We start from the raw sequence: 531,799 nt of genomic DNA on the forward strand, positions 1-531,799 counted from the left end.
AAACATTGCAAAATATCCTTGTCCCAGTCACTCAGTGAAGATGTGCAGTTTTGCTGCAAGACCTCTTTCCTTTCCTCTGCTACATTTTCTAAATGCAAAGATAAGTCAAAGTATAAACGATCCAAAGATAAAATGCAGGTGTTAAAGATAAATGCTCCATTTGAACACAGACAACATACATTTTCAAGTTATGGCCTTTCATTTCTTATATTACACTGCCGTATACCCAGAAAATTCTCAGGCTGAAGTCTAGTTATAGGAGAATGGCAAAATAAAGCAGTTACATATTGTGCAAAAGGATCCTCAGCAAATTAGAGAAAGGTCTGTTCCAAAAACTACAGCGCAATACGTTTTTAATAGATAGTCTCAAGCTGCACCAGGGAAGGTTTAGGTTGGACATTAGGAGGAAACTCTTCACAGAAAGGATGATTAGACATTGGAATGGGCTGCCCAGGGAGGTGGTGGAGCCACTGTCCCTGAAGGTGCTTAAGGAAAGACTGGACGTGGCACTGAGTGCCGTGATCTGGTTGACAGGGTGGTGTTTGGTCACAGGTTGGACTCGATGATCTCAGAGGTATTTTCCATTCTGTGCTTCTGTAGCAGAAGGGACAAGGCTGCTGAGGGAGGTGTTCAGCCTGTGTCCCACTCCCAAGGCTCCGGAACATCCTCGGGTTGCCGAAGGCACGAGAGGACAGCGGTCTCCGTGCACGACGGCCGTGGGTCAGTGCCTGGCGGCCCTGGGGGAGCACCAGGCAGGTTCTCATCACCTTCTCCAATTAACACGTTCTGCCTTGAGGTGTGATCTCGTCGGGGCTGCCCTCAGGGAAACTGAACCGCTGAGGCGCGGACAGTGAAACCTCCGCGGAGGGGGACGAGTGACACTGGGAGTCCCCGGCCCGGAGAGCCCTCGGGAATCCCGCTCCCCTCGGTCCACTCAGCGCCGCCAGTCGCGCCCGGACTACAGCTCCCGGCGTGCCCCGCGCAGGGGGCGGGGCGTCGAGGGGCCGCTTCCGGGTTGCGCCGCGCGGTGTGTTTACTTCCGGCCGCGGCGGTGCGCGAGTGTCCGCCCGGGGGGGGCACCCGGGGCTGCCCCGCCCGCGCCCGGGGAGGGACCGACGGACCGACCGACAGACGGACCGGCCGGGAGGGGGACCCGCGGACACACCGAGCGCGGGAGGAGCCCGCGGCGGCCCCGGCCCACATGAGCGGGCGGTGAGCAGCGAGTCGGCGGCCGCGGGAGCTTCCCGGCGCGGCGGGACCCAGCCATGGACTGGCTCATGGGGTGAGTGGGGCCCCCCCGTCGCTCCCTCCGGAGCTCTCCGGGCCGTGGCGGCCCCGCTCCCGGGCGGCCCGAGCCCCGCGGGCGGCGCAAATGACTAATCAGTTCGTGCTGGCGGGGACGGGAGGGCGGCTGGAGCTCGGAGCCGGGCGTCTCCGGGTGCAGCCGCCTGCGCCCGGGGGCAGGAAGGGCTGCACGGGAGCCCTCGCCTTGTCCCGAGCGATGGCTCTCTGGAAAAGTAACTTTTCGTTCCTTTTCTGCGGGTATGGGCAGGCCAGGTGTGGCAGCTCGCTGCGCTCCCCAGCCGTGCAGTGTGGGGCTAATCCCTCTGCGACAGAACATCACTTTAAACCGAACGGCGTGCCAAGGTTTAAATGGCTTTCTGTGGGGAGGAAGAAGAGACCTCGGCAGAGATTAACGCCAAATCAGAGCCACGCCAGGGGGCTCGGATAGCCTGGGATTAATAGTGCTAATTACACACAGACAGAAGGTAGAAAGGGCTTTGCTGCTGGTTCTAGGTCTGGAAACCACAGTGCAGGAGAGAGAGATGCAGTTGATGGGAGTGACCTGATATGCTACCAGTATCCCAAGCAAGATATTCTCTGTTACTTCTTGCATGAATTGTGCGGGCGACCTGCACTCAGGTGAACTGTGAATAATTATGCTTCCAAATCGCATGAGCAGTAGGTTTATGCTTCAGCAAAAATAGTGTTGCAGTGATAACTTGCTGCCCTTAGTTTCCTCTTTATGGCAGTTTGGTCCGGCTCCTGAATGTGATTTTTACCATCTAGGTTACCTCCTTTTCTAACGCTGACGTGCCTGGAATACAATGTGAACTATTTTGTCGCAGTTGCTGGATGTGGTGTATTTAGAAAGATCACTCGTGTGTGTGTTGCCCTTTGTCTGCAGCTGGTCTGTTTGCTGGTGGAAGTGCAGCACTTGTTACTTACCTTCACACTGGATGTGTCTGGCTCTTGAGCCAGTTGTCAATCCGAGTTATGTTTTCTTGTGAGTCTGACCCCTCACTCTCTCTGACGGAGGGAATGCTGAGTATCTGGGGGGTAGATACCGATGGCTGGGTTTTCCTCCAGCAGGCTGAGCAGCGGAAGTGCAGTATTTGTGGCATGCGAAGGGGTCTATGTGCCACGTACTGCAAGCCTTGTGTCTTGCAAGTCAGAGGGCTGCGCTCTATTATTAGATGGTCTCTATGACAATAGAAATGCTGAGCTTATTTTGATTTGTTTCGGAACAACCTTAAAGTGCAGGTAGTCACTTACGGTGACTTGTAAAGTAAATGCGGGAGTGTCAAAAGGTGTCACTGTAATTACAAAAAGACATCAAACACAGGACTTAGACAAGACTCAAAGTGCCTCCCTACAACGGCTGTACTTATTTTGTGTGAATTATGCTCTGAAGCAGAGAAGAATCAAGGTTTACTTTAGCCAAACTCTCAGTGTGTTATGATGGTTTTCTTGTGAAAAGTATTTTGGGCTTTTTGAAGTTGCTACGAAAAAATTGGCATTGTTCTGTACTTTTTCCCAGGGTGGGTGGGTCCCTCTATATGTGGAAAAGACTTGCCTGTTTTCCCTGTTGTAATGGCAATGGTTCCTGAATCATTTGTGCATTACTCGCTTGTTCTCAGCTATTTCCTGGTATGTTTCCTTGCCTGACCAAACCCAGTATTGTCCCACTGATGCTCTTAATGTTTTCTCCTTTAAAACCTTGGGAGTTCTGCAGGGGCCGGTGTTTGTGTGTGATTCTGGCAGGAAGGGTGAACACTGATATTTTGAAGGGGGAAAGACTAGAGGGCCCGAGAGACCCTTTCTTATTCTGTCCAAGTTAGAGCTGCTGTTAGCAACTAGGTTGTGAATGGAAACATCCTTCTTGCTGTTTGAGAAAGAAACTGAGGACATTTGTCTGCCCAGGCAGAAGTTTGGGTAATGTCACTTGTTCAGCCTTTCTCGCAGTGGAAACTTCAGCTGTTTGGGTCTCTGGTGTGAGAAGGGCAGGGCTGAAGAAAAACCTGCAGAAAATGGGAGAACAGGTCTCTCCCAGTAACACACCAGTTTCTGTCAACGCCTCTGGCAGGCAAATTGTATTGGTCTGTTTCTTAGTGGTGTTACTCTTCCCGAGTGTCACCACTAATAAAAACCACTGTGATCTTCTTCCTTATTCCTAAACTGCTTTGCTAACGTGCTGGTCTGCAGTTTCAGCTTTTCATGCACTTTCCATACCCATCTTGTATGTCTCATGTTATCCGTTGTGCTGCCTTTACCTTTGGTGTGAGAAACATCCTCTGTGTTTTAACTTTGTATTACTGAGAAATTATCCTTCAAGTGCAAGTGTGTTATATTACGCAGCAGTAACAGTTGCTTCTCTCCTAGATCTCCACCCTTGGAGCTCGTGTTGCATTTATCTGATAGACGATTTTTAGAGTGAGGTCTGCTTTATTCCTCCACTTGTGGCCCCTTGGAAAGGCGGGGGGAAGGGTAAGTTCTAGCCATAGGACGTAGAGCAGCAGCCCAAGTGTCTCTGATCGCCTCAGAGAGCTTAATATACAAAAAAAACGGAGGAGGCTGAGTCTTACAAACAATAGTGAATTTATTACGGATTAACAAACAGCTACAGGCTTACGTGGTCACACAGCAAAATTTCTCTGGGTGCTGCCTTCTGTTCAGTCAAGTGCTTCAAAATCCAGTCAAGTCTGAAGGAAGAAAGCTGAAAAGAATGAGCTGCTGGCCTGTTACAGTGCTTAGTTTAGCGCCAAAGTCTTTTCTGTGGTTGATTAATATCTTTTACCCTTCCACTGAATGTGGCATTAATACCAATATTGGTGAAAGACTATGGTTTCTTCAGTACATTCTCTCCATTAAAAAAAAAAAAACCAAAACATTTTGAGCTTTTTTGTTTTGCATAGGATACATTTTCACTGCAATTTTGACTAGAGATCGGAGTTGCTTAATTGCCAGAGATCTATATTACCCTCTTTGGAAGTGATTCCAAACTTTTGTGTTACAAATAGCATTGATCTGCTCTTGAAGTTCAAAGTAGTAACAAAGACAGGCATTGTTCCTTCAGTTATGAAACTTGCTTTTTTAACTTGTTTTAAAATTCATGGTTGAAAAGGAGTAAAACATTAATGATGCTAGTAAACCTGACATGGTGTCAGTTATTTTTAGTCTTTAACAGTGATGTCTGATGCTGTAATGCCTTTTTTCATAATAGAGGAGGACCGAGTACTGTAGTATTTTTTGTGAACTGTTATGTAAAAAGGGAAGAGAGAAACAAAGTATTTTACCAACAACTACCTGTTAAATGCAATGACAATTTGGGCTACATCTGTACTATAACTTTGTGGTTTAGTAGGTTAATAGACTGTGCTGTTTGAAACTGAAGAGATGCTTACACTGATCCTGAAATAACACAGACCTCTAATGCAGAGAGAATACTGATATACATTCCACAGAAAATAATCCTCATGGAAGAGTTTAAAGGTACATTTCACTTCTTGAGGGGGCAGAGTTTTTCTTGTGCTTGGAGGCGTTCAAGTGAGAGGTGAGAAGAAATGCCATTAGCTTATGGAAATGAAGCTTTCTCACAAATTAAAAAACCCCGTTTGTTAGCTGCAGTGTCCACTCCTTTCTCAGAGCCTTCTATACCTTTCAGGGACTTAAATTACAGCTGGCAGTTTTTTCACTTGTTTTGGATATAGGATTTAACCACATTATCCCTGCGGTAATTTGATGCTAGAAGAAAAGTAACACATACTGCTGTTTGTTGTCTTCCATTCCGCATTTATGGAAGGATCTTTAAGGAATTTCCTCATAGGGCCCTTAAGACATTGTCCAGTTCAAGATAGGCTATGGTGAAATATGAGTAATACTATTATGCAGAGAAGTCCTAACCTTGAGCTAGAGCAGCTAAGGACTAGGTGTGGAAAAAGCATACCAGTGTTCTAGTTCTGAGTCAGTAAAATTCAGTATGCTAATTGTCAACCTGTTAGACTAAACTTTTGTTACTTTTGAATGGGGATGCATTATCATAGAATATCTCAAGCTTAAACGGGACCACTAGAGATTATCAAGTCCATTAATTGTAAGGAGTGCATCTTGTAATGGGAACAGTGAGCAATCATGCAGCATACTTATCTGTCAGCTTGGCCTGGTGCAAATACAGTTGAAACTTTCTTACTAGTAGACTTTTATAGAAGAAGTAGCTAATGATTTTTATTCTGGATACCATTCAAAACTTCCTAATTATAGCAAATATTTCTATTAAAAGAAAGAAAGGAGTAACACTGGAAGTTTCTTTGGCTCCATAAGGAATGCTTTCCTCTTTCTTCTCTTTAGTTATCTCCAGTGAAGAAAGTCTCCTGCCTTTATAAGGCTGTCTTCCCTTTAGAAACTGCTGCAACCTCTCACCTTTCACAGCTTGCATGGTGGGTATATTTGTTCTGGTTTTATCTGACCTCACAACAGGTGTTTCCCTTGCATTACATTCCCTGCAGATTCTTGGCTTCACATGCCGTTTTCCCCACTTTGAGGTAGCTGAAAATAACTTGGAACTGGTAAACCAGACATGTACAGTCCCACTGGGCAGGAAATATTCACATGTTCCTTACTTGCTTCTATTTATAGTGTAACATTACCTGTGGGGTCCCAGGTTGCCCTCCCCAGATAAATCTAGGTCTGTCTGTGAGACACTTGCACTCTGTTGTGATGAGACTTCAATATTACCTCATACCCTTAGCACACATGAGCAGTACCTCTGCTGAACCAGAAGTTAACTGTGAAACAACTAGTATAAACATTGTCTGCAGGCAAAAGAATATCTCCATTAAATATTAACTTGTAATATTCATTAGTGTAGTTGTGGAAAGGTGATGTTAGTTTGAAATGTGTGTTTCAAGAGCTATTAGAGTTGTAGAAAAGGAGTCTACTGTACAAGATGGTGTGGGAGCAATTTAAATTTTTCAGTTGTGTTGTTTCCTTATGTCTGCCTGGCTTAGAAAGTGCTCTGTTGTATTACTGAGATGGTCACTGGTAAGGCTCTTCTGCTTTAATGCAAAACAAATTAAAAATTACTGCAGAGCCTTGCTCCCTGAAGTGTCCTGGTGTAGTTATTATTGATTTCTTGGAGAAAATGCCAAACAAATTCTGCGTTTTGAAACCTGTGTTACTTTAGCAAGCCACAGAATTTGTATCAGTCAGTTACTTTCCTCTGGTGAGTACAATACTCCTGAATACTGGTTTGTTCTTATTAGTAGTGTTCTTTTTCCAACAAGAATTTACTGAGAGACAAGAAGAGTAGATCAATCTTAAGGTCTCAAAAGTAAAATGAACTATTACTTTGCTTTTAGAAAAAGAGTTGAACATTCTAAAAGTGTAGCAGTACTCTTTTCTCGCATGTCTCTGCATGTTACCCTCTGCTGCTTTGCAGTAGCATCAGGATTCAGGAAGGCTGGTAGGTTAAGATGCTCATCTGAATGAAAACAAGTCCTTTTTTTTTTTTTTTTTCTTCTGCCTTGTTTCCTCTCCTCAGGTTGTTTCAGCTAAATGAGTTCCCTGCAGCCTGTTTGTGTAGCTACATGAATAACGGTTAATAGCCCTGTGGTGTTGGTGAGAGCATAAAGCTTAGGGAATGCTCATTTTGGTGGCAGCAAGGACTAAAATCAATTTAATCTAATCATGTAGTAATGTGATTATTAGTGCTAATTACTCTGCAAATAATTAGCAATCTATCTTGTGATGATATATCCTTCTGCTTGAATGTTGGGAAGAGCTGCAGAATATGTGAAAGCAGGAGATGCATGACTGAGCTGCTGCCCTAGGGTAGGCATTGGCATCAGAGCATTGCCACAGTTGCTGTCCACTGTGTTGTTACATTCAGTTATGGCTAAACTATAAATATACTCATCATGAACTGGATATTTATGAATAGCTCTGACTTTATAATTTGCTGTAATCATGTTTCATCTACCTGAGAAAGTGCTGGCTCTGTCATGGCGTGAATGTGAAGGTTGGCGGTATTTTGGGTGCCTGGTTGAATCCAGCAGTCTGATTCAAGAGAGCTTTCGGGAAGCCTGGTTCACGCATGATGGCCTACATAACTTTACCATATTTTACTGGCAGTTTCCATCTGTTACATCTGCTGGATGTGGGCCCAGAGAAAGCATACTTGAAAGAGTAAAATAATAAGAGACTGCAGTTTTTTAGATAGCTGCGTATACAAGTTTGAACTCAGTGTTGTCAGATCTGCATATTCTGCCATCACTGCTAACCTGTTAAACAACTCTAATGTGGGTTTCTGCTAGGGGAATACTACTGAAGTAATACATTATTGTCCATTATTTTTAAACTGTATTTAGCCTTTTACAATTGGTGATAAGGTTGTGAAATTTGCTTGCTACGGTTCAATTTATTAAAAGTCCTTCCTAGCCAGGCTGTCCCACTCATCTTGTACTGCGATTACAAAAAAAAAACAAAAAATAATTAAACTGTGTCCTTCACTGGACATGAAATTAATAAATCTGATTATTTAAATTTATTTTGCAACTGTGGTGTTTATAATAGTACTGTAGACTGTACATCAGTGAGACTACTAAGGAAGAACTGTTGCTTCATGGCTTGTTCTGACACTTCTAACAGTTGCAGTCTAGGAGCTTCCCTGCTCCTGAGACAGTGTGCAATAATTTCAAATAATTAATTTGCACCTGGAATGATAATATAACTAAATAGCTGAAGAGCAGTCCTAGAATTTAGCATTTGGAGAGGGGGAAAAATGGCAGTTTTCTCAAAGTTAGTTTCCTTTTATTCTGCCAGCCAAGAGAAACTGGTCAGGGTGTGTTTCACACAATCCACCAACTTCTGTTCCTGATTGTGGAAAAAGAGCATTGAACATGCGCGTACACGCACCCCAAAAATCCCCAGAAACCCACAACCAGAGTAGAGATACAATTTTCTGAAAAATCAGAAATCAAACTGGAATCAAGATAGGAATGACTATCTAGATCAAATTCCTTCTTACTCTGAACACTGAAAGAGTAAAACCACTAAGCCAGAATCTAAGCCTGCGGAAACTACCTTTAAATGATCCAGGTCCGGTAACTCGAGCTCTTCAGAATATATCTGCATAGTTTGGTAATTTTTTTTCCCCCTTCCTTTCTTCACTCCTCAGGTTACAAAGGTGTTCCTTGAATATTTTTACAGTCAGTGTTCAATGACTGGATCACTGCTGTCCCTTTCTACACTGCAATGTGTAAATACTGGGACTTTTACCTGAGAACTCTTCTAGTATTTATACATTAAGCACAGAATTTGTGGTGAAACAGGTTGCATAGACTTGAGCCTGTTTTTTTTTTTTTTTAACTGCTTTGTTTTGCAAACTTCATCTAGAATTTCTTAATTTAGAGAACTTGTTCTTTGCATGGTTCTTCATAAACCAGCATGGAGTTGTTTTCTTCTGAACAGGTTATGCAAAACTGCATAGAGATGTTTTTTACGAGGAGGTGTCTACTTTGTGGATGGGCTCAGATTGCAGAATTAATTCTCTGGTTTCAAGTTTGTGTCAGGTGTATTAAATGATAAATAGCTTTTTTAGTCAGTCTTCTCTCTGATGATATCCAGGTGTGCTGGAACTCCTGTCTGTAACCTTCATGGTCATGTCTAATAAAGTGTCAGTGTGTGACTGCTTTCCATCAGATGTAAGAGGAGTCAAATTTGTAGTGAGGGCTAGTAACTTCTATTAGACCAACAGATATACTTGAGAAAGAAAGGAAAAGCTTCTGGCATCCTTGTATCTCTTATTTATGTTAATAGACAGTCTTAAACAAAAGCCATGTTAAGTACTCCAGGTCAGCTGGATAAATCTTGCCTGCAGGTTTAACAGGGGACTGATATCTTTTTTCCAGGAGCTGACCAGCCTACATTCAAAAAAGCCATATTTGGGCACTGGTCTTGCTATTTAAGGTTATCTGAAGCTCTCTAGGAAAGGAAAGAGATTAGAAATGGGAGCATTTGCTGGTTTCTGGTCAGGGTATCCAGATCCTCAGACATCCCTAATCTCTTCCAAAGTTGTCTTATTTTTTTCCATGAGCCAACCTTTTGTTTCACTTGTAATTTCTGATTGGGGTGTCTGTGCTAACCTGCAGTTCATATCTTGTCTGTGTCTCCTTTTTGTTGTAGCCAGATAATGCCATTTTTTTGAAGTAGCTGACTTTGAGGTTTGGGAGAAGTCTGACTGGTAAGACGTGAACAGAAGAAATAGCAAAGGGGATGCTTCAGCCTAATGACTGTAGCTGTTTTTTTTATTCAGTTCTAGCCTTAATCTTGTAAGGCCAAGGGTCTCTCTTGGATATCCCTCCTCTACCTGACTTGTTGGACATTAAGGAGTGCTGTTTTCTCAGTATTCCTAGATGGGCATCTAACAGCAGTTGTTCTTCTTGTGGTCCCTTCTTCACTTGATTATTGTGATGAGCAATTTTTGAAGGCTACTGTGAAATTTCAGGGGGTTTTGGATGTATTATGAATGTTTCTTATTAGGCATATGATAGGCTTTTTACCATGCGGTCTGGTGTAGCATAAGTTTTAGCTTTGATACTATTCAAAATGCTGACTTTGGTGATTTGCATTCTTATAACCCCCAGAGTGTCTGTACTGAGGTTGTCTCCCTTGCCCCACCCTGATGAATATAGGTAATGGCCTGACTCACTTGAGCTTGTTGAGGCTTGAGCAGGTGGAGTAAAGTGCTATGAAAACTCATCCAGAAAGGGGAGATGGCGGGTGAATGGTTGTAGTGCACAAGCATTTAGGCATTTAGCTGCAAGTTTTGATAGGCAATGTGGTTTGTTGCCTTTTAAAGGGAGGGCTTTCTGTTTTCACACTGTACTGTAATAAGGTGGTGTTTTTGTTTTGTTTTTTTAAAGTGCTTATAAGTGGTTTTCCATGTTTGTTTCAGGCAGAATGTGCCCAGTCATCCACTGAATGTAGGCAGCTGTTGCTATATGTGGTATAACTTTTCAAATGGGCAAGATATTATTTACATGTTCACAGATTGCATTTTTCTCATTGTTAGTAGAATCAATGTTTCTGTTTTAAGGTCAAATTTTGGGTAGTTGAAAACTTACTAATTTTCACTGTTTGACTGGCTGAGAATACTGGAAATTAGTCATCTTGTTAATGAAGTATTTCTGCAGTTCATGAAACACATAGTATAATCCACTATCTTGCTGGATAAAATCCCTTGTTGCATTGTTTTTTTGTTGGTTTGTTGTTGGTTTGGTTTTTTTCAGTAGAAATGAATGTAATCCTTTTTGTAATTAAATAAAATTAGAAATACTCTTGCCTAATAAATCTATTAAATTTCCATGTTTAAACACTTTATTCTGAAACATGGGCTCTTTTTTATTATAAAATAAAGTGTTAAGAATTTCTTGAGAAAGACATAACTTATTGTAAAGACAGACAAATTTCAGCACATTGGTTCTACTTGTTTAGGTGTGTCTATCCACAGTATTTCTGAGCCAAGCCAAAAATGTAAAATAAAAAGGTGTTAAATATTTGTGGGCATCACGAATTAAGCTAACATGGAGGTTGCTTAACTTCTTAATGACAACTTCCATGAAGGTTTTAATGCGTTTTAACAGATACAATTCAAATGCACTCCTTTAACTGTATTTGACCTCCTGTGTATAAAAGCACTCTTGCTATGGCAAACAGTAAAAAAAAAAAAAAAAAGAAAAATATTTTGGAAAACAAACCTGAGAGTACATGAGAGAGATCACCAGGCTGATGGTCCCCAGTGTCAAGAACAGCCTTGTTGTTTAAATAAGCAGAATTTGAACAAAGAGGAAGGAAATATAGGAATAAGGATGGTGTTTATACATGTAATAAAACTTTGCTAGCACATACATCATCATTTCCTCTCTGGATTTAATAAAGGAATTATAATTATTTTCCATTATTACTAAGACCTTGATATTTTTATAAAATACTGCACACAATAGTATCTTATGTACAATCACTGTTGGTAATTGAGCTGTAGCTGTCAAAACAAATGCCTGAAGAACTTGGATCTGGGGAATTCCAGTACATGCCTGACCTAAAGGAGTAATTTATTGTTCATCCAGATAAATGTCTGTGGCCTGGTGCGTCACACATTCCCATTTAGCAAGCAGAGGCCTGCAGTGTGCTACCCAGGTATCACAGTGCGCTGTGTTGATGTCTGTGGGGACTTCTCAGCTGCCTGTGGCTGCAAACATTATTGCTGCCCTCTGATCCCTTCACCGATGGTTCTCGTCCCATGGTTTGTATGTAATATTTTCTTCTGCCTGTGGACATAGCACATGTTTATAATAAGGGGTGCATGGGGTTTGTTTGGGTCTGTGACTTTACAGACAAAGGTTCTAGTCCTAGTTATGCCAAAAATCAGGGTGTGCAATTTGATGGTATCACAAGTTAGGCCGACAGATAGTGCTGACCAATCTCAAGGGCTAACACAGAGAAACACTGATGTCTTCTGCATGATGTAACTACCAGATCAGTGCACCCTTTGTGGACTACACAGAACCTGAGTGGGAAAGAACCTTTGCTTCCTGGAGGCCTTGATTTGATAGTGTGATGGAAAATGAAATATGGTTGGGCTGAAACATGCAGCTCTGTGCAAAGTTGTGTCCTCTGCTGTTACCTTTGAAACCCGAGTTTAGTAACTGCTCCATGTTTGCTGTTCTTACTGTGTCGATCAAGTGCTCCATAAGTCAAGCTAGATCTCTGTCAGATTCATCTGAGCTATAAAACAGTACATGAGGCTTGGAGGAGGTCAAAGGCTGTTGTAATGGGGGAGCCAGACTGTGTGCAAACCAAATCCACCCAGAGCTTCTTATTCCTAGCAAAGTGAAATGGGAAGATTGCACCTACATTTTCCCTATTCCTCTTAATTCTGCAATCGGCTATCCTTAATCTTATGCTTTTTAAAAATGGCACACAGAGTTCTAGTAGCCAGATGGAAAGTTAATTTCACCTGCTTGATATTGCTGACCAAACAATGCAGTAGATTTGGTCAGTATTAACTAAAATAAGAGGGATAGAGCATCCTAGCTTTGGGATGTTTGGGATGAAAAATACCATATCATTACTAAGGGATGTTACAAATATAAAGTTTCTCTAAGAATCTAAGTAAAATCAACTGTCCCCTAATGCTTTTGCCTGTATATGACCAAGTATATGGACTTATTACATGCAAAAAAAAAAAAAAAAGGAGAGAGACAGGACCCAAACAGCTGTGGGAATAACTAATCCAAATTGTATCCATGTTCCCAGTGAAAGTAATAATGTTCTTGCTTACATGAACTCTCCCCATTGCTTGTTTCCCTAAGATCCCTGGAGACTAGTGATGTGGGTGGAATGCACAGGACATGAAGTAAAAAATACTGTGAGATAAACCTGTCCAAAAAGGAGTCTAATCTCCTAAAGAGACAATGGTTATCATATAGCCATGGGCTACTCATTAACTCATGGTTCCTAAAACAAATATTATTTTAGAGTGACAGTGAGCTACTAACTACTTTTTAATCTCATTTTGGATTTGCTTTTCCTGCACCATTTTTTTAGAGTTTAGTCGTAAAATGACAGCAGGCACTGTCTCAGACCTTGAAAGAATGAATTCTCCAGTGTGCTTTTGTTACAAAATCAAATCCAGAAAAACTTCAGATTAACTAGGTTTCAATAAATACTTTTTCTGCTTCATCATATGGAAAAATAACATCAGTTCAAAAAATGAGGGGAGTATAAGGCAAAAGTGGGTTTAAAGACAATTGACGTGCCAGCGTATTTGACAATAAAGCACAATTTTGGTGTATTGCATAACAATAGAAGGTTGGAATACTAATAAATGGGAAGAATTTTTGTATACAGCCCATAGTTGAGCTGAGGATTTAAATTGCATGATTCACTAAGGTAAATAATATGGTTCTGTAAAGATTAATCACATTAGTGAGGGTACCAGCTAGGATAATATTGGTTTTCAGTCCATTCATCAAAGCTGAACAGTCAGAGTCGGGAAGGAATTCCTCTTGGGATATGGTGTTGGGCAATTAGTTGCATTTTCAGAGATTTATGGAGTCTTCTGAATCATTTCAGTGTTGGCCATTATCAAAAATGGAATATTGGTCTTGGTAGGCTTTTGTTTCACATTATGATAGTCCTGTGATGCAGAGTTAGATATCCAGAAGGTATTTGCTTAACAGCACAGTAAAGCTTAATCTTTTGTTTGCAAATACCTCCCCTTTCAAAATACAGGAAGTTGAAAGACTTCACAAAAATATAACTCCCTCCTAAAATACCCTCTTGTAGCACTCATTTCCAATATCTGTTTCTTCTTGCGAAAGTACTGAATGTATTAGCTGGTGATTCACTTTGAGTTGGAAAACTTTAGGAATGGAAGCTAATGGAGTGCTTTTCCTCATAATTTTTTGTGCATTTGAGCTATTTGTGCATTTTTGCCTCCAAGATGTGTCTTACAGAAAGATTAAGAAATTGATATATCTTTTTTCGTTGTTTTAAATTAATACTTTTTTGAGAAAGGTGATTTTTTTCAGATTTATTATTCATGAAATCAGCTGTCTTCTTAGCATGTTTCATTCTTCCATTTGTTTAGAGGCCCTGAACAGTAGTATGTAGTTCTGAAGGATGACAGAAGTCACTCTCTTTCTGGTATTTACTGTTCCCTATTGTTGAAATGTCACCTTTGGGACTGTGACTGTCATTAGATATATGTTAATCCTTCTGGTAACTTTTAATGATCTTGATATGCAATGATAATGAGGGGAAAAGATGGAATTGGTTGCTGGGGAGAAGATTTGAAATTCTATGGAGTTTAAAGTATCCCAGGATATTGATACTGAATCATGGTGGTGCTCTTTCTTTTATTTCCAGTTTTCTAGAGGTAAAAATACACCACCTTTTTTCTTTCTTCCCCAGAAAAAGGTAGGAATTAAGGAGGAGTCTGTTTTAACATCATAAAGAATAGAATGTAAATTTGGAACAAGACCACTTGGCTCTATATATGAGTTGTATTATTGATCTCCTGTTGTTTCTCTAATCTATACTTGCATATTTTTTTTTTATGATAGGTTTTTTCTCGGAAAACGTCTGCTTGGATTGGGGATGTGTTTTCAGAGATGCCACATCGTACATTGGCCTTGGTCTTCTTGAATCTGTAGTGCTTCCTGAACAGTTTAAATGCTTGAAACTTGCTTCTTCCTCTTAGCTATTCTGAGCTTAAGTTTTTTTTAAGTTTATGTAAACTTTTGTCACAATCTGAAGAGTTGTTTTTCAGTCCTGGTAGTTTTGTTGTGACTAAAACAAAATGGTGCACTATAATAACGTTAAGGCACAGTTTGGTAATTATAGTCAGTAGTTCAGTAGGAATTACTATAGTGTCTGGAAATAGGAAACAAAAAGATCATGGATTGAGGGTGCCTTCCCTAAACGTAATTGCCATTTAAAATTATGTAAATGCTGAATTGAAATTTCTTCTGACAGAATGCTTGGGGTGAGGATTTGTGATAGAATAATTTCTTTTTCTCCTTAGGTGAGTGCTTTCGTTGTTGGTGGGCTTTTTTGGTGTTTGTGTGTGCACAAGAGAGATCTCAGTATGTGTTCTAAATACATTCTGCATTTCTAAAGTTCTGTGGTTAATAGACACTGGCTTAATAATCCTAGTTTTATTTATGTAGTATAAATAGAGGAGAAAAGTCTTGATCAGGAGACATGCAAATGCTAAGTATGTAGAAGAAGAAGATATGATTCTGATGGGTACTGCAAGGAGTAATATTTAACCAAGCCAGTAAAAACAGCTGATCAGTTGAATACTACCTCTGATTTGTTGGTATCATGCTGAGAATAAATCAGGTCTGTGTAGTGACTGGAAATGACCCTTTTGTATTCCTTGGAACTGTTTACATTTTAGGCTTTTGAAAACCCACTGCTCTTCCCAGGCTTCCTTTAGTAGGTTTTAAATCAAATTGTTACAAAAATATTGTGTACAGGTTATTGTCCATGTATACTTCATGAGAATTAGCATTGGTTTAGCTAACTCAGTTCAAAAGATAACTAAAGTATGTGTGACAGCGTCCAACATTTGAGTCTTGTAACTCAGTGCTTCCTGGTGAGATTCCATTTCCTTTAAGATACAGTAGAACTTGACTCATTCAGGTATTGCATTCTCCAAAATATATTGGAGAAGATTAAATCCTGTATCATCTAAAGGATGACCTCACCCCATGCCAAGGGAGCAAATAAGGCTATAGGAGCTCTTGTGAGCCTTTATTATGAAAAGGTGGGCAGATTTTATCAGTACTGTCTCCTTTGCCCTTTTTCCTCTAGAAGATATAGCTTTTACCAAAACAAGTCAGTGAAGAAGTTGCTGATAAATACTTAAGATAATTTTGAAAATAGTTCACGTCTGGGAGTGGAAGGGAAACAAAGGAAAGTTAAACATGCAGTGCCTGCTCCCTCAGATGCAGTGTGGCAGCAACATGTTTGTAACCACCCTGATAGACTTCAGTATGTTACACCCTGTCCAAAGAAAAGCTATCTGGATTTTTAACATGGCTGTGTAGAAGCAGGAGGTTCCCTTTTTGTAGGGCAGAACCACTTCTTTCTGTTGCTCCAATTTCTCCCTCCAGCATGTTTACAGAGTGCAGCATTCCTCTTGCTACACCTTGCAATAATAATAAACAGAGCTGACATATGCATGAACTATGAACGTTTCTGAAGACTGATTGTCTTAAAAAAACCCCAACAAGTAATGACATTGATACTTTGTTGATCCATGTTAGACTGCAGGTGTGACTATTCTCAGTATTTGGGATGCTGCTGTCAATAAATCCATGTTCAAAAATGGAAATGATTGTCTGTATGCCACAGTAGCCTCTACTTGCTTTAATTCTCAGTACTGTGCCTTTGAGGGAGAGATTTTTACCAGTATCTGACAAGTGAATAAAATTTTCTTCTGTGTCATTATCATAGCTTCTTTGTCATTGCTTGATATTATGAGAACAAAAGAAAGCTGGGGACCCTAGTGAGAATGTTAGAGAGGGATTAACAGAGCCTTGTAGCTATGGAGTTAAGCTGGGCTTCTGTTTTCACTGCCAGTGACATCTTGATTTATGCATACTGGGGATGTTTTTAAATGTAGAAGCAATGGGAAATAAGACAGTTTGCTTCTAGCCTGTGTTTCCTGCGGGGCTTCTTGGCTTTGCCTTCCGGTTAGACAAGAGTATTCGGAGCATAATCTTGTTGCTCTGTCCTCTTACTGCTGTTTATTTGTTTACTGGTTGTATAAAGCTCTGGGCTTGAATCTGTTCTCCCCTTGCCCAGATATTCTTTGCAGATGTAGGTTGGGAATGTGCATGCAGAAAAACCTCTTGTGCACATCCTGTTTTCGAATTGTGTTATTTCCTTTAGTGTTGCGCTCCTGCAGAGAATGTGGTTCCAAGGATCTCCTGTGTGTCTGACCAAGATGGTGACTGCTAAGGGTAGAAGTGCACAAATGGTGTAAGAGTTTAAACAAGCATGTTCAGCTGGCAAGGTTGTTTTAAGTAATGGATGGACTTGTAGTTTTCTGCATAGCATTTTATATACTACAGATATCTAAGTAGTGTAAATTGTGGTTCAGGGTTTGGGTATTTTTTGTTTGTTTGTTTTTTCTTAGGGTACATATTAAGAAAAAGGTAATCTGGTAGTAGTTTGAATGTTCACGCTGTCATTATGGAATAGTGTAGCCACCGATGAACTTGCACAAATACCGAAAGCAGCAGCTTGGGACAGGAATATAAACTTCTCCCTTCCTACTGCTTTATTTATTTCAAATGTGCAGATTGCTGAGGTAAGCAAGCCTACAAAGTTGAGATGGATTAGCCGTAAAGTAAGCGTTTACTACTGTGAAAACAAGCCGCCTTCTATTGCCAAGCACTTCTGAGTGGCCTGTTGCTGGTCACTTGCTGAAAGGTGACATAATTTGCGATTCTAATAGTGTAACAGCTTTTTCCTGTCATGCCGAAATACTTCTGAGGGTATGCTCACTGAAAATACATTCATATGATTTTGCTTATGGGTTTAATATAAAAGTAGAATGGTAGATGGAATTCTACTTTTATTACCAAAGCAAGAGCTTTTAGAATGGCTCAAAGGAGTTTTACTAGGAAGATGATGGATTTTAACCTCTAGGTCTCTATCAGTGGTCTTTGGTATTAAATTGCTAATACAAGGTACTGATTAGGAGCTTCCCATTCAGTGAAATCATACTGCTTTGTCTTCTTTTGTAGGCTTCTGGGAAACAACCTCTTCAGCTAATGTAGTTACGGTGTTGATAAAAAGTAAAATATGCCTTCATCTATGTAAAAAAACCTTCATCTATGTAAAAAAACTGTATGAGCACAGAAGCTTTCCTCGTCCTTTAAGTGCTCTAAAACAATAAGAATAATTTTTGCTACAGGTACAGAGAATTTAACCACAATACTGCAGTGGGTTTCATCATTTCATCCATAACGCATAAAACATCCAACAAACACATACATGGTTTGTTTGTATTAGTTACAAACACATACATGGTGTTTGTAACTTATTTCTAATACTGGACCTAGAAATTGCATACCATACAGAAACCATGATATATCCTGGTTTTTTGAGGTATGCAAAAATATGCATAGTAATTTTTTATTTTAGCAGTGTTTGAGGCTGAACATAATGAAATGGCAAATTTATAGCATGTAGGTTTTTGTTTCATTTTATTAATTGATTTTCGTATTAGAATTCTTCCCCAATTCTCCTATTGTGAGAATATTTTGCATCATTATACAGAAGAAGTGGTTCTAATGTTTGTTTTGTCATATAACGAATAAATTTTGGTTTGGAAAATTCCTCTCCCTAATTCCTGTCTTTAAAGTCTTTGTTATGATTCTAATTAGTAGGTATTAGCATATGTATCAAAATGCAGAATGTGCAAGTACTACTTGGAAAGCTAAATGCTAGGTTTGCCTCATTTTGTATCATTGATTATTATTTGAACAAAACATTAGCACACTGAAGTATGAAAAGTATAAAATTATGGCATAAAATCAACATCAATAAAAATATGTCTTGTGTACACGGCTTTCCCCTTTCCTAGTATCCATGCAGCTGGGCAGAAAAAAAGCAGTCTAACAAATGTGTTGCTGCTCCTCATGACTGAGACTGGAGGAGGTAAATGTGGAATTCTCAAATGTGGAGTTGAAAATGTAAAACCATTAAATTGCTTTTATAGCATTGAGAAGCAGGAAATGGGGTGGATCACTTTGAGGAGGAGGAGAATTTTCCCCTTCGGACAAAACAAGCATATATTTGTTTTGTCGGTTGCAATAATGTGCCATCCAGAGTAAGTGTTGGTACCACTAGGTCTGTAATAGCCACAGCCACGGGCTGGAAAAGCCTCAGCCCATGAGCTCTGGCTACCTCAGGAGTTGTGCCCAATCACTTCTACTGTGATTCTTCCTCTGTTTTGAGAACAGTCTCTTCCATAAAAGGTGAGAAAAGAGGTGAGAAGAGCTGTAGAACTTCCTAATTTTTTTTAGACTTGGCATAAGTATCTCATTTGGTACCCTGTTCTGCTCACTACACGTTGCATTATTTCCAAATACATATACTTTACTTTCCCTCCAGAAGAGAGAAAAAACCTGAAACAACTGAAATTGAAGCAGTGACTGAAGAATGTGTAAAGACAACCTTGAGGATTTTCTGTGTAAAAAACTTTAAATATACTTTTACAAGGAGGAACAGGTCTTTATAAAAGCACTACAGTATCCTGTAACAAAAAACTTATCACACAAAGACTATGTATTTTATGCCATTTTGGGCCAATGGGACTGCTGTGAGAAGTGCCCTCTTCTCACTGCTTGAGCTGTTTATTCCCTTCTCTTTGCCAACTCAAGTGCTTGAGTGCTTAGGAATTGGATCCCGCTAGTGATGCAGGCTAAAACTAATGGAAAGAAAACAGCATTTAGGTTCAGCTGGGATCAATTCCTTATCCAATTCACTGTACTGCTGCACAAGTACCTCTGCACAGGGAGAGGCACAGAGGGAAAATTGAGAGACCAGAGTGATGGAGGGGGGAGTGTGATCAACTCTAGTGGTGGTAGTGACAGTTTGCTGGCTTGATGTACTTGTGGAACTGGTTATGTACTAGTTTGGAAACTAGTTATGTACTAGACAAGATGAAACTTTTTTCCTATAAAACAGGCTAAAATAATCCACTTTCATTTAAGAAATATGTCCTCTGAAAAATAAATAATTGTTCAAATGTCTGTGAAGTTGTTGTTCTCATTTGCTACAAGTGTGAATCCACAAATGTCACTATGACAGAATATGCTTCTGTTTGGTGGGGGAAAAGTAACTTCAAATCTGATATCAAAGTGTTATCAGTTAGGATGGCAAAGTCTTACCAAGCTGCCTTGGTAAGCAGAGGAATAGAGGAACCAGGGCAACTGCAGAAACAAGCTGCTGTAGGCTTTCTGGGTATGCTGTTTAACTGCTGCAGATCTCATGAGGGTTTGTGGTGGTGGTTTGTAAAGACTGTTTGAGTTTATGGGACGTTATGCTGATTTGGTTGATATGCTTCAACAGATGCTTTAGCATGCTTTCCATTGTAGTCTTTACCTGAGGTTTACCCTTTCTAATGTGATTATCATTATTTGAAGAATAGTTTGTACATCAGCCTATTTTCTGCTAAAATTAGACTGTCTTTTATATGCAAGTTGCTTTGCTTCAGCAAGTGAAAGAAATTGGACTCATTCTGTATCATTTCTTTTGTGTTCTGTCACCCTCTATGGTAATAGCCAGTTAAAAGCTCAAATTTAAGGTATGTGTCTCTTTTGCTCATTGTTTCTGCTGACATAATACTCCATAATTGGGATGCCATGTATCCTGGGGACAGAAATGGATTCTTTCTGTGGATGGTCACATGTAATCTTTTGGTAAAGGACTGACTTAGATAAAACACATTGCCCATTGCTGGATGCAGCTGTTCGGTCTGAAATCCTGTTTGTTGAATAGGTGATTATAGAAGAATAATGATAAATGTCCTCTCTCTCTTAGTGCCACAGATGACCAACTCGTGCTGGCCAGGGGACCAAAGGGAAGTTAGGAAGTGGGATATGCATCACATACTGTCTATTGCCACATGCTCCCAGCCAGATGTTTTGTTATGTGAAAATCTAACGTGTACTTACAAATCAAAAAAAAGCCTTTAATATGAAATGACATGAAGTTCTTGACTAAAATCAATTACAACGGAATGTTCTTAATTTGATATCTTTGCAAATTGTACTTTGTTTTGTGTGACTCACTGAAGATGACTAATTTTGTTCACCCTAAAGTTACCTAGCTGTTCTGAGTACATTCCTTGTGACTCAGTTCACGCTTAAAATTTTTGATTTTGTGCACTTTTCCGCAGTAATATTTGTGCTTCCAGGATGCAAGGGGCCATGTGTTAATACACTTGTTACAGGACCAAGCGTGCTGTGCTCAGGCACAGTGCTTTAGAGGTCTCCAGAGTATTGTGAAATGCAGCTATGTAGGTTTATCAGGAGCAGCTGGTTTTGTTCTGTGGATGGATCCATTTGGGGGGAGGGGGGAGTGTGCTGGTGGCTTTTAGAGATTAGCTGGTGACAGTTTTGCTTGGGAAGTGTACCAAGTTTTAGCAGAGCTACTGTAAGAGAGATAGGAGCTGGAAAGGGACAGTGAAAAAACACAAGCTCTACTGATCTTTTTGTGTCAGAAGAAGCCTTCAGGATTTGGTTATCTGCATGTGGGTCTAATTGCAGCCTTGATTAGAGGAGTGTGTAATACTTCCTACTGAAATAAAGATCTGGCTGAGCTGTTGGACACACAAGGCCTAGATGAGGCATCAGAGCAGCTGTGTCCTTGTGCAGGCGAGAGGGAGGCTGTCCGGTTTATTGGATCTTGTCAGATCATGGCAGTGCATGCTTCTTAAATCCCTCAGGGTAGGGAGGGAGTGTCGAAGCAGGGGTGGCTTATTTTAGGTAAACAGATTTAGACAGCATTCCATTTTCTTGTTCCTTTCCCACTGAGAAATGCGGGAACATCTCATGGAAGGGTAACGTTTGGTCTTCAAAATGTTCTCGTCCAGCCTTGTGGTGTTTTGTTGGCAGGAGCTGCGTGGCAGGTACGAGCTGGGCAGGGGGCCTGCAGCAGCTCAGTTAGTTTTGGTGCCTTTTGTTTAACTTCAGGAAGTGGTGGATGAATGTTTGCTTTTAATGCTATTCCTACTCTCCTGCTTCTCCTCTCATTCTTTTTCCTAAGCTTATATTGATTCAGCACTGACAGTAAGCATTTGCTGAACTTACTGCTTCCTTTTGTATTAAAGTGTAACTGTGATTTTTTTCATAGTGAAAGAGCAGTGGAAGATTTTTGTGATTAATTCTTGGCTGTTGGAACTTCGAGTATTTGGAGGAACTGAGAGGGGTTTTGTAGGATCTTCAGCATTCTTGTAGTCTGTAATAAAGTTATTGCTATGCTCAGGTCTTCTACCTGTTTTTAATATATGAAGCAAATGCTTACTTAGCTCTCCAACTGAACAGAAGGGACTTGAGAATAATGCCTTTCAAACAAGTACCATATTCTGATTGATTATCCTTATCTTGGGCGGGACAGCCCTGCTCCTGCATGTCAGAGTGTAGTTCTGTACCATCTCTTGCTGTGCTTAGAGAACTTCTGGGTATTACACAGGCATGGATTCTTCTTTCTCGGAGAGGAAGGTCCCTTGTCTTTTGCAGCTTAGGACCAGCAGATATAGTACTGACTTGAGAAGTGGGAGAATGATAGATATATTTTGGGATTGTAAATTAGTCATAAGAGACAAGTCAGTAAACAAAATCTCTTCAAAGGAAAACATGCAACGTTTGAATTGCAGAGGAGACATAGAACAGCTGTGCTGTACATGAGTAAGAACTTGTTCTGTGTATGTGAGTGCCTGTGAGTGTATGGCTGTGACAATCAACTTGGTGTCCAGAGTTATACAACTGGAGGTCTTAATCTTGTATTGTAAGCTTTTAAGTAGCACTTTTCACTCCCTCAGAGCAGAGTCATATGAAAAGGCTGATTTAGGCTGTGGTGCCACTGAGGAAAAGGAGGATGGGATTTTCCTGAATCAGTTCTGCCACTACCAGAATATTGCTGCTTGGTTAGTTTGTCATCTTTAGGAGACTGAGAGGTGCTGCACCAACAATTTGTGTCTGCACTCAGTGAGTGGGGGACAAGAACTCTGTGAGATGAGGAAGAGAGTTAATGGGACCAGAAAGATACAAACATGCCTTTTCATGTTGATAATAACAAACCGATTGCAATTTTAGAAAACAGTAAGGAATATGTTACATATGGCTGAATAGTCCCAGATATAAACACAAAACTTAGACGTTTTGGAAGTAGAAGATCACTAAATGAAGAGGCTGATAGCACTTGGGTGATTCTTTAACAAAAAACTTCATTGAAAAATTTGAAAGAAATATTTTGAACAAGTGATGTGTGTGGATTTGAGCACTTAGGAGAGAGATGCTACATCCAGCTCTCACCTGTTTTCTAAAATCAAGGCTTATAAAGTCCTGTAGTTTCATTGTAAACTCGAAAGTTTTTTTTTCCCCCTCCTCACTGTAGCGCTTTAGTCAGTGTAATTGGGAACATTTTACAATAGTAATGAACTTGGCAAGAGACGAGCCCTTTGCCTGCTGCCAGAGTAAAGCAAATAAACAAATAAGGAAAACAAAAGAAGATCCCTCCCTGTCCCCTCTGCGGGTTGCAGGAGCGGCTGGCACCGCTGGCTATGCTGGCGGAAGGGTGGAATGTCCTGCCGTACATTCCACGCAGATGGCCTGGACCCCAGCCACCCCAGCAGAGCAGAAAATACCATGCTTTCAGCCTTGCCACTTGTGATTTAATTGGAACTGAAGCAAACTTTAAAAAATAGTACATCGTCAATTAAAACTGTTTTTCTGTGCTTCCAAAAATTACACAAGGCTTCGCTCAGGAGAAGCTGAATTCTTCCATCATACAAACATTACTAGGATCTTCATCTTAAGGATAATATCTGTTCTTTTTGGGGTACCTTGCCACTAAGAAAGTCACAGTATCCCCATCTGAACAGACCACAGCCATCACCTGAAGAGAGTAATTTTTCTGTATTCCCCACTTCTGGTTCTCAGCAAAATACTGGCCTTCTGCTTTCAAAAATGGTGACATAATGCTTCCCATGTTGCAAATACCACTACTGTTGTTCAGGAGCATTTGGGACTGCTGGTTGTATATACATATGTATATATATATATATAGTTGTGATGATAAATACTGAGTCCTGATAAAACAAAAGCAAATACACCTTGTAGTACTCTTGCAGAAAGTTGTGCTCTCAAACTCTGAACTGGGTTCTGAGTATTTTATCTATTAAGACTGACTGCAAAAGAAATGTGCTGGTTCTTGCAAGACTAGGTACTCATCTGAGCTTATCTTGCAGTTAGTTGTCTGTAGCACTGGCTACAATAACAGCTTACCACTAATCACATCTGCAGGTAGCATGAGAGAGGGATGGTGCTCTTTTCCTGTAGCTTACGTATTGTTTGGTCAGTCACCATTAAGGAAGTAAAAGACTATAACCTTAACTAAAGGATGCAATAATGATGCTTTGTGGTTATTTATCAGGCAAAATCTGACACCATTAGGGAAGCAGAACACCCTATTCTTAATTGAAGGATGTGATAATGAAGCTTTGTAGCTGTTTAGTAGGCAAAATCTGTGATTAGTGTCACGTATTGTTTTAGAATGTGGAGAAGGAATAGCTGATGTTTGTGGGATGAAATAATTTTAGAACACGGAAAACTATTTCACCTAATTCTACAGTGAAGTCTTTGCACTGTGGAGCACAGACTGGTGGTTCAGTGCTTCCTAATGTTTGGTAAGAAATCGTTTGTCACAACTGATAGAAGTAAAAAAGCTGGAGTATGGTTTCCACTAAGCATTTAATGATGGGGAGGATGGTGCTGTTTAGAAAACTTAAGTCCAAGTGGCCTGTTTACACAAAATATTTCAAGAATGCTATGCAAATCCATATATTAGAATAACAAAGCACAGATCAGATTGTCCCCTTGAGGCCAATGGCAGTTGAAGGCCAGTGCCACCTCACAGCCATCGACAGCCTTGTGAAACCCGGAAGCACCCAGTGTGCAGGTACCTACCATCTGCATGTCCCCACGACAGGAGTGCAGAGCGAAGGGTGAAACTCCGGTATTCTTGGGCTTGCAACTTTGCACTGTGGCCTGCTATATGAATTCATGGGGATTATGCAGCTGTGAAAGAACACAACTGCAAACTGGAGGTATTTCCTTGTGATGAGAACAGCCAGCAGCTGCTGGATGAGTGTCTTTTGTTGGCCTGCCAGAGTTTGAGCCAAGTTTGAGTATTGCAAGATGGACTTTTTCAAAAAGTTTGTGTTGCACCGGAGCATTTTTATGTGCAGGTGAGTGCATGGTAGTTACCTCTGCATTATTTTCACGCTGAAGATGAAAATGCAGCAAAGAGCTCCAAAACCAGCAGCGCATTGTAAGATTTGGTGTGTTGCTTTTCCAGGGTTTATACTTCATATATAACTTTATATATATACTTTATACTTAAATATATATAATATATATAATTATATATAATGTTTATATTATATATAATATATATTTTATATATATATATATATATAAACTTCATATATATTACTTTATACTTAAATTCCTGCTTATAGCGTTTTACAAACCTTCACAAGATGGTTGTACAGATCAGTTTGCTTCACTTTTACATGAACATGGTTTAATGGTACAAGTTCCATGCTAATGTTGGCTATGACTATGCTAGGCCTCTAATTTACTATGAAATGTTTTTCACTCAGTTTAACATTGCTTTCAGATACAAACAAGAGGACAAATTACTTGCAGTAGCAGATAAACATGTACTTGGCTGTCTGATGAAAAACTCTTTCATTTTTTTTAATCTGTGTATATTTCATAATGTCTGTTGTTCTAAAATGTCCAAAAACAATTACCAAAAGCAAATCAATGATGGATGATAATTTTCAGAGAAATGTACTGCCTGGAGCCGCTTATTTGAATATCACCTTCCTGCTAACTACAATTAGAGAGAAAGGATTACATTAGCCACTCCAAAAGGACAGCAATCCCTGTTGTAACAAGCCATGTAGCTTTTCCCACTGTTCTCAGCATCCCTTGGCCTGCTCAGTCAAGCTCAAGAGAGAAACTTGAGAGTACACTGTAGATTGCGTTGTGAATTGCTATTTCTTCGTTAGCCAGAGTTCTTCACCAGGATTTATAATTGTGGTGCTGTGGATTCTGTTAACTAATTAATTTTAGGTTCTGTTTAGTTTAGCAGTTCTTCTCGATGATGAAACAGTTTTTCATGCCTGAGTTACTTGGTGGAACATCTGTGCACCTACTCTACCAAGGCCTTCCAGGAGGAAACAGTCTCTGAGCTCCAGGTGGGGGTGGCACCCACTGAGCAGGTGAAGCTGCTGTTGTCACTTGGGCAAGCTTTATCCAGCACAGGCCATGGAAGACCCGTGCCAGGGGTGCTGTCTGATTACTTAAGGGTTATCCTCAAGAAATAGAGGTTTTTCAGCTTTTTGTGTGTCAATTTAGCAATGTATTTCTCAGCACTGGAAAATCTTTGAACTTTGCTTTTAAGGGTAAAATAGAGCAAGGTACTGTCCATAAACACAAATGTACCAACATGCACTGCTGCAGTTACTACGAAAGAAGAGCACGTGTATGAGGGCACATGAGATCCCATTTAGTTAAGGACTGGGAGGTGTTTGTGCACAAGTACCACATGTATTTGAGAGAATTTAGGCTGATCCAAAATATACCCCAGTTTTAAAAAATGTCTTGCATAATAAAGTTTACTGGTTCATTTTTTTTTTGCAAACTGATGGTCTAAGTTCTTGAAGTAACTTGTTCATGTGAATAAATGAAAGAGGGAGTATTTCACAACAGCATTTCCATCAGGACTTTCTTATAAGTGTAAAATAAGAAGTAACAAAGTAACCTCAAATATGAAAGCGCAGGTTGCCTCTTTAAACCCTATTCTTAAATGACTGAGAATAGAAAAAAAAAATAGTTCATATTCAAAACATATGCAGTCTCCACAGTAATTTCTGAAGCTGCTAAACCCTCAGATCAACAAATGAGAAGGTGAGATGTAGAGTAATATTGCTAAAAGAGAAGGATGTCATGCTTTTCACTGCTGCTAATGTGTGCTCTTCCAGCCCCAACATCCCCAGTGGCTCCTTGGTTGCCTTTAGGTATTGTAATACACCAGGACCAGTACTATGAAAGAGAAATGGAAAACACTGTTGGTGCCAGAGCACTCCCCGACTGCAGGTGACTGGGGATTTGCAGAGTAGGAAAAAATGCAAACTAGAACCCCAGCAATCTGTTGTTGGGGAAATACTGACTAAGAAAAAGTAATAAAGTATTTTATAGAATATTGCATGGTATTTAACTGCTTTGTTCAGCATAACAAAAAAACCCAAACAAACCAAAAAACAACAAAACCTGGTGTTCCTGGAAGTTGTTGAATTGTGGTTATAAAGCCTGAATCAGGTGTAAAGCAGGCATATAGGTGGCAGAAAATACAGTCTGCATTTGGTTATGATGAACATGTTCCATAACCTATCACAGAGACACGAAGGAGAAAAGTTATCTAGCTCTTCACCTTCACTGAGTTCTCAAAGAACCATTTCTGATGACGACAATAAAATATCTCTAAACTTGCTCCTTGCAATTAAGTCCCCTTGTATTTCCAGATTGGGTAAGGGAGAGAATTCTGCTGTGTCCGTATTGTTATAAATATTTGCTAGGAGAATTTACTAAGAAATGCTGGTGAACATGGAATGAATACTTTTCTTAGAAATTAAGCCGCTCTTTATGTGACTAACTGGATTTCAAGTTTTCTTGCTATCATTACAGAGGGCTTGTTTAGGACTCTAACAGAGCTGGATTTTTATTTTTAATTTGGCCATTAGCATGCCAGGTGACTTCAGATACATCTCTCCAGCTCGTCTTTCACTTCCCATTTTTAAAATGGTAACTTTCAGGTAACTCATGGAAATCTGCTGATAAAATTAATTTTTGAAAACTCACATATGGTTATATCCTTGAGATATTTAGTTGCATCTTATTAAGCTGGTAAGAAGACTGAAACATTGGTAAGTATGATAAATATCTAGATAGGCTGAGGGACAAATGGAATTTTACGTTTTTTTTTTCTTCAGGATGACTTTTGTATCAGCAGAGGCTGTGGTACCACAAGATGCAGCACACCTTGAATGTTAGGGAAGTGTTGCTACTGGTAGCTCCAGACTGTGGTTGAATTTCAGTGTGTCTTCCCTCCCCAGTGCATGACTGGGCTACATTGGTTGCAGGTTTTTTTCAGTTGTTCAGTATGGACAATAGTTATCTACATGAGCTTTGTTCTCACTTGTTGATTTTGGAGGCACTTTGTGGGTGTTGGTTCTACAGAGATTATTAGCACAGCACCTAAGGGATGGCTGATAACCTACATTTACTGTTGTAGCAGCACTGCCCTAGGCCTGAAGAAGGAGCAGTAGTCAGGAAAATAACTTAGTTTTCATTTGCTAGAAAGAATCTTGCAAAATCACATTAAAAATACGTTTAAAATATTTATTTTTTTTATTCTGTGTACATTTCACACTCTTCAGTCTACCAGAGAATTTTTTGCTTGGGTAATTGCCTCATTTGCAGGAACAGCATTGTGCAGAGTAATGAAGAATCCTGGAACTCTAGATCCTGGCTAAATGAAAAAATTAACAGCAAACCATTTGAAGAAACAAGCTTGACATTTCTGTACCATACAGATGTATTTATGTGGGTTTCTGAAGAATTGTATTTTATAAATGAAATATTTTCCCTGAAATAGCAAAAATGACTTCTTCTTTTTCCTAAGCAACACTGTCAAAAAATGCTTATATTCTGATTAACCGGATAATAAGATAACTGTACTATTGTAGCCCATAAAATAAGTGATAGTGAGGATGGTGTTTTGAAACATAACGATTTCAATTCAGCTTGGCTTGTTTATATATTTTAAAAAGTAAGCAAGAGTTGGCAATAAAGCTACTGTTATATTTTGTTTCTAAGTTATCTGTGCAACGCTATCAGGAATTTAAGATACAGCTGGCATTGCAATAAGCAGAGAGAGTTCTGGCAGCATTTACAGTTGAGAGCTGTAAACAGTATTTTGAGTACTTCACTTTTCAGGGTTGATAAATCTCCTTGCACTACATTTTCATGGGAGCCTCTGAAAAAGGCAGTGATGCAGCAGGTTTGTCAGAGAGGCATACTTTACCATCCTGGTACATCCTGAGTTTTTTTTACTTAGGGTATCTCCAGACCTGAGTCAGAGGGAAGGAAATGTGACACTCAGACCCTGTGGCTTCAGCTTAAATTTCCATCTACTTTGTTGCTCGGGTTTTGAGTTTCTTATTGTTGCTTTACTGTGGTAACATGAGAACTATGGACACATTTTTCACTAATAATTTTTCCACAGTGGTTGGGATGGCTTGTCTGAGAAGAGGGATGTAACAGCAAACACCATATTTAAAATTAGTTTGTCACTTGTGTTTAGTTGTGGTCGGAAAACATAGAACCCTGATTTTCATTAAAAACCTTCTTACCTTCACTCTCAACTTTTAAATCTGCAATGCATTTGCCTGTTAGATAATACATGATTTAAATGTGTTGTTCATGACTGAGCATTTCCAAGGGTGATTTTCCTCTGCTGTGGACTACTGCATCTTCACAAACAGTTTTTGCAGTCCCCGAGAAGATAATGATTTGAAAAATTCCGATATCTGAAGAAGTGATTTGGGACTGATCTTTATTTAAGAGGAAGGCCACCACTACTAATATTAAGGATCTGAAATATAAATTCATCTCTTCCTGACCTGTAGATGAACTAGGCTTCAGTTTTTTCGTTTAAAGCCATCTTTCTGCTGTCAAGTAAGAATGCCACCTGATGTACAGCGTGCTTCTCATCAGACTGTGAGATTCACATTCTGTTGGAGAACCAAGACCTCTATGAAGGGGAAACTCTTCTCTCGCTGCTGCGCTGTGTTTAAGCTGCTGCCCTAAACTGACAGCAGTGCAGAGCTGTGGAGCTTCTTAAGCTTAGCAAGTTATAAATGGTATTCATAACGACCTTGGGAGGTGGGTGTGGTGTGTCCCAGGCATACACAGAGGAGATGGAGGGTGTTGTGCTTTGGGTCTCTTAGTGGCGTATTTCCCAAGGAGCGTTGTGCGGCCTCAAGCAAATCAAGAAGATACATGTTTACATGAGGGATGATGCTGCTTCTATCGCAAGTATAATTCTGGAAGTGTGATGAGAATGAGAGGAAGTGGAGGACTTCCTGCATTAGTTTTTGTGGCTGTGTGAAGGGGCTGACTAAATTGCAGCTCTGTTGCACAACTGAAGAAAGTTACGTTAGGCTCAGATAAGTCTCTTGAGATGTGAACTAATATATCTCTTTGTGCTGCGTGAATCATGGTCAGATTTTTATTAACCTGGAAGTCAGAACAACAGTAATAATGACTGAATATGCTACTTGTCTCTGTGTTTTACCTTAAGTCAATTGCTTTCCCACGAAATGCGTTAGTGCTAGAATATATCTTTAAATTACAATTCACACCATTAGGAAAAACTTCCACAGTAAACTAAGTATTTAGCATGTAAGTAAAGGGGCTGTGTAAGTTGAGAGAAAGAAAACAGTCATGGGGGACCTTTAACACAGTGGTGATATATCCCTCTTATAGGTCTCTAGGCAAGAGAGGGAGGAAACCTAAATGGGAAGGGATTAATTTTGTTTGGGAAAAAGCTCAGGATGTATGTGGTGTGCTGGAGGGAAGATGGTTTCTTAAATTCCTTTCTGAAACATCCAAACTACTTTTAACTAATTACTAGATTTTGGGTTGTGCTTAATGCTGTGCTGATTGAGACTACCTGATAAACGATTGTATTTGAATCCTGCACTATGGATTTACAAAGCAAATTGATGAAATGTTATTGAATGTATTTTATTTATTGTCATTTTGGTGATGGCTATTAAAATGCTAATCATGTATTTGTTCAATATTTGTTTTATAATATCTTTATGATGGCTTTAGTGAGTGTTTTTTCTATTTATTCAATGTACAGTGTTAGTTTCTTTTTCAACTTTTAATTTTGCATGTATGATTTTTTTTTTTAATTAACATCTAGGACCTTGATGAACTTTACTGTAGGGTTGAAGGGTGATTTTGAGGCCAGTATGTGAGACATTTAGTTAAGGTGCAAGCAGAAGTGAAGACAATTTCTCTTCTGCCTTTGACCTCTGTGCTTTTGTGGGGGTGTGGTTTTGTACACTGTACATGATACATAGGAGAAGTGCTTTCGAAAGTACCTGTTTTGAAAAGTGCTTTTTTCATATCTGTGGATGAGAAGGATTAGTGTGCTGGTCAGCTGGTCAGTGAGAGAGCTTTCCGAAAAGAGTACGGCGTGCCAGATTTAATTAGCTCAACCTTGCTGGCTGACACTGGGGTTTTTGGGTGGTCGTAATGATCACTCAAATAATTTCCAGAATCAAGTATACTTTAGCCGTGGGGGGAAGTGGGAGGAACCATAGGTGAAAATACTTGTTGTATCTGGGTGTTTTTTATCAGAGAAAAGAACACTTTCTGAAAATCAACTTGATTTTCCTGTCATTGTACTCTACTGCAGGTGTGTATATCCTGTATTAAACCAGGCAAACTGGAGCAGTCCTGGTTCCCAGCAACCCAAAGGGTGTGTGTTTGCCTTTGATAACTGCAGTATGTTTAAAATCACATATTTGAAGGTAATTGAGGAGTCCTGTATTTTCAGTGCAGAATAAGATGGGTTACGTCATCTGTTAAGGATATAATGCTGACGTTGCCAATTAACTCGACACAAAAGGTTTTATGATGAGATACTGATCTTGTGGTTCGGGTTACTGTAGAAAAAACTGAACTCTCTAAAGCAGAGACTAAAGACAAGAATGGCACTCACAGTATAAAAGCTGGTCCATTATGTAACATTAGGATGAAAAGCAGCAAGGAGAAGCTGAATTTCCAGAGTCCAGGTGCTTCCCTGTGTGCAATGCTGTACATAATGCAGTAAATAATATAAATGTGCATTTAGAAGAAAGACTGAACATTGTTTTTCATATTCATTGCAGGCCACATAGTTTACCTTTTTTGTGTGTGTTGATGTCTTTCTCAGCAGTTTTACTCAGAGAATCAAAACATGGTTTTACTTTCCTTTGAAAGGAAACTAAGTTCGCTGTCAGTTCTTCTTTGTCTGCCTTTAGTTATTTTATCAATATAGGTGTGAAAGTACAAAACATAAACTAGTCTGCCTGTTCAACTGCATGTGCTATAAATCTTCTCTAGCATCGGGCAAGGACATTTCAGAGTATGTTGGTCTCCTCAAACTATAAAAAAGATCTCAAAGGTCAGAGCGAGCATGCTAATTAAGAACAAAATGTTTTCTTTATGTATGTTCTTATATCAATAAATTAAGAAATACCTTCCATTACTTTATTATAATTTCTATGTATTGCATGAATATTACTTTCCCAGGAAGTGACTGAAACTCCCAGTTAGTGTTTTGTCCAGATCCTTTTATTTAGGAAGCTTGTCCCGACTGACTATTTTAAATTGTAGTTGTCAAGTGTTGTCACAGTATTACAAACAAGAGCTCAGGTTTTTTTGACTATTTTAAATTGTAGTTGTCAAGTTTTGTCACAGTATTACAATCAAGGGCTCAGGTTTTTTAACTGCTTACCCTCCTTTGCTGGAATGGTATGGTCTTCCTCCTTTTTTTGTAGTTGAGAGCTGCAGACACCATAAGCATAACTGTACTTGGCATGAAACCTCAGGCCAGGAATATCAGTCAGGTACTGGCAACAGAATTATTTGATGTCTTTGGTTACTAAAGATATAAAAATAATGTAACACACAGAAAGACTTGTCAGTAAGTCTTATTGTAATCTGTCCCTGCAGACCACACTTCTAAGTTGACTTTCTTTCAAATGTGCAGAACAGGCCTACATGGATTAAAGGTCATGGTACGTGCATTGCTGTCAGAGGGCATCATGATGGCAAATTGATGCATTTGTTCCATGCCCTCAACCTCTATGGGTTGTAATTTCTGTGAAAGGTGGAGATGAATAAACTTGTCTCATTTTATTATTGTGAGGTGAAACAGGCGTGAATTTCTCATGGTTCTGAGCTTTCTGCCCAGTTCTTATACTCTGGGTGAATTATCTGCCTAGAACACTCTTCCTGTAATCACACCATTTGCATGTAGTTCTCTAACACAGCTGGGCAGTCTGAGTCCAGGCTTATTTTTTATGTAGTTTTACTGTTTTAACTATTTACAATGGAGAGGATGTGCTGAAAAGTGCATTTGGAATATGCTTCTGTGGACAGACAGGTCTGTCCTGTGGTTCGTTGAAGGGGTCTTTGGAATGTAATGAATTTTTACTCTGTAGGATGATAAATCTAACTGAAGTTGTGGATTAAAAAAAAATATATATGTGAGTTCCTGCTAGCCCTTTGATGTGATGGATGCTTTTCTCATGCTTGCAGACTGAGTGGTTCAGCAGGCACAGTATCTCCCCACCAAAGAAACTAAGCCTGTGGCAGGTGAAGTAAGAGAATGATAAAGCACAGTGGGCTGCCAAGCAGAAAGATACTGTCGTGATGGCAAAGCGTGTGGCAGCACTGAGGCTTTCAGAGAGATAATCGAGCTGTGACGCTTTTGATTTCTATGGAAGAAATTGCTAGAAACATGATACAGTTTTATCTCAACAAGACTGACTTGGACTAGGCTAGGTGTGTTGTTGCTTCTACTGTTGCAGGAAGAATTTGGCTGCATCTCTTTTTTTAAAGTGTATATATAGCCTTTCCTCAAAAAACCCCAAACCTACAAGCAGTTTACAAAAGGTGCATCTTTTCTCAGCTTCAGTGTGTTCCTTCAGCTGTGTGGTGATGAGGTTACATAAGTTAAACTGGGTCTGTCTACTCCTGAAGGCAGTGACTAGTGCTCCAAGTAAACTAATCCAAACCACTGCGTCCGAGACGTGTGCAGAAGTGTAGCTGAAGCACTGTAGGGGGCAAAGGAGATTATTCAGTAAAAAATGATAGTTTGAGTAGCCTTTTTAATAGGTTCATATGGGGGCCAGAGTGAGAACAGCGGCTTTGAAACTTTTATGTATTGTATTAGGTGTCAATTTTAGACTAAGCTTTGATTTCATGAAAAGTAATAGCCAAAGCGTAATTTACACAAGGGATTTTCACATGCCAGTGACAACAGGTACTTTTTCTTCGGAATACCATTTTTTTAAGGTCTTCAACATTATTAATACACAAACAGGTTTTTAGCCTTCTGTCCTTACATTTATTATTAGTATTTTATTATTAGCAGTTTTGGTTCTGCTCCATGAACTATAAAAGTTCAAATACACTTCTGCATTTTGGAATAAGGACTGTGTGAGTTGTTTGGTTTTTTACATAATGACTTGATAGTTTTATCTAAAAGACAACAGTGAAGTAAATTGTTTCAGGTTATGTGCTCAAGTATATTTAAGCTCTTCTGTTGATTTTTAATAATAAATTAAATGTTTTGTTCTGCTGTATCTGTGCTCTTTTTTTGGTAACAGCCATCAACAGTGAAAATTACAGAGGACTTCATGGAGGCTGTGAACATTTTTCATGCCGTAAAAGGCTGCCTTTTTTTTTTTTTTTTTTTTTTAGCTAAAGGAGGCAACCAGGATATTAACTGAACAACCTAGGATGTGTTATTTTATTTAAAAGAGAGAGCATATTCTCCACAGAAGCTTTGTGTAAAGTGACAGGTCATTCAGAGTTGGAGCTCAGAGAACAGGAAGAATAAAATATTGAGTGTAATTTAAAACAAGCACCTCTCTTTAGCATACAGATTCGAAGGGTACCATGCGGCAACAGGTCAGACCCTCTTCCCCTTGTCAGCTGAGTAATCGCTTTTTATTTTTTTCCGATATGATCATTGCTGAGAAATGAAACTGAGACCGGCCTGTGGGTTGCGGTGAGTGACATGACGGTCCTGCCTTTCCGGGGCAGGGGACTGAGCGGGCAGCGGGCTCCCTCTGCAGCTCTGGGGAGGAGGCCGGTGCTCTCTGCTGAGCTCGGGTGTTCTGCATGATTTAGAGAGAATGGAGTCAGCCTCCAGCTATGGGCGCTTGCTTAAGTGCTTACTATGTCCTCACAGTGACTTTGAAAATCTTCTGTCAACTGCTGCCAGCGGGGGATGCGGGGCTGAGATCTGGCTGGTCCAGCTCGTGCCTGTCAGAAAGGTGATTGTGCTTCTGAAGTGCTTCTTTCCTCTGTTTTGAGTGGCACATTTACCATTTTTTTTCTGCATGTTCAGGTACTGTGCATTCAACCAGTTTAAACTTTGTGCTCCTTAGTGTTCCAAGCAAATGTATCGTTCAGCCAAATTTCATCTATGTTGCTAAAAGCACTGCACTTTCAGATTGGGTACAGTATTTCAGTCAATATTCGGACTTTCAGAGTGTTATGAATGTCTAAGTCTCAGTGAAGCAACTGATTGAAAATAGAAATGTTGTGAGGTTAAATCAGAGAAAGTAAGGTGATTTCTGTTAGTAATCAGTTATTAATTATGATAGTTTTATGAATTCCAAGTATCGAATAGACATGGATATGTGTTCTTTAAGTATCTTGGGTTTACTGTGCAAAAGAACATCTTACGACACTGTCGTATGACTGCTGTACTGTAGGTGTTCTTTTTAATTTTTTTTTTTTTTATCTATTTCCTTTTACATTGCTAAAACCATGAGCTGTATTTGTAGTGCTTTAGTGCAGCAGCATTTTGGTTTCTGGAGTCTATATGTGCTGTCATGGTGTTACAGTATATAAACTTGGAAACATCTTTGTAACCCTCGTGGGGAAGAAGCAACATAAAAAAAACCACGGTAAGACCAAACCCTGGATATCGTAAAGGCTTAAAGGGAAGCAGGAAAAACGAGGTATGTATATGATGCAGAAGTTGCTGGTTTTCCCGTGCAGGCTCTTTCAGCAGAGGGCAGTACTGGCTCAGTTGGCTTTAATGTCCCCAGGCTGCACAGTCATAGACAGCAGTGTGGGGGCCAAGCTGGTCTCAGTACAAGTTTTTAGGAATGGCTGAATGTGGAAATTCAGTTGAGTGAGTTTGTAATAGGTGGCTGGAGGAGGATTGTGAATAGCTTTTGGAATACCTGTGTGAAATTACAGTCAATCTAGTATCACAAGATGAAGTTCTGTTAGTCACTTATCCATTCTTGATGGCAGGGTTGCTGTATCCTTGATTGCTCCTCATCCAGATGAATGTCTGTGATTCCCTGTTTTCCTGCTTACAAAGAGAGTAAGCCTTGTGCACAGGAACCACCAAATGAGATGAAAGCAATGTCTCCTCTGGACTACTGCATTTGCTATCAGCTGATTCAATGCAGGATAATTATTCCATTGCCACAAAATAAAACAGCTTTTCATAGAATCATTCAGGTCGGAAAAGACTTCCAAGATCAATGAGTACAACCTTCGTCTGATGACCACCTTGTCAACTAAACCACAGCACTTAGTGCCACGTCCAGTCGTTCCTTGAACACCTCCAGGAATGGTGACTCCACTTCCTGGGCACACCAACACAAGCCTGACCACCCCCGAACCACATTTCCAATGCCTAACAGCCCTTTCCATGAAGAAATTCTTCCTAATGTCTCACCAGAACCCCTCCGGTGCAGCTTGAGGTGTTCTCTCTTTGTCTGCTACCTGGCTGCAACCTTTTTCAGGTGGTTTTAGAGAGCAGCAAGGTCACCCCTGAACTCCTTTTCTCCAGGCTAAACATCCCCATATCCCTCATCCACTCCCATAAGACTTAGCTCTCTAGCCCTTCACCAGCTTTGTTGCTTTCCCTCCAACACCTCATGTCTTCTTTGAAGTGAGGGGCCCAGAACTGGACACAGGACTCGAGGTGTGGCCATTATTTTCTTTTATTGGTAATCCCCGACTGCTTGTTTTTCTGCTGGGGTAGAATGCATTTAAGAGGTTATCTTACTATGTGACTGATGACAAAGTGTCAATATCAAACATATCATTAATTGTAAGCTCGGTTTGAAGTCCTTTGCCCCTGGAGCCTATTGGAATATCTAGGCGTCTTCCACAAGGTGGAGCTTTAAGGCTCTGCAGCTGGGATTTTTCCCTCTTGACTAATAAGCAGAAGAATGAATGGAGTTTATGAAATCTCAGGTGTTTATGAATCTCATAAAACAGGTATAAAATGACTGTTTCATGCTTTTCAAGAAAGCAAGTAAGTTTAGAAAAAGCCAGACTCGAGAGATATTTTGGGACTCTTTAATATGTCTGAGTCACTGGAATTAATGTTGCGAAAGAGAAAAGGAAGGATTGGAAAAAATAGTTCTATTATTATATTATTTTGGTATTACTGTTTCTTTGCTTCCAAACTGACTTGAAAGGTAGGCAGAACTAGATAGAGAAAAGCATTATCAAAATACTTGCTAAGTCTTCATTTATTGGGAGGAGATTTTTTTTTTTACTTTAAGCAGTCCTACCCTAAGAGGAGGAAACTTTAGATAACAGCTATTGTGATAGATTTTAAAAAAGGCAGAAAGCCTATTTTTCTTTTGTGCAGCTGTCTTTTCAAGAATGAGCTCTGTATGCCCTTTCTCTAGAGGAGTACCTTTTTCTGTTTTGCACTCTGCCTGCCAGAAGTTGCATCTTGCTGAATTCTGGAAAAGCTCTACTGGTGTTTCAGGTTGTGTTTCACTAATCAGTTATATTGGGTTCCCATGTTTCTTGAGCATCCGAACTGTGTTTTACTCCATTACCGTCTTGTCGGAAATCCCTGCCGGTAATTTTGTTGGAATGGAATTCATCATCTGCTCACTGCGCTGCTGCTGGTAAGACAATTTTATACATTAACTAGCACAGACATGTGTGGACATGAGCTGGTACGTGCATACAGAAGCTGGGAAAGAGTTTAGCTGGAGAAGGGGAAGGAGAACTGGAGGGGGATAACAGGAGAGGGGAGAACCCAAAACCTCGAGTGTCTTTCTTGTCCAGCTTTCCTGCCTTGAGCTAGCCTTTTCTGGTAACAAATGTTAGTATCTATTTTTGCCACGTGTCTTTGTATGAAACAAACCTTAAGGGCAGAAGCAGTTTACTGAACACTTGTTACAAGTGCTCTTTCCCTCTTACCTGTCTTCTGTAAAACTGTTACTCTCAATGTATTTAGACCAAGAGACTTTATTAGTACTTTCTACAGGGTCTGTCTTGACTTGAGTTGCAGTTGAAGTTGTGAAACATTTTTTCACAGTGAATTCTGTTGTTTATTCAATTCTTTGCAGGTGGGTGTTAGTATGCAAGAAATGAGAAATTAGTTACGATTTTTCATTCTGTGGTTCAGGAGTCTGCCTAGGTTAAGAACTGGGACCCTTAAGAACTTGAAACAGAAACTGCATGTCAGGAATCTACTTTCTCCCTTTCTAATGCTGTTAGAGCTCTATCTGATGGTCCTTTCCAGTTTTAGACACAGAAAATGCATATGGCAAATGCAATAAAAACCAGATGTACTTTATGCCTAATTACAGTGAGTTAAGAGCCTCTATGGACAGAGTGACTGGAACTGATTTCTAGACTTTGTGTAGGTCGGTGGCTGAACTATTCTGTAACTCTTCTGCATCTTGCTGGATCTGCTGCAGACCAAGTTTAAGCTTCAGTTTTCTGCAGATGCTGTTGCAGTCTTGACATGTTAAGAACTAATAGTTTTTCTCTTGGTTCCACTTCTTTTTTTTTTCTTTTTTCAGGTGTCCTTGTCATTTAGTATGTTCATTTGACACTGGCTGAGCAGATATTTGTTCATATGGAGGATGTGGGGGGGCCATTTGGACACTTTGAAGAAGAGCCCTACTCTGTAATATAATGTTGGGTTTGATTTCTGAGCCACAGCCTCAGAACAGACATTTGACTTGTGAAAAATAAAATAACGTGAGTAGGGTGATGGAGTGAGCTTGAAACATGAACTTTGGGGTTTTTTTTCCCCAGGTATTACTTGACATGTGGTTGTTTATGGGCAGGAATCCTTGCCCTTCTTTCTCACTGCTTCTCCCAGTGTAAATGTCCAATTTCCAAGGATTCTAAGTATTTCACCCCTTCTCTTTCTTAGCAATAGCAGAAATACCTTTCTTTTCTGAAAACAGCAGCAGTATCAATTGCTTAAAAATACTGTAGATGCAAGCTTTTGCATAACCCATAGTTTTGTAACAGCAATTGGTTCTATAGCAATCAGTTCTAAACTCCAATGGCTGTCTGTGGAGTTGATAAAGAATTACTCATTTTCTATTCATAGAAACAGTGATTTTGACAGGGTGTTTCAGGGTGAGTAGAGGTAATAAAGCCAAGGATGTTGAGGGTATATTTACTAGGGGTAGATAGTCACTTTTTTTTATTACATGAGCCAATGCCCTATTGACAAAAACACCCCAAGGAGACAGTTTAGAGACATTCCTCTGGTAACAGAATACAGTCAACTCAGAGTAAAGATTTTCTTATCACTTATTAACCAAAAGCTTGTAGTTGCTTTATTTAAACAAACTTCGGTATGAAGATGTCAAAAAGCAGCCTAAACCAGATGCTTCCAGAGAATACACAAGGAAAAGGGGCTAAATGTGGCTTAACCATCCTTAGAGAATGATATAGGCAGTTGGTGACTATTTAGTTGGATTCCCTTATGGTCCCTTTTCACTGTAAGTCCTATTTTCAGAATAGAATGGGAAAGAAATCCAGTGGAGCCATTTATTTAGTGTCAAATTAGTGTGAAAAATCCCTGTGCAGCTTAGAAAGAGAGAAAGGAGATAAAATGAGTTTTTAGGATGATAGTGGAAAATGTCATTACTGGGAGGATGGATGCTATAATATAGTTGCCTGTGGCTTCAGCATCTGTTTTTTTCAAGTTTACTAGTCCACAGGGTTGGTGTCCTATCTTCTGTATGATTATCTTGCATTATTTTCATGTTCCTGGTGGACCTAGATGCTCACAAAACTGAGAGATTAGCAATATGAACTTTATCCTTTTGTTCCTACTCTTCTTGCACTCTTGTCCTGGGCTGTGATACAGTTGCTATTAGAGTTTTTTCTGCTGAGTTCCAAGATGCTGAGATTAAAGGAGAATGGTCATTGCACATTAAATGCTAGACTGATTGTAGGTTTAAAACCAGAATTGAAAACAGGTACGTGGAAGTAATGCTTAAGTTCCAATACAGCAAACTCTTTTATTTCCTCCTATCTTGCCAAAAATAATCAGTGCAAAATTATTTGTCTATTTACTTGCCCCTAAGGCTATTACAGCTTAGCTGTAACTATTGGACCAGGCATGTGCACTTCCCATCCTACTTTAAAAGCAACGACATCTAGAAATTCACAGCTAAAGCAGTCATCATCTCCATTAATCATAATATGTGTTCATTCATATTTGTTATTTTGCTCCATGGGTGTATCCTGATAGATGATTGTCTTCCCAGGTGTCAGGGCAGTCACTGTTTTCTCTACTTTCCCTCAGCTACCTGGGCCTTCTTTGGGTATTTAAATTCTGGTTTGTTTTTTTTTTTTTTCTAGGTTTCCTTCAAAGTATGACTAATTGTATGAGTTTTAAAAGGATTATACTTTTTTTTTTTCATTTCACACTCTTACTCCTATAAAGTTTTTCAGATAGCTGCTGACCAAGGAGTCAACAAGGGAAAGGTTGGTATGAAAGCTCAGGCCAAGGGTGTCATCGGATGACATGGTGACATGGCTTCAGCTGAGAGGCCAGATGTGTCATACCACACTTGTTGGTTTTTGGTCTACTATCTGTAAACCATCCTCACAATTCTCTGGCTTTTGTCTCAGTGTCTGGTTAATAAATCATTGACATAAGAGACACCGTCTTTCCAGAGGCAAGGGGTGAGAGTCTTGGATCATTATGGGGATAGTTTACTGTGTCCTCTTATGTTGCATTGACTCTGTAGCTGATTGACTTCATTTTCTGTGATTTTAGTACCTGGTTCACTCCAGCTATGTCTGATGTAGCTCATATTGGATAAGGTTTGTAGGACTGTAACTGATTTCAGTTTTAAATATAATTTTTAGGTCAGATTTTAAGATGATGTAGGTCATGTTCTAGTGGTAGCCAAACAATGATTATGGATGTATATATTGAATTTAAATAATTTCTGTTGAAGCTGCGCCTTTTTTTCATCTGCCGAGAAACTAAAGAAGGGAAGAGAGAAAACAGGAACTTAAAACCAGTTCATCAGCTACAGCTATTACAGAGTAAATGACTGTAAATCACACAGTGGATATTTCATAAGAGCAGATAAATCTCAATTAGACAATCCTAAATGTTTGTGGGAGGCGCTATGGATATCATCATGTACTTAGTATATATTCTAGCAAGCAAATAGATCACACCCCTTAAATGAAAGGAGATACTGAAAAGGATTTTAACAATTTTGAGGTTAGTTAGGAATTTTTATGCATATCTCTGAAAAGGGTTGTTTTCTAATAATGTACAAATGCTAAGGAAGATAAAACATACATGATAGAAATCTGGTCAGGCTATATCATGTGGCTTATTTATAGCATTTAGTTTTCAAACTTTCCTAGAAAGGAGTGGTGATTTTTTTTTCTTCAAGATAGTTCTTGTACGATTCTTTTTGTTTTGTCAAAGTGAAACTAAAGAAATCACTTCACAGGCAGTATTATGACATGTAAATTGTGAAAGCAACAGAAGGGCATGGTCAACTTCCTTCTAAAATGAGTGGTAAACCTAAAGAACAAGAACTTGACTGAAAAAAAATGCCATCACCAGTGTGATAATGGCACTGCAGTGCTTCTAGATTGTGTTGCTTTTCCCACTGTCCTGGTTTTGGCTGGGGAGAGAGTTAACTTTCTTCGCAGTGGCTGATATGGGGCTGTGGTTTTGGATTTGTGCTGAACACTGGGCTGATAATATAGAGATGTTTCTATTATTGCTGAGCAGGGCTTACACAGAGCCAAGGCTGCTTCTTCATTCGTATTGCCACACTGGCAAGGAAGTTGGGGGTACACAAGACACTGGGAGAAGACACAGCTGAGCCAGGTGGCCCAAACTGACCAAAGGGATATCCCATACCGTGTGACATGCTCAGTATGTAAAGCTCGGCAGGGAAGAAGGAGAAAGGAGGGAATGTTTGGAGTTAAGATGTTTGTCTTCCCAAGTCACCATTAGGCGTGATGAGGCCCTGCTGTCCTGGAGACAGGACAGGCTGAACACCTGTCTGCCCATGGGAAGCAGTGAATGAATTCCTTGTTTTCTTTGCTTGTGTGCACAGCTTTTGCTTTCACTAATAAATTGTCGTTATCTCAACCCCTGAGTTTTCCAGCTTTTACCCTTCCAATTCTCTCCCCAGTCCCACTGGCAGGGGAGTGAGTGAGTGGCTATGTGATGCTTGGTTGCTGGCTGGGGTTAAACCACAACACCCCCAAGGAAGATGCATTTTTTTTTTAATTGACCTTCAAAAAGACAAAGATGCATTTTGCCTGATTTTTCCCACCACTTTCCTGATCGTTTCCTTTCAGGGGCTGAATTTTTAAGGTCCTTTCTGAAAATGGGAAATTTTCTGCGCTGCTGCAGCTTCTCTGTAACTTCTCCCTTCCTACCCTAGTTGAGTTTCACTGAAGTTCTGCAATTTGTTTCTTTCCCTTGCAGTTCATTTCGTAAAGTAATCTTTCTAGCCAAGAGCTACATTGCAGTCTTCCTGATAGCTCCAGTCTTTAAATGGGGAATTGGCTTTGCTTACTGCATTTGATTTTAGAATAGTTTATGCCTAAATATATTCTACTCAGAAGCATGCAGCTTTATTTCAGTTTTAAACCCTCTTGGCTCTTGGAAGTATTGTTTCATTATATATATAATAAATCAAGTAATGTCATTGCCTTTGATATTACTAGAGTTAAAGGAATCCTGAACAGATCTTACTAAACTTATGAAACTGTTCAGTGAAGCTTCAGTTGGAAACAAAGAGAAAAATTTAAATTTCTTTTTTTATTTTTATTTTGGTGAAATTTTTACTTTCTCAAATAAAAGATGTCAGTCATTCTCTGAAGCTTGTACATGAATGTATAGTGTTGGTGATGAAACTGTGTTGGTCTTTGTGATTACAGAATAATCTGGTTCTGTTGTCTCAGAGATAAGGACTAGTGATCTGGGAGAGTCATAGTTTGAAAATAGTTCATTGTAGAGTGATGGTCCTTAGTGAAATCAAGTAGATAAACTTGTATTTGTCACATTTCAGAACATCTCCTGAAGATGACAGGGATCAACAGGACTCAAATCTATCACCTACCTTTTTATTTTGCATCTGCTTGTCAAAGTAGCATCTGCTAGTAAAAACTGAGGCTCTGGTTGTCTCCTAGAGCATTGCTTAAGATCCCTTTCCTTTGCCCTTTTATTGGCTTTCTGTAGGGAGTAGATTGTATAAAGCATGCCCCTGGAAAGCAGAGGCCGTTAAAAGGTTTAAGACAAATTTATTTGAAGACAAAGAGGGCATTGAGGAAAACTGTGGAGAGGGATTGAAGGGCTTTCGCAGCGCAACAGAGCCTTGTCTGTGCGGGACTCAGCCTGCCTCTAAGTTCCAGCAGGCTGCTGAGAAGCAGGCCAAGAAAAGACTCTCCAAGACCCTGTTCCCTTCATCTGTAGTCTGCCATCTGGACAGAGGATGGCTAGAGGGTTCCTGGAACGTATAGAAAGGAATCTTGAGGGCTGAAAATAAATGCCACTGGAGACAGGAAGCGTCTGAGACTAGGAGGGTTGGAGGAGGGGAGCTGCTCTGTGGGTCACAGTACTGGTAAGGGTGAGGGGCAGATAAGGGGAGCTGCTGTGCTGTATTGGAAGGTGAGCAGCCTTTCCTTAGAGGCCTAAGCACCCCTCCATTTACTGCTTTGTATATGTGAGGGCATCTTAGTTGTCTGTTACAGGAGTTCACCTGAGTGATTTGGATCTTTTTCCCTTGTACAAAGGGTCACTTAAATTTGTAGCTCTTGGCATATTAGAGATTTTGAAATCAGAAAGGTTTGTAGGAAGATAAAATTGTGCCAGCCGGTCTTAAGTTTGATCTTGATTGTTGTCATGAAGCTGTGAGTTACTTCAGTGTGGTGTTTGGTGGGGTCTGTTGCAGTCAGGTGAGATGATCATATGACTGGGCTATGTTCCCCTGAATTATTTTTCTCATGTACTAAAGTCACTGAGCTAAGATATTTTATTCCTTTAGTGTGCTTTAATAAGTGTTGTAATACTAGAGAATAATATTCTGCCTTTCTGAGTTATGAGGATGGCACAGTCTTTCTATTCTTCTCAGAATGGAAATGTCAGCTAATCATATCCCCCATCTTTTCTTCCTGTGAGAGCCTCTTAAACCTCCAGAGAAACCTTAGAATGAGAATTCTTTGCATCACCTATTGCACATTTTTAATGGTAACCAGCCAGATAACTGAAAATGGTTTTGCTTTGTGTGCTGGCCTGTGAGTATTAAGTTGAAACGAGGTAAGTTTTCATTTCTCAAGATGTTTCAAAGAATGTGGTCGTGAAGCAGCTCCTTCCTATTACTGTGCTTTTCAATGCACACAATAAACATCTCTTCACAGATTTCAGGGCCATTATCCTCTAAAGGATGCTCTCAGAAGGCTCAGACTTTCTGGGGAAAGTTAGATGCTATGCATAACTGAACTATTTTCCTTCACTTAAGACTTCTGAAAAATAAAAGATGAAAATATCCTCAAATGTTTATTGTATATCCCATGTGAAAGTGGTGGTGTGTTTCTTATTACTGACCTTGGCAGTGGAGTGTGCATTGTGTCAGCATTCCCTGGCCAACTAGAGCTGAGCTGTAGCTAAAAGTCTTTTCTGGATAAGAGAGGAGATTCCCAAAGCAGTTATTTTATCAGCTAAGTGTGTTGGCAGCTTTCTTGGTGAGATCACTGCAGGTAGTTTATTATTTGATTGAAAATTAATGGGGCAATTAGAGCATGAGACCTAAGAGTAGAATATGCAAGTTTGTAATGAAGATCATGTCAATGAATTAACAGTAGTTTTCAAGTTCCTCACTGTACTTGTTCAGCAAATAAACCTGTTAGCCTGATGTTTTAACACACTTTGCTGGTAGGATTATGTAGCTGAAAGACCAACAGAAATCTTAGTCTAGAAATTCCAATTTACATATTGATTAATAACTCCAAATTTGAAACCCAGATGAATATTATAAACTTCTTGTAATGGAAAAAGTAGGTCCTTCCACAGCAACATCCTTACTGCTATAAGGCTTGTCTTATTTTTGTTTCTCTCTAAATTACTCAATATATCATCACCTATAGTGTATCAGTAAGAACTGTAATTATTCCAGAGGCTCCACACACAGTTACCATTTGAATCTGTAATTAGGGAGGTGCAGGGTATCTGTGCTCAGGTTATGTTTTTCTCCAACTGCAGTATGTATTTCCAACTCCATAGCACAGAGTACAGCTGCATAGTGTTGCAAAGTAAAATACCAATTTATAGGTTTAAATGCATCTTTTTCTTGAGGGGAAAAAAATGAATAATTGATAATATGATCCATGTGCCAGTTCATTAATTTTCATATGATTGCTTAAAAAAAAAAAAAAAGATAAATCCGAAATCCTTATATGTTTTAGGATTGAATACTGGTAAACTGGATTCTTTGCTAAGTTTGAATGTGGCATGTTCTTTGCATTTGCAAACTTTCCCCCATATGTCCGTAGTCCTTCCTCAGAGCAGCAGCTTGCCAGAAAAGGAATTTCAGTAGCTTGCCAGTGTTTACATGAGTCGTTGCTGATTCTTTGCTGAAAGTATTTTATGTTGTGCATATCTTGTGTTGTAAATGCCATGATTTTAGGTTTCTGTGGGACACTTCTGCAGCAGTAACTTCAGGTATTTCTTGGATTCTGGCATGTGTAATTGTAGCATAGTGCAGTATAGCAACATGAATAGGCAGATCTTTCTTTAGGTATGAGAAAAGAGCAGACGAGTGATTTTGTAATTTTTTTGGAGCCAGGGCTCAAAAGAAGAAAATTTAAAAAACCTGTCTTCTTCAGAAGCTTGTTGAGTTCATGGCAGTTTTTTTACACCTTTCTGTCACCAAAAAAAAAAAAAAAAAAAAAAGAGAAGAGCATTTAAATTGACTCTTTATCTGTAGAGAAGGACAAAACATAGCTTAAAGATTGACACAATTGTTTCTAATAGCTTAGTCAAAACTTAGTCATTTTTCATTTTAAAGCACTTGCTGTTGCACTTGGGTGGGGTTTGTAAAATTTGTCATAGAATTTTTGGAGAGCACAATGATGGAATTTCGTTAAAATTCCTGCAGGTGAAAGGTGGGATTTTATGTAAAAAGATTTCATGCAAACACACACACTATACTTTCAGTATAGCACGTTATTGCTTTACAGTGACCCTTAGTGTGAACTATCTTTTTGTTGTCATGGAACCTCTGCAGTACCAAGGTTACTGCTCCCACAGAAGGGAGCCAACTGGGTTTTGCGTGAGTGCACCAAAATATGAGCAGTGGAGTGAAGGCGAAGGAAAAGATGGCCTTGGCGGTAAAATTGATTCTGTGGGGGGGGCTTGAAATTATTTTGGTTAATAATAATTGGTGACCTGTATTAGCAAGTGTTCAAGTGTTGTAGTGATGTTCCTTAGGCTGGGTCAGAAGACTAAAATATCAACTGCTCTTTAGGGGATGGGGGAACTGGAAGGGGCAGAGACAATAAAGGGATGAGACAAAGTCACTGGCACATAGTGTTTTGCGGGGGCTTGCACAGTCATTTATTGGCACTTGTATCTTCAGAGGTAGAGATAAGGCATCTCACTTGGTGATCCTAATTATTTGATGTGTATATTTTTACAGAAGTGTGGTGTATGAGTAAAAAAATGTTGGGGGGAAAAAAAGAGAAATAAAATACAAACAACCTGCAACAAAGCTTTATAAGAACGGTTATGTCTGGTATAGGACCAAAACTGACTTGTGCCCTGGTAATGCTTCATACAAAACTGAAGAGCCTCAGGTTTTTTACCACTTATGAAGAATGAAGCTTTTTGTCACTTAAACTTCAAATAGATATGTTTTTAAAGGTTAACAGCAGAAGTATTATAACATCCCTTTCTAGCTTCCAGTGCTCTGAGTTGACCTTTGTTTTACTTTCTATCAGTGTAGTGAGGGTTTTTTTGTTTCTAAACAAGCAAATAACCCATTATTATACTAGGATATGGAGAGTCTGATCAATATATCAATGGGCCATAATTATTAATTGAATTAGTTGTCAGAAGGAAATAATAGAAGTGACTTTCTGAATGACGATCTCTCTCAGGTTCTAAATAAGAAATGGGGTTAGTGTGCAAGTTGACTTGTAAGTGATGTGTGGAGTTAAAGCATGATGAAAATTTTTGTTGAGATTTGGAGTATCTGGAAAAAAGATATGAGGGTTGCAGGTTGAAGTGAAAGGCAGGCCAAAGCTGGAGAAACCATGCATGGTTAAGTTTGCTTTGTACTAATTTTTCATAGGCCCTTCCAGTTGTCAGATGAGCACCTGAAAATCTGAAGGTTGCTGTGCTGGTGCAGGAGCTTGATGTATGATATAAAGGTTAAATACAGCCATGGAGTGAGTATGGCTGCAAATTACAAATAAAGAGAAAGCTGGATGGGTAGGGGAAGAACTACCCAGCTCCGCTGGAGGCAGAAAAATTTCCAGTTATTAGGGTTTTCCTTCTGTCCTCCCCTGGAGCTGAACCCAGCAGTGTCTTTGCCCAGCTTGCCAGTCTAGGCTGGGCAAGTGCCATTGTAAAGGTGCCTGCGAGTATCCTACTGAAACTGCACAGTTACAATCCGTGTGTGCAGTGAGGCCTGCGGTCTGGAACTGACTGATGTGTTTGGAAACTTGACTTGCTTGACACTGGGCGCCCAAAATCACTTTAATGGACATATTTTTGAATATGTACCATGCAGTACATATCTAAAATCCAGAGGGGAAAACCCATGCTTATTTTATTACCCTGGTGATATCCCTTAAAAGTTGCTCTGACGATATACTTTTTTAAAGCTTTGGTTATTGAACTAGAAACAGTTTTAGGACAACCTGTACTGTGTCCTGTGTTTTATTTGTTTGTTTTATTTTGCTTCTAGACAGGGTGGTTACAGGTGCTGATTATTCTTTATGCTTTTACTTTTAAATTATGTGACCGTGGACATACAGCCAGGCATTTTTTTTGCTAATTGGTCCTTTGTTTTTTGTTAAGGTAAAGAAATTAGATTTACTCACAGTGCAAGAGGATGTTAACACTGCTTGGAAGATATGCTTGCCCTATCTCTTTAAGCATTTGACAGAAGATGGTGTCAGAGGGACAAGGGCATAGTGTGAAAATGGCCCATTATGAGCTACTCAAGCTACTGGAGTTTAACTCTTACTCATCAACACACTGTACTATTTGACCCTAAGCAATTTAATCCATTTTGTCCCATTCCACCATCTAAAACCGGAGAATATTCCACCTGCTGAGATGTGAATGGCTTGGCTAATGATGTGGTAATTGACCTTTGAAAATTGCATTCTAATTAGTGTAGTTTTTGCTTGAGTCCTGTTCACAGCATTGCAGACAAGACTGCTTTGATTACTGTAGCTTTGTGACTAAGCAAAATTACATGAACTTGCACTAAAAATCCAAGCACAATAAAAAAGTAAATAACAACAGCAACAATAACAAAACATTAGATAAGTAGATATTCCAGAATAACATGTAAGGAGAATTGCCCTTCTTAATTTGCTATATGGGCTTTCTTTTGCCTATCTGTTGGGAATAAATATTATCTTAAGTTTTTAAAATTTAAACTGAATCACATCTTGATTATTCAGTTTTCAACCAAAAACTGGTTCTCATCTAACCTGGGTTTTCACAGCAAGTTTACTCGTTCTCCTTACATTGTCCTTCTTCTACATAACGGTACAGTAAAAGGATAAGAATTCCAGGGGCAGCTTGGAAATTCTGCTTTTAAGGTTGAATTAATGTTTTATTCTCAAAATAGGATTATTTGCTATGTTCTCCCAGATCATCTGTTGCTTCTGAAGAAGTATACTGTCATATCTCTGAAGGCATTTAACATCAGTTTTCTAGGCTAAACACTTTGATTGCATAAGACTGCATACAGGGGTGCAATACAATGTGTATGTAAGGAGTTAGGAATTACCTTGCATTGCAGGTTTTCCCATTGCATAAGCTCGAGGGACTACTTCTCAGTGGAAGTCTGTAAAACCAGAAATGGGACCAGGCAGTAGCTGGGCAAAGCTTAGATGAAATTTAGTGGCAGGTATACAATTTTTTTATTGTAGTTTTTTGACTTGAGAATGGTAGCATACAAAGTAAGAAGCCAGTCTTTGTCTACCATATTGCCTTGAGAGCTGAGCTCCGTGTTCAACAAAAATCTTTAGAGAAGGTATGTGTGTGCTCACAGATGAGAGAATGAAGGGCAGTTATTCAGGAGTGAAATGCAGCTTCTCTGGTGTAAGAGGTGTTTGGAAAGGCAGGAGACCTAAGCAGTGAGGTTTGAATTGAGAGCTGAGGATTTCTGAATTACATTATTCTTTCATTTGATTCTTGGCCTTCTATGAGTCACTTCATGCCATTAAACCCTAGACTTTGCATTGTCTTAGGTCCTGACTGTCCAAGTGCTTCCCGAAGTGTTGTTATTGCTATTTTACACTTTGGGAAAAGAGATGCCAAAGTGGAAGACATAAGCTAGCTAATAGATGTAGCAGATCCTTCAGTCCTGGCCTTAAACTGTTTAAAGAATCAGGGCGTATTTTATAAGTACCAGGGATCTGATATTGAAAGTCCAGTATTCTGGCATTATTAGAGTTTTAGTTCACATTTGCTGCTCTGCCTTAGAAAGTTGAAAACAACCAGTGCAGATGGTTGCCCTGTGTGTCTTATCCTCAGTAATGGGGAAAGACAGAAACAGCACTGAGTTTTTGATTCTGTTTCCAAGTCGTTTCCTTTTATCTGCTTCACTTTATAACCATTTCCTCCTGGGTTTTTCCACTGTAGTGACTGTAACAATCACCGACACAGGTTGCAGGGATTGAGGGTTTTTTTCCAAAGCGCTATTAACATTTCTAAAAGTGCTATGTAAATGCTAGTTAATGTTCTGATATTCTCAAATGTGAGGTCCAGACTCTGACTGGGGTGAAGTATTCTTGCCGTTCTTTGAAGGATGGATGACAAGGCTTATGTCTGGGATTTGTCTACAAAGGCTTTTTGTTGAACATTTAGGATCTTGGAAAAATGTGAATAACAGCAACTGAAGTCAAATTTGGCAAGGGCTTTGCTAGGATCACCTTAAAAATCCTGTGTTCAAATGATTTATGTTGCTGCCTTTGCAACTGACGTGCACAGTATTTTTCACTTTGCACTTCGTTTCAGAGAAGCTGTTTCGTTATGTGCATTAATTTAGAAGAACAGAATAATCTGCAAAAATAATACTGTATTTATTTGTTTTGAGATAGTGAATTTGCTTCTTTCTGAAGGTAAGGCAAAAAGCATGTCTGATAAGTGACTCTACAAATACAGGATGATAATTTGTATGAGCCTTTTTTAAAGTATTTAAAGAATTTTCCTTTCTTTGTTAAGGGTTCTTTATAACAAGTTTACTTGTAGGATAAACAGGTTTCTGTATTGGAATCAGGGTACTGTTTCATTATTAACAAATCAATCTACTTTTAAACTTTTTTGTAAGTTGAAAAATTGCTTGTAGCTTTTAGCACCTTAGGGTGAGACCACTTGGCTAATTTAAAAAAAAAAAAGTAAAAGAGAAAAGAAGCCAGTTGTGCAGTAGAAAACTTAACTACTTTTTGTTTTGTAGGCTTCAGGATTTGTATGTGCCCCATAGGTTTAATTTTAGCTGAAGTCTTTCTCAGAAATTTCTCTCCTCCCTCTGTGGTACTTCCAGAGTTCTCCTGGGTTGTATCATTAGCTAAATTTTGCAGCAGAGACTTTTATACCGGCTGGGACTTGTTGGGTGGAGCATGTTGGTAATTCATACAGTTGTTTCCTGTTCTTGGGCTGAAGGGCTAGTGCTGCTCTAAATTACTCTGCTTGATACTCTTGCCAAGAACATCAATATTCTCTTACTATTTTTTTATGTTACTTTATGAGCCTTCTTTGAGATGGAGAGAGTTTTGGGGCCTGATCTGAATAGGGATCTTCAAGCTCTACAGCCGTTTGCCACAGGTTACATAAATACCTGTTGTCACGTGACTGGTCTTAGTGCCCATCTGTGGGAAGCAGGGCAATTTACTTCCCACTGAAACATTAATTTTGCCACAGTACTTTTGTTAACCCTGTGTAAGGACCTCTCTTTAACACCAAAATTAATTATTAATTCTGTCCTAGCTGCTTCTCTTTCTAAACCTAAAAATCATTAAAATAAGTCGAAACAACAATGCACTTGAGCACTGTGAGGTCCAATACTGAACTACATTACATTAAACTCTTTGGACAGCCCTTCCAAAGTGGATCTGTTCATTCGCTCCAAGCCTACCTTCCAGGAAACTGCCCCAAGTAGGGGTTCACAGCAGGCAGAGTGCCCAGAAGTCTCAGACAGTTTGGCACATGCTGAAAGCTTGGTCTTTCCGGTATTGAGCCATTGGGCAGATGTCCATTAAGAATGATTAGGCAAAATGTGATATAAAGCCTTGTAAAATGGTGTGTGTATTTTTTCCTTTCTTTTTTTTTCCCTCCTCCCCTATCCTCTTACTTGAGAAGTTTATGTGGGTTGTGTATTTTTTCTAAATTATAAACCTGGCTTTTGCCCTGGTCCGGTAGAAAACTCTCACCCACCCTTTTCCGTTCCAGGCCGGATTGCTGTTCTGTTATTTCAGTTCTGTGTAACTTTCTCCAACGCTGTCTGTTTTGCTTATTATAAGTGCTTGCAATAACCCTTTCAGTGCCGCTGTCATCTTTGCCTTAAATCAGACTGGCTGTTTGTATTCATTACTAAAAAACAAGCAAAATGATCTTCTAAAAAGCAAAATTAAAGATCTTCTCCTCTCTGTTATTAGTAGGCTTTCTGTTTGAATGTAGGAAATTGTGTTATGGCTTTCATTTGTATATTGACCCCTTGTGTCCCCACACAGGGTTTTTTCTTTATTTTCAATAATAAGCCAAAACCGTCACTGAAATGGATTTCTTTACAGCTCTGGCCAGAGAAATCCCCTCAGGCTCTGAAGCTGAGGCAGCACTGTCCTTCCATATGCCAAATGAATTAGCAGAATTTGGGGAAAACATTTACATCCAGCTATGTCTTAGAGTCAGTTTTTCCTGTCCTCGTTCACCTCTTTTGCTTCTTCATTCCTTACAGAGCAACAATTGATATTGACCTGTAAGGTCTTTGTTCCTCTAATTGCAGTGTTTAAAGCCTGGAATTAGCGAAGTAGTTAGGTAGAAGTAAAGTGAACCTGACTGACCCACTGGTTTGGTGCAGTGCTCTAAGTGTATAATCAGACCAGGAAAGTAACCTCAAATTTGTTTCTTGTAACAACTCAGTCTTTCATTGATTATCTTTGGGAATTAACTTGGCCGGCCCATAAGGGCATGTTATGATGCAAGACAGTAGAAAACAAGGTTAAGCCTTAGGTTAGTGGGTATTTTCCAAAAGAAGGAGTGAATTGTTCTCTTCGGTAGTCAAATAGACAAACTCAAGTAGATTTTTCAAAAACATTGGAGGGAAAGGGTCAAGGATACATGTATAAATAACACTAAATGCTGTAGAAGTAACATTTTAACACTTGGTGAAAACCCTGGCGTCTGGAAAATAGGGTACATATGGGCACTCTGTCTCCTCTCTTTCCTGGCCAGATGTGGAGAACTGAAATTGCTAGTGAGTGTTTCTTTTTAGATGTAGAAAGATGTTTCATTCATATGCAAAGCTCCTCCTGGATGAATAATTAGGCTGTGAGTGTACTGTAAGTCTTTCCAAATAGTAGAGGACTGGCTATTCTCTTCTGTACCCAGCTTTTTACTTAAAATGTAAGTTTCCTTATTAAAAGGGATTTTTTTAATAGTAATTGAAATAGATCTTTTAATGCTGTTTTCAAAGCATAGAGTATCTGGGAGATGGTTGAAAATGGTAAGTCATCCATACTAATTCTGTTATCTAAAGAACTGCTCTTTGAGCTAACGTCCGAATAACTGGGCCAAATGGTCCTGTTGAAATTTCCCTTGGAAGCAGAGCAGTAATTGGATGAATGTTTAGCCTGGGAACAAATAATCCATGATGAAGTTTATGGATTCTACTTGGGAAAGGGAATAAAAGAAAAGTGGACTGTAAGAATGCTTCATTTGTCAGAAGGGATCTTAAGGAGACATAAAGATGTTTTCCTCCTCCCATGTGTCTTTACCACAGTGAGGATGATTACAGCTTGTGTGTGCTCTCTGGAATGCGTACGTGTAGGGAGAGAGGGGAGAAAAGAATTCTTTAGGTGCAGCCTGACTGAAAATACTGTAGGAGGTAATGTGTATAGCACATTGCCTCACTGTAGAGTTGCCTGCTTCAGCAAGTTTATCATCTTTATTTTCATGTGATTAAAAGTAAGGGGCTTTGTTAACAAACACGTTTCTCCAGAAGACCTCTCTGAAGCAGGAATTCATTGTTTCTGAAGCAGTTGTGTTGGCAAGTAGGCTTTAGCTGTGTTTCTGTGGTAAGTTCTTTTGTCCATGATAGCATTTTGGGATCCCAGCATCAATGTGGCTGACTCTGGCTCTGATTGGACAGTTTATATTTAGTTACTGGTTTCCTATAATAGTTTTCAGATGGAGATGTTAAAGAACACATACCCTTGTGCTGCTGTAATCCTAAAGAGCATGGGGGAGTGAAAAAGAAAAAAAAAGCATTGGTGTCTTTCTGCAGAAGTAGTGTTTGGAAAAAAACAGCAGCTGCTTACAGCCACGGAATGCTGAAATTAATTTTAAAAAATTAGGTAACCACTAAAGCCGAAGAGCTCAGAAAATCCATGGGAAAATCACTTAAATTTTGTAGCCAGAAAGGAGCTTTAAAAAGCTGTGGGAAGGTCTGCTTTTTTAAAAATTACAAGAATTGTGATTCTCCAGTTTAGAATAGTAGTCAATTGATAGTAACTAATAGCCATCAAACAGCACCCTCCTGACAGCTCCTGTGTCCCATATTCCTGATGTGTTTCCAATGCAAATTAGTAGATGCCCAAAAAAAGGCATGTCACATATGATTCAGTTATACTCTCAGAGGCATCTTTTGTTTCAAGTAAAACTGAAAACATACCAGATTTACTCTGAGCCTGGGTTAAGATGACCCCTCCAGAAATCTTGGCCTCTGAGAAGAAAACTGATTTCAAGTTTTCATTTGAGATGGGTTTGCAGAGCGTTTAGAAATTATCTTTACCTAACACTTTTTATTTATTAGCTTATTCTTTATTCCCTAAATGATTAACCAAATAAATCATCCTAGTTTTCTTTGATGAGCTTCCAGGAATGTGTCTCCTCTTTATCCAGTGCTTGTAGAAGCTGCCTGCAGGGACCTAACTTCTAGCTCTTCTATGGCCATAATGAATCTTTACCAGCTCCTGAGGGACAGCAGGGCCTGACCATAGCACCTGGAAGAATTAGGCCCTGGTGCCAGCCAGTTCATAGGTAGATCTTTGTAAAGTTGATGGTTGAGAAGAACACGAGGTATGATTCTTTCCCATGATGTAGATGATAAAACCAGAGTGATGCTACCACTGTCCTTGTAATGTATAACTATTCTGAGGAGGAAATTCTAAGTATGCTGTAGCCTGGTGACTTGAGCTAGTTTGTCTCATGTGGTTATATGGCGCAATTTTCATTTTTTCTGCCAGCTAGTACTGGGAGCAAATCATAGAAAGGTAGGGGTGAGAGACACCTAGTTGGTCTCCAGATCCTGGAGCAAGATCATCTCAAGGACCTGCAGTTAATGGGGACTCTGGAGTCTCTCCTGTACTTAAGAACCAAACACGCGCCCCTCCGCAAGCAAAATAATACTAACCTGGTTTGATTCTTGTTTAATTTAAGTCCCTTCATGATGGACAAAGCAGGAGGAATATTTTGTTTCCTTTCTCTTTACAGCAGTGTTCTAAATTCTTGGAAGTGTTATCTTGTTTTCTTCCCTCATTTTTGCATCTGTGAGATGAAAATATTCTTGGTGCTCTCTGGCTCCAGCTAATTCTACATCTGTCTTCAACTAGGGTGCCACGGATTGGGCATGGTGCTTCAGATGAGGCCTGATAGATGCTGAGAATTGCTCTCTGTCTTGTGGATACAGCATATTTCTACAGCTCAGTCTCACTGCCTTTTATCAACAGTATGATATTGATTTCTTCAGCCTGTAATTCATTGTAACTTATTCCTTTCAACATTTATGATCTATTCAGTCCCTATATAGGTGTGCTTGATTACACCTAAATGTATAATCTGGGGCACCTGGAAAGAAATTAAACAATTCTCCCATTTTTTAGGCTGTTTTTCTTTAACTGTTAAATTATTTCTGTAACTGTTAAAAATGAAAATTCAGCTTGACAAACATATAGTCTTTAGACATTTTAACCATTCAAATAAGAATAATGTACTTAGGCCAGAGTTCCATGGGACCCTACCAATTGCTTCTGTCTTTTTAGGTAGTGAATATTTAATCTTTATATTTGTCTAGTGTGCAGTTTTCCCATTATCCTAAAGTAGTTCACCTAGGCCACAAGTGACAGTCATTTCAACATCCATTGATAAAAACGCTTTTCATGTGATTTATTACTCAAGTCAGTGTCGATTTGCTCACAGACAGTAAATGATCAACAGTTATCTGGAGTAATTTTGGCTTTGTGTGGTAGATTCACCCCTCTAGTCCAGACATTAAGCTGTGCAGCTGTTTGGTTCACAGCTATCAGGGAATGGGAGGGTGAACAGAAAGGGGAGGAAAACAGTCTTCTCGGAGGCAATCCAATCCTGTGATTTATGCAGGGCAGCCTGCCCAGGACTGGACTGCTAGAGGATATTTTCTCTACAGCATTCAAGCGTGACTTGTTTGCCTGTTTTTAAACCTACTACAAGGAAAATAAACCTTTTAACCACTAATCGTGTGTCCCTTTCCACATGTGTAATTTTTAACTTGATATTGGGGGGAGAAAAAAAACCCCAGAACAGTCTGAGTGTTTGTTATTTAGGGCTTCTTGTTTAGTTGCCTTGTGCTGAGGGTAGTGCTAAATACTTGAGTGATAGTCGCAGCAGGGCTGGTGAGAAGGCAGGAATAGATCTGAAGCTGCTTTCAGGCTATTTAGAAGAGCAGCTCAGCGATAAAGTACAGCTTTCTACAAGATTTATTCTTGCACGTGCAGGGAGAAGTTCAGGTATTTTATAAAACCTCCCCTGTGAGTTTTTGCTGCTTTTCCTTAGTGGGCTCCAAGATTTTGTCAAAGGTTCGTTTGGGGAGATTGTTACACCTCCAGACTCTTGTTTGGCTGCAGGCAGTTTCCTCTGGGCTTCCTGCTAAGTGGCTTGGTGGCGGTTTCACATTGTCCTCACTGATGACTCAGGGAAACAGGAAAGAGATCCCCTGGTGAACAAAAAGCGCAACCACCCAACAGGTGCCTGTATTCTGGGGTGGCAGAGGACAAACCACCTCATTCTGGACTTTTTCCTAAGATCTATCGGCAAGTATGAGACTCAAGAGGAATGGTTCATACACGCTGAATGGGTAAGAAAGAGCCTGCATCCTCTTTTGAATCTTCATCATTAAAACCACGTGAAAACGGAAGCCTTTATTTTCCTTTCTAGTAATGGGGTACATGAAATAATGGCATGTCTTTTGTCTCAAAACAACAGAGGATCACAGTGTATGAAAATGCAGCTTATTTAGCTTGTTTTCTTCTGCATTTTGCTAGATTTGCTTTTATAGTATGTGCGTTTGGTGGGGGCCAGTTAGAGTTGTCTGTATGTTAAAATGAGGTGGATCTACTCAGTAAAATCATGAAACATTAGGAACTGTGTGATTCCCAAAGAGGTGCCTGTGGTAATGATTTTAAGCATTTGCCAGCTTTTGGTACAAACAAGAGCTAAACTCATTTAATGTGATGCTCCTTGACATGAAATACAATTTACTGTGAATTCAGTAAGTATGAAAAATTCATTGAAGTAGTTTCAAGTAGTAAAATCTAGTCCAAGTTACTTTACTAGCTTTGTGGTTTTAAAATATTGGTTTTCTTTCTCTCTGCTGTTGAATCTTCTCAGCAACAGAGAATATACCATTAGTGGAAAGAAGATAACTACCTAGATATTCCTTGTTTAAGGAATCTTGTTGTAATAATTGAAAATAGAAAATTTTCAGGTGAAGTTTTTTTTTTTATAATTGCATTGATTTTTACTAAAGCAGATTCTTGTGTGTTTCATATGATGTAAGTTTTATTTCTTAGCACAGCATACCTGATCTGAAGAGGATTTGTACTTTCACAGCTCAGTGCTAACTGTTTATTTGAGCTCGGCAGGTGACTTGACAGCTGAAGACAGTTTACTTTGGTGCTGCTTTTAACCTTCTGTAATGAGTAAGCGCTGTGCTAAGTGCCTCATGGGGCAGTTGCCTTTAGTGCTCTGTTCCTGAAAAGCCCGGGTGTATTCAGATTATAGCTGCAGACTCACCCCCCAGTGCCCAGGTGCTGTAACTGTGCCATGGACCGTGGGTTTGACTGGCAATCTCTGCACAGGAGAGGCAGAGAGCAGTGCAAGGGGATCAGGTTGGGAATACTTTGGCAGTGTTGTTCGGCTGGACTGTGCTGGTCTGCACAATGCTGCTTATGAAGGGTCCTTTGCTTTGCCAACACATTCTTAAATCTGATTTTTTTTTAAATTCTAAAATTTTATTTGGATTAGGTTTTTCTTAATGTCAGAGTAGACGGGTGCTAACATCTCCTGGCATATCCTTAATGCTTTTTTTTAATGACTGTAATGAAAATTCCACCAGCTGTCTGGATACAAGATCAAACATAATGGGAAGTTACTATCTTAGAGTATCTGATTTTAAGCTTTGACATGAATTTGTCCTCAATGGGATTGAGTTTGTAGTAGATAGAGGCTAAGAATATATTATCATTAACTGGCTTTTTTTGCAGAGGTTTTTGACCCTTTGAGAGATTATATTAGAGAGTTAATTAAGAAATGGTGCTGAAAAGCAAAAGGTAATGGATATTGCTTGTGTTAAAGGAATTTAAATTTAGTTACAAGAAGCACAATCTTTAATTGATTTGAGGTTTATTAAAAATGAATGCATGACATAGAACTTCAGGGAAATATATTGTACAAGATCACCCTGTACATCTGTTCTGCATTGTTCTAACTTGCAAGATGCTGCATAATCATTTTAAGGAATTTCACTTGTTGTGGCCCTGTGCATAGCTGGCATTACATTTTACAGCAAGCATTTAACTGGAAGTGTTGTATTGCAGTGAGTAAAACCAGTGGCACCCAAATGCTTGCATGAAAAGGAGCTTCAGCTGTGAGTTTGTGGGAGACTCAAATATTATCTGATTCTAACATGCTGATGTGCTTTGCTTTATTAAACAACAGATGCTGAGGAGTGAATTTATCTAATTAAAAAAATTCCTTTTATGTTTATCTCTTGCCTAGATGGTTTAATAATGCAAGGTAATGGAAAAAGAGCTTCAAGTATGTTTTCCTGTTTAGCCTAAACTTCTGCCATGTCAGCAGAAAGGCTTGTTTTGATCTTTAGGGGTTTTTGTTTGGGACATGGTGTTCTACTTGTCAGGTGGAGCTGCACCCTGTTGTGTAGGTCACTTGAGGAGAGGGGAGCTCATTGGGGTGGAATGTTGTAGGGCAAATACTGTGTCAGGTACCTGCATATGGAGGGGACATAGCATGGGATTCCTCCTTACAGCGTAGTGCATGAAAGCTTTGAGCTTCTCTTATGTAAAATAACAAAAAAAACCCAAACAAACAAACCCACACAAAAACAATGAAGAGAACAACCAAACTCTAAGGTACAGGCTTTATGTGAAGCCCCTTACTTTTTTTGTATAAAGATGCTCACTTTTCAATAGTTCTGTCTTTGACACCTTGCAGTACTCCCCAAAACTTCAGATCCAATTTTCTGGAAAATCTTGATTCTTCCTTTTAGTTTTACTTGTAAGGACAGCACTGTAGCAAAAGTCATCACAATAATTAGTTTTTTCCTCTGTGTATGTTTTGGTCAGGCCCTAATTGCACTTTTAAACTCATGAAGGAGGAGGAAGACTACAAAGGGAGCTAAGATGCTTGAAAATAGTTTCAAAACTAATACCAGCTAAAAGCTCCCCCTGCCTTGCCTTTCTGCTGTTCCATCGCACCTCAGTTGACACTCACATAAGAACTAAACAAACACAAACTGGAAACACAACTAAAATCCAGAGTTTCCCTTAGAAACAGTGATTTATGGCTATTCTTTGAGCAGGTCACACTGGGCATGGGCATGTTCACTCTTGCTTTTTGAAGTGGGTATTGGTTACACATGTCTGTGGAGACAGAGGGATATGGTGCTGAGATTCGTCAGAGGAGACACTGAGTTAGAAGAAGCACCTTATCTTCCTGAGACGGAGAGCAGAAATCTTACCTGCCAGCGTCTCTTTGACGGTGTCGTTAAGTCAGCTTTGCTGTTGTGTGCTAACCTGCAGTGTGCTGATTATATTTCTTTGCATTGCAAAGTTTCTTTTTATAAACGATTTCTTTTGAAGATCATCCTAGCTTGGGAGATATTCCTTTATTTGCATGGTGCTGTGTTGTGACACAGTGGCAGTGAAAAATGCACTGGCACTGTAATCATTTCAGCATAATTTTTTTCCCTTTGCAGTTGCTGTTTTTTCTTTCCTTTTGTCCATTTACCATTTGGAATTAGTGACAGTAAAAGTCTTTGCAGGCTGGTAGAGTGTCAAATAACAAATATTGTTTATTACACATCTATTTCCTCTTTTTCTTCTAATGACTTAAGTTTAAGGAAGGGTGTAAATCCAAGCATGCATTTCACAAGATATGACCTCAATGCACCCGAAACAAATATGCAGCTTGAGCTTCGGTGATGTGATCTAAGCTTCCTGGCCTTTGGAATCATAATGTATGGGCCTATGCATTCCTAAAACCTTTGTAGTGATGCAGACAGAACCGTGCCCTTCTGGTGTAACCTTCGCAATGGCCATGCCCTCTGCAGGAAAGCTTTGCTGCAGTGGTAAGTAGGTTATGAATTGTAGAAGTGAAGACCTCCACTGGACAGCTGGGAATTTGCTGACCTTCCTTCAATATCATAGGGTATACTGACAGTGTACTAGGTAAAATTGCACCTAAATTGGGCTTTCCAAAGGCCCTAGTCAGAGAAACATATGATTCTCTTCTGCTTGTCATGGCAATTTGACAAGGCCATGCAGCCTACACTTGGTCTGTAATGTTTTCCAAACCAGTGCAGGTTAAAAACTTGGCAACTGTCTGAAGACAGCTGTTTAAGCAGTAATCTCTGCAACTCCTGCAGAGTGGCTATCCCAAACCCCCCATCGTGATGGAACAAATATGTAGCACAAACTACAATGTTTAAGTGTTAATTAAAGAATTTTTATCTTCTCATCATGGCCCTACTTGACTGCACTGCTGAACAACTGCTGTGTGGCATGTTTTCCTGGGACATTTTTAAGTGCCAGAGGAATGTAACTAGACTGTGCATTCAGAAATCTGGCAGGGGTGAAAGCTTTGAAAATGCAGTGTTTGCAGCTCAGCGTCTCAGTGCCTGTGCTGCTGAGGAGCACGTGCTCAATTTTCTTGAAAAGTTTGTGTTTAACTTGTGACATTGGTGTTTCACCTTAGAGTTGGAATAGTTTGACATTTCCCTTCTGCTAAGTGCAGCCCTGGGCCCTTCTGCAAATGCTCTTTGAGTTCTGCTGCATTAATCTTGGTTCTGTGTGTACATGAAGGTGATTATATATAATCACAGTCAGAACTAACTCATGCCTTGAAACAAATTCAAGTTGGACAGGGACAAAATACTTAGGAATATCTTATGATTAATGGATGCTCAACTGACTCTGATAAAATATTGTTGGCCCCAAGATGTTTCCTCTTCTCCAAGCCACTGCTTAAACTAATGACTTTTGATTTTGAGCCAAGCACTGAAATTGAAAAAATAATTTATTTTTCTTGTGTGCTTCCATCTTGTGCTGACGCAAAGCAAGCCGAGGAGAAAAAGTAGTATCTTATGTTTGTTTTGCCCAAAAAAGTAGAAATAGGAAAGAGCATAGTAAGCCTGCTTCAGAAGGCTTTTTTATTAAGTCTCATTGCAACTGCAGGAAAAATAGCTTTGAAGGATGTGACAAATGGTTCATGAAAGCCTGTTGAAATAGCTCATCTGGCAGACAGAGGTAGTAGGAGCACCCAAATATCTTATCTGAGGAGAGGCAGCTGTTTGAACTGCTTTACAGTCCTCCCAAATTACCATATTTTCTGTCATGAAAAAAGGGGAAATCTAAGGGTAGCGATGCAGACAGTTATCCTTGGAAAGCACAGCACAGATTTATCAGATTAGGGCCAAAAATGTAGATTATCCACTTCAGTTTTTGTTGGATTGGGGATTCAGTTTTGGAGAGTCATCTTTAGAATGCTTTATGGTATCAGAAAATGTAAGCTAAGATGCAAAATGCCAGCACTGCTGGCTGACCTCTGCCTCACTGGAGGTATCTTAGTACTTTCTTGTCAGCTGTAGCCAGCCCTCTGCTCATTTGTAACTTAGTTACAGGTTCACTCTTCCACTTCCTGAAGCTGACAGTGATTTTCATTCATGTACTTCAGTTACAAAGTAAGGTGGCTTCTCACATGTCATTAAAATGGCCTTATTTTGTTCTTTTTTGGAGGAGGAAGGTTACTGCAGTGCATGCAGGGATGATGTTTCAGTAGTGTTTGGATGAAGACAGATCTGAGGCTGCTCTAACTGCTGGGTGTGTACAGAGGGAGAACAGTGCCCAAGGACAAGCAAAATGTGGCAAATGCTCTCATTCTATACACAGCAGAAGTTTCCTTTATAAAATACTTTCTCCAGGTCTCCCACTCCACTCCCCTGCATCCCATATTTACCATCCAATTACTGCACAGTGATGTGGCCGAATGATTGGGACAGGATTTCAGTCCAGCACCATTTCCCACATGCAGAAAGGGCTGCTGGCTGTTTCTGACCACTGCTGCTCCTCTCTGCTGTGGATGTTTGTTACTGTGGGTTCTGGCTGCTGTACTTTTCCCCATGCTCTGCCTGAAAAGACCCCACTTACTTTACTGTTGGGTCTCCTGTAGGAACTATGGAGAGATGCATGGACCCATCAGAAGTTGGAGGAGAGTGACAATGAACACAAGGCTCTATCTCCACCTTCAGGAATGTTGTTTCTTTTATAGTGAGTTGGGGGTATTGGTTCTTTTTAAACTATTTAAAGTATTCAGGCTGAGGAAGTTGGGGCTGTTCAGCCTGGAGAAGAGAAGGTTGTGTGGAGACTTCATAGCAAATTTCCAAGTATCTGAAGGGAGCCTACAAGGAAGCTGGAGATGGACTCTTCATCAGGAACTATAGTGATAGGACAAGGAGTAATGGGTTCAAACTGAGAGGGGAAATTTAGGTTAGATATTAGGAAGAAATTTAGGTTAGATATTAGGAAGAAATTCTGTACTGTAAGGCACTGGAACAGGTTGCACAGAGAAGCTGTGGATGACCTATCCCTGGAAGTGTTCACGGTCAGGTTGGATGGAGCTCTAAGTAACCTGGTCTAGTGAAAGGTGTCCCAGCCCATGGCAGGGGGGTGGAACTAGGTGATCTTTAAGGTCCCTTCCAAGCCAAACCATTCTATGATTCTCTTGCCCTTTATATTCAGCGTAGCTGTTCACGTAGCATTTTTCCTACAACACAAGATTTATGATCTCACATGTGTTTTCTTTGAAACTTTTTTTGCATGTGTGAGCATTCAAAAGTACTTTAGACATTTTTATATTCCTTAACAATGTATGTGTAAAGGCTTAAACTGAAAACCTTATATGGGGAAAGTATTATAAATGTAATGCTTCTAAATAGGAGATTTCATTAGAACTTGCACAGTGAGTCATCGTTGTTATATTAATAGAGCTATTCCCAAATATGGATTTGGAACTGGGCCTTCTCCATGGTGAATGCTGCAGATGACTTATAGAAAATAAGTATTTACATTAAATATCAAATTTTTTTGGGGGGGGTAACCTCTTGGTCAGCCGTATCAGTGGAACACATAGTATAGAATAATTTTTTTAATGTAATTCTGAAACTGCAGTAGTCTGTGTTAGATGATATTTTAGTCAGAAAACTCTTTTTTTTTCTTTTTTTTTTAATGTGAAAAAGTAATTAAGAAGTAAGACTCAGGCTGTGACACAGAATTATGCGCATTTTAATACATACTCTTAAAACTGGCCTGATCAGTTAGTCTCCCACCCTTTGGAAATACTTAAATCAAGGAACAACCTATAAGACTGTATCTTCACAGATATTTTAGTCTCTACCAGAAGCAGAGATTTAATTCAGAACTCCAGGCTGTGCTGTTGCAGGTCTTGTGTGTGCGTATTCTTCTCTCCCTCTTTTTTTTTTTTCCTAATCTTTTTTTCTTCTCACCATAGCCTATATCCTTACTTACTTGAAATGTCTCACTTCTTGATATAAAACAATGTTGTGACACAAATTCAAGAAAACTGTCATCCTTGCTCTTACACAGAACTTTGGGTGGTCGTAAGTGCTCATATTAAGATTTGACTATTACAAAGATGTTGTTTCATGAACGATCTGGGGCCAGAAAAGGGAACAACAAAGCATTTCAGAGGTTTAACTGTTTTGGGGGGGGGGTTTGGCACCTTCTCTGCCAACTCCCTCCTTCCCTCTCTCTCCCTCTCTCCCTCCTAGTAAATTGCTTTGTGGAGTGGGTAGTATGGTCAGGGCTTATAATGAAGGTTGTATATGTGCAGGGTAAGAAGTGCCCACTAAAAGTAGCCATATAATTTATTTGTTTTACAACTGAACTATTAACAGCCCAATTTATAGCTCCTTAATCATAACTAGGGGGCAGTAAATTAACTGTCAACTTTTACACTAGTTACTCAGTAGCTTGATATGCAATGGACAGTTTATTTCTGCTTCTTCCCCCTAAGATGTTCTGAGGACTAGAGCTTTTTAATGCGTTCTTACTGTGAAAGCGTACTGAATAAATGCATTGAATGTAGCCATTTAAATAGCATTTTTTCAGTGAAAGTAGGCTTTCCATTGAAATAAAATGAGAGCATGTTTTCTTCCGTGCCCACTGTCAAACTATACCTACAATAATGATGATGTAAATTGAAGTTCCCTTCCTCACAGCTGTCTTGAGAGAGCTCTTGACTATGGTCCGCTCTAAAGCTAAGAAAGGAAAAAGCAAGACCTGTTAATGATTTTGAAAAATCTCTAATTCCCAAATCTCTGTCCTGCCAACAATGCAGCATAAACCATCACTTTACTTAGTGCTACTGGCTTAGCTAGAAGAAAATGTGAGTTCTTCGATTTACTCTGTGTGGGAGAGAACAGCACTGATGCCCATGGATGTTAAAGATAAGGAAGCATCATGTGTTGGCAGGGAAGATGCTCATGCTGAATGTGAGGTAGCTGGTGGCACCACACTGACTCTGCGTGCCTGGTTTATTGGCTTGGGAGCTTTATTCCGTGGCAGTCATGCAGCTACATTACTCAAAGGTGTTGAACGTATTACTTTTGAAGACAAGTCTTTGCTTTCCCAGTCAGTTTTAATTATGGGTGTATTCTAGGTGAGGTAACAACGCAGTTTTCTGAGGGGAATTTAATCATTTTTTCATTATAATTTGATTTCATGGAGCTTATTTAGAGCATTTTTGTAATGAGTGATTGCTCACAGAACACTCTGAAGAGCAATTACATTGACTACGTATTTAAATATTTTTATGGGGTTAAATGCTTTTTTTTAAAATATGATTAAGACATTGCACTTAAGATTATTAAAAAATATCTTTTTTTTCCCAAGCTCTAAAAGACTGTTCAGTATGACCTTGACAAGCCACAAGCTAAGGTTGCTATGCAGGAACTGAAAGCAATCAGATTTTTTGCAGGTTCATTTCATTTTTTCACTAAAAAAATTCATTGGAATATGGCTTTTGAAGAGAGATTGCTTCCCATCCAGATTAACGCTCTTAATACAAAGCAGTCTGGATGTTAGGTGCTTTCTGTGAAGGTGGATAACATATCAAACTTCATGTGTGATGCAATCAAGCTATTTTAGGATTTTTTTTTTTTGGGGTAGCTCATAACAAGTAGTGTCAAACCAGCATTTCAGGATTCTTTTCAGTGAAGAACCTTCCTGCTGTTCATGCTAATTCTCTTCCTGTTACTAGTTTTTAGTGCTCCTGGAATATGTACGATCAACAGTATCCGTCCTTTCACACGTACAAGTTAGTTATCAAGTGGCTGACCTTCCTAGAAAGCCCACATACGTTTCTCTCCTAATGAATTTTTTTTCCCCCTGAGGTAAAGACAATAATGGTACTAGCTTTTGGTTTCTGAAGTGGAGGTGTAGAACTTTTCCTGTGCTCTGGGGAGCTATATTCTGCACTTGAAACAGTATAGTCTCATTTATAAAACATGGATAAAAATGTCTAGCCACTTTATAAGGCGCTTAAGAATGGATTGACTTGTACAGATATTGAAAAAGACGTATTTATTTGCATTTAGTTACATTTATGTAAAGGTAAATAAAATAAAGTCTGTGCAAGGGTCTAACCACCTGAAAACTCAGGTAAAAATAACTGATTTTTACATTTATGAGTAAGTCTGCATGAAATATAAATACATTTGAAAACAGCAGCATCAGGGTGAGTAAACATTAGTAAGCCCAGCCATCCTGTCGCTTACCTTAGAATAATTACTGGTCTGCATTTGAAGAACAAATCTTAATGTTGCCAAACTCCACCTTTTTCCTGCCCAGTCTGTATGTGGGAGAGTCTTTATAAGAATCTGTTTCCTGTTTCCCAGACAAGGGAGGGGAAAAATGTGTTTTCTCCTTGTTCTGAAAAACAAAAGACAGGCAGTGACTGTGTGCCCACACCAGCTGCCAGCCAGAGCGAGAGCCTGTGGAGAGCTCCAACCTCCAGCAAGGTCCTTGGCACAGCCCTGGTGAAATGGCCTCGTGTTGCACAGCTGGGCCCATTGGGATTTACCTGCAGAGCTGTGTCAGAGAGAGAAACTGGCCATTATCTTCTCCCTCTCCTTGCAGGATTTCTGCCCAAATCCCATTTTTTTTTTGTTTTGGTTTTATAGATTAGTTTTTGTCCCTGACTACTAAGCTTTGAAGAGTGAGTTTTGCAAGAAACAGAGGATACAGTGACAGGGAGGGAACATGTGGCTTAAGCCACTTAGAAAGTAATTGTAGCCCTTTCTGAGTGCAATCCTAATAAAGTCGTAACACCAGTAAAAGTGTACAGGGTAGCAACAAGTGGTTTTTCTTTTGATTTGGAGGGATGTCTGTGTAAGTGTGGCAGCCATGTTGCTCCAATACCCAGTCTATTAGTTTAGATTTTTACAGCTATTCCAATTCCATTCCATATTATATGAACAGTAGCCCCTTTGGCCTCTTCCTGTCTAAAATTTTGAACATTATTCATATTTGAACATCCTGATTTAAAATAGTACAAATTGGGACCACATTGCTTTAAAGTCAACTCCACTGCTACAGATTACAAAAATAAATTTTACTTTCATAGAGGCGACTTTGACCAAGTCAGAGTTCATGTCTCCTCTTTATGCTCTCCTTTTAAGGACAAACCCCTTTACTTCTGCTCTTTGTTGGAGAACTTTGTAGTCAATAACATAGTATGTGATCAATAGTGGAATTACAGGGCAAAGTAGTAGCGTATTAGAGAAGTCCTACGAATAACTAACAGCTCTCCTAAAAACGGTTCAGAACTTAAAGTAAGGGTTTGGGGTTTTCAGAACAGTTTAGAATTATCAGTTCCCTTTTCTCTGTTATACTCTGAAAAGGAGTTAACACTGTGTGTAAGTTTGCTGCTTTTGCTCTGTCCATCAGCGCATACTCCAACTACAGGAATTCTGAAGAACATGTGGTGGGAGGGACAGTGTCTCTTACTATTTTGGAGAAATTTAGTGGACTAAATAAATAAATTGAGCTTTTGATATTTTCACGTGTATTGAAAATCTAGATAGCTTAGTAAGGTCCCAACTTGGCTACCATGGCACTCTCAATAAGAAATAAAAAGTGTGAATTTCCACTTCTGTGTGCACAGAATAGTTTATCAATAGTAAATCTGATAGTAAATATGGTAAATATAAATAGTAAATCTGCTCTATAGCATAAGTAACTATGGTAATGATGAGGCAGTTTCTGTGTTACAAACTATTTTGCAATACAGGTTAAATATTTTCATTTTCATGTTCTTGAAAAGTAATTGTAATTTGTCTTCTCCCCCGTAAGTAAATATTGGAATATGGCAATGCAATTTCAAAATAGACAAGTCTCTGAGGATTAAAAAAATATTTATAAACAAAGTGTTTAAGAGCATACTTCATCTCCTACTTAGGAATGTAATTCCCTATTTGTCCCAAATACATACTTCAAGCTTCCTATGCTTCAAGATTCAGACATGATGCTCAGGCTTGATTTTCTTTATTGTTACTATGTAGAGTCATCCTTCAAAGGGTGGCAAGAAAACTGCATATCTGTGAGGAGATTGTCTTTTGATAGTCTTCAGCCATGGAGAGCTGTTTTCTCAGACAGTTGTCTGACACGTGAATGTGCGCTGAGCAGCTCTGCTTGGATTGTACCTCTCCAGTTTTACGTCTGAGTCTCCCGTTCCTCCGAGTGTTTTCCTGTGTTCTGGAGCATGTCTGACTTTCTCTTACAGCAGTACTTAGCACCACGTCCTGGCAGCATGGGACAATGGAACAAGTAGCTATGTGTTATTTTGCTCTGTTTATAGTCTTATCACTCTCATTTATGGGAACAAACATTGTTTCCCCTGTCGGGTGCTGTTCTTTGAATGTGCATGTGTGAAGCTCTCAGTGTAAACCTGCTGCTGTTTAACAGTGCAGCCAAGTCACTGCAGTGGCAAACCTCCCTTGAAAGGGACTTCCTTTCCCTAACTGGGTTCTGCTGTTTCTCTTGCATATCCAGTGACTTTGAAATTTCCTCATGGTGAGCTGCATCACACTGGCAGAAAAGGCAAATGCAGCATTTCCAGTTGGCTTGGTCGAGGAGCATTGAAAGGGAGTAATCCTCTCTGAAGAAGCTAGCTGATAGAGTGGCTTAGCTGTGGCACCAGAAGATGCCCTCAAAGGGCTTCAGAAGATCCTAGTGGTATTTTGCATTGGTAGACTACTGAAGAACATTGTTAAGAGACCTTTATTTGTTGACTGCTTAAGAACTATTTAAATATTAGTTTACTCTAAATCGGTTTTTAGAAATTAAAGAATTTCACTCAGAAGTTCTAGAGTATGAAAATATCAATGTGGCTTTGTTTCTTTCTATCCATTCAGCCTATTTTTAAACAGCATTGCAGCTTTTGGTTTATTTAATATTTGTATGTGCACAGAGCAGATGTTTGTTGCCTTCATGGAAATGGAAGGCTGTTTGTGAAGGGTTACACAAGTAGAACAAATGCCAAGTTGCTGAGCTGTTTCTCATTGCCAGTCTGTTTCTCTTAAGCAACAATCTGCTAATAGAAGTTGTGGTACAAAAGCAGATGTCTACAGTACAGGAGGACAGTCTGGCTTCCTTTGTTGCATGGTAAGAGTGCATGGGCTTTCAAGTTTTGTTGGAAGCTGATTATCTGGAATTAGAAATGAGGCAGTAAATGAAGCCCCAAAGAAGGTAAACTTCAGCTTTCACTTTTAGTAGAGATGTAACATGTTGAAGTTGGGAAATGTCTGCAAGTTCTGACTTGCATAATGGCAATCTGTTAAGCCTTGGGATTCTCATCCATCAAGCAACCCAATGATCCTTGAGTATATGGAGTGCGTTTATGGAGAGGGTGAGGGTGGGTCATGTTTTTCAGCAAGCTCAGTTCTGAGTTCTGTACATTAAAAGTAGCATTGTTAAAGTGAGATGAAGGACAGTATTGAAGGAATCGGACGGCACAACTTATTTTGGGATCTTTCACTGCTGCTCTCTTAGTATGTTCCTTGTAAAGGATGGAAGAAGGCATTTGCCCTTTCTGAGTATAAGAGGGGAGAATAAGGAAGGCATTGGAGACAGCGGGCAGTAAAGTGGAACTGAGTGGCTTTCCACACTAATAGTCATATTAGCAGATGATAAGACATACTCATTCAAGTTTTAGGCTGTATCATGCTCCCTGTTCCTTTCCACATGGTCCCTTGGGTCAGATAATTTGGCTCGAATCGATAACTGCTCTTTGCCCAAGGGTATTCAAGGGTTACAGTGGAAGCAACACAATGATAAGGAGCTAATTTTATGTGGAAGAGGACATAACGTTTTTGCCGTGTGGTCTCCATTTGTTCCTTACAACCTAATTTTGAATGACTGTGCTGTGGCTTCCCTCCCCATGGTTGTGGGTAAGAAAGTGAAAAAAAATGGATTACAAGAAAAACAAGCTTCTTTTTTTTTTTCTCCTTGAGGTTTTTAATCAAAGGTAGCACAATCCATGTGGGATGAAATGATCCTAGTTGTTACTAAGCTAATTAAATATTTATAACACAAGGGTTATATTATATTTATATCTCTTCTGTCTGGATAATATAAGTAAATTAATGATTTAATAGATTTTTCTTTCCTTGCTGAAATAATGAGAACTAGCATTCTTCCTGTTGACTTGGGATGCAAATATTATCTGAATTTCTAAATGTTAGAAACTTGAATGTTCTAACCTTGCAACGGGTCTTTTAATTTGTTGGGAAATGGAAATCCAGATGGAGTTCTGTATGCTTGTTCATCCCTATAAAGATTTTAGGACAGCTCCAGATCTTCTGAGCAGTCGTGCTTGCACTGTCTTGAGTAGGCACTTGGATACCTTCTAAATTAGGAAGATAGAAAAGACCTGCAGTATTTAAAGACAGGAAAAAATTTCTAGTAATTAGGCATAAAGAGATTTTTTTTTTTTTTTTTTTTAGTTATTCATGAGGTCAAGAGATGAATATCATCATGGCCGGGCTTCGCAAATGAGGATTTGGGAAGGGCTCTACCCACATTTGTTACAGATGCGCTGGTGGCTAAAAAGGCCAGTACGAGATAGACACATCCGATTGGAAAAGGCACTGCAGAAAGACTCCTTAGGTGGTATATTCTGCAAGGCACGATTCTTTCTGCATTGTCTTTTCTCCTCAAGGGTGATTCTGCGTGCTTTCTCAAAAGAAGCAGCAACGTTATAGATGATGTGTCTCCAGACCTCCCGATTGGAGGCCAGAGTAGACCAGTTATGGTGATCAGTATGGCCAAGGCTGAGATGTTGTTTCAGGGAGTCCTTGTATCTCCTCTTCGGGGCTCCTCTCTTGCAGCAGCCGGTGGCAAGTTCACCATAAAGCAAGATCTTAAGGGAGGCGGTGGCCCGTCATCCTGGAGACGTGCCCTGCCCATCGCAGCTGTGTTCTCAGCAACATGGCCTCAACACTCATAACTGCTGCCTGTTCTAGAACAGATGTATTGGTCACATAATCTGACCAGTGGATGTTTAAGATTGTACGGAGACAGTGTTGATGGAAGCATTCTAGGAGACGCAGGTGGTGGCGGTAGATGACCCATGATTCGGAACCATATAAAAGAGTAGACAGCGCTATGGCTCTGTAAACACTGATCTTGGTACTTTTCTTCAAGTGTTTATTTCACCAAACTCTTTTATGGAGTTTTCTAAAGGCACTGTATGCCTTAGCTAACCTGTTGTCAATCTCTCCGTCAATCTTACCATCCGAGGAGATGAGGCTGCCTAGGTAATTAAACTGCTGGACTGATTTGAGCTCTGATTGGCCAATGGTGATATGGGGATGATGGAAGACTTCCTGAGGTGCAGGTTGATAGAGAACTTCTGTCTTCTTTAAGTTGACTTCCAGCCCAAAGAGCTCAGCAGCATCTGCAAAGCAGGATGTTAAACGCTGCAGAGCTATTTCGGTGTGGGCGACAAGGGCAGCGTCATCAGCATAAAGCAGCTCTTGGACAAGATGGTTTAAGGTCTTAGTGTGGGCCTTCAGTCGCCTTAGGTTGAATAGGCTTCCATCATCAAGAGATGAATATAATAGCTAACTAATGAAGTTTAAAGAAAGGGGGAAGAAGGAAGCTATAATCTAGCAGAGAAAGGATGACAATCATAATTGGAAACATAAATGGATGTTAAAATTAGGAGATTTGAAATATTCAAAGGATGTGCACTTTAACAATGGATGTGATCTGCCATTGAAACAAATCAGTTATTTTACTCTGTAATTTTTCTTCCTTGTGAGATACATGAGTTGAAACCAGATGCCTTTCTGGAAAGTGTGCTTTAGGCTGATTAAGCTTTGGGTTTGCTACAGCAGTAACTAGATGAAAGGCAGACGAGCTGAAGGCAGCTGAAGCCTGCCGCTCTGGTTGCTGTGGTGTACTGGCATACAGTGTTTCTAAACATCTGGGTCTGGTAGCTCATTCTGTGGCCTGCACCTAATTGCCCCTGCTTCCCCAAGGGCCCCTGGAAAGGAGCTCTGGACAAGGGCAGCCACCCTACTTTGGCTGCTTTCTTCTGTGGGCTCCTGAGCAGGAGGTAGGTGGCTGCATCATTCCTTGCACGTGCAGTGCCTTTGATTTGTGCAATCCCAGTAAATCAGGCTTTTCAGGGAAGCATTGGGGAGGTTCTGTGGTGTACGAGCCTGGCATGCCACTGGAGGAAACGTATGAATCATTGGGTGGAAAAGTTGGGTGTTACCCGTGTACATCTTGTCTCTGCTCCAAATGTCTTCTGGCATTGTTGGTTGGGGTATGACGAAGGTTTTTGAGAGTACACCTGCACTGGAAGAAAGTCAAGTGTAATTATTGGCAAAAGGTGTTTATTTTACCAGTATAGCTTGTTTTACTTGGGCAGCTCAGAGGCATGGGTGAGGGGTGACTTCTAAAATGTTTGTGCAAAGCACAGGTTTCCTCGGAAGTGCTGTGTCTGCAGTGGCAGCCGCTCTTTGCTGCGTGCTGTACTTGTGTAGGCAAAATATCTTGGCTCAAAAAAGCACATGTTTTTATTGTGAAATAATTAGGATATGTAAGCTAAAAAACCATAGTGGGGACACAACTATTTGTTTTATTTACAAGGTTAAAACAGATGAACTCAACCCCGAGAAGGGGTGTGCAACATTGACTGTACCTACCTGGCAGATCTGTGAATTTTATACTGTGTTAAGTCTTGCATATTTTGTCTTGTCTTTAAAACTACTGTCCCTCAACAAACCACTATTGGTAAAGACAAAGCAATAGTCATATGAGGTGAAAGACGAGAGGAACTGTATGTAACCTGTTGCTAACATCTGATTACATGCAAAGTCATTCCTTCTCCAACTGGCTGTTTAAAAGGTAAAGTTTTATCTGATGAGGCTTGTTTCTTGAAGGACTTTCTGAATCCTTGGACACTGAAGCATAGTTTCTTTTGGTGTCGGAAGCAAACATCTTTGTTTAGTGCCCCTGCCCTCCCTCCTCCTTTAGGGACACCAGAAGGATCTGATGGGCTGCAGTGCTTGGGGCTGGTGAGAAGCCTGGGGTTACAGGGCAGTGTCTGTCACTGCCCAGCAGACTGATTAGCAGGGTGTCAGTCCTCAGTGGTATTATTTTTGTCTGTTGTACATTTTGATATGCACCCAAATTGTGATGGATATGGATATTGACTTCAGTGAGGTGGATTTTTACCAGTTTCTTTATAAATTTAGTCATAGCGAAAAAATAAGCAAAAAGGTACTTCATGCAGGAATTGGTAGTCAGCAGGTGTAAAAGCACTATTGCTGTGATTAGGTTCCAAATATGCATGAACACTTGCATATGCAAACAAAGCAAAGCCTAATTTGTGGAATAAAATATTTTATTGCTTTCAGAAACAGCCACAGCAATGAGTTTTGAATGTTGTATCATTAAAAGCAACATGTGTATTGTTTTATGATAAAAGAATTATTTTTAGAATTTGCATTTACTTGGCCATTTGTTCATTGTATAAATGTGGAGCATGTATTGGGAAGAAAATTAAGGTTTTCTTCTACTCCGTAGAGTTAAAATATCATGCCCTCTTCTCTCCTTCCTGGTCCCCTAAAAAAGCTTTGTCATATTGATGATGATTCTCAAGGAGATTAAGATCCAATCTTTTACTGTTCACACAGTTACATAAATTCTTCTGACTGATCACTTTTATATACAAAAACCTGTTTGGGTTGGGAAGACCGGAACTTGATCCTTAATGGCATTTGTACATTTTTTTTGCTTTAATACTGAGCATGTAGGAGAGCAACTGGGAGCAGAATCTGTATTCTGTATTTTACTACCCTCCAGCCCAAGAAAAAAACCCCTGAATTCTGAGGTAAAATCAGATACTTGAATATGGAGTGCAAATAAATATACCAAGGTTAGCTATTGGAGTGTTTAATTCTTAGCTTTTAGGTGTCTTGTTTTAATGTGACTTGCTAAGATGTGGTTACCCTGAGTTGGCTGACTCTTGACAAAGACATGTCTAGGATTAAAATTATATAAGGCTGCATCTGTTCAGAGGAATTTTGCATGGTTCATACTTCTGGCCAACATATGGAACAGTTTGTAAAGTTTCGATGGTATTTTCAATTATCTACTAGGTTTTGTTTCTGGTGCTTCTGGTTAATATGTGTGAACTAGAAATACATCCTATTTCTCCTTTTGTGAGATGTGCACCTATGCATTTTATAGAAATAGGAGAAAGTCCTTGACACTCTTTTCTCTTCATTGCACATTTAGAAGTAAATTCTTTTACTGAAGTTTAAGGATATTTTCTTTTCCAATGTTTTAAGGATATTTTTTTTAATCAGCATGCCAGTACAGAAAGTTGAGGCAACAGTGGTGAAAACAAGGGCAGAAAAATACTAAATTTTCTCCTTCAGCTTTCTTTACTACCTGTTTCATAATGCTAATAAAAATAAAGCTACTGAAATGAAAAATAACTGTTCCTTTACTAAAGTAAAAACAATTAAAAGATTGATGGTGCAGCCTGAGTGTGGGTGTGGACGGGTTTATGTAATATGGGAAAAATTTTCTAACAAACTAAGAATAGTGGTTAAATGTTTGTCCTCTCGGTAGTATCCTAGTCATGATGCAATTCTCAGCAAAATGCACTATAATTAAACAGGGGAGTTGCTATTTGCATAGTGGAACGCAATGTATTTTCCCCAGTTTCAAACAATTTTTAGAGCAGAACACTGAAAAGGAAAGGTTCACGTACTGTGTATTGGAGCACATTTCCTTGATGCACATAATGTACCTTCTACACATAAAGTGTAGAAGTAGCTCAAGATGCAGGGTGAATCCATATTCTAGTATTCACTTTCACCTCTCCAGTGAGAAGCGTAGAAAAATGTGAAAATAATTCAGGCACTGTGTTATCACTGAATTTAGACAAAATTTTGAGATATAAATTTTGATTGTGTGTGTGTGTGTGTGTGTGTATATAATCTTGATGTAGAGAGGGGCTCAATTTCATTTGCATCTCAGAGGAAGTAGTGGCAGAGTGGGACTCTTGAGAAGTCTGGAGTTGTCCTTCTCCTCTCCTGTTACCACATAGCATTTTCAGTCCTCTGGCCCTCGCCTGCCTGTGCATCCTTGCAGTAACACTGCAGCTTCAGTGCCTCTTCCCAGCCATCAAGCAATTTTCATCAAGCATTTGAAAAAGATGTCTTTGCCACGTTCATGGCAATGGTATTTCTCAGTAGCTAAGTAGGAATTATGATAGTTTGGCATCATTACCCATTGATCCTAGTCTCAGTACGTATTGATACAGACAAAGTCCTGAAAGCAAGTAGTTCAGGAAAAGTATGCTAAACAAGGCATGCAAAATGTAGATTATAGTAATTTCTTTGGGTTTGGCTGTGGAATTGGGGTAGAGACTTATTTAGCAAAGTTCATGCAGAACAGTCTTCATAGACATTTCGTAGACACTCTAGTGACCTTTCCTCAGTTTCTGTCCAGGACCTTAACTGTGACTTTTTTGTGCCAAAGAGCAGGCAAGGCTAATTTTCTTACTGCATTACTAAAACATGACAAATGACAATCTTGTCTAACCAGAACAGCAAAGCTCTTCTGTCAGCCAGTGCTTTCGTTTCCTAGTAAATAAACATGCATTCAGGAGTTGTAATGGACTCTGGGAGAAAAGGTGTAAATGTAGCCACAGAACAAATTCTAGGCAAAATGAAGGTTTTAAGCAAGACAGCATCAGAAAAGCCTCATATGCAGCAGTGTTGCTCAGTGACAGATGTGTGCTTCATGGTGTTATTTTTAAACCCATGTCTTTCTCCATGATTGCCTTAAACTCAGGGCTCTTCCATTGTACATTCTAGAGATTTGGGTTAATTTCCTATATTTTATGGTGTTTCTTCCTCAAGATGTAATCTGTGACTGCCTCTTAATCAGAGTTTACAGAGTGCGAGCATGTCACAGTAATAAAAGTACTTGTGTCCTGTAAAGTGATAATCTAGCCACAATTTGGAAGGCAGTTCTGTTATAAGCAGACCTTCTCATGACCTGTGTAGGCTTCCAGGAGGGACTTTTTAAAAAAACTGCCTTCAAATATTGTGAGCCTAAAAAGGAAAATTCTCATGGTTTGAGATAATTCAAGTACGTGTGGTTTGTATAAAGAAGTGATGTTTTCCATGAATTTTTCTTTTTTGGGTGTTTTTTTGTTGGTTTTTTTTTTTTTTACTACTACCATCATTTCCCTCAGTGACTTAACTTGCTTTTGAAAAAATGTTATTTAGAAACAATGAATGTGATACAAACCCAACAATCCTGTGTACACAAGCTTTTTTTAATCCATCAGTTCCTTATTAAACTAGGCCAGTGCGTTTCCAGAATATATTACTGCAGAGCCCTGAAAAGAAGCATATGGTAGTCTTAACCTTAAATTGTATTATCCTGCCACTCTTGTCCAAATGTGTCCTGAATTTGTAGGAGAGGGTTGATGTCAACATCATATGATCATGTTGGGTTATGTAAGATGCTGGAAGTTTTTTATGCCATCCAAGTATTCAAATCAAAAGGGTAAGTGAATGCACTGAATCCATTTACTTCAACAGAAAATCAGAGCATGAAAACTGGCTGTATTTATGTAAGAAGTTTTGGGAAAATGACAAGCAGGTTACTCATGCTCTGCAGTCCTGTGTGGCTGTGCCTACATAAGTGGGTATATCCCACATGCAGCAGGGCTCTCACTCGGGCAAGACTGGTAGACACAGCAAAGACCCAAGAGAGCTCTCTTGGGTGCTGTGAGAGTATTGTGGGTTCTTGTGTGCAAGATTTTGGATGTATCCAAATGTCAAGAATTGTCCTATAAAACTTCCAAAAAAAATTTTTTTTCAGTAGGTTTGCAAATCTCTGATTTAATATCCTGAATAAGAAGTGTTAATTTTTTTCAAAAGGCTTGAAATCCCTAATCAGCAGCACATCAGGTTTGAGGTTCCTCAAAGGCAAGACCTTCATGCTTTTACTTCCACGACTGTTTTGAAATCCAGCAGTGTAACTTCAGCAGAGGTGAGCCCCGGTGTTAGTCACCTTGGTCGTGTCTGTCTGAAGCCCAGTGTCCGTGTGCAGCACACGCCTTCGCACGCACACTGACCAAACAGGTTTTACTGCAGAGCTGGGAAGTGCCCCTCCTCTGGGCTGAGCTGCCCCAATGCAAACACTACTCATACTTACTCATTTGCTGAACGCCTGCTGGAAAATTTTTCATCTGTGTGATAAATTTGAACTCTTTCAGGTTATAAGTTAGGTACTTCATGGCATCCTTTACATGGCGAAATCCATGTTGGCCTCCTGTTGTTCTGATCTGTACTGGGCCTGGGTGGTATTAAGAAATCAAATTAGCTTGGATGCAGCATCTGTGTGCTGAGTTGTATGTGGAATGCAAATGTGCGCTCGTCTGGGTGTGAATCAAGTTAATTTTGTGACTTCTGGATTTTGTGGTCCTGCTCCTCAGAAGTAGCAGCTAAGGAGTTACTCTGTAAGTGCCAGGAATTACAATGAATAGTTTCTCATTACATAATGTAAGCTCTGCGTGTTATATTTTGTAATGCATGCCTGGAGAAAAATCTCATAGAATAAATTTCATGCTTATTTCGTTAATTGTTTCTCCCTGGTGCTGTCATCTAAATGTGACATTACCAGATAAAATCATTTGCTATACTGAAATGAAGCCATTCTTAGCACCAAAAAGGAGGGAAACTTGTATTTCCTTAGTGTTTCTCCATCTGTCTGGGAAAACTCTGCAAGTTCACTCCCAGCATCTCCCCTTTTTTCTTCTATCCTTTCCCACCCAAGCGTAGATAGTCCTGACCAATGACAGTGCTGACACAGATACCCTCCTTTCCTGTGCTGATTACACATTTGACTCCTTAGCCTAGGGTTTTGTTCCAATTTGCAATCAGGGTTTTATTTTCCATGCCATATTTAACTAAGTCTGTGAAAACAGTAGTCATGTTGTAAAACTTACAGGGAGAGTTCTGTATATATGTAGCAAGTAGCTCTGAATATGTTAAACAATCCCTGGGGAGAACTTCTTAGCCAAGTTTTACCTCTTTATATGAAGCTTGAGGTCCAGTGTATTTGGGAGAGGGAAGGAAAATAACAGGAGCCTTTCATTTTAGCTTTGCTGTATCAAATACATAGTGCACTAATGCTTCCCTGGAGTGTAGCCTAGTTAAACTTTAAAATTAGGGCAAGAAAAAAAGAGGAATGGTAAAATGTGAGATGGAATTGTCACTTGTGTTATCTCTGGGAAGGAACTAACAGCAGCTGCAATGGTATAAATTCAGCATCTCAGTCTTTACAGTGTGCTGTATGCACCCCGTGCAGCCTATCAGCAGGTACTCTGCTTAATAAGAATTCTTCCTTTGACTTACTTGGTGAAATACAGGTGTTGAAAGACATCTTTTTGGGCACTCAGAATGATAAATGCTTAGCTTCACTGGCAAACCTTCACTTGCTGCTGTTTTCTTCTCCCCCTTTTCCCCACTGGAAGAAAAAAGGGATTTTATCTTCTTTGAGATGGATATTGCATGTCACTTGAGCTCCAGTGTCACCTGGAGCTATTACCAGGCTTTTACTCAGCAAACTTTGTCTTTATGGAAGACACTTTTATGAGGATGTTAGATTTGAGTTGTTTATTTTCAAATATTTTCGAATTTATTGTTCCATTATGTAGTAGTGCCAAGCATATTGTTTTGCAAACTAGAAAGAGGAAAACCCTCTGCCTCCTGAGACTGTGCCATTGTAGTGTTTTACTGTTGTGGAATGAACTATGTAAGAAAGATATCGTGTAGAACTGCTTCATCCTAACTGAAAGAAGGTGCTGTATAATGCTATGCAACACCTTAGTACAGAAAGCAAATAACCTTTTTGGTGGAAAACAGGGGAGGCTTGAAGCAGAATGCAGTAGTCTTGGAACTTGCCTAGGATTCTGAATAATAACTTTTAATTATAGAAATTATTTTTATAACAGTGGTAAGTTTTTAGGCATCCTCTAAACTAAGGTCTGAATCTGATGCTTCTCTCCAACTCCATGGCAATTCTTTGACTCAGAATTTTACTTGCCACAAGCTCACCTGGAACAGCTGCTCAGGAAGCAAGTGTCCTTCCAGTGCATGTTTTGCAGAGAGCTTTTGTAATTTGAAGTGGGCTCACTCAGGAGGACTGACTGAAATGCAGGTGATAGAAATGAACTCTGTTCTCTATTTCAAATCACTTTTCCATGTAGAGACTGAGTGTGACCATCTCATCCTTTATTAATAGAGCTCAGGTCCTAGTTCAGTGCTGGTAGAGTTGAGCTGCTGCTTGTTGCTGCTTCCTTCAACACATTCATGTTCTTCAGCTTTGATCCATACACACTTGGTGAACCTGGCTTAACTTGACATTTGGGATTTCAGAACAATAGATGCACCTACACACATCAGAAATACAGTGCCTTTGAGATCACGATTTCTGTTTGGTACATATGGTGGCATTCACTCTTCCTTTGGTTTTGTTTTTTTTTTAAGTGATATTCGATGAACCCTTCATTCTTTTCATTTTGTGCATCCTTTCCAAAAAGCCTTAATATAAATATAACTTTTTTGAGTTCCTAGTGGAGCTTTACTGATATTTTGAGCTAATTTGCTGTTCTTGTTGCTATTGATTGTTTGTTTCTCATGTTATGGATGAAATGAGAATATCGTTTATCATTTTTTGCTCTCTGCCTGTTGTAGAAAAAAACACCTCATAGTTATTGATGAAGCCAAAGGCGATTGCAGGGTGGACGCTGACTTGTCACTGTTACCAGAGTTTTCAATAAAGCAGCAAATGTAGGCACCTTGTGACTTACAAGTGTGCTACTCTTAAACTCAGTCTTCTATAAACAAACCTCCTGCAGTGTGTGTGACCACTTTGCTAAGGCTTGTGTCACAACACTGTTTGTGGCTAGGAAGACCTATTTCTCCTGCTATAATCTCAAGAGTGGAGCTGAACGCATACCTTTGAGATCTTCTATTTCCCTCTTCACTATGACCACCTCCAAACTGCTTTTTGAGATTGAGACAACTTGTCTTCAGCCTGTCTTCTGTCCAAAATCCATGCCTTTACTGTTGATACAAAGCAGATCTGCTCATGCCATCTGCTGCTGTGTGAGGATGACAAAATGGAGAGCAAATGTAATCTCAGTATAAATACAGTTTAGTGTCAAGCTAAAAGATAAAATGTTCTTGTTGCTGGTTTTCAGTGGTTCCAGAGACCTGGGGGTATGCTGTGAGGTAACTGGAAAGGGTACTTGGTTAGGTGGTAGCAGGACACTAAAGTCAAACAAAAGGGCTAATGAGCTTGCAAAATTGAAATGTTATATGTCAGGCAGGGACACACAATAAACTTTAGCTTAATTTAAAACAGAACTTTACAGTGTGATGCAAGACTTCATATCTATACATATAAGTGCTGAATTGTACCTTAATCAAAATAATGGTTAGGATTTTTTTCTTTTCTCTGGCATTGTTTGCTTGTCTGGGTTGAATACAACTTGCTTTCTTTGCCAAACCTCTGGGTACTAGTATATATCCCTGTGGTGGCTGCTTTACACTTTTTATGGAACAGTGGAAGGAGCAAATAAGTATATAATTGTTAACTGCTGCTTATAAGAGCATTATAAATACAAAGCATTATTCATAAAATATATGAATATCACTCCTTGACTTGGTAGTTGGGATCAATGTAGAAAGCTTTCCATGAGTGTACTGTAAGCATATATAGTCATATGTAAGTGGGTGCTCTTCCCAGTGCACTGCTGTGCCCCTCCTCTGTGCCATTGGTGATGCTACTGTTTTGCATATCTGTGGGTCCAGTACACATCATAAAGCTGTTGGTAGGTCTATTCACAGATATTTCTGTTAATGTTTCAGTGATGATTTCAATACACAACTCTGATCCTTCAAGGCTGTCTAGAGGGTAAGGTATATGCTAGAAGCAGTTTGCTGCTGCTGAAGCAACTTGGGCCAAGATTGGATCCAACAGTTGGTAAATCAGGCGATGTTGAGAAAGCAAGTGAAAAAGAAGCTTCCAGTGGTTGTAAATAAGCAGGATTTCACATGGCTGTAAGACACACCCTTAAGGAAGTGCAGATATGCATCCTTCAGAATATGCATAGGTAGAGATCAGACCAGCAGCCATGTTCAAATAAACACATTGGTTGTAGATGGAGTACTGCTCTTTCTGGGTGAAGTAGCTCTCAAGTAAACCCATTTATATCTGCAGATTTGCTGTAAATTGTGTCAAAGTGTGAGAATCTGTACTGCACGTGTGTTTTAAATTATTTATGTTGACGCCACATAAATAAAGTGTGTGTGCTTAAGTTGTGCTTCCTATAATCACCTGTTTGATTTTTATTATTATGAAGCATTTAAGATTGACTTTGAGATGCTGGGTTTTCACACAACTTGCATAAAATCCCATACAATAGGTGAACTGTAGCATGCAGTTGACCCAAAAAGGGGATACTGCTTGAGTAGAGGAAAACCGATAGATGGAGGAAAGGCTGGAAATGGTGCCACGGAGACATACGGTTGAGGAAAGCAAAAGATAAAGCATTGGTTTGATGAAACAGGCCATTTATGTGCATCAAAGTAAGAAGATACCAGGTTTGAAAATTGTATTTCAATTGATCTATCAGTTTTAACAGCAGAGCATCAGTTCCTAACCTGTATGAGATCACAGAACCTCTGTCTCTGAAGAGTGACTGTTTAGCAGTCAGATTCATGGAGAGGCCAGCTTCCCTAGTACAACTGTAATACCACAGAGCTGCATTTATTTTGGTTTCACCCCTGGATTTTCCTTTAATTTACTTTGAATAGACAGACTTTTATTAAAACTTAAGCTGCTTTATATCACAGGCTTGTTGTTTTTAAGGTGGTTCTTCAACAAACAACATTCCCTCTGTGTGGATTTCCCTGGGGAATAAAGCAAGGGCAGCTGCCCTCTTGGCAGGTGCCTTTCCTCCATTTGCCAGGATTCTTGCTTTTTAGTGTTACTGTCACAAGTCGCTGTTACCGGGGGAAAAGGTTGAGTGAGCATCAGATTTTTCACGGATTGGATAATCTTCTGTATGAAGTGCCGAGATGCAGCACGGAAAGCTGAGCTGTGTTCAGCTGCAGGCTTCCTGTGTGCTATCAGTGAAGTCATTACAACTCTGTCTTAAGTGGATTGCTTGGAGAGTGGGAATAAAAATACCTCCTGCTTCACAAGGGTGTGGAGGCCTAACTTGGGCATGCAACTAAAAGTGCAGAGCTGACAAACACCACTGTCCCAAGTAGGGACTGAGTAGTGACACATTATTCCTCCAAGTTGCATCACGTGCCTGTGGTTTCTTGGGTTTGTGCAAACAGCAGCCACATTCCCAACTGCTTTGACCAAGTGATGCTGAGTTGGTGACGGCAGCAGTGTCATTGTTTGTGCTAAGTTTAATTCAATGAGCCTGTTGGCCTGTTTACAGGGGCCCATTCAGTAAATGAACTGGAGTGCTTGGCTATACCTGTCTGGGGAAGGGCCCCTTCTGACTGCAGCCTGCATTGGAGGTGTATGTAAAATAGCAAATCCCTGTTTTCTCTGAGATGTCGTGGGTTGGGTTTTAGCCTTTCAGAATAAGTGATGTCCTCAGGGCTTTGTGTTCTAGGTCACATTATACCACACCTGTCACATTTTTTGTTGTGATTTGGCTCTAAATGCTACATCAGCAAGCTGTGGGCACAGCTGCCCATCCAAAAGGGGCACGAAGTGGTGCTTTTGTGTTGTGGCTAAGGAGCTGGACAGACAGTGCTTTTCTAAGGTCTGTTAGGAAAACTCATGGCAAAGTGGTTTCTCTGGGTAAAACTGCTGGTGTGTTACAACGGGCCTTGTGTTTGTGGATGCTGCTTAATCCCTTGTCCTCTGAGAACCATTACCAAAGTGCCTATTTGTAACTCTGGTCACAATGGCAAGGCAGTTCTGGTTTTATTCTTTTTTCTGCTGGTTTTATTCTTCTTCACCCTTCCTGTGTTTAAGCCTCTCTGATAAAAGTCTTGATGTCATTTCGGGGCTGACCTGCACTATGTAAAACTGCTCCTGGCAGACCGTCTGTAGCTCTGCTCTTGGGTTAGCCCATGCCCTTGCATGTCGCAGAGTCCTGAGGGCAGCGCAAAGCCTTGCTCACAAAAGGCATCATTATTCCCGTTTCTCACTGGGAGTCCAGCCTGGCCCCATTACGGACGGGGCCCGTACTGCAGACAGAAACAGCGGCGCGCCTGCCCCGTGTCCTGCTAAGTCAGGCACCGTCCTACTTTGCCTCGCTCGCTCTCCGGCTGCCAAGAGAAGGGGCAGAGGATTGATTGGTGGTGGTGTTGCTGCTTGTGCCGCGCAGCCGGCCTCGCCGGGCCCGGGGCGCTGCCTCCCCCCTGTCCCAGCCCCAGGCAGGGTTGTGTAACGCGGCCGGGCCCCGCAGCCCCGGCAGAGCGCGGGGGCCCCTGGCCGGGCCGGTTCGGGGCAGCGCCGGCCGGGGCGGGGCGGAGGAGCGGCGGCACCGCCCGCCCCCAGCGCCATTGGCGGCTCCCCGGCGGGGCCGGGCGGGGGCGGCGGCTGCCCGGGGACAGCGGCGGGGAGCCCGGGCCGAGCTGTGTCCCCCGCTCCGCTCCGCTCCGCTCCGCTCGGCCGTACCATGGTCGGGGATCACTGCAGCCTCCCCGGTGAACGGCCCGTGCTCGCCCAGAGTCCCAAACCCGGACTAAGCTGCAAGATGGTCCTGCAGGCGGTGGGCAAAGTGCTGCGGTAAGGACGGCGGCGGGCGGGCAGGGCAGAGCGGCTGCCCACGGGGCATCCCGGGAGAGCAGGGAGATGGAGCTCCAGTGAAAACTCCGTCCCGGGCGCCGGGCGCTGCTCAGTCCCGCTCGTGTGTGGAGGAGGGAGACTGCTTTCGGGAGGGTGGAAGTTGGAACGGTAGTAGGTGCTTGGGGAGAAACATTTGTTCACCCTTAGCACTGCAGTCAAGTTTTGTTTGTGCTTTCATGAGAAATGAATTTCCAGGACGTAAGCAGGCAGTGAAGGTCCTGGCTTGCCTGAATAAGGAGTCCGACCAAGATGCTGCATATGCTTTGGCAAGTTTTCTACAGAAATGTTGTAAGATGAGGGGAAAAAATTGCTCATGTAGCTCAAAAGGACTTGTGTGAGCACTGAGACGTGCATGACTACTGAGACCAAAACCAGACCAGACTCTTTGGCAAAGGATGTGCAGTAATATGATTCGGAGGAGTTCTGACCCGTTCTGGTTGGCAGGGAAAAACGTCACCGCAAATATTAGGATTAGCAGCCTTGTTCTTCAACAACTGCAGCTTTTTATTTTGGTTAAGTATGTACAGATATTTGTCTGGGATCTTTGAGGAATGGCAGTGCTGCTTCAAAAAGGAGCCTTGTTCCTTCAGCGTTGTCCCCGTTTCCTACTGTCTGTTGCCAGTTGTTAAATGTTTGTCAACAGAAACATTATCCCTCTCTTCCTCCCTTGACTCATGTCTCTCCCCGAGCGACTTTAGGGGAGCAATTTATTAAAGCAGAACGTTCTGCTCACAAAGCGGCTGAGCTCTGACTGGGACTTCAGCTGGAGGAGTTCAATGGGCTTGAAGCAGGCTTGGTGAGAGCAGCTGCTTAGAGTTGCTCTTAAAGAAGTCCTGTATTGCAGTACTTTTTTTTTTTTCCATGTTAAAAATATTTTCCTGTAGAAAACATTAGTTTAAGGAATTCAGGTCTCTCTTTCAGCTTTTTAACAAGTTTAATGTCCCTTCTTTGCATTTTTGGGGGGTGTTGTGTCTATAATTCAGTATGGTGTTACACAGCTGGTCATATCATAAAATCCTTTGGCCAGCGGCTTGCTATTCATGCTGTGAAGCTTTTGAAGTTTTTGGTAGCTGTTCTATTGGCAGCACTCCCAGATGTAAATAGATGGGTGTCTCTGTAGAGAAGAATTGCCAAACCTCCAAACCTTTTGTTCAGCATCTATGGCAGTTTATTTTAAAGAATAGGTAAGTTCCTGTGACTTAGCAGTAAAACATATATTTTTGGTTTATGCAGTGCACACGTTTTAAAAAATGTAACTTAACTTCATCCTTTCTTCTCTTACTGGAGTATGTGCAGAAATTGTGCTTAATTTTATTTACCTTTTTTTTCTTCTGATATTTATTTTCTACATGTACTGTAATCATTTTGTGAAAGCAAGAAAAAGCTGTTGTCACACATGAAATGTTTTGGGCTAGGGAATTAATAGGATAACTTTATTTTGCTAAGCTGTTACTAGAGGGGGGTGATTACTATTTTGTAGTACAGTGGGGGGTTTTTTATGTGTCTTTTCATACTGGGTTATCATCTCCTTTTGCTCAGAGTTAGAGAGAAATGTGAAGTCACAAAAAATTTCTTTAGATGCCAGACTGTTTCTCTTATTTCTCTTTTTGAATCTGCTTCAGATGCCTTATCTGACCTTATGTGTGTTACTTCATCTTACTTTGTTCTGTGAAACATGAGCTCATCCTAGTCTGCAAAGAGCTCAGGCAGTGTAAGAGCACAGGTAGCTGTGCTATCTCTCTAGCTAGGAGCCCAGGTAAATCCCAAGTCCAATCAAAGTTTTCTTATTGCAGAAATTGGGTATTAGTACTTAAGGAAGTGTAAGCCCAGTCAGTGATGGTGAAAGAAGGAACCACATGGGACCTCATTTAGGCCAAAAATGGTGTGTGGTTGGTGACAGCTGTGGTGGGATTTCTCTGAACAGAGGCATCTGCAGCTGAGTTTCGTCCGCATTATTGTTGGTAGATAAGAGCAGAAACCTTAAAAGACATGGTTGAATGCAGAGGTGCAATGCCACCCCAATACAGAGTGACCCTTGATACATTGTAGTCATAAGAAGTTAAATGAGATTGTATCCCACATTACTATAATGGTTTACCATCTCTTTCAGAGTAAGAGTAGGACAAAGGGTTATCAAATACCACTTTTAAGCTTGGCCACCTGAAACTCTGCTGATTGAGTTTTCTGCAGTCTGTACAGAGGATGAATCCATGCTAAACTCTGCATGCAGTGATTTTTCTTCTGTTGATCAGGCCATCACCAGTGCCTTGGTGATGAGATCAAAGAATATCTTGCTTGTGCATAGCTTGGTGTTATGAACAGCCCACTGCATTTTAGGCTCTTTTCTTGGGCCTGACTGGGAACTGTCATCATCACAGTTCCCTTCCAACCCTCCATAGACTGCCAAGGAATTGTAGAAATTCACAATGGACAAGGGATATAGTGCCTGTCTTCACTCCAGATTGCCTCCATTTCTGTCTCTCTCCTGGTTGTGAATTTTAAAGCTCAGTTGTTCGTGTACAGTATTTAATCAGTTTGATTCCCTGCATAGCAGATTTGTTGTATATTATTTACGTGAGTTGTGTGTAGTTACAACCCACTCACTTGAAGTTTTTAACATGCAAGTTGTTTTCATTAGTTAGTGGGTCCAAGGTCTCCTGGCTGCCAGATAGTATGTGTTTCACACACTAGTAATAACAACTAATAATAACAACTGCCAAAAGAGGAATCAGTATGTGGAAGAAACAAGGAGGGAAGTGTGAGGAAGCAGAAAGACTTCACGAGAAGCAGTAGCAGCCCTGAGAACCTGAGAAGAGTTTAAAAGAGCATAGGGAAAGACAACTGAACTAGAAAGGAGGAAAAAATGTAACAAAAGCAACAGATGTGTTCTCAGTCTTTCTTATGAATGTTTTATGAATGCTACTGTTAGGTTTATTGCTCTTTTAAATTATTAGTGATTCAGCTATGAAGAACTCTGGAGATGCTTGTATCTTTCATCATATTGGTTAGTAAACTGTGTTTAACACTTCAGGGATAGGATCAAGGCTACTCACTTGTAATGATTAAAAAAAATTATAACACCATTAGAAGAGTGTCATCTCCCCTTTAAATTAATCATAGCATAGCTGAGAAGAAGTTGTGTGTATTCTTTAGCACAGTGTTTAATTAGGGCTTTCATTTCACTTATGTTTTTGAAATATCTTAATGTCATTTTTTCTCTCTCGTGTAATGAATTGTGCAATTATGTAGGCCATGGTTAGAGAGGAAATAAAACTAAAATGGGTGCAGTTTTTCTGTGTTTGTTATTTTGATTTCTATGAGTTGGTTGTTCTGGAGAGAGGTAGAAGGAGAAAGGGAAAAGAGTATCATGTCAAAACTTGGAATATTATTCTCTTTTATAGCATTATTTCATTATTTGTTCAAGTATTTTGTGGCACCACAGATTCCCATTAGCTTCCTTGCAGAGGTGTGTGTTTTACTGGCCTCAAGCAGTACAAGTGCAAGGAAGACTTGGGTTCCTGAGAATTGTCCCCTCTTTGGTTCCAGCAGATAACAGAGCCAGCCATAAGCATTTTTTGGAACTGCCTGCTGATGATTTTAGGACACAGTGTTTACTGCCTGTGCCAGCCATCAGTCCTGGTTCAGGCTCTCAGTGCCTTTGCTATGCCCTGGAACTTTGGGTCCTGTGCAGGCAATTTTCGGAGACTGTTCCTCATGCAGCTTCATACTCAGTGCGTTTCCTTTTAAGTCTTCAGTGAAACCGAGTCCCTCTGGGATAGTTGACTAATAATCAGTGATACGGTGGCAGGAAAGAGGAATGGTGCGGGCTGCAGAGTTGTGATGTCATTGTGTAATGTCTTTTGATAAATTACAGTATGGTTTATATGTACACACAGTCCCGGATGAGTGTGGGAATAGATAAGTTAAACCTCCCCTTTCTCATAAGAGCTCCCTTTTTACAGCAGTGTGCAGGGATTGATTTGGATACCAACCAAAACAACCAACCCAACCCCGCTCTTTTTGGGTAGGTGTGCCATTTGGCATTACTAATAAAGTGGAATTTTTAGACGTGCTTTTCCAGAGTGTAGTAATTTGTCTTCAGTGATAGTGTGATAATGATTGCTTCAGTCAGATAAATTAGCAAGTTTCAGTTGGCATTCTGGATGTTGCTATGTATTTTTATATCTAGCACTTAAAATTTTTTGAAAAGTTAAATTCCTTCTCTATTCCTCAAATAATTCATAGCAAGATCAGAAAGAAAACAGGTTAATTTTGATACTGTGTTCTGCTTTTTTTTTTTTTTTTATCATGCAGAGTTGTCTTAAATGTGTTTATGAACCAGGACATAGGTTGGTAGGAGCAGAGGGTGTTTGATGTAGCTGCCTCCTCTTTGCTGCCTTGACTCTTATGGCTGAAGAAAACTGTTGTCCATGATGCTTGTATGTATCGACAGGATCAAAGCAAATATTTAAAAAATCGATCCTGTTTTATTCTAATTTAGGTAGAAACATTTTTCAGTAATTTAGTCCGGTTCACAGTATTAGAAAGTAATTAGAAGAGCCTTGTTTAGCTAATCTGATTAATGGGGAAGGCTGGGGACAGGCAGAAGAGAAGGGAGGGAGGACAGTGTGCAGGGAAAGGGGCTTATAGGCAAAATGCTCTTCAGAGCCATGTTGGCTATTTTTATCCTGTTCTTTTTCTTTCTCCCTCCCACAACTTTCCATTGTACCGAAATAGTTCAAAATGTTTATGGTTCAGGGCAACTGACATCACTGGTTGTCGTGCTGTGTCTTGCTGAGTATTTCTGTAACAGGAGCTGATTTCTCATTCAGTGATGGCCTTTTGGGACACTCAGCTGCTCGGAAAGGACTGATGACACTATGGGGCAGTGACATCTTGTGCTTTGGCAAGGTGTGACCGTGCAGGAGGGACTCTGTGGTAGGTCTTCAATCTGTATGTGACAGATTGACATGTGTCCTTTCCTCAGGACAGAGCAGGGTGCAGGAGGCAGGCCTGCATGGCATTGCCAGCCTCGTGGACTCACTGGGTTGGGATGTGCCTGTTGGAGAGGCGGCTCTCCCTGCTTGTGCAGACAGATGTTCTCCAGCATATGCAGGTAGCAAAGTCTCTTCTGATTGTAGCTACAAAAGTTGTAGTGCTCTGCTTGAAGTTCAGACCCACTGGGAGCTGTCAGATACCTCTGACAAAACCCAACTGGGGCCCTTGCTGGAGCTCAGGACTTGGAGCTGTGCTCTGGAAAGATGCTTTGTCTCTCTGGCAGTCCAGTGAGCCATGCACTCCTCCATTGCTTTGGGGTAGTTGTCAGTCTGCTCACTTGTATTTGCTCTGGGAGTGTCATGACCCTGGTGCACTTATGAAAGTTAGTGAACCATGTACAGTGTATTAACTTAATGAAGAAGTTGGTGTCTTTCTTCAGAGGTATTTACAACACTGAGTTGTATTTTGGTTACATGTTCTACATCCTGTGAAGTGATAGCCAGAGGGAGAGGACTGCTTAAATTCTTCTCTGTGTTGAAATAACCCTCTAAGGTGTCTCCAGAGGTAGTACAGGACGGGCCCCTGCCCAAGGTTTAATAGCATTTTCCTCTGGTTTAGGGGCAAAAGTATGCTTCTTTTTTTCCCTGAAGATACCTCCTGGACACTTTACAAAGAATAGAGTTGATTATAATCTCGAACTTCTGAAATTATTCACCCTTCTTTTATCTTGCTTCCTTGGTATGCATCTGTTTCGTTATAGGATTTGTTCCAGATTTTAGCTGCTTGTTTCAGCCTGGAAGATTATTTCAGTTTATATATGAGCAAAGTATGAGCGTGCAACATTCATCCTTCTGGGAGTTGCCTACAATTTCTGGTTTGTCTCTTTGTTTCCTGTGTTGCAATAGCCCATACCACCGTTCTCTGGTATCTCAAACCATCTGTGCACCCCAAGGCCTTTACCAGGTAGGTTTGTAGGAGAAAAATATTCCTCTTGTAGAAGAGCTTTTTTCTCTCACCTTTCTTGATGATCTTTTTTGAAGAGGTGTGATGTTAGGAATGCGATCTCCCACCAGTTGTTGTCCTGTCTATAAAATGGCTAAGACAAAATGTATTCATTCCTCTATCATACATCTTTCTCTGTGACTACACCAAAATCGAGTGTGTTAAAGCACTTTCTTGTTGAGGGGGATTTTCTAATCCTTTTCTTCATCCCTGGTGCTGTGTGGCTCTACAGAATTTTAACTAAGACTGCAGCAGATTGCTGTCAGAGAAGAGATGTTGCATTTCTTTTAAGAGCTGCCAGCACCTAGTCTCTGGAAAGAGAAGGGGATAGGATGTATGGATTAACCCTTTCTTCTAGCTCTCTGAAGAAAAAAAAACCACTTCTTGGAGGGAATGGAGTCCATTAACACCAAAGTCAGGTTGTTTGAGCTTGTCAGAAAATGCTGCTCTGTTAATTTTCCAAGTTCTTTTCTGTCTGGTACTAAAATAAGTTTACAAGTGCTTTTGCTCAGATAGCAGGGACTGGTGGTAGCAGATGCTCCCGAGGTGAAAGGAACATTGTGGATGTCTGTGTGATTCCTTTTATTTTTGAAAAAGGAAGAATCAGCAGTGAATGCACCTGTCCTCAGAAAGGCAGATAATGACAAAATGTTAAAACTCTTAGCTTAATATCTGGCAAAAAAAAAAGGTAGTCCTGGCACACCATACAAAGTACACAGATTTAATGAAGAAAGAAGGCTTGGGTTTCTTCACTGGTGATTTTATGTAACTTCACACAGAGGTGAAGTTAGGGACACCTTGGTACCTCCACTCACACTCAAGACACTCAGATCTGCTATTCAGTCCAACGTGTCCATGCATCCCAGACTCAGAACACCAAAGCCTTACAGGGATAAATGCTAAACATCAGCAGGATGCATTTGTCACGACAGGGAAAAGGAAAACTGAGATGAAAGAGGCTTTGCTGATTCTTTGTTATACAAAATCTTCACTTTTGAAGCGACTACCATATTTCTTCAGAACAAACCTATGCAGAAAAAGATAAAGCCTGGGGTCTTGAGACCACCATCTGTGTGGGACAGAGAGCAAACTGTTATCTGTTGTTTTGCAGCATACAAAGATTTTTTCCATGCTTACGTGTGTCATTCAAGTCCTTAAATTTTTAGATCCACACATTTTATTAGCAGTTGAGCTCACTGTTGTTAAGTGATTTCAGTTGCAAGCCTTATGAGAGGAATTCCTACTGATTTTTGAAGTAGAGACTTAAGTATTTAGAATTAACTGCATTGGCCAACAACAGTAGTAAACTCTTCTGAGAGAGATTTCTTCACTATCTTTCATTTCTTCATAGTGAAGCTGCTAAGCACACAGGCAGTATGGCTGCATCTCTGCAGAACCAGCAGGAACTGTTGGATAATGCCAGGAACTGAAATGGGGCTTCTCTAGTGAGCAGTGTGGGCTGAGTTTGAAGAGAGTCAGCTGGTCAGGACCATTCCTTGCTTTGAGGTGTGACATTGCCTTTGCACTGTGTTTTGGGGAATGTGTTCGTCCAGGCTTGTATGAACTTTATCAATTGCAAATCCACATGAGCAGCTAAAAGAGGCTGCTTGTCATTTGCACATGCAACCAAGGGAATGAAACAAATTCAGCACACAACTGTGTGCACCTAATTTTAATATTTATTTTTGTAAATTACTAGTGTTTCTTAACCAATTTCTTGGCTGTGCTTTCAGCATTTAATTAAAAGAATGAATTTGTATTTCAGCAAGCCCTTGGAGGTAACACTGTGAATTTTAATATATCTATGGGGGTTTTTTTCCTGGTTGCTAGTGAATCAGTGAGTGTCTGTAAAGGTGCTCTTACTTGCTTTTCAGTCTCCTGTGACTTATCTGGAAAAGTAATAAATTAGGGTCGGGAATCACTACTGTCTCACAAGCTAATTAACAGTGATCTAACTGTACCAGTAATTAAACTATTATCCACTCTACTATTTTTTTCAATCAGTCATTCAGATGTTCTTTACTTTGGCCCATGAATCCATTGCATTTTTATTTTAAATAGATTTTCTTTCTTTCTCTGTTATACAGAAAGGAAAACTTCAATGTGCGGTTTTCTAAGAAATTCTGAAACCGCTGTGTGTTATTGATGACAAAACTGAACAGAGCATTGCATCATTCTGTCACAAAATTTTAAAAATTAACTACATGGTTACATTAGAGAATGTTTTGTACACATCATTTGTTAATGAAAGGTACCTAATTAAGATAATGCTCTGATTATCCTGTGAGGAGGAGACACACAATTTATACTTTCCAACTATTGGTTTCAATTTTTAAGTTTAACAAGACAGTTCATACTAAGACTGAAAGGCACTGTTTCTCATCATGGGATCTGGTCTAAGGCATGCCAGGAGAGGTGAGACTTCCCTGAACTAACTTTGGTTTAAATTAAAGCTAAGATATTAACAAAAGGGAAAAAGGAATCCATTTTTGATCTCTAAAGCTGCCATTGAGAACTGACCTTGACCAAAGGTCATTTCTAGTAAATAAATATCCTTCCTAATTGCAATGCTGTAGTTAATTTAAAATGTAAGAGATGAGTTTGTGAAGCTTGATACAGAGGATGAAAATTTCAGGTGGGGTTGCTTCCTCACAATTAGTATTTCATTGCCCAACCTGTTCAATAACTGATGACTGGGTAGGTAATTGAATTCCCCATAACTGTGTCTCAATGCAACAAGATGCACGTATGTGTTGGTACACAGGCTTTAAAAGTGAGCTGACAGGTGCAGGCACGCGAAATTGCTGATGAATAGTGAAAACAAGTTGATTTTTTTCCCATATTATATATCTAATTGAGTTTATGTTCTGTACTGAAGCTCCTGCAAAGAAGGCCAAGGTGTTTGAAGTAGCCATATTGTTGCCTGTGTCTCCATGTACACTCTCAGTTGTGGTGTGCCCCAGCACTTTTCTGTCCTATTAAACCCCATTTTTTTAGACGTAAAGCAAACAATGTTTTATGTGAAGGATTCGGCTGTTGAAGTCTTGCCTGCTGTGTGATTACATATAGATGTCATTTTCCAAGGTAGAACTGTAGTAGGAAGGCAGGTGATGAACTTACTTTCACTCTCTTCCCAACATAAATAATTAACTTATCCTTCCAATGCAAGATACTTTTTGTGCCTAAATACTTGTAATTTACCCACTCCTGTCAGAAGTAAAGATGATGGTCCTTTACTGTTCCTTGCCTCTGGGGAGCTGAGGAGAGAGACAACTGTGACTGAGCTCAGCTGCAAGCTAACGTGTTGCACCATGTTGAGAAATATTTGTCTGAGTACAGACTCTGGGTGAGTATTCCCATTAGGTGTTTGGGAATGTCATGCAGTCCATATTGCCTTCTTCCAGACCGTACAGTGTAACTGTGAAATACATCCTTAAACATTTTTGTAGACTTGTAAAAGTTGCGAATTTTAAAATTCTGTACATTAAACATTTTATGTACCTATCTTCCTAGACAAAGTATGTAGGTAAGGTTCTGAACTTGGCCTGCATATCTAACGTATTTTCTTTGTTGCATGTTTTCTTTAGGCTACAGTCCTTAATACTAGTTAGTGTTGTCAGATAATTTTTTGTTGCTGTTGTACGAAGAGAGCTTGCAAGGCAAAAAGGCAGTGAGGAAAACTGAAACACTTTTTACAAAGACAAACCTGTGTGCACCCTGGTACTCTCTGAACAGAGCAGACTGTCTGCATTTGTCTATCTTGGGCTGTATAGCAAGAAGTGTGATTGCTGAAGCCAGGTTGCCATGGTGAAATAATTCCCAGCAATTAAAGCACAGTTCTATCCTGAAAAGCAACTCTGTGCAAGCTATGTTGTGAAATCCCACATTTACAAGGCCATGAGGTTTCCAAATCAAACTTGCTTGGTTTAGAAATAAAAAGATAGCTTTGCAGTCTGCCAGCTCTACAGACTTCATCAGGGCTGGAAGATAACAGTGTCTGCAGTGATTTATGTGCTCTGTTGGTGAACTCCCTCCCCACAAAGGTGGACCACAGTGTACTGCATGTGCTCTTCTAGAGAGATAACGGGGCTGCATCAGAATAGCCAGGAGGAGCAGTTGCTGCCAAAACTTGAATGTAATGACGTAGAAGTCAAAATAACTCTGGTGTTCAAATAGGAGAACAGAGGAGATTAGATAAATCCCTGCTTAAATTAGTAAATGTGTCTGAAAAGACATAGGGAATGGATATGTTAATTGAGAATTTTCATTGTTTTTATAGTACATTCACATTTTCTTTCCATTTGCAGACTCTAAAAGCCTTAAAAGAGAGACAAAAGCTTCTTTTGTCAATTTAAGTTTTTCCTTGTTCTTTGCAAGCAGTGTTTCTGGCCTCCAGAATTTCTAATTGTCTGTTGAAAAAACACTGCTCTGAATATAATAATAAACCTGACAGATCTCTATTTATCTTCCCCAGAGTGAAAAGGGTGTTAAAAGCTGCCCAAAACTTAGTTGCTTTCAAATCTTGGTGCAGATCACTGGTTCTCAAGGCTCTGCATTGTGGGTGACCTCCCCACTGCAGCATATGGTAGAGAACCAGGCTTTCCATCTCTGCCATTGTCTGCTCTCAGTTGAGAGCAAATTTTCTCCTTTCTCTGTATGTTTTAATTAAAGAAATTTAAGATATGCTACAGATCTCTGCCTTGGACAGAAATGTTTTCCATTATAGACAAAGAGCTCTCTCTGCTAACTTCAAAAGGTCCTTGGAGAACTAGCTGAGATGTAAATATTTGCATATGGAGATATCTGTGGCCAGGTGAAATGAATTCTGGTCCTACTGCATAGCTGCAGTATGGGAGTATATTTAGCAGTGGAGGATGATGTGGAAGCACTTGTGTTGCTAGAATACTAATGGCATTTTTCCTTTGAGGGAGACAAGGATACAGGAGCATCCTTATCTTGGTACTGTGTATGGGCCTAATGGATTTGGAGTGTTTGCCTGGGGACTAAAATGAGCTGCATGTTAACAAGACAAACCCTAGAACACAGAACTCCAGCCTGTATTTTCAGCTGATGAATGGCTGGGCAGAGATACCCTAGAGAGTCAGCATGGGATGGCCTCTCCTGTCCCTCAATGCCCCACACCAGGATCTGCTCTGAGTGCCGTTCTTGGGAAGGAGGAGTTGCAGTCAGGGGAGCAGGGATTTGCCTTCCTTCTGCTCAGTTTTGGCTTCCTTTGTCAGACAGTTTGCTAACTGGAGACTTAAAATGAACAAAAACAAAGCCAAGAACCACCACTCCATATCTGTCACAGGCTCAGGACTGGGCACTTCTGACGCAGGGTTCTGCTTTGTGGTTTGTTCTAAAGCATTGGATAAATTAGTTGTTGCAACACTTAATCTATGACCTACTGAATCTCTGTTACCACAGACCTTATTTGGCTCCACACAGAGCTTTTGAAAATAAACTTTAGGAGAGATTTGTCCTATTTCACAAATCACCAGAAATCTTGACTGTAGTAAGTTGCTTAGGAATCTTGTTGAGGCTTGATGTTGGCACCTCCTGGTTTGGGTTTGTGCAGGCTTTTTGGCACCAAGGTAGAAGCGAACATTTCAAAATGAAGAACAACTGCGTTATTGCCTGGGTAATTTTGTTTCTTCTACTGAATTGTTTCTTTTAAATTACATCACTGGCTCCTAGAAATAAATGATCGGTTTGTTTCCCATTGGACATCACTTCCTTGGTGTCCCACACAGCCCCTCTCCCAGGTGTGTTGTCTGGAGGGGAACTGGGAGAGTGCAAGGACTATACAGTCAGAAGGCCCTTCCCAAAGGCAGCCACAGAGGCTGGATACCTCCTTTCCGTCTGGGGGAGGAGTTCTGGCAGGTACGCCCACAGAAGAAAGGAAACTCTGGTCCAGTGTGTTTTACCACAAGAATGCACTGTGCACATTTTTGTAGCATTAATTGAGCTGTTGCATGCCTGGCCTTGCCTCTGCAGCCATTCTTCCCAGAGCTGCATTGAGGAGAAGATGAGGGATCCTGAGTAGCCATACCTGGGCAGCAGCAAACACCTGGGAGTTTCAGCAGTGTAGTTAGTGTGCCTCTGACACACCATTATGGGCAAACACTGAGCTTGTGCTGGGAGGTCATGTGCAAGGGAGGAGGGAAGAGGGGAGAGGAGTGGAATCGTAGAATTGTTTAAGTTGGAAAAGACCCGTGAGATCGTCAAATCCAACCATAAACACAGCATGGTCTAGTCCACCACTAAACCACATCCACACATCATAAATGCCTCCAGGGATAGTGACTTCAGTGCTTGATAACTCTTTTGGTGAAGAAATGTTTCCTAATATCCAATCTAAACATTGAGGCCATTTCTTCTTGTTCCATCAGTTGTTACCTGGGAAAAGAGATGAACCCCTTCTTGCTACAACCTCCTTTCAAGTAGTTGTAGAGAGTGATAAGGTGCCATGATGCTCCTTTTTTCTTGACCAAACAAACGCAGCTCCCTCAGCTGTTCCTTGTAAGACTTGTGTTCCAGATCATTCTCCAGTAGGTGGGTGGGAGTCCTACAAAAGGGAGCAGAAAGGCCTGATGTACCAGAGACATGGCATGTGCAGGTGCCCCATGTTCTCCTTGCTCTGCCAGCGGCACCAGCTGGAACTCAGTTTGGCCCTACAAAATGTTTTGGGCTTTCTGTTGGGAAGCAGCACTACGAAATAATGTTATGGCACTTGTCATCCTTAACATGCCTGCCATGCCTTGGCACCGACTGTTTACAGCAGAGCATCCAGAGGCCAAGCAAAGATTCCCTTTTAAGGCCAAGAGCCACTATGAGAATTCAGAAGAAAAAGTTTCCCTGGCATGTAGGGTACATTCTTCTTTCCTCCTCCTCTTGAATAAACTATTAGTAACTTTTAAAAACAGAACAAGAATGAAGAAGCAGGGCCAAAAATGCTGCCAAAGACATTTTATGCTGCGCAGCCCCCTTAGACCTGCACAGCAACCAAGCCCTGGAGCTAACCCAGGGCGGGAGAGGGGAAGGATGAAGCTGAGATCAGAGGAGGCTGTCAGAGACCTGGGGCAAGAGGAGATCAGAATGGAGACTGTCTTAAAAAGTTTAGTCTCCTTCCCTTCCCCAGCCTGGGAGAAATGGACTGTCCACAGCACTTTCTGAACAATTGTACTGTATGATGCACCAGGATTTGGACTTGCTTTCCAATACCTTGCACAGCTTCCCTTCCCGTGCTGATGTTCTTTCCTTCCCCAATCCTGCATGTGGATGTGTACATCCAGGATTTGTGTTCTGGGTGTGCTGTCACATGGCACTTCCAGCTGAAGACTTAGCAGTGATCTGGGTTAAAACAGGACATGGGATTGCAGAAAAATCTCCACAGAGGTGCTAATCTTGAGCTGTTTTAAAGAAAGAGGGGAAATACAAATATTATCTCTAGCTTTTTTCTCAAAGGAAGGGCAGCTCTACTGATGTTCAAATGAAGCTGTTATTCCCCTTTTCTTGCATGTTGTACAAATAAATAAAGACACTGAATTACCAAGAAGGGATTTTAAGCTGCCTAGCACTTCTAAGTTTCCAGTTCTTGCTCTTAACTTTGGAGAAAAGACTGTGAGCTGGTGAGGTAGGAAGCTGGACAGCCTTCAAGACTTTGTTCTTGACCTGTGAAAACTGGCGTAACCTCCTTCTTCATTGTTCTTGTCACTAGGACTCGTAAATTTTAGCTCATAAAACTGTTTCCTTCCTGCTATGAATGGGTTCAGGACTCCCATACTTACGCAGAACATTTCTAACCAGAAACTAACTGATAATTTCTTTCCAGTAAAGGGCCACAGAAAAAAACATCAAGGTAAAAAGTAAATCCGTGAGCAGCTGACCCGATTTTCCTTACAAAGCTGTAGCCTTCTGTGGATGGCTGAAATCGTTGCATTTTTCCTTTCTGCAAAGGGAGTAGATTAGAGGGGGAGAGCTTGCATGTTAGAATTTTTTTACCTTAATGTGTTGTATTTTGTTCCACTCACATCGCCTTTGACTCCTTACCCAAAGAAGGGAAGAGGAGAGAAGCTAAAATGCAAATGTCCAGTATACCTTTAATTTTAAATTATAAAAACCCTTATTCGCTGGAAAAATTGAAACAAAGTGTTCATAAAGACTGTTGTGTCAACAACAAAGCTTCTAAAAGACACTGTTAAATTGTTGGCCTACTGCCTCTCTAATTTTGTCTTTTAAGAAGCCAACCCTTATCCTCAAATTACCAAGAAAGTGGCTTTTGGCAGGAGTAATGATTCACTTTATAACACTTCATCAGTGGAGGATATTTTAAAACACAACACTTCAAAAAGAAAGAAGAAATTACAGGATGAAAAACTGAAGGCCCAGATAGTTTGATACATCTGGTAGTTCAGTGTGTAGAGGTATACCTGGAATATGGTGTTGCTGTTGGAGGCTGTAATCCACATAAAAGTTTTTAGTTGGAAATGTGCCATTTAAACCCCAAACTTTTCCAGATTGTGAACTATACAAATTGTAAAGTGCAAACCAGGTTACTTGAAAATAACCCCCAAACCTTCAGGTGATTTTTTTAAAATATAATTTAGGGACACATCTGTGGGCACCTGTGTTTTTGATCTTCCTTAAAACAGATTTTTTTCTTTTTGTGCCACTTCTGCATGCATTGCTGTGAACTGGGGGGTTGTGCTCTCCTCTGACCAACACTAATGGAATATGTCACAGCAGGATTGTCAACAGTCGAGACCTGCTTTCTCCTGATTTGCTGGGGATTGCTGGGATTATAGCAGTTAACCTTGTGTAAGGAATACAGTTGCTAAATAACCCCCTCAAAACCACATGACATTAATCACAAAATATGCATCTTTGTCCTTTAAGTTTTGTGATCCATGGTGGTTTTCATCCTGACAGACCCAAGATGACTTTTTAGTTTTAATGTTTGCAAACAGGGAGACAGATTTGCCATGTTAGGCTTGTCAGACCTGGTCTGTCAATTTTCAAATAGAAATCAGTGTGTTTAAGACTTTACTGGAACCCAAAACCAGTGCATGATCCCAGGGCACAGAGTGGTCAGAATTTTGCCTGGAGCTCTGGTCATCATCACTATAGGGGCTTTTTTTAAGTAAACTTTTTTACTTTCAACGGTTACTCTTATTTCTGGTACTAAACCCACTTTAATATGCCACACTGAAAAGAAAAAACTCACTGATTACATGTATTTAAAAAAGAAAAAAAAAAACCAGCCACTCATCCCAAGGACAGTTAGTTATATGTGAAGGAGAGGAGGATCAAAGTATTGTAATTTGTTTTTGAAGAGATTTCAATTTCAGATGCAGTGTAAGAAACCACACAGCTTGCTCGAGACAGCAAGAAATTATTATAGCTGTGCTGGTTTCCTCTGGAAAAAAACCCAAATCCTGAATTGGTCGAGATAATTTAAAATTGCATGATCAGTTTAGGCAAGGCTGGCATTTAAAATATCGCTAGCATTCCCTCTGTGTGATCAGCCTGGCAATAAATCAGATGTGCAGGACCAGAACCATGGATGCCTGGTACAATTCCAAAGTTATACATCAGGTTATGAAGCACGTCCACATAGTAGTGGTCATTGTGTCTCTGATACTTCTTCAGCTAAACCAGATTGCTCCACGTATGCTTCTTTCCAAACAAACCATGTTGGTTTACACTGAAGCACATCTTTAACATTTGTACTATGAATAAACTTTGAACCTTAGAGTCAAATTCCCTCAAAATGATTTTAAAACTAAAGACTTGGATGGTGCTTTAAAGAGCTCCACAGTGCAAAGTTCTTTAAACTAAGAAACTGCTGAGCATCTGATCAAGAAGGAAATGAGAGATTAAAGGAGGATCTTTATTAACTGAGATGGGGTAAGAAAAAAAGCTGGGAAATTGGCAGTTTTACTTGATCTTAACAAAGCAGTTAGACTAGGGAAAAATATCATCACAGACCACTGGGCCTGTCACTTGGTGTGGAGTGTCTTACACATCTCTTTCTCCAGGCAAGCTTCCAGCTGCTGTGTTTTCTAGCTGAACACAAGGCTGAGTATGGAAGCCCTGCTAAGAGCATTAGTGACTGTACTGTCTTGGACTGGAGCCAGTTTGCTGAACCTTCTTCTAAGACTTTAGATGAGAGTGATCTCTCTTCTGCCATTTCCCATCACTTTTCCTTCTCTGAAACGTATTCGTGGGTGTGACTTGGCCTATGGCATCATATTCAATTGAGTGCCTAAAACCAAAGACAGACCTATCCCGGGAGTTGTCTGAGGAATTAGTTTGTGCTCTGGTTTGCCTGTCAATAAAAACTGCAGAGTGCTGTCTCCTTGGATTCCTTAAAGATGTTTGTTCCCTTGGTAGTTAAGCACTGATAGACAGGATTTGGTCTGTCCTCTTGACACACCACGAAAGGGCTGCGTAACAGCTCTTCCTCCAACTGCTTTGGTGATACAATTGATCTGACATGGACACGTTAAGACAAATTACCAGAATTCACTTATTTTTGAAGAAAGACACTTGTAAACATGAATCAGGACTTGGCATGCCTATAGCTGTGTTTTGAAAGGTACTGCTCTTTTTGTGGTCTTCAGTTATGTTTTCCCATAAACAAGCATCTACAGGTGATGGATTTTGGTGTTTCCTGAACAGAACTATTGTTCTGGACACTTCAACATTTTTCATATTTGTGTAATTTAAACATAAAATGAAAAATTAAGGAAGGCATCTTGAATGTTCACAACAAAGGAAATAACGGATGCTTTACTTTGTGCCTTTGGAGTTGATTCCAGCTGGTGTTTTCTTACAAGTCTTTGAAAAAACAGCGAACTTAGGGGTGAGTAGAGGGAGAGGAAGCCAGCTCCTAAACTTTACACTTTTTGGTAATTCTGGTAACTGTGAATGTGTGAGCTTTGATTCATCTAGAATATGGAACTATCATTTATTGATTCTTAATCATGTGTAATTGTGTTTCTAAACCAGGTTTTTTTGTACTGCTGTAGGCTTCAGCTTTGTAAGTTTGTAAAAGAAGTGCTTTAAGTGTGGGCTGGTACTGATAGTTTTGAAACTAAACCCACAGCTTTACAGCCTAGAGTGAATATGACTCAACTAATTTGAGTAAATCAATATAAACTAAGTTCTGCTTAATTGAGGGGGTGTGCATGATCCAGTTCAAAATGACGTTTTTAAGGCTGGAGGGTTTTTTTTTAGTTTTTACTTACAGTATTCGTGCCATGTAGTGTCCCAGCTGCACTGCATGGAGAACACAAAAATCCGCTGGTGTAAACAATTTCTGTGGTCTTGCTTTAGCTCTCAGCAGCTGCAAAAGGTTAACAAGTTTGTTCTGCATATGGTGATGTGATATGCAGGTTTCTGTGGTGTGAATAAACTCTTTGATAGCAGTGATTATGGGCATTTTGCAGGTTCAGTGATGATACCCATGGGTCAGGTTCTTTTTAAACCAAACCAAAGCTTTGGAAAGGGGCAGAGCATGGGATTCTTCAGGAAGCTTCTGTTTAAAGTACTCCAGTTCCAGTACAAGGCAATTGTGGAAAGACACAATTTTATTGAAAAGACACGAAGTGGCTGCATGTACTAATCTAACAGAGAATTAACATTTGTGTGGAAATGTGAGGTTCTGGTTTTTGTAAAGGAATAATGTACGGTTGTTTGCAGTAGCAAACTTGTGAACGTGTTTAGTGTTGAATTTTTGTTTATTCTCATGAAATGAGGAGAAGATGTTGAAGTGAGGGTGAGGCGCACACCACTCATTCCCATGTGATGGAAGGCTTGCCTCAGTCTCCAGTGTCTTGCTTCCTTCTGTGGTTTCCCTCCCCAGCCTGGCTATGACAGACTGTCTTTGACCTCTTTGTCTCTCTCTTCCCTCCTCCACCTCCTCTTAGAAGACTGTTCTTAGCTGATGTGGCACAGCCCTAACCTGGGGCCCTTGGTTTAATTATCCTGAACTACAGCAAAGACAGAAACTCTATCCAAACTACTACTCACTGATAACTTTTTTCCCTGAGTGTGGTTAATGTGGTTTGTCAAACCAGTCTCTGAAGTTGAAGGTATTTTCTGCATGATTGTTACTGGAACTATAATTTTCTTTAAAATGAAATTATCCTTGAATGCCTGAATCCCATCCCCCCAAACCAAACCGAAAAACCACTAAATGCAGCAAATGCAAGTGTTTGAAGATGGGAATAGTTAGCTGACAATCAGGAACTGTTATCTAACTGAGCATCCCTTCTGTGTTAAGAGCTTTGTGCTGGGGACCAACTGACTTCACATGTCTTAAAACATCCCCCTGTAGAGCAGCTGTGAGAATTAGTCCAGGTTACTTCACTAAATAAATGTAAGTGACAAATCTTGCAGACTACACTTGAATTGGAATGCACTGCCGTGGAAAAAGGAGATGTGCAGGAGGAGTTGAGCACTGAATTTCTTTTCAGCAATACTGGATTTAGTTTATTTTCATCCTGAATTTGTATTCTTTAAAAAGATGTTTCATGCCATAGGCATCTTCTCTCTAACCGTGAAACCTACGTTTGTCATTAACATAAGGAAAGAAAGTGTGACCATCTGTTCCCTGACAGAGACCTGCGGTGCTTTCTGAACATCTGTGTAAATGTATCGTGACAGTGTAACTGTATATTGTGCTGCTGTCACTAAGCTTTCCTTAGTTTTTCCTTGATGATGGCCTTTCCAAAATCCAGAAGTCCCTCTACTCTTAATTTACTGGTTGGAGACAAGTATGTCAAGACTCAATACAAGTTCAAGATAGTAAACAGTGGCAGTGCTGGTGACCCAAGTTATGGCATTGCTTTCCCGTGAAAGGCACATTTCAGTCTCTCCCTTCTGTGGTGTGGATGATGTGGACGATGAGTCTCTCTGAAGATGGGTTTAATTAACAGACCAGATCAGCAAAAGTCAAGCCTGCGTGTACCTCAGACAGGAACACACGGAAGATTATTTACAGTGTGTTAAGACCCAGAATGTGAGGTTAGTTTCCTTTGGATAGGATCTGGATGAGTTTTGACAGCAAACTTAATGCAGTTGTCTCCAAAGGTGGTCTTGTCTTGGCTTTACCAGTCCTTAAAAAACACTTTAACCAAAAAATCCTGATGTTAACCATGTCCTGGCATCTCCTCCTTGTATTCATGTGATAGTGCACAGCCTGTATTGCCTTACACTTGTCCCTCACCATTAAATAGATCTTCTGTCTCTGCTTAGGGATTTTTTAACTGTAGAAACACATGGGTGTTTGACTCAATATGCCGTGGAGATAAATGCATTTTATGGAATTATTGTTTGTCTACTTTTATAAATCCAAATGGAAGGCCATTTCATAATGCATTGGATTTTAAAGGATTTTCAGAAAAACACAAACTTGGTTCTTTCTGTCTCAGGTCTCCCAGGAGTTGAGAAAACGGGTGTTTTTGTGGTTATCACTGCTTCTAGCTGAAGTCACAGATGCTCATTTCAAGAAGGCTTCTGGTATCTCAGAGGACATAGGGCTGGAGAGCAAGGAATACTGTAGCTTTGAATGAGCTGCGCCAGGTTTTCCAGCTGAGAGCTATCTTTTGCTGCAGCCTGCTTTTGCTGTCCCTCAGACTCCTGTTTTGCAGGTGACTGCTAACTGTAGGGCACAGCAGGTTGTCGGTAGTCACATTAGAGTAGCTCCTTCAGAACATTAGTTCTGCTGTCACCACTGTGCACAGGCATAAAGAGAGACCGTCACTCTCCCAGTGGTTTGCAACCTAAACTGGCAAAAGGGCAATGGAGAATGGAGCAGCTCAGTCTCAAGTTTCTTGATGCCATTAAAACTTTCACGGTACTCGAAAAAAGGGTCTGAGCTCAAATACACTTTTAAAGAAATTATATCTTGTTTTGATTTGAAAAAAAAGAACTAAGGGGAGGGGAATGCAGGAGGAACGGTGTAAAACCAAATACAGGAGTTTGGATAACTGCTGCTTTCAGGTTTCTGTAGCTGTTCAACAGTAAAGGTAACCTTGCTGCTCTCTTTTTTAATCTTTTGCAGGAAGTCCAAGGGAAAGCCAAATGGTAAAAAGCCAGCACCAGAAGAGAAGAAACTTTACCTAGAGCCAGAATACACAAAATCCAGAATTACTGACTTCGAATTTAAGGAGCTAGTGATGTTACCACGAGAAATAGACCTCAACGAGTGGCTTGCCAGCAACAGTGAGTATTGCATTTGTACAGCTCTGAGCTTGCTGTCCATGCTCGAGAAGGCATTCATTCACCCTTTTTACTGTTTTCAGTGCTTAGAGAGACTCTCAATGACTATTTATGGTGACTGTGTAATGCATGTCATTATACCCTGAATAGTAATTAAGTTGTCTCAGGTACAACCCAGCTGTGCTCAGCAGCATGGAAGCCTTGATCGTTTCCTCCTTCCACCTCCCTCACTGTGGCACTGAGGGCATTAAAGTTTTGGATGTTCTTTGGAGGGCCATCAAGATTCTCACTGAATGTTTGCTAAACTGGCTGCTTCTGCATGTTTCTAACTCAAGCTACTGGCCTTCCAAAAGCATTGTAAACATGTTAGTTTCTAAACACTTGTATGTAAAGCAAGTCTTTTGGTTGGATTTCTCCCCAATCCTTTCAAGCTTTGGTGGAATTACTGTGGATTTAAACAGTAGACAGGCTGAAACTTAGACACACGACTGACTACTCTGACTGAACGCTGTATCTGTGCATCTCAGTCCTGATTTACTGTACTTCTCAGTGCTTCCACTGCCAGTCCTCACCTGCAGCCACTCTTGTTTATGTTTTCAACAGTAGGTGGTAGTAGCAAGAAACTACTTTAAACTGCATGTTAGGAAAGTTGATAGAGACTCGTTAAGAAAAAGTGAGGTGCCCTGTGAGAAGTACTAAGATGTTAAATTATCTCAGGAGATTTTTAAAAAGTAGATGTGTACTAGTTTTCATGCTGGTTCTTTTTACAAGGGGATATATTGTGAGAACTATTAATGCTTTTTCTAGCCACTATATACTGAGTCTGACTTCAAAAGAACATAGCAATTTGTTTGCCTTCAGCTTGTAGTAGAGTATCCTACTGTAAAGGTGAGGCCAATGATGGAGACACTTTCCAGTCTTACTGCTTTGTGAGTAATAAGAGCTGATGCATCATGGTGCTTTCATCTTAAATACAAACAAGAGCTTTCATTCTATGTACCTCTTTGTTTTGCAGTTCATCATTAGGCTCATTTAGCTAAATCATGTTTGAATTCATATGCAAGCTCAAGACTGAGGTCACTTCACTTGCTCTTTAAATAATTGTCTGGAGGATAACCAGTGCTTGAAAGTATTTTACTTCTGAATTTATTTCCTTTGTTTATTTTTCAGCAACAACTTTCTTTCATCACATCAACTTACAGTATAGTACAATCTCAGAATTCTGTACAGGAGAGTCATGTCAGACCATGGCAGTGTGCAATACGTAAGTCAATATTTACAATTACAAGGTTTCCATGTCTTCAGAGTTGCCTGGGGGAGGATATTGGTATTGAATGGCATTGGGCAAGTGTTTTACAGCAGGTCTGTACTTGGTGAGAATGTGTCAGCTGTGCATCGTCTTCTCTCCCCTTAGCAGTGAAGTGCAGTGGAAATCTGTTTTTGTGGAGGACTAGAAGGATGAGAATCTTTGAGTGCTCTGAGCTGGTTTTATAAGGTCAGATCAGAGAGGCAAATTACCATGTGTGTGCTTGAGGGAGAGGGGAACAAGGGTGTTAAGGAAACTTCCCTGTCCGCCCATCCAGGAGCCGCTCTGGCAGTCACTCTTACACCACCTGAGCTGGGACTGAGGCCCCTTCACAGCTACACACCCCACACTCACACTATCAGACAGGTTTCCTCACTGGCTCGACCCCAGGTGTCTCATAGCAGAGTCTGAGACGTCCTGATCCTTAAAACAATTAAATCTTGGTGCAGTAGCTAAATAACAAAATAACAGCCCGGGTTGCTGCCTCCTAGAAGGGACCCAGAACAAAGGAAACCCTGTGCTTTTATACCCTCACAGTCTATGCACGATAAAATCTGGGGTCTTCGGCAGAGTCATCAGCTCCTGCTGTGTCTCCGAGTGTCCTGTCCCCTGGCTGGGCCACAGGTCTCTGTGCCCTTTATTATTCACAGCCCCTTGCCCGGGGCTCCCACCACCCAGAACTCAATCTGCAGCTGCACCCCGAGCTACCTGCATTGAATGTATTCCTCAACAAGGGCAAGGCAGAACTGTCTGTACTGGTAACGGTACTGGGATTCCATAGGAGGCCGAGGAGGATAAGCGAATTGTGAAAACCTCAGAGGGTGCTTCTGATAGCTGGAATGCTGACAGAGCACCAGGCTGCTGACAGATAATCTCTAGCCTGACTGTAAGCCACCGTCTTTCTGCCCGAGCCCCTGGGCACAGAGAACACAAGTGGCAGCTTTGCAAAGAGTAAGGAAAACGTTTTGCGTTGGCACTTTTCCACCTGTAGAATTTAGCAGACTTTTTTAACGTTGACTAGCTATCTGTTATGAAAGAAAGCTTTATAGTTTTACTGTACAATGTGAACATAAGAAAAAGTTAGCATGAACTCCTGCTCTTGATGAGCACAGTCCAACATGATGGAATATGAGATCCAGTCGAGTATGAATAAGCCTGTTGTGTTGTGGGGTTTTTTTCCTGCAACACGTGTTGATAGTCCTTTTCTTCCCTCCTCTTGCATTTCCTGGGGTTAATTTAATTGAGATGGATTTTAAAGCAGAAGACTGAGCAGTTAATGTTATAGTACATCAATCAAATATCTCAGGGAATGTAAGCAACAGAACCAGAACTCTATATTGTATCTCTGACAATCATATTCTTAGAAAGAAATCCTTGCTTAATTCACTGGGCTATCTTGTACACTTGAAATTAATATCAGGGGCTTTCTTTGAGAGCACTCTGAAGAATGCAAAATGTACTGCGGATATTTTTGCATGTAAAAGTTGGAACGATAACTGTCATAGAGAATTAAAGGCCATGCTAGGGACTTTGAAAGCAAGCTGGAACAGAAAGTAATAAATCTCTGCTGGACCCAGATTTTATCAAAAGGAGACAGAATGTCTCTAAATAAGAAATGGTGATCAGTAAGATGAGTGTTTTGTTAACTCTTGCTCCCAGGCTTTCTCATGTTTAAATTCCTGTTGCAGCACTGGCTGTTCAAAGGACTGAATTTAACTGTTTATCCACTTGGCTGGTGGGAAATAGTGGTTAAAAGGAGGTGGTGATAGGGAACCTACATTAGTTTCACTCCATTCTGCTCTTAAACGGTTCTCTGTAAGCAGTTTGTGCTGCCGAATAAAGAGAGGAAGTGCCTGTAGGCGGCTCCAGCTGTAGTCTGTATTTTTAATGGTGAGGAATGGTAGCAGAATGTTCCTGTCCTTTGTTTTGGAAAACTGAAAAATTGTGGGAATAACAGGAAGCATGTCTACATTTGGGCAAAGCACTTGAAACGGTTTGTGTGTAGCTAAATCATAACAATTTCAGTATCTTCCTGCGCTTGGGGCAGGTGGCTGATTCATGTTTGCAAGCTGTAGGCTGCATACTGGTTTCTTCTCTCAGGTGTGTGGATCTATGAAAAAAACCACCAAGGTGAGATCACCAAGCTACACACCTCAGTACAGTTCAGCTTTGAGGGCCCTGTTCATAATTTTATTCTCAAACTCCTCATCTTTATGTTCTGCCTTTCCTAGCTCTTCCCTTTTGGAAGAGATATGCCTAAAATGGAACACGGAGAACTGCCTCATAGATGCTCATTTGTTCATATCCAGTTATGAGTATGACAATGCTTCCCCACCCCTTTCTTCTTTTTTAATTAAAAATCTTAACCTAATGCAGTAAGGTAAGGATGTGCTTGTTCTGTTGTAGAAACACGAGTTGCTCTGGTTCATTGTGCCTCTGATTTGTCTCCAGTATGTAAAGAGTGCCACCTAAACGTCAGTGTCTGTTACTGGTTAACTCGACAGACACTCCAGACTTAAACCTTCTGTGGCCATGATCTGTTTGTTCAGGTCCCTTGGAATAAAATGGCATCTAACTACGTAAGATGGCCACAGAATTACAGTACCTTGGAATAAGGGTGCAGTTTGCCATTTTTTTCCTGTGCTGATTTTGTAGGTAGTTCTGTATGAAGGTCTGCATTCTGTTCCATTTTTATGTTTTCCCTGTCCAGTTCCTGAAGATGTGTTTTGGATCACACCATTCTGGTCACACTTAAGGAAGGCTTTTTGTATTTAAGGTTGAGAAGTAACTATTGAGAACAGGTTGGTTGTCAAGTTACTTTACATTCAAGTGCACTGCAGATACCCAGTCCTATATTTAAAGTATTTGCTGGCACTAGAAGCACTGGTTGCAGCTAAATATTTGAGGTAAGGATTTAATATCTCAGAGAAGCTCCAGCCAACTGACAAACTGCAGACAGATGCAGCTTTCAGCCCTCTGTCAGATATGTGAGATAGCACAGCCATCTGCACACAGTGAGGAGGAGAATTTCTGCTTACGGTCACTAAGAGACATCTGACCAAAACTTAGTCTCAGTATAGAACAGATGGAAGCCTTTACTGGCAAGGTGGGATAATGCCAAGAGAAACACCATAGTGCCCAGTTATCCTCAAAATTTGATGAGGTTGGCATGAATGTAACTTTCGGAATTACTTAATTTTGCTTATTAATATGATTATCACTTGTAAAGCAGGTACTGTATTTTTAACACAGTATTTACTATTTAGATTTATTATGCTTTATAGCTTATTATTACACAAAGCAGCTTTTAAGCACCATGAGCTGTAAACTGGTTTTGTAGCTGACATTGGAGCAAAACTTGTTCAGGTGCTGCAGTGAGTGTACCAAACTAAGAGCCAATATAAGTGCTGTTCATAAGGCCAAGACTACAAAACTCCTGAGGCATCAAGGATGGATGCAAACTTCTAGCAGCCCTCCTTTCAAGGTGTCGTTTTGGTCCACTGAAATCTCTTAATTGATAACTTTTTTTCCTAATCTTAGTCTCCTTTCTCATCGCTTCCTTGCCCTTAGTATCTCTGCATATGGGGGGTAGTTCCTTTTAGAAATCTTAAACTTGCAAGTTTTGCTTTGTCTTCTATTTAAATTTCCTCAGCTGTATGGTTTTACATGATGACTCCTTTCTCTTTTCCCCCATCCAAAATGTTGTTTAGCCCCTATCAAACCATCAAAGCTATTCCAGCTGCTGACAAGCACTATATCCCTTCCCTCGGCTTTCTACATAGCCCGTTTGTTGGTATTTCTACCAGGACTGTCTCTTCTTCCTTTCCAGGCAACCTAATCTCCACAGTATTTGCTTTTCCCTCCTTCCAGAAGCTTTTCTTCTTATATACCAATGTAACTTCTATTCTGCCTTGGTTTCTATGTTATCAACACAAGCACAGAATGTTTTAGAGGAAAAGGGATAAAATACGTACATATATTAAGATGCAGCATTGTTAATTCATATGTGTTATACTTTATTATTTGCATCATAGGCTTTTCTCTGTTAAACCCATAGTCATTTTCCCCTGGAATTTAGAACGGAGCTGCAAATTCCTTGTGCTCTCCATACTGGAGAAGTTTAAATCTGCCAGAAATTATATGGGAAATAAAATAATCAAAATCTGCACCATGTGAGCACTTCTTGAAAAAAGTGCCTTTAAGTCTCATCCTCTTGTCCTTTCTGCTTCCCATCCATTCCCTAATATGGGACTGTGCTGTCACAGTGCCAGTATTGGAATGCAATTAGGCTTCTGTGCCCAGTTGAGCCCTTCCTCGCCCCCGCCTGCTTCCTATCTTGTTAGTGGAGATAACTCCAGCGTACCAGGTGCGAGATGTTCAGGGCATGTCAGGGGCTCCTCTCTTCCCCTAAGACCTGTGAAGTCTGTTCACAGCACCAGAAACATGAGGAAGACACATGATTCTAGTCAACAGGACAATCCTTGTAGTTATCTCCTTAGTTTTAATGATACTTCTTTTAAATTCCTATTTTGCATAATCAGCCTAATTTTCAAGGAAAGGCAAAAAGGATATTCAGTGGGATGTTAGAGCAGATTTATTCACTTATATTTTCATGTAAGTGAACTTGTACAGTTGCCAAACTGTTTCTTTTGACTAAGATCCAATTATCAAGACTCATTTTTGCGCCTAAGGGCAACTCTAAACTATGCTTTCTGTCTTGCAGTTGAGGGTTTCTGCAGTGTGAGAGAATTGCTGAGGTACAGACAGTCCAGCCTCCTTCTGCTCTTGGCAACAAGCACCATCTTAAGACCCGAAATAAGGCTGAGTTGCCTAGGACTGTCTCACTTCAACTTACTGCAAGACTAGACAAATGAGGTGGCTTGTGTGTTGGTGCACTACATTGTGTAATTCCTTATATGTGGATTGTACAAAGGAAGTAAGCAGTGATGAAAAACAAACACAGTCTATGCCTAAGGGCTCAAATGCCAGTTTTGATGCTTGACATAGCTCTAAAAAGAGCTTTTGACTCCTGCTGTTTTCACCCACTTTCTCACCTTTTTATGCAATTTTGCAGTCAATCCTTGCTCTTTCTAGTAAATGACAGTGACCAAGCACCACATACTGAAAATGAGCTGAAAGAAAAATTCTAAAACTTAAGTGTCTGCCAGAAGCAGTTTTCAGTTGCTTTTCCTCTCTTAACTTGAACTATCTACTTATTTCTGCAGCTTACTCTTATTTTAATACAGCTTTTGGCATGAACAGCATTATTAGTGTCTTCACCTCACCACCCTCAGGTCCCTAAAGAATCTTTTAGAGCAATGAAAACATATTCTAAATGAAAACTTTTTAGTTGCCATTAACATTTTTCTTTAGTTGCCTCAGGACAGTTCTGCTGGTCAGTACGTTAAAAACTTCACTTCCCAGGTGGCACATAGAGATCCTTCAAGTTCATTGCAGCCTAGTCCTGTTAGGCCTAAGGTGGCTAAATGTCACACTGAAGTAATATTTTGTCTAGGGCTATAAAGAGCCTTATTCAGTGATTTGTGTGAGAAATGTTAGATCACAGATCATTAGCCAGCAGCAGCAGAGCTGGAGCTGAACAGACAGGCAGAAAGTAGTGCCCTGGCTTTATAGGCTCGTGTTGGGTGTGATGTCTTTCTAGCCAAGTTCTTTCTCATGCTCAAACCACTTCCATTCTTGCTTGCAGTCAGCAAACTCCACTCATGTTGTGTTCTGAGAAGACCAATGCAATGGATTTCTTATCAGCCCTATAATGATACAGGACTGTGCCTGGAGCTTAGGCTGTTTGAAGAAAGAGTTCATAAACTGGGACTCAAGACATATCTAGTGTGACATAGGCAAGAAAATACCAATTAAAAAGTGTTTTGCTAAATTCCTTATCTGTAAAACATTTCTCACTGTCTGCCTAATCCAGTGGATATCTGCTCCTGGTAACAGTTAGAGGTACTTTAATTAACTATGACTTTATAAAAAAGGGAACAAACCTTCAGTTATTTTATAGCCTTCAGATTCTCCATCAGGTGAGGGATGGCTGCAGTTAATCAAGATGATTATGGCTAACTGATTGAATTATGGTTGCTTCTGAAAGGCCAGGCAATATGCTAATGTCTACTCTTCTGTAATATCCAACGGGAATATTCACTGGTGACAGAATCAAATGTATACTCAGTTGTTTGGCGGTGTGCGTAACTGTAAGGAAAGGAGCAGAGTTCAAGGACATGCTGGTAGGGATGTGCAGAAGGGTCCTGAAAACTTTCCCCAAATTGAAGCACTTAAAATCGCTGCTGGTCCTTGGGAGCACCAGATTGGAAAAGCTGGTGTTTTGGAGCCACCATCTGACCGTTTAATAATACTGCACTGCAAGACTAATTTATGTTCTGTGATGGTAAGCATCAGAAGTTCACCAGTTTATCACTGTGCAATGTTCTTGCCCTTTTAAAAATAGTTATATAATGCTTTCCTGTACAGTTGTACTGGCTGTATCTAAACCCTCAGCCTGTCATGGATAGTGAATTACTGCTGCCTCAGCAAAGCTCCTCTCCTTGGAGACTTGTCAGCAGACTTTCTGTGCCTGGTACTGCCACCTGCACTCTGGCCTAAACCCATAGGGAGAAACAAAATTGGCCAACAGAAATTCAAGGTCTTTGATCTAGAAAAGAAGTGAATCTGTTCTGCAGCAGCTGTGATGTGTTTTGGTAACGTTGCAGCTGTTGTTTTATGTTATTTAGACACTGACCTCTTAGAGGAGTGGAGCTGAGGAGCCAGAGTGTGATGCGGTAACACTGTCCATTCTCTCCGCAGACAGTACTACTGGTATGATGAGCGGGGAAAGAAGATCAAGTGCACTGCTCCTCAGTACGTTGACTTCGTCATGAGTTCGGTGCAGAAACTAGTGACAGACGAGGACGTCTTCCCAACAAAATACGGTATGTCCGCTTCCTGGGGCTCTCTGTGGAGGCCGTAAGGAAAGCGAAAGTTGGCATTCAGCATATGTATTACAACAAGAGGGCTTTCTCACTTGTTTGTTTGATGATTGTGTTGTTGTTTTCTTTGTGTGTTTCTTTTGGTTTCTTTAAGGGAGATTTTAAGTTTGGTTCATTCTTGCAGTAAAAAAGACTTGTGCTGTTGGTGCATGAACTGGGCTGAAAGTCTCACACACCTGTCCCCTTGGCTTCTGTTTCATCATCAGTACGTTTCCCTTCAAGCATGTTGAGATCTTCTAGCCTGTGTTCAGAGAGGATAAAATTCTGAAAACAGTCAGCATGTGTGTGTTCAATACAGCCTGCTGACAGCAAACTAGAACTCTGTTTCCATTAGAGCCTCAATACATTAAGGGGGAAATAAATTGGATTGCCAGGAATGTGGCTTGCCTTCTTTGCCGAAGGTTCTAAGGCCTTGTCTCTCAGAGAGTTTGCAGTCTCCTTTCCCTTACAAAGATTAAATAACAATGTGATTTTTAAGAGCTGAAAAGCAATAGGAAAGTAATTTTAACTCAAATTTGTATCCTATCAAGATTGCTACATGCAGTGCCTTTGTTTAAGGGGAAGAAAATAGAAACCTGAAGTTATTTTTGGTTGGCCTAATCAGGACTAAAAGCAGCTGGCTTCTTGAGCCACTTGAACAGGTAATTGGGAAACTAAGACATTACAATATAGAAAATACTAAGCTAGCAGCCTTTGCTTACAAGCAGCCTGATCTGGAGAAAGGCAGTGTCTAGTGAGACTGTGCCTAGTAAGCCAGCTGCAGTTGTCTTTCTGTTTTTTTAATATTCCCAAGGGCAGCGAGGGCATTTCATGCAAGTGATTGTCTGTGAGGTCAAGGGGCACTTTAGACCAGTAATAGACTTTGTACTGTGCATCACAGGATGGCAGGTGTTGCTTTTTTGTTTGCCTCAGTTTCACTTTCAGTGTTACTAAAGTAGTTACCGTGCAGGCCCAGTACTCCAACACTTGCTCTAGGCAAGCACAGTTTCAGCTGCCTAGATAGAGATGCCTGATAGAAGGCACCCAGTATTTCCTTCCATTTCTTTCCCATTCAATAGAGTTTCAGCAATGAAATGAGGGAAGTCATTACGTAAAATCAGCCAAACAGCTGCACACTACCAAGGCCCATGTACTTTGGCTTCCATTTCAGGATCTGTGCATTGGTTTCCTGGGGAAAAATTTGCTACTCCTGGACAAACTAGATAAGGACCTAGAAGAATCTCTCATTATTTTTACAGCCAGTAACAAAAATGTAGTGGTTTTAGAGAAAAATTATACTTGCTTCATAATCTTTGAACCCTTAGGGTTTAAAATTTAACTTCAAATGAAAATGCTTAATACCTCCTTAGATTCTTCCCCTGAATTCCTCTAAAAAGAAAGATGATAGGATGGTAGAGGACTCTCTAGTTGTGTGCTGTATATGGTGGGCTAGTTGCTGTTACCCACAGGTCAGCCCACCCAAATGCTGCTGAGGGGCTGATGGTAAGCAGCTGGTGCTATCATGGTGTTTCTTCATCTTCCTTTCAGGCAAGGAATTCCCAAACTCATTCGAGTCCCTAGTGAAGAAGATCTGCAAGTACCTGTTCCATGTGCTGGCCCATATCTACTCCTCACACTTTAAGGAGACTTTGGCACTGGAGCTGCACGGACATTTAAACACACTCTACACACACTTTATCCTATTCATCAGGGAGTTCAACCTCGTGGACCCTAAAGAAACCACCATCATGGATGACCTCACAGAGGTCCTCTGCAGCAGCAGCGGGAGCAGCAGTAATGGGAGCGGCAATGGGAGCAGCAACAGCGCAGGAGCACAGAACCATGTGAAAGAGAGATGAGCCCTCCTACAGGATCAAAACTAACATTAAAAACAATATTATCTATTCTATGTGTATGTATATGTTCAGATATACATACAGACATATACAGTGATGAAAGCTGAAAGCAATGATGCTGCCACCACAGGACGCGCAGTCGTACAGGACTGTACGGAGCTTTGGGTTAATGCGCCAACTGGCGAGAAGTTGCACCAATTTTATTTTATTTTCTGTCCACTCCTCCTTTTACCTATTCAGATGGAAGATGAGTGCTGTTTTTAGAGAAGAGCCAAGCTTGAGAGTGGGGCCACTCTTGAATTTTTTGGTTGGGTTTTTTTTTTTGTTTGGTTGGTTTTTTGTTTTTCTTTCTTTGGTCTTGAGTGCAAGCCCTTTGGTCTTTCTAGGCTGGTGGTCCTGCCATTTAAAAATATCTATTATACTATAAGAAATAACTTTTACTTGGAAGTGGCTTAAAATTCAGGTTTGTTTGGGGTTTTTTTTTGGGGGGTGGGGGTGGTTTTTTGGTTTGGTTTTACATAGACTGCCTCTTAACCCTGCCAAAAGCTCCCCCATTGAGTGCATCTTGCCCTTTGTTAGCTTGGAATGGGAAGAAACTCCTGGCTTGACTAGAGTAGCAACTAGGGGCTTGCTACGTGTTGACAGCAGGCATGATTCTCCAGTTGGCCCATCTCTGTGGTCACAACATGTCAACGTGCAAGAGGATCCACAAGCCTTTCTGCTTATTGCTCCTACAGTATATATACTCTTTCCTCTGCTCCCCCGCCTCTTCTTTTCCCAGGCACACCTCTGCAGGTAACAGGAGTAAGATCACTGCAGTCCAGAACCCGTGTGCCAGAGCCACCACCTTTTGCTTTCCATTGAACAGAGGCCTGGGGAGGGGGGGAGAAGGGTGCATTGAGTCAGTCACCGCCTGTGCTAGAAAGATGGCTGTTGGCATAAAATTATATTGTTGGCTTATTTTAGTTCATCTGTTCTATAATAATAAAAACGAATCTATCAGCCACAAGCTTTGTTTTTGTGTTTGCAGCGTCAAAACTCAGCAGACTCCACCCCTGCAGCCTCCCTCTCACCACTGAATGCTGTTGGCTCTGCTCTCAGCCAGCTTTATAAATAATGGGTTGTCTTCCACCCTGTAATCTTACATTTATAATCAATTCCTTGCTGTTTCCAGTAGCCGTGGGAACCACCTCCCCAGATAATCTGAAGATAAGCAACACTTGGAGAGAAACAAGTTTCCTGTTTGTACATATATCCATTCTGCAAGTGCTGTGGGTTCCTGCATATCTTAGAGCAAATACTGTATCACAGCATCTCTGGATATGGTATTATATTGGTATTGTAGCTGGACAGTGATACCACTCTCTTTCCTTCACATTTCCACTGAATTCTTGCAGTCAGCATTGGGAAAAAGCCAAATGTTGTTTGAATTGTTCCTCTATCAAATCTGTGGCAGCCTCTGAGAACTGTTTGTTACTGGTTTTGGTCATTATCCTGGGATATATCCAGGATTATTATAACTGACCTGGCATGAATCCTAGAAGGTTTTCCTGAGTGAGGTCTGTAGCTGTAGTAAAAGTCAGTAGAGAGAAGGAAAGGAGAACAAGTGCAAAGAAAAAAGTGAAAGAAAAGCACAACCAAGGGGTGAAATTTAAAAAAAAAAAAAAAAAAAGGCATGAGCAGGAAAAGAGGAATAAAAATAAAAAGCATAATCAAGAAAAGAGCTTGTGAAATGTGCAAGAGCAACAACACATAACAAATGTGCAAGTGAGAGAAAGCAGTAAGTCATAAAAGTGAGCAAAAAGGCACAGGAGAAGAAAATAGAGGAGGGAAGAGAGGGAGTGAAAACAACCTCAAACTTTGTGATCCCAGGCTTGTCCTGTGTTTTTTGTCTCTGGACTGTGGGTAGCTTGCAAATGTGCCAAAATCCCGCTGACCTGCTCGGCTGGGTGCTGCGAACACAGGCTGCTCAAGAGCACTCCTTCCCCACCATGTCCTCCTGCTACAGCCTCCATATCCAGACAAATATTCCCATTCAGCCTCCATTCATGCTGAGGTGAGCCTTTCCATTAAATTTCCCTACACCACTGTCTGAAGGGAAAACCAGAGGTCAGCAGCAGCAGTCAGAGCAGTGCCATTTGTAAGGTCCCTCTGCTACTTGCCCCGAGAGCACACAGTAGCATTCAAGGTAAGAAACCAATAGCAAGAACAACAACTCAAACCCAAGTAATATCTGGTAATTTATGATCTACCTGTAAAAAATGCATTTGCAGTTGTCTTATCTTAAACACCATTTAGAAGTGATAGGCTTGACTTCAACAAGAGGCAGTTCAACCCTGGAAAGCCTGACCTCACTACAAATCTTAATTTCCAGTCACAACATAGTGATGTCTGTATCAAAAGCAAGGGTGACTATACCTTAGCTTCCCATAGGAGAACTGGCAGAACCTCATAGGAAGTCTGGGAGCACAAGTGTTGGTGCAAAGCAGCAAACCATTAATTCATCTACCAGAGAACAGTGAAGTACCACATTACCTCTAGAAGAGCCTGCAGTTGTTCGTGGCAGCTGTCCCGAGTTTACTCTGCAGGCATTTGATATTCCTGAAAGCACAGACACTTCATCTAGCAGGGTAATCGCTTTATATTTTACAAGCGGTTAACAAGAACACAAATAATGAATCCTATTTTAGTGTAGCCTATCTTGTTGGGTTTAGCAGTGGGAATAAGGAAAACACTGAAACAGTGCCAACACCCGTGTTCTTCTTGTCAGGAGTAAATGTTACTGTAAAGCTCAGCCTCAAGGCGTTGAGCATATTTCAGAGGTTACTGAATTACACTGTAGTAACATTAGATACAGAAGTACCACTGAGCCTTCAAAGCTTGTCAGTGGCTTCTTGTGCTTGCAACATGTCACTGATGACCCACACTGAGCCTGAACTCCCCTGCATCTAAAAGACAGGCTTAGGTCCTCTAACACTGAGGAAATCATATTGCTGCTTTAAATGTGTTTTGTAAATTGTTCAAAGTGCTGTTAGAACAACAGAGACACCTTCATTGTCCTACATTCAAGATGCCCCCCCCCCACCCCCAAAGACCATGACATACCATACCATTGTTTAAGGGTTGCTAAATAAATAAGATACCCCAGAGAAATAGTTAAAAAATGTGTCTTCTAGTATTGTTTGGCTATCTACATGCACACACCCCCACCCTGCCAAACATGCCTTTTGCAAGCCTTGTCTTGTCAAACTCTCAGCTTTACACCTGCAATTTCAGAATCCTTAACCAATTTTCGGGTCTAAACCTATGGCAATGAGCACAAGCCATCACAGGGCTAAAGTCTTTCACTTAAACTCAACAATAGTCATATGTATGTTTTGTTGGATCATGTTCCTGACATTTGGTGCTCTACCAACACGAGTGATGTGCTGAAGAGCTGAGGTTGCATAAATTTATAGCAATAGAGTGAAATGTTATATCAAGCTGAAATTCCCCCCCCCCCCCATTTTGTCACTATCCATAAGTCTTTGAGGCTGCAGCATCCTTAGGAAATCCAAGCATAAGTGCCTGTAAATACAAATAGGAAGAACAGAATTTCTTCATACGTGCCATCTGGAATAAATACCAGCAGCAGGTAAGCAAGCACCAAGGTCAGAAGCCTCTGGCCATTCAGGGAATGGGACATCAGAACAGTGCCACCAAGTCTTTTGCACAGAGAAACAGCCACCTGTAGCTCTAATCTCAAGGCACTGAAGCTGTGTAGAGATCAGTAGACCAGCTTCACCCTAACCCTAAGGAAGGTCCTGTGTTAGCAAGCTGTAAATTGAGTAAAGCATCTTCTATTTCAGCCCAGCAAAATCAGAGCCCTTCTTCTTTGCCTGAGAACTGCAGAAAGTTATCAAGTCTGAGATCCCATAGAACACACTCATTTTATATATGAGTAACAACCCTTTGACCAAGAGAGTTAAAAAACTCAACCAGAAAAGAACACTTTGCTGACAAGAAGATCTGAGGAGAGAGAAAGCTGTGTTCTGGCTCTGAGGTACCACCAGTTCTGGCCAATCATGTGCATACCAGGATGCTCCTGGAAGTGATCAGGAGCTAAAGGTGGATGCTGCCAGGTAACAACTGGCTCCTGCACATTAGCAGAAGACTGAAGGACTGCCACAGAAACAAGCAATCCCATAAAAGAACAAGCCAGCTTTATGAAGCTTACTAAGCACGCTGATCTCATCAAAGCCACGCTTCATCAAACAAGCCTTTGCTCACATTCACTGTGCAATTTGTCCCAGCCAATCCTTAGCTCACCATTTCAGCTGTTCACAGAAAGACTCGAACTCAGAAATACTCTTCCATTATCTAAACTGCAGACAGAGGAATAGGTTGTTGTTTTATTCTGTTCAAACCAACTGAACAAATGAAACCAACATTTGTGTATGTAGCACAAATGGCAACACCAGGCATTTTATATCTTGTTCTATTGCCCAGTTGCTGGCAGTAGTCACAGCACAGGTTCAGCAGGGCAAAGTTATCCATGCTGCTGGCCAATACCAGTGTCTGAATATAAGCCCAATACCTGAAGGATTTCAAGGCAGATGTGGTATCTTTACATGATACAGCTGTATGCAGTATAGACGATTTCCAGTATTCCCAATGGAACCAATGATACAAAATGAGAAAAACACCAAACAGCTGGCAAAAAAACCCTCAGTGTGCTAATGGGGTCTCTATTCTTCTCATGGACAGAACTGTTTTGGTTGTGACAGCTGATGTGAACAATAAGACTTTTCAAAGCTAGGTTAGCATGTGACTCAGAGAAAACAGAAATTGTTGTGGCCAAGCACTCGGATGAGAGAACACTCAGAGAGCTTTGTCTGGCCAAGGGAAAAAAAAAAAGAAAAAGGACTAGCTACACTTCTTTTTGTGTTGTCCTCTGCTAATTCTTTTCATTATATCTAAAAAGGAGGCATTAAAATACAGATGCTTTCCCATACACCAGTGCAGATAGTTAATATTCCTTCACAAAGTGGTTCAGGGTCCCTCACATAAACCTCCTCCTCCTTTTAGTGGTCTTTGGGATAAATCAAAAGAAAGAGAAAGTAAAAAAAGCCTGGGCTAGACAGGCTTTGCACTCAGTGGAGACCAACCCACTGCAACATCAGTGCAGATACAGAAAGGGCAAATGCCACCTCACAGAGGATCTTGGTTTCTGTGGAAACACTGCTTCAACTTGACATCAGTAAGGCTTAGAAGACACCTGCCCCGAAGCAAGTACTGCCCTCAAGGACTGCAAAAGGAAACCTAAACAAGGAAAACAAACTGGTCCTGGGCACCAGACACTAATTTAACTACCACACTAAACTTGTGGAGTAGTCCAGGGTTCCCCCAGAAGGGCTTTGATGCCGGTGCACAAGGAGTTGCAGGTGAACCCTCGGTCTGATAAAGAAAAGAAAGGCTGTACAGCTCTCCAGCACCACATACTCATCCAACCCTCTAAGGCCACACAGCGGTCACAGAGTCCTGCTTCTGCTGCTTTCTGCATGGACTGAATTCCTTTAGGTAAGACTTTTACTTGCAAGCTCTAATTTCAAGCAGGAAATTTCCTAAATTACTTCTTTGCACTCTCTTAATTGCACTTGACAAAGTATCAAACACAAAAACCTGATTTCCATAGGATTCATTCCCAAAATCATCTCAAGGAATATTTTTTCTGTTCCTAAGCATCAAAGCTTAGGTAGAAGAGCTGCCTCTCTCACGTAAAGTCTGGTAGACAATGAAATAGCTATTAATACAGAAAATCATCCCACTTCTCTGTCTTGCCTAGCCTGAGTTTTTAATTTAGTTTTATTACAAGATAAAGCTGGAGCTTTTACTGTTTTTGTCATGACAGTATGTCTGATTTTGGATGACTAAATGCAAGGGATAATTTTACTTGGCGAGGTGGAAATACACTAAAGCGCTCTGTAACAAATTTGGGGACACTGGTATTGCATACAGCCAGAATATCTACATCTGGCTAGTTAAACAATTTATTTTTATGAATAAGGAGAACCCTGTGCTTGGCTCCACTTAAAAAAGAACCTAGAACAGGAAAGTGACATTAAATATTTTTACCTGAAATCTATATAAAACCTGTAACAGAAAGAACTCTGTGTCCTTTCCAGCCAGGTTTACTGACACTTAAGGTGTTAAGAAGGTTAATTTCAATCCTTGTGATTTTAAAACCTGTCTTAGCAGGAGTAAATACGAGAAGCAGAAGACAAGTTGTGCCTGCAGACCAGCTGTACCCACTACAGCAGAAATATGAAAACTTTACCTACCTTGAGAACATTTTCAAGACAGCACAAATACATGCATTTGAATAATCTTTCCAGTTTAAAACTGATTTAAACTGGTTTATACAAAATCTACAGAACAGATGCTGTGCCATGATCAGTGTCACAGTCTCAGCACGTGAGGACTGCAGCATGGATGGGTAGTTCCCAGCAAATCTTAAAACAAGATGGGCGTCAAGACCTCGATATCATCATTGTTCATTTATTGTTATACAGTGACAGTCACTGTCTGCAGAAGAGCAAAGAACCAGTATTTCCTTGAATTGCATCTATTGACCCAATAAGGTTTGTGCATGGAGTCCCTCATTTCACCTCCCAGAGGATGACATTAGAAAGTAGATAGCAGGAAGGTAGTCAGGCACTGCAAAACAACACTTGTCAGCATCCTACTGCCAAACAGAAATCATAATTTGAAGCCAAGACTTGAGGCAGATCAGTTCGAGCTCACACAAAGTCAGCTCTGAGGCACCAGAAAACTGCATGGTGTCCCCTGAATCAAAAGCAAAGCCTGGTCCCTTAAAACTGTGAGTGATTCTGAAACGGATGTATAGCACAGAGATACAGGGTACGTTTGTATCCTCCCAGCCACAAACTCCCCACTGCACACGATAATGGAAAGCCACACTTCAGACATGCTGCAGTAAACAACTGGAGATGCTCAGGGAACAATCAGTACCTGCTCTGCTCCAAGTCAAGCAGAGCCAAGCCTGAACTTCCTTGTTGAACAACTACTGGGCTCCCTGGCAAAGGGAACCGTGCTGTGCTGTGCATGCAGATGAGGCACCTCAAGCAGAGCCATTGAAGAGGGAAGGGGCATTTTCCAGACCTTCATGAAAACACAGCCTGAGATCAGCTGTCACTGCTTTTTGCCACTCATGGTCTCACTGACCTGTTTGTGTTTAGGGGCCAAGTCAGGACTGGAAGGACCTGGATGCTAATTTTGTGGACTCCTGCTGGCACCTGGCTGGGAGCTGGTTTGACATCTCCACAGAGCCAGTCCTGCCACACACGGATGTTCACGGACCACTGCGGTGATAAACTGCCCTGGAATCACCTTTATTCTGCCTTACACTGAATTTAGTAACAAGATGGCAACCCTGTGAATGCAGCTAATCTTGTGGTGTAACCACTACTTGAATGTGAAAGCACAACAAATACTCCAATCCATAAAGGAATTTTGATTGGATTAGAAGCCCTCTGTGCTCCATTATAATCTTCCCAATGAAGGCAAAAAGCAAAACTACATCTGGAGAAGAGAGATTAAAAACCCCATTATAACTGCTTAATTATCTGTTATTACTGGATTAACATTCATTTCTGACTCAGGTGCTCCTCAGATAAATAGCTCAGGTGGTTTATAACAGCAATGCTTTACTTTGCAGTGAAAGAATTCTGGCCCAAGAAGTGAAAACACAGGCTCTTTTTAAAGCCATATGTATTCAAAATGAAGGAAGTTTAAGCAAGACTCCATCTGCCTGTCTTTTTTTCTTCCCTACTCCAAACTTTTGAACTGCTGCCTGATTTCAAGCAGCCTGTAAGACAAATAAGAGTTTTGATTCAATTAGGAAGTTTTTACAAGAGACAAACAACACTTGAAAGGGGAGAAAGCATCTGTAAATGAACCCTTAAGTTTCCTGAGTATGGAAAAAATTGTGTCCTGCACTTCCGTGTTACTAGATGCCAAAGAACCTGCACAAGAACACATACTCATAGAAGTCCCCAAAGACAAAGGGACAAAGAGCTCAGAATCACCCACAAATCACAAATGGTAAGAATTTAGCTTCCAAAAGGAGGGCACTTGTTTCACTGCTTGCACAACTGGGATAGTCTGCATGATCCAGACTTTCTCTGCAGTCTCTCAGTTGGCAGATACCACACTGGATCTTGGTGCTATACCACAAAAAAAGACAAGAAATGCCAAAGCAACTTTTCTTTAATTATCAAAGATAGAAATATAGCCTTTGTATCTGCAAAGAGCTAGCCCAAAGAGATGTGCTGAGAAATGAAAGAACCTGTCTTTAGGGACAGGACACTGAGAAGATTTGCAGACCTGCTCACTGGAACGCGCTCTTGCTAGGTTAAGATCTGGATTGAAGTTCCAGCTCAAGCCACAGAGTTCCTCTGAGAGAATCACTGAATTGATCTTCATCTCAGTTCCTGAACCTGCACAAAGTGGACAACAGATACCTCTTTTCCTTCTCCTTGTCACACCTACAGGGAGAAAGCTGATCCTTGCTACACTATCAAAAATCAGAACAGACTTGTAGCTTTCACGTGCTACTGAAACATGTCGCTACAACATACCACAGTATTTCTCTGTCCAGGTTCCTGTAGTAGTGGGCTCTACTTGACCTTTTCCTTCGAGAAGGACAAGGTTATTTATGGTTCTTCCCCTCATGCAAACAGACTCTGATGTTTAGCTGTGACCCTGTTACACCAAGACTGAATGCTGTCATCTCTCTGCAAAGCTATGTAAAAGCTACACAGGCTAGAGAGAGGCATATCCACACCTCTCTCTCCTTTCCTGCCTCTGCACAGCACCACTGACAGCAGGCACATGATCCAGCTTGTAAAAGCCTCCAGGAAGCAAGAGAAAAGGCACTGTCTTTGCTACTCTGTCCTCTCTGAGGAAGGGCCTGTGTTCTAGACACTGCTCTTCTCCATGCCAGCTAATCACCAGGGCATTGTACAGGGCCCAGCACAAAAGCACCGTAGCACATGAGCAGTTGCCCACATAGCATGTAATGGGTAAACACCATATTCTGTCTCTCTACAGGATTTTTGCATGCTACAAAAGTAATCTTGTTTCTCCCCCACTCTTTTGTGGAGAGTGGAGCACCAGCATTCTATGTCTCACTGCCATTGTCACATTAATTTGAATACTCTCAGTCTTTTCTAATGCATAAATCACAGACATCATTGGTCCTCTTTTAAATACCAAGCAGTATAAACATGATTCCTCCTTCTCTCAATGTTGATTTATGTCTCAACTGCCTGAATCAACACACACAGCTCCCTGTTGGGGCAGTGGTTATGGAAAATTCTGCACTGCTATTTCCTAGGGCAGGACCAGAAAGGCACATACAGTCTCCATGTGCTCATTAAAAGGATGGCCTAACCTGGCCTAAAACTGTGTTTTCCTCTGCCTCCTTTAAACCATCACCCTAGCTGTGCACTTCCCTGCTGCAAAGTGCAACGTGCTGTATGGACCCTGCGGAACACAAGGAGTCTGAGGAACTTGTCTGCATGATGATAAAAAGAGGTTGCAGAGACAGGCACTGTGTTCCTTCTGCACAGTGGGATTGAGGCCAAGCCAGAGCACAGCACGGCTTGGCTGGGGATTGCAGAGGCACGGCAAGATCTATACTCAAGCCTGAGTCTCTCCTTGTAATCATCCTCTTCTCCCTCAATGACTTGGAGATGTCAGAGTTCAGGGCTTAGCTCAGGTACTACAAGCACTACAGTAACAGGGGATTTCCAGGGGATTTGAGGATTGCTTAGCTATGTTTCCACAGAACAACAGGAAGAATTTCAGTCAGCACACAAAAATCTCAGCCATGGTATCTGAACTAACCACTAGAACCACTTTCTACTATAGGCATGGATTGCAAGGTGCTGCAAGTTCAAAGCTGTTGGAAATCCCAACAGTTCTCTCACACCACCTGATATCCAAACAAGACCTGGTGTACCATCACCACCCTCAATGACTCAGCTCTCAGGTGGGGGTACTGTGTGTACACAGGGTAAGTACACAGCTGCAGCACACAGCACTGTGCTGCAGGACAGTTTGTAGTTATGCCACCAAACCTAACAGTATCAGAGGAACCTTCATCAGACAGAAAACTTGCTAGTTCTCTCTTCACCCATGTCCATCTCTGTTGCTGCAAGGATACAAACCATATGTATGCCAGGACTTTACAGGGAACAAGACGACCACTAGCTGCTCAGACTTGTAGTAGGTATACATGCCCATACTGACCCATGCTGCCATTTGGTCTAGGATTCTTATTTTAAATAGTGTTTGAGTAATGTGAAAAGCTGTTATAATTTACCCTGTCAAGGAGGAAGGCACCTCCAAGCCTAGGAGTACGTCTATGCTGCCTCAAATACACAGACACTTCAGCTCCTGGGAACTCTGAAGCAGGAGTGAGAGAATCAGTTCTGCAGGGATACCTGAAGCATCCACAGACAAGCTGGCTCTGGAACTGCATCCAGTTGAGCTGCATTAGCCTGGAGTTGTGCCAGTTAACAAAACTCAAGCACTTCCCACACCCAAACCAGCTCAATTACAGCAAGCTCAGGCATCTCTAAGCAGAGTGTTGTTTTCAGCCTCTCAGCAGACACATCTGCACTCTCTGCTTTTGGCACCTATGGGGAAAGCAGCGAGCTGCCTGTTCCTACTGCACAAAAAGGAGGTACCAGATTGACCACAAGGTTTACTATCAGACACTCTGCTTTGCCTCTCCATTGCCTAGTGCAGTGAAAATAAATAAGAGATTGTAGAATCACAGAATGGCCTGGGTTGGAAAGGACCTTAGAGATCATGTAGTTCTAGCCCCCTGCCATGGGCAGGGACACTTTCCACTAGACCAGGCTGCTCAGAGCCTCATCCAACCTGGCCTTGAACACTGCCAGGGATGGGGCATCCACAGCTTCTCTGGGCAACCTCACCACCCTCACAGTACAAAATTTCTTTCCAGTATCTAATCTAAACCTGCCCTCTTTTAGTTTGAAGCTATTCTCCCTTGTCTTGTCACTACATGCTCTTGCAAATAGTCTCTTCTTTCCATCTTTCTCATAGGCTCCCATCAGGTACCTGATATTTTGCAATATTTATTATTTGGATAACAGCAGCATTTAAAGGCTGCATCAAGGCCAATGCCAAACATCATTTTTGGACTAAGCTGTAATCCTTCTTCTGAAGGTCTTATAGAACAGCAGACAAGTCATTTGAAGGAGACAACATACAGAGAAAGATGGTAGCATGAAGCAGCCTGACCAGCCACCAAGCTTATCAGTTTTAGGCAAAAACCAGCTCTCCCACACACCTCTTATACTGCACCCTCAACATTGTCAAGTGTCACAGAATACATGCACTGCATACACTGTCATCAGAAACATAATGAGCACAATCTCTCTCTATATGAGAGGCAGAAATTCATGGGGCTGGTCATCCACCTCCACCCCCACAGGAGGACCCTGCTGTCCAAGAGGATTCATACTCCTCCAGGCCTATTTCTAGGGCAGCAGAGAAGCTGCTGTACTATTCCCAGAGCTTTCAGCACCCGACCACTCACACTGCTACATGAGAGGATCACAGAATCATAAAGGTTGGAAAAGACCTCCAAGATCGAGTCCAACCACTAACCTAACACTGCCAGGTTCACCACTAAACCATGTCCCTAAGCACCACACCTACATATCTTTTAAATCCCTCCAGGGATGGTGACTCCACCACTTCCCTAGGCAGTCTGTTCCAATGCCTGACAACCCTTTCCGTGAAGAAGTTTTTCCTAATTTCCAATCTAAACCTCCCCTGGCACAGTGTGAAGTTGATTCCTCTTGTACTAACTCATAAGTTCCCACTGATGTTCTCTACTGTGTCTGTTCAAATCCTTGTCCTCAGTGGAGGACAAAGGAGCCTGATGCTTTCTGAAGGACCAGGTGAGAGGAAGGTTGGGTGAGATCTCACTTCTGCACTCCCACTTACAAGGACTGCTCCTACTTTCCTACTTTCTTCCCTTGCTGTCAAACCAGACAAGATCTCAATGTATGCCTGGTCAAGATGCCGAGGACCCTGTCAGCAACTGCCGAGTCATTATTTGTACATGGATGAAAATTAAGAAAAGCAGAGAATCTGGAAGAGCAGATAAAATAAAAGCAGTATAAGATAAAATAAAGAGCAGTATAAGAGCAGAGGAAAAATATGGGGAGGTGAATAACAATCTTGTGCTGAGAAGGCACCTACCTATGTCATATGACAATTTAGTATCAATGTCCAGGACCTAATAGAGTAGCAAACAGATCCCATTTTGGTCAGGTCTCTCCACCATCACATTGTGGTCTCACACTATAAGCACTGACCCCAGCACCAAGCCCTAGCAAGCTAAACTACATCTAAATTAGAAACAAGGAAATAGCAACATGGACTTTTACCTCCTTCTTTGAATGCAATTCATAATTCAACCAACACAGGTCTCTGCCAAATGTGGCTGCTGGGGTCTTCCCACAGCTCGGTAACAGCCAAGAATAGGGCTGCCAGCACCTGGAAAACCACCAGCTCTGATGTGAGGCAGACTGCAGGCTGCACAGAGTCTATTTCACAGCTGTAAGTTACAAACTATTTAGTCTCCCATACACAAACACTTATGTTACACATTCAACACAAGGCAAGGGGAATGAAGGGAAGAGAGTTGTGCTTTCTCACATACCTGCTTTTACAGCACAGAAAGAGGCATCCTGCTTTACTGCTCTTACTCAGCCTAATTAAAATTTCAGTCCCCTCTATAAAGTGCTGACAAACCATCATTGTTGTATCATCCAAATATCTGGCAAATAAACACCTTCACACTGATTGGTTAAGGTTGTTATTTGAATCTACTCCTGGGTTCCCTACAGAACAAACTCCAGGAAAAAAAGACCAGAAGTCTCACAAGCCACACCATGTATCACAGACCCCCGTGCTGGGTCCAGGTCTCCTCTGCACAGGGTCATTCCAGGGACATTTCTGAGCTACCTGGATGCAAGCAAAAGAATGTGCTTGACTCTGACATGAAGTATAACAGCATCTGACTAGCTCACATCAAGAAGTCTCTATCAGGAGCCAGTAACTTCAGGGATCCACAGCAAAATGACTGTGTTTCAGACAAAAGAATTTCCTGTTCAATGCCCAGATTCTGCTCAACTGCAGTAAACCAGGAGTAGTCTAAGGAAATTATCTAGTTCTTATACCACACATTTAACAGTCATCCTCAAAGTTCTTAGAAAAGGAGGTGCTACTGCCTTCCACAGTTTCTTTATCTCTGCAATGGTAAGAAAGGAGAGCTGCCCACTGCTACCCAGCCAGTAAAAGCCAAAGCCAGGACACCACAGTCCCAGCACAGCCCTCTTCCCACCACCCTACTCGTTCCACCTCTGCATAGAGGCCCTGCTGCAGAGAGATATCCAAACAACTGGCCTAAAGCTCAGTAGACGGGGACCAGACTTTAGTCTCAAGGCCTTTTTTTAAACTCTTCTGTAAACACAAGCTCTACCTACTCCACACCCATTTCTGCTCTCGTGCAGCTCGCTGCTAAAACTGAAGGCTCTTGGGCAGAGAGAAACAACTTCCTACACTGCATTTATGCACACGAGTTTAGATCAGGAAACTCGATTTTACTTTAAGAAGAAGAATGTCTCACAGAGGAACTATCCAGAACAGACACTGCGATTTGAAGCCCCTGTCTCAATGTGAACACTTTTCAAGAGTATATGAGACCTTACAGTAAACTGTATAGCTGCTTTTTCCAACAGCTCTTCCTAGAATCTAAAAGTGTTTCCTATACCAAGGCTTGCTACTTCCTTAGACCAACCTGTTTTCCTTCCCTTCTCAACAGCATGGAGAGAAACGTTGCTGTATTGCCAGGGCTGGACCAGTACTGCTTCGAGACCCAAGTATATTCACTCAAGAGAGAACACTCAACAGAAGCCCAAAAGGTGCAACAAAGAGCAGGTCAGCAAGAAGATGAGGAGCAGAGAAATAAATTCTTCTTCTCTCTCCAGCAACTGTTTCTGGAACAGGCTGTACAGAGAGGTTGTGTAGTGTCCACCCTGGAGACACTGAGAACTCAACCAGACAGAGCAACAAACAGCCTGTTTTGAGCAGGTCCCTTCAAGCCTCAGTTGCTGTGTGGTTCTGTGATCCATGCACAGACCTCTCTGCCCAGGCAGAGGTCCCTGACTACACCAGCTAGAAACATCCACCCTGACTGCAAGCAAAGTCTTCCTTCTGCTAATTCTGTTGATGAAAGCTTGTCTTTCCTGACCTTGAAGTTGTGTTATCTACTTTGGCTGTGAGAAGGCGATAATAGCTCCTGACAATGGCAAGAGTCAGCTCTGAGCCGGTGGAACAGGAAATCCCATTTCTCAAGCCCTTCAAAGCCTGTCTGGCACAGTTTCTCTCAGCAGTGCTCAGTGAGATTACTGCACTAAAAATAACACACACAATAAGTTGTGCATTTAGAAGAAGAAAGGACTTGCCCTCAGTGTGGGTTTCCCTTCTACTTGTGGCCTCAAGTATCCCCAGACAGTTGAACTACTAGGGTTTTGTTCTCCAAATTAAGCAGGAGCTGCAGCTGTTGAAGTGCTTTTAAATAAAATAAGAAGATTAAAGGGTACAACAAAGAAATAAGATACTTTCCAGTTTTTAAACAAGTGTCTCTCTTCCCTCCCTATTGTTTTCTATAATAAGAAACTCAGAGCTAAATCTCTTCCTTACCAAAACACTCTTGCCCTTCTATCATGAGCTCACATACAATTGGTTGTATACAGGTGAAATAAAGAAAAGGTGGGGGACCAGTCCCGCAGACTTCCATAGAGAACATAATGCCTTGTGGGCATTCTGCTGCAGTATTTAGGACAACATCCAAGCCTGTTAGGTTAAATGCACTGTCTGAATCAGCAGGAAAGAAGGCATACCTTGTAACAGTAGGCACAGGATTAGCACTACCTAGAAGCCTTACACAGTTTTGCTGTCTTTACAAACACTGTCTTTGCCTATACCTAGTGAGACCCATTAAAGCTCAGTCATTTGTATCAGATCACTTTCACTAAAGCCAGCCTCACCACTGAGGAAATTTTCATGCATCGTTTGCAAGGCTTAGACAATTTGCATTAGCACTCTCCAACAAAACTAACTTCTTTCTCAGCTCCCAGACTGTATGCTGGCATGTGGCAATGAAATTTATCCTCATGACTCTGGACTCAGCTTTGCTGATTATATGCTCATTTGGTGTATATAAACAACCTATTGCTTATACAGCACATTTCAAGTCCTGGCTCAATTAGTAACTGTTCACCTTAAGCACAAACACATTTCTCATGTATGCACCTATCTATGCAAAGTTAACAGCCATTTGCACACAAACAAACAGAAAATGCCAACTGGAGTATTACGCACTTGCCTTGTCTTCAACTTACACCTGGAAGGTCATATGCTGCACTGTTTTACCCAGAAGAAGTACGACAGATGAATTTTAAACCTAGTAATTTTTTTCAGTACCAAGTCCAAGGAGCTGGGCTCTCTAAGTGAACCAGAGAGCTGCAAAGTTCAGAATCTCAGCAAAATGAAGGGCAGGTGTCACAGCTCACAGCATCTCAACAGCCATCACCTGGGGTTGGGTTTGGATGAAGACAATAGCCCCCACCTGGCAGCAGAGATAATGCAACGACCTCAGTCACAGAGGCATACCAAAATCCCCTGCTACATTTATCACCTGCCTTCAGATTTAAACTATATAATAAGAAGGATATTTTATGTACAACAGTTTAAATACAAACTCAATTCACTCAGAAGCAGTCCCTCCTATGCACTACAGATGTAAAACATCATCATGTATCTAGAGTCTGTGTTGTAACATGGCCAAACAAGAAGGCAGAATAAACGTGGGCAGACCCTAAGCATGAGGTCTTTCACATTGCAAAATCATTTTCTTCTTATAGCTTTTGAAGACCATAATCGGCAATACTGGGGATGCTAACTGTGAATACTACAGGAGACATGAAAAGATCATAGAAGTTTACGAATATTTCTGAAAACAGAACAGAGAGTGAAATAAAGAAGCAGCATACAGCTGCTGCCACACTGCCGTTAAATCCCATTTCCCCTGTATTACACTCCAGCCCAGCACATTCTTTCACTTTGAGAGATGCAAATGATACAGCTTGTTCCCACTTCTGGGTTTCCAGTGTTACAGAGACCAAATCCTCCAGTACTTGTGATTCTCCTCATCTTTCCATCTTTGTCAGCTCCTCCACTCCCCTTCAGTTTTAGCAGACCAGTGAATCCCCCAAAGACCTTACAAACATTGCAGCTTTTTCTGAGATAAGAGTGTATTTTGTACGAATAACAGGCACAACATTCAAGTGATTACACTCCTGTTCCCCTCTGCCTTTCCAGCACAAACACCTTTGGGACCTCCAGCACATCTGTGTCCTTCCTACATGGACAGGGGATGCCATCTGCAGTGCAAGACTTCATTCCCTACCACTGCAGCAGGTGCTAACACGAATATCAAGCCCGAATATCAAGTCCCAGAGACACTGCCTTCCAAAACCACAACCTCACAGGAACTGGTCTGCCACAGCTGAGTCTGGCACCCTGCTGAGCAAGAATGCTCTTGTGAGGCACATCCTCTGCCATTCTTGCCTCAAAAGCTCTTTACTGCAGCAAGAATGCTCTTGTGAGGCACATCCTCTGCCATTCTTGCCTCAAAAGCTTCATAGCTGATGCACATGTCTGTGGAAGGTGTCACAGGTCACCACTATCCTCGTGACACCCCGGAAGGTGACAGCTACTGTGATGCACTCCAGCACCCCTAATGCACCCACCCTTCTCCTACCCGTGCACACACCCTCCCTGCACACTGCTAATTACAAGACTGCCCAGTGGGAGAGGCCTGGGAAACAACTCCCTGGTGAGCAACTCCAGCTGCATCTGGTAGAGATGAGCTACAGCCTCTAGCGGTGGCCACAGCCATAGGGAGGAAGTGGGGTGAACTACTCCTCTTGCTGTCACAGGGGCTGCAAAGGGACACCACACCATGCCCTGAGGGGTGGCAGCTGCCCAGGGTCTGCCTCTCAGGGTAGGGGCTTCCCAAACCCACTCACAGCCCTCACCCTGCCTTGCAGGAGCACCTCCACAGCTGGGGCAGCACCATAGAACTTTTCCAGAAGGCCTCCTCCTGCCTGCCCTCCCTCGTGGGCAGCACCCTCCCCTCATTGCCTCCATGGACAGGAGACTCAACCTGGCTCAGCCAGAGCAGCTCCGCTGGGGACCACCAGAGCGGACACGTCCAGAGGTGGCCGGGATGTGGTGAGTGCAGGGCCAGGATGTCTGCAGGGCCAGTGCTGCAGACCCACCACGAGCCTGGACCTGCCAAGCTCTCCCCAGCCATGTGGGAAGCACCCACTTCTCCCAGGTACACACCAGCCAGGTCAGAGCCGAGGAGGTGAACTGCCAGGTGCTGTTACAAATCCAGCATTAAGGAACACCCAAAAGCTGTGCGACGTGTGATGAGCCAGCAGCCACCTGGACTGATGAACCAACCAGCAACAAAACCCCAGACCCACACAAGCCAGGGACGTACCTGATCAGCTTTTTCAAATGTATGTGACTGAGAGTGTTTCAGGCGGGGAGGGTGGAGAAATCCTTCCTATTGCTAAATCTGGAAGCAACGTGAGAAGCTCAGGTTAGAGATGAGAATAATCACAAGCAGCAACAGTTTTTGGTACAGTGGTTTCCATCCAGACCAGATCTAGGGGGTGTCATTGCTCTGAAATCTGCATTAATCTTTCTCAACACGTTACCGTGGAAAAACAGGCCTACAGGGTGAAGCTCTCGTTGTTCTTCACCTGCTCATGGCATGTCAGCGCTGTGAGGGCGGAGCATGCTGGGCACAGCACTATGGACCCGGCTGCTGCGAGGAGCCAGTGTTAGTTCCGTGGCCAGGAGGATGATGCTGCCTTACTTCAGCCGCCATCTTCAGCTCCTTTGGTGTAGAAAGCCTTGACACCGTACTTACCGGGTCTGGCACTGGCGAGAAGTTTGTTTTCGTGGACATAAACTGGACACTCAACAGTTCGTATCTTTACTGAATGAATTTATTGGTTTTTGAACTAAAGTTGCTCACAGTTATTTAACAAGGGATACATCAGATTTTTTTGTCCATTTTAAACCATTAAATAATGTCAGTTTGTGTCTGTATATGTGTGTGTGCGCGCGTGTGTGTCTTCAAAGTACAAAATAGGAAGGATAACAAGAGGTATTGCTTTCATTTATTCTTATATCTTGTGTAAGTAATCCCCTTCCTGCTTGTACCACATGAGTTTTGATGATATAGGTATTTTTAAATTATTATTATTATCTTGTATTGAAATCCCAGCCTTTTGTAGAGGTACAATGTAACAGAAGCATCAAAATCTATACACAAGGGAAGAGAAAAGAGGGAAAAGAAGGACGAGGGTGATGGGAGGGGAGCTCGGAGGAGAAGTAGAGAGAGGGCAGAGGCAGGAAAGACAACGAAAGCAAAAGAGACTAATTTACAGCAATGTCATGCAATTAAAACTGCCCCCCTCTCCTGCACCCTTGCCTCCCCCCCTCCCCAGCCATCATCCCCTGGTGTCTGACATGCACACAGCAATACGAGAGAGAAAAGTTTAAGAATAGGGAAAATAAATAAATAAATAAAGCAAAAAAATTAAAATAAATCCCTCCCATTTGGGGGAATGGGGAAACGGGGCAGAAGTCAAAGGTCTTTGCCCCAGTTGTGTCTTTAAAAATTCTTTTTAATCTTCAAACCTATGTACAAGTAAAACTGGTCCAAGAAGGGGAAAAATGATTAAAAAAACCAACAACGACAACAACAACAAAAAAGAACTCATCCAACATTATCATTAAAAAAAATAATCTTGCGATACAACATACACCCATAGGAACCCAACGAGCAGCAATCGAAGGTCATAAAAGAGCTGAACACTAATGCTAAGCCTACATTCTTAAAATCTCAGTCAAGAAGTACTTCTCACTGTGTTTTGTCTTCCACGCGTAAAACCACGTTTTTTTGTTTGTTTAACCTTTGAGCTTGGGCCAGAATAAGTTACACTTGGTCACATAAATCTTGAGGAGGAGGAAAAAAGGCAGCAATTCTTCTTTCTCAAAGTCACAAAATGAACACTTACAGGGTTTCTGTGTCTTTTTTCCGCCTCCTCCCCAAAATAAATAAGAATCAATGTTGCCTCTACACAGTTATTAAACAGAAGATATATCTAACAGCTTATTTTTTTAAATATATATATATGTATATATAAATAACCAAGACCTAATAACTGAAACACAAAAAAAAAGGTCCCCATCCACCCAATCCCACCCTCCTCCCCTTCCAAAAAAACTAAAACCAAAACAAAAACTTTATAAAAATATCTTGCAGTAAATTTTAAAGTTTACAGTAGCTTCGTGATTAAGTCTCCCATTGCCCTGACTCCACCTTGTCTTGCTCTGATGAACTAAGTGCCAGTGATTTTGCACACACACACACACAGGAAAGAAAACCCAATATAAGTCTCTTTTCTTCCTCCTCTTCATCTTCTTTTTTTTTTTCTTTTTTTTTTTTCTTTTTTCCTTTTTTTTTTAAGAAAAAAATCACCCAAGCCAACAAATGAAACTGGTAACTTAAAGAAATAATAATACTGATATCAATGCAGCACTAGCAACACAACAATTGCCTCTAAATGCAGGGTGTGGTGGAGGATCCAGCTGGTCGAAGAAGGTCCCAGCAAGGTGGCACAGTGGCAGGGAGTTGACAGGTGGGGAGGAAGGTGTCGAAGGAGGAGCAGCAGTAGCAGCAGCGGCAACTGTGCCTGGTGACGGGAGAGACAGTCCTTGGCAGAGTCTTGTCCCTCTTCTTTGCTACCAGAAGTTGCCTTTTCCCTAAGTTTTAATGTTTTGTTTGTATTTGTTTATTCATTGAACCCCCTCTCCCTCCTAAGTTTACTCCTTTCCCCTTCCAGCAGGTTAAAAAACAAAATGATACAGTATAAAAAAACCAATTATTTCGTATATATATATGTACGTATGTATGTATATATAAATATACACACATATATACATGTATATATAAAAAAAGGGGGCAAAAGAAAAGGAAAAGGTGGTGGGGAGAAAAAAAAAAGGTAAGAAAATCCCATGATGAAGCTCCCCAATATTGTCTTGGTTCAACGCTTAGTTTTGAGTTGCTCCTGGCTGGTTTCTGATGAGAACGCGCTCTGGATTCATGGAACACTGCGCTCCCGCTACACCCGTCTCCTTCCCCACACCCTCCCTCTCCGGGCTGCGTTCACCTGCACGGACAGAAGTTGCCAAGGGTAAAGATTTCACTCCAGCAATTTGCAACCTCCTTTGAGCCCAGACTCTGCAATCCCACAACTGAGCAGGTCTCTCTCGTGGAGCACCAAAAAAGAAAAAGAGAGGGGGAAAAAAAAACCAGGCGTGCACTGGGGAGGTGTTTGGGGAGAAGTGGGGGAGAAGCCCACTTCCTGAAGGGAGAGGGGAGGCTGGGAACCTCAAACAGGACTGGTCCTTGGACAGTCTACATCGGTTGCCTTCCGTCAACAAGTGTCCGCAGAGCACAGAAGGTGAAGCCGTGGCTGACATGTTAACTTTTCGGGATAATTCCTGGTAGCAGAGCGGAAACAAGTGGTGTCGTCAGAAACACAGAGAGAGCATGAACAGAACAAGAAACAAAACAAAAGAAAACGAAAAAAAATAATAAAAAACCCAAAAAATCAGGAAGGAGAAAAAAAGCAAAACATTCAAAAAAAGGGAGAAAAAAAAACAATCGAAAAAAACCACAACCCAAGATCTGGTGAACTGGGTTTGTCATCTGTGCTACCTTTTCTTTTCTTTCTTTTCTTTTCATTCTTTCATTCGTTTGTTTTTGTGTTTGTTTCTGAGATATATATTATATATCATATATAAATATATATATGTATATATATACAGTCATTCCTTCATACAAAATTTGTCTATAGACAGTTTTGTACTGTTGTGGCAAGGTATATACATCCTTCTAGTTTAGAGGCTAGCTCGCTAAGGAATATTCTTTCATTCTTTCTTGCTTTTTTCTTTTTGTTTTGTTTTGTTTTTTGTTTTTTTGTTTTTTTTTTTTTCCTAAGTTATTTAATTTTTTATGTGTTTATTTAAGGTTGGTCTTGTAGGCCGACTGATGAGACCATCTTTGCCTTGTCTTTGCCAGCAGGGTACTTATTGTCTCCTCTAGACCCATAGTCATTAGAACCGGAATCGCTCCGCTTGCTGTTTGCGCTATGCTTGGTTGGCGTGCCGGGGGGATGGCTCACCTGCCCGTTCTTCTCGTCTGAAAAAAGTTGTTTAATTACGTCAAAGAAGTTACTCAATGGGCTGCCTGGGTACACAAAACAGAGGAGACAAAAAAAGAAAGAAAGAAAGAAAGAAAGAAGGAAAAAAAAAAAAAACGAGAGGGAAAGAGAGAGAAAAAGAGGAGAGAAAGAGAGAGAACAAACAAACAAATGAACAATGGGGTTTTTAACGAGAAGAACATGATGAGGAGATCCAGAGCCACGTGCGTGGGGGTGTGTGGGGGATGAAGACAATGAGCAGGAAGAGGAAGAGTGTTTAGGATGGGATACCTACAGAAATAAAGAGGCTGGGAGCATAAAGCACTTAACAGAAAGGTCCTAGTTTTTTCCTGAGTGGAGAAGCATTGCTGTCTCACCTAGCAGGAAGACACAGTACCGTGTGACTGAAATAGTTCAGTCCATTACTTGGAGTCACTTGGCCATTTCACATGGAAATATCGACAAATATGATGCTGGATACAGGCAAATCCCATCTTACTGCTGCTGTTACAAACACAGGGTATTTGCACGTGCCCACCAAGCGATGCTTTGCTTTGCAGCCTTGCTAAGCTCTCTGGCTACACCAGCCATTAGGCTTTCCTTGCTTGAATTTTATTTTCTTCTGAGTATCTCCTTGTCAGCCTGCCATCACTAAGCCTGAAGCACCTGAGTGGTCCAAGGGAAACAGCATTTGAAAAATGAGCTATGGCTGAGATGAGTGTTGCCATCTGCATACGTGGTCTGTGGTTTGTAATCGCAGGTTTCTTAGCACCTTCAGATCTCCCTACAAAGGTACCTGGAAATGAAGATGCTGAATGCATTATGAAAGCAGGCTGTTATGCATCTAACTACTTCTGGGACCTAGCAGAGCCAATAACTATTACCTCATTGTCCTGAATTTCTGTTCTCTCTACAACACAGCCTCCATGGCACTGACATGCACTCCAGTGGAGTTAGGAGCCAGAGAGGGGTTTAGGGTTGTGTGCTAAGTAAAACAGGCATCTCCTTAAGCCAGCCTCCAGATCAGGTTGCAGTATTAAACAAGGGTTGGGCACTGTGCAAATGAATAAAACCTTTCATTTCTAGTCCATTTTAATTTTCTTGAGCTGGGGGATTAATCCTTATCAAACATAGGAATGCTCACACTAAACTCTTCAAACATGGATATTGAAGGTGTTTTTTAACCTAATGCACACCATGGAGGTTCTGTCTCTTCGTGATCGTTAAAATCCCATGATGGTTTTCTCAATATTGGGACTGTTGGCTCTACTGTTCAGTCAAATTCAAATCATTTACATCTCCAGCTCCTGCAGGGAAATAGGCTTCCCGTATCTGCCTTCCAAGGTGGTGACATGCTGTGAAGAGTGGAATCTTTCATCCCCTGCAATGGGAACATTCAGTCAGGAGCAAAGGGCTTCTTCATAGCAGAGACTGCCATGTTTCCATAGTTGGTGGACAGTGGTGGCTTGGTAATATTGTATTGCCCTTCACTTTCATTACAAATTGATTACAAATAAGTAATCCATTAACAACAGCAGGTAAGTACTTTCTGTGCATGGTAATTGGTCTGAAGAGCTCGCTGAATGCTTTCTGATTCTCTAATGGAAAATGCTAGACAGACATCAACTGCTCTTAGACAAAGAAAGAGGAAATACATAGTATATGTGCTCTGCAAAACTGAATGGGTTACTCTTTTTTTCCTGCTCCGTGCTAACCAGGTAGTTGCTGCTTTCCTCTGTATGTTAACAGGCATTGAGAAAAATCAAATGGCTGGCATATTCAGTGAAGGATCTTAATCTTATTAATCTAATTCATCCCTTGCCGCCTTCTACTTGCTGCTTTGTGTCCAACTTTCTGCTTGCCCTGGTTCTGTCTGTCATTCAGCTACACCAGTGTCACAAGCTGTGAGTTTCTGAAAGGGCATCGTTCACCCAACTGAGTGAAGCCTTAGTGATGGGCACAAACAAACCACCAGGCACAGCACATATCTCAATTTCTGGCTAAGAGGAGAAGGGCTATTAAACTCTCAGTCACTTTGGGGTCAGACCTCCATGACCCCCACCTCCTTCTGTCCACATGCATACAAATGCTTTGGAAAGGGGATATCTGTTCCACATCTATGACTTCTATTTCAGAGATTTCCCTAGCCTCCCTAAAACTGTTATAGGTTTGTGGGCTTTTGCTCTGCGCAGACTCACTTCTATCTCCTCAGATTAATTTCTACTTCTTTTAGGTGGATACCATTTTTCAATTAAAAGAAAAAAAAGAAAGCAAACACTCAGCCTTGAATGCAGGAATGTGGGCAGATCTGGTTTTTAGGTGGCTTTGGACCCCTCATCCTCATAAGCAAATGGAGTCAGCAGAGAGAATGAAAAAGAGCACTGAAAAAAATGCTGGAGAGGAAAAGACTGCTAGGTTGGGAGAAAAGAGTAGGGCAATATCTAGTTATTCATCTGAGCAGTTTATTCAACATGCTTAGAGGGAAAGATGAGGGCAGAGTAAGCAGGGCTCTGCAGGAATTTGTTTTCATGTAGACAGGAACAGTGACAAAGTACAACTAGCAAGAATGGAGCAATAAAACACTTTAGAAATTATATATCTTGTATTTGCTGAGTCCTGATACAGGATTTTCAGTCGTCCTACTAAAATATGCAGCCCCTGTTTCATACACCCTTTCTCCTCCCCAGCTTTCAAGTGTCTGGAGATTTACTGCAGCAAAAGTATTCAACAGTCTGCTTTTCTCTGCCTCTATCACTACTGAATTCCTTACAATCAGCATTTTCAGTTAAAACTTTAATGGGAGGTAAGAAATCCTTAGGGATGTTTAAAGAGAGCTACTGAAAAATAAAATAGGCCATTTCACTAACCCTTTCTTTCCTTTGCCCTTTGTACTTGTAATTAAATAGTAGGTAATAATGCACTCTCTGGCAGTCAAGAAAGAACTGATCCTACACCAAGCAATACAGACAATCACTGCATTGATGTCTATGTGACAGGTTATTAGCCTGCTCTTGGGCTAGTCAACAAAAGGAGTCCTCACATTCTTCTCTGGAGATATATAAGTAGGGGACAGCTATCCTGTCCCTTTGGGGTTATATATCCAGTAAAACAAGACTTGAAAACGCAGGTGATGATGGATTAGAATAGCTTTTTCAGCAATCTTCCACTCCTAAGATTCAGTGCAAAATGTGTCATAGGCCTCTACACCAGCAAGTCCATCTAGGGCCTCAAAAAGGCTGCCTTTCTTATTTCAGAAAGTGAGATGACATCCCATTTCCTCTGGACAGGGATGGAGGTTTGGCTCACTGATTCTTTAGAACATCCCTTTAGAACATGGTGTTTCATGCATCTGTAACTAAGGTCTTCTTTCCCCTTGAGAGCAAACGTTCATCAACACAGAGCAAAGAAGGTATGAAGGGTAGCAAGGGTGAGAAACCATGAGAAGGATCAGAGGCAGGAGGGGAGGTTCAGAGCATTAGGTTTATGTCTATTAGGAGGAGATGGATATGCGCATTTTTGAGTTAGACCACGGAGCTGTACACTGCCAGATGGGGAAGGTGGATGGGTTTGAAAACAAGCACTGAAGCTTATGAAAAGGTCATGTATTGAAGTGAATATATTTAGAGAAATATATTTATGGAGAAGGCACTGGTTTGTGGCATCTGTGTGCAGCACTGTAATGGCCAAGTATCACAAAAGAAGTCAAAACTGTGAATGCAATTGAATACAATAAGTGCTAATAGGAAGAAACAGAGCTAGAGACAGACACAAAAATGTAAAAGGAAGCTGGGCAGGTGTTTTGTATCAACCTTCACAGTCCTCAGTATGTCATTTGCTATTCTTAGGAAGTCTGTCTGACACTGATTTAGCCCCAATGGTGTCATTGGCTTGAGAAGCCAGGTAGAAGCAGAACACCCAGGTAAGAGAGGAAAGAGAAAATGAGGTGAATCATCAGGCACCAGAAGTGACACCAGAAAAGGATGCACCTTGCAAAGACCCTGCTCTGGCCTTATAAAGACCCTCAGTCCTCCACAGAACGTAACAGGACATGGTGAACAAGCAGCTTCAGGACAAGCCTGGAGGCTTCAGTTACTGATTAGAGCCCCAGTTACTGATTAGAGCCTCCTGTTTTGTAACATTTTAAGACAGTCAGATAAGGGCTTGGTCCTGTTTTCATTGAAGCAAATAGCAACATTCCCACTGACTTAACGGAAGCAAACCCTGAGGCACTTCCCTCTCCTGTGAAACCATCACTCTCAAGTCTATGTATTTTTAATGCACTAATCCTTGTGGTGCTGAACACAAAATTGCACAAAACAAATATGCCATCTGTGGGATTATCCTCTGCCTTTCCTTTCTGTATAGCCTGAGAAATTTTGGGGTTTTGCATATTTAGTTTGAGCTTTGGGAGAAAGTAAATCAGAAAACATAGGTCTCCACTGGAAACAGAGACACCTTTTGTAAACCTGACCTCCCTTATTCCGTCCCTTGTTGCTTTCACATCCTTCCTGTCTTCTGCCTGCCTCTGTTTCTGAGGTTTTCTTCCTATACTCATTCCTTACTCTTTATCCCTTGTCTTTTCATCCCTAGGTTGCTCTGTTTTTTGATAGCAGCTGTGGTGAATCACATAACAAAAATTTTACTCCTTTCCTTTCACATAAAGCATTAAAACATTCTCTTAATGGGTAATAATCCATTCCCTTTCAAACCCATTTTGCTGGCAGAGTACTAGCCCTCTTTGTTAAGACTACACATTTTTTTCCTTTTTGCTTGGTTTCTGTTGACAGAGTCCCTCCTGCCTTCAGAAACAAATGACTTAAAATATAGAACCCACTCCAAAAGTATAAGCAGTGAAAGGGATGACAGAAAGATAAAGTGGCCCGTTCCTCTTTGTTTAGTTGTAGTATCCTGTAGGAGCCTTCCTGCAGACTAAAGAGCCCCTAGCCTAGGCACTGTACAAATACAAATCGGAGAGATGCCTCAGAAAGCTCACAAACTACTGTCAGTCAGTCCATGGAACAACTCCAGTTCCTTAGCAGGATACCTGAATTGCAACTGGGAAAGGTGACTTACTTTCCAGAGTCCTTAGACTCTACTGGTAAAAATGCCAACTGAAAACAATGTTCCGACTGTTGGTCGGAACTACTCAGATTATCACACAGCATTGGCACAGGTGTCCATGCTTCCAGTAGGTGGGAACTTTCAATTGCTACACACCTGGGAAGATCTGAACAACCAACTTGACATTTAAATGCTCTATAACCCATCCTTGTTCTTTCTCCCCTAAAACATCCCATCTCCTCTGCAGGAGGGTGGCCCAATATTTGTGACTAGCCAGAAGCATCCAGATGGCCATTCTTCCTCTATCTTGCACATTTTTTCTCTTTCTCTCATAAATACAAAGAGAAACTGAGATCTAGTTCAGCCTCCCCTTTTACAGGTAATATTACTCAGACAGGTAGCTCTTGGGTAATGAGTTAAGAGAATGGTGAACACAGGCAGGAAAGCCTCAAAGAGATGAGGCCTATTTCCTTGCTGCTACCTTCTGCAGAGCTAAGGCCTGTGTAATGAATCAGAACCCAAACGTGTCTGTTACTGATGAATAGCTCTGGCCAATCCAGCACCACCACACAACATTCAAAAAAGGAGACATGATGATGGAGACGGAAGGAATCATACATTCATTTGGACAGCTGGTGGCACTGAAAGAGCAGACAAGGATAGTAGTGGGATGAAAAGATGCCAGATTCTGTTGTGGAATCATGCTGTTCTGGAAAATTGGATGGTAAAGGACTAAGCCCAAGAATTCTTTGTATCTGCCTGTCCTTTTATGAAGATCTGCCTGCACAAGTGTGTGCTGAGAGGGGAAGCTGATGACCCACACTCGTAAAGCCACAGCAAATGCTAGTACTGCTGCTACCCATTCTCTAAGAGACTTCTGCTGCTTCATTCCAATCCTGTTTGTCTATAAAAATGCTAAACGTGCATTGGTACTTCATAATATGATTTTGGTCTTTTCTGCCAGATGGATGTTCATGTATTATGTTATAGGTTTTAAGTTCTCTGACTGTTCCTACGGGAGAGACGACCTGTGTATGCTCGTGAAATGTTGCTTCCTCATTTCCACCAAATCAATCACTTCAAAATATGATTTAATCTTCTCAGAAGGCCATCTTAAACTTAGCTTAGTACAGCAGCTTACTACACCAAGCAAGTGTTTCCATGCAGTATCCTGAAACACTGGCTATTATAAATAAAGTACTGTGATCTTAATAAAGAGTGAGATATCTGTGTTTCCCGTATTAGATATTACTACAGAGAAAGAAGAAAAGATCTTGTATTGGACAGTAAAAATCTCACCATAGCTGTCAAAACAGGATCTGACATGAAACAAATAGTTCACTAAGTCTGGATTCATTTCTAGTGCCAAGTTGCCTTTTTTGTGGCTACCTTCTTCTACGGTGCAAAAACATGAGGCATGAATTGGAAAAGAAATGTCTCCCAAACACAACTCTAGACTGAAGACATTACAACTACAGTATGTGGGGAGTCAGTCATTCATCTGGACAGCAAAGGATACCAGCAGAATGAGCAGGGGTAACTGGGAAACCTGGCTTGAACTCTTTAGAACATCTGACTTATTGCAATCCACCCATTATGAATGAATATATGATCTTTCAGGTGCATCTTCCTTTTGTCTCTTCTCAGTGTGACAGTGGTGAGAAGAGCCTTTCAGCTGGGAGGGCAGCGTGTGTTTTTTTCTGTAGATTTCAGCACCGGTATTTCTGCCATCAGTTACAGCTTTTTGAATGCAAATAACCAACCTCATCTTCCATCAAATAGCTACTTTGTGAGAAGCAGGATTACTCTAATTAATCCCAATATGGGTCAGGATCATTTCCAAGAGCACCAAGTCCAGATATTTGCTGTTGCTGCTTGTACCAGCAGTCTCTAAATCAGCACTCACAAAGCTACAGGCTGCAATTGCAACCCAAATGTGATGCAACCAGTTTAAAACTGCAAAATGTTTCCTAACTTCTCAAGTAGCTTGGGATGGCATCGACATGGGCTCACATCTGTATGAATCAAACTGTGATTGCAAGGAGCTATGAAGAGAAGCCTTTACTGCAGTGCAGTTGCCCTGTATGCACTGAGGATGACTGGCCACGGGCAACAAGATCAGATGGCTCTGAAGAGGAAGTCCTGAATGTCAAGTCCTAAACACTGGAAGCAAGAGATCTGACTGAGATACACTGGTGAGACACGAAAGGCAAGTGGACTCGCTGTGCTTCTGCTTCTATGAGATCATTTTGGTGATAGCCACTGGTACACACAAGGATCCAAAAAGCTTTTTGTTTAACTCTGGTGCAAGGAACTGTAAGCAGCAATACAAGATAAATATTTAAAAATAAACACAAGGTCTTCTTCCCAGCCTGCACAGGATTATGGTCTAAGATTTTGCAGGAACATTTTGCAGTGCCCAACATAACAGCATGATTTGACTGGAGCTGTAGCAAGGCAGCATTCTCATGGAGCTGCACCAGTTATACGTACTAACCTTCTCCTCCTCCTATCATCACCCACTTTCCATGGACGTGCCACTGATGTAACTCAAGACTTTCCTGAGAGTCATGAGAGATGGAAAACAACAAGCAAAGATTGCCTTACTTGGAAATAAAATTCATCCTCGGATAGCTGCAGTGGAGACTGGAAAGTTTACAGGCTCCCTGGGGTATCTCAGAAGGTAAAGTGGAGGATAAGGAAATTTTTTCAGAGCTTTCTGTCAGCATCTAGCACCTTGGCAAAACATACTTACTAAGGACTCCAAAAAACTAAAAATGGCTAGGAATGGGAGCCCAAAGACCATACACCAGCTTTACTATGAATTCAACCACTCAAAGAAATTCTAAGCTCACTATGTAAACAACTTAAAGTCATCAAAGTTTGTGAAGACAGACTTTTTTCTGAACAAGGACTACTGAAATTGGCACTGTGGGCTTCTGTGTGGTGTATATCACTGGCTCCAGATCCAACTTGTTCAATCTACAATGAATGATACTTGCTTTCTAATTCCCAGCTTTGTGGTTGAAGCTGGAGGGCTTTCCAGCTTATGTACTATCTTGATTTTTATTTTTAATGTAAAGGCTCTTCAGAACCTATTAGAACCTTAATTATACAAGCTATTCTTCAGTAACATAGACATTAATACCAGATTAGATGGCAGTAAACAGTTCTCTAAATCCTGCTTCAAAAGAAACAGAATCCAGTTTTTTTAAAGCTGTGCTGATTTTATAAGGCTTAATGGCAGCACACAAAGTGATAAAGCTTACTTGTCACTAAACTGATTTGGCTCTGAATACACACAAGGAATAGATCAGCTAAGGTATCACTCCTGTAGGCATTTAGGTTACAGCTGCATTTTCTATGTAAAGATTTTAATTTTTAGAAGGTAAATTTAATCTTACAAATAAACTTCACAGATAAGAGTTTAGTCTTTCTGACAATAGCAATGCCCGTTCCCCTGCTAAGATGGGTGGAAACATAAAATATTCCACCCCAACGTGCATTTCAACTTTATTATGAGCCAAGTTATTTCTCCTATTGTGAAATAGAAGAACTGTTGGCAGCACTTTTCTAGTTTGCACAGGTAGGGTTGGTACAGCAACTGTTACATCGTTTGGATATTGGCGGCTCCTATGACACACCTTGGCTGTTCAAACATTAACTTGTTTTTCAATGCCAATGGCTGTATGCAAATCACTTCTCAGACTGATGATCACTGCTAGCAGAAGATGAGATAACATTTAAAGGACAAGACAAATTTGTCTTGCTGTTAATTATAACATTCAGTGGTTTATAGTGGGTGAAAAGATATTCCTCATTCCCACCAGAGCTTTCACATGGCTGAGCATCTGATTGGCTCTTCCTGCTCCAGTGTTAACTCTTTTTGCTAAAATGACATTCTGTGCTCATACTCAGAATACAGAACAACATGGAGGTCAAAACCCCCACAGAATATAGTTTTATAGTTCTTCATGCACTATTTGCTATTACTGGATGAACACTGTGTCAACTTCAAGGGGAGTTTCTGATTCTCGGAATCACAGAGGACAACTTGCCAAAAATAGGCTAAGTGCTTGCATCATTCCCTTCCACTCCCCTGTCTAAATCATGGGTTCCTGCACACAGAACAGCTCTTCACTCATATGAGAGGGTGGAGTTCAGCATGATGCAGTCACCACTGCTTATGCTGTTTGTGACTACACCAAGAGGACTGTGATTTAAAGGAAGCAGCTCCATTAAACCCCTATAAGCTATTCTTTCTCTTCTCTCCTTCTCTCTCTCTGTGTTGTCTACGCTGTAGCTGCCACAAAACAGTCTCCCTGATGGCCTTCACCTTGTCCTCTTTGTCCCTTGTTGGATTGCTGCTGACATTATGACAGCTCAAGGGTCTGCATGAATTGTGAGTAGGCAGTGATGCTCTCTGCCTAAAGGATGCAGAGTACTGGCTGGTTATCTCTGTAGCTCAATTAACTTGCAAGTAATCAGCAGAACTGGAATTTTAGTATTTTTGTATGATGTGAATGCCAGATCCAGGCAAGAAACAAAGCGTTGAGGAAGAAGAGGTATTTGCTGTCTGATGCCTTCAAGAAGCTGAAGGTTTGCCTACAACTGAAATGAGTCACGAGGAGATCAGAAAAGTCAAATAAGAAATCAAACAAGCTCCTTTCAGAGCAAAGGAAAAGCTCCCACCAGCAAAGCTGCAACTTAAGGGAAAGAGACCATCTGAAATACAGGAAACAAGCCAAATTCTGCCTCAGTTACACATGCATAAACCTAATACTACCTCCACCATGACAACTTCCCTTTATGGTTTCAGACTCCACAACAACTCCAGAACAACTTTCTTCAGTTTACAAAGAGGTGGCGTGGCAGTTGCAGGTGGAGAGCAGTAGTAGCTGATCACTTCCTCATCATTTTGTCTTCCCTTTCACAGAGATATCTGAATTCAACCTTGGTACCAGAATGGAAATCTAAAGAGAACAGAGTTCTCTCATACAGAATCTACACAAGATATAAGACAAAAACTTCTCTCATAGCATGTGGGTATTCCCACTATTGTATTTGGAGGAGTGAGTAGGGGCACAGATAATGAAAGAAAGAACACAGTACATGTGTATTCACAGGGGAAGGAAGCCTAGGGGCAATTTAACCAAAATTCACATAATCCCAAGCACGTTGAGCTGCAAGTTTTGCAGGAAACTTTTTTCTTAAACCTAGCAAAATTCCAAATCTTCAGTAGGTTCACTACTCTTCCAGTGAGAGACATAACACTCTTCCCCAAGATCAGAGTGGAATTATGACAATTTACACTAGCTAAGTGTCTGTCAGATAATACGCAGTGTTTCTTGTGGAGGATTTAAAAGCATCATACCCCAAGGATATCTGGGGAAGAAGGGGTTGGATGCAAAATAGAAGTAAATAATGTCGCATTCCTGTCTCAATAAATAGCAGGAAACCAAGGGAGACAGCAGCTAGCAGGGCAGCATTCAGCTTCATGGCAGAAAAGGGACTCAAGAATCATGAATCAACGGCAGCAAGTAAAGAAAAGAGTAAAAAAAAATCAGGAAAGAAAAGAAAATCACTGGCCTGGGTTACAGTGAAAGAGGGAATCTCATGTTTGTGCTATGAAGGGGAAAGCTGTGGTGGAGCCTGTGCATCTGTGCATGGATGGGGAGGAACAGAAAAAGGGGTATATGCTTGAGTCCTCCAGGTGAGTGAAAGACATAGTGGGCTGTTACAGTGTGGGCAGTCTCGAAAAGAGCAAGGGAGAGCAGGGATAGGGAAGGGGAAGAGGTGGAAGGGACGGGACGGTGCATTATTATGTTGCTCAGCAGGGGCTGGGGAAGGTGAAAAGGCAGAAGGGAAGGAAGTTCTTACCACATTTGGAAAGTCTGCCAGTCATCAACTCCATACAGTTAGTGGTGTCTGGATCATAGAACGGAAAGAGGAGGAGGGGAGGAAAAACATAAAAAAAGGTTTCCACACCTCTGTGCATAAAGTAGTAACTTAGCACATTATTACCTGAAGCAGGAAACATATACACATCTTGGTCTTTACACAACCCAGGCCAAATTCTGCCACCCACTATATGCCAGTGTAAATCTGGCCCTGTGACTGAGAGTGGATGCTGCTTCAATCCCGCTGCCTCCACTCACCCCTTTATCATAGCTACAGGTATCTATGACATGTGGGAAATATTCTGCCACCATATTAGCAAACTAAAAGCCTTGAATACAGTGTTTCACCTGGCTAGCTTTGAAAGTTAGCCTGCAACAGCCATGAAATGTTCAATCGGCTGATATACCTACATAAAAAACCTGGAGAGAGGGAAGAAATACAGCACTGTGCTATTGCACATGGAATGAGGTTACTTGTACAGCTCAAAAACATCTTTTAGACCCCAAAGGATAATGTCGAAGTTCCAACCTAACTCTGTCTCTCTTATTCAAGTGTAGTCTCTTACTCCTCTTGCTTTCTAGGTCACTATTTAAAGGGAGTAGAAGTACTTCTGGAAAGGGTGGCAGAATCTGGTCCGAAGACACTACTGTCCACTTTGTGTATAGCTCCCATTACCACAACCTCTGGGTGCTTGCTGCTGGGGTGTGATAAGCAAAAGGAGCTCTACATGTCAGCTTTAAAACAGAAAGGACCAGCCCAGCTGGACACTTCCATGTGGAAGCTGCTGGCAAGCCAGATCTGCTGCTGTCAGCCAGGATTCCCTTGCACTTGGGATCTAAATCATTGTGTTCATGGGCAATTCACTGCTGAACAAGAGGCTACCAGTTAAAGCACTAAGCTCAGTCTCAGATCTCCTCTTGCCTGGGATCCTGATGAACACTTGGGTATTTAAGAAATATCCTTCTCAGAAACATGCACACATATGCTGAAAATCCATAACTCCCAGGAGGCTCTAACTACCCCCTGTTTGCTATAAAGTCTGCAGGACAGAGGGAAAGATAATTTCTCAGCATTCCTCCCCTTAAATATTGAGAAAAGTAATTTCATAAGAGCAGGAAGGGGTGCTGGATATGCTTGGGTAAGCTGAACCCACACTAGAAGAGCATCTTTTCTGCTGCAGCCAGGCCTGTGCTGTGTGGATCATTTACAAAATCATGGAGCAGAGAGGGTAAGTGCTTGGTCCAGTCACAGTGGTCAAAGCATCTAAGCAGCAGTTATATGCTCTCCATCCCCAAGGCTGAAGGTGGGCTGGCAGAGGTCAGTGGGAGATGATACCCATGGAAGTTCTCTCAGAAAGGCACAAGATTGAGAGAAAGGGGGAAAAGGGTGGAGGTGAAGGAGAAGAGAGCATTCAAGAACTGGAACAATGTATCAGAGGTGTGAGAGATGCCAGGAGTTTACCTGCCTTTGAAATTCTTTGGCTAGTCTGGCAGAGTGAAGACAGACTAATCTCCCAAAATATATTTCTCCCTGAAGATGCCTAGCAGATTTGAGAAGTGCCTATAGTGGTTGATTGGGTCAGTGACCAGAAGTCACATTCACAGGTTTGGATCATTTTTTTTCTTTAATAACTTGGAGAAGTTTGTTGTCTCATGCCTTTCAGTGGTTCCTGTCCAGCCCCCTCATAGTCAACTACACTTTGCTGTAATGCAGTGTGATGCAGATCTATAGTGGTGGAGCTCACAGCATTCACCCAATCATTAGCAGAACTTAGCTTTGAAAGAAAACGTAAGAGCAAAGAAAGTCTCAAATATGGCCAAAAGACTGTTTCTGACTCCACCCTCCAACACCTGGAATTTTCCCCTCAAGTGTATCCACACTAACTGGCCACTCAGTAACTAGCAGTCTGGAAACAAAAAAGGTCACATTTGGATAATATCAGAGCAGGTAAACATTGCAGCTAGTTACTAAGAGTCTCCTGAAACCGGTGAAATACCGGTTTCATTCTTAATTTTAACAAATTAAAAAATAATCATGCCTCCTTAAGTTAATACTGTCTTTTTTTTCTAAGTCATTTGCAGTCAGCATAGGTCTCTTTAGTATTTAAAGCTAATTGTGTAACAGATCCACAAACATTCATTGTGTGATCAGAATACAAACTGACAGATCTACACAGGAGAAAAGGATTGTAACAGAGGCTTTTTGGCAGCATAACATCTTGGGCTCTGTACTCCATTTTATTCCTTAAAATGTAAATTTGCATGGTATGGTATTACTTTTGATGGATAGGGAATTTTTTTTAAAATATGAGATCATGGAAAAATCAAAGGAACACTAATGAAACCCCTAACTTGTCTTTCTTAAAACTTTAATGCACAACTATAATTTGCATTCTCTGTATTGCCATGGCTAGTCCCAGGAACTGCATAGGAATTAATTTTTATTTGTAATGTCTTTCCAAGACCTGATCAGATTGTTTTTCCCCAATTCCTAAGGCAAAGTCAGCATGGGCATAGGACCAGTAGCTCATATTGCATTACTTAAAAGACTAACAGTGTTAATATGCCTTCAGCTTCTCTTTTATAATAATTACTTAAATACTTCTTTCATTTCCGTCATATTGTAACATCTGCTTTAGTAAATACTCTACATGATAAAGTATTCCATCATTTTCAAGTAGAAATTTCATTCTAATTAGAAAGTCTTAGATTCTTGGCAGTCAGCTTCTGCTCATAGATACTAATCCACAATCCAGTGACTGTGGGATCCAGGTGTCATGTGAAAGGAATAAAGCCAGGGTCCAAAGGCTTTTAACTGTCTGAGAAACGTTGATGGGTCATGTAACTGCATTTTTCATGTGTCCTCTTTAATTTTTTAATTAAAGCATAGTAGCAGTGTCAGATCTCAATCCTTCTGATGATAAGGGAATTCCTTATTTCATAGAAATTGCTGGCAGTCCCTCACACTTTGGGTTTGACCAAGACTCTTTCATATATGACATCCATCTTTAACAGATGGCAAATATTTTGGTTAAAATAAGGCCTTCCTTCAAAAGGCCAAACAAGTTCTGAATCCATTAAAAATTGCTAATGTTCTGTTGAATTTTCTTTCACAATTTTCTTTATTCTTTAATTTCTGCATTTCTATCCTACATAAATTTCACAATGAAGTCGTCTAGTTTGTGATGCTTCTGATATCTCTGAGTCTGAGACTTGTCCCAGCCCAGGAAATCTCACCCAAACAGCTGCTCCTCTGAGATCTCCAAATCCAGGGCTAGATCCCAGAAAGCACTGAGCAGCTCCTGCCAGATGCTCACAGTCCCCAATAAACAGGGAGGGAGATGATATCAAGGGAGCTACCAGTTCCTCTGGTCCAAGGCAGTTATCATTCAGATTGAAATTCCCCAGTGTTAGTGTGCTTATTTGAAATTCTCTGTTCTCTTATCAAAACTCTGGAGAGTCTGGACTTTTTTCTACATGCTTGATTTCAGAACTACCAGTAAGTATTTCAGATAAGTTTAATGAAGGCTGTTCAGTAATAATACTAAGGCTGTTCAGCAAAAAAACAGGGCTCTGCTAATCCAACAGGCATTAGAGGGTACCTTTTGTAGGTGGGAACCATGATAGCAAGATGAAGTAATTACTCCAGACACTACAGGAGTGGTAAGACATAAAGAGTCACACAAGATTGCAGGAAACAAGAGAAACTTGGGACCTGGATGAACCCCAGAAAAATTGACTTGTGATCCAGTTTCAAAATGGCACTTGCAGAGTCCTTGTTTTTGAGTCTGTAGCTGGAAATTCACCTTCCAAAGCACTTCATTTCCTCCTTATTCCCTTTTAAGTCTTGATGATAAAATCATATGCACATTTGGAAACTGAGTTTCTCACTAATTTTTTTTGTAACAATTTAGCCTACAGCTCTTGTGAGCCATAAAATACCCAGAAATCACAAATCAATCTTCTAACAAGAATTTGCACTGCTCTATTTTGAAGCTAGATATGGTCTCTCAACACTTGTTTATGCTGATGAAAGGCACTTCCAGCAGTAATACTGAGATGCTCTGAGCTTTGATATGTCAATGGTTAAAATCCGATATGAAGCCAATAATACAATAAGAAAGAGAAACCCTTCCCAAAGAAGTTATAAATCAGCATAGCTGATTGCCCAGAACATGGGAAAATGGGAAAAAATAAGAATATGCAGCACCCCACACTTAAAATGAAAGCTCAAAGAAACAAGGAAGTATTAGAGAAATAAAAATTGATACACTGTGAATGATCACAGATGGCTTTTGCATGTCCCTATTCACCAGCTGTTACTATTACTCTTTTGTGCAAAGGCATCAGAGAAAAACAGATTACGATTTAATGGAAAGAGTGTTGGGCTGAAACAAAGGCACAAATCTGAAATATCTTCCTCCATGGAGAGAGATCTTTTTATCCCAGCAAAGGGCAGTTTGCCCAGGGATTACCAAAGTAGTTATACCTGAGTATAAGACTCCTGGACGGAGCTATACATGGATGAGAGATGAGGTTGGCTGCTCTCACAGACAGTGAGATTCACTCTTGATGCAAAAGGGACTGTCCTTTCATGGTCTTGCTGGGCTTAGTGGTTTTTGATACCAGTAACAAGTATACAAGGGCAACTGTTCTAGTTTAGACCAAGGGCCAAAACCATCCAATGCTCCGTCTACATCAGCAGCCACAAAGACACGCAGGAGCATAACAGCCGATCAAGCAGATACTTCCTAACACTGCCTTGCTCACCACTGTCAGGTCAGAGATTTCCTGAGCCTGCTGCTGTTTCTCTGTTGAGCAATTCCATAAAGATTTTTCTGTCAGGGAGTTGTCTAGCCTCCCTGGGAGTAAGAAGTACTCAGGGGAAGATGAGCATCTGCAAGCTCCTCGCATGCAGAACCTGCTTCAGCGAAGAGTTCCACAGGGCTTAGATTATGTGAATAGACGCTTTTCAATATTTTTTTTGGTACTTGACTTCCACTACTTTCATATGATGGCCTCTAGTTCTTTCACTGGGAAGAGAAAATGAACAGTTGATCCCTATTTACTTGTAACTCATGCCAGTCATGAGTTGAAGACCTGGTACTGTCTCAGCAATCATAGTACAGAGGTCCTGAAACCTTAGATTAGAAAGCTGATATGTTGCACTAAATTTGACCAACTAAGCAGTGGCTTTTAGAAGTACTACATTAACTTTTGGAATGGATTTAATTTATTTACACATTTATTCAGGTAAGGGAGGGAATCTATTTTCCTGCTTCAGAGTATGCCAGAAGAAATATGCACAGCCAGTCTCAGAAAGGAAAAATGGAAGTGAATGAAGGGATATATGGAGGAAGGGAGATTATCAGGTGCTCAAGTATGACACAGAAACACATCTGCCTAGATCAGGTACATAACAGGCTCACACACACACACACAGATGCATGGGCAACATGACATCTACAAACACTGTTGTGAGCTGGAGGAAATGAAAAAGAGGGAAGTGCATTCGGAAACCCAGGCAAGCCGGCTCAGTGGGCTGGCATACTGCATAGCAGATCAAAGAGGGGCAGGAGAGAGAATGACTGTCAGTGCCATATGCTTATTAGGCCTTGCTGTTCTGCTTTATACTGAGTTCATCGAATCTTCCCCTTTTGTAGGTCTCACTTTACCTGCATGCACCTTTCACAGCTGGTTTTCATCATCCCACCTGTAATAGCATCTGAACTAAAAGTCAGGAGAAACAACCACACAGAGGAGATGTCTGTGTACGATGAGCTGGGAAAATATCCAGTGCTGGACAGTATTGCTGGTTAGAGACAGCAGTACAGTCAGAGCCACGGAGGAGGTAAGTCCAAGTGAACTGTGAGCTCATTCTATTGCAGCGCTGGACTGCCTACAGAGCATCCTCAAACCATGAACCTCAACAGGAGCCCAACCACCACAATTTCTGTGAGCTGTTCAGAGCTGGGCATATGGGAGGGTAAGAGAAACAGAGAAGACTTTGCCTTGTTTCTAGTGAGAAAAGTTGATTAATTCCATGACAATTTCTAGGAAGCTCTTGCACACATCTTTCCAAGTACAGACAGCCAGCTAAGCAAGGTGCTGAATGCAAACTCTGCTGTTCTTTATCCCTTTTTTCTTCGCCTTACTCTCACTGACTGGGGATGTGAACCACAGGGCCTCTTTACTTTGATGCACGGGTTGTCTCTTTTTGGTAACAATCCTTTTATTTCCCCTCCCTTCCTTTTCTCTTTTCCTTGTACTCCACTCCAATCTAAGATTTTCAGGTTGACTTCTCTCATTTTCAAGAGGCTTGCATACTCCCGACCAGGTCAGGTGATGCAGTACAGAACAGTCTGGCACCCTGTCTCATGAGCTGTCTTGCCTAGTTAACTTCCCACCCAAGGGAATTCTCATTTTTAAATTTCAAGAGATCATTAATTTTGGTTTTGCTCCTATTTCACTCTGGCATTAGAGATCAGGCTGGGTTTTCGCTGGTAGAACAACATATTCTCATGTTGTTTTCAGCAGTAGAAATCATGTGATTTTTCCATTCCAGAACCAGAGCAAAACTATAAGTCAGATACATTTCTCACAGCACAGTTTGCCCATAACATCTCCCTGAACTTTAGTCAGTTGAATGGTTTTTATTCCTGTTATAATATGACTTTCTTAGGGAGATATCCTGCCTCACATGCAAGTGTGCAATAGAGTTCAAGTCTTTCTAGAGAGCTGCAGTAGCTAGGACATATTAGGGTGAAGAAGTTAAGAGAGATCCTCAAGTTATTTACTTTTTAAACAATTTTTTCCTCACAGGAAAGTAAGAGTACACTTCCTTCCCTAAGAAATAAGGAATGCTTGAATATTGTTCACATATCAGGAGTAATATGAAATACACTTACAGGATGCTTTTCTATCTAATTCCCCTCACCCCCACTTAACCCCAGCATTTCCCAAGAGGAAGGGCTGGCAGAAAATTCTGGCTGCTTCCTTGAGTTTGATTTAATTTCTAAAGTCCAGACAGCAAAAACCTCAATCAACCATAGTTGTAGTGTCCTCATCTGCCCTGTTTCTGAACAGAATAACCCATGTGCTGGGCACCACTGCAATCCAGCATGCAGAAGGTCAGGCAGTGCTGGAGGCCAAAAGTAAAGTGGACACTGAACTGAGCATACTTCTCTGTCAGGTACTAAGCATAAACACTTCTAGATGGAGTTATTTTATCTTCAGCTGCCAAAGCCACACTGTTAGACCAGAAGGATGTAACCCATATGTGCAATGAGCCAAGGACATCTGGGATTTAATTGCAGGATGAAATGCCAACCTAACTCCCACACTTTTGTCTTGGCTTGTTCACACAAAGGTCAAGCACAGAATTTGGCTCTAAAGTATAATATTTATTTACTTCCTTTCCATCTCCCACTCCTCCTGACTCTTTCTCTCCTTCCTCCAGCTTCTGCTCTCTACCTTGCTCCTATTTATTCCCTGTATCTGCACATTCTTTCTGCTTCTCCCTATTTTTCCTTCCTTGAAGCATTCCCAATAGCTCATCTGCCTTAAGTTTTCAATTTTCACCTTCTTCTTTGTTCTGTCCTTTCAAAGGAGAGAATAATTAACACTGATATTTTTTGTGTGTGCAAGCACTAGTGTTCAGAGTGAACACTTGCTACATGATGGTGGGATGAAGCCAGTTTCTGTATTATCAATTCAGGCTGCCTACACATTCAGATTGATGTCACTGCACAGGGTAACACACATAAGGATTTCTCTACCACCATGAGGAAATTTACTTTTCAAATAGGTAAAATATAGCTTTTGCAGAACCTTAGTGTATAATTTGTGCTACCACAGTACTGAGCCAAGAATTTGATCACACTACTGGAAACTATTAACCACCTTCTGACCATCTGTTAATGTCTAAGTTAAAAGTAGCTCTCAACTTTGTTCTGAGACCCTCTGAAGTTGGAGGTTTCTAAAGCATGCCTGAAGGGTTTGAAACTTAGGTATCTTCTAGAGCATGTCCCTATTCTGGGATATTTCGGAGCTGGAGAAAATCTGGAAGGTCTACTGATGATGCAGCTTTTGATGGAGAAGTGGGCAAATGGCTCTTTGGGCGGGCGGAGGGCAGAAGCTGTTCAACTGGGGAATGCACTGGGAGCATTGGAGTGGGAATGAGAAAGGGAGGAGTAGGGTGGGTGCAGGGAGTTACTGCTCTGTCCGAATGGAGCTCGTTTATTGCTGTGATCAGAGGGATGGCCTCCCTCAGCCTCCTGGTACCGAGAGGCATTTCACCTTCCTGTCCCTGCTGAAGCAAGGTGCTCGACAGTAGAAACTACTTACCTGATAACTGCTGCACTGAAGGCTGGTCATGTGTGCTTAACAACTGTGCCTGAATGGTTTCTACTACCCTCTTAAAGCGACGGCTTGGACCTGTGAGGAGAGAAGAGGCACAAATGGCTGTGAGAGGAATGGGAGTCCATATACAACCCAGGCTGGAGGGGAAGCATCACAAGTATCTGCCCTTCAGTCTTGTCCCCAGGAGTGTACTGACAGTGTCTCTGTCCTTCAGCCAAAGGGACTGTGGTGTGCTGGACTCAACAGGAGGAAGAATGGCTTCTGGGTTCCTTTTGTGAAGGCATAAAAGGAGGGGGGTGTTGTTTGTTTTAAACCCTGGGGGGGACATGTGGCCACCCAGAAGAAAAGGGTGAGTGAAAGTTTCTGTCAGAAGGAAGAAACTAGTGGCCTCACAATGTCCTGCTGAGACTCTGAGACTTTTGAGTGAAACATGGAGACAGTACCATGACACATTCCAGATCTGATGCACAGAGCAGCCATTTTAGCACTAATCGTGGAAGCGGTAACTTCACCTTTTGGGAATCTCTTTCCCTGCCTGCCACTTCCATCGCTACCAACACTATTTTTGTTCCAAATGTCCTCCTTTCCCTTGTCTGAATTTTCCCCCTGAGGTTAAGACAGTTATATTCTTTCCTCTGACAGAGCAATTTGCAGGCCTCTATTATCAGCAAGGACAAAGCCAGCTTGCACCCATTTTAGAGCTTTGCCATGGTTACCTGATAAGAGTGTGAAAGTGACAGAATAGATCCCGTTCTCCTTTTGCGCCTCTCCCCCTTCTGTGTACGTTATGTCCACCTGGAACTTCACTGGCTTCTGGAAGACAGCAGGACCTCCCGTGGACTTATATTCTGCACGGAAACTTGTCTGTGAGATGACACTGTGACTGAGACTTGGAATCTGAAACAGGTTGGTAGAAGAAGGTAGTAGAACTAGTGCACAAAGTGAAAAATTTGCAAAATTCTATTTATAACAACACACATTTCCAGAGTGGATAACATTTGCTAGATCTGCTTCTGGTCTTGAATTCATAAAGTACAGTGTTCTTGTGAAATCAGTAAGACTGTAGATTGCTTGGCACCACAGAAGAATGCACTGCTGCTTAAAGGACTGATCCAAATTTAAAGGTTGAATATTGGTGAAATACCCATCGTGCTTATAAATGTGCACATGTTGCTCAACTTCATACACTCAGTCTTCCTTTTCCTACTCATCTACCAGTTTTGAGAAATGCCTTTTTCCTGAGTAAAAACTACTATTAAGAGAGTGGCCAGTAAATCGATGGGATATAAAAAGCACTCAAGTGGCCTGGTCTGATCTCACAGCTGATCCTGTTTTGAGCAGGAGACCTCCTGAAGACCTTTCCAACCTCTAACTGCTTGGTGATTGGTGTCAAACAGACATCAGGACACAAAGCAGACACTTAGACAAGTGCCTGAGATATCCACAGGGAAAGCAGACCTGCAAATAACTCACCCAAACCGTAACTCCTACCAATATGTAAAAGAACTCTGAGAAACTTCATTGTATCTTGCAATATCTGTATCTTCAGACTCATGGTGGAATTTCATAACTGCCTAACTTTCAAGCAGTTACCATCCATGCTTTCTGCCAAAATGTAACATACTCGTATTCTATTTACTGCTTCATAAAGGACCAGATTAAAAAAAAATAATCAAATTTGGAAATCTGGTCTCTAGAAGGAAAAGCAAAGATGAGTTCTTTGAGAAGCTTACTTTAAGGACTTAATTAGCAGGTTGTGACAGTGCATTTAAGTTTGAAGGTTGCTGAAAGAGACAATTCACTGGTTTTGCACACAAATCACTACGTCACACCTAAACCCAGACATGTGGGGTATACACAGAATCAACACTACAGACAGCAGCTCAAGCTACTCCCATAATATAAACCCAGAAGCACAGCTAAATGCATGAAACTGATACAGTAACGTGGCTGCTTCACACCAATCTGAGATGGACACCAGTGTCTGATGAATGCTACTATACTGCATTTACTCTTTGTATGCTTGTATAGTTACAAGGGTTATGGCTGTTTTTTTGGAAGAAATTCATTGTATCATGATCCTCAGTGTTTGTTACAATAAATAAAACACTGTTCTGGTGTCACCTTGGGGGGGTTCACACCTTGTGAGTCCCATGGCCACTTTGGGAGGGTGGTGGAAAACCCGGACTGGATTTCTGCTGGAGTACAGAATGGGGGAAAACGGGGACTGGATTTTTTCTGGAGTACAGCATGGGAGAAAATCTGGACTGGATTTTGTTGGATACGGAATGGGGGAAAACCCAGAGTGGATTTCCGCTGGAGTACGGAATGGGGGAAAATGGGGACTGGATTTCTGCTGGAGTATGGAATGGGGGAAAACGGGGACTGGATTTTTTCTGGAGTACAGCATGGGAGAAAATCCAGACTGGATTTTGTTGGATACAGAATGGGGGAAAACCTGGACTGGATTTCCACCAGAGTATGGAATGGGGGCAAACACAGACTAGATTTTGGCCCAAGTACGGAATGGGGGAAAACCTGGACTGGATTTCAAAAAAAAAAAAAAAAGGGTTGGACTTGATGATCTCAGAGGTCCTTTCCAATCCAGCTGATTCTATGATTCTGTGATCATAGAGATTAAAATGAAGTTCAGTATTTTATGGAAAAAAAATCAATTCAACAAACTATATAAGAAATTAAGTCTCCTTCTCTTAATGCTATTAAAAAAAGTCTAATTATGTTGTTGACTACCTTGAATTGAAAAATCTCTGAATTTAATTTTGCTGTGCTTTTTCTTCACTGGTACTTCTTGACAATGATAGCAAGGATCTTCTATAGGAAAAAATTACAATTTCACTTTGCTTTCTTAGCTTGTATATAAACTGCATTTGCAACATCTGATACTCCGGTCACCAGAGGAAACAACCCTTCTTTCTGCCATACAGCACTGAAATGGAGATTTAAAGTAACAAATGCAGATATGAGATAGGATTTTTGTCTGACTGAAGTGGTGGAGGGCTTACCCAACAAGGGAAGACCCAATCTGCTGCCCAGACCAGTAACTGCAAGGTTAGTTTGACAAAGGAGCAAACTGTTGTCTTGATACCGTGCCAGCAGTGTGCTCTAACTGCAGTGTTATTCCAAACACTGGCAACCTGGAGACCTTGCCAAGAAGGCTGAAATCTCTTCTCACCTTAGAGAGCATTATCTACACTTAGTAATTCACACACAGTCCAGTGGAGGCCTGAATCGACAGGTTATGTACATTAAACCCACAGAGGCTGCACTTGAAGGAGCAGAGACCCTGTCCAGTAACATACGGCACAAGGAGTCCTGGAACTGACCAGAGGGCAGTGCCTCCAAGAGGCAGCTGGGATGACTCACCGAGAGGAAAGCGTGGACTATATCAGCCTTGATGGAGCTTAGTGGTTTGTCCTTAATGACCACAAAAATCTGTTCTTCTTTCTCCAAGTTGATGAAGTTACCGAACCAGGATTTTTTGGCAAGCCTGACGTGATGAAAAGAAAGAGGTGGTTTAGAGTACTGAGCACTATTTCTTATTTCTTAAACACCCCTAGCTGGAAAAAGAATAAAAAAACACACAAGAAAGTTTTGATAACGCTCCAGATTTGATGTTATTGCTAATAATAAGTGGAAAATAGTGTCAGAGAACACCCAGAACAACACTTCCCTTAGTGAAAATTGGTAAAATGACAGACCACACAGTCTTAGTCTGGCAGCAACAATGCAACAATGAAAAATCAGGAGCAACAGTAACTCTTTTGACTGAGCCAATACATCGATTAATACTGCATATATAAAGCCTATATAAGCCAGAGGACACATTTCTGGTTTGTCTCCAGGGAACTATTCATTTCATGTGACAATATGCAGATCCTGGCAACATACAGATTTAAGTTCCTTCCCACTCAATTTCAACTCCTTTGGTGTTACAGGACTTAAGTTCCTTTTCTAAAGGTGTCCTGTTGGGCTGATGGTACAATCACAAAATCTTGCTTTTTAAAGCAAGCTGTAGATTTCACCAGACCTCCAATCTGTCAGTGAGTGAAACCCACTCCCACACAGAGGGTCAGGACAAAGACTGTCCCATTCATTAGTCTCATTCAGGGTGTCTATATAATGAGTGAACTCTGGTCCTCCTACAAAGGAATGAAATTTCAGTACTAAGAAAGAAGATGCCAAAACCATGCAAAACACAGTTCAGGCTTTCCACTGACAACAGTCCAACTTCACAGTTTCTTTCAGCATCAGGTAGTGGTTTCACCATAAAATGAAATTGCTCTGTTTTTTCACACTGATTGTATCAGTAAATGTTTGATTTTGCTTATTCTTTTACCAGTCCAGTCTGTTGGCATTATCTTTTAAGTTGAACAGGCTAAAGGAAGAATTCAGGGACATATATTTTAATGGGAGACACTACTGAGAACTTGAAGGTAGCACCTCTGACAGGTGTGGTTTTGATGGGAGAAAAGATGCTGTTAGCCATGAGACACAGCCAAAGAATTGCTAGACCAAACTAAACCCAGGGAAAATTCCACTTCCATCAGCCATATTCTAGTAGGGAAGAATTTGGCATGAATATGTCAGAAATGAAAAGACCTGCCACTAAGAGACTGCCTTTTTTTTCCTCTACAGCATACTTTACAATGCCAAGTCTGATTTGAAGTATAGCACAGAATAGGTTTTCACTCATTTTGGTGGACATTCACCACTCAGTGGAAGAAGACAATCTCTCCAGACAAGGAGAGCCATCTGCAGAAGGGATTACTATACATCAGTTTTACAGTAAAGCAATGAACAGCTGGAGCGAGTTATTAGTAGACTCACTTTCTGTGGCAAAGGCTCAGACTGAGGCAGAACAAGGATGGGCAGAGACTAGGAGAGAGAGGAGCAAACTAAGAAACTAATTTGAAGTCTAGGCCTTCAGGATAAAGAACAAAGCTTGACCTCAGTATTGTCCAGCAATTTGCACTCATTCCCCATTCCAGAGTGCTCCATGAATAAGTCGGCTCACAGCCCATTTAATGCACGTAGTAGAAAGACCACAACTGGAAAACCACTCAGCTGGGCAAATAATTATTTGCTTCATTTACTGTAGGCATCCAAAAATAAGAGTACAGAAAGATTCACTTGCAATTTGGTAAACCAGTGCCCCCCACTCAATTAAAGTGGGCTGGAAAACTGTCACTCCCTAAAATATTCATAGGCAGCTGTAACTAAGCCAGTGAGCCAGAGATTAGCATAGGGAGCAGTAAAGAGAAAGGGCCTCTCATTTAAATGGTCGTTAAGGAGCCAGGGTTAGAGTGCGAAAGAAAATTACATACTAATTAGCTCATGTGTCTCGCACACACCATAACAACTCTGCAAGCCCCTGGAGAGCTGGGGCAATAGCTCCCTGCATGTAAAGGGTCTATGCTCATTAGTAAATTAGCACCTGGTTATCTATCTAAAACGGCTGGTTGTCTTAGGCTTGGATGTATCATAATCTGAACCAGGGTTGGCGATACGGACTCCAGGGCCCAGTGGAAGCATGGGCCTGGAAAAGTGTGCATATTTAATTGCAGATCTGCCATGTTAAAATATGGTTTTTCATTTCTGTATTGTCATGAATGGTTTTGTTGGCCCTTCATTTATAGGTCTCTTAACAAGCCCAGGTAAGAAGGGGCCCAGAACATAGGGTGGTTTTTTCCTGTTCAGCATGGTCTGGAGTCTCCAGAATCCAGCTGGGCTCTTTTCCTCGGCAAGGTTATCACCCGTAATACTAACTCTGGATGACTCATTGATAGCCTGGGCTATGCTCCAGCTTGTAAATCACTGGAATTCACTAAATAATTTTGCTGATGTCGCATAAGATGGAGTAGATGCCACTGGCCTCTCCTGTTTCTGTAATGAACAGAATCAAGACATAGCACACAGGCCCTGGCTTCTACCCCTGAAACTGGCAGAACTAGCTGTACTCATACACCTGGGGAATAGACCCACTGAAGAAGAAGAAGGGACAGCTTTGGAGTAAAATGATGCAATAAAGGTTTTTCTCCTCTTAGAGAGCATTAAGTGCTACTAACTTGGGTTAAAATGTGTATGAACTAATGATCTTTAGCATGCTGAATGACATGCTCTAGCATCTTATGAGATCAGGTTGTAAGCAGTACAAAATGTACTTAAAATAAAGAATCTTCTCTTATCATGGCAAACCTCTTAAAGGGGGAATGAGATAGGAGATATGTGGGGGAGGTTGGGTATGCAGATTACACTAGGGAATCTAATCAGATGCCCAGTTGATGAAAAAGCAAAGAAATTAGCATGCAAATGGAAGCTGGTGCTTTATTACTTCACACTGAATTTCTCACTGCCATAATGTTGTTTCTTTTCCTACTTTTGGAGTGTCTTGACTACATTGCCTTCTGGAGAGCCTCACTGTGTTCTCTCTCTATCCCTGAGCACATGGATCTGTAACCTCCAGAGGTTTACCTGCTTGGCATAAATAACAGCATTTCTACTTAAGCAAATGGAGCTTTGCAGGTTTAAAGCAGATGGAGCTAAGTCTCTTTAAATGTCATCCCGAACACATTTTCTAGGACTTTTTCACATGAGAAAGAACAGCATTACCCAGACATGTCAAAGTGTATTACCTAATCATCAGGTTTGTTAAATGAATGGCAGTCATTGCTGTACCAGACAGAGCAAGGACATGTATTTTTCACTCAACCCATGAGGTCAATACAGCTCTTTAAAGGGTATCTTATTTCTTACAGAAAGAAAGAAAATACTAGAAAAAATAAAACATGGTAAAGTGGACACGGAGCAACAGACATCTATCGTTAAAATATAATCCGAATCATTATTTTTTATGACTTGTGCAGCCCAATTGAACTCATTAATTTGGCAATTATACAGAAAACAAAAAAAGGGCCTTAGGCTTGACTTGCATCCAAACTGCCTCACATGACAGGCACTTCTCTACACCAGCTTTTAAAGACTGAGTGGGAAGCAGAGAGGGCAATAAATTAACAGGAAAACTTCCAACAACTTACATACAATGAAGAAGAGAAATTTAATTCTAAAAGGTTTTCTGTTTTAACGGCCTTAAAAACATGTGAGATGAGAGTATTGTATATTTCTTTCAAAATGATGCGCTAATTTTATGAAATTCTCTCATGCCTCTCTATTAGTAAATGCTCGAAAGTGTTGAAAACACAATATATTCCTTTTTTTTTCCTGGATTTCTGTTACTAACCTTTACTAATCCCTATTTCTCCCTCTTCTGAAGTCTTTATCTCTCTCCATTATGCAGTACTGCACATAGAGTGCATATTTTACACCAGATAAATACTATGTCCGGGGAAAGTTGTTAAGACAATACCACAGTCACCAATTACAAAACTTTGTGCCCAAAATTTTCATCCAAGACTCATGAATATTTCATATAAGCATCTTAACAAGAGGCCAAATTGCCTTGGTTGGCAGGGTAAGTCTATGGGCACTGGGTGCACAAACACAAGCTGTGAAAATAAAAAGGAATAATTTGGCATCTGTTGCATATTAGGAAGTGTTTGGAGCAGCACTCTGGCAGGGACTTCCAAACCTGCCATGCAGTGACGCACATTTGTGCAGTGAAATGGCTGAAATGTACGCTGACTTTCAGGAATGAGTCTGGTGAATATGAAATAGCTTCTCCATGTCCCAGGCTGCTGCCTAGAATTAACACTGCGTTTACTATCGCAGCCAGAGATTCCTCTGAATTATCTTAGCAGAGGCTTCTGCATGTTATCCTGAGGATGTACTCTCCTGTACTAAAAGGAAGACTATTTAGTGCATAGTTAGGGCCAGTATAAGCCACAGATTAGCCTCTCCACACCTGAAGAGTGATCTATTTGACAAGCAAATGAAAGAAAAGAGAAGGAACGTGTTACAAACCCAGCAAATTCAGCAAGCCATGAGAAAATGAGGTGGTTACTGGGAGACTGTTTCGTCACCTGTTGACCCCCACTGCCATTTCTGAAATATAGATTTTATCCAGGGTCCTTATCAGAAGAATCATTTAACATCTCTACCCCACCCACAGGAGAACAGGTTACAGATACTGATCTAGAACAGAAATATGTCAGCCTATGACACTGAGACAAGGAAATGACATTGGTATGTGGTAGAAAAAAAAAAGGTAGTGTACTGGCAAATTACTTACTCTGGGGATGATTCTGGGGTTAAATTAGACATCTCCTCTGGTGTAGGTACTGCCCATGCACATACAGACGAAGAAAGGGAAGAAGAAAAGAAATTGATGATTCAGTACACCTTTCATTTTCTGCTTGTATACCAATGAAACAACGCTGGCATTGCACTCTCTTGCATTTGCCCACTGCCTCTGCAGACTGGTTCTGACATCTGAACACTGGTCATACGTCTCTAGATCACTGCATCTAATCAAGTGCTGCATTTCAAGGTTCACTTCACCCTTCCTTAAATCATTATGCAATCTTGCACTGGCTTCAGACCCAAACACACTGCTGCAATTCTCTGCAGTTCTCTGACCATCCCAGAGACAATCTCACTGACCATCACAGCTAACTATTTCATGGCTGTGAGCTTCCTTTACCATGGGATCACATCCCAGTACCCTGCAAAACCACATAGTGTTGGGATAGCTGCTGCTGACGTCCAAGGATAATGCATGTGACTTCGAGTGCTCTTTGCCTGAATAGAGAAAGCCACCTGGAACCTGAGGAAGGAAATTTTGCACATCTCAACACTCTAGAGACTTTGAAAACTGAAGCAGGCCAGCAGATATGAAGACACTGATTGTATTAGAGAGATTTTTACATCAATTACCAAAGGCGGTAAAAGAAGCATTAACCAAGATCAAAAAAGCTTTGCTTCAGAAGGACAATTTTAGCCTACTGCCACTGGCTGTCTTTTTTTCAGCAGAAGGCTCAGCCTGTGGCTGTGGAGAGGCAGCAGAGCACAGCCACAGGGGAAATGGTAGAGCTCTAAGTTCACTTACAAAACAAGTGAAGAATGTGAAGATAAATTATTCTTGTGGTCTAAGAGCCACAACAGAGACAGTATGAGCTCTATGCATGGAGTATGAAGAGGGCTCAGGAGATGCTCTTGGAGCAGGTGCAATGGCATGACAGAGCCTGCTCACATGGGGATTAGGGCTTGGCTGATGCTATCACTCTCACTTTCATATCAATACTCAGTCCTTGGTAGATGGAATTTGCACAGCCAGACAGGTATCAACTTCCTGACGAGCAGCTGCCCAAATCAGAGCCACCTGTATGTTTGGGTGGGTACTCACCTTGTAATTTCCGACGATGGAAGCGAGGAGACCCCAGGAAACTATTCTTGATGGAGTTGAGCCGTGTCCTCCATGGCATTCCTCCAATGCTGGGGCTGGATGGTGGTGTTGGGTTGGGTGTGCCTGCTGGGCTCTCCTTTGGCGTATGAACAGGTGTCCCCTTGGGGGTAGGGAGGGGACTTCCCCTTGGAGAGGGGTGAGGGGTGACCTGTATGATGGGGATAGATTTGGTGCTTGGGTCAGTACTAGAAGGGAGCAATCTAACAGGAGACATAGGGTTGGTCTGTACTTTAGGAACAGCCAGCTGTGGATTAAAGCCGGCAGCAGGCGAGCGGCCCTGAGCATTCTGCACAGGGTTGTTCTGGGAAGAGGGGGCGCTGGCATTGCTGGTAGGGAGTGGGTTGGATTTAGTAGACTGGAGTGGTTTTTCAGCCAATTTGCTCTTGGATGGCAAAGTCTGCGTCTTTGGGTTGGGCTGAAGTGCTGGCTTTGGTTGGAGTACATGTCCAGGCCTGGAGGCGTTCCTACAAGCATCAGGGTCCAAGGAGACTTGGGGTCGGGGAGAGAAAGGGAGGTCGGAGGTCTGAGGGGGGATGAAGAACTTTCTGATAGGCTACGAGACAGACGCAGAGTGTCCATGCACATCAAAACCAGTGAAATACGCATAGAGCGGGCGAGCAGAGAAAGGAAAGTCAGAATAAAATCCATCCGAGTCACAAAGATGCACCATGTCACAAGGAGACACAGGAGATGGAGGTGAAGGGGTAGTGGGGGGAGGGATTTTGCAAAGAAACGAAAACAAACAAACAAACAAAAAACAAAAAAAAGACATGCAGTTAGCTGGGAACACAGCATAATCAACAACAGCAGCAGCGGCAGCAGCAAGAACAACAGTGTCATAACAGGCTTCATCATATTAACCAACCACGTGTCAGCAAAGGAAAACAACAGAAAGAAAAGTACAACAAAGGAACAGTAAAATAAAATAAATTAAAAAACTAAAAAAAGAAAGTAACTAAGAAAAAAGAAGAGAGAAATGCCATCTCTCTGGGATTGTTCTGATTGCCCTGCAGTGTGAAAAGCACGATGCTGTAGGGAGGTGAGGAAGGGGAAGAAGAACCACTCAAGCCACAGACAAACTGAGATGTGCCAAGAATGGGACCACCTCTTTCAGCTCCATGTGCCCATGTGCAAACCCAGTAGAGAGATGAAACTCAGAACAGGTGTGTGATACATAGGGAGTGGCAGGTGATACACAGAGTTACTGCACACACCAGTCAGAACCTCTTTCCTTCCTCTTTACCCCTGACTGGCTAAGGCACACCTGAGTTGCAGCCACCCACTGCAGAAAGAGGAGGAAAAGGGAGAGTAATGCCACCTGGGCACCCACTCTCCTCTCCTGACCTGGAAGGTTAAATGTCTCCAGCATTCACCTGGAGGCTTCAGAGCATGAAACACCACGAGAAAAATTATGAACTCAGATTGGTGTTTGATTTGTAAACTGCTACAGCAAAAACTTCAGTGAGGCCTAGCAAATTTATTTATCTGGGAAGAGATGATATTTTCCATCAGACTTTACGCTTCTCCTGCAACATCCCTCATCGCATCGAAGGACAGCCTGATAATTGGAATTTCTGTCATAAAGTCTCAGCAATATTTGCCATTAAGTCTCAAGTCTAAGAAGAGGGTGAGGTGAGCTATTGTTTTGTAAGACACAGTTTAAAAAGAAAAAGACAAGTAAAGTTCATAATCCATCACAGAGGTATCAAAATGAGATTATGATTTTTTTTTTTTTTCCGAAACAAGAATATTTACATATATTAAGAGGCATTTTGGGAAACCATTCATACGTTGACAGCAAACAGCAATAGACAGACTTGGAAGGGTGGAAGCCTTTTAAAGGGATATTAGCAAGCTAAAAATCACATTTAAAATAAAACAAATGTCCTTACAAAACATTGGTGTTAACACCTTAGATTACAAGTACTGGAAAAATTGTAAAAATAGAAATCGCTATTCGAGATATTTAGCTTTGGTCTACACTTAGATTATTATTTCTATAACTTGTTACCTATGAAAAATGATATATCACCATTATTATTATCCATTCTTAACACCTAAAAGCTGCAATCAAGCACATGTACATGTAACCATGCCTCAAATTTCAGTCCCATGTAAGCACACTTACTAGGGAGTTTACTTCCTGGGTTTGATGGATTAGCACAATGTTGTTATACTTTAAAAATTGCAGAAATTTATTTAAAGCTTCATTCCTGAAATTGTTTGCATTAAAGCTTTGTAATTACTTCAAAGAACTTAAGAGTTAGGCCACCAAAATTAAAAAAAAAAAAATCACTACATCAAAACATTTGTATTATTATTAGGATTGTAAAGCTAAACTAAAATCTGCCATGTTGGTAAATTCTGATTGCCAATGGGAAACGATGGGGAAAAGATGAAGAAAGTGGTTAATCTGTGGAAGTCACTACCAGCACCTGAATATTAACAATTTGCAAATGACACCAATGGATAAAAGTCAAAGACTGTTGATTGCAAATGTCTCCTTGCAATTTTTGTATCTTATGTGTGTGATGGTTTGAGAAACAAATATGAAAGAAACAAAAGTCAAATTCAACTCCCACTTGAGCCATTAGGAATCTGAAGAGGCACCCTTAATTACCACATTCTTAATAATGAAATGAAGAACAAGATTACGTCTCTACTTCAGCTGGTGCCATGGGGAACACCATTAACAAGATCTTGTGAAATTTGAGAACTTTTAGTTGCTGTTGAATTCAATTCCTCATAGAACTGAACCTAAGCACTGCATAAAATGAAATATGCATTTGCTTTTTAAAGTATGTTCTCTTTCAATAATCATAGGTGCATAGGCAAGGACTTTTAAAAAAATATGATTTTTATTCCATTATTTCCCTTTAAGCCTCAAATTTTACCTGCCTTAATATATCATTATGATCTGCTGAAAATGACATTTGGTTGCTAAATCCCTTTGAAGACTATTTAATCAACTGCCTATTAAGTGATAATGGTAAGATACAGCAACTATGGAACAGATCTTGTCAACCCTATTCTTTGATGTAGTCCTACTGAGATGTCAGTAATTGAACCCAAGAGATCAACTGATGACATAAAGATTTAGGTTTGCTGCACTGGATGCTTATTTTGTGCACAAAACTGTTTCTGTGCTCTTTTCCAGGACATTTTGCAGTGGCATAAAAGTCCTCAGACCTCTGCTTCCTTCCACTGACAACCAGGAGCCCCAGTGCAGAAAGAAAGAAATGGATCTTCACTGGTTCCTAGCACTGTAAAGGCACAGAGGAGACCACAAATACATTTACGCCAGTTGCAAAACAGGATGACAATTGACAGGAACCTAGAATATCTTTCAGAAAACAGTTCAATCAAGCAAGGTGTTGGAAGCTTTACTAGCCTATAAACTTACACCTGACAGTGTGTCTTCATTCAGAAGAATTACACAGAATCTTACTGGGGAATTATAATTTCAAATACCTGGAATACTGATGTTATCTTCCTATAACTAAGAGTAGATCCATAGGTGTATCTGTACCCTAACACAAGGAATATAACCATTTCCAATGGCGGATAGCATCTTCTCATGAAGTCATGAAAAGTATGTAGAAACTCTCCAAGGACTCTGGGCCAGACAATCAGGCAACATGGATTGCCACAGCCCTACAGACTCCTTGATGAGGTCTAGACTTTTTTAAGCACTGCAGTCTTAAAGACATTGTCAGGCACTAGAGATACTCACTTTAATCCCTAAAGAAGTTAACAAGAAGATGGAGGCCCCTGTCATTGCACTCAGAAACTCTAAACTTTGCAACACGTACTGTGAGGCGTGTGTTGTACTAGCTATCAGTAAGTACCAGTATTTAGTTGACTGTATGATTGAAAAGGGCATGTGAATGTACCTTATTTATAGGGGTTTGAATGTTCTTTACTCATCCTAGTCAGTCAACTTCTTACTTTCCTTTTGAATTTGCTAGCCCTCAAATTTGTATAATTTATTTTCTCTGACTTTCTAATGCAAGCTATTCTGAGGCAAATAGAAGACAACCAGCATGGTTTGGTGCTCTACTGAGACCTAATTGAAAACAGCTGTGAAATGATTCCTGATTATTCGGTCTGAAGCCACACTGTATGCAGACCTCAGCTGGATATGGCAGTCTTTAGTCATAGCAATGTTATTCTGTGTCCTTATGAGACTGAAAAAGGGCAAGGGCACAGCGAGATCCCTGCTAACAGTGCAGGGAACATGTATGAGAAATTCTCTGCTTGCATTTGTAAATAACATTTCCCTCACCACCCATGAAAATTTATAAGCTGCCAAGGAAAAACAAAACATCCCAGCTAAGAGCCACAGCTCTGGAGCAACAGATGCAGAAAGCATCAAGCATGTGTGAGTGAATTGGACCAACAGATCTTGAAGCAGCACCACTTACCCTTGGACTGCTGAGAGGACTGGTGGAGAGCCCAGATGATGCTCCGCTGATTGACCGAGACCTGAATGGGCACAATAAGGAAAACATCTCTCAGAAAACTCAGACAAGTAATAACCCTGATCACCAGCCACCACAGGCACAGGCATGAAGTGAGGAGGAGGAGGGAGGCTGTCACTGGAAAAGCACACGACTCTTTCCTTTTCCTTCCTTTCACTACTGTCACATTTTTCAGTTGTGTCCCCCCCCCCCAAAATCAAAGAAATGCTGTTGCTCAGGGAGAATTCTATTAATCCCTTTTGATTAAGGCAGTTGCTACTTTCTTTTTGGTCATCAAGCGCATGGAAGCTACTACATCTGACCTGTGCAAGTTGAACTGCTGACTTCAAAAGGATGGTGAAGACATTCATATTGGTGCTGAGAATTCTGTTTTGCACAGACCCAGTGATCACAGAATGAGACTTTCTCTGTCACGAGCAACATGGAAAAGCACCGCGTTCACAAGACACAAAGGAAGGGGATTATTCCAGATAATAATTAAAAAAGAAGTCTCCTTGACCCAAACACACAATCATTTTTTATGTGATGACTTCCCACTGAAATCAAAGATCACATTGGCTTAACCCTTTCCAGCTTCTCACTGTTGGTTTTCACACCTTTGCTCTCCAGCAAGATTTCTTGCTGCTGCATTAAACAAGCCAGGCCTTCTCAATGGATAATCAGTTCTGCTTTTGTTGATGACTTTACTCATAACAAGATAACAGCTAAAGTGCCCTCAAAAAGAGGTCAGTCAAGGTACAGTAAACTGCCCTATTTGCTGACAAGGTCACCTATACTGTAATGCTCTTATGCTCTCCAGCAAAGGCCAGCGATGAAAAATGTCAGCTACTGACAATAAAATGTGCAAATGTGCTATGCTAAACATGGTGAAAGAGCAGACAGGCCAAATTGCACAAACATTTCAGCAGAAGAAGTTTCTAGGAGGAGGGCTGCCCAGCAAAAAAAAACCCCACACCCTGTGTGTGACTGTACATGAGTGAGCCCCAGAGGCGGCTGCTTTCTATCCTTTTCAAACACAAAGTTGAAGACTGAAACATCTTATAGGAAAGGACTTGACTAAGAACCTAGTTGTTCAACAACCACCATGCAACAATATGTCAATACAGCAAAACTAACAATGTTTCACATTTAGTAAGAGTCATGAAAGCTATTACTCGCCTTCAGGTAGCAAACATGAAAAGGTGAAATTCCTGTATAAGCTTGGAAAATGGAGTGCATGGGTATATGTGTCTACATATGTGTCTGTGTGCGTACACACGTATATATTAAAAATTGATATAGGTCAGATAGCTGATGTCAGCTTCTACATAAAAGAAATTCAGACCATAAACTATGTCAGTTTACTCTCTTCTGCTGTAGAATAAAACAAAAACATTGGTTTCTCAAATGGTTTCCCAACATATATTGCTAAAAATACTTGAGCAGAATTCTTAAAAAATCTGTGAACGGCAAAAGAGGAAGATTTCCAAGGAAAGAATAAGCTACAACTGAACACAATGGCATGTTCTGTTTTCTCTATTTGTATCCTCTGCAGAAACTACTCACTGATGGTTTTCTTTGTATCTCACTGCAGTTTGTTCATCACAGTAAGTAGGTGGAATGCAGAACCCCAGTCTCGGCCAGATTAAATATAGATTGGCACCATGAAAATATCAGGCACTCATTCTACAGAGAAACTCCCCACTTAAGTTTCTCTTTGTACCCTGCTGCACTCTGCCCATCACAGTGCAACAGTAAAAAACTAGAAGCTCACTCTTGGCATTCTCTTGTACTTGATTAAACCTAAATTTTCACCATCATGATCTGGGGCACTCATAAAGGTTTATGCAAAGTAATTTTAGGGGAAGAACCGTCTGCTCCACTTTTGAAAGGTTACTTTATGTGCCTTTCCCCTAACTGAAGTAGCTGACTGCACCACAGATGTGTTGTGCAGATGGGGAGTAAATTAGTTAAAAATCTTCCTTGCATGAATCATCAGGAAAAGCTTCTTCCAAACCATAAATTACAAGAGGATCCTATAGATTATCTTGGACAAATGTGGAAGGCATTCAGGTGCCCAGAAATGCAGCTAAACACCAACTTAAAGGAGGTGTTCCCACCAACTCTTAATTGTGGTGGGAAAGTCCTCTCTGACACTCACCTGAATTCCGGGATACTTGATTAAAAGTTCCAATCTGCTATTTCCTTTTTGCAATCAGGTGTTTCCAACAGTCCTGAATTCTCCCTTCCCAACCCTATTATCTCCTATTTTTTTTTTACAAAAATGATCACACACATGGATGGCAAAATATGGCAGGCCCCACCTCCCAATTCCCAGTTTCTTAGCAATATTTGAAAAATTGTTGTTGTGTACTGTGTTTTCATCCAGCCTAGAAGCCTGAGGCAGGGGACATAAGAGAGAGTTAGTGTGAAATCCTCTTGGAAATGCATTCAGTATCCATATGACTGCTTTATTTCTGCTGCTGATTTACATGCAAAATAAGTAAGAAGTAAAGTACGCCCTATAGCAAGTTTCAGTTTGTCCACACTGGAAATTGCATATAGGAACAGTCAAAAGATTTTAAAGAAACCTCTGTTAATTTGAAATGTTGAGGTGAAAAGAGAGCTGCACATTTTCAAAACTTTTCCTCCCTTACCAGAAAGTGTTGCTATGGGATACGACACCCAGACTGAGGAGATCTTCCTTGCATCACTTTCAATTTAACAGATCTCCCATAATGTACCTTTATAAATGGGACAGTTTCCAAGCTGGCTATAAGAACTCAGTACCCTGGCCTACTATGTGGTTCTATACTCCAGTACAAAAATAGTAAAAGGCAAAAATGACAGATTTGTCCCCCTCATCAAGATCACCTTGGCTGAGCAATGCTATAATTCAGTTTGTAAAAAAACCAACCACATGCACTGCTCCTGTATCTCAGAGTCAGGGGGACAGAACTGGGATAGGGTCAAAAGAAAGTAATGAAAACATTGCGTTATGCTGAAATGCTGTAGTGAAAGAACAGAGAATTTAAATTTTTATCCCTCTCACAAGAAAATGAAAGTTTGAGGCCCTACCAGCAGCACATTAGTATGGCAGACTCTTACATCTTACGTGTAGAAAGAGGAAAAAAATATGACATTACCTTATCTCCACGCCTATGAAATAAATTCATTCAGTGGGAAGTATCTGTTAGTGAATAACCTCCTAAGAGTCTTTAGAGGCATTAAATGTTATTGGAATTATTAAATTTATAATTATTCCAATAACTTAATACTAAATGCAACCATCTCGGAAACTATGAACATTTTGTATGACTCATTTTGCTCTGTGTTTTGCATTGCTGTATGCCTGCACACTAACTCAAGGGAAGTCATCAAAACATTGTTGAAAATACAAGCAGAAGAATCAGTGCAGTTGCTCAGACAAAGAGCATTCCTTCAAACACAACTGCCTCAAGGAGACTCAAGGAGAGACTCTTTGGTCCCTTCCCTGGGAGCAAGTGACACAGTTGTTTTTCCAAGCCTGGAGGGAGGAATTAAAGAAAAACCATAAGGGAGCTAGACCCAAGGTTTAGGAGGGGGAAGATGCAGAGGGCACTATAAACATAAGGTGGACACTGAGATCATTGCAGGCTATTACTCTCATTCCACAGACTGACAATAATCTGGAGATGTCTGAGCTATGAAAGAGAGAGGCAAAGGACTGAAACAAAATGTTGCATGTGTGAGCTGTAGTTTGTATCTGTGATGATTTTATACCTTATTCAATCTATTTGATACTTCAAAGCATCGAAGTTAAAAGGTCCTTCATTTTAAAGCATTTTTTTACTCATTTTAGCCAGCTGCTGTCAAAGAGGAAGCTGTGCTAGGCCCAATTCATGTCAGATCAGTGTTCTCTTACTGGTGAAACTGAGGGGCTGGAATCCAGTTTCCAGCTGGTTTCAGAGAACTGCAGAATTTCTTGAGAGCAGTAAGAGTGCTGAAGCCTGACACTGCTGAGGTGTAGACGGAGAAAAACATAAGACAGAAAAGTGCAGCTGACCTGGTAACCGTACTACACATACAGCACATGCACAGAGCCCTTCTCTCAGGTTAGTTTTCAAGTGCTTTAAACAGTGCATCTGCTCGTACACACCAGCAGAGCATAAAGGCTTTGCAGCCACATTTAGGTCGGATTCGGCATTTGTTTCTTCTTCGATAACCATTTCACAGAATTTTTTCTGGCAATCAAAGGGGAGTTTGGTGCCTTGTTGCAGTCCCAGCAGAACTTGCTTTCATAACACAGTTTTACCAGGATGCTGAACACAGCCTCTTAGCTGGTCAAGCTGGAGCCATGCTTCCAAGAAGGGGAGCCAGCGGCATGCATGCAGCATGCAGTAATGCATCAGAATTGTGTCCCTGGGTGAAATGCCTTAGAAATTTTGAATTAGTTTCCATGTGTAGTTTTGAAACTCATTTCAAAAAATATCCAGCCATCCTCTTATTTGCTTCAAGCATAAATTGGGTGGAATTTGATACTCCTCTTTCCTTGCTTACTCAAACCCCCAAAAACCTAAACTGAACTTCAGGGTATGAGATCCCTGAAATTGACCTGAATTAATATGCAATAAGTGTGTTAAATTTCACCACTATTACTCTTGGGAGTCTAAAAGATACAAACTGTGCTTCCTTACTCCCTGATTTAGGGAATACGAATAGAATACCTTTGCTGTTTCACTGTCTTACAATCTCCAATGTGCAAATAATACTGTAACAGCTCTTACTTGGAATACTTATGCTTAAGTCAGAAGGTCTGCTCATGGTAATGACTGCTTGTGAGATGAAGCCTTACAAAGAGTACAGAGAAAGGAGCGCAGGTGTTGGTAACACACGCTTTGTCCTTTCAGTGCCTACAGAGGGTGATGCTGAACAGCACCACCCTCCTTAATTGGCCAGTTATACTAGAGTTCCATTTGTAAATGGTTTAGAAAGAATTAATATATAGTAAAGCACGCTACAAACATGAGAAGTAAGTGTTACTGGTGCTAATTAGCTTTCTCAAGAAGCTTTCACTATAGTCTGTAATGATATTACAATGGTTTTATTAAATCATTTATTAATATAATATTCTCCTTCTCCTAAGTATTTACAAATGGGACTTTAATTTGAAGTGTGATTGCATTCTTAGTTGTACCTATATTGTCTTTATTGAAAATAAAGAGCTTTGAAGATACAGCTGTCTCTATGGCCATCTGTTCACCTCTTAAGAAAACATTCTAAAAAGAGAGGGAATACCCAGCATTTTTTTAATAACACGGATGGGATTCAGTATCATTTAAAAAAAAAAAAAAAAGAAAAAGAGAAGAAAAAAGGATAAATTAGGATTAAAATTAACTGAAGGATACCAAACAGATACAAAAGTGCTAAACGGAGAAGGGGGTTTCATTCTCACAAGGTGTCCTGGTACCTGCACAGTGTCTGAGGATAGTTTTCTGTGCCCACAGACGTTGAAACAGAGGGACAAATAAGAGAACAAAAAAGAATCCTAAAAAGCAAATTATATGGAGTCTGAGTCCAACATGAAAGCCCACAAACACACACAAAAGCACCAAAAATGCTTCTTCCCACATCTCTCTCTCTCTCTCTCCCTGCTGTAAAGCCTCATTCACTGAAGAGTATGAGCCTGTATTGTATTTGTAAATTGCAAATGAAAAGTTTCTCTACAAGATACAACAGGTCCCGCAACAGGAATAATCCAAAACTAGAGCTTACCCCAATGGATCAGCACTCGCCATCCTCGGAAAGGAAAAATGAAGAGAGAGGGAGAGAGAGAAAGAAAGAGAGAAGGGTGTGGAGGCAGGTGGAGAGAAGAGTAGGAAAAGTAGAGTGAAATACTGTTCGGAGAACTGAACGGTCATAATTATTGCCACCGGTGCCTATGTCTTCAGAGACCAGGAACACTAGGGGGACAGTTTCATTTACCAGAAAGTAACTTTTATCCCACTCACAGTATTGCAGACCTTTGGCACTGGAGAATATGGAGAGGGACATGCTAAGGCTGTAAAAAAAAATTCCCAGCCAAATCCCAATTAAAGTAGTCAGCAGAGCAATGGGGTTCATACTTCATGCTGCATTTCTTTTCTGCCTCTTACAAAAGGCACAGTTACATCACACTGTTATCAAGAAAATTGGGGGTTTTTGTCCCCAGTTTGCTCAGTGCAGTGTCCCTCTGTCCCCCAAGCTGGCCTGGTAAGAAGTACTTTTTTGCCATGAATGAACTGTGAAACGTATTGGTTATTAAAGCATGCATTTCTGAGCCAGCCTGGGAGCCCAGGGTACAAGATTGTAGCTCAAGCTGTGAATCTGCTTTGATACTGCCTTATTAGTCATGATGGTCTTATAGTCAGGAATTCACATCAGCTAGAACATACCAGCTCAGCAACCCAGCACTTATCTCTGTGGATGCCATCTTGTGCTCCAGGATCTCATTTTTCATTTAAAATAAATTCAGTCTCTGGGTCTTATAGGTTGCAAAGGAAATCTTTCAAATGTGAATGGAGAATAAATCAATGATGTGCTGAAAAGAGTCTGAAAAAGCAGTTCTAAAAGCAGACTGAATCTCTGGCATGTTGACTTTGAAGGCTAGTGACAATTGAAAACTTCAGTATTCTTAATTTTTAACTACTAACCAACACATTCAAAATGGAAAAGAATAGTCAGGTTATTAAGTTTTCAGGGGTGCAGATAAGCAGTCTCAGGAAAGCGTCATCACCTTTTCACATTAACAAAGATTAGATTAGAAATAAAAAAACAGTTTGGTGTTATTAAGCCAAATTATTTTCAAGTTGGATGCAATGCTTTTTTTCCTCTCTGTCATTTTCTCTCTCTCATTCTCTCCATTTTCAATAACAGGCTCCCAAGCTGCCAGAGCTACCTCTGGCTGGGTGAGAAAAATCCATTCTCCACAAGACAGTCTCCAACAGAAATGCCAAATTTAATATATGCCCAGTAGATTTCACAGTTTACGGCTCAGTGCAACTAGCCATGCCTCCAGTTACATCAACATTGCAAGTGCTTGGCTGGGCAACCAAGGCAGTTTTGAGAACAGTTAAAATGAAAACGTAGTTAGAATAGGACAAAAAAGCTGTAGTGCTATGCATTTATAGAGAAGTGGAAAGAAGCATTACAGTAAGTTCTTTTTCATGTGTCTGAGTGACACTCCATTTATATTTCAGTCTGGAGTGCAAATTTGGGTAAGATATAATTCATATATATACAAATATGCACATATTTAGGGACAAACGCTGTCCTCAATTGTACCTGTACAAATCTATCTACAGTGATGTAACTGAGAAGAGCAAATTGACACCCATTGTATACTGGAACCTCTGTGTATATTTATACAGAAAATACACCCATATTCATACATGCAGAATAGTAAAATGTAAATAGAATGGGTGCAGGAAGGTTCAATAATGTTTCTTTCAAGTCATTTTCCCAACTGGGAAAGCACTGAAGAAGTTAACAAAGAGAATGGAAAGCAAATTGACAATAGGGTAAAGAAAAAGGGAAATGAGGTTTAAAAGAAATGAACAATCCCAGGACACAATAGACCCAGAAGCGCAGACATGTGCATTCCCTATAATATTGAAGCAAGTGAACTACGGAGCTGCAGCAACCCAGATACAGAAGAAGAGAAGCACTGAAAGAGGGGGTGAAAGAAAGTCAGAAAGAAAAAGAAAAAGAAAGGGACAGTGGCCTCAGCTACTAAGACAACCATGTGCATCTAGAGGGAAGGGACCCTTAAAGATGCAGTATTCCTTTAAAAAAGATATCATAAAATTGGATAATTAAGCACTGGACAAAAATTTAATGGCTGCCCTGATTATCTGACCCCCTTTTGCTGGGGTTCACTTCGCTGCCTATCCCTTCTTTTCACGCGCAGATCTAGAATCCAGGTTCTTCCCACCACTGAGGTCCTTCATTCTAACTCTTAGTTCTAAAAGTGGGAGGGAGGTAAGATCACAGTGAATATGATCCTCAAAAAACCAGCCTGGTCCTTGAATGAGCAGGACCTTGGGTGATCCTCGTGCAGTGCCCTAACCTTCTCCTCCTGTTGTCTGAAAAATACCACCTTTGAGAGGGAGCACGAAATGCCTGTGTGGATTTAACAAATTCCCCCTGAAATTACTGAAGGGTCATTTCCTCTGCTCCTAACACAGCTGTAGCAGCTGCCAGAGATGGACAGAGGGACAAGGAATGGTGGTAGGAACATCTGCTGAAAGACCCCTCTCTTGTAACAGATAAAATTTCTGCATTTCTCTTACTGGACCTGTCTTCCAATTACTGTGAAAAGGCTCCTATTTGGACTAAGTTTTAAGGCAAGAAGTTCCACATGTTCACGAACAGAACTTAAATATAGGGGGAATCAGAGAAAGGAACAGGAATTTCCATGTCTATGGTAACAGTCCAGGAAAGCCCAGGCACTAAAGGCTGTATAACCACTACTTCCTCATGACTGTGGAACTGAGAGGTTGCTAATAGTTTGGGTCTAATCCTTGTTAGTATTTTGGCATCTTAAAGAGGGTGCTTTACACACTACATGAGGTACAGTCTCTCCTGCAGATGCATGATGTTCTACACTGTGGCAGGTTCAGGACTTGAAACACTGCCTTCAAAAGACTGTCTCAGCCTGCAAAAGGCCAAAACAGGGGCTGTCCCTCACACATCCTGCAAGTCTCCTGGGGCTTAAAGGCCACACTTATCTTTAAATAGAAAGATTTTTATGAAAAAGGGAAACGGAAAGAAGAATGGTTTGCCAAGGTCATAGGTTCCTTTAAGGAAGCCATTACTTCTCCCTTTTTTAATCATATGCCACACTCCTAACCTTTGGGTAAGCTAAGTATTTGTCCAAAATGTATAAGGATTACATTTTGATGTGGAGTTATCCATTGGAATGCCAGCTTTCAACACAGAGAAAAATTCTCTTCCTCTGAGACCAAAATTTTAGAAATAATATGTCCACTAAAAACCTTCCCAAAAGTCTAAGCTTTTTTTTGTGTTAATGGACCCACATAAGCCTACTTAAACTCCCTAAATCTGGTGGCCTGTCCGTCTTCCTTTGTGCCTCTATTCACAGTCAGGAGCAACCTTTTTTCTTATTCTTCACCATCTGTCACTTGAACTTTTAGATTAGAATCATCCTCCACAAAGTCTTCTCTTCAATCATATTTTCCTCTTGTGTCCTCTGGGTAGTCTTAAGGAGTTTGTCTCCTACCTATAGGTACTTAATATTTTGCTCTGTCAGACTGAATTTCCAGTTTCCTACCATTGCTGTCACTGACTCAGTTGTGCTGCTGTTTCTAATGCTGGGAGTGGAGCACTCTGGGCTTTCCTAGCATTTTATATTCCAATCCTTCCCAAGGAAGTCTTAGCAAACACATCTTCTACCCTGGTTATCCTCACTTACAGCAGAACTGAACCAGAAATAGCAGTAGGATGAAATTTTTGTGGGGAAATCATTGATACAGTCCCAGGCTGCATCGGGGATAGCCTCAGAGGAACGGTACTACACAAAAACATATGTGGTGTGGGGCTGTAAAAAAACACCCGTTTTGCTTCTCTCTAAAGAGAGAATAGAACAGCTCTGTCCCCACACGGAGAAGGTAAGTACTGCATCTTTAAGGTCTCAGCAGTGAGGTAGAGGAGAGGAACATATTGTCAGTGTTTATACCTTTCTTCTTTGTTGAATTTGGGATTGGCTTCAGAGATATCCAGGCTTTTACTGAACATTGTTTTACTATGGCAGGAACAAAGCGAGAAAACAGAGTTACTACTGTGGACATTTTTATAAAAGAGAGTCACCTGAAGCAATGCTGGACACCCAGCCCCCCAACCCATCCTCCCCCTTTTAAGCAATGCTCTGAAAAATTTTTCCTTTTACTATACAGCTACAGCTCACACCTACACAGTGCTGAAGTTCATTATCTTCCCCTGACTTCCGAGGTCTGAGATGACTTCCCCAATGCATACTTGTAAACCTTGCTCTCCTTTATCCAGTTTAAAACCCAGGTACCATCTACTTTGTCACACTGTCCAGGGAAAACAGAACATGCCTGAAGGCATAAATTGTAAAGCATTCATTACTCAAAACTTTTCTAGGAGACCTCAAAACTAAGCACAATCTCGGAAAAGGTTAAAATCAGGCCATAGAGCCTCTTAGAGGAATGGTAATCCATTTTGCATTCTAATTTGTAGGGTCCATTACCACTTAACTCCCAACTCTCTTCCCTATACTCAGTGTATAGAGAAACGCCCTTCTTTTTCATACTGGGTCTGAATCCCTGCAGTTTAGAAGCAAAATTCCCTATGCTTTAATAAAAGGGCAGCTCTCTGCAATATGTTTCACTGGTAATATGCTTCACTGTTTCACAGGACACTGCTTCCTAATGTTAGCTGATCCTTCATGCAAGCTCTCCACTTAAATAACCAGAAGAAAATGAATGGTTAACAAAGCCCATTTTAGAATGGTTTTTGGACTCTCACAGCAAAGCTGCTGAAAATTTCTGGCATATCCCCAACAGATTCTAGCTCCCACGGAATTCTTCTTAGTCTGTGTGATTTTAGCACAAGGGACAAAGTAGCTGGTGCTAAACTAAGCTCAGAAATCACCTCTTTTCTTTTGACATTTCAATGAAATACCAGATAGTCTGAGAGGTGGGGACACCAGAACAGCAGAAGCAATTAAGATATAATTACGAAGCCATTTAGTTGACAACTAGCAGGGAAATCCAAGAACTAACAAAACTTAGTCACCAGTTTTAGGGTGGCTAGAGTTTGTGCATACTAACTTTGTCATACAGATAGATCCAATGGAAAACACTTGGAGAGGTCAGCACAAGCATTTCAGGGAGCCCATAAGCTCAATAAGTATCCTTTGTGCTGAGTTCCCCTCATCTGTTATTCAAAACTAAGTCACTGAAGGACTATGTTTTTCACTTAATACTTTCTCAGCCTGTAGAGTTGAAGGCTGCCAAGTTTCAAATTTCAGTGGAAAGATATGCCCTAAACAAGCCAAGATCAGACCCTTGTAGGGTCCCCACATGGTTACCAAAAGCACAGTTCATCACACAGGCATGTAAACCAGAGGTTACAACAGAAATCCTCTCTATGCAAGCAAACATCTGTTTACTACTATGAAAGAGGATAATAGGAATAAATCACAAGACACTTGGCTGTGTTTTGCCCCCTGGTTAGAGGTGTATCTTTGCCAGCTCAAGAAAGAAGCGATGGTTCTTTGTCTCTGGATCTTTACACAAATCATCTGTGTCTTAACAGGAAACCTGTTTCCATGGTCCACCTTCCTAGTACTGTAGGATAAAAGCACTGAATAGTCATCTCTTGAGACCAAATCATCTTAAAAAAGCATCCACCTCTGGGATCTAAACACTACTGCTGTAAAATCCACTGTCAGTGGGTCACTTCACAGAATATAATATGAGACTAGCCATTAAAAATCCCCTTTCTTGGTGGAAGGCACTTGTCATTTTATTACTGACTGTTCTGACAGATGGTGCCCCATCAGCAATGCATCGTCCCGAGACAATCCCCATGCAGTGGTGTTCGTTAATGAAGCCAGTTCATGTTATAAAAGACTGTGCTGCCAGCAACACAAAATGTGCTGTTGTCATCTGTGCATGTGGATGGTATGAATTATGGAAGCTCACACGTGGAGTAAAATAACATCTTCCCTTTAACCCCTTCAAAAACAAGCACTACCATGGCCATCATCATCTGTCATGGTGTTATTACATCCCTTTTTCCACCCTTAATCACACCTTTATGTCCATTCCTGAGTTGTGGTATGCATTGCCCCGTATCTCTTTTGTGCCTGGCAGGTTTTGCTTCCTCCTTAAGCCACAGCCCTTCTTTATTGATATGTAGCCTGGATAAGTCTCTGCTCTGAACTCAACCCAGACCTTTCGACTTCAATTGTTTCCTCATGCGAAGAATTGAGAGAGACATATAAAAGCAAAAGAAATACTTTGGACAGCAAAACACAGCTTTGCCTCTTCAGGCTTTTGAATCCAAAGTCAAAGCTGAGAGCTGAAAGAAAAGGTTTCAGCTCTCAGAAAACTCTGTGATAAATCTAACACCTCCTGTTTGTTCCATTCTGTTGGACACCTCCTGTAAACAGATGCAGAATACTGCAACTCACAGGCAGCCTGGGGAAAAGTAATTTGCCTCTGTCTGGCTCTGGGAGCTTCCCAGCCCATGCATCTACCAGGTACCAGATTAAATACGGCAGGCTGAATAAGGAGTCAGTGTTGTGTTCATGCTTACTACTTTGAGGCCTATGAGGAACACAGAGCACACCCTGTCCTGAACACCTCATTTCAAAGGAAATCACATATTCAAGACAGCTTTCCAACCTACACTACAACAAAAAATCTTTAGGGCAGTGTATCTCAAGGCCACATATTCAGTCTGAAATAAGTCCTAGCAGATTCTGGAAATCACCACTTTTTTGTCACTGTAGATAGAACTGTAACATTTGCCAGCAAAACTTTTCAGCAATTCTAGGGGCCTCTGCAGTATCTATGAAATTATTTCATGTTCTTCACCCAGTTCTCAGTCAGCAAAGGGAGCTTCTGGGCACAACAGGCTCTTTTTGAGCAGATCTTAAGAGATGAATTAAAAAAAAAGGCATATCAAAGGCTGAAACAGAAGTTACAGCATCATTGTCATCATACATATATGTAAAGTGTTCTTTTATATTGATTGATTCATGCAAGTGTGAAAACAAATGCATGTACTTCCCTTAGGCTAGTCATAGGGACTGGGGAAGCAAGGTCCTTGGTTCACAGAAGTGAATTTCTACAGTTCATTTACTCTCTCAGAACTTGCTTTAAGGAGACACCATTTCTGTCTGCTGTTTCCTTGTAAGACTGACACTTTCTTTGATAGAAAAGAGGTAAAATTATATATATTCCATCACTTTACAGGCATGTGGTAATTTATGTGGGTCAGATGCATGCTGGCTCTGGCAGCACATTTCAGAGGCATTTGCAGATGTCTGGACAAGGTTTTTCAGATTCAAGCTGTTCTGATGACATGGAGGGTGGGGTTCATCTCATTTAACTTCAGGTGTCCAAAAGCTAGGAACCTAATCCAAGATAGTTACCTAGATTCCTGTTGTAGGCTATGGAGACAGAGAAGAACAAGCAGAGAATAATTTATCCTGTTTGACAGGACATATGTATCTGAGACCTTTCAAAGCCCTCATCTGCCCCCACTGCCTAGTCAGCCTGTATCGCAAGCTTAGACTGAATGCCTATGTTCTCCACAACTAAAAAGAGGTGAGATGAATCTTGCCCAGAGGACATGGTTTCCTGAGGAATAGCAGCAAGCAAACAGAACCCTCGGGCCCCTGGCAGGACTCCTGGCCCTGTGTGCACAAGCGCAGCTGGCTGCCAGACCACATTGCAAATGTGCTTGGAAGTTGTAACAAGTGCTGGTGCGAACAGGAAAGCTCCACAGCTTCTTTGTACGTATAACATAAAGGGGGGTAGCAAACCCAGACAGGCAGGACTCCTGGGTAAAGCAGAGACCCACCTCTGTCCATGTTGTGCCATTTCAATAGCTCTGCGAGCAGGGACCGGGGAGCCGCCGTCTGTCACGCTGAGAACCTCCATCGACTTCCTTTCCGGCCGCCGCTTCCCATGCCTGTTCAGCATTGGGGAGTCCACACGCTTCCTGGGGGGATCTTTATGAAAAGAAAATGCTGTCAGCTGAATTTAGCTGTGATTTACCTCACACAGGTTGATTAAATCTTCTCTCAACAATTTCACTCTTGCACCTCCTCTACAGTGACAGATATCTTTATGAGGGAGATGAACATTTGCAGTCTCTCCCTTCTTCCAAACTTGCAAGCATTAAGACGTAAGTTGCACTGCCCCTGCCCTGAACCTATGAGCATTGTAACATAAAGGTACAACTATACTGTAGCTTGCAGAAATTAGCTTACAAAGCTGATAACAGTAATGACAAGATGATACAACAGCATGGACTACAGCACAGGCTGTTAGCCAGAGCATAAGCCATCTAGGGATCTTGTGTATGCACTCAGGTTGCTAGACCTTGCCTTCAATGTTCCTGCTAGCTAGATTAAATGTGACACAAGGACATGGGTACATTCTGAACTCAGAATTGCATTCTGCTCTGGAAACATATCCTTTTTTTGCATCTTTAAGATTAGATTTCAGGTTTTTCCCAGTGATTTATATTTTTCCTTCTTCAGCACTGCAAATTAAACATGCTTGTCTACCTGAGATGAATCTTCAATGAGAACCACTAAAATTTCTCTCAGAGCTCATCATACAGCTTTTACTACTATAGTAACCAAAATGCTTTACACCTTTTACTGTGTAACAATTCTATGAGGTGTCAAAGTGCTAGTTTAGCTTTGTGCAGTGAAAACTGAAGTATAAGAATGAAAGATTTAAAGGCATCATTCCTAAAGATTTTGACAAACATTTACTGACGTTCTGAGGAGCACTTAAATTGTACTGAAAAGAGCCTTTAGATATCAAAATGCATTGCAGAAGGTGACTTGCCAAACAATACACACCTCCATGGTGAAGCAGGGAACCAAATGCAGACCTGCTGAGATGTTTTATTACTAACACCTCTCATGGCATCAAAAGAGTAAGAAGGAGCAAGGCAGAAAAAAATACAGAAGGATTTTCTTTCTTTTGCTTGGGCTATTTCAGTCCCCTGCCTCTGCTTATAGACACATTTTTAATTTTAGTGGAGAGTGACCACTTGTAAAAGAAGGCATCCTTCACTCCTGCTGTTAGAAAGAAGCTCACAGTGCCCAGCCCTTAAGGCTGCTTCTTCTACCAGGATTCCTTTGCAAACCTAGAAATATCGTATTTGACACTTCTACCTCTACTGTCTAGTCCTTATTATCCTGCTCTCCTCACACCTCCCCCATCTGCTTGTTTCTTCTTTTTCTCATGTCATGTTTTTTAGAACAAGATCTCTTTAAGGTAAAGCTTATTCTTGAAACAATGAGCATAAGCAAAGATGGCTCGAATGCAAATGGGTCAGTGATAACAACTGACCCCATTAGTTAGTGATAATAACTGCATAAACCAAGTATTCTTTGTATTAGCAGTAATAATGTTCCTGTTAAAAAATAATTAGGAAAAAAGTACAGTTGTATATCACTCAATTTCAAACTAGGCCCAGTAATAAAGAGATAGTAGAAAACAGTAGGGACAATGAATTCTAGATAGGAAAAATAAAGAGGGCATAAAGTTGACAGAAAAGCAAAGGGAAATAAACCAAATAAAGCATGTGTGACTTCAGCTGCATATGTGTAAGTGGTCAAAAGAAAGCTGGGCCAAGGTTTATCTTTCAAACTCTTGCTTCTTCAAGTAAGTTGAAAGCATAAGAAAGTATAAGAAAGAATTCATGCCACAGAACACTGCTGGTATCATAAGTGTGATTAGAGCTGAGTAACACACATGTGGAGAGTATATATAACACAAAATTGATATAAGTTTTGCAGCAGGATATCAGATATTAGAAAGGAAGGTAAAAGAGTGCAGTTTAAAAGAAAGGAGGAAGAAGCAAGATGAAAAAAGCATCTAGTGTCAAAAGAATGGAGATGGATATGTTCAAACTGCATTGATGCTAGTTAACAATAGAGGCTAAACAAGAACGATGGAAAAAGGCATGAAAAACATATTATGAACATGTATTTTAAAAGGCAATTTGATCCAAGCATGTTCAAAACAGAAGACTTTAGCAAATAGAAATTCAGCCAAATGACACAAAAGTGACAGGCCAAACAGAAGGTGGACTTTAAAAGACAGCAAAGAAGAAATTTGAAGAGGAATTAGCTAAAGACTTTAATGATGGTGTTTTGTATAGCCATCAGAGAGAGAAAGCTCAAGAGAAGGACATTAGCCAGAGGGATCATGAGGGAATCAACAGAACAATTAAGGAGGGGAAGGATATCACTAACAAGCTAAACGTTTCTTTTATATCAGTCATTGCTGCTTAAGATGCTGGAAGATATTGATTTCCAATCTATACTTTGAACTATCAAAGAGAGAGAGTAAGCAAAAAGACCAGATGGTGAAATGCATCTATAAATTCAGGAACAGCAATTCGCAAAAGTTGGATGAAAAATATATCCAGAAACTTGCATGAATTGAGCTTCTAATAAAGGTATTTGATGCCTCTTTAAAATTGGCTACACTCCTACATTATACATAGCTGAGAGTAGCAAGTATTGTATATACTTTTTAGAAGGGTCTGATTAAGAAATGACAGGGTATCATCACTGTCAAGTCTAAAGATACTAAAGAAATAGTTAAATACACAGCCATCCTGCCATAATGACTAAAGTGGTGTCATACAGAAGCAGTAGATTTTTCAGAAGCACAGGAACTAAAAATAGGAAAACCTCCATTATTTGCCCTTCTCTTCTTGACTCTCTGGAAATATTCCACGCGGCAAAAAAACATCACGCCATAGTAAAGATCTGTGATAGTACTGAGGATGTAGTTTCCTTTTATTTCACATCAAAAAAGTGAAGCCATTCCTAAGGATTTTTACAGAAGAATACAGAATCATATAGGTAATGATCCAATTATAAATCCACCATCTCACGGAAGGTGGGAAATAAAGGTTCAACTTCTAAGTTTGGACAAGGCACCTATATCCTATATATCTGTTCTGGCCCAATCTCTTGTTCTCTGGTTTATTAAGAAACTTCACCCCGCAAAAGCCTTTTCCTCAAGGAGACATTAGTTGACATTCATTCGTTTTACTGAGAACTTTCTCATTCCTATGTTTTCAAGTAAAGAAAATGGAGCTGCACTTGAAAAACATTGGAAGTGACCCTTCCCTGCCTCTTTGAAAAAACTTTATACAGCTGAAACAGACAAAAGGGACACCAGAAGAGAGGGCAAGCCTGAGCTGGCCATATTTTCACCTGGATCTGTCCTTTCTGAGACCTAATATGCCAAGAAATATGAAAAAAGCACAATGCTCTCAAATGCTTTGTTGTTTTTTTGGCAAGACCTCAGACAATGCACAGCTCTCACGAACATGATTTCTTCAAGCCGCTATTATTAAATCTGTTACTTTTTCTCTGCTTTTCTTTGTTTGTGCAAGGCCATTGCTAATGGCTAATGATGAGATATTAATCAGACACATGACTGTTCCTAATTAAACTTTGCCCCATGTTCTCAGAGATACTGCTGGGAACAGAGGATGTGGAAGTCCCCTGTGGAAGAAGAAATACAACCTACGAACACTCAAAGAATAAAGCTCAAATGTGCTGGTGAGGCACAATGATATATACAGAGCAGTCTTAGGAAACATTTTCACTCCTTTTACAAAAATACCATAAGAGTGGAGCACAGTAGTTCAAATCACGGAAATACTTTGGCACGTGGAAGAGAGATATATGATGTATTTAGGGCATAGCTACATATTCCCTTACATGCTGGATATGAAGATTCTAGAGTCACCTTGCTTCTTTTCTTAGGACAAAAGCATTTCTAAAACAAGATGATGCTGTCCTTACATGGCAGGATAATCTGTTTGAGTCAAAAGCTGATTAGTAAAGTGCTAGATGACAAACTGCACTGAGCAAGGGGCTTTTGACCACAGGACCTGCAGCCGGCACATCTACTCATCTTCATCAGGATCCCCACTAACATGTTCTCTGTAGCTCCATTGAGGTAGGAGTTTAAAAATTGCTGTGTTAACTAAGAACTTTTATCTCCTCTCCCACAGAAGAGATTCTCCTGCAAAATTATAGGACCTGGAGCCTGGAACTCGGATAAAGTAATAATTCAGTGGAGCATTAACAAATTTACAGTGCAATATAGCATTGCCCTGTAGGCCTGTAAGATTCCAGGCTTTCCAGGGAAAAAAACCAGCACTTTACTTCTAGTCTTAAAGTGCTGAAATACAATACCTGAAAATCACAACACTGCTATGTAAAAATGCTATTTCAGATCATTGCTAGAAGTGACTAATCCTTTATTAAACTTCTGTCACTCTGCACAGCAAGAGTCACTTATATAGTTAGCTCCTTGGGAAGCATTTTTCCTGTTGATTAGTGAAGTCCTTGGTGATCAGCAGCACCCTAAAATATCAATGAATAAATAGAAATAAAGTGGTATCACAAGAGCTTTACAAGATTATAATCTTACTGCACGTTAAGCTTTTAAAATATAAGTCTAAAACCATGGGATTTTGATTTATGTACTATAAATAGCTAAGTGATATTATTCATATTTTCAACAGTGTATGTATTCATTTACAGAAGAGAGAACGTATACATGTGTAACTGCATAGAGATGCACTGCTGCACAGTCTCATTGGCTGAAGTTCATGAGCAGCATTTCTGCAATACTGCACACAGATTAGTAACTAGAAAATTCTGCCACTAGATTATACTGCTCCTAAACTGGATCTGTTTGTATATAGACAGCTTGTGGGTCCACAGCATACTTTTTAGGGTCTCATTCAAGACCTACTTGGATGTTTCTGCACTGTGAGACAGACATGTCCTGAGAAAAAAAGCCTTTGAATTCAACCATGAAACAGACATCCCTTCCCCAGGTTGAGGATTCTCACACCATTTCAGTGGAAATGTAACAGTGATGTTAGACTTTGGGTTTATATTAAAATAAAATTAAAAAAAAAAGGCGAAAAGGAACTAGTTGAGATGGGTTCTTGGTGACTGAGGTCATATCTGTAGTACCTATTTCATTTCTAGGGGGAAGATCCTCATCTTCATGACTAGGATACCTCTCCTTCCGGTCAAGCAGAAGAAAATAAATCATTTTTTCTTGGTTTTCCCTGAAAAAAAAAAGAAAATGAATCATTACATTCGGAAAGAAAAAAACATCAACACGTAGATAAACCCTTTTCATCAAATGAATAGTTACAGTTATTCTAAATAAGTTGGAAATAGTCATGTACCTGCCAGCAAGATACACAACCCACAAAGCTTTTGAGACCCTTGCTGTCTCCAACAAGCAGCTAGTGAGGAAAGGAAATACGATTCCTATGTTATGCATACAGAACAGAGGTACAGGACAGACAAGGTAATGTGCCCACGGGAAGTCCAAACCAATAGTGGCAGCAAGACAGGTCTGAGCCTCTAAATGCTCTTTCTACTATGTGTCCCTCTTAACACCTCAGGAAATACACCAGCTCTTAGGCATAGGCTTCAAATAAATAAAAATCTGCCAACAAAGGCATATCCAACACACATAACAGCAACGATACCTCCCCGTCTGGACTGTACAGCCCATCTTTTAATGAATTGACCTGGCCTGGCAGCAAGGGAAAAGATAGCACCATGCCTTCATTGCTGGTCAGGCTGTGAGCTTCTGACCCATGGAGTAAGAAAAGGCTCAGTGCTTGCTCCCAACACCTCACTAGCAAATGAGTAGCCAGAGGGTGAGGAGTTGCTACCAGTCACTCACAGAGAGAGACACCAGTTACAGTGCTCTCTACCTCTCCCCCACTTTATTAGCATCCCAGTCCCTGGATACCCAACTGATATGAAGACTGAGCAAGTGCTTACTCTTCCGACAACAAGTCCTGTAAGAGTTTATTTCGGTCGCGGAAGCAGCCTAACGAGTGCATGCTATCTAACACGTCTGGATCAATATCCTCCAAGGAAGGGAGAGAACGAATCTGCACCTTTCGAGGGATTGGTTGCTCTGGTTCTGGCTCATTCTTACCCCCTCTGCAGAGGAAAGAAGATGAGAGGGAGAAAGGGGGAGGGAAAGAAGGAGAGAAAAGAAACATGAGTCACAAATGAACCCATACTCTGAAACACAGCCTGCAGCAACAGATGGAAATAGCTTGCTAAATTCCCACTGAGAGACCAGAGCTCCCAACCAGACAGATACTTTTTCAGAAGAAACTGTCGTGAGGGCTAAGATTGACCAGCAGCTTATGGATTTGGGTCTCTAATGAGAAATGTCTGCATTCAGTCAGGGAGGCAGAAGAAACTTCACTTACCAGTGCCCTTATAATAGAAGCAGCTGTTCAGCATCCTAAAGCTGAACATTTACAAAATCCTACGTGGTTTTAGAGATGCTCTCTCATCAGCAGGCCAGACCTCAGACTATCAGGCTGAAAAATGTAAGCTGAGTGATTCTCTTTCAAAGAAGGAGCTCTGACAAACCATCACTATTTTTCACCAATTCTGATTCCAACTGGCATTGCAGCAGTTAATGCTTCTAATGTGATTAAGAGATCTCAGTGTTCAGGTTCCCACTTGACACGCTTTAAAAGGTTTTTGGGGAAACTAGGCTGCTGAATTACATGCCCAAATACAACAATCTCTGCTTCTCTTCAGATATGCAGATTTGAAAATTCTGGCTCAAGTGTGGTGCCCGAGGTCAGTGGCAGACCTCAGAACACAACACTAGCAGCAGAACATTTTACTCTTTCAAATGTACTTAATGCAGGCTTTCTGCACAATTATCTCATCCCATTCACTAGGCTCAGGAAATATTGATTATTCATTGCAATTAGAGGCCCTGACTGTAAGAAACAGGTCAGGGTGTCAGGGTATTATAACTGCCTAATGACATATATTGCAGACATTCTGAACATCCTTTGAAATTATTTTGATAGGCAGCAAGCAATTTATGTAAACTCTATCCACCTCAAGAGGTGGGTTTGGTGGTGGTGGTGGTGTTTTTGTTGGAGAAACAGTCCACCCTGAATCTTTGCTATTTCTCAGTGGATGCCTTGTGCAATGTCAAAGTTTCCCTGCTCTGTGGGTCCTCCCTTTCCTTTATGTGATTCAAATGTGTGAGTCCAGGCACATGCTGGGTCCGGGCTCCCACGTGGGAGACAAGAATCAGGAAGATTTAAAGTGCATTTGCTGTTTATGGAGCAAATGTCTGTGTTTGGACAGGAGATTCTTTCTGATGCTGGAAGAAATAAGGTGGACACGACTTGTGAAGTTACTTGCACAGCTTAACATCTTGAGCTGTCCAAACATCTACACAGAAAAAGAAGTTCCAATTTAAATGTCCTTAATTTTTCTTGTGTAAGTTAGAAAGCAACTCTGGTAGGATCATACATATGAGCTTGAGGTTTCAGCCCAAAAGAGGGCCAATGTAGATTATTTCCTCCAAGTTAAGAAGGCAATACTAAGTCATAGTAGCCAAGACAGGACAGTTACATGCTGGGGCAATCACAGGAGATTGCTGGATGCTATTTGCATTTTGTTTTTAAGCAAGCTGAAATGCAGTTGTGAGGCATCTGCTCTGGTAACTGTTTGTGGGACATCACTTGCAGAAATATTGCTTGGAATTTTTCATTTTATCTTCTCTTGAAGCAGTGAAAATGTGCTCAGCCCTTCCTTGATATATGTCATGGAGTCAGACTGTGGTGTACATTACATGGGCCATGACAACATGGGTCAGATCCCACTTCTCTTACAATGGGCACTCAGACACATCATTCTCAGTTTTATTCAGTTTTGGGGACTGGAAGCAGAATATACAGGACACAGAAAGAATCTGCTTCTTGGGATTTGTTCTTGTGTACCAAACCACTAAAACACAGCTTCTGATGCCCCCTTTGAGACTCGCAGAAGTGTCTGTGTCTTCTAAACCACCACCATGGTCCTGAATCTAAGAGCTAGATTCAAAAATCCTTGTTCAACTAAAGAAACATCTTATTCCTTGTAAGAGATCACTACTCTTACCTCTTAGAATCAGGATCTAGCTCTCAGCAGGTAATAAGCAATGATTAGATCATAACTTTGCACTACTAAAGACAACAATGACCTTGTCATTAAGATAAATTCTTGCAGGATGGACCTTTGAAAGCAGCCGAGTGTTTTTGGTTTTCAGTGATCTACAATTCACTTCTGAAAAGTACTGACTTAATTAATCAATCATTATGTTACAAACAGATATCCTTAAGGTAATTTAAAGACATTAAAAATAATTATTGTCTCTGAAAATTTCCAGAAAATCTGGGTTTCCTACTAGTCACCCTAGTCCACAGCAAAATAGAATTTGCAAGCTTCTTTTGCTTCAATTGGCATGGGAGCCATTTCTAGATGACAACACAGCTTGCCATCTTCTGTGCACTGGAAAGTGGCACGTCCTTATGCTCTGCACCTGGTCAGCCTCAGACATAGGCAGGAATTTTCACATCTCCTCATCAGGTACAAGTAAAATCTGCAAAGAGGCGTCTCGTCATTTGACAACGCAATTCAGTGCTTCAGGAAACAAAAATCACTGGGTCTGGGCCGTGATTGGCATGACTGTAATGCCTGTTCCATTCTCAGTCTAGCAGAGAGTGACAAATTTGTTGCATTTCAGCCCACACAGACATCAAACAATGTCACACGATGAATACTGCAAATCACATATATTTTTTTAAAGGCCCACATGAATGTGATTGCTGCTTTAAAACCCACCCTTTTTTGTGAGGATCAGTGCATACAACGGCTGTGATTCCTGAGGAGGGTGGACTTTTTCAGTCTCTCCATGAAATTCTCTCACGAATCTCAGCGAGATACCCATTTGCGTCAGTGCAAAAGCAAAGCAGAACCAGTACACTTATTCTTTTATCTTGTTTTAGTAAATGTGGTACCTTCACAATTAGGGCAACAACTCAGTGTTACAGGAGTATGCATTTGCCACAACAGCTAATTTTATTTGCCCTCTTTCTTTATTAAAAAAATGTGAGAATAACTGCTGTTTATTTTCTGGCTTATGATAACCTACGTTTGAGGTAAAAATAAATTATTTCAATTATAAAGGCTTGAAAAACATTCACTGAATTAATTTGGGTGGGAGAGCAAGAAGAACTGGAGGTTGCTGATGAAAGGTTTCACTTTGATTTCTTTTTCCTTTTTTAGGCTTGTGAATCATGATTTCAACTTTCAAGACCTCTTTCTCTGTCTCTCTTAGTCTGCAATTAAATCTTTTCCTCAGTTTTACAGTAGCCTTAATATTTATTTGAAGAATTAAGTGAAATCACTTATATATTCTGAGTACAACTTTCAGGTCAGTAACCTATATATGACAAAGGATGAAGATTTTACATAGAATAGTAGATGAAATAAAGGAAAAAATTTAAGAGATGAGCAAAACAGTCATAGAATAAAACACTTATAACCCCCCTCCTTCTCTGTCAGCATCCGTATTTCCAGGAAAAATGAGTGCAAAGAAACATTACCAGATGATAGTAGCTGAGTTTTGGAGGTGGCAGGGTTATTCACTGACTAAAATTAGTCACAGGAGGTTAAACTCCTAAGGTCAATCCATGCCCAGTATAGAGAAAATGAGAAAGAGACTCATTAAAAAAGTTATTTTGAGCAGAAACTTCTGAAGAGATATGTGGAAGAGCTTTTCTCCACTGACTACACTGGGAGTCTAGGGGAGACTTGCTTTTGCAAAACTCAGTTTCTACTTCTGAAAACAGCCTCAGATAATATTTCCCTTGACACAGTTTACTGTGTCAATCATCAAAGAGTCTGACCTTCATTGAGAAGTACATGAAAATGTTCAAATGCTTATGTCTGCAAAGAAAAAAAAAATTCAAATTCTAAATACAGAATAAAGTCATGAAATAATACTGGTGTAATTGTGCATGAGAGCCTGGGACAACAGTCTTTCAACAGGTGACAATTTCCAGGCAAAAATCTTGAGGAGGGTTAGAATAATAATATAAGTGACCAATAACTTTTCATTTTATTTCCTATTCCAGTTCTGATTAAAGCACAGAGGGAGCCAGCTGATTTCACTCGAGGAAGAAACAGATGGGATCAGCTGTCCAATCTGGATGTAAACAGCATTTACTTCTGGAATTGCTAGTAAAACATTATAGGAGAGATTTCACAGATTACAATTAGAGATTTTCCCCCTCCATTTCTTCTAAGTTTATCCATGAGAGTTTAAAAAAAAAAAAGTACCTGCTGCAAACAACACTTGTGCCCTTCCTTGGTTTAAAAAGGTACCATGTCTGGTTACTGGAGAGAGCATGAAAAAGCCATGGGTAGAGTGCTGCCACCATTACAGGCGAACTAAGTTTTTTCTTAGTTCAAATGTTTTTTTAGCTATCCAACAAACCATTGAAGGCCCTCAGGTTCTATTAAAAATAAATCCAGAGGTGAACATTTTCCATAAGATAGAATTAGAGAAAACAAATACAAAAAAAAAAGTGGTTGCTTTTTTTTTCTTACTAGTGACAGGCTTATGTATCAGTTCATATCATCCTTGAGTATTTCTCAAGAGCAATGATAGGATTATGAAGGTAGGACTTCCCTTACCACCCACTTGGGAAATGCTGACCCTGAGAAACATGTATCAAAGCATCATTTCCTTGTTTAATATGTGAAGTAGTCTCTTTAGTTTTATTTGGTTATCATCAGTATAAAAGAGTTATTTACTTAGGTTTCTTGAAATACTATTAAAGCTACACAGAGTGCAAGGTCACTTTTAAAAGCCATCAATCTTTCTTATACCCAAACCACTAGACAGGCGTGTACTTTTCTCCCAGACCTCCTGTTTCACTGTCAGGACTGCTGTTTTTAATCAAGTCACAGAACTACTCTCGCATCAACAGGTTACAAGGTCAGAAGCAGCCTCTTAGCTTTCTATGAAGAAGGAGCAGGGATTATGAGACAGAAAACCTCTTGCTCACAGGTGCTTACTTATCAATATCATCATTTTTGTTTCTACTTCAGAGAAAAGCCAAGATGCCAAGAAAGAACAAACGAAAGCTTTCTTGTCAAGAAGGTAGTACAAGGGATTGTCTGTAGCACTTGGATAGCAAACTAAATATGGCTGCTAGTTGCAGGGGTTTTTTTTGCTGATCACCTGCAGGTATCTCTTTAACACAGCAAATTGCTGTGCTATTTCAAACAATCGCTAGCCACTGTACAAAAAAAGTTCCTGGGTTGGTATATATAGAAGAAATTATATGAGTAGCAAAGGGTAAAAAAAAAATATTAAAAGTCTTTCTATCCTCTGCCCCTTTTCCCACCTTGGTGAAACCTGCTTTCAGACTCCAGTCTCACTCTTCAGAACTCATTTCAATATCAGAACCAACAATGAATGCATACAAAAATGAATTGAAAAAATGTTACTTACATATACCATATGTGTTTCTGAATATGTTCTAACTGTAAAGGAAAAGAAAACAAGGGAATTAGTGCTGTAAAACAGAAAAGGTAACTCCATAAGACATCCTTATTCAAGTAAGTTCAACATTTTAGAGATGGATCTGTGCATACCAGAGCTGCTCATCCTCACCCATCCCACTGAAAATAAGACTATAATTCCAAACATAATGTGTCAGTCAGGAGCAAATCCCAGGAAAATGCTAATTATGAGGTTTCACGGGTAAGTGTTTTGGCAATTTAAGTTTTTTCCTTCCCTCTATTGCTTAGCCAAAGCTAACAAACTGCTCCTTTCTGAATGTGCATAAGAGCTAATTTTTTATACTTAAAGTTTATTTCTAGTTTCGTTTTGGAGAAAAAAAGAGATAGAAAGAAGAAAATAGGTTCAAACGGATAATGTAAATAAACAAAATAATTTGTGCATGTGTGAGGAGAACTTTTGCCAGGACCCACTCTTGATTGGTTTCACATTTATCATTAAAACCTTAGGACCAAGCAGACCAAGGCTCTATGTCATTTACTGATCCCATACCTGAACACCAGTCTGCAAATTTATTTTACTTTCCTCTTTCGCATATGAGTATTTTACCATGCAATGAAGGACTGATGAAAGCTGAATGGTGGCCTTGTCCACCTATGGAAGGCAGATCCCAGCAAACGTTACACGATGACGATGTTCTCCCACGAGTGTGGGGAAAAGAAAGCAACATGCTTTTTCCAAGAGAAACCCTTAACAGTAGAAAGAACAGGAGGTTCATACGACATACTTACAGTAGAATATCCCTAATATGTTGTGTTTTAATCATAATCACAGCAGAAAAGAACTTTTCATAGTGTCCAGGGATTATGTGGACAATATTTTTCATATTCATCACTATGAAGCACCTTTGTATGTGCAGAACAATATGCACATTCACTGCACACAGGCTTGCATTTGTGCAACGTGCAGGTAAAAGGCAGGAGAGAAATTCAAGTGCTAACAGCTATCAGATGAAATCACAGACCCATTAAAATGGTCAGGAAGAATGGAGAAAGCTGTCTTGCTTTTATTATATTCCACTTTGAGAATGAGAATTGGAGAAAAAAAAAAAGAGGAACAGATAAACAACAAAATCTCAGAGACACAAAGTAGACGTCTGCCACAGACAGCAAGGAATCAGAGCCCTGGTGCTATGGAACAACAGCTCCACGTCTGAGAAACCAGGAAGATGTGAGTTTGGCTCTGAGCGAGATAATTTTTTCTAAGTGAGACAGGGCTTTTTCCTGAAAGCAAAGCAACAGGAGAATGCAGCTTAGGAAAGCATGACAGGAGGCTGGAGGGAGAGTATGAGACAAACAGCCTCCTTTAAAACCCAGACTGTATCAGCACTGCAGTCAGAGGTGCAGTTGGCACTTGCAAATCTAGCTGCCTTCTAACCAGCCCAGGTGCTGAGAGCACCAATTTCCCCCAGCACACACATCCACGAGCCTGGGCAGACTTGCACAGTTTCCAGCTGTGGCCTCAGCTCTGTCACATTAATTCTCTTCATCACAATTCCCCTTGCATTAGGTAGTCCTTTCATCCCCGCACTATTATGACCAAGGTGGAATATTCCTGACACACTGCCATCTCCTGTCAAGACAAAGCTATGCATTATGAGAGTTACCCTAAAAGCCTGGAGACACAGCCCTCTTACTTATGGTTCTTTGGAAGCTGAGGTACAACCACAGAACATAAGAAGAGCCTACTTTGTACAGCTTCCACGGGACAGAATTTTAGCATTGTCACTTATCAGGTCTACAGTTCTGTGAGGATCTGCTAAGGAGTGTACTGTACCTCCTGTGCTTGGTAAACCAGCCTAAGAGATGCATATCTACTTGTTATTTCCTATACACCACGTAGAGGGTTAGAGACATTAATGATTTCAGACAACATGCAGATGATATAGCTACATGATGTCCAAGCCTCTTTCATGCTTGGTTCTCCTGCTGCATTTTCTGTCTCCATGGCTCACGGTGTTCTTGTGTGCCTGTGATATGTGGAAATGACATGCCAAAGCAGACAACAGCACTTCATTTTCTGAGTCAGAGAGGGGGAATAAAAGAGGGTCACCAGTTCATGTCTCAGTCACAGAACCTCTGGGTTCCTTCAGAGAAGATGTCAGAGAAATCCCTTCTGCTCATCCCTGTTGATCAACCTCCTTCAAGCTAACGAACCCATAGCCATTTTTCTGAAAGAGAAGCCCTGTAGTACCCTGATATACATTTGAAGGTGTATGACAGCTCTCATGGCTGCTGTTTACCTACATATCTGCCATTCAATCCACATCAAAACCATTGCTGTGAAGTATGCTGGGATATCCCAGATATGAAAAGTATTCTACAAATCCATTTTCTATGCTGATTAAAACATAATTGCATTGAAATGTTATTACAAGTGTGCTTGCTGCTGCCAACATTTTCACTACTGTTTTAAAGGTAATTAATTAATGCTTTGTTGCTTTTCATCTGCATTAAAGTGACAGGAGGGTTATGGGAGGGCGATTGGTTTTGACAAGGAGAAGTCTGTATGCTTTTTACTATGCAGTGCAGGGGAGGGAGATACACAGTGGGAGCTAATCTCACTCCTCCTGCCTTCATTTAAACACAATGTTTAAATGCATTTAAGTGACGAAGGCATTTAATAACCCTTCCCAGAGGGTTCTTCTTGCTGTTTGCCCATGAGTTTGCCAAGTTTAATGCCATTTTATGGAAGTTGTTAAAACGCTGCTTCCTAATATCTCCTAGTCACTGCAGGCAATTGTCTCATGATGTCATCCCTGAAACAACAAAACACGCTTAGATCCACTGCACATGCACAGTCAGAGGAGACATTGCTGCAAGCTAAAATGCTGTAATGGAAGGAGACAGAGAATTCCTTTATCATGGTTTTACATAAAAATACTTCCAATATACATTAAACTTGTACACTGAAGAGCCCCACTCACAGGTGAAAGACCCACTGTGATACAGAGCTCTACAAGCTCATCAGAAAAAGAGGTCTCCTCCCACAAGGAGCTTACGTCTGAATTCTAAGGCAGGGAACAACAGATGGAGACAGACAGGCAGATGGAAAACAAGACCGCGCTGTCTACATCCTCGGCACTGATCTCAGCAGAGCGGTTGCCAAGCTAAAAAGTTCTGACCTGAAGAAAAACTTTCTCAAAAGTCTGCGGATATAAATGAGGCCTTCTGGGCTTGAACTCATGTCAAATTTCAAAATTTCCTGTCCAGAAAGGGAACAATCTCAAACCCATCTGCGCCCCAAATCAACCCACACCTCAAATGAATCTTCTTCATTCAGAAGATCCTGTAGTATGAATTTCAAACTGACTGTGTAAGGCTAAGATGGAGGCTTTTCCTGACCACAAGATTCAAGCTGGCGCTGCAAACAGCACTGGCAAAACCATTATCTGTGTCAGCAGTAGCAGCTGTACTATAGCAGCCTCCAGGGACCTTGACAAGGGTAAGAATCACTATCCTACCTGCATAGTGCATGAATAGACCCTTGTCAGCCAAAACCTTACAGCCTAAATACATCAACTAGGCAATAACCTCCATTCTACAGCTTGTGAAGTGAGATAATTTAAATGATGTGATAGGCACCTTACCATAAGACCTTCTAGAAAAATGAAGAAGGAATCAGGTGAGTTGTCCCTTGTTCATTTTTGTAACATTCTTTAGATGTTGTAGTCCATCATTAACACATATTAGACCCAACAAAAAACAAAAGTAGAGAACAGAGAGGAGATTCTGAAAATATGTGTAATTTAAGTTGGGTAATATTCAGGGACAGGTATTTCAGACTATGTGGACACTCAACATGGAAGACAAGTCATTCTACTCTAGTATAAAACGTCAACACTAGAACAATAACAGCTTTGTCAATTCTTCAGTATCTGCTCTGATCCACCTTGCTCTAGAGACAAAGTTTTGATAATGCTCATTCATCTTTTAAAGGAAAGTGGACCAAAAGCTCCTTACTATCTGCCCTTTGCTTTTGTGTTTCTGTAGAAGAAAATACTGGTTGAGAATGCAAATGATTTCCACTACAGGAGCTGTAACTCTCTGCTGCAGAGACACTGAATCATTTGAAATCTCCAAGGAAAAAAATATTTGCTTTCTGAAGTGCACATAACTAAAAGAAAGCTCATCCTGCAGTACTTCAGGCACCCAGAGCACACCTTCCACAAGCCTTCTCAAACTTTATTACTAGTTCACTTTTCCTTCTTGACACTATTCCTACTAGAAAGCTGTCCCAGAACCCTGCTGATATGGCTAAAATGCTGCTTCTAGTTTCTAGCCTACTTTTCTGTAAGGCCATTTGACATACATTTGGGTTTGTACCAATATCTTCCTTTAGTTTAAATAATCCTTCTCTGCCTAGTAATTACCTCTCAGGAATATGCAGATGAGTGGTACAACCTTTCTTAGACATCATCCATGTAGACTACCTGAAGCCCTTTTAGGTCATGCTTTTCAGACAGGCTCTCTCAAATGCTGATCACCTTAGTATTCATTCTTTGATTTCATCTTTCATGAATATGGGTGGTCAGAAATATCATGACCAGCAGCTAGGATCAACTTTTGCAGCTTAATGAAAGAAAAACATGGATTCTCTTATTTTAAAGCATGTTCAGTAAACGAGAGTGGTCAAGGATGCTCCACTAACCATATCTGAAGCTATGTATTCATGGTGAGTATGAACAATATTCCACTAAGACATAGCAAAGTCTTCTTTCCATAAATGAATCATATACAAAGAAAGGTAATGCCTATTTCTTAAGGCTGGAAAGGGCCAGCAACAATAGTTCTGAGTACCCTCCCCTCCATTAATCTTCTCAAGCTTTAACACTGAAGCAAATGATGACAGTTAAACGTGAATCCTGGTTCTGTTTTTGTTGATCATTTTAACAGATGGACTGGGGAAGGTGTGGGTGTGCTGTGAAATGGCAATTACTGCAGGGAGGGAAATGCAGTTGGATGAAAAGGAAAAGAGATACAAATAAAAAAAAAGGAACAAAGCAGAGAGGGGAAGTGAAAAATGAAAGACAAAAATTCTGGTGACCTTACATTTCACTGTATTTTCTGCTGAATTCACCAGTGAGATATTGAGCAAATGATCAGTAATGGTAACAGCTACATCTGTACTTATTGTACCCAAGCTGCAATTTTGCTCAGATCTTTGTATAAATATCAACTTGATTCAAGAAATATATTTTCCAGGAATAGAGGCTTCCAAATAAACCCATATAAATACCCTTTTTCACAGGACACAGCTAAAATATAGTTCAGATCTCTCCTCAGAATGAACTCTACATTCTCAGCTCCTGTGCAGGAAACAAAGAGCTCCCTTCTGCCTGGCAATCGAAGCAAGCAGCTCAATAACAGCACAGAGGTGTGACAGCAGCAGGGACAGCAAACTGAGAGACCCTCACATAATGAAAATAAGACTGCAGCTAATAACAAAGAGCTAACCTTTTTTCCTCCCAGGTCTTGGTTCTTGAATATGTATTATTTCAAATCCTTATTCATAATTCACTGGTTAGAGCTTTCCAATAACTATCAGATCTGGTGTTTTTTCTTCCCCAAGGAAGAGGTTAATTTTCATCAAGAAAAGGAGGGGGGACAGGTGTCACTCTGGGACCTTGGTTTACCTTAACTGCTTTCTCTCCTATGTGTGTACATTCTCTGACATATTGCACAACTTAAAATATTTAGAGTCTGTCTCTGGTCTATGGAAAAACTCAGAACAATCTGAAGAGGGATCTAACATTTGATGATCTCCTTCCTAGTAGACTTAGTTCATCAACACTAATATCTTTGAAAAAAAAACCAACAATGACAAAAGAGCAGAAAAACTGATATGTTTACAACATGGAAAGGAAGCTAAGCTCGAGAGGGACATGGTGACATTCTCGGCCACAAAGAACAGCTGTCTCATGTCTCAGGGTATAGCCCTAACTTCTGCAGTGTTCTTTCCATGAAAGTACTTGGCAAAAAGTAATTTCTTTCTTTAAAAATCTGTTTTATGCTTGAAATTTTTCTATGCTTAATATTTTTTTTTCAATCAGTGCTATTAATATACTGCAAATGTGATGGCTACTGGGTTTGCAAAAGTAGGGATACTAGTAACAACATGAAGAACTTTTCACCTGTGTCACCAAATACAGCATGACCTGGTTTCGTAATGAATGAAAGAAAAGCCCAGCTGTCAGGCAATACTGTAGAGAGAGTTGTGAAGGGAGTTTCAGTTCACTTCTTAGCAGACAGGTGTCTGCATCCCAAAAGCATCATCACAGCTGGCACAGACTGATGCTGTTGTTAGAAATCTCAGCAGAGGCCAACCTGTGATCTGAGAGTTTATTTATAAATATTTTAGCAGACTGAAGAACCAGGAGGAGTTTTAAATTTACATTTCTTTATACATACTCCCACTCAGAATCTGTGAGCTTAGTAAATCTGTATAAAATCATCACCACGGCCTGACAATGGGATTTACAAGGGCAATGTACCCATAAAGGCAGACGCCTCCACTGACAAGCAGGCAATCTTAGTTTCCAAAATTATTTTAATTGCTAATTTTTAAAATTCCCTAAAACATTAACACAGTGTTAATGAAGGATACAACCATTACACAGTCCTTGCCCTTTCAAGGCCTCTGTTGTAGTGATGGGATGCATCCTAAATGCAAACTCAGTGCTGAATGCCAGGAGCTCAACACTGTGGGCCTAACAGTGCTCAGGACCACAAGGCACAAGATGAAAGAGCAGACAGGCAGACACTTGCTCTGAAGGCTGCTAGAGGACAGTGCAGAGCAAATGCAGGATAGAATACAATGAAGCTTGCATGGCATGAGGTGAGAAGCCAATACTTCTGTCAGAAATGTAAGAAAATCATACTGTTTACTAGCAAAGCTTCAAGTAACAGTTCTAACAGCTGTGACCGTCAAACAGGTCTCTCACGCTCCCAACAAACTGCTGTACCAGCCAGAAGAACCAGACAACTCAGGTGGACTTCAAAATGTGCTAAGGCGTCAGTAGCTCTGTGATGATGTTGTGAGGGATTTCTTCTAAATGCCCAGTGCTACATATGGAAGGGAATTATGAGGCTAGAGAAAATACACAAAGGCAATCTGTCCTCGTGACTCAAAAGAGAAGGTAACTAATTTCTTCGTAAGGACTCCCGCAACTCTACTCACTCTTTTGATCAGAAGGAAACTCACAGGAATGGCAGTAAATCAACAAGTTATCTTAGCTGTTCAACCATAACTGCAACAAGATGAGAAATGAAACCTTGCTCGTACCATCAGCACCAAATACTTTCTTACCGTGAGACGTTTCGAGGCATCCACTTCAATCATCCCCCGCAAAAGGTTCTGACAGTCAGGCGGGATAAAATGTGGCATGTGGAACACTCCACGTTTCACCTTCTCCAGCAGTTGCCGCAAGTTGTCATCATCGAAAGGCAGGGCACCCTGCAGGGATGTGACGGGGTGGTCAGTGGCAGAGAATTGGAGAGGGCCAAAGGAGAAAAACCATAATAAACATAGTGAGAGAATGGAAGTGAGTAAGTCAGCTTATAATGAAATATTATAGAAAGTGAAAAAAACTTCTATCTGTTGAAAATAAGTAACTTCTTAGTGCTGCTGTATTTCCTCTAACATAGGAACAAAACTGAGGACAGAGTTTTTTTATTAGACTTTAATTAGAAAATGACTACCAGTATAAAATAAAATACAAAATATGAAATTGACTTTCCGGGCAAATTCACCAAAGATGCATGGATTCACTTAAATTCAGCTCAAGCTTTTGATCTGCTGGTATTCCTCCTGGGCATACTTTCACAGCAGCAATGTTTATCGTCTCCTTATTTTTAATCTTCCTAAGACACATTTATTGCAGACATTGAAAAGGAGGTGAACAGCTTTTGAGAAACTTTCAGCAGAGAACATGCCCTTTCTGATGGAGCATTGAAACGACACAGCTGAAAGAAACCCCAACCAACAGCAGCCTTTGGAAGCAGTAGATATTCTACCTGTTTAATATACTCCATCCAGTTCCCATGCTGTGGTCAGGTCATCAGTTCCTATTGCTTCCCTACTGTAGCTCACTTACATGAATGGCTTGAGGTTTTTTTAGCTGAAACTACATTGTGAATAGATCATCAGCTTGCCACAAAAAGCAGTAAAACACCTATCCTTGCTGCAAGGACAAAAAGGAAAAAGAGAAGTTGAAATCTTTAGGATAACTCCACTGACTGCAGCTGATACCCTTTTATAGCAAGTCTGCACCTTCCTAGATATTCTCACTTCCTTCTTTCACTGCCTAATTCTAGTAGGTGCTGAGCTTCCTTGATTTCCTGGATGGTTTGTGGGAAGCAGCAAGCTGTCAGCTGCTGCGATAATGAAGCTTTAAGTTGTCAGTTCTGGCACTGTTCTTACTACAGTGAGTAGTGCATCTGTAAAAGCAATCCTGTGTCTACAGTTCAGGGAGACCAACAGCTCCATTTACAGCAGCCTCAGGAAGTCACCTGATGGCAACCACTACTGGGCACTATTTACTAGTGTTTGTTCTTTCAGGTGGTCTTGCAGGGAGAGCCTCCCTGTTCTGCTGTAACCAACCTCCTGAGTTACCTACGCTTTTCCTAACCATTCCAGACTTCAAGGAAAATCAATTCTGATAGTTCAGTACTTCAGCTAATGCAATTTAAGCCATGATGAAGTAAGAAAGGATGCTTTGTGGCATTTCCTGAAGGTAACAAGTACACCTTTTTTTATTACTACCATCTGCTATTATATCTTGAGACTTTTTGTAGGGTTCGTCCTGACATGATTAACTGGAGAGCTCTGGGCTCTCCATCATCAACAGACTTATTTCAATCATTTTTCAGGCTCATGTGTGTATGTAGGACCAGATGAAGATGCAGCAACAGAGACATGAAATCTTGACAGAGAATCCCCCTGAAAATGAAAAGCCCACTCCTACAAATCCTAACCATCTTGACACATTCTTTCTTCTGTTCTTACAAATTCAAGAAGTTATATTAAGAGCTCATTATACAGTTCTATTTTATCAGTTATGAAAGTAGCTGCTCAGTAAGAGATGACCGGGTGCTGCCTAGTGTGACAGTTAAAATTCTTCCCATGCAGTATCAAGATAAAAAATTTAAAACTTCAGAAATGTCAGTGAATTGTAATGACTAAAAAGAAGAGTAAGATTGGTTAAGGGGAATTAAAGCATCATACTGAGATTATTTCAAGGTATTTTGATTCAGGCCATTAAAAATGAATTGGCATGTTTTTTAAAACAAAAATATTTTAAAATTTTAAAGTATTTTAAACAAAAATAATATGCAGAATCTATCTGATTTTACACTGTACAAATGCTTTTGTCAAAATAAAACATTTAAGTGAAGCAATTAGGTTTACTGATAAATGTAAAAGAACATCAAAATTTTACTTCAGGCTTGTTACTTTTATAATTATAGATGATCAGCTGAACTATTACAAATATAAAATGCTTAACATGCACATAAAACCTATATTCATACAGAATATCATGCCATATTCTATCTGCATGTGGTATATGCTTTTATTAACATTAAATATATTTTCTTACGTTAGACTATGGAAACTGGTAACAAATGCCAAGCCTATCTGCCTTCAGCTGGACATTCAGTTGTTTTATGTTTAGGAGTATTATAACAGCACTGCAAATCAGAATAAATGGCACTGAGAATTGAAACTTTGATCTAAAGAAGGATAAGTTACCAGATACCATATTTTGAACACTAAAAGTATTACTGAGCCAGATGGAAACTAATTTAAACTCTGTACTACTGGCTCAGTTTTATATTCTCAAGTGTACCAAATTAAAATGTAGCTCACTGCTTGCATGAAACAAAGTTGTGGCACTCAAACCTTCCCTTGGAAAAACGCTGCATATGTATGCATATACCTGAAACACATGTACATATACAGCAGAAAAAGTGAATGCAAACCCAGCCATATTTTGATCCTGTGAAGGATGACTTATTGGACATTCTGTGTATCCTGGAGTTGTCACCCTGTACATCCTTTCCAGACAAAAACACATGCTGCAATATCACAACACAGCAAAGAGCATTTATGGAGACAAGTTTTCAATGCCTGCCTATGCTCTCCTGTGCAGGGCAGCAGCATTTCAAAGAAGCAGTGAAATACTTCTTATGTTTTTCCTTTGGGGCTGATGTAGAAATAAGAGGACAGGATGCCACTGAGAGATACAAAAATAGGGGAACTATAAAAAACCACCTGTACGTGATGTCAATAGAATTGCCCTTAAATACAGCAGCACTTTCAAATTTTTCTTTTCTTTTTAAAGGCTAGTGCAAGGAAGATGACTCACCACTAGCAACGCAAATAAAATGACTCCGCAGCTCCAGACGTCTGCTTTCCTTCCATCATATTTTTCTCCCTGTGCAGCAATGACACAGACGTTCAAAAGACTGATCACTAGTAAATGAATTAATTATCCTTGAAGAACAAGAGAGGGGAGACTGGGAAACCCCATATTTCAATTCAGCCACCGGCTTCCCAAGGCAGCCTTCCCAACTAGGAGGACATTACACAGCCCACTAATTGAATTTTTGTTAACGTCAGTTTAGAGTCCTATCTGGGATCTGTGGGAAAAGGCTCAGAAGTAGGGAGCAGGGCAGGAATGGTTGACAACTCACAAGTTATCAAAGCTAACATTTTAACAGTGTCAGAGGTGCATTAAGGACATCAAGAAGGTGTTTTTCTCTTCCCTGGTTCTTCAGGGAGCTTGTCACCAGCCACATTATTTGTGAATTCATAGTATTGTCTGGACAGCCTCTTCTGTATGCTTTACATTAAAGACAAGCTTAAGAAGAGGGCAATCTTGGCCACTGAAATCTTAGATACTTATTTTCAGAGGACAAAGGGAGAGCAGAGGGAAAGAACAGTTTGCATTGTTTAGTGGAAACCAACATCACTGACAGTCAACCCCAGCTCTTCTACTGAAATGACAGCTACATAAGAGACAGGAAAGCAGAGGGGACTACATCCCTTGGGTTGAAAGATCAAATTAAAGGAGGCTCCTGCATTTCTGTCTGATGACACAGTACAAAGGGTACTGTGAGAATAACACACAATTATTTCCTTCATACAGTTAATGTGGCTTGATTCGGGGATGAGCCTTACGTTCCTTGTGTCCTTCCTGTGCCGTCTGCCTTGGATAGATTTCTTGTATAGAGGGTCTATCTGCATACTTGCAATGAGTGACACTTCAAAAATGTATTTATAAACAATAATGTTAACCAACTTACCCGGATGACTTCAGGACAAGCATAATGTGGTGATCTGAAATACAAAATACAGTCAAATGAGCATGGTATTTATGGTCATGTGCATTTCCATTTTGTTTAGCAGAATCACGACTGGCTTGCTTGTACAGAATACAAGTATGCAAACCAGCATGTTTTCCTTACCTCAACAGGAACACATTTCTAACAAACTCAGAAAATGGAAAATGGTCAAGAACTAGCATAATTTAAAATTCTGTGGCCCTACTATGAATTTCTTTCCAGTGAGGAATGATGAGAAGACCAGGCATATTCTGTAACTATATAGAATTCCAGCCCTCTAATCCCACCCTTTAACTTGGCCTTGTATCTAATTAGAAGGAAGGCTCATGCTGCACAGTCTTTAATAGGAAAAAAGACAGAACAGTATTTTCAGACCAAACAGATGCATTTCTAAACCGTGTCTGGTACCTCTTCTTCTAAGATGACTCTCAGTTACTCCAGTGGTCACAAAAGCTGCCAGTACATGATTTCAACACGTCTTCTTTTTTTTTGTCTTTTAGAGAACTAAAAGGGATGGACAGTAGCACTATTACCTAGTGAGTTAATATATTCTTTTCACATCCTTCTAGCCATATATCTCTGGTTTGATTCCTGGTTGAGAAGAGTTAATTACTTCAACTTGCCAGGTAATAATTTTAATTCTTGAAGATTATAGCCATGGCTATTTATTTTATAGCCTTCATTAAAGTAACTTGACAAGTAAAAGGGATGCAAACTGTCTGAAACCTGTGTGCAAATCATGCTATTGTTTATACTGACACCTCCCAGCAGCCCCTGAGCCTGTCTTCATTTGTACATGTGTTTCTTGTGACAAATGCAATCATGGCTGGGCAATACCTGTCTCACAAAGTAATGAGCAAAAGAGAAGCACAGCGAGGTTAGTTTTGTGCTAAGATGCTGTATTAATGCCCAGTGAGACAGCCCATTAATTGAATTTCCATACACACTACACTTAACCTTTGGCAAAATATCATCCCATGGGCATGGAATGCCCTGATTTGGTATCACAGCTTTTGGCAGAGCATGACAATAAACTCAGGATACACTTGGGACTGCAGCTACCTTGACAGCAAAGCTTTTGTGAGGAGAGAGAAAAGCAGACGATCCCTCACAAACTTTAGGAAAGATGGAATTCAGAAGTTTAGTACTATATTTAATACACTCCTCTTTCCCCAGCCCCCAGGCCCCCATTTAAGAGGTGGGGCATTCACAGGTATTCTAACCAGGCCTGTCTGCTCAGTAGTGTCTTAGTTTAGACTACATTTTAAAAACCTTGGTTTGAGAGTCAAAATAGACAATGAAAACTGGAGCTTTCCCTCAGAGAGCTGGCTAGAGTCGGTCGTTGTAAGACCAGAAAGAATGGACTTGTATCTAGTGGGTAGGACAGACTAACCAGGCTGTCTTGGTAATTCTGTCACAGACAACCATGTGAATGTGGACAAGGTTACTTAATATTTTTAAAAGCTGCAGCTGGCCACAGTTTGAAAAAGGTGATCAGAACCTGACGTTGAGTCTACTCTTCTGACTAAAGCAAGAGCAATGCCACCACAGCTTTCACACCTCACAAGAGTTTCTATGAATTCACTGAGATTTTTGTGAGGCTTTAGCCGTTTGGGGCAAAAACTTCCATAGTAACAAAGAGTGTGGTGGTAACAATAATGCAATAAAGCTAAAGCAGTCAGTAATGATAATAAAATCGTTGCTTCTTGACTAAGTAGGGGTCGATTTGGGAGATTTGCAGCATATTGTTGGTCACTGCTAGAGAGAAAGTGAGGTCAGAGTGAGACTCCAAAATATATTGTTTCCTGTGAGTTTGCTTCTTTATAGGAAACCGATAGTTGCACTATACCTGTTCTTTTCAATACTCCAAAGTCTTCACCACAGGCACATCACGGGACTAATGCATGATTTTGCAAGCTTTTAGAAGACAAATTATTCTTGTGAGAATGCTTGACTAGTGATATTATCTTTTTCTTGTATCATAACGGTGGTGTACAGTGTACAGGCCATCCTTAAGGCACACACAGATCAGAAGGAGCAGCACCAGAACTGGGACTGCAGCCCAGGCCTGGACAAGTACAGCCAACTGTCAGTAGTCCTGGACTGCTTAGACTGAACAGTGAAGGAGGGAACTGTAGGGACCATAGTAACGCAACAATTATTTGGAAAAAACAACATGGTAGCAAAAAGAGGTCAGGACTTACACAGATCAATGATATTTGCTCAGGTAGTCACCTCAGAACAGAAAGGCCTGTTCTAGCGTTCTGTATAACTTAGTCACATTAGTTTTATTGGAAAATATATGGGGGGGAGTAAAAGGAGTGCAGACACAATTTTGGTAACTGTTCAGCTCCTGTCCCTTAGCATGGCTGAGTTCCTCTTGCATGCATTTTGGCTTCTCTCAGGTACGGCTGCATTTCCTTGTGAATCATGAAGACACACAGTACATTAAATGGCTACTACAGGGATGCCTATGGCTGAGCTGGAGACTTAAGCCAGACCTCTCAAAACCTGCATGATATTCTGTACAGTTCAGCAACATCCTTCAGCACAATACTTTTTGGATGGCCATGGCACTGGGGTGCACTGGAAGAGTCAACATCTCAATGTGCAGAGTGTTCCTAGTTTTATTTGTATATTATGACTCTGACAAAAATTTCAGAACTCTTAATTGTGGGTGCTGAGCAATGCAACCACCCGTGCTAACACCCTTGAAAAGAAGAATGTAAATGTTGTGAAAGATAGGTACATATGTATTTATGTGTCCCACTAGGAAAATGCCCTTAAAGCATTCACCTTCCTGAGGTCTGCTTAAGTGCAGTGGAATCTGCCATGTATCTTAAAAGACACCACTAAAATTCTGCAAAAATTAGGGGACTGGGTGGAGAAAATGTTACAATAAATCTTTTGAAGAAGTTGGATTGATTCAATCATTCAACAACTGCACTGCAACTGCCCAGAGAGCACAGGTTTCTGGCATCAGCATTCTGAATTCTTGCCAGCACATACCAGCTAGATATCTGAGCATTATCTTGGCTAACAGCTTTAAAAGGGTTCCTCCAGTCAGCCAGAATCCATAAAAAACTAATTTCCATGCTACCAATCACAGAGAACTTCAACTGCTGTAAAGACAAAACTCAAATTTCATAAAAAATCTATTTATCTTTCTAGAGAGTCATGAATATTTCTTTGGCTCTTATTACTAATTATTCAATATAGATATGTCAAGAGCAACATTCCCTGCCTCTTCCCCTAGGCCACCTCCTCATCATTCTGCTACATCTCTGTGCAGCAAAAGCCACAATCTGCCCTTGATAGCAAATAAATATATTGCTCAGCAAGATCAAGAAACAGTTGCTGCCTGCAGATACTGCTGCAAAAAAAAAGCAGCGATGTTGGCAGTGTTTATTACCAGGGTGATGTGGATTTTCCAAGGCTAGTCGGCCTGGGGCAGGAAGAGCTCTCTGAATGGTCATTCACAGCTGTGACTCCAGGACACAGTAATCTTAAGAATCTTGTGGGACCTTAGCAAAGCATTTACATGGGATTTAAACCAGAGTGCAACGGTGAAATCCAGGATAGCTCTGGCCAGTTAAGTCAGGCATTTAGAAACAGATGTATATATTGTTGATGTATCTGTCCTGAATTTCATCTGAGAAACTAGAAAAGTAGTTCTTGATCTGTGCACATCAAGATATTGTGCAGCTACAGTAGATCTGAGACAACCAGGGCCATATCTTCAGTGCAGATGTGATGTGCCTGTGAGGTACAGGTCTCATTATGTAGGTAAGAGAGCCTTGCACTGTGCACACAAAAATCTACTGCGCCCACACAAATCAACTGTGCACATAAAGGTTTATCTGGGAATACACAGTAACTGCTTTGCCAGAGAAGCAGTTGATTGATCAAGAAGGACAGGGAAAAGCTGTGTGATCCTACTCCACAGCGTGACAAATCTTGTGTTACACTGCCTGATAGGTTCCCAAGTCCCATCAAAGATGTCCCATCAAAGGACCCAGGCTTCAGTCCTTTGATCCCACACCTTAAGATGATACTACTTGGGGAAGGAGAAAAGCTTTGCGCGCCATTCTTTAGGCCTCGCAGATACAGGCAGAGTTTCTGCAGAGGGAGGAACAAGAAGAAGTCTCCTTTCCTCTGTTTTTCTTATGCATGAAGTTACCTTGATACAGGAGGTTGTACAGTTGCACTGAAGTCCTCCCCCATCTAGCTGTTTTTGCTGTTGCTCAATGCTAGATTCCTTCTTTCCCCCTGTTAATCATCATCTCCAAGCTGGCTTTCAGGGGCAGAATTTACCACAAGAGTAAAAGGCTGTCTGTGCCTTCCCCCATGCTGAGCAGCAAAGGGTTGAGATGAAGGGGAACACCAGAGGAGTAGCAATATAGATAAAGGAAATTCAAGAGTGGGACACTGGCATTCCAAGTAGAGAAAGCGACAGCCATAGATTCCACAGAAGAGAAAGACGGAGAGACTGACGAAACAGTTCCAGTAGCAGGGGGTAAAGGCTGCAGTGAAGGCAGTAGCTGTAGGTAAGGCTGTAATTAAGGTAGTTAAGGCTGAGTGCTATTTTCCCATTAAAGCTTCAACTCAGTCATTTAGCTTTACATTAGAAAACTCAGCATCTAGCCCTCAGCCTTTTTACAGCTGTTTACTCCCCAAGTGCAATTACATTTTGGGGAATCTGGAAATCAGTTCATTAATTAATGCATCAGTTCAAATTATTAAGACTTGGAACCTTTAAGAGATTGTAATTTAAAAAATCAACCAGACCTTTGCATTAAAAGGGCATAAAGATCGCTAAGTTAAGTATCCAAAAGTTAAGAACTGCTGAAATAAAGGCTGAAGAGGTTATACTGTACTCTGCATGTAAGTCAGGTGGATGTTTTGCTGTGCCCAACGCCTCTGTTTTACTTCTGGACAAAGCTGGAAATGTGAGGGAACAAGGACAAGCTTGCAAGAATTGCAGCTAATTGACATACTGGAGAATCAAACTCCGTCCCTGCAACAGAGTCCTTCTGTGAAAGAAAACGAACAGGTGCCTTAAACTGAGATGCTCACAGGTTATTATGACTTCCAGGTTCCCCACTTTTCAGAATCACAGTGCTACACATCTGAAATTTGATTTACAGTATTTATAAGCACGTGGAGCAGCAGCTGCAGTCAGTAGGTGCTCTGATCTCCAAGTAAAGGACTGTTATCAAGCACTAAGTATTCTGAGATACTGGGCCCCAGAGTATCCAACTGTACACTCAAAACTGGTTGACGATTTGAGTTTCATTTTGAAGAATCATGGGTCCTCATATAAATAGAGATAACCAGATCTATGTGGCAAACATAATATGAAAACAGTATAATTAATATTTGCAAACCTAGAGACACTGTCATGAAATCCTACCTAGCATTCATAGCAAGGTTTGAATACAGTGAGCAGAAGTTATACATGGATCCATAAATGAGTGATGAAGAAAACCCAAACATTAGACAGCTGTTTACTCAAAAAAACATACCATCCAATCATCAAATGAGGCAAAGACCTGTTAGAAAAAACCTGTACAAACTTGTAATTAATGGGTATATCCTAATGTGCACTGGTTAAGTTAATGTTATACTGCCAGCTGAAGAAAAGTACATATTAAATTTTCAGGGATTGATTTTGAAGACTTAAATCTCTTTTAACACACCTTGGGATATATTATAGGTGAGGCTGGTACCAATGATTACTAATCAGGTTGTCTGATATTTCCCTTGGTAATCCTCATTTTCAATTCCTTACCATTTACTATCAATTTAACAACAATTTTCCTTGTTTTTCATCTGTCTCAGACTGGTTTCATGTTTCTGTGTACCTGCATGTTGTGTATGGGCTGAAGCATTTCCACTATCAAATTTAAATTAAACATTTCCTTCATATAAAAAATAAATTCCAGTATCCACGACTGCAAAGGGAAAATCTGAGTAATTATTTGCATTCTCTAGAAAAATTTATTCAAACTGCCTCAAGAAAACTGAATTTGGCATTTACTAGCAGAAATGCTCTAGAGGATCAGGATCAAAATTCTACCTGCACTGGTAACACTTCACAGAATACTTTTTTTATCTGAAACTGATACTGTGAGCTGCTCTGGCTGGGTTTATCACAAGGTACCAAACTTTAAAACAGAGTGTAAAACTAGCGAAGTAGATCTAGAACTGACAGCAACTGACTGGAACAACCAGGTAAGGGAAACTAGAGCTGGAACCTAGTGAAAAAGAGAAAAAGAGCACAATATGGAGTAGAAATGACTGGGAGAAGTCAGCAAGACTACAGTACAAATCAAGAAAGAGATGGGAATGGAGTGCTGAGAATGCAAGCTCTTGATGAAATGGGGTAAAAAGTACTAATTCTGGCAATTCCGAATTCAAGAGCTTAAATTTGCAACCCTACTAATAACTGGATGTAGGACACTTTCATACATTTTAGACATATGTACACATTTATTATAAGGGGTAAAGAATATCTGCAGCATCATGTCTTGTCATTAAAATCAGAAATGGTGCTTGGACACTGAGGTGTGCTGCTCCCCCGAATTATCTGCTCACCACAGGTGCACTGATACACCAAATACAGATGTGAGGGAAGCAGGAGCTAGATGATCTCTGCTAGCATTTCTAACAAACACACAGTGCATTGGTTGTTACAAATACCATGAGCTCAAAAAGAGACAGTAATCAGTCCTAATGAGTATACGTGGGGTTGTTTTTGATAGATTCAGGCAATCTGTGGGTCAGCAAAGTGTTGCCAGGAATTGCTAGGGAGAGCTAGGAGCAGAAGAATTGACTGTGCTGCAGTTGGAAGTTGCTGTTCTCCTCCATTACGCCACCAGCAGCTGCAAGGCTTTCCCCTCACTCAAAATAAAATCATAGTCAGCATCGCTCTTCCCACATGCACTTGGCTTTCTGAATCAGGCCAAGGTTTTCTTTGGAGACACCAAGATGGGGTAACTGTTGTACACAGTCAGCTAACTGGGGGGCTGTCAACAGTAGTGTCAGCCCGACTGCCTCTGCAGAGGTCGGGTCTGGTGCTGGGGTGAACTACCTTTACAAGCCAGCTCTGTCCTAGCTCTTGGTTGGGATAGAGAGACTGGGAGACAGGTAGTACAGAGACCAGCACTGCTGCAGGTTCTCTGTCACCCAGCGGTTTTCACCCATCTCCATCCAGTAGTGTTTTGAAGCTGTAAAGAGTGAAATTGAGAGAACTGAAGAGATGGCAAAAACTTCCTTTGCTAGGCTTCTGTAAATGGTGAACTAGGAAGGATCTTTACAAACTTTGTAAATTTGTAATGCAACAGTATCCTCTTTCAATCCTTCATTTTAGCCATAAGCCCTCAGTTCAAAAAAAAGGAACATTATCTAGGGAATGCACCAACCCTTCCTACTTTTCCAAGACTCCTACAGAAATCACCACATTTTATGTTCAGAGCAACTTAGTCACTTCAATGATTTACTAAGAGGGAGAACTGAAGCAGGGAAAGGTAATGCATCTTGTCCTAGACCACTGTGAATGCCTTCAGCAGAAACAGAAATCAAGCTCAAATAACCTCGGTCCCAGTCCTGAGGTTTAACCATAAAGCACTCACTCTTCTTGCCTAGTGACAATTCAGGGTGGATTGCACAACATCTACTACTCCGAAACACTACGAGGCAGCACACTGGAAGAATTGCTGTGAAAGAGACAGGGGAGTCTCTGCATTGCCACTGCCTGAATGGGAAAAGAGGGAGAAGAACCGAAGAGATCTAAAATAATAGAAGCAGTAGCCCATCACATCTTTCTCTTCCTTCCTTGTCTGCTGCTAGCTGACAGGCCTTCCCTGCTCCTGAAGGAATGCAGACTCACTGTGTTACTTGGGCATTTCAAGGACCATCTCTCCATAAGACTGCCTTGCTGTGCAATTTCTGCCATAAGCAGAATAAGTCCTGCAGACCCTACACACATCTCCCTTTCCCCTTGAGGGTCGAAATTTGAAACGATGGCTTATTCCTTTGTGCTGTGTATATGCAGGATTTTCTCAATATACATTTCCAGTAATGGGGATTCATTACAATCAAGGCCCAATGAGCAGTCCGTTTAGTGAGAAATTATGTCAGTGAAACAGCAAGTCCATCCTTACCTCTCTCTCCTATACAAACACAACTGGATTGAACTAGTATGGTTTTCTCCAGGTCATCATCAGTGCTATAGGAAACCATGCAGACCTAAGGACTAACTCCCAGAAAACAGTGACTCAGGTATGCAATACATCATACTTCAGGCTACATGAGGTTACTCTTCGTGAGGCCAGCCAAGGCTCTGTGGTGACCTGAAGACTACCCAAACTTTGGACTGAACTTAGCAGTTCACTCCTGACAGCAAAGAATTTTTGATTGCTGTCTAATCGCTCTGCTGAACTGACAAAGTTAGCTGTAGCACATGGCTCAACCCCATCTGAGCCTCCCACTCTGACTGACAGAAATACCTGGAGACTCCTTGCGTGACTTTCAACGGAAACGTTACAGTTTCATCTCATTATCAGTGTTCACAGTACAGATAAAGCCATTCTCCAAATTAACTTCTGGGTGCATGGAGGAGCATCTCATTACAGCTCAGTATCTCAGCCATGTTTCAGTCTATTTTGTTCCTTTTCACGCTGGTTGAAAGCACCAACTACAAGGGTAGGTAAAACTGTTGCCTTGAAAATCTCTAAGGTTGGTTACTGTGTGTGCTCCAAAGGAAAGGGAGTCTTAACTGGATTACCTTTCTCTGTGAACAGTGTGGCATATTGTTATATATTCCTTCCTTCCTTTCTCCCTCCCTTCACCCCCCAAACCAGAGAGATCACAAGACACCAGTATCAGCCATGCTGGGCTCCATGCCAGGAGAATTAATGAAGTGGTGTAATAGCTCACACGGAGGCCTAGTGATTGGCAACACACTTAAAATGCATCTGCAAGGCAGGAGATCATAGCGTTGCTGCTGTGTTCTGTTTATTACAGGCACATCTCTTCCGTTCCATTGATTTCTTTATTAGCACATTTTAAGGCCACAATGTGGGGGCTGGATCTGCTTGAAGAATGGAGGTTTGAATTCCAGCACAGCTTATGGGAAGGAAGTCTCCCTTTGAGACTCCAGATCTGTATGACAGAGCTCGGTGCTAAAAAGAACAGGAACCCTACCGAGAGGTTCCCAAGGAGTTTGAAAAATCCTACAGGGCAACTGAGACTGGGTTGGGAAAGGGAACAATTTTATCTAAAGAGGATAGAGGCTTTGTGGTAACTGCAGGTAGGACTTCATTCTAGAGCCTCATCTAACCTGACCTTTAATGTTTCCATAGACAGGGCACCCACCACCGCTCTGGGAAACCTGTTTCAGTATTTTACAACCCTCAATGAAAAAAAACTTCTTCCTTATATCTAAACTGTAGTGACACTCTTGTAGTTCAAAACCTTCATCCTATCACAACAGGTCCTGCTAAAAAGCCTGTCCCCATCTTTTTTATAGGACAGCTCCCTTCCAGTATTGAAAGGTGGCAACAAGGTCTCCCTGGAGCCTTCTCTTCTCCAGGCTGAACAACCCCAACTCTCTGTCTGTCCTCATAGGAGAAGTGTTACAGTCCTTCAATCATCTTTGTGGCCTCCTCCAGAGCTGCTCTAACAGGTTGACATCCTTCTTGTGCTGAGGACCCTGCAAAGCTGGATCCAGTGCTCCAGGTGGCGTCCCACCAGTGCAGAGTAGAGGGGCAGCATCACCTCCCTCGACCTGCTGGCTATGATTCTTTTGATGCAGCCCAGGGCAGGGTTGGCTTTCTGGGCTGCAAGTGCACATTGCTGGGTCATGTCCAGCCTTTCATCCATCAGTACCTCCAAGTCCTTCTCAGCAGGACTGCTCTGAATTCCTTCATCTCCCAGCCTGTATTGAAGATACTGGGTGTTTCCCTGATCCAAGTGTGGGACTTTGTGAGCCTTGCCATCACAGTTCCTTGTTTTTCATCTGTGCTGCTAAGAGCTCAAATCTTGATTAGACATGGACAGGAAAAAGTGGGTGGGTCCCATCAACCAGCATTCTATCATACCATGAACTTCATATAACTTTGCTATCCATTATTCATGACTTGGAAAGCAGGGCCATATGGCCTAGGACTGAGAGGCAGTGGCTGGGCTGTAGAGGGAACCCCAATGGTTCCATGTCTACCCCAAACTGCCTTGGCCTAGAGCACAGACTGAAAAAGCATGGACTGTAATTAGCTGAGGATAGGGCTGAAGTCATCAGATTCAGACTACCAAAGACCAAAAAGAGTCATAGAATCAGCCAGGTTGGAAAGGACCTCTGAGATCATCAAGTCCAACCCTTGATCCACTACCACTATGGTTACTAGACCATGGCACTAAGTGCCACATCCAGTCTCATCTTAAAAACCTCCAGGGATGGAGGATCCACCACTTCCCTGGGCAGCCCACTCCAATGCCTGATTACCTTCTCTGTAAAGAATTTCTTCCTAATATCCAACCTAAACCTCCCCTGCCAGAGCTTAAGACCATGCCCTCTTGTCTTACTAATAGCTGCCTGGGAGAAGAGACCAACCTCTACCTGGCTACAACCTCCTGTCAGAGAGTTGTAGAGAGTGATGAGGTCTCCTGTGAGCCTCCTCTTCTCCAGGCTAAACAACTCCAGCTCCCTCAGCCTCTCATCATAAGACTTTCGCTCGAGTCCCTTCCCCAGCCTTGTTGCTCTTCTCTGGACCTGCTCCAGCACCTCAATATCCCTCCTGAACGGAGGGGCCCAGAACTTGACACAGTACTCCAGGTGTGGCCTCACCAGCACTGAGTATAGAGGAAGAATCACTTCCCTGGTCCTGCTGGCCACACTGTTCCTGATACAGGCCAGGATGCCATTGGCCTTCTTGGCCACCTGGACACACTGCTGGCTCATGTTCAGCTTCCTGTCAATAGTCAGTTTTGTATGGCAGGAAGTGGAAATCTGCTGGTACTGTCTAGTTGCTGAGCTTGCTGTTATAACAAATTCAGGCACAGCTAAAAGCTGACGTAGTGGTGCCAGGCTGCAGCAGCTCGATGCAGCTGCTGCCCTTGCTACAGTTCATTGCTGCAGCCCCTGCACAGACAACTGGACACCATGCCACAGCACTGGGAGGGGGTGGGACACAGTCCAGTGGTGCCCCTAGGGACAATGGTGATGAGACGGCCTTCCCCTGAAGAGCATGTCCTGTCCCTAGCCAGGCACTCAGGCTTTGCTCAGCTGTTGGGGCTTACTGCCAGCTCCCTTGGAAAGTCCTACAAAACTCTTGCTGGCAACTGAATTGCCACGGAAATGTCTTTAGATTGCCCCTGCAATATTCCTCCAAGCAGTCTCCTTTGTACATGTTATTCATGCCCTGCTTGTAATTGCAAAGGACCCTGCTTCCTCCCCCTCAATCCTGCATGTCAGCTGAAACAAAGCAGTGTGGAGCATGAACAGGAAGAGCTGCATGCAAGCAGTCAGTCTAATCAGGGCATGCAAGTTCCATTTAAGAACCTCTAGACTAATTTATTTTTTCACTCCCTAATATTTTCAAAGTCTCTTCTTACAATAGTAACACTACTGCTTTCAGTTACCAAAAACTACATGGCCAGTAAATGCAAACATATACCAGCACATGCAGATGAATCCAAACCTGAAAGCCTTAATTTTTATATCCATATATGACACCTACAGTGGCCTACTTTTCACTGTACAGCACTTAATCCCCCTTCTTTTAGCTATCTGATACACTACATGCATATGTAAACTTATTATCTTGCTGGGAAATACCAATGTAGTGTGTAGGTCTGCAGGTCTTTAGTGACCCTTACTATAGACAACTTCTGTGTCTGGAATCTATCACTCATTTTTGCAATATGCTTTGAGACACTCACCCACAACTGGTTTCTAACAAGCTGTCCCCAACCTGCAGTGATGCCATCCCGAAGTCTGCTATCCGAATATTGTTCTTTTCATCCAGCAGTAGGTTTTCTGGTTTTAAGTCCCTGTGGCTGTAAAGAGAGGATCAGAATGTGAGTTAAATTATCCACAACAGCTTTCCCACTCTGAAACTTGTTTTTTATCCAGAATAGCACCCAACCTGTTATATTTTAGTTGATTTAATTTTATTTCTTGTTCCACACAGGAGAACACACATATTCAAGATCCAATCTTTGCAGTATTCTAGACTGTATCCCAGATGCCCACTCCTGATGAACGCAATGCCTGCAGTGCCCTGACAGGAAATGAACATCTTCAACTTCCAGTGATACCAACATAGTATGAGGGAGAAATCGAGGGAAATAGGTGGGAGGAGAATTCCAGCTTGGATTTAGGGCTGATATACTCTGTAATATGCCAGCTCTTTAAGGTAGGAGGCAACACTATCAATATATTCTGTCAACAACATGAAACAAAATGTGTGATATCTAGAGAAAAAACATTATTGATGTAAATGCTACTGCAAAAAACCCTTATTGGGAGTTGTTTGCATAGGCATATGGCTTTGAAATAATTTTGGGTAATTAGTTTTGATGGAGAAACCCCTTCAACACAGCACTGCTTATAACCGAGGGTGTCAGCAGTGGGAAGGAAAAGAGAGGATTCCCTCCCTTCCATCAAAGCTCCATTCTCTTATTATTTGGCAACATGGGAAGAGTCAGGCAGCCACGATCTTCAGGATGGCTCTAAATCACAAGTATCATATACTGACTAATTTATTAATCTCCATTAGTCACAGTCAACACCACTGTGCTCCTATGTCTGCTTTTTAGTACTTGAGTGCTTTTGAACAACTATTACATTCACTTGATTTTATATCCAAAGATCTTGCACAAAATTTGTAACGACTTTGTTTTTTGTTTCTTTTTATTTGCAACTCTTGAAAAGTCACAGAGATGAGGGAAGCATTTTGGGCAGACCAAAGAAAAAGCTCTTTTCTTGCTTTTGCTTACAAGAAGGCAAAATCAGTCTTTGATGTCTTGCTAATAAAAGGCCCAAACAAGAGCACTTGAACAGGCAGAACAGGCCAGCTTTGCTGGCTAGTCAGAACACAAACCTGTGGGAAATGACGTGCAAGTGTCAGGCTACACTCATTTGCAACAATGATTCAGTAAAAGCAGTTACTCTGATCCAAAACAACTCAGCAAAAGAACCAGTGTCAGAATAGTCAAGTGACACCCATCATGGAAGGCAGCCTTATCTTCATTGCATTTCCTTTTCACTTTTAAAGATTCCTCTAGCACTCCTCAGGCATGCAAGTGTAATTCTACCTCTATACCAGTGTAAAGAAGGACAGTCACTACCCTCTCAGAGAAACATGAGCAGCATGACAATACCTTGGAAATTAGATCCTCTGATCTGCAGAGAAGTGTGGAATGATCAGTTAGAGACAACTTGTAAATAATGCAGGTCAGTTCTATGTAAAACCAGAGCACACTGTAATAGGACACCTGGGGACTGTAACAATTATTTCCAAAGGAGACTTCCAACAAAAGAGTGCACATTCAAAACAGTTACTGGTCATTTACCTTATCACTGAGACCTATGACTCCTTCCCCTCTCACTTTTCAAAATTTAGTCTCCAATCTTGTATAAATGTGATAAACCCTGCATGTTAAAATGGCCTTGTTAACCATGGGCGAACTATCCTGTAGATAATGGAGCATCATGATTCAGATTTGTGCATATTTTCAACTGAAAATCCCAAAGGTGCTTTATCAAATCTATCTTTCTCACAGAAATTCCAGCTTTGAGGTAATTGGAGATAGAAGATGTATTAGTTTTAAACTATCAAGATAGTCATAACTGGTTGACAAAAAATGCAGGAGATACGTGACAAGGAAAGGTTTCAGAGTCAGTGAATGAACAGCTAATGGTCAGGAAAAGAACCCCCGAATGCCATCATCAAGGACAGCAGTCCTGGACAAAGGTAAGATCATCAACATATTCCAAAGTTCAATATATTCCAGCTCCAGCAGTGAAATGGAGTGAAGAGCCCACAGTTCTAAGGCAAGCTAGGAAAGCTGGACACTAATGAGATAGTAATGCGTGATTTAAACTTTCCTCCAGCATACATCCTGGACAGTTCTCATCTTACAACTGCTTTCACTGATGGAGTACTGGGGAGACCTTATCCAACTGGGGCAATGTGCTGAATTTTCCCTGTTTGAGGACCAGAGGTTGTTTGATGCTATGAAACAAGAAATCTCCCCACAGTTCAAGCTCAGTGTGTCCCCTTCTATCATCCGTAGTTTTTCAGTGACTATAGTTATTTTTCAGTGTTGGCAACTGCTCCTGTCTGACTGCTGAACTGATACAGGCAATAGAAGTTGAGGGTGCTGCTGCCTGTGCCTGTTCCACTGTTTGAGCACTGCATGATCTGATATGATTCATATATATATATATATATATATTCAGTCCGTAGCAGGCATACTGCTGACATGTGACTTTTGTACCTAAAAACTGAATCTTTCGCTTGTCCTAAAATTGTGCAGCTTATTTAGAGAGAAGAGAGAAAACATGTAGGAATCACCAAGGTGGAGCACGACCTAAGCACAGGACATCCACAAGAGTTTCTCCAGGCATGGATGCATGCTCACAACAAAACATCTTATTTCAGGAAAACGGTGCAGCTTAAGGAAATGCAAAAAAGCTCCCCTTCCATGATTCAAAGCTTCCAGCCTTGGCAGATCTGCCACAGGCCCTGGCTGGAACACAACTTATGTGAATCTTGAACCAGCTCCATTCCCAAACCACTGAGAGACAGTGAAAGGGAAGGGATGATGCCTTTGGAAATGAGTACAATATTCACTAGTGGAAAGGAGTCTCCTTCTTCCCCTCTCATCCTGTCTTCCCATCAGCTGGGATCCACAACACAGTTTTAGGGAGAATCAAGTGGGAAAATGAGGTTCCTGTAGAGTGGCATACATATTATAGGGGTTTTTTTGAGAGCCATTCCAAGAAAGAGAGGAAAAAGGAGGTGCCACCATCCACATTCCAAACATGGAGTAAGCTTCACCTCACTGTGCTGCGGAAGGGTTTTCCATGAATGATGAGGCTACATGGGCTGATGGAGGTCTTTAAGGAGAGGTGCTGACCCACCTCCCAGCAAGCATTTTGAAAGCTTTACATTGAGATTGGGAGACTTGTGGTGGGATAGTATATGTGAAAAAAACCTGGAGTAGCAACAGACCTTAAGGTGCTTTCTTTTCCTCCAGACACTCATCAAAATAAAGCTAAAAAAATTATCAGCCCTTTGCTATAGAAATTATCACTTCACTGAGAAGAGAGGACAGACTGGACTCTGTTGAGAATCGTTACATTTATTGCTGCCTGGGCCCCAAAATACAAGAACTATCATATACAGCAGTTTTGTATCTCTCTGACCCTTCTCCACCCCTCTTTCAACACAGTCCCTAATGTCCAGTATGGATGGTTAGCATAGGAATTTCATGGCAGCCTGAGTATGTTTTTTGTATTTTGGCAGTACTGTTCTCAGAGATCAGGGTGCCAGTGGGATTAGACTACTTGCACATTCAAACACAAGAGAATTGCATGTCCCAATGAAAATTTTCTTCTAGCTGGAACATTTCTCTGATATCCATCTTTGGACCGCTTTGAATTTGCCAAGGAAGCATCCTGGGGATAGAAGTCAGGGCAAGAGTTTGCACCAGAGTGACAGAACCAGCATCACTGCCACTGGGAAAGAGACTTCCTCTCTGCATTTGCATTTCCCATCTTTGTATTGCCAGCTTTCCAAATGCCAAGGGGAAGGGAGAGGAACATATGGGAATAGGGAAGGCTTGTTATAATTTACCTAAGAGTCCAGCAGCCTGGACTGCCTAATGCATTCACATTTGAAAAGAATTCTCTTGTGCCAAAATGAAACAAAACAAAACAAAAATCCCACTGTATGTGGTAATTACTTGGCATTAATGGAACAGTGCAGAGTAAATGCATTTAATTTGGTCCCATTCCAGCTGATCTCTCTGGCTCTCCATGTCTTATATGACCGCATCAACTCCTCTCTCTGCAGGTGAACAGAAGACTCGTTACCCTTTTGTTGTTCTAAAGACTCTAAAGCTGTAGGAGCTTTATCACATGGCTGGAAAACCAGAAGAAAGTAGCTTCTTTACTGACAAACACAGTAAACTCTCCAATTGAGCCTTGCATATGCTGAGAAAGAATATGACTGAGAAATGCAGTACTGCAAAAGAAGTCAGTGTAAGCCTGATCCATAGTGGCCACAGACTCCCAGAGCTTCTCAACCAAGAAAAGAGCACAAGAAGTTGGCCTCAGGAGCAGGCATCCAGCAGGCTTCTGAAGGGAAAGTGAATGAAAGAAAGGGAGCCACTAAACAAGCCATGACAGGGGAAGCACCCGCTGTCAGACTCTCTGCAACATCCCCCTTTTAAAAGACACAACAAAGGCTTTACAATTTCCTTGCAGCATAAGATAGATACAGAGAGAGCTCTGAAAAAATTGTCCTATGGAAATGCACCATTCTTGGAGATGGTGCATGGAAAATGAAAGGCACATATATGCATTAACATGTTCCAGCTTCCCACTTACACACTGGTCATGCCTGCTTTCTAGTTACTGCCAGAGATGCTATTCAGACAGTTCCCACAGTTCCCTCTGTTGCCATTCTAGTCCATCCTCCTGCTCTGGGAATATCCCCGTACTGAATATCTGTACTGAAGCAACTGCAGTATATGTAAAAAACAGAAGTAAAACAGTCTGACTGTCACCTAGGGCTGGCAGAAGAATTTTAGTGTAAGGACAGACTCTAGATTTTGGATTCAGAGGAGCTATGTCACCTGGTATGAGATGATGAACTAAGCCATTATTTTGAAGTGATTTTTGAGCTGAAATGTTCGTATTGGTTTCTATGACAACTCATTGTAGGTCACAGATTTCTAACCCAAGAAACCTCTTAATTGGAGTAGTTGCAGGTCATTTGTACTAATCAAATTGGTGGTTACTTCGCAAATGCTTTTCTTACTGACCCCAAACTCCCAGTAGGGCCAGACCACAGAATAATTGTTCTGCACTATGCCTCTTAAAGTGCCTGATGTGATGCAGATAATTTATCAGTAACAGTTAATAGTATGAGAAGCATTATTTTAAATTTCATGAACAGAAAAAGCCTTTAATCTTATTTTCTCCTGCTTCTGCAAATCAGATCCAAACACGTAACTTGTATCGACCTACAGAAGACTCTTTGTTTACAGCCATGGTTGCTATGCTCAAATTTAGTAAGTTTTCACAGAATTCTGCAGAGCAAGTAAATATAACTATAGCTAAGAAAGGGACAACATCTATAAACATATCAGGAATCCTGGGGAAGGATTTGTATGCATAAAACATTGCTTGCTTTCTTAACAATTATTTTAATTAATCTATTAAAATGTATTGTTTCTCCCTACCAACCTCTCCTCAAAACATATAGTCATGCCTTTCAAAGCCAGAACAACTGGTCAGGTCTGATCACTACTGCTGTACTTGCCAGAGAATCTTACCTGGCTATGCTCACAATAAGACTATGCTATTTTTGAGTCTCCAGTGGCTTATATAAAGAAGTAAACTTACAAAAATACATGTTCTCTGACTTTAGCTGAGCTGGTAACTTTGCCTTTGGCACTGCAGCTGCTACACTTGATGGGTTTTCTCCAGTTTCCTGTACAAGGGTTATCTGAAAATTCCTCACTGCTTTACAGTGAGTCTTGATCACAGATCTGAAACTCCTGGATTCAGGTAATGATTGGTGAATATCAGCTCTCAACAGGGGAAAAACGTACCCCTCTCACTTCTGATAGCCTGAAAGAGAACTTGAAAACCTAAAGACTCAAGGACCAGAAAAAAATCCAAAACAGCAACCAACCTTATTAAATTCCACAATTTCTAGACCAATTTCACATTTGGAGGCCTTGAGTCATGATTTCAAGGTGTCCAACTGCTGCAGTATTCAGCATTTGACAGAACCTCCCTGCAGAACACCACAGCAGGCTCCTTATGAAGTAAGGCAGAGCAGGAGTCATGAGTAGGGTGGCACTATCTGACAGAACATGGCACCTGGCATTCTTCAGCTTTCTCTGTTTCTCAGAGACACCCCAGATTTGTCCCTAAAAGGATGCTTTCCTTACTGACAGTGCTCTGCAGGAATATACCAGAGATTTTGGCACTACTGCTGTGAATGTGTTATTTTATGAGGAGCCTTTCCCCCTCTGCACTGAGGGGAAGAACACAAGGCAAAGTCAAACAAAGCTCTTATTCATTGCCTCAGCCCTTTAAGTCACACACCCCCATGCCTACGCATGCACACACAGACACACTTCAGCAAGAGCCTTCCTTGTGTGTGCTCGAACAAGCACAGCCCCAGGCAATGAAAGGAGAAAGGGCCCTCATAATTGTCATTTATCAATATTCATAAAGAACCTGCCTTAACCCCTCTTGTGTATGCTCAGGGAAAAAACCAAAACCACAAAATGAAACGCAACCAAAATAAAAATAAAATGAAATAATCATCTCACTGCTCATTACCGCAGGGGATTTCCTCTCAATGTCACCACTGCCCTGCGCAGTAATTGGCATTATCTGTTATCTCTGAAGCCATAATAAGGTTTGCCACGGGGCATTTTCTGTAATCATATTTTTATTTGTCAGCTTGTGAGATGCAGACACCGAATATGAGCCCGACCAAAGCCGGAGCCCAGGGCCGGGAGGATGCGCGGCGCCAATCCCCGCTCCCGCCGGTGATGTCACGCCCAGCCAATGCGGCTCCCGCCAGCCCTCCCTCCGCTCCCACCCGCGGCTGCCGCTGCAGCATCCCCAACACCGACATCAAAGAGGCTCTTCCCGAGGAAACCAAGGATTTGTGACCTACCCCAATACGTGCTCCCACATTGTTTCCGACAGAAAATACAGTCGGCACTGAATTAGCCGAGAGCTCTCCCACAGTATGGAGGCAGGACGTTCAAAAGGGACTATTGATTTGGGGCACCCAGCAGAGGTATCTTAAGGGCCCTGAATTCAGGAAAGTGGACACCCAGTATTAGGTGAATGGCAGCTTAGGAAAAAAACCAATCATCATCACTTCTGTCCAAAGAAAACTTCCCAGGCTTGGATGGTCTTAAACTGATGTCTGAGGAACCTCAGGTTCCTCTGCCATTTCTTGCACTGTTGCCGAGTGCTTCTGCTCCAGGCACTGCAGCGCAGCGCAGAGCCCTCAGAGCAAGCACAGAGGGAGAGCTGAAGTAGAAGCAATAATGCTGCATCACTGAGCTAACTGCTTGGCTTGCCAGTTCAGGCAAAGCAGCAAGGTAACACGGGATCCCACGAGATACCTCTGCATGGTGCTGTCAGTTTGCTGCACAGTTGCCTGTGGGTCCCTAGCCTGGCACAGTGCTATGTACACACAGAAGCCCTCAGAGGACCCTACAGTGGGTTATCTATAAGCATTCTCCCATGGACAACCTATATCATAAAAACCCCATAAGTGACTGCACCACAGAGTGAGATACATCAAATATTCTCCCATTGTTTCCAGTAAATAGAATAAGAACAGAAAGCACATACATTTTTAAAACAACACACAAACAGACTCAAGCTCTACACCTATTCTACTTCCTTTTCTCAGCTGCTTGTTTGAAAACACCTCTCAGACAGAGGCTATCTCTCCACACAGGAGCAGCAAAAGCCTTTTACTGATGGGAGGATTGGGGAATCCTTCCTGAATCTTTGGTTCAGGAATCCTGGTGCATCAATGCATTTTGAGCAGTGAATGCTGACTGTGGTTACATACTCCTGTGAAAGTAAGCCACAGGTATTTCAGAGTGTTTTGGGAGGTACAGGAAGAAGATGGGACAATGATATGGGGCTGGGATAGCAGACCATCAATCTATTCTGCCAGTACGTCAGAAGCACACACATTTAGCCATTAACCAAAGCAGAAGCCTTCATTTTTCAACGTGGTCATAACTGGATAACCTGGCTGATGAGATGATTTGTCATTTCACTGCCCCACGACAGGACAAGGTCAGGCTTCGTTGCTTAGGAAAGCACATTAACTTTTATACTCACACACATGCACACATATGTATTTATGCATGCTCTGATTTTCTGATAACTGTCTAGAATACAACACAGAATCTAATATAACACAGACCACACGAGTCTCAGAGTGACCTGGAGGGAGAGCTTATGATTTACTGCTAACTTATTCAGAACTAGATGCTAGTCAAGTGGGAGATAGCAAGGAGACAGGGGATTTACTTATTAGCAAGACTACTGCCCACAATCCAATATGTTTAACAGAAGAAAATGGATTCCTCAAGAGAGAAAGGCACTCTGCCTTGAAGATTTCACATATTGCTAAACCTGCAGAGATGCTTGCCTGTCTGTCTGACATGAGACTCACCATGATCCTCACTCAGTTTATAAAAGTCTCCCAGATCAAGAAGTATCCATCATAAGCCCAAAGGACTAGCATGTATGTGCATATATGCATTTTTTAGTACAAACTATCCCAACGGAGATTCAGATTTCTCCAGAATATTCATTTGGAAGAGTAAACAATTTCTCTTCAGTTGTACTTAAACATTTTCGAGTCTTCTTGGATTGGATTTCTAAGTATTAAGCCAACTAGGAAACAGAAACATGTACGTATGCAATCCACCAATGGTTACACCGCCCAGTGTACATAAAAAATAACAGCTCTGCAACCTACCAAGGTTGTATGCTGGTTCTAAAACGGTCAGGATGACTCAGTGCAGTTGATTAGCAGGGAGGAAAAATTGTGGAATTCATAGAATAAAACTGATCAGACATCTCTGCCAATAGAGTAAATTTAGATCTTCTAGTTAGGGCACGCAAGCTGCTCTTGGCCTTTTTGGGAATTTCTCTGACTATTGTAACCCTGACTGTACCAGGTAGACATTGTCCTCAGGACCGTCTCACCCAGATCTACCACCTCTGAACTGTCTCTTCTGCTAACAGTACATTTTTCTCAATATATCCTCAAGAAAGGCTCTTCTTTCCATTTAGAAATATGCTTTCTTTCTGATTACTATTTCCTGTTGAAATGAGTCAGAGATGATGGGGGAGGGCTAAAAAAGCAAGTTAAATATTTAAGCATCCATTTTTGCCGTAGCCTTTTATGCTGGGGCCATCTGGTTTGTGAGTTTTCAGCACAGAACTGGGGGTACAGAAAATCCCTGTAAGGCTGCTGAAAGTAACCACACAGTGATTATGCAAATCCAGCTACTGCAATATCTATCTGTGGCCCTTGGCCTCCTGGAGTGGGGGCTCTATGGCTGGTTGTGGCTATGGAGAAGCAGCCACGCAGACATAATGTAGATGTTCTCCCTCAGCCAATCTAAATGCAAGGAGATGCATTTATGAGAGCAAGGAGCAGGCAGTTATGGGTCAGCAGCTATACAGAAACTCTTGTGCTCAGATTGATTACAACAACTTGATTTCAGTATAATTTAAATTACCTAAACTTGCTGGAGATGAAGGAGAAATTGGTGCAATTTAAAACACCACCTGATATCACAGGTTAAACCACACCCGATGGTTAAATAATATGATGGAATTAGAAAGTATAAGAAAATTCTTCCCTACTGGAAAGGAAATTAAAGGCAATGGTGACTCAAATGCCCAAAAGGGACTCAGTGAAGGTTGCCAAAAGCCAGCAGGCTTTAAAAAAATGAAGGAAGCCGTAAAATGACTGCTGTATTTGCAATCGTCCCAGGATTCTTCAGGGATTCATTTTGATATAGTGTATATAATCTTAATTATTAGTAAGTGCCCCAAAAATTATGGAAATGAAACTGTTTTTCTTTGGTAGTTTTTGTTTTTCTGTTTAAAGCATTACCTGTGAATGAATTCTCCTCCAGTGAAAAATGACAGACAATCTTCTCGATCAAAAGTCTATTTGTGACTGGTACATTGTCTCATAGATGGTCAAGAATTAAAAAATACATCAGTATTTTACCCAATGCTTTTAGAGCTTTACAACATCAGTAATTTATCAGAAAGTAAAAATATCAAGGTAAGATCCCTTTATTATGTGATTTTATGTAACAGGTAACTCCTGTGGAAATGGTTGCACTCACCATATTGAATGACTATGGCAGAAGTCTAAAGCAGAGATGATTTGTCGGAAGAACTTCCTGGCTTCTTTTGGTGTCAATCTTCCCTTTTTTACGAGATAGTCGAAGAGCTCCCCACCTGACACATGTTCTAGCACCAAATACCTAGAAAATAACAAAGCCAGGATTTTGTAAGTACGTGATCATATCAACCTCTTCACAGTCACACAGTTGTACACAAACACTTCTATTCATGGTCAAGGAGATCAATGCTTCGACATAGTGGTCAAGGAGAACACTTCCAGAAATAACAGCGGAGGAGAATCAGAATTTTAAAATCAGGAGTGATTAGTATTTTTAACAGGGGTCCTGCAAACTTCAGACCTGACACTGTTGGACTCAGCATCTAATATCATAATGAGAGAGAATCAAGAAGCAAAAAGTTACTCAAAAGACCAGAGGGGAAGAAGAGAATAATCAGGAATAAGGTTCCACAGTAGCTCTTCATGTTACGGTGGAGTAAGACTGTGTACCAGGAAGCCTCAGGTCCTTTAACCAAGCTGACAGTTCTTTCATAAAACAGCTGTAGCAAAGCTTCACTCAGAAAGAATCAGACAGATGTCAACAAATTAGAGCGAATTAAAAAAAAAGTGAACCATGTAAATTATGGAAAAAAAAAACCCCAACATGTGTGCAGCCTACATAAAAGATTCAGATTTTGCTGCTGAACACCAGTTATTTGCTGGAGTAGCTTCCTGTCCTTGCAACTCACATGTGAAAAATGTGACACTGAGTGAATAAATGCGGCAAAAAGGGGGTCTAAGAGCGATAGAGGAAATTCCAGGCCTCATATTGTACTCCTGGCAGTCATAGAGCAAAAAGTAAAACCTTCTGCAAGGAAAGAACTTGCCATAGGTGGACCATCTTGTTGTAAGTTGGGGAAATGAAAGGCAGCCAAGCAGAGGAAAACAGTATAAATCTCTGGAAATGTTGCCGAATAGTCGGAATAAAACAGTTTTTCCAGGACAGTGGCAGGAACGCCATCAACAGAACCACTTAAAAACAAACCAGATATAATACTGACTAAGAAAGAGGATTGCTTGAAATCTCCATAAACTTTTTCCATCTCCATTATGATTTTGGGGCCTAGTGGCTCCTTGCTTTTTTTGCTTCGCACATGCTATTTTAATACAGAACGAAGAAATTAGAGTGAGATAATTTACCCAGAATCTGAAATAACAAGTACAAACATCAGTGTAAAGCATCAATGTAAAGGTGAACAGTGGATTCACACCTTTGGCAATTTGTTTGCAAGACATCACCAGAAAACTTGCAAACAAGAATTAGTTATTTTTCCAAGTTTTGAATGCACTGCTCAGTCCCTGCCTCCCAACAGCACAGCAGACCAGGCTGAACTGTACGTGCACTATGATCCATCAATCCTGCTTTACAGTAGGATAGTTTTACTACCAGCATTAATCCACTTCGTCAAATTTGAGTGGACAATGAAAAATAATTAATCCAGAATACTGTCTTTTCTGTACCTCAAGCAGCATAACCTCCAAGGAAATTTCTGAATTTGAAATGGAAAGTGAAGAAGACTGTTATCAATTTGGAGTCTTAATTATTACTGTTTTCAACGCTTCCAAAAAGATAGGACAGAAGAAGGACTAAAAGCAGTTCTGAGGAAAGTAAAACTGCCTTAATGATAATGGCATTAGCCTTGAAGTTGTAAAAGTGGAACCTGAGCTCCTGGTTAATCATCAGCTCCTGAGCAACTTCCGTGTGTCAGTTCTCACCTAATATATGGAGAAAGCACTTCCCTGACTTACAGAAATGCAGCGAAGTCTGCAGTAAGACAGACATTAATACTGTCTTCCAGTTAAATATGTACTAAAAAAGCACAAAAAGTGGACAACAAAATGAAATTATAAACTTTAGGGAATTTTTTATTTTTTGCATTTTTTATCAAAATAGAAACATTTACAAGAAATATGGTAATACTGAATTTTCCCCCTTTCATTAAAATGAGTAAAAAAAGAAAAATCTTAACTTGAAAATCACATTTGGAATATGTGGCTTATCTTCTCTCAAAGACAGATGAGTAGTTACTAGACTGTCTGCTGAGTACACTTGGTAACTTGGAGATCACTGCGTATTCACATTACATTTTTTGAGTAAGTCATTGAAATGCTCAGAAGAAAGCTGATGTGCAAGTAACCAGAGGCACTGGGGTATCCACATGGTCAAGTCCCAGTCCTTGCTGTCTAAGCCTTGGCTAGGAGACAATCTGATAAGAGGGTTTGCTATATAATTCATTCTCTGTCTCACATTAGAGACAGATGTGGCTAACTATCCAATATGGCAGACTGAAGCCTGGCACAGAATCAATCCTAAGATTCCTCTTGACAGCTCCCTCTCTCACTGTGCCCAGCAGAAGCTGGATACCAGCAGTGCATCTTGCCCCCAAAATTCAAATTGCTAGCTGCTTTCCTTTTCTGGGAGGTATATTACAAAGATGATTGCAGTTACAGGTATATAGAACACCCTCCACACTGCTTTCAAATGTGCAGTTTTGGAAAATTACAGACCCAGCATTCCTGTCACCCACAGCAGGAACTGCAAAGCAATTTATTTTCATCAACTTCATCTTATTAAAAACACTCAACAAAAATGCACTGACACGTTGTATGAAAAATAAAACAAATTGAAAGACAGGGAGCATTTACAAGGTTATTCATTTTTTGCTTGCCACCTAGAAGCACTAGATATAATAATGGAAATGAACAGGGGAGAGCATTTGAAAAAGATTTGTACCTATGACAACTCAAGGGACATGGAGAAGCACAGCGACAATGTATTCTGATCTGACAAAGCCCCCAACGTGACATGAGTGAGAAGGATGACAAACACATTCCCCAGCGGCTGAGTGCAAGATATAAATGCTGCAGGAATCACTCCACAAGTGCTACGTGGCTATGTTGCAGCTAGGATTCCTGAGTTCAGATTTGCAGCTGGTCACCCGCCAACCCTGTTCCCCCTAGTATGACATGGGTTTTTTAGGATAGCCCCCAACTAGGAGATTTTCCGTTAAACAAGGGCATAATTCAGCACCTGCCTCCATCTCTGTGCAAGCCAATGTTCTGCTGGCACAATTCATGGCACAGTAGTAGTACACTTGTTATTTCCAAACAGGCCAGCAAGAGGGGTTTAAACATTTCCAAGTGTTGCACCGGTTCTAACTATCACTGCACAGCTTACACAAACCCCACTAAGTGTTGTATATCTGTATCTATCCATCTGTGTATGTGTGAGTGTGCCTAAGTGACTCCACAGAAGAAGAGAATAAACACTCTGAAAAGCCAAACAGAAAAAGCAAGGGAAAGAAAGAACATTATTCCAGAGGCTGGAAAATAAGGCATACAGACACTACATTTTTCCTGAATCCATGGCACAGAAAAGAATCCAGATCTCCTGAGCTCACATCAGTGTCTAAAATCCTTTACTTTAGCAAAGTGCTATAGGATTGGAAGTATGTCAATGCCAGCTCTTGGAGGATCTAGGAGAAGGTAAATAACACGTAGTCTCTAGGGGTGAAAAACACTAAGAAGCATTTTCCCAAGTTTCCTTTCCCTTTTATCTTCCCCAGATATGACAGGTTCTCATTTCACTACAGTACTACTTTTCCCATTTATTCTAAGCAAGCAAGCAAATTCTAAAAATCCTGGAACAGTAACCAGAACTACTCTCCTATTACATTTAGAGATGAAAAGCAACTTACTGGTGAATGAAGCTTTTTTTTTTTTTTTTAATCCTCTCTATGTAAGATTGACAGCATCAGTCCTCCCATTGTGAAAACATAAGAAAACCCACTCTGTAAGAGCCATTGCAAGGCGGTTTAAGGAAAGGAAAGACCCAGCCTCTGGCTGGCAGCATGCACACTACGTGCTGGGATAATACAGAGAGGACCTATATTAGGACAAATGATGCTGTAAAAGCACTTAGGTCTCACATGTTGGATGCTCTGGACACACACCAGCTCTTCTAATCCTTGCATTTCACATGAGAGAAGCAAGTATTAACAAGCATTAACCTCCTGTTCTTTACTGATAGGGAACTGTGAAGCAAAGTGACTTGTCCGGGGTTACAGTCGCCCAGTACCAGAGCTGAGATTAGCAGCTGTGGTCCCTTATGCCTTCTACTCCATGCTGTACCCACCACCAATTTCCCCTCTGCTTGCTACGATCCTGGAAAAGCCAGAAAACATCAGGGTTCTGCAACTCAAAATCAAACCAAGTGCATGCTAAAAATAAATTCTCGATTACGTTTCCTCACTAGATATATTCTTTATGAGGTCGCAAATATTTTCACAGGCCACAGTTTGCTTTCATAAAGACACCAAGGTCCACATCCTGTATTAGTATCTTATGTCCCTGCTACAAGCCAATACATGAAACTAAAAATCTCCGATTAAGTTTCAAAGCCTGAAGGAGACAAGACTTTGGTCTTTAAAAACAAAGAAGCTGAATACTAAATACAAGAATAATTTTGTTGATTGGAGAGGAACAGAGAGGTTGCATCCAGCAGCATTCTATCCATTCCCTTCATCATTTCTCCATCTGCATCCCATCATTACCACCTCCTCAATTCAGAAAGATTCTGAATTCCTAACCTCAAATGACCCACTACATATCATATCAGAGATATGCACACAGCTTATAAAACCAAGTTTAGAATAATCCTAGGCTCTTTTCTTTCTTTTTAGTTCATTCCATTTACTCTTTCAGAAACCAAAACAGCAAAGAAGGCTTTTAGGGTGGGTGTTAACTTTGACTCAGGCTTTCTTCAGGTCCCTAAACCTTGGCTGTACTGGTATCTTTCATATGTTTTCTTTATTATAAGATAAGGGTTTTCCTATCCATCCAGATAGATAAACTTTCATGTCTAATTTTAGCTAGATATCTTGTATCTGAATTAATTAATCATTATATCTTTGATAAACACATTCTGGCTTCACTTTTGGTGATTCAAAATAGATATCAGACCATCACAGAAATATTTTCTTAGCCACTTTGACCAGTCCTTCCATGCCTCCATCATCCTCATTTTTTTATACTTCATCTAACATGAACTAGCTTCCTTCATTTCTTGTAGCCCCTTCTGTAAGCAATTTAGAATCTCTTCCTTGGCCTTTGTGGTTGAGTTCTGTCCCTGACCAGCCTTCAAAGCCAAGTTCTATCATCCACTTCTTAAATATCCAGGCAAAAAATTCTGTGCTCTCATAACATTCCCTCTACACTTGGAAGAGGATCACTGTTAATGACAGAGCTACATCATTGTTTTTCTTCAGCTCCTTCCTGAAGACTGTTCTATGCTGTGATGTTTGACAGCAGCTTGGACTTCCCCTTCAAAACAGCTGATTTGTGTTTTGGATTGTAAGCTGGATTTGTCCCATTCTTGTCCAGTGCCAGCACAGCAAGGACTTCTCAATGAGCAGTACTGTTGCTCTACACTATTACGAAGACATCACTTAAAACAGCAAAAAAGACACTTCTTGTTATTATTTCTCCTTTCCACCTGGTGGACTATGCTACAACTTGTTAAAAGGTACCTTTTCCCAAGCCCTAGGGAGCTTTAAAGAATAAGTCACAGAGCCCTCACTGAGGCAAGGCAGCTACATGCTACCTACAAATCAGGACTGTAACTAAAGGAACGGGCTGGCTCTGAGCAATGCCTGGAAAAATGCTGTTAAAGAAAGACTAACTGGCACAGAGAACACCAGGACCATGCACTACCAGATATTCCTGGTAAAATAACAAACACCCCAGATCTGTAAAGAATGAAAAGCTGTCTCTTAGCCATTAGCAAAAATGGTGTTAAATACTAAAATTCTTGCCAGATGGATTGCCTGAAGCAGCCCATCACTGTGTGGGTAAGCAGCTCTTGTTTTCTCAGGACAATTTACAAGACATTCACAGTTACAACAATTAGGTCCTCTGGGGTAATACAAATGTATTTATTATTATAAAAATGTTAAATGGAGAGAGATCTCTAGATGAAAGCTCATGTTGAAACACAAACTATTTCAGGTAAGCATTATAAATACAAAAAGACAGACTACCAAGAAACATTCTCTGATGCTCTAGGAATGGTAGCCAATTCACAGAGCTTCTTGTTTTGGTCAGGCAAGAGAAGGTTTATTTATCAGTGCTTGCAATTAGGGGTGTAGTGGGGAACCAGTTAATAGTTTATTTTTTATTAAATGGTGTGACATTTACATATAATGCACAACCTTGCTTAAACCTAAACAAGTAGGTTCTTCTTCATAAGTCTGAATGTACCACTGGGTACCATCACGCACCACTGGGTGATGTCCTAGAACTCTTACAGTGCCAGAATTAGATTAGATATTCATTTGGCACTAGCTAGTTTTTAAGATGCACAACTTCAGGTGTGCACTCCAGCAAGATGTAAAACCCAGATGCAGTTATACAGAAAGACACACACAAATGCATAAAAAACACCGGCGGAATCTCTGTTTGCTTCCTCTGCACTCAAGAGTTTAGCATTTTGTGACGCCTATGGGTAGGACATACGATAAAATGATCATGCCTGCCGAGAAGCTCACTACATTTCAAAGCTCTGGTGCATCAGCAAGGGATCTATTGGAAATAGCAGACTGACAAAGAAAAGCTTCTAGAAGAAAAAAAAAACGGGTAATTCCTCTTCCATGCTACCACCCTACTTGCAAAATGTCCTTCCATACATATATATATGACTGAACATAAGCGTAACACAGAAGAGGTTAAAAGTTGCCCAGCCCAGGCTGACACGCTCTGTAGTTCTTTGACAGCTTTTTCTCTGCACTGTTTTCTATTGATTAAATAACCTCTATCAGATATTAAGCCCCTTGTTATTGGCACAGTCTATAAATTATTCAGAAGTTATATAAATTCTTATGGCGGGCATGAATTTTTAAACCCTAATTTGGCACTGGGCCACAAGCTCTCTATTTTTTTATTTTTTTTCCTTGCCTGCAAGAAAATGTGGGTGCATTATATTTCTTTTTTTCTAAAAGACAATTTTAACTCTAGTTTCCATGTTTGAATGGAGATTATATTTGATTGCTCATTACATTTGGACATGAACAGGTTGTGGCTTTTGGGGAAAAGAGGTAGTAGAAGACTACACAGTTGCACTCTGTATCTTTGATTTGTTTGGGTCGAAAAGTGCTTTGAGTAGCGCCTTCATCGTGTGTAGTCAAGTATGCCAAAGTACTGCAGTAGCCATCCTATCTGGCACATGATATGGAATGGATCTAGCCAGAGGGATCCTCAGCACAGGACGGGAAGAGCTGAGACAACACCCATCAGGTCACTGCTGCAGTTCTGCTAGTGACTGTATACTTTGGAGTTTTCTTCTTCAGAGCTAAGTGGCCTTTGCTGTAACTAGTGCCCAGAGACATATAACTCTGCCTACCAAATTCTAAAAGAGAAGTCAGGCATTTGAATACACCGTTATTCTCAAGCTCTATCTCCCGTTGCTCATGTCACAGAATGGTTTCAGTATGGGCCTGTTTTCTCCCCAGCCCAGCCATCATGGCCTAGAAGGTATCCAAGCACATCAGGCAGTGAGCAGAAGATAAAGTCAGGCTTTTGGGTAGAGCTTATTAAGACTGCATTGCACAGGGTGCAGCATTAATCATCACCACCACCTCTGTGCAAGCCAGGCTGGCATCCCTCCTGCAAATGCTGACACCTGCCCTTGTTGCAGCACCCGCTCCCCTTCCTGGCTTCTATCCAGCTCCTTGTCTGCAGCCCACCCTGAACTCAAAACTTCACGTGCGCTGGCTCCGCTCCTACTGCTGACTGGCTTTCCTTTGACTACACATGCTTGTAGTTCCAGACAGTACTAAAACATGTCAACAGCACAAGACAAGGGGTCAAAGTAGCTGGTTACTAATATTTCGCTTTGTTCTAATCAAGGCTCAGATAGAACGCCATTTTGCCTTCCAATCCTGCTTTGTTTTCTTTCTCTGTATTTACAGCACCTGACATCCCACAGCCTGACCACCAAGAAGCATACCTACCAAAAATTTATTTTCAGTGCTGGACCCTTGGAGCCACTCCAACTTTCTGAACCCTCCTTCTGCCTTTAGATAGGTTTCCCTGCAGATTGATTGAATGTCAAAGCCTTTTCCTACCACTAACAGAAGAACACATAGTGCCTTTTTTTTCCTCTTTCTTGCATCCTCTGGCACCTCACAATTAGTTCAACAAAAATAAACAGAATTACAGGAAAACCCTACAGGAGAGGACTGGCAGCACAAAGGCCTCTGCAGACACCACCAGAGTTGTACGTCTTTAACTCCTGCTGTCAGCTGATCTTGTATAAGCCAGAAACATAAGTTGTGCATGGGTAGGAGGACGTTTTAATTTTGTTATCTGGCTCATTGTGATGCACCTTCACCTCTGTAATCAGGAGGTGGTGTGTTGTGTACATTGCAGTGAGGCTTGGGCCCTTGCCCAGCGATAGCATTGTACTACTGAATGATGAGAAAGGGACTTCTACTTGGAGAAGGTGCTGATGAATGCACGGTATACTTCAGAGAACAATAGCCTGGCATCCACTCCTTCTCTCAAAACAGATTCTTGTTTAAAATACTGATCAAGCTGGACAAGACAGAGATTTAAAATAAACGCTGCCAAAAAATTTGAAAATTCGAAATCTTAAATGTGAAGATTTCAAAATTAATCAGTATAAATCTACACACAAATATCTGTATGCACCCAGAAATAGAAATTTACAGATATATATATATAGCTAGATATAGATATATAAACATGGGTGGAAAGGCAATAGAGAAATATCAGTATAAACATCCAAAAGAAAACATGGAGTGGTCCTAGTATGGTATTTTTCTATTTTTCTATTTTATTTCTGCTCCCCACCAAACCCCTGGCAATTTAAACTAAATAGCTAATCAAATGAGATCAAAACAGATAATGCCACCTCTGTTGGGGGTTCTGCAATAGAACTGTATCAGTTAGCTTTATCCCCTCTGGAACGGCAAGTTCCATCTACTGTGGATTGTATGATAACACTTAGTTTGCTATGCTAACAGCTCCTCCAACAGTGGGACAATTGCTTTTCTATGATCAAAAGAAAAGCTAACTGTACTGCATAAAACACAGTAAATGAAATGCAGTAAATATACATAACAGAGATTTAAGAATAAAGCATAAGATTTCTTCCCAGAAAACATCCGAGCCAGTCACTTCTTTCATGAAGGACTGGGCTTTGCATGTTTCCTCCTCTTTAATCCTCAACAAGTCTGATAATGAGAATCTCCTGCTCATTCACAGTGGTAGTGCTGCTAACAGTGTACAAACTCCACCTTCCTCTCCAGTTGCTACACAAACACTGTGTAGGGTCAGTTCAGGAAAGACCTTTTCTATACACAGCACAGACAAAATAGGACCATCACCCAGGTTCACACAGTTCATATGCAATGCAGAAACCATGTGACCAAAGGAGTGTGTCTCCTCTGATAGGCATTACAGAACACACAGAAACTCTGTTACTGAGTTGCTCAGTCCCTTAGTTCATTAGTACATGCCCCATTCCTGGAAGTGTCCAGGATCAGGTTGGATGGGGCTCTGAGCAACCTGATCTAATCAAAGGTGTCCCTGCCCATGGCAGGCAGGTTGGAACTAGATGATTTAAGGTTCCTTCCAATCAAACCCGTTCTGTGATGATTCTAGGATTTACATTGCCCTAAAATTCCTGACTATCTGAACTTCATTACTCAAAATGACTGGTGCACACACAAATTTTGGTAGCTCACTGATCATGTCCTGTACCAGGCCACTTAGACTCATTCTTGATATTTAAAATTGGAGGATGATCCCCCTTCCTGGATGTTTTGTCTATTAACATTATATGATGGGAGAGAGGGAGGCATTGATCATCTATAGCTATTTCTAAATTATCTATTACTGTGGACTCCCAATCTTGCTTGAAGGCCATCAGTGTCATCGTACAACAAACACAAAATAATTCACCTGTCAGTAATACTGCTCTTTTAACCAACAAAATGTATATCTGAGGTGGTATATCAGCACACTTACAGAGAGCCTCAGTGCAACCATGTTTTCCCCCACGCTCCTAGATCTATAGTCCACAGTCTTACTAAATAAGATAACTCAAAATGCTGGATAAAGAGCATTTAGAGCATTAAATCTTAGATCTCATAGCTTTCTCCATCTCTCCAACCATCTTGGTAAAAAGAACCCGACTAAAACAAACAGAAAAAGACTGCTTGGCTAACACACATATGCTAACAGATTTTTATTATTATTTTTTAAAACTCATTTTCAGTGTTAAATAAACTGTGGAAAAAGGATTTGATTCATGGTTGCATTAGGAATCTACTCAACCAAAGCCCCTTGTCACAAATTAAATCATAAACTAAAAGTCAAACATGATTTGTGAAATTAACATTTATCGAGGAAATACTCCCCAGCGCTGCATTGTGATTAGTCTCTGGCTTCTGAAATATCACCCATAATTCATGAGCTCCTCTGAAACCATGCCACTGCTGTTACTGCTGAGATGGCATGCATGATGGAAAGGTGCTGCCACCACCAGAGAGCAATCCCTTTTTTGATGCTGGTGATAACCAGAGGTCACCATGTCTATTGCTTGGGAAAGTACATGCCCACACACTTCTCAGCCCCCACACACTTGTAATACCTCACCCCTCCATAGGCACTCTCTTCCACGTCTCAGATTTATCCAAGGCCACAGCTGTTTCTAATTCTGAACATGGAAGCTTGGCAGGAGCTCTGCATTGTGCCCTTTCTTTAAAATAGTGACTAATAAAAAATGAAACATAATTAACAGTCATTGGTTCTTTCAGAATCAGTGTCTTTCAGCAGAGGGATCTGGTGCCTTTTCAGGGGGATTCAGACAGCTTAATCTTACAGGCAAAGGAGTTACAGCGCAAAGCAGACTCAGTGATTGTTAAAGGCTAAATGGTCACTGGGAAAGCATGCTTTGGAGCCCAACATTTTTAGAAGCCAGGATATCCAGATACAGCTTAAAGATATGGGATGCTTTTCTTTTCAAGGTGATCTTCATCAGGAAGATATTTTCCTGCCAAGAAATGCAGTATTTTTTTGGAAATAATGGTGTAACACCATCCCCACTGCTCTGAGCACTAGATATTTTTCACGAGGAGTAGAACAGCCCCCAAGTCTTTTGGAGTAAAGAAGGAGAGGTCAGTTCAGCTGCTGGCTGCACAGGCATCTAGAGCAATAATAAAGCTTCAGCATCTCTAAAACACATCCCCTCATGGCCTTCTGCATGTATTCATACATTGTCACTGCTGCTAAAGTATATCACAGCTATCTGGAACACATCAGCTCTACGCTATGTTTATGTTAAGTGTGTGCATACCTAGGATTACACAACATAGAAACAAATAAAGATCACAAAGAGGAATATTTTCTCTATCTTAATCAAAAGAAAGCCTTGGGCCTCATCCTATCCCCCCATTAAACCAGAATACAGAGGAATGTACTTTCACAAACGGTGCCTCTCTTTTCAGGATTAAAGGAAAACTTACTCCCTGTAAAGCCTGATATTCCACTGCTACCCTTCTGCACACAGAAAAGGCTGTGTTAGATCTGGGCCTCTGTCCTCAGCTGGGGTAAACTGGGCTTCATGGAGCCATGACCATTTATGCCACTGAGGACGGAGCACTGAGCATGCAGCTCTGAGAACACCTGAGCCAGCTTCCACCCAGTGCCTGCACAAGCTCTTTCTGGCAACTGCATTTCACTGTGGATGGCAGGCTCTGCCCCAAAGGAGCGTGGGGAATCCAAAAGAAATTACTGCCTGCTCTACTAAGCTAACCCTTAGGCAAAGAGGTCTCACTTCTCAGAACAGGAATTCATTGCTCCAGTAACAAGACTGGCTGAATAGTCCATAAGGGACTGTTACTTCCATTCAGCACACTTTCTTTAGATAAACAGTCATTCCCTTCTTGTGTTGTGACATTAAAAAGAAGTCACCAATAGATAGTGGCTTTTAAAAACTGTTTAACCTTCCTTTAACCACTCTCTTCTACTTGTAATAACCTGTTAAAAAGCTGAAAATAACACTAAGTTCCCTACTGGGTCACCATTTTCCATTTGGAGAACATTGATTTTTTTTTTTCCTGTTGCACCAAGATTAATGTGGCCTGTTTGTTTGACAACAGATCCAACATATCTAGTGCCCTAAATCAAGCTAAAATGCTTGTCTGTGGACAACATCCCTGTCTAGCACTGGTAATGATTTGGGGAGAAAAAAATCTTAAAAAAAAAAGCTTTGCTACATAACTGTTACTACTGAACCATCAGGAGATTTCACTGGCCCTTAAAACCAAAAATTGCTATTGATGGGGAAAATTTAAAACACTTTTAATGAGAGTTGAGGGTTTCAATGAAAACTGTTAGGCAAAAGAGGTTATGCAAATTATCCATTGTAAGTCTATTACAGCTTTGATTCAAAATGGTTCCAGATCTTACATGTACAAACCTTCCTCATCTTTTGCTGTTTGATAGAAAACATTGGTTTGTCCTCTCTCCTCCATTTTAAGTAAAAAAAGAAACAGCTATAAGTAAAGGCTCACTCCAAAGAAGACACTGAGGAGCACGCCCACAGAGGGACAGCAGAGCTGATGAAGGGTCTGGAGCACAAGTCTTATGAGAAGTGGCTGAGGGAGCTGGGGCTGTTTAGCCTGGAGAGGAGGATGCTCAGGGGTGACCTTATCACTCCCTGCAACTACCTGAAAGGAGGCTGTAGACAGGTTAGTCTCTTGTCCCAGTTAACAAGTGACAGGATGAGCGGAAATGGCCTTAAGATGCACCAAGGGAGGTTTGGATTGGATATCAGGAAAAATTTCTTCACTGAAAGAATGGTCAGGCATTGAAACAGGCTGTCCAGGGAAATGGTGGAATCACCATCCCTGGAAATGTTCAAAAAACATGTGGAGCTGGCATCCAGGGACATGGTTTAGTGGCGAGTATGGTGGCACCGGGTTAATGGTTGGATGATGATGTTAGATATATTTTCCAATCTTAATGATTCTATGAAAGTACAGAGAAAATGAGAAAAGCCAGGGAAATAATGAGTGTTCATTCCTCATCCAAGTACCAAATATCACACAGACACCAGCAGAGGGTGAAAACACACCCGTTCCATTCTTTCAGAAATGTTACCAAGTTCCAAAACCCTGATCTCCCTCCCTTCCTTCCTCCTCCCCTTCCCCTTTCTCTGGCAAAAGCCAGTAATACCTACAAATATTTTTTATTTTCGTAAACATCATGCAGCTTTAAAACGTGGGGATGTTCTATCAACTTCAGGATGGCTATTTCCCGCTCCACCTGGAAGAAAGAAAAAGAAACAAAGAAGGTTAGAAGCTTGGTCTTAGAATACATTAGATATCATCACACATTTTCTTCTCATTTATTCATTTTCCACTCCTCTTTATACACAGAGGATACGGAAAATTGTAACAATGCATCTTATTTAGCACTCACGTAACTTAAGAAAAATTCAGTTTATTCGGTCTCAGCACTCCCTGCCCTGCAGAACAGAAACCCAGCAAAATTTTAAGGTTGAAGGAAAAGTCCCAAATCTACAACAGAAAATTAGCTGTGGGAGTTAAATGAGCATTTGAGGCTGCTCTTGCCTCACAATCCAAAGCCAATGACATATTCTCAAAGCACAGAAACTCTTAAGATGTCATGTAGGGATCTCCTGACCTTCCACAGCCGTGCTGCACTATGTATTGCATACTCAACTAATATACCCATCCTGAAGAACTTGCCATGTATGCAGGGGAGAAGACAAACAGGAATGTGAATTTATAGCTGCAGAACTGAGACACAGAAAGGGAAAGAAATATAAGAAGTGACATAAGAAGTACAAGGTACAACAAGAAATTAAACCAGATTACTGGAGATGCCAGTGTTCAGAGCCTTAAGCATAAGACTGTACTTTCTCTCAATTCCCAGTCTGTCCAAGTATGGCTACTTCTATGAGCATGTCTTCAACACGGAGTTAGCAAGTTGTGACTAAGTCCCTGTAATTAGTGCAAGCCTTGTTCTCACCCAAAATTCCTACTGTGACTGCTAAGGGTATTCTTTAGAGATGGAGTCAGTGCAATTCCGAAGCTCCTGGCAAAACTGCTCTGCTGCTCAAAAGCACTGTAACCACTCTGATTTGACCTAGGCTGAGTCAAAGGGAGTTAATGTAGCACTGCAGAGACCTCAGATAAGTGAAATAAACTCTGCAACAACACAGTCAGGCACAACAAATTTCTAGGAATCCACAAAGGCAGGGAAAAGACCTAAAGAAGCAAACAAAGATAACTAGGTAGGGTTTTTTCCAGTCCTTCAAATAACTGATTGCCCTGGAGCTGCTATATTAACAAACAAAACACAAGCAAACTACAGAGCCATTCCTTACTATCTTCCTTGCAGGGATCAGACGAGTAATCAGGAACTTGCCCCAGTACACCTTTAGTTCTCGATGTCCTTTAACTTCCTGAGAGAACATCCTCTGCTAAGCCTGAACAAAGACTTTACCTGAATGTCAGTAAGATGCTCTGCAGGAAATTGGAAAAGTGGTAGTTTTCAGCACTGTGCAGAGGAGGAGGATTTCCCAGCATGCTGGTTATCACCCCAGATCTCTCTTCCTCTACAGCACCACATAAAACCGGCAAAAGCAACTCTTGCACTACATCATCCTTAGCCTTCCTCACGTATCAGGATGGAGGAAAGGCTATTTGTACATGTGCCAATCTAAGTCTTTCAAAGATACTTATCCCCCCTCTGCAGAGTCAAAAGTCATCTGAGAGATCCGCTTCCACACTTGGGATCTCTGGAAATAACTCCTTCAGAGAACTGGGGAATGCATTTAAACACGTACGCACACAGTTCAGCACTGCCAGAACTGCTATGAATTCAGTGATACACAGTACTTGACAGTGACAGCTCTGTAGGCGTTAACTTACTCATGACCAGCACTTTAATGAAAGCCACTTATAAAAACAGGAAACAAAAGTTGGGTAGATTTCAACTGTACAGCTATTCCAACAGAAACCCAGGGGGTAGCTAGTTTATTCCATTTTTGTCTCCTCTTCAAAAAGACCTGTTGCTCTTCTCTCTTACAAGATATGTACTGTTATTTGCACAGGGCTTGTTCAACCCTATAACTGATAAAAGTTGGATTTGCTTCAAAAATGAGGAAAAACAAAACAGAAGGAGCACCCACTCCCATAATACTCTTCCAATAGTACTCAGATTCACCATTAGCAACACGTACTGCAGCTGCTCAGAAACTGGAACTCCAACAAAATTCCCTTTGGATGGGGAAGACCAGGTATTTCATGGGGAATGTGACCATTGCACTAGCTCTGAAAAGGATCATCCAACCATGTTCTCCCTCCTGGAGGATATCCTGCCTAGGTAAGATAAAATTCCATTCGATGTCCTGTCTAACTGCATTGGTGACTCACTTCTGAAAAACCTCTTGGTTGGTTCACTGGCAACATAAGTTCACACCAAGTGAGTGATGGATGGCAGCATCCAGTCAGGGTCCTTGCTTGGTTACTGTCCTAAAGTATGAGAACAGGCAGTGACTTATGACTACCACTTGGACAAGGGAATTCAGCTACAGCACTGCATGGCCTATGTTCAATAATAGACAATCAGAGTAGAAAGGAAATATCTACTTTCTACCTACAGATTCACTCTAGAAACCAATTAAAAAAGAAATAACCTGAGTTTCTTTACTTTCATCATTTTAAGTGTGCGAGTGTGGAAAGTTCTGTGCATATTTTTCACTTCTTGGGAACTAAATCCTGAGAGGAAATACAGTTTTGGAGGTCTTGATTTCAACCTCAGGGAGGTAGGAAGTATCTATCTTGATGTGCCTGGCAGCATTTCACTGCAGTGTATTCAGTTCAGTGGTGTGTTGCATCACTCTGGCGCAGACAGCAGTCAGCTTTCCACAGTCTGCTACCTCTTCTATCTGTAAACCAAGGACAAAACTAATCTACTCATCTCAAGTAAGACTTTGTATAATCCTTCAGTGAAAGGGCATTTATGAAGGAAAAGTGTCACTACTGTACTTCTTGTAGTCCAGGACTTTACCCCAGGTAGAGGCACAAGATAGTAATGCTTGCAATTACTTTAAGATCTAGAGATTCCCAGCTCTCTAAACAGCAATTTGGTAAAGATCATCCTCAAAAATCTTATAGCAGTGTTCTGACCTCTTTTCCCTTTGCAAGAAAAACAACAGTTCACAGAAATATGCAACAAACCACCTTCTCAAAATTACTACTGCAGTCACTACTGATGGGTGACTCTCCTGGATCTCGTTCATTTTTCATATCCCTACAGAGAAGCCAGAAATTGATATGGCTGGACATGGATCTCAATAGTGATGTCACCGATGCATGCCTCAGGAGGATCTAGCAGCCATCATGTCATTAGGAAAAGACAGGTATCTGAACTCACTGGCAAAATAAGAGATGCCAGAAATAGCAGCTTTGCCTTCTTCCCCAGAGCTTTGCCAGCTCCTGGCATGCCTTTTTTGTGCAGCCCTGTGCTTGCAAGCCATGGAACGCTGTCCAGCTCCGAACTGGCAAGGACAGGGGAGTGGAGAAACCCTGCAGGGGTGTTTGCTTTAATGTACATGCAATTATCAGAAAGCAGGACAAGCTCAGAATAGCCTGTCTAGAGAGGCTCAGAGTTTGTGATAAACAGGAAACACGGAGAAACATTTGCTTAATGGATAAAAGGGAAAGGAATAAAGCGAAGCTTTGCTGTCGCACAAAAGCCAGGTCACATCACAGGGTCCCAACCAAAGCCAGGGTTACCTTATGCCATGGTAGGTTACTGACTGCATCTTGAAACTGGGGGAAACAGCTGTGAAAGGCTGTGCAGGGCAAATGGAGTTGCATTGGTAACATGTAGCCGTGTGGGTACCATGCAGGTGACAATTAGAGGTTTTAAAAATCTAGGCAGGAGACTGATTTGACAGGATGCTCCAGTGATTCAGTTAATGACAAAGTGCAACACGAGGGCAACAAGAGCCTTAGAGGGATACATGCAATGCTTTGCATCCCTTTCCTCCATCTCTACTTCACTCTTACTCTCACTCAGAGGAAATCATATCTCTCTGGTTTAAGCCCATCTTGTTGGCACAGTTTTCACTGGCAACAAGCGCTCTGCTGTCTTGCCTTTCGACTCACAGGCACACAGGGTGCTAACTCAGAAGACAAGGAGGGCAGGTCAAGGGAGGCTGATAGCTTGCCTCAGTGAATAAAGTTTCCTTTTTTCTTGCATTCATTTGCTCAACAACAATTGAGTCACTCATGACCCACGTGCTGCTTGAAAAATGAGGCTCACAGCTGCCTCATATTACTAGGCTGTATTTTATCTACCAAACCTGTGCAAGCACTAAGCAACGAGCATTACTAGCTTTTTCTCCAAGAACATCTACAGGTAAAAAGCTGGGGGACAGCAGATGACATTTCTCCTCGGAAGCTCTGAAGTTCACCAGCAGCACACCAGAAAGCCCTCTTGTTCTCCAGTGACTCCAGTAGCTCCCATATTGCTCAAAACACTGAGAAGCAAGTCTGGAGCTGCAAAAGTGTCAAGGGGCAGTAAAGCCCTGCAGGCTGCAAGTGTGTCATGCTGCTTTTCCTACTCACAGAGCAAAACGGTGGAGGGATGGTAGGAGTGGTAGGTTTTCCTATGAATATCAAGCTCTCTCTAATGTTGACCCTACTTTGTTTTGAAGTAACAAATAAATACTTTTCAGAACGCATGGCTGTCCCTCAGTTACTAGAAACTCATCCAGGACATGAATTTTTTCTGAATTCAAAATTATCTAGACTCAGTAGGAACTTCAAAGGATGCAGAGATTTGTCTGCTCAACTAACTCCTCAGGCTAGAACTCATGTTGGAAACCTTGTACCAAAGCACCTACTTTCTTCAACGTCTGCTGTGCAGTAATTTGCATTTCCATGAGGAGAACACAGAAAGCAGAGTAAATTACCCTGATACTTCCCTGAGTTTAAGAGGCAAAACCAAAGGTATCACACAGAAATAAACTAATATTAGGTTCTCCAAAAGCCCTGTGTTCCTGCCGTAACAGAAATATCACAGCAAAAGACCTAGGATTTTATTAATTTGGTACTTATACTTTCACGGTATGTGGGACTGAAAGTTAAAAATGGTGAAAAACACCTGGCTTTGGTGAAGACCATCTAGGGAATCTGTTCACTCTTGCCCATAATCACAGAATAAATAGGCTACTTCTGAAATCAGAAGAGAACAGCATTAAAGTTGAAATGGCTTTATATAACAAGAAGCTGTAGGGCCTATATGTCCTGCAGGGCCATTGCTTCTGTGGGGTTATCATTCTTCCAAACAGACTAAGCCATTACCAAATCTAAGCAATACCACATTGTATCAATTGCATCCTTAATTTCAATGGAAGCATAAACAGAGTAGAAGTGGAAAACACATCAGGTTTTAAATTATTAAACATTAAAGTATCTTCCTCTGCAGCCCTGAATTTGGCTGACTTTTTACTTAAAATGACCTTTCATTACATTTATCCAAAACTTCTTCAGCAGGCCATTATGGAAGCAAATGGAGAGCCATGGAAGTTGTGCATCTATGGAGAGTATTTCTTGCTGCTATTGTAGCCATTAATTTCACATTTCTGAATATACTGAGCCAAATTCAAAATGTATTGAAGTCAACTAAGGACATCAATTAACTTAAGTGGGCTTTGAATCAGACCTTCTAATGATCATTAAGTGGTATTGGGAAGAAATCTTCTTTTACACAATTTTGACTAATTAAATGTTTTAACATGTATACAGGTTTTCTGTTAAGTACTAGTAATTACAAGAAGATGCTACAAAAAGTGGATAAATGGGGAGGGGGGAAACTAGACTTAGATCTCCATAGAATCAGACAGCTAGACAACGCTGTACAAAATACTTACAACAAAAAGACAAAATTACTGGAAAGCTGAGCAATTCCCCATTTTACTGAGAGTTCTATTATGGGCTCATCCTATCACTATTTTTTTTGCATGTTTATTTCCTCATAAACAAAAATGAAAATAGGTGTGTGTCAGAAGCAAGTGAGATGCATATTTGATTTTAAAATTTGCATGTGCAGACTTCTATACTATGAAGCTTTAGGAAGGAAATTTATTTTCCACAAACTACTATTTTAACAGATGTCAGTTTCCATAGGCCTTTCAGCATTTTTCCATAGGCCCTTCAAAACTGCAACTCTAAAGCTCCACTGGATTTCAAAATTTAGCATAAAGTCTGAGAGCATGAAGTTGGCCGGACGAATACTGTGATAATTTCCTTGGAAATCCTTTTTGTTGGTGCCAACGTGCCTCCACAACAGGATTCTTGGCCTGGCATGGCATGGCATACAGATTCCAAGGTCTTGAAGTGACAGAGTTTGGATTCTACAGGTTATATAACCATGGGAAATCCTACCCAGGAATGTCACGGTTTAAGTCTGTAGCTACGACCTGCAGTGTTCCTCAGGGCTCTGCCATCAGCTACCAAGTAAATATGGCACTTTGACTTATCCGCAGCGTATGCTTCTTTAAGAAGCATCAGGGCTTCATGCAAGAGACACTGATGGGAGCTGACAAGGAGTGGATTTATTCATTCAGCACTTGAGATTATCTGCTGCCCGGTGGTACACAGCTAACGAGTGACTGACATGCAAGTCTCTGTCAGCAGTCAGCAGAATTGGCCCCTTACACTGGAAGGCAAATAGCCTCCCTGTGCCTCCTGTCACCTTCAGTGAGTGCCACATCCTGGCTGCCATCACTCAGTAGTGCAGGACACAGGACACAAACCAACAGCCACCAACAGTTCTTCAGGAGAAATAACGTGATCTTTGACCTGCCTTTCTTTTTTCCTCCTTATCCTGCTTTTTAATGTTAATGCACGCTGTGCTTTCTATGACTTGAAGCAGAATGTGTGCACAGTTTTTTCTTTTCTTCTCTTTTCCCTTTTCTTTTCTTTTTCTTCTTTTCATTTAATTTCTCTTCTTTTATTTTGGAAAAAAGTAACTTACACGCACCCAACCTGGTGTTTATGAGAAACCCACCATCCCCAATCAGCAGCCACAGCCAAGCCTCTGTGAACACTGGTATCTACTGCTCCAAAGCAGCACACTCAGTCCCTCTGTTGTGACTAGCCTTCCATGCTATGTGAGACCTACAGTGCTCACTCCAGATTTAGAACTTTAAGTCTAGTCCCCCCAAGCAAAGCTGTAGGCAGTGCTCATCTGCAACTTTTCCTCCCCGAAAGACCCAAAAACTTTTGGTGGCCTTGTTTCAGGGATATATATGTTAAAAAACTCCCTGTGCAGGAGTGCAGGAAAGGAGTGCAATTCCTAATTAATTTTGCCCCAGTAGAAGTTACTTCTTCTGGAGATAGAAGGTATAGTCCTGAATATTTAATGCATTTTGTGGACTGCTAAATGCTAAGCTACAGAAAAACAGTCACTACACACAGAGGAGAAATAAGCTGCAAAATTAAGGGGTACAGAGAGTTCAGCTTCAAGTAACACAGGTGCAGAGCTTCTTGTATTATTTGAGACGTCATAGATTTAATATGGGAAATACCAAACACAATGCTGGAATGTTGGAGACAAACAGTGTGTGAAGAATGCAGGAGATGCTGAATCCCATTAAGGGAATATGGGCAAGCACAAAGGAGGCAGTATAGCACAGCACAGCATAATGTTCTGCCAAAAATATAGTGGGGAGCTTCTGAGAACATTGGTTGAGGATACGATAAGGCAGAGGGACTCTCAGGAGCATCTAGGACTGAGACAGTGAAGTGATGCTAACAGTACCAGGGACTGGATCCTTAAGGGAGTCCACCATCAATAGGAAGAGAAATTTAAAAGCACTGTTTTGGAAAAGCTTCAAAGGATAAACTCTCCACCATTTCCTATGTGTCTCAGCCTGCCTCTTTCTCCCTCTTCCTCTTTTTCTCCATTAGTCACACTGGCCTTATTTAGCTCTTTGGCATTGTCTTACACAAATGTCCTTTACATTTTCTCTAATACTCTGCCAGAAGCAATCAATGGCATTGCTGCTATTTCTTTCTCTGCATCTTTCCTTAGTGGCCATCTCTGGTTCCCTAAGAAATAAGGCAGGTAACAAACGCTCCAGGAGAGGGCAGAGTAGCTGGAGCTCAGCTATTCTGAGATTGGAGGCAAAATGCCAGACTCCACCTCTCCCCTGCCCTTCTCCATAACAAGCCTAACAACATCATTAATTTCAAAGAGAGGAAAACAGATAATATGATTTTTGTTAATCTACTATATTCCCCTATCATTCCCTTTTGGGTGTCCCTTGACTCCTTAGAGGGATATTTGCATATATTTGTCAATTAGGATCTCTTTTCAGCTGAGTTAATAAACTCAGTGAGATACTAACAGTTTATATCTAGAAGGGATTCTCCTGACCAATAGTCCCTCACAGCTGGCGGTGACAGAAACAGAGACTGAATCAACCCATAGCTCACCCCTTTGATTCCAAAATACGCTGTTGAATCACAATTGCACCTCTTAGAGGTACATGGTCCCAGACAAACAGCAGCATGGATCTCATCTAGGAACTGTGAAAAGGCCAAGGGCAACACAGATTTACAAAGTTCATGTTTGCACTTTGCTTTGCAGTAAAGAAGGAGCCTTGAGGGGAGGCCTGGTAGCTGCAGGCAGAGGAATCAACAGCTTACTTTCTGCCAAACCGTAAAGCCAGTGCCCAAGCAACCCTTCAGCCCAGTTCTTCTACCACAGCAGGTCAGCAACACTTTCCGTCACCCTGCAGCATGAACAGCAGCTCCTGCCTGACGTGCACCAGTTCTACATCAGCACTTCTACTTCCCATCTTAGGGACACTGATCCCAAGAATTACTTATCTGTGATGCTAAATTAGTCTCCTTTGTCCGTAAAATAGATGCTCTGCCCACAGTGTGCCTCTACATGACCATATCTGGTGTATCTCTGTAACGACATGAACCAGCGCTTCCATTCCAAACATCCCTGCCCATTGATCTATACATGGGATTATAAGTTTTTAATGCAGATCCATCTCAACCACAAGCATGTCTTTTTGTATCTTGCAAGACAGGGCTAAGCAGCACGGGAAATCAGCAGTAACCACTCAAACATCTTCATTCCTTGGCTACCTGTTTGGATGTAGCCAACAGCAGATGGGCTCCAAGACTGTTCTCTCAGCTCTCTGGTGACTCACACAACAAAATTATCTTTGTGGGCTCAGTCTCAGTCCCAGGTGAGGAGTAAACTATTGGTGGACAGTTAAACAGCTGTTGTAAAACCTTCCCCTCCTTTCGCCTACTGCACCTCAGTTTGAACAAATGGCACAAGCTTTCAAGATCATGCTAACGCTGACACAACAGCTTTGTCTGTGGTGGTTGTCACTTCTTCCATCGCATCAGGGATACAGCAAAGATAGCAACACTGCCTGGGAGCTTTCCATTGCAGTCTAATATGCAAAAGAATGGGTAATAAGGCAGGAATTGTAGTACAAAGCAAGAGGCAGCAAGAGAGAGGAGATGGGGAAATAAAACAGCCTATTTTCCTCAGCCTTGAGGCTGCCTGTATTCATTCCCTGCCTCTCCTCAGGTTCAGCCTGCAACAGAACACATTACAGCAAGACTTGTACTCCCCTCAGCGAAGACAACATCTTCCTCTGTTTTGTACAAGCAACAGAAGCTGCAGAAAATTAGTCGATTGCTGCCATCAGCATCCAGGATCTCTCACAGCTGGGAGTTAAGAGATCAAAGACAGCAACGAAGGAACATTTTGTTCCTCAGTTATTTTATCTCTGCTCTTCTCATATCCTTCCCATCAAACACCAGCCCTTTATTGCTGGAGGTGCTGATGACATCTTGCAGACTATCGATATCAATATCAGGATCAAGAAATCTCTTGGCAAGCAAAGTTTATATACAACATTGTAAAGATAGGTTCTTGAGCATCTCAAAACAGGTGATGGGGATAAACTAAGTCATTCCTTCTCTACACTGTTGAAACCTACTTAGAAAATGAGGACTTAGACATCTCTGGCCATATCCAGCATATGATCTGGAGCCAAATACAATCATTTTCCACATCTTCATTATGTTTTCCAATACATTATTCAGTCTGGTCAGACTTTCAGAAGTACTTGGTATTGACCTATCTCTTTATCTCAAAGTCCATGGGACTCACTACTAATTGAAACCAAAGGTAGTCAGTAATGATCAGTAAATTCCATCTTTGAGTTCTAGGTCTCTAGAGATGGGGCCTGTAATATGAGGCCTGTCTTGCTATTTATGAATCCACGCCTCAAACATTACTTCTCAGATCCTGCTCTATTTATTTCTGAGCCTTTATGAGTTCTAATGGTGAATTCTTCAGCTTCACCATACTAAACTGTAGCCAAATGCATTCCCTACCCTAAAACACACCATCTTTTCCACACAGTGGTAATCACTTCTGCAGTATAGAAATCTTCTTCTTGAATTACCTGTGTCACTGCAAAACAACCTATATTTTTATGACAAGTGGCATACTGCAGTGCAGATGCACCCACCAACACAGTATTATCACACAGAGATCAGGAAGAGCAAAGAAATTAAGGCATTTTAAATTTGAGGAAGGTGGCAATTTTATTATTTCTGAAGATGTTGTTGGGGGTCGTGCATCTTCAGAATAGTCATCTTCAGTGCCATTGTTTGAGTCTCTTCCCATTCCTTTGTATCTGTCCTACGCCTCGTATGACGAAGAGCAAAGACAGGATGCAACACCTTGGTAATAAGGTGAAAACACAATGCTGAAGAAAGTGGTAATGACTCAAAAATTACATAGAGGAAGCAATAGGGAAGTTTCAATGATAAGCAAATTAGGTTAATTCTCTGAAGACAATGGACTTAGCTGGACACACTTACTCCAGTTATTCCTGAAAGTGGTAGAGCATGTGTTAAAAAAAAAAAAAAAAAAAGACAAAAATTTGAAAATTTGGGTTCACTTAAATCATACCACCTTGGGCCTGTACACCTTGGGATGCTTTGGCACATATACAGGCATCCTGTTTTCACAATCTAATTCAAACTCCCTTGCACTTGCCAAATACTTATAATAACACTTACATGTGCAGATTTAAAAGTGCTCATAAACAATCTGTTGAGAAGATGGCAGGCTAAATTTGAAACCAGCAATATTTGAAATGGACAGCTGGGCTAGATCTACCCACCCCCCACCCCAACTTTTCAGCATTTTCTGCCAGAGATCACATTCATCACTCAGCTGAACTTTGTTCCCAGATGTTTGGAACACGTGAAAAACAACCTGTGAATCACGGAGTTTTCCAAGACTCAGCAATATGGTCACAACAGAGTTTTGGAATGAAAAGGCAAGGGATGCTGTTCATGTCATCCTCTCTACAGAAGGGAAAACCAATTACATCTCTCGACAGAAGACATAATTAGCTCCCTTCTTTCAATGGAGAAAGCCTTTCCCTCCATTAAAAGCTTATAGTGCCTCCTACACAAATACAGGACGGATAAAAACCCAACCAAAATCTTGCTGAGGTGGATGCCATGCTGAGGAAACACAGCAGTAGTCTCAGATATGAGGAAACAGTGCCTGTACTGTGAGGCTCACATGTTGATGCAAACGTATTTGGGAGGCTGATGCAAACATATTTGGGAGGAAAGTAGCACAGAGATGCTCTCCTTGCCCCATATAGAACTCAGTGACTTTGGATGTAAAACCTCAAGATATTTAGGGATAGCTGATCATTACATTAACACGTATACGATGGTGGGGTGTGTAGAGGGCGTCCTACTGCTGTATAATAGGGATTTGTGTGGGGTCAGAAGTTTCATTTGCATCCTGCCTCCTACTCTTAAGCTCATTCCTGCACCAAAATGGTAATAATCCCTATGCACAGTTCCTCCTCCAAGAAGGAAATGTGCACTTCATGTATGGTAGTTGCCTTCTATGCTTTGTTACTAGACACCATGGGACAGCAGGGCAGCACTTTCTTTTAGCTGCTCTCTGCTGGACATGTTTTGCCAGGTCCAAGGAACTGTGGTAAACTAAAGACTTCTGCAAAGCATCCTGGCAGGGTAGTTAGGAAAGCTCATCAGAAGTTTGCCTCAATCCTGTCTCACATTTTGTCTGGAACACAGACAAATAACACTGACAAGTCCCTTTTGTCACTGAGAGCCCTAAAGTTATTGCTGGGTGGCATTCAGAGAGAAAGGCTGTGACAGCAGTTGATATGGAATTGCGGTGATTTTAGGAGGTTATCTCTCTTCTCTGCAGAGATCTACATAGCCATTAAACAGAGCTGAGGCAACTTTCCCTTCCTTGGTAACAGTCTTACTCCATCCCAAGTGGACAACTTGAGGGTTACTACAGTTTTGTCATGTCATTTGGTATCATCCTGCTGCCCACATGTTCCTGTATTTAGAGTAGGGCAATGTTACACATCCAAACTGGGAACCTGTTCTTTATTTTAGAGTGTATTCCTTATGCTATCACAGAAGTCACACAAGAACAACCACATTCTGTCAAATCCTAGAGACTGTGAGAGTTTTTTTTCTGACTATTCCTCTTTTGGTTTTGCATTCTTATGCTTGCTAACATTTCCAAACTGTTAACCTTTTCTTCTTTTTTTACTAAGGCAGAAATGATTTTCCTGGCAATTTTCCAAACATTTTTCATTTTCCCTTCAGGGTGGCTGGGGACTTGGAACTTGTAGAAAATGTTTTACTTCCATTTCAGCAAAGGGTTTGAAGTGCATGCTTTAGTCTACAGCACTACTGTACAGTTTAGAGTCTACCTGTAAGCAGTAAAAGAAAGAGAAGTGATGAAAGAAAGTGAGAAAAAAAATCATCTTGTAACTTCTGGCAAATCTATAGGAGAGTAACACATTTCCTTTGAAATGGTACCCAATGTGAACGCTTTTGGTGGCCAACCAGGAAGTGGGGATAGTCTTTACTTCTGACCCATTAAACACACATTTTGCAAAGCTACTTTTTTGATAAGATTCCTTTGGACATGTCTTCATTTACTGTCATCTCTCTTTCTTCTGTAGGAACAGTGACTTTTTTGAGAAACCTGAGATGTCTCCATAGGGTATAATTTAGCACTCTCCAGGCATGCCAAGATCCCTGAAGCACTGTTGTGTCTCTCTGATCCCTCATTCTGCTCATGATCTGCAAACAATCAGTCACATAAGGCTCACAGGAGAGGAGGTTGCTGCCTACCTACTGAAGGCCTGAGTTTGTCAGTTCTACCTTCAAACAAACAAGCAGAAGCTTCACTTACGGAAAATATATAGAAGTGTACAGCTCTGATACACTCTTACTAAGGAAACATGAAGCAGCTCTTTACATCTGAAACAGGAAATAAGCAAAGGAGAAAAAAATCAAACCATCCTTCCTTAAAAGTGGTCTGAACATTTTCAAATAAGACAACAGTCCTGAAGACTGAAAGAAAATGTGTAGTGCATAGTCCTGTCCTTTCCCTGACCTGAACTGTAATGGCCGTTCCTCAGCCTCTTCCCTGACAAGCATACATATTCTTCAGGACTCCAGATGGAAGTCAGCACCTCCATTCAGCTCTTTAGTGGGATCACTCCAATGGTGGCTTCGTATAGACCTGAGGATTCACTCAGTTTGCAGCAAGTTTCTTTTTTCTGGAAGAAGTGTCTGATGTTACAAGTGAACCCAGAACCTCAGAGGTAAAACAGGACTGCAAGAATCTACAGAGGGTTTACATAAATGAATGAGTTTGATTCTCAAATGTAGGCTAGAAGCAGCCTGCCCAGCCTAATATTTTCTCCCTCAAACTGTTTATTCAACCAAAAGGATTTTCAGATGACCTGAGGGGATTGCCTTCATGGGTGAGTGTGCATTTTACCAGAAGACCTATTGGCAGAATGACTTCTATTATATGAATTTTGGTTCTGTTCCTCCCACTGCATGCTGCTTTTCTTGGCCTTCTGGTTGTCTCCAAATCCTGTGCAAACTTTCCCTTCCACAGTGCACCGGGGATGCAGCAGATGTATAAACTACACACTTGAACAATCACTTTACACCTCAAGTGCTGCCAAACGCTTTATTGTGCAGCTTAGGAGGGTATATATATACTGCTGTTCTGCTACAGAAAACCAGGGTGCCCTTCTAGAAATACTCTCATTTTGGTTGAATACCACCTACATTTTATAGGAGTGATCCCAAACCAGCAAAACTAATCTGGCAAGGGGTCAAAACAGGATTTGTATTTTATTTTTAATCAAGGCTGGAGTATTTCCTTCTCTCCTTTTACTCTTTCCCTTATGACACCTCTTTAAATAGAGTTTCTTTCTCCAGCCCCAAACCCACCTAATGCCAAGGGGTCAAGCTATGTTTCTCAAGTCCTTTGTTAACCGGAGCAGTATGGGGGCGTGAGATAAGTCTTTGCCGAAGCCACCAACGATTAAGACATCAGCACCATTAAGAGCGGCTGCCTTCCGTGCAGTCAGCTCTCTGTGAGCCGCCCCCAGTCCTCTCTGTGCCGTACGGAGCAGCCCGCCTCTCCTTGGGGGATCCCCAGCTCTGCAACGGGGCTTGTGCTCTGCTCCTCACATCCAGCCTGCCTGCTCATTAATCATTCGGGATGTGACTGCTTCTGCCACAGCTGCCAGACACCTAAAGGCTGAGGATGTTGCCTCCTCCTTGCTACGCAATGCTGTTCTCCCTTCCCCAACTGCTTTTAAAGGGAAACATCCTTTTCCTTTCTTTTTTTTTTTTTTTTGGTGTGTGTGTGTGTGTGTGCTGTGACAGAGGAATATAGGTTCCGACCTTAAAAACAGGAAAAGGGATTGTACTGCAGTCCTCTCAGTGGTTGCAACTGGCTCTTGGTTACACTGATGTTCTAGCAGAGTCAGGGCACTAAAATGTACACGTGGAAGTAACCTCCTATGCAAAAGGCCACTGTAACTCTTGCAGTTGGACTAAGGACTATGATGCCAGTTTCCCACCCAGGTATGCCAGGGACACATGGAAGTGCCAACTGTCAGGTGAAGCACCACCACTATTCTCCTTCAGTCCCTGGAGTACAAAACCACAGTAAATCAAAAGTCAGAGCATTTGTGAGGCTCCTCTCTCTTACCCTTAGAGGCAGGTGACTTTATCTCTACTTCCTTTAATGCAGCAGAGAGACTTGAGAAAGAAGGCTGTGCCCTTCAAGCTACTGACAGATGTAACTGCTTGGCAAAATACACTATGTAATACCTAAAGGAAAGTCCACTTAGAGTAATAGCTTTTCCAAACCAGAGATCAGTCAGCAACTAGAACAGGACTGCCAAGCATTCCCAAAATCTACGGTGCAATCCCATTTTTCAACTAATCAACAGAAAAATGAGGGAGCTGCACATGACCTCATGTGCTGGTGCAAAGCAGGTGCAGTGATGTCAGAACTTCTACTGCCTGTGCAGCACTGGCTGAGCACAAACAACAAACAACAACAACCCCTTCATTGTCACAGATGACCCTTACAATGTGGGTATTTTGTCCTACAGGACAAACAGGAGGAATCCAGAGAGAAATGAAGAAAACGAACTGCTTTCCAGAGACTCCTAGAGCAGCTTTCATGCCCTTGGGGCACTCCTACCTTCACACAGGACTTGGCCAGTACAACTGCTCCATTACAACCCAGTGAGAGAGGATTTAACGTTTCTTTGATGGTGACTTTCACCTGCATCCATTTCTTTGCGTTCAGTGACACCCTTCCCTCCTGCCTATCCCCAAACAGCCCAAAACACCTCTGGGAGTGGCCAGGTGCAAGGTGGTCTATTTGGGAATGTTAGTAATATTTTTTGTATTTTGTTCCTTTGTCCTTTTCAAGCAAATTATCTTCAGGACCCTGGAACATGCAATCACTTCAGAACAGTGTCACCATCACACAGACAGCAGCCTCAGGCCCTGGGGGACATGTGAGCAGGCAGGCTGTATTAGAAATCATCAGCACTGAACACCTCACTGGCACATCTTCCTCACTGGGGACTGCTGTCAGTCAAGTGGCCTCCGTCCTAATGTATCTTAGATCAGGTCTTTGATACCTGATAGCACCCTTTTCATTCCCAAGAAAAATATTCTTCAAACTGGAGCACAGGGATTTCCTTACATTAGAATTAAGGATCTTTTGGTCTCTTCTTAAATGAGCTTTTTTCCCCAAAAACGCAACCAGTATAATTTTTAAAAAAATCACCATTGAGAAACACTAAAAAGTTTTCTGTAATACTTCTTACAGTTAGTATTTGCTTCCCTCTGGGAATCCAGCTGCTCTCAGTGGAAGCTTTACCAGATACCGACAACTTCCCCGACCAGAGATGCTCTTAAGGATATTTCCCCTCTGGCACCTCTCCTGCAGGTGGCAGCAGCAAGTAATTCCCATGGTTTCAAAAGGTCCAATGATTTTGGGTGCTCTGCACTGAAGCACTCTGGTGACAGATTTTCAGTGCTGAATTACTCACATTTAAGGTATTAGGAAGAATCCCCTTTCCAATGAGGAAAAATATAAAAATTAGATTTCCAAGTTGTTCAGACATTATAGTCAACTGGGTCTAATGAAAATCTGGTCTAAGGACTAAAGTTGAGACCTTCTGAAAGTCTTTGCCTATTCCCTGAGAGGCTGCTGCTGGGTTCCACTGAAAGTGGGAGTAGTCAGTCTCATTACAGCAAATGTTTTCTACATATTCCTCAAGAAAAGCACTCCAAATACTGGACACATCTATACTGTTTGGCATAAATACACATCTGAAATAGACAGAATACTAAAATGAAAGAAAATGTGCGGTACCTTCTAATGCACAAATATACATAGTTCCTAACTTGAATTTAAATTATGTATGCATCTAAACCCACCTGTGGCACATCTCCAAACAAAAGTATAACCACCTAAACTCTGGAGGTTTCATGGGGTGGAGTTAAAGTTGAAAGGATTATCCAAAATGATATCCAAAGGAAGCTGTAAAGCTGACTAAGGATCTCATAACTTAGTCTGGAAAGACTCTGGCAAAAGGCATCATCAATACTGGCTTGCTCTGACAGGGCAGGCTGTGAGGCTGAGGTGATGATTCTTGATTCAGAAATTCTAGCTTCACTTTCTGATTTTCTCAATAGCTTTTGTCCTGGATGGGTTACTTAATCTATCTGTGCCATAGTTCAGTTTTTACAGAATAGAGACACTAAGATATTTGACTTTACCCACATTTTCCTACCTTTTCACATGCACTGCCTGTTTAAATCTAAATGCTTCAGGTCAGAGATGGTCCCTCACTGTTTTTAAACACAACTACAGTGTTTGATATGTGCTAACACACACCCTCTGACAAACAAAAAATGACATTTCAAATGTCACCACTAATTCAACTTACAGACTGCACAGAACAAAGCAGTGGGGGATGAAGTCTGCAATGTATCATATGGAGCAAAATGCAAGTTCAAAGCATGCTGCCATGGCTGAGCACCTGATTATGGCTGGTGCCCTTCTCTGCTGCCCTGGCTCCATGCAAGGAATCTGGAGTCAGCAACTGTCCTCATGTACGTCAGAAGCAAGCAGAGGCACTGCACGCCCTCCAAGCACGGGAAAATACAGTGCCTTGTAAGCTGGTAGTGGGGGCAGACAGTATTACAGGTGGACTAGAAATAACAGAGCAAGCTTCGTGCTGAAAAGCAGGGAATCTTTGTCATGACAACAGAGAGAGCTGTTAAACTATACAACATGCACAGAGAACGTAAAGATAGGCAGTATACTGGCAGGACTGCAGCAGTGAATGATGGTTTATTTTTAACAACAGTTTCTAAAACAGGAGCTGGTGATTTTGTTTGTTTGTCACTTTTTATTTCATTCGATCCTCTAGATGGATACTAGTTCTTTTTCCAAGATACTTTTTTATTTATTATTGCTTCTCCTTGAAGCAGGGACTGCAAATGCTGTGGTAAGTAGCCTGAAAGGTTCACTTCGTTTCAGTTGCTGTTTCCCTAAGTGCTTCTGTGTCCCCCGCTGAACTGCTGTTTTGTAACGCAGTGGAGGTGGAGCACACTGTGGAGATGTTCCACAGCTCTCCTCTTGCCTCCACCAGACCACAAAAGAACCATTTTTTCTCTCTCTTCCCTTCACCCTTCCCTTCCTGTAAGGGGACAAGAGTGACCAAGGAAGAAAGATGTACCATCACCTTCTTCAGGCCTTTTTGCACTGACTAAAATCTTGCAAATCTAAAGCATTAACTAAACAGCTTCATGCTTCACTCCTGTCCCATGTCCTTCAGGGTGCATGAACACACCTTGCTGTGGACTAACAAGCCACGCAGCAAACACTTCACGTTGTGGACTAACTTCGAGGGAGCAGAGGATCCAGAGCTGCAGCTCAGTGGTCTGAGGAAAAAGCTCTACCAGTTTGTTCCCCTTAATAATGGGCAGTGAGCATAGAGGGCAAGCGTGACTAGGTAGGAGAAAACAGGCTGTCTAGGGAGTCATGCAACGCAAGTGCTGGGCTTTGCAGTCTGTAATACAGGGGTGAGTCAGACTCTGAATTGCTGTGCTGCTATCTTAGTTACAGTAGATGCTAATTCAGCTGGTCAGGTAAAGTGTGCTTTTAGGAGGCTAATACAAGCAAGCATATTGAGGCTCTGGGACTCTTCCAGGCTTCATAGCTGTTCTGCCTATCTTATAGGGAACATGCACCTGTGAAACACAAATCAACAGCAGGATCTGGAATATCAGCCTCCTCTGGAGTTTTCTGGGATGGGGGATAACACAAGACTTTGAGCTGTTTGGCAGACCAATGGGGCAGCTTATTCTTCTGTGGCGCTTTCAGAGGCAGCTGGAGGCACTGCGGTGAGGAAGGTCTCACTTTCAAGCAGGCACCTTCCACCAGTTTCATAAAAACATACAGGGAAGCTTTTAAAAGACTGATTTCAAAAGAGGGAAACATTGTGATAGAATGGCACTACTTCCTACTCTGCCTGTTTAGTACCCATCAGGATTTGAGGGTTTCCATTAAAGGACAAGGTGTCCAACCTAAAGCCTATGCAATTAACTCAAAAGAGACTGACACTGGGGGGTACTGGATCAGGACCTATGAGCCTTTTGGACTCGTAGTGTCACTTCTGCAAACTCTTAGATGGTGTCTCTAAATGGAGGGGAGGTGAGGAGGTAGCAAAGAGGGACAAGGCTCGGTACCTGCCCTTTCCTGAAGAGATAGTTAATGTGCACTGAGGAGGGAGGCAGTCCTCTGGGTGCTGGTGCACAAGGTAGAACAGACGTGGCTCTTCTCTTTGGTAGCTCTGTGGACCTGCAGTGCTGACAGTGACAACAGCTTGTCGCTGTCAGCTAACAAAGCAGCTACAATGGCAGTATGCTGAGAGAAGACCCAGCATGCCATTTTTAGGGTCAGTTTATTCTGATTGGAACTGTACTCTGGTCCTGTGGGACTCGACCCTTTCCACTGAGTTTTCTGGAGGGAGCAAAGGAGCAGAGGTGAGACTCTCAGTCGAGACATCAGAGCCAAGCTGTTCTCTGAAACGCTCTTTGTTGCCGTCTCTTCGCAAGCCTGCAGCCTCCGCTCCCTCCTCCCCTTCCCAAAAATAAAGCTCCATGATGTAAAAACATTCCTTTGGGGCTGGAGGTGGAAAAACTAGGACACCACAGTTCGAAAAACGCTCAGCACTGCATGAAATATTCACTATCAACCGAAACAGGTTTACCCGGAGGAGGGTATGATGAAGAAGGAACGGGGAATCAATTTCACTGTCCTATGGTTTGTTATTCTGGCTGCTTCTTCTCCTCTCCAAATAAGCTAAGCTTTTTGGAAGCTTCTGTCTGACCCAATTCTCATTCCCTCACTTTTCAGTCCCTCTATCCATCCTGTTTTATGAGGAAATAAACATGCATCCTAAAGGCATCCTTGCCCAATCCTAAATACTGCTGCTCTCCTGAACAGGACCAATAATGTAACAATTCATCAGAGAGAGCAAGAAAGCACACGTGCAGCTGAGTGATCCATCAGCTCAGCACCAGGGGATGGGAACTGAGCCTGCTCCTGTAAAGGGCCTTCCTTTCCCTTTGCAAGGCCTTCTTCCCCACTCTTCAAACACTGCACCTCATGATTGGGTGTGAATCAAAATACTTCTTTCTATAACTGATTGCCAAGTTTTTTATTCTGGGATTTGCTCAATGCAAATGACAGGAAGAAACCTGGAAAACATGGAAAGCAGGAGAAAAGGCTTTGTTGATGTATCAGCTTCATGTGTTTGTATTCTACCTTCTGCAGGTACAGGTTTCAGTGCAGCCCCAGTCTGAAGCAACATTAACTGTATAACTTTGCGTCCAGCCACACAGGAAATTCAGCCACATCACCAGGGATACGAAATTCCAAGCAATAATGAGGTGTTCATACAGTGCAATGGGAAAAGGGAGAAGATCAGTAGAGGTGATGAGAGGGATGACATGAACTAAAAATCTGTGGTTCCCTGTGGGTATCCTGGGATGTGAGATCAAGGTAAAACCAAAATGCCCAGGCAGAGCTGTAAGGGAGGAAGATGATGTTTGTCTGCCTGGGATACAACTCCCAAACTCTCATAATGCCTGACAAGAGCTTAATTCCCCCCAGGATTTTCATCACTCAGTGCATTCAAACAACACATATGGGAAATCACACATTTAATTTTTTCAATGAGCTCTCACACAGAATGGGGCTTATACACAAAGTCCAGCTCCCATACATGAACAGCTTAAAAAAAAAAAGCTATGAATGAAAGCTAATCTGCAATGAATACATCTTCCACTCAACCAAACCCCAAACACATTTTATGAAACAAAGGAGCTCTTTAAATGCTCCAAAGGGCATGTTCCTAATGGCAAAGAGCATGTGCACCCAATACTTATTCCACTACAAGTGAGTAAGGAGCTGTATGTTTCTACTAAACCAGGGAAACTACAGAGAACTCATTTTGATGCACAGTACCTTCTCCCACCCTCACAGCTGGAGCTACTTTGCTCACTTGTGTTGTACCCTTGATGGGATTTCCCAGGCCATCCCTTTGAGAACTCCGAACAGCCCCAATGGGACTCAAGTTATAGACAAAAAAAGCAGCAGTATGTGCAATTTGGATGTGTGAAGTTGTTCCCAACTTTAATAATGTTATAAAAAACATTGTTCATAGTTTGCCAAGATCCCATTTAACAGATGCCTTTTTTTGATACCTCTAAGTACAAAACCAGGCAGTTCTAGCCTTACTGAGACTGGGAAAGCAGCTAGGGATGGACCTTAGACTAGGGGTCTGGCTAGTCCAGAGTTTTCCCCACAGATGCCAGCAGCTATCACTTATGGAAACACACTAACAAACAGAGCAACTAAGGAGTGAGTTTTCCCCTAGTTTATCTACCACTCTCTCCTTCTGTAAATCAGTAAGGACCACTTGACCTGGAATGTCTATCCAAACAGCTCTCTAACTCTTGAACCTATATACATGCTTTAGGCTCCCATTATTTTGCAGTTTCAAAACGGTAGTTTTTGTTCATTTTAACCCCCTCTAACACAATCATGTAATTATTTCCCACTCATTCAGGCAGATCATTTGCTAATCACTTCTCAAAACCAATGTTCTCATGATAGGCCTATGGTCAACAGAAGCCAGGACAAGGACTCACATTTCAAACTATTTGGGAAATGAGATGAAGGCTACCACGTAGTAACCATTTTTAATCTTTATTTTCCCGAGGAATTAGCTCACTTCAAGAATCCCCCTCAGTAAAAGCAGCAGTGTTTTCTGCTCCGTTCAGTGAAACTACGCAATAAATGACTGTATATGTTTGGCTTTCTTTTTTCTCAGCAAGGACAAAGAAATCTTTTCCTATTCATTAACGGGAAATTCCTAAATGATAATGTGTTAGCTCTCTTCACTAATGCTTTTCTAGAGAAGTAACCATTGGAAAGAAAAGAAGAATCTGTAATCAGCATCAGATTACAAAAGACTAAACAGATGGATAACATAAATGCCATGTCACGATGGAGGAAGAGGCTTGGTGAAGAAAATTCACAGATGAGCTCATATTTATACCAGTGAATTAAGCTGATAAATATTTATTACTTAAAATGCTCAGCAATAAAGATCTAGTTATTTTTACTACTTGCTGCTTGTATTTGCTTTTAGAAATAAAACTGCCCTTTATGATATGAAAATTTGCTCTTTTACTTTAATTAAAATATCTGAGAACAGTTTCTTAAAGGGGTGCTCCGTTTGATAAAGGTCAGTTCTATGCTGTGCCCCCAGAGGGCTGCAGCGGGAGGTGCCATCAGTGCCAGCATCAAGGAAGACCACCAGCTGAATAGCAGTAGTGTATCTGAGGAACCGTACAGACAGATCTCTTCAGACTAGACTCCTCACCAGGGGATGATGTATTTGTTCTCTCTACAATGTCAGGAATATGAAGAAGTCAAATGGCCACTGTTCCATTCAAAATTACAGTCTCTGCTGATACAAACAAGCAAAGCCTTACCACCTGTGTGAACCACTAGGCGGGTTGGTTCTCGTGGCTTCTGCAAGAAAAATCAACAATGCTCCCAGGGGTTTACAAACTGCTTAAGGAGACACTGTCTAATTCCTATATACTCTGCAGAGCTTATTAAAATCCTCCAGGAGACAGCCACAAGCACAATTAGAGCTGGTTCCAGTAGCACACAGCTGCATCCTGTGATAAGCAGGGGACTGAGCACACAGCAACACAGTCTGACTCAGCCAAAACGGCTATCAGAGGGACTGATCATCACTGTCTTCCCTTCCACTTGCGGCATGCTGTCACTGTGCTGGCAGCAACAAACTTGACAGGGAATAAGCACACCTGGGATAGGGCAGAATTTGGCAGGCACCCGGAACTCAGCAGATGTCAGGTGTTTCATATCGCATGCATTTTCCCTAGAAAGTCAGTCCTTTTGGATAAACATTCACTGACATAAACGGAGACACCAACCCTGCTCTCTTTCACCTCCTAGCTGCATTATTTGGGAAGGCCTGGCCACCATTTATTTATTTATGAGGAACGTTCTTTGAAAGAGGATCTACATACACCCTTTTGTCTCCAAGCAGGAGTCATCACTGCGTATTCCTTCAGCAACAGCTGGTGGTTTCCCTTCATTCACCAACAGCAGACACAGAGGGCAAGCTGACCTGACTACCTTGAACTAAGGACTCTATGACATTTCACTGGTCAAAGGGCCCAAATGCTTTTGTGCCCTTGTGTGCAGCTTAAAACCACAAGAGTTTGGGATTTCCAGGGCAGAAAAAATTAGTCTCCATCTTAGAAAGGGTTTCAGTGGATGGATAAAGTTTTAGTTGACTTATGTGGGCCACACCACACCTACATCTCCTAGTCATTTGGCTCCTTGTACCCTCTTGTCACAAGTTAATTTTCCAGGAAGGAAGAATGCATAAAATGCAAACAATGGCAGTATCATGCTGACTGATTCCTTGCACATGAAAAATAGGAATGATATGCCTGGCATCACCTAATATTTTAAGTAATACCTAAAAAGGATCTGAAAACAAACCCTGGGGTTTTGTTTGCTCTTTAACGTTGGGTTAGCAACTTGTGACTCCCTACAAACTGGAAATGATAATAATTAGTTTTTAGGACTGTGATATAGTTTAATTCATTACTTCTTCATGGGATTTGGTGAAGATTCATTCACAATTTCTTGCAAAGCACTGTGAAAACTCTCTACTGAAAAGCAGTGCTCACACAGAGTGATATAGGGGAAAAGTATTATACCAGAAGCAAGACCTGGCACCTTCTCTACCTCTGTTATTTAACTTTCATGTGATGACAGGTACAACATTTCACTTGATCTATCCTTTCATTGACTATGTTTTGGATGCTTAAGTTTTGGAGCAAGGATTTTCTGGTTTTATCTGTTTGTACGAAACCTTATTCATGCTTCAGCCAAATCTATGCAAAATAACAAATAATAATTTCAAAGACTATTGTCTACCCTGTATAATTCTGTTAATGCATTAGAGACAGAAAAAAATATTAGAGTAGTAAAATGTCGATCAGAAATACAGAAGGCCAGCCCCTCTGCAGCTGCCCAAAGAGAGGTCTGGAGATAAAAAGCTCAGCTATTTCTAACTGGCACATATTGTTTTATGGGATTATTAATCCCTGCTGCAAACTTGGCTTCCAGTGGGTGCCTTCTCTGGGATCAGTAGGTGTTCATAAAGCTTTTCCTTTGCAGAAGGTGTTAACAGCAATGCTTACAAGTAATATCCCCAGTGTTTCTATTGTCATGGGGATTTCTGCAGATGGCACACAGTGACAATTGTTAGTAATTTATGACCTTTCCTTGCTCTTCTTTCTTCTTTTCCCTCCATGCAAGCTCTTTCTAACACTATGCAAGCTCTCTTCTAAGGAAAGGCCCACCTTTCCTTTATCCATTGCAGACAACCTGTAAGAAGCCTTGGCAAAGGGGAGATGTGAGTCCAAATGAGATGGACAGAGCACCTCAGACAGGTGCACAGCTCAGGGGCAAGTGACAGCACAGCCTTAAGACAAATGAGTCAGCCCTGGACTAGATAAACTGGCAGCCAGCCACCCAGATAAAGTGCCTGCCTCCAAATTCAGCAATGTCAATTGTCACAATGAGGGAAGGACAGCAGGGATGGCACAAGCTGGTGAACACATGCAGGTGAACCAAATTGGACAGACAAAAAAAGACGACAAGGACAACACACACTAAACATACTTCACTACTGCAAGCTCTGTCCTGCTGACCTTGGCCAGTGATTAATGTTACTTTAGAGCACATTAAGGTTTGCTCTTAATATGAATCCCTCTGGACTGTAACTGAGAAAAATGCCACTCAGGCTGCATGTGGGAACCTGGGAGGTGTGGAATGAATTTTTACTGTCATTTAAATAATTTTGTTTATGCATGAACGTTATGTCTGAATTTCATGCTGTGCAACTTTCTTTCTCTGGACCAAACACCACACCTCCCTATTGCAAAACCAAATGGGACATTTGAGTCAGTCATGCAGCTTAAAGAAAGTGGAGGAAAACGTGGGTAGAGAGAGAAACTGTTCAAACATGAAAGATCTTTTCTTACCTGTTATTCTTCCTGACACGTTAAGATACATCTACCAAGCTATTCGCAAAGATATAAAGAGCCCATCTCTTAATTTATCAGAAAAATTTGCACAGTGAGAGTTGTTGGGAGATTTGGGACTTCAATCAGAGGAGTGGGAAGGACTGTAGTGCACTGGTAAACAACAGCCTGGGAGCTACAGGACAGAATTTACAGAGAGCTCCTGACCCAGAGCCTGACGCAAGGCCATAAGAGCTGTTTGAAGCCAATTTGTGCATATCTGGACTAAAGCGTGCTTGGGTCTTCTAAATCACAAGTTGACCAAATCTGCCAGAATATTTCAAAGGAAATAGCAGCCATTGGGTCTGAAAGGTCCTTTTTACTTGCTTTTCTTCCCGAGATTTGATTTTAGACATCTACAATTGCAATATCAACTCCCTTCCCCTCCTCTCCCTTCTTCACTTTTTTCCTTCACATTTTTAGGTAAATCACAGACAACTGTCTTTTGAGTTCTACCCAACACATTTTCAATTCATCTCATAGTCTCCCAACAGTCCAGCCAAATCTGAGATGTCCCAAATAGTGAAGATCAGATCTTTAAAGAATACAACAAGGAAATGCATCTTGAGCACAGCAGTCATTCAGTAAACTCCAGGCACAGCTGGTCACTATCTCCCATGCAAACATGGCATGTGCCTGGCCTGAGAAAAAAATTTGAGCATGTTTTTCCTCAGGGAGTGCTGCCATCATTTTCTGTCACCATTCTCTATGTGCACCTGGGCACTAGCTACTTACACCAGTTGGCACTTCCAGTCATCCAAATACTTCACATAATTCATAAGCCTAAAGCAGTAAACACCCACCTTCCTGCCATTTATATATTTCCCCAGGAGAACTGAGCTCAGACACAGCATTAAGGTTTCTGCTTTTTACCCAATTTTCCAGCTGGGTTAACTGAGGCATGCCAAGGTCAAGTGACTTGCCCAAGGCCACACAGTCAGCTGCTTAGCCATCACTGCATCCCAGGCGCTGCCAGTCCTGCGGACATTTGCTTCAGCCGCCGGACCATGAGGTTTCCCTCTGAGTTGTCATATGTGGCACAAAACACCTACAGGCCAGAGGAATCTTTGTCTTTGACTTCCAGCTAGAAGAGGTGCAGGAAGGGAAGGAAAAGAGGAGGAGGCAGTGGGGTGGTGATGTAGCTGTAATAAGGGCTGGCGCAGGTGTGGGAATTCTCACTTAGGAAACAAACAGCTGCTCTTGGTGACAAACAGAGCCTATAACTGATCAGCTTTAATAAGAATGACACTTAAGCATGCATCAGAGCCTCAGACAGGCAAACCAACGTAGCTTGCAAAATATTTGCCTTTCACAGCCCCCAGAAGAGCCTCAACGGGAAAACGGGTTTAGATGGTGCCGGGGACTACAAATGTCTGACCTCAGTTCACATGAAAAGCAGCTCCCACAGAGAAGAGAGAGGTAGAAACTGCATCTTGCTGCAGCTGTGGGTTTTATTAGAAACAGAGATACTGGAAAACTTCACAGATTGTACTCAGAGACTTGTGCCTTTTGGGAGAAGTTCAGCCAAATACATTCCTCCATTTATTTAAAATACACAGAGCAAAATGTGTCAAAGAAATAGGAGGAAGGGTGGCACACAGGAAGGGTGGCCAAACCTACTCTGCTCCAAGCAGCATTCCCTATCTCCACGCCCCACAACACATTATAGGAAACAGCCTATTTTCTCCTTAGGATAAGGATAACCTTGTGGTCCAAAACAGGAGTAGATTTACTGGGGGTTGTAATTTCAACTGCAGTCCTAACTCTTACATTCACCTGATTAGCACCTCCCATTGTGCCTTCTGTGCTTCCATGCACATGATGTAGCTGCAATCACAGGGTTGCACTTACTATGAACTGGGAACGTGACAAGATCAGGCTCTGAAACCTACCATAAAAGGTTGCTCACTTGCAATCAGTAGGGTTTATGCTCCTGTACCTTTGAATTTGCCTATGATTTCTTATTGGGGCTGGATTTAGTTTTGTAAAGCAGGTTTCTTTCTTCTCCAGAATTTACAGATAAAGAACATTCCCCTCACATCTACATGTCTAGTTCTTTCTCTACAAAGAAAGCAAATTTTAAAAGAAATAAGTATTCTCAAATTGTTCTGCACAGGGAGTTAACTAAAAACACTTTCCCTGTTCAGCAGAAGCTTGAAAGGGTATTAAATTCTATGACAAAAAAAACCAAATTCTTGGTCCAGAATGAGATGTTCTACATGTGGAGCTAGTTCTGAGGCACTGCAAGAAGCTCATGTTTCCACAACTATTCCAGATACTTTCCTGATCTACATAAGTCCTATAGATAACCTCACAAAATTTCAAACAAGCCACAAGAGAAATACTATTCTTGCTTGCCACCATGCAAGCAAGTTTTAATCACAACAGTGATTAAAACACAGACCTCAGAGCCAAGACTCTAGATGGGTTTCTTTTCTGACCTTCAGAAAACACAAAAAACCCCCACCCTTCCCCAAACCAGCCACTACTGAGCACCATAATAAGGTTAGGCTGCTAACACCTCCCTCTTACCTCCACTGGTCTGTCAGCTGTACTTGCATCCACATATCCCTTTACTCCTTCTTTTAGTCCTTCAGCAGAATCAACACAAGTGAAGTCTGTGCCTGCACCTCAGCCACTTCCATTCACTGTCCATCTTATCAATTTAAACTGCAGCTAACAGTAAGCTCATGTGCCTGATGAACCTTCTCTTCTGCCAGCTCTACAATGAGAAACAGTAATGAGCAGTAAGAGGATGTTAATATCTTAAACCACCGCAGCTGTTTGCTTGGTGATGCAGGAGGCAGGAGCCCCTGATCCCACTTGGTGGGGCAGTGAAGAGCAGGCTCTGATAGCTGTTTGGTAAATTGGATTACCAGTAAAAAATCTGGAGAATTTTTCTCTCATGCTCAGCCTCTCTGTCTTAGGCAGAATATCCTCAAAAAACAAACACTGGTTTAGTACAGTATGGATTCATGAAAAAAAAAAAGAAGAGCTGAGAAGCAGAAGTTTAAGACAACATGCCAAAGTCAAATGCCATCAAAAAAGCAAGAGATCTTAATTCCTTCTAAGCTGCACAGTCCATGAGCTGTGAGGGAGACCTTCCAGTCCTTGCTGCTGATCGTTACCCTTGTCCTTCACACTACAAGGCTATTTCTGCATGTTCGGTTATTATTTCAACTCAGTGTTGGCCACTAAACATTTAAAATAAAATAAACAATTAAAAAGAAGCAAGACCAGGGCTATGACTTAGAGGTTTAGATCAGTAAGACTGTGCATTGGTGCTTTGGCAACAGCCTTTACCTGAATGCATTACAGCACCTCTGACTACCCCTTTATAAATGCCTTGCTCCATGGATGTAACACAGGTACAACCTCTGTTGGAGTAAATTACACTGAAAGTGGAAGTGAATCTCCAGTGACATCAACAGGCATATGACATTCCCACCGTAATCATGGGCTCTACAGTCACTTTTCCATTTTCCACAAGCTTGTGCATGCTTCTAATTTCTGCTTATTTGTTTTGTTAGCTTTTTTTGTTACGAGATACTTTCGAGTGAGTGAGATTCCTTTATGCAGGAATAAAGTAGTCAAACAATGCCTGTGCAGAACCTACTGGTCACTTGGTTCACTAAGTCTATGCCTCTTTCTATCTGGTCTTTCTAAAAACTACCAGGCAAAGATATTTTCTCATTGTCCAAGGGATTGCATGATTTTTTGTGCATACCTACCACTTACATGGGAAGAGGGGCATACACTGTTCATTATTTCCCTGTTCTCTCTCCTGCTTAGAAAAGTTACAGTCAGCTAATGAGAGGGTAACCCATATAACCAAGGTAACATGGGACACAAAGAAACAATGAATATAAATCAGCAACTACTATGAATGGTTTAGCTAATAATGTATTTCTGAAAAATTGCTTAATCCCAAATGCGTCACTGTAATGCTGACAAACAGATTCATGGAAGCTTCAGTAAGTTCATAGACTAGTATCCTGATCATGAACCTGGAAGCAGAAACCAGGCCTAAATTCCTTTGAAATTAATATCATAACTAAATTTGCTGAGGAATATACTTCAGGGAACTTTGCATTTAGGTCAGCAAGAAAGACAAAAGATACTAAAAAGGTATTTCCCATTTCACAGTTCTTCTACCACTAGCACAACTTAAAGCCATGGGTACATCTACACTACCTAAATACTACAGTGGATATATTATAGCCAAAGCAATATATTGTTTATATCTCACTGATTGCCAAGCAAGCAGAAAAATCAGTTGTACAGAGCTCTCTATACCAGGCTGTAGATCTCTGAAATTAAGACGGAAGCCAGAAAGGAAAGTTTTACCAAGGGAAAGCAGAAATGCATTTCCTGGAAGCTGGGTGCTGGCAGGAAGGGACCTTGGTAGCGCATTCAGACTGTGAACAATAACTTGGAGCATGTAACTGGCTACAGTGATTTACAGGCTAGCACAGCAGTGGGTGCAGATTACAGTTGTGTTGATGGAGGCAAAATAACTCCTGGAAATGAGATGCCAGCCAGTACACAGCAAAAGGCAGATGAAGGCCTCTAATGTACTTCAGATTGGAAACTACAGCTTTCTCTGCTGCATGAATAATTGTATGGTTTCCATTAGGAATCCTCTCAATTTCTATCACAGTGTTGTTGATGTACAAACAATGCTTCTTTTACAACATGGACAGTTCCTCTCTCCCCTAATTGTCTTGGTTTACCCTCAGTGTCAAGAGGCAAAGTATTTCCTGTCAGCTGGTTATAAAGTCAAGAAAAGATAGTTAACAATAATAAAATGGAGTAGAGGATATGGCTCAAATGGAAACAAAATTATTTGGATATTAGCTCCTTTCCCTGCAAAGTGTCTAGCTGAAGAGCTCAAAGCACAGATTTTCTGATAAACAGAGTTTAATTCCTAAGACTCCTTGGAATTAGGACAGGTAAAATTTGTATTGACAGTCTGCAAGCTGGGAGGCAAAGGCTGTGAAGAATATAAGTCAGAAGCCTGGAGCACAGTCATTCGACCAACTGGTAATTTTTAATACCACCTATTTAAAAGTACTTTGTTATGAGATATGTTGGTGTCTCCCAAGATTAGTTACCCTCGAAGACTTGAGCACAAATGACCTATTTAAGGAGCCAACACTGATTCTGTGTTGGAATAGAGCGTTTTAACAAGTGACTACTGTATTTGAACCCCAATCTGAGACCTTGTTGAAGAAGGTAGTTTTTGGACTGCGTGACTGAAATGTTAACACTAGACAACTTCTGTAGAGATGTCAGGCTTTCAAGGCTGAACTCAGTGGAGAAAGGTATACTTCCATCTGAGATGACACGAAGATAGGGAGAGAGGGAGTGCAGGGCTCTGTAAAGAGACTTCCTACCTTCAGTGTATTACTTTTTACTCTCAGCACTGTGGCACAGAGCTGGCCACCACCATATGGGCCTGTGCCATAACCCATACATAGTTAAGGAGTTGATAGCACACTTTTGCACCAACTATAAAGTCCACTTGCACAGAAAGGTGGTAATACACTGCTGGATTTTCATCCCAAGCTTTACCTTCTGCTTCCGCTATCGTGGCTAATTCAAAGACATCATAAATTTACTACAAAGAGACTAATTCTTCTTTGTATGCACTCACATAAAAAGATGAGTACTGCAAAACTTGTTCTGATATCAATCAGATCTGAACTTACTGGCTAATTAATTTATTCCTACCCATGTCTATGGTAAAATACCAAAACCAACTACCGAAATACCTTTCCATAGCTCAAAATGATAGTACAGCACAGGTGCTAAGAAGACTCATTTGCTAATAACAAGTCTAACTTTATTCAGACTTCAGAGGGATTACAAATGCTGCTTTCATAAGAACAGTTTTTCAACAGAGGCCAAGTATAAAAATAAATGACAACTAACCATCAACCTTATGTGTTCACACAGCATAGCCAGAATGAAACAGATAGAAAGAAATTAAAAATAAATTTCAATACTATAAATTAAGAGATGCCACAGAAGGTATGCAAATTCCATGCCACAAGGTCTTGTTTTTTTGTTTACAAAGAATGTTTTTTCAGTTTGATGGAGAGGCATCATTATGGAGGGAATTTGAGGCATTTTAAATAGCAGAAGCACTCATTAACTATTCATTTTTAACAGGAAGACTGGAAAAAAAATTAAAATTAATGAGAAAGATGAAGTGTGTGGGAACTTTGAAGATGATAGCTTCTTGCTAAAAAAGACACACTTGATATTAATCACAAGCAGTTCACACACATGCATTACCCCTAACTCCACTGTCACAATGTCCAGGACTAATTCACAGCTGCTTCATGTTCACTTCATGTTAGGCTACTTGGCAAAGCAGGCAAAGCACAGTGTGGCTCCTCAGACACTGTGGTAACCAAGATGAGGAATAAATCACCAGGCAAAGGACACGGCATAGCCTGTTTTAAACCCAGGTGATTAAATATATCTGCAGTAGCAACTACGGGAGATGCTCAGGAAGAGGTACAACTACAGTCTGTACCAAAAGCTCAAACTGACTACAGCAATTTCTGAATAGAAAAGCACAAGTATTCTTCTGCACCACTAAAATGGATTTTCCGTAAACAAATGAAAATTTTCTGGGCCAATTTGTATCTGGTACAATAAAACACTGTAAGACCTTTTACCTTTAAAAAATCTGCCTGGTTTAAGACCCCATGATCGGGACATCAGATAAATCTCAAACATCCTTTCCTATCCCTGAGTCTTAAAAGGAGGAAAAAACAAAGTTGCCTTTCTTTAAACACACACAGGCCAGACTACTTAATTGATGCACAACACACAAGTTGTGCAGCTGTCAATTTATTCTTCAATACCCTCATGCAGTAAAATAAAGTTATGATTACTCCTTCTGTAAAAAATTATGTTTGTTTCCTTTAAATGTTCATACTCTTGACGAAGGATCTGGGGGGGAGGGGGTTCAGTTAAGGCTTGCTATGAAAATTGGTCATTACAAAGCACAGATGTGGGCAAGCCTTTGCTCTCTCTGGATCTCTTAGTTTAGATTACAAAAATTGGATCTGGAAGAAAAAAGACTTATCCAAGCTGAACTGACCCTGGCAGTGGTAGTGTGGAAGGCATCCTGGGCAAGTGTGAAATGTCTGGGACAAAAATGAGCAAAAGCATCAAAGTAGAAGTTACTGGAGTGAAGAAGGAATAACGGAAGTTGCATGAAGACATTTGAGGGAATGAACATTTGACTTTGGCCTCACTTCACGCTAAACATTTTTCTCACTAATGTGATGTTTTTCAGTGTGGTGCTGCTCTGTATTTGACCATTCCCACTGTCCCCTGTGAGTTCCTTTTATTGCCTGACTGCAGAACACCATACAGAAGAGGTGCCCTGCATGCCAGACATGAGCACAACCCTACTGAGGGACACCTTTTTGAAACGACGGCCAAGTCTGTTCCAAAGTCCACTGAAACCAGTGCAAAGACCTCCTCAGAATTCACTGAGCTGTGGCAGGCCTAAATAAAGCCTAAGCTCCTTTGGAGGAGAATTAAGAAATTTCCATGCTGGGAAGAGATGTCTCAGCTAGCTCCAAACAAGCTGCCTAATGAGCCCAAGCTGAGTGCTGCTCTGACATGGCTGTAATGCTTCCCTCCCTACATGGGCACATTCAGAGCTAACTTAGGTGTCTCTGCATGACCCTATATTGCATCATGCAGACATACCTAGCTGCTTTGTTACTTTCCTTTGAAATTATAGCAGTAGCAACAGAACAGGGAGTTTACAATTATAGGATTATTTCTTAATGATATTTGCCCCTTTAAGGTTTGGCATTTTCAACAACCATGTATGAAAATGGGTTGAAAATACTGCATGAGAATTCTCCTTTAGGACTCAGTTGACCCAAATACACAGTTCTCTTGCTCTGAATTCCCATGTATGGTGCAGGGAGATAAACTGCTCTGTTTTCTCTTTCTCTCTTGCCTTTTTTTTTTTTTTCTTTCTTTCATAATGCTGCATTGCAGGACTAAATTTTCTGATTATCATGTAGTATCTTATTCTGACTGTCCTCTTCTCAAATTAAATGATCCTGGTACTCTGAGGGAAATCAGGAAAGATCTGTTTCCTGCTCCGAGGGGGCAGGTAGTGCCTTTCTGTAATAGGTCAGCTTAAAAGCATCCACACAGTCAGGAAAGTGGTTGCACTTCAGGGGACTGCCAACGTGACTATATCAGACATTGGCATGACAACATGAGACTAAAAAAAGCCACAACCACAGAAGTCCCCACCGTCGATGCGGTGACAGCATGAAAACACAATTTTCACTGGTTTAGCTTGCCTTGTGCAGAGTGAGAGGAACTAGCAAGGCTCTGCTCCCAACAGCAGTGCTGAGCTGGTATTGCGTAAGCATTTTGACAGTGAGGTTGGCACAGCTTTGAAAAAACCTCTTGCTCCCTGTTGAGCATTCGTAGACAATTCTGCGTAGCCAAATGACACAAACAAGGTTTTAACACTCCTATCATCCTTGTAGAGTAAGCACAGCCATGACAGAAGGAGTAATACCTACTTTGGTTCCTGTATCATCAATAAAGCTAATCAACTAACTTTAAGGTGTAATAGCTTTACCTCCAGGTAAGTCTACCAAGTAAGTGAGTTTCTGAAACCAGCAATTAGAAAAGCCTTTTTTCTCACTTGCAAGTTTGGACATATTTGACTTACAAGCCATGGAGCTAAAAACCAAACTAACAGGAAAACCTAGAATACCATTGGTTTTTACAGGCACATTTAGAAGCAGGATCATACTGCAAAATGGGCTCTTCCAGCTCCTCAGGAAACCTGCACAAGCATCTAACAACTGCAAGAACACTCAAGGTCATATGCAAGCTCTTTTTGGAGTAAAGATACCTTCTGACTGTAGTGCTAAACTCTGCAAAGCAGAGCCTGTATTCCATATGAGATGACTGGGAGATGCCTAAATCAAATAGCAAGCTCAATGAATATGGTACATAAATAAGAGCTTTACTGAGCCCTATCTCTGAAATTCATACACAACAGGAGAGTTGGAATGGGAAAGCTGTTTGATGAATCGCTATACATCAGCACCAAGCCTACTCTTCTCATTTTGGCAAAGTATGCTTACTCTACTTTCAAGATCCCAAAGCAGTGGAGTGATAGGAAAGTACATATATAACCCCATCAGTATAGAAAAAGAGGAAGCACTGGTTATAGGTTACTTCCACCAAGCTACCTTTTTGCTAGCTCCTTATTGCAAGAGGTTTACCGGAAAAATAGAAGAGCATGTGAAGAACAGTTCTCAACACTGTGGATACTACCCATGTATCCACACAATTCTGGCTGGAACTTCTGAAGTCCCACCTCAGCATATTTCAGGACTGGTGAAAAGGCAGAAGGTATCTAAGAGGTATGAGCTTTGAGATCTCCAAAGTTCTGGGCTGATGGCTCACAGCATATTGCTCCTTCTCCAGCTGAAGCTCAGCCTCCTCTGAAACAGAGAGCCCTATCCTACAACAACATAAAGCCTATCTGTAGACAGTGGGAAGCTCTGCAGATAATAAAACAACAACCTTTTTCTGGCGCCTGCTTTGTTGAGTTTTTCTACAAAAAGATACACTGGGCTGGACTGTGAGTTATGCAACCTGCAGTTACTCAGCTGTCAACCGTCTTCGACAAAAAACATCCACAGCAGAGAGTTCCCAAGCTGCTTAACACTGTGCAGAAACAGACCTGGGATACAACAGGATGGAAGAAGAGACCGATCTGGGGTTAGTAAATGAGGAGGGAAAGCCACAAATTAAAGAAAATTCACTACAGGAAAATGAACAGTAATGAAACCTCGCAAGAGAATAGTTTCTGACAACACTGGGAGTCTCAGCTGAGATGGGATTGCCACATTAAGCCCAAACAGGAAAAAAGGCTTCTGGTAGCCCAATTAGTCACTCACAGTATTTCTGACATTGTTGTGACATGAAGAACTACTTGGAAAGTCTGATCAGTTATTTGCACAAAAAAAGAGTAAGGCTAGCAGAAATGGATGAAACAGTCTGTCAGTTAAGTGTATCATTTGTTCAACTTGTAATGTAAGGAGAGTGAAAAGGAAAATCATGGAAATTAGATGTGGTTGTGTTATCAGATTAGAACCAGAGCCCAGGGTAAGACAAGGAGCAGATTTTCCCTGTTTCTTATGGAGATACAAGTACTGTTACAAAGCCATTTCAACTTGCCTGGCATCTTGACCTCCAAAATCAAGGCAAAAAATAGTCTCCTTCTGCTTCAAAGCCAAAACCTGCATGGTATCCCCACCAGCAGCTCCAAGTTTTCTAAAATAACAAATAGTTGATAATGTTGCAGCCTAGGACTCCTAACATGTAAACAGAAAACTGGCCTCATTTTCTACTCATGCTAATTCATCATCATAGGGAATAATCTAGAACAGAAATGCATTAAACTTGCAGATATTTATAACAAGTTTGATTGCAGGACTGGGGAAATGCAAAATAAGGAAAAGAAAAAGACACACCGAGCATAAAGTTCAGAGGCTAAACTGTTCTGGGAAGAAGAAAGTTCAGCATTTGTCTATGATTAAGTGGTTGATTTTGCAAAGTTGGGGAGGTATCAAGAACTGGTTAATTGAGGGCTAGAGAGAGTTACAGTACAAAGTGAAAACAAAGCAGTCAAGGGAAGAAAAACAGCTGCCACAAAGTCTGTTTTCCCTTGGGTTTTCTAGTTATCATTTGAAGATAAATATACTTCTGAACTAACCTATTCTGTAGAGCTAATTCCCTGAAATTGCTGGGAATCCACTAATACTGTTGCCTAATATGTTTAGGCATTGATGGGGCTGTACCTGTGTAGTGTCCTTTCAGATTTTGTACTCAATAAAAACCAAAATAACCCAGCCATGATGAAAGCATCGTACGCACACATTTAAACATACCTCATAGCAGATGGCCAGTAGACATCCCAAAGCAAGTGCCAGACTTATCAGGACGTGTGTAGCAGCAAAGAGGAATGAAAGGCACATTCCTGTACCAACGCGGAAAAATGTGCCACCCTAGGTTTTGAAGTTGTGGATGGCTAAAGGACAACAGCCCTTCTCATAAAATGATGTGATCTTTGCTGCCCCCAAAGATGGCTATTTACGAAGCAGCCACATGTCCTCCCCAGGAACTGAAGCTGTATAGACAGCAGCAGATATAATATGCTGCATATGTTTTATACTGCAGTATATTTTAGGAGTCGCATTACGGTCCATGTCACCTGCATACGGTATTTTCAAAGGCACAGTTTCTGAAGTATATGTACACATTTACAAACAATGGATTAAAACTTAATCTGTTCTACTCCAGTTTTCTGATCTATGTATTTTGTGACTACACTGTACCAGCAGACCCATCGGGTGAATTCAAATCTATGGGAAGAGACTAACTTACAAACCCATGCAGTCCATGCCCTTTGGTGCTTTGGGTGAGACGTCAAGATCCCACAGAAACCTCTGTGTTTCTTCTCACATCACTGTGGCATGCACAGAGAGGGAGGTGCCCAGAAGCAACGAACATTTAGCATAATGACTCAGATGGTTGGTCAGCAGTTTAAATCAGCCTCTTGATATTACTATAATGAGGATTCAGTTTAACAGTTGTTCTGCATGCGTGGAAATTCCTCCCATCCCCAGGAAATCCCTTATAAAATCATCTGATTGAGAAGAAAGAGGTTATGGCTTAGAAAATGCCTAAAATGGGTGGATCAAAAATGCCTATGGGTGTGTAAAATTTATTTATCATAGCAAGAGGATCAGGGAGCCTTTGAGCTTTATCTCAGTGATGACACAGCATAAATAAAACTCCAGGCCTAAATTCAGACCTGCAGAATTTAGCTGCAGTTCTTCTGAATCCAAAAGGAATAGAATCCTCTTATGATAACTCTGAGCTTAGACTCGTATGTTTTATATGCATTTTTAACCACAGAAGTCTTGATTGAAAAGTAATGAAATTTATTTCCATGATGAGTAGCAGAATTACAGAATCACACAATATGCTGAGTTGGAACAGACCCACAAGGATCGAGTCCAACCCTTTGTCCTGCACAGGACCATCCCTAAGAGTCACACCATGTACTTGAGAGTATTGTCCAAACACTTCTTGAACTCTGTCAGCCTTGGTGCTGTGACCATTTCCCTGGGGAGCCTGTACCCATGCCCACCCTCTGGGTGAAGAACCTTCTTCTAATATCCAACCTAAACCTCCCCTGCCACAACTTCAGACCATTCCCTTGGGTCCTGTCACTGGTCCCCACAAGGAAATTGTAGACTGTGATGAGGTCTTCCCTCTGTCTCCAACTTTTTATATTCACACACAGTACAAATGTCATGATACGTGATATCCACCATCTACTTGTGTTCTCAGCATTAAATACACCAGTTCAGTCAACACATAGTAAGTGCACCGACACTAGGGAAGACAGGAACAGAATATGAAGTTACCTCATATGGCACTTGCTCATGAGGCAATAAATTCCCATCCAGCACCAATACATGGTGATGCATGCAGGAGCAATCCTCATCTTTCAGATTCATCATTACCTTCCTGAATCTCATAACCAAAACTAATTAATTGAAACATACTCTCAGGAATATGCCTGGCCTATAAAACCCTGAAACACATTCTTAATTTCTATAAGGATTAAGTATAGGCTTTAAGATTAGGGTATCTAAACATTTATAAAGGCATTAAATCTATCAAGACAATAACCTTTTTGCCAGGCCCTGAATTCAGAGTCCAAGAAGTGTTTGGATGATGCTCTCGGGCACATGGTGTGACTTTTGGAGATGGTCCTGTGTAGGGCTAAGGGTTGGACTCGATGATCCCTGTGAGACCCTTCCAACTCAGCATATTCTGTGATTCTTCAATTCTGCTCCGCTCTGTTTTATCTCCCACTACACTGTTTGCTGCAGGTTTAAGTATCTGTAGTCCTGACCATAAGAATAATGCCAGAGCTGCTGATATACACTGGTTGAAACATTGTAACTTAAAAAATCTTATCTGCATGTGCAAATAAAGGAGCTGATAATTCTGACTGGCTATTTACAGCACTTTATTTAAATCAGGCTGTGTTAAATTCTGCATTCTGTCATACTGAAGGTCAGAGAGCTGGTATCAGATCATTAGACATGATGGCAGGATTTGTGGCATCTTATTTCAGGTTAAGGATGCACACAAACCCTAGCTTTGCTTAAGTTCCAAAAGCTTTTGAAAAAAAAGGTGAATTAACAGTTTTTAAGGCATATGGGCATTAGTATCTCACAGCTAAAGGTCTGAGGATACAGAATTACCAGCTACTACTGTAGCTGTGAAGAAGAATGGCTGTGGGGTAATCTAAAGAGAGTTATGTACAGGACTCAGAATCAAAATAGGAGAAGAAAATTATATTTGCAGTAGCAGCAGACAGTTACAGCGATAAGGAAGAAATTAAGAATTATACAAATGGTATTGCTGTTCAAAAGATGTGTAAAAATAACCAAGCATGTCTAATGATCTGCACCTGGAAAACAAGTGGAAGATAAGCAGAAACTGTAATGAAAGGGACAGCTGGAGAGATGATAGACGATGGAGGTCAAGCCTCTGTGAGAACCAGCAATTTGAGAGAGTGAGAAATGAAAGAGTCAGAAATAGCTAAGACCTCTCTAGAAGTGTAGTGAAGGTATGTCAATATGATCATTATTTCATCTATTGTCTGCTAGTTGTTCCTCAGACTATACTTACGGAACTTATCTATATTTAAAATGTGATTTATATCTAACACTTATATAACAAAAATTCAGTAGTCATGCCCTTTATTCCAGCCCAATGCATTTACGATCCCACTTCCAGTGTTACCTCCAACAGATTTTCTAGATTTCCTCACAGGACTCCAGGCAGACTCTAAGACAGCATTCCACCATTGCCTACTAATTTGGTTGCTCTCTTGTTGGTTTTCAAACCACAAATGAAATGTGATGACTACCACGAGTTCCTTTAGGCTGCTTAAGCCTCAGAGTCCCCTCAGGAGAGCAGTCTTTGAACCAGAGTCCTAAACCTTCTTCTTTCTACTGCTGCAATGCTTATTTTCACCTACTGAGACTCCCATTCTTTGTATGCTAGTCTGTTGATTCTGTTCTACTCTTCAATTTTGATTTTGCTGCCCCTTTTCATACTGACACGACTTTTAATTTCACTGATCACATGTTTCTACCATGAGGCTGCAGCACTCAATACTGTCTCCACAGTTCTCCAAGGCCTTAAGTTCCTTTTTCAACTCCTATAGATTTTTAAAAATTGTTGTAAGTTTTTATTTGATGACTGACACGAGTTTGTTACTGAAGGCAATAGCTATGATGGCTGTCCACATTCTGTACTCACATTTGCACTGGGGTTCAGGTTAGACATAAGGGATGAATTAAACCACTAGGAGTGTAATGCAGCACTGGAACTGTGGCTGTCCAGAGAGCCGGATGAATCTCAGTCCCTTAAGGTTTTCACAACCAAGCTAGACAAAGTTACGGCTTACCCATGTCAAAAGCAGTTCTTGTTTGAGTGGGAAGATGGACTACACAAACCCTCAGAGGTCCTTTCCAGTCCTTATTTCTAGGATTCTGCAAATTTGTCCAGTATTTCACTCCTGTACCCTGTAACAATCTGGCTATCTTAGATTTCTTCATTCTTAATATTCTTAATATCTCTTAATAACTCTTCCTCAAGCAGTATGTCATCAGCCTCAGTCTTCACACTTGAGAGTCTAAACCCTGGTTCAGTCGGTATTGTGATGCATTTGCAGCCAATCAAACGCAGAAAAACACTGAATCATCGCTATCTGCCAAAAAACCCAGGCCACATAGCAGGATGGCAAAATAAAATACACGCCCTCTTGGTGCACCAGGAGCAAGTGGCTGTTACCCAGCACTGAGCAGATACCATGCCCTCGGGTGCTCGTAAGTGGTACTGCTCCCTCCTCAATACTAAGCAAAGCAGTTTTGAGCAGGTCTTTTACCTAAAAAGTGTTCTCACAACTATCAGCCTTCCTCAGCCATGCAGGGCACCTTTTTTCTTCAAAAATTAGGGCTTTAATGTTAACAGATCTCTGAGGGGTATTTTACTGTTACAGGCAGTATTTAGATCTGCTTCTACCTGTTGCTGCACTTCCACATCTGCCTCTGTGAAATACATCTTTTTATTCTGCTAGACTACCAGGCAGGGCCCAGGTACCTTGTCTGTTATATTGGGGGTATTCTGGTACTATAGAGCAATTAAAATCTACAGTTTGCCCTGCACTGCTGCCAAAGAAGGGGTTGGTATTCTTAAGTATTCCCACAAGATTACTTCCTAATCCAAAGTTCCTCTATGGTAAACTCACAGTTTACATCCCTAGATGAAAAAGAAGTGAAAACACAACCCCAGATGACTGTGTGAACAGCTGTGTGCACTCTGCCCTGTATCCAATGTTGTTACCCAATTGTTCTTAAGTAAATGTTTTTATTTTCTGGATTTGATAAATCAGGGATTGATTTAAGAGGTGGAAATGAGGATAAAATAAACCCGTAATACCTAAAGCATAATATGCACTCTCTTACTGTGCATGTCTTTCCTCTCTGCTTTGAAAGTGCTGCAGTGGACGGTGAGGTTGGCAAAGGACAGAAGGGATTTAGGAAGGAAACTCAGGGACAGCTGAGGGAGCAGAAGTGAAGAGAGGAAATTCATCAAAGAAAAGAGATAAGAACATTAGACTGAGGAGATTTATTTCAGGGCATTAGGAAGGAAATATAAGAAGAAAGATCTCTAAAATATAACTTTATGCTAAAGCATTTTACAGCTGGGGGAAATTTGCCTCCATTGACAACAAGTTCTTTTTGGTGGACCACCTCCACACACACGAATCTAAAAATGCACACCAGATTTTTGGCCACCAAACAATAGTAAATTCTAGTCTATTACAAGGATCTATGGTAACAGATTTCTGAAAGTGTGACCAGACTTCCAGAACACAGTAAAAATGTAATCTATTAAGAATTCTTATAAGACAACTATATGTTTGTATCATAATTGTTGAAAATCCGCTTCAGGTACAATGAAGAAAACCAGTAACATAATCCCTATCTCCTGGTACATTTGTTATGGTGGTTTTTGCATATTCTGGTGATTCCTCTTCATTTTAGATTTTCTATCCTTGGTTACTTAGTTTTATAGAGCTGTACAGAAGGGTACAACAAGGATACAACAAGAATAAGCTAATCTTTTTGGATTTCAGTAGAGCTTTTGATACTGTCTCTCACAGGACCCTTCTGGACAAAATGTCCAGCCCACAGCTGGAGAAACACATCATGTGGTGGGTGAGTAATTGGCTCACGGGTCGAGCACAGAGGGTAATAGTGAATGGGGTAACATCAGACTGGTGACCTGTCGCTAGTGGGATTCCACAGGGCTCCATCTTAGGCCCTGTGCTCTTCAACAACTTCATGAATGACTTGGACACAGGACTGGAAGGGATACCAAGCAAGTTTGCAGATGACCCAGAACTCAGAGGAGCTGTTGACTCCCTTGAAGGCAGGGAGGTCCTGCAGAGAGACCTTGACAAATCAGAGAGATGGGCAATCACCAACCATGTGAAGTTCAATATGGGAAAGTGCTGGATTCCACAGCTGGGATGGGGCAACTCCAGATGTTCATATAGACTGGGGAATGAGATGCTGGAAAGCAGTGCCACAGAAAGGGACCCAGGACTCCTGGTTGATGGCAAGTTGAATATTAGTCAGCAGTGCCCTGGCAGCCAGGAGGGCCAACCATGTCCGAGGGGGCATCAGGCAAAGCATTGCCAGCCAGTCAAGGGAGGGGATTGCCCCTCTCTGCTCTGCACTGGGGAGGTCTGATGTTGAATATTGTGTGCAGTTATGGGCACTGCAATATAAGAAAGATGTTAAGCTCTTAGAGACTGTCCAAAGGAGTGCAACAAGGATGGTGAAGGGCCTTGAGGGGAAGCAATATGAGGAGCAGCTGAGGTCACTTGGTCAGTTCAGCCTGGAGGAGGCTGTGGGGAGACCTCATTGCAGTTACAACTTCCTCGTGAGGTGAAGAGGAGGGGCAGACACTGATCTCTTCTCTGTGATGACTGGTGACAGGACTGGAGGGAACGGCCTGAAGTTGTGTCAGGGGAGGTTTAGGTTGGATATTAGAAGAAGGTTCTTCATCCAGAGGGTGGCTGGGCACTGGAACAGGCTCCCCAGGGAAATGGTCACAGCACCAAGGCTGACAGAGTTCAAGACAACTTGAACAACTCAACACAGAGTTTGGACAATACTCTCAGGCACATGTTGTGACTCGTGGGGATGGTCCTGTACAGGGCTAAGGGTTGGACTCGATGATCCTTGTGGGTCCCTTCCAACTCAGCAGATTGTGTGATTCTGTGAAAAGACTAGAGGACTCCTTAGGAACAGACTTGAGATTAAACACAGTTTATACATGTTGCTGTTATTTATTTCCTGTAGTTATGCCTGCATCTGAAACATAGAGATTATAAAGAATGTTTGTGTCCTGGACCAAGAGGAAAACTAAAAGTAGAAAAAAACTATAGAGCTGCACTTGCTCTACAGAGCTACATCTTGCACCAGTGACATTTCCTCACCACTTTCCTACTGAACGTACAGAAGACCACGTACTTGGGACAGCTCCAAGCAGTATAGGAATGTTTCTGTCTGTGATATATATGCCGAGAACAGGAACAAGTGATCCTGTTTTTCAGGCCAGATCCTTCTTCTTGAGTGTTGACAGCTATTCACCCCTGCTTTACCTAAATGTTCTAAAACCAGACTTTGAATGTGGTAATTTTAGAATAATCTGGAGCATCAGTCCCAAAATTCCAGAAAGTACATTGATTTTGGTTGCCTGATTGAGTTTTCACCAAGCATTCTTGAAAAAAACAGCCTGCACCCCAGAGTTTCTTGTCACTTTCGAAAGTCCCTATTCCCACCGGGTGCAATACATGATGCTATAACAGAGATGTTATCCAGCAATTGCTACATGCTGAGAGACTGCAACAGATGCAGTAGCTCAAGATTAAACTCAATCTCACCTTCCCTGTGGTTTGTAGAGAATTAAGGTAACATCTCCATTATCCCTCACAACATAGAGCCTTTGCTGCTGAGCAAAGCTGCAGAGCACACCATATTCCATTACACCATAAGGTTCAAGAATACCAGGTGTTCTGACAAAGCAGTGATTGCTGCTCCCACACAGGAGAAAAATCAACCATGGCATGAGTGTAATTTTGTCACTGCACAGTAGCTGGACTGCTACAGCACAGGATGCCAAGGCAAGGTAACAAGTTCAAAGATAGCACCTGGTAAAAGAGGAGATGCCCAAATACCTAAAAACTTACCATTAGAGAGATTGACATGCTCTAACACCAGCAAAGCAAACCCATGGCAGAGTGCATTGAGCTCCATCTGACAGCTCTGGAACTAACAGTTAATTGCACTGGGATTGAGCCTTACCAGATTTTTCCTAAATTTGTGCCAACTACTTAATAGCATAAACTGCAGGGAACAGACTGAGTGAGGCCCGGTTTATACTTAACAAATGATCAGCAAAATTTTCCTGTTGGATAGAAGCATGCAAAACAAACAGAAAGAGCCTGTATTCCCCTAACTGACAATGCAATGCCAGTCCTTGGCTCTCAGTTGTATCAGTTAAATATCCATTAAGTGACACATTTTGTCGGAACTGGGAAACTCATAAACTTTGCTGTGCTAAGAAAAGCTTCTTACAGAAAGGTAATGCTGATGTAAAAGGCACCACTCAGTTGTTTCAGCAAAAATTTAAGATAATCTTTGAACAAAGTCTTTGCTCAAATGGCGTTTCTGCTCTATACAGGGATGGACTACATACCTTATTTGGGATGGATCAGTATATTGATATTTATGGTGTTTATTCTGCATGACAGATGCAGGGTAAAATACCTGAACGAACTGTGGTCTCGGTCAATCTACTCAAGGATTGATGTCCCATTACTGCTAGAGCTTTTCTGAAGTAATACTGATTGTCTTTCCAAAAGGAAAGAAAAAGTAATTAAAATGTTTCCAGACAAGATTCTGGAATATGAAGTACAAGCCAACGTAAAATGGCATCCGAAGTCTTTTCATCTGCAAACCCAGAAGAAAAAGTTTAAGACAGAGAAGAAAATATACAACAACCTAACCACACTTGCCAAGTTACCCTTGGTTCTTAATGAAATCACCCTGCAAAGCACATGCTGTGTTGCAGCGCTGAGACCCCAAAACCTTCCTCCTCCTGAACTGTTTACAAGCTTTTGCAATGACACTAAGCAAACACCAGCATGGCAGAGTCATGAAAACGGGATACAAGAGTCTCTAAAAACCCATGGAGTACATCCTGGCACAATGTACACTCATTCAATTCCAGCATATGCAGTGGTGTGAAGAATGATTTTAAAAATCCCATACTGTTGCTCTGGTGCTTATAGATATGGGTTTCAAATGGTTCAGTCAATATTGCATTCACACTTCTGACTGCATCTGAGTTTCACTCTGATTTTTGCTCTTAGTCCAGGAAGAAATTGTGTGAGGAAAGAAAATTATTTTTATAAGCAGCTGTATAACTTACAAATCTTTCAGTAGTTCCGGTCAGAAAACGTGCCCCCCTAATTCCTTTTTTGCTTAAAAGATTTGGGAAGTGATTTTGTCCATAATCTAAAATGGATTTCCTATCTGTAAATGTGGCCAATTCTACCTATGGCTCAATCAGGATCCACTCTGCTATGGCATTCTCTACTCTACAGATGGGGATAAGTTTCATCCTGTAACTCTTCAGACTGATTAATTAACCACAAAACAGAGGTGGCTGAAGTGCTGGCAGAAGTCAATTAAAAGATTTTGCTTATGTGAGATCAAGATCCAATGTTTTCTAGCATTTTTCATCAACCTTCAGTGAGTCAGGGAAAAAAAAAGTATTAAAGTTTTGAATGTACCAAAGAACCTACAGCTCCAGGTGAAAAAACCGCAATTTTCACTAGACTCATGATTCACATCTGGAGTCAACAGAGACCACAGCTGAAGGTGGCTCACCTACAGAGACCACCCAGGCTGAGGAAGTCTGATGCTTCAGGTTCCCAGACCAATTGGGTGTCCAGCCAGTCAGAAATTCTGGAAATACTATAGGATTTGACCAGGGATTACAAGATCTGGATGCCAGTCTCAAGATTTTCAAACTGCACACCCCATCTCTTCAAGACAGAGCCTCGAAGATAACCTTCCCCTGGGGTTCCCCTTGCCTTTCAGCATAACTCCTACTAGTTGTCCTTCCCAAAAAATTGAGCATCAAGCCTGACAACAGCTGAGGATCCTGGTGCTTTCTACCATCGCCCCATGTAGTCTAGGGACACATCTCTCTAGCTGTGTCTGCCCCACAGCTGTGGATTCTTGGAGCCTGTCTCAAGACTTCCTACATCTTGAGTTGATAACCTAAGGATCAGAGGCAGTGAAAGTCCCTGCAGAGGCAGGACTTTCAGGGGCTCTGCCCTGTAGCAGGCAAGCAGGACTCCCTAACAGGCTGCTACAAATGCAGAGAGAGTTCAAAAGAAACCTAGCCTTTGATATATTGGGAGTTCACTGAGCCAAAGTTATTTCAGAGAAAACATTTTAGTGAATCAGCGTCTTCTGAGAAAACTAAGCTTTGGCAATGCATGAGGAGAATTCCCAGAAGCTTCAGAAGAGAAAGCTATCTGAAGTCAAGCTGTGGTCAGTCTCATCCCAAATGCAAGGACAGCGCAATTATAATGGAAACAGGTAAAGGCAAAGCTGAACAGAAAGGGTTTTTACAGGCTAATTGTTGACAGTAGCTTTAGAGGAGGATGAGGACTGGACTGCTGGCACATTTAGACATCTCATCTCTGGGAGCAGTTACTTCCCATTTAGGCATTATGGTTGTGATCAAGTGAAATGCATGGAAAAAGCACTCCTTGACTTCAGCTAGCTCTAGTCTGGCTCATGAGGGACATTTATTGCTGTATGACCAAGGCAGCACATGAGGATGGTAGACTGTCTATTTCTATGTGTTTGCACACACAAGGCTGTGGGTAGAGCATGTTGGGTACAACAGAGGTTTGAGACTGACTGCTATAATACAAATTAAAAGTGGGTGGAAAAAATAGGGCCAATTATTTCTAAAGGTTGCCCAAATGCCTCAATTGATCATACTAACTTTAGAAAGCAAAAGGCACTATGCACGCTTGACAGGTTTGTTCCTCTGACAGGTACATCATGTGCTTGTAATTCCTGTTTAATTTCCTTCTTTAAGAATACCTCAAACTGTGTTCCTTGTGGGTGTGGTGGAAAGTGGAGGCAGAGAGTCATTCTTCTCTGAAGGAAAATACAACTACCCAACTTCTTTAACTGCTCAAACAGATGACAAGTGAACAGGCATTCAATGCTCCCCACTAGCTCCAGTTTAAAACAAAACACTCTGCATTATACATTCTGTAACAGACCCCTAATCCCAAACTCCCTATAGCAGAAGGAAGCCAGGGGAAAAAAAAGCCCCTTTTATTTTGCCTATGTTTTTCATATTGCAAGGTGCTTTTTTATCTCATTGAACTCAGAAGAGAGACTTGCACACATGAAGCTGTGCTGCACAACCTGGGTTACTACTGGAATACGAAGAAGGGTCACAGAGGCAAGGGACATGTGTGTGTTCATGCACTTGTGGTCTTTGACGGGTGCCAATCATTCCTGCAGCTTGTTCACCACCTACGCACTGTCAAATATACACACACACACTTCTAATCTGCTCTCTTCCAGTGCTAAAGCTGACAAGTGTGTGGTAATGCTCCAGGTTAAAGATAAACCACAATCAGGGCGTGAGCATATGCAGTGAATGTGCAAGGGACAATCCACATACGTGTGCATATATTCATCTATACACTGAAATGTGCATGTTCAACAGCGAGTAAAAATACCAGCATGTATATGTTTTGGGGAGATTTAATTTCCTTTATTCTTTCATCTTTTTTTTTTTTGCCATGACTACAAGGTCCTTTGGGTTATTCTCTTCTTGCAGCAATATGCCAATCAATCACAAGAATAATAAATGAGTGCCAGCAAGTTCACACAGTGCTTCTTAATCAGGGAGTCCTGGAAAGTTTGATGAATGCTTTAAAACCTTTACTTTGGGACTTCTGTTTAATAAATGGAAATAATTTCCCTCTCATTTGCTATTTTTAACATAACCACGTCCAAAATCTTGCCTGCCAGTATCCTAGATTAATCTAAATGCATCTCACTGGTGATATCCCATGGTCTTGTGTTCATTTGTACCCAATGGTAGATGTACTCAGTGGGATTCAGCAGCAGCTTAACACCATTTCCACTGCAATCAATAGCAAAACTCCTAAATACTGCAGCTGGAAAACAATTAGGCCACTATTGAGTACATTAGAAAAAATATCGATTTGGTGAAATTGAGGTTTAGTGTTGGTGAGTTTGGCTTTGTTAATGTCAGGGAAACTGCCCTTGTTATGACCAAAGCTGAACTTGAACCAAGTTACACTATTCAGTCCAATTCTATCTCTGCCTCAGATTTAGCTTGTCCCTGACACTGTTCTGATATTCTAGTAATGATTTCTGTAGATCAGCCTGCAGTCAGCAGCTGAGGACAGCTAGGTCAGCCAATGTCACAGTCTTTTCTTTGAAAAATCTGAAAACAAATTCCAAAGAAAAGATGCTGCTCTCAAGTATTACCTTCTTTAACTTCGCTTAGGGGAGCCTAAATTTCTGCTTCTGCAGACACCTTGCACAAGTGCCTCTCTTTTATGCTCCAGACAGAGACATGTGACTTTTTACAGATTTCAAGTGTGTGATGGAAATTCACAGCTCCGTGGATTTTAAGGCCGGAGAGGCTGCTGCATTAATCTAATCAGAGCTAATGCATAGCACGGATCAGGAAACTATTATCAGCTACTTCCTACTTCAAGTCCAGCAGCTGAAGTCGAACTAGGATCTCGGGTTTAGAAAAACACACAGAAGTTTAAGAGGAAGTTTAATAGTCTTTCAGGGGACAAACTCACTAGAGCTTTGGGTGGCTAGTTCCAGTTAGTAACCATCCAGTGATCGAACAGGTCTAGTATTTCTACATTCCATCTACAGCTTATAACTATTAATTTCCAATACACTTTTTGTACCCAAGACTGTAATACCCTCTGTTATCACATACCTATCCTCCTTGTCACTCTTTACAGACCATGATGAAGCTATGTCTTAACCTCCTCTTTAATAAACTAGGTGGATTGAGACCCTTGAGTCTTATAAAACCCAAGCTCCAATTGTTTACTTATTCTCTCAGATACTCTCTAAATTTGCCCAGTTTCTAAACTTTTTTCCTTGAAGGACAGAGAAGGAAGGGAAAGACTCAAAAGTAGGATAAGGTAGCAGAGAAATAAACCCCTACTGAAACAGAAGCTCACAAAGAAGCAAGAGATGACAAAAAGGCCATGCAAAGCAGTGCCCATTTACAAGTATGCTTCCCTAAGTTATCCTGTCAATTCCAAGACGCTGATACTCGATTCTCCTACCTATCCTTCCACTCAATTATTTCAGCCAACCAGTGATTTCTATTAGTGATTATTGCAAGACCTTCCCAGCTTAAGAACACACACTATGCCTTTGCAGAATTTTTTGGAAGCAGAGCTCATTAGCACTGCAAGGCACTAAACCAACTGACAGTCTACCCCAAACCACTACTGTCACAATTGAGCTCCACTAAAGTAGGACTTTCCCATCCTCTTTCCCATCCTCCACCCTGGAAATATCTGCCTTGCTTCAAGGCCAGCACTAGAGGACTCAGAAGAAACAAAAGGCACATGGACACAAAGCACACATATGGAGCTCTGGGCTTCAATCATCAAGCCTGGGACATCTGTGGCTTTCTCAGGATGCCCGTGTGTTCAAGTAATTAGACCAGGGCCAGCTGTCCCCTTCTCGCTCTTCACCCTTTATGCTCCCATTGCTTCTACTACCTCTGTCTGTTCAAAGAGTATTTCATCTGATGGATCACCAAATGAGTAGCTTTTTTTTTTGTTGTTTATTCTTTGGAAGGAGGGAGTGGAAGAGAACTGGTGAGGCAGTAAAGAGGAGAAAGGAGTCTCCTGACTACGTCTCATGAGACACCTCAATGTTTCCAAACAAGCTTTTGCCACGTGAGAGGAAAGATTTACTTTAACCTTTATATTCTGAAGTTATAAACTCCAAACACTTGTACTGGTATTGAAAATGAAACCATCAGTAGTGAACCCACCTGCTCAGGAAAGCTCAGTGCTTTAAGGACACATTCAGCTCTTGTATTCTGGGCCTAATTTCCCTGTCAGTGATCCAGAAGTAATTCAGGGAAATCAATGAACTGTATTGCAATCTCAAAATGCGCACTGCAACACACTCCTTTCTGAAATCTTTCTGCTAATTTGTGCTAGAGAAGCTAGAGGTATGGTGGGAGGCAGGTCTCCACATCTGTGGGGGTTACCACAGTGCAGCTGAAGAAATCCAGCTGAAGCTTTTACCAGTTGCATGAAAGCAGGAGTGAGAACAGAACCAACCCTTTGTTCTCAACTGTGAAATTACATTTGTAGCTTTGCCCCAAAGCCAGGCTCCCAAACAGCCCCAAGCTGGAGCTGGGAAAGGAACTCTGCTCCCCAGCCTGCATTTAGTGAGTAAGGACATGACAAAGCAAAAGGCTCCCATGTGCACTGAGCAGCCCTGTCCTTTGACAGGGCAGCAAGTGCTTGGATGATACATTTACTGCAGCTTGTGCTGCAGCGTGCTTGCCCGTGTATCATCTCCATAGCAGCAGTTCTGCTAATTGAGACCAGCTGCTTCAATTCCAAATTTTTCTCTCCAGAAATATCGATACTACGGCATTATGATTAGAAAGCACTTTACCAAATGCCTCTCAATTCTGCACAGCTCAGATGAAGAGCAGCTGCAGAGAGAAGGGACAGTTCCCTGAACATACAGAATAAAATACTGCAAAAACACTGGAGAAATGAAGGCTACAAGAAGCAAGTCAAAATAGAATAATGATGACAAGGAAAGCAGCCTGCTGTATATGCTTGTGCCTGTCACTTCAGATGTTGAAAGGACCGTGAGCAGACTTCTTCCTTATGCTCTAGGATAAATGGCCACAGCACTGCACCGTTACAGCTTCATGTGGCAGGTGTACATGTTTGTCAGATCCAGTTTTTCTGTCCAAGGCTGGATTAAAGCAAAATCCATCAATCTGGGCCTGGCTTGGGAGAGTATCTGTGGTCTTGAATCATTTGGCTCCAAGGGCTGTTCTGCACAGCCCACTGGCAAAGAAAGTCACTAGAACTGATAAGCTAGTGGGAAGCTGCACAAAGTAGGAATGCCACCACAGAACTGTGAGTTGGCTTCGCTGTTGGCTATTTCCCTGCGGCTGTTGACTCCATACAGCAGGCTGTCAGCTGGATGCTTCACAATGGTCACACTGGGATTGCCAAAAACTGCGTTTTTCCCCTCCAGCCAGACTGGATTAAGCTGGCTAACAGTACAGTCAATTCTAAATTCACTTAGAAGTCTCAGGCCCTGTCTGTGACCAGCAGACAGAGGGCATTCCTGAAAAGACATCTGGTTACTGAATTTATGCAAGAACTGGGCAAACCACTTCAATCCCATCTGTTGTTCCAACCTCCTGAGCACAGAGAACAGAATCCTTGAAAGAGAAAATCTCACCAAGGGTCTGAAAATGAGAACCACAATAAAACATGTGATTTCCTCCTGAGAAAGATGCTGTACAATCCTACAGAAAACACGGCACGCTTCAGCATGTGGCTGTGTAAACAAGGGCCTAACACACCGTTTCGCAACTCCGATTTCATACTACAACCGAGGTAATGCAACACAACTAAAGCAGAGAGATTGCTTTGCTATGCTAAGTGATTTGCCTCCTACTCTGAAAATCAATGAGGTAAATAAAATATTTTATACAAATACCAGACAGTGTCTCTCAGAGAACAAAATGCTCATGTTTGTTAAAAAATATTCCTATTATTTTACTCTGGAAAATATCCAGTGTTTAGTGTCTCATTCAGATTTTACCATTTACCCACAGTTTTCTTACTTATTTCACTTTCTAACTTTTGGCCTATATTAGAAGTCTGTTTGAATCCACAGTACTGCAGGAGAGGGAATATATCAATGAAATTCCAGAAAGGTAAAGTCTGAACACATTACAATGGAATGTAAACTTTCGGAATTCTTCTCTGAAAAAAAAAATAAACTTATATTTTTTGTGTAACATTCACTGACTCTGTATTAGCTGAAAATCCATTTTCTTTCTGCTCTGGATAAGATTGCTATACTTGTTCTTGGAAACAGCTGACACAGAAGTCCATATAGGAAACAGCAGTATAAACTTATATGCTCTGTGTGCTTCTATAGGGAAGTTACCTCAGCAAAGTGCTCCACACTGCACACAAATCTGTTAGTGTAATTTGCAGGTGACAGCGTGATGGAATTCATTGATTGCATTGCAGTTGTGTTCCTTCCCATCAAGATGAATTTAGCCTTTCTAGTCACCAAATCACATGAATAAACTGTTATGCATACATTTATTTTATTTTTAGGTTTCCAAGATCAATCAATGACATTCATGTGAGGAGAATCACAAGGCTAGGTAAAAAACAAACTAAGCTCTTCTGAACACTAACAGTCATTGGGACCATTGGGACAAACACCTTGATGGCTTCCAATGGCACAGCTCTGTGGATTGTAAACAGAATTACAACAGCTCTAAACAGTCACACACCTTGGCACATCAGATCATAAAGAACCCATGCATCAGAGCAAGGAGTAGGAGTATTCAAGTAACAGATTTACTAGCCTCTGTTAAATCTCCTCATGCTGACATTTGTACACCTCAGTCTGCAATGTACCACAACCACACAACTGCAGTGGTGGAAGTCCAATGCCCAACACACACCTGCCCCAACAGAGAAGCAAGACCTCTGCAGCTGACCATTTATTTTGTTCGCAAAGCACAGGCATACTCCCATTTAATTTCAACTGCCCTAGCCTCCCCCATAACTAAATTATTGTTATTATGCTCTGCATAATCCTAGTACTGACAGGGATGTTTGTTATACATAATTAAAGATATTAATTTTACATGGAACAGAAGACACAGAGCCAGGAATCTAATTTTTTTTTAAATCTCCCATTAGAAAATTACCTTCATTAGCACCGACTCACTGAGCTTCTCTCTGTTGACAATTTTTATCGCGACCTTCTGACATGTGACACAGTGAACCCCCAACTTCACAAGCCCTGCAGGAGAAACAGAGCAAAACAGAGAGGAAGAATTGGTTAGAGACAGTCGCTGTTGAGTTTTTTGCTATTAGAACACCATCCAGTACTTAACAACTTATATGCAAATAAATTCCCACCAGTATCTTCTCCAGCCAGATAAGGTCGTGTGAGTAACGATGACTCCGCAGCCCACATTGTGACCATTCGGCTGTGAAGCCACCAACATCCTTGATGCTCCTGCAGTTCCTGCCACTAAAACTGTGTTTCTGTTGAAACACTGTATTCCACCTCAAACAACTCAAAGTGCATTCTATCAATAAGAAGTTCTGCCAATTGAACCACACTGGACTAAGGGCTTTTGTTGACACTTGACATCAACAAAACCTCACAAATCAGCAAAACTAGATGGTCATATGTTTGCAGTGTAGACGTAGCTTCTGCTGTTCTCTAGCTCCTTCCAAAGCTTTTATGATCCTAATAAAAAGATACTTAATTATGGTTTCATTTACTATTTTAATTTACCCTCCTGGATAAACTTAGGACTGTGATGAATGCCATTGTGGTGTGGACGAACATCAGCATATGCTGATACAATTCTAAGTTCTTCTTACTTGTTATTACTTACTATATCCTTGTCCTCAAATAATACAGAGTGCTGTTAAGTGATTATATTGGCAAAAGGATATGGATATCCCTGACAGGATCAGGATGTCTGAACTACCCCCAAAATATGGAACAGAACCCCAAGACTTAAAAAAAAGAAAGAGTTAAGTAACATACATGAAGCATTACCTTCTGCAAAATTTTCATCTAAATCTGCTGACTTGCATGGAAGTGCATTAAGATAACTCCTACAAGTGAATTTAAGATGGTACCCCGAGCTCTCAACTCTACTGCCATTAAGAAAATCTGTAGCTGGAAGAATTGTAGGTTATTCAAGTGAGATCTTGTTGGCTTCAGCTTTTACTCTTGTCAAACATGCACATGAAGCGCAACACCTGATGTGATGGGCTGGATCCCATCCCACTCCACACACTGTATGCCAAATTGCCATTTAGTTTAATTCAGTTATAACAGAAGTAAAAAGAAATTGCACCTCCCTGGTGTCACTAAGATTTGCTGTGCTTTGCAGAGTATTTATGAGCAATGACATTACAGAGTAGGAAAAAGCCTAATTTAGCTAGCAGCTCCTAGGCTGGGCTGCAGTTAAGAAGCCAACCTATTCCTTGGTGCAAACCACAGAGCCAAACACATTGCTTTATCTGGAATTTCAACACCAGATTTGCAGTCCAACGAAACTCCGAACACAGGACTTCACGTATCTTATTGAAGGATAAATATATAGACTATTGCCTTACTACAAACTGGCTCCAATGAAGTGAACTAGAGCTTCTTCAGGGACTCCAGCAGTCTCCTGCGGGTACTTGTCTATGCTTTTTCTACACAGTTAATCATAAATTTGGAACTATTAATCACTGGCTATTAAGTGGAGAAATAAACTCCAAACTTGCTTCCAGTCACATCTCTTTTACAGCATGCTCAAGTCTTCTGGATATTTCTAGTCACATAATTTCTCAGTCTTATCTGGTTAAATGCTGACCTCCTCACTTTCAGCCATGACATAAACAAGTCACAAAAGTTAAGAATGCAATGTACTGACAAATCCATTTGAAAACGTGTAATAGTGTGTCCTCAGCCCGAAGCAAATGAGAAGCACAGCTGGGGAAAGATGCTGTGATGTCCAGCTACACTCACTCTTCTGTATGATTTTTTTTCTATTCAATTTATAATATTAACCATAGCACTACTGGCTCTCTGTTCACCGTTCAGAGCAGCCGCAGCCTTCCTTACGCTTCTTCCCTTTGGCTTTGTTCTGTGTTTGGATAGCGACTACTTGGCACCACCCTGCTGAAAGTGTGCACTGTTTCAATCCGTGCCAATTGCTTCCTTCCTGCTTCTAGTACAGATTGCAGCTCTACATCACTCTTGCAGCACGACAGCACTTTTTACATTGCTCTTAGTTACTTTCAAATCTCAGCAGAACTTTTAGCTCAGTCCTTTATATCGAGACTCCCGGGATCTGTGGCACAGTGCTGTATTGTAACATGGTGCAGACCAATTATTTTCAGAGGTCAATGAAGGTGAGAAACAATCGTTCTCTGAGTCTTCACCAGTGATATACCAGACTTGTGCTATCTCACACTTTAGGGTTTGATTTCCAATCTTGTTGCTCCCAAATTAAGACATCTGTTTCACTGAACACGGCTTATTCGTGAAGTATTTTTCTTTTGTCCTCTCTGAAGCACCCCATCATTGAGTCAGAGAAGGGTTTAACCATGAGCTTCTGGGACACTGTCATGCTGTACAGGCTATCTTCACAGTGTCCTCTGTCTTTTTAGCTACCAACTTAGAAAATCAAAAATTAAGATTAAACCATTCTGTTTACTCAAACGAAAAGTAAATAAACTGTTAGAAGACACCAAGACTTTGCAAAAATAAAACTGAATCACACTGACTTTATACTAATTAATTTCATCACCCTCAAGAAATCATTCTTGATTTACACCATGGTATCAAAGGACAGAATGAGAAAACGTGAGATTTAATGCAGCATTCCTCTTCTCCTGATTTGCATTTTAAAAATCAAGAAAAAAATTGCACTGTCATCGCTGTTTTGTGGAGATAGAACTTTTAGACAACTCTCTGAACAGCCCAAGACAGCACTTTTCACTGTACTAAATTCAATGAATGTAATTTTAGAATGAAAATAAAACATGCCGCTCTGCCTTGCTTCCTCCCTCCTCCCCGAGCCACTTCCTTTCACCATTTCCATGCCAGACTAAGCAAAAAAAAAAAAAACAAAACCCCCTCAGTAAGTCCATCTATAGGATAACACCCTCCTGCAACTATGATGAAAGCCTAATTGAGTTTGTATTCAGGACTTCTGTTTCTGTCCTGTAATTTCAGTTAAGTGTATAACTACTGAGAGATGACTTACATAAATTTTGAGTTCCTGTGGGCTTCTGATTCTTAAGTCCTTTTAATGACATGGAGAACATTAACTATTTAAGATGTATTATTTATCTGCTTAATAACAGACCTATGAGAGAATAAGAAGCAACTATGTGACTGAACTACTGACCTGCTATGGAAAAAACTGAAGTGGCAAAATTGCCTGTTTAGAAACAAGAGTCCAAGGTGTGTTTGCAGGGTTGTGGAAGAGGCTGTGCATCTTCCACTTTTTCCTCTCCTGTATATTCAGCTGTAAATGAGCATCTCAAAACTATACAAATCCTTCAGTACAAGTGTGTCAATAAGTTAGGTACTTATTTGTAAAGCTTATCTACACATTCAGGCCAGCATAGGTACCTGTGTACCTCTGTCTTCCTCAAAGGAAAATAAACAAGGCTGCTGCTGCTAAGAGGATATTTTGCACTGGCTTGGCCTAAAGCAAATCTGCCAGGCAACAAATAGAGTTTGAAATTGTCAGCTTCATGAATAATTAACTTCTCAAAAGTAGCCATATATTAACGACTTCACGACTGTTAAAGTTAAGTCCTGCCTGTCCTGACAGAAAATCTAAGATGCTGTGGGAATCAACCACTTGCAGTTTCTCTCAACCACCCACATAGCTGTACACACACGCATTCCTTCAGGCACACTTCAGATCCCCACCCACAGGTCATTCCTGGGGGCTCGTGGATACTGACACACTGGGGCTTTCAAACAGGTTGTTGCATCCTAGAGCTAGCTAGAAGCACTGGGCTGCTTTTGATCTTAGCCACTGAACTGCATCAGAACCAGCCCTATAATTGAAGGTGGAGAGTAAAGAAGGAAACATGAAAACACTGAAAAGCAAGGGGATGTGTAAGTTAACACGGACTTTTTATCCTAAGTTAAAGCCACTATCTGAAAAAGAATGAGTATGAGGAACCCTATATGACACAAGGGCAAGATTCCACTGACGGAAGAAGAGCAAAGGGAAGCGTACAGGCCTGAGACAGCCTAATGCTGCAGCGACCTGCTAGTAACCACACCTATGCATTTTGCTGCTCATAAACTCCCACTCTGTGGATGCTCAGAGATACACAGATCTTTTCTGAAAAGGACAGGAGCTTATATGATGAGCAAGGGACAGAGTTAGATCAGCTGGAGAGGTGGACAGTGTCTGAAGCAGTTCAGAGAGAAAATTCTTCTTTTACCCAAGAAGAATGTTCTATGGGGATGGAGAAACAAAAGTTTCCCTCCAACTGACAATACACTCACTGTGAATCCATGACCACAGCAAGTAGCCTATAATGTAACTGGCAATCACCTCCATGACTTTTCAGCCAAGAACAGGAATTCAGAAAAGGCTGATTTACTTTTGCCTTGCATTTTGTGCAGTAATTTTTCTCTAACACAGACTGAATAAAACACTAAGAGCTGCTGCTATTTGATACCCACATCACAACTGCATAAATAGTAGCATCTTACTACCGATCCTGTTATTACAACTCTTCATTGGAGAAAGAAACATTCTAGGAACAAGAGATAATGTTTTCAGTACTATCCAAACCTGAAGTCTGCCAGAGACACTGATCTGAAACAAATCATCATTTTAAGTGAGAGAGAAAGTAATAAATAATGAAATATCACTGTTGTTTAAATACAGCACTTATGGTATATCCATTGTTAATAATGTTCCCAGTCTTTCTGAAATGTTAAACACAAGTTAACACTCATTATCCTGATTTTTAACCATTAGGCCAACAACTACTTCAAGAAGTGGAATGAAAAATTAGGTACATTTGCTGTATTTATTACATACAATTTTTCCAGTGGCAAATGGAAGTCTTTTGTTTTCTTTCAAAATAAAACCAACCAAATGCCCTATTCATAAGCATTGATAAATTTCTGTAGTAGGGAAACCAGCCACTGATTTCAGAAGATCATCTGCACATACATGTTGCTTGCTCTTCATTTCACTTCAGTGCATTGTTGAAAAACTTAAGAAATCCAAGTGGAAAGCCCCGGTCTGGACAGTAGTGTCTATTTTGGCTGGATGAGCAATTAAAGGAATGTCTAGAGAGAAATATCACTCCTCTTTTAACTTGAGCTAGCTAATTGCCAATTAATTCAAGTCAATGAATACTCTGCAAATGTTAATCTAGGCAGTGCAGGACACTAACATTTGTGGTTTACTTCAGGGCTCAGACTAGTACTGGCAACAAACTATTTTGATTAAAGGAGGCACAAAATTCCAAGGCTGAACAAAGTCAAGTGCACTGTTTTTTAGAAAGCTCAATGTGTGTACATTACTGCTGCATATGGACTTTGTACATACAATCTTTATATAAAAATAATGTAACTTAATTTATCCCCACAAACTGGAGGTTGATGTTGTAAATCTTAAAAGAATTTATGGATACTCATTCCTGAAAAGTACATGCACTAACATTTGCAAGACCTGAAAAACTTCAAGGATGCCAGTTCAGAAAATCAACCACTAAAGCAAACAAAAGCATTAATACATCTCAAGTGAGGCACAGGACAATACTTAAAATGTAATATTCTTTGTCTTTACTCTCAACAGTTATCTTCACAAACACTGCAGTTTCAATTAGGGTTAAATCAGTTCAGTTACAGTGTCTAACTCTGCTGACTGCAGTAAAGTTGCTTTAGATCTGCAACAGTGGAAAATGGATTAAAAACTAGCCCACAGCAACATGATTTCCATAGCCATAAAATAAGGATAATAACACTTAGTTACTTACCTTGCAAGGGCTGTAGCAGGATTAACTGACTAATCCTTACAAAGAATGTTCGAAAGGGATATAAACCCTATGCAAGTTTTACATAGTACAACTAGAAAAACTGAATTTTAAATACAATCTGGAAAGAAAGCTCTAGATAATTTATTATTATTAGCTTCCATTTAATTTCCCAATTCTTTTACACTGTAGAGTCCTGGTCTCCAATGATACGCATCTTATACTCCTCTTAGCAGCACTCAAAAGAACTTTGTTACTGAGCATCCAACCTACTTAGAGAAACCAATAATTGTCCTTAATTACTCAGTCTTCTCATTGAACAGATGTTTATTTTTCTACAGCAATTGTTATCTCTAATTATTGCATTTAAAATAAACTGAGACTTAAGGCAAATTATATGATATCAATTTATAATTGCATATGGGAAAAGGAGGTATAGGAGAAATCTAGAAATCTAAAAGGATGATGATGAAGCTCCCAGGTGGGTAATGAAATAACTTGACCATGGGCTCTTCTACAGAGAGATTCTAGCACTATAAGGCAGTTCTGAGGGCTCATGTAATAACTGTTCATAAAGTGCATAAACTCTAATTACAGTAGGACCAAAGCCTGAGTCCAAATGCTCAGCAGGTTCATCAGTGCTGAGATTCACATACTTTAGGTCAGAGCACAGGGAAGCTGCACACTAAATTGCTATAGCCTAGATTTACTGTCCTGAGTTACAAGCACTGTCAGATGTTTGCTAGCTCGGCCAGCCAAAGGGACACACTCCTAAGCTCAGAGATTGGTGAGAACAATGCATCAGCTCAGATGTGACTGGATCCACATGGCTGATATTACAGAACAGGAGACACAGACATGTATAGATACATATACACAACAGCTCACCAGGAGCAGGTTTTACACTGTATGCCTCAGAGATTATGGTAGGATCATCCTCCAAGCTCAGCAGGATCAAACACAGAGAACCAACATCACCTCTATTGATTTCTATCTTGGGCTCTTTCTTACAATATTTCATAAATCAATACTTCTCAGAAACCCTCTGTGCCCCCTGAACATAGCAAAGAACATGACTGTTGAGTCCTTTCGACATGGTCTCTTTCCCATCTTACCAGATACACCTACATTCCTAAAGCCCCCTCAGGGAACCAGGACGCAAACCTTGAATTGGCACACTGGATGCTACTTTTGCAAAATATCATTATTTCATCAGCGAAACTCTTGAAGTCCTCTGGGATCTAGCTTGTGATGTCTAGTGGGCTGAGTTCCTATTTCAGATTAGATTTTGTTCCCACATAAAAACACCTGGGAGACTAAGCTTTGCTGCCACAGAAGTGCAGCCTTCAGCTTCCAACATGTATGCTTGAAAGTATTTGGGAAGCATCCCCACCATACACAGGGAAAGAGAAGAGTGGTTTCATTGTTTTCAAATTAAAAAGATAAATTAAAATAAAACAGATCTTTCCACTGCTACACCAGAAAAAAAAATCTCTTTTTTACATCTCTTGCTGCGTATTGGGAACACTGCCTTCACTCACAACTTTAGTAGTCAGCAACTCTTTCTTCTGCTTTCCAAGAGCTGTACATTTCCTTGTAAAACTCTTCTTGAGGAATTATAAGATCCATGTTCCCCTTCAGACTTCATTAGTCCTCTGTCAGGAGATGACCAAAGACAGCCATTTTCAGGTATAGCAGGAAGCCAGCAGAAGTCTGTCTATCCTGCCTATGATATCTTTTGGAAAACACGTTGCTGCAATTAGGTAACATCTGGGTAATGAGGAACAACATTCCCCCTTGGTCCAGTCATCTATTGAGAAGGGCTGATGCACTAATAAGGAGGGGACACTGTGCAGCAGAGAGAGGGTGAGGAAGGAGGAGGGGAAACAGCAGATAAACTGCTCTTCACATGTACTTTTAGCTGATGTTAATCCCATTTTCTATGCTAATTTCTTACATCTCCCCTTCTTCACCACACCTTTCCACCCTCCATCAGGAAGTCCTCATACCCTTTTGACCCTCCTATCACCAAGATTGTTTCAGCTAGGTTATATGTATATTAAGAACTTAATTAAAAGCAGGGTTACCATGGAAAACCTTTATGCAGCAGACAGAGGTCATGCTCTTCACAAGATTAGGCTCACCACAGAACACTTCATCTACCCAGCTCAGTGCTGATACAGCTTACATTGCCCTCTGACATCTCTTAATCACCCGCTGACAGATTCCTAACAGGATTTTCACTGAGTTCGGATATGCTGCCCTTCAGTAAGGGCTCAAGAAGTGATTGGATTAACTAACTTGCACCCATGCTTTGAACAAGGTGCCAAACAGCAAGTCACAAGCACAAGCAGCACATCTCAACTCCCATGAATTCCAGAAGGACTTGTTGATAGCAGTGGGGTATGGCCCCTACACAGCCAGAGGGGAAATGCATTGGATAGCCACCACATACATTGCTCTACAGCTATTCTTTGAAGGGCAAATCGCTCTGTATCCAGTAGAACTAGTAAAGGCTGATTGCTTGCATATCCACATATTTAATTTCATTATCCACCACAAAACTACAGATCCTCCTCCAGTCCCAGGAGATACTCGCCACATCTATGGACATCCTACTTCTACTCCCCTCCAATGTCATGACCCCTACAGTCCTATAAATGGGCCTGGGTAGGTCTCAATTTGAGCAAATGTTTTAAGAATTTCCTGTCCTCCACAGTGGGTTTTGTGCATTATAAAACTATGAGGCCAGAGATCTCGTGACACAGTTGTAACACACTTCCCATTTTGCAATATGTTCTGCTGTAAAAAGTGTAGAAAATACCACATTTTCTTAATTATACTGGATATGAGAAACTCCAAGCCTCTGGTTTAGGACAGTAGGAAAAAAGACCATCTGGAAACTGATTTCTGGTTTACAAAAAGGAAAGTCACAGCAAAAGAATAAAAGAAAAAAAGGTCAGAAAAATTAGACTATTATAATTTTAATGAATGGAAACAATCATATTAAGAAAAAAAACTTTAAAAAGCATTTCCTTTAATGTGAGAATAATGGCTCAGGTCACAGCATAGAGCTGAAAGGATTTATCAACTTCTGCACCAAGAAAGAACAGGAGCTGCTTGCTCATGTTGTACAAACTTCACTACAGTTGGTTCACTGTGTTCCTTACAGAGAGAGGAAAGCAGGGCATCATATTAAAAACATAAAAAGACCCAAACATCTCATTAATTTTAGGTAAGAGAAACAATGCAATACCTAGAGAGCATGGTCAGCTGTGCCCCCACAATAAAAAGACAGAAAATAAAGTGACCTTAATTTCTTCTCCAAAGACAGGTGGTTAGATGAACCTGAACATTACAACCCACCTTCTGATACCCAGTTTCATCACTTGGAAATTCATACCACAGTGGCTGAGGTTAAGTATGTCCTGAAATAGAGTTCAATTTCAAACTCAGGCAGGAGCTGGTGATTATAAAAGGACAATGGCATGACACCTCTGCTGTCAAAACACATCTTTGTGTCACACTTCTGCTCCAGGATTTCTATGCAACAACTCCAGCCTGGGTTGCTGGAAGATATCACAGTGAATTTTTCTCTTCTGGAAGGATTCACTGGATAGGATGAATAACAACTCCATGGGTCTGATTTAAACCCTTCTGAAGTTAATGCAAAGGCTCATCTATTTCAGGAATTTGCAGTTTCTTCAGCAGCAGCTTACAGGTATCCAAACCTTGCCGCTTCTAACAGGTGTTGCTCTAGAGAATGACACTGAAGTGCTGAAGATCTGGCTGTAGAAGACTTTATTCCAGAACCAGCTGTTCTCAACAGTTACCAGAGAATACAACTCCCTGTATGCGTTAACTATCATTAAGGTAAAACAAATCTGCAGGCACGGTTATTCTTGAATCTTCAGCACCTTTTACTGCACCACTTCCCCACATAGGAAAGGGTTCTGCCTTTACTTAGATTGCTGATTTCCTGGTATCAGCATAAAATCCTTAAATTAGGCTCCTCACAAACACTAGTTCAAGGCCAGAGCCATAATAAAGAAAAGAGTAGATGAGTCTTCTAGATGTCAACAGAGAATCTCATCCCCTGGGCTTTTTCTCTGATTGCTTTCTATTCTATTAATGATTGTATTTCTTGGCCCCACAGAGTTAACAAGAAGGATCAGATGACTCAGGCATGTTGAATCAAAAGATTCACCTTAAGAAGAAGGACAAGTTTTAAACCTGTACAAGTACACAGAAATAAGCAAAGAACCAATAAGCATCTTCTCCCTACAAGGTACAAACCTGAAAAAAAGTTAAAATATCATCCCCCAAGAACAACACTCCCACATGAGGACCCAGTTTTCCCCACACGTACACTACTGTGATCCCATTGGCTTCCTTGGAATTGCTCTCAATTCCCTGTGACCAGGAACAGCCACAGCCCTTCCAGTCCCTCCAAGGGGGTGACACAACACAGCACAGGCTACAAACAGTGGCCACAGAGGAGCTCAGTGTTGACTCAGATTCACTAACGGTCAGAAGAGAAGGCAGCTCAGAAATAATTGAGATTGCTGTGTCTGTTCAGTGTCCTGACATACACAGGGGATAAACATGCTAAAATAATACAGTACTACCCAGCAATAATGGCATTAGACAAATCACGTATCGCTTCCTGCAAAGCCACTGGCCTTAAGGGATACTGCCTGTAAAGAGCACAGAAAATAATCTTTTGTCCTTATGAACATTACACACACTTTAGTTCTTTGGCTTTGTATTATGAGTTCCTAAGCAACCAGAAACTGCTGATATTCTTTCCTCGTGCTGCAGGGTCAGGCCAACCGCACATTAAGGCTATGGCCAAGTTGCACAGAGTGGTGTATGAAGGGTCTCTCCCTGAACACAGAGATCAGCAGGAGTTGAATAGCATATATATCTGGCAGGACAGGCATCCACAGAAACATTATTTGTGTGTGACCCTCTAGGCTTCAGACACAAGGGTTAGAGGTTGCAGTCCAAGTCTTATTAGGGGAATAATTCAAAAAACTCTCAGCCAGAATGGAAAAAGACTTTTAGAAGAAAATCAGGAACTCTAACAAAGGTCAAATATAGGAAAACCTCAGTCTTCACAGTTGGAAAGTCTAATTCTAGTAACTCAGTCCACAGACTAACAAGCATAGTTCAGTCAGATGGACAAACAAAACCAGTTTGGGAAACACTGTGGCCTGTATAATGTCACAAAATGTTAGAACGGCACTGCCACATGCACAGGATCTGCTTCCTGAGATCCAGCTCAGGTCAGTGAGGCCTCCTGCACAAGCAGACTGGCTACATACATTAAAAACAGGAGAGCACAAAGGCATGTATATACTATAAGCCTTACCAACAGCAGAATGTGTAGCAGGTACAGCCCCACAGGTTTCAGCTGCAAAAGAACCTGGTCTGAGTTTCCTGAGGGACCATTTTTACTTGCACATACAAGACTTTAACTCTTCCCTTCCGTTTCGCAGGGATACAAATCCCAGCAAGTTCCAGGACATAGAGAAACACAGAAAGAAAAGCTTACTTCTCAGAGGGAGAAGCTAACTTCTGAGAAAGAGCAGAGGTGCTCCCATCTGGTCATATTAAAGAGAATTAAGGCAACTCTGTGGCATTTGTGTGATTACAAGTTGTTAAATACAACGGAGAATCCCTCAGCCCACATCATCAACTGTAAATCTGACTAATAACTGCATGAAGAAGCCTAAAATAAAAGTTATTTTGAAAACCTTTCTCTCTCTTCTCTGCAGTGTACTCTACTGAAAATCTGCCTCCTCAGCTGTATTGAATGTTGCTGTGAGCAGTACCTAATGCTCAACTGGGAAGAGAAGGTGTCTTCTGAAACCACAGAGGCAACCAGGTGAGTGGAACTTCCAAGGGTGCACTTGGTGACAGCGCACTGAAAACAGCATAAAGAAAATCAGGGCAGCAGATGGCCAGGTATTTAGCAACACAGTTAAAGAAATACGTGATGCCTTCTCTAAGCATGTTGTCTGATTTGCATTAGCAGACCAGAATTCACTGCTGAGGAGGAAAAGAAATCAACTAGAATCTGCTGTTGGTTAGAGTGTCACAGAATCATGCAGGCTGTGAGGCATCTCTAGAGATGATCTAGTCAAAGCCCCTGCTCAAGCAGGGACAGCTAGAGCATGTAGCCCAAGACCATGTCCAATTGGGTTTTGACTATTTCCACAGATGAAGACTTCATAACCTGTTCTGTTTTTTTGAGCACCCTCACAGCAAAGAAACTGTTTATTATGTTTAGATTAAATTCTGTTTTAATTTGTGCCCATTGCCTCTTGTCCTGCCTGTGGCCACTACTAAGAAGAGTCAGCTCTCTCTTTATTCCCTCCCCTCAGGTATTTATACACACTGATGAGATCCCCTCAAGCTTTTTCAACAGGCCAAATCATCACAGCTCTAATCTTACAAAAGAATCCTCAGTCTCTTAATCTCTGTGGCCCTACCCTGGACTGACTCCAGTAATCCATGTTTCTTTTACCTGGGGAGGCCCGAACTGGATGCACTTCTCCAGTTGTGATCTCAGTGCTGAGCAGAGGAAATGGATCACTTCTCTCAATCTGGTTGATCCTGCAGCTCAGGATACTGTTGGCCTCCTTTGCTACAAGGGTGCATGGCTGGCTTATGGTCAGCTTGTTGTCCACCAGGACCCTGAGGTCCTTCTGTGCCTTCCAGTTGGTTGGTCCCCTATGTGTACTGGTCCCTTGGTTATTCCTCCCCAAGTGCAGGACTTTACATTTCCCCTTACTGAACTCTGTGGCATGCCTGCTTGCTCAGCTCTCCAGCCTGTCTAAGTACCTCTGGATGGCAGCACAACCATCTGCTGTATGAGCCATTAGGAGGGGTTTTGGCCTCAAAAATACAGTGTATTGAACTTGGTTCATTCAGTGGTTTTCCTCTATTCAGTCTCTCAGGTGTTAATGAGCAAAGAACACTTTCAGAGTGTTTTAAGGATGTTTAATGGAACAACAATCCTTCTTTGCAGCAGTTTTAAGAATGTTATCTAAATTACTTCAAGTAATTCTTCATGTTTTCTACATGTTTTATCCTAAAAAAGAAACTTTCCCCTAACGTTTCCTGTTTAGTACAAGGCAACTCAAAGAAAACTAAACCAGAAGCTGTACAACAAATAGGGAGCAAGAAAAACAAAGACAGATGTGAATGAGCTGGCTGTTTTTCTGCAGCCATGTCACAGTCCATTTGCAGGAGTCCTCCTATAAGCAGAGACCTCACTGGCTTAAGGAGAGCTTCACATGCTTCTCTGACTGCAGGAAATGCTGTGAATGGGCCACTGCTGTGTTAAATTCATGCTTTTATTAGCTGGATGTGTGAAACAATACTTCTCCTTCCCGCTCCAACTTTCTTATTGGTTCTTTCAATAAGAAGAACCTCAAAAGAAACACAGCCATACAAATTGCTCTCTAATTCTTCCCACCCTGCAGGAAAGAGCCACTGCAGAAGAAGAGTAACCATACACATAACTGAAGGTGAGACTTGCTCCTCCAGAGATCTGGCTTTAAGGTTTGGTTGGTCCCGTTCTAATTCCAAGTGGGGATCTCAGTGCAACACAGTCTGTTTTCCAGAGCCCAGAAATGTCAGGTGAGCAGTGAGGTGCACTGGAAGCAGAAAGAGCCCTGTATAGTGTCTGCCTAGAGGCACCTCACATGCTGTCATAGCTGTTCAAAACAAACTAACACCCTTATGTTTATGTTTAAATGCCATCAGTACACCTGGATAATAACATAATGATTTTTAATTTTTTTATATATCTGATTTCACTTCAATTTCCAAGTCAAACAGAGGTTGATGCAAATTGCCTATAAAGAATATGTCCAGCTACACAAAGTAGAAAACGCCAGTCATCAATCTATAATGTAGCATAAAATTTTCAAGAAATGATGCAAGTAAATGCACATAACTACACTATGACTTCAATGAATAGGGAGGAAAAGAATGTGTTCCTAAACACACAAAAGAAATACTAATTTTTTTTTTTTTTTTTTTTGCAAATCGTCATAAATGGATGGCCACCAACTTGAAAATCAACCTTTCTTTAGGAAAATAGCTAAAATGTACAAATGGCAAATAAGGATAGAATCAATAAATTAAATCAAGATTTTGCCTTGGGTGATTCAAACCATAATAAAAAGCCACAGTTTAAACTGCCTTGATTTAAACATATATTATATAAATTCATCCAATCTGTTTTTCAGATAATAATTCTCTTCAGAGCTATGAGATAAGCCCCATATCAGAATTTAACAAAAGTGCAAACAAGAGTATACTGCTGCAACCAGACCCTGCCTCCTCAGCGCTGTCCTCAGCACTCCTGCACTTAACTTACTGGCATCCAGAGCCTTGTTCTGCGGTTCAAGATTTGCATTCCCTAATCTGCTGTTGAATGTGGGAACTCTTCAAGATGGGGAAACATAAGGAACTATGCCAGTACTTGAGGTGGGCTCCAGCTTTAAGCAAACCTTGATCTTAAAGACAAAGTCAGAGAACTGTACAAAGTGATGGAGCTACCGAAGCAACCAAGGTAGAATCCATGCTAACCAAAAAGCAAAGAGATAGTCATATTTACATATACATATATAAATTTGCATTATCTCTCTTGCCCACATATAAACAAGACAAAGCATGAGATAATATCCAGGCTGCTTTTGGAAAAGCCCAGCTTTATGACACAAATGAGGACAGGATGCTGCAGAAAATAATTGTTTTCTCCAGTAATTTTCAAGCTTCATGAATATATTTCAGGACTACGAAGAAAATTATTTTTAAAGAGAAAATAAATAACAGAACACAGAATTAATTATGTCAACGAAGAGCCTAATGGAACTGTTATTGTGGTTTCTGTTGAAAGACTCAACTCAAGACTAGGACTCTACTGTGATACACATAATGCATGCACATAGTAGGTGCCAGGCCCTGCCTTGGGGTAGATGGTTATGATCCATCATAACCTGATCCAAACAGATAAGGCAAGCATAGACTATGCCTAATTATATGCTATTTCTCTGTTTGAAGATAAAGACTTCAGGCATTAAGAAACTGGGCAACTTGCTGAAGGCACATGGAAGCCCCGTGGCAGAGCTGGAAACCAAGCACATGCCACAGTCACATTTTAAGTTGTTGGGAGTAGGCAAAAGCTACAAAACCATTAAGAATGTATTTTCAAATATAAACTAGATGCTAGAGCATAAATAATTGTCCAGTAGACTGTCATTGTTATTAAATTCCAGATAAACCTCACACCTACAACCCTGCTACAGCATTTTGTTGAATGATCCATTCAACGACAACATCAATAACAATATTGCAACACTGTATTTTAGATAGGAGGATGCTGATTTCTGGAAGCAACGGCAGAAGACAGAAAAAAAACCATGAAGGAAAATCTCCCTCCTCTCACCCATTATTTTACTCGCTGTACTGTGGGAAAAGGATGGGTCTGTAGCAAAATGAGAGGCAGGACTGACAGATGAAGCTGCACAAAATAGAAAGGGCTACGCTGGTCGAAAGACTCCCTTAGGGAGGGATGTTACAAACATTGGTGCCAGTATCACGATCCTACCAGCAGCAGCAGAATGGCTGCCACAGCTCTGTTCCTGTTTCTCAGACTGGTGGAGTGTCCGCTCGGCTCAGCAGCGGGGCAGGGGCAGGGTTATTGTGCTGGGTGTGCTGGGACAAGGAGGGCTCACGGAGATGGTAAGTGCCGCTCTGCAGAGCAGCAGGAGCACTGACTGGTACATGCAGGGAGGTACAGTACAATAATCTCCATCTGCATGATATAGCTTCGAATCCCTTCCTTTACAGCTCAATAGGTGCATCTGCTGCCACTCTGCTAATCCTCAACATTGTTTAAAATGCAGATCAGTGGAGATCATGCTTTTTCTTTCCCATTACAGACCACAGCCTAATAAAAGAGCTTTAATCACGCAGACAATATTCTATCTCTTGCAGGGTCTGCTGCCTCATTCTTTCCTCTTGCCTTTGTTTGGAAGTCAGATCTTTGTCAGGCACTAGCAGCAGCAGCAGAATATAATTTTGCAATGTAGGGTTTGAAGCCAGTCAAAGAGACTATAACCTTTCCCAAAACTGTGGTAATGTAATTAGAAGACTGTGACTGCAAAATATAAACAGCAGGGAACTCGGGTCAGAGGAACCTCCTGAGGAAATGCATCCTAAAGCCCTGGATATGTTGCATGATTTTAAATGTAAAAAGCAGCATCAGCAGACTTCCTTACTTGTCTTTGTCTCCCTAGAACTAATGCACCATGACGGTTTTTTAGATGTCAGAAAGTACAAGAGCTACAGAGGAAAGCTATGGTTACATGACTGTAGGCTGAGAGAAATGACTTAATTTATTTCACAGAAAGAGCATATTCATGAACATACATATGTGTGAATGCTAACCTGAAATAACTAGCTCTTTCCAGGCAGTTCTACTGCCAAATGAATGACCCTGTAAGCTGGAAAGCTGTTCTTGCTGTGACGAGAGGGAGATCATGCAAGTCATCATTGTAAAAATAAGACTGTAAGAACCACTGTAGTTGAACCCCAATCCAGCTCTGAATCTTCTGAGGAAGAAGTGACATCCCAGAGTCCTCCTTTCTATGGCTACTGCCATTAGTGCATTTCACAGGGTCTGACCAGCCTGCAATTCTCCTCATTTATATTTATCAAATTAATTTCCTTCTCTAGCAACCTTAGATCCCACAAATAACTCTACAGCATAATACACTAAATCTTGTCTCTCCCTGTATCTATAAATTGCAGCAAGAAAGATAAGCAAACCAATTATTTTACTGCCTTTCTCAAATCTACAACATATGGTGGAGAGGAGGGCAAAGGAATCCTTCCTGTGTTCTTACATTCCAAGAAACATGATCATGGCATGGTGATAAAACACAGCACAGCACGTCCCCTACCACAGGGAGCAAGATATAGACTGAAAGAATAAGAAACACACAAAGAATATGGCTAAGAGGGATGTACTCCTTGCCATTAATACTTCTTGATACACCAGAACCCCAGGAGACGAACTGAGGACAGTTCACTACTTGCAAGACTTCAGATGTTATCTGGAGTTTGGCAAGCCCCAGACTTTCACTTGCTGAAATACCAGCTGCTCTATAGGGACCCTCTGCAGTAGCAGAGCCAATTGGGCATCATGGAGGGTCTTGAATGGCACAATCCTATGGGCAGACACAGGCCAAAACCATTTAAGCCATTCCTCACCATAAATACATACGCTCTGTTTGTTTCGTAAGCCCAGGCAGATGCTGTGCTAACCACAGACTTCCTAGACAGCAGGAAACCCAACATATTCCACCTGACTTACACATCTGTACATAAATTTTTGGAAGCAGCAGTCCCATCCCTCAGAATCTCTTTCATTTGAACTCACGGGAGTCCCTAACAGTAACTCTGTGTCTGTTAGATTTGCTGATCAAGGACAGCCCAGCACGTGGTCCTCTTCTGCCAGTTGCCATGATACCAATTAAAGGGGAAAAGACTATGGGACTAGTCAGTTCATCAGTGCACAAATGCATATATTATTTGACTCATTATGGAGACACAATGTGATTTTCAATTAGCTGTCCAACGGAATGATCGAACACAAGATACTTTAATTATGTATTTCATGGACATGCTTCAAAGGTGCTGCTTCTATCTCAAAATAATTAGCTGCATGCACAGGCAACTTAGAGAGTTCCAGAGGGCCTGAGTTACCTTCCTTAAAGATATAGAAGAGTTATTCTGAGTTTCCTGAAGCGCAAAGGCCTCCTGGTTGCAAGATAACTGCACCTAATGTATCTGTGCAGAATCGCAGGTGCCTGCGCATGTGTCTAGGGTTGTGTTCCTAATGAAACACGGAAAGCGGTCAATAGCTGCCAGATGGTGTACTTGATACTTCAGAAGCAGCCCTCTGTGAGTATTAGGTCTTGCAAGGGAGTCTTTGATGAAGCATCACAGGATGCACACCCACACAAAGGCATGCACACACCTCCACACGGACTACCAAAACCAAATCCAGGAAAGCAGAAGTGAAATAGGGACAAATAAGGCAAAGGTGGGGAAAGGATGAAAACAGCCAACAAAGCTGAGTCACGTTAACTTCTCCTCTTACTGAACTGCAGTGCTGAACTACACAAGCAGGGTTTCATTTGGTAGTTACATAAGCAGTAGTAAATTACTACCTCCTGGTGAAAAAGGCAAGGAAGATGCTATGAAACAAGCTTTCTCCAATTAACAAGGCCTCCCAGGACTACTTACACACTGTCCCCTCCTAATGAGGGCACCCAAAGTCATAATCCAGTTCTTCTCTATAATTAACATATGAAATTACTAGTGTACAACTCTATGCCTTAACTAATGCCACTACTCAGAACATCAAACATTTATATCTGCACTTCTGTGCATATTAGATGCAAAGTATGCAAGTTTCATGGCAAAAAAAAGTTGGTTTTTTCTCACTGCATACAGGAATATCAGATTTCCATTTCAACTGCTTAGCTGAAGTGTCTGAGCACCCCTAACAGAGTCCAGAGAGAAGGTTAAATTCTGGCAACCCTGCACGAGCATATGTGAACAGGACTGAGTTTCTTGCTATAAATAGCAACGAATTGAAGGACCCCACCTGCCAATGATCTCTAACAAGGTGAACAGGTGGCACCTACTGTCAGAGACTGAAACGGTTAATGATTTATGCATTCTAAGAGACTTCTGCAGGCTTTTGCCAGTGCAGAAGATGTCAAGCCCCGAAAAGGCGGGAAGAGCCGAGTTTACCACGCCCTCCACATGAACTCCGTGCCAAAAAGGGGGACACCACCCTATGAAAACAACTCCCCGCCTTGGGGGAGGTGCAAAGGATACTAGTGACTTTGGGATTGAGGGGTTTTTCCTTCTCCCCCACCGCCTCCACATCGAGGCATGGCCCGTGATATAATAACTCATAACTTCTTGGAGTGTGGGGGTTTCTCTCCTTCACCCCCAGCAGATCAAGGCCACCACTTCAACTGACAGACATGGAAGCTGCAACTACTAAGTTTCATCGCTGGACACCGTGGGCGGTGACTATACACATCTGTCCACTCTCAGCTTTTCTTTCCCTTACTCTCCCTTACTCTTACCCTGTCTTTCTCTCCCCTATGCATTTTTCTCCTCCCCTGAAAGGTTATGACAGCACCCAAAATGCTAGCATACCTGTTGATACAAAATTGTTAAAATAAACCTTGTCAATATATGTTTTCAGACACCGATTATGTAGTGTCATTTCACTTTAATCCACCCCAAGGGAATTATTGATAAAACCTGGGTTACCCCCCCCAGGGGGCGGGTCATAACATCTACAACGTAGGTAGAATTTCTTTTCTTAAACGTCTATTCTGGAGTTGCCAAAAACAGTGCCAAAAGGAATTAAAAGTATTAACTGAAAGGGTAAAAATGGCAAATATTACTGTTGCCAGGGGATACTTATTGTTGCCACAACAAGGATGCCATATGACATCTCTCCCAAGAAACAGTCAACTTGTACACTAACTCCTCAATAACTCAATTATCTGTGACAATGTCAAAGCAGGGCTCTACCCCTTCACATCCTTTGTCATATATATATTTATCTCCTACATCACAGCAGTCCTGCTGGCCTTAGAAAAGAGATCCCTTGGTATAAATGAGGCCTGATAGGAAAACAAAGAACAGATTTTGAATGCACAGAGGCATCTTTTGTAATTAAGGGGCTTGGGTGTTTTTCCTGTAGGTATTTATAAGAGGTTAATTTGTTTGTTTGTGAAGTGAAGCTATGAAGCTTCAGGGAGTCATTTCAAAACTGTTACTTGTTCAAATTTAAAGAGATTTTTCCACCACTGAGTTCTCTGTAAATGATCACTTAGGGACTGGAAGGAGGTAGCATGTACCTTCAGAATATGTAAAATGCTGATGGGTACCATACAGGCAGAAAACTAAAATTTCTCCATGCATCCCTGCTGTCTTAGAGCAGGATTAGCTGGGTGATCCTCAGCATCAATGAAAATGCCAGTGAATCTTACTGACATCAAGTGCCTGTTTACATGGAGGATGGATAATTCCATACATAAGACATGTAATAAAACAGAGAAAAAGCTATTTAGCAACTCAAAACTCTGGACAGGCTCACGTGTTGCAATTTCACACACTTACAGAACTTACAGAAGCTAAGAATAATGCTAAAGTAGCAGTTCAGTCTTCTCATGTCACCAGCATGTGTTTCCTTGTCCAGGCAGGAATCCAGCTCAGGGAACTGATGCAGGTGAAAGACAACACAGGAAGAAAAAACTAACACCCAGCAGATCACTACCACTAACAGCAACACCAGCTTAGCCACACTGATATGTACATACACAATGATACAAGTATAGCTACAGCATGTCCAAATTAATTTCCTTCCTCTGACAAATTCCGTTTAGATCACTGATCAGTCACTTTTTCCCAAGCCTCAATTCCCCATCAGTGATACAGGGAAGTGTTATTTTCTTTGTTCTTTCCACCTACTCAGAGTGTAGGGGCTTTAGCCTAGGCAATGGGTTGGTACAATCTGTACAGCAACAGGTACAGCACATCTCCAATTCTAATTTAAAAAGTGTAGCATTGTTGTATTGTAATTAAGATACAACAGTAAAAGAAGGAGAGCTGACTGCTACACCTCTTCATAACGTATGGCCACAGTAACTTAAAGAATGTTCTACTAAATCTTTCGGAATAGGCTGAAATGAGCTGGGTCCTGCATGTTTTTTTCTGGTGTCAAATAACAGAAAGCACTTCTTCTGGACTATGGCTGACAACAAAAGGGAATACTTACCCTATTAAAGCAAAAGATATGAATTCAAAAGTCATTTAAGTGCATCAGTCAACACAGACCTAACTACCTCAAAAACTTTTTGAACCTGGGCCGCAATCTTCCTATGTCTTTGATTTTCCCACAGGTAATATTAATCTGCCATGCAGAAATACTAAGGCTAATGTACTGAGGGTGGTAAAATGTCAAGAGTACTTCTAAGGTGATTTTGTAAAGGTTCCTTTTCTTTCTCCTTAGAACTGAGTAGGAAAGACAATTTGCTGATTTTACTATTTCTAACTATTCTGCAGCAGCAGATGTAGAGAACCTATCAGTTCTAACTGATGGCTCTGCACTTGTAACATGTCCACCCCAAGTTCAGAATTTAGTCTTCACATAACACATCCCTCAGAATATATCATGTCCTTTAATACTAGAGTAGGTTAGCAAATGGAGAAAGAATACGTGTCCCTTTTTGCAAAATTTATACCTTCACTTAAGCAAGTTACTCTCCTCTCTAACTCAGAGAGGTAAAGGTAGACTGCACATGGCTAAGTCAGGTCTAATCATACACATGCCATTTTTAATTGTTTACATTGATGGATTGTTTGCTTTAGAGATTTTATTTCAAAGTTGCTTCTTAAAAGTAAATGTGTATTTCATAATAAGACAGTTAGTTTGTGCTGGCTAGCATCTGTGAGCACATGCCAGCATGAGACAGAAACATGGCTTCCTTTGTCCTTCAGACACAGCTCTGAGATCCCTAGTTATATAAACCATGCTGTGCAACATATTATGACAGCAAATGTTCTTGTCATTTGTCCTTTACCATGTATTCCTATTGTCTATATCAGAAGTCCTTCTCCACCGTATTAGGAAATCAGCAAACAATTCTTTTCCAAACACCACACCAGAATTTATAGGTATATATTGAAGGATATATCAGCCTTTGTGTTTATTTTGACAGCAGGAAAACAAATGAGTTCAAGTCAATAAACAAAACACATGTAACTGAAAAAATAAACAATCTGATCTCAGGTAAAAGCATGTGAACAAGGAGAAGATTAATTGAGATTAGTGGAACTACTTATGGGTTAAATCAGTGCTAACAAGGGAGGACTACAATCACCCTTTGTAAGCAATTGAGAACACAGACAGTACCATCACACTACTTGACAAGTTGATAATTCATCTCTTGAGTGGAGGGAAACTATGCCAAGGATTCTTCCAAAGGCCTAAAAGGTGCATATATTCCATTCAACTTACTGAATGGGAAATCCACTTTTAGACCTATGCTTCCTACTTCTCAGTCTACAGATTAACTTTAAGCTTATTTTGAATTTTAAAAAATCCCAAGGAAATACATCTCCGTCTATAGAGCAGAAAAGCATCACCAATTAATAACTGGGATCCCTTTACTGGAGACAGTCAAGCTCTAGGCTTTCTGTGAGGGATATTGGAGTGTATGCACACACTCAAAAGATTATGCAAATGAAGAAACCATCAGCTTAAGCAAACAAAAATTACTCTGCTACACACAGCTCGTGTTAGTCTTTATGACAGTCACACATCATGCTAAACTCTCACCAAATTAAGAAACAAGATTTTACCATTTTTGAGCTGTTGTAGGAGGTCCTATTGTTACACACACATCTCATCTCAACCAACTTGCAAACACAGCTCTAAAGGTCATTTACCCCAGCATGATTTTCACCAGAGCTGCAAACAAACATGAGGCAATAAGGGCCAGGATATGCTATTAATTACACCAGTGTAAAGCAAGAATAACTCCAATCACTCCAGTCAGGTTTATGCAAGCTTGCAGAAGAGCAGCACTGAACCTATTTGAAGATTGTCTACAGTGCCATGGGTTTTCCTATTTCCTCACAATGTGATTTTCTTAGCAAATTTATAACACCAGTGTGCATGTGATCTCTTTGTATCATTATCAATGATCTTCATTTGGGTGAAAGGTTCAGGGAAGATTCCCTGGCTTTTGAGCATTCAAGTCATCTGCCCCTCCAACCTTAGGTTTCTTAAAAGTAAACAAACTGGTTTCTCATTGACTAAAATAGCATAAAAAATCTTAACTGTCCACGCCACCTGTCTCACGCTCGAGGTACCATGAAGTTTTAATGATATGCTCCTAATGAAAGTAGCTGCAGCTGTTCCTAAAGTGGCTTCTTAATGGGCCCCACAGCAAATGATTGAACTCATAGTTTTGGGCCAGTTTTATGCAAGTTTCCCTTCATTAAGCCACTTCTTTAATATGGGCTGTCATAGTCAAAGTCCTTTATGAATTAGGAGGAGCCTTCTCCACTGACTTCAACAGCAGCTGTCCTCATGGAAGGAATCAGGCCCCTGCTGTGCAGTGTTTCAGCCCTAGTGGATCTGTCTCAAATCTGTCAAAATTGGACAGGACTCCTGAGAATTTTATTAGGATACAGCAGAAACAACACCTTGAGTGCAAGCTAGATGAACCTAAGGCCCATAAGGTAAGATACGCTACTTATTAAATCGCTGGGCTTTAAGAATCTAAATTGCTACAGAAGAGATGTAGCATTTTCTCATTGAGGTACTCTGTCTGGATTTCAGAGAGCAGAATTCAGTCCAGACCCATATGAATTTGCTGAAAAAATTAACAATCCTGCCTGACGAACAGCATTTTAAAGGAAGCATTATATGAGAGCACCTTAAAAAAAAACAAACAACAAACCAAACCATTAAAAAAAAAAAAAAAGCCATGAGCTTAACTTTCCACTTCTAAGCAAATTTGCTGATGGAGGTTACCCTCAAAACCAGTCATGCCTGAAGCATTTCAGTATTCTGGATGCTGTCTAATTCTCCATCAGTTCTCTAATTTCAGCCTTTTTAATATAATGTTTACATTAAAAAAAACAAACAAACAAAAAAAACAAAACCAAAACTGAAAGAAAAAAATACCTAAATCTCTGGCAATGTCCTCCTACTTGTCAAGCACAGGAATGGCTGCCAGATATTAAAATAACTTAGGAGAGCTCCATTTGATCTGCATATCATACCATACCATAGAAGTATTGCTAAATCTATGTCCAGTTCAAGGAAATCACACTGGCGGGAAATCTTCCCTTCAGGCAAATGCAGCTAAAAGACTTCAGTAGCACTCAACATCTTTTGGCTGCTCTACCAAGCTCAATGATTTCTGTACAAAAGTGGCTAAATAATAAAAGTCAGTGAATAGGCAGTAGAAGCAGCTACGAAAACAGTTTCAACAGTGTAAAGAATGAAAAATGGTGCATGAGACCACAAACTCCCTTTTCCTTGTTTTTAACTGGAGGCTGCACATCTGTGCTTCCTTTGTAGAGACTGGATATTTCTGTCTCCCAACTCTAAGCACCTTGCTTCCAACCTCTACCAATACAAACCTTTAACAGTTCCAGTCTTCCCCACTACACTCTGACACTAGTGCCTTTGCCCCCATTACATTTTGGATGCTTTCAGAGCTGCTTAAATGTCCCCCTGAAAGAAAAGTGAAATAATAAGATTCTAAATCATACCAATAAATAGAAGTGGTGCTACATACCCTGATGAAAAAAAGGGAAGCAGAATACATTACCTCAGACTCATATTTCTATAAGTCAAGGCAGAAACAAGGACCCTGTCTGCTTGCCAGAGGCAGATACCTGTTCCACTGCCTGACATTTAACTGTCCTAATATATCTATCTATGAGTCTCACTGCACATAAATGAAACCCAACTAATAAGCAGAGTGAGAAGTAGAAAAAACCTATCCAGTTCAGTTTTCCAGGGAGATGAATGGCCAACTGAACCCCTTCTCAGGATTTTACTTTCCAAACTAAAAAACAGTTCCAAGGGCTGGAGAGAAAAAAAAAAAAGGGAAAAAAAAAGAAAAAGGAAAAAAAAATTAACTCAGCAGTAGCTGTTCAAAGAGATAGCTTAAAATCTCTTATGAATAAAAGTTATTTTTGTCTAAAAAGAGGATGTTCTTTTCTATTGCCTCCCAGCCTCCTCCCAGATATGCTGACAAAGAAAGATGAATGGGAAATGCAGTATTAGAAAGTGCCTACAAGGACCTGAGTTTCACAGGTGGAGATGCAAGATCGGGGAACTATGGGGTCAAATCACCCCATCACATACTTGAATCAAACATTAGATTAAAAATTCTGTTTCTGGACTTGGTGCCTGGAAACCTTAGTACGAAGTAGAGGTGGTGGATAATGGTAGATCAGCATTCTCAATCTATTCCCTCTTCTGACCTGAAGTTAAGAAGAATGGCTGGGGGACTCCTATCCACCAATGAATAAACATGAGCTTAACTCAGTGATATACTTAAACAAATTTCAATCAAGGGTACTTGGAGATAAGCAGTCCTGTAAATTAATAGCTTTGCTTTTCTAAAATCAGAACAAAGAAGGAGCTCTATAGCTGATGATGGACAACACATTTCAGTCGAGATTATTTTTCACAATCCAGTGTGCAGATTTGGTTACAATAAGATATTTTCAAATTTGCATCTTTCTGCCAAACAGTTCAGAACATTATTTAAAACAATAAATTGAAAAACATGTTCTTTCTGAAATCTATTTTTACATTTCTTTTTGCCCAGAACATGCTCATCAGTACCACTGACTTTTCACAAGAATGTTTTAAAGTGTCTAATTTTACTACTTTTCCATTATTTTTGCTTTCTCCTCTGCTTAACAAGCCTAAAGAATAACAGATGTGCAGGGAAAAAAATAATCTATGTTGCTAGTACAGTGCCTGATAAAATAAAACCAATTCAGATAGAGGGCTTTTTTTTTCACCCTACAATATGCAATAGGATTAACAGTCTCCCTAGAAAGATGTTCTTTTCTTCTAGGTCACGGGGCCATCTGACTCTAATTTGACTCAAAAACAAGCCCTCCAACTCTTGACCACCTCACAGTATAGTAGTGGAAAACATCTAGGTCACATAATCCTGTCTCATCCAATTTGGATGCAGTTCTTCCTAGGATATAAATTCATTAGAGAGACACATTGTAAACAAACATATACATACACAAGAAAAAAATAAGCAGACAGATTCTGCCTGCTCACTCTGCATATATATGACTACTTGACCCAGAAACCAAAGGTATCACCATCTAGTCACTGGGTTAGAGTCATTCATCTACATAAATAACTCAAGAAATTTAGCCTCTCTCCCACATTACAGAATGTTGCACAGCATTTCAGAGGAGATTGTGGTTCCTTGCAATTTATTTATTACTCAAAGTTACTCCTAAAAAAACCAAGCTGCCAGTCTTACAATGAAATAATGTTTCACTTCACTGAGAGCCCCAGAGGTTTCCTGGTGACATCTCGAGGCATGATGGTAAGTAAGCAGTGCTGGAGACATCAGCGTCAGCTCTGGATTATTTCTGAGAGATTTAATCACTCCAAAAATAATAAAAATAATTTACAACAAGTACTGGATACACAAAACACAGACACTGGTTAGTTGTATTTATCCTAAGCGTTAGATCCCCATCGATTTCCCATAAAAGAATAACTCTCTTAGTCCAATCAGCTAAGCACAGCTTTCAAAATTAGAAGGTCTAAAGGAAAAGTCTGCGCCTTTGGACCTCTCACAGAACGCTACAACATTGTGAAGTATGAAACAATGCCACATTAGGGATTTAAGAGTACTTTCAATTTTTTTCTCTCAGTCACCTGTGCCTTGCCCGAGACAAGAACTGTAAAAACCAGCACGCTATAAGATGTTGCGAACCAGAAAAGAATACAGATCAGGTTTTCCTCTTGAAATTTCTAATAGAAATCACTTTGCATACCTGGGCAGTTGCAATTGCAAGGGTATTTTTATATCACTGATATGTCCATTAAATTCCCTCTGTGTCACGGCTCCCAGGGAGCTTCAATCTAACCACTATGTCATGCACAGCTCTGTCATGTGGATTACTGAATTTACTGGTTTGTAATTTTCTGTCATCACTACAGTCAGAGACACAAAGTAATTAACTGGGCATACACAGCACTCTTGCTCATGCTGCTGTCTAGCACAATTAATTACCAGTGCCAGGTTTGGAAAAGTTGATCATCTCAATATTCCCTGTCCCACAGTAAGCATATCACTCAGTAAATAATTCTGAACAAACACATGAAGCACGTTAAGTCAACGTTCTGCAGTCCTACGCACATTTCATTCATGATCACAAAAAAGAAAGAAAAACAAGTGAAAACCAAAGCTCCTAAATTTGTCCATACTAATTTAAAGGCTGAGAAATAATTTGGTTGAAGATAAACAGATGTATTTCCTTAGTATATGCAGAAATTTCTCATATTTCCTCTAGAAAATTCCTGAAACCTTGAGTACTGATGTTTATTCCATCCAGCTTATATTTTGTTACCCAAAACAAACTCCAGTTCTCTGCCATATGCTTAAGGAGCACAGGGAATCCTACATTGCCAACATTAGGCGTTCATCCGTTGCTGCAGTAAGTCTGAGATATCACAGGATGCATTCCCATCTGCTTTTGAATTTTCCTTCAACTAGCAAGGCTAATAAATTCCCCAGTATGTCCCATCAATTCCCTTAGGAGCAATATGCGTGTCAAATCAAACCTGGCCAGCATCCTCTGTTCACAAAGGCAGTACAGAGCAGCAGGGGCATAAGGATGAAGAGAAAGTGCCTGAGTTAACCAGTGGGAAGACAACCCTCTTGCAGAACTTGCAGTCCTAGTCAGAAACACTGCTCCTAAGGAGGGATGATGCTGGGGACAACAGGACCCTGCAGGCTCTAGCATCTTTGAGACTGGACTGTACAGCCAAGAACCCTTTGGGTAAAGGACAGCATTAGTTGGAATACTTTGGGAACAAGCCAAGGATTAGGAGAGTTAACTACTGTTTTCCCAATTCTCCCTGGTCTGAAAAGAAAAACTAGAAATTCGCATCAAGTACAGTGACTGTTTCCCTGTAGGGTCCTGGGTGGGTCACAGACCACAGTCTCCTTCTCTGTATGAACAGTGCCAAAGACCTGTAGGCACTTAAAAGAATGACAATCTGCTAGGTGCAAAATTGAACATATAGTTTCTATTGAAAAGAAGCTCACAGACTATGTTTCACATCTCCATTCCTTGCTTTCTTACACATGAATAAACTGCATATATATATATATACACAATAAACAAACATATATATAATTGCTCTATTTGTCTTCACTTGCATATCGCAGGACAGATTCAGGTTTCCTGGATTTAAACCCAAAAAGATTTAAAAATACAAGATAAAGTAATGAACACAGGACAGTCCATAACATTCAAAGGAACTCCTCAAAATGCAATTTTTGTATGCTTTCCTAAATTTAATTAAAAATAAAATAAATGCACATTTTACTTTTTCTTTAGAGTAATTAATACACTGGAGGCTTAAGGACCTCTATTAGCACTGTGAGAATTTATGTTTGTGGTAGCAGTGTTGTTCTTTTTTCCTCTCCAAAAAGATATTCACAAATCGGAGGAGAAACTCTTTGAAGTATGCGGTAGGGACTTCTTCTGCCCACTCCTTATGCATAACTCTTCTAACACGATCTGACCAAGACGCAGTTTTCCCCCTGCAGCCCTCAGCAGCATGAATCTTGCATCAGTCTGATGTGGTAGATCTCATAGCCCAGCACCTTAGATCCACTGAAGCAAGTGAGGAGAGAACTGAAGCTCTCCAGGAGTCCTGGCAATTCTGAGCACCACCACAGCCTGTCAGCAGCACAGGTAGCTGAAAGCAGAGCTCAGCCCCTCATGTGATTTGACTGTGACACATCACAGACCTTTTCCTGACACAAGCCACATACAAATAAACTAAAGTGGCAGCAAAAAAGTGGGGAGGGGATGAATAATTACGCAGAAGTTCTCATTTTAACTTTCATTGTAAATAATTTAGTTCAGAGACAAAAGCTCTTGAGACCAAGGTGGAACTTTTATGTAAGTCACTGAAACTGGGTGGCAAAGGAGTCAAAATAAATTATGCCTGTATACAAACCTGGTCATGGGGATAAAAAGAGATAGGGAGTCATTTCTAGAAAGAATGCCAAGCATCTCTAATGCAAATTTTGAAGTTCATGAGTGACAGGCACTTGAAAATCTGTGACCCTGGAACCAGCAAAGGTAGAAAGCATTCAGGCCCTGATCCAGCACATCATCTAGATGTAGATGTGTGTTTATGCAGGAACATGTGCAAGTCCACGGCCATGAAACAATTCAAGTGAGTGATTGCCTTTGATCCCTCAATCCTTCTGAAGTCAACAGAATGCAACAGCACAACATTAACTGGGATAAATTGGGGCAATGAGTACAAGATACAACTTCAGTTTGATTTCATGAACTGTCTTGAATTTCTTGTGTTGGAGAGACAAAGGCATGGCATTTGTATGTGTACTCTAGATAGAGTGATGGCTTCAGTTTAAATGAAAGGAATTTCCTACTGGTCATCAGTTCTTGCTTTTTAAAACTCAGAGGGATTTTCAAAGGAAAAGAAGGTGCAGATAAAGCTAAGAGAAGCAAATGGAGAGATTTCCTAGAGTAGGGGAAAGGGGAAGAGAGAAAAATAGCAGCAGCTTAGTCTACATTATTTCTGCTACAAAGTGTTTTCCACACTATGCAAAAAACCCTACCATGAAGACAAAACTCTTCCGGTGGCAGAACTCTTCTTCTACTGTGCCTCCTGTTATCCAAAAAGGTGAGCATTACTTCTGTGCAAGGAACTTTCTAAAAAGCATTGCTGGATCAACCATATTTGGATTACACTAGACCTGAATGAAGACCTTCCCATACTCGGGCCAGTATTTTAAATTCTCCCATATTAGTTGTAAGGGCACCTAAGACAACAGAAGCAGAAACAAATGCAAAAGGGGAAGGATGGAATGGATTGTCATATCAAGCTCTCTGTAGAGTTGTTGCAACTCCTGCAGGACACAACAATGGCTCTCCCAAACAGGTATTTGAAATCTTGGGTTCCTATATCCTGATCGGAAATCATGATTTGCAATCCCAAATTATTTTTTGCTTGTCCTTTGGTTATTTGGCAATGAAGTATGAGGCAGAAAGACAGAAGCCCAGTTCTCATGAGCCAGGTTGGTGCTTCAGGGCTGAGGGTAGCAGAAACTAGTTTTGACAGGTTAGCCATGCAAATATTATGTGCCAGTCGTTGAGCAAGTATCTCTGTGCTGCTCTCCTCTGTCAGTGTCACAGGGGCTGATGCATTGTGACAACTTTTATACCCAGAGTTAAACTAAGCTCGTTTCAATCATGCTTTAAAACAAACAGAATTAACACGAAAATCCTAACACTTTAGCCAAATAGATACTAACAGTTTAGAGAAGCAAAACATTTACAAGCAAATCTAGACAGCCACTGAAGCATGAATCCCAAAACTCACACTAAGACCCATGGAGTCATCATCAGCCCAGCACAGCTTTAACCTACCTTTCTGTATGTGAATCCTACCCTGGCTGAACATAAGTGCAGGCAAAGTGCTGCAGAACTTCAGTGTAGGTGGGATGGGGGACATCAAATATACATACAGCACCTAACATGACACAGCCCTGCTTTCCTCTTCTCAACATTTAAACATCATCATACTATAAAAAGTTATTATAGCATTCTGCTAGAAACCAGTATAAGAATCCTGCAACAGCTACACCACTTGTTATCCTATAAGTAGCTATGTACAGTTTAAATAAAATTCTGATTAATGAGCATTTGCCAGAGGACCTTGTGTTTCATTGCTATTCCAGCCAATGCTGAAATCACATAGCTGTTGGATGGAGAATGAAATAGGTCATTCGGGTGACACTTCCTCATAGGGCAGAACACCATTACGGGTAAAAAACTGAAACAGAAACAAGAGTTACAGTGATTAAAAATCGCGTACAGAGAGTAGAGGCCGTGTTGCAGCCTCTGCAATTTCCACTAAATTTCCCTTTGTGTGAGAGTGGCAAAAGATTCATACCCTGAATCCTCTGCACTTCTCCACATCCTGGCTATAGTGTCTAGACATGGAAATAACACCTATACTTCCCACAGCCTTACACACTTTACACACTATGTTTCAAGCAGTGGAAGCACATGCCACTTTTGGAAGGCCAGCATGGAGACTCAACAGGATGCTTTGAGGTCTCTACTCTTTAGAGGTGAGGCTCAAAGCCACTGTCACCATTTCACTCTATGATAGAGGGCAGATAACCTGTCACAGCCACAAATCAGGTAGACTCCCTCCCTATGTCTATTAGTGACAGTCACTTAACTCCATTTCATTCAAAATGGGAAAAAACCCCTAATCCTATGGCTTTCCACTTGAAATGGTAACATGCTGCTTATAGCAAAGATGTCAACACCCTCAGCCACGAGACAGATATACAAGGAAGCCAGAGACAGAGAAAAAAATTTCCGAAGGAAATAGTATTTCGCATTATTATATTTATGTTTTATTTACTTTCTAGTTTTTACTAATGGGAAACTGAAATGTTCACAGAAGAAGTAACTGTAATGAAGTTTGAAGTGGTGGGGCTTTTCCATTCTGAGCTTATTATAAACATCCAAAGCATAGCAAAACCAGGTTTAAAATATAGTCTTTACCAAACGCAACAAGGAAAAGTCTTCGTACCATCAGAGGTTTCCATCTACAGTTCTCCTGGTGGGACATGAGGGAGCCAACAGCAGTGGGTGCAGTGAAAGCCTGCCTTGACTAATGGCCCAATACCTCTTAGTACATATGAACTGTCCAATATCCTGTTAATACAGAAAAAATGCTGCCCACAAAACATCACTGGTAGCAGTAGTCTTATTATTTATATTATAGAGATGAGAGGAAAAATCACAAATGCATAAAATATTAGGGCAGACAAGAAATATTTTACACTCAGTAGTAAATTCTTCCTAGCCCAACAGCTTAGCTTTTCAACAGGTGTGAGAAGTAGAAAAATTCACAAGGGACAAAGATGTATGATAGATATTACTCAAGGGAAGAAAGGAGAGTGATGAAGGCTAACAATTTCCAGTTACATTAACCCCCTTCTGCTTCAAAGATCTTTATTTTAAACTGTTGAGGTGTATTAGAAAGCTCCAGCTTGGTTTCCCATTACATTCTTCCTGTGTCATTGCACCTAATAACACAGATGGCTTTAGAAATGTTTCTGCTTTCATTATTTTCTCCTACTGGATGCCAAGTTGTTTAATAACTTTATCATTTTACAGTAATTTGTATTCAAAATAATCTGTAAATCAAATTCAAATATAACAGCTCAAAGTAGGGGCAAAGAAATATAATTATTTAGTATGGCCTGGAGTAATAACTCAGTTCAATGTGATAGAATTGCCAAAAGAAAATATAGGTTAAGTACCAGGAATCATTTCCTAACAGCAAGATCTATCAGACTGAAAAAACAACCTCCCTGCAGAAAAGGTGGCATCCTTTTCACTTCCTTTTGAAACAGGACAGATGATGGCAGTGGAGCATATAACATAAGGAATCACCTGTGAAAGGAAAGTGACCTAGAACAGCTTCCATTTCTATCCTCTTAGAGTTATTCACAACCTGAAGGCTAAAATCCTTTTGGGAATACATTATATCCCACCTCAGCCAAATGGAAAGCCAGACAGTTACAGTCCAACCACTGGCAAACTCACGGAATCCCAACAAGATCCTGTATTTTTATTTTGCTTTTCCTGCTTTTTAGGAGTCCACCCGGGAAACTGCCCAGGCCCTGAATGGATTTAAGGATCTGACCCAAATTTACTGAAATTGCAGATGTTTATTCATCTATTCATCTTAAGCTCGTTTTTAACTTCTATGTCAGAGACAAACTTCCCATTGTGCTCTCCTGAACTGGGGCTCTTCTGTATAAGCAGCTTACAGAAGGAACAACTTACTGTGTATATACATGTAATGCACACATATATAGTAGTAAATTATATGCATTTATTATTATTTTATTATTCAAGTTATTATTATTATTAAATTATATACAATTTATTTGCTGTAGATGCCATTTCTGTTTTCCAATTAATTGAAGGAAGCTGTCTGCTAAAAACATTATTTTTTCAAACTCCAAGAATTTAATTGAACAAGAAAAAAAAGTCTAAAATGAAGAATATATTGCAGTAGTCTGTCAGAGCAAAATAATATTTTACTGTGAATTAAAAATTATTTATTTAAATTTGTCAACAGATTTTAACTAATTCCAGAATAACCATGTGAATTTTCACCTTCATTTCACAGGTGAGAAAACTCAGGCTCAGAAAGATTAAATGTTTTGCCCAAGCCCATATTCTACAGCTAACAACAAAGATTCATGTGTAGTTACAAGCATATCTAATTTATTTCTATCTATGTTTTTATTACACTCAGGAGCATGGTATTTCAGTTCCTTACAGTACTCACAATCAATAAATCCTCATATTTTTCCTGTCAGAAGGGATTTCACCATTACAGAAGCCAAGAAATGAAGACAGAGAGGAATATCAAAACAACTTGTCCAGGGAAGTTGATACTTGAGGCAAGAATAGAATCTGGACCCCCAGAGTCTCAGTTCTTACCTTCATGATCCTCCTTTCCCATGAAATTTCCTTCTTTCTTTCTTTCTTTTTCTCTTACTCCCTTTTCCTATCTTAAGTGGATCAGTCTAAAAGTCAACAAGATTATCTTCGAGATTCTCTAACTGTACTTTTCACAAAAAGTCATCAATATGTACAACGAGAATTAAGTTAACTTGATAGCTGATAAAATTGTGCAGAAACAGTCTTGATTTATGAGGTATCATCACCAGAAAAGGGGGAGAGGGAATGTTACAGCTGAAATACACAGGACATCAGCAGAACGAATCAACTTATACTGAAGTTTTCCCTCCTACCACTGTAATACACTAGATTATTTTCTCTTGTTAACAGCCATGCCTTGTAGCTACCAAAATGCTTTGAAGCAGCAGCAGGGACAGGTAAGTGGTAATTCAAGATCTGTTTCCAAGCAGTTCATGTAAGTCTGTCATTCCACGTGGCCACTTTCTACAGTTCAAGGGAAAATGAAACCTGGGTTACCAAGTTTTGCGTGATTTGTGCATCACAAAGCATTGCCTGTACAACAAACCCCTTAATCTAGTTGACTTGCATTCCTACAGCTTCTCTTTACTTGTCTGGTAGGGTAAGCAGAGAACACTGACACATAGGCTCGAGAAGATCTCTGCTCACTACTGAAGAGTGCCCACTACTGCAGAGACACCACTTTGCACCCTCTGGGTACTAAAGTACAGAGCAAGAAAACTGCTACACAGTATTAAAACTTGCTATTTTTCCTTTTTTCCTTCTTTTTTTTTTTTTAAAAGCCTTTTACTCCAGCGAATAGCTCAGAGAGCACCAAACTGTTGGATGTTTTAATGTTGCAATATATATCCTATGGCATGAGCCGGTTTAGGGAAGTATCTACAGCTTCACTCAGCACAGTAATGAACTTTAAGTAACTTCATGCTGTAACGATAGCACAGGAATAGCATTAAGATGTGGCCAGAGGTGCGTTTTCCTAACTGCTGATGAAGGGAGAAAGGCAAGCCTGCAGCCAGCTTCCGGAAATGCCCGCAGGGACAGCCATACATCACATTATCAGAAGCATCTGTAGTCAGGTTACAGGACGCACAGCTGGCACTGCAGGAATCAAGCACCCTCTCTCTCGTACTGCTCTTTTAAGCACATCCCTCCCTAGTCCTCTGAATCACCTTCTTGGCTTGGAGAAAGGCAAAAGAAACTGCTGCTTCACTGCCATGTTAAACTTCATGCCGTCCCAAGCATTTCACAAAGCTCTAGGTGAAAATGCAGCAGAGCACGTGGCCCATAAAATGTCAAGGGATGCTTTCAAGTCATAGCTTGCTCTATAATTTGGTCTCTCTCCATTCTTGCAGTTAATTGTACAATAGGTCACTCAGCAGTTGGCATCCACAACAGTTCATCTACCCGAAACCCTGTTCCCGATTTAAAAGCAACGTGAGTTGAGCAGCCACTCTATAATCAAGCAGAAGAACACTCCTAAATGAAAATTCAACATCACTACCAGGCAAAACTCGAGGAAAGAGAGATGAAGCAACAGGACATGCAATAGAAATGGGTTTTTTTCCATGCTGGCAAAATGGCAAATTTGAGTAGGGATGAGAATTTGGAGATGCCTCAGTCACAAAATAAAAGATTTAGTACCCTTGTCTTGGCATAAAAATACTAACTGCACCCTACTTTCAGAACCTGTACATGGTAAACTTTTAGCAATGGGGATTTCAGTTTCCAAGTATTCCATAATTAAGAAAAAAAACCCAAACAAAGCCTAATATCAACATTTTGTACTGGTTTAATGTCCTCCTTTGAAATAGAAGTTTTAGCTATTCATTTTCTTTCTTTCTTTTTTTTTTTTTTTTTTAAATCTGTGGTCATTTGGCCAAAAGTGTATAATTTTCTTTTAATCACTGGCATAAACTCTGAATAACTATATGTATTCAGAATTACTTCTTTGATTGGTAGCTAAACTGCTCTCTGATGCTACGAGTCTCTGTTGGAGGTTGGTACCTGCTCTAAATGTGTACTGCAGATGAGGGCAAGATACCAAACTCTTTTACTGCTGTGATGCCTGATGGGCTGGAACTCACTTAGACATTAGGGTTTTGTATGTAATGCAATATTTTTATTATACATTTCCAAATCAAAAGACAATTTAACCGTAAAACTGTCATGATATGAACCCTGTATTTTTAAAATTGCTTTCTGCTACAACCGTCACATTACATTATGAAAATGGAAAAACTATCATGATTAAACTACACTTTACCATTTACTTGCTGCTGGTTGATTATTTATCATTTTCCCTCTCAATTTAGACAATGAAAATAGGCAGCTACATTCATGTTTTTATCACATTAAATTTTAAGCATTATGCTGTATTCTCAGCTTTGCAGAGAAATCCTTAGGCTAAAATCTTCAAAAATCTTCCAATTCTGAGTAACCAGCACCTGTTTCTACCTGTTTCTGAATGAAAAAATATGTCCAAGGTTACTGCAGATTTATTTAAATATTTACTATGAAAGACCAATCCAGTCTTGCATTTAACTGCACTACAGAAAGTCTGGTGGTTAAGAAACAGGAGAAGACCTCTGTTTGCTTTCTTTGACAATACAGCCAAGTAGGTAAGTTTGCAGCGCTTCTGTTTTCCATTTACACAGGAGGGTCATGTTTCTTTTCTCTCCTGCCTGTTCTCAGTACATTCACACCAAACTCCATGGGGCAATGACCACCTCTCATTTTACATTAAATGTCCTAACTGGGTGTCTCTGGAATCTGTGTATTATAAATGTCTCAACAGGTATAAACCTTTTCTAACATAAGCCTAGCAGTGCTCCAGAAATTCTTATATGAATAATTCTTGATAAAATCTATAACTTTAATTCCCTACAATCTATAGAGAAAATAAACTCTCATAAAATTCTAAGAACACAGTTATCAACTTAGAAGTTATATAAATATCACTTTCCTTTCTCTCACATTACCAGATCTAGCTGTCCTATCATGGCCCCACTTCCAATGCCAAAATAATACTGCAAATCTCTGGATTTTAAGTAACACAAGACCTTTTCTTTAATTTTCTGTACCTTCCAAGCTTGAAAGTTGATGTCTAAAATTGAGGGAGAATAAAGCTGTATTTCTGACATCAATCAGATTGGTGTTTTGTTTAAATCATTGTCACTGCAGAACAAAATAGCTATCCTATGGTATATTAGCATTTACAAGCTAAAATTAGGAATTTTGCTTTCACTGCAAACACTTTTCCAACATCTTAAAAATAAATAAAAATAGAAAACACAAATTCACCTCTTTGCTGAGAACAATAAAATTCTAGGACCTTAAAGGGCTTGTTCTGGACTGGCTGAAGCCAGAAAAACTACACATTCTGAATAACAATGCCAACTCAAGTGCAACCGTAATGAAAACCTATAATAATTAGATGTATTCAATCTGGAAAAGATTAAAATGCCAAAGTGTCATTTGGACAGAGAAACATTCTGAAAGGTAACCAAGAAAATAAAATCAAATGAAGGATTATTCTTGTTTTATAGAATCTATTCCAGAGAGAAACTGAACCATGACTCATGAATCCAAAAGTGATGAAGGAACCTATTGAACTAAGATAAATGTGCTTTTTTTTTTCCTGGCAAGAGATCTACCTGAGACCTGTAACCGTGAGAGTAGGAACGAAAGCTACAAATACAAATAGACTCCTTTTTAAACCTTAGAGATTTCTTATCCAAGTACTGTCTAGACCAGACATTGCTTTTCTTTTGTAACTAATAGACATCCAGCAGACAACAAATGAGTGGTAGAGCCTAGCCTCTAAAGACCAGACACAGTGCTTTTAAAGTAGTGAGACAAGGCAGATCTGTAAGTATGCAACCTGGATGCATGAAGTTCTTTGATCTGAAATTAGGTCAAACTATTTTACCCTTCTCCATCAGCTCCTTGCCTCTTTCTATGTATTCAATGACAAAGTTATTGTAAACGGAAAAATTTTGCCAGGCTTTAGTAGGTACAAATATCTCATTCAGCAAAGCACTCTGATACAGTCCATAGACCAAGCCTATACTTAGCTGTCCTGCTAATTGAAGATCTCAAAAGTTACAGAAAATAACCTGCAGAGAACTAGACCAGATCTTTCACATATATCTCCCAGTTCAAGAAATTGCTGCATCCCAAAGATGAAGGTGCAAGCACACATGGGGACAGGCCTTCCTAGGCACTCTTAGTCCCTAGTCTCTTATAACTCAGCAGTTGAAGTAACTTCCACGCACATGCAAAACCTCAGTACAAAATGTTGTACCAGAGGCGGTGCGGAAGAACTGCTTACTCATTTCTCTATGTATTTATGGCTGCGCAGCAACAGGTAAGATCTGACTCTGAACAATTTTCAAACATATTAACAGAAAGGAAAGATGTCCATCTTCCTTCAGAATTACAGAATCACCGAATCAATTAGGTTGGAAAAGACCTCTGAGATCATGGAGTCCAACCTATGACCAAACACCACCTTGTCAACTAGACCATGGCACTACATCCAATCTTTTCTTAAAAACCTCCAGAGAGGGTGACTCCATCACCTCCCTGGGCAGCCCATTCCAATGCCCAATCACACTTTCTGTGAAGAACTTCTTTCTAATGTCCAGCCTAAATCTCCTCTGGCACAGCTTGAGGCTGTGTCCTCTTGTCCTACTTCTGGTTGCCTGGGGAAAAGACCAACCCCCACACAACCTCCTTTCAGGCAGTTGTAGAGAGTGATGAGGTCTCCCCTGAGCTTCCTCCTCTCCAAGCTAAACAACCCCATCTCCCTCAGCCACTCCTCACAGGACTTGTGCTCCAATCACCCTCCTGTCAGAATTACAATTCTGACATTTTCTGGGTTAGTCAAATCTTTTCACAGGAAAGAAGAACACCACTGCACCACTGCCATTTTTAAGAAAAAAACCAAGTTTCTCATCCATGCAGAAATACCCCTATTTCTTGGCAGAAAGCAAATATGGAGATTTTAGCTTGCAAGGTATCATTCTGGGAAAGTTTTAAATGAAAAGGAGTATAAAGTTGCTGATGAAAATGCCATCCTAACCTCAAATACCTCAAATACATTGCTACACCAAGACTCCGATGAAATAATAATGCAGCTGCTGGTTGAGGAGTGAAAGAGGACTGAGTCAAGTAGAAATGAATTATATTAAAAGTAATTCCTTTGCTATTTAAAGATTTGAAAAAAAATCAAAAGCATTGTTTCCCCACATAAAAGAATTTTGTCCCCACATAATAAATTTTAGAAGGGAAATGTCAGTATTACAAGAATTTAATGCAATGTCCAGATTATATTTAAAAAGAATGAGATTAAGGTCTCATATGGCCTGTTTGTGAGAGCAGGAACCATAGAGATCTACTTGTTTACTTACAGGTTGGATATATATTAACAACATTCACTATTTTGGATCCCAGAACTGTTAGCATGCCAATATTAATATGGTAAAACCCAGCAGGATATAGACACTGTCATTAGCACTATTAGACATGCTACATGCACTAATAAAGAGTTGTTGCTTTCTCCAAAATTTCCCTTCCCAGTGCTTTGGGTATGCATCTTACAGCCCTCTTTTTCTTTATTTGGAATTTTTTTTTTTTGCTTTACAGGTTTCTTTGGAAGGGTTGTTTGATTTTGTTGGAAAGAAGCAAAGAGAACTTAATGGAAAGAAGAAGCAACATAATAAAGGAAGTAGTGATTGCTAATAATAAGGTTTCTGTTGTCAAAGTTGACACTTTCAGAGAGCTTTAGAAAGACTTTTGCCACTTGAAAAAGGGCCCAAAATAAACTTCTTGACAATATCTGTACAGTTTTGTAAGTGAAAGAAGAGAGTGTGCAGTGTCAGAACCCTCCTGCAATTCTACATTAACAAACACGCTCAACTTCCCTAATCTGTACTCCTGAAGCCAAGAATCCTGACTTGCTTGGCAGCTGAACCCTCAAAATTCTCATCACTGCAGGCCTTCTGCTGTATATACACTCTTGATTATTTACAAAAAATTCCAACTGAAACCATAATGTGCTTGTACAGCACAGGGAGCACAGAAAAGTCAAGTGGACTAAGGGGATTCAATCTGTTCTGAGATGGTGGGAGGAGAAGAGAAGAGAATTGCACAGGAGGCAGGGGACTGTGGCACTTGAGCAAAGAACAGGCTCATGTCCACAGCAGCAGCAACCAGCATAGCCCTGTTTAACTCTAAAACATTTTTTTCCTGACTCTGAGGAACTTAAAACTGCTTTGTAACAAACTGAAGAAGGGCTTAACAAAAAAGTTTTGAATTATTTCATAGTCACATAAGACTATTTCAAGAACATTTGCCACCCTGCCACCAGCTAAGAGGACTCAGAGAGCTTAGGTAAGGGGAGGTTACCAATGACATATAATTGATGCTGTTTTCATATGGGTGTCCACTGACATAGCTGTACTCAGAGGTCCTGCAAAGATGCTGAGCTGTTATATCCAGTGCTAGTTTTCTTTTCAGCTCTTGCTGAGAAGACTCATGGTGTCTTTCCTGCTTTTCCCTGAATCTGAAAAATGTTTTTCTTCTTTTGTGTAGTCCTCTACTCCTTTTTCCACTGCAGGTAACATATCAGTGCCCCCCTCACCATCACATCAGTGGAAAACAATCTGAAACAAACATACAGCTTTTAGATTGCATCAGTAATGGAAAGAAGCAACCAAGACATCTTAGCTCAAGCAAAGCAGCAGAAAAAAATTGCCTGAGAAGATACTTTAGAATATTTTATTAAGGACCTCATGATCTCTCTATTTTTAGGATACTTAAGGCACAAGTTCCCCTTAAAACAATTTAGCATATCTTCAAATTTTAACAGATTTGATAGGTTAGTATTATAAATGAGCAATAAAGAAATAAGAGTGAATGGTACAGATAATGTTCAAAACCATGTAAGGAAAGATGATAAGTAAGATTTCAGCATAGTTTTCCAATAGCATTGTTGTGGACAACTAACCAAATAAACAATGCCTGTCTAGTTGAAGCCCGAGAAATTTTTGGAAAAAGATTAGCTGACATTGTTGCCTGAAGAAGAGTCCTTCCAATGTTTTGTTTTAAGCTATGATAGAGTCCTGTAAGAACAGCAAAGTTTCTCTCCTTGCTCTGCAAGAGCTGTACTGCAAAAATTCTAGAGGAATTTCTGTGATAACCAGAACTCAGGTTTAATTCTCCCCAATTGCTGACATTCTCCCAAGACAGACATGTTGTAGACTTCTGCTGAAAGTCATCAAGAGAGGCATCTTTGTATATTATCTACTTACCTGTTAGGCTTCTTAGAGCTTAAAACAGGTTGGGTCTGCCCTCTTTAGGGTGAAGGACAAGGCATACAGTCAGTAGAAAAAGGAAAATTCTAAAGCATCCATAATTAATATCAAAATAAAGATGTGAGGAGAGATAAACACAAAAAAGGCAAGAGATTTCTGATCCTGTCAGCACCACAAACAGACAGAAGACAGTGGTCAGCACCCTGTCAGAGCACAGTGCTGGCTCAGGAATGAATTGCCAGCTACCTCCAGGCTTCAAACTAGTATGAAGACAAACTTCATATAAAAGTTCCTGGTTATAAACTCATTTGCAAATGCAATTGTTTGATGCCAAAGTCATTAACATGTCCTAAAATCCGAGGCACTGGACCCCTAAGAAACACATAAGAGGGGGGATTCACTACTACCTTATGAGTATTTTATTTAACTTGCTTGACACACACATCTCTCTTCCAGAGGCAACACGGGCCGAGACAAAAATCACTGTTATTTTTAGATGTATTTTCTTGATTATGGAAAAATCATTTTTTCTTGTATTTTCAGCTGGAAAAGAAAGAGAACTGAAAGCTACAGAGAAAGAAAATTCCCAGTCCATTAGTCCTCTTGGCTAGTTGTAAAATCCAGCTTCTAAAACTAGGGAGTGAAAGGTCAAAACTGAAACCTTAATTTTGAACTTCACAATAATTGACTGAGGTAAAAGATTCAAACTCAAGTCCTCATTATCAGATTCATGAAGGTGTGAGCAAGAGGAAGTGTGAAAAATCCACCTCACCCTGTATTAAGATATGATACTTTGAGGACTATTAAAACCATTGCTAACCATTTTTCTGCACACAGACAGACAAGAAGTAATAGGAAAGGAGAACCATTCTGTGGTGGAAGAAATAAGGTTAAAAACTTAAATGTTTTAAGCAACATGGGACAGCAAGAAGAACATTATCTCAGGCCTTGATCCTGTGCAGCATCACTCCATCCCTCATTTATCCAATTGGGCAACCCGAAAAACACATTACTCTGCAAGATGCTCTGCTGAAATCACAAGTACTTATAAAAGAATGAGGAGGACAGGACTCATCACTTGTTTGCAATGAACTGGACTGTCTGATGCAAACTGAATGTTGCTGTATTTCAGTACATTTACTCCACAGATTAATTAAACCTACTATGTGGAGAAATAGAGTACAAGATGATATTAAATGTATCAACAGCTGACCCTTGAATAATAAGGCACCCAAACAACCTGTTTGAAATACTCATATTCACTTCATGCAGTTGATTTTATCTCCAGGACCCAAACAACTCATCAAAAATAGTTATGGGGTTTGTTTGTTTGGATTGTTTAAGTTTTGTTTTCAGTTGTGTAACACAAAAGTTAGCCAAGTGATTTCTAGTAACTGAAATGATTGTCTTAAACGGCAATTTTTATACTTTTTTCAGCAGAATATTACCATTATACCCTTCAAACAGAGGAAAAATTCAAACAGAGGGAAAATTCAAACAGAAAATAATGGCGGCTTTCCAAATCTAAGGGAACATAATTAATCCCATGGAAATAGCTAATATGAGTGAACTTGCCTTCTTAAATGAAGGTACCAAGGTATCACAAATAACTTCAGTCTGAACATTACAAACTCTTACCTTTATATCCTACTGCAAGGCATATTGGTATTGAGGGACCTCTACTGCAACAACGATCAAGCTCTACTTAAGAAGTAAAAATAACTGTTGTTTGCAATCAGCGAGTTGTTCTCATAGTCACATATTATTTCCTCCTTCAAAGGTTTTCTTTTCTTTTCTTTTCTTTCTTTTCCGAGACTTACCTGCATCACTTTATAAACCTGTAATTCTTTATTGCATTAAACCCAAGGAATTCAGGTCCTGGAAAGGTACAGACCATTACTTCTTTGTTTTCCATTAAAATAAAATTAAACCAAACTGTGCTCATTCAAGTGTGTGGAATGGGAGAGTATAAAATTAAGGTAGAAAACACACCTCCTGCTCTTTTATAGTCAGTGAGGTTCCTGATGCACCTCTCTTGTACTTATTATCTTTCAAATGAACTGTTGTTCTAAAGTTAGGGGTTTGGTTTTTCGGTGGGGGGGTGTGGGGGGGGTGTTTTTATTTTCTTTGTTAGAAGCCCTGAGGTTCTAACACCAGTACAACACAACCCCTGCCTCCAGCTGCAACACCACATGGACAGAAAGTTATCTTGTTTTCCCTTACAGTTTAATAAAAGTAAACTTGCTCAGATATATGAATAGGCACGAAACCCAGACACATTGCCTGGTAGTGGCTGCAGAAGTTGACATCTCGACTAATACTGCAAAGGCAGTGTTTGGCAGATTTCATCATGATACTAGACTCAAGGGGCAAGAGTGGTGTGAATAAAAGTAGTTGTAGCCATAGTTCATTCCATCAGTTAGGCTATGACTGGCTGATACAGTTGATCACAATCTTAACCTCAGGAGGTGGTTTTCATAGATCATGAAATCCTGCTGTCCTGTTCTTGCACAGAGAGCAATTCCAGGAGAAAAAATGACATTAGCTACTCTGAAACAGAAGCATCTCTCTCTGATGTTTCTATTCCCAATTTACCTTATTAACTTGGTATATATCCTACTGCCACATTGTTTAACAATATAAGGTACTAAAATGTTAAGTCACCCCACAGTTCTTGTTTGACCTGAATCAAACCTGACACAGGAATAGGTGCTACAGCAGAACCAAAGTCATAATGATTTAGCCATCCTCCAGCCCCAGATTGCAATACTGGGAATGCAGAGCTAATCTCTCAAAAGTCTACGTCTGTTTTTACACAGCTTAAAACTGCAAAATGTTACTGAACATACACAAAGTTGCTCTGTATATACAGGCTGCTCAAAACCACACAATCAAAGAAGTTACATGAAGTATGTGTCAGTAAGGATCTGATCCTACAATGTCCGAAGGCACCAATGGGAGAGTTTCCACAGTACAACGATAAATCCTGAAACACACTGGTGTCTGCTCAAAGTGACAAATCCATCTGGTTGCCAGAAAAAGACACAATGCTTCAGTGCAGGAGCACAGGCATGGGATCAACACTTAATGAAACAGAAGAAGTGTTAGACACCACACAGGAGAAGTTTTTCATAGGAAGCTTGAGGCCATCCATACATATTCAAAAGGATTTGGATAATTTATTTGACCTGTGCCCCAGAATGCTGAAAGTTGCTTCTGGTCCATCATTTACGCCACATAATGTCAACACATCCCTTCACTATGAAGGGATAATACATCCTAATCAAAGATTCTCTTTTTTGTAACAGTGTGAGAGAAGAAAAATCAGGAAGACAATTAAAAACTGGTAATGAAAATAATATAGAAAGCTGTAAATGGCCTGGATCACAGTGCAACTTCAAATGCAGCATTAAAAGTGAGGAGGAGAGAGACATAAATGGAATCTAAATATGAATAAATAAAATGAAGCGCTCATAAAATCACAGAATCATTAAGGTTGGAAGAGACCTTTAAGATCATCAAGTCCAACCATCAACCAAGTACTGTCACTGTAACGCCTAGACCACATCACCCAGCGCCAGATCCAGACACCACTTGAACACCTCCAGGGATGGTGACTCCACCAACTCCCTGGGCAACTTATTCCAATGCCCGACCATCCTAACAGTGAAAATTATTTTCTAATATCTAATCTGAATCGCCCCTCTCAGCTTAAGGCCATTTCCTCTAGTCCTCTCACTGCAAGCATGGTAGAAGAGGCCAACCCCCACCTTACCACAACCTCCTTTCAGGTAGTTGTAGAGAGTGATGAGGTCTCCCCTGAGCCTTCTTTTCTCCAGGCTAAACAACCCCAGCTGCCTCAGCTGTTCCTCACAGGAGTTGTGCTCGAGTCCCTTCACAAGCCCTGTTGCCCTTCTCTGGACACACTCCAGTACCTCAATGTCCTTTTTAAAGTGAGAGGCCCAAAACTGAACACTCACCCCACTTGGTATTTGTAGATGAGGAAAGGACACTGCTACACTACCTCTTCATTGCCTACTGTTTGTATTCTTACTTGGGGATTACACCTTTGCAGTCGTATTTCAACACATGCTATTCAGGATATGCAGCGCACTGGGAAACAAGGAAAATGCAGAGCTCCTGATGGGTGATGAGGCTTTAGAAAAGCCATGGAGGAAGGGCACAGCAAAGAGAGATGACTCAGCTCTGATGTCTCCCAATTCTGCTGCTGGTTCATCCAGCAGTTAAGGAGTGTGCTGTATTAGCAGCACTGGCATCAGAAAACATACCAGACCGAAGGAGCATGAGAGAAGGCTGCAGCATCAGGGAAGATGCTGTGGTGTCAGACTGCTGCCCAGCTCTGACACCACAGCAGCTGCACCCCTTCACCCAGTCCACACACTGCCAGCACACAGAGCATGGGGAATCAGAGCTCAGCAGGGCCACCTGCCAGGTACCAGCTCCCCTGTTATTAGTACAGAGACAGACATCTGGTGACTGACAAGGAGCTACTGATCCTAAACACTTGGTGTTAAAGCCATTCATCTTCTTTTACTCTCTTCTGCTAAACAGACCCAGCTTTCAAACAAAACCTTAGGTTCACCAGTCTGCTTTGCAGCCAAAGGAATGTATGTAGCACTTACAAGACAGATCAGCAGTTTGCAAGTGCTGATATACTTGGAAACGAAAATTCAGGCTCCAGCATTTGATACTGCCGGCACCTTCTTGAGAAGTTTGCATATTTTTGTCTTCAAAATTGTTGCTCTCTCTCACTTTTGCTTGCTCACACTCCAGCCAGCCTTGGAATAAGGGGTGCTCTGTAGTCTCAAAACCCTAAGACTAACGAAAGCAAGAAACAAACATGGAGAAGCAGAGATGATATATTCAGATCCATTTGTTTTACTCAGCCAATACAAAGGAGAAAGACTGTATAAGTAAATATGTCTTAAAGTCTTAAACTAATGACTTCAATGTTCATCAAGAAAGATAAGGAAATGCTGACTAGTCTAAAACTAGGAAATTCCTTGAACGTGACATGAAAAAAATGCCCTCCCTGTCCAGTTCATAGAACAGAGACAGAAGCTTGCAAAACTGAAACTGGCATCTATTTATTCTTTCTTACCCATTGAATACTCTACACTTCCATAATGCCTTCTGTGATGACAGGCATGAAAACTAAACACAAAAAATATCACATGTTTGGCAGCAATCCGATGAAGTACTTTACTCCTATTTAACACAAAGATGAGGCCCTGGTTTCTCTGGGAAGAGAAACCAGAACTGACACCTTTGTGTCTTCTCCCCAACTATCCTTTAGCATGAACAGCAAGATGGAACATGCAGTCCATAAAAAATGTTACAAAATTAGATGAAACATCAGAAAAGGGAAGGAAAGTAACAATCTACAGTTCTCCTTGCAAAAAGATGTAGTATTTCTCCCCATCTATTTCCCATGAAAAGTAAGTAAACATTTCAACACTTACAACTTTTTCTATGCCAGGCAGCTGAGTGAAATAACAATGAACAGCATATATATAAAATCGAAATATGATGCTAAATAAACTTCCACCATAAACTGAAACCAAACAACTAAAATATGTTAAACAAATTTTAAACATGTATTTAGTGAAAATCCAGTGTACATGAAACTGGATGCAGTAGTTTGCTGACAGCGTAACAAGAACAAAAAAGCCTTTTGAATCATGAAAAATAAGGTAACATACTTCAAAAGTGTTGCATGATCTCTGATGGCATTTTCTGACATTGTTGAGCAAAGAGCAATTCTTCATTTAAGAGAAAAGAAGCTGTGCTCATTAACAGAATTTAAAGAAATAAATTCCTACATCATTTCCTTTTGTTAAAATTTCTGTGGTTATTAATTGTTTATTGCTGACTGTTTCTCCAATGAAGCCAATTTCCACTACTGAAAGCAGCAAAAATCTGCCTATGTCAGTGTCGGGGTTGACAGAGAACCTGTCAACAGCCTGGCAATTAGTGATGAAGAATTTAAACAACTTTTAGGAAATATTTACTGTAATGGTGGATGGAACAAACGTAATGCAGCCCAGACCAAAGGTCACCAATCAAAATGTGTATAGTGTCACCAATAGCATGTCACAGCATGCACAGTGTCTTCAGTGTCACCAATAAGAGTGTGTGCAGTGTCTTATGCTTGAGACTTTTGACCAATTGTGTTGTGACACGATAGTGTACAAAGGATATAAGAGAAACACTTGAGAGTAATAAACAGCTTCCTGATCACCTTGCACCTGGACTATGTCTGACTCTGATATTTATGTCGCATTGGCCGTTCCGACATTATCAGCGACATATGGAGACGCCGACGTGATTACAGCGTTGAAGAAGGATTTATCTCCAACTCTGAGAAAGAGTTTGGAGGGATTCCTCTCCGAGAGAGAGGGCCTGCCGTGACTTCCCTCCTAGAGGGGGAAAGAGCAGAGGATTTTCTCTCCTAGAGAGAGATTGGACCTGTGGGGCGAGGCACAGGGGGAACGGAGCCCGGTGAAGCTTGAGAGCGGGTGGCTTCCCGCCAAACGGTCCGGACCTGAACTTTTTGAACCCTCATTAGGTAAGCTAACGGGGGTGCCACCGGGGACTATATTTTAACGACGGGTCAGCATATAACGAAGGAGGAAAGTGTAGTTCTATCTACGTGGAAATCCCTCCTTAACTGAAAGAATGTCAAGGTTGCTGAATTTAATTTACGACGTGTGCTGTTATAGTACTGAAAATAAGGCTTTGAAGCTACTACGTTAAGTTGCATTTCGTGTGTTTGCCTGACACTTGCTCCGTGAGATTCTGAAAGATTTAGAAGCGTACGGGAGGCAACAATCTATGCAATAACTCATATAAGAACTAAAACTCTGAAACGCAGTTGCCCAGAAAGATAAGCAGGTTGCCGATGTAACAAATTGTCCTTGAACTATACCTCCAAGCAAAAAAATGCAGAAAAATTTAATAATTCACTCCCGGAGACAGAAAAGAAGTAAGGACCCCCCCTCTCCATTGCCACCGCTGCAGAAAAAGCAGTTTTTCCACCAGATAACTCCACTGAGAAAACAACTAAGAAAAGAAATTCAAGTTAAGATATATAAGCAAATGGAGAGGGACAGAGATAAATTAGAACAGTGGGGGCTGGGCAGAAAACAAGACAGCAAGGCCCATCCCTGTATAAGCCTTTGAACTTCTTCGCAGCCTGAGTTACTTATTTTTTGTTCATGTACTAATTGGCTGTTTCAGTCTCACAATATGTGTAAGATAAAACACAGAAAAATATGTAACAAATCAAGTTTGGTGTCATGGAAGCCTGAAGACGACGATCCCTACCGGGGAGAAAAGGGGGGCAAAAACTGCCTTCTGATATTTCTGTTAATTCTTGTGTTAACTGTAGTGTCTGTTGAATGTTTTTGTGAGCTCACAATATTATTGTTACTGTGTGTGTGTATGTGAAGAAACAAAGTTCTTTGCCAGGACAAAAAAGGAAAAAAGAAAAGTAAAAAGCCCTCCCTTGAAAAGATTCAGCCTTGCCAGGGAGAAAAAACAGTGTGTATTTCTCATGATAGAGAAGGTCTGTTGCTTGGTAACTAAGCAGGAGTGAAACTCTCCTACTTTGTAAAAATTGCAACTTTGTAACCTTCTGATTGGAGAAAGAAATTGTCTTACAATTTCATAACATGGTCTTACTAACTGTTTTCTGAAGTTGTTCATTAAAATAACCAAAATTGTTTTAAAATACATACATAAATGTAATGGAGAAATAGACTTTTTAAAGTAACTGCTGACAACTGCCTGTGATAAGAAAATTCCAAAGCGTGTGGGGGGAACGATTCTCAAGCAGAGCTGCTGGGCACAGCTGCTCTACCTTCCTTCTCCACCCCCTGCTTAAACAGCTCTGTAAACATTCTTTTGTTGCTTCTGTATTTTACAGATAGGTTTTTTGAGATTGTTGAGGAAGCTTTAAGGTAGACTTATTTGGTGGAATACCTAGCTCAAAAATATCTTATTTGACAGGGGCAGTTTTTGCCAGAGAAAAAAGGGAAAAATAAATAAACTGTTTCTAGCTGGAAGTTTCCACCTTTGTGGAAAGAGAGATGAAATCTAAGGATATAATACAGGAAACTGCCTAACAACAGACAGCGTTTCAAGTTTAAACTGCATCTGTCCTAGTCTCTGTGCTAAGCAGCAGAGGTGTGTCCCTGTTATCAGGTGACAAACCAGAACTGTTGCTGCTTTGCAGGTGTGCATTCTGGATCCCCTGGTATACTCTTATGAGCAAAACCCTCCTTTAAAGCAGCCTGAGTGAGTTTTACTATGGCTTTATGTAAATTGCTAAAGTTGAAAGCTACTTTACAAGTGTTAACTTCTTAAATACACTGATGTAAGTTAAACTGTTACACCTATTTTGTTTAAATAAGATGTTTAAAGTTTTCATGCATATCCCAGACAAATGTATAAATATCAGCAAAAATTCAGAATTAGCTGCTTATAAATCCTAGCTGATCATATCATTTCAGAGGCTGGGTGAGACTGCTTAAGTTGTAAAAGGACGTGACTGTTCTCCAGTTTCATTTTTTACATTCGGAGAGGCAAGAATCTGCCCTATGAATTTGTGAATCCTGTTAAAATCCCAAGCCATGTGTGGCTTGATAAAAGAAAAGTAAAAGATGCAAACCTATATTTAATCCAATTATGCAACTAAAACCCTTATCAAAATCAGTAATTCCATCCTCTGAAAGATTTCCATATGCTGAGATTTTGAACAGCCAATTGTTTCTTCATAATGAAAGCTGTTATTTGCTTTTATTGAAGTTACAGTGACCTTCCTGAAATTCAGTGTGTTTTACTTTACAATAGGAGAGAATTTTTCTGCAGTACAACATGATAAAATGCTGCTCAAAATGATAAAAGTAAAGTAAAAGGAAATACAGAAGTTAGAGACCTAAAAAGATGAGTTAAAATTAAATGTGATTGTTCTAACCAATGTTATTTGAGAAGCAGGATTGAAGAATGCTCCAGGAAAATTCAAAGAACCAAGCCATGGAACCTATCTCCAACGGAGAGAATTACACTGCAAAGAATCATCACTAGGCCTTCAGCTTCAAAGAAAAACTGCAAAATTACCCACAATACCCACTTAAAACTGACTGAACTATTAATAACAAATTTGTGAGTTTTGTATTAAAGGTGAAGAACAATTAAAAGAAGCAGATGAACAAGAGCCGAGAGTTAATTACGTCCCAGACATCGGAGACAACTTGGACTGACTTCTCACAGAAGACACTGAATTTCAAGCTGTATTAGCAGACTGTAATAGTGATTTATCTATTCATTTTTCTAGGTACTGACTATAGACAGAAATCATGTGTTGCTGCCAATCACACATTACTCACGTAACTCAGACATTGGCTTAACTTCTCCACAATTTAGGAAGTTTTGAAAAACTGTAAGGACAAGTAATGTTGTAATTTGCTGGTTTTTCAGAGCTAAAACAATTCTTGCAAGTTAGAGTGCATGTCACGCTGCAAACATCCAGCATAAATCTCTAAAAGTTACATTGTACTCAGTGTGAGGGGACATGAACCTCTTTAACAGAATTATTTGCAATGTACTGCATGAATTCTAATACCTGTTTTATTTTCCTTTAGTGACTACTGCTGTGAAGCTTCTCTTAGTATACCTAATGTAAACATTCAGAAATTCTTTTTCAGTATTAACACTGTTGAGTAGATGATCCCATGATAAAGTATTGTACAGGTTAATTTAATCCATATTTGATACAATATTCCTTCAGTTCAATCAAGATGCGAATTATGAGTAACTAAATTCAAAAAGTAAAATACCATTTGTATTAATTTACAGCTCTTACAGCATGTTGCTAAAGGATGAACAAAAATATAGAATTAGATGATGTGCTAATAAAATAACATAACCCTGAATTTTACCCATCAAATGAACATTTTAAAATATAAAAAGGGGGGAAAGAGACTATGCAGGCGCACAAACAGATGCTAAATCAGAATAGATCTCATTTAAATTTTTTAGGCCTTATATTCCTTGTATGTATTCCTTTTCAAGCCAGGTACAGTTGTTAGACATGAATGCCAAAGATGACAAACTGAGAAGTACTCAGCCAATAACTACTTAAAATGTAAACTGTGTAATTAAAATGTAAAAGTATAATAGAAATTCCAGCTATGTGTGAGTGAAGAGTGACTGAGGTGGCCACCAATGAATGACTGAAGAGAGATTGTGTGAGAGAGAGAGACTATGTAGATATATATGTGTGACAATATCTGTGTGTGCAAACTTAACAATGCTTTTGTATTGGAGTGTTGAGACTTTGGGGTAATGTATTACACAGATCTCTCGGACTGTAGTGGATCCTTGTTTTGAATAGTGGATGAGCTCTCTGGATTCTTTCTTGGTGAGATGTTGCTGTGTTTCTTTTTAGCTTTGGATCAGGGGTTGCCAATGCTGATGCCTTGCTTGATCAGCCTGTTGCAAAGGGCCCTGCAACAGACTGTCAAAGCCATCTTTGCGGCATAAAATAAAAAAAAAAAGAGGGGGAATTGTCAGGGTTGACAGAGAACCTGTCAACAGCCTGGCAATTAGTGATGAAGAATTTAAACAACTTTTAGGAAATATTTACTGTAATGGTGGATGGAACAAACGTAATGCAGCCCAGACCAAAGGTCACCAATCAAAATGTGTATAGTGTCACCAATAGCATGTCACAGCATGCACAGTGTCTTCAGTGTCACCAATAAGAGTGTGTGCAGTGTCTTATGCTTGAGACTTTTGACCAATTGTGTTGTGACACGATAGTGTACAAAGGATATAAGAGAAACACTTGAGAGTAATAAACAGCTTCCTGATCACCTTGCACCTGGACTATGTCTGACTCTGATATTTATGTCGCATTGGCCGTTCCGACATTATCAGCGACATGTCAGGGCTTGCAGAAGTGTTCAGACAGTGGAGGCAATTAGCAACCTTATTAAAATAGCCTGAAAGAAATTCATAAAGGTCTAGACCTGTACAGGTTCTTCAAAATCAACTCAGGTATCTATAGTTCTTTTTTCTTTTACTGAACTACCTTTAATCATAAAACAAAATACTGAACGTTTCCTGTAAAAAATTATTCTGGAATGTATTCGGAATACAGATTTTGCACTACATATTATCAGAACAGAAGACAGTGAAAATGACTGAGCAATCACTACAGCATCTCACACAACTCTCATAACTAACCAAGAAAAAACCCCAGCTGACAGGAAGCATGCCCTGCAACACACAGCTCACAAAAGAAACTAAAATGACAGCACGGTGACCAATTCATTTTCTGCAGTAGTCCGCAGCTGGCAAGTTTCAAGGTCCCAAGCAATAAGAGAAAATACTGACAAAAGGTGCTACACATACTAACAAATTGCTGCTTGTGCACAAGAGTATTTGCGAGCGCTTCCCTGCTCTCCATCTCATTCCTATTTTTTTGTTTGTTTGTTTTTATTCCAAAATTTCCACTCAGTTCCATCCCACAGAGTATGTGTAGCAGAGGAAATTGAGCTCACAGCCCATGGCACTGCACAGGAAAGCTTCCTACCATCTCAAGTGCTTGATCTCAACAGGAAGACAAGTCAAAGGAGTATGAGTATAAATGGACCATTGCAATTTATAGGCTGTTAGTAATTAAATGCCGGGAATGCTATTAGCACCTTCACTACATCCCCACCCACAGGTTCTTCAATCATCCAGCATCCAGGAAGTTGTATTTTGAGGTATTTGTTCTCAGTGCTTCGGGGCATAAAATGGCCTGCAGTGCTAAAGTCCTTATTTTTTCAGTGTGGCAAAGTTCATTTTGTGTTGCTGTCAGGGTTCTGGTTTTGGTGGTTTTTTTCAAAAGAAGAATCTTTCTAAGCCAGACATGCAGGAAAGAGGAGAGCTCACACTTCTTTGTGAAAGGAAATAAGAGACAGGAGCAAACAATGCCTCTACAGACAGGGGAATCAAGCCAAGAGAGATTTGCAGTTCTGACCCTCCGGAGTAGAACTGGCAATGGCTGTTTGACAAAAAAATCCATTGCTCCAGAGAGTTTAAAACTGTTTCAGACCGACACATTTCATTTCCTTCAAGGCTACCTGTGACCACCTCCCAAACAAGAAAATCAGCAGCTTAATTAGGCTTCTCCAGTAATCTTTAAAGATGAAGCTATCCATGCTCCACCCACCCTTTGCAGCAGACACTTAAAGCACTTTCTGCAAGTCTGACTATGAAGGTGTTTGGCTTTGCGAGGCTCGCAACACAGCAAGGAGCCATCTGCAGCCAGGGAAGACACAGGGCAGAGTCTGATTAGCAATTCTGTGCAGGTTTCCTATCTTCTATCACTGCTCTCCCCTCCCCCTCTGCATCCCCTAGGGAGATCAGTTCCATATTCAAAGCAGCCTGGGGTCTTCAAGCAGAGAAATGTGCATGATTTGTACGTGGCATTAAAGCAGGGAAAGAGCTCCAAAATTATAGCAGCTGCATCCAACCCCTGAGATGGCCTAGCACCGATAAGGGATTCAGAGGGTCGCATAATTCATTTCACCTGCAGCAGTAGCATCAGGGGAGGTTAAATATGTCACTCCATCACAGTGAGGCAATGGGTTGGGGGAAGCCTTCATCATTCATCCTGTCAGCTCTACACCTCCCTTCACCTCGCATCAGCAGGGGGAAATGGGGAAGATTTTATATAAGCATATGAACAGCACAGTGGGGGACACAATGACCTTATGAGTCTCTCCTTCCAATTTGTGAATTAATTGTCAACACCTGCCCTGCTCTACCAGCTCTCCTTCCTGCCCTCGATCTTTCTCCCACTATTGAGGGCCCGATTCTGCAAGACTAACTCCAGTATGTAAGCTCAGTGCCCTCCTGGGACTACATGTGCAAATGACATTGCAGAAAGGTCACTATTGTAGAATGAGATGTCCTGTCCAAATACAACCAAACATACTTAAATGGCATAGGGAATTTGTTCCAGGACGTGTGTATCTCTCTTCTTTGGTTTTCCTTGGCGACTTTCCCATTGTTTTTACTGTTGTTGAAAAATTTTGTTGATTCTCAGAAATTTGAAGGCCTGGTTTCACACAGAAAATTTTCTAAGCAGATCTTCTCCACAGTCATACTTTCACCTAGACCTAACACTAGTCTTTTCTTTGTTTCATTATTTGTTAGAGTTTAACTGTGATGACCTTAGGAGAGAATGTCTTTTTTAATGTACTGCACAAGTTCATGGACACTTGCACTCATGTACAATAAATAACAACTTGCCTGTAACAGGGTCTTCGGGACCCCACCTCTGGATTTTCTCTTGAGAATTCAGCTTTAGAGGTATTTCTGTGACATGTCAGTTGTGCATGATCATTGTGCAATAAAAGTAGAAATATTAAAGAATAAAGGCAAGTTTGCTGAGAAGATACCATGTCTTAAACCCTGCCATCACAAAAGATCCTCTTGATACATAACAAAGATCATCTTTCTTTAAAAAAAAGGTGTTAAATTGTATAAAATAATTTCTTAAATGGCAAACCACAGAAGAACTTTGATAAGAATATACAAGCATTTAGATATTGCCACTTCTGGTACAGATAAGGACAGAGAAAAGCAGCAAATTTCTTAAAAGTCATTAGAAATGAAGACAAATCAAAGTATTAAGAGATGTGCTCAAACAATTTCTGTACCTACCACTCAAATCTTCCAGCATTCATGAAAAATGAAGAGCTTGTTCTCTTTCACTCCTGAAACTACACTCTTAAGGAAAGAACTAGTCCATTAACCTCCTGCAGAAAAAAATCAGCATGTGGCATTTTTTGATGTCTTGACTAAGACAAAATACAGTCTCAATCAGTGCTTTTATATTAAAAAAAAAAAAAAGTATGTGTTTCAAGAAGTTGTTTTTCATGCCTTAAGGCTAAATCTTTGATTCTCACTGTATTTTCTCCCCTTGCTAAACTCTGTAGCTGTTTTCTTCTCTGCCATTTGTACTACTCCAAACACTAAAGACACCTGAAGGATGAAGAGATGGTTCACAGTCAACTGTATATGGGGAAAAAGGTATGTAGTTACCTACAAACCCATAAACAAAACCATACTTCAGCACGTAATTCAAAGCATCCTTTACTTCTCCTCATGCTTTTCACAATGAGACTATAGAGCAGTAGCACCCTGAGCCTGAGTACCACTGGAGTTACATTTAAAACAGACACAGACAGAGAGAAGAATAAAACGCCTCCACGCTTCGTCTTCCACAAACTATTTCAGCTGGACTGGCGCTCATTTATGATGCCAGTTTTGCTCATACAGCATCTATGAGCCACAGCTGGGAGTCGTTTGCTGAATTCCAATGGGATTTCCACAAGGTCAGCGTGGAAAATGAGCTCACATTTGTTTCATGGTATATATACCTTTAGAGGGCCCATAATAGCAAACAATGACTTCAGCTGTATTATAAAAATATTTCACAACGTGGAATGATTTTCACTCTTTCAGGAAAGCTGAAATTACATTCCAGAAACATATCTGGCAGCCTAGGACTCTGCTATGTCCAGTCCAGCAGAGTCATCGCTCACCAGATCCCAGCAGACAGCATGCAAGCATCACCGGTACCCATCCTCTCTGAGCAGCAGTCTTGCCTATATATTCTACACTGCCAAGGACTCAGCACCATCACATACCACACTTCAAGAATGTTGTGGTTAAATAGAGTGAATTCAAAGGAGTATAAAAGAATCATAAAAGAAGTTGGAAAGGTTTTAAATTGCAGCAGGAGAGTTTCAGTCCGGGAAACGTTTTCTAACAGTGAGATCAGTTAAATACTGGAAAGGTCACAAAATCTCCATGTTTGGGAGGTCTTTCAGAACAGGCTAGGTGAAGGATAAAGGATGCAACATGTATCTCTCAACGTCCTCTCATGAATCCTCCAGTAGCTGATCTGTGCAAGGTCTATGACAGAAAGCAGTAAAATGGTACGGGTTGGAAGTTCTGGCCAGTGACGAGATACAATATCCTTGACCTCAATTTGCACTTTCAGGCCCTCTTTCACATGCACTCAAGTTTAAGACATTTAGAATTGCATTGATTTCATTCTGATTCAAATTGAATAGCAAAATTGTAACCAACCGAATCCAAAGTAGCTCATGAACAATGACAGTAGCACACACATCAGGGAATCAACCCTTAGTTTTCCATTACCCATTGAAAGTGCTAAACCATGTGATTTCTTGGAGCCCAGCATGCACAGCTAGTGCTGTCCTACAGCCTCACATTTTCTGCAAGGACTGACTTTCTTTTCCACCAAGCACCCCAAATGACACTGTTTTCACACCCCACAAGTATCCTCATGACAAACTAGGATAATTCCAAAGAAAAATCCCATTACCTGTAACAATATGGCTACAGTTTATTCAAGATTCCAAAAGATCACATGCACACCTACATTCCTGAGCATTCTTGAAAATCTCAGGCTAAAACTGTACAGTAGTAGCAATAGCTATCATTTATGTCATTAAGTTCAAGCTTCCTAACTGAGATGAGGCACTCACAATGCAAGCTGCAGCTGAAAAGGACAAATCATTGACTTTAAAACTTTAGAACTGAATCACAAAACAAAAACGTGCATAGAGAGTGGGAGGAAAGATGAAAATAAGGATAAGGTTATCTAGATCAGCTAATCACAATCAACTGGATGCTTTATCTTCCACAAGGAGCATGAATAAATAAATACCATTAGCAATCCCTAGTCTGCTGCTAAACCTAGCCATCATTAGCAAGCTGATTGCTTCCAGACTCTAAACAGGAGTCAGTCCTAAGGATGTCTTAAAGGAGGGGAGATGATGTCAGGAGCATAAAGGACATCGTGCCACAGGCAGAGAAGACACAGATAAACACAGTGATGGCTGGAGAGAAGGGGGGAAGAGGGAGTGAGAGACAGAAGACAAAAGAAGACAAGCTAATGGGCTCTGATGCTGAGAACCAGAAGCTTGAATTTGATATGGTCAGCAGAATAACTGGAAGAATTAAAGAGACTGTGACATGATTAGAGTTACAAGCAGTAAAGATTATTTTAGCACAAACAGATCAAATTTAGGGTGAGAGAGGCGTTTAGAGAGACATTTGAGGAAAAGGTTTCTGCGATCAGTAAGCAGTGAGGAAGAAAACAGAGCTATGATTTTAACAATGAACGGAGTTAAGCTTCGAGCTGAAAGCAGCTATTCCTCAGAGTTTAGCTAGGTGGATTTGCCTAATTATGTTCTCAAATTAGAAACACTGGGCATTTTAAAGAAGTTCCCTACGTCAGAATTTCCTCACCACCATAAGAAGCCCCAAGAAAGGCAAAACTTTCAAGCTAAAATTGCTGGTAGGCAGATTATGAGAGAGTTATCTACTTTAGGGACGTTCTCTTTGCCTACTTTCTTTGTTCAAAAATCTGCAAAACTCAATCAACAACTTACATGTTTCAAAAAGCTGTACATAGAGATGATGTAAGAAACAAAATGCCTTTTACTCAAGCCTGTGGTCTTTCAACTACATCAAACGTCTTCTTGTTTTTATGTGACAGAATATGAGTAACAGCTAAAGCCAGCAGACAAACATTAGTTTCTCTCCTGTAATATGAATTTGCCAAGAATGCAGTTCCATCAGTACCCAACCCAGTAAGTGCACAGAAATCACAAGAACTGTAATGCTGAATTTTGCAAAAATAGGCAGGTGTCACGGACACCTCAGATAGAAATAAGAGAGAAAAGTTACCTGGAATAATCTCTCAAGAGAAATTATTACAAGAGAGTGTCCAGAGAGGTCTGTCTGTTTCTGATTGTCTCTCCTGTTTTGATGGCACATTTATTGCTTCTTCATTTTAAAACCATTTGCTGTACTATATACTATTTACTGTGGCTGCAGTGGAACCTTGAGTTTCGGACTTGCTGTGTTAAAGCACAGTACAAGCCCTTAGCAGAAGCTGTAAAATTCTGTGGGAAAAAAACCGCAGTACTCCTAAGGGCATGGTATAGTTCTTTGAGTCACTTGTTTATACCTACTAGAAGAACTTCTCTTATGCTAAGGTTTCTGGAATGCAAATCAGGTCTGCCTACTGACTTCTTAACTAGTTAATCTGTCAACTTGGCTAAACAATTCTCACTTGGGAGAATTTGTCAATCATTAAATTAAAACCTCCTTCAATAGAAACATCACTCCTTCTCCTGCCCCCACCCCACAAAAGCAAAGCAACAAAACACTCAGAACAAAAATCCAAGAGGGTGATCAGTGTGAGGTTTTAATCTTTTATCTCTCAGAAGCACTGTGCTTGATGCATTTGATGAAGTGAGGCAAACTTACTGTTAACAGCTCAGTGATTTTAAGTGTCTTGTCTGGTATGTGTCTGGGGCTGCTGGATAGCATCTCTTATTTATTTGTTTTTAAAACCCTCTTTTTCTTCTTTCTGAAACTCATCTCTGAATGACATGCTCACAATCATCTACGTATCCAACCATGACCACAGATCTTCTGCACTGAGTGGTTGTTCAGTCTCCTTTAACACTACTGATGGGATGGCATTTAAACAAAATACCAAAAAAATATCAGCACACATCAGAAAAGTGATTCTAACAATGAAGCAGCCAGCTCACCTGTACAACCCCAGGCAACAAGTCTGTGAACATATTTTTCTTGCATTTCTCAAGAAGGAAAACAAATGCAGATTACTGGACAGGCATCAGCCAAAAATTATTCTAGTCCCATCATGAGAACTTTTTATTATCACTGTTCTAACGTAGATATGTACATACACATTCACAGGAAGACAAAGTCTACAACCTCTTTTACAATAAAGAAAATTAAAGACTCAATATGAAATTATCAGCTTCAAGCTGGAGAGCCACAACAGGAGGTTTTTCACAGTCTGGAGTTTTAGGCAGTATCTGACAGAGAACACTGGGGATGATGACCAGACTCAGATAGCCCAGCCCACATTGCTGTCAGATAGGAGAACACATCTACAGCATAGAAGTGTGGCCAGTGGGACTTCACTGCTCCCAGTAGTCAAACTAGATGGATTAAAGACAGCTTGGTTAAGCCTGCCTGCATTTGGGAAAGATGGCAGGGGGCGAAGGAAAGCAGCTAGAGGGCAGGACTTAAGAAATTTGATTGTAATATACATTATATTTTAACAGCATCAGAATAGAATGGATAAACTGTGGCAACATAGCAAAGTCAAAAGCAGACATGAAATGATGCACCAGCTGTTAGTGTGAGGAAAAAAAAGTTATTCATAATGAAAAAAAAAAGAAAAAAAAAGAAAAAAGGGATGAGAGCTTTGCAATGTGATTATTTACACCTCCATATATTAGTGCTTACTGCCACCAACCACACATTTAATGTGCAGAAAGTTTGCAATAAGAAGGACAGAAAGGAGAGTCAATGATAAAATTTCTCTGTATATCTTCCTATCCTGTACAGCAACCCTAGACTTCCATCTAGTGTCAGTTCATACCCTAAAGATTAACAGCTGGATTCTGGGGCTTTGTACTGCTGGGACCTTCACAGACACAGATTGTCACTCGAGATAGAGTATGAATTAGAACTACAGTTCCCTCCTACTCTGGTCAAAGAGTAAGACAAAACTGGGTCTCATCCTCTCCACACAGAGGTTACATAGATGTACACATGCACTGTTCAAGAGCATGCCCCTAAACCCACTGCCCTCATGATTCCTGAAAGTGCAACAGACATTGTCCTTGATCTCCTCTTGGTGACTTGCACCCTGTGTGTACAGTCTACAGTGTACGGACTCCAGAGCACTAGCAAAAATCACTTTTCAGAAAGAGCTGTGACAGCAGAGCAGTCCATCTCAAGTCCATCTAAATCTGTGAAATTAAACAATGAAAAAAAATACCATATTTTATTATACCACTAAAAGTAAAAGTGACTCTCAGCTTCAAAATACAAGGAAATGAGCATCTAGAAGTATTTGACTGAACTGTCAGTCCCACTGTAGTGCCAGCAGTTATTATCTTTTTTTTCTCCACCATATTATCCTTAACAGAGATTGTGGGTTCACTACACAGCAAATTCTAGTAACATAAATTTTTTAGTTATTTTCTTATGCCTATTTCCAGCAAACTACAGCCCAGTGAGTACTTGTGATCAAACAGATGTAGATCTGACTTAAAACTGAGAGATGTCACACAAGAACCATCAATGTCAAAAAGGACAGAAGAATTAAAAAAATTTTCTGCTACTGTCTCTCATGCACCTAAGAGTGAGTCTATTCTCCTTGAAATTCTCTGAAAAGCTCTTCCTTAGGTTTGGTTTATACAGGCCAGAAGTTTCACTTCAAGCAGAGGCCTTCTAAATCTGAGTTTAAAATACTTTCCCAGTGTTTTAAAAATATGTGAAATACAAGTATACTAGGGATGCCTTGCCTGTTTTTCATGTTAGAAGTGCTGGTTTCCAAAATTAGGCGAAATTTTAAGAGCTATCCCAACTACCTAATTCCAGCACCTTTATACGTTTTTGGCAATCTGCGCAACTTCTTTGTAGCCCTGACACGGGAGCAGGTTACGGGGTCGGTGCTGGACATCTGAATGTACTTTGGAAGTAGTCCTTCTGGAGACTATAGGAGCCAGAGCTTAAAACTGAACACTACAGTGAAAGGGTCTTCCTTGTTCTTAGTAATGTAAAAGGGTGGCAGATACCACAAAGTAACTGCAAAAATAACTCCTTTTTTATATGCCATGTGGATCTACTGATGTTCCTGATTGAGAAGGCTCTCCTCGCTAAAACAAAGAGACAGAAGATGGTTTCTGCCTTCTCCCCACACGAATCAGAACAGGTAAAAAGTAGTTTAAGGATTTTAACTGTTCTCTGAAGTGTTATTCTGAATCGCATTTCAGCTCCATTCATGCCTACTTCAAAACTCTTGCTTATTTTTCTTCCATCTCCTCCTTCCTATTCCCAAAGCCCCCGGAAACATAAAATTAAGCATAATAAAATATCCATACCTATTAAACCAAAGCAAAAAAAAAGTTCTTTTTGTCTGGGATTTTGATTTTGATGAACTGGAGCCTTCCAGGACCTTTACTTTGATGTTTTCAGAAACATCAAAAGATCAGGCTTGTTATGAACATCATTAGTGCAGGCTGAAGATGTTTAATACTCCAATACATACACAAAATGCAGCACAGAATTCCCCAATGGCCTTTGCCTTGTTTTTATTCCTTCTTTTTTAATTTTGTTTTTAAATCTGATTTGCATTTCTCATTCTAAGCCATTTGCCTCTCTCCCACCCTGCCCCATCATCTCATTAAGTCACCAGAAGAGCTTTCTAGTGCTGACCTATTCCCCCTTCCTGAAGGGAATTTTATAAATTCCGTTCTCCCCTACCATAATATATGGCAGTTCATAGAATCACAGAATGGTTTGGATTGGAAGGGACTTGGAAGACCATGGAATTCCAACCCCCCCTGCCTTTCACTAGACCAGGTTGCTCAGAGCCCCATCCAACCTGGCCTTGAACACTTCCAGGGATGGGACATCCACAACTTCCCTGGGCAACTTATTCCAGTGCCTCACCACCCTCACAGTACACAATTTTTTTTCTAATATCTAATCTAAATCTTACAATTTGAAGACATTACCCCTTGTTCTGTCACTACATGCTCTTGTAAAAAGTCTCTCTCCATCTCTCTTGTAGGCTCCCTTAAGATACTGGAAGGCTGGCAGTTAGGTCACCCCAAGCTGAACAAACCCGATTCCCTCAAACTTTCCTCATAGGAAACTTGCTCCGACAGGCTGATGTCCTTCCTGTGCTGGGGACCCCAGAGCTGGATGCAGCACTCCAGGTGGGATCTCACAAGAGTGGAGTAGAGGGTTACTCACAGTGAGAAGGACTTTACTCCCCCAGTCCCCCTCCATCCACTTGAGAGGTATGGGAAGAGAGGTTGCCATTGAAGACTGAGACAAAAAAGTTCATGAGTACCTCAGCTTCCTCCTCATCTGCTGTTACCAGTTTTCAAGCATCATTTACCAGTGGAGGTACACCTTCTTAGACCTTCATTTTCTGGTTAACATAGCTGTAGAAGCCTTTCCGGTTATTCTTTGTGTCCCTTGCCAGGTTCAGTTCCAGCTTCGCCTTGGCCTTCCTCATCCCATGCCTACACAACTGAACTTCATTTTCTGTGTTCTTCCCAGGTTAACTGTCCTTGTTTCCACTGCCTGTGCATTTGCTTCTTTCCCTTCAGTATGACCAGCAGTTACCTACTCAGCCATGATGGTCTCTTGCCTTCCTTGACTGATTTCGAGATCGCTAGCTCTCATGCTCTATGGAAGACTTCCTTAAAAGATTTCCTAACTCTGCCTGCTCTCTTGTCCCTGAGGGCAGTCCCCCTGGGAATTCTAATGACTAACTCCTTGAAGAGATGGAATTTTGCCTTCCTGCATCTCAGGGGACTAACTTTACTCCTTACCTGACCCACATCCCTCAGGGCTGCCAACTCCACCGATGCTGATGTCCATGATTAGCTCGCTTAAGATTGGTGACCATCAGATCCAGTATTGCATCCCCTCTGGTAGGGCTTGTCAAGTTTTCCTCCATGCATTCCAGGAGTCTCCTGATTTGCCTGCAGCTCGCTGTACTACTTTCCCAGCAGATGTCAAGGTGGTTGAAGTCCCACAGCAGGACAGGAGCCTGTCAGAGCAATGCCTCCTGTGGCTGGAGCAAGAAGGCCCCGCCAACAGGCTCCCCTTGATCAGGTGGCCAGTAGTAAACACCAACCACAAGGGCCCCTTTGTTGTCTCTGTCTCTAGTTCTTAACCATAAGTTTTCAACCTGCTCATGGCTGTTCTTCAGAGACAGCTCTTTACATTCAAACCACCTCTTGATGCAGAGGGCAACCCTGCTGCCTCTCCTTTCTCCCTGTCTCTTCTGAGCAGCCTGTAGCCACAGGCTGCATAGACACACTCTAGTCAAGGATTCATCCCATCAATTTTCAGTAATGACAACAAGGTCATAACTTTCTAGCAGCACGGTGGCTTCCAGCCCCTCCTGTTTGTTGCCCATGCTGTGTACAGTGGTATAAAGGCACCTCAGCTGGGCTGTTGGCATATTGGGCCCTCTGTTTCCCTTAGAAGGGGATTGCCTGTGACTACAACGCATCTTTTCTTTCTCTTGGAAGTGGTTGTAATACGAAGTGTTGACCTTTCTGGTTGTGGTGACACCTCTGGTGTAACTGGACCTTCATTCTCTTTATCCTTAGGCTGGCCTTCCATGTGCAAAGCCTCATACCTCACACTTCTGCAAGTGCTCACTGACATATATGGAAACATGGCACTTCAGATCTTTTGCTGAAGTGAGTGTGAAAGAGATTTGGGGTTTATTTTGTTTTAAGTGTTCATTTTTCTTTGTTTTAATAAAGGTATTTAGTTTCCAGGAAAGATCTGAAGGGGAAATGAGGGGAAAAAATGTAGCACTTGAAATTCTTCAGAGGAAGAGGCAGCAAATCTGTGATGCTTCATCTATTAATTCTGGAAAATTTGCTTTCAAACTACATTTTAATGGCAACCATTAATTTAGACCAAATAGAAAGGTAATGTATGAAAGAATATACTGATCTCACTCCACAGGTGTTTCTTTGATATGAAATGCACCATTGATAGATCAAGCCCTCAGCTGTCCAAACCAGACAGGCACTTAAAAAGACTATTTTACAAAATCTAGGGATGTTCACGACACGACTGCACTTTTCCCAGAAACAGGGTGGTTATTTCACTGTTTTCAGCACATAAACTTCCCTCTGAGAGTCAATAGGACTAAACAGTCCTCCTGTATAAAAATCTTAGAGCTAGGCTCCTCTCTCATTCACCACTAAGTATCTCTGCAGTCACTACACATGTTGTGGCAGAGTCTGAAACGTTCTTTTGAAGTGCAGCCTCTTGCTTTGGCTCTTTCAGGGCTTCATATTTCTCCCCAGGTAAGCACCTGAGCACCAGCAACCTAACTGGTTTCTTTTTCTGAAATTACCACTTTTAGTTGAGCAGGCAGCACCTTATGCATAAAAGCCTGGAGAGAGGCCCAGTGATGCCAACAAAATTGTATGTAATTTAATTTAAAATGCTGGCATCAGACTGAGCTTGTACTTTGATGATTACTTACTTTTGTTCTCCCTATCAGCTATGATAACCAAGCAATAATCTCTGAGGAATGGTCAAGCAGAGACATTTATTCCAACACTATCAGGCTTCTTTCATTGCAAAAAACATCATTATAAAAATATCACTGAATGAAAGGACCTATCAGTAAGAAAAGCTGTACAGGCTAACACTGCTCTGCTGTCCTTGATTAAACAGTCTCATGTAATCTTCTGAAAGAACTAAGGCCTTCTGTACTCCTTTGCCATGAGCAACATATTACATCTGATTCTCTTCTACAGAGCTATCAACATGTTCTCAGTTATGCTGCTTAAATGAGAAAACAGAACAGGTCATCACAGAAGTTAAAGAAGAGGATGATGAAGAATAGGCACACAGATTCAAGCCATAAGTTAAAACTTTTGTGGGCTGCAGTGTCTCACTGTTTTGTCTAGATCTAGTGTTGCTACATTTACTTAAACTACTGAAAGGATGACTGTAGCACAGTCCCCACAGCCACATGCTCATGACCCCACTGGCCCCAGTGGGTACCGTGAGGTTGGCATGGACGTATCAGCACTGCAAACACATTATTCACTGTCTACATCAATACAACTGGGTGATAAAAGAAGAAATCCTAAAAATACCTGAAAACTAAATTTTTTCTTTTCCCTTTTCTGTTATAGATCCTTGGTTTCAAATTTGCCATGAAAAACAATTCAATTGCATCTGGAAGGCGCTGACCTTACAGCCTGGAACATATCATAGATGATTTTGGTTGGAAAAGACCTTTAAAGGTCATCTTCTCCAATTCCCTCTTGAAAATGCAGATATAAATATAGATATAGATATATTTCTTTCCCATAGAAGCACTATATACTTCAGTGTGAGTGCCTGTTATTGCTACAGAGCAGAAAGGCACAGATGGGAGGTACTTTGCAGGTCCAAGAGGCACTACTCATTTGAAAGAAATGCATGCAGAGAAACTCACACAGTAGTTACCCACAGTACTACATGTCTGACCTTGCAAAGACCTACAGTAAATATTTTTCACTTGGAATTACCCATCAGACAACAAAATTCAACCACAATGCTTTAAAAAGTACAAAAGGAAAGATGAACGAGATAGAATTTTTATTAAGTGATTAGAAGAAATTATTACTGCAGAATCCACCTCTGTCACACGCTTTTAATAGGAGAGCAGCCATGACTGGTAGCTTCCAGAAGCACTGTATTGTTACAGGTGTAGCTCTCTGGTATAAATAGATAACTTTATAATGTCTGCACTCTGCCCTTTAAGGACTGCGTTCTTCCTACTATTTGATACACTCAGTTTAATAGCACATTGTCCAGACTTGCTGAAGAACTGGAAGGCTGCCATCCTTCACACGCCGCACAGATACTTTTGGCTGACAGAGCAAGCAGCAGCACTGCTCTGCTCCTAAAGAGGATGGACCAAACTCAGCACTTTTTTAGGCAGACCAACCGTATGCTATCTCTGTGGAGTCATGTGCCTGCATCCTGCAATCTGGAACAGAGTGTGGGTACACAACAGCTTCAAGAGCAATGCTGAGAGATACTTATCCATCCCAATATCAAACTGAATGTATCAGGAACAGCTAGACAATTGGCCGAGCTGTTTGTGATAATGGCTGAGAACATACATATCCAAGCTACAATAAAATACACTTTATAACCTTCCAATCCCAGGCAGACGGAGCTCATTCAGCCCTGTAAGGCCATCCATCTAAGAGAAGGTCACTCTAAACAAACCTACGTCCTGAGGACCTCGCTGCCACCGTCCAAGCTCGCTCGGCCCCAGCAGATGAACCTTAGGATTAAAGGGTGGGCTCAGTTCAGCGCACACTGTGTCTCACCTAAAAAATCCATTGCGCAGGCTCAAGGGCCTTACCCGCATTTGCAAAGCCCTGTATCACCAGAGCACTTGTAACAAGTGTGGGTAGAGACCTTTCCCAAATCTTCGTTTGCGAAGACTGGCCATGAAAAATAACCTTCTGGTTTCATACAGCAATGTGTCTCTGTCACTAGGCACAGAACACCAGACTTGAGACCTAAGCTTTATTCGTGCTTGTGTCAGTGGCCTGCTGCATCATATTTGCAATTCACTTCACCTCCCTTCCCTAACTCAGTTCTCTGTCTGCAGAATGGAATAAACGCTATTTGCTTTCCATACTGAATGCTTTGAGAGCTGCCTCGTACAGCTGCTACATAAAAGCATTAATATTAAAGTCATTGTTCTGACTATATTTAGGAACTCTGCGTGTGAAGTGCTGAAGCACATTTCTAATGTCAGCAGGATATTAGAAGACCCCTTGTCTCACTGGAACAGCTTTAATGAACTACTGGAAGTAGTAGCTCAGTACATGTTTCTACTGCCACAGTGCTTCATAGCTTGTCCATACATCAAACAGTCTTAAAATATTTACCTTCTTTTCTCTGAACCCTCTTGGCGTCAAAGATACAAAGGCTATTCATATGATTGGCAACGTGCCAGTATGGAAATCTGGGCAGCCTAACAACTTACTACAAGACATGTGAAGATAAGGTGGCAGAGAGACAATAGGAGGCAAATTAAATTCCCCAAACTTCATCTTTCTGAGAACTGGGAATTAAAGAATTAAGGTTTTGTTGTGTGACCCTTTCCAGATCAAAGATTACATGGAAACACAGAAGGGACGGGTTCCTATTTCGTTCTTCATTACTGGCTGTCATAGCTTGATGAAAAGATTAAGCAGTAAGAATAGCCAAGAATATTCTGAATTTTGGAGTATGCTAAAGCAATTATTTAAAATGGCAACAGCTAGTGAGGCCTGGTATAGGAAGAGAACACTTCTATAACAATGTTCTATTTCTGTTATAGAGAGAAAATACTCTTTCCTGTTTCTATGTTTCTATCTCCACCACCTAAACAAACATATGTATGAATACATCCCCGAGCAAAATAAATGGATGCTGTTATGTCAACAGCTCCTAACCAGGAGGGAGAAACAGGTACCAGTGGGGAGAGAGGGGACAGAAGACATAATTAGCAGTTTCCTCCTCTGAGTACATCCGTGGTGGAACTGTTTCCTTACTAGACTCAGAAGTGGAACAATAAACCTTCCATTAGCATTCCAAGCCATGTGAAACCCCAAGAAGTCTTTGCAAAGCCTGGCAGTACTAACTAGCCATCGGCCTCTGCTCTAGGAACACAGCACACAGACATGAGAGGGGGAAACAGAAACAGCATCCTTTCTGTAGGAGCCTGCAGTGGAAAGAAAAAAGAGACAAGGCACATGTTTCTGGTGAGATGAGTGCAAAGACCAATTCAAAGGCAGTGTGCCCACACGTTCCCTTCCTCTAAAACAAATATTGAAGGGATTCCTAAATCTAAACAAAATTCATCCTTCCAAGCTATTCAAACAGCACTAGCAGACAGGAAGCACAAAAATGGTGCCAAAATAAACATACAAATGAAATGGAAATTACCTTGAGGAAAGCTAACTGAAAAACACAAGTAAGAGATAAGTGGTAGAGGCAAAATCACCAACTTCAGAGAAATTACACCAGCTTAGACCAGCTGTGACACAGACCTAGGTGTGGAGAGACTGCATAATTAGACTGGAGAAGACTAACAGCATATTTTACGGGGTGGGGGAAACACAAAGTGACATAAGGGAATTTTCTGAATAATACCTTTTCCCCCAAGGTCTCTCTAGTTTAGTCACTCTTACCTTCAGGGTTTAGGCTTTCTACTCTTCCATTTTGACAGGGAGAATGTATTATCTTTATAAAACTCTCCAAAAAACTGCAGATAAAAATGAGAATGTAAGTGTAAAGAATTATTGTTGTTGCTATTATTGAGGATGCTGTAAGCTCCCCTGTTGAGTTGCTAGCAAAACTGATCCTGTTCTTGACTCCGGTTAAGACTCTGTGCTTTGGTTTTCAATTCTAGCTGTTTTTGCAGAAAATATGATGGGACCCACTATCTGCAAGCTAAGGTGACAAACAATTATACTTAAATTCCTAGGAAAACAATTCCTTAACTAAACATAGAGAACAACTTTTTGAAGTTCACTCAAAGCTACGGACCTGCATCACCCATACAATCCTGTTTACCATGTCACAATGCAACACTGTCAAAATTAGTGGATTCACACAAGCTTTAACAGGATTAACATACTAGTTTATCAGCCACTATGCACACAGTTCCCTAGACAACAAAGCATTTCCATCACTGGGATGAAGCACAGCAGTTATTTAACCGTGCCACAACACAACATGGTCATTTAAAAACTGAGATCAAAGGCTCCTACATGCAGGAAACTCTGAGGGAGGGTGTCTGACAAGGTATAACAGTCTCTTTTTCGATGCTCAAGTTAGTAACTCAACAGCAAAGTTGCAGGACCTTTCGATGCCCATGAACAGACAGAGCCTCGAATCAACCTGTCATTTTTAAAGTACTGTGGCTCCTGTGTTGGATTGTCACACTGAATCTGTGTAAAGTGCTGCCTTCTGAATCAGTGACCTCACTCCCAAAGCAGAGTTTTCTTTAATGACAGATATCCTAAGCCACTGCTGACCTCAACCAACCTCACGGAATACACAAATTTTAAAATCTGAGGCTGCCTGCTCTCTCAAAAAGCATCACAAAATTTTACACATTACATCACCAGAATCCAAAAGCCATCCTGCCATAGATGTCCAAGTACCAGTGCCAACAAAGGGAGGACTCCCATACTGTTCAAAGGAGTTCAAAAGGCTTCACACAAGTAAACCATAGCTGATAGTGAAAGTAGGATACCTTTTCTTATACATAATCAACACTGCCAAGAGCCCACTTGGTGCCCAGAACAGACTGTAAGCTTGATTTCAGCTCACCTCTATCCTAAACTTATACCTCTCTGGCCTCTCCACACTGGGCAGGGAGCTCTCCTCTGCTCATTCCTGAGTCCTTGCACCCAGTAGCTCTCTTCCTAAGCCCTAAGAAAAGGTATTCCCTTCTTCACGAGTCTGAATCTCTGTCAGAAGCATCTACTGGAAGAGTTCACAGAATCACATCTTGCATTCCTAGATTCAGCTCTTTGGAAGGACAGGGATGGAGTTGGTGGGGTGGTTTAAGCAGAGAAGAGATAAGAGTAAGGACAGAAAGAAATGAGTAAAATAGAAATGACCATGGTATCTGATGAAAGCCAAGGAAAAAATGCTGAAGGGGGGGGAGTTGTGAGACAATGAGATATCAATGAATAAGGGAGAGAGAGCATGCAAGAACTGAGCTGGTCAGCAAAGGAAGAACATTATTAACTCCAGGTTTCCTCACGTTTTATATCCAAGTATTGGAAAAGAATTCAAGGTTGCTTCCCAGGGGTTCATTACTAACCCTACCTGTGTAAGTAATATACATGTATTAATGAAGTTTTTGTTATTTAAATTATTTCCTTTAGAGCAAAACCAAGAAGTATTTATTGGGTTATAGTGACTGCCACTTACTGATCCAGTAACTTGCATAAATAGTCTAAAAAAAAAAAGAAAAATTCCATTTCATATACACCACAGCAAACTGCTTCCTAATCCAGCAAGGTATGGTACATATCAATCAGTTTTGTCAGCTGAAAACTGGCAGAACTGCAAACTCTTAGTGCTTAGGATGGCAGGGAAAACACCAAGATTCAACTGACATGTTGTTCCAGTGTTGTGCAGAAAACCAAGTACCAGCATAGGTAGATTTCAGTAGCTGCTGGAGGTTAGGATTCCAGATCATTGGGGCTGCTCACATGGCATTACTGCTAGATTATCCAAGAGATAGCAGAGAGAAATTCAAAGTGGGTATTTTGGCTATGAAAGCCTTGTTACTAATTTTCAGGTAGCAACAACCACTGATGTCAAACTAAACCTTAGGGTTAGCACTGGGAATCTGGAAAGTAAGAACTACAAAGCTGAAGTAATTTTTTCCCTTTGCATGACACAAAATAGTAAGTGGAGAATCAACAGATTTTAATAACAAATTTGGGTCAGCTACAGCAATTCAAATTTATGCTCAAAAGTTTACAATTAAGGTTTGGAAATGGGTACTGTATAGTGTGGACTGTTACCAAACTCAGAGAACTCAGGTTCTCAGAAGAAAGATTAAGACAGGTGTCAAAAGATATTTTTTACTTTTGATCATTAATTTTCGATAATTACGCTGTTTTCTAACTTATACTCACACCTACTATTAAGGCTCAGTACAGCAGGATACAAAAACTGGAATTATTCTTTCAATTCGGAAGGTACAAAGATGTAATTTGTATATCACATTTGGAATACTGGAGCACTGCTTGGTACCTAGTTTATACTGACAGCTAAGCCTAGGAATAGGTTATGATACCAGGACGGAAACACATGAAAATTTCCCCAAAACCTGTATGTTGTTGTTAAGTTTTTCCAATGAGATGAGGACTAGTGTAAAATATTTTACACTTTTTAACCCCAGTTTTTAGGCATCAAAATTTTTTTCCTACAAATTGAAGACTAGGGTTAGAATTGTGGAGGAGGACTGTAGTGGTCAGAGTGTGTAAAGTGCTCCTTTACTTTGCAAACATCAGAAAACAGACATCCACTAGCATCACTGAATTTTCATATGATACTAGATTCCAGGATACTATAAGGATGTTCTACCCTATAAAATTAATTCAACATTAAAGTGTAAGACAGTTAATGCTGTAAGTCCAGTGATGACATGCCTGGATTCGATAAAAAGTAACTCACATAACTGCATTTGGTTCTGGGTTTTCAAACCTGTGGGTCTTTGTCCAAGCTTTATTTGACCATTACATGAAGTGATTTCAATATATTTTCTTTTTATCACAATATTGTATGGAATTATCTTAAATTTTTTTTTTCTACTGAATAGATGCTTGGAATAGGGCAAACAACAAAGGTCCCATTCAGATATTGCTAAGAAACCACAGAAAGGTGACAAGCAGGAGTGAAATGGGGCTGCCAGAAAGGGTTGAATCAAAGATAAGATTATGTGACTCTAATCACTGCTTCTTTAAGTGTTGAGAAGTTCTGCAAAAAACTAAAGGAGTGCTCTAAGATATTTCAACTGGCTTTGGACCTTAATGGATAATGAGGGAGATGACAGCATGGAATTTTTCTAATTCCTTTATACACCAAACTATTTACAAATGTTTTGGGGGAGTAAAAAATTCTGAAAAATAAGCAAACCTAAACTCTATGCAATTTACAAAGAGAAAAGAATGAAAAATGCTCTGTGAGTGAATGAGGTCATACTCTTTGAAATACCAATTAAAGTCTTCAAAAGCTAAAACAATGGTGTTCCGCTAAATTCTAACCCTTCTTTTGAAGAGGAAGAAGGCTGAGGGGTAAAACAGTTTAAATTATTAATCTGACCCCATGCTACTCTGCTTCATTGGAACAATGAGATGAATTATAGTGAGGGCAATGTTAATTTAAATTACTCTCAGCAAGGTGTAGAGTACTTACTCATTTCCTATGGGTTTACATGTGTTCATGCATTCCTCTCATGCTCCTCCTGCACATATGTATCATTCTAATTCAAAAATATTTCACGTGTCCAAAGCGAAAAGTTAATTAACAAAAGTGTAGATTCACCCAAGACAAAATAATCTTTTTCTTTGAATAGCTTTGTTACAGAAAGGCTGGTGCCCACAACCCCCCAAGGCAAACTCCTCCACGACAGGAGACAAAGAACGGCTATGAAGGATGGCTTAGTAAATGAGACACGGGGTTTAGGATTCAGGACACCTGAGTTCAAGCCCTCTTCAGTTAATGATTCTCTGTGTGACTTTGAACAAGTTGCTTAATTTATTACACCTTTTAGCTTCTTCTTTGTGTAATGTAGATAACTGCTTCCCATCACACAGGGTAGTGAGTGTAAAATCTAATGATTCAATGATTCAGAGTCAATCGGACGCCATGGACACTACTAATTATTGTCACTTTTGCTATGGCAAAGACTACTGAAATTGCCAAATGACTTTTCCAGAAACAATGCACTGGGTATGCAATGTCTGCACACCCAACAACTGCTCTGAGCATGCTTTGCATTCCTTGCAGTTTCTTCTTCTGCAAATATCTCTCCAAATTCCAGAAAGTGTCTTTTGGGAGAGGCAAGATGCAAGCTGGAATTCTTCAGATTTGTTTTGATGAAGATGAAATGAGGATCAAGTCCAAATCTATTACCATCCTGAAATATTTTGAAAGATCACATATATACCAATAAAGGATCAAACAGTAAATAATGGCAGCCATTGCTAGATGTGGTATGCTACATGTCAGACTACAAACTAAGACTAAATGAGAGTGCATTTCCTCCTCTAGTTGCTATTTAAGTTAGAGTCTACGCTGAGCAATGAAAATAAATTATATTAAGCACAGATTGGGTCTCATGGGATCTGCATTCCTCTTGTGATTCTGCTGTTATGGATCTAGGTGACTTTAGCAAGTCACCAATCTTTTGCACCTGTATTTTCCTCAGATCATCATCCCACCAAAACCAAAACAATATTTAAAGTACTTTGTCTTGCAGACAGGAATAAACAAAGAACAACTATTTCAACCCCACGATAAACCCTGACATTCAGCTTTTTCTACATCTATAATACAATCTGACTGTAACACAGATGAGCACTTCCCTTCAGCTTGGTTCCACTCGAGCTGACTTCACTCTCAAGGAAATTAGCTTTGCTGGTCCTTTTTCTTAAAAAAACAGTAAACAGTTGCAGTAAAAGAAGAAGTTGTGTGACTTGAAGGAAGAAAGAGTTGATAAAACAGTACTGATGTGCAGCATATATTCCTTTGGAATTATGCACATTAGAAACAATAATTTCTAAAAGAAATACTAACTTTTCAACCAAACCAGTCAATTATAAATGCAGAAGACTGCCTATACAAACACCTCCATTCATGCATCACTGCTTGGGCAGAGCAATGACAGAAATCTTGCACACACAGTCTCCATCATGTCTTAAAACATGTTATTACATATGACTTAGATCAGGCCTCACAGTAGTTCCTCAAAACATCTCTGGTCTCCCAAGGTGGGAAGGTCCAGGAAGTTATTATTACTTCAGCTCAACATATTTTAATACATTTTCTTTTGCGCCCTTCTTTTGTCTTTTAACTGCCAGCACATAACACAAAGACCAAAACCAGCAATAAGAAAGTGCTTTCCTTATGACAGCTTTTAAATTTTTAATCTCCTTTTTTTTGTGCAGTAGAATGGGTGTTAAGGTATGATTCACATTCTGTATATAAAACATAATGTTCTCACCATTCCCCATCCAAACCAATGGAGATTAGAAATTCACAACTTTTTTTGTTTGTTTTCATCTGTACTTCTCTATTCTATCACTACGTCTCCCTTCATCTCAGCCTAAAAGAAAAGTCTAAAACTGTGGTCATTAGTTACAGAAAACCATGATTATTTATCACTTTCCAAGTCTGGATACACAAAAAAAAGTAACTGTCTTCAAAATACAAAATGTGGAAGCAAAGTATTTGCTTTAATTTATCTTTTAGCATTTATTTAAAGGAAACAAATTTCCAAAACACTCATAGTAAGTTTTTGCAACCTGCTCTTTCCCTCCTCCATTATTACTTGTATTTTTACAAACCCTGAATATCTGCCAGTGCAAAAAGAAGAGGTTTCAACCCGTCATTTCATGGACTGAAAGGCACCTTTCAAACCATCACGGACCATTCTCCCAGTCCTGATAACAGGGGCCTGTGATCCAATACATTTGGGAGTGCATCAAATCTAATAAAAGATCAAAAGAAAAAATTCACACAACTATAAAATACTGTCAGAAAAATATCAGAGTGTTTTGCTATGTAGTAGCCATTCATTCCCCAAAACGTGCAAACACATTCCAAATTGTCCCTGAACGAAGTATCACTCCTCTGCTTGTGTGGCAGCTGGGAACAGGGCAGTCCAGAACAGCAGCTACTGAGCCAGCCATAGCAGCTCCAGAGAACCCTGGAGGCAGGTATTCCTGCTCCCCACAGTTCATTGTGCTCCGTCTTCAGAGGAAGGAGTCTCAACTGAAGAGTTCAGACGTGCACATACACCAGCCTCGCGCACTACTCCTCTAAAGCCATGCTGCTTTGCAATCCAGTGAAAACAGGCTGCTCTCTACAGCTTAAGAGCAACAGAATTCTTCTCCTCTACCTCCTTGCCAATCACTACTTCCTCCCTAATCACTGTCTTGGGGCAGGATCTGCTGTAAAGAACATTTTTTCTGAGTTTCCACAAAAACCGACTCCCTTTTGAGAACAGACAGTAAAAACCTGGATAGTACTTCAAGGAAAGGGACCTGAAATCTAAGGCTTGCATAGAGTAGCAGCATTCTGTATGACAGACATCACTATTCAGATTACAGACTTGGATTCTGATAAAATATAAAGCTGGAATCTTAACTAAGTTTTGTTCATTTGAGTTTCTCTCAAGCATGGCGGCCTAATGTTAGCACGGGAAATTCAAACTCTATCTTTAAAAATGTCTCCTGAGGTATTTATCCTAGTTCTTCCTTTCTCCAAAAACTCTGGATAGAGCTAATGGGAATTTAACAACCATTGCTTAACATTACTTTGTAAAGTAGTTTCTGATAAAGATTAGAAATGTCTGCTTGAGAAATATTATGGAAGTGTCACGTGGAATTGTACCAAGCAACAGCAAACTTTCCTGCACCTACAAGTGTGAAATTCATTCACTACAACAGGATTTAGGGCAAAATACTGGAAAACAGGCTGACCTCAAACAAGAATGCATTTTTAAAAAAGATATCTCCAATTCTTTTTTCTTTTTTTTCTTTCCATTATGTATTCTAAGGCTCAATTTTCACTTGTATAAAGCAATAACGGATTTGGACCAACTTCTGAATGAGAATTTCTGTTTTGAAAGAAAAGCTGGCTACAGTCAACTAGATTTCCTGCTTGCCTGAGATGTACATCCTAGAAAGCATTGACAGAGAGCACCCTTAAATAATGCATTTCAGTATGTACCTGGATCTCTCACTGCAGCTCCACATGGGAAATGGAGAACAGGGACAAAGCAGAAGTCACGTACGTAGGAAAGGTCTGTCATTTCCAACTGTTTTAAGGTATGACAGTGAAACTGAAGATGGACCACGCCCCTGAATGCTGTTCAGCTACGCAAAGCACAAATCAAAGTGCAGTGTGGTTCTAGTGACACACAAAAATTTCCATTTACTTGAAATCATGTCATGCAATGTTATGCAGTTGAACCATCTTTCCCACTCCACTGCGGGGAAAAAACCCACAAAACCCACAAAACACTGTCTCTTTCGGGCAAAAATTTTCTTAAACAGATAACAGTCACATTAAATCTACCAGTTTAAAAAGGAGCATTTTACTAAACGAGCCATGAAATTCATTTTACTTTTCTGCCACTAGTATGTCAGAAAGTCTATGTCACCTTTAATAAACTTCTCCAAATGAGCATGCTGATAACTGAACAACATGACATTTCTAACAGTGAGAAGGCAGAAAACCAGAAACAATTACTTTAAGAAATGAAGGGGGAAAGCAGGCTGGAAGTATCTTGCTGCAAGTAAAATCTCATTAAGTGAGGATTTTGCACTCTTCTGGGGGAAAAAGACGACTCCTAAGCCTAAGAGTGGCCATGTTTCAAATATTAAGGAAATGTTCCTGTCTGACCACCCAGAAGCCACTCTGGCAGTCACAATCCCAGACTTTCACTGCTGGGATGAAGCCCCTTCATATCAGGCAGCTACAGCAACCCAGTGGGTGCCCCACTTGACTCCCTGCACACCCCACATTCACACAGTCAGACACGGCTTCCCTACTCCACTTAGGCCTGAATTTCCCATAGCAGAGTCCCAGATGTCTGGACCCTTAAAGCAGTTTAATCATGGTGCAATAACAGAAACAGCTCAAGCTGGTGCCTCCAGGGAGAGACTCTGAACAAAAGAATCCCTGGGCTTTTATGCCCTCACAGTCTGTTCCCCCACCATAGTCTGGGGGCTTCCTGCCGAGTCATCAGCTCCTGTTGTCCCTGAGTGCCCAGTCACCTGGCCACTGCCACGGGTCCGGTGCCCTTTGTGACGCAAAGGGTCAGCACCAGCTCACAGCTCCTTTTCTGGGGCTCCCTCCATTTCCCCCCACCCAGGGCACAGCCTGCAGTTCACACAGCACTGCACACCCAGCTACTGGCACTGGGTGTATTCCTAAACAGTGGCTTCCTGTTCTGCTCTTCATGAGACCACCCTGATAACACAGAACAAGACTGAAGTGTGAACTGGCATATCACCACCTGAAAGGCCCGAAAAATTAGCATAAAGCAGTGAAAATTATAAAGGTACTCATTTAAGATACTGCAGCAACATCCTCACTCAACCAATTTGATTGCCAGTTTGCAAGAAAAAATGAATTCATACTGAAAAAAAACTGGAACAAAAGGAATCTGACACTTTCATGGAACAGAAAATTCCAGGTTGAGTTCTTCTCATCTTTTTGGTCACAGATATTCTGTGTTCCTTCATATTCTCTTTTATATCAGCAAAAATAGAAAAGCAAACCTGAAGAAGAAAAGAAAAAGTGACAAGTCTGACACAGAGCATAAGAAAAAATATCAAAAGTAAAACAAAAACATAAACAAAAACAAAATAAAAACCTTGGGAACAAATGGAACTAACCTAAAGTAGGTATTTTCAGATGGTTGATTTTTTCATTGCCATTTCCTATTTTTCAATCAACTCTAATCCTTGGCTGGAGAATTCAATGGAGCTATGTCAATTTGTATTTGCTAAGGATTTGGCACATCACATTAAGTATTTCCCAGTGTGATCATCTCTCTAAGTTAAGTAATTAAAGCATTTCATGCAAGTAGGGAGAGAATCTATATTTCAGATTCTTGACTGATCCCAGCACTGCCAAAAAGGCTCCAATTTTCTCTAAATGAGATGAATTGGAACATTTATTTGTACACTGAAAGTTTTAATGCCATATCCACGGTGTCTTGATGGGCAGGGTGCCTAGATGTACTTTTGTACACTACATATACCCCCTCAAAATACAATGGGAAGTACTGATGTAATTCATAACTCTGTCTACTTTTATAAAGCCGTGTAAAGCCATCTAATTAAGCAGCCTTCTTCCTATTGTCTAAGACACTGCAGATTATAGAACCAAGAGTCCAGACTAAATCTATACAACATAACCAAATATAGCACTTTCCTCTACAGAGCTCATTTTCGCCTGCCTGATATTTAAGAGAAAATTCCACAGTGGGAAAGGAACTGCAACATCATGAAAGGCAATATGGCTGGTACCTCGATTTCCACCAGTCCGCTGCTCTGCAGCAGACTGAAGTGATTAAACTAAAGCATTCAGAGTTGAATCTCTCTGGAAAAATGAAGGGGGGGCCCCAAGCAAATGTAAATTTTAAATTTGATTATATTTTTTCTTGCTTTGACTCTGTCAGGAGTGTCATTAAAGCTATATGAAGAAAGTTTTAAATTTTATTTCAGACCACTGAATATACACATGCATTCTCACCTAGAACAGAAATTTTGTCTGTCAAACTTTTTGAACAAATTATAAAAGGAAAATCCATTACAGTTTGTGTGGAACAGACTGTGCCAAGTCTTGCCTTGCTAAAAGAAGAGAACCCTCACTTTGGGTATGGAAAAAGGGTGGAGAATTATTTAAAAGGAATATTAGTAGAACAATAATAGCATTTCATCCTAAGCCACAGGAATCAACAGAATTCTCTTCTTTGACCAGTGCAGCCCTAGATCCAGCTCTTTATGAGATGGATCTTTGATGAACATTATATATCTAATCTTTGTTACTAGAATCCAATCTTTTTCTGTCCTCTTACCTGTCAGAAACATAGGCTTGTACAAAACAATAATTTAAGCACTCCAAACCAAGGAATTATTACAATAAGATGGAGAAAGCTCCTCCTAAAGGTAACTGAAAGGATGAAGAACAAAATGGTAAGGAAAGTGAAGAAAATCATCACAAAAAATGACAGGTATGAAAGAAAAATTAAAGGGTATGTAATTTTTCTCAGGAAAGAAAAAAATCTGTGTCTGACAGCAAGTTAACAAGTATTTCTATTTCAGTTCATGCTGCTGGCAATTTATTTTCTCAGTGTGTCCCCTTGTCTTTTAATAACTTGATGTCTCAAAAGGTTTTCTTTTTATACCCCACGCGTCAAACTCAGGCAAACTGTCTGACCACAGGAAACTTGTAAAACAACATCAGGACATTCAAAGCACGACAAAAGGTGGAGAAAACAACTTTAAGAAACTCAGTCAAGAATTGCAAATTATAGGAAGAGTAAACACGAAAAAAATGCATTCCTCACCCCAATATGGGGAAAAAAGGCCATCAGGTGATTCAAAACAGTATCTCCAAACTGTAGACCCCTGACCTCTTGCTATTCAGGTAAGAGATTTGAGGCCAGAAGGAACCATTCTAATTACCTCATCCAATCTCCTGCATAACAGGCCTGCAAACTGTTGTCGAGACTACAGGCTACATAATTTAGAAGACATCTAGTTTTCATTTACAAGAAGGAAACTCCTCCTTATCAATTTGTGATAATGTAACTGTAAAAAGAAATACAAATAAAAACTGCATGTTATTTTTGGTTCATGATTGTCTGACTCTGTTCTGATGCCTTTGGCAAGTTCTCTAGTAAGATGGAACAAAAATCACTAACACACCTGTCCTAGCCACAGCAACAGGTTTATTATAAAAATGTGGCAAAATGAAAACTTCCACACATACTCCTCTAGATATTGGTGATTAATACTAAATGAGACCTCAGCACTCACCTAACCACACAGCTAGTAACAACAGTCATCATTCCTAGGTTTATGACAGTAAAATCTATGCACTGTGCTTTGAAAAAACTGTTTTGAATATTTGTCATCAAGGGAGAAAGGAGGAAAACCCAAGACTGATCAGAGATACTGCACACTCTTTGGTCTGCTCCAGTCCACCCAAAGCAAACTGTTTGTAGAGATACCTGGTTCCGGTTCCTCAGGGATCTTTACTGTGCAGACCTGATGAATGTAATAAGCACCTAAATGCCTACACAATGTACCAAAGTTAGTGTTCATTAATCATACTACTGCTATAGAAATAGATAGTAGTTGAGTTTTAAATCTACAAAAGGCTCTTTTTATATGCTTTTATGATCAAGTTCATTTCCATATGGAAATAAATGCTCTGAGCCCAGAAAAATAAGACACTGAGTTAGGGCCCCTCTGAAAATCTGGCTGTGGTGTGCAATTATACCTCTCATACATAAAATACGTCATGCTGTTCAACCACTCACTGGTAAAGTAAGTGTAGACACTAAGAGCTAACCCCAAGGCAGAACAGCAGGACAGAATTTGCCTTTATGCACTCCACATAACCCCAGTAGTTTTATAATCTTCCAGTTTTATATAAGGTTGCAAGATCTTTCATAGATACAGGCAACTAATCTAATGAAAAGAACAGGCACATCAGAAGATAGCTGTAAGAGGGCACTGGCATCACTGCATATTCTTCTACACTGGAAAGAAAATTAGGAGAGAGACAGAGAGAGATATGAAGATGGAACCATGGGAACTGGGAGGCAAAAAAAAAGAAACAGCTGTATTCAGAGAGAAACTAGAAACTAGCATTCAGTGCTCTGTGTCAGAAAAGCACTGTGTTGTGTGGTGAAAAAAGGAGGAAGAGGAAAAGGTTGGATTCACATGTTTATTCCCATCTTTGGCACTGATACACTTTTCTCTCTACTTTTGATCCCACTGCCCTGTGTTACAGCATACCCACCAATAATGGATATAAGGCCTGAGTTTCAGAAGCACTTAGCACCATAACTCAAAATTCAGGCAACAGGTGCTACAGGTATTCAAATGCTCTGGGGCAAAACAAGCAAATAAAAAAAATGCAGGTCTTTAATGCTTACCTAACCTCTCTGAGATGTTGTGAGGATTAATTAACTAATGCCTGTAAAACGTTTAGAGAGCCTCAGATAAAATGCTGTAGACGTCAGAAAAATAATTTAAATCAAATGTCACGTAATCATTGAATGTGTTCTGGGGAAAAGAACAAAGAAACAGTAGGTTGGCTAAAAGTACAGAGGAAAAGTGGACAATCAAAAAAAGACTTAGTTTGTTTAAAAACTTAAGACATTCTCCCCAGCTTTTGAAGTCAAAGTTCAGTGAAAATTAGAGGAATAAGGCTTGTGTAGGAAACAGAACCTTATTTGCCATCATGGCACACAAACAAGACAAAAGCAGGACCAAAAGAGATGACAGCAGCACCAGCTGCCCACCACTCTCACCCCCGCCCCCTCCCACACCACCCGCACGCACACACACACATAGATTGCCATCTTTCACCCGATTAATCCTCTCCCAGGACAGATTAACGCTTATCTGCTCAATATCCATCTGCTTTGTGATTTCAGGAGATTGTAACCAATCCCAAGGCCTTATCAGCGCCTCTCCCCCATAGGCAGATGGGAAAAGATGGAAATCATCGTGTTCTATTAGTGATGGCAGTGACAACAGGCTAACACAGCTGCCTCTTTCCCTTGTTTCCTCATTCAGGCTCCACAGCACAGAAAGACTGCAGTATGGCAACACAGGCAAAGCCACCTTCTCCCTCTGCTTGCTATTCACCTGAATTAATGAGTTTAGAGGGGACAGCAACTGCTAAATGCTCCTTCTAAAATAAGTTTAATACAGGAGCGTTGCTGTCTTTGCCCCAGCTAAAAGATCAGACTGGATTAGGGAGACAGGAAGCAGAAAGGAAAGCCTTGAACTATTAAGATTTAGGCATTTCGGACATCTGCGGACGTGCAGCACAGAAAACAGTAAACAGAACTGCTACAGCAGAATGCTATTCTCTTATCAGCCACAGACCCATCCTCTGGATATCCCTACCTGCAGGTTGCTTTCTTCCACTCTTCAGGGGTGCAACCACCCTTTAATTCAAAACAATTACAGGCAAAGTGGGAAAATAGGATGACATCAAGTTGCACAGAGTTTATTTGCAAAAGAAACATGTCTTCAACTGTACACCTAAATGGACCTACGGCCTTTACATTCACACAAATGAAAGAAATTGATTTCTGCCTCTCCATGTTCCTCATCCTTTTGTGTTCAGTCATTTGAAAGAGTATAGTAATGATTTTATTTGCAGAAATCTAAAGGGAGGAAGTGAAGGGAAATAAATGTTTTTTAAAGGAACACAATCCCATAAAAAAATCTCACTGCTGTTTAAAAATATCTTACCCAGTATTTCTTGAAATAATACCCCAGCCTCCTATAACCAAAAGATATAAAACAAATGTAAGGGTGAAAGAAAATATTGGCCATTTTTCCTGAGTCAGTTTCCCTTTACTGTTTAGAGGGTCCTATAAGTTCTCCTGGTAGCGTGTATTCTTCCCATTTCTCTTTATTCATGGAAGCCACACAAGTACCTTAAACTGGAGTTCCATTAAGATGTTTAGTTAGGCAAGATAAAACCTAGAATGAATAAGGTGATTTAAGAATCTAAGCAAAAAATTCCATAACCTGATTAGATTTTGAATACTGAACCCTTGCACCAAATTGCTCACAATCCACAGACAAAGCAATGATTCTTAATATGCAAACACAACAAGAAAATTCATACTGAATACTGTTTGGCTGCCCACTGGCAACTCATTAACAGAAATATCTATAATCCCAGAGCACAGACATGGCAATACTTAAAACCTACAGAAATATATTCTTAGTGAGTGAACAAAGATCTCACATCCAGTAGGATGTGTAAGCCTGAAGTCATACCTGGCACCTCTTCCTGGAAACAGGACAAATTTTCTAATTGGAAGGAGAAGCAGTGAAGCAAACCACTTAAAAGATAAAACATATATTTATAGAGGAACTATCTGAGCAAATCCCAAAGCACTTTTCAAAAGGTGAGTATTGAAATGTAGTGTCTTTTATAGCGAAATGTGATAGCTCTTTACTAAAATGGGGCAATAGCACAAACACTGCTTAAGACAGAGAGAAAAAAAGTGATTTCCCAACCTGGAATTCTGCCCAGAAAACTAGGTCTAAAATATTTTCTTCATTAAATGAGTCAGTGGGTCTTTAATAACTCCAGTTGGGTGAGCAAAACTCAGTGGTAATGTGCTATTTGAAAAAAACAAAACAACAAAAGGAAACAAAAGGAACACGACAGACACTACATAAAGCAGATAGGCACTGTCTGAAGAAGCAAAAGAGAACATAAGAATCTGTTAGGCTGTTTCTAAAAATGTCTTCAATATATAGAAAAAAACGCTTTTCCCAAAAGGTCATCTGCATTCTGCACCCAACCAGGAAAGCACACAAAATACAGGAAACATTATGTTTTTAATAATGTAGAAAGTCACCACATAGCAGGTCAATGATCCATTAACTCTCCTGTGACAGTCCTTTGTTCCAGTACCTTATGAACTGAGGGAATAGTTGGCTGAAACAGTAAAAGAGAGTACAATACTGATCTTACACTGTTCTAATAAATATGGACTCCTCTCTGCAATTGCTAGGGTAATGGAGTGTCTTACAGTCTTTAGTGTAATTATGCTCATAATAAACATGAAGTAGTATTTACTTGCTCTTTCATAGATGAGGAATGAGGTATTTTAGCCAGCTGAATCTCACTGCTTTCCAATGGATGACAGATATTTGAATGTCTTTGAAGGTCTCGGATTTTGTGAATAAGAGGAAAAAGTGGGAGGGGGGAAATCACAAAATGGATCTGCTGGAGACCAAGGAGCACACATCCCATCCCCTGGCACAGATCTTACCTACTTTCTACCATCCAGTGCAGCCTGAGAACTAAGTACATACTGTATTTCCCTCTCCATAACCATAGATCCAAGAAGCAAAAGCATGACCACTAAGGAAATGAAAGTCAGTTCAAACACCTTTCTGGAATCCTGTGTTGTGTGTAATCTTTTTCAGAAGCACAAGTAATGAAAGAAAGAATCCTATGAACTCTGGTCTCAGGGTAGCTTTACCTCACATGATATGTACAAAGGAAGGAAGAGGCAGGTATAATTATTCCACTTGGACATTGTCTATGTGTCTAGAAGAACTTAACCCTAATGGTAATTCTGTGAAATAATCTAGATCCCTTGTATGAATAAAGAAGCTGTGTGCTGGCTTATCTGGACTTAAAAAAAAACCACTTTGGTCTTGCTCTCCTATGAGTGCTGACCAGTATCTCTTCCAAGATGAAAAGGTGCAGCTTCTTCAAACATCAGCCTGAAAAATAAAGTACAGCTCTAATGGGAGCTATGGACTTTGTACTTCTGTCTAACATCTTCCCTCTGTCACGGAGAGGGAAAACACAGTCTCACGGTGGGGCACTGCTGCTCTCAGGAGCACAGGTATACATTATGAATGACTGATTTAAGGAGTCACAGCAGAGGGACATCCTCTACAACATAATCACTAGGTAACCTTCCTCACTACCAATTAACATTTCCCCTGTTCCCCACTTCAAAGCTTGTAAAACAACCATAAATAATTGAGTAAACAACTAATATTTTTTTAAAAACAGCCTGGAAAAGGCTTTGATTGCTAGAATGCTGCAAGAGAAATATTAAGCTTAACTCTTGCCAAGTATTTTTAAATGATTCTTAAAAAAAAATTACAGAGTTGAAACATAAAAGCTACTCATTTAGAGGTCAGTTTTCCAGGCTATGATGCTCAGTGCTAGCCAGCATATCTCATTGCTTCAAGAAAATGTCCCAGCCCTTCCCTACTCCAAAATATAGTTTCTGGTGTAGCTCTGGCAATGCTCATTTCAGACACTTGCAGGTCATGATCAAGTTATGTCATGTTATGATCAGTTTATGTCAGGTTGACATGTAAATATCCTGACTGCTTTTGCTTACTAGTTCGTTGGTAAACAAGTTTACTGAAATTTTTTTCAACCCTATGGTCAAGCGTTTGTAATGGAGAATTATCAGTATGTCAGCTCTATACAGGCAAAGTGGAACACCTTTAACATCAACTGCCCAAGTTTGTGTTTTTTTTAGTTAGCGTGAAATTTTCAGAAAAATGGTTGATAGATTTTTTTACCCTACTTTCCAGGAAACAGTTCCACAGTTCTGTCAACGGTCTCACTAAGAGCCACATTACATGATCTAACATGATCCCTTTCTAACATTGCCTTGCCTTTCTGTTTGATTCACATGGGAAGACCTGCCAGATGCAGACTCAGATGCTCCAATCTGGTATGAAGAAGCGGACAGTGTTTTGGAATATACCATGTCTAGAAAATAACGCTGTGGTGAAAGCTATTTCACAACGCTTGGTGAGTTCTTTCCACTTGCTTCTCACACTGCATGTTCCTCTTGCCCTGCTAATTGACTGCACTTAGGCAATGCTCATGTAGCTTTTTATGGTTGGCACACTGAAGCTCCTGATTACAACTTTTAGTATTTGCACGATTCATCTGACAAGAACTTCAAACCTCCTCAGGCACTTCAGACTCATTGGAGAACCTTGCAAAGTCAGTGGTCAGTGCTTGTAAGGCAGCAGAGGTTTGAGTTATGATCATAATTGCCTTCTATTTTTTTTCCTCTAGCTGTATCTTTAGTCGCCCAGATTGATTATTGTTCCTCAATTATATCTCATTCAAGCCATGCAAGAACTACTGCCTGTCTATCTGTCAAATACCTGATGTCTGGCAGTAGCTAATGCATGGCTTCATGTCAAACCTCTGCTTATTCTGCATCTTTTATCTCCTCTCCTTACTTCTGTTCTTCCATTACATCTTGTATAGCACAGCTTGTTAACAGTATAGCTCGTTATTATCACATACTTGGTTCTTCACCCCTTTCTGTTCTCCTAATAAGCATCTCAAAACATAACCAGCCTAGCAAAGACTTCTGACTTCAGTAACTGCAAACACTGAGGTTGCTTAAATATGTCTGTCGCCCCAGCTCGTATCTTTAGTCTGTCATCTCACACTCAACCTGCCACCTCTTTACACAGCTAATAACATTACATACAAGCAACAGCACTGTTCTTACTCTCATTTACAATTCACAAACATGTAAGATGTACAGTCTGGTGCATTACAGGATTTGTCAAGTCCTTCTGGTCACAAGAGTGTCCTGACTATGGATTCTAGAAACTGGGCACCTGTCAAAACTCTACAGCCATCAGATTAAGACTTTCTCTTGTTTTTCAAGAAGCAAGGAAGATTTTTCAGATTACAAGCTTTATATAATTATATTGTAAGTCAAGGTATTTTAGGTCTTTTCCTCTATTAGCTATTATACTGAGCATTATTTGGTGGTTTTGTCTATTGGGATCCCTACTCTTGCTGATTTCACACTGGTATTTGCAGAGAAATTGATGCTATAGGCATTGGTCCATATCTCCTACTCTCTCTGAGAACGGTTTTGTGCTTTTCCCTCTGCTCGTCTGACTGGATGGATGTCTAGGATAGTAATGGTTCCGACTCCTTTGCCCACATCCTACATATTCTAAGGTTCCACTGGGGAGAAATGATGCCATTTTTCACTATTTGTTTCATGAAGGAGTTACGTCAAGTTAGGGTCAAAATGGCAAGGCAGCAGTGGCTAGTCCCTTCAGGAGTTTGGGCTTGTAATGTCTCCTTCCTCTTCTCAGAAAGTGCTGAATGTAGATTTTCACTTTGACAGGGAAGGACCTGATAATCCCCTGGTGGGTGATACCATCTGTCTGTTCAGGAACACATCCTTACATCAGAGACACGCAGAATGTATGATGCACACTGAGCTCTGAGCTCCACAGTGTTCCTCCCCACTGGCATCCACCCCCATGAGGAGCGGTCACACAGTCACTGCCTCATCTGCTGGTAGTAAAACAGTTTTAAAGGATTTGAGTCTGGTTCCCCATTCACTGAAGTCAATGTGGTGGTAAGTGAACTGCACCAACTGAAGCATGGGCTAGCTAATTTCTAGAGTGATGCAGAATTAGGGCCGCAACAGCAAGTCCTTGACGGTCTTTTTGGAGAACTGCCATGCTAATATAGTTCATGGAGTGAGGAGCTGAGCTTGGAAGAGAAGTTCTGGAAAGAGGTGAGGGCAAGGAGGGGTAAAGGAGGTTAACATGCTGCAATGACAGCTACTAAATCTTACTTTCCCAATGGATGTTTTCAAGTGTATGTTTAATTGATATTCTTACATGCCTCCGGCTACAGCACTTACTGCTTATTTCATTAGGACTTCTGGTTTACAGCATTATATTATTTGGAAAGATGAAACAGGTAGAATTCAGAAATAATGGAATAAATCATTCCCACCCTCCTACCTTTCCTCCTGTCTACATGTGACAACATGGTTCTTGTTTTTCTGTTGCAGTCAGTACATTACATGTCACCCTTAGGACATTTGCAGTAACTTTTGGAGAGGCAAATAAACTTTCCTTTGCCACAGAGCAAAGAGATAAAATGTTGTTTAGCTCACCCTTAGGGAAAAGGAATCAATAAATATATTACAAGAAAAATATTTGCAAAGGTTCAATCACTAGAACTTCTGAAGTATAAACTGCCAGCAAGTTGGCACCAGTAAAGGCTTTTTACATTAGCTGGCAAAAGGCTGTTGGAAGAGCCAAAGGAGAGTCGAATCTGCACTACTGGAGTGTCTTTGCCTTGATGGGGCAAGCAGATTTGCTCAAAGCACTGGAGCCATTACTCAAATTGCTATTTTGGTGGCTGTGCATGGCCATGAGAAGCTTTATGAGGGAGACCAGGTCAGCAGGACCCCAGTAAGCTTCCATTTTTCAAGAGTGACAGGAGAGAGAACACAGTTCTACTGTAAGGAATAACTGCATTCAGCAGCCTTTCCAACTTCTTCTTAGTAAGTGGGGAGTCCAGATCAAGGCTTTTTTTGGTTTAGTGATCTCTGATGACATTAAATATGAACAAAGAACAAAGTAAAAGCTTCTAACTTGTATCACTTCTAATTCAAGGTAGATATGAGTAGCTTTCCCAGCTCTTTTAAGATATGCAACCTTAATTCCACATTCGTTGTTTTCCTATTTGTTCTTGATTTTAATGTTTTAAAAGCAAACCACACTTAACAACTGGACAGCTACAATGGATGTGCCTAAAAAATTAAAAAAGCAGTATTTGGGATTTGACTACATGACCTTGAGATGTACCAGTCAGTGAGTCCTTTCTTAAGACTCACATCCACTGTCCCATGGAAAGAAGTTCCAGCACCACAGTGTGCTATTTTTTTTTAACAACAACAAAAAAATAACATTTCTGAAAAAGTGGTAGGTTCACAGTCCAATGGTTAGTACACATCTGCTTAGGCTCCAAAGTATAGGAAAGGATAGCAGTTTTCCTTCTACCCACTGAATTCCCAGAGGATTGATGTTCTTCTCAGTGCTACAGGAGGAGACTGAAATATAGTATCCATCAATCAGCAGATGGGGTCGACAGCACTACAAGGTCAGAAAAAAGTACCAATCTTTCTTGCTGTTAGAAGCAGGAAATTAAACATGCACACTGTAATACTAGATGTATCCATAAGACCTAGCAACAAAATTGCTTTATTCAATCTAAAAAAAAGGTTTTGCCTACTGTCTATGACTACTGCAAGTTCTGCATCCTCAACTATTTTTCTTCTTAGGAAGGTTTTTGGGGGAGGTTTGAGTATTGGGGCAAGTTCTCATGCTGCCTTAATGCTGACTCACGGACATTTTAGTGGAAGAATTACAGTGTTGCCACAACAAAGCTGCAATTGTAGCAGTCCCAAGGTATCTTTATGATGTGAAAAAACCAGCATGTACATAAAATCCTTTTATCAGCTAGTAACAAATACTACCACTATTTTCTTATTTAAATGTTCAGAGCAAAGATATCAGCTATAAAGCAATAAAGTATCAATCCAAAGTTACTCCTCTCTTGCCCCTTTCTCCACTGCAATTACCATACATGAAGCAGTGATATTAATAGTACTTGTAATTATACAGCTCTAAATACATATACAGCTGAGGATCAAACTCTGAAAGATGCTTTGCACTATCAAACCTCATCTAAACATACAGGAGTTGCAAGCAAGTCGGCTTCTGCATCTCACAGGACAGCATTAAGAAAAAGCAGAAAAGCTGTTCAATGCTTCTATTTTTTTTGTAAATAATAAAGAGAAATTTACTATAATACTCCTCCTTGAAAAAACGTCTTCTAATTACACAATGTATGGGTGGAAAAGACAAATGGAGAGGATAGAAAAGATGCAATAACTTTTTACACTGCTAAGGTCATGGCAACCTTGAAGGAAAGAACTGGCATCCCTTCTTCAAGAGCTTACACATATCACAAGGGTCTATTTACAGTTAACTTAGTGAAAGCCTTGCCACCCAACACGAGGCACTACAGCGCAGTACTCAAAGAACATGGGATTTGCACAAGAGAAGGCAACAGAGTAAAGGAGGGGCAACATGACAAACAAACATACGACCAATCTATTTTCAAAATGTGTTCAGTAGCAAAGAACTTCACTGATACTAGGTCTAGCTCTAAGCCTGGAAAGCCCCAGTCCCTGCTGCTATGATCAATGCTGGGTTGCCTGCCTGTAAAAAAAACGAAGCCAGGGCTTGATGTTACAGACCTATAGAAGCCAAGTGCTACTGCGTAAAATTGTTTTGCAATGCACATGTCCTGCTCAAAGCCAGCTCTGCTCCCTGCACCTTGAGCATCAGAAGGGATTTAATTTCCCTGCAAGGGCCCACGAGAAATGAACAATACAATGTGCACAGTGGGCATAATCCTTGACTCTTGTTGACGCCACACAGAAATCCATTCTGTCTTCTTCTAATCCTTGTGCAGAGCCGAAGCTTGCATGATGAAGCTGAAGGGACAGGAGCTATTTTTAGCCTTTAATTTCAGCCTGCATCAGTGGATTTTCAGGCAAAGGAAACAGAGCTTTTAGCTTGTTTCCCTTTTTAACCTGTTCAGTGCTCACAGCTTGGAGAAGTCAAAATGGTTTTATTTCAGAGTCATTTAATGGTTTCAAGGAAATAAATATCCAAAAAATAGGTCAAAATGCTAACGGTTCGAAGGCACAATTTCCTCACAGGACGGGAGCAATGCAGGGTTTCCCAATGCTGCCCCCACAGCTCTGCAGATGTAGTGTAACAAGGGGATATGCAAAGCAGCATAGATCACTACGGCTTCAAGGGCTGTGCAAGCAAGCTGCAAACAGAAGGGTGTACCTATCCCCTCTACCCTAACTTGGTCCTCAATTCCCATTTTCTGGTTTGTTTTTCGTTTTTCTCCTTTCAGCTGTACAGTCAGTGTTTCTCTCCTGCTCCACTGGCACACTTTTTACTGCGGTCACACCATTAGAGCAGATGAGTTTCACGCAGGTACACAAAGCAGGCAGAGAGCTGCCTGCGTGAGATAACAGACCTCCAGAGAGACTCTTAAGCCCCCTAATCCACAAGGCATGCAACACTAGCCTCTTGCAAACGGACCTGACAGAACAACTTGGCCCTTCACGAAGTTCATACTTCTTGCCTGCATTTTTACAAGCTCATTGCCTATTCAGTGTTTTTCTCATTACTTTTGTTTCCTGTGATTTGACATTCCAAATCTAGGATGTGATCTATTTTGCTTTGTCAGGCATGACTGAATCAGATACAAGGAATCATTTTTTTTCTTCCCATGTGCAGGGAAATATATTTTGTGAACATTATTTCTGCTAGAAGCCACTGGAGAACATGAATTTGCCTTTTCTTTGTCTACAAACACCCATTCCCATACAACTGAATAGCCTAATGTGCATTGTAAAGCACAAGCAAAAATGTAACATTAAAAAGCAAAACCAAATTCTAATAAACATTAATGAAAACATTTGTAATTTGAAACTTGTCAGCAAAAAGCTAAAACAAACGCCAGGCAGAAAATTAAAAAATTAAAATTGAGTTATTAAAATCTCATGGTTAAACTGATTAACATGTTGCTGATTTAGCCATGTAAGTTAATACTTTTATAATTAAGAAGCATATCTATCCCAATGATCACTCTACATAACCATTGCTGTCTGGCTACTTCCATGCAATTGATCTGGAAGCAGTGTTAGCACAGGAGTGACTGATAACTATCTGAGACTGAGGAGAAGGCTTTGACCTGTCTGAAAGCACAATGACAAAATGGTCTAAGTGTACTGTTTACATAGTGGATGAAAATCCCAAACTAGCACTGTGCTAATCCATAGAGGAAAAAGTAGAAGTCTGAAACAGAAAGCACCATGAGGCAAACCCAAGCAGTAAAAATTCTGTTAGTAGAAAACCAGCAGCACTGCATCACACTGAGTGACATGTAGAAACATTAAAAAAAAAAGAGGTTGAGAAATAGGTGTGCAGTAAACTAATTGTATTTCTGCATTTCAGCTACAAGTCCAGACCACTGCTTTTTCTAAAATCCAAAAAACCCCTGGAGATCAGTCTTTCGGACCTCACATCCTACACTGAAAAAATTTTCAAAGCTTTATTGTGTTTTCTTTTTTTTCCCCCAGCCAAAAGCACAGAAGTCAATTCTAATGTCAAAAAAATACCACAACAACCTTTCTTTTTTCCCCTCCTTCTCCTTTTGTACTTCTCCTCTTCTTGATATTCTCTTTATTTTTAAGAGCCTCAGGGGGCGATATACTTTAATTTTAAAACTGAACTTACTATGCCAAATTATCGATAGTATAAATCTCTACATCTCCACTAACGTCCACAAAACACTACCAATTTGTATCAATATTATCTCTTTTTTTTTTCTACATTTGGTAAATTTTGATTCAAATCTCTCTTACTGAGGATTACAAATTCACCCTTATTTTCTGCTCAAATGTTAATATTCACACTGGTTTAAGATTTCTTACATCGGTTTAAGAAAACTAAGCATCCTGTGGCCATTGCCCTTCAAAAAAAACAACCACCTGATACCTTACTCCTTCAGGAACTTAAAGATCCCATATGTAGTCAAATCCTTCTCTCAGTTAAAGTGGTAAAAAAGCAGAGTTATTCAGAGGGGTTCTGCAGATATGTCACATGGGCCATGAGCTCAGATTTAACTTCTGGAGAGCAACATGTATAATACACCTTTCCTGACTTGCAACATTTGAGGAAGCACTGATCAGATTAAAGTACTTGACTGGAAATTAGAGAGGATTTTGAAAGCAGATATATGTGTACATACATAAATAAATATAAAGCTATATAAAAAAATTAATCTTTACAGTTACAGTACTGCTTTCCCAATGGACAGCATTTCCCCAGCAAATAGTAATGTACCTCAGAGCAGCTGTACTGACTTTTACTTGGACTATACAGTTGATGTGAAAGAAATCTTGTAGCTTCCTCCTCCTCCCCACCCAAATGCAGACTGCTGTGATTCCTACATATTCCTCACTACCTGACCCTCAAGTAGAGCACTGGTTTATAAACTGAATAAACAAAACAAGGAGTCCCATGAATCCGTGGAATAAAGCTTGTTCTAATATAGAAGAAAGCCCAGAGGAATGAGCCTATTTGGGGACGAGCAGAAAGCGAGATCAGCAGACATATTCCATGACCAGACTTGCAAAAGTAAATAAAAAACAATTTTATAGGAGCATCTTGTCTGAGTTTGTTGGAACTCTTCTTTGAAAGAGCCAACACAATTTAGATAGAGGATTAGACTTTAATAAATAATTTCCTCCTCATCATACCTGCTCCATTAATCTAGCCTTTTCTCTCCTGCCAGATTTCCTAAGAGGACATAATCTCCTAGTTGTGACATCAGTGTCTGCTGCTGTAGGGAATGGTTGGCAATACCACTAATACAGGATTATGGTCAGCATGTGGCCATGTGTGCCAATGCAAGCACACAGATGTGGGGAATGATCTTGAGCTGCACCATAATGCTTACTTCTATTCAAGCTCACCACTGGAATAACAGACCACATAGAGCTGTGGAGCAGCTCTGTGGGAAGACAGTGTCTCCCTGCAGGACTAGCCATCCCATCAACCCCAATTCCACACAGGCGGCTGAAATCCTGCATGGTTTCTACATTCAGTCTTTTAGAGAAGCAAGTTTGGGAAGCTGGGCTGGCTGTCCTTGTTTCAAGGCCTCATGAAGGTCTGTTCCAAGCCTCTGCCTGGCTTCTTTTCATCATTATCCTTATTTTCCTGTCCAGTATCTGCATACCTGAAAATAGATGGATTCCATGAAATTCATTCTTTCCTTATTCTTTCAACATACTGACACATTTACAGAACAAGACATCTAGAGGGAACAGATCAGAGTAGTTTTCTGACCAAGAACGTGACCCACTGAGTTCAGTATCCAAAACCAAACAGTTTAGCCTGGCATATCTAGCCAAAAAATTTTGCATAAAACCAAGGTAAACCTCAGCAACATCCAGAGTTTCTTCATCACAGAAATCTAAGTGAAACTCTGCCAGCGTAACCCTTCTAAGCGCACTGCATCTCTGACATGAACACAGCATCTACATCTGAAACAGAAGCCATCTGAATTTAAACCTTCCTGCCAAGTAAAAACCAATACAAATAAGGGAAACAAATTTCACTTTGGGGTCTCAGATTGTACGTATGATGACAAACAGGAAAAGCACGTTCCAGTTTTAGAAGTACAAACAATATGTCACATATGCATTGGAAACTACTCCTAAAACTAAAATGCCCTTTCAAAAATCATCCACAGGTCAACCTTGAATAGATGCAGTTCAGTTACTGTCACTGCAACTCTCTCTCTGGTTCCAACAGAATATTTTTTAAAAAAATCTTAAGCATGCATAAGGCATAACAAGAATCATTCCCAAAGAAATTTCCGGTTTTTGTCCACAGCCCTTCAAGGAATATTCTCTTTGCCAGGTATTTTATACAGTTGGTTATGAATGAGTAATGACAGTAACACAAGACACTTTTGGGACATTATGAACCAAATCTTCCTTACGTGGAGAAACACAAGCAGGCAAAATGAAGAGCAAATTCCTGCACACTCCGCAGTTTAGAATGGCTTCACAACCTATGCTCCAAGATCCTGGGGTTTTATCTGTTACTGTAAACCCTTCCAACACTATGAATAATTAAAAGCAGCTAGATTACATGGTATATCACATTAATGACCAGAAAACAGGCATTTATATTATCTACCCACTTCTCACTTTTATTACCTATAGCACTGCTGACCCCAGTCACCTCCTCAGTGTTATTCCCATTGAACCTACTTTCTACAGCTTGGAGCTCAGAGGAGCAATGACACATAGCTTAAAACAGAAGTCATCAGCAATGCCACCAGCGTTCTACAGTTAAACTGCAGCTATACCACTTTTGAACTGCACCTACCCCAATAAGTGCACAGACTCTGGAAAGGCTATTTCTCAGGGTTTTCACCATAGTGTGCTCCTCAGCACAGTCCAGGCCTGGGAAAACTTAATCCCAGAGATAACAGATCTCACAGTTTGTGGCAGTGTGGTAAGAAGAGAAACTTCATCAGCAACCCTGTATGCAACCAACATTGGTTGCAAACTGTCTTCTTTTCTGAAGATACTCTCTGAAGAACAGTATCAATCCTTACAGATTTGCCAGGAAAAAGAGGAGGAAAAAAATAAAGTGAAGAGACTTTCAGTGGCAGGACATATCTGAACTTAGATTGTTTTGGAGTAGTATGCACAGTATCCATAGTAAAGGATTCGGATTAAAGTCAGTTAAGTTCTCAATTAATTTGTGTAGTATCCAAGTATAATGCCAGTAAGAAAAGAATATGCTATTAAGAGAAGAATTAGTAAGACAACATTAGCTCAAAAACTATTTATGGGAATAGCATTATTTTCTCAAAAATGATTTTATCCTGTTTCTATTGCATGCCAGCCTTTCCTCGAGGCCCCTTCCCCATTTTCTCAGACTGTATAACAAGAAAAAAGGCAAAAAACATCACAGATCATAACTTCGACTATTTACAGCATAGTCAATCGGACGAAAACACATGTGTATCCAGTGCATCTGCCACCATCCTGCAGGCAAAAGAAAAAACCAAAAGAATCCAAGATATGCAAGAAGATTTCCATCATGTGAGTTGCAATGATGTATTTGCAACGCAGCATCACGGCTACAAGCAGCCCTACAGGGGCACAAGCAGATGGCTTGATATTCCAGACCTTGGATTGCCAAGTGATAATAGGGCTGTAAATCACTGCCATAAAAAAAAATCAGAGACTGGAAGTGTAAATGTGTGCATTTATTTCTCTATCAAAATGTGCATGGTAATCTATGTTGCTACCCCTTATATAAATATTTTCTTCTTAAAGAAGCTATACTAATGTTTTGGCTTAACAACTGGCCAGCCTCCAGTAGTCCAGAGAAGTAGTACTTGCCTGCAGACATTAGTCAGAAATACAAGCCACATTTCAGAAAGGAAGAGATGGAGATGGATTCAAAGTCTCTAAATGTTCAATGACATACATCAGATCACCTTAGCTCTCAAGCTATCACAATTCTATCAGATATTCCCCTCTGAAATATTCAGAGGAAATGTTACTTTCTCTGTACTTCTCAAACAATGAAATCTTCTTTACCCCTAAAACCTCCAGTGCTTATACAACAGTCTCGGCTATAACTAACTCCAGGTTCCCACCACTGCCAAACTGCACTTTCCTAGCTTATCTTTGCCCACTCCAAAGATCACTGAAGTCAGTAAGATACTATCTGTTGAGAGCAATGGCTGTGGATCAGGATTTGTAGATTCCAGGGAAACTGCACCCAAGCTGTTTTCTGGTATTTTACTTCATTTTTTCCCTAGATTAATTCAGATCATTGAATCTGAGAATTTAGATAACATTGATGTTAAGGGGGGGAGGGCACAGGGGTAGCAGCACTATAATTATGCTTAAGTACCCTATTAAAATGAATTATTTAATCTCTATCTTGTTATAAAACAGAGAATGCGAAAGGATTTATTTCAATAGGTGCTGCTGGTAATATTTATGAATTGAAAATTTGAAACTGTAGAAATTATTTTTTTCCCAGTAGGTTATGGACCAACAGTTAACACAGTCAAAAATTCTAATAAATGAGACAACACCAAACCTAAAAAGAGAACGTGATCACAAACTGAACAAACTTTTGAAGTGACAAGGGGAGAGAAAACACTACTTCTGCACAGCTAGAAAGATGGTAATTTTATTTAACACATGAAAAAATGAGACCCAAATTCAGAGTTTCTATAACTGGTGATGTCCCAAATATATATTAGATTTCCTTTTTTCTCATTTCATTGCCAAGTGGTATAAATGTCACCTTCACTTCCTTCTCATCTACAAGGTCGGGGAGCTTTACACCCTTCTTCCTGGGATGACTGCAAAACATGCCTGTTCAGCACGCTGCCACAGAGCCTATGATCTCTGCAGTTGTACCAAAGTCAATGACAGCCCTCTAGAAAAGAGTTAGTTGTTGAAGACTTCTCAACTAGAAGAATATATAGGCAGGAAAAATATCAGAAAGCGTGATTACAGAAAGGGTTTTGAGAATCATTCCTTAGAAGAATTTTGAAAAAGAACAAAGAAAACAAAAATGCATACTGTTTTGGTGGTGACCAAATTCAAAGGAAAGAGTCTAATAAACAATTCAGTCAACATCCAGTTTGTCTCCAGGTTAGCTCAACAAGGATGAGAATGCCCATATTTCAGTATGGTTATTGTAACAAGCTTTAAGCATGAGCCCCTCAAATATTGCCTGAATGCCTTCAAAGAACAGAGAATGCTAATGCTGTAAGGCCAAATGATAAGCTTCTAATAGCCAGTACTGAAATGTGTTTTAATCACTCCTTAATAGCAAATTGGTTTTTGGAAGTCTAATAACTTAAATCACCATGTTTAAACACTAGCCTTCAATGAAAGATGCTGGAGATATTCTTTGCTATTAAATCTATAAATAGACTGAAATTTTAGCCTAGTTTTTAATTCTCACTGATATGCCAAACAAGACCATTGAAGTGTTTTTTTGCAAATGGAACAGTTTTCTTAACAACCAACTCAGACACCAAATCTCCAGTCAGTTCATAGCTGCTTCATTAGCACATTCAGATTAGGGGTTAGGAACAATTGCTTACGTGAATTTTACCCAGCTTAATCCTTATTTTTTTCAGAAGAATTAACAATTAAAGGTAAGTTAAATTAAATGCATTATAAACTGTTGCATTATAAACTTGACGTAAAGATGCAGAGATCCTGAGAGATAAGAATCACTGACATTTAGAATCACCAGCACCATCTATCCCTGAAATCAATGTAAGCATGAATCTGGGGGAATTATTCCATGAACCAGTAAGCGAACGGATGGATGAATCTTCTCAATAACACATTCAGGGCCTCCCTAACAATACAGCACCCTGATTTTCAGTTTAGGAAACAAAGGGAACAGACAAAAAGTAAGAGCTATAGGTAAGCATAAATTCAGGTTAGAAGTAAAAGGGAAATTTGGATTTTTCTTATTGTCACAACAAAAAGACAGCTCAAACCTGACTTATTCCTTGTGTTCTTGCATGGATGACACTGTGATATAGCCAAGTGTAGTATGTTGCACTTGGAACCAGGCCTACCCAATTGTATTAAAATTCTGATTCAAACACTAAAGATATATTTATAACCCTTCCTATACTGACTACAGAAGCACTGTCAAACTAAAACAGAGGCTTTAACATCACTCTACTAATAAGGGCACAAGAGCAATAGCAGTTCTGTGTGAGATACAAACGTGACATTTCTCAAGAGCGGAGAGGGGAATGAGCAGGCAGACAGGCAGACACAAACACAAAGACACAAATCTATCCTTGTGCCAGCAGTCACTGCTCCGTCTTCCTGTGGAAGCTACACCCACTTATGCTGATTTGCTCTGTAGATACTTTTAGAACCAGATCAACCTGTGCAAATCCATAGAACCATAAAATCCAGTGGAGCAATGCCAGTTTGCAGCAGAGGAGAATCTGAATCTTGCTGTACCTTTGACTGAAGGGTTTTACGAGGGAGGGAATTCCTTTTCTTTCAGCTTATTTAAATGACCTGCAGTTACTATGGTTACTCTTAAGGCATTTGAAATCTGACTACATGATGCAATTGGTGAAATGACAAGGCACAAAAATTGATGTTCCGGTGAAACAGGCTGCTCACCCAGGACAGAAAACCAAAGACTGTAAATAGCTGATGGTGAGGATGCACCTCAAACACTTTCAGTGCTATCAAATTAGTATTTCCACTGTAGCTTTCTTGGTGACACTGGGCACAAGTGCTTTTGTTTCAACAAAGCCCACTGTGTTAAGTTCACTCCACTGAGGCTTTAAGACAATAGAGAAATGCCATTCAAAGAGCAGGAAACAATGAGCTATTATCTCTCTCATTTATCTGGCCTATCCGTCAGACAGGGAGCAAGAAAATTTTGTTGCTTTAACAAATTATGTCATAAACTGCAAAGAGGTTGCAAACACTCTCTCATTCTGCTACGGCTGCATTAGCTGAGCGTTAAGGAGACTTTCTCTGAGCATTTGTGCTTGCCCATTTTCCCTCATAAGCTGCATCAAAATACTGCAACCAGCATTGTAACAAAGCTGTAATGAGTCAATGAATAAAATACAGGAATACAGAAGCAGCCACTCATCTCTCTCCAGCACAGTTATTTATACAAACACCAGTGTAGACATATTCAGCCTAATAAAACCTGTTATTTTAATACTGCAGAAAGTGTTGGTGTAACTTCCCCCCCCCCATTCATTTAAATACACTAACCTGCCCCAGGCTGACTACTCAATAGCTCACCATTTCTCCTTCATCCTCAGCCTGGTACCATGTGTGACAACAAAACAAGGAAAAGGGTGGAGGAAGAAGGAAATGCTTGTTAAATAAAATCTAAATGATGGCTTGAGATAGATGTTTTCCATTGTTAAAAGGAACCGCAGTGTTCCAAACTACAAGAGTACAATACTGATTTAAATAAACACAAACCAGATGCAAACAGAAAGACAGTCATGCTTCTTTTATTCAGCAACTAAGAACTACATTTAGGGTGCCCATGTTTGCCCTGTAGCAGAGACTGACATGATGACATCTCCACTAAGGCATGGAATTGCCATTTCAGGCCACTACACTCTACATCATGCCCCTGAGAGCTGGGCCATGACTTCACAGGTCTAAGGATCAAGCCTCTAGGTCTCAGCACAGTTGCCACACACCACAGAAGAAATACCAACTGAAGGATTCTGGCAGCAAGGGACACAAAAATTCATGGTTCAAAGCTGTTCACTTGGTCTTCTAAAGCGTTCACCTCTCAAAAGCTGTGTCATGTTAATGCTTGCAAATAAATTTGTAATCAATAAGGTGTCCACTGCCCCCTCAAACATAAATCAAAATTTTAGAACCAAACCAAAGATCTTTGAATGAAGCCTCAAAAGAGACAGGACTTAATGGTAAATTGCATATAAATAAAAATGTCACCTCTAGGACTCTGAATCTGCACTCCAAGTGACAGGTGATTCCTTTTGACTCATCATCTCCACTCCTTAGCTCACCAAACACCTTTTTAATTTGATGCTTTCAGCTTTAACAGCTGTTTCTTGCTAAACCCACTTTAGTTACCCCCTCTAAAATTATGTACTTGTGTCAGCATTGCTTTAGAGCTTTGTTTTTAAAAACTCCTTCTAGACCACTGTGCTTGCAGGACTAAAGGCACCTATTCCTTTTTTACAGCACCTACATCAATGGCCAAAACCCACAGACAAAGCTCCATCAGACTCTGCAGTGCCCAAAATATTTGTAATATTCAGTTTCATCAGATATGTACAGCTGCATAAAATGAAAAGTAGAATGCACTCCAGCCAAGCCTTTGGACTGCAGATTTGGGATGTAACAACATACTGAACTAGGCAGCAAAGCATCAACCATGTCCTTAACACATCTTCCACTCCTAATGATTACCAAGGCCCCAAACCCTCTGCATCTTTAATGTAGGGATCTTTACCTCTGCATATGCAGGTCATGTAAACACAGGGAAGGGGCCCTAAGCGCCTCTTCAAGCTTTTGGATTGCATGCTGCATTGTTAATCAGCAGCAGGAGCATGAGTACCCTGGATATACAGCATCTGTTTGTGTTTCAGCAGGCAGAAGATGGTTGGCTAGGCTACAGAATAAGCAGCAGGAATCATTGCTTTGCCAGTCCAGTCTTACCTGACAGAAAAAGAGATGAGGAACTCTCTTCATTCCCTGTGCTCTTCAGGTTACTGCAACTAAAGATTGCACTCAGCACTTCACAGCCTGAGTGATTCTACTCCGGAGGGCAGCTGGACAAATGATAGTCCAGAAGATAAAGAAATGTTCAGGGAAATCATCACAGAATGAAATCCTGTTTCTAATAAATAAATAAATGGTAGATTAAACAACTGTTAAGTCACACTAACAGCCTCACTGCTGTGATTCTCTGCATTTGTATTTCCCCTGGATTGTAAGAACTGATGTAATTCTTTGGTGTGAAACCAGCAATTGTCCATCCCAGAGGACATGGCAAAGCACCATCATAAACACAACAAATACCTTTGATCACACAAGTTTTAGCTACAGCATAATCTCTCATGCATTCTAGTTTATAAGTCTTGATATCCAGTCCCACAGGCTCTTCCTCAAAAGCTGTTATGTTACAGCATCAGGAAAAAAAATAGGAGTGAGGGGAGAGAAGACAACAGAAAAATTCCCATTAAAAATATACTCTGAAGGCTATTTCAGTATCTATCATACAGCAGAAAATTAATAGCGTTGATGTAGGGAAGATATTTCCAAAGCATTAGAGTCAAAATTTCCAGCTTCTCCAAAAACTGTTTTGTAATTTGAGAGCTAAAGATGCTGCATTTGCAACCCAAACCAGCAATGATGATGCTACACTTCAGCTTCTACATTTCCTTCACAGTAGTCTTTTGGTTAGGGCTCTAGAATGCAATGGAAAGGCCACATAAGTCACTGAAAAAAACTGGAAATTAAATGATTTATCAGCCATCAAGCAGAATGCTTCACAGGGGTCTGTACCAGTAAACCTGAATACTGATGCTGTCAAACTGTACATATTCTGTTCTTTTACATCTGTATACAGTTCTCAGTCTGTAAGAAGAGTGGATAATCTATCATATCAGATATATTTCTGATGAAACATTTAAAAAAACCCCAACAGTTGTACACCACTGGAGTCACCAGAAAGGAAAATAGAATAGCTCTGTGTTCCATTTGCTTCTTTCCTTGTAGTAATTTTTAAAATTAAAGTGGTTTTCCCCCACAGGCCAGGTACTTTCATCTCATGTTTCACAAATCTCTACTTGTGTGCTGATTAGGCTGCTCAGATTCACTTTGTTTGCTCTGGCAAAACTCACATTGGCACAACCCTAAGTTAAACTCATATAGTGACTACAAGTTTAAGTTCAAGAACAGAAGACATTTCACTGGCGCAACTGAAAATAAAGGACCTAAGTGAGTCTGCAAATTCTCTCATTTCGATGGAGTTATGTCAACAGAGAACATTTTAGTATTATTCTCAAAACAAAAGAGAAAGGACACAGACCCACAGACATGGTTTAGTGGTGGACTTGACAGTGCTGGGCTAACACTTGGACTCAATGATCTTAGAGGTCTTTTCCAACCTAAATGACTCTATGATTCTATATCATAGGTATGAGTTATAACAGACGAATACTTGCATAATATATACAAAACATATATCCATTAACTTATCTATAATTACATGAGCTCCCTAAGATTACACCGCAGGTGCAGAAGGAATTACTATGCACACAGCACCAAAGACTTAATGGAAATACAATAATTTCAAATGAGAATCATAATATCACTTTTTAATCTTTTCTTCTGATCCAAAATAAAAGGAATGAAACTCTATCCCTCCACATCCTTGTGTGTAGGCACATGGAGACACTTTTCCCTGCCTGTCGATAATAGAGAGATGTGTCTCAAGAAGGGCCCTTCAGTAGCCCGACAGCTTTGACAGCCACTGTCATTACAGCCTATCAAAAAGAGGACAAAGCATTATACCAGTATGTTAAATTGCTTCCCCACTTCTGCCCTTTCCTTGACATTTCTTCATCGTTTGCTGCCAACACTCCTTTACATTGTAGGATTATCATTGACAGCCATCATTTCAGAGTAAAATTTATAACAAATTAAAGACCTTGCTTTCTTCTGTCATCTATTAATTCAGAGAACCATGAGTTCCATGAATGCAAAAAAGTCACTGAAGCTCATATCTACTGTGTAAAGAAGTCAAAATTGTATTTCCAATGAATTAAAATCTGATGAGTATAGATGAAACCATAAGATTATAATAGGAAACATATTTCATTAAGAGATCACTTAAGAAGATCATAACCCGCTTCAAAGACTAATTTGAAAGGTCTTTATTTTAAAAGAAACTTTATGGTACGACCAGTTTTACTAGTAAGTTGGATGGTCACTTTGAGAGATTTTGCCCTGCATCTTACCTGAGGGTAATGACAGAAGCTACAAAGAATCATAAGCTGGGTAGATTTATGTTTAGAGAAACTAGAAAAGTGCTAACAACGGTAACAGTACTTTTCACAGCTTCAAAGCAGAGCTTTTCTGGTTTTGGTTTTAAGACTGATTTGATCAGAATTCCCCTTAACTCCACCCCCAGCCCTGCCTTTTCTTGTCTGAGTGTAAAGGAAGCCTATGCTCACCTTTTGTGAAAATGAATAAACAAGTATTAACAAACCACAAAATCTGCTTAATTTTGGGCCAATTACTTTATTGCACCAGCAAATCCAACTATATGGGAGTTGGAACAAGAACCACTGTCTGCATCATCCCACTGTTTTGATGACATCATTCTACCTCATCTCCAGCAAGGTTAGCTACTAAGTTTTTAGTACAAGCCTGAAAATAAAAAACTTGTGCTAGACTGGGAGGGAGTGCCCTTTTAGCACCATGAATAAAGTCTTTGAAAGGATCAGAATAAAAGCTGAGACTAAGATCTTGATTCTTTCTTTATAATTATATACAGAGTTAAATTTATGTTGATAGACTCTCCATGGCACAGAAAGACACGTCAAAACTAACATGAACTTTCATGTTTACATATACACAGCATTCAGTGGTGTCACTGGGTCAGGATTCCAAGACTCAACATCCTGCCATCCATAGATCCTCTTCTGCATCATAACACATCTGAACAGAGGTTCAGAGCAAGGAATGCATCCAGATCAGGAAGTGCACTTCCACTGAATACTGGAGGGGAAAAAAAAAAGCTTGGAGATTTCTAGGTTCTAAAATACTTCAATGTATATTAAACAGGTTCAATAAAACAGAAAACATCCTGGATACAATGTTATTTCAGGTCTGACAACATAGTCTCCTTTCTATACACACTTTGTAAGTTACAGTGATAGCTTTATGATAGGATGAAGCCCCTATCTCTTGCCAGGAAGGTGTCCAAATCTGCAAGATTGGATGCCATCTTCTTCAGCAAAGGCTTTTTTAAACTATTTTTGTGATTAAAATTCTAATTGGGTTCAATGACAAAACTTAAAAGCAAAATTTTAAAACATTTTTATCTGAGGCTTCTAATTTACAATGCCAAAAAACCCCTGACAGTTATTTCAAAGTTTTATTAGTATGCACATTAAATGAAATACGCTCTCTTAAACTGCCCCTAGGGTCTTTGCACACCTCATATGAAATTCTCTCAGACAGGTAGAACAGCTTTCAACACTGACATGAGACCCATCTGCCAGCAATGAACAAACCAAGATGCATGGCAGACTAAAGTAGGAGAAACTCATACTGAGTTCATTTTTGCTGTAAATCTCAAAATACTTCTGGGCATTAAATTCCACCAAAATTTTATTTGATAAAGAGGATTTAGTAAAAAAAATAAAAAAATCTACTTTCTAGTCCATGTATGATACTAAAGCCAGCCTGGAATACAGATTTACACCTTTAGTGGTGAACTTTCCCTGGTAAAACATTGTCCTGGGATGCAGAAACCTGGCGTTCAACTTGCAGCTGTGTCACAGAACTCCTCAGCAAGTCTGAGATGGCATTTAAATCCTTTGTGATCAACATATTCAACGAAGTATATTGTTCTTTTCTGTATAATATCCACTATGCATTTACTGAATCTGACAAAATAGCGCTTGAATCACATTTCAATCCCCACAGTGCCACTGTAGGATTGAGTTCGGACACCAATTCTTCGCCATGGGAAGCCAGCTGGCAAAGGAGGCTGTGGCTAAAATATACACCTGCAAGTACCTTTCTACAAATCCAATTAAAAACTGGCTGCCCTATCAGTAAGAAAGGGATATACTCAGGTCTGCTGAAGAATTCCAATACAATCCAATTGACAGGGTAAATCCACAGCGGCAGCTCCATGTACCTCATGTAATTCACAAAGTGCTGCTAGAATGGCAGTTCTGTAAGACCTAAAGGCCTGGAGTCTGTCATGCAATACACCAGTCACCAAGTGACAAAACCACAAACCAACAGCAGTAAGAAAAGCACATAATTTCAACCAGTCATCCAAAAAAGCATTGTTTTCTCTGCATATCAGAGTGCAGAAGATGAGAGAAGATGTTAGTTCTCCAAAACTGCCATAAAGGCAAAACAAAGAGAATGCTTTGATTATGCATGAGCTGGTTCCAATGACAAGAGTTGTATTAATGAAACATCTTTGATATTTACATAGACACCGCACTAATTTCCACAGGGACATGTCTTTTGCAGGAATGTTAAGCAAGAGGCTGATCGCAAAACAGCAGGGCCATAAGAAAGGAAATGATGAAGTTAGTTTTTACATAGGTTTGTGTGACAGCTGGTTTCCAGTGAGGTGCAAACTTGAACTTAGAATTTTCATTAGGTTACATTTTCACAACTGAGCTTTTTCACTTGTAGCTCTAATGCATAATAAAGGTTATACTTGTAATGCTGTTTTCTCAGCAGAGCACTTAGGACACCTCCTCCTGCACTGTGGAGGCTGTTACCTTTCTTGTCAAATTGGATTAAACTGGCCAACAAATCCATAGCTGGAATGGGAACACGATGAATGACAACAGGCTAGTATAATTGTTCATGATCACATAGGCCTTGATCCCTCATTAATCTAGTAAGATGCCATAAAGTAGCACTTTAGGTTTAGTAATCTTAACCCTTCTCACAAAGCCTCCAAAGTTTGCAAAGCTGGTTCAATAAATAGCAATATTCAAAGTACAAGTGAAAATGAACAGCAGTGAGAGGTGATGGGAGAAACTTCTACACAAGCATAGAATTAGTGCATTACACTATTTCTGCCTCAGCTCGTTAACCTTTCTCTCTCTGCCTCCACTTCCCTTTAGTTACTCACCATGAAATAAGTCTTTTAATTGCTATGTAACTAAAGCCCTCTTTCTGGCAGATTGACTGAGAAGGCCAAGCTGGTATTGGGGACTACAGGCCCTTTGGTGACAGTTTTAATTCTGGTCAGAGCAGAGAAGTCAATAAATCATTCTCGCAGAGAAGTTGTTACTGACCTGAGCAAGCCCTGGGAGGAGAGATGCAATCTCTATTCACTAGGAAATAAGTCTTGAGGTTTTTTTGGTTTTGTTTGGTTTTTTTTTAAACTTCCAGATACAAAAAAAAGAAGAAAAAAGAGGAAAAGAAAAAAACAGCAAAAAAAAAAAAAAAAAAAAAAAAAAAAAAAAAAAAAAAAGAGAAAAAAAGAAATAGGTTCAAGAAAGGCAGGAAATGCAAAGCCCAGCTTTGACCAAGCGGAAGAGAATGTTCTACAAAGTTCTGTTGCTTGACAGAACTAGTTCTGATTCACCTGGAGCAGAGATGCATTGCCAGTATTTCAGGATACTGACCCAAACCCCAAGAAGGGAATAACATAAACCATTCTTGCATTGTCCTCATGTGTTTTGTTTTTCTTGACAATATAGAGCTTCCATTGGTCAATTAAATTTTCTGCTTCAAGATTTAGACAATTTTTTTTTGATGGACTGAAAATATTTTTGGGTAATCAGCTACGTAATTATTATTATTTAATGGAAATGTTCTAATTAATACCATGTAAAACATCCTCTCAGAGAGTGCAAATAAATACTAATCAATCAAATGATTCTCTTTCTCTCCCCAGTTCTCTTTGTGGTCTTTGGTGACAGTAGCTGTTACACCTTCAGCTTGTTTATATCCACATTCACATTGTGAAACTTCACCAACCTCCAGGAGATTTAACTGATGGAATATGTAAATTTCCAACTTTATTTTCTATTTTTAATAATGTCTTAAAGTGATATACTCCAGGAAAACAGGGAACTTATACGAAATCCCCCAGACATCAGAAGAGCCAAAAATGAAGGATTAATGATCACACAGTTTTAAGCAAACACTGAAGGGAATTTAATCCAGTCCTTTAAACACAGCCAGGTAACGCTTTCTCTTTTTTGAGTTCAGGAGGTTGAAAATATGCACAGCAATGTGAGCATTGTTTAATATACACACACTACACAGATCTGAAGTTAGTGGTCTTCAGGTGAAAATGAGTAATGACTAGACTGAAAATTCTGAGCATCTTTCAAGACAGCATTATTTGACAAGCAGCAGCTGGCAACTGCCTTCTACAGGCAATTCCGCCTTACTGGGCATATGCAGGTATTCTAGTTTCTACAGCATGGATAAAACACATTTTTAATCAACAGGTTTGGTATACAAGTTTCCAGTGTCAAGCAAATTATTTTCAAGATGTGATCATCTTAATACTATAATGACAAGACTCCTTCAGAAGCATCTGTAAATAGGTAAACATTTTGTCACATGTGTAAAAACTAATGTGTTCTGATGTTATTTTACACTCACACAGCATTTATTTTAGACGGTTGTGTCTGACCTTCCCTTTGACCAATATAAATTTCAGCACTGGTTTTGCTGGAAATAGGAATAAATCCCTTATGAACAAAGATCCAAAACAAGCTTTGTATGATGTAAAAGAAAAAACTAAGTGAGGAGGATTCTCAGCAAAAAAAGAGCTAGCTACAAAGGACAGCAGCTATCAGCAGTTACTGCTGTAATCCTACATTGCTTTACTTCAAAAAAAGATTAATTCTCTGCTGCACTTGGTGTATCTAAAAAAATCACAATGGCCTGTCCAAGTCACAGCAGAGGTAAAGAAAACAAACCCTGCACCTACATGCTTTATTATCGCTTCACTTCATCATTGACTAGAACACAAGAAAATCAATAAGAATCCTATAAGAACACATCCACCATAATAAAATATGTGGCTTACATATATCAAATCCTAACAAGTGTGCTTGCATGCTCAGTGGAGAAAATCACTTCATAAAACAATCCAGGAGAGAACTAAGAAACTAAAAAGGTGCTAAGGAGGAGAAAACCCAGAATGTATCCAGAAGATAAGGAGATAACTATAGGAACTCATCATCAATATACTGGACTTGACAGGCCAATGTTTCTATCCATTATTTTAAGTCCTAGATAATTCCATACCTCCAAAGAGCTCCAAAGAGTGTTTTGGTTTTGCTGAAATCAGTGGACAGAAGTGACCAGTATCCATTTATGTCCCTCTAATCCATTTGATTCCCAACATAAACAATCCATGTTAAGCACTAATTACTACCGTTTGGGTCTTGACTGCCTCTCTGTAAGGAGACGGAGCACAGTGCATCACAGTTCCTGCCTCAAGAATTGCCTTGGGAAATGCAGCTCCCTGAAGCTGAACATTTTCATAAAACCTCCATCTAGTTTTAAAGTCATATTAGTCTCCAATCATTAACACAGGATATGCAAATAATTTGGGTTCTATTACACAATTCAAGTACATGGGATAAAACCTAGAGTTTGACACGATGGTGTTCAGTTATTCTGATTTGCCACACTACCAATAGTTTGCTCATACCCTGTACAACAGGAATTTCAATTTACCAAAATTACCAATCTTTTTAATCAAAAGGATTTCTCTGTTATTTGAAGGTAAATTTTTTACACTGCTTTTCCATGTTAAAGTCTAGTATTCTAGCCCAAGATTGTCTCAACTGGTTATCTAAAATCTCCTCCAGATTTAGCTTCTACTGACCTCCAGTATGCAAGGCAAGATATTAAAAAAAAAAACCCTGCATCAGTTCTAAAGTAATATTACCCCAGGAAAGTGAAAAACCTATTCCTGTAAATTCTAGAATTATCGACTAGGAGAAAGTAGACAAGATATATCTTTATTGTGAATTTAAAATTTGTTTTTCTGTCCTCTCTTCCATTCTTCAGTTCATTTGTTTGGTACATTTAGCAACTTTTTTATGTGTAGCCAGCTACGCCATTTTCTTTGGCAGTGTGTATCCTTTCCTAGACATCAGAAAATCATTTAGTAAAAAATAGTACCAGTATAACTGAGACAGAAGACTTTTCAGCAGGAAAGGCATAATGAAGAAAAATAAAGAACAAATAGTAGGCCTGAGAATTGCCTTGGTATTATGGTTTATGCACCTTTCTAAAAGACCTAGCTTGAAAGAGAAAAAAATTCTAAGAGTAAAGAAAAAATAAATAAATTCTAGCACTAAACTGCCCTTTACTATCACATTGTTTTCCTAATCAGTTAAAACGCAAATTCAAAGTGAGAGTGCCCTTTGAATGTTCACCTATTCCAATTTCCTTGATCTTGGATACTGCCTATTACTCCAGATTGCTTTTACAACATCCTTTTATTGAGCTTTCTTTGCACTCCTATCCCATAAGGCCAGAGAGACTTCTCAAATCAATTCTCAGTGCACCTGAATCAATTCCGAAGCTCACCACGTCAAGGGAGCAACCTTTTTTGAGACTAGAGCCAGTCATATGAGTTTCTAATACATTGCATTAAATTTCTTCTGTAATTCAGTGTCAGGCTTTAAACCTAGCACAGACAGTAGATATAACATATACCTGTAAAAACAGAGAGTAGAGTATAAACTTGTATTATAGGTATTACAGCACACATTTGACAGAATAGTTTCCTTCTACTGTGAAAACAACAATGGAATAGTTCCAATTTCTCAGCAAGATCCTGACATTTGGGCATAACTCCTTCATAAAGCACGAGCTTATGAATTAGTTTTACATCACGGAAACAGGACTTGAACCTTCAATAATGATATTTAACAATAAAGAACAAAACCCACTGCTTTCCTGGATTCAGGGCAAGATTCCAAAGGATTCACTAGTGTACCCAGGAAGAGACTTTGTTTCTGTCAGTTAAAGAGGGGCAATGGCATATAATCCATTAACAAAAGAAGTCTAGAGAAATTCACAAAGCGTAGCATCTCTGTGAACACCTCCTAGGATCTGTACTGGGCATATTCACAAATCATTCAGGAACTCTGTTCTCCAAGGAACAACCCAGCAGTTGCTATTAGTCCCACTCTCACAGTTCTCATCTCCCCAGTAAGAAGTGCAAATTATGATGATTTAGTTTGCTCTCAAAACACACTCCTTCCTGAGGGTCTATTCTGCGGACGCTTGCTCCTGAATATGCTATTATTCATTCCCTACTTTTCTCAACAGAAGCCATATTTATGCCATATTTACTATAATACTCTCAAAGGATGAGAAAATACATCATTCACCTCTTTCCTACAGCACCTAATTGTGAGAGCCAGTAGTACTTTCCTGCTTATTAACAACACAAAAGTGTCGTTCCTATATCCAATTAAGAAAGAAGGTACTCCAAAATCATGAAGAGGAACTTTAATTACACAGGAGATTTGAAAGATCTCTCTATACAGAGTTAATATTCTTAAATGTGCTGCTCATTAATAATTTAAGGTGGACAAACCAGCACATTTTTTTACTTTCATGTTATTTACAAAATAAATTGAAGGTCCATAAACATAGCAAATGACTCATGGGTTTTGCTCAAATTTTGAATACTGTTTGTAAGTCACATGCCTCAAAACAGTATTCATTAAAAACCCTTAGGAACAGAAGAGGACTTTAGAAAAGAAGAAAAAACAAGGTGTTGCATTTGTCTATTCCTATTTTTCACAGTTCAGTTAACTTCGAGTAGTTCTACCAGTTCAAGAACTCCAAATTATTTCCCCACTAATAATAAACAAGCAGTTCTCAAATCTTTCAGCTTTTTTGTTAGATGAATGTGTTTAGTTACATTTCTGGATTTTGTGTGTGTGCACATTTAAATATACAGATATGTACACATATACTTATGCTCTTATCTACACAAGAGAGAAAACAGGGAAAGAAGTATGTGGGTAACGACCTTATTTCCTTCTCTTATTTCCTTCTTACATAGTTCCAGCACCAGGCCCAAATGCAATGATCTAAAAAATGCCTAGGATGAATATCAGTGTAAAGTTGATGTCTGCAACAGAGCAGATGCAGAAAAGGACTGTGACCAGAAGGGAGCCATGTTCTCCCCAGTTCCCAACCCCCAAAAAATATTTTGCCTTTTGACACCAAATCCCCAGTAACGTCTGGGGGACTCATCCTTCATTTTTTTGAAAGGTGCTGTACATGGCAGGTCAGTCTGACCAAAGGATTCTCCTCTGGAACAAAAGCAAGAGGAGGCTTTCCTGGTTCTTCTCATTCAATAGTTCAGCTGGAGTCATATTACGGTGGTTTTTAATCCCATGACAGCACAATACCAAAACAGTGAGGGAGAACCCAGATACTTGGATGAGCTTTGCAGGCAAAAATCTGGAGCTGTATGAAATGTGTCTTAAAACACATCTTTGAATCCATTTTCAACTAATGCCCCATTTTAAAGGTAACAGAGACTATTGCTCTACTTCAAACAGAGCAAAGCATAAAAACTCAGTTCTAGTCAAATATAAGGATACATTGTTCCACCTTCACCAATTACTACTTCCTAACCTTCATATTTCCAAGAAGAGTGTATCACTAACAGTCTCTGCTTCCCGCTTCAAAAATTTCTCAGTCTGTAAGCAGTCAGAGAGGCTACATTTTATAATTTATCTGCCCTGAGTTTTTGTAATGATGTTTATTTTCCTGCATTGTTTTACACAAAAGTAATTATTACCTTCTGGAAAGCTTCGCACTTCACTTGGCTCTCAGTATCTTAAGTCCCTTGAAGTAGGTTTATACAACAGGAAAACTCGTGATTGTCTCCACAGAGGAGAGCAGTTACATTGGTTTGTCAAGTGCCTCCCTAACAGCCTAAGGTTGTTTTCTAAGTTCAAGTGGGGAGGCAATCAATTACTGCAGAGTAAAAGGATATCTTCTTCCTCTTAAGGCAGCTTATACTGACACCAGTCATTGGCTATGGCTTTCTTCTTTCTCTGTGTTAGTGAAGTCCAAACTGAAATAGGCTAACTGCAATGGAAGTGCAGATAATAGAGGATAATATACTGGAGCTGAGAGAGTTTGACAGCCCATGCAGACAGGGGAAAAAAATGAAGAGGACATTCCTGGCCAGAAGTGACACAGATACAGTGAAGAACAAGAACATCCATTTCTTCCACCTTTCTCTTAACCAGCAATTATTCGGCAAAAGAGGCAGTCACATCACAATCTTTTATTAATGAACAAATCTAAAGACAAATCTAGTTAACATGAAGGATTTTGCTACCAAAAACAGTTTAGCTTCCCCTTTTCCACCCTGCTCCTTCTATTTTGAACCAAAAAAGAAGGGGTGATGCATAAGGAGTATGTCCAGAAAAGTACATGGAGTGCTGTTGGCTTGTCTTTCTAGTGGTCTGTATCATGATACCACAAATGCAAGGAGACACAAACAGAAACAAAAACAGTGGCTAAGAAGGTGAACTGAGGAAGGAGAATCATTTCTCACTCCAAGCATGCAGCACTAATTCCATTTCATAGATGCTGGCTGGCTTAACCTCAAAACTACTAACCTCCTTCCAAATTATGCCACATCCACTTCCCTGAATCTCTCTGTTTCAATACTTACAAATACACTCATTTTAACTCATGAAGTCACTCAAACATTTCTGCAGGCACTAAAATGTCAGCAGTGTCACATACACAGTATTGCAGTTGTATTGATTCAAAAAACAGGAGAGTCACCGATGCAGAACATTATAGGACCCTCTAATTTTATATTCTATTTTAGAGTTCCCAGAACATCTCCTAGAATGAAGTCCTACAAATTTTATCCCTGTTCAGTATTCATTACACTGAAATCCTGAAGAATCATGCCTAAGAACCACACACGCTAAGGATCCCAGAATCAGGCATAGGCGGATACACAAAGACAGCAACTTCTTTTTCACACCCAATTACAGTCTCAGGTGTTTCAAAAGAAGCAACCACAGCATGGAAAGAGCTGTGGTTGCTTTTTGTATGCAAAGAAAGTATACAGAAAGATGAAAATATGCAATCCCAATCAACCGTTACTGCAGATCTCCAGAATTATTTCTGAACATTTTAGCCAGCAAACATATCATTCAAAGCAACACAGGCATAACAATTTCGCTGAGGCAAGCCCTGCAGTGCACTTCCTGCTGTGGTCTTATAAGAAACACAGAAATCCAGTAACCTGAATGGGGTTCTGGGCAATCAGGGTCCTCCCACAACCAAATGGGACCACATATTCAGGACTAATTTCAGGAGAAGTTGCATACACCAAAGTAGGGAGTGTAGAGGAGATGACTAAAAATACACACCATAAAACTTGACTTTCTTTTATAAAGGCATTTTTACCTACATGCCATTAGTGATTTACAAAAGATTTTATATTCCCATGTCTCTAGAAGCTTATGTTCCGGTTCAATAAGGTAATCATACTTCTTGGGAACATTAAACTTACTATAGCTATTTAAGAAGTAAGAAACCCTAGAAAGAAAGACTATAGAATAGAACCTTGCAATGATTCAAATACAATACCCCTCAATGCTACTTGGCACAGCTGAAGACAGTTATATTCCAGTAGAAATAAAACAGTTAGCACTTCACCGAGTGCCTAAAAGCTCTTTAAAAATTCACTGCTGCATATGCAATAAGCATTTCGATTGTCCACCCATGACAGAAATGTTGTTGCATATGAAGCAGAACTGACAGCTATTTAATAACATTTGACATTATACAACAATGTGTTTTGTTTGTTTGTTTAAGGACAGATTTGACAGAAATTTGGTCACAACTACAAAACCAAAACTATGGGGTTTGAGTAAAAAATCCACTGAAGGCGTTTGTCCATTTGACACCCATAACAGTGGGCCTTTCAAGGTGAAACAATACATCAAAAACTGGCAAATAAGAAATAATTTAGAAGAAAGAATGAAGGAAGGAAAAGCAGTTATTGAGGAGATAATCTGAAACCCAGATACTCACCTAGGGGAGACATTTATGTGCCACATTGCTAAATCTATGGGAGACAGCCAAACACAAGTCAGACACAGGACACCAATGTTACTAACAGCAGTAGTAACAACTGTATTTATTCTTGGAGTTCCCAAAGGCTAACTAAAAATGGTTACTAGGTGCTTATAGTGCTAGGCACTCTGCAAGTACAGAAACATATGTTAGGATCACTCCAAGTCTAACAGAAAGACAAGTAAGCACGAGGAAAGGCTGAAGATCCGTACAATGAGCACAGCAAGGGCTTGTAATCATCTGGGCAGTTTTGAGGAATAGATGGTGAGGCTGTGTGTGGTGTGTTACTTCAAAGAGGACACCTAATCACAAAGCTAGGGAAGGGAGGAGCCTGCAATAAGGTGATGCAACGGGAGGAGGCTGAAAATGCACAAGACTGGAGAAACTGAGACAAGGTTTGAGCACATCACCAGTGAGAACAGGTTAGAAATGCCCGGGCCAGCAGCACAGGCTGCTCTGCGAGGCCCCCAGCACTTGCTGTGCCGCCTCTGCAGCTGCTGGTACCAGCTGGTGTCTCTGCCTGGTTGCTCCCTGAAGTTGTTTCTTCAGACCCCAGAGCCAGGTTGTGAGGGGAGGAAGCACAACCTGGTCCTAGTGCTTCCCACATAGCCACGTCCTGGGGCTGCAATTCCCACAAAGAGACTGACAAACACAGTCCAGTTGAGCCATTTTGACTCTGCCTTGAGTCTCTCACCTGATTCCAGTCACTCCATTCCCAAAAGTTGGTACAACTTGAAGGCTATCAATTATGGAAAACATTATCTGCTTGGAAGGACTATTCTGCGGATATTTAAAATTTAACAGGAAAAAAACAAATCTGGATATTCAGAGCTTGCCTAATAGTGAATAAAGAAAGAAATTATATAAATAAATTAGAAATATAAGAAAATATATGCACTAATGATGCAGAGGAATTATTAACTGTGTGATAAATTCAAGTATGAATGACAGTTACAGGAGAAAAAAATGAAGACTGTGGCAATGTAGACAACTGTAACATCTAGAAAAGAAACAGAAACTGCAGAACAGTCTCCAGAGGAAAAGAACAACGTTCCAATATTCAAAATTCTTAAAAGCAAGTGTAGGTCAATAAAATGTTTAAATAATGAAATGTCTCAAATTCTGTACAAAACCTAACAATCCTCCAATGACAGAGTGTTGTCTGGATATCCTAAGGCAGCTTTTTTGCTGATTACAATTTGACTGAAAATAAGCACATTGCAGACTAAACAAATGCAACTGAACACCAGTATTTACTAAGACCTTAGTTTAATCCCTCTTAAAATAATGCTGTTGAATAATCTCAGAACTTAAAATATCTACATACAGTAAACTAGAGCACTCAGAAATGCAAATACACTTACCGTGCATATTCAATGTTTAGAACACAAGTTTTGAGGAGGAAAAATGTACTATTACTACTGTTATATTATTTCAAAGTTCCTAATTTGATGCTTCCCACATCAGAAACACACTGGAAGTTTACAATGTTCCTTTAAATGAGCAGATTCACAAAAGAGATTCATGGTATATACCCTATACCCTAGTTCAACATCATTATTTCTTTTATAGTGTAGTTCAATAATATGTGGAAGATTGAAAAAAGAAAGAAAAATAAATCAAGCTCTGTAGTATAAAGGGTGTTATTAGGGAATTTTTTTCCTAACATAATGAGATCATACCATTAAGGCTTCACTGCTTGCAACTTACAAGTAATTTTTCTTGCTTTATGGGATATTGTCCTTCATTCCAAACACATACTCCATTATGCATTATAGATAACGTATATAGGGGACTAAATGGAAGAAATTGCAATAAGCATTTCACACAAGATAATGGCTACGGATATATGATATAAGGGAGACTCAGCATGGATGAAGAAATCCGCCTTATCAGGCCCTGCACAGTGTTCCAGCTATTTATGTAAAGTTTAAGCATTGTTATCTCAAGAAGGGGGGGGGAAAAAGGGGGATTCACAGAGGAACAAGGTTATTCATTTTCTTTAGTAAGCCTGTGTGATAAACCCTCACTCACGCTTCCCCACACCCATAGCTTTCAAAGACTTGCCTTCACTGAGACTCTGGGCTCTCTGTGAAGTTTTTACTAACAGTAAGAATGATGTGGTTGACGCCATTACTACATAATATGGTAAAGGTGCAGGACAGAACTCGGAACAGCAGTGTGTAATTTTTTAAAGGATACATTTACATACAGGCAAAAATATTTTACCCCTACAAAATTTACAATCCTATTAAGAGTTCTCTTTATTGTCAGCTGTCCACAAGTCCAACCAAAGTTCTCCTGCTAAGGAATAAATAAAGAACCTCCTCTCTGGAACAATACATACTATTCAGCTTTACTCATCATGGGAGACATTTAATCCAAACCATTTTGGATCTCCATTCCCTCCACTGAATTTAATAATATCTGGATCAGGCTTCTGGAATTTAACCTAATCTCACAGGCTCAGCTAAGACAAGAATCACTAAAATTTAAAGACTTAACCTGCCTTTGTGCATTAGCTATTACTCAAGGGATGTTTTCCTGGCAAATTAGGATTCTGGACTGGGTCTCTCTTCCATTAAATAGTCATTTCCACTGTGACTCCCAGTTCTTCAGCCCGTAAATTTCAAAGAGGTCTTGAGTTCTGAAACGATTTATGGGGATGAAGGGAATCTACAAGTGAAGAACTGAAGCCTAAAGGTCTTCCCTGTTTCACTTGACCAGAACAACTCCACCTGTACAGCAGGCAGTACAACACACGGACGTTCCCACTTTTCACTACACTTTTCTCAGTAACATCCTGGTCACAAAACTCCATAAGAAAATTTCAAAACAATGGCAAAATGTGGCAGATTGCTAGGTAACTAAATTTAGCATATTGCTCTCAACAGGGCTTCACAACTTACAGAAAAGAAAGTTTCTTAAACACTGACTGCCAGCATCTCAACTTTTAATACCTGCTTTCTGACCTTCACATGCCAAACAGCATGTGACCTTATTTTGTCATCAAGCATCCAAAACATGGGCATATCTTCTACTTAGAACTTGTGTTCACTGAAGAGTTTTGCCACTGATATCAACAGCCCTAGTTTACAAGCCTCTTGAATCAGCAGTTGCTCTCCATGGTTCTTCTTATAAATGTTGCCAAGTACAGACACGTTTTAGAAAATTACCTATGTCAACAGTGCCTCCCCTCTTCTCCATGTTTGGGTTTCCAATTGAAATGAATTAACAAAGTACATCCCAACAATAAAGAGAAATTAATTAAAAATATAGACATTGTCAACAACAGACACACATCTATCACTAACCACTGAACCCTCCAAACCCCTTGCCACTTTAAAATCTTCTGTTAAGCGAAGAACTGGAAAGGACAACAAAGTTTATAGCATATGGTGGAGCAAATGATGCAGAACAAATAGCTCCTTTATTTAAAAAAAAAAAACAAAAACAACAAAAAACCCCACCAACACAAAAAGAAACAAACAAATCAATCCTTCCATTGCTTTCTTGATTGCTGGTGTGAGGTGCAGTAGCATTGAGGACCCTCAGGTAGCTAGACTGAATTCATATACATTGTCACAACCATGAGTAATACTCAGAAACAGAAGAAACTCTCAAAAGATGATTCCAGCTTTAAATTACATATATCCCCATTTACAAACATTGACACAAGCACAGGGAAAGAAGGAAGCTTAGATGCAAAAAACAGGTACCTACATAAGCCAAAGTTAAGAAGATATATATAGAGAACAAATGAAAAACCTTGAAAAATACAGTGATAATAACATACATTAGTACATAATCCTTTGGAATAAGAAGATGCTGTCTTTCATGAAAAGAAGTACTTCAAAAGTAAAGAAATTGCCTTAGAACTGCACTTTCCATGATTTTGTGTGTCCCTATACCATAGTGTCTTAGTTTCAGGGTCAGACAATCCTTAACAGAGGTAGTTAAAAAAAAAGAGACAAACAGGAATTGATAAAGACCTTTTACATTTTCTAGCATCCATGCAAGACTTCCTTACTGAAAAGCCACATCCCTACCGGTGGTAACAAACCAACAATGAGAACCCCAAGGGATTATGACATTTTGTCATTGCTTAAAAAAATAAATTAATTAAATCTCAAAAATAGGTGCAATTAGAATTACAAACAACGGTAACCAAGACTTTCAAAACCAGGTGCAGATACCTACTTTCCTTAACTGTGATCTTTATGTCTACAATTTGGGTCCCAACTTACTTAATCACCCAAGGACAATGAGTTAGCTTACCTAATCACTCAAGGACAAGCATTTCAACCTCTACATAGTGCCTTCTGTCAAAACCTTCACCTTTCAGAAGATTCTAGTTTTAAAATGGTCACCAATCTAAAAAGGTGTGAACTCCAACATTTGTGTGTATTTCAAAGCAACACTGGAGTTTATTTTACATAGTCAGTGTACTTGGAGATAATGGCCTGTGAATATTAAGACTAGAGGAAGGTCACAGTCTTGTATATACATGCTTCATCAATTTACAAACTGAAGACAATTCTGCTTTCACCCCCCACCTCCAACACAGTACAAAGCTACTTGTATTTCCTCTCAGAGCAAGGTGATCAAAATATGGGACTGGTGGAAACAAGAATGATCAATTAGCATGACCAGACAGATGCCCTTCAGGTTTCCCTATGTGACTCTGCATTTCCGAGCTGACAGGCAACAACATTCTGACCCACGCACCGAGCTGGAGGTGAAACAACATTTACAACATGGAGCAGGCAATCCAACAGCAGAATCTGAAAGCTGAAATTCAACTCAGTTTGTGCCAGAAGAACAGCATAAACAGCCTTAGATCTTTCTATTGCGTCATTAAAAAAACACTTCATAAACAAAAACATCACAAGCGAAAATATGCAGATTGGGCATCCTCCCTGCCAACACTTATTATCAAAACAACAGAAAGTATTGTTTTAATCACACTATCACTCCAACATTTTAGAAGCAAGCAGGACTCTAGAAAATAAAGAGACCGAATTGAGTAACCCCATGGACCCATGGATCTCTTTACCTCTTATCTAAGGATAAGACATTTGGGGGCAAATTAATTGTTTGCCCTGACTTGAATGCAGTTTACTGAACAAATCTGAACAATTTGTGAGCCCTGAGAACCAATGTGAATGTCCTGTTCATATATAAACTTACAAACAGAAGGTTTCCCAAAAGAGCCAAGGGGAACGCCACTTAGCCTGATGATGGTTAATCACAAGCTCTTCTATTTTTTGTAATAGCTCCAGCACAAATTACCATGGTGGCCTCCTCAGAAAAAAACAGCAAATTCAACACATCATCCATAGCATTGACTGGTAGGAACAGAATGGAGATATATCCGCACACAAAGACTTATCCCTATACTTCTATCCTTTCTCTCCACTACAAGGCAAAGTGAAACAACTTCATTCACAGAATTATCCTAATAGAATCATAGAACAGTGTATGTTGGAAGGGACCTTAAAGTTCACCTAGTTCCAACCCCCCTGCCATGAACAGGAACACCTTCCACCTGACCAGGTTGCTCAGAGCCCCATCCAGCCTGGTCTCGAAAACTGGCAGGGATGGGGCATCCATAACTTCTTTGGGGAATATGTTCCAGTGCCTCACCACCCTCACAGTTAAGAATTTCTTCCTAATATCTAATCTAAACCTACTCTCAGTTTGAAGCCATTCCCCCTCGTCCTGTCACTATATGTTCTTATAGTCTCTCTGCAATTATTACCAATATTGATTATCAGTTATTATTATTAATAATAATAGGAAAGCAAAGAGAAAAAACACCTGATCAATGGTACAGGGAAAAAAAACTACTACAAACAGACTGAGTATTTCTGGTGCTATGCCAGAACTGTCAACAAGCCAACTTTGGTCTCAACAAAAAGAAATCTTGTCCTATAGATTTGCTTCTATCAGAAAACTGCTCCCTTGTCAAATGGCCTTCATGCAGTGCTGCAGAACAGCACTACAAAGGATGATCTTATTTCTGAAGAAAGATCACTCTCACATGACGTAGCCTCAGAGGCTACCAAGAAGAAAAAATCCAGGATCAAAATTTCTGCTTTCTCACTAGTTGGCCTCACTCATTCCAATGTCTGTACCAACTTTTTAAGTTCCATTAGCTTTAATTTTGCTTTTTCTCAAATATTTAATATATTTGAAATCTTTCTCTCTTAAATACAGTAAAAAGCAAACCAAAACACTATAAATCTAGCATTAATAATTTAAAATATTTTGTTAGAACACGTCTATACTTCATAAAAGAAAGTATTTACCAGGCCTTTCACGGACTGAATAATGCACAGTGTTAAGCCATCTGTGAAAGGTGTGAAAATTTTAAATTGATTCACTAACACAGCAAGAAAACAAGACAACATCAGATTGCCAAGCCTCTGTGTCTTTACATATTCTGTAATTTCTTACATAAATAATTTCTTTGTTTTCCCATCACCCACCACTAGGCAATAAAATATTAGATTTGATGTATTCTTGTTCAAGGCATGTCTCCTTACTTCTTACTACCTTAGTTATTTAATAAAAAAAATTAAAATAAGAAAAACATAATGGTACTATACACAGCTGAATTGAAAATAACAGTTGTCTGTGTTACTGAGAGATGAGGTATTGGCGAGGGGAGGGGCTGAAGCACAAAACCCCTCCAACTACTCCAAGATGTTATATATAAAAACCAGGCATGCAGCAAAAAAACCATTAGAGCAATCCCAAAAAATTGCAACAATTGCAGTACTATCCTCAGTTCAAACTATCATATCATCCCTAATTACATAATATTTACTTCCTACAGCTTCCACATAAGCCACCATCAACCGACAAATCCAATTCAGAATAATTTTCAATTGAGACTGCCATCTCACCTTTATAGCATTTCCTGAATAATTACTAGTTTGTAGTTGCTCTTATGCGTATTTATGCAGTTCACATAAATCTGTAGTCCCCTTGCAAGGTTGTGCCTTTTGTCCCCTCTCCTTCTGAGAGGGCTGGTATGTTCTTACTCAACTGTACTGGGTTTGTGTAGCGGGGAGACTACAGTGGTGGCAATTGCGAGGAGCTGCCAAAAGTTTCCCGTGTCCCACATAGCCAATGGCAGCCGGTTCCAAGACGGACCCACTGCTGGCCAAGGCTGAGCCCATCAGTGACAGTGGTCGTGCTTCTCTCATAACTGATCTAAGAACAGCAGGGAAAAAGGGTGCAATGGCAACTGCAGTGAGAATATGTGAGAGCAAAAGCCCTGCAGCACCAAGGCCAGCGGAGAAGGAGTTGGGAGGAGGTACTTCAGGCAGAGGTACTTCAGGTACCAGAGCAGAGATTCCTCTGCAGCCCGTGGTACAGACCATGGTGAGGCAGCTGTGCCTCTGCAGCCTGTGGAGGTCCATGGCAGAGCAGAAATCCACCTGCACCCCATGGAGGACCCCAGGCTGGAGCAGGTGGGTGCCTGAAGGAGGCTGTGACCCCTGGGAAGCTGTAAATGGAGCAGGCTCATGGCAGGACCTGTGGTACCATGGCGAGACAAGAGCCCATGCCAGAGCAGGTTTGCTGAAAGGACTTGGGTCTCCACAGGGGAGCCACACCGAAGCCATCTGTTTCTGAAGGACTGTACCCTGTGGAAGGGACACACTGGAGCAGTTCCTGAAGTACTGCAGCCCATGGGAAGGACTGATGTTGGAGAAGTTCATAGAGGACTATCTGCCATGGGAGAAACCCCATGCTGGAGCACGGCATGAGTGTGAGGAGTCTTCCCACTGAGGAGGAAGGAGCAGCAGAAATAACCTGTGATGAACTGACCACAACCCTTATTCCCTGGAGAGGAGGAGGCAGAGAATTCAGAAGTTAAGTCCAGGAAGAAGGGAGGGGTGAGGGAAAGGGTTTTTTTTAAGATTTGTTTTTATTTTCCCATTACCATACTCTGACTTGATCGACAATAAATTAAATTAATTTTCCCCAAGTAAAGTCTATTTTGCCCATCACAGTAACTGGTAAGTAATCTCTCCCTGTCCTTATCTCAACCCTTAAGTCTTTCATTATATTTTCTCTCCACTGACCAGCCAAGGAAAGGGAGAGATACAGCAGCTTTGGTGGGCACCTGGCATCCAGCCAGAATCAACCTACCACCTCTGAAAATATTCAAATCTGATATGCCACCTTAACTCATTTTAGAGAAAAGCAGCACATTACAACAGCTGACCTGCTTGCCAGTGACACTGCAGTACTATTCCTTTCTTAAGGAAAAAGGCAAATAACCACATTTTAAATAAATGGATACTTCATGTATCTGTTAGGTACTAACAGATATCTAACAGACAGATTAGATAATGCATCTTTAATAGACTACAGTTATAGTGATGACATATACCACAAAGGGATAAAGAATTTTTAGGAGGATTAAAATATTCCCAAAATTACATACAGCAAGGGTTATCTGAAATAATACAGCAGATAATTCTTGCCTAAATACCATAAATACTTCCCTGCTATTTAGATAAACAGCTCTAGGGACACTTTTCAAAACAACACTTTTTAATAGCCTGTATTTGTTTTGAGTAGTCAGAATTTAAAAATAGGGATATTTTAAAGATAGTGAAATACAACTTCTGTGGTTATTCACAAGCATTGTTTCAAGGCTTGCTTTCAAAGAACTCAGTATATCCTGGGAATCATTTAAAAAATACTGGTAAATCTCATTTCTAGACATCAAAATCACCACCTCTACTGCATACATTACAGACAGAGTCTCGATGGCTTTCCACCGTCACCTATAACTGCTGAAAGCAAGCTTTTACACCTAGGGCTGCAACTTCCAAATCCTTCTCTGCAGCAAATGAAAGGTTTTCCTCCATTTTCATGAAATAATAATAAAAAAGTCTCTATAGAAATAGAATGTCAAAATAATCCTCCTGCAATCTCCTAAACATGACAGTGCAGATTATATCACACTTCCCAACCACACCCTTCAGTTTGTTTTACTAACAAAGGTATGTTACAGACAATATCTAATTCCTGCACATTTAGTCTTGATGGCAAGGCTTGACTAAAGAAAAATAAAACCCTGGACATAATAGCACAACAGAGCCAAATTCTACAGAGGAGTACTTGGTCACAGAGAATTTAGCTTTATTTGTGTGAAATGCCATTACCAGAAACTCACATGAAACCAGTTGTACTGGATAAATGCATCAGTTTTCAGTTTAGTCACTGAAGTGTGTTCGACTGACAGGAATCTTTCTTAGCATATGAATAGCAAGACACAGCCAGGGCTCCAATATTCACGTTTCACGGAAGGAATGCACACATCAGAATGGGACCCGGATTCAGGCAGGGGAGGCTGTATTCCCACATCTACAGTTACTCTGTGTGATGTGGGTCAGATTAGGCTAGACTTACATTTGCAATTAGTAAATTAGTACAACAGAAATAGACTAGTGGACTGAAGGAGTTAATGTAAAGCCCCTGATGTCTGCACTATGCAGACAATTAAGACATTTTATTTCCCTGTAGTTATATCAGTGTCCAAAAAGAACTGTCACCGGTACATAAATGGTTTGCAGCTCTCTGCAGGATCAGCCACTTGCTCAGATCCTCTAAGACCCCATTAGCAGTTACAAACTAATGTTAAGTAATACCTTTTTTATGCCTGAGTATTTTAAAATTGCTGAAGAAAAGGTGCTAATCTGTCCTGTGGTCATACGAGCATGGTTATGTTTAATATTATTCTATCTTCTAGTCATAGTTAAGTGGTAAGTAGGAACAAATGTGAATATCTGTAGTAAGATCATGACTTTTTAAACATTTACGTATGTTTAAAAATCAACATGTACGCATTCAGGTTATTTACATAAAAGAATTACATCAAGAGGCCAGTTGGCTTCTACTTCAGAGAAAACCTTCGGTATGAAAAAGCTTTTGCATCCTGTGCATATACACAGATCAAAACAAATCACTCCCAAACGAAATCTCCATTCCAGACAAAGCTATGGTTCCAGAAGCTGATCTTATAATTGTGGGCTTTCAACAAACTGAAGACAGTGAACATATCCACAGTGCTGTTCTCAATCCTCCTGTATTTGGCTTTGTCCTGTCATGCATTATTTCAGCATCTGAACATGTTCCATCTCTTCTGCACGTGCTAGCAACATAAATCTCTTGCAGACTCCAAGGATGCAACAGATGAAAGTGGCATCTGCATATTTCATTACACAGGACAGAGGGTCCTGTGGTGATATTGTCAACATTACGGTGGTAGTTTTATCAAAGTAGAAAGTTTTCACAAAACTTCCTAAGAATAGTTACACTGGATTTGTATAATTTTCTCTATGAATCTGTCCACAGCCATTTACACACCTGTACACACCACATACACAGCTGAAAAATTTTCTTTAGTATTTTAGTCGGGGGTTTGGCAGCTGCAATTCGCCAGAGAATAGATACAGGCTGCTGTGTAAAACTTACCCCACAAGACAGCAACAGAGATCTGTCCTATCTGACTGTCACTGACTGGGGGCAGGTCAAAGAACGTTTGTAAACGTGGTGAAACACTGGAACACGTGTGTAGCCTGTGTGGTGGGGAGAGATAACATTGCTTTTCATCAGCAAGAATTTAAGGACACATTCATGTTCCTCAAACACAGCAGAAAATCAGATTGAAAGACAAGAAGGCTCTAACAAATGAGGGCATTTCTTGGGCCAAAAGCAAGCTTTCAGCCTGAAGGCAATTCCCCACCCCACCACCCCAAACGTTACAGAAGTTGACTGCTTTGCCTGATTCCAGTGATAACTTTCACCCTTGTAATCACAAACATCCCTTAGCCATCCTGCCTTATGTTGTCACTGTTCTATACTAAAGGAAGTGGTAACTGTTTTGGTATGACTTTTTTCATTTTGTTTGGCTTTTTTTGTTTTGCTTTGGATTTTTTTTTAAGACAAATAAGCCCAACTACCACAGGGAGCATTTGCAGTGAAGATGCCAGGAAACAGATTTCATATTCTATATATTTTCTGCCAAAGTATATTTGCACGCTATGCTTTCCACAGCTGACTTGGAGCTGATTTCTTTGGCCCTTGAAAGTCTGATTGCTACTTCCCATATGAAAGCTCAACAGGAAGCCAGGCTTTTTGTGGCAGTTCTTGAAGACACTGGCAAACCTGCCCACCAAAACCCTGCATGAGTGGGAAACTCCTACAAACCCCCAGTTACAATAGCGAAATTGATATCTGGAAGATCTTAATGGAGAATTTCTTTTTCCTAATTAACATAGGGAATTGTAGTGTGGGTTTTTAAAAATAATTTCTTTCTGTAACCCGCCAAGAACAGAAACTGCAATCACTGAGCCCCAAAGGATAAGTCAGAAACACTTCAGTGGGGAGATAATTTTTGCAAAGTCTCCATGGTCATCTCCAAACAGGGAAGTTATCCCTATAGTTCCTTGGGAGCGGATAACTACACGTTTGAATACTGTAAGTGTCACAACCAAGAACAACTGCTCATCTTCTTCATCAAAAATCATGAATTACATTTGGATGCTGTCCAACAGGCATAACTCCCAACCTCCAGTAAACAGAATGAAGCTTGCATACACCACTTCATACTGTGTTACAGATAGTGGGCATGCCTAAATAATTCCAACATGTTTTTTAAGGGCCTCATTCTTCTTATATCCAACATGATGCAATCAGATACACTATTCTGTTACTACCTTGGCAAAACTCTGCCTGAATGTCTGCAGAGAGGGATCAGGTGTTATACTGGATCATATCAAACTGCCAGTGTCTACCTGATGTTGGGTAAAAAGTAGTCATATGAGCAGCACGGCTAAATAAGCCTGTTCTCCCACAGGTATTCAGTTCACACCTGATTCTTTGGATTCTAAAAGGGGCAACCTCAACATTAGACTTTTCTGTAGTCCAGTCATGTGAAGTATTTCTCTCATATACAGATTCTCTGGTACCTAGAAAAAGCTGAGCTTCCACTACAGTATTTTCCTCAGATATGGAAAATGGAGCACTGACCTGGTTTCTCTCCTCTAACCAAGAGTCTGTTTTCAACAAGCTTTTTAGAAATTCAGTATTTGTGGCACTACTATCTCTCTGCCCTCTGTGCAAATAGCCAACATGTTTATAACTTAAGAGGCACAAAGAAAGTTGTATTTCTTATACTGAATCACGAGAAAGTATTTCAGAGATGTCACAGACATTCCGGACCAACTATTGATCCTGGACCAAGAACTACAACTACACGAACTGACATATAGATTGCAAATGACGGGAACAAGATGACAGGAAGGGAAATTTAGAAGCCCACAAAAAATATACTAGGAAAAAGCAGCTGAAGTGCAATTTATACTAGGTAGCAATACACATTTCCCAGGTGTCACTATCATTACAAGTTTTTGCTTACACACCACTCAGAGACAACAAATAAATTTTTATTACAGGCACGATCACCTTGTTTCAGCAGCCCAAGAGATTAATTTGATCCAACATTGTAACACAGCTCATACTAAGGTGACAACAATAAAATGCAGCTATTCTATTCAATGGCAAGTAACATCCATGCCCTCACACTGAGGTGCAAATCTTCAGCACTGACATGCCAAAATGTTACATTGACAAATAGTGTCTCTCAAATGCCAGTGCATAGAGTAAACAACATAAATTGAATGCTGAGCTATCAACAGAGTGGTACCGAATAGGGTATGTAATTAAGCAGTGTGCAAGTGCACTAACCCTAAAAGTATGCCTGAACTGTTCCTTTCCAATACTGATTTATTCCATTTGTTAATGACACTGCAAAGTAATCCTCCTGCTGTATAAAAACATGAAGCTGGCTAACAGTCCTGACTTTTTAAAATATTTACAAAAGCACTGGCTCTTTAAAACATAGGATGGCCCCATCTGACACCCAATAGCTAGTATCTACTGGCTAGCAGCTACTAAAGGCCAACACAAGTTCTCCACACCCTGCCAAATATTCAAGTATCTTCCTATTGGCTTCTGTTTCCACAGATACCTATAGGCTTAAAAACAGATGGGAGTTTGGGTTGGGTGTTTTGTATTGCTGGGGTTTTTACTGGATCTCCATGCACTCCACCAGGAGCTGAAATAAAAACTCCTATGGTTGTGCTCTACATCTCAAAGCTGTTCTGGGAACTCTGGACTAGCATCTAGACTAACTGCCATAAAAAAATGAATTGCAGCATTCTGCCCTCCATTTCTCTGGCTCTCCATAATTTTACATCTTCAATAACGTTGGAAAGAAGTTTTTTATAGGTAGATAAATCTTCTGAAAGACACAAAATTGAAGAAAACCTGCCTTCTTCCGGCAGACAAAGGCAGCAGTGCCCTGCCTGCTCAGTGAAAAGTGTGACTTCCAAGTCTCCAGCATCATGACTGCAAGGTGCAAACCTTATGCCAGAAAGGATTGATTTTTTTCTTAGATTAATTTTCCTCCATCCATTTTGTTATTATTTGTGTCATGATACTATAAAAGCTTCAGTCAAGACTAAGTTTTCTTTCCTATAGTCACTAAGAAAACAAACAAGCAAGAGAAAGGAAGCTTCATTTGCTTTCATTTTACAGACTGAAAGCTAAGACACACAGAATGACAGACAAGCCCAGGCAAACACAGCTGGTGGAAGAGACAGAAATCTGACTGTAGATCTTCTCAGAGAATCAAAAGAAAGGCTGCATTTCCCACCTCATTTTGCAGTGGGCAGTAGAAAGAACTTTGAAAAAGCAAGAAACACTTCTGTCAAATAGTCCACAGATACCACTTGTGCACTAGAAAGATATTATTTCTCTGGTTGCTGTAGATATTGTTTTCAATTAAAAAGTTAAAGAGCTTTTTGTTTTGTATGGTTACTTTTAGTTTGTTGGGCAGTTCTTGGGAGGTGAAGGGAACAAGTAAAGAGAACAAAACTAAATCCATATCAGTTCAAAAATGGAGAATTCAGTCCTTTGTGAATGGGGATTGAAAACAGAGACTTTTTTTCCTGTCCCAATCTATCTCTGCTTCTGGAAAGCTGAGTGATTGCAGTTCACAACTATAATTTTCTTAAGTGCAATGTTCAAGATAGCTTAAATTGCAAGAAAAAAAATTCAAATGAAATGACAGAGAGAGATAAGTGCATTAGGGGAAGAAAAAAAACCCAACAAGTTGCCTCCATTTCCTACCACTTCCTGTACAACCGTAACTGAGATATCAATCAATGATATTGCACAAAGGGCACCAGCTTTAAGCATTTATCTGCTTACTGAGAGGATGCCTTGAGAATGGTCTTGGTTTTGTCTGCACAGCTGGAACAAATGCATGAAATGTTCAGATGATTACCTGTCCTCTTCCCCTTCCCATGTGGATATTCTCCAACATCAGGTGATTTTTGAAACGTAAAAAGGTGTAACCATGAAATGTGACTGCTTCAAAAAACTTCAAAAGGTAGTCTAAAGATTGGGTAAAACAGAGACATTATGGAAGAACTGACTAGTTATTCAAGGTGCCCTGGTCACTGAAGGATGTTCTGTTTTGTGGCTACAACACTGCAAAAGAACTAGTAATCTGTGACACAATCCAAACACTTTCAATAGGCTTTACATCAAATCTCCAAATAATGCTCCTAATACCATCAACAATTTCTGCTCATCTTCAGTAACCCAATCTGTCCAAGTCGGTTTTCCCACTTGCAAAATATGAATAATTATACGCACTTCATCTGAGTATTATGAAACTAAGACTAATATTTCTAAAGCGCTTTGAGATCCCTGCTGTAGGAACATACCTAGTGTATTATTAATTGTGATTAAGAAACTGAAAATGTAATGACTAAGTAGTCATGCACAGAGCAGGAAATCCTTACCTGAACTCAGGAACAATATAGAAAGACATTAATCTCATATACACTTGTATTCAGGTCAGATATATGTGATCCAATGGTAGTATATTAAAGTGTGAGCCCGTAGCAGTAAACTAAACTCAGTAAACTACTGTACTTAAGATACATTTCGAACATTAGAGCTCTACTAATCTGCCTTTTGCTCATAAAAAACCCTGCCAGACACCTACTACATCTCACTCTATCGTTTTTTTAATCAAAGTAGCCAACACTAAGAACTGTTTTAAGTTCCACCTATGGTTGACATTTCTATACAGAAAACTGATCATTGTCATAGAGGGTTACTCCTTTCATTTCAGCACACAGAATGCAGTCATCAATGCTCAGAACTCCTAGTGCTGTACTGAAGAGTTGAAATTAAAAACATCTCCATTGCCACTAATAGCTGCCAGTTTATTCACAGGATGAAAAGCCTCAGATTATAACAGCACGGATACAGTGACATTCAAATGTATTTGGCAGCAAGAGAAGCATAGAGGAAAAACAGAGACAAGATTCAAAGTGTATTCTGTCATTTTTATGAGTACCGGGCACCTCTGTTCTGATGAGTGCAGAGCATTTTTCAATTCCCACTTTAGTAATCCAACATATGGGTAAGATAGATGAGTACAACTCTCTCATACATATGGAAAATTGACGCTGAGACACATCAGGCACAATTTTCAAGGTCTATTGTTTTAATTTACTTAATTTTACGTACAAGTACTGAAAAGAGAATCAAATTGAATGTAAATGGGATATGATATGAACTTCTGTGCCTGAAGTTTTTAGGATGTTAAAATAACTTAAGAGCAGAGAGAAGAATAAGCCCCAGATTTTAACATTCTGGGTCTTTATTGCAGTTGTTATCTTCACTGCTTCCTTGACTTGAAGGCTGAAGTCCCAATTAGACTGTGAACACTGGAATGGCTAAACAGACAGCAAGCTAGTAATAGATCATCCAAAACAGAACAGTTAGAATGGACACAGTCGTGCTCTTAACAAAGCCAACAACAAAAGATGCCACTTAATTACAGAAGAACAGCAAATGATCAAATAATTTACACACAATTTATGTTCACCATATTGTTTTAGATATTTTTGGCTAACCTTTTCTGGCTTAAAACCAATTTTTTTTCTCCCAAGTCCAAAACTGTATGCTATAATACCCCTTAGAAACAGATCCCTTGTTTTTTAAAAAGCAAACCCATCAGACTTGCAAAATGACACAGCAATGCTAGATCCCACAAGTGACAGGTTCATGCTGACAATTAGAACTTCTCGATGCATAAGTTTCTATTCCAATTTTCATGGCTAAATATGGATTTGAGGGCCCAAGATTCTACACACAGTGGAAGAGCTAGCTACTATTATTACATATACAAGGAAATCTCCATCCTTCTCCCTAGTATCTGTGTCCCTTTATATTATGTAAACATGGCACATGTCAATACTAATGGCATTTATTATATAGCTACTACTGAATTGCACACCTCACTTTTATATATAATAACTGCATTATTTAAATTAGAAATTAAATAGTAGTTTTTAAAAGGCTTTCATAGTTACAATTAAAAAAAAAAATTCCCAATGTAACTGCAGTAATTTTAAAAGTAAATTTGGAACAATTTAATATTTTATTCTTTCCCTTTATTTGGAAGTAACTTTTTAAGGTCATGTATTGAAAATTTACATCTAATCAAAATGGAGTTTTCCCTAGTTTTTTATGAGCCCTGACAATGGGGTAGAAGTTTCGTAGAAAAAAAGTGTCATAAATTATCTGATCAGTGAGGCTGACCACAAAACTTACTGGCATCTCTAGTTCAGCCACTATAATTAGCGTAAAAATAAAAAAAGTCAATCTTCAATATATTCCAGTTATATGTGTTGTACTACTATCAAACGTGGAAAGGGCTTCTGCATATCTAAAGAAGCAACAGTAATTAGCAGAATGCTTTTTTTGGTTCACTAATTAAAATAACAGTGTTCTAAAGGATGGTGTCCCATATGGAACTGCAAAAGGTTTTCCAAGAAGTGAGTAGAAAACTGGCATACCGTGCTCAGCATCTTTCCAAAAAGAGTTTAAACATTTTTGGTAGGCTTCTTTGTTTTGGTTGTTGTTTAGTTTTATTTTGTTTGCCTGATGGGGTTTCTTGTGGTTTGGTTTTTAAAATTTTTTTAAGGGAGGTGTGTTTCGCTGTTTGTTTTTGTGGAGAGTTTTGGATTGTGTGGCTTTTATTTTTTAATTAAGTTTACATTATGTATGTATCAACATTTTAAATTTTCTATCTGCACTTCCTGTGTAGCAAAGACCCCCTGAAGTCTTTGTGTTATTGTGACCAAAACCAAGCGGAATGCAATCTTAGCTAACTCACTCCTCCAGGCAGTAGGTTACATCTATAAATCAGATTTCTGCCTCCATCCCCCACAGATCAATGTCACAAGCAACTATCTAGGGAGCAGCAGGGAAGCCAAGCTGGTGACCGTGTTCAAACACTCCAATAGGTTATTGAGCTGTGGTGTTAGGTGCCACAGTCCAAAAAATCTGTTATGTTCCCCCCCCTAGGTACATCAGACTGCTTCAGAGTGGTTCATCAAGAAAACAACAGTATGAGGTTGCTTTCTTATCACCTTACTTCAGAAAGAACTACTCAAAGGTCAGCAAATCACATAGGGAAAAGTCAAAACAAAACAGAGAGGAGAAAAAAAGAAAATAAAGTTACTGTCATGTGGGAAAGAATATCAAACCCTTCTCAAATAAATGCACTCCAAGTCTCTCACCAGTTTTTTAGACAGTCACTGCCTAAAAAACTCACATGAGCAAAATAATGAAAATTTCCCCTTCCTTTTTGTGTAATGCAAGTATCAATTGCTCTGGTTACTCATTTGCTTAGGTTTTACAAGGACATGAGCAAGAAAAATGTAAGAAGAAAATGGGACAAACATTACAACTCATGCTGCTGAGCCAGAGAGGGCAGTAAGGAAAGATTTGGTGGCTCTATTATCAATTCCTGATAAAAGTATACTTCAGTTTCATTGATAAGACATAATCCACACCCTAATACAGTTAAGTGGGAAAATTTTTACAGAATTCAGCTGGCTCCAGATAAGGCTCAGGGTGATGCAGATCAAGGATGCATTCCATATCTACAGAGCGTGCTGAGCACCACCTGCAAATCACTGGCTAGACTGAACTGCCCGTGACTCCAGTGCAAACAGCAGATAACCAGAATCCTATAAAGCCATCTCTTAAACATGAAGCTGATGAAAAAGTCTAGCAGAACAAAGTTACGAATCAACTTTGACTCATTAAACATAGCTTAGACATGATAAAGATAAGGAAAACACACCTTTGGCATGCCTGCTGCTAAATGACCCTTCCTTCCTACTAACAGAAAGTAAGCTCATCTAAGGAAACAGCTAAACCTTTCAGTTTCAAGCACCTTTGTTTCAAGCACCTTTGCAGGAGCCTGGTGAACCTTGCTGACCTTACAGCAGTGTTACAGGTTTGTACTCGTGTTTCCTCTGGTTTGGCTCAGTCCAATGCACAAGCAGTGCTGCTTAATGCTCTTCGAGAGGCTTTCAGTTCTTGCTTAACAAAGCTTTCCTCCCACATGTCATATGTATTCAGGCTACAGTCTGTTTATCTAATATCTCCCTCTTTCTCTCTCCCCTTCCCCCTCCTTTCCACCCCCTTGTCCCCAGAAGAGAATAACCATAATGTGCCTATCACTTGCAGAAACAGACAGCTCAGCTCCCCCTTGCCATCTGGTCATACTCTGGTCTCTCAGCTGTCGTCAACATATGAATCCCGTTGTTTTGACTAGTGGGGTCCCAAGGAACAAGCAACAGTGCAGATTGCAGGGAATCAGGATGCCCTTTTCTCTCTTCTTAAAACCAAAGAGCAACCCACGTAATTAGGAAGTGAAAGAGGGTTTGCAAAATTCAGTAGTAGGCACAATCTCCCCACCTTTGCTCATGGGGATCCTGCCAGCCACGCCAGGCTATTCTGCAACTCAGCAAATTAATACATTTAATGACTGAACTTACAAGACACATTTTCTGCCTTCACCACCAGCATACAAACCTCCTGTCCTGCTAACTCCTCAACCTTTTAAAAACAAAAAATAAAAATCAAGCTCCCACTAAAGCCAAAGGTAAATATCTAAACCCTTAAATTCTTCTGGATTATCTTACAAAGATAGAATATTGTAAAAGGTAACTCAAAATTTGTACTAATTAGTAGAACAGGTGAGAAGGAGATAAAAAAAGAAAACGAAAAAAGAAGAAATGTGGTGACACCTTGTAGAGTACAGAAATTTCTACAAAAGGAAAGTGGTTAATATTATTTCTAGGCTAGAACAGCATCAGAAGTCTATGAAGTATGCTGATGATAAAATTAAAATGCTGCCTTTTTTTAAGAACCAAAGTTGGTTCATCACACTGTGTGCTTGAAACGTACTGGAAGCAGCTGACTCTAAACCATTGGGCAGCATTATGGAGCATGACTGCACCAAGGTCTCAGCAAAACAACCAGCTCGCACACTCTGTCTTGCCAAAATGGAGTCAGTGAAACTCTCAACAGGCATTCAAATCTTTCCATGATAGTTCTTCAGTGGGTTCAGAACCCAGCACCTGAGGACTGCAACAAGGAAGCATGAAATGTATCTTTATGCTGGGACTGGGAAGAAGGCATAGCTCAGAAATACACTTTTAAAAACTCACATTGGTGTCTTAGTAGTAAGTTTGAAAGACTGCTTTGTTTTGCTATAACTCATTTGGGGCAGTTCTATGAAAGCTTTCTAAAGTCTGTTTCTGAATCATATACTTTTAAAAATTCAGGTTTTATGTAAACAAAGTTGCTATTCTCCCATGATATCATTAAAATTATTCACCTTGTCATGTTTTATTCAAGTAGGAGTGTGTCTTGTGCTCCAACGGTTCAACACATGCAGGTTTATTAGTCTATTAACAGCTATACAACTAAATGTGTATTTTAAAAGTTATAATATCAAAAAACCCATGGAAATAGAGAAATCAATCAAAAAGATAATTTGAAATTATATTCACTCCATTTTCCCTCATGTAGCACACAAGACAGAAAAACAGCATGAAGCTTTGCCAGAACAGCAGCTGGATGGCACAATAGGCCTCCCTCCAAAGATGCAGCACCATTTGGGCCCTTTGTCTCACACATCTTCAAATGCACAACCAAAGGTATTATCACAGGCAGTTCTTTGTCAGCTTTCAGGATTCAAAATGTGATCAAAGTTCAACTTTTAACAAATGACATCGTAAGACTTGCTTCTTGCGTCAATACTGTGGCAGGTATCTGCCTATCTGAGCATAATTACAAGAGCAGCAGAGGCCTCAGCATTGGCTGGGTGTTTTCTGATCCAAGTACTTACAATTCTGGGCAAGTTTATTCAGCCCAGGCCTGTCATGACATTGCTCCACTCCATAGGTTGTTGATCCAGTCAGATGAAAAACAGTTTAAGGATGCCTACAGATTCCAGTCACAGCTCCTATGGCACGACATGTACTGTATGTTGCAGAAAAAGCACTAAAATTTGCAGGAATGAAAAGGTCACGGAGCCAACAGGTAGGGAAACAAGCGTAAAAACTGTTTGGGGGGTTTTTTGGTTGGTTTTTTTGGGGCAGTTGGTTTCGGGTTTTTTCAGATTGCTCCAATATATTAGAAGGGCAGCAGACAAAGCAATTATACTGCAACTGCCCATATGGTACCTGATTTAGAATGCGGGTGAATTTACTGAAGAACTGTCACAACCACTACGAGTTAAAACATGAAAACTCAAAAACTGTATCACCTATTATAATTTCCTTCACTAAGTGCAACAAACAACATGCAGAGCAAAAATATTTATCTTCTGAATTCCAAATACTGCCCAGGGCTGACCGAGGTCTGGTGTAATTTGCAGCAGCCCAGAGTTCTGGCGAGTGCCTACCGCAGACCAGCCTGACACTGAAAGAAGTCATGCCATCAAGCATGTTGCCCATGCAAGGGCCAGCCCTACAGCCACAGGGCATGCCTTGCTCTATATTCAGCAACATTCCCTAACACACCTACATTTCATTTCCTACAACAAACAACGTCCTTCACTAGTACAGCAGAGTGACCTTTAATTCACATAAAATATATATTTATGTGTATTTGCTTACATCCATTTATATACAACATATTATATCTCTCTAATATTTTTCAGAGGGTTTTTCTTCATCTATGCTGGTTTATGATTAGCTGTAAATCCCCTAGGACTTTTTGATATAAATTAAATACACCACAAGTCTGAGAGGAACACTCCGTGTCCTTACAGATAACCAGCATGTAACCCCACTTCTTATCTGCCTAGTGCAGCAGTTTCTCCCAACCTTCTATACAGTCAGAAAATACATTTCTTATCTGTACAAAAAGTCAAGCCTTTGACAAGGCTCTTCCCCTTTCAAATGTCACCATTATTCCAGTCACCTTTTTCTCTCTCCCTTCCCCCGCCCCTTGTCATTTACTAGGCGTTGTGACCCAAAATTATTTATGTGGTTAGCACTGTCCTCCACTTTTAGTGATTTCCTACTTTCTCACCTGTACCAAACAGCAACGCATAGTAAAGAACCCTCATTCTGGCTACTGGACTAATTCGTGGGTGGCAACAGTAATGCAGTGTAGCTGGCTATCTTCACAGAATCTGTCATACTAATCATGATATTTACATTTGCAGCTGTTCATTCAGACATCCTCAAATGAGCACCGTGCCTCTCAGACTGCTTTGTATAAATAACCATTTTTTTGGTATAAAACCCTATTTTTGAAAAGAAAAAAAAAAGGAAGACTTGGGGAACCACAGACCAGTCAGTCTCATCTCTGTGCCCAAAAAAATCATGGAGCAGATCTTCCTGGAAAATATGCTAAAGCACATGGAAAATAAGTAGGTGACTGGAGACAGCTAATATGGTTCAACTAAGGGCAAATCGTGCCTAACAAATCTGGTGGCCTTCTATGTCAGGGTTACAGAGTTGATGGATACTGGAAGAGTGACTGACATCATCTATCTGGAGTTGTGCAAAGTATTTGACACTGTCCTGCATGACACCCTTGTTTTTAAATTGGAAAGACAGAGACTACTTTGTGGATAAAGAATTGGCTGGATGGTCGCACTCAAAAAGTAGCCACCAAAAGGTTGATGTCTAAGTGGGGAACAGTGATGTGTGGCATTCATTGGGGGTCAGTATTGGGCCTGGGGCTGTTTAACATCTTTGTTGGTGACATGGAGAGTGGGATTGTGTGCGCCCTCACAAAAGTTTGGTTTTGACATCAAGCTGTGTGGTGCAGTCAACATGCTGGAGGGGGGGGATGCAATCCATACGGACTTTGAAAGGCTGGAGAGATGGGCCCGTAAGAACCTCACGAAGTTCAACAAGGCCAAGTGCAAGGTCCTGCACAAGGGTCAGGGCAATCCCAAGAACAAATAAAGGATGGGCAGAAAATAGATTGAGAGCACTCATCAACGTGCCCTTGCAGCCCAGAAAGCCAACCATATCCTGGACTGCACCAAGAAAAGTGTGGCCAGCAGGTCAAAGGAGGTGACTCCACTCTCATGAGACCCCACCTGCTATACTGCATCCAGCTCTATAGTCCCCAACATAAGGAGGACATGGGTGGACCTGCTGAAGCCTTTCTATACCTAAAGGGGCCCTACAAGAAAGCTGTGGAGAGACTTTTGACAAGGGGATGTCATGTGATAGGACAGGAGAGAACGGCTTTAAACTGAAAGAGGGTGGGTTTAGATTAGATATCAGGAAGGAATTCTGTACTGTGAGGTCGTAAAGGCACTGGAACAGGATACCCAGAGAACTTGCGGATGCCTCATCCTTGGAAGTGTTTAAGGCCAGGCTGGATGGGGCTTTGAACAACCTGGTCTAGTGGAAGGTGTCCCTGCCCATGGCAGGGGGTTGGAACTAGATGACCTTTAAGATCCCTCCCAACCAAACCATTCTACGGTTCCATGATTTACTGCAGAGGGTAGAAAACACATTTCTTTCCAATGGAACTTGTATAATGAAAATTTATTATCTAAGCATCAATGCAATTCAGAATGACTGGAAAGCTATTCTCAAAATACACCAAGAATCCAAATGTGTAAACCAAGCTACCTGTCAGTCCTAAAAATATGAGAAGCAAAAAATGGGCTCATCTTGCTTCAGAGGATGTGGTGCATTTGGCAAAGCACTAATGGAAACTGCTTTTCCAGCTGGCTGCATGACACCTGGCTCAGATAAGGTAAGTGGGAAGGGAGAGAGATTCCAGTTTCCAAAACTGCTTTAAACCATTCAAGATGACAACTCATCACCTGCTTTTGAGCACTCAAAAGACCTTTTTCTCACCCAGTTGTAACTTATCGAAAGTGAACATTTGCACATAACACACAACAGTTCCATAACTAACTTCACTGCAACACAGCTCCCGGTTTTTTTAATCCCTTTTCTTTCATCCCTTAGTCTCTACAGCAGCTATTTAAAAAAATGACAACAGTAAAAATTTAGATATCACAAGCATTAATGTCTGCATAATGGAAGACAGTTGGGCAGTTTGGGACACTAAAAGTTAGATACTGTTGAAAGATATTTTCAAACTTTCCAGGAGCAATATAGTACATTGCAATCTGAATACCAAAAGTCACAAAGTAGACCGTCTATAAAGTGCTATTCCACAGCAGGGACATCTGTATCCACTTTTAACAAACAAAATGACATTAAATGTAGAGATCAAATCGTAAAGCCTTTTGGCAGAAAATATGACTATGTTAGAGATAAACTTATCCCCCTCACTGATACACAGGTCAACACAAAGCTCAGATGACCCCTGTGGAAGCATATCTTCCTGAGTTACATTATTCAGAGAGTGTTGCTTTAAAGGAAATTGCAGAGTGAGGACGTTTCTGTTATACAACTCAGATCCCAGCTGGATGACAGCCTGATATACTGCAGCAACTATCAGCCTTGAGACCTTTAGGAGATTGTCAGAAAGAAGTCAGTAGACCTTTAAGGACTATTTTGCAGAGTCATTCCAAGCTAACAGCTAATGGTATGCTCTCTTCTCCTATGATAGCTCTTTTATAATTGGCTGACGAGAATCAACTGCAAAGGGGGGAGATGATTTTATGTCTCATTAATTTTGAAATTTTTAAGATGTTTTTAATGCCAAGCAAATCAATAATCTGAGTATTATGCCCTGTTTCTCCTTTCCTTTCATCCTTACTGATACTCAGCTGTGCCATAATTTAGACACAGTTCTTTATCATTTAATCTGAATACCTAAATGCATCCTAGTTTACCCTTGCTGTTAAAACCAATTTTCTTCAATTTGTATCCTTTCACAATCTAGAAGTTTGTGGAGGTTTCATAAAGAAATTTAGAAGTTAAAGCTTGCACCACTTTTGAACGTCAAGTGCTAGAATCAGGCTACAAACAGTATTTGTCTTCGTGATTATCCACAGTCTCTATCAAGAGGGATAGATATACAGATGTATAAATACACATCTCATGTACATAAAAAATATTTAATAGATGAAAGGCTTTTAAAGAATGGAAAGACAATGTTAAAAGTCACTTAAAGTTTATGAATGTTTTAATACATTCAGCTTGGAAAATGCTGGACAGTTCCTTCTGTTTGCCAGCAACAGTGATTAACCACTGTCAAACAGGTTTCTTGCAGCAAAAAATTACATAGATGGGTAAATTTCTCAGGATCAAGAACATCATTGGAGAACTGGGAGTGGAAACAGATGCAGTGCCACCTATCGCTGTGTTAAGAATCCATAAATTGTATGTATGTTGTCATCCATACATACAATTCTATGGTGCACATTTAGATCAACATTTAAACAAACATAAGTATACAACTGGTATTCATGAGCTCTATGTATTCAACATGGACCAACAAACAGAAGGATACATCACCTGTGACGAATGGTGAACAACTTCTGTATTCTGCTGGGCACTCAGAATAGCTGTTGCTATTCAGAAACAATTACTACTGAATAGTGTTTTACAAATGAAAGTCTTATGATGATATCTGTAGATTGACAAAGGCACAAAAAAGGATTTAGCATACACATGCAACTTTAATGCATTTTTCAGAGTACTGACACTCATGTTTCAAACTATGTGAGGGGAGACAGCGAAGAAAGTTAGTTTAAACCTGTCGGTTATTTGTATTATGAAAATATTCAGCAGAGGAGGCCATCAATATGCAAGGGTGTTAGTTTTTTAATATATATACATTTTGCAAGAATAAAAGATACATTTCTTGTTAAATTACTTTTTTTTTTTCTTTTGCTTCTGGCAATACTTAATATCCATGAAGTTTAATATTCAGAATGCACATTTCTCTGGGTAGCAACTGCTCAGGCAGCATGAAGCTCCCTAAGAGGATGGCTCCCAAGGTGTTTATGTAATATGAAAACAGTAGCAATAATCACCAGATTTTTATCTCAGCTTAATGAATTTATTCTAGATCTCTGCTGCTTGAATAGTTGAGAAAACAGGAAGTGTTCAAGAGTGATGTGACAAATGAAGAAGCAGTGACTTACACTATCAGCGTGTGCCAGAGACCATCCTTTACAATGATAACCAAGTATCCATGTTACAATATGATTTGCTATGACCTTTCTATAGGTTGCATTAAGTTGACAGGAATTTTATTATAATCACCTTACAGAGCTGTACTCTAGACATGCTAAAAGCAGGTGTCCAATTGTTCGGTTTTTGGTATTCCCAGAATACCAAATAACTCCTACTTCAGAAAGGCTTATATGCCGGATTCCTATCAGACTTCTTGCAGTTCTGTTTCAATATACTGCCCATCACTAAGTCAAGTTCCAGCATAGCCAACAGACTGTTCTAAGCAGCATATACAAACAGCTATTTCCTTTCAACAACATTTTTTTTCTTTTTTCTCTAGAAATATGCATCAATTTTTATTTTCTTCCTAAAGATAACAAGGGCATCGAGAGGCTGCAGGAACCTCAGACACAGCACTTACTGGTTTTGTGCTGTTTCACTACAGTGTTTAACTCATTATGACATGCAGGATAGGCAAAGACCTTCTGATATCCAAGGTCATTCCTGAATCACAAATATTATTATCAAGAGTTTCAAAGTCCCTAAAATGTCATGTCAGAAGGCATCTGTCACTAGTTAATAGGAGCTGTGGGTTGTCATTTAAAAGTCCTGCTTTTTTCTTCCCTTCCTACAAAAATTTCAGATTAAAAAATAAAGGCTAATAAATAAATCAAAACAAGGTACACAATACCCAGGGTGGTCAGCAGGTAAACAGACTAATCCATGCCTTACACAGACCCTGAAGCCAGCACTTCTGAGGGTTAGGGATCAAAACAAATGGGAGACAAAGAGGGAGGCTGCTCATTAAATAATTATGGGGTTTAGTCTAAATGCTAAGTAAAAGAGTCACTGTGTATTTAGCAGATGCTACTGTGAAAAACTAAATCCACTAAGATACAAGCGTGCTCCTCTCTTTTTCTCCCTGCTCTGCTTCATCAGCAGGATTTCCATGGTCAGACAAGCATCCACTGAACAGCTGGGCACAGTTTGCCAATTTTACAGCAATCAATGATCACTGAACACAAGTTCTGTTCCCAAACCAGAAGTATCAAAATAATAAGCTTGAAGGGATAAAAAATTCTTCCATCTATTCACATTTCTACACCCTTTATACTGCAGCTTTATTTTGTTTGGGTATTTTGGGGAAGTAGGAAAAAGAATCATCTTCATAGCTTTTCCTCCCTCATTTGGGGGATATGGAAGAGAATAGTTTTATTTGGTCTGTCAGTTTGTTGATATTTTTGGTGACCCACAGAAAAGCAAATCAGACATCAGCAGATCCTGTTATATATTATGAACACTATACTTCAAAAAAAAAATGCCCTAGCTCCTATACAATACCAAGTCTTCAACTTTCAAAACAGTTTGTGTAAGGCACAGTATCAACATTACAGGTGAAAAAACAGAACTGTCAATAAACAAGTCTCAAAATAAAGAGATAACTAAAGAAATCAAACCTGCTTGGCTCGAGTCCACCCATTTTCTCACCTACTTAGAAAGTCTTCCATGAAAAAACAAAGAAGAAATGGATTTTCCTTTTAATAAAAGCAAAAGGATAGATGGGTACAAATGACTCACTTCTTCAAATTTTCACTTGATGCTTTAGGCATTGGGGGACCCTTTATGGACTTGCTTTGAAAAAAAAGATATTTTACAAATAGAAAAAGAATGCCCCAACTCTCAACACCTGGATACACTAGTTGTGACCTTTTCAATCTCAGGATATCTCAAGTATCCAGCAGATTGCTACTTCTGAATTTTCCCCTATGGTCACACTAAGACAGACCACCAGAACTACAGATCATGATACATTAAGTTTGTGGTACACATTCTAGATATGGCATCAACACTTAATTCAGTTCTGAAGGGGTTAATTAGGAAATTTGATCCTTTATATTGCCCTAGGAAATACACAGTACAACCCTGATTAATGTGACAGGATGCATCAGTTCATAAAGGGTGAAATTTACCCTTGCAAAGTAGGCTAGCACAAGACCAATACTTAAGTCCTACTTAAGCACTTAGAACATGAAACATCAAAGCTTGGTGGAAAGTCAGCATTGTCAGCATGACTGTAGATGAAATTCAGTGTCAATAAATGCATAACAGACAGACTAATGTGAATTATTAATATACATTTCTGACTCCCAAGTTAACTGAAGTCATTCAAGAAAGAACTTACCATTACTTTGGACAGCATAATAAAACTATCACCTCAATGTGCAGAGGTAATCAAAACTGACAACAAAATGTTGAACAATCAAAAAGAAAATTATGCTTGAGAATGATATAATGCCAATGTATAAATCACTGACTTAAAAAATATATAGTAGAAATAGGTAACATTATGAGACCAGCAGCAAAAACGATGAGTGCACAAGGATACCAGGATAGATTAAAATATACAGACATTCTAGTTTTGAAGACCAGAGTAAAAAGAGACTAGATAACGTTAGACAAACATAGGATGATAACAGATATAGAGATGATACAGTAAGAATTCTTTGTTTTCTTAATACCAGGATGCATATTATCTTGACAAAGTAAAATGGAATAGTTTTAAATGGAGAAGGAAGTAAAAGGAGAAAAGAACTTTGAGGCTTCTTTACATTCATTTGGGGCAATATACAATCACATACATCTGAAATACAGATATTGGGAATAGATTCATATCCCTATATTAGAATAAAAATCAACTGACAAGCTTTGACACATCCAGATAGAAGGCAATTACTAACCAAGATACTGGAGGTAAAAAAAAAGTAATCCCACTGTTGGTGACTCTGAAGTCAGCTGCTGCAACATTCCTAACCCTGTCCACCGACCAACACCTACTACACTATACTGTAACAAGAGAGAACACCAGCCTGATACAAAACTCGCTGTTTTATCATAGCATTGCTGTTGTGCCCATCAAGAACTAGGCTGTCTAAAACTGATAGCAGTGTGGAGTAGAGATAACCAAGACACTTTCAAATTAGTAAATGCAGGTATCAGCCTGACTTGCCACAGCAGTCTGAAGCCTCCTTTTTGCCTGGTTAGTAACTGCAGCGTGGACATACACGAAGTTGAACTACGTTGATGTTCGGGCTCGACAGTGTGAAATGGCATGAGATTTTGGACAATGTCCAAGACTGATCTAAAAGACAGGCTCTTCTACAGTTTTACATCTCACTCAGAGGAAAAGTATGTATGTGGTTATGTACTGATCTGGAACAAAAACCACTTTTCCTACATGCATTCTCCTGAAATTCAGAGATGCTTAGGTCTCAGATTTAAAATCTTACCTGTAACCAAAAGTACCAGTGTTTAACTGCGTGTATTTCACCATGTGACTCTTCATCATTGGGCATTAATGCAAAATTAGTAACTTCTAGGCCTTCTAATGGAAAGGAAAAGAATTACAAAAATTATGAAGTCTGACATGGAGCAAGCTAAGTACCGGGAAGGTACCAACAGAGTAAACCTCAAATGACAGATTATCCTTATTCTCTCACGGATTTAATTCCAACAAGGAACTGAACTACTGACTTCCCCTTCCTTATGACTTTCTGCTGTCAACAGTCAGATAAAATAAACCTAGTCATACAAATTTTTATCAAGATCTCTTGAGACAAAAAGAAGGAGTTTCTGGACCAGAGGTCAAGCATGAGACTTCTTGGTCCAAAGGTCAATTGTCTAAGAGAATTTGTGGATAGCTTAGAACAGAGGCAGTACCAAAGCTGTGGCTATAACATTAACACAGAAATACAGCTGCTATAAATTCAGAGACCACTTACATAAAGAAAGTGAAAAAAAAAAAAAAGGTAAATAATACAGAAAGGCCTTTTCAAAGACAGAAACAAATATGTACCTCTTCTCAGAAACAGTGTAATATCTAAAACTTCACACACAAAACCCTTTCAAATGCGTGTGATTTTGTATTTTTCTCAAGTAGCAATGTTTGAAACAAGAAAATTCAACATCTAGACCCTTCGCCAAATTTAAACATTTTAGTCTCTGCCCTTGTACAGAAGGTCAAATCCATAACTAGTTACGCAGCATGAAGTCCAAGACTCTTAACCAAATAGCACCACTTGAGGATCTAGCCCATAGTCACAGAACCTGACCTTTATTTCAGTTACACTGTAGAAAATAAATCAACTCCAACTAAAGTTATACAGATAGTAATTCAGGCTGTTTCTGTTGCAATCCAGAGTTAAATTGTGTTTTCAGTGAAGCACTGTAAATCTAAAGTAAGACTTGATAGCCTCAGAGCCATCATGCCACTTTTACAACAGCATAAGCAAAACACCTATTTGCCCGTGGAGAGAGGCAGACTCTGGGCTTCTTCATGATCTCACATATTCCACTTTTCCAGCCTCTCATTACATTAAATACCCTTTAGTGTTTCATAATATGAGTGAGCTTACAGTCAATCACACTCCATGGTGCTGAGCTTGCAAAGCAGCATGGATCAAGATCTTTCCTTTCCCTTTGAAATCCAAGTCTGGATTGCTCCAGCCTGTTTTTCAATAGAGCAGTATTTTCAAATGCTACAGTTCGATTTTACAATGCTGCTGGCAAGGCTGGGAATCAAGCTAAATCCACATGCATCCAGCAGGGAAAGTTGCCACAGGGAAAAAGTGAAAAATCAAAGAGCGAGCACTAAGATGATCCTATACCACTGACTTGCTGAATGCCAAAGAATAAAGGTTTAATATAGCACCAGAGAAATAAGAAAACAAAAGAAGTTACTTCCAATACTGTCAGTAGTTGCTATGACAATCAGAGATGGGGTTTTTGGAAACACAAAACTGGAGGGAAAAACCCTTGCTGCATATGTATTGTTTCTTTGTCACCCACTTACAATTCAATTACTAAATGCTTCTCTTCAGCAGTATATGTCATTTTAAATAAGCATCACAGTTGACAAGAGAATGCATCATGGGGTTTTGGGGTGTTTTATTTTGGTATAGCTTGTAATCAAATAGTATTTGATTAACATTTCTATCTATACCCTTTAATGCTTATGGCCTAGTCTTTGCTGAAGTTGTTTACATGGAATTCAGGAGCAGCAACTACAAAATATTCTCACTTGAAAGAACTTCCTGGTAGTACCCATTTGCTGTCTTTGGTACAGTGACTCTTATAAGGACATACGGTAGGCAGTAATGTCCATAGTAGGATATTATGCTGCTCTGCTGTGTCAAATGGCTGTAAATCCACAGAAATATCAATGAAAAACCGGAGTTGCAACAAGAAGGAAAAAAAAAAAAAAAGGGTGTAGCAGGAACAAAAATCTGACCCATCATTATGTGAGAATTTTCTTGTAAAACACAATCTCTGAACAAAATACAAATGGTACAAGTGTAACGACCAGGGAGAAGTTTAGACTCTCGTGTAAAGAGAGAGTCTATAACAGCCTGTTATAACCAGAGGAAACCAAAAACTACAGGACAGTGTTGGTTTAAAACTGACATTTAGATACTGTTTTGCGTATGAACAGGCTCACCTTGCACAACTTCCAAAATGTAGAGAAATAGCACATCTATCCAACTTCACAGCAGGACAAATATGAGGATGGCAAAAATTGCATTGCAAAGGTCACATTACCAAGCACATCCAGTAACAAAACCAGAACCAATAAGAAAGCAAATGAGTTCTAAACACTTTCCTTTCAAAATTTCAGCACTTCTGCGGGTTGAGAGACAACAGCAAATCAAAGAAACTGTGCATTTTACCCAGGCTACTGACACTATAATCACAGCTGCTTTTCTATTAAGGTTAGGGAATAAATTCTTGGTGATTTAATTTCTCCTGTGATACATGTACAGCTACACAGGGATCAACACAAAAGCCTTACCAAGTTCCATACTCTACCTCCAGCAGTGGCCATAAACTACTTGAATTCATTTTTATGCTGGAAACAAACAAAGTTTGAGATTTTCATTAGAAAAAAAAATCATTAACAAAACTGCATGTCTTCCTACAAAGTATCTATGCAGTAGCACAGTTGCAGATACAGCATGATTTTGACATTTACTGGAGTCCTGGAAAGGGAACAAGCCAAATGCAACGTTGGCACAGCTTTAATAATTTCAAAAAAATCGTTTGCACAGAACTCTGGTTTACCATCTCAAAAATAGGAAGGAGTAATATTTTAATTTTATCTGTTTTCTGAACTCCCATTTTTACCTCCCAGAACATAACTTAATACTTCAAAATAGGTCTTAAGTGGGATTCAAATTATAGCTAAATCTCATATTAGCAAAAGGGTAAATTTCACTCCTAGGGTGCTGATAAAAAGATTCTCCCTCCCTATTGGCCAAAATATTTTTTCCAGACAGCAGCTTACAATATGACTATCTTTAACGCCCATGTAACAGACTTGTAAGGTCATTCCTTAAAAAAATCCTTTGATATTTCACTTTTCGAGTTCATCAGCAGCTTCCTCAGAAATGCCTGCATTCCTAGCAGTCTAGCCTCCCCACCCATTAGCCTCTCCACCCACTTCACACTGACCTATACCCTTTCCAGGCAATAGTTCTGGAAGCTGAAACTGACTGAAATAGTATTTCGTAAATATAATTTCGCCAAATAAGACTGTTGGTATTATCAACTGGGTGCATCTATTAACCTTGCTTTGTCTTTTACTTCAAATTTAGATTGGGGTGGCGAAAGGAAAAGAGATGATATGGGAGTATACAGCTTAATTTGAGACACTCTTAAAGGTTTCTCTATCAGTCTATCGGAATCTCCAAAGATGACTTAAAAGGAAAAAAAAAAAAAAAGAAAAAAGGAAAAAAAAAACCCACACCACCAGAGGGCTGCTGCCTGCAGGAAAATGAAACTGCTGCATTTTAACACTGCAGTAGAATTCTACCAGCTCCACAGAGGCATAAATAAAACTGACCAAGTTCTAAATCTTTTGTAAGTAGAACACACAGCATCATACATAGTTTTACTCAGTGACATTTTGTTTGAGAGATCAGGGACAAATGCCCCTAAGGAAAGAAGCAACAAAAGTCAGCATAGCCACAGATTGTCAAAATGGGAACATCAAAGCAATTTTTCTATTTTATTAGATATTTAGAACAACTTTAGTTTTAAATGCAGCCACAGAGATTTCAGCATTTATGTATCAATATTACAATAATCAAAAGGAGAAGCTATGGAAGACAAATACAGCATAAAAAGATATCATCACCTGGACAGATCAGGCTGTAGGGTCCACTCCATAATCAGGAGATTTAAAACAAACAAACAAACAAAAAAATCACTATGCCTAAATAGTAGGGTTATTCCAGGCCTTTTCATGATGCTTTTTATTTCTGAAAAAGTTCTCAATACTAGCTGGCTAACCCTGTCAGTCCCAAAAGGAAAGTCAAGCATTATCTTAGTTTTACAGCAGATCATCATTAAAAAAAAAAATAAATAAAAAAAATTAACTTGCCAAAGGCTTCACCCCAAGTCAGTGGCTGAGGCTGTTAAGGACAGTGAAGACTACATAGTTATTGTTTCTGAATAATCTGCCTTACAACTGCACAGTGACATGAACAGAGCCTGTATTGTACCCATCTCTACTACTCTTGAAGCCAAGAAATGACTCGGCCGGGACTCTGTAGTATTTTAAAGACCACAAGGGTAGTGACCCAATCCTCTGAAAAGTTCAGTAGTACCTTTAATTCAAGGGGCCCTGAGAGTACACAATAGTCTTGCACACGAGAATTAGAACTCTACAGGATCAAGCAGAAGGTTGACACACACAAAAAAACCCCCAACCTTGAAATGAAGTCACACATATACCAAATTATGTATAAAAATGCTCAGCATATCCATATCTGACACACTGTATCAACTTGTAGCTGATGCAGGGTTTATCAACAGAGCAAAACAAAGACACAAGTGGTACAAGTAAATAATAAGGTAAAGATGGGGAAGACAGGACTTCTACACAGAGCAAGGCTCCTCTCTGTTTCACTTCTCCAACCTTCACTGCCCTATTTTCACTACTGACTGTGGCAGGAGAGAATAACATTACGTACCAGTGCTGGAGTTCCACCTCTGATTGCAGGTTACACACACCCTTTGACCAGGATCCTTGGCCTTGCCATGTTTTCAATCTCCACCATTTCAACGAGAAGAGGAGGACTTAAAACACAAGAGTTTCTCCCTTCTCGTGGGCTCTTCAGAAATTCACAGTAGACAGTTGAACAGTAAATATGATGTTAATTTTGCTATTCTAATCAAGGTTTTTATGAATTCTTATGAAGCAGTCCACAGACCACCTGGTTCTGCAGAGCCACAGGCACCAAAACACTGAGAATAAATAAGAATTGGTGGAGCTAAAGAGGCTTCTCAGCTGTAACTCGTCTGATTCACTGGTGATAAGAGTAATGGCGATGACAGCACTAATGACAGATCCAGAAATCATGCTTATTTTTGCAGCATTTTTTCTGAGCAGGATGAGCCACCTGGTTAATAAGATGGCAACTGTCCCAATCATAGTAGTAGTCTGGCTGTTCCTTTCTGTATCAAAGATGCAGTAATGATAAAGGTAAGGACAATTTCTGCATCCTGAAACTTAATGCAAACTGGTTGGGTAATTTCAGTGCAAGTATGTATGGAATACTAGAGATGAATTACTGTTAAAACTATTAAAACATTTGCTTGCCTTGATTTGTCTGTTAGCTGAGCACAGACTTCTGCTTTAAGGATGAAACATAGTAATTTATAAAATGCTGGGCCTGTATTTTCAGTTTGAATTGAATTCGCTTACAGTATCATTCCACTTAGTGCTCTAATTTGCTTGAATATTCACTGCAGAGATGTATTCCTAGGCTGCTCTTAACTAGAACACTGCCACAGGTCTGCCTCTGCTGCCATCAATGAGAAGCTTGCTCATGAGTCAAACTCCCCTCTGATAAACTTGAGCAAGGCCTTGAAGTCACTAAGAATGCACAGATTTAACTGAGTGAGGAATTTGCCTAAGTAATGTCTTCATCACAATCAGGAAACAACCAGAAGTAAAAGAGATGTGATTTCATAAATATGAGCAATGAAATAAACCACAGACCCAGAAGAAAAGCAGCATGGGACAAATCCCAGAAACACTAGGACAGATCATTCTTTGTTGTCAATGATTTCTGATTTTAATCAAGCATTGCTGATTTATAGGAGTATGAAGTTTGGGAAAAAAGTGTAGATTTAACTAGATTCAAAAGCTAACAAAAATTATTTAAGGCTGGTGATCATAAAGTGTAAGGAATCTTAAAAGCTGTGCCACTCATAGCTGTGTCTTTATGAAAAAACAAATGCTCGCGTTTAGTAGGGCGATAGTGCCTGTGTCACTGCCAAGTTCTAGTATAATACTTGGCTTTGTCTTTGGTGACGATTTTGTACAGACAGGCATTGCAAACACACAAACAGCTCTCAGTCTTCCTCTCAGCTTTCTGCAGGAAAGGACTACTTCAAATACTGCCACTGTACCAAAATGGATACACGGAGGAAATACAGAGAGGGCTCCCTTCTTCCCACACTCCCCGAATGCTGAGCTCAGCTTGCAAACAGAAACGACCAAGTTCAAGTCTCCATCGTCCTTGCTTTGCACTGCTCCAGCAGTAGAGAGTAGGCAGGAATCCAGCCTATCAAGCTGTCTGGGGATTCCCCCAGCATTAGGGAATCTTAATGTAGTTTTAGCATCACTTTTTCCTTCTAACTTTGGTGTAAGAATCTTAACCAAGGTGATGGCTATATCTGAAGAGTAGCTGTATTCCAGCCATCTTGATCTACCACTGCAGCATCTCATGTTCTTCAATACCAAACAAAGATTAGAGAAGATGTGCTCTTTGGGACAACTTTCCTTTAGCCTGATTTTTTTTTAAGGAAATCAAATTTACATGTTCGGGGTGGCTGGCTGCAGTTCCTCCATAAAATCAAAACTGATTATTAAGTTTCAACCAAGTTTGAAAGAGCAAGGGGAGTCTCTAAGATTCTATAAATTCAATGGAAAGTGCTGAATGTCTGAGGAAAAAAATAAGAGATTCAAACTATCACTCTTACTACAGAAAGCGTAATTGTGATTTAATCCTTAACGTATTACAAGAGAAATAAAAAAGATGGCCAAGCAGCAGAGACAGCTCCAAATAGGCCACAAACACTGTCTTCACCTAGTCCACGAAACAAGGGACACAGAGAGAGCAGGAGCAAAAAGGGAATATAGGGTACAAAACTGGAAGAAATAAAGTTCTCAGATCCACAGTTCACTGAGCAAGTTGTGGTTTAGTTGCATAGGATAACAAATAGCAGAAGAGTTGAGGTTGGAAGTGATCTCTGAAGATCAGCGAGTTCAACACCCTTGGTCAAAGCACAGTCAACTAGAGCAGCTGCTCAAGGCTGTATCTAGTCTCTTCTTGAATACATGCAAGGATAGAGACTTCCCAGCATCACTAGGCAACAAGTGCCAGGTTCAACCCACTCTCACAGTGGAGAAGCTTCTTCCTATATTTAAATGAAACCTCCTATACACACACAAAGGCCTTACTAGGATTAGTGCCTTAGCATGAAAGAGATTACAAGCAGACAACGTAAGACAAATTATCTTTCCTCTCAGTTCTCAAGCTAGGCAAGACACGTGAAATGCGGAAGAAAAAAATACATCTAAAAGAGAAAATAATCCTCCATGGACACACAGTACATAAGTATTAATTTCCCAAAGACAATGTATCTTATATAAGAAGTAGGGGAAAACCATAGAAGTACCCTATTTTTCAGTCTACCATGACCATACAGTTAAAAAAAAAACAAACCTCTAACAATAATATATGCTTATTTAGATACAGGCTATGTTCTTGAGTATTTCTACCAGCTCTTCTAGCAGTAACCATCAACCTATTTAAATTGGGCTGAAACGTAACATCCCCAAAGTTTTCTGAGAATACCTTTCTAAAGAAAACCATAGACCAAACAGGTACCTCCCAACAGCAGGTTGTCCCAACATGACAGCCAAGCTATCCATCATTTAGAACCTGAAAATATGATGAGAGCTTTGTAACAGAATACTGTGAGAGATCAGGAGATTCCAGTATGGTAAAAATCTTAAGAGTCAAATCCAACCCTTAATCTTAGGGACAGCTCATAGTTATTAAAAGGAATTCACACAATCACTGAATGAAACTCACCCAGGGCAAATGGCTGGCATGATGAGTAACCTAACCCTCAGCTGGCAAATAGTCAGTAAAACACACTAGAAAATTTTTAACATCCCACACAGTGCAGTTTACACCACAAAGATTTGGGATATGAAGCCTTATTTTCCTACTTAAACTTGTGCTTTAATTCAAATGCAACAAGATAGTAGTCTTAGCAAAGTCTTTTGCTGGATGAGCTCAGACTTTATCAGAGCAGGATTTTTTTTTTTTCAAATAAAATTTAGCTGCAAATATGTTATAGCAGATCCCTCTTCCTCATAAATGATATTACCATAAGGCGGATGAACCAACACTACGAACCCGGGCTTTGGTGTGCCTCATCCTGGACCAAAGCAACAAAACAATCACTTTCCCAGTAAGAGTATCTGTGTAGAAATTTAGTGTCTACATTGCTACCCACACATATAATAATTAAAAAAAAGAGCATATAAAGACAGCATGTTGTTTTGTAAGTAGAAGCAGGCAGCCAGAAAAGCACTTACTAAATGGATGCCTGAAAACAGTTTTTCATCTTTTTTTGCAAAAACCAAAAAAAAAAAAATTAAAGGTAAGCACTTCACTGGAAATATTACCATGCCTATAATTCCCATATAGTGTTGGAACACTAAAACAAAAAAGAAAAAAAGATATTACATGTACACCACCCTAAGCCACTTGATGGTTTCTCCCCTCAGTTCCCCCCTTCACCCTGCATTAACCCATTTACTGTCAGTTGATGTTGCAAATCTTGGTGCAAAGTTTTTACCAGCAATAATCTCCTTTTTTCAGTAACTGGTAGGTTATTTACTTTCTTCCAAACTCCTCAATTATCAAATCATTGATTGTTAGTGGGTGGATCTTAGATAAGAACCTGAAACTCAGCCTGTTCTCTGGGGTAAGCTATACAAAGAACGGCCCCTTCCAGTCTAACCTTACCCCTTCCACCATCCCAAATTAAAAATGTTTAAGCGAAGAAGAAATTAAAAAAATATTTCTTGTACTCTTAAGCAGAAAATAACCTTTATCAAGAAAGCCAAAGCTGGTGCAACAAAAGTCTAAAAGGCAGAAACTGCCTAGCACATCCATGGGGTGCAAAACAGTAAGCTCAGCCACTAGAACTCTGTGAAAGAGTTATTTAGGGCAGCTTTAGGGTTACTTTATGTCAGTTGACAATTGTCTCTGTGGCCTTCAGAAAATAATAATTTTTCACAAAATAAAACCAAGAGCACTAACTCAAGGTAAGTGTCCTTCTCTACCCACTCCATCACTAACTGTGCATCAGCCACCTGCACCAGCCTGAAGGTGACTCTGCCCTTCTACGAAGGCAACAGAACATTTGCCAGAGAATGTACCTCGATTTGCTTAAACACACACCATCATTTACCTTCTTTGTCCATACTGCTTTTTATCCTTAGTCTCACAACACACTTCTATTTATTAGCCTTTAAAAACTCTGTCTCAAGGTCATTGCAAAAGAAACAGTATATTCCTGTTTACACAGTCCACAGGACAACTGCATTCTCGTGGGCATCTCAGCCACAAATGACATACCCAAAAAAAAAAAAAAATGCTTGCAGCTACATCAATAGCCAGTAATACACTTTCATAAAAGGAACCAAAACAATTTCCAGTGTTCCACCTAACCTCCATTTAAATCCAACTTGCAAAAGCTATGAAGCAATGAAAAAAATCTTCAGGGTGGATTTTTTTTGTGTGGTTTTTAACATGATTTTATCAGTAATGTTTCTAGTCTGTAACTAGAATTAATAAAAATTTTGTATCCCTATTCAAAATTAAATGCAAAATAAGTCAAATGGAACTGGATGAACAATATTAATAGGCTCTAAAAGTAGGAATTTAAAATTAATTAAGTTTGATTTGGTCACATCTGTGAGCCTTTTAAAAAGCCTTTCTGGAAAACACATTTTTCAGGCATGGATGCTCATAGGACTCATGTCCAAATTGTCCAGGAAAACTAAATTTTCAGTTTGCACTTGCAAACATCTGTGTTGGACATCCTTGCACAATGATACAAGTAGAATGCAATTCTGTCATGCAATATATCCATCATACTACATTCAAGAGTACAATTCAAATCTTTGAATACTACTTAAGTGCAACCAACCCATATGTGAGTTAAGACAGTTGGGGAAAGGAGATAAAAATAGTTGTTTGCCAGAAAATCTGAAACAAATAAGGATTTAAAGGAAACCACTCTGCGTTTACAGAGACTGCAGATGAAGACGGTTCAAGTTCATTAAGAACACTATTTACAACAAATTATTCATGTTATTCTACAGATCATTATGGATGTTTTGTAGAAAAACATAATGTTTATGCATGAACTGGAAATGGAACAATCTTCTCATATTCCATAAGCAGAATGAACAGCATTATTATTGCTAAACATCCTGGGCTTGTTTAAAACAAAACCAGAAAATTTCTTTGGGATATTTCTTAATAGAACAATCCACAACAAACAGAAAGATTCCACCTTACTCATTTATCATGGACTTGATGATCTTTCTGCTGAAGTCAGTTCAACTTCACACATAGACTGACTTCACAATGGCAATTTACAGCATCTCAGCATTTGAAGAGGACCACTTGAGCATTCGTTTATGCCTCTGCCTTTACTCTATCTACATGGAAATCTACATCCAGGCTTCCACCTCTTCTTATTATGAATGTTCTCCTATGTGCACAATACAGTCCTCATGCAATGTCTCTTACTTCAGAGGACATTACTTCCAAACTTCTCACTTCCTTTCAAATTTCTTCTGAAAGCTAGAATTCATCCTGTATTACCTACTTACTAGTTTTCAGGTGTGTATCAACATTTATTATTGTAATTGCAGCTACTGTTTAGCTCTCTAAAGCATTCAACATTAAAGACTTTCCAAAATTCAATGTATGGAGTAAATTTATGGTATACGGAAAAACATTGCAATGCTGAAGAATTCAAAACATACAATGGCTGCTCCGCTCAGTTTACAAAAGAAATTTTAAGAACCCATCTAAAACACTACATTTGGCCTTTTCACAGAGTCACAGGTTTTCTAGAGATGAGAAAGAATTCCTCTCTAGAAGTAAATTCTTACAAGAAGCTTTTTTCATTTTTTCGACCTCTCTCCTCACTGTAACGCAGTCCTTCCCACCACAGGGGCACAAAATGACATGAAAAGTAGAAAAGTGTTTGAGCAGTGCAAAAACTCTATTTGTGAAATCACTGCTTTCGTAGTTACTGCTAGAGCCTGAAATATACGTATATAGTCGTAGAGTCCTACTCATTTGACAGTAGCTGAATTTTAACAACTCTTGGGTGAGAAAGCTTACTGTGCTTTACAAAGAAAAACAATAATTCAGAGCCCGCTGCTGTTTCAACAATTTCATAATAATTGTTCTAGTGATATGGGGGTAAAAGACTAATGGCATGCCTCTGCAAAGCTTGCAGAAGAATGAAAACTAAAAATAATTTTCTCTGCAGTTAGCAAACAGGAATTTGCTTAAAAAACCTCAAACAAAAAAAACCAAAGAAGAGTGAAAGTCTTAACAGGGATTATCAGAACTCTGCAGTTCAGACATGCAGCATGGTAATACTAGTTTACTTCAGTCACTAAGGCAGGCAAACAGTACTTTTGAACAATCAGATCAAACGTATAAAAAGTTAAGAAAGACCAAATCTCTCAAAACCCATAATCATTACTTTATAATCCTTTAAGTCAAAGTCACTATGTATAACTTTTCTAGGAAAAATTTCATTTCTTAAGACCTCTACTACCCACAGTATTGCCTGTAGACTTTATTTCTATGATTACTAATTAAACATTTAAGTCTTCACAGACTATCAAGATAAAGGGTATGTATTCGCTGTTTTGAAAGAAACTTTCTTAAGGAAAGTAAAGTATATGTATGAAAACATTATTAGTATACCTACTGATTTGTTGTTTGTTTGTGTGTTTAAAAAGGCCATGAGAAAAACTACAATGATTTACACCTCTTACAATGATATATTCATCCAGACAGCTAAATGGAAGAAAGCTGTACTCTTCAGATTGTCTCTTGATCCAATACAGTGGGTCAGAAAAACAATTACAGCAGTATGAATGAAAAGGATACACTTTGTTTAGCCTACTTACCTAAGGAAACCAGGCTTCTGAGATCACACTGACCACCCCAACACCCCTTGAATAGAGCTGAAGCTTTCATTTTCAACCAAATTTGACAGAGAAAAATAAAAAAATTAATAAATTTCAGTCTCTATCAGTGTCATGGAAACAGATGGTTAAGGCTGTAAAGAAACATCCTGTTTAAGCTCCCACTAAATAAAAGGCTATTAAATTCACTAAACCCCAAATTTAATGACTTCTGTTCTTACATAACCCAATAGTACACTGCTGAACACCTCACTTATGGCTCACATATAATTAACATGTTATACACCTAAACAGCTGCAAACTATATAGGATACAATGCAGAAAAGGGAACCCCTACACTTTTTGAGAAGGTCAAAGTCCCATGAGTTTCAGGCAGGACTCTTTGTACCGGGCTTAAAACGGAACGAAAGGAACAAGACAAAATGGATAAGCAACATTAAATTTTTCATGAAGTTTATCTCAAAGTGAATAGGTAACTCCCACTTAGAGCTAATGTCTTATCGCTTGTATAAAAACCAGCATTTTGGAAATTTCAACTACACATTGAACAGGTGCCACAGGAAACAATGATGCTGAAGCCTATACAGTGACTGTCAAATAAAAACACAAGAAAGCCCTCCAAAATGCTGAAGACCTTAACAAGAAACACAAGTTCCTCATCTTTGCACTCATTAATAAGTATTCACTATAGTCAATTTGAATTACTGTTGAGAGTTTCAGGGGTGAAATAGGGGTTAATGAGGCTAAAAGAAACACATGAACAGAGATAACTGTACAGTCCTAAAAAAATAAAGCAAGGAGTATGCAAGAAGCTGATTTCACATAAAATTAGTGACAAATGGAGAAAAGCCTCTATTTTGCCTAAAACTAAAACACTGCTTCACAATCAGGTGGGACTGGGGCTTCTCAAGGTACACTATTTCCACATGTGTTATCATAATGTGACACACATCCTTTGCTCATTACTGTTAATTACAATGAAAACCTCCTATAATGAACTGTAAAAGAATGTATCAATGAAACTGAGATAAACTGACCTTTCCACACACACACATATTTATATAGCAGTGATTTTTTTTTTACACTGACAGTTCTGTAAAATAATATTTGAGTAGAATAATCAAGATTATGATGCTTCTTGTGTTCTTGTGAAATCATTCAAATAAAGATTCCATGAGCTATTCCTTCAGTTGCCACCAACAAGAGGTGCTCTGAATTCAACCTATTACAAAAGCAAACCATCTCGCTACGGTATTCAAAGTAGACATTAAATTTATGTGCTGCATTATTAAAAATAATTTTCATTCCCACTAGCAGCAATGTAACCCTCTTCCCACTTCTCTGCCTAAGAGGCCCTAATCCCTTCTTTGTGGCATCACTCACCCTCAGCAAGCGTGACGCACCAGCCCAGAAGGCTGCTCAGGACAAATTTTGCATATCTGATCAACCAACAATTTTGGCTGTTACCCACCAATTTGAACAGAAGGCTTTTCCCTGTCAGTTTTGCCCACCCACAGCCAAGTGTCACCAGGTTCCACTGAAGTCCCAGATACCGCAACGTCTTTGCAGGGACCAGCAGGCTGCTGTTGGTAAACACTTTTTTTAAGATTTTAAAGCGGCAATCACTGAGAACTTCACAGAAAGCAAGCCAGTGAAAGCTCTACTTACCATTAAGTTCTCCCTCCATGGCACCCTTTCTAGGTCTCCTCTGAACTATGAATGAACCCACACTCCTTCCCAAAAGCCTCTTCTTTTGATCTCAGTAAAAGCAGGTAAGAGTGATTAACACATTTGTATAATACTAATGTATCTGGGAGCAAACATCTGCCTATCTGAAATAACTGTGTAGAGTCAATAATTTTTTATTCCAAATAAAAATGATGGATATGAAGATCACTGCAAAATGGACAGTACTTTGCAACACAACTTATACTTTCTTTCTATTCATCATTACATTTTGCTACATTTTCTCTCTCACTCATCTCCTTGGGATAAAAAAATATTCCAAGCCATTGTCTCCTAATCTTTCAAGCTTTAAAGTCAAACTCCAAAGGAATGATTACAACCACTACTTTCTTCATCTGTATGCCACTGCAACCCAAATGCAAAAATACACACCATGACAACATACTATGGCAAATCAGGCCCTCATACTGCACTGCTTGTCCTCTTCCTAAAATGCTGCAGGTTGCCTGCTTACCCTCCAAAACAAGCAGGATGAAGATGAGCTACATGCCACACACTGTTCATGCTGTTCATGCTGTTCTGCAGGCTCCAAAATGGGATTAGCACAGAAAATGCGAGAAGACCAGGAGGCATATTTCCATATTTAGCCATGTATGTTTAATACTGAGTTAGATTTCACCTCAGTGCATTATTCCATTAATCAAGGGCGGGTATAACAAGAGAGACATAGACTGACATCAGCTACTTTTAAAATTTCTCTTCCTCTTCCCCCCACCTCCAGCTTCTATGACACCATGCATTGTGCATTTCATGTGCATTCATGTGTGCAAAGAGCAGAGACTTATCTATAAAGATCAGTTATACGGTAAAACTGCAAAAGGAAACTTTCACCCTTGTCCAGCTGGTTGAATAACTGCAGAGGCCAACAGCAGCAAGCCTCTAAATACATCCTGTTCTTCTCCCTCCACCCCCATGTCTCTAATCACTTAGGAGGAAGATAGGAAGATTAGCAGACAGGAAAAAAAATAACCAAAGCTGCAGATAACCCTTTAGGACCACAACGTCAGGCTATAAGAACATGGAGCAAAAGGTTAATGCAGCCGTATTTTCAGGAACCCCAAGCACAATTGTGTTTAAAGGGGAGGGAGGGGTGCTGAGAATGTGAGACAGGGAGAGAAAAAAGGAAATGGTGATGAAGGCAAAAATGAATTTGTCATCTACAGCTAGCTCTTTGATCACCTGGAGTATCCAGGAAAGGATATCAGCAGAAATAGGGTAGTTTTATTAACAATACACCACAATTTTTCTTGTATTTTCATTATCATCATCAGAACAGATTTTAGTAAGAATACAGCTGCAGAAGACTTACTGAGCTATGCCAAGAATAAAGGTGGTACCTAAAACAGTGACAGAGAACTACCTTTAGCAGCTGATACACTGAAGAGATTTGAAAAAAAAATAAAATATAAATAAAAGTCACTTCCACTAGAAGACAATGTCATCTTCATCCATGTCTCTGAACGGTTGCTATGGGGCTGTGAAGAGGAGGGGAAGGATGGGGGGGAGGTTATAATCAATCATCTCAGAAGAGCATTGCTTCTTACAGAGAAAGATCTGGATTTTGACTGTGTCCCTAAGAAAATTGCGGACTGCAGAGCTGCTGCCACGCAGGGCAGTGAGGAAGCAGGCAGAGTAGAGGCAGCAGCTGGGGCTGGAAACGCCTATTAAATCCTTTAGACAACAGATGGGCAAAGCTCGGCTGGGTTATAAAAAAAAAAAAAAATACACCACAATGCATCATGTTTTATTGTCCCACCATAATGAACAACACTTAACACCCACATGCCCAAAGAAGCCCCCTATGGCTGATATTACCCCTTCCCTAAATAATAATCTCGAGTCTCAATCCACTTTTGGGGGGCTCCCAACCCAATGAATTTGCCAGATGCCATTGCTTATTGCACCTGTTACTAAAAAAAAAAAAAATAATAAAAAAAAGGAAGACATTTGGGCTTCATTTTAAGCACGTTTTTCTTCCAATTAGTGCTTCCCTGCCCTTGAAGTGAATATGCTATCCATGCAAGCAACAGTAAGTCCAGATCTTGAACGCATTCAGGGGATCTCATTATGTCATGTAGGGCAGAGGCACCTGCTCTCTGCTAATTCCCTCCACTCTGTTTCCTCTTTTTAATATTTCTTACCATTGTTCCATTCAGGAAAATCTGCTGGGGGCGAGTTTCATAAACAAGCTTTAAGAAAAATAATTAAATAACCTCCCTTCCCCCCCTCCCAGTCCCTCCTACAAAAACACAGCATAACCAGAATGAATTCTGCTACCAATCCTCTATTTTTCTTTTATTTCAGACCCTACCCACAAAAACCACTAGCCCATCCATCCATATTTGCTAAATACCCACAGCAGTCAGTGCCAGAGACATACTGTACGTATTTCCACCTCCCCCCCTCAACTGCACCTTAAGGACTACACCCTTTTCAATCATGATGTCATGAAATACTGCTGGTGACTCCCCCACTACCACCACCACCCCCTCCTCGGTACTACAGGCTGTGAACCTTTAATTTCAATATAATTTGATTAAAAAGAAAATGCTCCTAAGTAGGGCAGTGAAGAAATGGATGTGAAAATTCACCACCAGCAGATCATCTATTTTTTCCTCTGCATGCACTCTGCCTGTCATTAGAACAACACCCATTAGCAGGAGTAATGAACATAAAGCATCCTGGGCTTTTTCTTTTCTTTTTCAAAAAAAGAAAAAAGAAAGAATTAAAATGAAAACTAAAAATAAATAAAGACAAAAATCCCTTACGAATATTATCTGCACTAAAACAGCAAATGAACCCTCAAATATCCCATCCCCGACACCTCACTGGCTCCCACAGCACCTTCCCTCTAGCACCGGTGCTGCTGCAAAAGAACCAACCTGTTTGTCCTTTTCCTAGGGTTTTCTCCAAACGATAGGGTCCAACATATTGTGCATGTTGAGCTCCGCTGCCTTCTTTCCCTGTTGATGTCATTTCTACCTGGATCTGTAATTCTGCAATGTGTATGTGCTGATGAGCTGGAATTTATCTCTCTGCAGCTCTTTAAATTCCCACTTTGCAGCTGTGCAAGCAAAGCACTCTTTTTCTCTGCTTTAGTCCCCTTGGTTGCAGATTTTCGTCTTCCTCCTCTTTCTTTCCTCTCTCACGTGCGTGTTCTCTCTCTGGGTCTGCTTGGGACGCTGAAAGACGAAGGAGTTATTTTAATGTTCAAAGAGGGGGATCTACGATCCAAGCCCAAGGAGCATGATGCTGGTGATCGGAGCTCCGCACGCCTTGTTCTCTCCGGGAGCTGTTCAAGGGAGAGCCAGAGCTAGAGCAGCGGAAGAGCCGGGGCCGCAGCTGAGACTGACATTAAAACCAGCCAATCCCTCGTCTCCCACCTTCTTCTCCCCCCTCCTTCCACTACCTTTTCTTTTCCATCAGCAGCAGTTGCTGCCTCTGCCTGCTACAGAGCATCAGGACCAATGGCAACAGCAAACACCTAAGTTCATCAGCCTATTGATAAGGCACAATTAAATATAATTTAATGTGTATATTATTTTAAGACCCAAACATCCACTTCTTTTTTTTTTAACTTCTGAATTCTTTTCCACTATGCAGCTGTAGTTGCAGATTGTTAAAGAAAAGGCGAGACTGTGGCAGGAAATAGGAAAGGGGGAAAAAAAACTACTTCTGAAAATAAGCTTGGGAAATTCATTGATTCTGTTTGATTCTGAAGGACCTATATCTCTTGGGGGTTTTACCCTTTATAGAGAAGCTTGGGGGGGAGGAGGTGAAGACAAAAAAAAAAAGATAAAAATAATAGGGCCAATCCTGTAACCAGTGAACTCAGTGACAGACCTGCTTTTGAATTTTATGGGAGCAAATAAACTTCAGGTCCTTAGATGAACAGATCAAAAATGGCACAGCCACTCTCTTAATTGGAAAGGCAACCAAAAATCCAGAGATTAGATGGTAATAAGACTGATTGCTAGATCCCCAGGTTCCATATTAGCAGCGTAAGAAAACTTTTGCTGTACTTGTCCAAGTGTTTATGCCTGTCTTTAACCTTCAGAGCTTAAGGAGCTGGATGAAAGAAAAGATTCTGCAGATTTGCTTCCAGTTCAGTACAAGCCTATGTATTTTCTGGATTCAGTACAGTTTCAGCCAGACTCCAGGGCTATCAAGCTGAAACCATTACCATTACCAAGTGCCATTTTTACCTTCTCTTCCCTGTTCCACTCCAGACTGAAAACTCATCAAGATATTCCTATTCAAATTCCAGCTGAGCCACAGAGAGCGCAAGCATTCTTAAGTCAGAGAGGGAAGTCTTGACAAGCCTGTAAAAGAGAGAGTAAAGAGAGGGCAAAACTTGAACAAGCCTTATCTGTTGCTCACTGAGAGAAGACTATTTCAGGTTTATTTATTTGTTTTTTTTGAAGACGGAAATTTACTTTGTTGTAATACTTATATCAACAGACAGCAGGTGCTCTTGTAAAACTAGAAATTGGCTCTTTACCTGTGCCACAGACAACACAACTCTACTTATCAAGTTGCAGAGGAGTTAGTAAGATGAGGAGGCAGGAAGAAACCAGGCTAGTAGACTGAAACCTTAAACCAATTCCAAGGTATCCTTCTGTCTGCTCAGGAAACAAAACGCCAACATTTGCTTTGAAAGGAAAAGCCCTGCTTTGCTCTTTATGGTTTACCTTTACTCACTTCCAGACTGTGTCACTGCAGCAACCTGCCAGCAAACTCCAGAACACCCCAAACCACCTCCATTCCTCAGCTTCTCCCTCCCTTCACCCTGTGTGACCAAGCACCAAGACTCCTTCCATGCTGAGGACTGCCTCTGTGACTTTCCAATGGCACTCTCTGCCCCCTACAGCCCCTACAGGTGTTTACTTCCCCCTTGCTACTAAACTCAACTCCAAATTGCCACTTCTCCAAGCTCCCTTCCCCGTATCTTTCATTAAGTGTTGTTCTTCCCCCACGTCACCACAAGCCCATCCTTGCTGCCCCACACATTCTCCCCTCAGAGCCCTGGTGTGTCACCTCATGCATATGAGCCTGCAGCCCCTCATCATGGAAGGAAGGAAGTTGGGGAAAGCAATGCCAGCAACCGGGATGGCACGTCCCCATGCCATGCTCCAGTCCCCTCTGTCCTGCAGCCTCTGGGAGAGCCTCAGGACCAGAGGAGGGGACCAGAGAGGATGCAGCTGGCCCTGCTGGCAGCCGCAGTGATGTGACAGCTTTTGCCACCCAAAGTGGCAAATCAGGGGCCAGAGAGCAGGAGGAAGGCTGTGTGAACATCCCTGAGGAGAGGTGTAGGGTAGGGTAGTAGTACCAGTAGCTGAACAGGCAGCTGACAGGCCTATGAGACCTGCCCCATGGCCAAGGGATAAGGCACCACCTGCCCTTGGTACAAAACAAACCTGCCTCAGGTGTGGTGCAGGACTCGGCCCCTGCAGCACTGACAGACCCGTGGGCTCAAAAGCCCAACCACAAGGCCCAGACATGTCAGGAGAGATTCAGCAGGACAATCTGATATGTCTTGTGACATGGTTGAAAAAAATGCCTCTGAAACTTGAGGCACCCATGCATGACTCAGAAGCCTTCCTTTCCTATGGCTTCCGAGCCAGGATTGGGCTGCTCAAGCTGAGGCACCGTAGTGGGAGAAGTGCTCTCCCCGCTGGGCTGTTGGCTACAGAAATCAAGGGCTGAGGGGAATCAAAATGTGTCATGGTTTCAGACCCTTCACTCCCCATAAATGTTTGACCACTCCCACTGTTAAAAGGCCCCTACACAGACAGCAAGGGACAACACTTAAGCACAGGAATGTGAGCATAGCTTTTGGAAAAAGGAAAATACTGTTGATTTGTATAAATTAGCAAAGTATCCACACCACCATATTAAATAATGCAGGGAGTGAATATCAGCATAGATCAACATCTTTTTTAATTCCAAGATTTGTATTTTAAAAGGCATTTAAAAGGAGATTATGATGTCTTTATGTAGCTGAATCATATCTGGGTCATGATATTAATAGAAAGATGAACAATCAGACAATATTGTCCATCCAAGACCAAACTTGTGTACTAGAAGATCAGTGAGATTAGAAAACAAAACAAAACAAAGAAACACACGCATGCACAGAAACACTACCTCTCTCCTCTTCCCCTCCCCCACCCCCCCAAACTCCTATATCTTTTTGGTCTCATTTAGTTATGTTATTTTGATTCCATAGGAATATTATTCTGTATGGCCTATTGCAACAATTCTGACCTTTTGTCCTAAACTGTTTTTGAGAAAGTGTTTGGACACTTCTTGATTCCTGAATAATCAAATGTTGTTTATTTTATTTGTTCATATAGAGCCAAATCCCATTTATCTGTACCCCTTTGATCTGAAACTCAGTCCTTTGAATCTAGGTTATGTCCCCCTGGTGTGAATTACTTATACAATAACTCCCTCAATTATTTGAAGCCCTGTTTATCCAAATGTTTTGATGTTCCAAGAGTATTTTGAATAAACAGGACTCTGCTGTCATTGGATGTATCAGATATCTTTGGGGATGCATACAGGATGGTTTCCCCTGACCTTATTCTGTATTATCTTGTGTTTAAATGAACAAGCAGTGTGAACTTAAGTGTATAGTTAGCATATTGACATAATCTTCAGTACTTTTACTTGTTTATCCATTAATTATTTTTCTTTCATTATTCTCATTTAAGAACTAAATTTCACTCAGGAAGGACTCAACACAGACCCCAGCAAAAATTTTGCTTGAGTATGGAGTGAATAAAAAAGTAATAATCTAGAATTTTTCTTAGTTTTATCATACTTCTGGAAAAAAAGCAGAGCAAATTACTTGCGTTTTTCACCCATTCCCATTTTCACTAGCTTGCATCTAATGGAAGTCCTCGTGTTCATTTGTTTTCTTAGATGCTTGCCATTGCCCTTCCTCTTATTCCCATGAAAATATTAAGTCACGATGGATCATGAAATGGTGTAAGAAGCTAGAAGAAAAAACAGATCCATGAGAAAGTTTTTTTCAATATTTTTCACTTGTTCCATTGAATTCTCTGTGGAATTAATAATGAAAAATTAGCAAAGGAAATATAAGGCTTCCAAGAAAAGGCACTGATAAGCTTTCATAATTAGCATAGAATAAATGAGTTGACTTTTTGTGGTAAGAAGAATTCACATAAGATAGGACTTTGTCTCCAATTAGAATAACGTGATAGCTAATGCCAATGACAAGCACATATTAAAGATAAACAGGAGAAAAATATTCAGCATTTTCAACATCAGGATCCATTATCACATCCTGAATTACATGTTCCATCCACATACCTATGGATACATGACACCCCTTTGATAAGTGGTACTGGGATTAAGATATTTTGGGAATTAACCTCCATAATAAACTGAGCCAGATATTTGAGAGACATTTAGTCACCAATACTGTTGACAAACTGATAATACTTTTATTGAGGATAATTGTATCAATCTGCAATATCTCCAAACAGATGCTAACAGTCTAAAATTGAGAATTTCCCCCCTTTGTATTAGATAGCTACCTTTTTCATAAGAAGCTGAGGTAGACCATAAGAAAAGAAAGGACTGGATTTTAGTAAGTGGGTGGTGTTTCAAATTCTTAGAACACCCTCAGAGTTCAGATACTTTTTCTACTATAGCAAGGGTTGAGGAACTTCTGCTAGTTAACCTTGCTTACTGGAAGACAGTGCTTCAATAAAGACTCTCACTTCAGCAGCTCCTAAACAGGTCCACATGGCTCAGCAGAGGTACACTGTGGCAGCAGTTAGACAGATGCTTTGGAGATTTTACTGTTGTTGTTGCTATTATTATTGTTAATAATAATTTTGCTATTATTATTAGGATTCCTGGTATTCTACATATTCTAGTAACTAATTTTAAGGTTCACCTAGAAAAATGAACTGTTAGCTTGTTATCTACATATCATCTTTGTTTAAAGCTGGATTAAGGTAAAGGCTTGTAAAATATTTAATAACAAAATAGATAACTGCTTTCACAGTATCATTTTCTCTGGACTACAGTCTCTCTTTATTCCTTTGGAAATATTACTGTCATTTTCTCAAGCCTGCTGCTGTCATTACCTGTGCCTCACAGAACTGTTAAACTATTAAGGAGCAAAACGCACTTTCCAGCTTAATACAATCATGTGAAAATCTCTGTATGAAGCTTTTTTCATATGCTGAGCTTTGTATTTCATAAAAATATTAATATGCAGGCACATTCATATATTCAATGAGTGAAGCTTTTGACTGGGTCCTGACAGAAATCAAACTTGAAAGCAATCAGACACTTTCAGCATGAGGATGGATCTGTGGTAACTGACCTGTCTTTGAGGTACAAGAGACAAAAAGAATGTCTGTTTTCAGTTGTCAGTTCAAGTGTTTGTAAATACAAACTTAAGAAAGAATAAGTCCAATGCAAATGTGTGTGATTCTTCCCTACAATACTCTCTCAGGATCCAATTGTTTGCAGTTCAGGGACTTTCTGAGCCAGATGTTGTTTCTGTGCATGCTGTACTCTTCAACAGATTTCTTTTTCGTGAGCTTGTTTTTGTCTTCCCTTAAAAACTTGACACCATGACAGATGGTCAGACATCTCCTCAGATTATGTGCATACTTCTCAGAAGACAGTGAATCCTTGAGACAAGTAACATCCATTGATCAATGCTCAAGAACCCCCAAAAGTAAAGAAAGAAAATTATGTGTGAGGCACCATTCTTGAAATCCTGAAGCTGAATGGAACAGTTCCAGCTGCAAAGTTTCTAGGCTTTCAGGAAGCCTAGAAACAGTAGAGCTGAGAGTTCAGAGCATTTGATGTTTAAGATGTAGAAAATAGGTATGTGAAAACAAACACAATTTCTGGCTGTGCTTTTCTGGTTTTAGAGCAATTCCATCCATTCAGTTTCTGCCACAAAATGTGTATACACCCTGATCACTGGCTGATGATCTTAATGATGACATCCTAAAGAAGTGCCTGCTAGGCATGTATTAGCAGCTACCATGGATGTTTTATGAGCAGTTTAACAATATGCAGTGAAGTTGTATGATGTCAAACACACTGAATAAAGCAAATTTTCTAGATTTTATCATAGATGGTTCAGTGGAACATTCAATCAACATCCTAGAATATTCCCGCATTTCTCTGCAGTGATTTCAAGTAGGCTGAAAAGTATTGACCCGGATGAACAAGTAAAAATATTAACTGTCTACACTACAGGGTGAGTCTGCCTGATAGCTGGCACCTAGATCACAGAACTCACAGTTGCTGCCACCTGCTCATACAAGCCAGTGAGGCCAACACCCCCACTCCCTGCTGCCTCCACTATGATCTTGTTTGTGCTCTCACACCTGGAGCTGGTCCTTCAAGACCACCTCACCCACTTGCTCCCAGATCACTTCACCTACTCCCCAGCTGGTTTGGCTTGATATTTGCTAGTGATCACACCCACTCACACACCCACACTTCATCAGTCACTGCACCACAGACAGGTGCTGGGAGCACCCTCATACATATATATACACAGAATAGACACCCCTCACCCAGGAAAGAATTAGAAAATATTTTAATAAGAACACAGGTCAGACTGCACTGATTGGGCATAGCCAGATAGGCATTCTATCTAGCCAGTTATGATAACTCACCCTTTTTATTTGCTTACCCCTCTATTTTCTCACTCCTGTCCCTCCCCAATCACAAAAACCACTCCCTTTCTCCACCTTGGGTTCCTCCCCTAAACATCCCATAATTAGTCCTGTACAATCTGGAACTGCTTTTCCCTTACATCCCATAATGTGTCCCATTCCTAGGCACTGAGCCCCTTAGTCCAAAAGCTGTCTGGAGAGTTCTTGATTTGGGTTCTTGCCAGCACCTGTGCCCCTGTGCTCATCAAGGCTTGTGCTGGTGGCCCCTGTGATGGGCCTGGGAGTGGGCAGCTCACTCCTGTTAGTGTCTCCCCGAGCTCCTTCATAGGATTTCATTACACAACATTTTATATATTATGCTGTTAGATAATTTGTCTCCTAACTGCAAGAAGCACTTGATTTCTTGGTTACAATAGCCCACCGTTCCTACCACAGGGAGAATGATAGAAATGACCCTCAGACAGGAATGGTCATCTAGAGGTGTGCCATATCTCTTGGAAGATAAGGCGTATCTGGCATTTGACACATAGTGGGAAATAACAAAGTTCACAGATTTATAGTTATTTAGCATCACTGGAAATTTGAGGAGATCCAACCCTAGTTTTCACAAAATGCTGGAAGGAAAAGTTAAAGACAGGCCAGCAATGATGGCAATGGTAAAATGATAAAGGATCCCCTGCTCCATAAAAATACACTATCTCAGGTAAATGGTAAAAGATGAGCAAAGAGATTTATGAGGTGAAAAAAGTAGGACTTTGTTCTTTGCATTCACATCAGTCTCACAGAAAACAAAAGGCATTACTTGAAAACAATCAAAAAGAGTGCCAAGATAAGCAGTAGGCAAATAGAACAAAGGAGCCAAGAACCTGAGGCCACTATGCACCAGTGAACAGAACAGTATCTATTCATCAAATTGCTACATACAGCAGTGGCAAGTGCAAAAGATAAGCTTTTAAGGAAGACAGATCACATGAGGTAGTTCCTGATATAGGACAGGAGTTGGAATGAATGCTGCAAGGCAGGTGTAGGCTAGCAACAGCCAGCATTCCTGAGAGCAGAATCAAGGATAAAGCAATAGGAAGAGTTTCATCTGATGAAAGAAAGTGAAGAACTGAAGAACAATTTAAGGGGTCAACACGATATTGTTCATCTAAAGAAAAGCTGTTACAGGATTTCCTACCACCAGTTGCACAGGCAAGAAGGGAGAGGCTGTTTGAAGATTTGCATACTGAGATCTATGCACTGGTGAAAGTGGTTGTTTATCATGGGCAAAATAATGATTTTATATCGTAAAGGAAATCCAATATAATTTCCCTTAAAATGTATTTCTTAACTGCACGAATCATTTGTTCATTCAAAAAAAGTCCAACAAAACTAGCAAAAGCCATACACTGAAGTAGTAACACCTTCCTGATTTTCTTCAGAGCTTTTCTGCTCAGTAGCAGAGGCCAAAACACATTGAGTAGGAGCACTGGATACTATATGCAATATTTATTAGATATGAGAATCATGTTACTAGATACTAAAACAATATTCATACAACTGAGCTCTGCTAATGCTGCTAAGATGGAAGTGCAATTACTATTCATCAAACAATGAAAAAACAGTTCCAAAATCCATGAGGTATTGAAAATGGCAGTCCGGAATACTGGAGGCTGAAGCACTTTTCCTGCCTCCCCAAAGAGCAAAGACTTGTAGGAGGGGATTTCAGACTCTAAAACCTATGTTTTAGTGGCTCTTCTTTTAAAAGGAAAAGTAAAGGATGTTCTGAAGTTTCCATAGAACCATTCAAGCACCAGAAGGTCACAGTTCCCAGCTCCATACGTGATGCAGCTTTTCAGAGAAAATGACAGTCTATTAGGAAAGCCTCTAGCAAAATAAAACAATACGCAGATGAAAGTTATGAGGATGACCAAAAGGTGAACAGCAAAGTGCTTTTTAAATTCTCACCTGCTGGCAATATAAAAAGCTGAAACAAACTATAGCATTGTAATGATTAAATGATTCAGCTTGAACAGGAAGAAAGTGTTATGAACTGGTAGAATAAGCAAACTTTGGAAAACAGGATGCTGTCCTGCTGTATGGGTTTTTCTTTTGATTTACTGCATGAACTTGGGCAAGTCACTCTGACCAAGAGCTGCCAAACCAGCTAGTGAGTTTATGTGTCACAGATATTTGCCACTTCACTAGCAGAGGCCCAGTTACCAAAAAGGGCAGATGCCCACCTTCCTAAACAGAGGTCCTATTAAAATTAGCTAAAAGTAGGCAGCCCAAAATTGAGATGTCTAAAATCCCATTATTGCCCTTAGCTTCCTTTTCTTTGTTTCAGTCCTTTTCAGAAAATATTTTCACCTCATCTGCTCTTTATGATATACTTGGTGATCCTTGAGTATTCTTGAAATATCTGAGATTCTTGAAAAATTGCATTGGAAATGTATTGTTGCTTATTAGTTCTTTTTTCACCTGCCTAGAAATGAGAACAACAAACACTCCAACGAAACGACTGAAGGATCATCTTTCTTTAATGTGGTCGGTTTGCACTGGCCTTTTCAATAGTTATGCTGAAAAGCTGGGACACCACTACTCTGAGGAATAGTCTGTGAACCCCATAGGAGTAACATTAGTGCCCTCTACAAATTTCTTCTGCCAAGGCAGAAGTTATTCCCTCAGAAAAGCAGTAAATCAGATCACCTGCTCTTTTTTTTCCACCGTGGTTAGTAGGTCACATACACTTAAGGATAGATTGTGGCCTCTAGGCATGGGCTTGCCTGGAATACAGCACAGCATGTACTATAGGAGGAGAGTCCCAGAAGGCTTTCTTTTTTCTCTGCCTTTTCCACCACAATCTTTTTACATCTTTTCTCTATGTCATCCTTTTTTGAGTGTCCAAATTTAAAGAAATGTTAAGAAAATGGCCTTGATAAACATAATGTTGTCTCTTTGAGGGCTTCATAAGAGCAAAATTTCAAATGCCACCTTTACTCTTTTTACACTTAAATTTAAGAAAATGTCTATCCATTGATTCATTATTAAAATGTCAGATAAAAGCCTATGGAATTTCCAGTTAGTCATCACCTGAATGACTTTCCTTTCTTTGCTAGAAATGGCAAATCAGTAAAATACAAAATGAAAAATTATGTAGTGGAGAAATCCTGAAATTTTGCTTGCTAAATCTACAGTGTTTGTTCTGGCAGGGTAGAAAAAAGCCTCAAGGGCTTCTTCATGACAGGACTTACATGACATATGTTAATAAAGGAAAAAAGAATTTTGAATTCAATGTATGCCCTTATCAGCTTATACACATAGATCCCATTAATGCTGATGAAAATTACAAGGTTGCACTGATGGGACAGTAAACTTCTGGTCAAGTTAAAAGTGTCTGCAGGAGAAGAGTTTCAAAACGATAACGTCTGTACAATGTATCTTTTCCCCCGATGCTCCAAAAGATGATTTTAAATACTCAGCAGTAGTTTTGTGCTTTTTTACTGATGGGAATTTTCAAACTTCGAGTTATTTCATTAGATAATACCACCAGAATTTAAAATGTCAGACTCAAACTGCATTTCCCAGTGTGAACACTGAATACCAGTGCCTGAAGGAAAGTTTTATAGCATCGATTAACTACAACCATTTGTAGAACTGACAAAGCTGCGTAAAAGGTTTATTCTGACTTTTAGATGTGAGTATTGTGCATCATTTTTATAACATGCAAGCCAACAATGATGTACTTTGTTATTGCAGGTCACAACAACTTCACCCCGGCAGATAAATCACAGAAACTGACGTTGGCAGTCCCAGAACTTGCCAGGTACAGGATGAGAGAGGCCATAGAAGTGGTATTGCATTGGGTTTTCCATTAATCCCACTTACGATTAAGAAAAATAAAATATACCTAAAATTAAGAACACACAACTTACATGGGAAGAAATACCTGTGAACCAGGCCTGACCCAGAATTGTAGAAGTAGGTAAAATACCTGCAATGAACTTAAATTGGAATAGTGTCATACATCTCTCAAAAGTCCAAAGACCAGGTCCTGAGCAAGTACAAATAAACTTTTAAAAAGTGATGGTAAAATCAAGACACGTTCTGGTAGACATTTTTACAAAAAAGAACACATTTTTTAAACAGGGAATATGCTGCACATATGTTGTTCATGTCAGCATTTACAGATTATTAGTTTTCATTTTACAATTTGATGTAGAGGTCCAAACCTGAGTAACAGCTATACCTTAAGAAGTACTGGCCAAATATAAGAATGTGACAATCCTTCTCTCAGTGATGACTCTCCTCTGTTCACAAAGACAATATACATTATTCAGCATCATTTGAGAGGTGTACACTGTAACAGGGTTAAAATCAATTAACAGAAACAGAATTTGGAGCCCAAATTCAGCAGCTACAATGCAGCTTTTTTTTTTTTCTATTTCTTTCCAAAAGCCATGAAATCTTTGGACACTCAAAAGTGAAGAAAAAAACACAACCAAATTGCTTTCTGCTAAAGCTTAGCTACTTAGCATGTGTCACAAGAACCATCTGATTATTGATTATGTGAAATTAAGCTATCTCAAAGGTAGTAGAAAGTAGAAACAGTTTTGCTTGTAAAACAGAATCATGAAGAGTTGAAAACCAAGAGGGTCAAGATGCTTCCCACTATAGCAAAAATTGTTCTATCAGTAACAACAGTTGATTACTCCTGAGTGATCTGGATAGAGCTCTAAGTGGTATAACAGGAACAGGCACACACAGAGTAAGACAGATGAAAATAAGATATGTAAAGACAGGAGAAGATTTAGGTCTGTGGACAAACTGTACTGAATTTACAAATTGTTTGAGAGATCCTTCTGCAAAATGTACCTGTTTATAAATGGCAGACTTCTGGCTAGCTTTTTGACAGCAAATCAGCTCTGTGTGAACCTAAGTCAGATGTCTGAGTACCAAGATCACTTAAAAAAATTTCCACCTCACCTGTAAAGATTAGGATAATTACAAGTCAAAAACTTCTTGCCCTCTCATGCAGAAAACGTGCTGGTAGCTCTGCCAGCATTAGTGACAGTACAATGCATTTAAGCTATTCCCAGCAACCCATATAACTGTGGCAAATGATGTAGCATGTTACTTTTGTGCTCTCTGTTGTCTAAGGCAAAACAAGTATGCATGACTAACACAAACATGATTAACTTCAAACATGGAATTTCATAGATAGTTCTAGCTGGCCAATAATTCTTAGTCTCACTGATTCACATATTCTATACGGTGGCAGATGTGTGCAGGGCACGACACTCTGCAGTTGGTGGGGTCTGGCCCCTCCTTCCTGTACACCGGATCCGCTTTAATGTTGCACACCTGTTCCATACTCCCATCCCGAAGGTACCCAGTGCAAATGTGCGCTACTGCCCTCTGGTGTAAAGTTAACGGCGCAAAGTCAAAAGTCCACCCCCCCTCGGGTTGGGGGTCCTGATGTCAGATTGCAGACAGGTTTTGCAGCTAATACTATTGAGATCCAGGACAAAAAATGCATTTTCCTGACAAAATTGAAGCCTGTAAGCGTGTGAACAGATCCATTTCACACACAGGTTCTCCTAACCTGCGGGGGTAAATTGGGTGCAATGGAGTCGCAGCTCTAATGCTAAAACAGGCTACAGAGTTCTCTTTGTTTACATCTGTGGCTCCTCAGAGAATGGAGCACCTGTGAATGACATCTTCAAAATTCTTCTGGGTCTTCCCTGTTGACTGCTTAGGTGTTTGCACAACAGATCTCCATGGCTGCATCTAATCATAAATCACTGTCAATCACTTTTCAGCATTGGCAGTAGTCCTTTCCTATTATCTGTTCTAACTCCTGTTAGTATTAATGTAATATATAGCACGTCATGAATACTGTAGGGGTCTGGAAGCAGAAACAGACAAGCTCAGATCTTCAGCTAGTGCAAATTGGTATCAGTACCACTGACCTCATGAATCATTGAAATAAAATTTTATTGTTTCCTATGCCTTTTCCCTAAAAGAAATTCCCCTGTCCAATGAACTTTTAGCTTTCTATTTGAGCAAAGCTGCCAGTAAATCGACACACACTTGTTTTTTCATTTTTTTAAATTTTCATGATTGTTACCTCCAGTTCCCTGAAATACTCAAACAGCACATTTAAGCCTACTTTGAACATCAATTGGTTAATCATGTGAAAACACACTACAAAAGACTTGAACAGAGCTTTTTTGACTGGAGTAATGCCAAAGCTATAAACCAATATCTTGGTGCTGAAAGCTATAAACAGCTACGTGAGTGGCTTAGGATTGCATCTTAAGAACAATTTGTATGCATTATTCTGCATAACTGTACATCTGGTGACAATAGAAAACATGGTGCATAAACAGGCACAGCCAGGGTTACAGACAATAAATTCAGGTAATCAGTGGCCTTTTCTGTGTTGAAGCTTTTGTGGTTCCCTCTAAGAGCCAGACTATGCTTGTACAAAAAAGCACCAAAACAGCCTTCTAGGGCAAACAAGGAGTCAAAAGCTGCTCACAAGTTGGCTTTACTTCTTTAAGGAGGAGCAGGTAAAGGCCACGGGACAGAATATCATCTGTAGGCACTCTCACTTCCCTTCAACTCATTATCTGTAAGTAAAAAGATTTTAGCTTTCTCTATCAGTTACCATTGAGACCATGGTTCTCTCAACTGTACAAGGCAACCTTGCACCCACCTTTGAGAAACCAAGGGGGAAGTATCCCTTTCAGCCTGCCAAAGCCATGTTTAGCAGCATGGGACAAAGAACCAAAGTAAGAAATAATTACTGAAATATGATTGGAGTAAAACGATTTTTATCCTGTGTATCCTGTAGTAGTACAAAAAGGAGTCTCTCTCTGTAACATACATCTCATGAGTTACCGTTGTTGACGAAGGTATTTTTTCCATAGAAATACAGAAGCACAAATTTCTGAGGAGCTTGGATTGCTCTGGAACTAAAATGTTCTGCTTACAAAGCATAAAGGCATTTCATGGTGAGTCCTGTACTGCAGAAGTCAAATTGCTGGATGAAGACATAGGAAGAATCTTTTGTTTAAACAAGTTGCACTGAGGTGTTTCATTGCTTTTGTTTCCTTTTTTTTTTAATTTCCAAACCAACCTCTAATTTTGGATAACAAGATTAAAGTGATACTGCATATTTTCAAAAGAAGTAATCTGTTACTATTGGATCTGGTAAAGCTTTAGTTCAGGACAGAGAGAGGTGCAATTAGCATGTGGTGAAGAGTCTGATGTTTGAGCTGTAGGTGGTGGTGTTGCTTTATGGGAGTTTAAGTTCAGTGAGGATGGACTACTTAAAGGGACATAAGTAGAGGCAAATTGGGGTAGCTAATAAATCAGTTGCCTTCAGTTGCCTGACAGTAGTCATCTTTCTTTCATCCTCAGTTGCTCAAACAACATATTTTAGAAATATGAATAAACATGGAAATCTTACATTTCACCACGATTTAGGAACATAGGTAGAATAGCAATGCAAGCATAAGTGGACAGGTGCCAGACAAATGGGAGAGGTATCTTTATCAATATAGTGCTTACTGACAGTTTTTTTGGTCATTTTGCCTTTTTGATGTAAACTCATTCTTCGATTATGTGGTGCATTAGATTTCAAAGTACATTTCACAGTAGCCTTGGTTTTGGTTTTAGTCAACGTATGTGCAATTTGTCTTGCAGGCAGAGTCTAACCTAACACCCAGTAGAGATAATCGACTTGAGTGAGTTTTGCATACACAGGAATCCCATTGATTTAGTGTTTGTATACAAATTGAGGAATTAAACCTTACATCTCTATGAACCAATGGAGAGTTCAAACTCATAGACACACAGGAATAATGTCAGTCAGCAATGTAGCTGGTGCCAGGTGCCTGTCAGTAAAGCTCTCATACTCCACCATCCCTTGTGGACAGACCCGTGACGAACAAGTCAGCAATGAACTGGAAGAAAGCCCTTCTTCCCTGCAGCTGTGTACTGGTTTGGGCTGATTTTTCCTTTACCGTGGCTAGTATGGGGCTGTTTTGGATTTGTGCTGAAAACAGTGTGGATAATAAAGAGCTGGTTTTTTACTGCTGAGCTGGGCTCACACAGAGCCAAGGCCTTTTCTGCTTCTCATACTGCCACATTGGCAAGGGGGCTGGGAGTGCATGGGAAGTTTGGGAGGAGGTACAGCCAGGGCAACTGACCCCAACTGAGCAAAGAGGTTTTCCATACCACATGACAGCATGCTCAGCATATAAAGTGGGGGCAAGAAGGAAGAAGAGGGAGGACACTTGGAAGTTAAGGTGTTTGTCTTCCCAAGTAACAGTTACACGTGATGGGGTTCTGTTCTCCTGGCGACGGCCGAGCACCTCCCTGCCCACAAGAATTCCTTGTTTTGCTTTGCTTGTGTGCACTGCTTTTGCTATAGCTATTCAACTGTCATTATCTCAACCCATGAATTTTCTGGCTTTTACCCTCTCAATTTTCTGCCCAATCTTGCTGGTGAGGGAGTGAGCGAGTGGCTGCATGGAGCTTTGTTGCTGGTTGGGGTTAAATCATGGCAAGATGTCAAAAAGAAACCATACGTGAGTTCATGTTATGCAAAAACATACAAAATATTTGGGACCCCCAGCATGTGAACAAACTACTTTTACCATAGCATCTGAGATTTGGCAATGCACTAGTGTCTCCCTGTAGCAGACACTGAGGCCTTGTCCATCTCTCTGCTCAACACAGCAACTTTGCCACAAGGGCATGAGGCAGCTGGAAGATGCACTCTGGAAAGAGTGAAGAGAAAGCAGAGAACACATAAAGTAAACTAGAGCTCCTTGGTCTTTCCAGGAAGAATGTCATGTTCACTGTATTTTTACCTAAAGGCACCTTAAGGAGCAACCACCTGATAAGGGCAAAGTTGGAAAAAATCTTTCAGGATGAGAAAGTGCTCAGGATCCAGGGAGTGACATGCACAATTCAGTCACACATGTAAATGCAAGCTTAGAATTAAGAGGTTGGAGCACTTACTGAGAGCAATTTTCAGACATGGACACTATTTAGACATCACTCTTGGGACATTCAATTCAGGCATAGTGTTCAACTTAGGTTAATTCCTGCTTCGCCGTGCCCTAAGGAAGCCTGCATTGTCCCCAAGTCTTCTGGCAATATAGAAAAGAGAATATGAGGATATTGATATGAGGAGCTGTCAGTCTCCTAGGCTGTGGTTTTGGTTTTCTTCCCTGGTGACAGAGCTGTTTGTGTCCTCCTGGCACACACTATTCAGCTTAATCATCATTTAAACTGCCAGTTCATTACTCTCATGAGTCTTCATGCCAGCTAACAGTTTTAGAGTTGCTTTTCCCTGATCAGACTAAGACATTCAGACCCCTATTTCATTATTCTGTGCTTGATCTCCACAAATGCTGACACATGCTAACTTGACTCAAGCTTGTCGCTAACCTAAATAATCATAACAGTTGCTAACCTCCATTTAATGTCTTCAAAGAGGGGATTTTGTAGTTTTTTTGCTATCTGAAAAGTTGGATATATGTGTGTTATTTGTCAGGAAGGTCATTGATGTCCAAATCAAAAGTGCTACAGATGACAGATCTCTGGTAGGACACTGTTTTTAATTAATTTAACTTAATCTACTTAATGGATTTAGTTGTAAGTTATCAGAAAATTCACTCACAGCTTAAATGCTGTAAGTTTAGGGGTGATCCATGGAGCCTTTACATACTGCATAGAGGCTGTCTCCTTATTTAAAAAAAATTTAAAAAAATTTTTTAATTGTATTCAGCTATGGTTTTGCCATTTTTCGTATGAATAACACTAGCCAGACAGCTTTAAAGTTGGGAAGCTCCTGAGTTTAAGCTGATGGAAGTGCAATACAATCTCATGTCAGGATTTTTTTTTTAAGTGACCATACCTCTTCCAGGGAAAGAGGCTTTAATTTTAGCTAACAAAAAAATTAATTTCTTTATCATTGCTAAATGTTTAGTCAGCAGATCTTACTTATTTACTGAATGCGGATCAAATCCTTATAAAGAGACGACTGTTAATTTCCCTATGGGTTTTCCCATGGCAGTCATCACTGTAATATGCCAATACTTCACACTTTTTTCCCCACAACATTCTTGTTAATTTAATTATTTTTGTTCACATTTTCCAGATGGAAATTGAGACAGAGTGATTGAGTGCAAATTGTTTCTTCACTTTGTGTTGGGCATTATGAATTAAATACTTCTCACTGACAATAATTTTAGCTGCAAATTCTTAGCTCATCTGATCAGATACTTAACGGGTAGGAAGAAATTAATGAATGTACATAAAATATGTGACTTCTTATCTTGCAGCATGTTATCTGAAGATTAGCACAGTGGCAAGGAAAGAATACAGTTTCCCAGGGTACCCCTGATTACCTTTAGCATGAGCTCATTCTGCCCTTCTCTAAACATCCCCAGCTCCATTTGCTACTTACCTATTAGTGTTGGCAAAGAATGGGGGAATGTCACATGGAACAAAGAAGCAGACATGAAATTCAAACTGGCATATATAAAGAGAAAGGAAAATTAGTATTTAGCTGTAAAGGGCCCAGAGGGATTACTTTTAAGTTCTAAAAACAGACAGACTCCATAACTCCCCAATTACCTCATATACTAACCAAAATAAAATCTATCTAGACATATCTAGGAAAGATCTAACTAAAATAAACATAAATTTAACATAATTTAAAAAACACAAGCAAAGTACTGTAATGGTGGAGGGGTGGGCACTGCTTGTTTTCTATTTTCCCTGTGAATTATCAAAAAAAAATAATTGATGAAGAAAGGAACTATAGCAAAAAAATTGGGCATAAAAAACATATGACTCTCCATACTTTTCTAAATGATCATGGTTTACATCAAAATCTAATATTGTTTGTACTTAAGCAAGATGTGTCTTTCTATTTCACACAATTTTAGTATGACTGCCTTTGTATTTACTTATTTTATGAAATATAGATCTTGAGATTTTTGCAGTGCTCCATCTTCTGATTAAACTCTCAGAAGTGAAACGTGAATATGCTTAATCATGTAATGGGACAATTTATTTTTTGTTTTAATGAATTTATTTTTTTTAGTTTTTAAAAATCAGAAGTATATTACATCCCAAACATTACAGGAAAGACAACATTTGGAGGTGCAAGTAGTCATAACAAAAAGCTCCTTAAATGAAAGTAATAGAAAAATATCAAAAAAGTCATGCAAAGCATTCAAGATTTATCTAATTCATTGTATAGAGATCAAACCTTTGTAACTCTGCTTTATGAAAGTATTATTATTCTAAACAGAAGTTGTCAATATTTAACTAGCTTGGTTTTCTTGTAAGGGCTTTTGCTATGGCTATTCCTTTTAATAGGTCTGATCTAGAGCCACTGAAACTAAATAGGAATTTTGAAGGGGACAGTGCTTTGCACCAGAAGATCATTACTCTGCCTCTTGCCCCAAAAGCACTAAGTACAGAGCAGTAATTAAATGGATGTAAGTTCATAAAAGCCCCTGTGCAGAGGAGGCTCATGCTCTGCTCTTCATTCCTACCCTATGAAATGCAGATATATGAAATTTGTAGTAAAATCGCACTAACCAATTCCTTTCACTTTTATAAAATACAAATTTCATCCCAAGTATCTCCGGCCCTTACCCCATCCCTGTGAAAAGCAGTCTGACTGTGACCTCTTTGATTTATAGTCAGAGAATTCCCACTGAAGTGCCCCTAGAAATCTCAGCCAGGACAGTTGCAAAGGAATCAAGAGGCAGTCCCTCTGGTAACGGTATCCAATAAATTTAGGGATTTGCAGGTTGACTCTAGTATTTTAAACTCCATTTAGAAACCTAGTACCAGCTGCTACAGACCCAGAAATATTGGTGTAATAATAATTTTGTCATGATGCTGCTTTGAAAATTGGTCATGGAATTGTTCCTCAGCTTGAGTTTCCCAGGGGCGTTAAGATAAAGCGTAATGCAGCTAAGTAATCTTGAAGAGTTAGAAGTAGGGATTACTCTGGCAGGGATTACCTCTGGAAAAGAAAGTCACACTCTTCTCACCAGATACAGATGAGAATGTTGATAATAAATCTGACTGAGAAAACCTTTAATATCCTTCTGTTTTATCTAAGCAGTAGAACTCAGCTGAGATCGTTCCAGGCTAATGAGGCCATCACATAGGCCACTTCAGTGATGACTGTACAGCACTCGACAATGTAGCTCAGTCTTTAGCTGGAGTAAATCAACTCTGTTATCTTCTCACTAAATTGGCAAAAATTCCCAAAGCCTCCAGTGGCTTCAGGAATTAAGCTGCCATCCCTAACTTTATGTGTCTGCTTCAGGATAAAATGAAAGTACCTCTCTTTATGCCTAGAAATCCCCTGTCCTCACCTGGTTCATTATTATAACGTCTTGAAATTCAGCCAGAATTTCTTAAGTAACTGAAAAATAATCTCCAGAGATTAAGAGATCTGCAACAAAAACAATAGACAAGTGACCCCTGGAGTAGGGGGCTTTGTATCTTCTTTTGCATGCATAAGACTATAGCAGCTTCACAGAAGATACAGCAGCAGAAGAATCAAAAGAGAAGAGCACACAACCCTACAATTATTGCTAATTACATCTTTAAAAATAAGGATTTTCCAATGTAAAAGGGAAATTTGAAGTGGATGAGAAGTCTTGCATGAGTTTTCTCACAAAAGGCTCCTTTGTTTTACCTGTTGATCTGCTTTTGCATCAGTTTTTGTGTGGTTTTTCTATTTTTTTGCTTTAGTGACCTATTCCCATCCCATATGGGAAAAATACTTTAGGGAGGCCTTTTTACTAGGCCTCTCTAAAGACTAGAAATTTTGGACATATTTATAAATCTGCATAGTGGACATAGACTTTTCTTCCTTATAGACTGAAAGTGTCTTCACCTGTTTAAGTTTCATCAAGTGTTTAATGTACAGCTCCAGAGATATCTACACTATCTCTATAGAGAGACAATTGGTTTCCCCTTTCTTGGCAGTCAATCATTTCACTGTTGTGCTGGGCTGAGCAGACACATAGGTCTTGGATTTGCCCAGGCCAGAGATTAGATCACATTTGAGTGGCACTGCAATTATAACATTTTCTTCTCTTCCCTTTCTCAGCTTCCAGGTTTGCTTCCTACATGGTCTTCAGCTTCCAAAGTCTGCTAATTCCTTGCTTCTGTTTTAAGCAGATCAGCTCAAAGCATCCTCCTTTCCATAACCTGTTTCTTTTCTAAACAGATAGATATTTTTTCCCCTCTGGGTCTTTTCCAGTCTTCATTTTCTGTCTATCATAGCTTTCAGTCAGTCTGCCTGACAAATCCTCTCTCACTCTGCTCCCAAAAACCTGGCTCTTGATCCAATGTTCAGCCATTTCACCTCTGGGCTTCCAGTCCTATAACTTGGAAGATACAGCAATAAAGCAAGCACAAGTAAGACTAATCTCTGAAATAGACTGGGTAATTCTCCTTCCTATTCTCCCCCAAGGCAAACACATTGACATTTTGAGTTAAGTTAAATCCTGGCTATATAAAAAGAAACTGAATCTTACCTATAAAGTTTCTAATGGCAATCACTGAGAGTCTCTCAGTGGGCAAAAACTGGGGCAGAACTTGCTGCAAATACATAGTAAATTTCTCCAGGTAATGGCAGGGAAATCACTCTTCCTCTATATAAGCAAACCTTACTGTGTTTAGACATTCTGAAGAAAGCTATTAATCCTGGGCCTCATCCATCTTATGCTAGTGTAAATCAGAAAGAAATCCTCTGAAATAAAAGGAGTTACAAAAATGCATTTTAAAAAATCTTTCATTATTACTAAGGCCAGGAGACCTGTTGTGAAAATAGGGACTAAGCCTCTTCCTCGCCACACATTTGACATTTCTAAACTTTCAAACACTAGAAGCAATGTGATCTAGCATCAGAGCACAGAAATAAGAGCTGGGAGGCCTTGACTCTATTCCTGGCTCTGACAGTAACATATTAAGTAACAATGAGCAGATCATTTTACTTTTGTAAGCCAACACTTCCCCTCTTACCCTTGGTCTTGGTCTGTCAATTCTTTGGTCTCAACAGGACCTTCAAAGTATTGCCATAATATAAGTAATAACAAATTAACCCTTGTGAAGACTAATTCTAAAAGAAAATTAAGTAGGATTTATATACACTGAAGTTACTTAAGATCATGGGAAACACACATCAAGGTATTGTCTATTAGCACTGGGATTACATAACTCCAGGGCAACAAGACTGTTTTGCTACTCCAACTAATTTGGCACAAACAGTCACAATTTTTTCTTAAGATGAAAAAGAGATCAGTCTATCTAACTTGCAATTAGGGATTAAAAAAAAAAGCTTGACAAAAAGATTTGACCTTAATTTAAAAAATTAACACTCTGACAAAAAGCAAACCAAGTGCATTTTCAGTTTAATTAAAATGCCACAATTACAATGTAAATAATTGTGTTTTATTAATCATCTGCATTCAAGCTTGAGACTGGAGCAATACTAATCGTAATTAAGTTGCTGGTGCTGAGTATGGTGCCTTAATAATTACATAGTAGTTAATACAGAATGCTAACTAAAACTGGGAAGTTCTGCATAGCAATTATGTTATCTAAGGCTGCTAATTAGTTATGTTAATTTAGAATTACTTCAATTTCTTGTGTAGACTGGGCTTGTTAAACTGCAAGTCCCCATTGTCCTTTCTGTCATATGCAACGGAACTGATGCTCTCTTTCCCTTTCCATAGAAAATTACACAAGAATGTTTCACACCATCAAAGTGATCTCTAAGGAAAAGAGATTCTACAGAATCTTATACTGTATTTGTTAGTTATTTTTCTGTCATGTGCAGGTAGCAGCATGTTTATAGCTCAGGATGCCTAATCATGACAAGGACCCTTTTAATTGTTAATGTCAAGGCAGAGTCCACTTTTTAAAGTCATTCTTATTAGTACTTTTTTACAGGCAGAAAAAACAATGTTATTTTAAGGGTTATGAAGAGAATGAGAACAAGAAACTAAGTTAGTCCACGGATAGACCAGAGACAGAATTAAAAAGTCACAGGTAATTCTTGCTTGCAGTCGTAATATGGAGGACTATGTTTTAAGGTCTGGGCTTGTGTGTCAGGATATGAGCAAGGAGCTGTGAAGCCTCAAATGCCGAATAAGTTGAGCTGAATGTACTCTAAACTATACATTGCAAATAGCTTGAGTGCACAAGGTCTCAAAGGTAAAAAGCAATTGAGAAAATACCCTGCTAAGGAAAGTGAACTGGCCCCATTTGTCTATTTAAAATTCTCCAGAAATACAGAAATCAAATGGAGGAAGATTAATGAGTATTTTCCCTGAATCTGCAAGGAATAGCTGTCAGAAAAAGGAAGACAAAGGTCCAGTCTTTCAGAGATACCTCAAGTGGCTGGGAGTCAGTAACCTAATGCCCCCATCTCCTTTTACTACTCCACGACAGGGTGGTTGTCCCCTGAGAATGGGAATAACTTTGAGAATGGGTGGCATTTCTTCTTCACATTTTCCCATTAAGTTGTTGCAGATAGCCATAAGATCTCCTCTCTGCCTTCTCTTCATAGGACTAAAAATTGCCCTTCCCTCAGCCTTTCCTAATAACTTTTATGTACATATACATGCTAAGATCCACAAAGGCATTTGGGCAACCCACTCAACTCAATCACCTAAATGCATTTATGCATCATGGCCTGATTTCTGAATCACCACACAATGTCCTCCTTGTTTCTGAGAGAAGTAAGCTGCTTTGCCCCTATTGTGGAGTGGTTTACCCACTGGAGGCTAAACCTTCTTTGACAGATCCTTCCATTCCCCGCCTTTTTGATCTTGATAGGAAGAAATATATGCTCCCTGTGTATTCATGTGGTAGGACTTAAGGGACAGGGGGCAGTAGTGGCAAGTTCCTTCCCAATGCAGCAGTTGGGACTCCTCTGTGACCATCCCCCTTCTCAGGTGCCCCAGCATAATAGGTATGAGGCTCTGCAGGTGGAACTGAACAACGATGAGGTCACTGGTTCATAGAATCACAGCATAGGTCAGGTTGGAAGGCTCCACAGTGGGTCACGTGGTCCAACCTCCCTGATAAAGCAGGGTCATCCTATAGCACATTGCCCAGGATTGTGTTAGATGGTTCTTGAATATCTCCAGGAAAGGGGAGTCCATAACCCCTCTGGCTAACCTGTTCCAGTGCTTGGTCAGTCACACAGTAAAGAAGTTCTTCCTCATGTTCAAGTGGAACTTCCTGTGCATCAGTTTCTGCCCATTGCCTCTTGTTCTATTGGTTAGCACCACCAAGAGCCTGGCTCCATCCTCTTGACACCCTCCATCCAAATACTTATATATATTGATGAGGTCCCCTCTCAGTCGCTCTTCTCGAGGCTGAACAGGTCCAAGTCCCTCAGCCTTTCCTCATAAGAGATGCTCCAGACCTTTGACCAACCGAGTATCTCTCTGCTGGAACCTGCTTGAGAGAGTCCCTTGGTAGGCTGAAGGAAAACGGAGTCAGGAAGACCTGACATTCTTCCAGAATAAAATCCTAAAGACACAGGAGCAGGCTGCCCACATGTGCTGAAACATGAGGTGGCTGTCAAGAAGAACAGCCTGGCTGAACAGAGAGCCTTGGCTGCAACACAGGAGAGAAAAAAAGAGAGCATATGTCCTCTCTAAGAAGGGGTGGACATCAGGAAAAATTTCTTCAAGGAAGAAGGGTGATCAGGCATTGGAACAGGCTGACCAGTGAAGTGATGGACTCACTATCCCTGGGAGTATTTAAAAGATGTGTAGATGTGGGGCATAGAGGCATCATTTAGTGCTGGACTTGGCAGTGTTAGGATTACCTTTGAACTTGATGATCTTGAACGTCTTTTCCAGCTTAAATGATTCTATGATTCTATTCCTTCATGTCTTTAGAGAAATAATCTGAGTGTGGCCAAGATGAAGCTACAGGGAATGTGTCTTTTTCTTTTCTCCTTTCTATTGACTCAGTAAGGGATACAAATAATGAATTTTATGCTAATGCAATGGCAACATCAAGAGCTTTAAACCCTGATCTTATGTTTTCTAATGCACTCTCCTATGTTGACTGCTTCCTTATATTGTTGCTATATAAGTTTCTAACTAATGTTCAAACATTGTTCTAAGCTTGTTTGAAAATGGCTGCGGAGACTCTCCAGAGACGATGGAACAAAAGAGAAGAATGCCTCCCTCTTCACTCAGCCTTTATGCACATAGGAGCTATTTTTAATATTACAAATGAATACATATGGGGAAACAGATCCTGTCAGCAATAGGGTGTCAGCAGCATCTGAGACTGAAAGATGAAGGGAAGCAGGACTGGCAGCTCTTCTGGGCTCTGCTGAGCCAGGCAAAGCAGCAAATCTCCCACACATCTTTACTGGACAATTAGCTGTTCAAAATGTTTTGCTGCACTTGCTAGCCCCATTGATAGAGCTAGCCTTGAAAAGAAGTTAAATACAGCAGGATACTCAGTGACATTCTTTATCCCACAGCTAACAGTTCCTTCACAGCTCACAGTCCTGCTTATCAGATGTTGAAGATGTGGCTGCTTTCGCTTCCTTTTTTTCCCTTGGTGACTTTACTAGATTTTGATCCGGGTCTGAAGTTCATAATTTGTGTCTGTATATTTTCATAAAACACCTGATTGAGGACCAAATTCTGCTCCAGTTGCTCCTACATAATATGATTCAGAAGTGTCGCATGGGAATGATTTCATTTAGTTCCATTTAGGGACTTTAGTTTTGGCTAGATATCAGGAGAAGGGTTTCCACCCAGAGAGTGCTTGAGCACTGGAACAGGCTCCCCAGGGAAGTGGTTATAGCACCAAGCCTGTCTGAGTTCAAGGAGCGTTTGGTTCATGCTCTCAGGCACATGGTGTGATTCTTGGGATGCCCGAAGCAGGGCCAGGACATGGACTCAATGATCCTGATGGGTTCCTTCCAACTCAGCATATTCTATGATTCTATGAACTTGGTAATCCATACAGGAATTCATCAGGGCTACAGAATTATATGTTTTATTTTCCTCAAAATGCTACTTGAGTGGAGAAACGACATTTTATTCTGACATTATTTTCCTAGATTTGTTTCTAACCTTGTTTTTCATGGAAGCAAAACTGTTTTTCAAGAAGCAAATACTGTTCAGAGAGGCAGGCTTCTGTTTTCAGTGCACAACTTTTCACAGTTATCCACAATTCCAAAGGCATTGAGACCATCACTCAGCTGCTCAGTAATTTTTAATACTCCAGTTTTACAGAACAGGCAGCTATCCAGACAAACTGAAAAGCACACATATGCTGTCCTATAGAAAAAATACTCCCTGCATGTGGCCAGTAACATCCCTTGCAGTATCACAAGGCATTTTGTAAACATAAGCTAGGATGGTTATCTCAACTGCAAATTCACAAACAAGGAAACCAAGACCCAGAAGGTTTAAGTAGCTTGCTTACCAGGAAATCTGTGGTTAAGACATCGGTTCTAGAAATCTTTACCAAGTTCCCCATGCTGTAGTTACTGGGCTGCACTTCTGAAAGGATTCCCCCCTGAAGCACCGCTAGTTTACAACTGCTCTCCTGGCTCTCTACTGCAGACCATCCAGTTCCTGTTTGAATTTGTTTGATTATTTTTGTTGACTGCAGCAGTGTCAGCAGAAGCAGTTCACCTCTTTATTCTGCTTGTACATGCAGGAGGGTCTCTTTTAGGGAACTGTCACATATGACTAGCAAGTGGTATGTACCACCACAGATAGAAGCACTTCTGCCCAGGAAATTTTGAGGTGAGCCACTTAACAAGCTGCCTCTGCATGGGAGCTTTGTCTAGAAAGGTGGAATTCAAAACACTCCAAGGCCTGAACTGCCTCCTACAGGTGAGCCATTTCCAAATGCTTTTTATATAGCACAGGGTAAGAGCACACAGTTCAACTGGTGTGCAGCAGGGTCATGTGTAGCTTATTTCGGTATCTTCGGTCCAAATGTCCCAGTAGAGCATATATTGGGCCATTATGAAAATTTGGGATCTTGTCTGAAGACAGGTCAGCCTGCATCTGCTTCCCCTTCAAATCTTTCCCAAAGTACAGACATCTGGACTTTTTCAAAGGCATGGAAGGCAATTAGGCATGCAGCTCCAAATGTTTCTCAAAATCTTCCCCACAAATCCTTAGAAATACAGACGCTCGTGCTCATGCTGTTCTCCAAGTGCTGAAATAAGTGGAATTACAACAGTGTAAGATAGAAATGAGGGGAGGAAATGACCCCATGAGAGGCCCTTCTGGATGGCAATGGTGAAAATGAAGCTGTTAATCATCACACTGCATAGTGATGAGACTCTGCTGCCAGGCTAATAAGTACTCTGATCCAGCATGGTATGGATGCACAACCAGATGTGTTCTTGTCTGCAGAGGCATCAGAGGGATTTCAAGGTCTGCAGTGGATCTGCTGGACACAGAGGAATTATTAACAGTGTTAGCAATTTGAATAGTTGAATTGATGAGGGGCTCAGAGAAAATGTCAGTAAATTAGAGACATTTCAAAAGCATTCAGGTTGAGAATTTTGTTAAAGGACATGTTTATTATAGAGATGACTGAAGCCTGTTAGAAATGAAAAGACATTTTGTAATATCACTTAACTGAAAAAACAAGGGCACAGATATGTCTGTAAGTACACACACACACATTCAAACACACTGACAAGCTCCTAAGAGAGCAAAGTTTCAGACAAACAAAATGAGAACAAGAATTTGAACAGGGTGGGAAGTTGAAACAGAAGCTTTTAACTTCTTCCTGATTTCTTGGCTCAAGTATTGAATATAATAAAAGAGAAAGCAGAACAACAGGATTATCTATTTGATTCTCCCTTCTGCTGCTCTGTGAATGGAAGTGGTGAAGCGCTGAGGATGGGGGTAGGCAGGGGAGATAGGGGTCTGAAGAGAGAAGAGAAAGAAAAGGCTTCTAAAGGCTTTCTACTTTTATGCATTAAAAGTTTTAAATATTGTAAAACTAATTATTTTATGAGAAATGTACTGCTGTGTTGTCTAAATGTGAAGACAAAATATATTTTTTTACTGTAATCAGCAGAAATCATCCATCTCTATAATGTTTCCTAACCTCTTGATTAGCACAAAGTTAATTTGGTGCTTATCAGTCCAAAGCAAGGGGAGCATGAAATTAAGTTAGGGCCAAATCTTCATTTCCTTCTTTCGACAACTTCCTTTTGACACAAACAGTCATTTTGTTCAATGATGAATGAGTTTAAAATAGATGATAACTTTCTGATTTCTGCTGTTATAGAGTATTTCCATGTTATTCAACATGGCATTTTTCTTTGCTGCATTTTATTTATCCCTACCTCCAAACCTCCTGAATACTCCCTTAAATACAGCAGGTCCAGTTTGGCTCTGGTGTAACTCTCTGGCTTTCCAACTTCCTTTCAAATTACAATTTTGGACTTATTTTCTAGTCATACCAATAGATGAAATTATGTTGAATGTAGATGCTTCTTTTCCAGTTTTATGACAAACCATGGTGGTCCAAGGAGTAGCTTCTTTTAGTTTCAAAGGCTAAACTTTATCCTCCTCAAATTGTAATATTCCCTCACTATTGTCTACAGGAGTTTGTCTTGCTCTCCTGCATCAATATACAACACAGGCAGGGAGGCTGCACTTCTGAAACAACCACATGGAGTCTTCAAGAGGCAGCCTGAAGCCATGTGAGGAGTCATCAGCAGGGTTTTTCAGTGATTATCACTCTCCTTAGTCTTCCTTGGGTTTCCTGTAGCTGGTGGAATGTGTTTTACTGAAGGTTAGCTATGATGAATGAACTCCATATGGGTTAAAATAAGTTGGGACATAACCTCATGTCTCCTAACAAGGTTTCCCTTCTATAGAAGTTCATGGCATATTTCTGAATCTCCTTCCATCTTCCCCCACCCTTTCTGCTTCTTAGGGAAGTGTGTTTTAAAGGGACATGGTTCAAAGATATTTCATTACAAGTCAGTTGTTGCACATGCAGAGCTGCTGCATATCCCAGTCTTATTAAAACAGTAAGGACTTTGCACACTGAAAATTATGCCAACAGGTTCAAGCTTTACAATGCAAAATATATCACAATTTTTCTTGCTCCTGTTGCCTTTTCTCCTTGTTTTCGCTACAACATTAGTGGATGCTTCCATTAAAGAGACATTTAAAGAGGGCATTTTTTGAGACCACTTGGAATTGCCTTTATTGATACACCTGATATCCCTACTGAAATCTAATTTGCAGTATGGGGCTTTGTAATTTCATGCTAGAACAGCATAAAATGGAAGAATTACTCATCCAGAAGGAGAGGATTATGTAACAGTAGTGAAGGAGAATCAGCATAGACAGGGAAAATCCTTTGCAAAGCTGCTGGTTCTGCAGTGCTGTACACCTACTAATTGATTTCAAACAACGGGGAGACCCACTGTCGACGAGGGGAAGAAAAGAGAGGGGGAAATTAATAGTTAATACAGCTCACCTAAAGTAACTCACTTCACAAAAAGGTATGCAACTGAATAAAATCTTCCTGTGTTGTCCAAGCTCCATCTCATGAATGCTTGCTTTTCCTTCTGTCCTAAAGGTGTCATTGGTGTACTTCAGCCATTGAGAATGAAGAGTGAGACATTTGCTGTAGGGATGTGCTCAGCCTGTTACAAGTCATGACAAACAGAAGCAGTTCTGGGAGAGCCATGACACACCACATTACAGATTTGGTGTGAAAGTGTGCCGAGATAATGAAACCTGTGGACTCTGCCCCAGGAAGGACACTTGTTAGCAAAGCAAAGGAACTGCTGGCAGACACACTGAAGAAACTTCGAAGATTGATGAGCTGGGCTTGGAAACCTCATTAGTTATTCCAACACATGGATGCTCTAAAGGTGCCACAGATCTCCACTGGAGAATGGGGTGGAAAGCCCTACACAGCCTACTTGACCTGGTATTGGAGTACTTGAGGATGGGACTAGTGTGAGAATAGCAATGACACTCAGTGCTGTATACAGCTATTCTAGGCTACTCCTTACCTTGAAAATACTCACAGTAGAGGCATAGATAAAATATGCTGCCAACCAAAGGTATACAAAGCTTTGTATACAAAGTTCAGGGTGGAGAAAAACCAAGACTGAGAATTGCCATGGATAGGAGCAGGAGACGGGTGGGAGAGCCAGGGAGAGAGGGCTAGAGGAGCTCTGCTGCAAGAATCCCCCACTAGTTTCACCCTACATTTTTTTTTAAGCCAGTATGAATTCTCCTTGCTGTTGCTAGTGTTATGGGGATTGCTGTTTTATTGATCTATGCACCATGATTTCCACATTTGTCTTCTAAATGGTTACTGTTATCTAAGAATCTCATGTACAATTCAGCTGGAATTGCTCTAACATGCAGAATGCTATGTCATCTAAAAACAGGGTCACTTCACTGTTCATAACAGTTTTTTGAACATTCATTCAGTAAATATATAAAAAGCATCACTCCTACCATGGTGCCTTTCACAACTCTGTTAAATACTTAGCTGTTTTGGAAATTGATATATTTCTGTGCACTGTTTAACACTCAACTAATTTCTAATGAAGTAACTTTACCCTAAAGCTCTTAATTTTCTTAATAACATCTTCTGTTACTTTTTTTCACAATATCTTGCAAGCAATGGCTGCCCAATAGGAGCAGGCAGTTAGAAACAATGGAATAGTGACATCCACACTATGTCACACTTGGGCAGGCTGGAAGATCTCAGAGCACAGCAGTGTTCTGCCACCTTGACCATGCTTTGTCTGTTTAACAGGAAAACCTCTCTGGTTAATAAATTTTCTTTCAGAAATTAAAACTTGCAAAAGTAAAGATGGCACCTCAGAGAAACAGTAGCAGAGCTAGATATTGGAAATCAGAATTTACTGAAAGAAAGTGAAGATTTGAAGGATGCCTTCAGGTGACTGCAGGCCAGTGCAAGCTGTTTGAGGACATCAGTAGAAAACCTATACAGAGAAGTGGATGATGCCAGGGACACACTGGAAGACAAAGACAACAAAATCAAACAATTAGAACTGAAGAGTAAAAAATTGTATTAAATCAATGAACAACTGTAGGCAGAGATCATGGCAATGTCCTGACAGATTTCTCTATACTAAGATAAAATGTATCATAAAATGGAAATATTAGAAGTAAGAGATATGAAAATGAGACATTTGGAATGCTTGCAAATCACACAGGGGTTGAAGGAGAAACTATATGAACAAGAAAAACTCAGAGCCTGCCAGTTAAGGAATGTATTAGATGAACTTTAAAAGCTCAGGGAACTTCAGAGGAATTGGATTCTGCAAGTGAAAGGACAACTAGAAGAATTAGCTGAGAAAGATGCACTTTTGGCAGTAGTAATGAAAACAAATACTGGCATGCTCCCCCTTATTGCATAAGTATGCTGAAGCCAAGCTTCTGGAAAACTGCCTTTCTTTGCTTAAAACACAAAATTTCTTCTGTTACATTTGGAATATCTTGCCATTAGTAACAGTTCGCTTTGGACTTTTCAGTTACTATTTATCAGTAACAACATTCCACTATGTTCAGTGGCAGTATATTTGATATACTGGTGCAAATCCTTATCCATACTTCAGTTTTAAAACCAGACTCTTGTCATTTTAAGAATAGCTATAAAGGCTCTGCAGAGCTGTCTGCATCAATTTAGTGATTTCCCTGCTTCTGACTGTGATAGGGTTAAATTTCTTCGCAATACCTTGCATGGTGTTACATTTTAGATTTGTGATTAAAACAGGTTTTAGATTTGTGATTAAAACGGAGATGTTTTCGTTCTCACTGAGCTTTGCTTACACAGTGTCAAGGCCTTTTCTGCTTCTCACACTGCCTCACCAGCGAGAGGCTGGGGATGTGCAAGAAATTTGGAGGGGACACAGCTGGGACAGCTGACCCCAACAGACCTACGGGATATTTCATACCATATGATGCCATGCTCAGCAATAAAATTGAGTGGTGGAGGAATGGCAAGAGCTGCCATTCCTCAGGCACTGGTGGGCATTGGTTGGTTGGTGGTGAGCAAATGTTTTCTTTTGCATCACTTTTTTTGCTTGATTTTGTTTATCGTGGGGGGTTTTTTGTACTTTCCTCCACCCCCTTCTTAAAAAAATATTAAATTCCCTTTATCTCAATGCAAAAGTTTTCCCATTTTTACCCCTCTGATTCTACCCCTAGTCCTACTTGAGGAAAAGTGAACAAGCAGCTGTGTGTTGCTCAGCTACCTACCAGGGTGAAACCTTCTGTGCATTAATACATGAGCTGATGTGGGGTTTTTTTTAGAAAGCAAGTAAACTTTAGGTTCTGAGCATAGTTTTTTTAAATTAGATTGTTAACTGTGAATATATTTTATAGTAGATAGCTGCATGTAGTAAAAACCCAACAGAGAACTCACTGCCTCAGGCAAAGGAGACAAAAAAATGCCGTTTGTGGTAATCTGACTGAAAGTGGGCAATGTACAGTACTTCATCCAGGATCCTGGAATCCACTTCCCTACTAGACTGTCAGCTTCTAAGTTTTTTAACCTACAGGTCACATTGCAGATTGTAGAGTACATGTTTTCTACAGACTTTGAGAAAGAGCAGGAAGGAACTTAAAGATGTCAGAGGGTATGTTAATATAGGTTGTTTAGGAAGGGCTTTCATTAGTGGACATTAATTCAGACAGTCCATATTTACATTTGGCTGAAAGCTTTTGTTTGTGCACCTAGACACAATAGGCAATGGAACTTCTTAAATACAAATAAATAAATGCATGTCATTTTTGTGGATGAAAAGTTAAATCCTGAAGTCCAACTTGGCAGCTGGCCAACTGGTAATCATGCTGAGCCTTCAGAACTATCCCTGACATTTATGAACAAAGCAGGTAGATGAAGCTTGCCAGGCAGAAGCTGGCAAGAAAATGTGCACTGAACAAATATGATATAGGGAAAAAAAATCTGAGATGGTGAGGGGAAAGCTGTGATTCCAGGAAATCATTTTCACTGTAGCTTGTAGCAGCGGTAATGAAGAAAAATTCCAGAGATGAAAAGCCTAGAACAACCCCTTAATCTCTTCCGTGCCTGTCCTGTGTGACAAGTCACCCTTTGAAATCAGAAGAGATACAATCCAGAAGAGGAAAGTTTGAGCATAAAGAGATTGGGCAATGCTCGGAGGTAAGATGAAGTCAGAACAAAGAATTCTACTTAAGATGCTGAACTGTGACTCAGAGGAACTAAATTTTCTTCCTGCATCTTTCCTCCTTTTCCTCTGGCAAGTCAATCTCTCCATATCCTGGTTCCCCAACTGAATAATGAAGCAGTAATATTAAATAGTATGTTTCTTTTCATACTTGAGAGCATTGGTTTGTTTGTTTGTGTGTTTTAAACTAGAATAGTTTTACAGAACTGAGGGAGGGAATTGTAAGACAAATGGCTGAAAGAGCAAATGTGAGGGGGCAAAAAAGGAGTTGTGGCAAAGGCTGAGGGTAGGAATCTCTTACTCCGTATCAATGACATCAGTCAGAACAGTATATACACACCTAAAAATGGTTTAATCAGAGAAAATGCCTGGTACGATTAGAACCCAATCTAAATAGAGACCTTTAAGTACTATTTTTATTGGATAATACTAATAATGAGATGTGAACTGCCTGTGTCAAGGGAGTCTGAACTGTATTACCTGAAATTCATCAGCAACTGCACCTGTGCAAAGCCAGACTGATGTCACCTCATTCTTGTTGTCCAGTGCCACAGGGAAAGCTATGAGAAAAACAAATGTTTGGTGGGATCAAAGTTAAAAAGGGTTCCAGCAATATGTCCTGAGACGAGTCACAGAAGATAACTCTGCAATGGAGTCGATAGCTTTGTTGCCCTCATTTTTCAACAGATCTTCTCAACTAGCTTCAGCTGGTGTCCTGTATGCATAACACACATGAAATCTGAAGGTGGCTTACACAAAACTTTAGAGGCTTCTGTAGGAGTCGACAGCAGCACTACAGCTTGCAAATGTATTATACAGTATAAAATCATTGCTTCACATAACACGTGAATATTTGGTGTAATTCTGCACAGAGAGAAAACAAATCTTTCTCTGGTTTTGATAAACTATTTCAATAGTGATATTTACAGGTGATACAAAAATAAGGGGTTTTTTTTTATGCTAAACCAGGGATAAAGAACCAGAATGAAGAGAAATCACATATGCAGCACTGTCCTTTCTACAATTTGCAGTCTTTATGAATGACGCATAAAGGCTCAAATAATCCTATGATGTTTCTGTCTTTCTCATCTTTATTTTAGGGGTAAAATGGAAAGAAAATTATGTGCTTGGTTATCACAAAAAAAAAAAAAGAAAAAAGGAAAGCAAAGTTTTATTTTTAATTCACACATTTTTCATGCTCTGAATATAGCTGTATTGCTGAATTCCTGCAGGGGAAAGCTGTATCATTACAGTCAGGTGACACCACCTTCGTGTTGAAGACACCAATATGTGCCAGAAAGTGCTACATGACACTATAAGCAGCAGAAGGGAAGCCAAGCAAGAAGTGACTTGAAACAGGTACCCGAGCATATGTGTTATATGGATCTGTTATATATGTGTGTTATACAAACTTTTGCTTTCTTTACAGTTTATTAGAATTTCGGTTAAAACCACACTAAGAGCAGCAATTCATTGCTTTTAAACAGCAATTTTCTTAATCTGAAAACTTTACATGCAAAGGTGATGAAAGCTAGTTTTTCTTACCTGCCTTATTTCATTACCTTTTCTAGCATTCATTCTTTCCAAGTGCATTCTTGCAGACAGCTTGAGGTGTACATGCAGCCTCATGAGGGGTCATATGCACACATACTGCTGCAGTTATCCTAACCAGAAGACCACTGTGTCTTAATAAGTTAGTGACTAATAGCACAGCTAACCTGAGACAGTGCAGGCTTGTGCTGTGCTCTACATTCAGCTTGGTACGCGGCCTCTGGTGCACTGCACACATCCACTGGCTGCAGGGGGAACCCAGCCTGATCATGGTCATGAAAGAGCCTGCTGGCAGCTCCCATGTGGCACCAGTGATTACCACCTGCGTGCCCTGTATCTTAAAACACACTTCCATTTTTTCTTCCTCCAGTCTTTCAGAAGACAGAAAGGAATGATGCACACTCTCTAAATATTGTGGGGTTAATTTCTTCCTGTAAATTACAGTATATATATTGCATATTGCAGTAAGTGCTGAAGACTTTGACCAAAAGGACCTTTTGTACTAAACACTCTCCCCATGTTCTCAGATGATCCTTCTCTTGAATTGTAGCACTCAATAGGTGCATTAATGGCACCTTGTTTGGGAGTGGAGAGGCAGCGTAGTGAGATCAAATCACTTACTGAGATCATAGAGCCTATAGAAACTGAGCCTAGATCTTCAGCAAGTCTAATAAGATGACTATTGGTCTTGTGTTTAAAGCAATTAGCTTTAAACACAAGACCAATATCTCATTAGAAGTCTCTCTTGCAGGGAGAAAATAATTTTCTTCATTCACATACTTATGTGACTGAACACTGAGGTGTCACCTTATATGGTGACACCTAATAATCAGTGAACAGAAGTAGGAGTCCAAGAATGCTTGTAATATTTAGCTAGAGATGTAGACTCGTCCACTCCTGATGTTTGAGAATGCTGAACCTCAGCTGAGCTGACTGACTGAGTTGACTCAGTATCTGATTTCTTTACCTCAACACTGCCTCTAGTATCCCAACAACTCTGAGGGTGTTGGAAAATACATGCTAAAAAGTTGCAGAATGTGCTGTATTTTCAGAGGTGCTGCACTCCTGCAGCTTCTATTGACTTCCCTGAAGCAGCTCTGCAGAGAAGCAAAACTGCTGTTCCTCTCTGGGCAGAGCTCCAGACAATCTTTGTATAACAGCGCTGACTTCAAAGGAGGCTGAGGATCTGACCATCAAGAAACCAGAGCCAGTACATATAAAATCATTTCACTGCAGGCACCAAGTGTATTTCTGTGCAACTTGCCCTGTCTCCCATAACCTGTCACATTCAGCAAGAAAGGCTCTGGAGGAAAGATGGAAATAGTAAATTAGGCTGTTGAATTATTTGAAAATAATCTTTTCCAAAGGGAATATAGGCAATAGACTTTTAAGAAGACGGGACTTTAGAGCTGACAAGTGTATCTAGCATGTCAATGTGGTAATGAAGTTAGTTCTGCACTGTTTGGAAAACAGCAAATTTCCTTGCAAGGTTTGTGATTAAACATCTAACAGAAAATAATGATTTCCTTGCAGGCACTGAGGCACCAAATAAAAAGACTTAGAGGAAGAGCCTACCAGAGAAAGAACCTACTAAATATCACTATTGAAAGACAGTGTTATTGTAGAGTCCTCATACTATTCAGTGTTAATTAGAAAAATTCATATCTGTAAAACTGAAGTACCCAGTGGGAGAAAGTATGCTATTTAGTGTGCAGAAATCTTTTTACACACAAAAAAATTGGTGCCTATTCTGTAAAAAACAGCAGTTGCAGAGAGGAGAGAGGATATTGACTTGTATGTATGTCTTGTTATTGAGGGGGATCAACAAATTAACTAAATTACAAAGGAGAAAAACTATGTTTTGCTGCATATGAATAAAGATTTCCATAATGAACCTGAGTAAGAAGAAGAGCAATGGTTGCTTGCCCGGGGATGGAGTGGGAAAGAAAGAATTTCTGCCCAGAAATTCACATTTGCACTACTTGTGCCTATACAAAATACGAGATCAAATGGAAATGTATGACTAAATTGATTATAAAGTATTTGGAAGAAATCTGAAAAAAAAATTGGGCTCATTAAAATTACTCTAAAATGATTCCCTTAACTTATTGAAGGAAGTTGTTGCTTCTTCCTGTGTCATTTCACTCTTATTCTTCATTGTTTCTTTCTTTCTATGTCTTAATTTATATTTTGGTGAGGAGAAATTTGGTGAGCAGACAAAAACAATTCTCTAATTTTTCTACATATTTATTTTATATTCTGAGAAGACAACAAATAAAAAATGAAACAAATACATGGAAATTCACAGAGCACATGAACAGGATTCCTATAATATCTATTCATAGCCTGGCATGGTACTAGGTACAAATATGGATATCATAACTGAGAATGCTTCACATCCTCCTTCTGTGAGACTAGAATGCCAAAATCTACATTGCTTTAATCTTTGTTTTCAAATAATGACTTCTAAATTATGTATTTTTTTAAATGAGGCAGCAGGGTATTCTCCTCTTTGAAAAATAATCTAGATAAAAAAGGATAATCTGATTCAATAGAAAAGATGTGAAAATTTTATTTGTTAGATTTCTCTAGATAAGAGAGCAACTTCTTTTTGAATAAACAAACATGTTGATTTATTCACAGTTACTGTGGGTAGGTATTTTTGCCAATCAAACATAACAGGTATATATTGTAGAACAACATCAAGAGGCGTTGAGAGGATGCAACTCAGTAAAAACAAACAGGTCACACACTTAGGCAAGAATAATGAACTGCAGAAAAATAAGGTGAGGAAGAACAAGCTAAATAATTGCATGTCAGAAACAGATTTGGATGTTAAATAGATCATAAGATGAATAGAAGTGAGAAATGTTATGCTGCTGTAAAAAAGGGAAACCCTTATTGCAATTTATATCTTATGTTATCACATAAAAAATATTTAGCAATTCTTCAGCTCTCCTTGAAGATGTCTGCCCCAGCTGTGTCCAGTTTTGGATACTTCAAGGAAGGTATTGTCCTACTGAGGAAAAAAACAGAGGAAGATAACAATAATTATCAGGCTTGCTAAAAGTAATACTTGTAAGGAAAAGCTGAAGGAATTAGGATAAATTTAATCTGACATTCCTCTGAACAGCTGAACTTCAGAGAAAAGAAAACTAAGAGGTAAAATAATAACAACTTTCGAGTACACAAAAGGTAATTTCAATAAGAGGAACAAGCTGTTTTCTGTGTCTGCTGTGCACAGGACAGAGGCATTTTGCTCTCCTGACTCTTTGCTCATCTCTGTTGAAATGCTGTCTGGAAATGGACATGTTACCCAAATAATACTAAATACAGCCTTTTCACTGCTACAATTTTCCTGTTGCATTAAAAATACACTTAAGAAATACAGTTCGGGAAAAGCATGGCAGAACTGGAGAAAACGGAAAAAATCCTCCCATGATTGTAGATGACCCTCCTCCTCTGAAGCAGCTGCTGTCTGAAACTGTTTTCAAAGAACCTTCCCCTCACCTCTGTGGTGAATGAACCTACAGAAAAACCTTGCACAAGTTGATTTGAAATAAAATAACTCCCATTTTGGAGTGGACTGTCTGATGAAGATGTAGTTATAAAATAAATAATGATTCAGCTCTAGCTTTCAATTTTGTCCTTATTAAGTTGCTCAACCAGGTGTTGAAGCCAATAGAATTTGCTTTTCCTCTGTTGGAAAGCTATTTTGAGTGCAGTGCGACTGAAGAATAGCCACTTAATAGCTGCTCGGCAGTGCTCCTGGCTTTGCTGCTAGAATCCCCCACAATTGCTCGAACAACACTTTTGCCAATACTGATCTAGTTCAATCAGCAGCTATAACACTGGAGTATGAAATTCTGCACTGTTTGTGACGGTGGTAAGTTGCCTGCTGTTTAACATCTCTGTTTCATGGTCTGGTGTCAGGAGGGAGGCATTGCTGATTTTGATCTTCAGTTTGTATTTAATTCTTTCTCTCTTCAATCTATTCAACTGAACTCTCTTGTAGTCTTAGTGCAGTATCCATCCTGACTGAAATTCCTGGGTAATGTTGCTGTGTGCTTTTACAGAGTTGCCACGTTTTATGCTGGAGCTATATTTCCTTCATGATGGGGGATGTAATTCTTCTGCATCCCAACTGGATTGTGAGGATTAATTAAAGTTTTCAATGCACAGTGAATACCTTGTATGCCATTGAAGTGGAAATTATTGTTTATTACAGCCAGTCTGAATGCCATCTGGGATTTCCATGTTCCTATTTCAGCTCAGTTGTACATTACCAAGCTCGATCTGTTACCATGAACAAAAGATTAGCATTCTTGTTCTGTGTTTGGTGCTGTGTCCAGCCCTTGTGTAAATCTGTATACATCCCGAGAAGCTATGCTTAGCACACTAGGGCTCCAAAGGCTTTTCTGTAGCTGGAAGCCTACAACATCCCTCTCTTTTTTCTGCACTTCCACTCTGGTATGTGTTGGATCCACAAAGCAGAGGATCCCTTTGGCCTTCTCCACTGTCACCCTTGCCTGCAAGTCAGCTTTGTGAGACTGTGTAAGGAAGGATGGTGGAACTGGACTCTGCATTTTGCAAAAGATGCTTTTCCCCATGCAATAGAATTGTACCTTTTTTGTGGTATCTAAAATCCCATGCGGACATGACGAAGAGGGCTGAGATCCAAGCCAGTAATGATGCATAGCCATCCCACAATATTCTTGTATGTTTGCAATATCTACAAAACTTAACCCCAAACCTGTTTTGCTAGTTCACTGTGAGATCCTCTGCAAGGCCAGTGATATCTCTGAACTACAAAAACCACAACTATGATTTGTTACTCTGCTTTTATGGACCAGCTTTGATCAGCTAAGAGTACATTTTAAAATATATTCTTGTGACTTCACTGTCTTTGTAAGTCACAATTAGCAAATGGAGTTAAATAACTGCAGGAACTCGCCCAGTATCATGAGAGATACTCAAAATGGCATAAAATGTAACCACCCAACCTACTTGTGAGCTTTCCCTGGGGAACAGATGAGTTAACAAAGAGTTTAAAGTTTACTTCCTAGCTGAAGGATTCTATTATGTATCTTATCTAAATAAACTGGGAGGCTTGACCTTCCTAGGAGTGCACTATTTTCACAGAGGTACAAGTGTAGTCCTCTGACCACACTGCCGTTTACATCTTGCTGGTCTGACAGGTTTCAGTTTTAGAGTCAGACCCCAGTGCTGAGTGCTAAATAAATACCTACCAGAAGTTAGATGTTATCCATCTGAGCTTTGTGTTCGCTCACTCCTTCCATAGCATTAGACTCTCCTCCACCTTTCAAGTGTCCCTTCTGGCTTTCGGTACAAGCACAAAATTAATTTGGCAGGAATTCTGCTGTAACTGTTCTTCAGTGAGGACAACATCATGTGCATTACTCTCTTCCTTTGCCATGCTGAGACATTATTTTCTGATTTTATGAAGAAGAGCTTAGGTGCCATCTACACTTTCGTATTCTGGAGCCAGCCTAGGGAGCAGTGCCTATTTGATAATTTTCACGCAACCACACCATGTGGACACATATCTGTTTGTCTCTACACACGTCCAACCACCCATCCAGTCATAATCAATTTTTACTTAAAGCCTTCGGAGATATTAAGCTCTTAGAAATTTCATAAAAAGAGTCAAGTGGTTACAGAAAATAAACTCTATTAAGTGTCCCCACCAGGCAAAGGTTTTGGCAAAGGTAAAACTCACCTCTGGCATTTGGGCCAGTATTGGGGAACCAGCATGGAGAGCTGAGAAACATGGATTATCTCTTACACAGCCAATAGCTGGGAGCAAGGAGATGAGGTTATAAAAAATGTGAACAGAAAGCTCCAGGCGAAATTTCAGGGAACATAGGGCTTGTGACAAATCTGAAGGATAGATGAAGAACTGGGAACAATAGAGAAGAGACTGGAAATCAGACTGAAAGAATGATACAGGAGAAATTGACATCTAAATGTTTATTACAAGATAAACACAATTTATTGTCATTATAGCTCCTTTGATTACCTTTCAACCTTTTCTTAATGATGCCCATATGTTGCAAATAAGAAGGTTTTATGACTTCTGTTCTCTCACCTTTCCCATGGCTTACATTCCCACTTTAATTAACACGCTGACATCAGATGCCTCGCCTAATGCTCTTGTCCCAGTACTCCGTCTGTGCTAATCCCCGGGGATCCACTTCCCGTTCCGGTGATGTTCGCCAGGTGGCGATGCCGGCACTGCTGTGCCGTTTCCAGGCCTTAAGGGGGCAGGGGGCGTTGTTTAACAACAAAAACTTGGAAAAAGGCTTCAAATGACTTAAAATGGTGAGTAAAAGTATGTTATTGGATTCTATGTGGATTTCCTGAGAACAATAATAAAACAGGAAAATAAAATATGCAGTGAGGAAGTGGTAGCGCTGTCAGGAAGGGGCAATGCTCACTTTAGTCACTGTGTATCTCTGTATGAGGACAATGAATGTCAAGAATCTACGAATTAATATTACTTTCTTTTTCTGTTGATATAAATTTCATAGGGACAACAACATTTTCTCCTGTCTGATCTCTTTGAAATTATTGTGACTAGATGAGGTCTTGGAATTAAATCCATGGTGAATAAAACTGTAACTGCTCATGACTTACCCAAAACTAATATCCTAGCTCGTGTGGTTAGAGATACAAGAATATCATGGAAGCTTGTTAACAGTCTTTCCCCTCCAACCTGCCCTCACAATGTCAAGGCTGTAATGATATAGTAATGTCAAGACTTTCTCCCTTCAGAGAAGGACTTGGAGGTGATGGTTGATGAAAAACTCGACATGAGCTAGCAATGACCACTCACAGCCCAGAAAGCCAACCATGTTCTGGAGTGCATCAAAAGCAGTGTGGCCAGCAGGTCAAGGGATTCTCTCCCTCTACTCTGCTCTGGTGAGACCCCTCCTGGAGTACTGCCTACAGTTCTGGTATCTGCAGCATAAGAAGGACATGGAACTGTTGGAGCAAGTCCAGATGAGAGTCACAAAGTTGATAAGGTGGCTAGAGCAGCTCCCCTACAAAGACAGGCTGAGAGAGTTGGGGCTGTTCAGTCTGGAGAAGGTTTCAAGAAGACCTCATAGCAACTTTCCAGTATTTGAAGGGGGCCTACAGGAAAGCTGGAGAGGAACTCTTCATCAGGAACTGTAGTGATAGGACAAGGAGTAATGGGTACAAATTGAAAGAGAGGGAATTTACCTTAGGTATTACAAAAAAATTGTTTACTGTGAGGATGGTGAGGCACGAGAAAAAGTTTCCCTGAGAAGTTGTGGATGCCCCATCCCTGGTGGTGGTAAAGGCCAAGCTGGATAAGTCCTTGAGCAATCTCATCTAGTGTGAGGTGTCCCAGTCCATGACAGGGGGGTTGGGACTAGATGATCTTTAAGGTCCCTTCCTACCCTCAGCGTTCTATGAATCTATGATTCTCTGTAATTATGGAGATAAGCATTGACCTTCTGCCGTTACCTCTATGGGGTTTACTGACTGCTTTAACCGTGTTAGCTCAAGAAACTTCTATCCTTTAATTATTGAAACTCTGCTGCATATATATAGAATATAAAGAAATTGAGTTTCCCGAAAGATGGTTCATCTGGATAGCATTTGTTATAAACTACCATAACTGTAGCAGCACTCAAGCTTTGTTCAGACAGGGCATATATCAGATATTGTAAGTGCTGAATGTTCTTAATCACTTTGTTTAAAATTACTTTGCATTGCCACTTCATATCGTGCACTGTCTCTGCTAAGAAACCTATACAAGAGCCAATGAATAAAATTTAGTCCCATTAGCTTCTTCTATGAATCTTAACTCCTTATCCCTGAAAAAAGCCAAACTTTGTCAAGAGACAAGCTAAAAAAAAAAAAGGGGGGGGGGTTGAATTTACAATGCTTTTTAAATAAAAAAGCTGATGCCTTTTCAGGTTTGGTTCTTTTTTATTGGTAAGAACAATGGAAGGACAATTTGCTTCTTTAATGGTTTTGCAGGTTGACATGAATTCCGCTTCCAGCAGAGGAAGTGCTGACAGGAGTAAGAGGAACCTTAGAGCTGTTCCCGTCAGCTGGTGACTTTCAGCTGGCATCACCTATGCCCCTTCAATGGCTCCCAATCCAGTACACCCTGTCTTACTCATTTCTCTGAGTATCATGACACAGACTGAGGAAGTTGGGGCTGTTCAGCCTGGAGAAGAGAGGATTGTGTGAAGACCTCATAGTACCTTTCCAGGGCCTACAGGGAAGCCAGGGAGAGACTCTTCGTCAGGAACTGTAGTGATAGGACATGGAACAATGGATATAAATTGAAAAGGGGGAAAATCAGCTAAGATATTACGAAGAAATTATTTACTGTGAGGGTGATAAGACTGAAACAGGTTGCCTAAGGAGGTTGCAGATGCCCCAACCCTGGAAGTGTTCAAAGCCAGGCTGGATGGGGCCCTCAGCAACCTGGTCTGGTGGGAGCTGTCCCTGCCAAGAGGGGTTGGAACTGGATGATCTGTAAGGTCCATTCCAACCCCTTAACATTCTGTGATTCTGTGAAGTAAAAAGATGAAGCTGTTCCCACTGAAAGTATAGTGGGGGGGGGGAAGAAAAAAAAAGCTGGTGCTATATTTGGAGCATTCCTAATTGCACTGTTCTATTTCTAGCTGCCAAAATCCGTGCTAGAATTTTAATTAAGGGCTAAAATTATGCCGCAGATCCTGACAACAGGAAACAGCCCTAACAACGGGAAACAGTTCTGTTATTTAAACAGGCTTTGGAATAATCAGACTTTATCTCCCGAAGCGGCACTCCAATGAATATTAAAGCTGCTTTTGTTCTCCCGGAGAGGGCTGCGCTTGCTCGGCAAGCTCTGGGAAACCATTGAGGCCAGGCCAGGCCAGGCAATGGGTCGTTCCCTTTCACATATGGCTGCCACGGCCGGCAGAGAGCGGGCAGAGAGCGCCCCACGGTCCCCACATACCCCCGGCCGCACAGACACCCTGCCCGCGGGGCGCCCTGGGCGGCAGAGCGACGCCCCCGGCACAAGATGGCGGCCTGAGGCGCCTCACCTGCTCCGCCGGCGCCGCAGCGCCCCCTACCGGCCGCGACGCCCCCGCAGCGCCGCGCTCCGCCGCGGCGGCCGCAGCGCGCAACGGCGCATGCGCAGGAGGACTCCCCGCCCCTCCCGGCGCGCGGACAGGCGCGTGCGCAGGAGGGCGCCGCTGCGCTGCCCCCGGGGGCGGGGCGGGCTGGTCAGGTGACGCGCGGCTCGCGCTGACTGACGGGTGGCGCCGGGATCGGGATCGGCACCGGGATCGGGAGCGGCGGCCTGGCGGGGCGGGAGGAGGAAGAGGAGGAAGGGTCTCGGCCCCGACGAGGCGCCATGGCGACCACCGTCAGCACCCAGCGGGGCCCGGTGAGTGCTGCGGGCGCGGGGCCCGCCCGGGGCCGTGTCCCGGTACCGCTCCCCGTGCGGGGCAGGCGAGGCCCGGCTCGGAGCGACCCCGATGGGCTGCGCCGTCCGGCCCTCCCGGCCCGGCCTCTGCTGCGCCGTTCTGCGAGCGAGAGGCCGTGTGTCCCGCCTTGCCCCCACTCTGACCGGGGGGGAGACAGGAAAAGTCCTCTCTTCTTCTCTGCCGGGGGGCGAGGGGAGGGAAGTCTGCCTCTCTTCCCGGCTCCCTGCCGGGCCAAGAGGCTTCGGGAGAGGAGAGAGTCCTTCCTCTCTGCGCATGGGGCTTGAGGCGGCTGTTCTGCCCGTTCTTTGTCCAGAGGCCTTCCCGAGCAAGGAGCAGCTTAAACTCAACCGGACCTAAAGCGCTTTCCCCTGGAAGCGGAGCGCAGCTCCCTGTGCTCGCGGAGCACGGTCGGGCCTCTGTCCCTGGAACCGCCGCCTGAGGGCTGGAACGACGCATCTAGCGTGGGATGTAGGCGTGCGTGTTGGATGGGAGGCGCTGAGCAATCGTAAAAACAATTTACAGCCTCCTGGGAGATGGTGCTCACAGTTTATTGGGAATATGTTATTGTCTGGTTTTGCCCAGGGATATTCATGCATCATACCGGCGTGTTCCGCCGTGTGGGGTACAACATCAGCTCTCGACCGACGTGCTGCTCCTGTCTGTTCTTCCTGTCCAGAAGGATCTGGTAGTAATTGACAGCATAATATTGCTTTGAAGATGAACTGAGACTTTTTTTAGACAATCAGTTTAAACGGCTATGTTTTATTTTGTAGAAACACCTACTCTTTTGGTACATCTACAGAACCTCGTAGAAAGACCAGCGAGGTGAATTATGAAATTGCTAATCTTGAAGAACTGTGTTGCTGTCTGTTGTTATCTTGTGACAGTAATATTATATGATCATCGGTTTTAATTCCTTAAAATGCCTTGTCTGGCCTTCCAGAATAGATTTTTGCAATGGATTGTGATGATGCTTGGAATAAAAGTTTTAAGTGGGGAATTAAGGTAAAAAAAGTAAATTCATTTTTTTATTGCTCATTGTAGTACCATTAAAAAACAACTGTTGTTCTTGTTGAATCTGTGGTGACTTAGGCAGTTGCTATGCCCAAAGGTTTGACATGTGTGTGATTCCACTCAAATAGAATTCAGTCAATATGTAACAGATTTCACTCAAGAAAACTCCAAATAATATAAATTCCTGAAAAATAGTCAGAGTCTGTTTAATAGGAACTTCACTTTTAGTTATCCTTTAGTTTTATGTTTAGAGAGAGTTGGGGATATTGAGGGATTTGGTTACAAACAGAATGGTTTGACTGAAGGTGAACAGTAGTCCTGATTTGCAGAGATGTGAAATTGTGCTGATATTTCTATCCCTGAATTGGAGTGGCGTTTCTTTGCAGGAGAAATTTTGCCTGCCTGTGGTGCTAAACACCTTGTTGGCATTGAGTGGAGTACTTTCGATGTCTGCTTGTTTTGGCTTGGTGAAACTTCCTGGGCTTAGACAAGACTTTAGTACTAGAGAACCTTCTTGAACACAGAATCATAGAATCAGCCAGGTTGGAAAGGACCTCTGAGATCATCAAGTCCAACCCTTGATCCACTACCACCGTGGTTACTAGACCGTGGCACTAAGTGCCACAACTTCTCAAACATCATGTTTGAATATCATAACCACCTAGTCTTTCTTAAAGTTTTTAAGGGAACTACATCTCAGACACAGAATGTTATTCTTCTAGATGTCTTGTTTTACAGTTTCCCAGGTACTCCTGTGTAATCTCTTTACAATCTTTTGTTTCCTAAACTTGATTGAAGCCTGGCAAGTGGAAAGGTGTGTGATAAATTATCGTGTGCAGCTTTGGCTTTCTGGATTTCGGGCTTTGGGAGTTTTTTTTAATGTGTTCCCTACATTGTTGTGCATGCTTTTCTTCTTTGCCCACTTTAGAGGTTTCAGTGTTCTCAAATGAATTAATAAATTATGCAATGTTAAGCAGCCATTCACAGCTAACGATATTGATATGATACATGCCAACCTTTCTTAATTTTCTCTAGAGAGGAAGATAGATTTCTCCTTGTGTCTGTATATGCAACTGCATTACAAATAAATGGCCACTAAATGGTGCTAAAGGATTGGGAAACATTTTTTTGTTTAGTGCTGGAGAGAACAGTTCTGTCTTTCACACAATATAGCTGAATATGTAAGGGCTGCTAAATGATACCTTTTACAAATGGGAGTATTAATAAACAGTTTGATCAGGCTTGAGGTTAAGACTGAGCCACTAAAAACCTTGTATTTCTGATTCCTTGGTTAGCCAGTCATATCCAAAATTACTCAGTATTCGCTGTGCTGGCAAATATGTCAGGTTCTTCAAAATTAGATCAAATACCAAGCTAGGACTATATAGACTTCTTCTCCTAATTTCCTTAATAATGACTACTCTGATATCAGAGTTTTGTCTTGAAACTCTTCAAAACTTTGATATCTTTTTCCACAGGCCCTGGTCAAAAGTCCCTCTCCAGCTTTCCTGTAGGCCTCTTGAGGGACAGGAAGGTGCTCTGCGGTCCTCCTGGAGCCTTCTCTTCTCCAGGAATAGGTGTAGATGTCATATGGACACTCATTCTATCTTTAATTTTTAACTCATGTTGTATACCCTAGTTACCCCTGTTTATTTCACATAAAATCTCCTCTGTTTCAGTTTGACAACTGAGATCTCCTTTCTTCTTGCATTGCATCTCAGAAGAGAGCTTGGCTCTGTTTTCTCAATGACCTCCTCGTAGATACTGGAAAGCTGCTACAAGGTGCATTTTAAGTGTCTCCTGCTCTGTACAAATCTTCAGCCTGACCTCACAAGTTTTGTGCTCCAGCCCTTTTCAAAGGCCATCTTGGTGGGTCTTTGCTGGGCTTCCTCAAGTTCAATACTGGTGGGTCCCAAACAGGTTGTGGCATTCCAGATGTGGTCTAACAAGTGCTGAATAAAGGGAAACCGTTGCTTTCCTCAGCCCAATGGCTGGGCTCTTGTTGATGCAGTGGAGTCTGCTGTTAGGCTTCATGCTGCGAGAGTGCTCTGCTCACCCATGTTTAGCTTGCTCTTCACCTCTGTAGAGGTATAGCCCTGCCAGTTGTTTCCCAGTCTGTATTGGTGCCAGGGATTTTTCTGTCCAAAGTACAGGACTTTGCCCATGTTGAATTTCATAGGATTCCTGCCAGCGAATTCCTCTCTCTTTAGTTGGTCCTGTCCTCAAATATTTTTCCCCAAATTTGGTGTCCTCCTCAAAACACATAAGTTAGCGTCAGTACAGACCTTTGAAAAAATTTCACCTTTAACCAACCTCCAATGTCATTCACCAGTGAACCTTAACTTTGATCTCAGTGCCTCAGCCAGTTTTTCATCAATGCAACCCATTTGGATTGTAATGACCCAGCTTTGATACTTTTCTGCTCTCTCCTTGTTCACATATTCCAGTAATTTTATTGTAGAAGGCAGATGGCTCATTAGGCTTTTTTTGTTTTAAAGCATTGTTAAAGGCTGGCTATTCCTAGTCCCTGGTGGGTTTTTTTTTTTTTTCTTTGTGTGTCAAGAAATGTCTTCCAGAAGGACTTGCTCTATAAAATTTTTAGTGACTGAAGTGAAGCTGACCTGCCTGTGGTTCCTCAGGTCATCCTTCTTAGCCTTTTGAAAGCTGGGTATGAGATTTGTCTTTCTGCAGCTATAGGGCCCTTCCTCTAATCTCTGTGACCTTTCAAGGATGTTAGAGAGCAACCCTGAACAAATATCAGCTCTTTCAGGACCTCTGGATGCATCTTATCTGGTACCAATTTTTTATTTACTGTGCAAAGCATAGAAGAGTAGTTCAAAATTCTGTCTCATTCACTTTTTCTTTCTTAAAGACAGTAAAACCATTTAAAGGAGAATGGTTAGAACTTTTTTGAGCAGTTAGGTGTTTAAAACTCTGTGATGTTTCAAAGAATTTTCATGTTAGATTTCCTTGGTAGTTGCAGGTGTGGAAACCTTAGTTATGTTTCCCTGAATGCATTGTGTCTGGGCAAATGGTTCCATAAGTTAGGGCATTTGTGGTTGTCCCTGGCACTGTGTTCCCTTTCCCTCCTGTTTGTAGGTACCATTTGCGTGATCAGTTACTGAGTTCAGGGTTCTGATGACTTCCCTCCGCTTCCCTTTACTTCTGAACCTTATTTCACTTTCTTCTGATCATCCCTCTGCACTAACATACTTTGCAACTATTTGCCCCATTTAGTGCTGTACAAGAAACAGGGAGGTCAGACTGAGACACCCCCATCCTCAGTTACTTCAAATAGCTGTAGAACATCACACTGCCTTCAGTTTGAAGAAGCTGAGATGCAGTTTTTATATCTGCAGCTTTTCACTTTGAAGATCCTTAAAACTACCTCTCAGGTGGTTGTAGCACATAGGAAAAGCAATATTATTCTGTTTCTAGATGATGCATATTTTTGATATGCAATGCTGTCAATAAAGTTTATTAGGAAGTAATTATAAGCAGGCTTATTTTTTATTAATGCCTATTAAACATTTTTCTTCTGAATTGTAGTCCTATCCATGTTCTATTGCTAAATGAAATTCATTTTTCATTTTGCATTTAGTGACAGAACATGTTTGAATTTCACATTCTTTCTTAAATGCCATTATGGTAGAGGGAAATGCATTTGTTTTAAAGTGATTGTGGAGAAGGATCAGTGATCCAAGCTTGTCTCATATGTTCTCCTTGTGTTAAAAACAAAAACTGGTTGAATGCTGGTTATGTAACTTTGTATTTTTGATGGAGGTGACACTTATGTGCCTGCTTTTAAATGCTTTGAGGAAGATGTAAATTGGCCTATCTCCTTAAAGATAAAAAGGTTGCAGTATTTGTTGCCATCAATATGGAATCAACTGATAATTAGCATAAGGACATACAGAGTAGTGTATTTTCCTCAATAAGCATCTCTCGTAGGTATTTTACAGACTGTATCACCAGGATTTGTCTTCTAGATCTCAGTCAGAACTGACTATTTAAAAGGAGAGTGTATGCATCTCCTGTTCCCCACTCTTCCTTTGGGAAGGGTTTACCACTCAGATCTTTTGAAAACTTAGTTAACACTAGCTGGTTTTAGTTTCTATGTGAGTCTGCTCTGCAATTCTGGGATAAGCATGTAGCTTTCTGTGAGGTAACTGAATGACCTAAAATTAGCTTAGATGCTGTAGGAAAACTTTGGTCTCCCTTACAGGCTTTTTTGTGCCTTTTGAACCTCAGCACAGAGACTATTTATATTATTTTGGGGCAGTATTTGGCTGACTTATATAAAATAAAATCAAAAAAAGAGAAAGATACTATTAGACTTATGTTGTGAATGACTTAAGCTTTCCAGTGTCCACATTAGTGTGGTAGAGATAAAAGAGGCTGTCCTGTTTTCTGAGAAGTTGACAGAGGGAGCTTGCATATATGGAAATGAGATTTCTGGGCTGCAACCACAACTTCTGACTACGGGAAGTGTTTATGATGTTTGTTCCTAGAGATGCTAATAATAACAGATTTGAAACATCCTTTAGGACTAGGGCTGGAGGGGACCTGCTGTGTTGTAAATGCCATTTCTTTGATAAATTCTGGTGTCATTTCAAATCTTGCCTAAATGGATTATGTTTTATTTAAAACCAACTCCTTTTTAATGATATGTATTGTAATGAGAAGGCTGTTACCAGCTCACATGTAATTTCCAGCCAAACTTAAATAAGCTTTCTTTTATTATTCACTTTTAGCTTAGTTTTCTCCCTGTTTGCCCCTGTTTTTTTTTCTTCTCACTTTTTAAAACTAAAAGTGCTTAGGATTTTAATGGTAAAATTTTAAGATGCTTGTAAGCAAAACTGATTGCCCTCTCTCCCTCCCAACAGCCTGGTAGCAGGCATTCAGTGCTTCTTCCTGAGCTTTTTAGATAAACTTCCTTTCTGGCATGTGACACCCACTGTTGCCCGGATTCTGAGGCTCTCAGATAGTCATACAAAATAGTCATGCAACATGTGATTTGTCAGGAGCTTCAATTTCTGTCTCCAAGATGCAATCTTGACGTGCCAATGCTGTCTAATCTTGAAAAGCTATGTCCTCGAGGCCTGTTAACATCTTAAATTATGTTCTGTAGGCATCCATCTGCCAGACAGACAATTGAGTAATATTGCTTAGGGTTGCAACATGAGAAATTGCATTGTCCTTTGTCTTCATGAGGTAGACAGTTCTCTATTAAATATGTAAACAACTCTATAGACAACAGAAATAAGTACAGCTTAATTATAAATTTTCTATGCCACTTTACACTTTATTAGTCTTTTAAAATTTATTATTACAGTATGTGTGTTAGTTTAAAATGATACTCTCTCTAAGTGTGTTATTGATAACATTCACCAAGCATTTCAAACCTAGAAACAACCTGAGTTGTTGAACTGACAAGTAGTAGGTAGAAACTTTCCCTTCTTTTATTGTAAAGCTAACAGAAAATACATGATGAGTGCTGATTCATATTGGCTCGTGTGGTGGAGGTCCTCTAGTATACTTTTTGTCATGACTTATCCTCTTGATAGACCAGGGTTTTCTCCATTATTGTTTTGAGTGTGGTGGAATTTCGTCACCATGATTAGTTGCAAGCCGGCTGTGTTTAACACTGGAAAATCATGAGGGCATCTTTATTCTGTTGCAGGATTCATAGGAAATACTGTTTCTACAATCTGTCTTGAAGGTGACTGTGAAAGTGACCTTTTCAAATGAAAGCAGTGTGCTATGTCTTGACACAGGAATACTTGGATGCAATGTGAGTGAAAGAACTGGGTGCCATCAGATGTCATATGTGAATATGATACGAAACTTCGTAGCTCTGACATTTGTATGGACTACTTAAATGTTTAGTTGCAGAGCACTTTGGCTCTGTGTGTCCTACATTTTTTCAGAGGCTTATGTTGGAATTTAGTGGTTTTGAAGGTGAGTATGAGAACATTCTCTACATGAGTTGGCAGTTTTGTCATTTTATTGGTTCTTTGTTCATGCTGTCAAAACTAGACTAAATCCAGCTGAATTTGATACACTTTGATTTATATTCTTTTCTTTCTCGTTCTAAATGTGAAAAACTCACCTTTGAAGTATTTTTTCCCTTCTTCCTCTTTCTTTTTTAAGGTATATGTTGGTGAACTTCCTCAAGATTTTCTTCGCATTACCCCAACCCAGCAGCAACAGCAAATCCAGCTGGATGCCCAGGCAGCTCAGCAGTTACAGTATGGAGGACCCATGGGTACAGTAGGAAGACTCAGCATTACTGTAGTACAGGTATAAATTGTGCCATCTTTGGAAAATTAAGTAATTTTAAGTAATTAATACAGTTAATTTTTTTTGATCAGTGGCCATGAAAAGACTTTGTATTGGAATTCAAGTTAATAAATTACTTGTAAAAGGGAATGAGTAATTCCTAAGGTTTTTGTAGCTTCATGTTTTCTGTACATCAGCATTTTGTCCAGTTTCATAGCTGCCTGATGCAGCAATTTCCTGTAAACCTTGCTATTATAGCACACAAGCAAATAAACTCATGGGAGTTTTTTGCAGTGAACAGGTTTCTCCGAAAACTTCTGTTAAGAAGGCTTCCTGTAGAAACACTTACTATTGGAAGACATTAACAATTTTGAGAATATTGTAGGAAACTGTGGTTGCCTTATATGTTTTTCCTTAACTGTCTGCTCTGTTCCATCCTCATTTCTTCTAATGCATTTGCTGTTTTTCTCAGTGCTTTCTCCAGGCTTTTTTAATTGATCACAACTATATAGTCCTAGCTCTTTATTTTCTACTTCCTCTTTTCCCTTTTTGCACATTCTTTCATGTCTTGGCAGTACTGTATTACTGCATTCATTGTGTGTAAGATTTCAGGTTTTAAAACTTGTATGCCATAACACAGTTCTATTTATCTACATTAGCATACCTGATGTCCTTCTTACTTAACTTACTACACCTCTTTACAAGTGCTGTCTTTCAATTATTCTCTAAAAACATACCAAAGAGAGATTTACCCTCAAATTTAGCACCAAGGCTGGAATAGTACATGTATGGCTACAGCTCCATGGTGAGGTCCTTACCGGGGAGTAAACCTGTATAAGGTCTCTCAGCAGGAGAGGTATTGGTCGGTTCTTTCTGTGTTTTTCAGTGCTCCTTTCCAGCTGATATCTTTCTTCTGAAAACTGGGGGCAATGCTTTTTCAAAGTTTATTAATTCTGAAGCCTAGACACTTGGAACTCATTCATTGGGTTCCATTACAGCCTTCTTTCTAGTTCTGATGGGTTTCCCAGTGTGTGTTCAGAGAAGTGTAAGACTGGAAGCCTGCAACTTTGAACAGCAGAAAAATGTTACCACTTTAGAGCATAGTGTAGTATATTTGGTATAATTTTTTTCCAGAGCTAGGAGTAGATGATTCAGGTTAAACCTCAGGCATATAAGGAAACAAAACATTTATCAAACAACATGCCATATGTCTCTTAACTCCCTAGCAGCTTTTGGCAAGTTATGTGCTTCTCCGTAGGTTGTTCATCTTTGAGTATGTGCTTGGTCATCTTGAAGTGCTTTTTGTCATGGGATATTGATCCAATCAATATAGATATAGATAGTAGAAATCCCTGAAGCAGATAAAGGGAGCAGACAGTACGGTGTTCAAGAAGTTTTGAATCTTGCTTTGAGTGGATATGTTACAGAAACATCCAGATTCCTGTTTGCATGGGTAAACTGATGGAGTTGATACTGGTTTTTATCGGGTTCAATTCTTATTTATTTTTAATTGCTTGTGCAGACAAGAAAAAAATCTTTATCTTTCTTAAGAATTAAAACTTAATGGCTGTTCTTAATGCCATGTCTGTAAGTAACCCCTTGTTACAGAATCATGGGATAGCTGAGGTTAGAGGGGACCTCTGGAGTATATTTAGTCCAAACCTCATCCCATCCTTACGCCCTGCCTCCCCCCCCGGCCACTGCCTTAATCAAGGATTAAGGAGGATTTTAAATACAAGGAAAGGCCGAGAGACTCATGGAACAGTCTTAAGGGGAATCTTACCAACAAGTAGTCCCTGCCATTGGATATTTATGAAGAAGACAGACTCTTTTCAGTGCTATCTAGAGGATGGACAAGAGGTGCAGTGAGCACCAATTACAATACAGCAAACTCTTATTTGAATATATGAAAAACCTTTTTATAGGGAAATATGTCAAACATGAGAATAAGTTCCAAAAGGCTTGTGCAGCTTCCATCAATGGAGGCACTCAGAACTTTCCCTGAGCATTTGACCCTGCTTTTAGTAGGGAGCTTGGTCTAAGCAATCTTTAGGGGTCCTGTCCGACCTCACGTGTTCTGTGATTCTGTGAAACCCTTAGTTGCATTAGTGGCCCTTTGCTGGACTCATTCAGACATAACCATACCTTCTACTGGGCAGCCCAGAACTAAAGAGAACAGTAGTGCAGACATGGTCTCCCCAGTGCTGAGTAGAAGGCATCTTCCTTGATCTGCTATTTGTGCTTTCCTAATGCAGACCAGGATACTGCTTATCTTTGTTCCAAGGGAGCATTGCTGGCTTATATCTGACTTGGTGTCCACCAAGACCCTCAATGTCCTTCTCCTCAAAGCTGCTTTCCAGCCAGGTGGCCCACAGTCTACCACCATTGTACATGTGGGTGTTCCTCCTCAGGGGCAGAATGTTGCATTTTCATTTGTTGAACTTTGAGATTCCTGTCTGCACACTTCTCCATCCTGTCAAGGTCCTTCTGAATGGCAGTACAACCCTGTGGTATCCCAAGAGATATTCTTCTGTCCCTCTCTGGGAGTTTATGCAGGAATGCTATGGAATCTTAGCTGCATATTGAGACATGGCATTCTGGATAGAAGACTTGCCACAGTGTAGTTAACCTATAGAAGGTGAAAAGCTGATTGAAGTATTTTGTATTTAAATATGTGTTGATAAATTATATCGAGCAACATGCCTTAGTTCTGTTACTAATAAACTGGTGGAAGATCTGAAAAAGTTTCTGGGAAGGTAATTTACTACACTTTTTTCGTGCAGATACATAGGAGTGGTGGTGAGTTTGTCTAGGCATTATTGATTGTTGCCTTTCTTTTTGAAAGAGTTTTATGATAAGCTACTTGATCTCATGACTTCAGAGTCTAGAGAGTGGGTAATTTAGGTGGCAACTTTCCTACTTTAATTGTTAAGTTCACATTTACAAGAAACAAGAAAGTTTGAGACCTTTCTCACAAGCTGTAATGTACCAATTGCTGAACCAGCATGTCCTGAAGGAGAAAAGGGCTTTCCAAGCCTGAGGCGCAGCACTTGTGATAAATGTTATGCACCTCTTAACTGTTGAATTCTGTAAACTGTCCTGTAGGTGGGAGGCACCTTTAGGCACCATGGTTTGTCACTTGTCTTACTATGAAAAGAACTGCTTAGTACAGGTCAGAGAAACAGCATGTCTGAAGAGCCCAGCTTCTGCTTGGGCACAGCTGTGCAGCAGTGCTCGGTGTTGTGTTCAGGATTGTCTTCAACTTTTTCTGTTCTGGTCTTCTGATGTTACAGCAAAAGTATGTTGGATCTTTTCTGATTCTACATACCATCTGTTGTTATAGTAATGTTAGGATTTAAGTTGTCCACTGAATTAAATATTATCCAATGCATATGCTGAAGGTATGATCTCCTGAAGTTTACCTCAATTGAATTTGCAGTTTGTGCTTTTGTACTGTGTGATGTTCTTGAAGCTACTGGATTTTTGCATTTCGTCCTTTAAAAGAACTTCAGTGAAAGAGAACAAGATACCTGTCTCATTACGCTTGTGATTGTATGTTGGAGAGCACATATCTAGGGAAAAAATGGACTTTTTACTGTTTCCTTGTAATCATGTATCTTTTGCTTTATTGTGAAGCCACTTATTTTAGCTATGGTGAAAATGTGTATTATCTACAACAGACAAGTTAAAAAGATGATCCCTTTTCAAGGTGTCCCAGACATTTAATGGTGTCATCGGTTTATGTTTTAATCTGAATGCTGTTTTTCTGGACTTTTTTTTCCCCTCCTTCCTGTCCACCACACAATTGAATATAGTCCTTTATTCAATATTTGATTCTTATTGTGAACTAATAGTAATTAAATTTTCAAGTTTATGTCAATATTATATTCTTACTGTGTTTCTTTTCAGGCAAAACTGGCAAAGAACTATGGAATGACGCGCATGGATCCGTACTGTCGAATACGGCTGGGCTATGCTGTGTATGAAACTCCTACAGCACATAATGGAGCCAAGAACCCCCGCTGGAACAAAGTTATTCAGTGCACTGTTCCCCCGGGTGTGGACTCTTTTTATCTAGAGATATTTGATGAGGTCAGAACTGCTGTATGTTTTTTCTACCTCTCTCTATCTGCTATTTGGACTGAGGTTTGGGTGAAACCTTGCAAAAAGGCATTGAGTTACCAAAGACAATTTCTGTGTTCTCTGGGAGATGATGAAAATGTTTCAGAATGCCAAAATCATCAATGCATAAGGCCTTACTCTTCCCCAAGAATGTCAGAACTATTATTTTTCCCTTGGTAGCTGATAAGAGGCACCACCAGCAGAGTTGCCTGCAAAGGAAGAGAAGCAAAAGATGTCTGAGTGGTATTTAAGCTCCTCTCGCCTATCAGAATGCCCTGCAGCCTTATATTCTGCACTGTCCCTGTTAAAAATCACCTGTTTGTACAATGCTGTTTTACTCAAAAATTCTTCAGTGTTATTCTAACCTAGGATGAGCTTGGAAGCTTTCCCAAGCTTGGAAATGCTGAGGATAAAACTGTAAAATATAGACTGTGTGCAGTCATTAGGACTTAGTAGAAGAAACTAGGGGGCTACAACTGAGGCTAAAGTCTTTCAGTTGGCCTGTTGCTGCCTCTCATGTAAAGCATGTCGCTGCAGCAGCTGTGTGCTCATTACACAAGTGAGGCTTTTGGATGCTCTTTTGTGGGCTTCATTGGTAAGGTTCAAGTGCCTGTTTCACTGCTGCAGCAGGGATGGCAGATCAGTGCTTGTATCTGCTCCTGAATTACTGAAGTTCACAGCCTATAGTAGTAAAGAGAAGCTGTTTGCATTCATGTAATGGCCTCTGATGTGATGTCATAAGATTCACACAGACTATGCTGATATTAGTGTGTTGTATTTCTGGAAGTGTTCTGCTTCAGGCTTTCAATTTCTTGTTATTAAATATCTGCAGTCAACCTGTAATCCCATTAATTAAAAGGATCATTCATCCTTGTTGGAAAGGAGATGACCAAAATATTTACTGACACTTCAGTTGTTTCAAAAGGCATAAAAATTAACAAAATTAAATAGCATAAAACTGAAGTGTTAGTCAAGAGTAATTTTAAGTTGTTTTGGGGGTTTTTGTAGGACAATTAACTTGATAATATTTTTTAAATTATATTCCAGCGAGCTTTTTCAATGGATGACCGCATCGCTTGGACACACATTACAATTCCTGAGTCTCTGAAACAAGGAAATGTGGAAGATGAGTGGTATAGCCTGAGTGGAAGGCAAGGTGATGATAAGGAAGGAATGATTAATCTGGTTATGTCATACACGGTAAGCCAAGTTTGAGGCTGGGAGGAGGAAGGGAGAGAAGCTTCTTAAGTAGCTGGAGGGAGGTATTTTACACTGAAGTAGAAGTAGTTCTGTTTTACCATACTGGGTGTTTGTGTCTATTAGCATTTAAAATAATTATACCTAAGTCTGGGAATAGCAGTCAAACATATTAGTTAAGGCAATAAATACTTTTTAGTGAGGTGGTAGATAAGTATTTATCTTGTTCTGCAATTATGAAAATTCAGCTTATTCCTGTTGTTTAGGAATACACCCAGTAGCTGATACCTCCCCCTGCCCCTGCCACCAATCTTAAGAAATTCATGTCAGTTTAAAAGAAAGATAATGGAAACTCTTCTCTGTCTTAGATCTTTCTTGGGTAATTTGAATGATCTTTCAGATGACATTGTTTTTTACTTCCATTCTTGTTCATTTGATGCTACTGGTTATGAACTGCTGACTTACACAGGTCTGTTAAGCAGCTCATGGAGTGTTCTTATCTGTCACCTTTGTATTAAGTAGCTGTTGGATAACATGTAGCATGTGCAGCCCTGAGTGCTTCCTACTGCACTTGTACGTTGTCAGAAATTCCAGGCTGCTGTTGAATACACAGCTAGGAACAGATGTTTGCTGCTGTTTGAAATTCACATTCTGCCCCAGGTCTGAACAGTTGTTCTGTTACCCTTAAGAAAAATAAGTTTGTAATGAACCTTGAAAACTGTCTCCCCATGAATCTACTGTACATAGAATTGGACCTTTTAATATTTTCAAGGATAAAACTGAACTGAATTGTGGTAGTAAAAGGGAATGGGGTTAAACTGACATTTTCTTTAAAGAACTGGTTTACCTCAGAAATAATTAATTCAAACTCAGTTTTGCTTCTAAGAGCAGTATACTGCTTTTAAAAGTAAAAAATAAGAATAAAATAAAATTCATATTTTCTCTAGTATTTCATTTATGATATGTTGTATATTCATTTCACTAGAATAAGGCATGAAAGCTGATTGAACCTGTATTTTAAAATAATTCGCTTCAGTAACAAGATTTTAGTGAGAAATTTTATCACACTCTTGCAAAAGGTACTTTGACATGATGTGTTATTATTGATTTACAGGCAAATTGTCACTTAAAAGTTGGTAGTTCAGTTAATTTGCTAGGGATTGTTTGATCTAGATTAGCACTTAGCATAATGATATTGTAATATGGGACATGGATCTGCAATGTGATGACTTGTTTGCAAACAGTTTTAATTGACGATTTTGGGGTTTTTGCTGTTTCTTGAGTTGTTCTAATCTGTTCTAATCTGTGCTTTTTGTGTCAAGTCTTTGCCAGCTGCCATGATGATGCAGCCCCAGCCAGTGGTGCTGATGCCCACTGTATATCAGCAAGGAGTTGGATATGTGCCTATAGCAGGTATGTTTTCTCTCCTTGAAGACTCTGAAACTTTCAGATGAAGGGTTTCTCAGAAATAAATACCAAATTTATCCCATTTTCAGAACGTGCAGGGAGCTATAAATGATTTTGTCCTTGACCACTTTTCCCATGACACATTTTTGTGAGAAGAGGAAGCATATTAAGTGTAGGTCTGCTTTCAGTCTTGTACACTGTTTAAGGATGCTGCATGAGTTCGATTAAATGGATTAAAATGTCTGTCAAGTTGGAACAAGTATCTTGAAGACTTCTCTTTCTGAATATTTTAGACCTAGGTCAGGTCACTGAAGATGCTGTGTTGGAAACTTGCTGCACCGCATGTGAAGTGTGTAGCTCAGTGAATGAAGAATGCTAGGGAGCTCTGAGGTAGTTATGTAAATACATCAGAATGAGCTGCAGCAGGTATTGTCAGTGCTCTTGGTTGGTTCAAAGTGAGTTTTGGACTTCTAGAGAAAAGGTGTGTTAACGTAGGTTTTGTGATTTTTCTGTCAAAGATGAAAAGTTTAAAGTATGTAAATAAGCCTGAATTTGCCCTACTTAGGTAACTGATAAGTAAAGTTCATTTGAGTTTGTGTTTCACTTTTAGGCTCTTAAATCTGGTTTGTTGTATGGATATTTATTCAGTAATATGTGTTATTTTTAGGGAAAATAAGAGACAAATTTACTTATTTTTCATTTCTTTGTATGCAAGTGTATGAATGAGTGATAGAGTATGTGAGACATAATTACAGTGCGAAGGGCTGACACAGCTGTGATATATATACATTTTATTTTTCTTTTGTAAGACTAGAGCATGATTGAATTTAAAATTCCATTCTCTGTAAAAACAAATCTCATTGATTTGATTGGATATGTAATTTAGAAATCCTACCTCCTGTTTCATTTTTATGGAGTTAAGTTGGAGCAAAACATGGAAAAGTTTGGCAGCATACTTTAGTCCCTGATAAAAACATGCAGTTTGCTTTATCTCAAATGCTTTTAAGATTTTAAGTCTTGCTTGCTTTGCCAGTGAATTGCTTTTAATTTGGGTGTGCGTTCTGAAGGGTGTTCCTGTTGTGATAAACCAGACCTTCTGTAGTGAGCTTCAAACATAGTCATCTTGTGTATGGTTAAAAGATATAGTAGGAGGTGCTACAGAATAGATCAAAATGAGACTATTCATATAATATTACAAAATTTCTGTGCCAGAGAGAATATTAACATAAGAAATAAAGCAGAGACTACTTTCAGGTATAATTGAAAGTAGACATAGAACTCAGCAGATAAGACTGATACAAGACCCTCAAAATTGTTTTTCAAGTACTATGGTATATCTTATGTTTAGATCTCGATGTTCTGTTAATTTTGTATTTATCTTGAGAGTACTTTCTACTTGCACAAGTGAAGAAATAAATAATATTTTTCAAGTGGTAGTTCCACCCTTGGATTTGAACTTTTATTTTGTTCTGGGAAAGTTTGAATGTACTTCCTTGGCTTTATAAATACCAGACTTCTTACAAGCCACCTTTGCCCTATATTTAATATTTTTGAAATTTTTTTAAATATTACTGTGCTTTGTATTTGCTGTTCTAGAATTTCTGTGGACATCAAATTTTCCCAAAGTACTGTGAGTTTTAAAGCTTTGACTTATTCACTAATCAATGACCCACTAATAATAATTAGACAGATGTTTGGGTTCGGAATTGTAAAGTAACTTTAATTGTGTCACACATTTAATAACTTAATAAAAGTAGTTTCAAATTACAAATGAAACCAGTAGTGCCTCTTGGAAGACATGGATTTTTTTGAAATGTTTTCTGTATACTGAACTAGATACTCCTCCTGCATTCTGTAAACACTTTCAGAAAGGTGTATGAAAACTATTGGCCTTCCCTGACTAACTGAATTGTTTGTGTCTTCTGGGCCCACTCTGTTGGCACACTTTGTAACACTGTACAGCATTTTTTCTCTTTTTTTTGAGACTGCTTCAAGAAGGGCGATGGTAGGACATCAGTATGTTCCAGAGGAATATGTTTATCTTCTTTGCGTCTTTTTAGTTGTTTTTTTACCTACCCAGCTAAATGAGTGTTGTAAGTAAGCAAGTTCTATTTGCTTTCCTTCAGAAGAGTAGAAGAGCATCACTGAATAGTTTATTTTATCTGAAGTGGAGGGGATTCCACTGTTGGGCAAGACTGTTAGAATCTAAGTCTTATCTATGATGGAAATACAGCAGGTAGACTTATCCAGAGAGTTTAATAGTTACTTGTTAACTGTCCAAAATAGCAGCGCTTTAGAGATGACATTAAGTTAAATTCAGGTGTGTCACAAAGGCCAAGCTGTTTTCCTGTAACAGAAACCTTCTGTTCCAACCTTGGTGTATGTAACTAACTTTCTAATTAGACTCAGAGCAGCTAATTGCTGTGGGATAAACAGTAGGAGCAAGAAGTGAGTCACTGTGGTAAGCAGGTGAAGTCTGGTCGTTTCCTCACATTTGGCAATAGATGTTACAGAGCTGTGATGAGAACAGAAATGGCCATAGAATATTCTTGTACCATGGTAATTAATTTCAAAAGTTTTTAAAATTGGAAACTTCTGACAATAACACTAGTTGCTACAAACTGTAGTTGATGTAGATGATACATTTGTAGATTAATATACAAAAATTTAAACTTATCAATCCTGTTGCTCTTCTAGAAGTTGAATTTGTCTACCATCTCTTCCCTTTTCTTTTTCTAAAGATTACTTAATTAGGCTGTAGAATATTGTGATATACTGGTGCTGATAGTATCTTGGTAGTGTATCAGAGACAGTAAGCTAAAAAATGTTAGTTCAATAAGCAAATGATATTTCTTATCAGCTAAATAATCACGGGATAAATAGGAAGTTTATTTGTACTTAATTTATTGACACCTGTGTGAAAAGCACCTCAAAAACCCATGTGTTCCAGGGTCCTGTCAGAGTGGAGAATATCACTTTTCATTGAGGCAAGTTTATGTGTATATGTGCATTACTCCTTTTGGTGTCCATATTGAGTTTCTTGGGTTAGCTCGTGACACTATTGGTATTTGTTCAGAAAACCATGAATGTATGTTGTCCTTTGTGGGCTATAAAATATAATCCTTGCTGCAAACACCTGGTGGCTTACTTATTTTGGAAACATTTCCTCTAATTGTGACTTCTGTATAAACAGCACGTTTAGGAAACTTGATCAGAGTGCTGAAGCAAATTAGTTGAGAGATTGAATCCTAGCAGCATTTAGTTTTTTTAGTATTGGGTAGTTTAGGTTTTACCCAACTGCCTCAGTTTATCCAGCTTTCACTGTTGGAAGCTAAATGATCAATTTCCTTTTAAAAATAGATTAATATTTCTTTCCCATGTCTTATTCCTTTCCCCTTGCCCCTTCATTTTCACCTGTCTTTAGGGCTTGAGTACTTTGCACTGGGTAAGTTTCCAAGCTCTTTTCTCACTCCCATCCTCATTGACTCAAGAGTCTTTGCATGAACTCACCTAAACAGCTTTATTTGTTACAGCAGACTGTATCACAAGGTACTGCCACTTGGTTGTCACAATAGTACAATTTGATCCATCTCCTGGAAATTGTTAAAGCCTCTCTAACCTGTTGCAAAATCTTCAATGACTCAGCTTCATGCTATAATGCTTAAACTAATTGGTGATAATGGTGTTGATGGATATAACATGATGTTATAATATTCTTCTGAAGCTATTGTATGTCAGTGAGCTCTTCTAGGTCATAGTTTCGTAGAAGAGAAACGTTATGCTTGCAGCTGTTCTGCTACTGCAAGTTTTGGGAAGAACCAGGTAACGTCATGACTTTTTGTGAGCTTGAAAGCAAAGAACTCAGTTCTGCAATGACGCTGAGAAGACAAGAAAAAAGCAAGAAGCTTTTTTTTTCCTAAAAGATAACACTTTTTTCATCAGTGTGTATTTTTCATGCACATCTGTTTTAGATCCATGTCAAGTTTAAGCACCTGACTAGAACTCTTAAAGGCAGATTATATTACAGGAAATCAATTTTACTTCAATTTAGACTTACTTTACTGTGACACCTTTGATTTGGAATTGTGTGAAGATATTATGACATCATTAACTTTGATAAAACATTGGTCTTCAATCAAAAATGTTCAGAAAATTCTACAATTACTCCTTGTGAGATATAATGTAATTTCTTGATGCTCTGAATTTCAGAAAGATGCTGTAAATAAAAATATTGTGGTTATTGCAACGTATTTGGTTTATTCAGAGCAGTGGCATTTTAGAATTTTTTTGTGGGTCCATACGCTTAATTTTTCTAGTAGCTTGCAAAGAAGCACCATTTAAAAAAATTGAGATGTCATGCATATTTAGCACTGAGGTTTTTTTCTGAAGCAAATATCATTAAGACCTATTTTGTCTTTTAGAAAAGGTGGTACTGATTTCTTCATTTAAATGAAAGAATTCGTGCTGAGAAGGTTCCTGAGTTTACTCTGAAAGAGTCTATACATGGGACAGAATAATAATGACTTAAGAGATTAACCATAGGGCACTTGACTGAAAAAGAAAATAAAATTACAAGTGTGTAATGCCTTGTATGCAGTTAGAAAAAGTTTACCCTGTTAATTCTGCTTTGATGCTTCCATTGATGCTTCTAGCAATTGACTTGCTATTGTTTCATGTATTGGAATGTCACTGCTTATGCCAGCATGTTTGCCATTGCCATTTCACTGAATTGGAAAACAGTGCTTCATTCTTCTGATTTATAACACTTACCTGATACCTGAGGGCAACACAGGAGTCTGCAATTCCATTGGTAGTGGACTCTTATGTCGTTCAGTTCCAGTTTTCACCTGCTAGTGATATGAGGTTTTTAATATGTAAAGCAGATCTTTACTGAGCATTGATAACTTTCTCTAATGACTGTGTATATATGGATATTTTCTAAATTCTAGTGTGTAGTTCTTCAAGTCTATGCTTAAGTCTTATATTTTGTAAATCAGAAATTATGGATGCTTTTAGCCCGAGTGTGGAACAAAAAAAAACCCACCCCAAAGTACTCTTAAATTGGTATTTGTATAGCTTGAATGTTAAGTTTCATGAAGAGTAAGCATTTATCATGGAGGTATTTATTAAAAATCACTGTGATACTAACTTCCATTTGTATACAGTGTAGTTGTAGAAAGTATAAACTAATTCTAAAACTGTAAGAGCTGAAAAAAACGGATTTTGAAAAATCATTAGTGAGAAACAATGCAGTTAAGAAATTTCTTGTGTATAAAATTGATTATTTATATTGAAAATAGTTTTGAAGTCTGTGCAGATTTCTGGCTTCATAATTATTTTTTTTTTTTATGAAAACAGTAAGGAAAACTGTGTCCTAGTCTTGATTTTTGTTTTTGGGGGCTGATAAGACACTGAAACATTATTGGTAGGCTGTAGGATGCTGTGGTGTTTGGGAAGTGAGCCTCATGTTTAATTTGAATTAATATTTTAAACTGACCTCCTCTATGGACAGTTCCTACACAGTTTAGGCTGATTGTTGGATAATCTTAGGGTGTCGATGACGTACTAAAAATATTGGAAAGTTTGTGTTAAAAATAAAACATAACTTCTGTTGCTCTGTTCTTTCAGGTACTTTGCACCTTTATTTTTTTGAGGCCGCGCATCTTTGTTCAACTCTTTTAAATACAAAGATTGTTTGTAGGAGGTGTGAGGAATGAGTTGATGTTTGTTGAAGTTATGGAAGAGGCAGTCTGAAATGCTGCTGGATATGGTTATTGGGGAAAGTGTATTTGCGGTATTGCTAAGGGCTGCACAGTGGTTTGCCTCTAGGGTGCACACATGGTCTGATTTGCCGTGTGTTCAGATGCATAGTGCCAGACAAGATTACAGGGCCCATGGTCCAAGTGGCATAAAAAAGTAGTAGAGCTAAAGTTTAGGGTGTTGCGGAAAAGGCACCAGATGTCCTTTGTAGAGGTGTGATTCAGGTGATGGGGCAGGGACATGGTTCCAGTGTGCAGGTCATAAATTTATGAATCATGACTGAGTTGGCAGTATAAATATTTTTGAATAGATGCAGCCTGTACATTTGACTTAAAGCTTCTAGGTTCCTTTTTTGCTTCTAATAAAACTTAAGATGATTAAAAGGGGAGTTTTAAAATCAAAATTGAAGAACATTGATAAATATGGAGGTGCTTACAAATCAGTAATGTATCCCTTCAGATAGGACAAAAGTCCGAGTTGAGGAAAGAAATAGAAAGAGTACATTAGGTAAAATTGTGGTGGAAATACACATAGTCAAACTATATAAAATTACAGTACCTTGTCAGCCAGAGTTGATGTTTAGCTCATCCAACCTTGAATCTGATTTATAATGTAGCATTTTCAGTGCTGATAGAAAAAAGGAGTCAGAGGGATGCTAAAACTTTTGTACAAGTTAAAAGTGAGTATAGATGTTTCTAATTACATAGTTAGATTAAAGAAAATCTTGAAGAGACAAGGTAAGTATTGAAACTGCTCCTTGCTCTTTTTTTTTAGATGTTAAGTCTGAATAGAAGTAGTGTAATATAGTTGCAATAATCACATAAGTACTTTAGTCATTATGCTGAAAGAGATGAGGCTGCAGAGAGGCACTCTTGGAAATTTTATCAGTTGTACATATGCTTTGTTATGATTTTTGAGCAGTTAGAATTCAATAGAAGAGAAGCAACTTCTGATCTAGTTCTGAGTAATACATGAAACCTGGTTCAAAAAGAGTCATATTTTGGAGGTTTATAGTGGCAGTGATGCAAATAGTTCATGCTTTGTTTAACTTACAGGGAAGTAATAAAGGTCATATATAGAAAGCTAAACAAGTGAACTAAAAATTATGTAGAGGAAGTTGTTAGCTGCTCGGAGAAAATCCAACCAAAACCACAAAATCAACAACAAAATCAATCCTGTGTTTAGTTACTACTGTGAATCCTAAGAAATACGAAGTAAAACAGTGAAGTAGATTTCTGTCAAAAATTGGTAGGCCTGCCCAAATATGGGGATGTGGGTGTTAATTAAATATTAAATCTAAACTGGTTGTAAGATTTTGAAGATCATATGTGTAAAAAGTTGAGAGCTCTTTATTTTGAAGAAGCAGAGAACCTAGAATCGTTTATGTAATTAAATGACTAAAAAGATATACGTATGTAAGGTAATACAAAAAAAAAACAGTTGGAAGGTGAGATAATAAGGGGGGGAGGAAGAAAGTGTTTGGTTTTGCCCTTCTTAGGAAGGAATGCTTTTTTTATGAAGAAGGAACCTTAGATTATAATTTCAGTATTTAACACGAACTGTTAAGGTGAGCAATAAGAAAATGCAGGTAAGATAACATTCCCTGTCTTGCATGTCAGGTTTGTTTGTTTTTTTTTTTACCAAATGCAGTATGTGATCTAGTGCTTAATTAGTCTTGCTTTCAGAGGATTGGAGGATAGCAAGGTGAAATTTCTTTTAAAAGCAGTTCTCAAGTAACCGTTTTCTCTATTGCATAAAATTATTAAAAGCTATGAAGACTATAACAAACTGTTTTAAACCAAGCATGTAACTAGGTAAACTTAAGGAAGAAGTGATGTGGTTGAGTAGGGAAAACCTATACCTTAAAATTTATAGATGTATGAGTATGTGAAAAAGAATGGTGTAGTACATGGGTATCATCTTGTGAGCTGCATTTGGAAAATGTTATTTGCTAAGTATTCTTTCTATCATATGATATTCTGATACAATAAAGGTCATCTTGTGGTTTAATAGCTATTTTGAAAAGCCAATGAGCAGATAAAAATAAGTGATTATTCATCTCCTAATGGAAAGAGACCTTTGATGGGGTGCATCATACTTCTTAAAAAACTAATTGAAGGAAGGGGACTAATAGACAATTTGTCAAAACAAAGACACTTAGCAGTTTTCTAAGTCTCTCTGACTGCAGCAGGTTGCAGAAGGATCTTCTTGTAGTAAATAGGAAATAAAATTGTACATTAAGGCTGGTGTTAAAGTATGTGTAAAGAAAAATCTTGGCTAACATGTTTGGTGATGATTTCTCTATTGGTTATTACTGCACATGAAGGTCTTTGAATTACTGTAGACTAATCCATAAAAATACCAGATAAATAGTCTTTGAAACAGTGCATAAAATGCTTGAAAGCAAATAGCAGCATGATAAATGTTTAGTGTTTGTTCTCAGTATGAGGCAGTGCCATGTTTGTGCCTAGATGCAGGTAATTCTCCTTGCCCTACCTTAGAAACACTGTGGGAAAACTACAGAGGGTAACACACAAAGGAGTAGGACTAAGATAATAAGGGATCTGAAACTGCATAGTGAAGACATGAAATACACCATTTTCAGAAGTAATGAAAAGGGAATTCTGTCTGGTGATTCCTTTTAAGAGAAACTGGAAAACTCATTTTCTAAAACTCATTTTTGTAAAACTCTTCATAAACTGCCTGCACTTAATTTCATGTAGACATGCAAACAATTAACAAAAAATGTCAGGTCAGATGAAGTTTGTCCTCTAGCAGAGGGACAGGGAAAAGCAGTGTGTATACCCCTATAGGCATTGCTCTTTTGCCACTTAGTGACTTTCCAGGCTGGATGAAACTTTAGCCAGAGAAAAACATTTGCTAAAATTTTAATTGCTTATTTGTGTGATCCAGTCTCCTTGTGGACCAAAGTACTTTGCTTTCCTTTGAATGCACTGGGAGATTGCATTCATTGACTTTCTGAATATCAGCTATGTATATTGCTGATGTAAAACCAATTTTTTCATCACAACATAAATACACTGGAACTAAAATATGATGAGGGGGACACAAACCACACCTTTCTGTGATGAGCTCAGTATTTGGTTAGTGATCCATGTGTAAACCTGCTTAATGCAAGATGTACCTAATTTTTACCAGTACCTGTTGCCATACTGTAGTTTACAACTTCTGGAATGCAACTTTGGAGGGACAACCTGTTCCAGAAAAATATTTTCCAGTTACAACAGTATAGGTATAATCTCTGCAATCTTTTTTTTTTTCTCCTCTTCTGGAGTGCATGTTGAAATAAATAAATGCTGAAGTTGGTGGGTTGGGATGAGCCATGAGCTGCTCTCTTCTTCAAAATCACTGATTTTTATTTTTTTCCCCCCACTCATGTGTTTTGTGGTTTTTCTTCTTCTTCTCTTTTTAACCTGCAGGGATGCCTGCAGTCTGTAATCCAGGCATGGTACCAATGGCAATACCACCACCTGCGGTCAACCCTCAGCATCTGTGTAATGAAGAGGACCTGAAATCTATCCAGGACATGTTTCCCAACATGGACAGGGAAGTAATCCGCTCAGTGCTAGAAGCTCAGAGGGGGAACAAGGATGCAGCTATCAACTCCTTACTTCAGATGACTGAAGAATCATAGATGCCCACTTCCTGCATAGTCCCCATCCTTGATGCCACTTATTTTTACTTGCCAAGCCAGGGATTTAGCTAGAGGAAGAATTTCCCAACAGCTTTCTGTTAGCGCATCTGGTGTGAAAGATTATACCCCTTTTCTCCTTGGACATTTGGATCTTTTTCTTTCTCAGTCTGTACATACTTAGTTTAGCTTATGCCATGTAATAGAGCAGTGAAGCATCTTTGCTGTCAGCTGTGCCCTGTGTGGCTGTAATCTGATGGGGTGGGGAGTAATGCTGCTTTGTTTCTTTCTCTCCTCCTTTTCATAAATTTACTCTTACGAAGTAACGCTATGCAGTACAAGGTTGACTAGTGTACATTAGATTGAGGAAAAAAATCTTTCCATGGAAGGTTTGCTCTTTACACACAACCAATTTCTTAAAAGTATTTAGGTTTCAGCAAGCAGACTACTTTTGACAGAAGTTAAAAGAAAGACCCTTTTTGTCCGGTGGTGTTTAGTTATTACTGTGATACACTCACCCCTTTCTGATTAAAGATTTTTAGTTTAATAAGCTCAGTGTTTTAGGTTGTGCTGTTGGTATTTGCAATGAACATCTTTTATTCAATCTAGTCATTGGGCACCAAAGCAATGTATTTTCTGGTGTGCATTTGGGGCTTTGTCCTCCCACATAGTATTTATTGTTATGTATCTGTAAAATCTTAATAGGTGACTTTTAACTCGTACAGTATGTATTGCTGTAGCAGAGAACAGGACTAAGCCCTAATGTACTCCCACAGTTAATTGCACTCTAACTACTGCTTCTGCATTCCCATGGCTGTTTCAAAGGATAAGTGCAGAAGGAAGGATTTTTATATCTGGAAAACGACTGAAGCCGTAAAGAATTATTAAAGATATTGTCTTACATTAAAAAACGAAGAAATCTACGATCTGGTTATAAGGCTTCTTTCTTTACACCTATATTTCAGCGAAGTTACTGCTTTACATTAGTGGGAAAACTATTGTATTTTTTTCCTGTAATATTAAAATAAGCATGAAAAGTAGCTTCAGGATCTTAGAATGGCATTATAAATTGCTCAGTGACTTGTTAGACTACATTTGCTGTAGTCAATTTACCATTATGCAGATGGAAATAAAATTCTTTGTGAGAGACAATTTAACATATCTGAGTTACAGTCTGATCCTCAGAGGAGGTTGTTTGTATTTATTGTTAGTGTAATTTTTTTCAAATAAGAGTTGATTTAGGAGCTGCAGAATCTTACGGTATGCACCAGTTACACCCGTTGGATAAATTTCTGCGGTGTCTGTTTTTGTAAAGTAATGCACTTTAAATAGTAAGCACCAATTAATTTTTCCAGTGATGTGCAATGTTGCTGTTTTATCTCTTTAATAATTGATTTGAAATACTTTCTACAATAGCCATAGACCTTTATATTTTCAAGAGTTGAAATGAATGTACAGTTGAAATCTAGGGTCTTGAGTGATTCGTGAGAACATTAAAGCCAGGTTTGGAATAAGGAATAATGACCCATATTCTTTTCTTCCCCATATGTTATTTCATGTCCCATGCTTAAAGTATTTTCTTTATTATCTGTTGGAAAGCTGATTTTATTTTTTTCCCCCAAACCTACATTCAAGCAACCTTTAGGTAGCACTGTCAGTAGAGCATGAATATTTATTTTTTTATCATTAAAGTACTGAAACTTTTAAAATACAGCACCAAAAATCATCCCAGTTTCTGACCTTTTAAAGCTGTCTTTTCATAATGTATGGTTTTAAATTTTGTTATGAATCCCTTAACATCGTAAATTTTCCATTGAAAACCTATGTCTTTAAACATCCTCCAATTGGCTTTTGATATTCAAAGCTATAGTTTTGGTGTACTGTACCTGTAGAATCACCACACTTTTGTTTTCTAAAATAAAATGGGTGTTCTTCAAGAAACTGGTCTTGCCCCTTCTCTACAATCATGGTAAATTTTGTGATTGAGTAGGTGTAGAGGCATTTGGTCTTCATAGCACAGTGTTTTATGACATCTTGACCCAAAAGGGTAAATGTTGGTAAGGATTTAATGCTTAGATACCTCTGTGAAGAGTCCCTTGCTCTAACTTTTACACAGATAGCATGAATTGCTAGGGATAGAACAATTCAGGGAAAATGTATATATTTAAATTTTTATATTAAAATGGTGGGATTCATAATACAGCTTTTCATAAAAGCAAGTGGTCATGGTTCAACTTAATGGCTGGTAAATTGTACTGCATCCTATTACAGCTCCGTTTCAAGCACAGAATAAACACCTTTCAGTCCTAACTGCCAGGAGGGGTAAGTGCGAGTGTTAGGCCAGCCAGGTTTATTCATAGACTGGGCTCTGAGCCTCTGAGAGAGACTCCTGTTCTTAGATTTACTTTTGGTTTGTATTTTTTTCCTAGGCAAATGTTGTGCAAAACAGGGTACATGTATGAGTTAAAAATTGGGATATGTAGGAGCAGTATGGCCAGTAAATGGAGTTCAGTATGTTACACTATACTTAAATATTGTTCTGTGAGGTGGGGGTTTTTTATTTAATTAAACATTAGAGCTGAAACTCTTATGTCAAGGCATGCTACTTTCTCTTGTTAAAAAGAACAAAAATCATAAACCTACTCAGCTATTCAGCATACATATCCCTCCAGTCAGGCTGTTTGTTGGCAGGTTTGAATTTGAGAGAGATGTAAAAATGCAGAGAGTGTTTAGTTATTTTAAGGTCTGTAAAATTAAGGTATTTGAATTGAAAGTCTGTTTATTTAAATGAATAAATTGTCACTCATGATTGTAGCTTTTGACAAAATGCTAATGGGGTAATACTGTGTTTGATGCTGCTCGTCTGCTCAACAGCTTCAAGCAGCTTGGAGCCAAAGCCAGCTGTGTAAGACAGGCATCTGCTAAAAGTTAGTGCTCTTAGTACTAGTTTTGAGTCCTGCCAAGAGCCTCAACTTGCTAAAGGTAGGAACATTTTTTGTCTAGCTAGATCCTTGCAACTTCTCTACTGCTCTTTGCATCTGCTGATGGTACTGAATGTTCCCCCCCCCCCTAAACATTATTGCCTGTTTGGTTGATATGTAATACCGTACAGAGGATGTTTTATGCTGTAATTATTCTGAAGACATTGTTTCTCTGTATTGAGGTCCAGTGTCCAGTTATGTTTCTTGCACTCTAAAGTACATTAACTTTTTCATTCTAATTTAATAAATGTATCATCTAAATGAAAGTGTATTATGTCTCTGTTGGAAAGCACCACAGTTTTGAGTCTTTGTCCATAGACTGATCTAGAATTCAGTATCAGTTACTGTCTTTTATTCAGTGTTGCACATTAGTTGACAAATTACACTGGTTCTTAATGTGACCATCTGGTGGGAATACTAACGGTAAATACTCAAAAGTATTTTAAGAGTTCCTCTCCAGGTGGATACCTCTCTGACTCTTCTGGGTGTTACTTTCTCAAGAAACTATTATACCATTTCAGGTCTAGAGGACAGAACAAGGCAGTAGTGAGGTTGCATTGTTTGAAGGGCAACAGGGAGGAGGCAAGAACAACGTTTGGGTGTGGAAGAAATGCTGCAGTGTGAAGGACTGAGGACTGCGGATGAGAGTGGTGTCCAAGTGAAGAGTTATGAAATAGACCTTGTTGTTTGCTATTTCAGCTACAAAATGAACTGTCTTTATCTGCTAATATAAGTGAATTTAGAAGATTTGGTTTGCACAGCATCTCTTTCTAATTCTGTGGTTGCAAAGATAACTGAGTCACTCTCAACAGCATTGCTGTACTTAGTGATTGTGACCTATGAGTGTATTATCAATTGTGTTCAAATTGTGCTTTCTTCTAGTCCTGGAGTATCAGTTTCTGTCCCAATTTATCTTGTAAAGCTTACAGTTTGCTTTCACTTTTCTCCATTGTACTGTGAGAGATAGGAAGAGTGAGAATTAGTTTACTTTAAACAGATGTTGATGTTTTTGTGGCTGCTGAAGCATCTATTTAGCATTTTATATTTTTATTATCTTTTTCATTTCAGTGATAATCAACCACTGATGATGTGTGTGGGTGTAAAGATAAATCAGAGTACTTTGAATTATTAAAACATTTCAGAACATCAGTGAGCACATAGTCCCTAGGAAGAAATGCAAATGTGTATTGTCTTAGAATAAATAGGAAAAATAAAACCCCATTTTAGCAATCTTCTCTGCAGTTTTAAGTTGTAGCCTACTGGAGACTTGAGCTTTCTCTTCTGCATCTTCAGGAAGCTTAGTTAGAAATGCACGTTGAACTATTTTCATACAGCAGCATATTTTAGAAGTATTTACTATTTTACCAAAAAGCATAATTAATTTTGTAACAATAAATAGACTATATTTATATTATACCATAACTTCTGAAGGAAAATTTGCCTGTACTTGGGAGAAGTGAATTTATGGGAAGCAAGTAGATTGAAATTGATCTTAGGTACGTCTGTGTTTCTGTGTTTGGGAGAACTGTGAAAGTACTGCTGTTTGGCGTATTGAAAGAGTTCACTTAGAACATGTTTTTAAAACACCAAGTGTATTACTCTGGTATGTGAGGTGGACTAGATACAAATGGACAACTTTTATAAGTTTAATGCATTTATCACTGAAAGAGAATGAAAGATGATTCAGTTTATTTTAAAATTATCTCCAATTACAAAATAGTGAGTGAAAAAGCTTATCTTCCATGTCTGTGCTGTCCATGTTTCTTTATGTATTAGATTCAGGAGCTTGACACTGTCACAGGACAATGTTTTTTCTGCCTTAAATTCATTAGCTCTGTAATAGTAATATCTTAATGTGGAGTATTCAGGTTGATTTGAAATGCTTAATGCTTTTTTTAAAATTATTCACGAAGTAGTTATAAAAGTGACAGGTTCCTGGCTGGCACACTCTGTGACTACCACACCTTCTCAGGTGCCTTTGTGTGATAGGTACAAGGCTCTGCAAGTGAACAGTGGTGAGGTTGATGGTTCATCTATGTTGGAGAAGTTGCCAAGGTTAAGGTTGCCCTATGCACTGTATCAAAACTGCTTCCAGAAAGAAAAAAAGATGAGTTATTTTCATAGGAGACCCTCTTCTGAGGGGAGCAGGCCCACTTCTTAGAGCTTTCCTGGGGCCTGGGTTAGAGATGTGGTGAGGAAACTTTCAACCCTAGTACAGCCTTTGGATTATTATTACATTATTGCTTTTTTATGTAGGCAGCAATGAATTTGCAGTATGAAGGCCAAGAGTTGTCAAAAGAGACTTCAGGGCCTTGGGACAGCTGGTTACTATGGGATCTGGAGCGTGAGCAGCGTTCTGCTTTATCCTTCCAGCTGCAGGGAATGATGAGGGAAGAAACAAGAACCATCATCCGGCTCCATGACTGGTATCACCATAAAATTTGGGGTTTTTTGATCACGAGTCGGTTTACATGATGCAAGGCCTGCTGGCAACAGATGGGGTACAACTGTCTCAAAGGGAGAAAAGGATCTTTGCACAGAGGTGCTGAGCTTGTTGAAACAGTTTTAAACTAGATTGAAGGGGGAAAGGAATAAATCCAGGCTTGCTAGAGGTAAGCCTGGTGACTACACTCCAGTGTTTGAGGGATGGAGTGATAGCAAGATCCTTCACACCGTGCCATGATGTGTGAGTGCACTGGAGCACATTTGAATTATATGCTAATGCACATAGCATAAGGAACAAACAGAAGGAGCTAGAAGTGTTGGGCCACTCTCAGAGCTATGAGATCATTGGCTTAAGCAAAATCCAGTGGGATGTGTCCTGTGCTGTGCCGTGATGGATAGTTACAGGCTCCTCAGGAGGGACAGGCAAGGCAGGCGAAGTGGGGAGTGTGCTGTATATAGAGGAGGTTGGACTGTATAACGCTTACTCTTGGCAATGACAAGGGGTTGAGAGCCTCTAGGTAAGCATGAAAGGGAAAGCAAATAAAGCAAATGTTGTGGGAATCTACTGTTGACCACCCAGTCAGGATGATGACACCAATGAATTGTTCTGCAAGGAACTAAGGAGTATCTCTAGATCAACTGCTGTTGTTCTTATGGCTGGTTTTAGCTTCCCAACTGTTAACTGGTGTTCAGTCTGGGGGGGGCACTGGACTGGACCAGTTGTGATGCCCGCCTGGTCTTGAACAGGGTCAGATACACAAGCACACTTGACAAAGTGGAGACATTTAATGTCATCTCTGTTTCTGTCACCCCCGGACTCCTGCATTGGAATACTGTTCCTGGGGGCCATGATAAACTCCCAGCCCAACTGAATTTGTTTGAGACTTGCTGCTCCAGCTAGATGTGCATCAGTCTATGGGACCTGATGGGATTCATCCCAGGGTAGTGGAATGTCTCCTGTTATCATGGAACCTCTCTGCATTATTTTTCAGTGGTCTTGGGAATCTGGAAGAGGTCCCAGTTTACTGGAAGCTGGCAAATGTCCCAGATTTCAAGAAGACCCTGTCAGCACTGTCAGACCTGTCAGACTCACTTTAGTGCCGGTTAAAATTATGGAGAAGGTTATTCAGTGAGTTATTAAAAAACACTTGAGAAACCGTGAAGTTCACGAACATGGGTTCATGAGGGGAAAGTCCTGCTTAACTGACTCGCTTTCCTATCATAACAAAGTTACCCATCTAGTTGGCCAAGGGAAACCAGTAGGTGTAGTAGTTTTGTACTTTGAGACGGTATCAAAAGCTGTGCTAGAGTGTCCTTCAGGACAAAAAGTCCAGCATACAGCTTGACAAATCCAAAATACAATTGATTATCAGTTGGCTGATGGGTCAAGCTCAAAGAGTTACTGCAAATGGGGCTACATCAGGCTGGTGATCAGTTCACCATTGGGGCTCCTCAGGCCTCAGTTTTAAGCTTTTATAAATGGTCTGGATGCAGGAGTAAAAAGTACATTAGGTAGGTTTGCTGATTATACTAAACTAGAAGGTGCTGTGGACTCCCTTGAGGATAGAGAGGCCTTACAGAGGTCTGGATAGACTAGAGAGCTCAGCAATCACCAAGGGTATGAAATTTTAACAAGAGCAACTTCAGGATTGTCCATCTGGGATGAAGTAATCCTGGTTATACATACAAACTGGGGTATGAGAGGCTAGAGAGCCTGAATATTTTTATATTGAAGCTGGTCCCCCCAGTGAGGGGAACAAAACAGTTCAAAACAGAACAAAACAGCTGGGAGAAGCAGAGATGCTTCATTAGTGTTGTGTATAGTCAGCTGTCAGAAACAACATGACCATAAGGACTGTGTTGTGACTATCTCTGTAAAGGCAACCACAAAAGTTGCTGCGATATTACATGTTAGAACACACCTTTTTTTTTTTTTTCTTTGATTGTCACTTCTTTGTTTTAAATAAAAATGAATTTTTTTGTGTTATTATGTGAGTTGGATTTGATGGGGTGAATGAAGCTTATACAAAAGAAATTCTTAGTCCTTTTCTACTGAAAGCAACATCCAATTAAGAATCTTTTACTTCTCTAGAAAGCAAAAGGCTGAGGCTTTAGAAAGAAGGATAAGTAAAAGCAGATTGAAGGTCTGCAATGTCTTAATTTTCAGATCCTGAACTGGTGCATCCATGATTTTTGTAACAAAAGCAAATGGAGTATGATTGGTCTTTTAAAGAAGGTCAGCACACCAGCTTTCAGTGGTTCCTTTTGACATCTTGTAGAAAGGAAGTATTCTTTAAATTGTGGACAGCTCATGAAAATCATGAAAATGTCAGGGCTCTGTATGCTCATCCATCAGGCAAGCCATTTTGCACATACCTCGTTTTCAGGATTACGGTAAGCGAACTTTATATACTTCAAATACTGCACCAGTAACTAATAGGTGAGCCTAATAGGCCAAATCAGTGATTTATTGTCATGTTGGCAATATAATCTTGGGGCTTAGGAAACGAAAGTGTGAAAACAGGAAATCTAAAAGTATCCTTAAGAACTTTCTGGTATAACTCATTGCCCGGAAGCATTGCACATTAGAGAATAGAATCTCCGCTCTCAAGAGATGGAATTGCAGTGTGTGTAGTGGTAAAATTAACAATGCAGTAACTCCGTATGTTTGTTGGGAGACAAGTAGGTGACGTGAATGAACACATCAAACTCCTTAGACATGAAGTTATGGGAAGTGCTATCAAATATCATTAGAGAAAAGGGGAAGGAAGAGAGGTGAATAAAAGTCAAAAGCCAAAATCAGCGAAATATCTCCTTAAATCACTGCCTGGTGGTGCTGTTACAAAAGAAGAGGAAACAGAAGTTGCACTGAAAGATGAAAAAGAAAAATAAACAGTGCAAAGGGAGAAGTATTTATCTTGTTTAGCATTTCTATATCATGCACATTTTTCATATGCTTAAGACTTAGGGAAGGATCCCCTAATAAATAGGGCCCCACTGTTCTTTTTAACCAAAATAATTTGGAGCTATTATTTCCCAGTTTACAGAGTAATTGATTTTGTTTAGTCTTTCAAATTACTTTTAGTCTGTTTGGCATATTTCCAGTCCAGTACCTGATTGAGTGTTGTTGGTATTTTGTTTGGAAAGGCTAGAGGAAGCACAGGTCATGATTTGGATTGGAAGGTAAAGGGCCCTGCTTATGAATGTTGTACAGGTATGTTACCCAATTTATTTTGTTCAGGGATACTAAATTCTGTCCTCCAGCTGATGAACTAATGACATCTGGGTTTATATATTATTGATATTAATTTAAAAGTTAACAAATATCTCTCATGTGGTTAAGCACCACAGTTCCACAAATGGCACTGACTTTTACAGAACAGTAGCATAACCTTCATATTTGTCTAGTTTAAGATTATCAGATGTTAAAACCTGTAAATAATTTTATTTGCAATGGGACATTTTATTCAATGAACAATAATGAACAATTTAATAAGATTCTTAGTACGGTCAACAGATTTGTTTAAGAGACATTATGTCAACACATCAGTAAATCACTACGTGAGTAGTTCCACCATACATATGCATATTGCTACATAACATTCCTTAATGCAGTAGTCCCCGCAATCGTCTACTTAGTGGAATAGAAAAAGGAGTGTTCTGTTTCCTGATAAAGGTAAATACTTTTCTGTGGTAATTTTTAGTGAAGCATCAGTATATTTGATTATGGTAAATGTAGGATAAAAAGACAGCACTTACTGATTATAGAGCATTCAGGATTCATGTTATATGTTAGTTTTTTGTTTTAAATACTATTAATCTGTAGTTCTGTAACCGATTTTTCTGATGCTATGATTGTATATTTAACATATTTGGAAATTTTCCTATAAAATTAAGACATACATGCATTTTATAATTTCAAGTTAAAATAGCTTGATATAGTACACAATAAGTAGACATATTTTAATATAAATGGTATCTTCTTGATATCAAACAAATGTATGTCTTCATGTTTTCCTTTTTAGCTAATTTCTTTGCTTTCATGTAATTACCAGAGATTCCTTGGAATTGTAATTGCATTATAGCATTTGCTCAAAAGAGAAATTGAAATTATTGTTTTCTCCTAATCCTGTTTACTGAAAGTGCAAATCCCTTGTGTTTTCTTCTGTGTAGGCCTGAGAGAAAAAAAAGTACAAAAATAGATTTTCTTTAAAAAAATTGGAAGCTGTATTTTAAAGCAGAGACAATTCAGTGGTTTCTAGCATTTTGCAGTGGGCTGGTTTTCAAAGCAAAAAGAACCCAACCAAAACAAACAACCCAACCCCCCAAAATTCCACTAATCAAGATTATTTCTTCTAAATGGTGAGTTATGGTGCTGAATTTTATTTATTTATTTATTTTTAATGAATGCAGTGATCACTGAGTGTTGCAATGGCATCTTCAAATTACAGTCATAGGTAACCATTCAGCTACCTGGAAATAATGTGGTGTTCAGCTTTGAGAAATAGTCCCTACATCCTCTAATTTGGAAATTTAAAATTAAAAAATACTTTTATGTACTAATATAATTAATTGATCTCTGATGGCTGATCATGCCCTGCAAGACTTAATGCAAAGCTTACAACCCTATCTACTTCTCCCCACTGGTTAATCCTAATATGGTATAAGATCATGCCTGTGAAGGCCAATAGATAGGGCTCTACTGATTTCATTCAGGGATTGAATTTTACCTCTAAGTAAGCATGCGAAAAATATGCAACTATTTGATCAAAGAACTCCTCCTCTCTTTTTCAGCCAAGCCTTCATGGCAGATTTCAGGCTTTGTATTGTAACAGCTACTGATAAGGTAAATGCTCCAAACAGCTCAGGTAAACATGGTGAACTACTGTGGGGAAAAGGCAGCCAGTTTCCTCCCTAGTGTAAATCCATTCAAAATCTTTTAGATCATACAGGAAACAAACACACAGTTTAAAAATACATCCTGAACTTGTTTTTGAATATTGTTAAAATTATAGGCAGAAGAATTTTCTCATTTTACTAAGTTCATTGACTTCAGTATGTATATAGATTTGTTTCTTCAGCTGAAGGAGCAGCTGATTTCTACAGTTAAATACCTTTTGATCTAAGCATGAAATGATAGTGATGAATACTGTTTTGCCTTCCTCTTTTTTTTATACTTGTTTTCTGGAACTCTTCATTTATTACTACACCTGCCTGCTATCCCACCCTCTTGGCAACTAGAACACAGCACATGAGAGGGGTTCTTTTTCATCTTTGTACCTTTTATGCCAGTGGAAAGAGCTATTTAGACCTGAGTGAGTGAATTTTAAGTCATCCAGGAAAAGGGCTTTGAGAGTGTCTTCATTCCCAGAGGCTGCTAGAGAACATACTCATCTGACTTAGAAAACTTCCTGATGCCATTGGACTCTCATTTAGATAACGAAGATGGGTATCAGACAGTCACCGAAATTGAAAAATGCTGAAAGTTTTATTAATCAAATAAAAGAAAACAGCTTTGTCCCTGTCACTGTGATGTGTTAGGACCATTAAATCTATAAAAATGTTATGCAATAAAGCTTTCACTAGGGACAGGAAATACAATGTAGCTGCAACGTTTTCTGGTTTTATTTTTTAGAGACCCCTTAATCCTTTTCTTTTTTCAGAAAATAACAGTTTTGTGATCAAGTAGAAATGTGTTTGCATATTTAATTTTCACAAGGTATTTTCCACGCTCATTTGTTTTACCCTTCAATACTGTATCACTGAAAAAAAATCCAAACACCACAATGTAATTATTTGCTTTTTTTTTATTTTTTTTTTACAAGTAAGAAATGAGAAAAGGTGATAACAGAACTTGACATAAGATCTGTTAAAGAAGGAGCGCAAGTTACTCTAGGGAAGACATGATTTCAGCTTCCCTAGGGTTCTCTGCTTTCTTTTTTCGACTATATATCTTATTACTTGTGCTGATTTGCCATTGGGAATCAATTGCTGCAGCCTGTTGCAATTGGGAGCTGTATTCTTCAGATTGTTGTGTTTGGGAGTCTTGTGATGCAGAGGTTTGTGAAGAGCAACCATTCGTACACTGGCATTTTTCCACATATACATAGTTATAATTTATGCTTGTTCCATTTTGGCAAGTCAGGGTCACCTCTCTCGTTTGGGTGCCGAGCTCTTGGCAGCAGCCACACTCATGTTGCATCTGGTTTGCTTCAAGAGAATACCTGTGTTCCACCAGGAAAATAAAAACATCTAGTAAAAACTGACACACAGAACCTGCTCAGTGGCTTTTCTTTTGGGGGTATTTGGTTTGGTTTTTGGTTTTTTATACATCCTCTTTTTTCCTCCCTCTCAGACACACTTATGAATGTGATTTTAATTACTTATCTCTTCAATAGTGAAACTGTTCTTGCTTCCATTGAATCTGATTCAATTCAATGGAATCATATAAACACATTAACTTTGTTGCTATTCTGTGATCATAGAATCATGTAGGTTGGAACAGACCTTTCAGATCGAGTCCAACCATTAACCCAGTACTGCCAAGTCCACCACTAAACCATGTCCTGAAGTGCCACATCTGCATGTCTTTTAAATATCACTTCCCTGGGCAGCCTGTTCTGATGCTTGACAACCTTTTCAGTGCAGAAATTTTTCTTAATATCCAATCTAAAGCTCCCCTGGTGCAACTCCTCATCTCACTACACCCTCCTTTCAGGTAGTTGTGGAGAGCAGTAAGGTCTCCCGTGAGCCTCCTTGTGAGAGACCAGTAAAGTATAAATGAAGCCATAGAGATGTTTAATTAATCTTTAGAACTTACACTGAGGAGCCAGGACAATTTCCTTCACAATATGACAGCTCAACAGGTTCAGAAGACTCACAGCCAGCATGGCGGATCACAGTTTTCTTGCTGTAAGGCTTACATTTTGCAGCTTCATAAAAAGAAGAGGGGAAAGTATATTTCAAATCTCTAGTTCAGAACTAAAGGAATGCTAACACAGTTTCAAAGTGCACGATGTTTGATTATTGAGAATCGGCAGTATGGGATGGGATGGGGAGTGGGTGCTGTGTAAGGTATCTGGAGTTTTCAGATTATTCTTTGATTTCAGCTCTAAAAGTGTCTTTGGAAAATAATGCAGAGGCCTGAGCATTGCTGGTTTGATTTGTGATATTAAGTATCAGGAAAACAAATCTGCATTTTTCTTTTGAATAAATAGTGAAACACAGGGTCTTCATATATAGAATATGTGAAAACAGGGGGAGTGAAGAATCCTTCCATCCACTCAAAGATAGTTAGAAGTTGAACACAATCCTCTTTAAGTAGAACACATAAACACAGCATTACTTACGTTTACATATTTTGCAGCAGCCATCGGACGTAGTCTCTGTTTCATCCTTTGTAAAAGTAAAGAAGGATTTGTATTAGTGCATGGATGACAATCATAAGTAAGAATATGAGTTAGCAGTAGTGATAGTGGGCAGAAAGCTCCTCTGTGATGAACCCTAAATGAAACAATGCATGACTCGCTGTCCTCACCATAGAAATCTTGAATCCTTGTAGCCTCATAAAAAAATACTAAGCCTTTCTTATTACTAATGTTACAGCAAGACTAATTTCATTCTTAAGACATTCCTGCAACTTCAGTGAAACTAATTTGTTGTATTCTTCGTTGTCCCTCCTTGCTCTTTCGAACTGCATTCAATCAGTGAAGAATTGATTAAAACTTACAGGATCGCACTCTCCGGGCTCGTAGTCAGGGCATACTCTCTTACTTTGGACTGCAACAAACTGATCTTCGATTTTTTCACATTTGTAATTGCTGCATTGGTCAAGTGGCAGGATCTCATTAACCTAAGATTTTATAAGAAAAGCAGAAGTTTTTTTTCATTGTCATCAAGTATGTCAGAGCTAATTAACTTCTCATACCTCAGAGGTTCTTAGATGCTTCTGAAGTTCTTTCAAGTGCCAAAAATGAAATTCTGCAAACTGCAGCTAACTTGAAAGTTTAAATCCTGGATCTGAACACTCAGACCCCAAATTGGAAATCATTGCCCCATTAACCACGCATAGCAAGAATTTGTCGTTCCAAGTAAGTGTTCAGTTCAGAAAGCTGGTGTGTTGTTTTCAGAGTAATTTCAGGATTATATTTTTACTAGTAAGGGACATAAATTGACTCTTAACTGTTATATCAGCTAACAGAGAGATCTGAAATTGAAAGGAATACTTACATTGAGTACGTGAACAGTGTTGTTACTTAGTTTGACTTTGCATGCTACTTCGATACACTTCCCACAGCACTTTCCTTCCTCAGTCATGTATTGATAACCCTACTCATAAGGAGATGAAAAAGAAAGTATGTTGAATTGGTGATGGAGAATTCTAGTCTTGCTGTAACTGAGGGCTGACTGGGCAGCCTAGAGCATCTAAACTCACCAGTGGGCAAGATGTTTCACACCGAACCGTTTCACAATGCACAGTGTTAGCATTAGTCACCGGATCTTTCTCGGAACTGCAGGTACATTTCTTACATGAATCGATTACTACTGACTTTCCAACCTGGAAGACGAAAAAAAAACCCCAACATTTAAATGGCAACAGTTTCCATATAATATATAGGCAGAGTTGAACACATTGCTGAGAACCATTAAGGTTGCTGAAATCCAAGTGCTCCTGAGTTGTTTGGCTTCAAGCCTTGCAGGAAAGCACACAGTAAGAGGAAACTAAATGAAGCAATGTGAAAAAGAAGAGTAAATTAATAAAATGAAGGTAAGACTAGTTTATACTGTCTCATTATTTTCCCAGCTTTTCAATGCTCCATTTAAGAATATTTTTTCTCTATAAGTCATGTTCAGTGGTTGTAAAACACTTGTAATTTGAAAATGGAGATTAAAATAAGCATATACATAAGTAGAGGTATAACTTTACACATGGATTTTAGTCTTTTGAAATGGATCCCCAAAGGCTCCAATGCTAATGCTTCAGTTTTGAGTTAATGACCTAAGTACCAATTTTAGCAAAAAGGTTTAGGGTATCAATTAAAGCAAAAATGCTAGCTTTGTTTTTTTAAGGTTCTCTGTGCTTATTTCATTGAGTTTGCACTATTCATCAGATTGTTTGGGAAATTCATTAGTTCCAGAAGCAAGAGGGAGCTTAAAAAAGAAAGTACAGCACTAAAAATAGTACACTCTTCTGCTACACATTGTGGAACATTTCGGGGATCAATTTGGTTTTGACATTAAAAAGACTGAAAAACTCCCAGTTAAGTGTGAGAGATAAAAAACCCACATGTGCTGGGAAAAGAACTTTCTCAAAGACTTATTTTGGTAGAAAGGATGTACTTTCCACTTGCAGCAATATACTGTACAATGCTATAACATTCTCACCGTGTACAATGTACCGTTAATCACACAGACATTAGGTACTGGTTCTGAAAAACAAAACAAAAAATTATTCCAGAGTAAACTCAACTTCTGAGACTTCCTGAGAAGTCAAGATGTTATCAAGTTTTGTTAGTAACATAGAGAGTATGGAAAACTTGAATTCAATCCTCCTACATGCTTAGACCTCATAGGTAGTGGATGTTT

General features: G+C 40.3%; 3 protein-coding genes and 2 long non-coding RNA genes across 24 annotated transcripts; 2 read left to right on the plus strand and 3 right to left on the minus strand.

Annotated features, from left to right (window-relative positions):
• Positions 1-1,122: 1,122 nt before the first annotated feature.
• Positions 1,123-114,587, plus strand: MOB2 (MOB kinase activator 2). 5 transcript variants are annotated; one of them, XM_032691148.1, is made up of 5 exons: positions 1,123-1,282; positions 103,276-103,436; positions 104,604-104,697; positions 111,562-111,686; positions 113,271-114,587. In XM_032691148.1, exons 1-5 carry the CDS (start codon positions 1,266-1,268, stop codon positions 113,579-113,581), a joined length of 708 nt encoding a protein of 235 aa, XP_032547039.1. In that variant the 5' UTR covers positions 1,123-1,265; the 3' UTR covers positions 113,582-114,587. The 5 variants fall into 5 exon arrangements, with proteins under 5 accessions (XP_032547039.1, XP_032547037.1, XP_032547040.1 ...); XM_032691146.1 differs by lacking the exon at positions 1,123-1,282 and adding an exon at positions 24,553-24,835; XM_032691149.1 differs by lacking the exon at positions 1,123-1,282 and adding an exon at positions 47,173-47,192.
• Positions 114,588-131,754: 17,167 nt separating this feature from the next.
• Positions 131,755-450,689, minus strand: BRSK2 (BR serine/threonine kinase 2). Of its 12 annotated transcripts, none has more exons than XM_032690782.1 (23): positions 450,245-450,689; positions 292,544-292,638; positions 240,259-240,344; positions 226,936-227,076; positions 216,712-216,828; positions 204,733-204,766; positions 203,793-203,861; positions 200,735-200,881; positions 193,358-193,389; positions 187,807-187,971; positions 186,976-187,073; positions 181,797-181,947; positions 177,916-177,981; positions 173,955-173,978; positions 168,165-168,225; positions 163,681-163,888; positions 162,568-162,616; positions 157,746-157,869; positions 155,078-155,258; positions 154,347-154,436; positions 145,981-146,028; positions 135,022-135,038; positions 131,755-134,338 (listed from the first exon to the last, which is right to left on the minus strand). In XM_032690782.1, exons 1-23 carry the CDS (start codon positions 450,336-450,338, stop codon positions 133,886-133,888), a joined length of 2,550 nt encoding a protein of 849 aa, XP_032546673.1. In that variant the 5' UTR covers positions 450,339-450,689; the 3' UTR covers positions 131,755-133,885. The 12 variants fall into 12 exon arrangements, with proteins under 12 accessions (XP_032546673.1, XP_032546670.1, XP_032546672.1 ...); XM_032690779.1 differs by having other exon boundaries at positions 135,022-135,086; positions 450,245-450,338; XM_032690781.1 differs by lacking the exon at positions 145,981-146,028 and having other exon boundaries at positions 135,022-135,086.
• A 26,917-nt stretch (positions 450,690-477,606) lies between these two features.
• On the minus strand, positions 477,607-479,798 carry LOC116788814. The gene is made up of 3 exons (XR_004357775.1): positions 479,706-479,798; positions 478,604-478,772; positions 477,607-477,883 (listed from the first exon to the last, which is right to left on the minus strand). It is a non-coding gene; the product is annotated as an uncharacterized LOC116788814 (long non-coding RNA).
• Positions 479,799-486,176: 6,378 nt separating this feature from the next.
• On the minus strand, positions 486,177-493,047 carry LOC116788993. 4 transcript variants are annotated; one of them, XR_004357836.1, is made up of 3 exons: positions 492,968-493,047; positions 489,616-489,692; positions 486,177-486,894 (listed from the first exon to the last, which is right to left on the minus strand). It is a non-coding gene; the product is annotated as an uncharacterized LOC116788993 (long non-coding RNA). The 4 variants fall into 4 exon arrangements; XR_004357835.1 differs by having other exon boundaries at positions 489,616-489,795; XR_004357837.1 differs by lacking the exon at positions 492,968-493,047 and adding an exon at positions 489,985-490,774.
• A 102-nt stretch (positions 493,048-493,149) lies between these two features.
• On the plus strand, positions 493,150-520,035 carry TOLLIP (toll interacting protein). Of its 2 annotated transcripts, XM_032691142.1 has the most exons (7): positions 493,153-493,314; positions 500,522-500,671; positions 504,560-504,742; positions 505,820-505,972; positions 507,292-507,382; positions 510,801-510,821; positions 516,577-520,035. In XM_032691142.1, exons 1-7 carry the CDS (start codon positions 493,282-493,284, stop codon positions 516,789-516,791), a joined length of 846 nt encoding a protein of 281 aa, XP_032547033.1. In that variant the 5' UTR covers positions 493,153-493,281; the 3' UTR covers positions 516,792-520,035. The 2 variants fall into 2 exon arrangements, with proteins under 2 accessions (XP_032547034.1, XP_032547033.1); XM_032691143.1 differs by lacking the exon at positions 510,801-510,821 and having other exon boundaries at positions 493,150-493,314.
• Positions 520,036-531,799: the final 11,764 nt, after the last annotated feature.

This window comes from Chiroxiphia lanceolata, chromosome 6, assembly GCF_009829145.1.
Source record: "Chiroxiphia lanceolata isolate bChiLan1 chromosome 6, bChiLan1.pri, whole genome shotgun sequence".
In the NCBI taxonomy this organism is placed as follows: Eukaryota; Metazoa; Chordata; class Aves; order Passeriformes; family Pipridae; genus Chiroxiphia; species Chiroxiphia lanceolata.

Excerpts from the sequence above, each read along its gene's own strand:
- TOLLIP (XM_032691142.1), top strand. The coding sequence starts at position 493,282 with ATGGCGACCACCGTCAGCACCCAGCGGGGCCCG. Across the intron at positions 500,672-504,559 it reads TCAGCATTACTGTAGTACAG|GCAAAACTGGCAAAGAACTA; the intron begins GTATAAATTGTG and ends GTTTCTTTTCAG. Across the intron at positions 510,822-516,576 it reads GCTTGAGTACTTTGCACTGG|GGATGCCTGCAGTCTGTAAT; the intron begins GTAAGTTTCCAA and ends TTTAACCTGCAG.
- BRSK2 (XM_032690779.1), bottom strand. The coding sequence starts at position 450,338 with ATGACATCAACAGGGAAAGAAGGCAGCGGAGCTCAACATGCACAATAT. Across the intron at positions 162,617-163,680 it reads CCATCGTCGGAAATTACAAG|TACCTACACCAGAGGAGATG; the intron begins GTGAGTACCCAC and ends GTGCATGGGCAG. Across the intron at positions 157,870-162,567 it reads ACCCCAGAATCATCCCCAGA|GCTTGCCAAAAAATCCTGGT; the intron begins GTAAGTAATTTG and ends TCATCACGTCAG.
- MOB2 (XM_032691145.1), top strand. The coding sequence starts at position 83,035 with ATGGTCGGGGATCACTGCAGCCTCCCCGGTGAACGGCCCGTGCTCGCC. Across the intron at positions 103,437-104,603 it reads CGAGTGGCTTGCCAGCAACA|CAACAACTTTCTTTCATCAC; the intron begins GTGAGTATTGCA and ends TTTATTTTTCAG. Across the intron at positions 111,687-113,270 it reads CGTCTTCCCAACAAAATACG|GCAAGGAATTCCCAAACTCA; the intron begins GTATGTCCGCTT and ends TCTTCCTTTCAG.